General features: G+C 38.1%; 2 protein-coding genes, 1 long non-coding RNA gene and 2 pseudogenes across 27 annotated transcripts; 3 read left to right on the top strand and 2 right to left on the bottom strand.

Moving 5' to 3' along the window:
• Nucleotides 1–145827: 145827 nt before the first annotated feature.
• On the top strand, nt 145828–174661 carry LOC134757948 (uncharacterized). Its single transcript, XR_010132615.1, has 5 exons — nt 145828–146204; nt 152145–152281; nt 159696–159859; nt 161039–161193; nt 170692–174661. It is a non-coding gene; the product is annotated as an uncharacterized lncRNA (long non-coding RNA).
• Nucleotides 174662–180824: 6163 nt separating this feature from the next.
• Nucleotides 180825–209520, bottom strand: LOC129530336 (TGF-beta-activated kinase 1 and MAP3K7-binding protein 3-like; annotated as a pseudogene).
• Nucleotides 209521–257063: 47543 nt separating this feature from the next.
• Nucleotides 257064–257634, top strand: LOC129530335 (developmental pluripotency-associated protein 2-like; annotated as a pseudogene).
• Nucleotides 257635–260048: 2414 nt separating this feature from the next.
• UTY (ubiquitously transcribed tetratricopeptide repeat containing, Y-linked) lies at nt 260049–505498 on the bottom strand. Of its 25 annotated transcripts, XM_055377169.2 has the most exons (31): nt 504341–504834; nt 504081–504144; nt 496351–496459; nt 475263–475312; nt 439422–439480; nt 435663–435783; nt 421553–421607; nt 418473–418507; nt 394300–394393; nt 391611–391737; nt 385756–385854; nt 385094–385313; nt 384414–384548; nt 383790–383945; nt 383178–383270; nt 381210–381305; nt 380289–380684; nt 380072–380119; nt 360751–361523; nt 351369–351498; nt 349747–349852; nt 348699–348904; nt 332181–332245; nt 332033–332107; nt 331395–331543; nt 328884–328998; nt 324968–325155; nt 323707–323848; nt 286116–286242; nt 277177–277347; nt 260049–261003 (listed from the first exon to the last, which is right to left on the bottom strand). In XM_055377169.2, the coding sequence occupies exons 1-31, from the start codon at nt 504490–504492 to the stop codon at nt 260725–260727; spliced, it is 4635 nt and encodes a 1544-aa protein (XP_055233144.1). In that variant the 5' UTR covers nt 504493–504834; the 3' UTR covers nt 260049–260724. The 25 variants fall into 25 exon arrangements, with proteins under 25 accessions (XP_055233144.1, XP_055233162.1, XP_055233161.1 ...); XM_055377186.2 differs by lacking the exons at nt 260049–261003; nt 380072–380119 and adding an exon at nt 274553–276036 and having other exon boundaries at nt 380661–380684; nt 504341–505498; XM_055377173.2 differs by lacking the exons at nt 260049–261003; nt 380072–380119 and adding an exon at nt 274553–276036 and having other exon boundaries at nt 504341–504870.
• On the top strand, nt 312578–313434 carry LOC129530405 (proteasome subunit alpha type-6-like). Its single transcript, XM_055377198.2, has one exon. It carries the CDS (start codon nt 312646–312648, stop codon nt 313384–313386), a length of 741 nt encoding a protein of 246 aa, XP_055233173.1. The 5' UTR covers nt 312578–312645; the 3' UTR covers nt 313387–313434.
• Nucleotides 505499–576716: the final 71218 nt, after the last annotated feature.

Below are 576716 nucleotides of genomic sequence, written 5' to 3'. Positions count from 1 at the left end.
AAATGCTGACAAAAAGTTAAAAACAACTGATGAGACCAGAATTTAATGAGAGGTATATCATAATTTTTGAAACATAGTTTTTTCTCTCCATTTCTTACTTTTGTTAAAGATAAAAAATGGGCCGGGTGCGGTGGCCACACCTGTAATCCCAGCACTTTGGGAGGCCAAGGCGGGCAGATCATGAGATCAGGAGATTGAGACCATCCTGGCAAACACGATGAAACCCTGGGTCTACTAAAAATACAAAAAAAATTAGCCACACTTGGTGGCAGGTGCCTGTAGTCCCACCTACTCTGGAGGCTGAGGCAGGAGAATGGCATGAACCTGGGAGATGGAGCTTACAGCGAGCTGAGTTCGCACCACTGCACTCCAGCCTCGGCGACAGAGCGAGACTCCATCTCACAATTAAAAATAATAATAGTAATAATGATGGGACTGATTTGTTCGCAAAATATACTTCAGTCTTACTATAACTTGGCCTAACTATTTACATAAAGTGAAGCAGGAATAATTATTTTCACATAGGCTTTTAAAATGGTTTCTGATGGAACTCTGTTGTATAAGTAATCTCAAATAAGACATTTTTAAAACCCAGCCCAGCCATGGGTTTGTTCCGTCAAATACCTATAAGTTGAGTAGATTTCTCTTCTTTTGAGGTTCCAAGACAATCAGGGCTCCTGGGCCTGGTGGGAAGTGACATTCTTTACTTACCACAGGTTAGGAATCTTGTACAGGAACTGTGTACACAAAACATGAGGCCAGTTTTCCCAAGGTACTTTTTATGGGTCTGTAAGTCTAGCTTGAGAAATCCAACTATTTATTAGGTTGGTGCAAGAGTAATTGTGGGTTTTGCCATTAAAAAGGCATTACAAGGACAAAACCACAATTACTCCTGCACCAACTTAACATGCCTCTATATTTATACCTAGAATATTATATTTTTAAAGTATTTGTAAATTAGTAAAAGTTACATATATTAATGTTAAGCAATATAACTTTTTTCTTTTTTTTGAGATAGAGTCTCACTTTGTCACCCAGGCTGAAGTGCAGTGGCATGATCTCAGCTCACTGCAACTTCCGCCTCCCCATTCAAGTGATTCTCCTGCCTCAGCCTTCCAAGTAGCTGTGATTACAGACTTGCACCATCATGCCCAGCTAATTTTTGTATTTTTAGTAGAGACAAGTTTTCACCATCTTGCCCAGGCTAGTCTTGAACCCCTGACCTCAGGTGATCCACCCACCGCAGCCTCCCAAAGTGCTGGGATTACAAGCATGAGCCTCCATGCCTGGCCAAGCACCATGACTTTTTATATTTAGTTAACTAAATAACCAACTTACATTTAGTTATGTTAATTTCATATGAAATTTAATTAAATAACTAACGTATGGGCATTGAGATATCAAGCCAGAGTGATATTTATGTTCATTTTCTTAACGTTATTGTGTGCCGTTTAAGAGATACACATCTTTCAAATCTAAGAATAGTTTATAAATGCCAGAATATTATTGTTTAGCACTTTGTTCATATTTTAGTTAGTTTTATAATGCTGTTAATTTACGAACATTAAATTTTTTCAAGAAAATCTATAAGATTTTTAATGTCTGAGTTTTTAATCACCCACACAAAATTATTAGATTGAAATCACAATCATCACATATACAAAGATGTAAGAAACTCTTTATAATTTGTCATGTATAATAATGTGAATGTACTTAATACTTTTGAGCTATATACTTAAAGTAGTTAAAATGGTGAGTTTTATATAATCTATATTTTACCACAATTTAAGAAGTAAATAATTTTAAAAATTGAAAAAAGATAGCTGTGAACAATACAAAAAAAATAAACTGGTACAAACTCTTGATGTTCAAATGTTTTGGTTCAAAATGTAGGCAATATGAAATGGAAAGTGTAAGTAAGAAAACACTTGGCTATTAGTTGCTCAACTTTAAGAAGTTTTATTATAGGCTATTTATTAACCTTTTTTCTTAAGGTTGAACAAGTGATTAAAAGTCCCATATAACAGTCAACCAAAGAGAACATTTTTATTTACTTTTTAAGAATACAAATAATTTTTGTGTTATTACAATATGGTTTATAAAAGCTAGATTTAAGTAGATTTTATATTACTTTTTATATTAAGTAGATTTATATATATTAAGTTAGATTTAATATTTCTCAGAAATGCTGATATTTTAAGAAAGCACCCATGCCATCTATCATTAATCTAAAGAAAATAGATAAGTTTAGAGAGAAAATCTGTTCTTAAAAAGAACCTCTCATTTGCAACACAAAAGCCATAGTGACTAAAATAGTCTATTTACAAACCAAACTGAAACAAAACAAAACAAAATAGCTATTGCCCTTTCAGCTTAGTCATCTCAGCCATTAGATTTTTTAAATGCTTAAACTGACAATAATTGTGTATATTTATGGGGCCTAATGTGATCTTTTAATCTATGTATACATTATAAAGTCATTCAATTAGGTCAACTACCAAATGACAGGATCTCATTATTTTTTATAACTGAATAGTATTTTATTGCATATATATATCACATTTTAAAATCCATTCACCTGCTGATAACACATGGTTTGATTCTGTATCGTGGCTATTGTGAACAGTGCTGCAGTAAGCATGGGAGTGCAGATACCTATTCAACATATTGATTTCGTTTCTTTTGAGTATTATACCAAGTAGTTAATGTTTTGAGAAACCTCTGGACTGTTTTCCACACTGATTGTACTAATTAGCATTCCATTCAACAGAGTTCCCCTTTCTTTTTTTTTTTTTTAATTATACTTTAAGTTCTAGGGTACATGTGCACAACATGCAGGTTTGTTACGTATGTACACATGTGCCATGTTGCTGTGGTGCACCCATTAACTTGTCACTTACATTAGGTATTTCTCCTAATGCTATCCCTCCCCCCTCTCCCCACCCCACAAAAGGCCCTGGTGTGTGATGATCTCCTTCCTGTGTCCAAGTGTTCTCATTGCCCAATTCCCACCTATGAGTGAGAACATGCAGTGTTTGGTTTTTTGTCCTTGCGATAGTTCGCTGAGAATGATGGTTTCCAGCTTCATCCGTGTCCCTACAAAGGACATGAACTCATACTTTTTTATGGCTGCATAGTATTCCATGGTGTATATGTGCCACATTTCCTTAATCCAGTCTATCCTTGATGGACATTTGGGTTGCTTCCAAGTCTTTTCTATTGTGAATAGCTGCAATAAACATACGTGTGCATGTGTCTTTATAGCAGCACGATTTATAATCCTTTGGGTATATACCCAGTAATGCGATGGCTGGGTCAAATGGTATTTCTAGTCCTAGACCCTTGAGGAATTGCCACACTGTCTTCCACATCTATACATCCTTGCCAGCATCTATACATCCTTTCTATACAGCCTTGCTAGCATCTTTTGGCTTTTGATAATAGTTATTCTAACTGGGGTGTGCTGATATCTCACAGTGGTTTTTATTAATATCTCACTAATGATTAGTCATATCGAGCATTTAAAAGTTTACCTATTGGTGACGGGGTGCGGTGGTTCACGCCTGTAATCCCAGCACTTTGGGAGGCCTAGGTGGACAAATAACCTGAGGTCAGTCGAAGACCAGCCTAGCCAATATGGTGAAACCCTGTCTCTACTAAAAATACAAAGATTAGCTGGATGTGATGGTGAATGCCCGTAATCCTAGCTACTTGGGAGGCTGAGGCAGGAGAATTGCTTGAATCCAGGAGGCAGATGTTGCAGTGAGCTGAGATCACACCAGTGCACTCCAGCCTGGGCAACAGAGTAAGACTGTCTCAAAAAAAAAAAAAAAAAAATTACCCATTGTCAGTTTGTATGTCTTTTTTTTTTTTTTTTTTTTTTTTTTTTTTGTAGGTAAGGAGAACAAGGTCCATTTTGTTACATGGATAGGATATATTGTGTAGTGGTGAAGTCTGGACCTTCAACGCAACCATTATGCAAATAATGTACATTGTACCCATTAAGTTATTTGATATCATCTACAACCTTCACACCCTTCGAGACCTCCAATATCTATTATTCCACTCTCAATGTCCATGTGTACATATTATTTGGCTCCCACTTGTAAGTGAGAATATGTGGCATTTGACTTTCTGTTTCTTGATTTTGAGATAATTTATATTATTTTTGCTTTTAATTCTGTTTACATGGTGAGTTACATTTATTAATACTGTTCAGAAATAAAATGCAATGATCATTGATACATGCAACAACATGGATGGATATTGAAATTATTACACTAAAAAAGAAACTGAGTGTCTATTATTACATTCTAGAATATAAATACTGTTTTATAGTAAGAAAAGCCAATCACTAGTTGAATAAGGATGGGTTAAGTGAAGGGATGAATTACAAAGTGGTGTGAGAAATGTCTGATGGAAGCTTTTGTTGTCTTTGTCAAAATGATAAAATTGTACAATAAAAATGTGTTGTATATCATGCTTCAGTTATGTCTAAAGTTGTAAGAAAAATTAAATATATGGTTTCAGGGAATATAAAGTTCTTATCCAAAATGACACAGTAGCAATAAGATATGATATAAATAAAGTTTTTAAAGCTGTATGGTAAACCACATGTCAAATTATCAATCATGATGGACTGTGTATACCTATTGCTGGGCTCCTATAGTACCTTTTTCCTCTATGTTAAAAAAATTCTTATCTTTGTCTCACTGATATAATTGTAATTATTTTTTTCTGAATGCTCTATGAGCACCAGAGATGTTCCACATTTTTAAATCTTTCACCAGAGTGCCTAGTCTAAGCGGGGTAACTAATTTTCTATTGGTAGCCAGAATATATTCCAGGATATCTTTCTGTCACTGTTGGAAGTGTGGAATAGTCATAAATATGATGGCAATCTGACTAGATGTATGGCCATTCCTTCCAAAGGTTTTGATTAAGACATATAGGAATCCATAGCCATGGAAAAAGAAGCTTATATCCTCCATAGAGAGTCTATGCCCTGGATTCTCCTTGAAGTACGCTGTAATGTTTTTCCAGACTTCTATAGCTCATGCATGAAATGTCTAGTACAGAATTTGGAAATGACATACCCATTACTGCAGCCTTTATTTAATTCAGAGAAAAATATTTAGATCTTAAACACTTGGCAATGGTGGTCTTAAGTTTATAGCATGTGACAACTAAGGGTGTAGGCATTAAATATTTTCAGTGTACTTAGAGTTTTAGTAAAGGCAGGCATGTTCAAGTGTCATGAACTTGGCATAATGGTCTAAAAAACCATGGACTGTAGGTATAATCCATTTAAAACCACTAGAAAAATTATTTTTTCTAGTGGAGAAATTCAATGGTAGATTCAGAAATTTGCATTTCTTTAGCAATATTGGTCAAATAAAATGAATCAATTTGCTGTATTCACCAGTACCAAATTCCTGATTAAAGCATGATTACTACTCATTTTAACTTGAATTTGATCCCACGGAGTGCTCAGGAAGAGCAACAGAAGATTCATTGTACTTGTTTAGTTGTCTGTAACCATTATCAATTACAGAATCAATGTAAATATTTTATACCTTTGTGTAAATGTTTATAAAAGGTTTACACCTACTTACGTTAATTTACAAGGTTTGTGTGTATAATAAAACACACTTGAATTTAAAAGAATAAAAATTTTACCCATTCTCTTACCCCATGCAGCCTCATGATCACCCTTTTATTTAATTGAAACTTAAACACCAGGAGTTTTTGGCACTGTAATGGGAGAATGGTAATGTAGATAAGGTATCCCTCAGCACCCTGATCAATAAGGAATCACTTTTCACATTATATTGTTTAACAAATTCTATGCTCCAACTGCTCCAAATTATGGATACTCATGTGGTACAGAGTATTATTAAATGGACCACAAAGTTGTGAGAAATGCTGAGGTCACTGCAGTTGGGTCAATGGTCAGGAGACAGTAAAGAATTTCATGGAAAGAAGCCTGTCAGCAGACTTCAAAACAAGTTTGGGCATTATGACCTTCTGGGTGGGACAGATTACAGGATGAAAGAAGGAAGGGAGAATATATTTGTTTTCTCTCCTGCAATATGAGCATAATCATGCACACCTCTTAAGGGTTTATATGTTCTATAAGCACTGTAATTTATATTTAGCACGTTGCATGGTGTCTGACATTTAGTTAGATAAACAAGAATGTGAGATATCAGAAAGACCAGCCTTTGTTTGGTCATTACTATTTTGGTTATCTTCAGCATCATAATCATCTCTCAAATATTTTTCATCAAGCCTGGAGTAAAAGGTAATAAATGGGATGCAGGCGCTTGTTTTGGTCCAAGGGTATGTAGGGAAACACAATCTATTTTGTAACTAGAAAACTCTGAGTACAAAGAGTTTATTGTTTTGAGGAAGGTAATGTAATCTCTGAGAAGATTTCAGAGCATTCATGAAATATATAAATGCCAACACAATGAAGAGGAGAAATGAGATGCACTTTGAAATTACATGAATGCCTGTTTCTCAAAAATACAGGTGAAATGATTCATTATTTTTGAAATTGGATGGAGTGTAAAGCATAGCTCAGGTGCTTAATTGCAGCTAAGATATTTATAGGCCTGCAACATTTAAATAGATCATTAGAAAAATTAAAAGGTGCCAGGTGCGGTGGCTCATGCCTGTAATCTCAGCACTTTGGGAGGCCGAGACGAGTGGATCACAAGGTCAGGAGATCGAGACCATCCTGGCTAACATGGTGTAAACCTCGTCTCTACTAAAAATACAAAAAATTAGCCAGGCGTGGTGGCGGGCGCCTGTAGTCCCAGCTACTCGGGAGGCTGAGGCAGGAGAATGGTGTGAAGCTGGAAGGTGGAGCTTGCAGTGAGCCAAGACCACGCCACTGCCCTCCAGCCTGGGCGACAGAGCCAGACTCAAAAAAAGAAAGAAAAATGAAAAGTGAAGTAAGTGTCTTGCAAAGTTAAGAGATAGGGAACCCCTCAGTAAAGTTCATCAAAATACTTAGCTCTGAATTATGGAAAACCCCCAAACTTGTCTTTCTGATCAATAAAATAAAAAAGTGACAGAAATTTCCTCTTCCCTCCATTTTTACTTCCTTCTTTCCTCCTTCCATTTCTTCTTTTTCTTGAAACAACTTGCGAAATCTTTTATCATCACTTTGCATTTTAATAACAGCAGAAAGTGATATCAGCAAAATGGCAGAGTAAGAGATAGCTGCAAAATACATTTACTGGATATCAGTTCTAAGAAAAGACACAAACTGCATGGAGAATAGTAAAGATCATCACTATAAGAACCACCAGGAATAGGAGTCTAGTAACTGAATTCAGCCCACTGTAGCCTACAATGCTGCTTTACCACTTGTCCCAGTCTGGTTAAACAGAACATTCACACACATAACTTATATGAAGCAGATTTATTACTTATAGGTAGGCAAGAAAGGACAGCAGACTCTAGGATTTATGATAAGCCAGTATCCCAAGGCTCCTAAAATCTGCCAAGGGCAGAAGGAATCTTGGCTGTGCATGCACTACTTCAAGGACCCTGGGAGTTAGCCCATATCTATTTCCCAGGGGCAACTCGTTTTGCTGAACTGGAGTTGACGTTTTGTTTCCAAGGCAGACAGAAACAGAGTGTGGGCTCTCTTGGGGGCAATTCTTCACTCTCTCAAAATATTACTTTCTTTGGGAAGGGCAGAAACAAGCCTGGGCTGTTTTAGGTAGTTCCTCCTGATCAAGGGATCTTGCATTCCCAGCTTATTCTACATGCTCTTGCTTGTCGTTTTCAGAATAATTGTAGATTTCATGTTCAGCTCTTCATGAACAAAACTGTGTTGAGTTCAAAGGTCCATTTAAAAACCTGTAGCAAAACAGTGGAGCAACAACAACAAAATAGAGAATAATAGTACAGAATGAATCACTGGGGAAACAAGCACACCTGTGATGTTTGCAGATGGCTAAGTCAAAGAACAAGGGTGGCTATCAGGATCAACCAAGCAGCAAGTGCCAAGGCAGTCCCCAGGGGTTGTTTGCAGAGGATACTGGCACACTTACACACACAGCTGAGGTAACAATAGCCACCCATACCTTGGAATCCCCAGATTGAGAGAGATCCCATGGTTCACTCCAGTAAGAAAGAACCCTGGTATTAGAGCCACTACCCCCTCGCAATCCTGTGCCCACCACTGACCAAGAACCAAGGCAGTTACATCCATACACATTCTCCAGACCCTAGCTCTGCCACAGCTATGCATGTGCTCACTTTTGTGACCCTGGCTCTCCAACAGCAGCATCTCATGCATCTGAAACTCTAATAGACAAGCCACAATTTCTGGGAGCTAACTATGGCTTCCAGGCCTGGGTCACTTTTAGAAGATAAACACCAGCAGGAATGAGGGGTTCTCTGGGTGGAGGGAATCACTCTGAGCCATATTTCAAATATGAGCTCTGAAAAATAAAATGGTAAATTTTCTGAAGAAAGAAAACAGTAATAAATCAATAGATGTTAATCCCACTATGTCAATAATCACTTTAATTAAATGAACAGTCGATGGTGTAAATACACTAATTAAACGAATGTAGATTTTCAAAATTGGTCAAAAACAGTACCCACTTTAAATTTAAATAAAGGCATTGAGAAATATATTAAGCTAACACTAATCAAAAGAAAGCAAGAGTAGTTACATTAATTTCAGACAGAGTGTCTTCAAAGGAAGGAAGGTTGTCTTCAAAAAAGCCAACCATTACCTAATGACAAAGGGGTCAATTCTCCAAGGACACAAAACAATTCTTAATGTGCACAGACCTAACAATTGAGCATCAAATACCTGAGGCAAAAACTAATGGAACTGCAAAGAAAAATAGACAAATCCGCTATCATAGACACTTCAACATCCGTCTATCAGTAATGAACAGGCCGAGCAGTCAGAAAATGAGTAAAGACATAGTGGAACTCAAAGTCACCACCAACCAAAGGGATACAATTGACACACATAAATGACTCCATCCATCAATAGTAGAAAACACAATCTCCTCAAGGTCACATGGAATATTCACTGAGATAACAGTTAACAATAACAATATTGCACTGGGTACTGGAAATTTGCTGAGGCTAGACTTGTAAGGGTTCTTACCACAAGCACACAGAGAGGTAACTATGTGGGATGATAGATATGTAGTAATTATTTAACTCTGTATATGTATATGAAAACATTTGTTGTACATCTTAATGACATCACATTTCTTATTTCAAAATATATTGTAACATTCTGGACATTATAGCACCGTCATAAAAACAGACAAAAAGACTGTGAAAAAGAACAGAAAGCCCAGAAATAAATTGATACATATACTCTCAACTGATCTTCATTCCAGTAGGGAGACAAGAAACACAATGATGAAAAAAGATAATCTCTCCAATAAGGTGTTGGAAATATTGGACAGCCACATGCAAAAGAATAAGTTGGATCCTTGACTTAGACTATACACAAAAACTAACTCAAATGCATTAAAGAATTAAACTGAAAACTTGAGACTGTGAAAGCTCTGCAGTGGAACACAGTGGAAAAGTTTCATGATACTGGGCTTGATAATGATTTTTTGAATATGATATCAAAACTACAGGCAAGAAAGCAAAGTTAGATAAGTGAGACTATAATAAACACAAAGCCTTCTGCACAGCAAAGGAAACAACCGACAGAGTAAAACAGCAACCTGTGGAATGGAATATATTTGCTCATATATCTGATAAGGAATTAATATAAAAAAATCAGCAACTCCTACAATGCCACAGCAAAAAAATAATTAGAAATGGGCAAAGGACCTGAGTAGACATTTCTCAAAATGGTCAACAGGCATATGGAAAGGTGGTTAACATCATTACCGTCATTAGAGAAATACAGATCCAAACCACAGTGAGATATAACCTCAAACCTGTTAGAATGGCTATCACTTAAAAAAACAAAATACAATGTGTTGGTGAAGATGTAGACATTAGAACCTAGTACACTTTGATGGGAATGCAAATGGTGACACTGCTATAAAAATAGTATGAGGTTTCCTCAAAAAATTAAAAACAGAATTATCAAATAATCCAGCAATCCCATCTTGGCATATATACAATAGAATTGAAATAAGGATCTTGAAGAGATATTGCATTCATATGTGTGGTATAGCTTTATTCATAGTAGCCAAATTATGGAAACAACATAAATGTTTTTCTACAGATGAACAGATAAAGTGTGTTATATACACACAATTGAATACTATTCAGCCTTTAAAAAGAAGGAAATTGTATCAATTGTAAACAGATGGGTGAATCTGGAAGACATTATAGGAAAGAAGAAGCCAGGCACACAAAGACAAATACTGCCTTATCTCATTTATTTGTGGGATGTAAAAAATGTTGCACTCATTAAATAAAATGTAGAATGGTGGTTATGAGAGCCTGTGAGCAGAGAGGAAAGGGGCTGACAAGATGTTGGTCAAAGAGTACAGAGTTTCAGCTAGAGAGGAAGAAAATATTTTTGAGATAGACTACGTAACATAGTGACTACGGTTAATAATATTGTAACGTACATTTCAAAATTGCTAAAAGAGTAGGTTTTAAATGTTTATAACACCACAAGGTAAGTATGTGAGGTGAAGAGTATGTTAATTAGCTCAATTTAATTATTCCATAATGTATATATATCAAAACATCAAATTGTACCCCATAAATAGATATAATTATTATTTTTCAACTGAATACAAAAATACAAAAGAAAATGTGATATTTATAAACAATGAAATAGTATTCAGCCTTGAAAAGAAGGAAATCCTGCCATATGGATGAATCACAACATGGATAAACCTGTAGGACATTCTGCTAAGTGAAGCAAGGGATAGACAGACAAATACGGCATGATTTCATTTATATGACGTGTCTGAAAGAGTCAAACTCACAGAAAGAGAGAGTAGAATAGTTGTTGCCAATGGCTGGGAAAGGAGAAACAGGGAGTGCTGTCCAAGAAGTGAAAGTTACAGTTAAGCAAGTAAGTTCTAGAGCTCTACTGTGCAGCATTGTGACTATAGTTGTGGAGCACTGTGACTATAGTTAGCAATATGTATTATTATACACTTAAAAAATGTGTTAAAAGGATAGATCTTATGTTATCTTTTCATACCACAATTTTTTAAAGTTTTTTTTTTGTTTTTGAGATGGAGTCTTGCTCTTGTTGCCCAGGCTGAAGTGCAATGGCGTGATCTCGGCTCACTGCAATCTCCGACTTCCAGGTTCAAGCTATTCTCCTGCCTCAGCCTCCTAAGTAGACGGGATTACAGGCGTGCACCACTACGCCCGGCTAATTTCATATTTCTAATAGAGATGGGGTTTCTCCATGTGGGTCAGGCTGGTCTCAAACTCCCGATCTCAGGTGTTCCACCTGCCTCGGCCTCCCTGAGTGCTGGGATGACAAGAGTGAACCACCGTGCCTGGCCTTTAAAAGGTTTTAAAAATAAAGTGTATGTCTTTGGGAGGCCGAGGTGGGTGGATCACGAGGTCAGGAGATCGAGACCATCCTGGCTAACACGGTGAAACCCCGTCTCTACTAAAAATACAAAAAAATAGCCTGGCGTGGTGGAGGGCGCCTGTAGTCCCAGCTACTCGGGAGGCTGAGGCAGGAGAATGGCGTGAACCCGGGAGGCGGAGCTTGCAGTGAGCCGAGATCGCGCCACTGCCCTCCAGCCTGGGCGACAGAGCGAGACTCTGTCTCAAAAAAAAATAAACAAATAAAATAAAATAAAAAATAAAAAATAATAAAAAAATTTAAAAAGTGTATGTCTTTGAAATGTCAATAAAATGGAGGTTTAAGGACAGAAAACCAAATTGTTCAAAAAATAATTTTTAAATAAAATTAATAAATAACAAATACTTAAACATACTACTGGAAATTATTAGCTTAATTTAAAAATGTCATAAACCATCTTATGTCTATCAGTAGTGTGAGCTGACCCAGCCCATTACATGTGGTATCCGCTGCCCAGGTTTGACCTCGCTGCCCCTGATCAGGAATATAGAGCACTTGATCTGTAGTTGCTAATCAGAGAGACTAAGAAGCAGATGGAAAGCCATGTGGAGAGGTGAACACACATACCAAGCAGCAAAGTTCTGTATTCCCACGGAGAGAGAGGCCCCCTCTGGTAGACATACCAGCCAGCTAACTTCAGCTTTTCTTCAAGCACTGATCTATAAGCAGGTCAGCCACTAAGTTACATAGTTATGCCTATATTCTCAGGTTTGAACAGAATTTCCTTTGTCACTCTCTGCAGTTGACCAAGAGAATTCTAAATGTATGCACTGAACATTTAAAAAGTTATTCTTGCTTTTTGGCTAACATGGTGAAACCCTGTCTCTAGTAAAAAATACAAAAAATTAGCCTGGTGTGGTGGCAGGTGCCAGTAGTCCCAGCTACTTGGGAGGCTGAGGCAGGAGAATGGCGTGAACTCCGGAGGCAGAGCTTGCAGTGAGCCAAGATCACGCCACTGCACTCCAGCCTGGGCGACAGAGCGAGACTGTCTCAAAAGAAAAAAAAAATTATTCTTGCTTTTTTTTTTGTTCCTCTGATAGTGTTTATTTTAATATTTTATTGTAAAAGATTTAAAACACAATATATGCAAAATAATTTGATAAATTATGTATTAACTAATTGTATTTATTATTAATTTAATGTTATCAATGCTAAATTTTATTTATTTATTTATTAATAAGTAATTAATTAATATTTAATTAATACACATGATATTATTTGACCACCAAATAATTAATGAACATAATTGAATATTAACATTTATTACTAATCAATAATGATTTTAAAATAATTACAATTATGATAAACTTTAATTGATGATTATTAATAATTTAATGTTTAATAAAATATGTATTAAATAACTGAATAATTCTTAATTTATCAAATTATTCATTGAAATTTTATTGAATCATTTATTAATTTAATAACTTTCTTAAATCATTTAATAATTTATTAAATAAATATACATAATTTAAATACTTTATATAAAATTTTAATAAATCCTATGTACTCATTACCAAGACTGAACAATTACAAACATTCTGCCGTTATGTCATCTGTATGTCTACCCACTGCTCACTATTGCTTCACTGTAACCACATTACAGTTCAGTTTAGAGATAAAATTTACCTGCATTTAAACACACAAATCGTAGCCATACGATTTTGACAGATGAAAGCAACCAGCAACCTGTATTACCCATGTGCTATCAAAGTACAAAACATGGCATTTACCCAGCAAGTTTTCTGAGAGTATAGACTCCTCAATTCAAGTGCCCAGTGCACAGATCCCAGCTCAGTACTCCCTAGCTATGGGCTGCAGCCCTGGAGTGTCAGGACCTGCTTGCAGCTCCCTCCTTCAGACCCTTGAGACTGGGTTCTGTTGAGTAGTGCAGAGTCTAAAGAACTTCCAGTCTTCTGGATTGTACCAGATGGAGTGAAGAACCCAGGCTGGGCAGTAAAGGCTGCACTGTGTACACACTCCTACAAGGTGATCAGACAGGACACCAAGGAGAGGCTAGAGGACAAGCAGCTATGCAGAACATACACGCACCAGTGCTGTGGGAAAGTCAACCCTACTTTATCCTTGTCTTGAAGTTAGCTGGGGTGCAGGCCTCTCAAAGGGATATGGGGAAACCTGGTATATGGGCACTTATGACCAGAATCTACTCCAGCTTTCTCATGCACAAAGGTCCCCAGCTCTGTGCCTGCTGCAGCTCTATTTCAATTTATCTCCTGAGAGATCTGCCTGTCAGCTCAAATATTCATGAGCGAGTGTGGGGTCCTCTGCAGTGAGGATCCCAGAGGTCTGCAGTGAGAGTGGGCAGTCACCCATTCCCAGTACTCACCCATACCCAGTACTCACCCCTTCCCAAGAGCATTCAGTACTAGCATTTAGACACTCGATGTGGGGTCCCCAGCTTCCTTCCTATTTAGCCTCAGCATCTTCATCCACATTCAGGGTTCTTGCTCTTAAAATCTGTTCAACTTGTGCTGGTGTAATTGAAATTCCAGCGGCTTTCTGTGGGGCAGCACTTCCTGGCTGCATCTGGTAAGCCAACTTCCAGTCAAAATGGAGAACTTAATTTACTTACATTCAAGGTTAATACTGATATGTAAAGTTTTGTTCCTGTCATAATGCTGTTGTTATTTAGTTGCTTAGTAGATTATTTGTTCCTTTTTTATTTGTATCTGCCTTTGTGGGTTTGGTGGCATTTTTGTTGTTTTGCCATTGATATCTTTCTGTTCACCATTTGTGTAATTGATTTATAAGAACTGTGAACCTTATAGTTTTGTGTGTTTTTATGATAGAGAGTATTGACCTTTGTTTCCATGTTTGAAATCCTTTGACCATTTCTGGTAGGTCTGGTCTTGTGATAAATTCTCTTGGTGACTGCTTTCTGATAAATACCTTATTTTTCTTTCATTTATGAACCTTATTTGAGCAGGATACAAAGTTTAAGGTTGACAGTTTTTTACTTTAAGCACTTTGAAAATAGAATCTCGATATTCTGGCTCTTAAGGTTTCTGTCGAGAAATTCACTGTTAGTCTAATAATGGCCTTTCCTTTATAAGTGACCAGACACTTTTACTAATTTGATTATTTTTCCCCACTCACATTGACTTAGATAGTCTGATGATTATGTGTTTTGGTGAGATACTTCTTGCAACTGTATTTTCCTGGATTTCTCTGAGCCTTTTGCATTTGGATGTCTATATCTCTTGCTAGACTAGGGAAGTCTTTCTCAATTATTTCCTCAAATAGGTTTTCCACACTTTTTACCTTTTCTTCTCCCTTAAGAATACTTTGATTTATAGATTCAGACATTTTACATAGCCCTATACTTGTCAAATTTTTTTATATACTTTTGTCTAACTAGATTAATTCAAAAGAGCTCTCTTCGAATTCTGAGAATTTTTTCTTTTGCTTGGTAGTGTATTGGTTTTCAAATTTCTCTTTGGTCTCATCATTAAGCTTCTTTAAAATTAATATTTTGAAATCTTTATCTGATACTTCAAAATTTTATTTTTTGTTAGAATGTATTGCCGGAGAGTTAATGTAATTCTCTGGGGGTGTCATAAGATCCCCTGTATTTTTCATCTTTTAGAATTGTTACACTGGTTTCTCATTTGGAGAGACTGTCAACTTCTTATATTTTAATTTATTTTGTTTGGATGGGATTTTTTTCTTCTCCCTTGACAATGTGAATAGAATGTATGTTGAAATGGGTCATTTGGCTTTGCTTCTTGGGTGGGTGCTTTTAGTGGCAAAGATTTTATATAAATTCCTCTCAGGTGTCCCAGAAAATATGCCCATCCATAAATCCTACAATAGCCTAGGTTGCAGGTTCAGTCCCGAAGTGACTGGGGAAACTGGGTGCAGCTGGATGGTGAAGCACTGTATATAGCAGGTGCAAGCATCATCCTTGACAGGGGTGGATGGGAAGTTGTTGAGTCACAGGTGCCTGAATTCAGGCACTGAATTTCAGGTTTTTGCATTAGGGGTGGGAGGTATTAGAGGTGGGAGGTGGGACTTTCTCAGAATCATGGCCTCAGCAGGCAGAAATGTAATCTGTTTTTTGTCATGCCCCTGTACCAGTGCTGGGGATATTCAGCTTAGTCAGACACTTTCAGAGCCATAGTGTATGCCTGCTGCATGGCTCAACACTAAACCTCTGTGCTACCTGGAAATAGCTGTAGTGCAAAGTCTCCCCACTTAGCCCCAGACAAACAGCTTTCTGACCCTCCTGCTCCCCATGAGAGGAACACTGCAGCTCTGTGCAGAAATGGGAAAAGATCCTGCATTTTATGCAAACCAAGGCTGAATATCACACTGCCAGTGAGAACACACTCACTTTTCCTGGTCTTAAGCACTGAAGTTACTTGGCTGGTAGTATGGAATTTCACTCCTGGCTTGCAGAGCCCAGCACAGAGTTTGTCTCTCTGCTGGAAATGGAGACGTTAATCACCTGCCAAGCATGGTGCTCTTCGGCTAGCACAGAGCAGCTCTCAGGCACTGAAAAGTATGTGCTTTGGTTTCTTTTGTTACACAGATTGCTCCCTTGTTGTGCTGCACTTTTCCCTTTTTTTTGAGGAGAAGCATTCCCTCAAAACTAAATCACTGGGAACTTGCAGTTTTCTTAGTTCCAGCCAGATTGTTTGCTGTTGTCTTCCATGTGGGTACTGGGGAATGTCCATGGGAGCTTTAGTGATGTAGAGACACAAATATCAAGATTTCCTGGGTAAGATACCATCCCCCCACAGCTGTTTCCTTATGATAGCATGCTGCTACGGATGCTCAAGTCTGGTGCAAGGGCAAGCCACCCAGCACAAGTTTGCTATCTGGTACAATGCCACCAAGAAGTCTCTAAATCACCACCCTCACTTGTGTCTAGGTTTGTGAGGGCAGAGGAGCACACAGTTCAGTTATTGGCTGTCTGCTGCAGGGGTGAGAAGGAGCTCAAACACTCCCACTTACTATTTCCATGCAACACCAAGTTCCTTGGGGCTCCCAGACATTTCTGCTAGCTGAATTGGCCTCTTCTTTTCTCCCTCCTTGGAACCCAAGCCTTTTATTCATGAGTTTTTCCATTGACTTTCAGTAATTGATATTCTCCTTGATATTCTATTTGAGATATGATTATTTACTTTTAACTTTAATTCTTCTTTTTAAGGAAAACTGGCATCTGATGTCACTATTAAGCTATCTTGAACCCTGGGTATCTTCTTTATAGAGATTTCTTTATTATTATTATTATTATTATTATTATTATACTTTAAGTTTTAGGATACATGGGCACAACGTGCAGGTTTGTTACATATGTATACATGTGCCATGTTGATGTGCTGCACCCATTAACTCATCATTTAGCATTAGGTATATCTTCTAATGCTATCACTCCCCCTCCCCCCACCCCACAACAGTCCCCAGAGTGTGATGTTCCCCTTCCTGTGTCCATGTGTTCTCATTGTTATATTCCCACCTGAGTGAGAACATGCGGCATTTGGTTTTTTGTCCTTGCGATAGACTGCTGAGAATGATGGTTTCTAGCTTCGTCCATGTCCCTGCAGAGGACATGAACTCATCCTTTTTAATGGCTGCATAGTATTCCATGGTGTATATGTGCACATTTTCTTAATCCAGTCTATCATTGTTGGATATTTGGAATGGTTCCAAGTCTTTGCTATTGTGAATAGTGCTGCAATAAACATATGTGTGCATGTGTCTTTATAGTGACATGATTTATAATCCTTTGGGTATATACCCAGTAATGGGATGCCTGGATCGAATAGTATTTCTAGTTCTAGATCCCAGAGGAATTGCCATACCAACTTCCACAATGGCGGAACTAGTTTACAGTTCCACCAACAGTGTAAAAGTGTTCCTATTTCTCCACATCCTCTCCAGCACCTGTTGTTTCCTGACATTTTAATGTGCGCCATTCTAACTGGTGTGAGATGGTATCTCATTGTGGTTTTGATGTGCATTTCTCTGATGGCCAGTGCTGACGAGCATTTTTTCATGTGTGTTTTGGCTGCATAAATGTCTTCTTTTGAGAAGTGTCTCTTCATATACTTCGCCAACTTTTTGATGGGGTTGTTTTTTTCTTGTAAATTTCTTTGAGTTCATTGTAGATTCTGGATATTAGCCCTTTGTCAGATGAGTAGGTTGCAAAAATTTTCTCCCATTCTGTAGGTTGCCTGTTCACTCTGTTGGTGGTTTCTTTTGCTGTGCTGAAGCTCTTTAGTTTAATTAGATCCCATTTGTCAATTTTAGCTTTTGTTGTCATTTGCTTTTGGTGTTTCAGACATGAAGTCCTTGCCCAAGCCTGTCCTGAATGGTATTGCCTAGGTTTTCTTCTAGGGTTTTTATGGTTTTAGGTCTAACATGTAAGTCTTTAATCCATCTTGAATCCATTTTTGTATAAGGTGTAAGGAAGGGATCCAGTTTCAGCTTTCTACATATGGCTGGCCAGTTTTCCCAGCACCATTTATTAAATAGGGAATCCTTTCCCCATTGCTTGTTTTTCTCAGGTTTGTCAAAGATTAGATAGTTGTAGATATGTGGCATTATTTCTGAGGGCTCTGTTCTGTTCCATTGATCTATATCTCTGTTTTGGTACCAGTACCATGCTGTTTTGGTTACTGTAGCCTTGTAGTATAGCTTAAAGCCACGTAGCATAATGCCTCCAGCTTTGTTCTTTTGGCTTAGGACTGACTTCGCAATGCGGACTCTTTTTTGGTTCCATATGAACTTTAAAGTAGTTTTTTCCAATTCTGTGAAGAAAGTCATTGGTAGCTTAATGGGGATGGCATTGAATCTATAAATTACCTTGGGCCATATGGCCATTTTCACGATATTGATTCTTCCTACCCCTGAGCATGGAATATTCTTCCATTTGTTTGTGTCGTCTTTTATTTCATTGAGCAGTGGTTTGTAGTTCTCCTTGAAGAGGTCCTTCATATCCCTTGTAAGTTGGATTTCTAGGTATTTTATTCTCTTTGAAGCAATTGTGAATGGGAGTTCACTCATGATTTGGCTCTCTGTCTGTTGTTGGTGTATAAGAATGCTTGTGATTTTTGTACATTGATTTTGTATCCTGAGACTTTGCTGAAGTTGCTTATCAGCCTAAAGAGATTTTGGGCTGAGACAATGGGGTTTTCTAGATATACAATCATGTCATCTGCAAACAGGGACAATTTGACTTCCTCTTTTCCTAATTGAATTCTCTTTATTTCCTTCTCCCACCTAATTGCCCTGGCCAGAACTTCCAACACTATGTTGAATAGGAGTGGTGAGAGAGGGCATCCCTGTCTTGTGCCAGTTTTCAAAGGGAATGCTTCCAGTTTTTGCCCATTCAGCATGATGTTGGCTGTGGGTTTGTCATAGATAGCTCTTATTATTTTGAAATATGTCCCATCAATACCTAATTTATTGAGAGTTTTTAGCATGAAGGTTGTTGAATTTTGTCAAAGGCCTTTTCTGCATCTATTGAGATAATCATGTGGTTTTTTGTCTTTGGTTCTGTTTATATGCTGGATTACGTTTATTGATTTGCATATGTAGAACCATCCTTGCATCCCAGGGATGAAGCCCACTTGATCATGGTGGATAAGCTTTTTGATGTGCTGCTGGATTTGGTTTGCCAGTATTTTATTGAGGATTTTTGCATCAATGTTCATCAGGGATATTGGTCTAAAATTCTCTTTTTTTGTTGTGTCTCTGCCAGGCTTTGGTATCAGGATGATGCTGGCCTCATAAAATAAGTTAGGGAGGATTCCCTCTTTTTCTACTGATTGCAATAGTTTCAGAAGGAATGGTGCCAGCTCCTCCTTGTACGTCTGGTAAAAGTCGGCTGTGAATCCGTCTTGTCCTGGACGTTTTTTGATTGGTAAGCTATTAATTAATGCCTCAGTTTCAGAGCCTGTTATTGATCTATTAAGAGATTCAACTTCTTCCTGGTTTAGTCTTGGGAGAGTGTATGTGTCGTGGAATTTATCCATTTCTTCTAGATTTTCTAGTTTATTTGCACAGAGGTGTTTATAATATTCTCTGATGGCAGTTTGTATTTCTGTGGGATTGGTGGTGATATCCCCTTTGTCATTTTATATTGCGTCTATTTGATTCTTCTCTCTTTTCTTCTTTATTAGTCTTGTTAGTGGTCTATCAATTTTGTTGATCTTTTCAAAAAACCAGCTCCTGGATTCATTGATGTTTTGAAGGGTTTTTTATGTCTTTATCTCTTTCAGTTCTGCTCAGATCTTAGTTATTTCTTGCCTGCTGCTAGCTTTTGAATGTGTTTGCTCTTGTTTCTCTAGTTCTTTTAATTGTCATGTTAGGGTGTCAATTTTAGATCTTTCCTGCTTTCTCTTGTGGGCATTTAGTGCTATAAATTTCCCTCTACACCCTGCTTTGAATGTGTCCCAGAGATTCTGGTATGTTGTGTCTCTGTTCTTGTTGGTTTCAAAGAACATCTTTATTTCTGCCTTCATTTCGTTATGTACCAGTAGTCATTGAGGAGCAGGTTGTTCAGTTTCCATGTGCTGAGCAGTTTTGAGTGAGTTTCTTAATCCTGAGTTCTAGTTTGATTGCACTGCGGTCTGAGAGACAGTTTGTTATAATTTCTGTTGTTTTATATTTGCTGAGGATTGTTTTACTTCCAACTATGTGGTCAGTTTTGGAATAGGTGTGCTGTGGTGCTGAAAAGAATGTATATTCTATTGATTTGTGGTGGAGGGTTCTGTAGATGTCTATTAGGTCCGCTTGGTGCAGAGCTGAGTTCAATTCCTGGATATCCTTGTTAACTTTCTGTCTCATTGATCTGTCTAATGTTGACAGTGCGGTGTTAAAGTCTCCCATTATTATTGTGTGGGAGTCTAAGTCTCTTTGGAGGTCACTAAGGACTTTATGAATCTGGGTGCTCCTGTATTGGGTGCATATATATTTAGGATAGTTAGTTCTTCTTGTTGAATTGAGCCCTTTACCATTATGTAATGGCCTTCTTTGTCTCTTTTGATCTTTGTTGGTTTAAAGTCTGTTTTATCCAAGACTAGGATTGCAACCTCTGCCTTTTTTTGTTTTCCATTTGCTTGGTAGATCTTCCTCCATCCCTTTATTTTGAGCCTATATGTGTCTCTGCATGTGAGATGGGTTTCCCAAATACAGCACACTGATTGGTCTTGACTCTATCCACTTTGCCAGTCTGTACCTTTTAATTGGAGTATTTAGCCTATTTACATTTAAGGTTAGTATTGTTATGTGTGAATTTGATCCTGTCATTATGATGTTAGCTGGTTATTTTGCTCATTAGTTGATGCAGTTTCTTCCTAGCATCGATGGTCTTTACAATTTGGCATGTTTTTGCACTGGCTGGTACCGGTTGTTCCTTTCCATGTTTAGTGCTTCCTTCAGGAGCTCTTTTAGGGCAGACCCGGTGGTGACAAAATCTCTCAGCATTGCTTGTCTGTAAAGTATTTTATTTCTCCTTCACTTGTGAAGCTTAGTTTGGCTGGATATGAAATTCTAGGTTGAAAATTCTTTTCTTTAAGAATGTTGAATATTGGCCCCCACTGTCTTCTGGCTTGTAGAGTTTCCACTGAGAGATCAGCTGTTAGTCTGATGGGCTTCCCTTTGAGGGTAACCTGACCTTTCTCTCTGTCTTCCCTTAATATTTTTTCCTTCATTTCAACTTTGGCAAATCTGACAATTATGTGTCTTGGAGTTGCTCTTCTTGAGGAGTCTCTTTGTGGTGTTCTCTGTATTTCCTGAATTTGAATGTTGGCCTGCCTTGCTAGATTGGGGAAGTTCTCCTGGATAATATCCTGCAGAGTGTTTTCCAACTTGGTTCCATTCTCCCCGTCACTTTCAGGAACACCAATTAGACGTAGATTTGGTCTTTTCACATAGTCCCATATTTCTTGGAGTCTTTGTTCATTTCTTTTTATTCTTTTTTCTCTAAACTTCTCTTCACGCTTCATTTCATTCATTTCATCTTCCATCGCTGATACCCTTTCTTCCAGTTGATTGCATTGGTTACTGAGGCTTGTGCATTCGTCACTTAGTTCTCATGCCTTGGTTTTCAGCTACATCAGGTCCTTTAAGGACTTCTCTGCATTGGTTATTCTAGTTAGCCTTTCCTCTAATTTGTTTTTCAAAGTTTTTAACTTCTTTGCCATTGGTTCGAACTTCCTCCTTTAGCTCGGAGTAGTTTGATCTTCTGAAGCCTTCCTCTCTCAACTGGTCAAAGTCATTCTCCGTCCAGCTTTGTTCCGTTGCTGGTGAGGAGCTGTGTTCCTTTGGCAGAGGAAAGGTGCTCTGATTTTTACAGTTTCCGGTTTTTCTGCTCTGTTTTTTCCCCATCTTTGTGGTTTTATCTACCTTTGGTCTTTGATGATGGTGATGTGCAGATGGGTTTTTGGTGTGGTTGTTTGTTAGTTTTCCTTCTAACAGTCAGGACCCTGAGCTGCAGGTCTGTTGGAGTTTACTGGAGGTCCACTCTAGACCCTGTTTGCCTGGGTATCAGCAGCGGTGGCTGCAGAACAGCAGACATTGGTGAACCGCAAATGCTACTGCCTGATCGTTCTCTGGAAGTTTTGTCTCAGAGGAGTACCCAGCCGTGTGAGGTGTCAGTCCGCCCCTACTGGGGGGTGCCTCCCAGTTAGGCTACTCAGGGGTCAGGGACCCACTTGAGGAGGCAGTCTGCCCATTCTCATATCTCAAGTTGCATGCTGGGAGAACCACTACTCTCTTCAAAGCTCTCAGATAGGGACATTTAAGATGCAGAGGTGTTTGCTGTCTTTTGTTTGTCTGTGCCCTGCCCCCAGAGGTGGAGTCTACAGAGGCAGGCAGGCCTCCTTGAGCTGTGGTGGGCTCCACCCTGTTCGATCTTCCCGGCTGCTTTGTTTACCTACTCAAGCCTGAGCAATGGTGGTACCCCTCCCCCAGCCTCGCTGCTACCTTGCAGTTTGATCTCAGACTGCTGTGCTAGCAATGATTGAGGCTCCATGGGCGTAGGACCCTCCGAGCCATGTGTGGGATATAATCTCCTGGTGTGCCGTTTGTTAAGCACTTTGGAAGAGTGCAGTATTAGGGTGGGAGTCACCTGATTTTCCAGGTGCCGTCTGTCACCACTTTCTTTAACTAGGAAAGGGAATTCCCTGACCCCTTGCACTTCCCGGGTGAGGCGATGCCTTGCCCTGCTCCGGCTCACACACGGTGCATTGCACTCACTGTCCTGCACCCACTGTCTGGCACTCCCCCGTGAGATGAACCTGGTACCTCAGCTGGAAATGCAGAAATCACCCGTCTTCTGTGTCACTGACGCTGGGAGGTGTAGACTGGAGCTGTTCCTATTCAGCCATCTTGGCTCCACCCCCTCTTCTTTATAGAGATTTCTATTCAAGTAATTTACCCACTTAAAAATCAGATGTTTTTTCCTATTGAGTTGAATTCCTTATATATTCCAGATATTAATCCTTATCAGAAATATAGTTTATATATATTTTCTTCTACTCTGTGTGTTTTCTGTTCATGATATTCATTGTTTACTTTGTTGTACAGAAGCTTGTTTAATAAAATTCCATTTATCAATATTTGTTCTGTTGCTGTGCTTTTGAGTTCTTATTCCAACAATTCTTGCCAACACTAATGTCAAGAAGCATTTCACCTGTATTTTCTTCTAGTAACTTATTTTTTAGGGTTTTACATTTAAGTCTTTAATTCATTTTGAGCTGATTTTTGTTTTCAGTGAGAGAGATAGTTGTAGTCTCATTTTCCTGCTTCTGAATATTCAGTTTTCTCATCACTATTTATTGAAGAGATTATCCTTTCCCCAGTGTGTATTCTTGGCATTTATAAAAAGGACAGTTGGCTGCAAGTATGTGGATTTATTTCTGGGTTGTATATTCTCTTTATTGGTATATGTGTCTATTCTTTTTGTAGCAACACTATGGTGTTTTGTTTTCTATAGGCTTGTGGTATGTTTTGAAGACACGTAGTGTAGTGTCTCCACCTTTGTTCTTTTGGCTCAGTATTGGTTTGTCTATCTCAGGCTTTTTGTGGCTTTGTACAGATTTTTTAAGTGCTTTAGCCCCCAGGACTTTGGGAGACTGAGGCAGGAGGATCACCTGAGGTCAGGAGTTAGAGACCAGACTGGCCAACATTGTGAAACTCCATCTCTACTAAAAATACAAAAAAATTAGCTGGGCATGATGGCAGTGGCTGTAATCCTGGCTACTAGGGAGGCTGAGGCAGGAGAATCACTTGAACCCAAGAGGCGGAAGTTGCAGTGAGCCAAGATCACACCATTACACTCCAGCCTGGGAGATAAGAGTGAAACTTCATCTCAAAAAACAAAAGAAAATGCTTTTCCCATTTAAGCAATGTATATCATTACTATTTTAATAGGTATTACATTGAATTTGTGGATTGCTTTAGGTAGTATGGACATTTCAACAATAGTAAATCTTCCATATAAACACAAGATGTCTTTACATGTATTTGTGTCTTCTTCAGTTTGTTTCATCCATGTTTTATAGTTTTTATCAAAGAGATCTTTTGCTTCTAGGTTAAATTTATTCTAAATATCTTTTTTGTAGCTATTGTCAATGGGATTGACTTTTTAATTTATTTTTTCAAATAGTTTCCTCTTGGCACATTCAAAATTTTCTAAGTTTTGTATGTTGATTTTACATCCTGACACTTTACTGGATTTGTTTATACATTTTAACAGTATTTGGTAGAATCTGTATGATTTTTCTATATATGTAATTATGTTATCTGCAAACAGGGTCAAGTTGACCTCCTCCTTTTCAGTTTATATGCCCTTTATTTCTTTCTCTCATCTAATTGTTCTGGCTAGAACTTACTATACTATGTTGAATAGAGCTGCCAAAAGATAAAATCATTATCTTGTTTCAGATCTTAGAAAAAATATTTCAGCTTTTCCTCATTTAATATGGTGTTTTCTGTGGGTTTGTCCTATATGGCCTTTCTTGTGTTGTAGTACATTATTTCTATATCTAATTTGGGGACAGTTTTATCATAACGGGATATTGAAGTGTATGTAATGCTTTTCTGCATCTATTAAAATGATCATGTAGCTTTTCTCCTTGATTCTGTCAAGGTGAGTATCATATTTATTGACTCGGCACGTGTCGAAACATCCTTACATCCCTAAGATGCAAGCTTCTTGATTATGGTGAATAATCATTTTAATACATGTTGGGGACCAGCCTCAACATCACATGTAGGGTACCCAAAGTCTGGTGGTGATGGAGGAATGAGAAGAGACAGGCTAAGAGTGCATAAAGAGTGGGGTCCAGGAGGCCAACTGCAAAACAGAGGCTGCAAAAGGCTCAGAGTTTTGGTCTCCACACTATTTATTGAGTATAAGTACTTAGATCTAAGAAGCAGATGTTCAGGGGTGAAATGGGGAAAGGGAAACAGTGCATCACAGGCATAATCTCTAGCAATAGTGGTATAAATGAATCTCCTTTGTGCTCAAACAGTGTATGTTTAACTTATCGGAGAGTAGCTAGTGGGAGCGGGCTTAACTAGGAGTCTGCACATCTGCCCATATTGCAATGCCTCAGAGGAGCATCTTTCTTCTTGAACACAGTGTTTACAGATAAGACAGCGGGTCTGGCTCTGAGCATGGGAACACGATGGCAATTAGGAGGCTTTCCTCCTCAGAGGCCTCTTGTAGCTTTCCGCAACTTATTGTCCCATATTTTTATGGCCAGTTTATGCAGGCACCCCAAAAGCCTTTTTCCCAACATGCCCCTGCACTTTAAAAAAAAAAACTGTCATTGTTATTAAGGCTTGTTTGTGGTGTTTGTTTTTTTTTAAAGGCATCTTTCATGTTTGTAGAATAAAAGTAAACAGTATTGTAGCAGGATGAGCCGCAGCAAAACCTCTCAGACACAAGTTGTAGAAGGAAGGGCTTTATTCAGCTGGGAGCATCAGCAAGCTACTGCCTTAAAATCCAAGCTCCCCAAATGCACAATTTCTGTCCCTTTTAAGGGCTCACAGCACTAAAGATTTCACATGAAAGGGTTGTGATTGATTTGAGCAAGCAGGTGGTACGTGACAGGGGCTGCATGCACTGGTGGTCAGAGAAAAACAGAACGGGGCAGGGAGTTTCACAATGTTCTGCTATACAATGTCTGGAATCTATGAATAACATCAGTTTCTAAGTTATGAATTGATTTTTAACTACTGGGTTTAGGCCAGGCAGGCCCAGTCCTGGTTTCAGACCTGGCGCCAGGCTGCCTGTCTTTGGTTTTACTTCCTTGTTGTTTTTTCTTAAAACAGGTACTGAGTATAAAACAATATAAAACAATATGACAGGGTCTCTCTCTTCAGTATAAACAGATACACATTAAAGTAAAATTTGCAATAGTTGATTTTTTAATGGTCTTAATTTATTTAAGAGGGTTTACATTTGAAACTCTATTAGCAGTTTTAGTGAGAATGTCAGTCTCAGGCAGGAGAGTTAAATGAGCCTAAGATGTTTTAAAAACCTGGTTTTTTAATGTGGCTGTATTTAATGTTAATTTTTTAAAATTTTTTTACATGATGTCTAACCTTTTTTAAATGATGTTTAGTAGTAGTATATAAATAGGGAGTTATGTAGAAATTAGAAGAATTTTAATCCCATTGTATTTGTAATTGATACTTTAAGTTTATTATATGATTTTTTATTTAAATAACAGTCTGTTTAAGGTTATTTATTTGATTCACCAATTGGTGTATCTGGGTCTGAAAATTTCACAATTTTGAGGAATTTTTTTGACCAATTTTGTAGTTTGAACAGAGGAATGTAAAGTAATTTCAGCAGCCGCAGCAGTAGCTGTGATGCAATAAGGCCTATAATCACTGTTATAAGGGTAAAAATAATTTTTTTTGTTTTGGTAAACACTTCCTTTAACATTTTTGTGATGATATGAATGGAAGGAGAGGATTTTTAAGGTCTATTGAGGGAAACTGGTATCCAAACTCTTTTTTTACTCTTTACCAGTAACACAGATGTTTTTACACTAAATGTGGAATCAATACAGGTGAAAAGGTGACAGTTTTGACAAGTAATACTTTCAGAATTAGGTTGAATATTAATATTTTTGATTATTAACATAAAAGGAGGCTTGACACAACTTTGAATGGGCACCATTTTGTTGGAAGAAATCTGATACACCAATTGAAGTCTCTCACGCTTTTCCTCAAGATATATTTTTTTCAAACTTTAATATGAGATTGGGCCATCATTAACTTTTATAATTTGGGACATTTAGGGCCTATTATAGGATTAATCATTTTTGGATGTGGGCCAGCCATACCAAAATCAGTCCAAATTATGGGAAAATGGGCATGTTTTTTACTAGTGTCACTTTTTGATAGTATAGTTTCTGTTTTAGTTTTGTGTTTATAATTTTGATTGGTACAATTAACTGTAAATGTCCTCTTAGGGGACAAACTAATGATGATTTTATAGGAATTATTTTGTAGTACTACAGTGTGATTAGACATGTAATTTTTTCAAATCAGTATTTTTAAATTTTTTGACCATTGTTGAGGTTGTTGACACCTCTCTTTTTTGGGCTTAAATTGTTTTAATTGAACCAAACTTTGTGAATGACCCGGGCTCCATTTAGAAAATAAATGATGGGATACTGGTTCTTTGATTATGACCTGAATAGTATTATACTAATGGGGAGTTATGTAGAAATTATAAGTATTTTAATCACATTGTATTTGTGATTGTTGTTGTTGTAGCATTTTAGGCAACCAATCGCTGACCCTATGTAAAGAGGGGGGATCTGATAACCTATGGACACATTTATTAACTTTTTTTTTTTTTTCTGGGTAAGAGAGCCTATGAGTATTTGTAGGCTTAGTCATTCAAACACATTAACATAAACCTCAGCCGGGGGTTTCAACCATGTGACAGGCCTAATTAAAGGCGGAAATGGGACATATGTCCAATAGGTATAGTTTTGGTCTGTTGTAGTCACAGGCTTGTCAGGTGAGGAGGTCACTGTTCTTATTTCAGCTTTGTATCCTAGGATTAGTAAATAACAGAAGACAAACATGAGTATAATCAGCAACATTTTTTTTCAGTCAAAGAAATGCCAAGTGTTACTTGGCATCTTAGTTTACTATATATTATTAATGAGGAACCCCACTGGGGGTATGTTAATTTATTTTAGCCAAGTAGTTATGTTATTAGAAGCTGAAAAGGGGTGTTTGTTAAAGTAGTAGGGCAGAAGAAAGGCAGATTTAAAATATGAGCTTAATAGAGTGTAGTAGGTATAGGTAGTAGGCAAAGTGAGATAATTAAAAATGAATAAATTATTTGGCTTAGTCTTTTTTTTTTTTTTAGCATAATGTTTGGGGCCTGTGTTGTTTGTGGAAGCAGCATTGTTGAGGCTGCAGTTTCTGTAGGGTTTTTTTTAGGCCGGCTTGAATTTTTTCTTTTTTTTTTTTCATCCTTTGATGAGGATGTAGTCTTCAGGCTGGTACTGGAAATTTCACGGGTGGCGCCTGTGCTAAGAGACTTTTTACAATTTTTAAAAAGTAGCTTACTGTTTTAAGAAAAACTTGTATTTTATTTTAATGTTAGTTTTTAGAAAAACTGGATGATACTTTTTTAACTTTAGTAAATACATTTCCACACATAATTTTTAAAAATTATTATAAAACTTGTTTAGACCTTTAAAACAAAAATTATACATTTTTGTATAAATTCCTTTTTATAACATTTTTTACAACTTTTACAGATAATCTTCAACATGTCTTAACTTTTTAGGTTTTATAACTTTCCTTACTAAAGGTATATTTTTATAACTTTTTAAATATTTTTTTCCTCTTTTTACTTTTTTTGTCTTTTTTTGTATTTTGTATTTTTGTTTTTTTAGTCTCTTCTTTTTTAAAAAAATTTTTAATGTGTAATAATTAGATAAGTGTTGGTAACAATGGATATATGTACATATCTTAGTTTTTAAAATTCAGGGATGTGTTTAACATCTGCGTGTCACTACTGATTAGGTTCTAATTCTCTAGGGTTAACACATTTTGAAGGAGGGACATGCCTGTGAGCTGGTAATCTGGGCATTGTAGGATAATTTGTTTAGCCATTCTCTGTGTAAGTTGAAATTATTTGGGTAAGTTTTTCTAACTTTGCTGGAAAAATTGATGTGATTGGGTGGCTTGGTCAGGCAGTGATGTCATAACCTGAAGGTCTGCTTGATTATTGTCATAAGCCAATGAGCCAGGCAGAGAGCTGTGGCCTCGAATGTCTGTAATAAAAATAGGATGTGTAACTTCGTCTAGTAATTGTTGAAGCTGAAGAAAAAGAGCACACAGAGTGGGCTCCAGAGCAAACTTAAGGCTGTAAAAATCATTTAATAAATAAACAGAATAAGCTTAGCTCTTTGAATGTTGGCAAATTTAGATTGAATGATTGGATTATGTGGTCTCCACCAGACTGCCATTTTTTCATGTTTACCAGACCCACCAGTAAAAACAGTCATGGCTCCTTCCAAAGGGGCATCATGAGTAATTTTCAGAAGAAACTATGTAGTTAATTTTAAGAACTGGAAAGTTTTATTTTTAGGATAATGATTATCAATACATCCAATAAATTTTGTTAAATTAACTTGCCATGTAATTGAATTAATAAATGCATGTTTAACCTGATTTTTATTTAAGGGAATTCTAATCTTATTAGACTCAGTACCACAAAGTTTAACAATTTGTATATGAGCCTCTTCAATTAAAATTGTCATTTGATCTAAATATACTGTAAGTGTTTTTATGGGATTATGTGGCAAAAAGGACCATTCAACTAAATCATTATTTTGAACAATAACCCCCTTTGGGGAGTGGGAAGGTGGGAACACAATAAATTGTAAAAGCAAGCCTGAGTCAATCCTACTGATCTGGGCTTGCTGAATTTTTTTTTCAATTACTCTTAACTTTTTTATGGCCTTGGGTGTTAGTTTTTTTTTACTGTTAAGTTGGAATCTCCCCTCAATATTGAGAAAAGACATAGTATAAGTAGGAATTCTTAAGGTGGGTTGAATCCAATTAATATCATCTAACAATTTTTGAAAATTATTTAAGGTTTTTGAAGAATCTCTTCTAATTTGAATCTTTTGAGGCTTAATGGCTCTATCCTGTACTTGCATCCCCAAATACTGAAAAGGAGTGGCTGTCTGAATTTTGTCAGGTGCTGTAAGTAATCCAGTGTTTGTAATTGCCTTTTGTAAAGACGAGTAACATTGAATAAGTTGGTCTCTATTTTTTGTTGCAAAAATTTGGACATTGATCTCTAACATGCTGGATAGTTCTGACTACAAAAGTTTGCCAAACTGTGGGACTGTTTAACATACCCTGGGGTAAAACCTTCCACTGATGTCTGGCTGCAGATTCTTTGTTATTAATGGCAGGGATGTTGTAAAGGCAAATTTTTTGAAATCTGCTTCTGCTAAAGGAATTGTAAAAAAGCAGTCTTTAAATCTGTAATAACAAGTGGCCAGACTTTAGGGAGCATGGTGGGGGATGGGAGCCCGGGTTGAAAGGCTCCCATCGGTTGAATTAACGGCGTTGACAGCTCGTAAGTCGGTCAGCATGTGCCGTATACCCAACTTTTTCATTTTTCCTTTTTTGAGACGGAGTCTCACTCTGTCGCCCTGGCTGGATGGAGTGCAGTGGCGCAGTCTCGGCTCACTGCAAGCGCTGCCTTCCGCGTTCACACCATTCTCCTGCCTCAGCCTCCCAAGTAGCTGGGACTACAGTTGCCTGCCACCACGCCCAGCTAATTTTTGTATTTTTGGTAAAGACAGGGTTTCACCGTGTTAGCCAGGATGGTCTCGATTTCCTGACCTCATGATCCGCCCGCCTCAGCCTCCCAAAGTGCTGGGATTACAGGCGTGAGTCACCACACCAGGCGTACCCAACTTTTTCTTAATTACAAATACTGGGGAATTCCAAGGAGAGAAAGTGGGTGAAACATGTCCTTTTTCTAGTAGTTCTTTAACTATTTCATGAAGTGCCCCCAACTTTTCCTTAGGGAGCGGCCACTGTTCCACCCAGACAGGACGCTGGGTCATCCATTTTAAGGGAAATTGTTCCTTCACCTTAATGAACTGCAGGGAGAACCTAAATTGCCCTCTCTCCATAATGAACTGTGGGTCAGCAATAATAGGCGCGGGGAGTGGAGTGGTGGTGAGTTGAGTCTCGGGGCTCCCTCTTCCAGCACTCACTGGGCTGAGGAGGTGGCCATTCCAGACATTCCTCTGAAGGAGCCCTGGGCTGAACAATTTTCTGAGTAGGTTAGGGAGACTGGGGGGATTGGCAGAAATCATGTTCGGGCTCTCCTTTTTGTTAGTACTCAGTAGAGGCGGTTTAGAGTTGTGATCATCAAACTTCTCTCTCTCCTTCTCTGACTCAGTCTCATCAGCTGTCTGAAAAGGTTCCAGTGTTGCATGCACCAATGATCAAACTGACCAAACATGCAAAGGAATTTTCTTTCCTTCTCTATATGCTCTTTTAAAGTCCTTTCCAACTCCTTCCCAATCGTTTAATTCTAAAGTTCCCTGTCCAGGGAACCAAGGACAAAATTATTCCACAGCATGAAATAAATCCATAAGATTTTCCGTATCAACTTTTACCCCACCACGCTTCAAGAGCTGCCATGGCAAGCTCAGATACGTGGCGTACTGACTTTCAGTTTGTCCCATTTGTGCCCCTAGCTTTTTCCAAGCGCCCCATTTACCTGCAAAGCTTACAACTTTTTATCCTCGGGAGTCCTTTGTCTGTCGTTCCTCCATTTCACATGCTCCAGCATTCCTTCACTGGATTCTTTCCGGCCCCACGTTGGATGCCAGAATGTTGGGGACCAGCCTCAACATCACTTGTACCGTACCCAAAGTCCGGTGGCGATGAAGGAATGAGAAGAGACAGGTTAAGAGTGCATAAAGAGTGGAAGCCAGGAGGCCAATTGCAAAATGGAGGCTGCCAAAGGCTCCGAGTTTTGGTCTCCAGACTATTTATTGAGTACAGTTACTTAGATCTGAGAAGCAGATGTTTAGGGGTGAATGAGGGAAAGGGAAACAGTGTGTCACAGGCATAATCTCTAGCAATAGCGGTTTAAATGAATCTCCTTTGTGCTCAAACAGCATATGTTTAACTTATCAGAGAGTAGCTAGTGGGAGCGGGCTTAAGTAGGAGTCTGCACGTCTTTCGAGATTCCAATGTTTCAAAGGAACGTCTTTCTCCTTGAACACCGTGTTTACAGATAAGACAGTGGGTCTGGCTCTGAGCATGGGAACACAATGGCATTTAGGAGGCTTTCCTCCTCAGAGGCCTCTTGTGGCTTTCCACAACTTATTGTCCCATATTTTTATGGACAGTTTATACAGGCACCCCATAAGCCTTTTTCCCAACAAATCCATTGTTGAATTTGTCTTGCTATAATTTTGTTGATAATGTTTACATCTATGCTCATCAGGGTTATTGATCTGTAGTTTTCTTCTTCTCTGGCTTTGTCTGGAGTAGTGCTGGACTTGTAGAATGAGTGTGGAAGAAGTTCCCTCTCTTCAATGTTTGGGAAAAATTTGTAAAGTATTGGTATTTGTTCTTTAAATTTTTGGTACAGTTCAGCAGTGAAGCCATCAGGTCCTGGGCTGCTCTTTTCATTTCCTTTTTTCGGTTTTATTTACTTACTTATATAATTTTGAAATTGTTTTAAATTCATGGAGTATGTACAAGTTTTTTACATGGTGTATCGCATAACGCATAATGCTGAGGTCGGGGTGCAAATGATCCTTCCAAGGACATGATTTCATTATTTTTTATGGCTCATCGTATCCCATAATGTATATGGACTACATTATATTTATCTAATGATACAGTTTGGCTCTGTGTCCCCACCCAAACCTCATCCTGAATTATATTTCCCACATGTCAGAGCAGGGGCCTCATGGGAGGTGATTGGATTATGGGGCATATTTTCCCCTTATTTTTCTCGTGACAGTGAGTGAGTTCTCATGAGATCTGATTCTTTGAAAGTATGTGGAACATCCCCCTTCACTCTCTGTCTCTTCTGCTTTGCCATGGTAAGACATGCCTGCTTCCCCTTCACCTACCACTGTGATTGTAAATGACCCAAGGCATTCCAGTCATGCTTTCTGTTAAGCCTGCAGAACTATGAGTCCATTAAACCTCTTTTCTTCATAAATTATCCAGTCTCAGGTAGTTCTTCACAGCAGTCTAAAAATGAACTCATACATCCAATCTACCATTGATGGGCACCTGTGTTGATTCCACATCTTTCTATTGAAAATACTGCTGCCGTGAATATACAAGTACATGTATCTTTTTAATGCAATGGTTTATTTTCCTTTGAGTATATACACAGTAATGGGATTGGTAGCTTGAGTGGTAGTTATGTTTTAAGTTTGTTGAGAAATCTTCAACCTGCTTTCCCCAGTAAATGAACTAATTTACATTCCCAATAACAAGGTACAAATGTCTCCTCTTTTTCAGCAGCTTCACCAACTCTGTTATTTTTTCACTTTTAATAATACTGGGCTTTTCCTTAACAGGAAGCTTTTATTACTGATATCTTATTACTTGATATTTTCTTTGGGTTTTCTATTTCTTTGTGATTTAATTTTGGTAGGTTGTGTGTGTCCAGGAATTTATTAACTTTTTAAAAGATTCCTAATTTGTTGGTGTATAGATGTTCATGATAGTCTCTTTTGATTCTTTATATTTTTGTGCTACCAGTAGTAATGTTTTCATTTTCACCTTGGCTTTTATGAGACTTTTGTCTTTTTTTTCTTAGTTTGTCCAGCAATAGTTTGCCAATTGTGTTCATCTTTAAAAAACCTCTTTTAAATTAATCTTCTTGTATTTTTTTTCTCTATGCTATTTATTCCTGCTCTTCATTATTTCTTTCTAATATTTTTGAGTTTAGTTTCTTTTTGTACTTCCTTCCAGTGAAATGTTAAATTGTTTGAGAACTTTCTACCTTTTTTAAATGTAATGCTTTAATACTATGAACTTCTTTCTTATCACAGGCTTTGCTGTGTCCCACAGGTTTTGATATGTTGTGTTTTTATTTTCATTTGCCTTATTCACATTTTAATCTTAGTTTTAATTTTTCATTGACCCATTAGTTATTCTAGAACAAGTTGTTAATTTCCATGTATTTGCACAGCTTTCAATGGTCTAATTGTTATTGATTTCTAGTTTTATTGCATTGTGTTCTAAAGAAGTATTTGAAATGATTTTGATACTAAAAATTGCTTAGATTTTTTTATGGCTTGACATGTGGTCTATCCTGATGAATAAGTACTGCTGAGAAGAATGTGTATTCTTCAGTGGTTAGATGACATTTTGTAAATATCTGATAAATCATTTGGTCTAGAATGCACTTCAATTCTAAAGCCTGTTGATTTTCTGTTTAAATGATCTGTTCATTGCTGAAAATGCAATGTTGAAGTTTCTTGCTTTTATTGTATTGCTATCTATTCCTTTAGGTTTATTAGTATTTTCTTGATATATTCAGGTACTTCGATTCTTGGTGCATGTATATTTGTAATTGTTATGTCCTCCAACTGTATTGAAACCTTTTATCATTATATATAATGGTCTTCTTTAAGTCTTTTTAAAGTTTTTGTGTTAGTGTATTTTCTGTAATATAAATATTTTTAAAATTTCTTTTTGAGACAGGGTCTTGCTTTGTCACTGAGGCTGGAGTGCAGTGGTGTCATATCGCTCCCTGCAGCCTCTAACTCTTGGGCTCAAGCAATTCTTCCACCTCAGCATCCTGAGTAGCTGGGTTTACTGGTGGATGCCAGCACAGCTGATGAAATTTTGTCTTATTTTTTTTTTTTTGTAGACATGGGTTTGGCCAGGTTAGGGAGGCTGGTTTTGAACTCCTGGGCCCAAGTGATTAGCCCACCTTGGGCTCCCAAAGTGCTGGGATTAGAGCATGAGCAACTGTGTCAGACCAGATTGCTTTCTTCTTTTTTCTTTTTCTCTTTTTTGAGATGGCGTCTCACTGCATTGCCCAGCCTGGAGTGCAATGGCATGGTCTTGGCTCACTGCAACCTCTGCCTCCCAGGTTCAAGCAATTCTCTTGTCCCAGCCTCCTGGGTAGCTGGGATTACAGGTGCCTGCCACTGCGCCAAGGTAATTTTTGTTTTTTTTTTTTTAGTAGCGATGGGGTTTCACCATGTTGGCCAGGTTGGTCTCCAACTCCTGACCTCAGGTGATCCACCCGCCTTGGCCTCCCAAAGTGCTGGGATTACAGGCATGAGCCACCATGCTCCATGCTGTCTTCTTTACAACAGTAACTAACAGCCTAAACCCACATTTGCCGAAGCTCTCACAGAGCTTCTGAGTTTGGAGTGCTGCCCATTTCAGGTGGCCTGCAGGTCACAAGGGGATGCCCCAACAGTAGAGGTAGTCTGACTGTGTATTTGTGCCCAGAAATCCTATGAAGTATGCTTTCTACAGTGTTTCACTGATGAACACACTCTCTGATTTGGGTTGCAAGTTTGCAAAATTTTAAAGTAACAAAAAGTGGGGCGGTTCCAAGATGGCCAAATTGGAACAGCTCCAGTTTACAGCTCCCAGCGTGAGCAACACAGAAGACAGGTGATTTCTGCATTTCCAACTGAGGTACTGGGTTCATCTCACTGGGGCTTGTCAGACAGTGGGTGCAATGCACTGAGTGTGAGCCAAAGCAAGGCGAGGCATCACCTCACCTGGGAAGTGCAAAGGGGTCAGGGAATTCCCTTTCATAGCCAAGCAGAGCTGTGACACACAGCACCTGGGGAATTGGGTCACTCCCACCCTAATACTGTGCTTTTCCAGTGGTCTTAGCAAACAGCACACCAGGAGATTATATCCCTTGCCTGGCTCAGAGGGTCCCACACACAAGGAGCCTCACTCATTGCTAGCACAGCAGTTTGAGATCGAACTGCAAGGTGGCAGCGAGGCTGGGGGAGGGGTGCCCACCATTGCTCAGGCTTGAGTAGGTAAGCAAAGCAGCTGGGAAGCTCGAACTGGGTGGAGCCCACCGTAGCTCAAGGAGGCCTGCCTGCCTCTGTAGACTCCACCTCTGGGGGCAAGACATAGCCAAACAAAAGGCAGCAGAATCCTCTGCAGACTTAAATGTCCCTGTCTGACAGCTTTGAAGAGAGTAGTGGTTCTCCCAGAATGCAGCTGGAGATCTGAGAAAGGACAGACTGCCTCCTCAAGTGAGTCCCTGACCCCCGAGTAGCCTAACTGGGAGACACCCCCCAGTAGGGGCAGACTGACACCTCCCACAGATGGGTACTCCTCTGAGACAAAACTTCCAGAGGAACGATCAGGCAGCAACATTTGCTGTTCACCAATGTCGGCTGTTCTGCAGCTTCCGCTGCTGATACCCAGGCAAACAGGGTCTGGAGTGGACCTCCAGTAAACTCTAACAGACCTGTAGCTGAGGGTCCTGACTGTTAGAAGGAAAACTAACAAACAGAAACGACATCCACACCAAAAACCCATCTGTACATCACCATCATCAAAGACCAAAAGTAGATAAAACAACAAAGATGGGGAAAAAACAGAACAGAAAAACTAAAAATTCTAAAAATCAGAGTGCCCCTCCTCCTCCAAAGGAATGCAGCTCCTCACCAATAATGGAACACAGCTGGATGGAGAATGACTTTGACAAGTTGAGAGAAGAAGGCTTGAGATGATCAAACTTCTCTGAGCTAAAGGAGGAAGTTCGAACCCACTGCAAAGAAGTTAAAAACCTTGAAAAAAGATTAGAGGAATGGCTAACTAGAATAACCAATGCAGAGAAGTCCTTAAAGGACCTGATGGAGCTGCAAACCATGGCATGAGAACTACGTGATGAATGCACAAGCTTCAGTAGCTGATTTGATCAACTGGAAGAAAAGGTATCAGTCACTGAAGATCAAATGAATGAAATCAAGTGAGAAGAGAATTTAAGACAAAAAAGGATAAAAAGAAATGAACAAAGCCTCCAAGAAATATGGGACTATGTGAAAAGACCAAATCTACATCTGATTGGTGTACCTGAAAGTGATCGGGAGAATGGAACCAAGTTGGAAAACACTCTGCAGGATATTATCCAGGAGAACTTCCCCAACCTAGCAAAGCAGGCCAACATTCAAATTCAGGAAATAGAGAGAATGCCACAAAGATACTCTTCAAGAAGAGCAACTCCAAGACACATAATTGTCAGATTTGCCAAAGTTGAAATGAAGGAAAAAATGTTAAGGGCAGCTAGAGAGAAAGGTTGGGTTACTCACAGAGAGACGCCCATCAGACTAACAGCTGATCTCTTGGCAGAAACTCTACATGACAGAAGATAGTGGAGGCTAACGTTCAATATCCTTAAAGAAAAGAATTTTCAACCCAGAATTCCATATCCAGCCAAACTAGCTTCATAAGTGAAGGAGAAATAAAATACTTTACAGACAAGCAAATGCTGAGAGATTTTGTCACCACCAGGCCTGCCTTACAAGAGCTCCTGAAGGAAGCACTAAACATGGATGGGAGCCACCGGTACCAGCCAGTGCAAAAACATGCCAAATTGTAAAGACGATCGATGCTAGGAAGAAACTGCATCAACTAACAAGCAAAATAACCAGCTAACATCATAATGACAGGATCAAATTCACACATAACAATATTAACCTTAAATGTAAATGGGCTAAATGCTCCACTTAAAAGACACAGACTAGCAAATTGGATAAAGAGTCAAGACCCATCAGTGTGCTGTATTCAGGAAACCGATCTCATGTGCAGAGACACACATAGGCTCAAAATAAAGGGATGGAGGAAGATCTACCAAGCAAATAGAGAGCAAAAAAAAAATAAAAAATAAAAAAAGCAGGGATTACAATCCTAGTCTCTGAAAAAACAGACTTTAAACAAACAAAGATCAAAAGAGACAAAGAAGGCCATCACATAATGGTAAAGGGATCAATTCAACAAGAAGAGCTAACTATCCTAAATATATATGCACCCAACAAGAGCACCCAGATTCATAAGGCAAATCCTTAGAGACCTACAAAGAGACTTAGACTCCCACACAATAATAATGGGAGACTTTAACACCCCACTGTCAACATTAGACAGATGAACAAGACAGAAAGTTAACACGGATATCCAGGAACTGAATTTAGCTCTGCACCAAGAGGACCTAATAGGCATCTACAGAACTCTCCACCACAAATCAACTGAATATACATTCTTCTCAGCACCACACCACACCTATTCCAAAACTGACCACATGGTTGGAAGTAAAGCACTCCTCAGCAAATGTAAAAGAACAGAAATTATAACAAACTGTCTCTCAGACCTCAGTGCAATCAAACTAGAACTCAGGATTAAGAAACTCACTCAAAACTGCTCAAATACATGAAAACTAACCAACCTGCTCCTGAATGACTACTGGGTACATAACAAAATGAAGACAGAAATAAAGATGTGCTTTGAAACCAATGAGAACAAAGACACAACATACCAGAATCTCTGGGACACATTTAAAGCATGTGTAGAGGGAAATTTTAGCACTAACTGCCCACAAGAGAAAGCAGGAAAGATCTAAAATCAACAATCTAACATCACAATTAAAAGAACTAGATAAGCAAGAGCAAACACATTCAAAAGCTAGCAGCAGGCAAGAAATAACTAAGATCTGAGCAGAACTGAAAGAGATAAAGACATAAAAAACCCTTCAAAACATCAATGAATCCAGGAGCTGGTTTTTTGAAAAGATCAACAAAATTGATAGACCGCTAGCAAGATTAATAAAGAAGAAGAGAGAGAAGAATCAAATAGACACAATATAAAATGACAAAGGGGATATCATCACCAATCCCACAGAAATACAAACCGCCATCAGAGAGTACAATAAACACCTCTATGCAAATAAACTAGAAAATCTAGGAGAAATGGATAAATTCCACAACACATAAACCCTCCCAAGACTAAACCAGGAAGAAGTTGAATCTCTTAATAGATCAATAACAGGCTCTGAAACTGAGGCAATAATTAATAGCTTACCAACCAAAAAATGTCCAGGACCAGACGGATTCACAGCCGAATTTTACCAGATGTACAAGGAGGAGCTGGCACCATTCCTTCTGAAACTATTCCAGTCAGAAAAAGAGGGAATCCTCCCTAACTCATTTTATGAGGCTAGCGTCATCCTAATACCAAAGCCTGGCAGACACACAATAACAACAAAAAAAGAGAATTTCAGACCAATATCCATGATGAACATGGATGCAAAAATTGTCAATAAAATACTGGCAAACCGAATCCAGCAGCACATCAAAAAGCTTATCCAGCATGATCAAGTGGGCTTCATCCCTGGCATGGAAGGCTGGTTCAACAAACGAAAATCAATAAACATAATCCAGCATATAAACAGAACCAAAGACAAAAACCACATGATTTTCTCAATAGATGCAGAAAAGGCCTTCGACAAAATTCAACAGCACTTCAAGCTAAAAACTCTGGATAAATCAGGTATTGATGGGATGTATCTCAAAATAATCAGAGCTATTTCTGACAAACCCACAACCAATATCATACTGAATGGGCAAAAACTGGAAGCATTCCCTTTGAAAACTGGCACAAGACAGCGATGCCCTCTCTTACCACTCCTATTCAACATAGTGTTGGAAGTTCTGGCCAGTGCAATCAGGCAGGAGAAGGAAATTAAGGGTATTCAATTAGGAAAAGAGAAAGTCAAATTGTCCCTGTTTGCAGATGACACGATTGTGTATCTAGAAAACCCCATCGTCTCAGCCCAAAATCTGCTTAAGCTGATAAGCAACTTCAGTAAAGTCTCAGGATACAAAATCAATGTGCAAAAATCACAAGCATTCTTAAACACCAATAACAGACAAACAGAGAGCCTAATCATAAGTGAACTCCAATTCACAATCACTTCAAAGAGAATAAAATACCTAGGAATCCAACTTACAAGGAATGTGAAGGACCTCTGCAAGGAGAACTACAAACCACTGTTCAATGAAATAAAAGAGGACACAAACAAATGGAAGAACATTCCATGCTCATGGGTAGGAAGAATCAATATTGTGAAAATGGCCATACTGCCCAAGGTAGATTCAATGCCATCCCCATCAAGCTACCAATGACTTTCTTCACAGAATAGGAAAAAACTACTTTAAAGTTCATATGGAACCAAAAAAGAGTCCACATTGCCAAGACAATCCTAAGCCAAAAGAACAAAGCTGGAGGCATTATGCTACCTGACTTCAAACTATACTACAAGGCTACAGTAACCAAAATAGCATGGTACTGGTACCAAAACAGATATAGACCAATGGAAGAGAACAGAGCCCTCAGAAATAATACCATATGTCTACAGCTATCTGATCTTTGACAAACCTGACAAAAACAAGAAATGGGGGAAGGATTCACTATTTAACAAATAGTGCTGGGAAAACTGGCTAGCCATATGTAGAAAGCTGAAACTGGATCCCTTCCTTACAACTTAGACAAAAATTAATTCAAGATGGATTAAAGACTTAAATATTAGACCTAAAAACATAAAAACCCTAGAAGGAAACCTAGGCAATACCATTCAGGATATAGGCATGGGCAAGGACTTCATGTCTAAAACACCAAAAGCAATGGCAACAAAAGCCAAAATTAACAAATGGGATCTAATTAAACTAAAGAGCTTCTGCACAGCAAAAGAAACTACCATCAGAGTGAACAGGCAACCTATAGAATGGGAGAAAATTTTTGCAATCTACTCGTCTGACAAAGGGCTAATATCCAGAATCTACAAAGAACTCAAACAAATTTACAAGAAAAAACAACCCCATGAAAAAGTGGGTGAAGGATAGGAACAGACACTTCTCAAAAGAAGACATTTATGCAGCCAACAGACACATTAAAAAAATGCTCATCATCACTGGCCATCAGAGAAATGCAAATCAAAACCACAATAAGATATCATCTCACACCAGTTAGAATGGCAATCATTAAAAAGTCAGGAAACAACAGGTGTTGGAGAGGATGTGGAGAAATAGGAACACTTTTACACTGTTGGTGGGACTGCAAACTAGTTCAACCATTGTGGAAGTCAGTGTGGCAATTCCTCAGGGATCTAGAACTAGAAATATCATTTGACCCAGCCATCTCATTACTGGGTATATACCCAGAGGAATATAAATCATGCTGCTCTAAAGACACAGGCACACATATGTTTATTGTGGCACTACTCACAATAGCAAAGACTTGGAACCAACCCAAATGTCCAACAATGATAGACTGGATTAAGAAATTGTGGCATATAGACACCATGGAATACTATGCAGCCATAAAAAATGATGAGTTTATGTCCTTTGTAGGGACATGGATGAAGCTGGAAACCATCATTCTCAGCAAAGTATCGCAAGGACAAAAAACCAAACACTTCATGTTCTCACTCATAGGTGGGAATTGAACAATGAGAACACTTGGACACAGGAAGGGGAACATCACACACTGGGGCCTGTCAGGGGGTAGGGGGTGGGGGGAGGGATAGCATTAGAAGATACACCTAATATAAATGAAGAGTTAATGGGTATAGCACACTAACATGACACATGTATACATATGTAACTAATGTGCACATTGTGCATGTGTACCCTAGAACTTAAAGTATAATAATAAAAATAAAATATATATATATATAAAGCACCAACTCTGATTATAATGAATTATATTTACACATCAAAGCATGGAGTGTTAGATCTAAGGAAACATTAAGAAATTTGGTCTGACCAATTTCACTAAAGCTGTGAAAATTATTTTTTGTCATGTTTTCAGTTACACTCCAGAATTTCCAACATGTGGCATAAAAAAAGTTACAATTCTCCCTCAGTTTCTAAGTACATTAAATTTAATTTTAAATTCACAAAACAAAACAAAAAAAACAAAAAGGGAAGTAACCACTGAGTTGATGCTCTGGTTGTTGCCAATCCTACTTCCACATTCGTCTCTAGCAAATTTCAGGAATTTTCACCTTATTGGCCCTTGCAGTATGTCTTATGGATTGAGGCAAGAAGGGTTTCACTGAAAAGCAACCCACGATGATAAGAATGCCAGCTGCCTGCCTTCATCTCACTTTTTGAGGGTTAAAAGTGTAAGCCCAGGGGTACTTTTCTGCAGAGTCTGGCAACTTGGGGAACACTGTTACAGTTAGAGAGGTTTATTCCCCTTATCACTGGCTTGTGATTTTTCACTTCTCTGTGATTCTAGGGATTATGATAACATTAGTTTTGAGTTTTAAAATATTCTGGATGATAATATTGCTAATGGTTAGTTGTTTTTGGTTTTCTGTAGGGGAGAATAAACCAGATAGCTCCTTTTCCACCATTTTGGTGACATCATTTCTGCTGGGCTTATTTCAATTTGCACAGTGCCGTTCAATTCAATACGTGTTGTTGCAAATGACAGGATTTTCTATTTTTTAAAAAATTGTGGAATAGTATCCAATCATGTATATATACCACATTTTCTTTATTAATTCACCCACCAACATATACTTAGTTTACCTCCATTATTGGCTATTGAGAATAATGTTGAATAAACATGAAATGCAGAAATCTCTTCAACATTTTGGTTTCAGTTTCTTTGGATATATCCCCAGAAGTGAAATTGTTAGACCATGTCTTCATTCTAATTGTAGTTTTTGGAGGAACCTCCAACTGGCTGCATGATGTATGTTTTCCAAAATGGCTGTACAGGGATCTTTTTCCAAGGCTTTTCCAAGGCTGTACAGGGATCTTTTTTGTTCACATCCATGCCAATACTTGGTATCATTTGACTTTTTGATAATAGCCATTCTAAAGGGTGTAAAATGATGTCTTGTTGTGGTTTAAATGTGCATTTTTCCGATGATTAAAGACATTGAGATTTTTTTCATATGCCTATAGGCCTTGGAAATAAATGTCTATGTAGATTTTTTTACCATCTTAAAATACTAAATGTCAACTGTTATAAATGATTTATTTTGGTGGCCTATTGTGAATTTCAAAATAAAGTCACACACTGAGAATATAATTCCATTAGAGATAATTTCTGTATTTAAATGTTTATCTTATAAAGAAAAAAGAGAAAAACATTTTTATCTTATCAGTAAGTTTATTTTTAAAGATCATATTAATAGGCAGAAAAATCGATCAGTATACTTTTAGAATTTTCCATATTTTTATATTCATGATAAAAGGTAGTATTAAAAACTTAGAGAAAAGTTTGTTACTTTAAAATGTTGCAAACTTGTACCTATTAAAGGTTTATATGTTTTTCTTTTTAAAAAATTGTATTTCATTTTTGAAACGGGGTCTCCTCTGTCAGTCAGACTGGTGTGCAGTGGCATGATCTCAGCCTACTGCAACCTATCCTTCCTGGGCTCAAGCCTCCCAAGTGGCTGGGACCATAGGCATGTGCCATCACGCTTGGCTAATTTTTTCCATTTTTTGTAATGATGGGGTTTCTCCGTGTTGCCCAAGCTAGTCTTCAACTCCTAGACTCAAGCAATCTGCTTGCTGCAGCCTCCCAAAGTGCTGAGATTGCAGGTACGAGCCACTTCACCCAACGTTATGTTTTATTTTTTATTGACAAGTAAAAATTATATATCTTTATAGTCTACAGCATGATGTTTTGACACATGCATACATGGTGGAATCGCTAGATTGAGCTAATTTGAATATACATTTTACCTCACATAATTTTGAGAAGAGTTAAGATCTGCTTCCTTAGCAATTTTCTCTTTTTTTGTTGTTGTTTAAATATAGAAACAAATGTGTTTATTTTCCCATGTGGACTGTTTTTTTCTGAGTGGCTTTTGAAAATGGACACATAATAATTGTGTATGTGTATGGCGTATACCCTGATATTTTGATCCATGCATGCAATGTGTAATGATTAAATCAGGGTGTCAGCATATCCATCCCCTAAAACACTGTTCATTTATTGGTGTTGGGAATAATAAGAATCTTCTTTTCTAGCTATTTTAGAATATACAATAAATTAACTATAGTCACTCTGTGGTGCTACAGAACACTAGAGTTTATTTTACCTATCTAGCTGTAATTTACACAGTTAACTAATCTGTTAACTAATATCTCCATATTCTCCCCTCCTGTATCCTTACAGCCTCTAATAACTACCATTTTTATTGTGTACTTCTGTGAAATTAAATTTTTTAGCCTTTACATACTAGTGAGAGCACATAGTATGTATCTCTCTGTGCCAGTTTTATTTCACTAACATTTTGTCCTCCAGGCTCATCCATGTTGCAATAAATGACAGAATTCTGTTGTTTTCAGGGCTAAATAGTATTCTATTGTTTATACATATGCCACATTTTCTTTATCCATTAATTTACTTGGGAACGTTTAGGTTGATTCCATAATTGATTATCGTGAATAGTTCTGCAATAAACGTGGCAGTGTAGATGTGTCTTTGACATACTGATTTGTATTCCTTTGGATATGTACCCAGAAGTAGAATTACTGGATTACATGGTAATTTTATTTTTACTTTTTTCAGAAACCTTCATATAGTTTGCCATAGACATTTCAGGTGTCTTTCCATGATTTTGTGTTTTCTTCATTTCTTTTAGCAAAGTTTCATTGTTTTCAGTTTTTAGCTCTTTTACCTTCTTGTTTATTCTACATATTTTAATTTTTGTAACTACTTTAAATGTGTTGTTTCTTTGATTTTTTAATAGTTTGTTGTTAGCATATAAAAATGCAATTTATTTTGGTATATTAATTTTGTAGCCTGCAACTTTACTGAATTTGTTCCTTAGTTCTTACAGTTTATGGTGAAGATTTTAGGGTTCTCTGTTTAAGATCATATCACCTGCAAACAAAGACAATTTAACTGCTTCTTTACCTATTTGATACCTTTTGTTCTCTTGACTAATTCTCTGGCTAGAACTTCCAGTATAATGTTGAATAGAAGTGGTGAGAGTGGACATCTTTGTCTTGTTTCTGATCTTAGAAAAAAAGCTTTTAATCTTTCACCAATAAGTATGATGCTAACTGTGGGCCTCCCATAAATGGTGTTTATCGTGTTAAGCTACAATTTGTCTATACATAACTTGTTGGAAGTTTCTTTAATTATAAAAGGATAGTGAATATTGTCAGAAGTTTTTTTCTACATGTTTGGAAATAATCATGTTGTATTTATTTATTCTGTTAATGTATCACATTTATCAATAAGCCGATTTTAAAAATCTCCTACAATCACACTTAGTCATGGTATACAATATTTTAATGTACTGTTTGTAAACCAAAAATAAAATTCTGAGACCTCCACCCCAACTATCTGAACGGACTTCGTCTTTGGCCACAGTACTCTAAAATTTAATCTGAAAGACTGGTTCATGCCATGATAGGAAGTGGGGTGGGCATGCCTCATTCTACCCCTCCAGCATTAACATCAACACACACCTTAAGTCTAATAAGAAACTTACAATTTATTCTCTCTGAAGCCTGCTACCTGGAGGTTTCCGCTGCATAATAAAACTGGTCCCCACAACCCCTTATCATAACCCAGAGATTCATTTTTATGGATAATAACCATTTCAACAAATTGCCAATCAGAAAAATTTTAAATCTACCTATAACCTGGAAGCTCCTACCCACTTCAAGTTGTCTTACCTTTCTGGACTCAACGACTGTATATCCTAAGCATATTGAATGATGTCTTACGTCTCCCTAAAATGAGATCACCTTGGGGCATATACACTTAGGTTCTCCTGAGGGCTATGTCGTAGGCCATCATCACTCATATTTGTCTCAGAATAAATCTCCTCAAATATTTTACAGAGCTTGATTCTTTTTGTTGACATGTTGATTATGTTTGTTAGTATATTTTAGAAGGATTTTGTATCTGTGCTTTTTGCAGTGTTTTTATCTGTGTGGGTATCAATGTAATCATAGCCTCTTGAAAAGAGTTTTGAAGTATCCACTGTTCTTCAAGTTTTTGAAAGAGTTTGTGAAGAATAGTTTAGATTAAAAAAATTAGAATTTAATAGGAATGCCATTTTTAGTTGCTCGGCTTTCCTTTGGTTTTTAAAAATTATTATTATTACTGATTCAATCTCCTTCCTCATTTTTGGTCTGCTCAGATTTTCTGTTTCCTTAGGATTTAGTTTGGTTGATTGGATATTTCTAGGAATTTATTTATTCATTTTTCCTTCCAACTTTAATTTTAAATTCATGGGGTACATGCATAGGTTTGCTATATAGGTAAATTGTGTGTAATGGTGATTTGGTGTACAGATTATTTTTGCTATCCAGGTAATGAGCATAGTACCCAATAGGTAGTTTTTAAATCCTCTTTCTCCCACATTCCATCCTCAGGTAGGCCCTAGGGTCTATTGTTCCCTTCTTTGTGTTCACTTGTATTCATACACGCATGTGTATTAGCCCCCACTTATAAGTGAGAACATGTGGTCTTTGGTTTTCTCTTTCTGTGTCTATTTGCTTAGAATAATGGCCTCTAGCTCCATCCACCTTGCTACAAAGGACGTGATTTCATTGTTTTTATGACTGCATAGTATTCCATGGTATGTATGTACTATATTTTCAAATCCAATCCACTCTTGATGGACACCTAGGTTGATTCCATTACTTTGCTATTGTGAATAGCACTGCAATAAATATGCAGGTGCACGTGTCTTTTTGATAGAATGAATTATTTTTCTTTGGATGTATACCCAGTAGTGAGATTGCTGGGTTGACTGGTAGTTCTATTTTAAGTTCTTTGAGAAACTTCCAAACTGCTTTCCACAGTGGCTGAACTATTTTGCACTCTCACTAACAGTGGATAAGTGTTACTGTTTCTTGGCAGTGTTTCCAGCATCTGTTTTTTTTTTTTTTTTGAGACTGAGTCTCACTCTGTTGTCCAGGCTGGAGTGCAGTGGTACAGTGTTGGTCTCACTGCAGCCTCCACCTCCCAGGTTCGAGCTATTCTCCTGCTTCAGCCTCCCAAGTAGCTGGGATCACAGGCATGTTCCACCATGCCTGGCTAATTTTTTAGTAGAGACAGATTTTTGCCATGTTGGCTAGGCTAGTCTTGAACTCCTGACCTCAGTTGATCCACCTGCCTCAACCTCCTAAGGGGCTGGGATTACAGGTGTGAGCCACAATGCCCACCACATCTGTTATTTTTTTACTTTTTTTTTTTTGTGACATATTCTCCCTCTGTTGCCCAGGCTGGAGTGCAGTGGCACAATCTTGGCTCACTGCAACTTCCACCTTCCAGTTTCTAAGTGATTCTCCTCCCTCAGTTTCCAGAGTAGTTGAGATTACAGGCACGCACCACCATGCCTGGCTAATTTTGTATTTTTAGTAGATGTGGGGTTTTGCCATGTTGGCCAGGCTGGTCTTGAACTCCTGACCTCAGGTGATCCACTCGCCTTGGCCTCTGAGAATGCTGGGAATATAGGCATGAGCCACTGTGCCTGGCCTTTTTTTTTTTTTTTTACTTTTGAATAATAGCCATTCTGACTAGTGTGAGATGGTATCACATTGTGGGTTTTTTTTCCCCCTCCTTTCCCTCCTTCCTGTTTTGGTTCTCTGATGATTAGTTATGTTGAGAACCTTGTCATGTTTGTTGGCTACTTGTGCATTCTTTGAGAAGGGTCTGTTCATGTCCTTTGCCTACTTTTTAAATTGGATTTTTTGTTTTGTGCCTGTTGGTTTGTGTAACTTCCTTGTAAATTCTAGATATTAAACTTTGTCAGTTGCATAGTTTCCAGATATTTTTTACCATTCTCTAGGTTGCCTGCTTACTCCATTGAAAATTTCTTTTGCTATGCATAAGCTCTTTAATTATACTCTACTTGTCAATTTTTTGTTTCAATTGCTTTTGGGGTCTTAGCCATAAATTCTTTGTCAAAGTGTATGTCAAGAAGGGCATTTCCCAGGATATCTCCTAGAATTTTTATAGCTTGAAGTGTTACATTCAAATCTTTAATTGATCTTCAGTTAGTTCTCATATATGATGAGAGATGGGAGTCCAGTGCCATTCTTCTGCACACTGCTGGCCAATTATTCCAGCACAATTTATTGAATAGGGAGTTCTTTCCCCTTTGCCTATTTTTATTGATTTTGTCCATGATCAGATGGTTGTAGGTGTGCAACTTTATTTCTGAGTTATCTTTTTTTGTTCCACTGCTGTATGTGTCTGTTTTTGTAGCAGTACCATGCTGTTTTGATTATTGTGGCTTTCTGGTATTGTTGAACTTGGGCAATGTGATGCCTGGGGCCTTGTTCTTTCTGCTTAGGATTTCTTTGGCTATTCAGACTCTTTTTTATTCCAGATGAATTGCAGAATAGATTTTTCCAGTTCTGCTTTGTGGTTCTCTTTATAAAGATCTTTTACCTCCTTGGTTAGATTAATTCCTACATATTTCATTTTCTTTGTGGCTATTGTAAATAGATTGTGTTCTTGATTGGTTCTCAGCTATAATGTTTATTGGTATATAAAAATACTAAAATAAAAATACTGATTTCTCTACATTGGTTTTGTGTCCTAAAACTTTACTGAAAACTTTGGTTTTCAGTCCCAGGAGTCTTTCGGTGAAGTCCTGAGGATTTTCTAGATATAGAATCTTATTTATCATTGGCAAAGAGAGGTAGTTTGACTTCTTTTCTTATTGGGATGACTATTACATCTTTCTCCTGGCTGATTGCTCTGGCTAGGATGTCTGTTTGTATGTTAAATAGGGATGCTAGGAGTGGGCATCCTTTTCTTGCTCCAATTCTCAACCGGACTTGTTCCAGCTTTTGCTCATTTATTATGATGTTAGCTGTGTATATATCACAGACAGTTCTTGCTATTTTGAAAAATGTTTCTTGAATGCCTACTCTGTCAAGAGTTTTACCATGAAGTGATTATACTGAAAGCTTTTTCTTCATCTGTTGAGATCATATGGTTGTTTTGTTTGTTTGAGACAGGATCTTGGTCTGTTACCCAGGCTGGATTGCGGTGTCACAATCACGTCTCACTGCAGCTTCAATCTTCCAGTCTCAAACAATCTTCCCATCCCAGGCTCCCAAGTAGCTGGGACTACAGATGTGTGCCACCATGCCTGGCTAGTTTTTGTATTTTTGGAGAAATGGGATCCAACTACGTTGTCTGGTCTGGTTTCAAACTCTTGGGCTGAAGCAAAATGATTATATATTTTTGTTTTTTATTCTGTTTCATGTGAATCACATTTATTATGTATTTATTGCTTATGTTGAACCAACCTTGCATCCCAGCAATAAAACCTATTTACTTGAGATAAATTAACTTTTTCATGTGCTGCTAAATTTGGTTTGCTAGTATTTTGTTGAGGATTTTTGCATCTGTGATCATCAGAGATATTGGCTTGTAATTTTCTTTTTTTCTGCCTCTGCCAGATTTTGCTATCAAGCTGATACTTGCTTCATAGAATAAGCTAGGGAAAAACTCCCTTATTGTCAATAGTTTGGAAAAGTTTCAGTAGGATTTGTATCATTTCTTTGTACGTCTAGTAGAATTTGGCTGATCTTTTTACTTGACAGGTTTTTTATGACTGATTCAATTTCTGAACTGTTAATTGGTCTGTTTAGATTTTTACTTTACTTTCTTCATGCAGTGGAATGATTCAATATCGGGAGGATTGTGTTTCTAGGAATCTACCCATTTTCTCTAGATTTTCTAATTTGTATGCACGGAAGTGTTCATAAGAGTCTCTGTGGATCTTTTGTGTTTCTCTGTGATCAGTTGTAATGTCATCTTTTTCATTTCTGATTGTGCTTATTTGCACCTTCTCTCTCTCTTTTTTTCTTTCAAATCTAGCACTATAAATTTTCCTTGGTAAGTTTTACACTGCTTTGGTGACATCTCAAAGGTTTTGGTAAGTTGTCTCTATTTTCATTAATTTCATATAATTTTTTTCATTTCAGCCTTAATTTTATTGTTTACCTAAGTTATTTATGAACTTGTTTAAATTTTATGTTTCTGTATAGTTTATAAAAATATACTTTTTATCAAATTACTGTAAATTATAGATGGATTAAAAGAAATGAATTCTTATATTGGGAAAACAAAGTATTTCAGCAAAGGATCAATAATGTTTCAAATAATAACACTATCTTCATCAATTATTTCATATCATGGAATATCATTACCTTTTGTTCGGCTTGATCTTAATAAGTAGTTTTATAAACCCACCAGTTTTTTAAAATTAAAATTCTATAAATTTTGTTTATTCATCTCAATTTCAATTTTAATTTTAGACTAAAGAGTATATTTGCAAGTTTGTTACATGGGTATATTGTGTGATATTGAGGTTTGGGGTTCAAATGATGCTGTCATCCAGATAATGACTAGAATACCTAAAAGGCAGACTGGCCCTTTTACTATTTTCTCGCTTCCCCTTGTACCAGTCCCCAGTGTCTTTTTACCCATCTTTATGTCCATGCATACTCAATGTGTACTTCCAATTTATCAGTGAGAACTTGCAGTATTTAGTTTTCTGTTCCTGTGTTAATTCACTTGGGATTATGGCCTCCAGCACCAACCATGTTGCTGAAAGGACAAGATTTCATTTGTTTTATGACTGTGTGGTATTCCCTGGTAGGAATGTAACACAGTTTATTTATTTATTTAATTTTCAAATTTACTCTTGTTGGGCACCTGGGTAGATTTCATGTCTTTGCCATTGTGACTAGAGCAGCAAAGAAAATACTCATGTATGTGTCTTTTTGGTAGAATGCTTTATTTTCCTTATGGTATACACCTAATAATGGGATGGCTGGGTCACATGGTAGATCTGTTTTAAGTTCTTTGAGAGATCTTTAAACTGCTTTTCACTGTGACTGGAGTAACTTAATGTGTATTCCCACCAACAGTGTATAAGCATTCCCTTTTCTCCACATCCTCATCAGCATCTGTTGTTTATTATCTTAAACATTGTGACTGATGTGAGTTGGTATGTCACTGTGGTTTTGATTTGATTTGCATTTCATTCTTTCATATGTTTGGTGGCAACCGTATGTCTTCTCTCGAGATGTGTCTGTTCATATCCTTTGCCCATTTTTTTAATGGAGTTATTTGGTTTTTTGCTTGTTAATTTGTTTAAGATCCCTATAGATTCTAGGCATTAGGTACTTGTCAGATGCATAGTTTGTGAATATCTTCTTTCATTCTGCAGGTTTTTTGCTGTGGTCTCCCTCCTTCCCTTCCTCCCTCCCTCCCTCCCTCCTTCTCCTCCACCTCTCTCTCACTCTTTCCTTCTTTTTTTTGAGATGGAGTCTTGCTCTATTGCCCAGGCTGGAGTGCAGTGATACAATCTCAACTCACTGCAACCTCCACCTCCCAGGTTCAGGCAATTCTCATGCCTCAGCCTCCCAAGGAGCTGAGATTACAGTTCTCAGTCACCGTATCAGCACATTTTTTTTTTTTTTTTTTGTATTTTTAGCAGAGTTTTACCACTTTAGCCATGCTGGTCTTGAACTCCTGACCTCAGGTGATCCACCCCCTCCCTTGGCCTCCCAGAGTGCTGGGATTACAGGCATGAGCCACTGTCCCCAAAATAATTTCTTTTGGTGTGCAGAAGCTCTTTAGTTTAATTAGTTTTCACTTGCTTATTTTTTCTGTTTCAATTTCTTTTGGGGATTTAACAAAAATTATTTGCCAAGGGTGATATTGAGAAGTTTTCCTAGGTTGTCTTCCAGAATTTGTATAGTTCAAGTTCTTACACCTGAATCTTTTTCCATTTAGAGTTACTTTTGTATATGGTGAAAGGTAAGGATCCAGCTTCAATCTTCTGCATATGGCCAGCCAGTTACCTCGGCAATATTTATTGAATAGGGAATCTTTTCTCTCTTGTTTATTTTGATGGGCCTTGTCAAACATCAGGTGGTTGTAGGTGTGCAACTTTGTTTCTGAGTTTTCTAATCTGTTCCCTTCATCTATGTGTACATTTTTGTAATACTACCAAGTTTTTTGGTTACTGTGGCTTTATAGTATAATTCAAAGTCAGGTAGTGTAATGTCTCTAACTTTGTTCTTTTTGCTTAGGATTGCTTTGGCTATTTGGGCTCTTTTTTGCTTCCATATGAATTTTAGAATAGTTTTCTGTCATTCTATGAGGAATAACACTGGTAATTTATTTTAAAATAGCTTTGAATCTGTAAATTGCTTTGAGCAGTATGGTCATTTTTATGATATTGAGTCTTCCAATCCATGAGCATAAGATGTATTTTCCTATGTCTGTGTCATCTCTGATTTCTTTCAGTGATGTTTTACAGTTTCCTTGTAGCCATCTTTCACTTCCCTCATTAGCTGTATTTCTAGGTATTTCATTTTCTTTGTGGCTGTTGCAGTGGGGATTCTGTTCTCAATTTCATTCTAAGACTGGATATTGTTGGTGTTACAAATGGTATTGATTTTTTCACATTGACTTTGTATCCTGAAACTTTACTAAAATCATTTATAAGTTCTAGGAAGTTTTTCGCAGAGTCTTCAGGATTTCCCAGGTATATAATCATATTGCCCGTGAAGAGGGATAGTTTGACTTTGTTTCTTATTTGGATGTCTTTATTCTTTCTCTTGCCTGATTGCTCTGGCTAGGATTATCAGTACTCTGTTGAATAGGAGTTGTGAGAGACGGCATCCTTGTCTTGTGCTAGTTCTCAAGGGGAATGGTTCCGGATTCTGTCCATTCAGTATGATGTTGGCTGTTTGCTTTTTATAAATGGCTCTTATAATTCTGAGGTATATTCCTTTATTATTCCTTATAATATATATTATAATCAATAGTATAATATTATTTATTATTATTGTACTTTTGAGTGTTTGTATAAAGAATGGAGGTTGGATTTTACTGAAAGCTGTGTCTATTAAGATCATTGTATGGTTTTTGTTTTTTATTCTGTTTATGTGGTAAATCACATTTATTGATTTGTATATGTTGAGCCACTCTTATATGCCAGAAAGCAAGCCTAGTTGATTATGACAAATTAAAATTTTGATGTGCTGCTAAATTTGATTTGCTAGTATTTTGTTGAGAATTTTTGGCACCTATGTTCTTCAGGGATATTGGCCTGAAATTTTCTTTCTTTGTCATGTCTCTGCTAGATTTTGGTTACCAGGGTGATGTTGGTTTCATAGAATGAGTTGGGGAGAGTCCTTTCTCCTTGAGTTTTTAGAATAGTTGGAGTAGGATTGGTACCAGTTCTTTATATATCTGGTAGAATTTGGCTGTGAATTCATGTGGTTTTACATTTACATTTTTTGTTTTACATTTTTTGGTTGGTAGGTTCTTTATTACAGATTCAACTTCAGGGTTCCTTTCTGTCTGATTCAATGTTGCGAGATTGTGTATCTCCATAAATTTATCCATTTGCTCTAGATTTTCCAATTTGTGAAGCTTAGTTTGTCAGAATATGAAATTTTTTATTAGAGTTTCTTTTCTATAAGTACACTAAAAATAGACACCCCTCCCCCTCAATCTCTTTGGCTTACAGGGTTTCTGCTGAGAAGCCTGCATAGCATTTCCTCTGTAGGTGACCTACCCTTTCTCTCTGGCTGCCTTTAAGATTTTTTCTTTTGTATTTACCCTGTGGAATCTGATGATGATGTGCCTTGGGGATGGAAGTCCTGTATTGTACTTGACTAGGGCTCTCTATATTTCTCGTATTTGCATGTCAACTTCTGATTAGGCAAATTTTTGTGGACTATATATGAGGAAATTTTGTGGAAAATATCAAGTATATTTTCCAAGTTGCTTACTTTCTCTTACTTCTCAGGAATGCTGATGAGTCACAGATTTTGTCTCTTTACATAATTTGATATTTCTGAGAGGTTTTGTTCATTTCTGTTAATTCCATTTTCTTTATTTTTGTCTGGCTGAGTTTATTCCAAGAACTTTTCTCTGAGCTTTGAGATTCTTACCTCAGCTTGGCCTATTGTCTTGTAATACTTCCAATTGTATTATGAAATTCTTGTAGTGAATTTCAATAGTTTTTAGAATTTCAGTATGAATCTTTATTAAAATGGTTATTTTGTGTGTCAGTCCTTGAACGATTTTAGTGGATGGCTTGGCTTTCTTGAACTGAGTTTCAACTTTCTCCTTGATTTCATTGAGCTTCTTTGCCATCTAGATTCTGGATTCTGTGTTTGTCATTTCAGAAAATTCAGACTGATAAGGAACCAGTACTGGGGACCTAGTGAATGTGTTTGCAAGTTAGGGGACTGTCTAGCTTTTTGAATTGCTAGACTTCTCATGCTGATTCTTTCTCATTTAAGAGGGATTGTAGTCCTTTAATTGTGTATAATTTGAGAACAGTTAGTTGGGTTCATTTCTGGAAGTTTTCAGAGGGCTAACACTCTATACATGGTCCTTGCTTTGAATTCTTGCTTTTGGTTTCACTGAGGGGAAAATTAGCAGTGGTTTTTTGGTTGTTTGGGCTGAGATCATGTAGGAGATGATGCTTGAGAGCAGCAATGGGCAGTAGATGGGCTCTTGCTCAAGCACGTGGGTTCCATAGGTATCCTGGCATTTGCAGCTGTGCAGCTCCCACTTCAGCCCACTAACCTGTGTGATGCAGTCCTCTCAGTTTTCTGAATGTGGGCTCCTCCCCTAGTCAAGGGGGAGAGAGGTGACTGCCTCACCACATCTGCTCATTTACCTTAGCAAAATGACCCTCAATCACTGTCCCTGTGCCCACAATTTTGTTTGTTGTTGTTGTTGTTAGGTCTTCCAGGCTGCAATGCTCTCTTGAGGGGAGGTCTGGTAGGGAAATAGGCTACATGTTTAACAGACCAACCCTGTGGAGGGATGCATACCTAGGTCCTACTTCAGCCCATGAACCTGTGTGATGCAGCCCTCTCAGTTTGCTGAATGTGGGCTCCTCCCCTAATCAAGTGCCAAGCACAGATCCAAGCTCAACATTCCTAAGTCACAGGCAGCAGTCCCGGATGTGAGGTCTTGTGGGTGGCTCCCTCCTCTAGACACTCAAGATTTGGTTCTTGGTGTGGTGGGGGATCAGAAGGGCTCCCAGGCTGTGTAGTCAGGTGAAGCAAAGCGCCTAGGTTGGACACGGGAGGCTTCACTGTGTACATATTCTTATGGGGCAGCTAGGCAGGAACCCTGAGAGAGGCTAGAAGGCTGGAAGGCCTGCAGGACAGACATGCCCCAGTCCCATGGGGAAGTAGGCCCTGCTTTCTCCCCAGTGGTTAGTTGGGGCCAGAGCTTCTCAGAGTGAGATGGGCTGCCTTGGAGCAGGTGGCACCTGTGGCTAGGCTTTGCTTGAGCTGATTCAAGCTCAAACATTCCTGGTTCTGGCCTGGCAGTGGCTCATGCCTATAATCCCTGCACTTTGGGAGGCCAAAGCAAGTGGATAAATTTGAGGTCAGGAGTTCAAGACCAGCCTGGTCAACATGGCAAAATCCTGTTTCTACTAAAAAATACAAAAATTAGCCAGGGGTGGTGGCAGGCACCTATAATCCCAGCTACTTGTGAGGCTGAGGCAGGAGAATTGCTTGAATCTGGGAGGGGGAGGTTGCAGTGAGCCAAGGTCACACCACTGCTCCCCAGACTGCGCAACAGAGCAAGACTCCACCTCAAAAACAAAAAAAGTTCTTTTTTCTGTGTTTGCTGCAGCTCCATCTCTGTGTAATCTCCAGGGAGATCTCCCTCATAGCTCACACATCCATGGTGGTGTGAGATCCCCTACAGCTGGTATCCCAGGTGTCTGCATGAAGAGTGAGCTGTCCCTTTGTGCCCCAGTCACCCCTTTCCCAACCACCATTCAGGGTCAAAATCAGCCACAGCATTCAGATAGTTCATGCAGAGTCCCCAGCTTCCTCCATCTGCAGCCTAGGCATCTGCATTTTTCTTCATCTGCATTTGGTGTCTTCTCTCAGAAGCTGTGTTCAAATTATGCTGATGTAGTCAAAATCATGGTGTCATTCTGTGGAAGTGGTACTTGCTAGCTTCATCTAGTGAGCCATCTTGGAGATACACCTCTGTTTGGGTCTTTAAATCTAAATTATTTTGTAGACAACACATACTTGCATTCCTGTTTTGTTATGTTTTGTCTTGTATTTTTAACCATTCATGAATTTCTGTGTTTTGATTAGAGAGCTTAATTCATTTACATTTAAAAAATCAATCACAAGGAAGAACTTATTTCTACCAATTTGCTACTTATATTTTTATACCCTACACCTTTTTGTTCCTTCTTTTCTACATTACTGTCTGTGTGTTTAGGTGATTTTTGGTAATAAGCAGTTGCCATTTTTTTCTAATTTTCTTTTGTGTATATGTTATAACTATTTTCTTTGTAGTTGCCATAAGAATTATTTATAACACTATACTTTGAATTTATAGCAAGCTTGTTTTAATAGCATACAAAAATTCTGCTCCTATAACTATCATCAGTACCTAAATTCTATCCAGTATTGATGTCACAAAATTGCTTCCTACTGAATTGAGTGTCCAAAGTGGATGTTTTTGCATTAATGTTGAAATAATGTTCACAGCAAAACAGGGAGTCAAAGACCAAAGTTAAATAGTACTATCTTTTACATTTCATTTACTTTGGCCATAAGGCTTCATTTTTTCTTTTACTTACTCTCTAGTGCTCTTTCATTTCAACCTGAAGTACTATTTTTAGTGGAAAGTATAAAAAAGTCTAGTGGTAATAACTTCCATGGAAAGTCTAGTGGTAATAAACTCCCTCAGCTTTTATTTCTCTGAGGTTGGCTTGATAACTTAATTTCTTCCTTATTTAGAAGACAGTTTTGCTGGATTTAGAATTCAAAGTTGACGGATTTTTTTCTTTCAATATTTTGATTATCAACCTATTTCCTTCTTGCCTCCAAGTTTTCTGATAAAACATCTGCTAGCATTCTTAATAAAGATGCTTTGTATGTGGCAAGTCATTTTTCTCTCTGACTTCAAACTCGCTTAGTCTTTGACGAGTTTGATTATAAAGTGTGTAGATGTAGGTTTCTTTGAGTTCATTCTACTTGGAAGTCATTGAACTTTTTGAATGTTTATATTCATGTATTTTCTCAAAATTTCAGTTTTCAGCCATTATTTCTTCAAATAATCCCCCCACTCCCTCCTTCCCTCCTTTCCTTCTTTCCTGCCTTTCTTTCCTTCCTTCCTCTGGAACTCCAGAGTATCTATGTTGGTCTGCCTGATGGGGTCCCATATGTGCCTCAGGCTCTATTTACTTTTCTTCAATATTTTTCTTTAATACATTTTTGTCCATCATCAACTTTTCTGATACTTTCTTCTATGTGCTCAAATCTGCTTTTGAACCCCTCTAGCAAATTTTTTACCTCTGTAGTGAAAATTCAGTTCAGTTCAGAATTTCTTTTTGGTTCCTTCCTATGTTTTTTTTTTCTTTTCTTTTTTTTTTTTTGAGACACAGTTTCACTCTTTCACCCAGGCTAGAGTGAAGTAGCATGATCTTGGCTCACTGTAACCTACTCCACCCAGGTTCAAGTGATTCTCCTCCCTCAGTCTCCCAAGTAGCTGGGATTACAGGCACCTGCCACCATGCTTGGCTAATTTTTGTATTTTTAGTAGAGAATGGGTTTCACCATATTGGCCAGACTGGTCTCAAACTCCTGACCTCAGGTGATCCCCCAACCTTGGCCTCCCAAAGTGCTAGGATTACAGGCATGAGCCACTGCGCCCAGCCTGTTTTCTATTTTTAATTTATATTTATATTTTGTTCACACATCATTTTCTTGAATTTGTCCATGTGTTTCTTTTACTCTTTAACCATCTTTTAAACAGTTGGTTTAACACCTTTGTCTAATAAGTCAGCCATCTGATCTTTCTCAGGGTTTTTTCTGTTTATATTTTCCTTTAAATAAGCCACACTTTTTTGTTTCTTGGTATGCCTTATGTTGTTTGCTGAAAGCTGGATGTTTGAATCTTAAAATGTACGTGCCCTGAAAATCAGATTGTTTGCCCATTGTATTTATTTTATTGTTGCAAGGTGTCTGTGTGTCAGGGATTGGCTTTCACAGAAGTATAAACACGAAGTCTTCTCATGTCTATTCTAAGTTGTGCCTTACCTTGGGCAGCAAACCTGCTGACTTTCTAAATTCTTCTACATTTGTAGTAGCTAGATTTTGGGAGTTCTAGCCTTTCAATCCTAGTCTGAATGCCAACAGGATGAAAAGGAAAAATAAGCAGACTAAAGATGGCTTTAGTCCTTACATCCCCTAGAATACTCTTCAGTCAGGGCATACTGCAAAAATGGTGAATTGACTTTGTGCCTTTACCTCTTTTATTAGACGCAGCAATCAGCCATTTCTGATATCTGGATAATAAGGTCCTTGTTTCCCTCCTTGACTTCTGCATGTCACATGCAAGCTGCTCCAGGAACATGGGTAGGGCTGCTTGTCATGGTAATTAGGGTTGGAGTTGAGTCATGTGGTCATGCTATATTCATCTAAGAGCTAAGAGCTGAATTACTGGAAATCAACTGAAATTTAACAATAAAGCCTGACCTTGGAAGTGACAAATTACCAGATAGACTCCAAAGTTCTGCGATAGTTACATCAAACAGGTTCTGCCAGTAGAATTGTTATTTCGGGGAGGAGATTGGTTTCTGGCACTTTCTACTGTGCTGTCTTCCCTTACCCCCTCCCTCAATAAAGTTTTAAAACATTAAAATTTCCTGTTTCAATTTCTACTTAGGATAGAGTAACACATTTTATTCTCCCTTTGTCTGACTATGATAATATCCTGGACATTATGTAGCTACTAGAAAATTCAAAAAGGAGGGCAATAGTGGACAGGCTGGGGAGAAAATTAAAGTCTTTTGGGTTCTTGAAACATTTTGTTTTGTGTTGTCTTTAGGTACTATATATCTCATGTAATTTCTGGGGAGAACTGAAATCTGAAACCAAGGGAAGGCACAGACAGGAGAAACTTCTAGAAGAAACATTGAAAACCAGAGACTGGAGGGAAGAGATGAAAGAGTAAGTGATTTAACCTATATATAAAATTCTGAGCTGTATGTAATGTTCCTTTTTAGCCAGTGGACAGGAGTAAAAGAAGAAAAAACAAGGCTGGGTCAAAAAAGAAATTTTTGGAAATTTCCCTATCCTACACTAGTCCAAAGCCTAAAAAGCAAAATCTACCTACTGCCATCAGCTACTCTAATGGTTACTACAGGAGAAAGGTTGGTTACCTCTCTGTGAGCTATGCATTAGCAGCAACAGTGATTCCAGGGCAAATATCTGTGCTTCTCACCGTCTATATTAGGCAACTGGCAACAGCTGGGCGAAACTCTTCTGCATCCCCATCAGCAGCATTTGTCCCAGTAAAGTAGAGATCTGTTGACCTTATATTACAAACCAGGTGAGCCTCAGCAATTCAATTAGAGCTTTCTCCAAACTGGTAGTAGTAGGCACTGAGTTGGATATATGTTAAGTCTCTTCACTCTGGCAATTACTGGCAATCAGGTGACAACTCTCAGAGATCTGTTACATTTTCCCTCATCTTATTAGGCAAGTTCCACTAGTGAAGTGGTTGCTGTACCATCCTCAGATACACTGAAAATATCTAAAGACAGAAGATCTACAGACTCTTTCCACTCTATACCAATTACGTGACATTGGCACTTAGTTTGCCAGAACCCAAGAAAGGGAAACACTGAGAACCACAGACTGGAGGGAGGAGCTAAGAGGGTAAGTGAATTTACCTGCATATTAAATTCTGAGCTGTACATATGTAACACCATATTAAGAGAAATAAACATTCCCATGAAGATTTTAATAAGACTAGAATCCCAAAACATATTTTAAATGTTCAAAATACAATCTACAAATACACAATAAAAATTATGCAGAAAATATCATAAAATCAACTCATGACAATCAAGAGTATTTTGAGCATTTCAGAGTAAATGACAACACCAGTATATTTGGTGGAAGATGCTCCATGGTATAAGGAAATAACACAAAAAGCCAATACATTTGAAAATAAGAATTGTCCAAACTGAACAACCAAAAAATTAGAAAAAAAAATAGGCACCAAGAAACATTTAGAATAATATAAATATATCATTTCTGTTTTTTTACATTTGCTGAGGAGGACTTTACTTCCAACTATATGGTCAATTTTGGAATAAGTGTGATGTGGTGCTGAGAAGAATGTATATTCTGTTGATTTGGGGTGGAGAGTTCTGTAGATGTGTATTAGGTCTGCTTGGTGCAGAGCTGAATTCAGTTCCTGGATATCCTTGTTAACTTTCTGTCTCATGGATCTGTCTGATATCGACAGTGGGGTGTAAAAGTCTCCCATTATTATTGTGTGGGAGTCTAAGTCTCTTTGTAGGTCTCTAAGGACTTCATGTATCTGGGTGCTCCTGTATTGGGTGCATATATATTTAGGATAGTTAGCTCTTCTTGTTGAATTGATCCCTTTACCATTATGTAATGGCCTTCTTTGTATCTTCTGATCTTTGTTGGTTTAAAGTCTGTTTTATCAGAGACTAGGATTGCAATCCCTGCTTTTTTGTTTTGTTTTGTTTTCCATTTGCTTGGTAGATCTTCCTCCATCCCTTTATTTTGAGCCTATGTGTATCTCTGCACATGAGATGGGTCTCCTGAATAAAGCACACTGATGGGTCTTGACTGTTTACAATTTGCCAGTCTGTGTATTTTAACTGGATAACTTAGCCCACTTACATTTAATGTTAATATTGTTATGTATGAATTTGATCATGTCATTATTATGTTAGCTGGTTATTTTGCTTATTAGTTGATGCAGTTTCTTCTTAGCATTGAAGGTCTTTACAATTTGGCATGTTTTTTGCAGTGGCTGATACCACTTGTTCCTTTCCATGTTTAGTGCTTCCTTCAGGAACTCTTGTAAGGCAGGCTTGGTGTTGACAAAATCTCTCAGCATTTGCTTGTCTGTAAAGTATTTTATTTCTCCTTCACTTATGAAGCTTAGTTTGGCTGGATATGAAATTCTGGGTTGAAAATTCTTTTCTTTAAGAATGTTGAATATTGGTCCCCATTCTCTTCTGGCTTGTAGAGTTTCTGCTGAGAGATCCACTGTTAGTCTGATGGGCTTCCGTTTGTGGGTAACTTGACCTTTCTCTCTGTCTTCCCTTAGTATTTTTTCCTTCATTTCAACTTTGGTGACTCTGACAATTATGTGTCTTGGAGTTGCTCTTCTGAAGGAGTATCTTTGGATAGGAAGAATCAATATCATGAAAATGGCCATACTGCCCAAGGTAATTTATAAATTCAATGCCACTCCAATCAAGCTACCAATGACTTTCTTCACAGAATTGGAAAAAAACTACCTTAAAGTTCACATGGAACCAAAAAAGAGCCCACATTGCCAAGACTATCCTAATCCAAAAGAATAAAGTTGGAAGCATCATGCTACCTATCTTCAAACTATACTACAAGGCTACAGTAACCAAAACAGCATGGTACTGGTACCAAAACAGAGATATAGACCAATGGAACAGAACAGAGCCCTCAGAAATAACACCAAACGTCTACAGCCATTTGATCTTTGACAAACCTGACAAAAACAAGAAACGGGGAAAAGATTTCCTATTAGTAAATGGTACTGGGAAAACTGGCTAGCCATATGTAGAAAGCTGAAACTGGATCCCTTCCTTACACCTTATACAAAAATTAATTCATGAGGGAGGAGCCAAGATGGCCGAATAGGAACAGCTCCGGTCTACAGCTCCCAGCGTGAGCGACGCAGAAGACAGGTGATTTCTGCATTTCCATCTGAGGTACCGGGTTCATCTCACTAGGGAGTGTCAGACAGTGGGCGCAGGCCAGTGGGTGCGCGCACCGTGCGCGAGGCGAAGCAGGGCGAGGCATTGCCTCACCTGGGAAGCGCAAGGGGTCAGGGAGTTCCCTTTCCGAGTCAAAGAAAGGGGTGACGGACGCACCTGGAAAATCGGGTCACTCCCACCCGAATATTGCGCTTTTCAGACTGGCTTAAAAAACGGCGCACCACGAGACTATATCCCACACCTGGCTCGGAGGGTCCTACACCCACGGAATCTCGCTGATTGCTAGCGCGGCAGTCTGAGATCAAACTGCAAGGCGGCAGCGACGCTGGGGGAGGGGCGCCCGCCATTGCCCAGGCTTGCTTAGGTAAACAAAGCAGCTGGGAAGCTCGAACTGGGTGGAGCCCACCACAGCTCAAGGAGGCTTGCCTGCCTCTGTAGGCTCCACCTCTGGGGGCAGGGCACAGACAAACAAAAAGACAGCAGTAACCTCTGCAGACTTAAATGTCCCAGTCTGACAGCTTTGAAGAGAGCAGTGGTTCTCCCAGCACGCAGCTGGAGATCTGAGAACGGGCAGACTGCCTCCTCGAGTGGGTCCCTGACCCCTGACCCCCGAGCAGCCTAACTGGGAGGCACCCCCCAGCAGGGGCACACTGACACCTCACACCGCAGGGTATTCCAACAGACCTGCAGCTGAGGGTCCTGTCTGTTAGAAGGAAAACTAACAAACAGAAAGGACATCCACACCGAAAACCCATCTGTACATCACCATCATCAAAGACCAAAAGTAGATAAAACCACAAAGATGGGGAAAAAACAGAACAGAAAAACTGGAAACTCTAAAACGCAGAGCACCTCTCCTCCTCCAAAGGAACGCAGTTCCTCACCAGCAACGGAACAAAGCTGGATGGAGAATGATTTTGACGAGCTGAGAGAAGAAGGCTTCAGACGATCAAATTACTCTGAGCTACGGGAGGACATTCAAACCAAAGGCAAGGAAGTTGAAAACTTTGAAAAAAATTTAGAAGAATGTATAACTAGAATAACCAATACAGAGAAGTGCTTAAAGGAGCTGATGGAGCTGAAAACCAAGGCTCGAGAACTACGTGAAGAATGCAGAAGCCTCAGGAGCCGATGCGATCAGCTGGAAGAAAGGGTATCAGCAATGGAAGATGAAATGAATGAAATGAAGCGAGAAGGGAAGTCTAGAGAAAAAAGAATAAAAAGAAATGAGCAAAGCCTCCAAGAAATATGGGACTATGTGAAAAGACCAAATCTACGTCTGATTGGTGTACCTGAAAGTGATGTGGAGAATGGAACCAAGTTGGAAAACACTCTGCAGGATATTGTCCAGGAGAACTTCCCCAATCTAGCAAGGCAGGCCAACATTCAGATTCAGGAAATACAGAGAACGCCACAAAGATACTCCTCGAGAAGAGCAACTCCAAGACACATAATTGTCAGATTCACCAAAGTTGAAATGAAGGAAAAAATGTTAAGGGCAGCCAGAGAGAAAGGTCGGGTTACCCTCAAAGGGAAGCCCATCAGACTAACAGCGGATTTCTCGGCAGAAACCCTACAAGCCAGAAGAGAGTGGGGGCCAATATTCAACATTCTTAAAGAAAAGAATTTTCAACCCAGAATTTCATATCCAGCCAAACTAAGCTTCATAAGTGAAGGAGGAATAAAATACTTTACAGACAAGCAAATGCTGAGAGATTTTGTCACCACCAGGCCTGCCTTACAAGAACTCCTGAAGGAAGCGCTAAACATGGAAAGGAACAACCGGTACCAGCCGCTGCAAAATCATGCCAAAATGTAAAGACCATCGAGACTAGGAAGAAACTGCATCAACTAATGAGCAAAATCACCAGCTAACATCATAATGACAGGATCAAATTCACACATAACAATATTAACTTTAAATGTAAATGGACTAAATTCTCCAATTAAAAGACACAGACTGGCAAGTTGGATAAAGAGTCAAGACCCATCAGTGTGCTGTATTCAGGAAACCCATCTCACGTGCAGAGACACACATAGGCTCAAAATAAAAGGATGGAGGAAGATCTACCAAGCAAATGGAAAACAAAAAAAGGCAGGGGTTGCAATCCTAGTCTCTGATAAAATAGACTTTAAACCAACAAAGATCAAAAGAGACAAAGAAGGCCATTACATAATGGTAAAGGGATCAATTCAACAAGAGGAGCTAACTATCCTAAATATATATGCACCCAATACAGGAGCACCAAGATTCATAAAGCAAGTCCTGAGTGACCTACAAAGAGACTTAGACTCCCACACATTAATAATGGGAGACTTTAACACCCCACTGTCAACATTAGACAGATCAACGAGACAGAAAGTCAACAAGGATACCCAGGAATTGAACTCAGCTCTGCACCAAGTGGACCTAATAGACATCTACAGAACTCTCCACCCCAAATCAACAGAATATACATTTTTTTCAGCACCACACCACACCTATTCCAAAATTGACCACATAGTTGGAAGTAAAGCTCTCCTCAGCAAATGTAAAAGAACAGATATTATAACAAACTATCTCTCAGACCACAGTGCAATCAAACTAGAACTCAGGATTAAAAATCTCACTCAAAACCGCTCAACTACATGGAAACTGAACAACCTGCTTCTGAATGACTACTGGGTACATAACGAAATGAAGGCAGAAATAAAGATGTTCTTTGAAACCAACGAGAACAAAGACACAACATACCAGAATCTCTGGGATGCATTCAAAGCAGTGTGTAGAGGGAAATTTATAGCACTAAATGCCCACAAGAGAAAGCAGGAAAGATCCAAAATTGACACCCTAACATCACAATTAAAAGAACTAGAAAAGCAAGAGCAAACACATTCAAAAGCTAGCAGAAGGCAAGAAATAACTAAAATCAGAGCAGAACTGAAGGAAATAGAGACACAAAAAACCCTTCAAAAAATCAATGAATCCAGGAGCTGGTTTTTTGAAAGGATCAACAAAATTGATAGACCGCTAGCAAGACTAATAAAGAAAAAAAGAGAGAAGAATCAAATAGACACAATAAAAAATGATAAAGGGGATATCACCACCGATCCCACAGAAATACAAACTACCATCAGAGAATACTACAAACACCTCTACGCAAATAAACTAGAAAATCTAGAAGAAATGGATACATTCCTCGACACATACACTCTCCCAAGACTAAACCAGGAAGAAGTTGAATCTCTGAATAGACCAATAACAGGAGCTGAAATTGTGGCAATAATCAATAGTTTACCAACCAAAAAGAGTCCAGGACCAGATGGATTCACAGCCGAATTCTACCAGAGGTACAAGGAGGAACTGGTACCATTCCTTCTGAAACTATTCCAATCAATAGAAAAAGAGGGAATCCTCCCTAACTCATTTTATGAGGCCAGCATCATTCTGATACCAAAGCCAGGCAGAGACACAACCAAAAAAGAGAATTTTAGACCAATATCCTTGATGAACATTGATGCAAAAATCCTCAATAAAATACTGGCAAACCGAATCCAGCAGCACATCAAAAAGCTTATCCACCATGATCAAGTGGGCTTCATCCCTGGGATGCAAGGCTGGTTCAATATACGCAAATCAATAAATGTAATCCAGCATATAAACAGAGCCAAAGACAAAAACCACATGATTATCTCAATAGATGCAGAAAAAGCCTTTGACAAAATTCAACAACCCTTCATGCTAAAAACTCTCAATAAATTAGGTATTGATGGGACGTATTTCAAAATAATAAGAGCTATCTAGGACAAACCCACAGCCAATATCATACTGAATGGGCAAAAACTGGAAGCATTCCCTTTGAAAACTGGCACAAGACAGGGATGCCCTCTCTCACCGCTCCTATTCAACATAGTGTTGGAAGTTCTGGCCAGGGCAATCAGGCAGGAGAAGGAAATAAAGGGTATTCAATTAGGAAAAGAGGAAGTCAAATTGTCCCTGTTTGCAGACGACATGATTGTATATCTAGAAAACCCCACTGTCTCAGCCCAAAATCTCCTTAAGCTGATAAGCAACTTCAGCAAAGTCTCAGGATACAAAATCAATGTACAGAAATCACAAGCATTCTTATACACCAACAACAGACAAACAGAGAGCCAAATCATGAGTGAATTCCCATTCACAATTGCTTCAAAGAGAATAAAATACCTAGGAATCCAACTTACAAGGGATGTGAAGGACCTCTTCAAGGAGAACTACAAACCACTGCTCAAGGAAATAAAAGAGGATACAAACAAATGGAAGAACATTCCATGCTCATGGGTAGGAAGAATCAATATCGTGAAAATGGCCATACTGCCCAAGGTCATTTACAGATTCAATGCCATCCCCATCAAGCTACCAATGACTTTCTTCACAGAATTGGAAAAAACTACTTTAAAGTTCATATGGAACCAAAAAAGAGCCTGCATCGCCAAGTCAATCCTAAGCCAAAAGAACAAAGCTGGAGGCATCACACTACCTGACTTCAAACTATACTACAAGGCTGCAGTAACCAAAACAGCATGGTACTGGTACCAAAACAGAGATATAGATCAATGGAACAGAACAGAGCCCTCAGAAATAACGCCGCATACCTACAACTATCTGATCTTTGACAAACCTGAGAAAAACAAGCAATGGGGAAAGGATTCCCTATTTAATAAATGGTGCTGGGAAAACTGGCTAGCCATATGTAGAAAGCTGAAACTGGATCCCTTCCTTACACCTTATACAAAAATCAATTCAAGATGGATTAAAGATTTAAACGTTAGACCTAAAACCATAAAAACCCTAGAAGAAAACCTAGGCATTACCATTCAGGACATAGGCATGGGCAAGGACTTCATGTCCAAAACACCAAAAGCAATGGCAACAAAAGCCAAAATTGACAAATGGGATCTAATTAAACTAAAGAGCTTCTGCACAGCAAAAGAAACTACCATCAGAGTGAACAGGCAACCTACAACATGGGAGAAAATTTTCGCAACCTACTCATCTGACAAAGGGCTAATATCCAGAATCTACAATGAACTCAAACAAATTTACGAGAAAAAAACAAACAACCCCATCAAAAAGTGGGCGAAGGACATGAACAGACACTTCTCAAAAGAAGACATTTATGCAGCCAAAAAACACATGAAAAAATGCTCATCATCACTGGCCATCAGAGAAATGCAAATCAAAACCACTATGAGATATCATCTCACACCAGTTAGAATGGCAATCATTAAAAAGTCAGGAAACAACAGGTGCTGGAGAGGATGTGGAGAAATAGGAACACTTTTACACTGTTGGTGGGACTGTAAACTAGTTCAACCATTGTGGAAGTCAGTGTGGCGATTCCTCAGGGATCTAGAACTAGAAATACCATTTGACCCAGCCATCCCATTACTGGGTATATACCCAAAGGACTATAAATCATGCTGCTATAAAGACACATGCACACGTATGTTTATTGCGGCATTATTCACAATAGCAAAGACTTGGAACCAACCCAAATGTCCAACAATAATAGACTGGATTAAGAAAATGTGGCACATATACACCATGGAATACTATGCAGCCATAAAAAATGATGAGTTCATGTCCTTTGTAGGGACATGGATGAAATTGGAAACCATCATTCTCAGTAAACTATCGCAAGAACAAAAAACCAAACACTGCATATTCTCACTCATAGGTGGGAATTGAACAATGAGATCACATGGACACAGGAAGGGGAATATCACACTCTGGGGAATGTTGTGGGGTTGGGGGAGGGGGGAGGGATAGCATTGGGAGATATACCTAATGCTAGATGACAAGTTAGTGGGTGCAGTGCACCAGAATGGCACATGTATACATATGTAACTAACCTGCACAATGTGCACATGTACCCTAAAACTTAAAGTATAATAAAAAAAAAATGTAAAAAAAAAAAAAAAAAAAGAAAGTACTTTTAACCCAAGATAAACTTGGCATTCTTGGGAACCTCTAGAAAGCAAATCTACTGGAAGTTTTGCCAGAGACAACATTTATTCAAAGAACATTTTTTAATCTTTTCTTTCTTTTCTCTCAATTGTTCTTGTAGTACTTACAAGGCATTGCTTATGGATAACTTTCATATTAGGTACGCAACTCTTTGTGTTCCAAATTAACGTGAGGGAGTCTCCTCTCAGACTCCCTGCTATAGGAAGCCCTAGGATTTGACTTCCTTTATCCTCTGCCTATAGCACATTTTGGTAAACTTAGCACACACCTTCTAGGTAAAAGCAGTTTGGTGCTTGGCTTAGTCTTTCTGTGCTACAATAATGAAATACCATGGACTGGGTAATTTATAAAGATCAGAAATTTATTGTCTTACAGTGCTGAAGACTGAGAAGCTCAAGATTAAGGGGCTGACATATTTGGTGTCTAGTGAGGGCTATTCTCTGTTTTCAAGATGGCATCTTGTTGCTGCATCCTCTGGTGGGGCTGAACACTGTCTCCTCACATGGTGCAAGAGACAGAAGAACAAAAAGGGCCAAAGTTAGTTCCCTCTAGCCCTTTTATAAGGCACTAATCCATTAATGAGGACAGATCCTTCATACCTTTTTTATTTTACAAAAGGCTCCTTCTCTTAATACAATCAGAATGGGGATTCAATCTCAATATGAATTTTGGAGGAGACACATTCAAACTATAGCAGTGCTCATGTATACAATTTATATATTCATGTTTTCTTCTTCCTACCCTCAAGTTCGTGCCTGTAGTTCTCACCAGTTGTTAGCTCTGAAATCGTATTAGATTTAAATATTTAAATCTCTTTAAATATTTTAAAGGAATTTTCAGATATTTTATCTAGTATTTTAATTTGTATAACTGGTAGATTTGGTTTAAATAAAATAATTCATCGTAATTTGAAATAGAATTTTTCTATCTTTTTGTTTTTAATGTATTAGGAAAAGAAAATGTGGCCTTATGAAGTATGTTGTTGAGAAGTTATTGAATTTATTTTTGATGTGGTAATAAAATATGGTCAAAATTAAAAAAAAATTAATTCATGATGGATTAAAGACTTAAATGTTAGACCTAAAACCATAAAAACCCTAGAAGAAAACCTAGGCATTACCATTCAGGACATAGGCATGGCCAAGGACTTCATGTCTAAAACACCAAAAGCGATGGCAACAAAAGCCAAAATTAATAAATGGGATCTAATTAAACTAAAGAGCTTCTGCACAGCAAAAGAAACTTCCATCAGAGTGAACAGGCAATGTACAGAATGAGAGAAAAATTTTGCAATCTACCCATCTGACAAAAGGCTAATATCCAGAATCTACAAATAATTTAAACAAATTTACAAGAAAAAAATCAAACAACCCCATCAAAAAGTGGGCAAAGGATATGAACAGACACTTCTCAAAAGAAGACATTTATGCAGCCAATAGACACATGAAAAAATGCTTATCATCACTAGTCATCAGAGCAATGCAAATCAAAACCACAAGGAGATACCGTCTCATGCCAGTTAGAATGGTGATCATTAAAAAGTCAGGAAACAAAAGGTGTTGGAGAGGATGGGGAGAAATAGGAACACTTTTACAGTGTTGGTGGGATTGTAAACTAGTTCAACCATTGTGGAAGACAGTGTGGCTATTCCTCAAGGATCTAGAACTAGAAATATCATTTGATCCAGCCATCCCATTAATGGGTATATACCCAAAGGATTATAAATAATACTGCTATAAAGACACATGCACACGTATGTTTATTGCAGCACTATTCACAATAGCAAAGACTTGGAATCAACCCAAATGTCCATCAAGGATAGACTGGATTAAGAAACTGTGGCACATATACACTGTGGAATTCTAATCAGCCATAAAAAAAGGATGAGTTCATGTCCTTTGTAGGGACATGGATGAAGCTGGAAGCCATCATTCTCAGCAAACTATCTCAAGGACAGAAAACCAAACACCTCATGTTCTCACTCATAGGTGGGAATTGAACAATGAGAACACTTGGACACTGGGTGGGGAACACCACACACTGGGGCCTGTTGTGGGGTGGGGAGAGCGGGAGAGGGATAGCATTAAAAGATATACCTAACAACATGGCACATGTATACATATGTAACAAACCTGCATGTTGTGCACATGTACCCTAGAACTTACAGTATAATAATAGAAAAAGAATAATATAAAAATATCTATCATCCATCCAAAATATCTAATATCCCAAAAAGAAAGATTGGTTTAGAATAATATCTTAGAAAATAATGGCTTAATATTTTGAAAACTTGAATGAAATACCAAACTTACATATTAAAAAACCTCAGCAAACACCAGACTAACTCCAAAACTCCCACATTTAGATATATTGTAATATAACTACATGAAACAAAAGACAAATAATATTTGAAAGGAAAAGAGAAAATTACATATAGAGTAACTAAGGTGGAAACAACTTTGACTCTTTCATCATAAATCAGCTGGAAGACACTTGAACAACATTTAAAAATTACCAAAAGAAAAAAATTACCAAGCACAGCTCTATCTTTATTGAACATACCTTTCAGTATCAAAGATGAAATAAAGACTTGGATACAGAAAAAAAGAGAATTCATAACCAAAACATAGTTTTAAAAACATATATTTAGAGAAACAAGCAGCAAGGGTAGTGAAAATAAAGAGAAACCAGGAATGTCAGAAATAAAGAGGAGGAAAATAATTTAAAAATCTGTGCAAGTAAAATAGGCTACTTTTGTCTCTTAAGGTGATCTTACCTGTTAAATTTTTGAAATGTGAAAAAAATGAAAAAAATTATTATAATATTGTTAATAAGATTTCCTTGTTTGAAAATGTAACAATTAAGTGAGCACATACTAAAGGAATGTGGCAATAAAACATATAGGGTTGTGAGGTTTTTATATTTTAATTGAAATGGTAAGCATTATTTCTAAGTAAATTGTATAAAGTTTGTTATGTATGTTGTACACCCAGAGGATCCACCTTAAAAAGTGTAAATTTTAATGCATGTTAAAAGTATTATACACAATTACAGTGATCTTGTTCCTGGAATGAAAGAATGTCAATGTACAAACATCAGTTGAATGTACCACATTACTCAAATGAAGATAAAATACCACATGGCCATTGAAGTTGGTGAAGAAAAAGCATTTGACAACCTGTAATACTCTTTCATCATAAAAACACTCAACAGACTAGAAACAGAAAAATTTTCCTCACACAATAAAGACTATATACAAAAACCCACAGCTGCTAGTAGTCAATACAGGAAAACTAAATACTTTTCCTCCAAGATCAGAAAGAGAACAAGGATGTCAAGTTCTAACACTTCCACACAGTACTGGAAGAACTATTCAGAGCAATCAAGCAGGAAAAAGAAACTAAAAGCATCCAAATTGAAAAGAAAAAAGTAAAATAGGGCCAGGAATGGTGGCTCACTCCTATAATCCCAAAACACTGGGAAGCTGAGGAGGGAGTATTAGTTGAGGCCAGGAGTTTAAGACCAGCCTGGGCAATACAGTGAAACGTCATCTCTACAACAATTTTTATTTTAAAAAGAAAATTAGCCAGATGTAATGGTGTATGCCTGTAGTCCAAGCAATATGGGAGGCTGAAGTGGGAGGATAGCTTAAGTCCAGCAGTTCAAGGTTGCAGTGACCTATAGTCAAACTGCTATACTCCAGATTGGATGAAAGAGCAAGAGGCTGTCTGTTAAAAAAAAAAAAAAAAATCTGTGTTTGCAGACAGGATGATCTTATATGTAGAAAGCCTGAAAAGTACACACACACACACACACACACACACACACACACACACACACACACACATACCCTCTTGAAATTAATAAAGTCAGAAAGTTGCATTATACGAAATCAAAGAAATACAAATCAGTTGCATTTTATGGACTATTATTTAACAAACTGAAAAAACTTAAGTAAACAATTCTACTTACAGTAGCACTAAAAAGATTAAACACTTGGTGATAAATGTAGCAAATAATATAAAACAATTGTATTATTAAAACTACAAAACATTGATATCTGGCCGGGTGACATGGCTCACGCTTGTATTTCCAGCACTTTGGGAGGTCCAGGCGAGCAAATCATCTGAGGTTAGGAATTCCAGACTAGCCTGGCCAAACCTGGTGAAACCCCAACTCTACTAAAAATACAAAAATTAGCCAGGCTTGGTGGCGGATGCCTGTACTCCCAGGTACTCAGAAGGTTGAGGCAGGAGAATCGCTTGAACCCAGGAGGCGAACATTGCGGTGAGCTGAGATTGAGCCACTGCACTCCAGCCTGGGTGACAGAGTGAGACTCTGTCTCAAACAACAACAAAACAACAACAACAACAAAAAACCCCATACTAAAATGTACAATGAGTCTTCAGGCAAAACAGTCTTATACAAGAAGAACAAAGTTAGCCATCTCACACTTCTTCATTTCAATTTTTATTACAAAGCAATCAAATAGAATTTCACTGATACGAGAACAGACAAATAGACCAATAAAATACAATGGAGAGACCAGGAATAAACCTTCACACTTGGTGCAATGAACTTTGCCAAAGATGGGAGAAAGCAAAGTCTTCAACAGTGATTAGAAACAATACCTATTCAGGCTAACTAGAGTAAACAGTGTAGAGAAGACCTTAAATGACTTGATGGAGCTGAAAACCACAGCATGAGAACTTTGTGATGCATGCACAAGCTTCAATAGCCAATTCAATCAAGTGGAAAAAAGGATATCAGTGATTGAAGATCAAATTAATGAAACAAAGTGAGAAGACAAGATTAGAGAAAAAAGAGTAAAAAGAAATGAACAAGTTCTCCAAGAAATATGGGACTGTGTGAAAAGACCAAATCTACATTTGATTGGTGTACTTGGAAGTGATGGGGAGAATAGAACTAAGTTAGAAAACACTCTTCAGGATATTATCCAGGAGAACTTCCCCAACCTAGCAAGGCAGGCCAATATTCAAATTCAGGAAATGCGGAGAACACCATAAAAATATTCCGCAAGAAGAGCAACCCCAGGAAACATAATTGTTAGATTCACCAAGGTTGAAAGGAAGGAAAAAATGTTAAGGGCAGCCAGAGAGAAAGGCTGGGTTACCCACAAAGGGAAGCCCATCAGACTAACAGTGGCTCTCTCGGCAGAAACCCTGCAGACCAGAAGAGAGTGGGGGCCAATATTCAACATTCTTAAAGAAAAGAACTTTCAACCCAGAATTTCAAATCCAGCCAAACTAAGCTTCACAAGTGAAGGAGAAATAAAATCATTTACAGACAAGCAAATGGTAAGAGATTTTGTCACCACCAGATCTGCCTTACAAGAGCTCCTGAAGGAAGCACTAAACATGCAAAGGAACACGCGGTATCAGCCACTGCAAAAACATGCCAAATTGTAAAGACCATCAATGCTAGGAAGAAACTGCATCAACTAACAAGCAAAATAACCAGCTAACATAATAATGACATGATCACATTCATACATAACAATATTAACGTTAAATGTAAATGGGCTAAATGCTCCAATTAAAATACACAGATTGGCAAATTGGGTAGTGTCAAGACCCATCAGTGTGCTGTATTCAGGAGACCCATCTCATGTGCAGAGATACACATAGGCTCAAAATAAAGGGATGGAGGAAGATCTACCAAGCAAATGGACAACAAAACAAAACAAAAAAGCAGGGGTTGCAATCCTAGTCTCTGATAAAACAGACTTTAAACCAACAAAGATGAAAAGAGACAAAGAAGGCCATTAAATAATGGTAAAGGGATCAATTCAACAAGAAGAGCTAACTATCCTAAATATATATGCACCCAATACAGGAGCACCCAGATTCATAAGGCAAGTCCTTAGAGACCTACAAAGACACTTAGACTCCCACACAATAATAATCGGAGATTTTAATATCCCACTGTCAATATTAGACAGATCAATGAGACAGAAGGTTAACAAGGATATTCAGGGCTTGAACTCAGCTCTGCACCAAGCCGACCTAATAGACATCTACAGAACTCTCCACCCCAAATCAACAGAATATACATTCTTCTCAGCACCACATCAGACTGATTCCAAAATTGACCACATAATTGGAAGTATAGCACTCCTCAGCAAATGTAAAGGAACAGAAATAACAAGAAACTGTTTCTCAGACCACGGTGCAATCAAACTAGAACTCAGGATTAAAAAACTCAGTCAAAACGGCACAATTACATGGAAACTGAACAACCTGCTCCTGAATGACCACTGGGTACATAACAAAATGAAGGCAGAATAAAGATGTTCTTTAAAACCAATGAGAACAAAGACACAACATATCAGAATCTCTGGGACACATTTAAAGTAGTGTGCAGTGGGAAATTTATACACTAAATTCCCACAAGAGAGAGCAGGAAAGATCTAAATTCAACACTCTAACATCACAATTAAAAGAATTAGAGAAGCAAGAGGAAACAAATTCAAAAGCTAGCAGAAGACAACAAATAACTAAGATCAGAGCAGAAGTGAAAGAGATAGAGACACAAAAAACTCTTAAAAAAATCTTTGAATCCAGGAGCTGGTTTTTTGAAAAGATCAACAAAATAGATAGACCACTAGCAAGATTAATAAAGAAGAAAAGAGAGAAGAATCAAATAGACTCAATAAAAAATGACAAAGGGGATATCACCACTGATCCCACAGAAATACAAACTACAATCAGAGAATACTATAAACACATCTACACAAATAGACTAGAAAATCCAGAAGAAATGGATAAATTCCTTGACACATACACCTCCCAAGACTAAACCAGGAAGAAGCTGAATCCCTGAGTAGACCAATAACAGACTCTGAATTGAGGCAATAATTAATATCTACCAACCAAAAAAGTCCAGGACCAGATAGGTTCACAGCCAAATTCTACCAGAAGTACAAAGAGGAGCTGGTACCATTCCTTCTGAAACTATTCCAATCAATAGAAAAAGAGGGAATCCTTCCTAACTCATTTTATGAGGCCAGCATCTTCCTGGTACCAAAGCCTGGCAGACACACAACAACAACAAAAAAAGAGAATTTTAGACCAATATCCTTGATGAACATCGATGTGAAAATCCTCAAGAAAATACTGGCAAACCAAATCAGCAGCACATCAAAAAGCTTATCCACCAAGATCAAGTGGGCTTCATCCCTGGGATGCAAGGCTGGTTCAACATACACAAATCAATAAACATAATCCATTACATAAACAGAATCAAAGACAAAAACCACATGATTATCTCAATAGATACAGAAAAGGCCTTTAACCAAATTCAACAGCCTTTATGATAAAAACTCTCAATAAACTAGGTATTGATGGAATGTATCTCAAAATAATAAGAGCTATTTATGACAAACCCATAGCCAATATCATACTGAATGGGCAAAAACTGGAAGCATTCCCTTTAAAACTGGCACAAGACAGGGATGCCCTCTCACTGCTCCTATTCAACATAGTGTTGGAAGTTCTGGCCAGGGCAATCAGACAGGAAAAGAAATAAAGGCTATTCAATTAGGAAGAGAGGAAATCAAATTGTCCCTGTTTGCAGATGACATGATTGTATATTTAGAAAACCCCATCATCTCAGCCCCAAGTCTCCTTAAGCTGAGAAGCAACTTCAGCAAAGTCTCAGGATACAATATCAATGTGCAAAAATCACAAGCATTTTTATACACCAATAATAGACAAACAGAGACCGAAAATCATTAGTGAACTCCCATTCACAATTGCTTCAAAGAGAATAAAATACCTACGAATCCAACTTACAAGGTATGTGAAGGAACTCTTCAAGGAGAACTACAAACCACTGCTCAATGAAATAAAAGAGGACACAAACAAACGGAAGAACATTCCATGCTCACAGATAGGAAGAATCAATATCATGAAAATGACCATACTGCCCAAGGTAACTTACTTACTCAATGCCATCCCCATCAAGCTACCAATGACTTTCTACATAGAATTGGAAAAAACTACCTTAAAGTTCATATGGAACCAAAAAAGAGCCCGCATAGCCAAGGCAATCCTAAGCAAAAAGAACAAAGCTGCAGGCATCACGCTACCTGACTTCACACTATACTACAAGGCTACAGTAACCAAAACAGCATGGTACTGGTACCAAAACAGAGATAGACCAATGGAACAGAACAGAGTCCTCAGAAATAATACCACACATCTATAACCATCTGATCTTTGACAAACCTGACAAAAACAAGAAAAAGGGAAATAGTTTTTTATTCAAAAAAACTATCAATTGAGTTAAAAAGACAACCCACAAATAAGATATTTGTAGATTTCATATCTGAAAATAGATTAGTATCAAATATACATATAAAAAACTTCAACAACTCAAAAAAAATTTTTAAGTGGCCAAAGGGTTTAATAGACATTTCTCCAAAAAGGCTATACAAATAGCCTATTCTATATTACAAACCATTAAATAAATGTAAATCAAATCCATAACAAAATACTACCTTTTGGGATAGCTGTTATCAAAAAAGAAAAAAGAAAGACTGAAAGAAATGTAAGAAAAAAACAACATGGCAAATGTTAGTGAATGCAGAGAAATGTGAATCTTTGTGCATTGATGGTAAAATATAAGATGATGTAGCCACTGTGAAAAACAGTTTGGCAGTGCTTCAAAGAGGTATAGAATTACCATATAAACCAAAAAAATCCATTTCTAGGTATTTCCCCCTACAGAAGTAAATGCGATTCTTTAAACATTATATAGTCTATTTGTGTTGCTATAAAGGAATACCTGAGGCTAGGTAACTTATAAAGAAAACAGTTTTATTTGCCTCATGGTTCTACAGACTGTATAAGCATGGCCCCAGGATCTACTTCTGGTGGAGAGTCTCAGGGAGCTTCCACTCATGGCAGAAGATGAAGGGGAGTCAGCACGTGCAGAGATCACATGACAGGAAGAAGCAAGAGGAAGTGAGAGGAGGTGCCAGTTTCTTCTAACAACCAACTCTTAAGAGAATTCTCATGGAAACTGGTAGAGCAATAACTCACTCATTACTCATACTAAGTCATTCATGAAGGATCCACCCCATGATCAAAACTCCTCCTATCAGGCCCTATCTCTAACTTTGGGGCTCAATTTCAACATGATAAATATCAGGGTCAAAAAATCACATCCAAATGATTGCACAGATACTTGTATAGCAATGTTCAGAGCAGCACTCTTCAAAATAGTCAAAAGATTATAACAACCCAAATGTTGTTGTCAACAGAGGAACAAATAAACATGTGTTATATACATATGAATAGAATATTATTCAGCCTTAAAGGGAATTAAAATTTGGATACATGCTATGACATGGATAAACTGTGGGGGAAAAACTATGTAAAGTGAAAGAAACCAAACACAAATGGGCAAACATTTGTGTAGTGGAGGCAAACCTCCACTCATATGAGTTACCTAGATGAACAGGCAAATTTATATAGACAGAAATTAGAGGCTATGAATGCTGGGGCAGAGTAATGAAAATGTTGTTTTGTAAGTAGAGCTTCTGTTTGGGATGATTTTTTAATGTTCTGGAAATTCATGGTTGTAATGTTTGCACAATATTGTACCTGTTCTGATTGCCTATGAATTGGAGAGTAAAAGTTGTTTAAATAAAAACAATTGCATTAGCACACTTCAAAATACATATTTTAAAACCATAGAATTATAGTTTCTGTTTGGGTATGTAAGATGCTTGAAAGTTGTTCCTTCATCCTAGCAAGTAAAAAGCAAAACAAACTAAAAAATCAATAGTTCTTCTTAGACCTATTGGAAAACTGAGGTCACAGAACAAACTAATGCTGCCCCAAAGTTAGAAAGAGACAGGAGAATATAGAGAATCACTGTTTACTGGTTATACAAGAGCAGAAATCACCACAGGAATTAGTACTCCAAAAGGAAAACCTAAACTATTGTGGATGAATTGCTGGAAACTTAGTACGGACAAGTCTGAGAAGTAAAAGCCCCAGGGACACATAGGGGAGACCCAGCAATAGGAAGACCACACAAATTGTATTTTACATCCAGAAGCTCTGCTAGTTTCTCACAGCAAAATCAGAGAAAAATCTACATATACTCCTTGTCGTGGTAGGAGGGAGATGGGAATTGGGAAGAATATCAGAATATTCGGAAGGTTGTTTAAGATGGCTGATTAGAAGCAGCTAGTAACTGCCTGTCTGATGCAGAGGAACCAAAATAGCAAGTAAATAATAACACTCCAACTTGATTATCTAAGAGAGCATGCTGGGATTTACCAGAGAAGAAATGTGACCCAAGAAAAGCAGAGGAGAGCAGAGCCAGGCAGGGAGGCTCCCTAATGTGGTAAAGGGGTAAGCAAATGAGAGACCCCCAGGATTCCACACCTCCCCACAGACCTTTACAATCCTAGTCAAAGGAAAGCCTTATACATCCCCCTGAGCCTCCAGATTTAAAAACAATGCTACCTGGGGACTGTGCAGAGGCACCACTATAGCTGACATGAATCCCATGGGTTTTTGACCCATGAGCAGCCATTACACCACCAAGGAGGGAGGCAAGGCACTTTCGCATATCTCAAGACACATACTACAGCCATGGTATGCAGGAGCAGGAGAAATGCATGACAACTTCTCACCTCCACTGCTCTTACCAAATGTGTCTTGCCTGTTTCAGGCCTCCAGCACAAGTGACTTGTACCTGCCTAAATACTACAGCTATGGCTTTGTGTTTCTCTGAGAGTCCAACTCCTAAAGACTACAAATACATGCTTCACATTTGCTGCCACCACCTCCTCTAACACTGTCATCCCCAGTATAGGGAGGGATTGGGGAGACTCAGCACTCTTGCATGCCCCCAACAGATTGAAGATTCAAAGGATCAGCAGGTAGACTGCACACTACCTAAATCCCTGCCTTTGCTGCTTTCTACCAAACAGGACTTGCCTAATTCAGTGACATGCCTCCAGTGCGGCTGTCCCAACCCCACCCGAACACTGCAGCTGCAGCTTGGTGTTCCTCTGAGAGCTCAACTCCAAGAGGCCACTGATAACACTTTCATAATTGTAGCTATTGCCGCATTTGTCCTTGCTGCCCCTGGGGCCAAGGAGAAAGCAGGGAGTCCTGGCACCTTCACTTGCTCCTAACAGCTAAATCAAACACTGCTTCTGCAGGAGGGAAGTCTGAATGTGCCATGCACCCCACAATTGCCAGTCTCCATTGCTCCACCTAAGGAGACCTCCCCTGCCTAGTGAAAGGGACACAGCACAGCCCTGCTCTTGCCTGAGAGAATAATTCAGGAAAATTTTCCTAATCGTGCTAGAGAAGTATTAAATAAATATCCCAGACACAAGAAATTCAGAGACCAACCTGTGACACAAGATGACTATTACCAGACTAGTCAAGGCAAATGCTAAAGAAAAAATCTCAAAGGCAGCTAGAGAAAAAAGTTAAATCACCCGTGAAGGAAAATTGATCAGATGAACAGTGGACTTCACAGTAGAAAGCCTGTAAAAGAGAACACATCAAGGGTCTAGAGTTAGATCCTTAAAGAAAAGTAGCCAACCAAAATTTCCTGCCAAACTGGGCTTCCTAAATGAAAGAGAAATAAAATATTTTCCAGATAAGCAAGTGCTAAGAGAACCTGTCACCATTAGACTGGTCCTACAGGAAATGCTCAAAGGAGTTGAAAACATGGAAACAAAAGAATAATAGTTGCCATCAGAAAAGGACATATAAGTACAAAACACACAGATTTTATAAGCAATTACACAACTAAAACTCCAAAACAACTAGCTAACAACACTATGAGAGGAACAAAACCTCATATATCAATATTAATTTTGAATATAAGTGGCTATATGCTCCACTTAAAAGATACTGAGTGGCAAATTGGCTAATAATCCACCTACTTGCTAAAGACACATGTGGACACATCATAAAAAAGATATATCACACATATGAAAAACAAAAGCAAGCAGAAGTAGCCATTCTCACATGAGATAAAACAGACTAAATAAATAGCAGTAAAAAAAAGACAAAAAAATTGATTGTACAATGATAGATGGTTCAATACAAGAAGATTTACCCATCCTAAATGTGTATGCGTTCAATAGCAGAACAACCAGATTTATAAAACAAATACTACTAGACCTAGGAAAACAGATGGATAGCAATATAATAACTGTGGGGACTTAAACATCAAACTGATTTACTAGATAGATCATAAAGCAGAAAATCAACACAGAAACTCTGGACTTAAACTGGAATATAGACCAAATGGATTAGACAGAGATTTATAGAACATTCTACCCTACAACCACAGAATATACATTTTTCTTGTCTGCACATGAGACATTCTCAAAAACAACGATGTGCTTGGCTAAAACACATCTCAATACATTCAAAAAATTCAACATCTTATCGAGTATCATCTCAGACTGGTGGAATAAACATAGAAATTAATACCAAGAGGAAGTCTCACATTTACACAAGTTCATGAAAACTAAAAAGTTGTTCCTGAAAGAGTCTTCTATAAACAAGAAAATTAAGACAGACACTTTTAAAATTGTTTTAAAAAAGAAAGTAGATACCATACGAAAAGCTCTGGGATAAAGTAAAACCAATGCTAAGAGGAAAGTTTACAGCATTAAATTCCTACATAATATGGTTTTAAAATTTCAAGTTAACAACCTAACATCATACCTGAAGGAAGTAGAAAAATAAGAACAAACCAAACCTAAAGCTACCAGAAGAAAACAAATAACAAATATTAGAATAGAACTAAATGAAGTTGAGACCAAAAAACCAATACAAAGGATCAATGAGATGTTTGTTTTTTGAAAGAATAAACATAATTGACAGACCAATAGCTAGGCTAACCACAAAAAAAGACAGATGATTAAAATAAGTACAATCTGAAATGATAAAGATAACATTATAACTGGTACTACAGAAGTATGAAAGATAATCAGATACTATAATAAACACCACTATGTGCACAAATTAGAAAACCTAGAAGAAATGATAAATTCTTGGAACATACAACCTCCCAAGATTGAACCAGGAAAAAATAGAAACTCTGACTAGACCAATAATATGCAAAGAAATCAAATTAGTAATTTTAGAAAATATCCTAGCAAAAAAAGTTCAAAACCAGACAGATTTACAGCCAAATTTTACCAGATATATAAAGAAGAGCTGGTACCAATGCTACTGAAGCTATTCCCAAAAACTAAAGGGAAGGTATTCTCTCTAATTAATTTTGTGAGTAAGTATTCCAAAGTTACCAAAATAGGTAAGGACAAAAAAAACTGACAGGTCAAAAACTCTGAAGCAAAAATCCTAGAAAAAATACTAGCAAATTGAATCCAACAGCACATCAATAAAATAATTTATCAAAATCAAGTAGGCTTTATTCCAGGGATTCAAGGATACTTCAACATTCACAAATCAATAAATGTATTCAAGGATAATTCAACATTCACAAATTAATCAATGTGATTCATCATATAAATAAATCAAACATTATATGATCATCTCAATAGAAAAAGCTTTTGATAAAATCTAACATCCCTTCATGAATAAAAACTCTCAACAAACTAGGAATATAAGGAACATATCTCAAAATAATAAAAACCATATATGACAAACCCACAGCCAGCATCATAGTGAATGGAGAATAGTTAAAGTCATTCCCCATAGCAACTGGAAGTAGACAAAGATGTCTACTTTCACGACTCCTATTCAACACAGTACTGCAAGTCCCAGCGAGAGCAATCAGGCAGTATAAAGAAATAAAAAGCATCCAAATTGGAAAACAGAAAGTTAGATTATCTCTGTTTACTGGTGATATGGTTGTATACCTACAAAACTTTTAAAACTCCTCTGCAAGACTGTTAGATTTGCCAATAGACTTTAGAAAACTTTCAGGATATAAAATCAATGTACAAATAGCAGTGGCATTTCGGTACAGCAATAATGTTCAAGTTGAGAACAAAATTAAAAACTCATATACATTTACAATGGTCAGACAAAAAAATAAAATAGCTAGGAATATATTTAATGAAAAAGGTGAAAGATCTCTACAAGGAGAACTATAAAATACTGATGAAATAAATCACAGATGAGATAAATGGAAAACATCCCATGTTAATGGACTGAAAAAGTCAATGCTATGAAAATGACCATATTCCGTCTGTAATCCCAGCACTTTGGGAAGCCGAGGCGGGCGGATCACGAGCTCAGGAGATCGAGACCATCCTGGCTAACACGGTGAAACCCTGTTTCTACTAGAAATACAAAAAAATCAGCCGAGCATGGTGGCGGGCACCTGTAGTCCCAGCTACTCGGGAGGCTGAGGTAGGAGAATGGCGTGAACCCGGGAGGCGGAGCTTGCAGTGAGCCGAGATCTCGCCACTGCCACTGCACTCCAGCCTCGGCGACAGAGCGAGACTCCGTCTCAAAAAAAAAAAAAAGACCATATTCCCCAAAACAATTTACATATTTAATGCAATTGCTATTAAATTACCAATACCATTGTTCAAGCAATGAGAAAAAAATCCTAAAGTACGTATGAAATTAACAAAAAATCCCAGCTCCAACAGCCAAAGCATTCCTAAGCAAAAATAACAAGTCCAGAAGCATCACAATGACTGATTCAAAATTATATTACAAGGCCATAGTTAAAAAAGCCTGCATAATATTGCTGCAAAAATAGACATAAAGATTAAGGGAAGAGAATAGAGAAGCACAAATAGAACCACAAAGCTACAGTCAACTGATCTTTGATAAAGTTGACAAAAATAACAGGGAAAAGACAACCTATTCAATAAATGGTACTGAGAAAACTGGCTAGCTATGTGCATAAGAATAAAACTACACTCTTACCACATACAAAAATTAATTCAAAATGGATTGAAAATCTAAATGTAAAACCTTATACTACAAAAAACCTTGGAGAAAACCTAGGAAAACCTCTTCTGGACATCAGCCTAGGCAAAGAAATTTTGAAAGATCCCAGAAGCAAATGGATCAAAAGCAAAAATACACAAATGGGACTTCTTTAAACTAATGTGCTCCTGCATGGCAACAGATACAACTAACAGAATAAACAGACAACTACAGAACAAGAGAAAATATTTCCAAATTATGCCTCTCCAACAAACAGCTAATATCCAGAATCTACAAGTAACTCAACTCAGCAAGAAAAAAAAAAAAAAAACCTTGTTAATAAGTGGGCAAAGGACATAAACAGACATTTCTCACTAGAAGAAATATAAGCAGCCAACAAACATATGAAAAAAATCTTCAGTATTACTAATCATTACAAAAATTAAAACCACACTGAGATATCATCTTACACACCAGAATGGCTATTATTAAGAGGTCAAAAAAAAAAAGATATTGTTGGTGTAAATGTAGAAAAAAAGGATCAGATACATTTTTGATGGGAATAAAAATTAGTTCAATGTCTGTGGAAAACAATATGAAAATAGCTCAAAGGACTACAAATAGAACTACCATTTGACCCAGCAATTCCACTACTGGGTATCTACCCAAAGGAAAAGAAATAATTATATTAAAAAGACATCTGCCCTCCTATGTCTATTGCAGCACTATTCACAATAGCAAAGTCATGGAACACACCTAAGTGTCTACCAATGCTTCACTTGAAGAAAAGATGGTATATATACATAGAATATATGCAGCCATAAAAAAGAATAAAATCATGCTTTTTGCAGCAACATAGATAGAACTGGAAGCTAATGTTCTAGGTGAACTAAGAAGCCAAGTTAAATGTCACATGTTCTCACTCGTAAGTGGGAGCTAAACAACAGGTCCACATTGACATGAAGATGGAGGTAATGGACACTGGGGACTTCATAAGATGAAAAACTGGGAAGTGGCTGAAGGTTTGAAAATTACCTATTGAGTACAATGTTCACTTTTTGGGTGATGGATACACTAGAAGCTCAATCCCTACCATTATGCAATAAATGTACAAAAAGTTCCACGAAACAAACAAGCACATTTATCCTCTGAATCTAAAATAAAAAAATTTAAAAGAACATTTGGATCTTCTCCTCAAGAAAACTTGTTTCACTAAACCTTAACCTTTCAGATCTTATAAATGACCTGGGGAAAGAGAAATACACAATTGTAGTCCCCTTTAGGCATTTTTTGTCTTGGGGACTGAGAAGCACTAGCAAAAGTCACAGCCTGGAGGCACAGGGTACTAATTGTAAGATTATAGAATACTTACCATTTTTTACACCTTACCATTTCAGTAAAGACATATTTTACCCACTATTTCATGTCTGCCTTTCAGCAATAAATTAACATATTAAAAGGCAAAATCATAGTAATAATAATTTGAAAAGACAGAGAAAGCATGAGAATAAGACTCAAATATAACAGAGATGTTGGAATATAACATTAATCAGACTTGTTTATAAATTTAAAACAAGTCTGATTAATATGCTAATAAGTTCTGATGGAAAAAGTAGACAATATGCAAGAATGGATAAACAAAGTAAATAGAGATGGAGATTCTAAGAATAAAAAAATGCTAGGGACAAAAGAGACTAACAGAAATGCAAAATGCCTTTAATGGGCTCATTAGACTGAAAACAAGCTTGAGAGAAAAAATTCTAAGCCTGAATATATGTCAGTAGTGATTGCAAAAACAAGAAAATAAAGGAAAAAACACCTTAAAAATGAAATATTACACTCAACGATAATTTATTGTACACTTAAAAATAAGTTAAAAGGTGTAATTGAATTGTTTATAACACAAAGAAGGGATAATTGCTTGAAGTAATGAATACCCCATTTACCCTTATGTGACTATTCATCATATGCCTGTATCAAAATATCTCATACACCCAATAAATATATATTTATATATATGCTCATATATACACACATATTTACATAATCTACTGTGTATCGCAAAAGTTAAATATAAAATAAATTTTTAAAATAAAAATAAATTATAAAAGTGAAATGTAATATCAATGAACTGAGACAACTATGAAAAATATAACACGTTTATATACTAGAATATACCATGATGGAAGGAAAAGAAAAAGAAACAAGAAAGTATGTGAAGCAATGAAACTGAGGATTTTCAAAAATTAATGTAGGATACCACACCACAGACCCAGGACATCAGAGAAAATCAGAGAATAAATGCCAAAAACAAAACTAAACTATATCTCAACATATTATGTTCAGACTTCTAAAATTTTAATTTAACTTTTAAAATTTTTTAAGAAGATAAAATTTTAAAGAAACTGGGGGCAGAGGAACACCTTTCCTGTGGAGAAGCAAAGGTAAGAATTACGTGACTCCTCAGAAACCATGCAAGCAAGAAGAGTGGAGTAAATTATTTAAAGAGCTGAAGGGAAAAAATTGTCGTCAAATCAGAATCCTATATTCTGCAAAAATTATCTTTCAAAGTAAAAGAGAAACAAAAACTATCTGAGACAAACAATAACTAAGAATATTTTGTACCATGAACCTATAAGAAATATTAAAAGAAGTTCTTTGGAAAGAAGAATAATATACATGAAAGTCTCACATCTACATAAAGAAGAGCAGGAAGAGAAAAATAAATTCTTCTAAATTCTGTCTTTGTAAGTAGAAGTAGGCTTTCAACTGCCATCTGGAATGGACTTTGTTTTGTCTAAAGAAATGTCAGTGCCTGCTATAGTTTACATGTTTGACCCTCTGCAAACTCATATTGAAATTTGATCCCCAGGGTAGTGGTGCTGGGAAGTGAAGCCTAGTGGGAGGTACTTGGGTTATGGGCTCAGATCATTCATATACAGATTAATACCCTCTCTGTGTGCAGGGGATGAAAGTCCTCCCTTCTCCATTGGTTCTTCAGATAGTTGTTAAAAAAAAATAGCCTGACACCTCTCTCCACTCTTCTTTGCTTCCTCTTTCACTATATGACCTGTGTACACACCAGCTCCCATTTACCTTGTGCCATGAGTGGAAGCAGCCTGAAGCCCTCAGCAGAAGTAGATGCTGGTGCCATGATACCTATACAGAGTAAAAGAAATCTCTTTTTCCTTACAAATTTTCCAGCTTCAGGTATTTCTTTATAACAACACACAATGCACTAATACAATGTTCTTTTCTGAGGTCGTTGCCTTGCACGACAATGTTAATTCTCCTTAGAAACTACCTCCACCACCTTTCTTTACTTCAAGATCTATAACTGAAATCAAAGTCTAGCACAGTCCTAAAGGTGAGGTACACTACACTTCAAAAGAACTACTTGGGTTTAAGTTATGCAAACAAAATCCCAGCAAATATGTGTAAGAATGAATATTTAGGTTGGGAAATAATGATGGAAGGAATATAAAGTTAGATGAAACTAAAATTTTTCATTTGGACCAACTAAGAGGTGATATTTTATTCAATGTTATAAGTAGGAAGGGTTTTTTAAGTCTTTAAAAGTTTGTTTTGTTGTCCAGCTAAAACGTAGGCCACAAAGGTGGCCTACTATCAGCAACTTTGAAATGCTGCATTTGCCTTGGTTTAGTGTAAAGGGAGTGAAAGTATTAGTGACATTGAAATGTTAGAGAAAAATTGACATTTAATATTATTCACTCTGAATAGACATTTCTCCAAATAAAATATACAAATAACACAAATAATCATATGAAAAGTGCTCAACATTACTAATATAATAACATAACCAGGGAAATGTAAGTCAAAACTAAAATGAAATACTACTTGACACCCAGGAAGATGGTTATTATAACAACAACAAAACAAAAACAGAGTAACAAGTGTTCACAAGGATATGAAGAAACTGGGTTGCTTGAAATCTGTTGGTGGAAATGCAAAACAGTACAATCACTATCATACTGCAGAAAACAATATGAGAGTTCCTCAGAAAATTAAACAACAGAATTACCATTAGATCATGCAGTTCTATTTCTATTTCTGGATATATAGCCATAAGAATTGAAAGCAAGATCTAAAGGAGGTATTTATTTGTATACTCGTGTTTATAGCAGTATTATTTATAACTACTAAATGTAGAAGCAGCCCCATTGCCTATTGACGGATGAATAAATAAGCAAAATATAATAAATACATACAATGGAATATTATCCATTCTTTAAAATGAAGGAAATGCTGACATATGCTATAACAGGGATAAACTCTTTGAGACATTGTGCTAAGTGAAATCAGCCAATCACAAAAATATAAATAGTTATGAGGTTATTAGCACCGTCAAAATCATTGATACGGAAAGCAAAATGATGATTGTCAGGGACTATGGTGAGGTAGGAAAGCAGAGGTAGTGTTTAATGTGTATATATATATATATTTTTTTTTTTGAGACAGAATCTGGCTCTGTTGCCCAGGCTGGAGTGCAGTGGCATGATCTCGACTCACTGCAAGCTCCGCCTCCCGGGTTCACGCCATTCTCCTGCCTCAGCCTCCCAAGTAGCTGGGACTACAGGCGCCCGCCACCACGCCTGGCTAATTTTTTTGTATTTTTAGTAGAGATGGGGTTTCACCATGTTAGCCAGGTTGGTCTTGATCTCCTGACCTCGTGATGCACCCGCCTCGGCCTCCCAAAGTGCTGGGATTACAGGCCTGAGCCACTGCGCCCAGCCTAATGTGTATATAATTTTAATTATACAAAATGAAAAAAATGGAGCTATACAGGGGTGATGACTGTACATTACAAAGATATTTAATACCAATGAATTGCATACTGAATATCTAAAATCGCCATTTTTAATGTATACTTTACCACAATAAAACAAAATTGGAAGGAAAACAATGTCTACCCTGTACTGGGAGCATCTAGAAGATGTAACTTTCATCACGATCAAAAAAATGTAAGTTTGTGAAGGAGCCATAGCATCTTTAAAACTTCTGTGATTCATTTTCTTTTTAAGCCATAACTTGAAGTGGCAGCTATTGCCAGTGAATTGGGAAAACTACACACAAAAGGAATAAGTAGATCTTCAGGTGGTAAGAACCATGTGGTGAACCTCAAACAGCAGAGGCAAGGTGAATATCATTGCCGTAATAGACAGCAGAGTCAAAGCCGCAAGCAGAATATTCTTACTTGAGCAGATTTACGTCACTGCCTACTTAATCATTATATTCCTTGAAATGAAGTAGATAGAAAGACTACTAAATTATACTTGCTCTGTATAAAAAGAAAATTTCAAATTAACAAACTTTAATCTGAACTTCAGAAACAGAAGTTCACAGCCTCTCAGTCAATTTCTAGATTGACAAAGTTTATACAGCAAGAATGTAGAAGAGGCTGGGTCCTCATAATGAAGACCTTGGTACATGACAAAATTTCTACTTTTAATCTTTCTTCCAGACTTCCCCAAAGGAATCTATAGCATTTTACAGGATAAGCTGTGTGCATTGTAGAAAAGAAATAAACGGGGATTACCAAACTTTTAGGGATTACTGAACTTTTAGGAATTACTGAACATTGGCTCTGAAATGACGCTAATTCCAGGGGAACCAAAATCTCCCTAAGATTGACAAGTCAGAATAGAGGATTATAAAGGCCATACAATCAACAGATTTTAGGTCAGTTTTTTCTCAGTAGGTCCATGGATCCCTGAATTCATGTTGTGATTATTTCCCCAGTTCCACTATATATATATATATGTATATAATACACATACACAGAACAAACTAAGGCAGAACATTACTTTGGTTTCTTGACTGGTGTAGTGAGGACTATGATGGATAAAAAGGCCAAGTGGAAGCCACTAGAACTGCCTGTATCTGGAAAACTTGTAAACGAAAAGAAGCACTAAATTACTGGGGGAACTACAAAGATTGCCATCAATATGAATGACCTAAAGATGCAGGTATGATGATGGCATGGTGATTTCTACCACATCTCCATTGAAATCTCATATTTGACTCTCCTATTTGGCCTCTGAAGAATAAAAGCAGACTTGACTTCAGGTGGATATTGGAGAATGACAATGGATTATCATAAACTTAAGTACTGGGTTATTCCAGTTACAGCTGTTGTACCACATATGGTTTGATTGTTTGAACAAATTAATACCTCCCCTGAAACCCAGTATGCAGCCATCAATCTGCATCTTTTTCTTTATCCTTGTTTATAGAGGCCACCAGAAGCAATTGTCTTTCAGCCTGCAAGGTCAATGATAACATCCCCACAGTCCTAACCAGCCGCCCAGTCCTATGTCATAGTTTAGTCTGCAAATATCTTGGTTACGTTTTTCTTCCACTAGGTATCACATTGATTCATTACATGGATGGCGTTTTGCTAATTGGACCTAGAAGTAGCAACTACTCTAGACTTGCAAGAAATTTGTGTGTTAGCAGATGGGAAATAAATCTGTCAAAAATTCAAGGCTTTTCTATTTCATGTAAATTTCTACGGGTCCAGCGGTATAAAAAGTTCCTTCTATGGTGAAGTTGTTAAGTTATTGAATCTTGCCGTCTCAAAACTAAAAGACAGCAAAAGGCCTAGTGGACCTCTTTGAATTTTGAAGGCAACATACTCATCACTTGATTGAGCTACTATGGCTCTTCTACTGAGTGACCTGTAAAGTTGGCACTGTTGACTAACATCCAGAAAAGTAAGCATTTCTACAAGTCCAGGCTGCTATGCAAGCTGCTCTGACAAAATAGTAGCATAAATGCTTACTCATGGGCCACCAAGTTACCATGCAATCAGAGCTGCCTGTCATACGCTTGGTGTTATTGACTAAACCAAACCATATATTTGGGCATACACAAAAGCACTCTATTATTAAGTGGAAGTGCTATACACAAATTTGGGACCAAGCAGGTTATAAAGGTACAAGTATATTACATGAAGAAGCTGCCCAAATTCTTATGATCCTCATTCCTACCACACTGCCTTCTCTCTCTCGGCATATATTTATGGCCCTATGGGGATTTCCTCATACTCAGCTGACAAAAGAAGAGAAGACTTGGGCTTGTTTTGTAAGTGGCTCTCCCATTATGCAGGCACCACCTTAAAGTAGGCAACTGTGGTACTACTGGGACATCTCTGAAGGACAGTGGTGAAGGAAAATACTTTAAGTGGAAAAATCTTTGAGTGGTGCAACTGGATGTTCATTTTTCTTGGAAAGATAAATGGTGAGATGTAAAATTATATGCTTATTCATGGGCTGTGGCCAGTGGTTTGGCAACTTGGAATTAACATAACTGCAAAATTGGTAACAAGGGGTTCTCAGGAAGATACATGTGGACAGACCTCTCCAGATAGCAAAATATGTGAAGATATTTGGGTTCCATGTGAATAGTCACCAAAGGCTAACCTCAAAACAGGAGGATTTTAATAATAAACTGGATAGGATAATCCATTCTGTGGATACTGGTCAGCCTCTTTCTTCAGACAGCACACCTATCATTGCCTAATTCATTCATGAAAAAAAAGTGGTCATAATGGAAGGGTTGAAGATTTTGCATAGTCTTCTGAATATGGACTTCAGCCTACAAGCCTGGCTACAGACACTGCTGGATATCCAAATTAAAACAGAAAACGTGAACACTGAGTTGGTCTCATACAGTACATTTCTCCCACGTAATCAGCCAGATTCTTACGGGAAGGGGGCTGCTTCCATCATGAAAGGTGAAACATTTTTCTTTACTAGAATAAATACATACCGTGGATATAGATCCACCTCTGTTTACACAATGCTTCTGTCAAAATTACCATCTGTGGACTTACAAGATGCTTTGCAAATTTAATGGTATTCCACACAGTATTGTTTCTGATTAAGGAACTCCTTTCACAGCAAATGAAGTTCAGCAACAGATCTAGGATCCTAGAATTTTCTGGTCTTACCTTGTATCTCATTACTCCAAAGCAGCTGGATTGACAAAATGAGAAATAGCTTTTTGAAGACTTATACAGTGACAGCTAAGTGGAAATACCTAGCAGAACTGGGACGTGGTTTTCCAGGAGGCTGTATATGTTCCAAATCAGCATCCAGTATATGGTGCTATTGCTCACAGAGCTAGGACTCATGGACCCAGAAATCAAGGGGTGCAAATGGTAGTAACACAAGTTACTATTATCCTTATATGACCCATTAGGAAAATACATTCTCCCTGTCCCTGAACATTATTCTTTTCTGGCTTTCAGGCCTCAGTTTTAAAATTAGAAATGCTGGTCAGCAAGATGGTAGAATAGAAGGTCCTCAAAGTGTGCCACCCCCAGAAATAAACATGAAGTGGCCACCCTTGGACAAAAGTATCTAATATAAGCCTACTGATCCACATAGTAGGATGCAAAATTCCGGTGGAGCCCAAGACCAAGGAGGGTTGCTCCCTGATGTAGGTCCACCACCAATGGTTCTGGTTGTGAACAAGAAGCAGCCCTATTTCCTTGTGAACTCAGCCAAACGCCACCCATTTCTTGTCCTCTGCCAAGGGACCCAGGAGAAGTCAAATTGATCTGTGCCCCTGGTAACAGGACTACCAACCTCAGACCTGATTGCATTTCCTGAAGCATCTCTGTGACCCATTTCCTCCCTGCTCTACCACAGTCTGCAGCCAGTACTTCTCACACAGGGATCAGTAAGGAACCCAACAGGAATGTGCTCAGGGAAACAAAAAAGCCACATCCAACTCCTAAATGTGCTCTTGATAACAGGCTTGCCAACTGCAGATCTGACTGTGAACCCAACAACATACTTAAAAATGGCACCAGCCTCATTTGACCATAATACCAGAGGCAATCCCGTCAGTCTTCAGTGCTAGCAAGAAAAGACCTTTATTTTTTTTTCTTTTTCAACTTTTAAGTATTGTAGTACACGTGGAGGCTGTGCAGGTTATGTAGGTAAATGTGTGCCATGGTGGTTTGCTGCACAGATCATCCCATCACACAGATATTAAACCCAATGTCCATTAGCTGTTCTTCCTGATTCTCTTCTTCCCCCTCAACTGTTGACAGGCCCCAGTGTGTGTTGTTCCTCCCCATGTATCCCTGTGTTCTCATCATTCAGCTCCTATTTATAATTGAGAACATGCAGTATTTGGTTTTCTCTCCCTGTGTTAGTTTGCTGAGGATAATGGCTTCCAACTCCGTCCATGTCTCTGCAGATGACATGATCTCATTCTTTTCTATGACTGCATAGTATTCCATGGTGTATATGGAACACATTTTCTTTATCCAGTCTATCACTGATGGGCATTTAGGTTGATATCATGTCTTTGCTATTTTAAATAGTGCTGCAAATGAACATAACATGTGTATGGACCTTTATAATAGAATGATTTCTATTCCTTTGGGTATATACTCAGTAACGGGATTGTTGGGTCAAATGGTATCTGTGCCTCTAGGTCTTTAAGGAATTGAACACTGTCTTCCACAATGGTTGAACTAATGTACATTCCCACCAACAGTGTAAAAGTGTCCCTTCTCCTCCTCAACCTCATGAGCATCTGTTATTTTAAAATTTTTAATTATAGCCATTCTGACTTGTGTGAGATGGCATCTCATTGTGGTTTTGATTTGCATTTCTCTAACAATCAGTGATGTTGAGCTTTTTTCCATGTTTGTTGGCCGCATGTATGTCTTCTTTTGAGAAGTGTTTGTTCATATTCCTTTCCCACTTTTGATGGGATTTTTTTGTTTTTTTCTTGTAAATTTGGTTTCAGTTCCTTGTATACTCTGGATGTTACACCTTTGTCAGATATATAGATTGCAAAAATTTTCTCCCATTTTGTAGGTTGTCAGTTTAGTCTGATATTTTCTTTTGCTATGCAGAAGCTCTTCAGTTTGATTAGATCCCATTTGACAATGTTTGCTTTTGTTGCAGTTGCTTTTGGCATTTTTGTCATGAAATCTTTGCCCATGCCTATGTCCTGAATTATATTGCCTAGATTTTCTACTAAGGTTTTTATAGTTTTGGGGTTTACATTTAAGTCTTTAATCCATCTTGACTTAATTTTTGTATATGGTATAAAGAAGGGGACTGGGCGTGGTGGCTCATATGTCTGTGATTCCAGTACTTTGGGAGGCAGCGGTGGGCGGATCACGAGGTCAGCTGTTCGAGACCAGCCTGGCCAACATGATAAAACCCCGTCTCTACTAAAAATACAAAAATTAGCTGGGCATGGTGGTGGGTGACTGTAACCTGAGCTACTCGGGAGGCAGAGGCAGGAGAATCACTTGAAACCAGAAGGCAGAGGTTGCAGTAAGTGGAATGTGCCACTGCATTCGAACCTGGGCAGCAAGGGTGAAACTCCAGCTCACACACACAGACACACACGCACACACACACACACATACACACACACATACACATACACACACAAAGAAGAAGGGGTCCAGTTTCAATTTTCTGCATATGAGTAGCCAGCATTCCTATTTTATTAAACAGGGAGTCCTTTCCCTATTGCTTGTCGTTGTCAAGATTGTTGAAGATCAGAAGATTGTTGGTATGCAGTCTCATTTTTCAGTTCCTGATTCTGTTTCGTTGGTCTATGTGTCTGTTCTTGTATCAGTACCATGCTGTTTTGGTTAACATAGCCTCGTAGTATAGTTTGAAGTCAGGTAGCATGATGCTTCCAGCTTTGTTCCTTTGCTTAGGATTGTCTTGGCTATTGAGGCTCTTTTTTGGTTCTATGTGAATTTTAAAATAGTTTTTTCTTATTCTGTGAAGAATGTCTGTGGTAGTTTAATGGGAATAACATTGAATCTCTAAATTACTTGGGGCTATATGGTAATTTTTACAATATTGATCCTTCATATTCATGAACGTGGAATGTTTCTCCATTTGTTTTTATCCTCTCTGATTTCTTTGAACAGTGGTTTATACTTCTCCTTGAAGACGTCCTTCATTTCCCTTGTTAGCTGTATTCCTAGGTATTTTGTTCTTTTTGTAGCAGTCGAGAATGGCAATTCATTCATGATTTGTCTCTGGGTTGCATGTTGTTGGTGTATAAGAATACTAGTGATTTTTGCAATTCATTTTGTATCCTGACACTTTGCCGAAGTTGCTACTGCACGTAAGAAGTTTTTGGGCTGAGACAGTGGGGTTTCCTAAATATAGAATTATGTCACTGGCAAACAAAGATAATTTGACTTCCTCTGCTCTTATTTGAATACGCTTTATTTCTTTCTCTTGCCTGATTGTGCCGACTTCCAATTCTATGTTGAGTAGAGTGGTAAGAAAGGCCATCCTTGTCTTGTGCGTTGATTTGTGCCTTTTCAAGGGGAATGCTTCCAGCTTTTGCCCATTCAGCATGAAATTGGCTGTGGGCTTGCCATATATGAGTCTTATTATTTTGAGGTATGATCCTTCAATACCTAGTTTATTGAGTGTTTTTAAAATAAAGGTATGTTGAATATTATCAAAGGCCTTTTCTGCATCTATTGAGATAATCATGTGGTTTTTGTCTTTAGTTCTGTCTACATGATGAATTACATTTATTGTTTTGCATATGTTAAACCAACATCCTGGAAATGAAGGTAGTTTGATTGTGGTAGACAATCTTTTGATGTGCTGCTGGATTCAATTTGCCATTATTTTATTGAGATTTTTTGCACCAGTGTTCATCATGAATAATGGTCTGAAGTTTTCTTTTATCTCCGCCAGGTTTTGGTATCAGGATGATGCTGGCCTCATACAGTGAGTTAGGGAGGAGTCCCTCCTTTTTAAGTTTTTGGAATAGTTTCAGTAGAAATGACACCAGCTCTTCTTTATACATCTAATAAAATTCAGCTGTGAATCTATCTGGTCCTGTTTTTTATGTTGTTTATAAGCTATTTATTACTGCCTCAATTTCAGAACTTGTTATGATCTTTTCAGAGATTCAGTTTCTTCCTGGTTTAGTCTTGGGAAGGCTTAAGTGTCCAGGAATTTATTCTTTTCTTACAGATTTTTGTTTTTAGTTTATGTGCATAGAGGTGTTAATAGCATTCTCTGATGGTTGGTTTGTATTTCTGTGGGGTCAGTGGTGATATCCCTTTTTATCATATCTGATTGTGTTTATTTGATTATTCTCTCATGTTTACTAGTCTAGCTAGAAGTCTATCTATGTTATTAATTTTTTCAAAACACCAGCTCCTGGAATAATTTATTTTTTGAACGGTTTTTTATGTCTCTATCTTCTTCAGTTCTGCTCTGATTTTGGTTATTTGTCTTCTAGCTTTGGGATTTGTTTGCTCTTGGTCCTCTATTTCTTTTAGTTTAGATGTTTGGTTGTTAACTTGAAATCCTTCTAGCTCTTCTTTTTTTTTTTTTTTTTTTTTTTTTTGAGAGAGAGTTTCACTCTTGTCGTCCAGGCTGGAGTGCAGTGGCACAATCTCAACTCACTGCAACCTCTGCCTCCCAGGTTCAAGAGATTCTCTTGCCTCACCTCCCAGGTAGCTGGTATTACAGGCCCCCATAACCACACTCAGCTAATTTTTGTATTTTTAGTAGAGATGGGGTTTCACCTTGTTGGCTAGGCTGGTCTCGAACTCCTGACTTCAAGTGATCCACCTGCCTTGGCCTCCGAAAGTGCTGGGATTACAGGTGTGAGCCACTGCACCTGGCCTCTTCTAGCTTTTTGATGTGAGCATTTAGTGCTATAAAATTTCCTCTTAACACTGTTTTAGCTGCATCCCAGAGATTCTGGTATATTGTCTCTTTGTTCTCATTAGTTTCAAATAACTTATTGATTTCTGCTTTAATTTCATTGTTTACCCAACAGTCACTCAGGAACAGGTCATTCAGTTTCTATGTAGTTGTGTGGTTTTGAGTGAATTTCTCAATCTTGAATTTTACTTTGACTGCACTGCAGTCTGACAGACTGTTTATTATAATTTCAGCTCTTTTGCATTTGCTGAGGAGTGTTTTACTTCGGATTATTTGATCAATGTTAGAGTAAATGCCATACAGCAATGAGAAGAATATATATTCTGTTGAATTTGGGTAGACAGTTCTGTAGATATCTGTCAGGTTTATTTGATCCAGAGCTGAGTTCAGATCCTGAATATCTGCAAATTATCTGTCTCAAGGATCTGTGTAATATTGTTAATGAGGTGTCAAAGTCTCCCATTATTATCGTGTGGGAGCCTAAGTCTCCTTGGATATCTCTAAGCACTTGCTTTATGAATCTGGGTGCTCTTGTATTGAGTGCACATATATTTAGGATACAGTTATCTCTTCTTGTTGAGTTGAACATTTTACCATTATGTAATGCCCTTCTTTGTCTTTTTTGGTCTTTGCTAGTTTAAAGTCTGTTTTGTCAGAAACTAGGATTGCAACTCTTGCTTCTTTCTGTTTTCCATTTGCTTGGTAAATTTTCCTCCATCCCTTTATTTTGAGCCTATGCATGTCTTTGCATGTGAAATGGGTCTCTTGAAGACAGCATACAGATGGGTCCTGGCTCTTTTTTCTGCTTGCCATTATCTTTTAATTGTGGCATTTGGCCTATGTAAACTTGAGGTTAGTATTGTTATGTGTGAATTTGATTCTGTCATCATTATGCTAGTTGGTTATTTTGCAGATTTGTTTATGTAGTTGCTTTATAGTGTCACTGGTCTGTGTAATTTGGTGTGTTTTTGTAGTGGCTGGTAGCAGTTTTTCCTTTTCATATTTAGTGCTTCTCCTTTAGGAGCTCTTGCACATTAGGCCTTGTGTTGATGAATTCCCTTGGCATTTGCTTGTCTGAAAAGAATCTTATTAGAATCTCCTTCACTTATGAAGCTTAGTTCGGCCAGATATAAGATTTTCAGCTGGAAATTCTTTTTCCTAAGAATGTTGAATATTGGTTCCCTGTCTCTTCTGGCCTATAAGAGTATCTGCTGAGAGATCTGCTGTTGGTCTTATGGGTTTCCCTTTGTATGTGACCTGGACTTTCTCTCTGGCAAAACAAAAATTAAATGAAAAAGTTTCTGCACAGCAATAATAAATGAATAATATGCAGACAACTTTTAGCATGGGAGAAAATATTACCAAATTATGATCTGAGAGCAGACTAATATCCAGAATATATGGGGAACTCAAATAACTCAACAACAACAAAACAAAAAATCAGATTTAAAAGTGAGATAAAGGCATGAAAAATATTTTTCAAAAGAAGATATACTAACTGCCCACAGACATGTGAAGAAATGTTCAATATCACTAATCAGAAATAAATGCAAATTAAGCCCATAATAAGGTATCATCTTACATTAGTCAGGATTACTATTATTAAAAATACAATAAATAAAGGATGATCGTGTGGAGACAAGGGAACTGATACATTGATTGTGGGAAGGTGAACTACCATAACCACTTTTTGGAAAATAATATGGAGATTTCTGAAAAAATAAAAATAGAATAACCATTTGATCCAGAAATGCCACTGCTGTGTGGCCAAAGGAAAAGAAAACATTATATCAAAAAGATACCTGCACTCATATATTTGTCACAACACTGTTAACAATAGCAAACATATGGTATCAACCTATTTGTCCATCAGTGGATGATTAAAATATGAAGATGTGGTATATGTGCACAATGGAATACTATGCAGTGATAAAAAAAAAAGAGAAATCAGGCCGAGTGCAGTAATCCCAGCATTTGGGGAGGCCAACGCAGGTGGATCACCTGAGGTCAGGAGTTTGCGACCAGCCTAACATTTTGAAACTCCATCTCTACTAAATACAAAAAAATTAGCTGACTGTGGTGGCACATGCCTGTAATCCAAGCTACTTGGGAGGCTGAGACAGGAGAATTGCTTGTACCCAGGAGGCAGAGGTTGTAGTAAGCCAACATTATGCCATTGCACTACAGCCCAGACAACAATAGTGAAATTCCATCTCAAAAAAAAAAAACACACACACACACCCAAAAAACAAACAAACAAATGAAATCATGTCTTTTCCAGCAAGCAACATGAATGAATCTGGAGATCATTTTCTGAAGTGAAACAAATATCTCTGGTATACGTGAGAGCTAAATAACATATACATATGAGTATAGAGAATAAAAAGATAGACAACAAAGACTCAGAAAAGTAAGGGGATGAAGAGAGAGCATGATGAAAAATTACCTAATAAGTACAATGTATATATTTAGATTATGAATACCATAGAAGCTCTGACTATCCATACAATCCATGTGTATAATAAAATTACATATCTAAGTCATGCAATTATAACTTGTATAAATTTATACAAAATTAAAAGATAATAAATGTAAACATGCTTTCTTTTTTAAAACGAAAATTTCAGTTTCTCACTCTTAATAACGAATAAAATATCAAGGCAGGAAATCAGTAAGGAAGGAGCAGACTTGAATATTATGGAGCTGGCAGATATAGAACACTCCATCAAACAGCAGAGTTGAACATTAATAAACCTGGCAAATACAGAACATTCCATCAAACAGCAGAGAACGCATAGACTTCTCTAGTTTGTACAAAACATTCTCAAGAACAGAGCATATTAGCGCACTAAACATGTCTTCACAATTTTAAGAAGACGGAGAGCATATCAAGTCTCCTTTCAAATAACAATATTATGAAACTATAACTCAGTATGAGATAACATAAGCTTAAACCAAAAAAGAATAAAAAATATTTAAAAGTAATAAAAAATGTAAAAAAAAAAATTGACACAAACAAAAATGGAAATACAACCTACCAAAACTGTGGGATTCAGCAAAGGCAGTTTCAGGAGGGAAATCTGAAATAAGAACTATCTAAATATTTTGAAAAATAATAACCTCCAAAAAAAAGAAAAAACAACAGCCAACTTTCACTCAACTAACTAGAAAAAGAAGACCAAAGTTAGCATAAGGAAAGAGCAGAAAAAATTAAATAGGGAATAAGATTAATAGAAAAATTTGATAAAATACAGAATTAGTTTTTGAAAAGATAAACAAAATTGACAACCTGTGGCTGAATTATGAATAAAGAGGGAAGACTCAGATAAAATCAGAAATGAGAAAGGAGACATCACAACTGATACCACATAAATACAGAGGATTACAAAAGACTGCTATGAACAGTTACATACCAAGAAATTGGATAAACCTGAAGAGACAGATAAGTTCCCAGAAATACACAGCCTAGGAAAACTAAATCACGAAGAAACAGAAAATCTGTATAGAACAATAATTAGTAAAGAGATCAGATCAGGACTCAAAAACTTTCCAATAGAAAAGAGGACTTAGTGGCTTTGGTGGTAAATTTTAGTAAAGATATAAATAATAATTAATGCAAATCCTCAAACTCTAGTTTTTCTCAATTCGTTTAAGTAGGCCTGCATTACCTGATACAAAAAGCAGGCAAGGACATCACAAGAAAAGAACATTGTAGGCCAATAACCCTGACAAACAGATGCAAAAACCCTTGACAACATTCTAGCAAAGTAAATTCAGAAGCAGAGTAAAAGGACTATACATAATAATGCTGTATAATTTAACCCTGAGATACAAGGATAGTTTTAATATGTGTAAATCAATAAATGTGATATACCATAGCAACAGAATGAAGGACAAAAACTGTATAATCATCTCAACAGATATAGAAAAGCATTTGGTAAAATTCAACATCCTTTCATGCCAAAAACTCTGACTGAATTATGTATAGAAGAAATGTACCTCAATGTAATGAAGTAAAAAGACCATAGATAAATTATATTCATGGTGAAAACATGAAAGCTTTTTCTTATAGATCAGAAAAAAACAAAGACATGCCTCTCACCAGTTCCATTCATCATAGTTTTAGAAGATATATTCAGAGCAATTAGGCAAGAAAAAAAAAGAACATTCAAATTAGAAAAGAAGTAAAATTACAGATGACATAATTATTTACATAGAAAACCCTAAAGACTTTGCCCAAAAATTGTTAGAACTAAAAAGTTAATTCAATAAAGTTAGAGGTTACAACATGAACAATAAAAATTAATTGTGTTTCTGTATATTATCAGCAAATTATCCAGAAGAGAAATTAAGAAAACAATCCCATTTAGAGGAGCATGAAAAAGAATAAACTACTTAGAAATAAATTTATCAAAGAAAGTGAGAGATTTGTACAATGAAATCTAAAAATATTGATGAGTAAATTTTATAACAAATTTTAGGCCAGGTGCAATGACTGATGCCTGTATTCCCAACACTTTGGGAGGCTGATGTGGCCAGATCACCTGAGGTCAAGAGTTCAAGACCAGCCTGGCCAACGTGGTGAAACCATGGCAGCACAGGTCTGTAATCCCAGCTACTCAGCAGGCTGAGGCAGGAGACTGGTGTGAACCCAGGAGGCAGAGTTTGCAGTGAGCTGAGATTGCGCCACTGCACTCCAACCTGGGCGACAGGGCAAGACTCCGTCTCAAAAAAAAAAAAAAAAAAATTTCCAGTGAAAAATTCCAGGACCAGACAAATTCACACATGAATTCTATCAGATACTCAAAGAAGTGGTACCAATCTTATTGACACTATTCTGCAAAACACAGAAAAAGGGAATCTTCTCTAAATCATTCTATGAAGCCAGTATCACCCTAAAACCAAAACCAGGGAAGGACTTAAACAATTCCTGATGAACATAGTTGCAAAAATCCTCAACAAAACTCAAGCAAACCAAATCCAACAACATATCAAAAAGATAACCCACCAGGATCAAATGGGTTTCATACAAGGGATGCAGGGATGGTTTAACATACATAAGTCAATAAATGTGATGCACCACATAAACAGATTTAAAAGCAAAAATCACATGATTGTCTCAATAGATGCAGAAAAAGCATTTGACAAAATCCAGCATCACTTAATGGTTAAAATTCTCCACAAAGTCAGCATAGAAGGGACATATTTAAGGTAATAAAAGTTAACAACGAGAAACCCACAGCCATCATTATACTGAACAGGGAAAAGTTGAAATCATTCCCCCGGAGAACTGAAACCAGACAAAGATGGCCACTGTCACCATTTCTATTTAACACGTACTAGATGTTCTAAACAGTGCAATCAGAAAAGAGAAAGAAGTAAAGGGCATCCAAATTGGTAAACAGGAAGTCAAACTCTTGCTGTTTTCCTGATGATATGATCATATACCTAGAAAACCCTGAAGACACATCGAAAAAGCTCCTAGAACTGGTAATGAATTCACAAAAGTTTCACATTACAAAATTAATGTAAATAAATCAGTAGCTCTGCTATACACCAAGAGCAAGCAAGCCAAGAATCAAATCAAGACCTCAATCCCTTTTACTACAGCAGCAAAAAATAAAATAAAATACTTAAGAATATACCTAACCCAGGACATGAAACACCTCAGCAAGGTAAACTGCAAAACACTGCTTAAAAAAAAATTCATAGATGACACAAACAAGTGGGAACATATCTGATGTTTATGGATGAGTAGGATCAATATTGTGAAAATTACCATACTGCCAAAGCAATCTACAAATTCAATGTAATTCCCATCAAAACATCACCATCATTCTCATGGAACTAGAAAAAATTCTAAAATTAATATGGAACCAAAAAAATAGCCTACATAGCTAAAGCAAAACTAAACAATAACAAATCTGAAGCATCACATTACTTTACTTTAACCGATACTGTAAGGCCATACTCACCAAAACAGCACGGTACTGGTATAAAAATAGGCACATAGACCAACAGAACAGGTTAGAGAACCCAGCAATAAAGCCAAATACTTATAGCCAACTGATATTTGACAAAGCCAAGAAAAACATAGAGTGGGGAAAGGACACCCTATTGAAAAAAGCATGCGGGAATAGTTGGTAAGCCACATGTAGAAGAATGAAACTGGATTCTCATCTCTACCTTATACAAAAATCAACTTGTGATGGATCAAAGACTTAAATATAAGTCCTAAAACCATAAAGATTCTGGAAGACAACATCGAACAACCTTCTAGACATTGGCTTAGGCAAAGATTTTATGACCAAGAACACAAAAGCAAATGAAATAACAACAAAAATGTAAATACATAGGGCTTAATTAAACTAAAAACATTCTGCACAACAAAAAGAATAATCAGCAGACAACCCACAGAATAGGAGAAAATTTTCATAACCTATGTATTTGACAATGGACTAATATATATAATCTACAAAGAACTCAAAGAAATCCCATGAAAAAGTGGGCTAAGACATGAAGAGATAATTCTCAAAAGAAGAAATACAGGTGGCCAAGAAGTATATGGGGAAGTGCTCAAGCATTTTATCAATTTATATTGTCCCTAATATCAATTTATCAGGGAAATGCAAATCAAAACCACCATTCGATACCACCTCACTTCTGTAAGAATGGCCATAATCAAAAAATCAAAAAATAATAGATGTTAGTGTGGATACGGTGAAAAGGAACACATTTACACTGTTGGTGGGAATGTAAACTAGCACAGCCACTGTGGAAAACAGTGTGGAGATTCCTTAAAGAAGTGAAAGCAGATCTATTGTTTGATTCAGCAATCCCACTGCTAGCTGTCTACCCAGAGGAAAAGGTGTTATTACATAAAAAAGATACTTGCACATGCATGTTTATAGCAGCAAAATTTGCAATGTAAAAATATGGAACCAGCCCAAGTGCCTGTCAATCAATGAGCAGATAAGTAAAATGTAGTATATACATAGCATGGAATATGACTCAGCCATAAAAAGAAATGAAACAATGGTATTTGCAGCAACCTGGATAAAATTGGAGACTATTATTCTAAGTGAAGTAACTCAGGAATAGGAAACCAAACATTTATGTTCTCACTCATATGTGGGAACTAAGTGATAAGGACACAAAGGCATAAGAATGAGACATTGGGCTAGCTGTCATGGTTCATGCCTGTAATCCCAGCAGTTAGGGAGGATGAGGCAGGTGGATCATCTGAGGCCAAGAGTTCAAGGCCAGCTTGGCCATCATGGTGAAACTCTATCTCTACTAAAAAAATAAAAAAATAGCCAAGTGTGGTGGCAAGTGCCTGTAATCCCAGCTGCTCAGGAGGCTGAGCTAAGAGAATCACTTGAGCCCAGGAGGTGGAGGTTGCAGTGAGCTGATATCGAGCCACTGCACTCCAGCCTGGGCAACAGAGTGAGACTCCATCTCAAAAAAAAAAAAAAAAAAGGATCTTGTCATTGGCTTAAGGACCATCCTACTCCACAATGACATTATTCTGAGATCCTTGTCTTAATTGTATCTGTAAAGATCTTTATTCTAAATATAGTTACATTCTGTAAATTGAGCATTAAAATAAAAGCACAGTGGGGTTCCCTTAAAGCACTAACCTGCTCTTTAACAAAAAATTATAAAGGGTTAAAAGGATTCTATAAAAATCTTACCGTATGTTCAAACATTAAAATTGGGTAAATGTGTCTACAAGATTTTATTAATAATTGAGTTTAACATTAATAGCACACTAATATAAAGGTAAAATTTGGCTTATTTGGTATAAGGTCATACAGGAAGCATTGTCAAATATAAAATGGTGTTTGGCTTTCTTTGAGCTACATTTATATAAATACATTATTGATATGTGTCCCAAAGTTATGGGAGACTCCTGTAATTCTGATATATCTTAATGTTTGTTATCAGTAATAATTATAATGTATGTTAAAATTATTGTGTGCCACAGAGGTATCAGATTTCTTTGTCAGTTGTGACTGCAACTATGGCTGCCCTAAAATTTTTGTTTTAATTTAATTAATTAATTTATTTCTACATGAATCCATGATACAGCACAGGATGATTTTATAGAATCTAGAATATTTTACCAAAAATTCTTAAAAGTGGTCTCGGCCAGGCGCAGTGGCTCACGCCTGTAATCCCAGCACTTTGGGAGGCCGAGGTGGGCGGATCACAAGTTCAGGAGATCTAGACCATCTTGGCTAACACAGTGAAACCCCGTCTCTACTAAAAATAGAAAAAATTAGCCGGGCACAGTGGAGTGCTCCTGTAGTCCCACCTACTCAGGAGGCTGAGGCAGCAGAATGGCATGAACCCAGGAGGTGGAGCTTGCAGTGAGCCGAGATAGCGCCACTGCAGTCCAGCCTGGGTGAAAGAGCAAGACTCCGTCTCAAAAAAAAAAAAAAAAAGTGGTCTCTATTGTTGTGAATATAATAAGTGAGCATGTATTTTATATTCTAGTACCTTTTATGAATATAAATAAAATTAGCTACTACTACTAATAATAATTGTTATTATTATTGCTATGTTAAAATTATTATATAACACAAAGGTAACAGATATCCTTGTCAATGTAACTTTATGGCTACCCTAAAATTTTTTGTCACCCACAAACAATTGTTGTCTTGTTTTTTGTCCTCTAGAGACTGAAGTAATCTTTTTGACTTTTTGAGTATTTTCAAGTTATGGCAATATAGTAACTGATCTGTGGTAAGTAAAGAATGTCATTTCTGACAGGCCAGGAACCCCAAGTTATCTTGAAACCTGAAGAGGAAAGCACACCCAGCTCATAGGTATTTAATGGTATAATTCCATGGCTGGACTCAGCTTTAAAAAGTCTTATTTCAGATTTCTTTCATGGAACAAAGTTCCATCATTGCCAATTTAAAAGGCCTACGTAACAAATAATTTGTCTTGCTTTACACTGCATGCAAATAATTAAACCAAGTATAATAAAGCAAACCAGTCCTACCACGATTTGTCTTTTAATAATGGTTACTAACAGAAAATAACACATGGGCTTTTCCAAACACGTACCTCTGCATCTAATTAGGCAAGGAATGTTGTTTCTATCTCAACCAATCAGGCCTAATAAGAAACACTGCTAAATAACTTAAACAAAGGGCCAGAAAGCTGAGGAAATACCAAAATGACCAAATAGATTCTTGGTTTGGGAATGAAATCATAGCATCGGTCATCCCATTTCCGGGCCCTCTCCTGATGATATGCCTATGACTAATGTTCTTACCCTGCCTAATTAACCTTTTACAAAGATTTTTGATGAACAGGATCATGTCCATTTCACAGACAACTACCCAAAACATCTACAGATGATGTTACTCCTACAGTCAACTGAGACCAGAAAACTCTCCGTGCCCTGTCAGCAGGAAGTAGCCAGAAAGAACATGTGGCTCCTCGTCCTTTTTATAACTATAAGGTTTAGATTGACAGAGCAGGAGCATAGCCATCTCGGACAAGCACCAACATTTTAAAGCTCCCCTTGATCAAAAACTGCCTAAATCCAACCCACAGGGCCTCAGCCTAATGGCTAACATCAGCATGACCATAAACCAAACATGGTATCTCCGACCAAAAACATTCCAGCCCTAAGAAAAACCCCTCCCCAGCCAGAGACAGTCTGGCCCCAAGATAACATCTCCTCTGGCCACAGAGATGTCAGCCCCTAGATAACCTCTACTCTGACCAGAGACATTCCAAGCCCTCAATAAAGTTCTCCTCCACACAGAAACATTCCAAGCCTCTGATAAACTCTCTCACCCTAAAACCCTAAAATCCTCTTAGCCTGTAAGAGGGAGTGCTCCTGATTGAAATTGGCCAGACGCCCCCCTCAGGTTTATTCTCCAAAATAAACTTGTCTTTGACTGTTGAGCCACTTTTAATGTTTCTTTCCTCTTTCTTTAATTCTTAAAATTACAGGCCATGTGCAGTGGCTCACACTTGTAATCCCAGCACTTTGGGAGGCCAAGGTGAGTGGATCACTAGGTCAGGAAATCGAGACCATCATGGCTAACACAGTGAAACCTCGTCTCTACTAAAAATACAAAAAAATTAGCCAGGCATGGTGGCAGATGCCTCCATGTAGTAGTCCCAGCTACTCAGGAGGCTGAGGCAGGAGAATGGTGTGAACCTGGGAGGCAGAGCTTGCAGTGAGCCAAAATTGCACCACTGCACTCCAGCCTGGGTGACAGAGCAAGACTCTGTCTCAAAAAAAAAAAAAAAAAAAAAAATTACAATATTTTTATCTGTAAGTTATAAAAAATAAGCTTTTTACATTTTTGAATAATACATTTCCACAGTCAAAAATTCAAAAACAAAAATAACATGTAATAAAAATTTTATTCCCATACTTCCCCAATGTCTGCCATGTTGCTGTATATGTTTTACATTTTCTTTTTGCAAAACCAGGAATATAGTAATATATATGTCATTTCTCCCTCCCCATTTTTACATAATATTGTATTCAACATTCTTGTCCTTAATTTTCCCTGTAACAATATATCTTGGATATCTCTTCATATCAATACATAGGCAACATTTTGATCTTTACTTATTGAATGCATTCTGTAATTTCCAAGTGTTTACAGATAAATGTATCAATTGATTTATTCTTCAATTGTGCTATAGTCAGAAATTATAATTAATATTTCTAAGTCTGTTGAGATTCACTCTGTATTAAAAATTACTTTGTAAAGTAGTATGTGATCAGTATCTGTAAATGTTTAATATGCACATAAAAACATATAATCTTATTTGTTTTATATATATTCTCTAAAAGTTAGATACAGGAGATTTATATATATTTATAATACCACAATGATGTGTTTCAATCTTTTTACTATTTACTTTTTATTAATAGTTTCATTAATAAACTATTAATAATGGGATGGTAGTTATAAAATATGTATATTTTATTTTCTCTTGCAATTCTTTAAATTATTGCTTTGTGTGTTTTGAGTTAGACGATTACTTGCATCTAGACTTAGAATGTTGTTTTTATCCTAGTAAATTGTTTATTGGTTTATAAGAAACAGTATATTTTCCCAAGTAAATTCAACAAGTATTTATTGAGTATTTCAGATGTGCCTAAGGTGGAAGGATCACAAGGTCATGAGATCGAGACCATCCTGGCCAACTCTACTAAATATACAAAAATTAGCTGGGTGTGGTGGCACATGCCTGTAATTCAGCTACTCAGGAGGCCGAGGCAGGACAATCACTTGAACCAGGGAGGTGGAGGTTGCAGTGAGCCGAGATCATGCCACTGCACTCCAGCCTGGTGACAAAGTGAGACTCTATCTCAAACAACAAAACAAAACATAAAAAGAAAGAAAAGAAAGGTGCATTTACAAAGCTAAATTCTATCTGCTTATTGCTTTCAAGTGTATTCAGATAATATTAATTTACTGTCTAAATGTTAGATACAGGAAATTATATCTATATTTATAATATCAAAATGATGTTGTTTAATCCACTTTTTGATATTTGTAAGATATATCTTTATCTCAATATTTCAGCCTTCTTGTTTTAAATGTTACTCTTAGGAACAGAATATAACTCAACTTGATTTTAACCAACCAGAGAGTCTCTCTTTTAACTTATGAGCTTAGCCACTTACGTTAATTAAAATTTCTGGTATGCTTTAGAATTATTTCCACCAGGTTGCTATGGCTGTTCAAATATTTTGTCAAGTTGTTTTATTATTATTTTTTGCCCTGCCTTTTAATTTATTGAACCAATCTTCTTTCTTTCTTTTTCCCTTGCTAGTGATTTGGAAGTTGTAAATTCTATTTCTAACAGTTAAATGGACATCCTTAAAAGTTTAGTAGCAACACAGGAGGTCCATTCCAAGATGGCCAAATAGGAACAGCTCAAGTCAGCAGCTCCTAGTGTGATTGATGCAGAAGATGGGTGATTTCTGCATTTCCAACTCAGGTACCTGGTTCATCTCACTGGTACTAGTCAGAAAATGGGTGCAGCCCATGGAGGGTGAGATGAAGCAGGGCAGGGGCATCACCTCACCCAGGAGGTGCAAAGGATCATGGGATTTCCCTTTCCTAGCCAAGGGAAGCCATGACAGACTGTACCAGGAAAATCAGGACACTGCCACCCAAACACTGTGCTTTCCCAATGGTCTTAGCAAATGGCACACTAGAAGATTATATCCTGTATCTGGCTTAGTGAGTCCCATACCCACGAAGCCTTGCTCACTGCTAGCTCTGCAGTCCGAGATCAAACTGCCATGTGGCCGCCTGGCTGGGGGAGGGGCGTCCACCATTGCTAAGGCTTGAGTAGGTAAACAAAGTGGCTGGGAAGCTCAAAGTTAGGGGAGCCCACAGCAGCTCACTGAGGCCTGCCTGCCTGTATAGACTCCACCTCTTGGGGCAGGGCATAGCTGAACAAAAGGTAGCAGAAACTTCTGTGACTTAAACATCTCTGACAGCTCTGAAGAGAGCAGTCGTTCTCCTAGCATGGTATTTGAGCTCTGAGAACAGACAGGCTGCCTCCCCAAGTGGGTCACTGACCCCTGTGTAGCCTAACTGGGACACACCTCCCAGTAAGGGCTGACAGACACCTCATAGAGCTGGGTGCCCCTCTAAGACAAAGCTTCCAGAGGAAGAATCAGGCAGCAATATCTGCTGTTCTGTAATATTTGCGTTCTGCATCTCTGCTGATGGTACCTAGGCAAACAGGGTCTGGAGTGGACCTCCAGCAAACTCCAACAGACCTGCAGCTGAGGGACCTGACTGTTAGAAGGAAAACTAACAAACAGAAAGGAATACCATCAACATCATTAAAAAGGATGATTGCAATCTTCTCCTCCAAACGATTGCAGCTCCTTGCCAGCAATGGAACAAAGCTGAATGGAGAATAACTTTGACAAGTTGACAGAAGTAGGCTTCAGAAAGTCAGTAATAACAAACTTCTCTGAGCTAAAGGAGGATGTTTGAACCTATAGCAAAGAAGCCAAAGACCTTGAGAAAAGATTAGACTAATAGCTAACTAGAATAAACAGCATAGAGAAGACCTTAAATGACCTGAAGGAGCTGAAACCATGGCACGAGAACTACACGACCCATGCAGAAGCTTCAGTAGCTGGTTTGATCAAGTGGAAGAAAGGGTATCAGTGATTGAAGATTAAATGAATGAAATGAAGCAAGAAGAGAAGTTTAGAGAAAAAAGAGTAAAAAGAACAAAGCCTCCAAGAAATATGGGACTATGTGAAAAGCCCAAATCTATGCTTGACTGGTATACCTGAAAGTGATGGGGAGAATGGAACCAAGCTGGAAAACACTATTCAGTATATTGTCCAGGAAAACTTCCCCGACCTAGCAAGACAGGCCAACATTCAAATTCAGGAAATAACAGAGAACACCACAAAGATATCCCTTGAGAAGGGCAACCCCAAAACACATAATTGTCAGATTCACGAAGGTTAAAATGAAGGAAAAAATGTTAAGGGCAGCCAGAGAGAAAGGTCTGGTTACCCACAAAGGGAAGGCCTTCAGAATAACAGTGGATCTCTCAGCAGAAACTCTACAAGCCAGAAGAGAGTGGAGGCTAATATTCAACATTCTTAAAGAAAAGAATTTTCAACCCAGAATACCATATCCAGCCAAACTAAGCTTCATACGTGAAGGAGAAATAAAATTGTTTACAGACAAGCACATGCTGACAGATTTTGTCACCACCAGGCCTGCCTTACAAGAGCTCCTGAAGGAAGCACTAAACATGGAAAGGAACAACCGGTACCAGCCAATGCAAAAACATGCCAAATTTTAAAGACCATCAATGCTAGGAAGAAACTTTATCAACTAATGGGCAAAATAACCAGCTAACATCATGATGACAGGATCAAATTCACACATAACAACATTAACCTTTAATGTAAATGGGCTAAATGCCCCAATTAAAGGACACAGACTGGCAAATTGGATAAAGAGTCAAGACCCATCAGTGTGCTGTATTCAGGAGACCCATCTCACGTGCAGAGATACACATAGGCTCAAAATAAAGAGATGCAGGAAGACCTACCAAGCAAATAGAAAGCCAAAAAGAAAAAAAAAAGCAGGGATTATAATCCTAGTCTCTGAAAAAACAGACTTTAAACCAACAAAGATCAAAAGAGACAAAGAAAACCATTACATAATGGTAAAGGGATCAATTCGACAAGAAGAGATAACTATCCTAAATATATACGCACCCAAAAAGAGAACCCAGATTCATAAGGTAAGTCCTTGGAGACCTACAGAGAGACTTAGACTCCCACACAATAATAATGGGAGACTTTAACACCCCACTGTTAATATGAGACAGATAAACAAGAAGAGAAGAAGAAGGTTAACAAGGATATCCAGGACTTGAACTCAGCTCTGCTCCAAGCAGACCTAATAGACATCTACATAACTCTCCACCCCAAATCAAGAGATTATACGTTCTTCTCAGCAACACATCACAATTATTTCAATACTGACCACATAGTTGGAAGTAAAGAAACCATCAGCAAATGTAAAAGAACGGAAATCACAACAAACTGTCTCTCAGACCACAGTGCAATCAAACTAGAACTCATGATTAAGAAACTCACTCAAAACCTCACAACTACATGGAAACTGAACAACCTGCTCCTGAATGACTACTGGGTACATAACAAAATGAAGACAGAAATAAAGAGGTTCTTCGAAACCAAAAAAAAAAAAGACACAACGTACCAGAATCTCTGCAATGCATCTAAAGCAGTGTGTAGAGGGAAATTTATACCACTAAATGCCCACAAGAGAAAGCAGAAAAGATCTAAAATCAACACCCTAACAAGACAATTAAAAGAACTAGAGAAGCAAGAGCAAATGAATTCAAAAGCTAACAGAAGGCGAGAAATAACTAAGATCAAAGCAGAGCTCAAGGATACAGAGACACAAAAAACCTTCAAAAGATCGATGAATCCAGGAGCTGTTTTTTTTAAAAGATCAACAAAATAAATAGATTGCTAGCAAGAATAATAAAGAAGACAAGAGAGAAGAATCAAATAGATGCAATAAAAAATGATAAACGGGATATTACCACTGATGCCATATCACCACTGATCCCACAGAAATACAAACTACCATCAGAGAATACTATAAACACGTCTACGCAAATAAACTAGAAAATCTAGAAGAAATGGATAAATTCCTCGACACATACACCCTCCCAAGACTAAACCAGGAAGAAGTTGAATCCCTGAATAGACCAATAACAGGCTCTGAAATTGAAGCAATAATTAATAGCTGACCAACCAAAAAAAGTCCAGGACCAGATGGAATCACAGCTGAATTCAACCAGCAGTACAAAGAGGAGCTGATGCCATTACTTCTAAAACTATTCCAATCAATAGAAAGAGAGGGAATCCTCCCTAACTCATTTTATGAGGCCAGCATCATCCTGATACCAAAGTCTGGCAGAAACGCAACAAAAAAAGAGAATTTTGGACCAATGTCCCTGATGAACATTGATGCAAAAATCCTCAATAAAATACTGGCAAACCAAATCCAGCAGCACATCCAAAAGCTTATCCACCAAGATCAAGTTGGCTTCATCCCTGGGATACAAGGCTGGTTCAACATACACAAATCAATAAACATAATCCATCATGTAAACAGAACCAAAGACAAAAACCACATGATTATCTCAATAGATGCAAAAAAGGCCTTCAACAAAGTTCAACAGCCATTTATACTAAAAAACTCTCAATAAACTAGGTATTGATGGGACATATCTCAAAATAATAACTACTTATGACAAACCCATAGCCAATATCATACTGATTGATCAAACCTGGAAGCATTCCCTTTGAAAAGTGGCACAAGACAGGGATGCCCTCTCACCACTCCTATTCAACATAGTGTTGGAAGTTCTGGCCAGGGCAATCAGGCAAGAGAAACAAATAAAAGGTATTCAGTTAGGAAAAGAAGTCAAATTGTTCCTGTTTGCAGGTGACATGATTGTATATTTAGAAAACCCCATCGTCTCAGCCCCAAATCTCCTTAAGCTGATAAGCAACTTCAGCAGAATCTCAGGATACAAAATCAACGTGCAAAAATCATAAGCATTCCTATACACCAGCAACACACAGAGAGCCAAATCATGAGTGAACTCCCATTGACAATTGCTACAAGGAGAATAAAATACCTAAGAATCCACCTTACAAGGGATGTGAAGGACCTCTTCAAGGAGAACTACAAACCACTGCTCAATGAAATAAAAGAGGACACAAACAAATGGAAGAACATTCTGTGCTCATGGATAGGAAGAATCAGTATCATGAAAATGGCCATACTGCCCAAGGTAATTTATAGATTCAATGCCATCCTCATTAAGCTACCAATGACTTTCTTCATAGAATTGGAGAAAACTACCTTAAAGTTCATATGGAGCCAAAAAAGAGCCTGCATTGCCAACACAATCCTAAGCAAAAAGAACAAAGCTGGAGGCATCACGCTACCTCACTTCAAACTGTACTACAAGGATATGGTAACCAAAATAGCATGGTACTGGTACCAAAACTGAGATATAGACCAATGGAACAGAACAGAGGATTCAGAAATACCACCACACATCTATAACCATCTGATCTTTGACAAACCTGACAAAAACAAGCAATGGGGAAAGGATTCCCTATTTAATAAATGGTGCTGGGAAAACTGGCTAGCCATATGTAGAAAGCTGAAACTGGATCCCTTCCTCATATCTTATAAAAATTTAATCCAAGATAGATTAAAGACTTAAATGTTAGACCTAAAACCATAAAAACTCTAGAAGAAAGCCTAGGCAATACCATTCAGGACATAGGCATGGGCAAGGACTTCATGACTAAAACACTGAAAGCAATGGCAACAAAAGCCAAAATAAGGCAAATGAGACCTAATTAAACTAAAGATCTTCTGCACAGCAAAGAAACTACCATCAGAGTGAACAGGCAACTTTCAGAATGGGAGAAAATTTTTGTAATCTAACCATCTGACAAAGGGCTAATATCCAGAATCTACAAAGAATTTAAACAAATTTACAAGAAAAAATCAAACAACCCCATCAAAAAGTGGGCAAAGGATTTGAACACACACTTTTCAAAAGAAGACTGTTATGCAGCCAAGAGACACATGAAAAAATGCTCATCATCACTGGTCATCAGAGAATGCAAATCAAAACCACAATGAGATACCATCTCACACCAGTTAGAATGGTGATCATTAAAAAGTCAGGAAACAACAGGTGCTGGAGAGGATGTGGAGAAACAGGAACACTTTTACAGTGTTGGTGGGAGTGTAAACTAGTTCAACCATTGTGGAAGACAGTGTGGCAATTCCTCAAGGACCTAGAACTAGAAATACCATTTGACCCAGCAGTCCCATTACTGGGTATATACTCAAATGATTATAAATCATGGTACTATAAAGACACATGCACACATATGTTTACTGCGGCCCTATTCACAATAGCAAAGACTTGGAACCAACCCAAATGTCCATCAATGGTAGACTGGATTAAGAAAATGTGGCACATATATACCATGGAATACTATGCAGCCCTAAAAAAGGGTGAGTTCATGTCCTTTGCAAGGTCATGGATGAAGCTGGAAACCATAATTCTCAACAAACTACTCCAACGACAGAAATCCAAACACCGCATGTTCTCTCACTCATAGGTGGGAATTGAACAATGAGAACATTTGGACACAGGGTGGGGAACATCACACACTGGGGCTTGTTGTGGGGTAGGGTGATGGGGGAGGGATAGCATTAGGAGAAATACCTAATGTAAATGATGAGTTAATGGGTGCAGCAAACCAACATGGCACATGTATATATATGTAGCAAACCTGCACATTGTGCACATGTACCCTAGAATGTAAGGTATAATAATAATAATAAAAAGTTTAGTAACAACACAAAACTTAGCAAAGTGTAAAACAAATAAATATCTCTACATTATAACCAAATTATGAGAGACTTAGGATGTTCTAACTTCAATACCTTCTCTTACTTTTTATGTTACTGTTACTTACTATTTTGTACACTTTACTTAATATGTTTCAACTTCATTATAATTATCAGTATACTTTTCTTTGTGAAAAAAGTTTTTTATTGGTTTTAGTGATTTTTTTTTTTTTTTTGAGACAGAGTCTCAGTCTTGTTGCCCAGGCTGGAGTGCAGTATCACAGTCTTGACTCACTGCAACCTCTGCCTCCCTGGTTCAAGGGGTTCTCCTGCCTCAGCCTCCCAAGAAGCTGCGATTACAGGCATGTGCCACCATGCCTGGCTAATTTTTATATTTTTAGTAGAGACAGGTTTTACCATTTTGGCCAGGCTAGTCTTGAACTCCTGACCTCAAGTGATCTGCCCATCTCAGCCTCCCAAACTGTTGGGATTACAGGTGTAAGCCACCATGCTCAGCCGATTTTGGTAATTTTTTATTATTGTAAATTATATATAACATAAATTTTTACCATTTTAACCATTTTTAAGTGTTAAATTCACTGGCATTGTTTATACATGGTATAGTACAAACACTATCCATTTTCTTGAACTTTTTCATCATCTCGAACTCTGTACGTATAAACCAGTAGCTCCTCATAACTCTGCCCAATCCCCTGGTAAACTCTACGCCTGTCACTCTGAATTTGCCTATTCTGTATACATATGTTACATACATAGAATCATACAATATTTTGTGTCTGGGTTACTTCTCGTAGCAAAATTTTTTCTAGGTTGACACACTTTGAAATATGTATCAGAATTTCATTTTTTAAGGTTGAATTATATCTTATTGCATGTATAGACCACATTTTGTTGTTTATCCATTCATCTGTTGTTGAACATTTTGATTGTCTTCATCTTCTATCTTGAATAATGCTGCTCAGTGTACAAGAGTGTGTTTGAGTTCTTGCTTTTAATTATTTGGGGTGTATATCTACAAGTGTAAGAGCTGGATTATGTGGTCATTTTATGTTTAACTTATTGAAAAACCTTCAAATTGAACAAGTTGGTTCCTGCAGTCTTTTACATTCCCATCAGCAATGTGTGTGATCCAATTATTCCACATGCTGGTCAACACTTGTTACTTTCTGTTTTGTTTAGTTTTTATTATAGTCATTTAAATATGTGATGATTGTGGCTTTGATTTGCATTTTCTTGATAAATAATGATGTTGAGCACATTTTCACATGCTTATTGGGCATTTATATGTCTTCTTTGAAAAAGTGTCTATTCAAGTTTTTTGCCCTTTTTAAAAATTGGATTGTTGTTTAATTGTAGCAGTTCTTTATATATGGTAGGTATTAATTTGTTACCAGATATAAAACTTGTAAATGTTTTCTTTCATTTACAGACTATCTTTTCACTCTCTTGATAGTGTTCTTTGTTGCAATATCAATTTTGATAAAGTCCAATTTAGCTATTCATTTTTGTTTGATGCCTCTCTTTTTGGTGTCATATCCAAGAAGGCACTGACAAATTGATGTCATGAAGATTTTACCTGATGTTTTATTCTAAAAGTTTTTTAAAAATAGTTTTAGTTCCTACATTTAAGCTTTTGAAACATTTGAGTTAATTTATGTTATTATGTTTTTACATAACAAAATTTATTTAGATTTGTATATACATTAATTTTGTCTTCTTACCTTTCCCTTTGCATCTCAAATGTTGCTGGGCTTAACTTTCTCCGTTATTAAGTATTTTACAAGTTCTCTCAGTAAATTTTGATTAGTGTTAAATTTTTTTCAAGCTATGAAGTATCTTTTTTTCCCCAAAGCCTCAATTTAGAATGAAAGCTTAACAATATATAGACATATGCTCATTCCTTATTTTCTCTCAACTCCTTGAAGATATTTGAATATCTTCTACTTTTAAATGATTAATATTGAGAAATCTCTTGTTAAGTATAATGGTATTGCTTTGCGGATAAACTGACTTTTTTAACCCAGCTGGAGTTATCCCGTTTCTCTTTGCTGACTGCAATTTCAATATAATAGGGGAATTGTGAAAAGCTTTTTTCCTAAATCTGAGAAAAATATTCTTTATTCATTCTGCCAAATTATCCTTTCTGAGAAATTATCCTTTCAAATGCAACCTCTCTCCAATTCTATTTTCCTTTTCTATTAAATATAACTACTGTTAATGTATATCATATTTTCTACCTTTCATTCTCTTACTATGCTTCATAATTTCATTTTTTCTCTCTGAGCTGCATACTTGTAAATACTACATATGTATTATTCCTAAATTAACCTTTTATTTTAAAATAGTTTTAAATTTACAAATAAAGTTACAAAATAGTACTTTTTATTGAACATTCAGTCTCTTTAATTATAACAATTATCATAATTCGTGACCCACTGTAGTCCCCACCACCCATGACACACCTACTGAGGGCTCTTGTAACCTCTGACTGGGCCCCTAGCCATGCAGGCTACTGCCGGCCAAGAGAGCAGATACCCTTTGGAATAACATAATTTCCACTTATCTCATGTCCCCACAATACACTGAATCAAGTCAATAAGCCTGAATTAGCCAGACCTGTTTGTGAAATAAATAACAAATATTGTTAAATAAATAAATAAAAATAAAATATCATCATGAAACCTGAAGTTACATAGACCTCTTTCTATAATTTTCCATTTTAATTTTGCATTAATAATTCTTGTGATTTATTTTTGCAAAAGGCATAAAGTCTACTATTATTCTCAAACTTATTTTTTAGTTAATTAACCTTTTCTTAATTCAAACCTTATTTATAACTTCTCCATATAATTTCTTAAATTTAATGACTACAATTTTCTTTTGGTAAAATTTTCATTAGTATAAAAAAACTCACTATTTTTAAAAGTCATACCTTATTTCTTTTCCATGTTTAAAATTTTTACGTTGTATAAATGTTTTACATTAAACATACTTCTGTGGGAATGTAGAAATGTTTCCAAATTTACTGCTGTGAAATTTTCTTCAGAAATTTCTATTATTTAAAATTCTAACAGGCACAATATTTGGAGTTTCAGCAGTGAATAAGACAAAGAACAAGACAGGCGAGACAGTGAAGTAGGATTGAAACCTGAAAGTCACCAAGGACAAGAGAAAAAGGTTCTAGGCAAGAGGGTTGTGAGGTGGAAATATGCACAGATGACTGACTAAAGGCATTACAAGCATACATTATCCACTTAAGAGAACAAAAATCATGTGTAGATAATCATACTTTAAATACATTATCCAAGATAGTATACATGAATTTAACAGAAAAACAATAGGAAAACCCAGAAACTAGGAAGGGGAGGAAAGAGGCAGCCTGCTTGGCTTGAACTGGCTGAGACCTGGGAGTGACTTCCTAATGTGGAGGGAGGGTGAGCTAGAACCGTTTTTTTTTTGTTTGTTTTGAGACGAAGTCTCGCTCTTTTTCCCCAGGCTGTAGTGCTAGGCTCACTGCAACCTCCGCCTCCCGGGTTCAAGCTATTCTCCTGCCTCAGCCTGGGGTTACAGGCGCCTGCCACCACGCCTGGTTATTATTTTTTTTTTTTTTTGAGACGTAGTCTCGCTCCCTCGCCCAGGCTGGAGTGCAGTGGTGTGATCTCGGCTCACTGCAAGCTCCGCCTCCCGGGTTCACGCCTTCACGCCATTCTTCTGCCTCAGACTCTGGAGTAGCTGGGACTACAGGCACCCGCCGCCATATCCGGCTAATTTTTTGTATTTTTTTTCTTTTTTTTTTTTTAGTAGAAACGGGGTTTCACCGTGTTACCGAGGATGGTCTCGATTTCCTGACTTCGTGATCCGCCCGCCTCGGCCTCTCGAATTGCTGGGATTACAGGTGAGCCACCGTGACATGCCAGTTTTGTATTTTTAGTAGAGATGGGGTTTTGCCATGTTGGCCAGGCTAGTCTGGAACTCCTGACCTCAGGTGATCCGCCCGCCGCGGCCTGCCAGAGTGCTGGGTTTACCGGCGTGAGCCACCACGTTTTGTGGTTCATTTTACCACTGAGAAATTATACAATTCAGGCTACCGGAGAGCACCTTGACCCTCTCATACCCTGAATATAACTTGGGGAGTGGCAAGAAGACTGTGAAAAGAAACTGTCCCGGGAAGGGAACTCACCCTGGATCCCCCGACCCTTTCTGAGACCTAAGCAGCTACAGCAAAGTGCCATTTTTTATCTGTCATTTTAACAGACGGTGCATTGTACTATGCTGGACCTACACGTTAGGGAAACTCAGGTTGTCGCTTTTGGCAGTTGATCATGGGGAGGGAGTTTTCTCCCACAACCAAGACTAGAAAGCGAGTGTGCTGTGGGCTACCAGTGACAGTACTGAGACACAGAATTGCCCCACATATGGGGTCCTGACCCACATTCCCTGTGGCAGGACCTCAATAGTAAGGTGGCTGTCTCCCACACAAGCATTAAAACCTGCCCTACCCCTTCCATTCATGGCTACAGAGGCTTGGGGCTGGGCAGGAACTTCCATGGTTTGGGGCTGATGTAGGATAGGCTCAAATTGCCGAATCTGACTCTGATGGGTCAGTGAGGTCAGCTGTGACAGATGGGTCTGAGGGGTAAGCCACTCTGGGACTGGAGGATTTGAATGATGTGAGTCCCTCCCCTGCTGGGCAAGGCTGTGGCCTCTGAGGCTGTCTCACATTCCCTGTAGCAGGACCTCAGTGGGGAGGTGGCTGCCTCCTACACAAGCATTACACCAGAGGCCTGCCCCACCCTTCCCATCATGGCTAGTAAATACACTCCACGTTGGAGCACCTGAGCAAAAAACCCACTCACCCCAGCTCCACCAGGCTTTGCTGACTTCTCTCAGACAGAAAGCATTGTCCAGGGTCCTGGGTATTGCAACCAGTCCACCAGCTGGGTCACAAAAGTACTCCTCCTAGAGGTCTGACTTTGGGCCTAAACACACTTCTATTATCACCTCAGCAGGCTCCTACCTGCAAGTGCCACCTATTGGCCCACACAGCCCATTGCAACCACTGCCAACACAAATGCAGAGTGCTTAGGGCCCAGAAGAGCATCTAACCAGTGCTAGTCCTATTAACAATACCCTGCCAGCCACCCTAGGGCTCAATAGCCCATTCACTTGCCCTGTCCTCTGCTTCTGGCATCCACAGAAGCCACCCAGAGACCCAAGAATTGGTGCAGGCATACACCCTCCTGGGGCACAAGGTTAGAGATTAGCAAACCACTGAGACTACCAAAACCTAAATATAGTTTTTCTGGCATTCCAGTGCCCAGAAAAATATCACCACAGCCTTAACTAATAACTGCACCTGACACATCACACAAACCACAGATTAAAATAATGCAATTTATAGTCAAAGAAACCATGCAAAGTGTGTGTACCCAGCACAAAGCCAAAGGACCCTACCCAACCAACATAATAGACACATCTTCAGGGAAAATTCTCTACGAAAAAGAATAAATTCAAAAATTGGAAGTAGTGACTGTTACTCTTGATGCACACTCGTCAATATAAAAACATTAGAAACTTCAAAAAGCAAAGAAAGTCCAGGCATGGTGGCTCATACCTGTGATCTCAACACTTTGGGATACCAAGGCAGGGTAACTTGAGCTCAGGAGTTTGACAGCAGCCAGACTGAAAGTTTAAAATGAGAAAATGGTATGTCATGTAAACAAAAATCAAAAGCAAGCAGGAACAGCTATACTTAGAACAAAGAGACACTGACCAGTGTCATTCACCACTTTTTGTGAAGCAAAGTCACCTCCACATTCCCTGAGCATCTTCTTCACTTCTGCCTCAACAACTCCTTGACCACAGACATGTCGCTGTGTTTCCAGACTCACAGTAGTGGCTGTGGTGGCTTCCATAAACACAGAGGAGATGGTGTCATGACAGGCTGAATGATTTCTGCTCCTTCTCATCTGGCATGGGTCTCAATTACAACTATAGCCCTATGGTTCCAGCTCAGGCTAGGACAGCTCCAAGCCTCCAATCTCACGACCACTTTGCATCAACAGTAGCAGCCACCACCACTGCAGAACTCTTCCAAGCCTGTTATTGTTCAGGGTCTGCTTCTAGAGTACTACCATGCTGTCAGCCTCTGGCTCACCTGCTAACCACTTCCCTGACCTCCAGGAATCCACCAGGGCCAGGGTAAGGCCCAACCCCAACCCTGCCAGCCACCATCACTTTAACCCCCCTAGGGCAATTTTACCTGCTTCATCAAGCAGCAGGGTCCCAACCAGTACCCTTTAGGCCAGAGGTCTACCTCCTCTGCTGGTAGGGGGCACAGCTGTGGGGCCTTGGCAGTGCCTGATGGTGCCAAAGGTGGCAAAACACCTGTCAGGCCAAAATCAGATGGTGGCCTGGGTCTAAGTGTTACTGGTGGAGGGTGTCCAAATTCTTGGCATTTAGAACAAAGAACTGGTGAAAACACAAAAAGAAAGCATGGAAAGAATCAAGCAACAAAAGCAGATACTTATTGAAAACAAAAGTACAGTTCACAGGGTGAGAGTGGGCACAGGCATAGGGGCTCAAGAACCCCATTACAAAATTTTCTGTGGTTTAAGTACCCTCTACAGGTTTCCATTGCTTACTTGGTATACACCCTATGTAAATGAAAATGATGAAATAAAGTTACAAAGTCATCTACTCATTGTACGCCCTATGTAAATGGTAGAGGATATTTCCTGTGATAGCAAAAGTGTTTCCATTTGATTTAGTTCTAGGAAGTCAGTGTGAATTGGTTTGATGTTTCCTGCCTCTAGACCCTGTTTTTCTGCCTCATTTCTTCCTGAGAGATGTGATCCCCATAAGTCATTACAGGAGGCAGTGAGACCAATGGTCTTTTTTTTTTTTTTTTTTTTTTTTGTAACTACTTCATGCTGGCTTGGGGTATAGTCCGTACCTACTGGGCATTATGGAACTCTAGCCCTGCTCTGTCTAGTGGAGGCAGGGTAGCTCCCTGATAGGCAGGGGTGTTGTCTTGACCTGGAACTGGCTGAAACCCTTGTTACATGACCTTCTGAAGTTTAATGGTCTCCAGGTGAGAGGAAATGAACTTGGTTAAAAGATTTAATGGAAGCTTCAGGGGTGGATATCTGTGCTATTAAAAATGGTTGTTATAGAGATTTGCAGGAGAAAAACAAAACCTGGTGTGTGGTTTGTCCTAGGATCTATGTGTTTCCTTAAAGTCTTAGCATGAGTGAGTGATTCCATTTTAGTTTTGTTTGGTCTGTTGAATTCTAGTGCATAAGTTCAATCCTAAACAGTAGCTTTCCATAACTTTGTTTTTAAAAAATCCTTATTTGGTCAGTTTCTCACTTAGGCGAGAGTGTGACCAAAAGTCCACTCTCAGTTACCATCATTTTGGGTTACTGGTCTCAGCACATCATTCATAAGTTACACTGTCCTCAGGGTTGCATATTTCTTTCAGCTCTTGTCATTCCACTTGAAAAGTGACCATTTGACATTCTAGAAATGGCTGCCGGAAAGCATTTAAAACCTTTGAGAGAATACAGCACACTAGGGAGACTATTATTTTGACTATTGGGAGGATAATACCAAGAGTTTGGAGGATGCTCTGTACCCAGAGTCCTCATAAACCAAACCCCTAAAATTGAATAGATCAAAGAATGCACTGGATAGAGTCTATTTATTAACTAAGCAATCTCTTTATCAGTCCCCTACTACTGAATCTCTATAATCTTCATTTGGTGTATTTCTCCATAGGCCACAAGTGCCAGCAACTGCACAGATACTTCTCTGTTCAGCCAATTCTATCATAACTTTCACAAGAGAATTTAGTCTGTTGTGTATCTATAGTCTTTACAGTAAAATCTGCTATAGAGCCTATTATGAGGGATACATTCTTTTTTTTTTTTTAACTCTAAACTATGGAAAAAGGACTTACCAAATCATGCCCTTCTAGAAGAGTGAAGTCTTCCTTGCAATGTTCTCTTTAACCCATGATGTGGTTTAAGATGAGTGAACCAATGTTCTGTTTCTGATTTTGAGGCAATGTATGTACCACTAAAGCTTTTCACTTACATTAGGCCTTCATATTTTATCAAAGTGTGTTATCCATATACAAGGCTGTCTGCAAACACCTTCACAAATGAAAGTATACCTTGTAAGTGCACATATCGACCCCTTTTCCACTTCTGTTGTTCATGGAGGCATAAGCAAGAAAAAATGTTAAAAGATAAGAGTCTCATGACGGTAGAAGTCTTAATCTGTGAACTTAGGAAAAGCTGTTCACATCAAGGATGCCATCTTCTTGGGAAAAACTTCCCTGGTTAGTTTTACCTTAACAGTTCATATGAGAGTACTGTTTCAAGAGTGTGGAGGGGTGCTTCTCCATTATGAGATGATGAATCCAAAGTTCAAGTTTCCAAAGCTTTACTGCAATGTGGATGGCAAGGACAATCTTTGTCTGATGTTCTCAGAAGATTCAATCTTAGGGTTCTGTGTTGTGAAAAGGTTGTCCTCAGTGAACCATAAAATGCTTTCTTTACCTGGTGAAAATACACTAAATAATAACTTAGTATAATAATGTCAGCCCTCTTACATGGGACAGCTTTTATACAACAAGAAAACATGCATTGAAAATAACATTTGAGGCTGGGTGTGATGGCTCATGCCTGTAATCCCAGCACTTTGGGAGGCCGAGGCAGATGAATCACTTTAGGTCAGGAGTTCGAGACTAGCCTGGCCAACATGGTGAAACACCATCTCTACTGAAAATACAAGAATTAACCAGCTATGGTGGCATGTGCCTACAATCCCAGCTATGTGGGAGGCCGAGGCAGAAGAATTGCTGGAACCCAGGAGACGGAGGTTGCAGTGAACTCAGATTGCACCATTGCACTCCAGCCTGTGTGACAAGACTGAGACTCTGTCCCCTGCAAAAAAGAAAACATTTGACTTAAATCCCTTTATAAAATTTTTAAATGGCCCATCAGGTGACCAAATGTACCTGAAGCTTTGATTGTTTTCCAGGAATATGGAACCAAACATTGGTTATAAACTGTTTTAGTAATATAAAAGTCATCACATGAATATACTCAATTTGGATCATTTTATATTTTCCATGATGAGTCATGGTATACATAACTTTTAATAATAAAAACTTTAAAAACTCAGGGGCTGGGCGCAGTGGCTCACGCCTGTAATCCCAGCACTTTGGGAGGCCGAGGTGGGCGGATCACGAGGTCAGGAGATCGAGACCACGGTGAAACCTCATCTGTACTAAAATACAAAAAATTAGCCGGGCGCAGTGGCGGGCGCCTGTAGTCCCAGCTACTCGGGAGGCTGAGGCAGGAGAATGGCGTGAACCCGGGAGGCGGAGCTTGCAGTGAGCCGAGATTGCACCACTGCACTCCAGCCTGGGCGACAGAGCGAGATTCCGTCTCAAAAAAAAAAAAAAAACCTCAGGAAGGACAAAGTGGCCTCTCTGGTTCTCCATGAGTCCATGCTTACTTAACTTTAGACTTATATTCTCTTGAATACCAGCTGCTTCTTCAAATTAGGTGCATAGCATTGATAATTGGAGTTAGTATAGGTAATTTGACTTAGACCATGGAGTCCATTGAAATTGTACATCTAAACAATTTCAGTAGCAGCTGGCTTAACATGAAAACTTGATAAGATATTTTCTTGGTATTTAATTAATTGTTTTGTTCTACTTGGGTTAGAACAAGGAAATTTGGTTATTTCTCTTGTCTACAATAAGTTAACATAATAATCATAATTGTAATTGATAGCATATACTCAGACATATTAGAATTTTAGGAATCTCATATAATTCTGGAACATCTATTAATATTATTCACTATAATATAATCTAAAGCTGATTAAATTTTTTTTTATTTTGGCATTGCTTGCCATGTAACTAAACATGTCAAAGAATAAAAGACAATTTTAAAGCTGAAATTTGATTTTGGGAAGCCTATTAAATATGCTAAAGGTTTAAAAAATTTACATTCTCATGACTTCTTATAATCTTTTACCAAAAACACATTCTATTGTTCTTACATACCTTGTATGTAAAACTGTTTCTAGTAGTCTGAATTACATGTTATAAGGGTGACTTTTAGCAATTTTAATTTTAATGTCAACCCTTGTAAATTATATTGATTATGTACTAGGTGCTAAGGCTATTTCTAGCATAGCTGGGCGTGTGGCCAACTCCATATGACCCTAGGCCTTACCTAGCTGTACAGCAGGCAAGTTAAACAATTTTCAAAACAACATAATTTAGACTACATGTTTACATTTTGAAGACATTTATATTTTACCAGTAAACTTTAAAACTGTTTTTTATTTTCCAAGGATATCTCAAGTCACATGATCTAAATAAAAGGCATGTTACACTTAACAGAGCAGGAACATCACCACCTTGGACAAGCTCCTAATTCTAAAGTTCACTTTAATAAAAAACCACCTAAATCCAAAGGGCATCAGTCTAATGGCTAAGGTCAGCATAACCATAAACCACAAATAATATCTCCAACCAGAAACATTCCAAACTCCTCTCTGACCAGAGACATGCTAGACCCAAGAGAAGCCTCCTCCAGCCAGGAAGATGCCAGCCTCGATTTAACCCCCTCCGGGCTGGTAAGATGTCTGCCCCAAGATAACCTCCCCTCCTCCCAGAGAGATTCCAACCCTGCCATAAACTTCTCCACACACATAAACATTCCAAGCTTCTAAGTTCCCTCACCCTGAAACCAATATACACCCTTAGTCTGTAAGAGAAAGGGCTCCTAATTGAAATTGGCCAGGGGTGCATCTCAGGTTTTAACTAAAGAAAACCTGTCTTTAACTGATAGACATGTTTCATGTTGCTTTCCTCTTTCTGTAGCTCTTACAACACTTTTTACTTTCTTGGCAAAATATTTGATTTAAGCTTATTATTATTAAACCAATTAATTAAAGCTCCTTTATATTACACACACAACACATATAAACACACATACAGACAGAAGATAAAGGACTAATTCCCTAAGCAAGACCCTAAACCTGGGCCACCACTCTGAAAACAGAAAGCACGGCCACATGATTACAAGGTCAAGCTCCCAGGACATGACTGACCAGTCTGCTGGGCCATCTTGAATAGTGGACCTACAGGGTCCTAGGCACACATTTTATTCTAAGGTACCCCTTTTTATGATAGACCAATATGGAAAGACAGACACACAAAGCACATCAGATTCACTACAGCTTAAGACCAGCCTTGGGATTTTTTTGTATTAATTAAAACTTTACAGAGGAGATAAGCAGTGACTTTTAGTATTTATTTAACGAGTTTTCACAGAGAGAGAGGGCCAGAGTCTGACTGGTAAGAAATTCTTACCCTTTTCCCAGCATGCCACGTTTCTGGGTTATCTCCCTAAGCAGCCCTACCAACTCTGCTTAACTGTAAACACCTTGCCATGAATTAAGAATATTCACAAATAGTTTATAAATTTTGGAGAAATCAGGCAGAGAAAGGAATATGACTAAAATTCTACTTATGAGTGTATTCTTAACACACTTAAAGTATCAGGAAGCCTAAAATCCAAAAATGTTAGTTTAAAGTTGAAAAGCTTGTGTGCTCCATTAATTTCTGAGGGCCTGAAAAAAGTAGCCTAGGAATTCTAGATAAATGGAACAAATGATGACTTGCTAGAAATGCAAAGGAAACAAAATAACCATTCACAAAACCAAATAAAAGCCTTCTACTGGAAACTTTTTTTAAAAATTATGGTTTTATATATGCATCCCCAAGCAAAGCCAGAGGAGAATAAACAGCGAGCAAATGAAAATTAGAAGCTAAACAAATAAACAGGAAATCAACCCTAACTTCTTCTAACTCAATTTACCCTAAAGGATGCAGTGTTACCCAGGGCCCCAAAAAACCCACATAATGAGTATTTTATTCCTGATTCACAATTCAATATCCTTAAGTTTACCAATATCATAAAACATTCTGTGCAATCAAGAAGTTCACTTTGGGCCAGACGTGGTGGCTTGTGCCTGTAATCACTGGACTGTGGGAAGCTACAGCAGGCAAATCCTTTGAGGTCAGGAGTTCAAGATCAGACTAGCCAACATGGTGAAAACCCATCTCTACTAAAAATACAACAGGTAGCCAGGCATGGTGGCACACACCTGCAATCCTGGCTACTCAGCAGGCTGAAGCAGGAGAATCACTTGAATCTGGGAGGCAGAGGTTGCAGTGAGCTGAGATCAGGCCACTGCACTCCAGCCTAGGCAACAGAGAAAGACTCCATTTCAAAAAAAAAAGTTTACTTTAGGCACATGACCAGTAAGTATTCCAGTGCCAGCACAACCCATGCAAAACAGTAAACAGTATGAAGCATTGCAAGCATGGATGTAAAATTTGGCTCCACACTAAATTTGGCTTCATGCTTAACTACATTAAAAAAAAGAATTGCCAAACTGTAGATATGATACTTCTTACTTTGCTTTAATCAGGATTGAGAGCTTTATGAAAATGTTTTTAGCTAAATGTCTCCAATTCTGTATCAGGTCCCAAAGAATATTTTATTATCTAAACTTTTTCCATATCTTTCTCCTCTACTTAGTGGTTCCTTACTACATTGTTTCATAAATAACCTTTTAAAATCTGTAATTTGAACTAATATTTAGATAACTTCTGAGTTAGACAAAATTATTATTTTTCTCACTAATAACATAATGCTTGTTGGCATATTTTGTATACAGAATTATGTGTTAACTAGAATTTTTTTTTCTTTCCTTTTCTTTTTGAGACAGTTTTCCTCTTGTCACCCAGGCTGGAGTGCAGTGGTGCAATCTCAGCTCACTGCAACATCCGCCTCCTGGTTTCAAGCAATTCTCTAGCCTCAGCCTCCTGAGTAGCTGGGATTACAAGTGCCCGCCACCACACCTGGCCAATTTTTGTATTTTTAGTAGAGATGGGGTTTTGCCATGTTGGCCAGGCTGGTCTCAAACTCCTGACCTCAGGTGATCCGTCCACCTTGGCCTCCCAAAGTGCTGGGATTACAGGTGTGAGCCACTGTGCCCGGCTGTGTTAACTAGAATTCTTATCCTTACTAACCTAAAGCTTTAGTGAAACCTTAAAAAGCAAGAAATCCTGAACTATCAGATATGGACATTTATAGATCAGAACAATTCCACAATTTTTAGAAACATATTTGCCCCATCATAACCTGTTCTTAGTCAGAAATTACCCAGATATTGAGTGAACATCAAAAATAATTTTAAGATTTTAATTTACACAAAAAGTTTACCTAAAACATTATCCTTCATTATACTCACTTCTTTCACTTTTAATGGTTTATCTAGATTACTCTGTAAACTGAGATATTAGTATCATTTAAAGTTAGTTATTTCCTTGTTAACCATATTTTTAGTAGTCTGTGAATATCAGGTGCTCACCTAAACCTAAATAAGAGCCTCAAAGTTAAAAACCTAGGTATTTTTGCCAATAATGCAAAAAGTTTAGCCAACATTTAATTGCTCAAAAAAGGGTGGGGACACACGCAAACAAAGATCATTTTATTTTGGCTGGCTTTACAGTTTTATAACCTTCTACAACAAACACTGACATCTCAAAATTATCTAGCAAAGACAAACATAAAATCCAGACAAAAATGTATGCAGCCAATTCTGAAGGCATTTGTGTTTTTATTTTACCAACAACTTTAAAGCCAGCTTGTTTAGGAAAGTTATATCGAGTCATGTGAACTTGAAAATTGCTTACACTTATTTACTTAATTTCTTAGCACTCTTTCACTTAGGCCAACTTGGTAGACACAACATATAACAATAAGTGTACATACAAATAAACACATCTAGATATGGATACACATACACAAATGAAGATCTAATTGCTTAAAATCCTAGCCATGAGATAACAGTATGTGGAATACAGTAAGAAATTCTTCTTCAAAGGTCCAGCTTGTTTAAGTTTCCTCATCCTTTGTTCCCTGCTTTCAAGGCCATACTTCTTTACTTTTTGTGTCCCCCCGCCCTGGTAAACAACTTTCCCACCAGTCCTTATCTATAGAGCCTACATTCCACATCTGCTACCCACTCTGTGAATTAGCCCTCCCCATCAGGAAATGGCTACTCCCAGCCAAAACTGACTTTCCCGCCTTCCCACCGGTATAACTGCATTCCTGCACTTTTCAAGTTAGCCAACCAGGTTCAGGTTAAATTGTGCAATCCAACTTCAGCCAATGGAAGCAGGACACGGTAAAAGGGACGAGCTGCATTAGAGGTGATAAAACAACAACAACAACAACAACAACAACAACAACAACAACAACCCTGCTTTCCTTTTTGTGTGTGCGCTCGTGGCGACCAGACCTACCAGGGGCACCCTCCTGCAGGAGTAAATTTGCCTTGCTGTGCAAATTTATATTCAAGTGCTATTCTTTTTTATTTTGTGGCACCGAAAAATCTGCTTCTAACACAGTACAAGTTCGCCAGTTTGTTTGCCACAATAGATAATCCAATGAACGCTGTGAAACAAATTATCAGGTAAAGCTGTTTCTATGGCTGTTTGATATTTAAAGGCCAAACTTCCCCAGACCCCAAAAACACTGGGCAAAACAGCATCAAAGGAGAGCATCAGATGTTAACCAGGCCCCCTGCTTAGAAGAGCAGCACAATCCTGGATACATGTAATGCCATCCCTTTTTCCCATTCAACAGTGAACTACAGATTCCAAAGAATATAGTGGCCAAACAGTATTGTAACTGCAAGAGAAAATTCTAAGGAGGGCTTTGTACTAGACCTCAGAACCTCTGCCAAGGGCTTCTCTTTGGGAGGGTTGAGGTCCAGAGGATGCCCAGGACATCTCCCTGTGGGGTCCAGTCTTAGAGTATAAGACGTCTCTGACCTTAGGTGGGCAATAGTGCTGTTTTGCCTGCATTCACTTCAGAGGTGATGGTCTACTATGAGCTTTCCTTTGATACCTGGGTGCAATCCCCAACTTTTGGCATCTTTATAATGTAGCAATCCAAGGAGTTCAGCTTGCCCACTGCCTAGACAGAGTCAATTTATCAAGTCAGGGGAAATTGCAGTGGAGAAAAAGTAATTTACTCAGAACTGGCTGTGCAGGAGACCAGAGTCTTATTATTATTCAAATCAGTGTCCTCAACATTTGGGGATCAGTGTTTTTAAAGATACTTTGGCAGGTAAGAGCTTGGGAAGAGGGGACTGCTGATTGGTCAGGTTGAAGATTTCCATCTTCTAGAGGGATGAAGTGAGTTTTTCATGCTGTCTTCTATTCCTGGGTGGAATGACAGAACTGGTTGGGCCAGATTACCAGTCTGGGTGGTGTCAGCTGATGCATTAAGTGCAGGGTCTGCAAAATATCTCAAGCACTGATCTTAGGTTTTACAATAGTGATGTTATCCCCAGTAGCAATGTGGGGAGGTTCAAATTCTTAGAGCCCGAGGCTGCATGACCTCAAAGCTTAATTTCTAATCTTGTAGCTATTTTTTTCAGTCCTGCAAAAGCAAATTGGTTCCTAGACAGGAAGAGGTTTTTTGCGGGGGAAATGGGCAGTTATCAATTTCATTTCAGAGTTTAAACATCAACTGAATTCCTTGCCAAAGTTAGTGCAGCCTATGCCCAGGAATTAACAAAGACAGCTTAAATGTTACAAGCAAGATGGAGTTAGTTAGGTCTGATTTTTTTTTGACTGTCATGATTTCCTCAGTTATAATTTTGCAAAGGCAGTTTCAATAATTTGATAAGACCACACTTTCCCATGCTTCCGGTTCCATTAGAGTGATAGCCATGTAATAATAGAAGTTGTATTAATAGAAATAATAGAAACTGTAACATAGAAAGTGGAGGCTGGGTAGGCTTCTTTTGTCCTTAGCCAGTTGAGTACGGAAGGGAAAAATTTAGCATTACCTGAAACACGTGCAAATTTGCTCTGAGCTGTGTCACATGTAGCAATCAGGCACCACAACCAGAAAAGATAGAAAATAGTCATTTAGAGTGGCCTGAGCAGAAACCTGCAGTTGCCGCCTCTTTAGCTGCTGCCCACCAAGGGTTCCAGTTGAAAAAAAAAAAGAGAGAGAGAGAGATTCCCTTATATTGACCACAAAGGAAAAGGAGAAAAATAAATGCCAAACTCTGGGCTTAACTTCTGGCTGGCTTGCCAAAATATGCTACCAATGGAGTGTGTCCAAGTTCTTGGCATTTTGAGCAATGAAGTGGTGAAAATGCACAAATATAAAGCAAGGAAAAGATCAACAAAAGCAGAGAGTTATTAAAAACAAAAGTATGTGGCTGGGCATGGTGGCTCACACCTGTAGTCCCCGTACTTTGGGAGGCTGAGGTGGGTGGGCAACCTGAGGTCAGGAGTTCAGGACCAGCCTGGACAACATGGCGAAACTCCATCTCTACTAAAAAATACAAAAATTAGCCGGGCATGATGGCGGGTGCCTGTAATCCCAGCTATTCGGGAGGCTGAGACAGGAGAATAACTTGAACCTGGGAGGTGGAGGTCGCAGTGAGCTGAGATCACACTGCTCTACTCCAGCCTGGGCAAGAAGAGCAAAACTCCGTCTTAAAAAAAAAAAAAAAGTACACTTCACAGCGTGGGAGTGGACCCAAGCATAGGGGTTCAAGAGGCCAATTACAAAATTTTCTGGGGCTTAAATGCCCTCTTGAGGTTTCCATTGGTTACTTGGTGTATGCCCTATGTAAATGAACAGATGAGGTAAAGTTACGAAGTCATTTACTCAGTGTATACCCTGTGTAAATGAAGAGGATATTTCCTGTGATAGCTGAACTGTTGCCATTTGATTAGTTATAGGAGGTCAGTGTGAGTTGGTTTGATGTTTCCTGCCTCCAGACCCTATTCTCTTGCTCCACAAGCACTCCTGGTGGCCACCACAAGCCACCACATTAAAGTTGTGGGGAGCCCTTAGAAGCCACCAGCACCACCTGCCCTACCACCAGCAGTATGAGTAAAGGCCCCTGCCTGGCAGGCTCTGTGGCCACAATAAGACCTCAGTTTAGAAGAAGTTTAAAGCCAATTTCTATCTCCTAAAGCATGGAGAGAAAACTTACATACAGTGCTGTTGGTTGTTTGTTAAAGCATCGGAGGTGGTCAACTTCAAGTCTGCTTAGCCACATATGTTGCTGTACTTTTTTGTTGTTGTTCACCATAAATATTATGTTTCCAAAGAACTATTGGAAGAAACTTTTAACCAGCTTGGTGCTATTGAAAGGGCCATTGTAATAATGGATGAACATGGAATATCTATAGGAAAAAGCATTGTTGAATTTATTCTAGATTAGTAGTAGCAAGAAAGGCATTTGAATGATGCAGTAAAGATGTTTTCTTACTGACAACTCCTCATCTAGTCATTGTGAAACAACTGGAACAACTAAATGGTGAAGACAGTATTCTTGAAAAAATTTCACAGAAGAGTCCAGTGTATCAAAAGAGAGATAAATCCCTCCTCATTTTGCCCTATATGACATTTAATTCTGAATATTCTTAGTGATGGAAGTCCTTGGATGAAACAAAACAGCAAAGGAATCATGTTGAAAAAACATGAAGCATGTAAAATACTAATTTGGAAAGTGAAATAGGAGATGCACTCAAGGAACATCAAGGATGTTTTGAACATCAAGGAAATCTTTTGCACCAAGATCTGATAAGGCAGGAGGAAGAATTATGATGCATGCAAAAACTTCACAATCAAGGAATGCAGAAACAAAAAGAAATGCAATTGAGGCAAAAGGAGAAATGACAGAGGAGGAAAAGATGACGATTCATTGATGTGGGATGGAAGAACAGATGAAGCACCAAATTACAGGAAAATTACAGTCAGATGGGCTACATGGATCCAAGAGAAAGAGATATGAGAATGGGTGGCACAGGAGATCCCTATGGTTCAGGAGGCCAGAAATGTCCGCCTCTAGATGATAATGATGGCATAGGTTATGACACTAATTTTAGAATTCCATTAGGAATCATGAGTGGATCCATGAAGGAAAGTGTCATGTGTACGGAGTGATCTGGGCAAGAAGATACAGGACTTGTGGGGGGGAAGGGTCCTAGATGAATGGAGCCCAGAATTCCACAGGGACATTGTAGAGGGAGAGAAGAGTATAAAGCCTCAAAGAACACCAATTTGATATGTAGTATCTAGAGTTTCATTCCAATTACTTATTGTCTTTTCTTGTTTAGATGCCAATCATTTACATTATTGCATTTTAGTAAGAAAACTACCTTTTTATGGATGTTAGCAGGTTATTGATTTAATACTTGTAAATGTTTTGGGCAGATAAAATTATGTAATATAGTGTTAGAAATAAAATAAAGATTTTCCCTTTTTATTTCACCTCCTCATTTTTTTTAACAGTATAATGCCCAAGTAATATCAGTGTACCTTGTGGTACCATGTTTTTGTTGGTTTGTTTTGTTTTCCTGAAATGGAGTCTCACTCTGCTGCCCAGGCTGGAGTGCAATGGCACCATCTCTGGTCACTGCAACCTCTGCCTCCCAGAGGTTGCCTCAAGCAATTCTCCTGCCTCAGCCTACCAAGTAGCTGGGATTACAGGCACCCACCACCACACCTGGCTAATTTTTGTACTTTTAGTAGAGATGGTGTTTCACCATGTTTGCCTGGCTAGTTTTAAACTCCTGACCTTAAATAATCCCCCTGCCTCAGTCTCCTGAAGTGCTGGGATTACTGGTGTAAGCCACTGTGCCCAGCCTGTGCTACCATTTTTTGTGCTTTGCTTCAAATAAATACCTAAATAGTTATAATGTTGATCTTCAACTTTGCCATTCATGTGTATATGTATATTAGACTAGGTATCCCACTTTGAAACATGAAAGTGTCAAGGCCTTTGAATGGCATTTGCCATTTCTGGAAAACGTGTCTGGAGGCTAAATACTGCTTTCTACAAATAACTGCCCCCCTTGTTTTAGAAAGAAGGAATCAGCCGGGCGCAGTTGCTAACACCTGTAATCCCAGCACTTTGGGAGGCCGAGGTGCGCAGATCACGAGGTCAGGAGTTTGAGACCAGCCTGGCCAACATAGCAAAGCCGCATCTCTACTAAAAATACAAAAAATTAGCCAGGCATGGTGGTGGGCGCCTGTAATCCCCACTACTCAGGAGACTGAGGCAGGAGAATCGTGTAAACCTGGGAGGCGGATGTTGCAGTGAGCCGAGATCACGCCACTGCTCTCCAGCCTGGGCCACACTAGCCCAGGAGACAGTATGAGACTCTGTCTCAAAAAAAAAAAAAAAAAAAAGGGGAAGAAGAAATGCAATTGAAGTAGATTTCCTTATTTATTTGGCATTATAGGAAACAAACCAGTGCTATGTATATTTAAATGGTCATGTAAGTGAAGCTGAAATGTAAATCTTGATTCAAGAAAATGTATTAAGATTGTGTAATGGGTGTAGGACAATTGGTAGGGGGTGAAAGTGGGTTTGGTTAATGTGAGGTCTCTGAGCCCAAGCTAAGCCATCATATCCCCTGTGACCTGCATGTACACATCCAGATGGCCGGTTCCTGCCTTAACTGATGATATTCCACCACAAAAGAAGTGAAAATGGCCTGTTACTGCCTTAACTGATGATATTACCTTGTGAAATTCCTTCTCTGGGCTCATCCTGGCTCAAAAGCTCCCCTGCTGAGCACCGTGTGACCCCCACCCCTGCCAGCCAGAGAACAACCCCTGCTTTTCCTTTACCTACCCAAATCTTATAAAATGGCCCCACCCCTATCTCCTTCCACTGACTCTCTTTTCGGACTCAGCCCGCCTGCACCCAGGTGAAATAAACAGCCTTGTTGCTCACACAAAGACTGTTTGGTGGTCTCTTCACATGGACATGAGTGAAAGTTAAATGGATCTTTTATGGCCCTATGATCTACACTTTCCTTGGAAGCTTTTGAAAAGTGTAAAAAAAAAATTTTTTTTTTGCGTTTCCCCATTTAAAACAGCAACAAATCCCAATCCCTTCAAATGGCTTGTATTGAACTTTTATATTTGAATTAAAGATTGTTAAACACCAAAAAAAAGATGTTTTTTGTTAAAGACAGTAAGAAAAAGTTAAAGACAGTAAGAAAAGACAAAGGAAGTCATTATTTAATGATAAAGGGATCAACTTAGCAAGAGACTAAAACAATTCTAAATGTATAGGCACCCTACACTGATGCACCCAGATACATAAAATAAGTATTACTAAACAGAGAGACATATCCCAATACAATAATAGTGGGGATGTCAACACTCAACTCACAGCATTAAACAGATCATTTAGATTTTAAAAAACCAACTGTGAAAGGAAGATAAATCTTGGAGCCCCAAAATTACTAAGCTAAAGGGAAAAGTCAAACTGGAAACTGCTTAGGGCAAACCTGCCTCCCATTCTATTCAAAGTTATCCCTCTTCTCACTGAGACAGATGCATATCTGATTGCCTCCTTTGGAAAGGCTTATCAGAAACTCAAAAGAATGCAACCATTTGTCTTTCACCTACCTGTGACCTGGAAGCCCCCTCCCTGCTTGAGTTGTCCCACCTTTCTCAGTGGAAACAATGTGTATCTGACATATTGACAAGTCTTATGTCTCTATAAAGTGTACAAAATCAAGCTGTCCCCTGGCCACCTTGGGCACATATCAGGACCTCCTGGCACACATCCTTGACCTTGGCAAAATAAACTTTTTAAATTAACAGAGACCTAGTTCAGATATTTTGGGTTCACACAGTAAAGAAAGACTGGACTTAAATTAGACTTTACACGAAATGAACCTAAAAAGCATTTACAGTATATCTACCCAAGAACTGCAGGTAATTCATTTTGATATGGCTCCAATGAGTGGAGAAACACCAGGGTTCTTCATCTTGAGTAGAATTGGATAAAACTACACAAACACACATGGAATGGTTTTAAGGAGCAGAGAGTTTAATAGGCAAGGAAGAAGGAAGAAGCTCCCCCATACAGAGACAGAGGGAGAGGGGTTCCAAAGTCAAGAGAGGAAACTGTGAGTGTGACAGAAACCAGCCACTTTTATGAGGAGCCTGGAGGAGGTAGTGTCTAATTTGCATAGGGGTGATGGGATTGGTTTGACCAGGCATGTCATTCACATAGCCTGTGAAAAATCTGGCCCTCTCACCCTAGCATTTTAATTGCAAATGCAGGATGCCATGATGTTCTACACATGGGGGGATATGTTGGGGAGGCCATGTTGCCAGGCACATGTTAGGGCAAGGGCAAGAAGAAGGCAGTGGGAATCACCATGTTTGGGTGTGTAAGAGTTAAAGAAAGAGGAAAGAAACATGAAACACAGCTTGGCAGTCAAAAACAGGTTTTCTTTAGTTAAAACCTAAGAGGTGCCCCTGGCCAATTTCGGTCAGGAGCCCTTTCTCTTACAGACTAAGGGTATATATTGGTTTTAGGGTGGGGGAGCTTAGAAGCTTGGAATGTTTATGTGTGTGGAGAAGTTTATGGTGGGGTTGGAATCTCTCTGGGAGGAGGGGAGGTTATCTTGGGGCAGACATCTTACCAGCCCAGAAGGGGTTATCTCGAGGCTGGCATCTTCCTGGATGGAGGAGGCTTATCTTGGGGCTAACATGTCTCTGGACAGGGAGGAGTCTGAAATGTTTCTGGTTGGAGATGTTATTTGTGGTTTATGGTCATGCCAACCTTAGCCATTAAACTGATGCCCTTTGGATTTAGGTGGTTTTTATTAAAGTGAACTTTAGAATTAGGGGCTTGTCCAAGATGGCAGTGCTCCTGCTCTGTCAATCCAGACCTTATCATTGAAAAAAGGAGGAGAGATGGTGTTTTCATTCTGGTTACTTCCTGCTGACAAGGGGATGAACAGTTTTCTGGTCTTGGGTTGACTGCAGAAGCAATGCTGTCTGTAGATGGTTTTGGGTAGTTGTTTGTGAAAAGGCCATGATCCTGTGAGTTAAAAATCTTTGAAAAAGGTAAATTAGGTAGGGTAAGAACATTAGTCCCAAGCATATTGTTAGAAGAGGGGCCAGGAACATGCTACAATTTTGTTCCCAAACCAAGAATTTATTTGGTTGTTTTGATATTCTTTTAGCTTTTTAGCCCTTTCTTTAAGTTTTTCAGCAGTATTTTTTACTAGGCCTGATTGGTTGATACAGAAACAACATATCTTACCTAATGAGAGGCAGAGGTGTGTGTTTAGAAAGGCCTGTGTGTTATTTTCTGTTAGTAACCATTATTCCTGCTATGAGGATAATAATTAAGCAAAATGCTATGGTAATTGAGATTTTTTGTCTGATATGCCACCCTGAGGGTGCCACAATATATATCCTACGGCAAATAGTAAATTAAACATCTTTTCATAAGAAAAATCTTCAACAAACTAGGTATAGAAGAAACATCTCAAAATAATAGAGGCTATTTATATGACAAACCCACAGCAAACATCAGACTAGATCTACAGAAGCTGAAAACATTACTTCTAAGAATTAGAAGTGGACAATATTATCCACCTTCACCACTCCTACTCAACATAGTATGGAAATTCCAGCTAGAACAATCAAGCAAGAGAGAGAGATAAAATGCCTCCAAGTTGGAAAAGAAGTCCTTTTCCTCTTTGCTCATTATATGATCTTATATCTAGAAATAACTACAGATTCAACTAAAAAAAATCAGTAGCATTTCTTTAAATTAAAAATGATCTAGCTGAGAAGGAAATGAAGAGGGAAATCCCATATTCAATAGGAACAAAAAAAAACCCTAGGGAAATATCTTTAACTAAGAAGATTAATTAATTAATTTTAACGAAGAAAAACTTAAAAAAAGATTGATAAAACAAATTGAGGATGACACAAATAAACTATCCAATGCTCATGGATAGAAAAAATTAATATTTTTAAAATAACCATACTGCCTGAAGCAATTTATAGGTTCAATGCAATTATATTAACATACAACTGTCATTTTTCACAGAATTAGCAAAAATAATTCTAAAATGTAGATGGAACCAAAAAGGAGCCAGAGTAGCTAAAAGAATCATGAGCAATAGAAACAAAGCTGGAAGCATCACATTACCTGACATCAAAATATTATATTATAAGGATCAACAAAATTGATAGACCACCAGCAAGACTAATAAAGAAAAAAAGAGAGAAGAATCAAATAGACACAATAAAAAATGATAAAGGGGATATCACCACCGATCCCACAGAAATACAAACTACCATCAGAGAATACTACAAACACCTCTATGCAAGTAAACTAGAAAATCTAGAAGAAATGGATAAATTCCTCAACACATACACTCTCCCAAGACTAAACCAGGAAGAAGTTGAATCTCTGAATAGACCAATAACAGGAGCTGAAATTGTGGCAATAATCAATAGCTTACCAACCAAAAAGAGTCCAGGACCAGATGGATTCACAGCCAAACTCTACCAGAGGTATAAGGAAGAATTGGTACCATTCCTTCTGAAACTATTCCAATCAATAGAAAAAGAGGGAATCCTCCCTAACTCATTTTATGAGGCCAGCATCATTCTGATACCAAAGCCGGGCAGAGACACAACCAAAAAAGAGAATTTTAGACCAATATCCTTGACAAACATTGATGCAAAAATCCTCAATAAAATACTGGCAAACCGAATCCAGCAGCACATCATAAAGCTTACCCACCATGATCAAGTGGGCTTCATCCCTGGGATGCAAGGCTGGGTCAATATACACAAATCAATAAATGTAATCCAGCATATAAACAGAGCCAAAGACAAAAACCACATGATTATCTCAATAGATGCAGAAAAGGCCTTTGACAAAATTCAACAACACTTCATGCTAAAAACTCTCAATAAATTAGGTATTGATGGGACATATTTCAAAATAATAAGAGCTATCTATGACAAACCCACAGCCAATATCATACTGAATGGGCAAAAACTGGAAGCATTCCCTTTGAAAACTGGCACAAGATAGGGATGCCCTCTCTCACCACTCCTATTCAACATAGTGTTGGAAGTTCTGGCCAGGGCAATTAGGCAGGAGAAGGAAATAAAGGGTATTCAATTAGAAAAAGAAGAAGTCAAATTGTCCCTCTTTGCAGACGACATGATTGTATATCTAGAATGCCCCGTTGTCTCAGCCCAAAATCTCCTTAAGCTGATAAGCAACTTCAGCAAAGTCTCAGGATACAAAATCAATGTACAAAAATCACTAGTATTCTTATAGACCAACAACAGACAAACAGAGAGCCAAATCATGAGTGAACTCCCATTCACAATTGCTTCAAAGAGAATAAAATACCTAGGAATCCAACTTACAAGGGCTGTGAAGGACCTCCTCAAGGAGAACTACAAACCACTGCTCAAGGAAATAAAAGAGGATACAAACCAATGGAAGAACATTCCATGCTCATGGGTAGGAAGAATCAATATCGTGAAAATGGCCGTAGTGCCCAAGGTAATTTACAGATTCAATGCCATCCCCATCAAGCTACCAATGACTTTCTTCACATAATTGAAAAAAACTACTTTAAAGTTCATATGGAACCAAAAAAGAGCCCACATCGCCAAGTCAATCCTAAGCCAAAAGAACAGAGCTGGAGGCATCACACTACCTGACTTCAAACTATACTACAAGGCTACAGTAACCAAAAGAGCATGGTACTGGTACCAAAACAGAGATATAGATCAATGGAACAGAACAGAGCCCTTAGAAATAACGCCACATATCTACAACTATCTGATCTTTGACAAACCTGAGAAAAACAAGCAATGGGGAAAGGATTCCCTATTTAATAAATGGTGCTGGGAAAACTGGCTAGCCATATGTAGAAAGCTGAAACTGGATCCCTTCCTTACACCTTATACAAAAATCAATTCAAGATGGATTAAAGGCTTAAACGTTAGACCTAAAACCATACAAACCCTAGAAGAAAACCTAGGCATTACCATTCAGGACATAGGCATGGGCAAGGACTACATGTCTAAAACACCAAAAGCAATGGCAACAAAAGCCAAAATTGACAAATGGGATCTAATTAAACTAAAGAGCTTCTGCAGAGCAAAAGAAGCTACCATCAGAGTGAACAGGCAACCTACAAAATGGGAGAAAATTTTTGCAACCTACTCATCTGTCAAAAGGCTAATATCCAGAATCTACATTGAACTCAAACAAATTTACAAGAAAAAAACAAACAACCCCATCAAAAAGTGGGCGAAGGACATGAACAGACACTTCTCAAAAGAAGACATTTATGCAGCCAAAAACACATGAAAAAATGCTCACCATCACTGGCCATCAGAGAAATGGAAATCAAAACCACAATGAGATACCATCTCCCACCAGTTAGAATGGCGAACATTAAAATGTCAGGAAACAACAGGTGCTAGAGAGGATGTGGAGAAATAGGAACATTTTTACACTGATGGTGGGACTGTAAACTAGTTCAACCATTGTGGAAGTCAGTGTGGCGATTCCTCAGGGATCTAGAACTAGAAATACCATTTGACCCAGCCATCCCATTACTGGGTATATACCCAAAGGACTATAAATCATGCTGCTATAAAGACACATGCACACGTATGTTTATTGCGGCTCTATTCACAATAGCAAAGACTTGGAACCAACCCAAATGTCCAACAATGACAGACTGGATTAAGAAAGCGTGGCACATATACACCATGGAATACTATGCAGCCATAAAAAATGATGAGTTCATGTCCTTTGTAGGGACATGGATGAAATTGGAAGTCATCATTCTCAGTAAACTATCCCAAGAACAGAAAACCAAACACCGCATATTCTCACTCATAGGTGGGAATTGAACAATGAGAACACATGGACACAGGAAGGGGAACATCACACTCTGGGGACTGTTGTGGGGTGGGGGGAGGGGGAGGGATAGCATTAGGAGATACACCTAATGCTAGATGATGAGTTAGTGGGTGCAGCGCACCAGCATGGCACATGTATACAGATGTAACTAACCTGCACATTGTGCACATGTACCCTAAAACTTAAAGTATAATAATAATAAAAAAATTATATTATAATGTTATCATAACAAAAAGCATGGTAGTCACATAAAAATAGACATATAGATCAAAGAAGCAAAATACTGAACCCCAATATAATGCCACAGATTTACTGCCTGCTGATATTTGACAAAAGTGGATAATAACACACATGAGCAGTGTAAGGTCAGCTGAGAGAAAGGAAAACTAGACCCAAAGTCAGGCTAGAGAGTTTTTATTGACCTGCCAGTTGCCCCTCTTAACAGTCAAGGAAAGCAGCCCCAAACTTACAGAATGAGGGGTTTATACTGGGGAGCGGAGTTTAAGGAAGTTCTTTGATATGGCCGCATCCCAGGGTTGTTTGCTGGTTAATTTTGCCACATATCACCTTGTGATATTTATTACAGGAAAGTATAGGTAAAGTCTGTTTATGCTTCCCATGACCTCCCCCTTTGTGGTCTGGATGGTTTGTAATTAGGGTTTGATTATCGCAGCAAGGTCTAATAAGTGAAGTCTGCTGGCTTCACTATGGTGCCCAGATAAGGGCTTAGAAATGTAAAGAGGCTTGGGGGAAGGGTGGGCAGCACAGAGAAGTGTTGCAGAGCATTAGCGGAGGGGTGGGCAGCACAGAAAGTTTTGTGGGGAGTGTTGGCAGTACCAAGAAGCTTTCTGGGGCAATTTGTCCTCAACAGGTAGAGGGCACCCTTTTCAATAAATGATGCTCAGAAAAGTGAATAGCCACATGCAGAAGAATGAAGCTGGATCCATATCTCACACCATATGCAAAAATCATACAAGACTAAAATAAAAGACCAAAGATAATAAAATAGTAGAAGAAAACTTAGAAAAAACTCTTCTGGACATCAGTTTAGGTAAATAACACAGGATGAAGTCTTCAAAAGTAGAAATAACAGAAACAAAATAGACAAATAAGATTTAATTAAAAGCTAAAAAGCTGCACAGCAAAGTAATCCATAGAATGAAGAGACAGCCTATTGAATGGGACAAAATATTTGCAAACTATTCCTCTGACAGGGGACTAATATCTAGCACAAAAGAAACTGAAACATTTCAACAAGAACAAGCAGCAACAGAAAACAAATAATGACTTTAAAAAGTTGGCAAAGAACATGAATTGACTTTTCAAAAAAAATCATAAAATGGTCAATGGGTATATAAAAATGTGCAACAAAACTAATTATCAGGTAAATGAAAATCAAAACTAAAATGAGATATCATCTTATTTTAGTTATAAATATTAATATTAATAGAATGTGATTACTAAAAAGACAAAAAGTAATAGATGCTGATGAAGATGTGCAGAAGAGGGAACTTTAATACACAGGAGGAAATATACATTAGTATAGTCTCTATTGAAAGTGGAATGAAGGTTTTGTAAAGAACTAAAATTAGAACTGCCATTCAATGCAGCAGTTCCAAGACTGGATATCTCCATAAAGGAATGAAATTGATATATCAAAAAAGATACCTGCACTTGTAAATTTATCACAGCACTCATTATAGTAGCAAAACTATGGGATGAATCTGAGTGTTTATCAATGAAGTAACAGATTTTTAAAAATTGGCATAGATACACAATAGAATAGTATTCAGCCATAGACAAGAACAAAATCATGTCTTTTTCAGCAACAAGGATAAAACTGGAGGTCATTGTAGGTTAAGTGAAATAGGTCAGTCACAGAAAGACAAATATCTCATGTTCTCATTCACAAGTTATTCTTAGAGAAATTTGTTCACATAGACATAAAGAGTAAAATGATACATGATGTAGACTCAGAAGTGTGAAGATATGAGATGAAAAGGATGATAATAAATTGGTTAATGTGTAAAATGTACATTATTTAGGCAATGGATACCCTAAAGGACTTAGAACCAACCCAAATGCCCATCAATGACAGACTGGATAAAGAAAATGTGAAATACTATGCAGCCATAAAAAAGAATGAGTTCATGACCTTTGCAGAGACATGTGTGGAGCTGAAAACCATCATTCTCAGCAAACTAACATGGGAACAGAAAGGTAAACATCTTATGTTCTCACTAATAAGTGGGAGTTGAACAATGAGAACACAAGCACACAGGGAGGGGAGCATCACACACTGGGGCTTATTGGAGTATGGGGCAAAAGGGAAGGGAGAGCATTAGGACAAATGCCTAATGCATGTGGGGCTTAAAACCTAGATGACGCAGCCGGGCATGGTGGCTCACACCTGTAATCCCAGCAGTTTGGGAGGCCAAGGCAGGCGGATGACCAGGTCAGGATATTGAGACCAGCCTGGCCAACATGTTGAAACCCTGTCTCTACTAAAAATACAAAAAAAATAGCTGGGCATGGTGGAGCACCCCTATAGTCCCAGCTGCTTGGGAGGCTGAGGCAGGAGAATCGCTTGAACCCGGGAGGCAGAGGTTGCAGTAAGCCGAGATCGCGCCACTGCACTCCAGCCTGGGTGACAGAGCGAGACTCTGTCTCAAAACAAACAGACAAACAAACAAAAACCTAGATAACAGGTTGATGGGTTCTGCAAACTACCATGGCACCTATGTAACAAACCTGTGTGTTCTACACATGTATCCCAGAATTTAAAGTAAAATAAATTTTTTAAAAGCCTCAACTTTATCAGATTGCATGTAACAAAATTCCACATGTAGCCCATAAATAGTAAACAAAAATAAAATAAAATTCTACACCATTCCATTTAATTTTACTATTTGCTGGATTTCTTGAATTATTTCCTTGTAAACAATAGACTTTTGCATTGTGAATTCATTTTCAGTGAAAATTTAACTCTAGAAAACCTGTGTGTATTTCACTGCAATATATCTTTAATTTTTTATAGTTATTCCACTCATCACATAGTTGAGAGTAAGTTTTGAGTTTTTTAATTAGAAATTAAAATATTATGTAGGAAGAGTAAATAGAAAACCAAACCTTGTGATAACAAACTTAGGCAGCAACTTTTCATGGAAGAGAGATTTTCCCATCCAAAATTGAAGTTGTAATAAAATTTCTTATCAGCTCCTTGTCTAAAGTCTTTCTTCTCTTCATTGTTATCTACTGAATATGTTTGCTAAGGACAGAACTTTTAAGGACCTAAATTATCCAGGAATTTTTGTTGCAGTTCTTCACCTTTTTTTTCAATATCCTGATGTTGTCTATTATTAAAATATGAGCCTGCTTAGTCTTTCAGGTAACAACTCTCACTCTTTCTCTCTTTATGTAGCAGAGCCTAGTATGCAGTTAAATTATGATGTTCAATATCCTTCTTTTTTATTCACCAGAATTGCCCTCATATTATTGTGAGCCAAATCAACTGAGGAAAGGGACATTATAAAAGTTATATGCAGTATTTCTATTCTTTTTTTTATAAATTAGTAGAAGAAAAAAGAAAATGAAAGATGTAAAAAGCATTGATGGCATTTAGTATCTTTTCTTAATAAAAAATATTTGCAAATGTCAGCAAATAAAATGTCTAATTTTATATTATTCAAGCTATTAAAGGTAGCTTTTAAAAATTGATATATAATATTTTTATATATTTATGTGGTACATATTTTGTCATATGCATAGAAGGTGTAAGAATCCAGTCTCTATATCTGGGGTGTCTGTCACCTCAAGGACTTGCATGTCAGAAATACCCCAAGTCCTCTCATCTAGTTATTTTGAAATATGCAGTTATTTGTTTTTAACAAAGTTACATTACTCTGCCATTAAACATTAGAGCTTATTTCTCCTATCTTACTGTATATTTGTATCCATTAGCCAACGACCTTTTTATCCCTCCACATTTTACCCATCCTATATACAATGGAAATGTGTATATATACACACAATGATATATACATATATATAATTCAAAATCATATTTTCTTTTTTCATTCATACACCAGTAAACACTTAGGATGATTCCATATTTTGCTGTTTGAATAGTGCTGCAATAAACATGAGAGTGCATGTATACCTTCAATATACTGAATTAGTTTACTTGGGGCATATACCCAAAGTAGGATTGTTCAATCATATGACAGTTCTATCTTTTGTTTTTTGTGATTTTTTTTTGAGAAATCGCTATACTGTTTCCACTGTGGTTTGTAGTAATTTACATTTTCACCAGCAGTGTTTGAGTTCCCTTTTCTCAATATCCTTGCCAGTAATTGTTATTTTTCAACTTTTTAATAATAATCATTTTAACTGGGGTAAGATGATATCATATTTTTGTTTTGATTTTTATTTCTCTGATGATTAGTGATGTTGACAATTTGAAAAGTACACCTTTTGGCCATTTGCATGTCTTGAGACAATTCTGTTGACGTACTATGCCCACAATTTTTTTGAGACAGGATCTTGCTGTATTGCTCAGGCTAGAGTGCAGTGATATTCCAGCTCATGGCAACCTCCACCTCCCAGGTCCAAGAGATTTTTGTGCCTCAGCCTCTTGAGTAGCTGGGATCACAGTCATGTGCCACTACAAACAGTTAATTTTTTTTTTTTTTTTTTGAGATGGAGTCTTGCTCTGTCGCCCAGGCTGGAGTGCAGTGGCACTATCTCACCTCACTGCAAGCTCAGCCTCCTGGCTTCACGCCATTCTCCTACCTCGGCCTGCCAAGTAGCTGGGAGTACAAGCGCCTGCCACCATGCCCAGCTAATTTTTTTGTGTTTTTAGTAGAGATGGGGTTTCACCATGTTAGCCAGGATTGTGTCGATCTCTTGACCTCATGATCCACCTGCCTCAGACTCCCAAAGTGCTGGGATTACAGGCATGAGCCACCATGCCTGGCCAAGTTTTGTATATTTAGTAGAGAAGGGGTTTTATCATATTGGCCTGCCTGATCTCAAACTTCTGGCCTCATGTGATCTGCCTGCCTTGGGCTCCCAAAGTGTGGGGATTACAGATGTGAGCCACTGTACCTGGCATGTGTTCATTATTTAATGTAAAATTTTTTTTTTTTTTGAGACAGAGTCTCACTTTGTTGCCCAGCCTGGAGTACAGTGGTGAGATCTTGGCTCACTGCAACCTCTGCCCTCCGGGTTCAAGCAATTCTTCCTGCCTCAGCCTCCTGGGTAGCTGGGATTACACGTGACTGCTACTATGCCCAGCTAATTTTTTGTATTTTTTTTTTTAGTAGAGACAGGGTTTCACCATGTTGACCAGGCTGGTCTCGAACTCCTGACATTGTGATTTTCCTGCTTTGGACTCCCAAAGTGCTGGAATTGCAAGCATGAGCCACCATGCCTGGCCAATATAAATCTTTTTAACTGTTGAATTGTTTGAGTTTTATATATATTCTGAATACTAGTCCCTTGTTGATGAACAGCTTACAAATATTTTCTTTCATTCAATAGGTTGTTTCTTCACTCTGTTGTTTCCTTTCCTGTACAGAAGTTTTTTAGTTTAATACTATCCGATTTGTCTATTTTTGGTTTTGTTTCCCATGCTTTTTGATGTTTTAGCCATAAAATATTTGCCAAGGTCAATGTCCTGAAGTATTTTTCCTATGTTTTCTTTTAGTAGTTTTATAGTATGAGTCTTACATTTAAGTTTGTTATCTACCTTTAGTTGATTTTTGTACATGGTAAATATAGCCATGCAGTTTTATTCTTCTTTATGTGGATATCCAGTTTTTCCAGCACCATTTATTGAAGAGGTGTTCTTTCTCCAATGCATGTTCTTTGTTAAAAAACACTCTTGGCAGTAAATACACGGATCTACATTTGGGTTCTGAATTCTCTTTCATTGGTCTGTCTGTTTTTACACAATACAATTCCATTTAGGTCACTGTACCCTTGTAGTACATTTTGAAGTCAGGTACTGTGATGCCATTAGTTTTGTTTGTTTTGCTCAGAGTTGCTTTGGCTCTTTGGTCTCTTTATCAGTTTCATACAAATTTTAGTATTTTTTTTCTATTTCTATTGAAAATAACATTGATATTTTGATACAGACTGCATTGAATCTGTAGATGGCTTCTGGTAGTATGGTCATTTTAATGATGTCAATTCTTTTGATCAATGACATGCAATGTTTTTCTCTTTGTGTCCTCTTCAATTTGTTTCATCAGTGTTTTATAACTTTCTTTCTAGAGGTCATTCACTTCTAGACTTCTAGAGGCCCTGTCTTTAAGGTGGTCACCGAAGTTGGAGTTTGTTTCTTTTAGTAGCTACTGTAAATAGGATTTTCTTCTTAATGTTTTTCTCAGCTGGATCATTATTGGGATACAGAAATGCTACTGATTTCTCTATGTTGACTTTGTATCCTGCAACTTTACTGAATTTATATATAAGATCTAAGAGTTTTTTGGTTAGGTATTTAGGTTTTAATAGTTACAAAAAAATCATCTGCATTGAAAGACAATATATTTCTATTGGAACAGGAATTAAAAGAAATTAAAGAATGTGTAAGCAAAAACTCAGTTGTATATAAGAAAACCCAATTTCCCCTGAGGAAGAGAAAGAGCTGGAGTCCTTTCAAATTAACTGCCTGTTTTTCTCTCTGTGGCTAGTGAGCCTTCTTTTTCCCTTTCCAGGCATTGTGAAGACCCTGCTTCTCTAGCTGAGCAGCTGCAAGGTCACTAGACAGATAATCTCAAGTCACAAAACATGCTTTTCCTTGAAAAGTAAGAAATGATGTAATGCATGTCTTAATTGAGTAACTGTCTTTGTTTCTCGCTTTTGTAATATGATTCTTGCTGCATAGATCTCCTCCTGCCCCACAAAATGTTTAAAGGTAGCTTGACTCTTTGTTCAGGGCTCAGTCCTTTGGATGTTAATCTGACTGGGTCGGTGCACCTAAATAATTTAATAATTCCTCCTCAACCACTTGGTCACTCTGATTCCTTAATCATCCAGCAGCATTTCTAGTGGCTCAGATGGGGATTGGAGATGACAGATTTACTGTCTCCTTTGCCTGCAGGACTAGAGCCCTGGGGCCAGGGTAGACCTAGCATCCACGGTGCACCACAGGGGAGCTTCATCTGGACGGGGACCAGCTCTTCCTGCATCCTGGTGCTCTGCCTGGCAGTGCAATGGAACCAGGGATGGAGCTGCAGGATGATACCAGAACTTCAGGAACTGCGGTAAGGAGAAAGGGCCCAAGGCAGGAAAGCCCATCCCATAGGGACGAAGGGGAGCTTGATAACCTCCCAGGGACTGACCACTAATCCAACCCAGAGTGGCTGGGGGTGGCAGGAGTGGTCTGCCAATTTGGATGAACCTCATGTCCCCCTAACAAGTAAAAGTGGTTCACTGGTGGAGAAAATGGGCCGATAGAGCGGCAAGTCCAGTAAGGAAGAGCTTGCTGGCAGAGTGGCAAGAGTGGCTTCATCCCAACTGAGAGTGTGTGGGTGTTTGTGGGTGTGTGTGGACCTACCCAGGACACGAGAGAGGCTTGTTTCATCTGATGAGGAGTCCTGGGGTAGGACTGGTGTGTATGTGTGTGAATGTGGGAGCCTAACTAGACTACCCAGAACATGGGAGAGGCCTGTTTCATCTGATGAGAAGTCCTGGGGCAGAGAAAGTATATGAAAGTGTGTGAAAGAGACAGTCTCAGGAGAGGCCAATGCAGGGAGTGATGTGCGGAGGCACAGATCGTTTAGCATGGGCTGTGTGCTCCGACGTGAGCGTGGGGGAAATCAGACCTAGGACGCTGCTTACGGCTGATAGGACCAGGTCCGTGGCTGCAGCAGGCTGTGAGAGGGAAAGGCATGTTCCTGGCTAAGCAATGTCTGAAACTCCCATAATAAGACCCAGTCTGGTGGACCTGAGAGTGAAAGTGCATCACAAGGGAGGAAATGGGAGGAAAAGCATCGAAACCAACTCCTTTGGAGTGCATGATAAAGAATTTTAAAACAGGATTTAGAGGTCATTATGGGATGAAACTGTCCTTAACAGTATATCAAAAGTTAAGGACATACTGTGAGATAGATTGGCCTGCTTTTAATGTGGGGTGGCCCCCTGAAGGTACAATAGACTGGAAATTAATTGGCCGTGTGTTTAAAGTGGTCGCTGGAGTTGGAGGACAACCAGAATAATCAGACCAGTTTCCCTATAAAGACTCTTGGCTCACTGTGGCACAACCTCACCCCAAGTGGCTACAGCCCTGCCTAGAGGGATACTGCAAGGTATTAGTGGCTTGGGCAGCCCAACCAAAGGAAGCAGAGGAACCTAAAGCCCCTAGAGTCTCTCACAAAAAGGAATCCTCGAAGCCTCACCTGAAACCATTCTTCAGGCTCCATCTGAGGAAAGGGAATGTCCACCCCCTATATGTGCCAGTCTACCTGTCTTTGGCCAGAATAAGGCAGGAGGCAGAGTCAGGAGCATCCACAGAGTCAGGCTGAGAGGAAAGTGAGGCCCAGTCTCCCCCCACCCCAGAGGAACAAAAGCCTCCCTTAGAAAAAAACCAGGAAGATGGACAGAGCAAGGCAGCTGGGTGCCTCCACTCAGGCTGACCACAGGCTTTGCAGATGCCACTTCGAGAGAACAGGACACAAGTTTATGATGACCAAGGGCAGATACAAGGAGGCTCTAGACTTTATGTTTATCAGCCTTTCTCCACTACTGATCTCTTAAATTGGAAACAGCACACCCCCTCGTATGCAGAAAAGCCTCAGGCCATCATTGATTTGGTGAATTCTATTATTATAACACATAACCCAACCTGGCCAGATTGTCAACTACTTTTGCTAACTTTAATACAGAGGAGCATAGGAGAGTTAATCAGGCAGCTCTCAGCTGGTTAGAAGGGGAAGCCCCAGAGGCCACCCGTAACCCATGCCAGTTCGCCGTGGAGCGATACCCAAATGAGGACCCTAACTGGGACCCAAATGAGGCTGGGGAAATGGAACAGCTGCATCTATATAGAAGGGCACTCCTGAACAGGATAAAAGCAGGAGGAAGGAAGGCATTGAATATCCATAACATATCAGAAGTGCACCAAAAGCCTGATGAAAGCCCCAGTGCATTCTATGAAAGACTTTGTGAGGCACAGAGGCTGTACACTCCAGTTATTCCAGAGGGTCCTGAAAACCAAAATATGATAAATATGATGTTTGTCAAGCAAGCTCAGGGAGACATAAGATGAAAGCTTCAGACGTTGGAAGGCTTTTCAGGGAAAAATATTAGTATACTCCTGGAAATAGCAAACAAAGTATTAAAAAACTGGGAAGAAGAGGTAGAGAAAAAGGAAGAAATAAAAATAAGAAATAGAAACAAAGAGACAGCTCAATTTCTGCTGCACTAGCAGAAAGTAACCCTGGACTTGTTAGAGGGTGAGGCCAAGGCAGAGGCCAAGGAAGAGGGCAGACAAGACCCAGAAAGGAAAGCCAGTCCCAGTTGGACAGGAACCAATGAAAGGTGCAGGCAAATGGGCCATTGGAAAGACGAGTGCCCTGAAAAGGAAAAGGATGGAGATGATGGTCAGTGGTCTACCACCCAAGTGCAGTGTTAGGTTGCTAGCAGTGGTGCTTCCAAGGCAGATCCTGATCTGATCGGCTTGGCAGGGGCTGAGAATTTAGAGGACTCAGACAGACAGGGCTCCATCCTTTTAGGCCTTGTGGAGCCTATGGTCTCTATGGAAGTAGGGGGCCGATTAATAAATGGATTTTTTAGTCGATACTGGTGCTGATTTCTCTGTGGTAACTCATCCAATTAGCCCCCCCTCAAAGAACTGTGCTACTATCGTAGGGGCCACAGAGGCCAAAGAAAAGAGACCTTTTTGCAAGTCCAGGAGATATGTTATTGAGGGATAAGAAGTGCAGCATGGTTTCTATATAAGCCAAATTGCCCAGTGCCTTTGTTAGGGAGAGACTTACTCCAGAAACTGCAGGCATAAATTTCCTTTACATCTGAAGGGAATGCGACACTGGAATTTGAAAAGTCTAAGGCAATGGTATTGATTCTAACTGTCCCAGAGGCTGAGGAATGGCAGCTTTCTGAACTGTCTGCCAGAAGGCTACCGGAGCTGGACCTACACAGTATGTAGGGAATGCTTTTCAAGGTGCCAGGTGTATGCGCTGAGGACAATCCTCCTGGACTTGCTGTAAACAGACACCCAGTGGTAATAGAGCTTAACACTCATGCTGCCCTGGTATGAGTCCGTCAATACCCACTACCCAAATAAGTAATTGAAGGCATAACAAAACATATAAATCGGCTCTATGAACAAGGGATTACAGTAAAATGCAAGTCCTCTTGGAATACTCCTCTGCAGCCTGTGCGCAAGCCAAATGGTGAATACAGGCCAGTGCAGGACTTCTGGGTGGCAAACAAGGCCACTGTCACTATCTATGCCATAGTACCCAACCCATACACCATGTTAGGACAGATTCCTGCTGAGGCCATTGGTTCATGTGTCTAGACTTAAAGGATGTTTTCTTTGCTTGAGACTTGCTCCCCAAAGTCAGCCTATATTTGCCTTCCAGTGGGGGCAATCGCAATATACCTGGACAAGACTGCCATAAGGGTTTAAGAATTCTCCCATTATCTTTGAGGAGGCTTTGACTACCGACCTTGAAGCTTTTGCACCATTTAGTGACAATTCTGTGGATTACAATACATTGATGATTTGCTATTCGCTGCCCCCAGGAGGGATGAATATCTCCAAGGAATAGAGAGGCTTCTTCACCTGCTGGGTGAAGCTGGTTACAAAGTGTCCAAGGACAAGGGAAAAGTCTGTTTTCTGGAGGTTGGATATCTAGGATTCATGGTATCCCAAAGCCAGCGCAGGCTTGGAAGTGCATGCAAGGAGGCTTTATGTGCATTGCCCACCCCAGTTACAAGGCAGCAGGTCAGGGAATTTCTGGGTGCAGTGGGATTGTGCCGAATCTGGATTCCAAACTACTCCCTTATAACAAGGCCCTTATTTGAGGCTAGCAAAGGAAAGGAAAGAGAGCCCCTCCTACGGGAAAAAGAATAGGAAAAGGCCTTCAAGGATATAAAGGAAGCTCTCATCCAGGCCCCAGCACTAGGGTTGCCAGATGTTAAAAAACCCTTCTTTTTGTATGTGGATGAATGAAAGAGAATGGTATTTGGAGTCTTAACTCAGTTGTTAGGCTCTTGGCATCAGCCAGTAGCATACTTTTATCCAAGAGACTGGACTTGGTGGCCTTAGGTTGGCCCCATTGCCTCAGGGCACTGGCAGCTACCACGATCCTTATGGAAGATGCCAACAAGCTAGCCCTAGGTCAGAAGATAATATTCCGGGTGCCACACACTGTAGTCACCTTAATGGAGCAAAGAGGATGTCGTTGGCTGTCCCACTCTAGAATGCTAAAGTATCAAGGGCTTCTGTGTGAGAATCTGTGGGTAACACTACAGACTAAATACCTTGAACCCAGCTACCCTGCTGCCTGTGGAGGAACCCGATTGGAAGCATGGTGGGTTGCCTCAATGCTGGCAGGACCTTCCCCACTGTTGCATAAATACAGTGGACGAACTGTTCTTGAGCCGGGAAGATCCCAGAGATACCCCCTTGGAAAGCCCAGATGTTGAATACTTCACTGATGGTAGCAGTTTCATAACAGATGGGGTGTGATATGCAGGGTATGCAGTAGTAACACAACACTCAGTATTTGAGGCTCAAGCCTTACCTTCTGGGACTTCTGCTCCGAAGGCTGAATTAATAGCATTAACCAGAGCACTGTTATTGGCGAAGAGGAAGAAAGTAAATATATATACTGACTCAACATATGCTTTTGCAACCCTGCATGCCCATGGGGCAATATAAAAAGACAGAGGACTATTGACTACTGAAGGAAAAGATATAAAAAATAAAGAAGAAATTTGGCAATTATTAGAAGACATATTGGCTCCAGAGAAGGTGGCTGTCATTCATTGCAAAGAACACCAAACCAGGAAAAGCTATGAGGCACAGGGCAACAGAAAGGCAGACCGAGGGGCTCAGCAGGCAGCAATGAGCAAGGTTTTACCTGAAGAAGGAACTCCAGCAGTGCCTCTCCTTATAGAGCCCCCTTTACTTGAGGTACCCAATTACTCTTTAAGTGAAAAAGCTTGTTTTCATCAGGAAACAGGAAATATATATTAAAGATAGTTGGTGGCTGTTCTCTGATGGGAGGCTAGCCATCCCAGAAACAGTAGCCCCACGGTTTGTGAAGCAGATCCATCAAGGAACACACATTGGAAGGACAGCCCTACAGACATTGATAGGTCAGCATTTCTATGTGCCATGGCTGTCTGCCATCACCTGTGCTGTTTGTGAACAATGTCTATCCTGTGCATGGAATAATCCAAAATAAGGATATACTCAACCCCAGGAATACAGGAAATGGGAGCTGTGCCTTGTGAGAACCTGCCTGTAGACTTTACTGAATTACCTCGAGCAGGAGGTTACTGGTATATGCTACTGTTTGTTTGCACCTTCTCGGGGTGGGTTGAGGCCTTCCCCACCAGGACTGAAAAGGCATGAGAGGTGACAAAGGTGCTACTGAAAGACATCATATTAAGATTTGGGTTGCCCTTAACCTCAGGATCAGACAATGGTCCTGCATTTGTGGCAGAAGTAGTATAACAGCTGACTCAACTTTTAAAGACCAAATGGAAACTGGACACAGCCTATTGACCACAGAGTGCAGGGAAGGTAGAACAGATGAACTGGACACTCAAACAGCTACTAAAAATGTTTTGCCAGGAAACTCACTTACAATGGGATCAGGTCTTGCCCATGCTCCTCCTCCAGGTCAGGTGGACACCTCCAAAACAAACTAGGTATTTGTCCCATGAAATATTGTTTGGAAGGCCACCCCCAATCATTAATCAAATTAGAGGGGATTTAAAGGAGTTAGGAGAGTTAACCCTTAGGAGACAGATGCAGGCTTTAGGAGTGGCAATGCAGAACGTGCAAAGCTGGGGAAGAGAAAGGATACCTATAAGTCTAACAGACCGAGTGCATCCACATAAGCCGGGGGACTCTGTCTGTGTTAAAAGGTGGAATCCAACAAACTTGGGGCCCTTAAGGGATGGGCTCCATGTTGTAATCATGTCTACTCCCACTGCTCTTAAAGTTGCAGGTGTCACACCTTGGATTCACCATAGCTGGCTGAAAGCAGCGGCAGCAGTGACTCCAATGACAACCAGCGGATTAGCCAACAAGACCTAGATCACCCCACCTGAATGGTCCTACAATGAAATCCAACCACTGGTAAGAAGGATGACTGCCCTACTCTGCCCACACCAGAGCTTGGTCAGTCTACACATGGCTGAAGCTTGAGGATCCTGCAAGCTCTGCTCTAGTCACATACCAGAAGCTGACTAGTCAATGCACAGCTGAAGCTAAGAGGACAATCTCAGGATGAATAAATGTGGATATAATTCATAACCCTAGTTATAATTCTGATTGTTCTATTGTTATGTTACCACTGCAAATGCTGCTAATGTCTATGCCCAGAGGGAGTTTGCCATGCCCATGTTAGTGTAAGCATGTTTCTATTACATACATTGATGTTACCATTTCTGCCTCTACTAAAAGGGGAGGAATCTCTAGAAAGATGCCCACACTGTGTACATACTACCTGGGTAAGGAATACCATAGTTAAAACTCTACTGTACCATACCTACAGTACAGGAACCAAGTTAGGAACCTGCATATATAACCAGACCACCTGTTCAGTCTGTGACCCAGGAAATAATCAGCTATATGCATGTTATGACCTGAAGTGCTTACTGTATGAATTCTGGTTTGAGGTATATATTAAATCAGAGAGAGAAAAAGAAAAAAAGCTTACAACTTGAACCAAAGAAGCCCCTCCCTCTTATAAAGGGCATTTTTCCTTGTACTTTGATGCCTGACATGCCACATATGTTCATAATCCTAAAAAACCAAAAGCAGTCTGCAATGGTTTAACACAAGAGAGGCTTAGCAGGAGCAGCCCTAAACATCTGTACTGAGAACCACAAATTGGATGCCCAGACTGTAACATTCCTTGGTCTATGCTACCACAGCTCCAACACTTATATTCAGGAAGGACTGCTCTGCTAAGTAGTATGTGAACCAAACCAAATTGTAAGACAAGGACATGCAATCCTTTAAATTTTACTACTTAAAGCCAGAGCTACCTTTTTGGTCTGCAGGACAGACAGCACTATTACCAGTTGATGGACAAGGAGCAGGACTTGGAGCTCCACTACTAATTGTCAAAAAGAATAGAAGGACTCAAGTGTGTCCAACCCTGCAATTCCAGGTCCATAAGTCATTCTGTAAGCATTTTTTTCCTTTTTTTTATTATTATTATTACGCTTTAAGTTTTAGGGTACATGTGCACAATGTGCAGGTTTGTTACATATGTATACATGTGCCATGTTGCTGTGCTGCACCCATTAACTTGTCATTTAGCATTAGGTATATCTCCTAATGCTATCCCTCCCCCCTTCCCCCTCCCCCCACCCCACAACAGTCCCTGGTGTGTGATGTTCCCCTTCCTGTGTCTATGGGTTCTCTTTATTCAGTTCCCACCTATGAGTGAGAACATGCAGTGTTTGGTTTTCTGTCCTTGCGATAGTTTGCTGAGAATGATGGTTTCCAGCTTCATCCATATCCCTACAAAGGACATGAACTCATCCTTTTTTATGGCTGCATAGTATTCCATGGTGTATATGTGCCACATTTTCTTAATCCAGTCTATCATTGTTGGACATTTGGGTTGGTTCCAAGTCTTTGCTATTGTGAATAGTGCCACAATAAACATACGTGTGCACGTCTCTTTATAGCAGCATGATTCATAATCCTTTCGGTATATACCCAGTAATGGGATGGCTGGGTTAAATGGTATTTCTAGTTCTAGATCCCTGAGGACTCACCACACTGACTTCCACAATGGTTGAACTAGTTTACAGTCCCACCAACAGTGTAAAAGTGTTCCTATTTCTCCACATCCTCTCCAGCACCTGTTGTTTCCTGACATTTTAATGTTCGCCCTTCTAACTGGTGTGAGATGGTATCTCATTGTGGTTTTGATTTGCATTTCTCTGATGGCCAGTGATGATGAGCATTTTTTCATGTGTGTTTTGGCTGCATAAATGTCTTCTTTTGAGAAGTGTTTGTTCATATCCTTCACCCACTTTTTGTTGGAGTTGTTTGTTTTTTCTTGTAAATTTGTTTGAGTTCATTGTAGATTCTGGATATTAGCCCTTTGTCAGATGAGTAGGTTGCAAAAATTTTCTCCCATTCTGTAAGTTGCCTGTTCACTCTGATGGTGGCTTCTTTTGCTGTGCAGAAGCTCTTTAGTTTAATTAGATCCCATTTGTCAATTTTGGCTTTTGTTGCCATTGCTTTTGGTGTTTTTGACATGAAGTCCTTGCCCATGCCTATGTCCTTAATGGTATTGCCTAGGTTTTCTTCTAGGCTTTCTTCACAGAATTGGAAAAAACTACTTTAAAGTTCATATGGGAGCAAAAAAGAGCCCACATTGCCAAGTCAATCCTAAGCCAAAAGAACAAAGCTGGAGGCATCACGCTACCTGACTTCAAACTATACTACAAGGCTACAGTAACCAAAACAGCATGGTACTGGTACCAACACAGAGATATAGACCAATGGAACAGAGCAGAGCCCTCAGAAATAATGTCGCATATCTACAACTATCTGATCTTTGACAAACCTGACAAAAACAAGCATTCCCTATTTAATAAATGGTGCTGGGAAAACTGGCTAGCCATATGTAGAAAGCTGAAACTGGATCCCTTCCTTACACCTTATACAAAAATTAATTCAAGATGGATTAAAGACTTACATGTTATATCTGTAAGCATTTTGATCAGTCAGTGCCTGAGCTTCCCCTATCAACCAAAAACTTATTTGCTCAACTAGCTGAAAACATAGCTGGCAGCTTACGAATTTCCTCATGCTATGTATGTGAAGGAACTAATATGGGGGACCAGCAGCAATGGGAGGCAATGGAATTAATGCCACAAGATAAATTCACTTTGCCTAACCCTGCCAGTGAACCAACAGCCTCAGCTAGTGTTTGGTTGTTAAAAACCTCCATAATTGGAAAATACTGTATCGCCTGTTGGGGAAAGGCTTTCACAGAGGCAGTAAGAGAAACAACCTGCCTAAGGCAACAGTATTATGGTAAGACTAAAAACAAAACTCTATGGAGAAATGTCCAGAACAATTTCTACTTACCAGATCCAAACCCTTTCTCTTGGTTCTCTACTCTAAGCCACTCGGCATCAGCTAGAGGCTCCAAATGCTTGGAAAGCACCCTTTGGCCTATATTGGGTCTGTGGAGCATAGGCATATTGGCAACTGCTGGCTAAATGGACAGGGGCCTGTGTGTTAGAAACAATCAAGCCATCCTTCTTTCTAATTCCTCTAAAGCAAAGGGAACTCTTAGAGTATCCAGTTTATGATGAAAATAAAAGAACTAGAAAAAGCATAATGACAAAAATAGACACAAATGTCAAAAAGGATGTAGACATAGGAGACTGGAAGGATAATGAATGGCCTCCTGAAAGAATCATTAAATAGCATGGGCCCGCTATCTGAGCGCAAGTTGGGTCATGGGAATACCGCACCCCAATCTATACGCTCAACCGCATCATAAGGTTGCAGGCAGTCCTTGAAATAATAACCAATGAAATGTCAAGGAAACTGGGTTTATTGATAACACAAGCAACACAAATGAGAAATGCTACATATCAGAATAGATTGGCTTTAGATTACCTCTTAGCCTCAGAAGGAGGAGTATGTGGAAAATTTAATTTAACCAATTGTTGCCTAGAAATGGATGATAATGGCCAAGCTCTAATGGAAACCACAGCTAGAATGTGCAAGTTGGCCCATGTTCCAGTTCAGACTTGGTCTGGATGGTCCCTGGATTCCTTGTTTGGAGGATGGTTCTCAACGTTTGGGGTATTCAAAACCCTCATTGGTGGGTTTTTGTTTATTCTTGGCATCTGCCTCATCCTCCCTTGCCTTTTACCCCTGTATATTAGGAGTATTTGTCAACTATAGAGGCAGTAGTAACCCGAAAAACTACCATGCTATTGACGGCATTAACCAAATATCAGCCACTGCCAGTAAAAGAAACAGCTCAGCTCCAGGAAGAGGTGGCAAATAGTGGTGCTTTCTATTAACATCTTTGTTTTAAAAAGCACCAAATGGGGGAAATAGAACAGGAATTGAAAGAAATTAAAGAACATGTAAGCAAAAACTCAGTTGTATATAAGAAAACCCAGTTCCCCCTGAGGAAGAGAAAGAGCTGGAGTCCTTTAAAATTAACTGCCTGTTTTTCTGTGGCTAGTGAGCCTTATCTCTCCCTTTCCCAGGAATTGTGAAGACCCTGGTTCTCTAGCTGTGCAGCTGCAAGGTCACTAGGCAGATAATCTCAAGTTTTAAAACAAGTTGTTTATTGAAAAGTAAGAAATGATGTAATGCATGTCTTGATTGAATAGCTATCTTTGTTTCTCACTTCTGTAATATGCTTCACCCTGCACAGATCTCCCCCAACCCCACAAAATGCTTAAAAGGTAGCTTGACTCTTTGTTCATGGCTCAGTCCTTTGGATGTTAATCCGACTGGGTAGGTGCACCTAAATAATTAAATAATTCCTCCTCAACCCCTAGGTCTCTCTGATTCCTTAATTATCCTGCTGCATTTCCTCATCCAACGTGGACATATTTCATTTCTTTCTCTTGCCTAGTTGTTTTGATTAGGACAACCAGTTCTGTGTTGAATAGGAGTGGTGAAAGTGGGCATTTTGTCTTGTTTCAGTTCTTAAAAGAGAATTTCACTGTTCCCCATTCATTATACTGTTAGCAGGTTTATCTTTATGGTGTTTATTACATTTAGATACAACACATCCATGCCTAGTTTACTGAGTTTTATTATAAAGGCTGTTAAATTTATCAAATGCTTCTTATTGTACCTATTCAGATGATCATATAGGTCCATGCCTCTTTCTTTTTATGTTATGTACCATGTTATTAATTTGTATATGTTATACCATTCTTACATCTTTAGAGTAAATCCCACTTGATAGTGATGTATTATCTTTTTGGAGTGCAGTTGGAGTCAGTTACAAGTATTTTGTTGAGGAGTTTTGCATTTATGTTCCTCAGGGATATTGCCTATAGATGATTTTTTATTTTTTGTTGTCTTTTGTTGGTATTGATGTTAGGATAATCACGGCCTCATAGGATGAGTTAGGAAGGGAGAATTTGCTCCCTTTCAGTTATTAAAAATGGTTTGAGGAGAATTCGTGTTACTTCTTCTTTGAATGTTTGGTAGCACGCAGTAGTGAAGCCAGGCCTGTCCTAGACTCTTTTTTGTTGGAATACTTTTATTCATGATTCAAAATCATTTGTTGTTATTTGTCTGTTTAGGTTTTCTATTTCTTCATAATTCAATCTTAGTAGATTGCATGAGTCTAGGAATTCATCTATTTCTTCCAGGTTTTCTAGTTTCTTAGTATATGGTTGTCCATAAAAGTCTATGATAATCTTTTGTATGTCTGCAGTGTCAGTTATAATGTTTGTTTGTTTTCATTTCTGATTTTGTTTTGGTCTTCTGTCTTTTGTTGTTGTTAGTCTGGCTGGCAGTTTAGGAGAAACGGGGTTTTACCATGTTGGCCAGGCTGGTCTCAAACTCCTGATCTCAGGAGATCCTCTCGCCTCGGCATCCCCAAATGCTGGGATTACAGGTGGGAACTACCATGCCCAGTCCCTTTTTCTTTCTTTTTTTTTTTAGATGGATTCTTGCTCTGCCACCCAGGCTGGAATGCAGTGGTGCAATCTTGGCTCACTGCAACCTCTGCCTCCCAGGTTCAAATGATTCCCCTGCCTCAGCCTCTCGAGTAGCTGGCATTACAGGCATGCACCACCACACCCAGCTAATTTTTTGTATTTTTTTTTTTTTTCAGTAGAGATGGGGTTTCACCATGTTCGCCAGGCTGGTCTTGAACTCCTGACCTCAGGTGATCCACCTGCCTTGGCCTCCCAAAGTGTTGGGATTACAGTCATAAGCCACTGAACTCAGCCTCTTTTTCTTTAATTTTTAAAAAATCAATTTCTTATTTAAATGAAACATTGTGTTATTCCTTTAGTCTCTATTTTGTTTAATTCTGCTCGATTTTCATGAATTATTTTCTTCTACCAATTTAGAGTTTGATTTCTTATTGCTTTTCTAGTGCTACTGGTGCAGTGTTATATAGAATATTTGAAGTCTCTCAAGTGTTTTGATATGAGTTTATTACTATAAACCTCCCTGTTAGCACTCTTTTTGCTATATACCTTAGGTTTGATTGTTTAGTTTTGATATTTTTGTATTTCAAGGAATTTTAAAATTTCATCCTTAATTTCTTCCTTGACCCAAGGTTCACTCCAGAGCATCTTGTTTAATATTTAAGTATTTGTACAGTTTCTAATATTTGTTTTTAAGTTTATTTCTAGTTTTATTCCATAGTAGTCTGAGAAGAAATTTGATAGTTTTGGTTTTTAAAAATCTGTTGAACTTTTTTTTTTTTTGAGATGGAGTCTCACTCTGTTGCCAGGCTGGAGTGCAGTGGCACGATCTCGGCTCACTGCAACCTCCGCCTCCCAGGTTCAAGAGATTCTCTTGCCTCAGCCTCCCAAGTAGCTGGGACTACAGGCACATGCCACCATGCCCAGCTAATTTTTGTATTTTTAGTAGAGACAGGGTTTCACTACATTTGCCAGGGTTGTCTCAATCTCTTGACCTTGTGATCCATCCACCTTGGCCTCCCAAAGTGCTGTGATAAAGATGTGAGCCATGCCCAGCCTTGTTGAATCATTTTTTGTGCCCTGGTAGATGGTCTGTCCTGGCAAATAGTCCATGTGCTGATTAGAAGAACGTATATTCTGTGCCTGTTGGATGAAGTGTTTTGTAGGCATCTGTTAGGTCCATTTGGTAATGCATAGGAATTTTTTTTTTTTTATGGAGTCTTTCTGAGTCACCCAGGATGGAGTGCAATGGCATGGTCTCTGCTCACTGTAATCTCTGCATCTTGGGTTCAAGTGATTCTCCTCCCTCAGCCTCCCAAGTAGATGGGATTATGGTTAAGTAAAGCTCAGTTTAAATCCAATGTATCTTTGTTAATATTCTATCATCTAGATTATCTATCTAATGATGAGAGTGAGGGGTTGAAGTCTTCAATTACTATAGTATATGAGTCTCTCTTTTCCTTTAATAGTATTCACTTTATATTTCTGGCAGTTATAATGTTGGTTGCATATATCTTTAGAATTGGCATATCCTCTTGCTGAATTGATCCCTTTATCATTATATAAAGACCTTATTGGACTCTTTTTACTTTTTTGAATGTGTTTATTTTATGTAAATATAGCTATTTTTATAGTAGCTACATTTACAATTGGTTAATAATATTTTTTGGCACCCTGCCACCATACCTCAGGGCTGGTTATTCTTGATTTCTGTTTGCCTGGAATATTTTTTTCCATCCATTTACTTTTACTCTGTATTTGTCCTAATGCATGATATGAGTTCTTGCAGGCACAGTGTAGTTCAGTCATTCATGAAAATCCATTTAGCCAGTATATATATTTCAAGTGGACAATTTAATCTATTTACATTCAAGGTTATTTGCTGAGACCAGCTCGATCATGGAGACCCCATCCCAGCCCGCGCTAGAGGAATTGAAGATACAGACACAGAAATATAAGAATCAGGAGGCTAACAGCCTTCAGAGCTGAGAGCCACAAACGGAGTTTGACCCATATATTTATTTACAGCAAGACAATGGTAAGCATTGTTTCTACAGGTTATAGATTAGGTAAAAGCATTTCTTATATCTGCAGCAAAAACATGTTGTTAAGGCACAGGCCGCTCCTGCTATTGTTTGTGGTTTCAGCAGTTTTCCGCTCCGGGCAGGCCAGGTGTTCCTTGCCCAACTCCAGTTAGCCAGCAACTTCTAGCAGTGTGTGTCATAGCCATCATGAGCACGTCACATTGCTGCAGAAATCCTGTTTATGGCCAATTTCTTTAAGGCCCGTTTATGACAGGCTTATGGCCTGTTCCCAGCAGTTATTAATATCTGAGGGCTAATTTCTATAATTTTATGAATTGAATTCTGGTGGTTTTGTTTAGCCCTTTGCTTTTCTTTCTCTTTGTTTATCATTGCAGTTTGGTGATTTTCTGTAGTACTTACATTTGTAGTCTTTCTCTTCATTATTTGTGTGTTTGCATTACCAGTGGGTTTTATAGTAGTGCGTGTTTTCATCATGATAGACACTGTTGTTTCACTTCTACATATATAATTCCCTTAAGCCTTTCTTATAGGGCAATTGGTGATAAATTTTTTCAGCTTTTGCTTATCTGGGAAATAATTTATTTCTCCTCATTTATGAAGGATAACTTTACTGAACATATTATCCTTGACTAGCAGTTTTTTTCTTTTAGCACTTTAAATATATCATCACATTCTCTCCTGGCCTGTAAAGTATCTACTGAAAAAAAATTCTTAGTCTGATGAGGATTTCTAAGTGGCCAGAAACTTTTCTTCTGCTGTTTCTAGAATTCTCTTTATTTTTAAATTTTGACAGTTTGAATACAATGTACCATGGAGAATACTTTTTGAACTGTGTGCACTTGGGGATCTCTTTCTGTATCTGGACATTTAAGTTGCATGCTAGGCTAGAAAATTTTCCCCTAGTCTTTCATCATATAGGTTCCCTAACCATCCTCCCCAGTGTGTGCTGTTGCTGGAGAGGTGTTGTGATTACTTGGAGGAGAAGCAGCATTCTGGCTTTTGGAATTTTCAGCATTCTTGCACTGGTTTTTCCTCATCTTTGTGGATTTATGTACCTTTGACCAATGAGGCTGATGACCTTTGGATGGGGTTTTTGTCAGGGGGGAGTCTTTTTGTTGATGTTGTTGCTTTCTGTGTGTTAGTTTTTCTTCTAACACGCCCCTGTTTTGCAGGTTTGTTGCAGTATGCTGGGCGTCCACTCTAAACCCTGTTCTTCTATGACCAGTGGAAGATGCAGAACAGCAAAGACTGCTGCCTGTTCCTTTTTCAGGAAGCTTCATCCCAGGGAGGCACTGATTTGATACCACTGGGAGCTCTCCTGTATTAGGTACCTGTTGACCCCTGTTACATGGTCTCTCCCAGTCAGGAGGCATGGGGTTAGGAGCCCGCTTAAGGAGGCAGTCTGTCCCTTAGCAGAGCTAATGCTCTGTGCTGGGAGAAACCCCCTTATCAGCATCAGCCACTCTCTTCAGAGCTGGAAGGTGGGAGAGATTAAGTCTTCTAAACCTGAGACTGCTGCTGCCCCTCCCCTGACATGCTCTGTCCCAAGGATCTGAGAGTCCTCTCTGTAAGCCCCTGACTGGAGCTGCTGGATTTTCTGCAGAGATAGGCTGCCCAGTGAGGAGAAATCTAGAGAACCAGTCTGGCCGCAGCCACTTAGCTACACTGTGGTGAATTCTGCCCACTTTCCTTAGCACTGTTAGGGGAAAACCGCCTACTAAAGCCACAGTAATGGAGGTCACCTCTCCCCCCACCAAACTCAATCATCCCAGGCAGACTCCAGACTGCTGAGCTGGCAGTGAGAATTTCAAGCCAGGGTCCTGGTGGTGTAGGCTGACAAGGGAATCTCCTGATACACAGATTGCAAAAACCCATGGGAAAAGCGTAGTAGCCCAGGTGGGTAGCATAGTCCCTTACCACTTCCCTTGGCTGGGGGAGGGAGGTCCCCAGCTCCTTGCACTTCCCAGGTGAAGCACACCACACCCTGCTTCTTCTTGCTGTCTGTGCTGCACCCACTGCCTTGCCAGTCCCAGTGAGATGAACAGGGTACCTCAGCTGGAAATGTAGAAGTCGCCTGCCTTCTGCATTGCTCTCACTGGGAGCTACAGACTGGTGCTGTTTCTATTCAGCCAACTTGAACCCTCCCCTTCATTGTGGTTTCTGATTTGCATTTCTCTAGTGATCAGTGATGTTGAGGGTTTTTTTCATATATTTGTTGGCTACATGTATGTCTTCTTTTGAGAAGTGTCTGTTCATGTCTTTTGCTCAATTGTTAATAGGATTACTTTTCCTTACACATATTTCGAGTTCCTTATAGACACTGGATATGGAAATTAGGCCTTTGTCAGATGCAGAGATTGCAAAAATTTTCTCCCATTCTATGGTTGTCTGTTTACTCTGTTGGTAGTTTATTTTGCTTTGCAGAGGCTCTTAAGTTTAATTAGATCCCACTTGTCAACTTTTGCTTTGGTTTTTTCATTTTCTGAAGGAGAAGAAAACTCAGTTTGCAGTTGGGAAAGTTATGTGATCCATGTCAAACTGAATGTGGGACAGGCACACACTGAGAAAAAACACCTGTTATGGAAAAGTCCAAGGCAATAGAACATATCATGGATATAAAAATAAAAATATTTACTTTTCCACTTATGACTACAAGCATTAGTCATTAGGTGATAAATTTCACTTTATTCTTAAACTAGTGGCAATATAATTATTAATCAAGCCACTAAAATGGGTTTTTATGTTAACTTCCAAGACAAAAAGTTTTTTTCTTAGTCGGAATTCCACTTCTCCAGCCAATATAAAACTCCTTGGCTAGTGAGAAAATTCTATTCATTTTACCTATTAAAAGCACAAAAATTTAGTCCCAAATTTTGTCTTTTCATGTGCACTCAAGAAACAATCTCCCTCTTTACCATCCCTTGTCTCCCCGCCTTGCAAAGTCTGCAGACTCTGACTCTATTTCATCGTCACTACTACTTATTTTTTTCCACATTCCCCAAATCCGTATTTCCTCTTCAGGCTTCTTTTCAGTGTTTGGTCACTTCAGGTTGCTAGTTCAAATTAGTATAGACTGTGTACCTTAAACAGCAGAAATTTTCTCATAGTTCTGGAGGCTGAAGTCTAAGATCAAAAGTGCCAGCAGACCCAATGTCCAGATATCAAATGACCAGGTGTCCAGAACCAAATGGTGAATGCCCATTTCTCAGTTTGCAGACAGCCCTCTTTTTACTGTATTCCTCTATGGCAGAGAAGACCAAAAAAAAAAAAAAAGTAAGAAAGAAGAAGCTCTCAAATCTTTTATAATGGCACTAGTGTCTTTCACGAGGGATCTGTCTTTATTATCTAGTTAAATTCCCGAAGACCCCAGCTCCTAATTCCATTACATTGTGGTTTAGGATCTCAACATCTAAATTTGGGGGAACTAAAACATTTAGTGCATAATACAAGATAAAGGCAGGATGGGGGATTTCTGCAAGAAGAGATGGGGCTTGGGAACAGTAAAACTTCCTCAGTAGACAACTCTGTTTTACAACAAGAAAAGCTGGAAGAACTCCTGTTTTCAACCAAGAGACAAAAGTTTTTAGCTGCTGCTCCTCATCTCTCTGTTTCCCCTTCTCACCATAATATTTCAGTCTCATCTTATTTCTGCGAGTTGTCCAGTGACATAAATAATAAGGGAAGGGAAAACCAACCTTTCTTTTCCACAAGAATATCCTTTCTATTTAAACTCTTCAGTGTAGCCTCTTTAACCCTCTGCATTTCCCATCATATGGGATCCAAATCAGTTTCTTCCTCCTTAGTCCTGTGTTCCCCCATTTCCTAATAAGACAAATTCAAGAAATCTTTGGAATAACTTATGAACTGAAGAAACACAGGTATTTCTAGGCATGGTCAGTGCACCAACACTTCTGTATGAAAAACGAGCTGGTCAATACCTAAAGAGAAATCATGTTAAATACAGAGAGATTACAAGGGCATTTCTAACATATGTCTCTCTGTAAATAAGATCTAGCACTATTACAGCAGCAATAAAATTTTGAAGTAAACTGCTCTTACAAAATAAAGCAGAAACCAAAAACTGAAGTTAGCACTCCCTGAAGGCAATCCCTGCCCCGAAATACTAAAATGCTTGGCAAAAACTCTTAGAATCAGCCTTATCAGAACTCCAAAAATAGTCAAAAGTGTACCAAAACCAAAAACCTTAATAAAACCAAACCAAAACAAACCAAAAACCAAAAATCTTAGTAAATAAAAAAGCCACTACAGCACATTAGCGTTGTATTGTATTTTAACTTAACCTAGTTCCACCTCTTTCCCTAGCATGCCAGAAAACTTGAAGATGACAGCCCACATACATGGTGCATGTAGTCAGTTTCATAAGCAGCAAAATTAATCTTGCTCCAAGGAAATAAATGGTTTTTGTTTGACTTTAATGGAAATTATTTTATGGACTTTCACAAGGTATGTTCCTTTGTTTTACCTAGCTTAGAGTTCATGTGGTCCTCAAGAAAAGCCAAATGAATAAGCCTCTATTGTTGGCAGTAAAACGGCAACAAGAAACTACAATGTTGAGGACCACAGTAGACACCATGATAGCCTAAAAGGACATAGAGTAAAGTTTTAGGAGAAAATAGGGTCTTGAAAGACTGCTACCTATCAGGGACACCTACAAAGCCACACACATGCTTGGGAAACAACTGCAAAGACAATAAGGCAAAAGCTTTAGTGTTTTTTTTGTCTTTACACTCAGGCAAAAAAGAAGGCTAAGACAATGTTGTAAATTGACCATGCTAAGCATTGAAGAAGTGTCTCAACATACAGTCAATCAACAGAGACATAGAGAAACATTTCCTTTTTCTCCTCTTCCTCTTTTCTTTCTTATTTGTACATGTAATAATGTTCAAAATATCCACTTTTCTTTTTTTTCTTTTATTATTATACTTTAAGTTTTAGGGTACATGTGCACATTGTGCAGGTTAGTTACATATGTATACATGTGCCATGCTGGTGCGCTGCACCCACTAACTTGTCATCTAGCATTAGGTATATCTCCCAATGCTATCCCTCCCCCCTCCCCCAACCCCACAACAGTCCCCAGAGTGTGACGTTCCCCTTCCTATGTCCATGTGATCTCATTGTTCAATTCCCACCTATGAGTGAGAATATGCGGTGTTTGGTTTTTTGTTCTTGCGATAGTTCACTGAGAATGATGATTTCCAATTTCATCCATGTCCCTACAAAGGACATGAACTCATCATTTTTTATGGCTGCATAGTATTCCATGATGTGTCTGTGCCACATTTTCTTAATGCAATCTATCATTGTTGGACATTTGGGTTGGTTCCAAGTCTTTGCTTTTGTGGATAGTGCCACAGTAAACATACGTGTGCATGTGTCTTTATAGCAGCATGATTTATAGTCCTTTGGGTATATACCCAGTAATGGGATGGCTGGGTCAAATGGTATTTCTAGTTCTAGATCCCTGAGGAATAGCCACACTGACTTCCACAATGGTTGAACTAGTTTACAGTCCCACCAACAGTGTAAAAGTGTTCCTATTTCTCCACATCCTCTCCAGCACCTGTTGTTTCCTGACTTTTTAATGATTGCCATTCTAACTGGTGTGAGATGGTATCTCATTGTGGTTTTGATTTGCATTTCTCTGATGCCCAGTGATGATGAACATCTTTTCATGTGTTTTTTGGCTGCATAAATATCTTCTTTTGAGAAGTGTCTGTTCATGTCCTTTGCCCACTTTTTGATGGCGTTGTTTTTTTCTTGTAAATTTGTTTGAGTTCATTGTAGATTCTGGATATTAGCCCTTTGTCAGATGAGTAGGTTGCAAAAATTTTCTCCCATTTTGTAGGTTGCCTGTTCACTCTGATGGTAGTTTCTTTTGCTGTACAGAAGCTCTTTAGTTTAATTAGATCCCATTTGTCAATTTTGTCTTCTGTTGCCATTGCTTTTGGTGTTTTAGACATGAAGTCCTTGCCCATGCCTATGTCCTGAATGGTATTGCCTAGGTTTTCTTCTAGGGTTTTTATGGTTTTAGGTCTAATGTTTAAGTCCTTAATCCATCTTGAATTGATTTTTGTATAAGGTGTAAGGAAGGGATCCAGTTTCAGCTTTCTAGCCAGTTTTCCCAGCACCATTTATTAAATAGGGAATCCTTTCCCCATTGCTTGTTTTTCTCAGGTTTGTGAAAGATCAGATAGTTGTAGATATGCGGCGTTATTTCTGAGGGCTCTGTTCTGTTCCATTGATCTATATCTCTGCTTTGGTACACCGTGCTCTTTTGGTTACTGTAGCCTTGTAGTATAGTTTGAAGTCACGTAGCATGATGCCTTCAGCTTTGTTCTTTTGGCTTAGGATTGACTTGGCGATGTGGGCTCTTTTTTGGTTCCATATGAACTTTAAAGTAGTTTTGTCCAATTCTGTGAAGAAAGGCATTGGTAGCTTGATGGGGATGGCATTGAATCTGTAAATTACCTTGGGCACTACGGCCATTTTCATGATATTGATTCTTCCTACCCATGAGCATGGAATGTTCTTCCATTGGTTTGTATCCTCTTTTATTTCCTTGAGCAGTGGTTTGTAGTTCTCCTTGAAGAGGTCCTTCACATCCCTTGTAAGTTGGATTCCTAGGTATTTTATTCTCTTTGAAGCAATTGTGAATGGGAGTTCACTCATGATTTGGCTCTCTGTTTGTCTGTTGTTGGTGTATAAAAATGCTTGTGATTTTTGTACATTGATTTTGTATCCTGAGACTTTGCTGAAGTTGCTTATCAGCTTAAGGAGATTTTGGGCTGAGACAACGGGGCGTTCTAGATATACAATCATGTCGTCTGCAAAGAGGGACAATTTGACTTCTTCTTTTTCTAATTGAATACCCTTTATTTCCTTCTCCTGCCTAATTGCCCTGGCCAGAACTTCCAACACTATGTTGAATAGGAGTGGTGAGAGAGGGCATCCCTATCTTGTGCCAGTTTTCAAAGGGAATGCTTCCAGTTTTTGCCCATTCAGTATGATATTGGCTGTGGGTTTGTCATAGATAGCTCTTCTTATTTTGAAATATGTCCCACCAATACCTAATTTATTGAGAGTTTTTAGCATGAAGTGTTGTTGAATTTTGTCAAAGGCCTTTTCTGCATCTATTGAGATAATCATGTGGTTTTTGTCTTTGGTTCTGTTTATATGCTGGATTACATTTATTGATTTGTGTATATTGACCCAGCCTTGCATCCCACGGATGAAGCCCACTTGATCATTGTGGGTAAGCTTTTTGATGTGCTGCTGGATTCGTTTTGCCAGTATTTTATTGAGGATTTTTGCATCAATGTTCATCAAGGATATTGGTCTAAAATTCTCTTTTTTGGTTGTGTCTCTGCCAGGCTTTGGTATCAGGATGATGCTGACCTCATAAAATGAGTTAGGGAGGATTCCCTGTTTTTCTATTGATTGGAATAGTTTCAGAAGGAATGGTACCAGTTCCTCCTTGTACCTCTGGTAGAATTTGGCTGTGAATCCATCTGGTCCTGGACTCTTTTTGGTTGGTAAACTATTGATTATTGCCACAATTTCAGCTCCTGTTATTGGTCTATTCAGAGATTCAACTTCTTCCTGGTTTAGTCTTGGGAGAGTGTATGTGTCGAAGAATTTATCCATTTCTTCTAGATTTTCTAGTTTGTTTGCATAGAGGTGTTTGTAGTATTCTCTGATGGTAGTTTGTATTTCTGTGGGATCGGTGGTGATATCCCCTTTATCATTTTTTATTGTGTCTATTTGATTCTTCTCTCTTTTTTCTTTATTAGTCTTGCTAGCGGTCTGTCAATTTTGTTGAGCCTTTCAAAAAAGCAGCTCCTGGATTCCTTGATTTTTTGAAGGGTTTTTTGTGTCTCTACTTCCTTCAGTTCTGCTCTGATTTTAGTTATTTCTTGCCTTATGCTAGCTTTTGAATGTGTTTGCTCTTGCTTTCTAGTTCTTTTAATTGTGATGTTAGGGTGTCAATTTTGGATCTTTCCTGGTTTCTCTTGTGGGCATTTAGTGCTATAAATTTCCCTCTACACACTGCTTTGAATGTGTCCCAGAGATTCTCGTATGTTCTTTGTTCTCGTTGGTTTCAAAGAACATCTTTATTTCTGCCTTCATTTCGTTATGTACCCAGTAGTCATTCAGAAGCAGGTTGTTCAGTTTCCATGTAGTTGAGTGGTTTTGAGTGAGATTCTTAATCCTGAGTTCTAGTTTGATTGTACTGTGGTCTGAGAGATAGTTTGTTATAATTTGTGTTCTTTTACATTTGCTGAGGAGAGCTTTACTTCCAAGTATGTTGTCAATTTTGGAATAGATGTGGTGTGGTGCTGAAAAAAATGTATATTCTGTTGATTTGGGGTGGAGGGTTCTGTAGATGTCTATTAGGTCCGCTTGGTGCAGAGCTGAGTTCAATTCCTGGGTATCCTTGTTGACTTTCTGTCTCGTTGATCTGTCTAATGTTGACAGTGGGGTGTTAAAATCTCCCATTATTAATGTGTGGGAGTTTAAGTCTCTTTGTAGGTCACTCAGGACTTGCTTTGTGAATCTGGGTGCTTCTGTATTGGGTGTATATATATTTAAGATAGTTAGCTCTTCTTGTTGAATTGATCCCTTTACCATTATGTAATGGCCCTCTTTTTCTCTTTTGGTCTTTGTTGTTTTAAAGTCTGTTTTATCAGAGACTAGGATTGCAACCCCTGCCTTTTTTTGTTTTCCATTTGCTTGGTAGATCTTCCTCCATCCTTTTATTTTGAGCCTATGTGTGTCTCTGCACATGAGATGGGTTTCCTGAATACAGCACACTGATGGGTCTTGACTCTTTATCCAATTTGCCAGTCTGTGTCTTTTAATAGGAGCATTTAGTCCATTTACATTTAAAGTTAATATTGTTATGTGTGAATTTGATCCTGTCATTATGATGTTAGCTGGTTATTTTGCTCGTTAGTTGATGCAGTTTCTTCCTAGTCTCGATGGTCTTTACATTTTGGCATGATTTTGCAGCGGCTGTTACCAGTTGTTCGTTTCCATGTTTAGTGCTTCCTTCAGGAGCTCTTTTAGGGCAGGCCTGGTGGTGACAAAATCTCTCAGCATTTGCTTGTCTGTAAAGTATTTTATTTCTCCTTCACTTATGAAGCTTAGTTTGGCTGGATATGAAATTCTGGGTTGAAAATTCTTTTCTTTAAGAATGTTGAATATTGGCCCCCACTCTCTTCTGGCTTTTAGGGTATCTGCCGAGAGATCCGCTGTTAGTCTGATGGGCTTCCCCTTGAGGGTAACCTGACCTTTCTCTCTGGCTGCCCTTAACATTTTTTCCTTCATTTCAACTTTGGTGAATCTGACAATTCACCAAATTGTGTCTTGGAGTTGCTCTTCTCATGGAGTATCTTTGTGGTGTTCTCTGTATTTCCTGAATCTGAACGTTGGCATGCCTTGTTAGATTGGGGACGTTCTCCTGGATAATATCCTGCAGAGTGTTTTCCAACTTGGTTCCATTCTCCCCGTCACTTTCAGGTACACCAATCAGACGTAGATTTGGTCTTTTCACAGAGTCCCATATTTCTTGGAGGCTTTGCTCATTTCTTTTTATTCTTTTTTCTCTAAACTTCCCTTCTCGCTTCATTTCATCCATTTCATCTTCGATTGCTGATACCCTTTCTTCCAGTTGATCGCATCGGCTCCTGAGGCTTCTGTATTCTTCATGTAGTTCTCGAGCCTTGGTTTTCAGCTCCATCAGCTCCTTTAAGCACTTCTCTGTATTGGTTATTCTAGTTATACATTCTTCTAAATTTTTTTCAAAGTTTTCAACTTCTTTGCCTTTGGTTTGAATGTCCTCCCGTAGCTCAGAGTAATTTGATCGTCTGAAGCCTTCTTCTCTCAGCTCGTCAAAGTCGTTCTCCATCCAGCTTTGTTCCGTTGCTGGTGAGGAACTGCGTTCCTTTGGAGGGGGAGAGGCGCTCTGCTTTTTAGAGTTTCCAGCTTTTCTGTTCTGTTTTTTCCCCATCTTTGTGGATTTATCTACTTTTGGTCTTTGATGATGGTGATGTACAGATGGGTTTTTGGTGTGGATGTCCTTTCAGTTTGTTAGTTTTCCTTCTAACAGACAGGACCCTCAGCTGCAGGTCTGTTGGAATACCCTGCCGTGTGAGGTGTCAGTGTGCCCCTGCTTGGAGGTGCCTCCTAGTTAGGCTGCTCGGGGTCAGGGGTCAGGGACCCACTTGAGGAGGCGGTCTGCCTGTTCTCAGATCTCCAGCTGCATGCTGGGAGAACCACTGCTCTCTTCAAAGCTGTCAGACAGGGACATTTAAGTCTGCAGAGGTTACTGCTGTCGTTTTGTTTGTCTGTGCCCTGCCCCCAGAGGTGGAGCCTACAGAGGCATGCAGGCCTCCTTGAGCTGTGGTGGGCTCCACCCAGTTCGAGCTTCCCAGCTGCTTTGTTTACCTAAGCAAGCCTGGGCAATGGCGGGCGCCCCTCCCCCAGCCTCGCTGCCGCCTTGCAGTTTGATCTCAGACTGCTGCGCTAGCAATCAGCGAGACTCCGTGGGTGTAGGACCCTCCGAGCCAGGTGCGGGATATAATCTCGTGCTGCACCATTTTTTAAGCCCATCGGAAAAGCGCAGTATTTGGGTGGGAGTGACCCAATTTTCCAGGTGCCGTCCATCACCCCTTTCTTTGACTAGGAAAGGGAACTCCCTGACCCCTTGCGCTTCCCAAGTGAGGCAATGCTTCGCCCTGCTTCGGCTCATGCACGGTGTGCTGCACCCACTGACCTGCGCCCACTGTCTGGCACTCCCTAGTGAGATGAACCTGGTACCTCAGATGGAAATGCAGAAATCACCCGTCTTCTGCGTCGCTCACGCTGGGAGCTGTAGACCGGAGCTGTTTCTCTTTGGCCATATTGGCTCCTCCCAAAATATCCACTTTTCAACAAAACAGATGAAGAATGCAAACAGACAAGAAAGCACATTCATTCACAGGAAAAGAAGTTAACAAAAACTGTTTTTGGGGAACCAAAATGTTGGGTTTAGACAAACTTTAAATCAACTGTTCTATATGCTTAAACAATTAATGGAAATTGAAGACAAAGAACTAAAGATAATCAAGAAAAATATATAAGAATAGAAATGTAGGTAAGAGGTAATTATTTTAAAAGATTACAAATAGTAATTTTAGAGTTGAAAATACATTATGTGAAATAAAAAATCCACTAGGGAGGTTCAGAAGCATATTGAAGCTAAAAAAAAAAAAAAAAAAAGGAGTCTGGGTACGGTGGCTCATGCCGGTAATCCTAGCACTTTGGGAGGTAGAGAAAGGCACATCATGATGTCAAGAGTTTGAGACCATCCTGGCCAACATGGTGAAACCATGTCTGTACTACAATACAAAAAATTAGCCAGGTGTGGTGGTGCACACCTGTAGTCCCAGCTACTCAGGAGGCTGAGGCAGGGGAATCGCTTGAACCCAGGAGGTGGAGGTTGGAGTGAGCTGAGATCATGCCACTGCACTTCAGCCTGGCAACAGAGCAAGACTCTGCCTCAAGAAAAAAGAAAAAGAAAAAAAAAATAAGAATAAGTGATCTTGCAGATAAGTACATTGTAATCCTCTAGTCTGAGTAGAAAAGAAAAAGAATTAAAAAAAAAATCATACTCTTAGAGACTTGTGGGACATGACCAAATGACTACTATATGCATTTTGTGAGTCCAAAGTTGGAAATAAGATGAAAAGACAGATAATATTTGAAGAAATAACAGGTAAAATCTCCCAAATTTGATAAAATACATGAATCTAAAAACTTAAGAAGATTCATGAACTGTAAGCAGAATCAACTAATAAAAGAGATTCACACTGAGACACAATATAATCAAACTGGAAAAAGACAAAAAACGGAGAACTTTGAAAGCAGCTAGAGAGAAGCAAAGTGTGAAAATGGGATCCTTGATAACATTAAAAGCCCATTCAACACCATAAATCCAGGCCTTAGAATGGCATATTCAAAGCACTAAAAGAAACCACATTAACCATGAATTTTATTGCAGCAACAATTCTCAATGAAAAATAAAGGTGAAACTAAGTCATTTCCAGATAAACAAATTGATTATTTTGCTATCTGCCCTACAGCAATAAAATAAAAAGGCACAGGGCAGAAAATTGATACTACGTGAAGAAATAAAAACACTGGCAAAGGCAAATATACAGCTAAATACAAAAGCCATTATTATTAAAATTTTGGTTGTGTAACTCCTTTTTCTATACAATTTTAAAGAAAAATGCATAAAACAATAGTTTTCAATCTATGTCAAGGGACACACAACTTACAAAGATATAATCTGTGACAATACAATATAAAGGTGGTGAGATGTGCCTGCAGCTTCCTAATCTAGAGTTTTTGTATACTATTAAATTTAAATTGGTATTAATCCAATAGGTTTTGATAAAGTTAAAGGTTAAAATGATCATTTTAATCCCCAGGGTAACAGTTAAGAAAACAATTTTAAAAATACAGAATAGTAAATAAAAGGGAATTCAAAATGACATTACAGACAACCAGTTAAACAAAATAGAAGAGAGTTGTGGTAGAATTGAGGAACAAAGGAGATATGACACATAGAAACAAGTAGCAAAATGGCAGAAGTAACTCTTTCCTTATTTAAATTATGTTAAATGTAAATAGATTAAACTCACCAATTTGAAGACAGATTGGCGGAGTACGATCAGTAAAATAGAAGATTAGGAAGCTACAGGCCCAGCTTTTCTCAGAGAGGCACCCAGATAACAATACTATATGGACCAGAACATCTTTGTGAGAACCCTAAAGACATGCTGACAAAAAAACAGCCCCCAGGCCAACATAAAACCCAGATGGGATACTAGCAAGTAGTTAGAAAATTTGAAGCATTTTCATACCTGTCTATGTCCCTTCTCCTAGGAAAACCACAATTGTTTTGCAGTGAGTAGGTATATGCGAATCTATGCCTAAAGGCCAATGGAGCTGAGAGGCCAAATAAAGAGGCTGACAGGGTAAGTCATGGTGGCTTATACCTGTAATCCCAGCACTTTGGGAGGCAGAGGTTGGAGGATCACTTGACATCAAAAGTTCAAGCCCAGCCTGGCCCACATGGTGAAACCCCATCTCTGCTAAAAAATACCAAAATTAGCTAGGCATGGTGGTACACGCCTATAATCTCAGCTACTCAGGAGGCTGAGGCAGGAGAATCATTTGAATTTGGGAGATGGAATTTGCAGTGAGCTGAGATCACACCACTGTGGTTTTCCTAGGGGAAGGGACATAGTTTCCCACTGTACTCCAGCCTGGGCAACAGAGAGAAACTATCTCAAAATAAAAAAAAAAAAAAAAAAAAAAAAGAAAGTAAGAGGCTGACAAATCGTTTCTCAGAAAAAAAAACTACCTAACAGAGACAAACAGAAGTGATATATCGGCAGCTGCAAGATGGTGAGTCCCTGCACCGACTCCCAGAAAGTGTTCTTTATAAAAGGAAGCATTTTGGGTGAAGATGTGCATTTGGGTGAAGATGTGCATCTGGTCATGCCTAAGACTTTCTTGGAAAACCTGTGGCCATTGGGGAATTTATATAAGCATCTTTATGATGGCTTAGCAATGCTACAGGGATTGTTTAAAGACCTTGCTGCAGGTGTAAAGTATTGATCATGATGTCAGTTTTGCTTCAAAATGACATTACTCTTGCCATATAACAAGCTGTTCTCCTGTAATAGCATATCCAGGAGGAAACCTCCCTAAACTAAGAATTGTTATTTGGCAGAGGAAATGGCATTTTGCATTCAGTGTTTTGATTTGTCTGAGATTTTCTGTGATACTAGTTTCACCTAAACACTATCAGGACTGGCAGCATAACTTGAAAGCTGATGAAAAACGTGGAGACTACAGCCATTTAGAGACACAGTTCTGCATGCAAAACCTAGAGGAATCAACATCTCAGGAAAAATCTGAGATGTTCCAAAGCCTCTGGGCTGATTGGTCAAGGTCTTCCTTTGATCTAAGCCAGTATGTTAAGACTAGAACAGATGTGTCCCTTTTTTTCCTTCAACAGTTCAAATTGCAGCAAAAGTTTACATACCATTGAAAGAAACAGATAATTGTGGCCAAATTATAGAAATTAAAATGAAATTCAAGTGACCAAACCTAAAGAAATGAAGATCTATAAGCAGTCACACAAAAACTTAAAATAACTGCCATGAAAATTCCTGAAAACTAAACAAAATCAGGAAATAAAATATGAACAAAAAGATAAATTCAACAAAGTAGAAATCATTTAAAAAGCTACAACATCTAGGCTGGGCATGGTGGCTCACGCCTGTAATCCCAGCACTTTGGTAGGCTGAGGTGTGTGGATCACCTGAGGTAAGGAGTTTGAGACCAGCCTGACCAACATGGTGAAACCCTGTCTCTACTAAAAATATGAAAATTAGCCAGTCGTGGTAGCACATGCCTGTAATCCCAGCTACTTGGGAGGCTGAGGCAAAAGATTGCTTGAACCCAGGGGGCGGAGTTTGCAGTGAGCCGAGATCCTGCCATTGCACTCCAGACTGGGCAACAAGAGTGAAACTCCATCTCAGAAACAAAACAAAACCAAACAAAAACAAACCTATAACATCTAGACAGAACTTTTTTTAAACAGAAAAATTCTGTATATGGATTAAATAGCATTTGAAATAATCAAGTCAGAGATTCAAAAAGTAAAAAGAGTAAAGAAAAATAAAGAGGCCAAGGAATTTATCACATATTATCAAGCAGAGCAATATAAGCATTATGGGAATCCCAAAAGAAAGCAAGAAAGAAACAGAAAACATATGTGAAGAAATAATATACCAACATTTCCTAATTCTGAGGAGAGAAAAAGATATACAAATTCAAGAAGCTCAAACATTTTTGAAAGAGAAAAAACTCAAGAGAACCACACCAAGATATATTATATCACATTGACTAAAGTCAGAAAAAATGTTGAAAGCAGAAAGACAAAAGTGACTCACTGGCCAGGCACAGTGGCTCAAGCCTGTAATCCCAGCACTTTGCGAGGCTGAGACGAGTGGATCACCTGAGGTCAGGAGTTCAAGACCAGCCTGACTAACATGGAGAAACCCTGTCTCTACTAAAAATACAAAATTAGCTGGGCTTGGTGGTGCATGCCTGTAATCCCACCTACTCAGGAGCCTGAGGCAGGAGAATCACTTGAAACCGGGAAGCGGATGTTGAGGTGAGCTGAGATCACACCATTGCACTCCAGCCTGGACAACAAGAGCAAAAAACTCTGTCTCAAAAAAAAAAAAACCTAACTAAAATAAAAAAAACTAAAAAAAAAAGAAAGTGACTCATCACACACAAAGAAGCTTCAATAAGATTATGAAGGGATTTCTCAACAGAAACCTCACAAGACAAAAAAAAGAGGTGGGAGGAAATATTCAAAACACTGAAAGAAAAAAACTGTCGGTGGTATCTGACAAAACTTTTCTTCAGAAATGAAGACTTTCCAAAATGAGTAAATGCTGAGGATGTACATTATCATCAGACCTACTGTATAAGAAATGCTAAAAGCAGTCTTTCATGTTGAAATGAAGACAGTGGACAGAAACATGATGTGATAGAGAAATATAAAATTATCCAGTAAAGATAAATACATGAACAAACATAGTAAACTGTATTATATTTTGGTGCATAGAACATGAAGACAAAACTTAAAAAACACAAATCTATGTTAATAAGTAACAATATATAAACATGTAATGTATGACATAAATGAGGTGAAACTAAAAGAGTAGACTTTTTCTAAGTTTAGAATGTATAATTTTAATACAGTTCATGTAATTACAATGATAATAACACAGAATGTAAATATACATGAAAAGATATGAGCAGAAATTCAAAACGTGTTACTAAAAATGAAGTGAAACAGAAAGACAACAAGACAAGACAGAGAAAAGTAAGAAATACTTGGGAACAGTGAGTGTTTCCCTATATTCTGAGTACTTTTGGAGGCCAAGGTGGGCAAATCACGTGAGCCCAGAAGTTTGAGACCAGCCTGGATAATGTGACTTTTTTAAATTTACAAACCAAAAAAATAACCACAAAATAGTAATTAGCTGTGTGTGGTAGCACACACCTGCAGTCCCAGCTATTCCAGAGGTAGAGATGGGAGTATCACCTGAGCCAGGGAGGTTGATGCTGCAGTAAGCTGTGATCACACCACTGCGCTCCAGCCTGGGTATTAGAGTGAGACCCTATCTCAAAAAGAAAAGTAAATGAAATATACTTTTCAATCAAGAGATGTAGATTGCCTAAATGCATTAAAAAGTCCAAATAAATCCTGTCTACAATAAATTTACTTTAGATCTAAGGACATAGACTGAAAGTGAAAGGACAGAAAATGTATTCCATAATATGGAAAAATATATTCCAGTATAATAAAAACAGCACAGATATGGCTGTCATAATGAAAAAAAATTGAGTTAAAAGCTGTTAGACAATGTTATTATACAAGAATAAAAAGGTTATTTTAGTAAAAATATAAAAAGAATATAATTATTTGCACTAACACCAACCTGTTCCTAAATATGTTCCTAACTGTTCCAGACAGTTCCTAAAATGTAAATCAAATATTGACAGGACTGAAGTGAAAAATAGACAGCAACACAATAATAGACGTGTTTGACATCTCAGTTTAAATAATAGAATGACATAGATGATATGTCTATGTCAGAAATATAGAGGAGTTGAACAACATTACAGACAAATTGGAACAAATAGACATAAATAGAATACTTTATCCAGAATACACATTCTTCTCAAGCTCCACGAAAACGATCTCGAGAATGGACCACATGTTAGACCACAAAACCAGTCTTAACAAATATAAGATGAATGAAATCATACAAAGTGTCTTCTTCAATAACAATCGAATGAAAGAAAATCAACAGAAGGAAAAAAATCCATAAATATGTGAAAACCATACTGTATACTTTTAGACAATGAGTCAAGTAAGTCACAAGGGGTATTAAAAAACACTTGGAGATAAATTCAAGGAAAATATAACATACCAAAACTTATGGGATACAGCTAAAGCCATGCAGTGACAGAAATTTATGGATGTAAATATGCACATTAAAAAAGAAAAAAAAAGACTTAAACCAACAACCTAATTTCATACTGAAGGGAACTAGGAAAAAAACAGATGAAAGTGAAAGTTAGCAAAAGGAAGGGAAAAAGAAACAGATTAAAGCAGAGATAAATTAAATAGATAATTTAAAAAAACAATAGAAATGTCAGTGATACTACGAAATGGTTTTCTTAAAAAAAAACCCAACAAAATTAACATACCTTTTGGTACATTTGCTATGAAAAGAGAAATGAGTCAAATAATTAAAATCAGGAATGAAAGAGAAAATATCACAGAAATAAAATTGTAAAAATACTATAAATAACTGTATAAAAACAAACTGGGTAATAGATAAAAATGAAGAACTGGTTAAAAATTCCTAGAAACACACCACCTACCAAGACTCATTCACTAATAGAAAATCTTGACAGACCAGTAACTTATTAATAAGATGAAATTAATAATGAAAAACCTTCCAACAATGAAAAGCCCAGGACCAGTGGCTTCACACCAAAGCCAAAAATACCAGAAGCAAAGAAAATCACAGATTAATATTCTTGATGAATACTGGTGTGAAAATGATTAATAAAATACTAGAAAACCGACACACTGAAATAATTGTACACCATGAACAAGTGGGATTTATTTCTGGGATACACGAATAGTTCGACACATGAAAATTATTAGTGAAATATATCACTTTAGTACAATAAAAGTAAAAAATGCAATCATCTCAATCAATGCAGAACAGCATTTGACAAAATTTAACACTGTCATGATGAAAAACACTCAAAACTAGGAAACACAGGAAAACAACCTCAACATAATAAAAGCCATATATGAAAAGCAGACTAGGAAAACAGGAAACTATGAAACACAGGGAAACAACCTCAACATAATAAAAGCCATATATGAAAAGCAGACAGCTAGTGACATCTGCAAGTTGGTAGAATAGTGGGTACCAGCCCTTGACTCCCACAGACACACCAGTTGGACAATATATGAATCAAAATACCTTTATAAGCAGTCCCTAATCAAGTGAACAATGTGCAGTACCCCAGAAAGACTCCTCTCCTAGTTCTGCACTGCCAAAAGAGATTCCACTGGCCCATGACTTCTCCTGTGTGTGTGTGTGTGTGTGTGTGTGTGTGTGTGTGTGTGTGTGTGTGTGTGATGGGAGAGGGGTTGAAGGGGAGTGCAGTATGTATCCTAAACCCTGACTTTTTAGTGCGCTGCCCAAGGGATTTGTTTCTGCATCACCTCACCGGGAACACTGAGGAAAATGGCATAGTTCAGATGCCTAGGGGCAGATAAGAAAAAAGAAAATGGGTGGGCAGCTTTCAATAGTTGCACAGCTTGTTGAGATTGGGAAAAGGTGGCACACTATGTGAGACATTCCTCATCCCCCAGTAGGAAAAGAAGAGTGGAGTGTTCATTCAACATCTTGGTCTTTCGGTGCACCCAAAGGATTGGGTGGCTTTCTCTACCCAACATGGTTCTGCAAGATTGGGAGATGGTACATAATTCTGAGACTTCTTCAAGAACAAGGGACGAGTGTGGAATGTGAATCTAACATCCTGATCTTTTGTGCACTGTCCTAGGGATAAGTGGGGAAAGGTATTTCTCGCTTTTCACTGCAGACTATAGAGCACTGTATATTCATTGCAGACTATCGAGCACTGTAAGTTTAAGAGAAGGCATAGAATTCTGATATCGCTCCCCAGGAATGAGGGAGAAAAACCAGCTGTGTACATACATAGAAACAATTTGAGAGGCTCCTAGAATCTTTAGCCAGTCTGATTGGTAAAGATGTTTCTCTGCCAAATTCATCTGTAAATACCGGGAAAGATAGTTTATTTTCTTCAAATGCACAAACACCAATGCAACACTACAAGAAATACAATGAATGAGGGATATATGGCACGAGCTAAGAAATAAAGTGATCTCCATTAACTGAAAGATCTATGAATGGCCTAACAAAAATTCAAAATAATCATCAATTATTGTAAATTCAAAAGTCAGTAAGCTACAAGTGAATATGGCTGGGCAACTAAATGAAATAAGAAAAATGATGCATTAACAAAATCACAATGTCAACAAACAGATAGAAACCATAAAAAGAACAAGGTATTTTTCAGCTGAAAAATACAATAACTCAACTATAAAACTGAACATAGAGATTCAACAGCAGAGAAGAACAAACAAAAAAATCAGCAAACTTGAAGACAGATGTTTATAAATTATCCAGCCAGAGGAATAAAAAACAAAGAGTGAGGGAAGACTAAGGGACTGCAGGGACAACATCAAATGAATCAATATAGAAGTTCTAAGAGTTTTAGAAGAGAAAGAGAAGGGGACAGAAAGCTTAAAGAAATAATGGCAAAACTTTCCAGGAGCTGGAGAGGTAAATAGAGATCCTGATTCATGAAGTGCAAGGGATCCCAAGGATGAGGAATCCAGAGAAGTCTATGCTGAGACACAGTACAATCAAACTGTCAAAGGACCAATAGAGAATGTTAAAAGTAGCAAGTAAAAGGGACATATTCTTTTTGTGAAGTCATGAACAGATTTCTTCAAACAAGTTTTGCAAGCCAGAAAGAAGCAGGATAACAAATGCAAAAAAAAGGATATAAATTGCCAACAAAATCCTATTCTGAGGAAAATTGTCCTTCAAAAATAAAAGAGAAAGATTTTCCAAAATAAACACAGAAACAAAGACAAAAATAAAGGGAATTCATTACCACTAGATATGCTTTACAAGAAATCCTACTACTAGTTTTTTAAGTTAAAATTAAAGGATGATCTAAACGGTAAAACAAACAAATAAAAATCCCCACAAAGACATGAATATATAAAAGTAACTAAGGTTGAAACATAAACAAATACAGAATAAATAATACTATAGTGGTGTATGTAAATCACTTTCAATTTTAAAGTTAAAGATGACATTTTTTAATTGTTAATTTCAATTTTTGTAGATACATGGTAGATGTATATATTATGGAGTACATGAAATATTTTGATACAGGCATGCAATGCATAATTATATCATGGAAAATGGGGTATGCATTCCCTCAAACATTTATACTTGGTGTTACAAACAATCCAGTTATATTCATTTAGTTATTCTTAAAGGCATAATTAGATTATTATTGACTATAATCACTCTGTTGTGTTATCAAATAATAGGTCTTGTTCATTCTTTCTATTTTTGTTTTCTTTTGTTTTGTTTGGGCACTCATTAACTATCCCCAGCTCTCTTCCACACCACTCCAAATTACCCTTTCCATCCTCTGATAACCATTCTTTTACTCTCTAGCTCCGTAAGCTGAGATAACAGTACCTTAAAATATAACTACAAACATTTAATGGATATAATTGTGACAAAAATATTACCATGGAAGGAGAAACTTGTAGAATTTGGATGTGATTGATTGAAGTCAACTTAAAATAGAATGTTATAAGATGCTATATGTCAATCCCATTTTTACTACAAGAAAAAACCCTCTTTAAACATGAATGGACTAAACTTCCCAATCGAATGAGGTACAGTGGCTAAAACAAACAAAAAACTCAATTATTAGGTGTCTACAAGACACTCACTTTAGAGTAATAGACACACATAAAGTAATGGGATAAAGAAATAAATATATTGCATTCAAATGGTAAGCAAAAGAGAGTAGTACTGTCAAGCACTACTTGAAAGTTTATAGCAACGAAATATACTCTAAAAAGAAAAAAATGGCCAGGCACAGTGGCTCACACTTGTAATCCCATCATTTTGGGAGGCTAAGGTGGGTGGGTTACTTGAGGTCAGGAATTTGAGACCAGCCTGGCCGACATGGGAAACCCTGTCTTTACTAAAAATGCAAAAATTAGCAGGGCATGGTAACATAGGCCTGTAATCCCAGCCACTCAGGAAGCTGAGGCAGGAGAATTGCTTGACCCTAGGAGGCCAAGGTTGTAGAGAGCAGAGACTGTATCACTGCACTCAAGTCTGGGTAACAGAGTGAGACTCTGTCTTAAAAAAATGGAAAGAAAAACTCTCCCTAACTTTATACTTGGACTATTAAGGGAGGCAAGGGGAGAGCAAACCATGTCCAAAGTTAGCAGAAGATGGAAATAATAAAAATTAGAGGAAATATAAATAGAAGTTAGAAAATAAAATAATACAGAAAGTACATGAAACTATGCTTTTTTAAAACAAACAATATTGATAAATCATAGCTAGACTAAGAAAAAAGAGAGAAGACTCAAATACAATTAGAGATAACGGCAGATATTATAACTTCTCATGTCACTGATGCCACAAACATAAAATCGTAATAGATTACCTATGAAAAATAACTATTGGGTACCAGGCTTAATACCTGGATGACAAAATAATCTTTATAACAAACCCCCATGATACAAGTTTACCTCTGTAACAAACCTGCACATGTTCCCTTGAACTAAAAAGTTAAAAAAAAATTAACATTTTTAAAAACAGAAATAAGACAGGTGTGGTGGCTCACACCTGTAATCCCAACAATTTGGGAGGCTAAGGCGGGTAGATTGCTTGAGCCCAGAAGTTCTTAAGACCAGGCTGGGCAATATGGTGAATCCCTATCTCTTTAAAAAGTACAAAAAAAAAAAAAAAAATTACCTGGCATGGTAATACTGTAGTCTCAGCTACTCAGAAGGTTGAGACATGCGGATCTCTCAAACCTGGGGAGCAGATGTGGCAGTGAGCCAAGATTGTACCACTGCACTCCAGCCTGGGTGACAGAGAGAAACTCTGTCTCAAAAAACAAACAAACAAACAAAAAAACAGAAAGAAAACAAAATCCTAAAATTCATATGGAACCATGAGAGACCACAGATGGCCAAAATGATGTTGAGTATAAAGAAAAAAACACTTGAGGAAGCACACTTGTATTTTCAAAATATATTACAAAACTACAGTAATTAAAATGGTATAATACTGGCACAAAGAAAGATATATACCAATGGAATAAACTATAGGCCAGAAATAAATGCACATATATACAGTCAACTAACATTTGAATATTGCTGCCCAAAATAACTCAGTGGGGGAAAAATGGTCTCCTTAAATAATGTTGGGAAACTGTACATCCATAGGGAAAATAATAAAACTGAACTCACACCACACACACACCATCAAACTCAAATGAGTTAAAGACTGCTTAAATGTAAGACCTGAAACTATAAAACTATTAGAGAAAGCATAGGAGAAAAGCTTGATGGGCTTAGGCTTGGTAATTAGTTCTTTAGCACCAATAATAATACAGGAGTTATTAAGAAATTCTTTTTGAGATGGAGTCTTGCACTGTCACCCAGGCTGGAGTGTAATGGCACGATCTCAGCTCACTGCAACCTCTGCCTCCCAGGTTCAAGAGAGTCTGCCGCCTCAGCCTCCTGAGTGCTGAGATTACAGGCAACCGCCACCACGCCCGGCTAATTTTTTTGTATTTTTAGTAGAGACAGGGTTTTACTATGTTGGCCAGGCTGGTCTCAAACTCCTGACCTCATGATCTGCTCACCTTGGCCTCCCAAAGTGCTGGGATTACAGGCGTGAGCCATCGTGCCAGGCCAATAAATTCTTTTTAGACAGCTAGAAAGGATAAAAGAGTTATTGGTGAAATTTTCCTTTAATAAAAAGCAGCTTGATAGATACACAAACTAGAAAATTACATATTTAAATGCCAGGAGTTGTACCTGGAAGCCAGGTACATTCAATATAGCATTTTTCACTCTCTTTTCCTTGTCACCATGTGTACAGGTGTCATGACAGTCACCAGGTGGAAGATGCATTTACATAATAAAAGATTAGGGTGAGAGGCCAGTCTTTTCTCAGGCTGTGTAAATGGCACACCTGGTCAAACCAACCCCCTGGGTCCTATGTAAATCAATCACCACCTCCTCAAGTCTCTGTACAAAATTGATTGTGTTCTACCCCAAACTGGAGACCTTCTCTTGGGCTACCCGTTCTCTCAGCATAAAGAAGCTTTTGCTCTGTTTCCTCTTTCTTGTCTTTTTTTTTTTTTTTTTTTTTTTTGAGATGGAGCCTTGGTCTGTTGCCTAGGCTGGAGTGCAATGCCACAATCTCAGCTCACTGCAACCTCCATCTCCTGATTCAAGTGATTCTCCTGCCTCAGCCTCCCAAGTAGCCAGGACTATAAGCACGTGACACCACCCTGTCTAATTTTTTAATTTTTGGTACAGACAAAGTTTTGCTTTGTTGGCAAGGATGGTCTCGAACTCCTGATCTCAAGTGATCCACCTTAAGCCTTCCAAAGTTCTTGGATTACAGGCATGAGCCACCATGCCCAGCTCTTTTTTGTGTATTAAGTTATCCATTCCTAAACCCACTCCTCTTGTGTGTCCGTCTCCTGAATTCTTTCTCTGCATGAGACAAAGAAGCAGGGTACATACCCCAGAAAACAAAGCCATTTCATTTGGGGGCTTGATCCCAATCCAGGATTGGGATCAGAACAGAAAATAGAAACATTGGATTGGTCAGTATAGAGCGAACCTTAAACTGTCCTTTAATCTCAAGGTTCTCTTCAAACTGGTTTCCTTTCACAGAGGTACTAATCGTTGTGTAAGGCTGGGAGAAGTCTGGAGCCACTGATGATTTCTGAACAGGGCACACCCTGGCATTATTCAAAGGCTTCTGGACAAGCCAGCCTCTGACAGCCCATCCAGGTGTTGGTAATGGATCTCCAGCTATCCTGTCAAAAAATGTTCCTAAATTTTACTTCCTTTCTACCAGTGTTCACAATTTCTCCTATTCTGTCTGTGTGTGCAATGTGCGGGAAGTTTTACTTTCACTTTTCTTTGCATTTTAAAGTTCTCACTGAGAGTTTATAAAGATTTTTGTTAAACTTGTTTCCAAGTGTTTATGTTTGTGTTGCTATTGTAATTTAAATTATCTGTTTCATTTGATTTTCTAATTGTTTGCTGTTATAATGGTAAATAAAAATGTAACTTTTCTAGAGTCAGTTTGCATCATTTAAGTCTACTTATTACTTCCATTAGTTATCTTAAAGTTTCCTTAAGATTTTCTTTGCAAATAGTTACATTATTTATGAATATATATGGCATAATTTCTTCCTTTAATTTATGCATATTACTTCTTTCTTGTGAAGACTAGAATTTCCAGTACAATGTCAAATATATGTGGTTAGAGTTTCCTATTTGAAAGAGAAAGAATTCAATATTTCACCAATTAAGAATGATAGATTTCTGTAAGTTTCCCAAAGATGCCTTTCATGAGCTTGCAGGAATAACCCTAAAGAGCTTTTGTAATAAATAACTATTGAATTTTTTCAAGTGCTTTTTCTGTATCTACTTAAAGTATCTTTTTTTTCTTATTTTGTTAGTATGGTAAATTACATTAATTGATGCCAAATGTTAAATCAACCTTGCATTCTTAAGATAAATCCCACTTTGTCCAAACCCATAGAGCATTCACAGCCAAGAGTGAACACTGATATAAACTATGGGCTTGAGTGATAATATTATATCAATATTGGCTCATCAACTGTATCAAGTTTACAACAAAAATGCAAGATGTTAATAATAGAAAAAAACTGTGAGGGAAGGAGGTGGAGGTGTGTGAGAACCCTCTGCATTCCACTCCCTTTTTTCTGTAAACCTAAAATTGCTCTTAATAAAAAAAAAATTAAAAAGCGAGGCTGGGTGAGGTGTCTCACACCTGTAATTACACTTTGCAAGGAGGATATCTTGAGCCTAGGAGGTGAAGACCGGCTTGGGCAATGTGGCAAGACCACATCTCCACAAAAAAAACAAAAAACAAAAAAAAAAAAACTGCCATTTCACTCTAGTCTGGGCAACAGAGTCAGAACTTTGTCTCTAAAAAATGAATAAGTAAGAATAAAAATAAAAAACAGTATGTCTTGAGCTTGAAATACATGAAAAACAGTTTAACCAACATTCAAATAATTTAGGTCAGAGAAGCTACCTAAAATATGTACCCCAAATGGCAAAATAAGGAAGTCAGATGAGATATTAGAAACTTAAAATTTTATAAGATTTCTCATAAATAAGCATTGTCTTCTATTCTTACATAATTACATAATAAATCTTGAACTGGTAGATAAAAATATAAAATGTATATTTTGGATTAGGTATGATGTATTTATTAATAAAAATTAATGGTCATTAAAATGGGATAGAAAAACTAAATCTAAATCAGTTATTCAATATAAAAATTAATTGAAATTAACTTAAGATACTGAAATGCCTATCTAAACACTGGCAGATATAGAGCAGAAATATAGAGCAGATCTGATAGCTTTTACTATTGAATAACTCCTAGGTAACAACTGCCAAAAAATAATCCTCGTACCTTGGTTCAGTGACATTTACTCCGTTATGCTCACCTTTTTAAGTACATAAGGATTGTTTCAATGCTGACAATCTTGATTCTTTTGTAGATTCAACTTCCCATTTATGTACATTCTTGAATATTCTATGTTTATAAATTCTAAATATTTTCATAAGCATTACTTTTAGGATTATATAAATGTAGTCTATATAATACAGTTTTTCACATCTCATTAAAAACCCTCTGCAAATAATTTTAAGTGCTAAAAATGTGGGTGCTCTTAACATTTAAAATTTGGGGAAATTTCATTATTGCCACATTAAAATCAATATGGTAAATTTTTTTCTTAAGCTAATGAATATCTATCTCTACTAGAAATTTTCAAAGAATTCATAGTTATGATATTTCTGACATTTCACTACTCACCTTTTTTAGATGGGTTGGGTGGTACAACTGGGCCATGTTTTACGTTGTCATAAAAATTATTCATGGCTTTTGGATCAAAGTTGCCTATAAAAAAAGGAACTAGGAATTTATTAATCTTTCTCTCAAATTTCATTCTTTCACTATTATTTGATTTTTCAAGGAGTAACTATGAAAATTAAAATTGGAAGAAAGATAATCATTTTCTAGAATTGAAAATCTCATTATCATCTCTTCTCTACATCACAAAACTGTCACATCAGTGTTTGTCTATAATTTATCATGTAATGGACTATTTCTCCAATTGCAAAGCTAGTCTCCCTGGGCAGGATTAAGCATGAGGGACATTTTAGAAAGCAAACGAAGAGGAGAAATGGAAGGATGACTGAACAATTTTCCTCTGTGCTTGCCTATAAGAGCTATGACAAAAAAAGATATAAGTATAAAATAACCGCTTATGGATTCTTATGTTCAAGGAAAGAGAAGCTTAAATATTATATACAGATTTATCAATGACCAAAGAGAATATTGTGCTTATTTCAGAACAATAAAACAATCCTAAGAACTTAATGTTGCCTCAAATATTTCACTTTTAAAAAAGTTCACTCCGGCCGGGTGTGGTGGCTCACACCCATAATCTCAGCACTTTGGGAGGCTGGAGCAGGTGGATCATGAGGTCATATTGAGACCATCCTGAGCAACATGGAGAAACCCATCTCTACTAAATGCAAAAATTAGCTGGATGTGGTGGTGCACGGCTGTAATCCCAGCTACTCAGGAGGCTAAGGCGGAAGAATCTCTTGAACCTGGAAGGCGGAGGTTGCAGTGAGCCGAGATTGTGCTACTGCACTCTGTCAAGACAGCCAGACTCCTCCTCAAACAAACAAACAAACAAACAAACAAACAAACAAACAAAGTTCACTCCCAGAACAAGTGTCTATACTTCAGCTATATCTCTTGCCTTGGCTTCTCCAACATTAGTTTTGATTCAAGCAATGGTTTGGATCCCATCTTCACTTCCGCAAACCAGCAGACTGTCCTGCACAATTCCAATTAAGATTTATAACTATACCATAGTTATTTACAGATAATGATGTATGGTAGAGATAATTCAAGTATAGTAAATCTCTTAATTTGTAAATTTTTTTCCCAGAAAAAGTTTTCCTCCCTAAAATCAACAAAAAAATCTACTTTTTATCAAATCAAGCATTAATCTAATCTAAATGTCAAACAAAAAGAGTATTCTTTTTCTAAATTAAATTATAGATTGGAAACTCATTATTAAAAGTTTTCCAGAGATTGGGGGGGGGGAAGAAATTAGTTAATTCTGCTGTATTTAGATCTCTTATCAAAGGAATTAGAAATACTAAAATATAAAAAAAGGGCTTATTATAAGGATATTACTCAATGTAGAACAAAAACATTTCTTATTAAAATTAAATAGTGGTTTCTTTTGTGGGGACATTTGAATGTTTATTTTATTTTAAGATAGCTTTCTGAAAATAATTTATACATAGCTTTCCAAGTCTCCACTTGATCCAGGAAGTCCAGCTACCTTCACCTCTCACTGGGATTACAGGGATGAGCCACTGCACCTGGCCCGAACATCAGCTAAGTATATTTTCCAAATAAGTTGAACATTACTTAAACTGGTGATCAGTTAAGATCATCTGTACTATAGTGTACCTCCATAAAAAATTAAAAATACTTTACACAGGATGTAGTTAAATATTTTCACATCACATATTTGCCCATATTAAAAAATGACATAATGATTTTAAAACTGAGACATCATAATTTTGGACCTCTACTCATAGATTTTTTTTTTTTTTTGAGATGGAGTCTCACTCTGTCGCCCAGGCTGGAGTACAGTGGGGATATCTCGGCTCACCGCAACCTCCGCCTCCCAGGATAAAGCAATTTTTCTGCCTCAGCCTCCCAAGTAGCTGGGACCACAGGCATGTGCCACCATGCCTGGCTAATTTTTGTACTTTTAGTAGAGACAGAGTTTCACCATATTGACCAGGCAGGTCTTGAACTCTTGACCTTGTAATCCGCCCACCCCAGCCTCCAAAGTGCTGGGATTACAGGCAAGAGTACTCATAGATATTTTTAAGAAGCACATAAACATGGTTTGGAACTAAAAGTCATCAACTTGTAAAATATTCACAACTGACCAAAAAAGGAAAAATGCAGAATAACAGTATAGAATAGCCTAAAAGAGCTTAACAGTGAAATTGTCAAACCAAAACTATTACTGATGTCTCAAATATGACCTATAACTATGGAGTAGAAATTTATTTACTAGGACCATAACCTTTCTCATATAACCTTTTTCTTAATCTCTGAAACCAAAGTAACAATTTAAATACCAAATTATTTCTTATGTTACCAAATAGTGAAGTCTATACTTCTAGACTGAAGGAGGTTAACTTCTTTCAGTGTGCAGTCAACATTTATCTAGAGCTGTCTGTTCATGCTTCTCAATCTTGTTATTTTCTCAGGCTAGTATTTGTGGGAAAGTCAGTATCAAGCCCAACATTTAAGAACTGCATTTTATGTTAATATTTCTGACAGTTCATTACGAAATATATGGCCACAGTTGCTAAGAAACAACATGTATAATTCTACATGTGATTTATAAGGGGCAGTCAGGTAAAGTGGTGACACATATTTGCAGTAAACAATACTTAGAAAAAAAGAAGGAGAAAGGATGGCCACATATAAATATGCAACATATTCCTCGTGTAAAGCAGACACTGTTTTAACATTAAAAAATATTACTTCTTTAATCACACAGCACTGAGACTATTTCACTTAAATACTTATATGTCAAGGGAAATTATAGAAACCAACACTTTAAAGAGTCAAAGCCAATAATTTTAGGTTTGCCAATACTGGTGGAAATAATTCAGCAGCTGTGGCAGGCAGTGGGTTTACCAGAATTCCTTTGTTTTCTCACAACACTCTTTCAAGGTAGGTACTGGTATCTCCTTCAACTTGAAGATGAGGAAACTGAGACACACAGTGATGAAGTAATATTCCCAAAGTCATAAATCCAGTAATTGGTAGGGCCAGGATTTATATTGAAAACTACATATATTCTTTTTTGTCTTTATTTTCTAGATTTTTAAAAATAAGCTATTAATGTAGAACATATACTCCACTTTATTTTCTTCAGCCTTGTCTTTCCACCCACTCTACTACTCATTAGGCCTTTCAAGTATAAACATAGGGTAGTAAAATGTGAAGTAACTTTTTAGTTCACTTAAATGAAGTGAATGTGGTTTTTTTTCACATTCGTAATTTCTTTATGCATACAATTAAAAACTCAGAGATCTGAATCCAAAGGTATGGCTATTAAAGCTTTTAACAGAGCCCACTTTCACCAGACTGTCTGGAGTTACCTCAATTGTAAAGGGGATCTCAACTATATATACATTAAGTAACAATAATGCAGTAACTCAGGCTGTTGGGAAGTATTAGCAAATTTAGGGACTGCCCAATAAATCAGCAGATATCAAAACAACATAAGTGATATAAGAGACCAAATATACTAGCAAGATAATACCCTAAAATTCTAAAGATAAATATCATTTAGAAATGTTTTCTTCTTTATTTATTACTCAAGGAAAACCCTAAGTAATTAACATATAAACATATATAGCCATTAACATATAAAATGTTTAAGTCTGGCTACCAGGTAATACAGAAAAAATTTGAAGCATATACCTGCCCTTTAACAAAAGATATAAAGCACTTATATAGCTAATGTTCTCTTCCATGCAATACGCAAGAAAAACTGTTCTTTTCTTTTTAGGATTATATCAGTAAAGTCAAGTAGCTGAAGAACCTGTTTCCTTAGAACTCATTAAATTAACTGTTTATAATATTATATATTTTTTCATAGCTTCTGGTTAAATAAAACTGCCTCTCAAAATAAACTACCCATTATCAAAAGTATTCATGGAGGAGGGGTTTCAAGATTTACTGTGTAATTTACAGTTACTTGGATTTCTCTCTTACAGCAGTTAATATAATGCTTGGTTTAGTGGTAGATTGAGACAGATGATGATTATTACACATCTTTCATGTAATTTTTAAAAAAGATTATTCACAGCTATGCTGTAAATTTCTGCAACCACATATATAGCTAGACACATACATATATTCCAAATAAATTAGGTAAATGTATTTGTAACCAACTTTTAAAATACTGCTTGTTAAGAAAGTAAGGTTTGAAAACTTAAGTTAATATTGTATGATTAGCACAAAAAAGTCAGTTCTCTATTCTACAACAACAAGATAAAGATCAGGCTACCCAGCATTTACTGAGAAATTACTTGATAAAAATATTATTATATATGAGATATAAATTCTCTTGAAAAATGGAAAAAATAAACATAGGTAAATTGGACATAGTCAGTGAGTGCCAAAGCAATTTTAACTCCAAAACCTATGTAGGCATTCTTTCCACAGTATCATAGCAGCACTGGCAGGCATTGGATTTACCAGAATTATATGAACCAAAAGGGAATTCTGATTAAATGCTTTATTTCCTGATTAATTCCCACATAATACATTCCAGTATTATTCTTGTATGTTCCTAAAGTTAAAAGGAAAACAAATTTAGATTTGCCTCAGATTCACACGGGTAAGATTTTTCCAGTATTTTGTAACCTGCACTTTTTCTGAATCTTTACAAAGTTAGGCATTGAGCTAAATGTCTTGTATGTTAGGTTACACAATACTAACAAAACTCTCATGAGATTAATACTGTACCATGCACATTTCATAGAATAAAACAAGTATAAAATTACCTTATTCAAGGACATGTCAGTGACATGTAAATTGTAGACGTCGGATTAAATTTTTCATCTGACTCTAAAACCCAGTATCTAAAACTGCCCCCAAGCTATGCACTCCCTATACCCCTTCACTTTACTTTGGGCCTGGAAGTGGAAAAACCTGGGAATCACATTCAAATCTCTCATCTTCCAAATATTGTTATCCACATAAATTAACAAGTTTTGAAGCTGAATGGTGTGAGAGTTCATTACATTATCCTAGAAATTTTATATATCTTTGAAATTCTCTGGATAAAAAGTTAAAAATCAGTTAGTTGTGACGTGAATTTTAGCTCAATGAAATAAATAAATTATGGCTCAGTATGGTAGTGTCCTCAAAAAACTCTCATTTTCTTTTCTATTGTCTAAAGAAATCTCATAAATAAAAGCTCTGATACAAATCCTATTTTCAGGCCACACATGCTGGCTCACACCTAAATAGTCCCAAAGCTTTTGAAGGATCATGTGAAGCCAGGAGTTCAAGACCAGCCAAAGTAACAGAATGACACCACATTTTTACAAAAATAGATAAATAAAAAATAAATAAAAATAAAAACATATGGTAGTCCTAGCTACTTAGGAGGCTGAGGTAGAAGGACTGCTCAAGCCTAGGAGTTCAAGGCTGCAGCGTGCTATGATTACACCACTACACTCTGGTCTGGTCAACAGAGAGAGATCCTATCTCTAAGACATATAAATAAAATATGAATATAAATATATATATAAAATATAAAAATATAAGTACTGTTTTCATGGTTTTGAAGCACTAACCCATTGTGCATCAGATAGCTTCCTACTACCAACAAAAAGTTCAGTCATATTTGGCAGAAATTTTCATATAGTAAGTGCTTGCCATTAACAAAAAAATTTCATAGGATTATTTTAAAATAAGTGAGTTCTGGGCTAAGAAAATTTGTTTATACAGGTACATAATGGACTGAAAGTATTCAGTGAACACAGGTGGATTACCAAATTGGTTATATCCTTCAATGTCTTCCCTAATGAAACAACTGAATTAAGATTTCAAATGGAGAAAAAAAGAAGAGTTGATTTACATTAACACTGCCTTTCATTTATATTTAAAGATGTCTTTCAGTCAGGTATGGTGGCTCAGGCCTGCAATCCCAGCACTTTGGGAGGCTGAGGCAAGCAGTTCACTTGAGCCCAGGAGTTTGAGATCAGCCTCGCCAACATGGTGAAACCCCAACTCTACTAAAAATACAAAAATTTGCTGGGCATGGTGGCACATCCCTTCAATCCCAGCTACTCAGGTGGCTGAAGCACAAGAATCACTTCAACCTAGGAGGCTGAGGTTGCAGTGAGCTGAGATTGCACCACTTCACTCTAGCCTGGGTGACAGAGAAAGGCTGTCTCAAAAACAAAACAAACAAAAATATACCTTTCATTTGAAGACAGTTCTAATTGTACAACTGTTAATGATATCAACGTTTTAAATTTAGTTACTATTAGAAATGGTGTTTTTATATTGTTGAAGATGCCTGTACTCAAATCTGTTTCTAAAAAACTTCTGCTGATTCCCTACTGGCAATACAATAAAGTCCTAAAACCTCAAATTAGGCATATTAATCTTTGTTAAGACATTGAAAAATCTTACTTTTGAGCCAGGGAATCATATTCACTGCTTTCTGAAATTCAGTATGTTTTGATTTCAAGTCACTAGCTCACACCTTTTTCCCTACCAAAAATGCCTTCGCCTTTCCTTCTTCCTATTGCAATACTGTCTACAGTTGAGGGCAGTGGTTCCTAACCTCTTCCTCTTGCCCAATGCCTTTCATTTAATAGCCTTAGGAAAATCAGATGAAAGTTACAAACCCATGTCACATTCAAACACAAAATTTTGCGTGTAATTTCACAGAATTCATAGGTCCCCTCTGAAGCCATGAATCTCAGTTCAAATTTTCTAAATGAAGACTTAACTGCATATTGCAGACATACCACAAAAGGCCTGATGTATATGCCCATTTCTCTAAAGTTATGAAGACCACGAGAGGAGAGAGATAAGGACAGAAATGGAGAGAGGGCATGTATAAGCAGACAGATTACTTTGAGGAAGATCCCTGAAAAAAAGTAGAGGTTAAGGTGAGATGTGAAGAAAGAATAAACAGGATTTATACATGCAGGGATGTAGGCTTAGGGCATTATGCCAAGGGAATAATATAAGGGAGTGAAAAAATGATTGGATGATAAACATTCATCTAGCTGATATGATAGTTTATCAACATCAATGAGTATACATAGCTCTTACCATATTGTATTATAATTATCTGTTGATGCATCTATTTTTCCTACTAGCAGATATGCTATAAGCACTTAGCACAGTACCTCGTTCAAAAACTGTATGCAAAAATCTTAGTTGAGTAAATGTTGAAAGGTGAAGTAGTAGGTTCAATCACAGAAATCTTGTGATGTCAAAAGATTTTGAGAAGTATTTACAAAATTACGAATTGCTTAAGAACTTAAACTTCGGCCAGGTGCAGTGGCTCATGCCTATAATCTCAGCACTTTGGTAGGCTGAGGTGGGCGGATCATGAGGACAGGAGATCGAGACCATCCTGGCTAACACAATGAAACCCCATCTCCACTAAAAAAAAAAAAACAAACAAAAAATTAGCTGGGCGTGGTGGTGGGCACCTGTAGTCCCACCTACTTGGGAGGCTGAGGCAGGAGAATGGCATGAACCCAGGAGGTGGAGCTTGCAGTCAGCTGAGATGACGCCACTGCACTCCAGCCTGGGCAACAGAGTGAGACTCTGTTGAAAAAAAAAAAAAAAAAAAAAAAAACTTAAAATTCATGAGTATCAACCAACACATAAAATATATATCCCCCTAATATTTTCATTAGACTAATTCCTCTTAGAAATCTTAACAATACTCTAAAATTCAGTTTTTAAAATTACTTACATTAAATAAAGTTCAGAAGCATTAAAAATAGTTTATGGCTAATACATGTTTTAAATTCTTACTGGTCTCTTTGTAACTCCAAGCTGGATGCTGTGGCTCATGCTTGTAATGTCAACACTTTGGGAACAGAGGCAGATAGATCACTTGAGGTCAGGAGTAGGAGAGCAGTCTGGTGAATATGGTTAAACTGTCTCTATTAAAAATAAAAAAAAATTAGTCAGGCATGGTGGAGCACCCCTGTAATCCCAGCTACTTCAGAGGCTGAGGTGAGAGAATCGCTTGAACCCAGGAGGCAGAGGTTGCAGTGAGCTAAGATCATGCCACTGTACTCCAGCCTGGGCAACAGAGCAAGACCCCACCTCAAAAAAAAATTACCTAGAAGAAATAAATTCAAGGAGAAAAACAAATAACATCTCCAATCTCTATCTTGGTTTCAGTCTTCATTTTTATTTTGAATGAAAGAAATTTATAAAAATAATATGTTGTATTTTATTCTATGTGTCAGTATATGAAGACACTAATAAGCCTAGAATCACTCTTTTGCAAAATAAGCCATTGAATTATTCTGACAAAAGGCATTGTTTTCAAACACTATGCAGGAAGTAAATACTAAAAAATGAAATTGCCTAGACAGTTAATATCCTCATGTCCCTTCTAATACATTCTGACAAATCACTTACCATTGGGATCACAGTAGTGCAGCTGACCCTTATTAGCTGTCTGTGCATCACGTCATGCTCCATATCATTAACTTCAGCCTTTAATAGCTCTAGCTCCCCTTTCTCAAGTTGCAGTTGCTTTGCTAACCTCTCCATCCTTGCTCGTTGATGTAACAGCAAGGCTATATATATATATAAGCATTAAAGATAGGGCCATTGCAGAGAATAACACTGAAAAATTTACCTGGAAATTTATGTATAAAATAATCATAAGAAATCCTATCATCTAACTTTAATTGGCATTTCCTCACATTTCTTTCAAGTTTTATTCCGCTTATTTGGGATAGAACTAGACAGACCAAAATGTAACTGCTGCATCTATACATCCATGTAGTTACGTGACATTTTCAATCAGATTCTTTCAAACTGTAAGTGTGTGTGTTTTAAAAAGGCCCAATATCACATATAGCAGCATGTTCATTCTAATCCAATTCTATCTTATAATTATCATTACTCCTTCAGGACTTTTTCACTCCAAAGTTTAAATTCTTTCACTTTGATGAAGATTAGCATCCCTCTAAAAATCTATTTTCCCCTCTGTGAAGTCTGTACTTTTCACGATATACATTTTACTTGTTGGCATCTTTCTCTCATTATCCTCAGAAGTATTTTAGGTCTTCGCATGCCGGTTTTTTGTAAGAAAAATGTACAGGACTTTGTATGTAAGTAAATTTATAGATGACTCTGAAGGACTTGCCTTATCCTTATAAATTACATTGTTCAACATTTAATAAATATTAAACTTAATAGTGAATATAAATTACTTTATTTTGAATAAGAATTTAACTTTTCACCTCAAAGATTGAATTTCATAAAACAATTAAAATTCACCTTGTACATAGGCATAGTCATCTGATCCAGAACTAGAACGCTGATATTTGTGACTTACCTTTTTTCCTCCAGGACCTGGAGTCACTAAAATTGGCTGAACGGGTTCTGACGCTGCCAACTATTCATCTTGGTCCATGAAATTTAAAAGATTTTCAGTTGTTGCTCCACCTACAGTAATTTTTAAAACTGCAGATAGATGTGGTATTATCTGAGGAGACTGTGATAGGGCACATGAAGGTCCACTTCGTTGTGTATATGTAATATGCATGGGATTCACATTCATTGAAGGCTTTGATTGACTACACATTCCCTTTGAAGAACTTCAAGGTGTTACAGTGCCTGCATAGAGAGAATGCCAATTACATGGGGAAAGTTGATTACTGATGGGTGAAGGACAGCTATTAATTACTGTTCCAGGTCTTTGAGAAGGTTCAACCATAATTTCTGTCTTTTTCATGAATCTTCTGGGCAAGCTAGATGTTGTGTATTGGATATATGCTACTGAATGATTTCACTGTTTCTGACAGCCAGGAGGGTCCCGATTAGGTGGCATAAAGATGTGACTACTTGGGTGGCCCAACTGGGAAGGCTGTACTTGATGATGAGGAGAGCTGAAGGGTGAAGAACATTGAGAAGTAGGTGGTGACTGGTAAGCTGACTGAGAAATCTGCTGTTTGGGAGAATACTGAGATGTCTGGTAGTTCTGTTGATGGGGATAAACAGGTAAAGGATGCTGGCTATAATGAGGCAGTGGCCCTGTAGTGAGGACTACCATGGTGTACTGTAACAGGTGTGCCTCACATAAATAGAAGCAAGAGAACCATAGTATTGCTTGGAATTTGTAAACCTCTTGGTACCGTCTGTTAAGAAGCAAGGTTTTGAGATACTGTAATGGTAACAGGATTTGTACTATACTGAGGAATGTGCACAAATGAAGGAGGAGGTGGTGATGGTAGTGCACACCCTTGCATAGCAGATAGATTCATTTCCATTTGCATGGAAAATGACTGTTGAGGTGGCTGTGAAGAAGGAATACCTGCATTGCTGTGCTGTTCAATCATAAAAATTAAATTATAGTTGCAAGTGGCAGTCACAACAGCTGGAACTGAGTGTGGTTCTTGAACTAAATATATAAGCTGTTTTACCTACTCTTTGGTGTAGATCAATATGCCCATCACTTGAGCTATGTACCAGCGTTTGTCCACTATTAAGTTGAGCTCCATCTCCTGGGTGATAACTATGAGAAGACTGAATACCCAAGTTAATACACAAATGGTGATTTCTATTCATCTTGTTATCTGGACTATGGTATTCCAAATATAAATATTTGTTACTCTCCTGGGAAAGGGCTTGGCAACAGGCATCAAGATTATTACTGGTCTGGGCGGGAAAAATGATGAAAGTTAACACTAAAAAAACTGAAAATAGTGAAAATCACTCTTTGACTAACAGAAAAATTCAGTCATCTTAGAGTAAATAAAAATACTGGTTTAATCATAAAAAACTTCAAACTCAGTGATCCTGTAAAAGATATCAAAGTATTCACACACTTTACAAACACTTAGCTTACATTAGTTTACTTGTATAGTAGATTTATATTACATTACACTACTGCTAGAGAAATGTTACAAACTCTGGAGAAACTGCTAATAAATAGTCACTCAACAAGTTTTCTGATTCCAGGTGTAAGACTAATTTTATATTTGTTACATCTCTATAAACAGAAATACTGAAGTAATCTTAGATTCACCACAATTGCTACATTATAAATAACATCCTTTATTAATATTTAAACTAATAAACATAAAAATTACCATGCTTTAGTTTTCAAAAACCCTAAAGGAAAAAAGATTACAATGAAATCCCAAGTAAAAACATTCAAAATTCTAAAGCAATCATCACTTTTTAAAACTACATTTACCCCACTACCTAAATTCAGTTGTCTTCATATTTACAACAGATTTAAGCTAAGCAAAACAATCAACGACAAAAATAAAATCAATATTTTTGTCAACTCTGCCACAATTAGAACAATTTAGCAGTAAAACTTATCTCTATTATTTTAACAAAACTCATTCATCTGGAGTTTTGGATTGTTCTTTCCCACTGAGAAATTGGCTTGGTATTCTTTCAAAATCATTTACTAACTTGAATTGTTTTAGATTATCCATTTAGAACAATTCATCATGTTGGATATAAAAATGCTCTAGAAATAAATGCTTAGTGCTGCAAAGCGAAACCAGAACCCAGGCAAAAGTTTTCTCAGCAAGGCAATTTACTTCTGCAGAAGGGTGCCACTCACATCAATCAAGATTGCAAGAGCACAGGGAACAAAGAACAGGGGTTTTTATCTCTGATGCATGGTCCTTACCTCTGTGTCACTTCCCCATGGCCTGGGGTTGGACTGCACAATCTGAGCTGACCCACTTGGCTACTTGCAAATATTTTTCTAAATATGGAAGGAAAGAAGGACATGAGGAACAATGGTGAAGAGTGTGAGATGTGCAGTTTTGGGGAAACAATGGGTGCAGGTAACCAAGGGAACAAATGTGAGTTACTGATTAGAGCTGACAGGAAGTGGGTAGGCTTTTTAAAGTAACTAGGAGGCAAGTAGAACATGAAAGTTAGGTTTGGGAAAAAAGAACAAGGCACTTAGCAGTCTAAACCTTTGAAGAGAAACTCAGAAATTCGTTGTATCTTACAATCATAGCAAGGCAAAATATTTCATGATTTGTGTGTGTGTTTCACGATTAAGGGAGTGGGTGTGAGGGCTCCCTCTGTTGCCCAAGCTAGAGTGCAATGGTACAACATAGCTCCCTGCAGGCTCAAACTCCTGGGCTCAAGTGATCCTTGTAACTGAGCCTTCTGAGTTGCTAGGATTACAGGTGTGGGCATTAGGCCTGGCTCCAAAATATTAGAAATTTTGTGCAACAAAAGTCACAAGAAAAACTTCTCCATTCAAGAATTTAAGAACTCTTATAAAATGTTTTCTACTAAAATGAGAAATCTGAACTATTTTATTAATCTTAGAATGTTTTCTTCTCATCATTTATTTGCATGATTTTCAAATGACACAAGAGAAAACTATCATATTTCTTAAATTGCAACAACTACTTTTTTCTAGGATGAAACATTTTGATGCCCTAAGGGATCACCTACTCCATTTCACATTTACACATGCAGAAAAACATATCTAGAAATATACATAGTTTGACTACAGGCACTTAATTAACTGGATAGTTTCCTGACTCCCAGTATCCTTTCCATTACAATACAGTAATTGTCAAAGACAATGTTAGGTCAAAAGTAAAGTACTATACTGGGGGAAGTAAAAGAAGGGTAAGTCACATAAACCTTTGCAAAATATATTCTCTGAAAGCTCAAGAGCTGATTTTGTGGCTGGGTGTAGTGGCTCATGTCTGTAATTCCAGAACTTTGGGAGGCTGAGGTGGGTGGATCCCGAGGTCAGGAGATTGAGACCATCCTGGCCAACATGGTGAAACCACATCTCTACTAAAAATATAAAAATTAGCTGGGCATAGTGCCACGTGCTGATGCATGCCTGTATTCCCAGCACTCAAGAGGCTGAGGTAGGAGAATTGCTTGAACCTTGGTGTCATGTGCATCTGTATGAAGAGACCACTGAACAGACTGTGTGAGCAATAAAGCTTTTTAATCACTTGGGTGCAGGCAGACTGAGCCTAAAAAAGGAGTCAGCAAAGGGAGATAGGGGTAGGGCAGTCTTATAGGGTAGGTAGTGGAAAATTACAGTCAAAGGGGTTTTTTCTCTTGCGGGCAGGGGCAGGGGCTACAAGGTGCTCATTGGGGAGCTTCTGATACTCATTGTCCAGGATAATGTCAACTGATCAGTTAAAGTGGGGCAGGAACAAATCACAATGGTGGAATGTCATCAGTTAAGGCAGTAACTGGCCATTTTCACTTCTTTTGTGGTTCTTCAGTTCTTCAGGCCATCAGGATGTATATGCGCAGGCTTGGGCTCAGAGGCCTGACAGTGGGAGGTGGAGGTTGCAGTGAGCTGAGATTGCACCACTGCACTGCAGCCTGGCAATAGAGTGAGATTCTGCCTCCCAAAAAAAAAAAAAAAAAAAAAAAGAATTTGTCAGAACTTCAAAACAATATATATTTTTCCTATAATGCTTCTGTCACTGAGTACTTTTAAAATACTTTCTAAATAACAGGGAAAAGTATTAGTTGAAGTTTAAGAAGAATATAATCATAATTCAAAGATCTGTTTTTTTCTTAATCCTTTTGAAAACCATACTAATAAAAGAAGAAAAATTAGACATTAAAAAGAAAATTTAGCATCAAAGGATTCAAGTTAATTCTCAACAAAAAATTGTCACTGTTAGAAATCCAAAGGAAAACACATCTAATTAGGAAACTACTAAAATATCAGTTTCATTTAAAACCTAAGTCAATTCTGGAAGCATTATTAAGTAATATACTTATTAATAAGCATGTATTTTAATTTTTGTCAATGAATTGATGATCTAAATAATAATATTGCAAAAAAGAGACAAAGTTTACATCTGTCAGCCTATTCAATATGTATCTGTAAAGTAATAAATTATTTTTTCCCAGAAAGAAAATTTGAAAATATATATTCAAGATATTTAAATACCATCTGTATGAAAGTGTTGTAAAAGAAAAAAAAATCGCAGTAAATCCAGTAAGTCTACAATAAACTGCTAAACTTAAAAAGACTGCATCCTTTTTTTAAAATGGATAATCAATTTATTAAAAAAGGTAAAAAACAAAAAAATTATTTAGGTTGGTAAAGAGTTCAAGGTTATTATGAAAAATAACAGTCTTCAAAATAATTCTGGATTAGAAAACAAAAGCTCAGAAAGGCATTAAGACTTATATATTAAATGTAAGCTATTGAATCTTATATATTTTTTGGAAATAGAGAAACTTCCCCAAGCAAATAGGTGCTAAGTCTCCAAGTTAATATACTCTGTTAATCCCAGGGAGGGGAAAAGATAAACAACTTAGGACACTATTTGAATGCAATAAATTATCATGATATGTTTACAGAGTTAAATTTAAAATCCCATTCCTTTAGTTTGGTTAAGTGAGATGAAAACTCTGGGCCGTGAAAAAGTTGTTGACAACAATGGTCTAAATAATAAAAAAACTCAAAAGTATTTCATGCCCTAGGACAGGAGGAAAGTGATTGCAAGGAGAGTAGGTTAAATGAGAAACCCCACTTATGCTTAGTTTCACTCCACCATGATCCTTTGTTCTTTCAGAGACCAAACTATGTACCAAGTAATGGCTGAGATTCAGATTGGGGATTTAAAATAAGGCATATTAACATAAAAACTGTAAGTCCAAGGTCTAGACCTAGTATAAAGGCTTGCAAAATAGCGAAAGGTTTATGTTAGATCCTGAGTTGCTCATACTATAGTAAGGTCAAGTTTTAAGATGACAACTGTCTGTGTGTAAGGAAAATAAGTAGGTAAAAGTTCAAATCACAAGATTTTTTAAAAAAATCCTTGAAAAAGAGATTGTTGTCCCTTTTAGTGAGAGCACAAATTCTGTTCCACAGATTAACTATTTGAGTGAATCAAAATAAGCAAAGAGAAAGCAGGCTTAGTGTCATATATTAAAAAGTATTTATCTTTCCCATAACAGTGTGGAGGAATATATCTTGGGCCCCTTCAAGCTGGGAACCGCTCAGGGCAAATCTGCCTCCCATTCTATTCAAAGTTATCTCTCTGCTCAGAGAGACAGATGCATATTCTGATTGCCTCCTTTGGAAAGACTTAACAGAAACTCAAAAGATGTAGCCTACAGAGCTACATTCAAAAGAGCAGTCTACAGAAACTCAAAAGATGTGTAGCCATCTATCTTTCTCACATCTACCTGTGACCGGCAAGCTCCCAATGGTGGGAGGGAGGGGAAGTACATGGAAGGGGGGGAAGGGGCAGGGGGCTTGCTTTGTGTTATCTCTGCCTTTCTGGACAGAACTAATGTTTATATTATATTATATTATATTATATTATATTAATGCCTTATGTCTCCCTAAAATATACAAAACCAAGCCATGCTGTGACCACCCTGGCATATGTCTTCAGGACTTCCTGAAGTTGTAGCACAAGCATTTCCTCAACCTCAGCAAAATAAAATTTCTAAATTAACTGAGACCTATCTCGAATTTTGGGGGTTCACATTTTTAGTACACAAAGGGATTGTGAGTGGAGATGCCCCTGATCTTTGACAAATCTCCTGTTGGTGCTTGGAACCAGCTTGAGCTAACTTTATGGCTGAAACAAATAGGACAATTTGGTGAGGTCTAATTCCAGAGAGTCCCTGATCTCCCAAAATCTGATCAAGATTTTGCTGTACAACTCCACTTTTGTTTTTTGTTTGTTTGTTTGTTTTGTTTTGTTTTTTTTTTTTGGAGTTTTACTTGCTTCCAACACAAGGAAGGTGTTTTTTGTCCTGCTTCTATGATGATGGAAGGCAGGTGATTTCCTTTTATGGAGTTTGAGCTCCACTCCAAAAAGAAAGATGAGTTTGGATTTTTTTCCTGCTTCTAGGATGGTAGAGAGCAGTCTACAGCCTGAGACCCATCACTAAGTAAAAAAACCAGTTTGGGATTCTGTCTTCCAAATTATTTTTAAGCAACTAAAGTTAGCATTATTACATATGAGTTCTAAATTTCTTTTCAAAGTAAAGCAGGACCAGTCACAGACAAAACCTCTCAGACACCAGTTTTATGAAGGAAGGGGCTTTAATCAGCTGGGAGCATCAGTAGACTTGCATCTCAAGGTCTGAGCTCTCTGAGGTACAGATTCCTCTCTCATTTAAGGGCTTACATCTCTAAGGGGTCCACATGAAAGGGTCTGCAAGTAGGGGCTATGTAACTGAGGGCTACGTGCATCAGTGATGGGGGCTAGCAAAACAGAACAGAACAGAAAGTTTCACAATGCTTCATCATACAATGTCTGGAATCTATAGATAACACAGTGGTTAGGTCAGGAGTTAATCTTTAACTACCATGCCTGGATTTTGGTGCCAAGCCCTCTGTCTATTGATCTCACTTCTGCTTCTTTTTAACTTTTTGCTTCGTTTTTGAAACAGGAGAAAATGGGACAGGTGGTCTCCTTCCTTATTTTCCCCCTTTGAGTATCTCACTTATTAGTGGGAATTCTGACTTTCACCTTCACTATCTAGGTCTTTCAGTGAGACAGATCAATAGTGATTCATGTAATACACTTGTGCTGAAGTATTTTGGTGAACTAAAATAGTGAAAAATCTTCTCATTATTTGAAGGAGCAAAGGCAGCAAGCAGGGGAGCAACAAGTAGGTTCCTATTATTAAAGCATCCATATGTCAGTATGTTCAATTCTTTGCCTTCTACTTTTAAACTTAACTTTCTCATAAAGCAACCTTTTTTGATTACCTGCTCCACCCTGACTCATTTCAATCACCTCCTCCACACTGACTCATTTCGATTACCTGCTCCACCCTGACTCATTCCGATTACCTACTCCACCCTGACTCATTCTGATTACATACTCCACCCTGACTTATCCTGATTACCTGCTCCGTCCTGACTCCTTCTGATTACCTACTCCACCCTGACTCATTCTGATTACCTGCTCTGTCATAACCATTTTTCCTGCCAAACCACTCACCCTGTCACTTTCTTTAAATTAGCCAATTGGAATTAGTTTAGCCTGTGCTGTCTAATCCTAGCCAACAGGGGAACAACATAGCAGCAGGGCCACATGCATCAGGGATAAGAACTGCTTCCCCTCCCTTGTCCAAGTGTGCACTCACCACTGCTCCATCTGCAATGGTGCACCGTTCTATAGAAATAACTTGCCTTGCTGAGAATTTTTTTTAAAATTATATTTGAGTGCTATTTCTTTGCAGCATTGAAACTTTATAAATAACAGCAATAATAACAAGCTGGTGTGAATTTCTCCTTACACTTAGAGCACTCAGAAGTCATATAATTTATCAATGGTTTAGCAGCATTTTGTCCTAGCTGAAATATGGTAATGAGAATTTAAAAGTTTTTTTTGTTGTTGTTGTTATTGTTGTTAAAGGAGCTCAGTGGTTAAAGGTTAGCTTAATTAAAAGGCTAACATGCAAGTTCTCTTTGTGCATGTATGCCTGTGTGCAAGTTTGTATTTAAGAGGCCTTCAGTTTTTGGTTATTTCTGTTTTTCTCTCCTAAATCTTTGTCTTTTTTTAGCAAAAATTTTTTTCTTCTCAATTGACTGAATTCTGTTTTTCACCTGATTTTTTCACTAAAATAGTATTGCAGCAAAGGCTACTCTTGGCTTTTTAAGAAAGAATGTAGTTTAGACACTCAGAAATGTCTTTGTTTAAAAAAAATTAAGTGCACTTTGAAAGTGTCTCCCTCTAAAACAACTTTTTCTGTGTACCTTATGATTTGAAATTTGCAACTTGATTTTCACCTGAGTTGTTTCTTTTAATATGCAAATTTAAAGCTATTCAGCTAACAACTGCCTACAGTTGTTAAGACAGGTTATAAAGAATCTGAAAGTCTAAGGTAAAAAAAAAAGTGTGTGTGTGGGTCTTTATGAATCTCTAAAAGGTACTTCCATAAGCATGTCTAATATGTCTGTTTATTCATATGGTGTACATAATGTTTTGCTACTAAAAATATATAAAAGAGCTCTAATTAATTAGCTTAAAGAAAAATAAAGGTGCTTAAATCAGATACTAAAAATGAAAAGGCTAGTCAAATGCTTTTTCAATTTTATGTAACTAAGGTAAAATCTTTAATAACAAAGCTGGCCTTAAAATTCTTGGTAAAGTAATATTAGAAATTGCTGAGACCAGCTTGGAGACCCCAACACAGTGGTGCTAGAGGAATTAAAGACACACACACAGAAATATACCATGTGAAGTGGGAAATCAGGGGTCTCACAGCCTTCAGAGCTGAGAGCCCCAAACAGAGATTTACCCACATATTTATTGACAGCAAGCCAGTGATAAGCATTGTTTCTATAGGTTATAGATTAACTAAAAGTATTCCTCACAGGAAACAGAGGGATGGGCTGAAACAAAGGGATGGGCTGAAACAAAGGGATGAACTCTGGCTAGTTATCTGCAATAGGAACATGTCCTTAAGGGATGGGTCGCTCATGCTATTGTTTGTGGCTTAGGAATGCCTTTAAGTGGTTTTCCGCCCTGTGTGGGCCAGGCATTCCTTGCCCTCATTCCAGAAAACCCACAACCTTCAGCATGGGTGTTATGGCCATCATGAACATGTCACAGTGCTGAGAGATTTTGTTTATGGCCAGATTTAGGGCCAGTTTATAACCAGATTTGGGGGCCTATCCCCACCATGTCCCCCTTCTTGTTTTTGCAAAGTGACAAAAGCAAAGGCAGCTCTGTCATGGTAAGTTACTTCTTGCAGGAGTTGGGATCTGCATCTGCAGACCATACAAAGAACACAGATTAAAAGCACAATCATCAGTGAAACCACAGAGCTTCCAAGTGATTTTATCAATTTTAATGGGTTACTAGCTGCTAATCTGTCTGCAGCTCTAGTTCCTGGCATTAAGGTCAGGTGTGCCTGGGATGCTTTAAATATTTGTTCTTTTAATTTTGCAATATCCAAAGACAAGTTTGTAGAGTGTCCTTCTGGATTTTTTTTATTCTTTCCCAAATTTTTATCTTATTAAGAGTCATTAATAGTTTCCACAAATCCTTATGTTTAGCTCTTACTGTGGGCCATATCATTTGAGATTGAGGTGCCACTATACTGCCATGCTTCCAGATAATAGAAACTCTTGCCATATTTCTTACTATTTCTACCATCTGATCATTTTGTTTAGACTAGCTGAACATAGTGTGGCCATGGCATGCAGACTGAGAGGTGCAATTCAAGCTAAACATCCCCTCAGTGGATCAATCAATGATGATTCCATACGAATTGTTGTGCAGCACCTCTGCCTGTTCTGCAGTGCAATCTTCCCAAACAAGTATGTTCATTATTTCTGGCAAGATCCAATTGTGTTTACAAATAAGTTTTTGGGGGCAGTATGCTTCAATTATAGGAGCAGATTTATTATGGTAAATACTGAGATTAGAAAGCATGTGTAACTGTGTCAGAGTGATTACATCCAGGCATTATTGCCAGCCAAGATTGATAAATATGCCCAATAATATACTTGTTCTCTGTGTCAGCACTTGCTGAAGGAATACTCATGACAGTGGTGATCACCACTATCATAGCTACCATTAAATTACTCATTGTGACTGGTTGTCCTGCTTTCCTCAGGTTTTCTTCCACCATCTGTGACAGCTTCTTGATCTGTCCCCAGGTAGGTGGCTGTGTTCAATGGGTGTTGCTCATGACAGTTGGGATCCTCCTCAATGTCAGTCTCAACATGGCTGCAACTGGAGGGTCCTTGGGATCCTCCTGGAATCTCTTCTTCAGCATCTGGCTCATGATAAGGTTTCAGGTGTCTTGATGGTACCATCAAAATCAGCTGTTGATTCAGTCCTGGAGAAACACAAGCAGAAACTCTACCCCAACTTATTATTTTACCTATTTCCCAACTTTTTGTTATTGGATCTCTCCACCAAATAAGTTGTTCTGCTTCTGTCTTTGCAGCTGGTTTCTGTAGATACTGTTCAGCTGTTGATAGCATCTGGCCTTTAGGCAGGCTCAAACAATTTATGGTCAATAATGCTAGATTCAGTTGCATATACAGTGTCTCATAGTATCTGTTTTCCTCCTTTTGCTTTTGAAACTGCTGTTTCAGGGAGAGATTCATTCTTTCTACTGTGGCTTGTCCTTGAGAATTATATGGGATGCCAGTAAAGTGGCTAATATTTCATACAGAGAAAAATGTAGCCAGAAGTTGGCTAGTATAGCCTGGGGTATTATCTGTTTTAATAGAAGCTGGAATGCCCATCACCACAAAACACTGCAAAAGGTGATGTTTAACACTGGCAGAAGACTCTCCTGATTGGCATGTAGCCCAGACAAAGTGAGAAAAGGTATCCACACATACATGTACATAAGCTAGTCTCCCAAATGAGGGAAGATGTGTGACATCCCTTTGCCAAAGAGAGTTAGGTTCCAATACTTGAGAATTAACTCCTCCCATAAAAGATAAGCAATGCACCATTTGGCAAGTTGGGCATTGCTGAATAATGGCTTCAGCTTCTTCCCAGGTAATGCTGTATCTGCATTTGAGACCAGAGGCAATAACATGGGCTAAACTGTGAAAGTGTCTGGCATTAGATATTGCAGTAGCAACTAGGTGATCAAGCCATTTGATTCCTTGCAGTCAAAGGTCCTGGAAGAGGTGTTTGAGCCCTAATATGAGTGATGTAAAAAGGGTGCATTCTACTCCTAACTGCTTTAATTGGGTAGAAAATCATCAGTTGTTCATCTGTATGAAATCATAACTGAGCATTTTCAATTAATTGTGTGGAATGAACCACATATGAAGAATCAGAAATCACATTAATAGGCATATAAAAAGCAGTCAATACCTCAACTACAGCTACAAGCTCTGCTTTTTGAACTGAGGAATAGGGTTTCTGAAAAACTTTTCCTTTTGAAGCAGAATAAGATTAGACCCATCTATAAAAACATTTTCAGCACCTTCAATTAGTTTAAATTTAGTTATTTTAGGGAGAATCCAATTAGGTAATATCAAAAATTGAAATAATTTTGTTTTAGGAAAATGATTATCGAGAACACCCACAAAGTCAGCTAAATGGGTTTGCCAAGTATGACTATTTATGAAAGCTTACTGTATTTGTACCTTTGTGAGAGGGATAATAATTTTTCCAGGATCATATCCATGTAATTTAACACTCTGAGTTCTCCCATTTCCTATCATAGTAGCAATTTGATCCAAATAAGGAGTTAGAGTCTGTGAATTAGTATGTGGAAGAAAAAGCCATTCTACAAAGTCCACTCTAGGACAATAACACCAGTAGGTGAATGCTGAGTTGGAAAAAATCAGCAAATCTAGAGTCTTCTCTGGATGTATTCATTTGAGCTTTATAGACTTGCTTTTGAATCAGCTGTAACTCTGTCTCAGCCTCCTTTGTTAATTGCAGAGGGCTAGTGAGACTAGGATCTCCTCTAAGGGGAGAAAATAGATTACTCATGGCATAGATAGGAATGCCTAGAGCAGGATGTATCCAATTAATGTCCCCTAGTAATTTTTGAAAGTCACTTAATGTTTTCAACTGATACCTACATATGGTTAATTTTTGTGGCACTATTGTTGTGTCATTTACTAAGGTCCCCAAGTAGGAGTAAGGAGCAGTAGTCTGCATTTTGTCAGCAGCTATAATTAAACCAGCACAATAAATCAAATTTTGCAAGTGATCATAACATTGGAGTAATATTTCTCGAGTGGGGACAGCACAAAGTATGTTGTCCATATAATGAATAAGTCTAACACTGAAAATTTTTACGAGTAGGTTCAATTGCTTGCCCTACATACATCTGGCAAATTGTTGGGCTGGTTAACATGCCTTGTGGCAACATTTTCTACTGAAAATGCTTAGCAGGCTGCAGGTTGTTTACCGCAGGAATTGTAAATGCCAACCGTTTACAGTCTTCAGTAAAGAAACAGTCTTTTAAATCCATGACTATTAAAGACCAAGTTTTTGGAATCATAGCAAGAGAAGGCAGTCCTAGCTGCAATGTACCCAAAGGTTGTATAGCTGAATTAATGGCTCTTAAGTCAGTGAACATTCTCCATTTACCTGATTTTTTCTCAATTACAAAAACTGGAGAATTCCAAGGGAGAAATGTTGGAGTTATGTGTCCTTTTTCTTATTGTTCATTAACGAAGTCCTCTAAAGCTTCCAGTTTCTCTTTACTTAGTGGCCATTGTTCTATCCAAATTGGCTTATATATTAACCATTTTAAAAGTATAGATTTTGAAGGCTTAACAATGGATCCCATCAAAAATGATATCCTAAACCTCGGTGGGAAATTTGTCTTTTTGCTTGAAGCAGTTCCTTCAAACCTTGCAAGTTTTTCTCCTAGTCCCATGCAAGGGACATACCGCATTTCATGCATCATATGTTGACTTTGAGGGCTATACATCTGCCCTGGAATTAGAACTTGTTCTCCCCATTGTTGTAATAAATCTCTTCCCCATAAATTTATAGGTACAGAAGTTACAGTTGGTTGCATAGTCCCACATTGTCCACTGGGCCCTTCACAGTGCAAAACATAACTACTTTGATATACTTCAAGGGTGTTACTCTCTCCAACTATGTTAAATTGAGTGCATTGAATTGGCCACATGCATGGCCAGTGCTGTAGAGAATGATTGAAATGTCCACTCCTGTATCTACCAAATCTTTAAATTTCTTTTCCCTGAATACCTATTTCACAGGTAGAACATTTATGAATAATTCGATTCACCCAATAAACTGCTTTGCATTGTTTATTTGTTCTTCCAAATCCTCTCTTTCATTTAGTTTCACTTTCCCCCATTTCCATATATGGCACAATCAGGAACTGTGCTATACGCTCTCCTGGCTCTGCTTTCAAGGGAACAGAAATTGATATAACAATTTGAATTTCCCCATTGGAATCTGAATCAATGACTCCTGTTTGTACTTGCACTCCTTTTAAATTTAAACTAGACCTGCCTAGAACTAATCCTATTGTCCCTGCTGGCAAGGGTCCAAAGACCCCTGTTGGAACTTTTTGCAGGTGTTCCCCAGGAAGAAGACTTACAGCTTTTGTGTAGCATAAATCTACTGTGGCACTACTGGCTGTGGCAGGAGACAGACTTTGTACAGGGGTGAAGGAATGGCTTGAGCTGGAAATGCCCTGGTTTGGAATGGGACTGAGGACTAGCCCCTCATGGGATTTCCCCAATTTAAAAAGAAAATGCTCAAATGTAGCTATAATATTTCCCTGTTGATCTGGGGGATGTATTCTAACAGGGAACTGTGAAGCCTCTAAATCATCCTTTCTTCTAGCTTGCTGAATTCCTGCCTGAATGGAACTGAGAGCAGTTGCTCAAGGTGCTGCTCAAACAGTTACTGGGGCAACAACTTTTTGCCCAGTGTCCTCCAGAAAGAAAGATCTGGAGGGTCAGGCCACTCTGTTTCTTCAAAATAATGAGGGGATGGAGAAGGGTAGGGATGAACCTCTCCTTCCTTTGCTGCTTTAGCTTTAGCTGGCAAACAAACCTGCTCTGTCACCTCTTCTGTTACTTTGTTATATAATCCTTCCTCCTCCTCATTAGTGTGAAAAGGTTCCAAGGTGGAATGAACCAGAGCCCACACTTGTCCCATTGTCACCCTGATGCTTCTGAGCTCCCCTTCTAACTCATCACGGGGATTGCTTAAGGGTACTTGGGTGACCTCCAGCTTAGTTCCACATTCTCCAACCATTGCTCTGGTGACCCTTTGACCTGGGCTTGAGCCCCACATATGGGCACCACTTGCCAAGACCAGCTCGGTCAGGGAGATCCTAACCCAAGGGTGCTAGAGGAATTAAAGACACACACACAGAAATATAGTGTGTGGAGTGGGAAATCAGGGATCTCACAGCCTTCAGAGCTGAAAGCCCCAAACAGAGATTTACCCACATATTTATTGACAGCAAGCCAGTGGTAAGCATTGTTTCTATAGATTATAGATTAACTAAAAGTATTCCTCATGGGAAACAAAGGGATGGGCCAAAACAAAGGGATGGGCTCTGGCTAGTTATCTGCAGCAGGAATATGTCCTTAAGGCACAGATCACACATGCTATTGTTTGTGGCTTAGGAACACCTTTAAGTGGTTTTCCACCCTGGGTGGGCCAGGTGTTCCTTGCTCTTATTGCAGTAAACCCACAATCTTCAGCATGGGTGTTATGGCCATCACAAACATTTCACAGTGCTGCAGAGATTTTGTTTATGGCCAGTTTTGGGGCCAGTTTATGGCCAGATTTGGGGGCTTGGTCCCAACAAGAAATGTCTTATGAATTGCCAACATACTTTTTTTTGCATTTATTAATCAAGCAATTTCATATTTATCCCTGCTGAATAGCATAAGTTGTCAAAGTTTGGCATAGGGGTTACAAAACTATAAATGCAGCCCAAATCAGAATGATATTTGGTTATGTAATTTAAAAAAAATTATTTATTCATTTATTTTTGAGACAGTCTTGCTCTGTTGCCCACGCTGGAGTGCAGTGGCATGATCTAGGCTCACTGCAACCTCTGCCTCCTGGGTTCAAGCAATTCTCCTGCCTCAGCCTCCTGAATAGCTGGGATTACAGATGTGCACCACTACACTCAGCTAATTTTTGTATTTTTAGTAGAAAGGGGGGTTTCACCCTGTTGGCCAGGCTGGTCTTGAACTCCTGACCTCAAGCAATCTGCCCGCCTTGGCCTCCCAAAGTGCTGGAATTACAGGCGGGAGCCACTGTGCCCAGCCTGCTTCTGTATTTTTTAGTACATAAGACATTGATATGGGTTTAATGAAAATAGCTGCATCTTGAATTTAGTAAGATTACCATAACTTCTAATCCTGCAGCTATAGACAGTCCAGTCCACAGACAATAAGGAGATTTGTTTTGGAAACAGACTGTTATCATATTTTTTTCTTCTCCCAAAGTTAGTTCAGCCTATGCCCAGGAATGAAAAGGACAGCTCAGAGGTAAAGAGCAAGATAGAGTCAATTAGGTCAAATCTTTTTTCACTGTTTCAGTTATAATTTTGCAATGGTGGTTTCATAACTTTAAATTCATGACTATCACAGTTTTCATAAATAATCTAGGTAAAAAATTAAAATAGGTAAATGTAATGGGATAAATACTTGTAGACAAACTGGTCATAATTTAGAATATAAAATTACATTAAATTAAATAATAAATATTTCATTATTTGGGTATTTTCCAATATATATTGTAGGAAAATATTCTTACTAAAAAAAAAGTGAGAGAGAAGTATATTCTTTTTTTAAAAAATGGTGGAAATTTTTTGTCTAATTTGAACTTTATTTAAAGGTTATATATAAAACAAGGTAACAAAAAAGCCAGGAAATTTTAAAAGATGTAAAGAAAGTGATAAAGGCTGGTGCCTGTGAGTACTTTGGGAGGCTGAGGCAGGTGGATCACTTGAGGTCAGGAGTTCAAAACCAGCCTGGCCAACATTGTGAAACCCCATATCTATAATAAAAATAATTTTAAAAAGTAGCTGGGCATGGTAGCTGGCATCTATATTCCCAGCTACTTGGGAGGCTGAGGGAGGAGAATCACTTGAACCCTAGAGACAGAGGTTGTGGTGAGCTGAGGTTGTACCATTGCACTCCAGCCTGGGTGACAAGAATGAAACTGTGTCTCAAAAAAATACAAATACAAATACAAATACAAATACAAATACAAATACAAATACAAATAAAAAGTTATAAAAATAAGGAGGGTTTTTTTTAGGTTAAAAGGTTAAAGAAAATATAAGAAAAAATATTGTAGGATAAATGTAGCCCTAAAGTAAAATAACTAGTTGTTTAAAAAGGGGGGATATTCAGGCCAAACCAGAAGTCATAAATGGTTGGTTTAGTCACTATAAGAAGATTTATATGTTAAAAAACCCAAAAACTTTTATGTAATCAAGTTGTCATATTATTGCTAAGTTTTGGTTGGCTTAGGACAAAAAAACTGTGATATAATTTTTCTTAAAATTCAGGTCATTACATCCATGTATCTTTCTGTATGTGCAAAGCCCTTGTAATATTGAGTTACAGGACTTTAACACTAAGGTCTAAAAAGGACACTAAGTCCTGCTGAATCTTAAACACTGACAGCAATTAAAGCCTCATCTCAGGCCCTATAGAAGATACCAATCAAAATAAACTATATTCCTGAGACACAGGAAAAAAAAAGAAACAAAAGCTATTCAATTCCTCAAGGCTCAGAGAATATCACAAAAGGGTTGAGCATGTAAGATGGTAAGGGCTGATTTTGAAAGATAAGTTCACTTTCTCTATAAGTTAATTATCAGGGTCAAATGTACACTGATGCAAAACAAGTACATGAACCCCTGTGTCAGATTAACAAGGTTTTCTTGAAGTATTAACCAAGAATTTAATAAAGGTTATACAGGTTACAAAAGGTTTATGGAAGTTATATTGAATAATTGAGATTAAATTTTATAGATTGTTTACAAAATTTTGAACAACATATGTAATTGTCTTCATGTTGTTTTTATTAGAGCTTCTTGTTTAGAAAATTACTTCCCATCCTCAAAGAATAAAGGTTTTCACTTTTTAAAAAATTCTTGAACTATCACTTTTGTTAAATAAATGACTTTACAATGACCTGTAATCCTAATTTGTAATATCAAGTGTTTTAAACATTTTATATTTGACAAACATTCCAAAAATCAAAGCACAAATTATGTCTTTTTCTAACCTAATTACATGCTTTAAGATGTTAGTTATCCTAAAGATCAAAAATGACATAATTTGCCTTATTTGGTATAACAATTATACAGGAAGCATTTGTCATATATGAAATGGTGTTTGGTTTTCTTTGGGCTGTATTTGCACAAACGATTTACTGGTATGTGTTCCAAAATTATGGGAAACTCCTGTAATTCTGATAAAACAGTGTATATTATCAGTAAAACAATCATTATGCTAAAATTGTGTGCCACAGAGGTAACAGATTTCCTTGTTAATTGTGTATTTTAACTATGGCTGTCTTAAAACTTTTTTAAAATCCATGGACAATTGTCTTGTTTTCGTCCTCTTTAGAAGGTGATTTTATTTTCAGCCATAAAACTCCAACAGATGCTTTTAAATGCAGGTTCCTGGTAACTGTGGAGACTATGACATCAGAACAAAGGAAAAACATTCAGAACTCATGGACAGCTAAAATATTCATGAGTATCAAGCAGAAGAGGAATTAACTGCATTGACTGAACTAATCTTGTTGATTTTTTGCTTAAAATGATGCTGATCCTTTGTTTTCTTTTTCAGATCTTAAAACTTTTCTTTTGAGCTACTAACAGATTTTAACAATTTAGTATAGTCCCAAGAACAAAATTTGGAGCATACTTGGTTTCTTTCTACTTGATTTTCTCCAGAATTTGGAAACTATTTTTTAGTATGCTTAACTTATGGCAATACAATTATTTGCATAACTGTAACAAGAATCTGTTTTCATTTGTAACAGGACACAATTGGAAACATTGGTAATTTTTTTTTTTTTTTGAGATGCAGTCTTGCTCTGTTGCCCAGACTGGAGTGCAGCAGTGCAATCTTGGCTGACTGCAACCTCCACCTCCCAGGTTCAAGCAATTATGTGCCTCAGCCTCCCAAGTAACCGGGAGTACAGGGGCCCACTACCATGCCTGGCTAATTTTTAGTAGAGATGGGGTTTCACTATGTTGGCCAGGCTGGTCTTGAACTCCTGACCTCGTGATCCACCCACCTCATCCTTCCAAAGTACTGGGATTACAGGCGTGAGCCACGGCACCAGGTTATTTTTATTTTTATTTTTTTGAGAGAGAGAGTTTTGCTCTTGTCACCCAGGCTGAAGTGCAATGGCACAATCTCAGCTCACCACAACCTCTACCTCCGGGGTTCAAGCAATTCTCCCGCCTCAGCCTCCTGAGTAGCTGAGATTACAGGCATGCATGACAATAGTTGGCTAATTTTGTACTTTTAGTAGAGACGGGGTTTCTCCTTGTTGGTCAGGCTGGTCTTGAACTCCTGACCTCAGTTGATCTGTCTGCCTCAGCCTTCCAAAGTGTTGGGATTACAATTTTACCAAGGCTTTGACTGGAATGGTGTGCTTTCCTTTAAGGAATCAAACTTGACTTATGGAGCCAATAAAACCCTTGGAAAACTGGCCTCATATTCTCATGGACTGGTCTCACAGTAGATGTACAGGGTTTCTGACCTGTGGCAGGTAAAGAGTGTCTCTTTCTCCCAGGCACAAAAATGCAAAGTTTATCTTGGAATCTCACAAGGAGAGGAAATTCAACCAACTCATAGGTATTTGATGGCACATATTCATGGCTTGACTCAGCTTTTAAAAAGTCCTATCTGAGATTCCTCCTAGGGAACAAAGTTCCATCAAAGTCCATTTAAAGGCCTATGTAAAAAAAAAATTCTTGAAGAATGCTCACAGTAGCTTCCAAGATGGCTGAACAGGAACAGCTCTGGTCTTCAGCTCCCAGTGAGATCGACACAGAAGATTGTTGATTTCTTCATTTACAATGGAGGTACCTGGTTCATCTCACTGGGACTGGTTAGACAGTGGGTGCAGCCCATGGAGGGTGAGCTGAAGCAGGGCAGAATGTTACCTTACCTGGGAAGTGCAAGGGGTAGGGGGATTTCCCTTTCCTAGCCAAGGGAAGATGTGACAGACTGTACCTGGAAAAACTGTACACTCTCACCCAAATACTGCACTTTTCAATTGTCTTAGCAACTGGCAAACCAAGGAAAGTCCCTCCTGTGCCGGCTTGGTGGGTCCCATGCCCACAGAACTGTGCTCACTGCTAATGCAGCAGTCTAAGATCAACCCACGAGGCTGCAGCCTTGTGGGGGAGGGGTGTCTGCCATTGCTGAGGCTTGTGGGTGAACTAAGCGACTGGGAAGCTCAAACTGGGTAAGCGCACCACAGCTCAGCAAGGCCTACTGCCTATATAGACTCCACCTCTGTGGGCAGGGCATAGCTGAACAAAAGGCGGCAGACTTAAATGTCCCTGTCTGACAGCTCTGAAGAGAGCAGTGGTTTTCCCAGCAGTGCATCTGAGCTCTGAGAATGCACAGACTGCCTCCTCAAATGGGTCCCTGATCCCCAGGTAGCCTCACTGGGAGATACCTCCCAGTAGGGGCCAACAGACACCTCATACAGGAAGTTGCCCTTCTGGGATGAAGCTTCCAGAGGAAGGATCAGGCAGCAATATTTGCTGTTCTGCAATATTTGCAATTCTGCAGCCTCCACTGGTGATACCCATGAAAACAGTGTCTGGATTGGACCTCCAGCAAACTCCAAGAGACCTGCAGCTGAGGGTCCTCACTGTTATAAGGAAAACTAATGAACAGAAAGGAATAGCATCAACATCAACAAAAACGACAGCCACACCAAAACCCCAACTGTAGGTCACCAACATCAAAGACCAAATGTAGATAAAACCACAAAGATGGGGAGAAACCAGAGCAGAAAAGCTGAAAATTCCAAAAAGCAGAGAACCTCCTCTCCTCCAAAGGGCTGCAGCTCCTTGCCAGCAATAAAACAGAACTGGATAGAGAATGACTTTGACGAGTTGACAGAAGTAGGCTTCAGAAAGTCAGTAATAACAAACTTCTCTGTGCTAAAACAGCATGTTCTACCCCATTGCAAGGAAGCTAAAAAACCTTGAAAAAATGTTAGACAAACGGCAAACTGAATAAACAGTGTAAAGAAGACCTTAAATGACCAGACAGAGCTAAAAACCATTGCAAGAGAACTTCGTGATGCATGCACGAGTGTCAATAGCCACTTTGATCAAGTGGAAGAAAGGATATCAGTGATTGAGATAGCTTAATGAAATAAAGTGAGAAGACAAGATTGGGGAAAAAAGAGAAAAAACAAGCAAAAAAGCCTCCAAGAAATATGGGACTATATGAAAATATCAAATTTACATTTGATTGGTGTACCTGAAAGTGACGGGAAGAATGGAACCAAGTTAAAAAACACTCTTCAGGATATTATCAAGTAGAGCTTCCCCAACCTAGCAAGGCAGGCCTACATTCAAATTCAGGAAATACAGAGAACACCATAAAGATACTCCTCAAAAGAGCAACCCCAAGACACATAATTGTCAGATTCACCAAGGGGGAAATGAAGGAAAACATGTTAAGGGAAGCCAGAGAGAAAGGTCGAATTACCTGCAAAGGGAAGTCCATCAGACTAGCAGCAGATCTCTTGGCAGAAACCCTACAGGCCAGAAGACAGTGGGGGCCAATATTCAACATTCTTAAAATAATTTTCAACACAGAATTTCATATCCAGCCAAACTAAGCTTCATAAGTAAAGGAGAAATAAAATCCTTTACAGACAAGGAAATGCTGAGAGATTTTTCTCACCACCAGGCCTGCCTTACAAGAGCTTCTGAAAGAAGGACTAAACATGGAAAGAAACAACCTGTACCAGCCACTGCAAAAACATGCCAAACTATAAAGACCATCAATGCTATGAAGAAACTACATCAATTAATGGGCAAAATAAACAGCTAACATCATAATGACAGGATCAAATTCACACATAACAATACTAACCTTAAATGTAAATTCGCAAAGTCCCCAATTAAAAGACACAGACAGGCAAATTGGATAAAGAGTCAAGACCCATCAGTGTGCTGTATTCAGGAGACCCATCTCACGTGCAGAGACACAAATAGGCACAAAATAAAGGGATGCAGGAAGATCTATCAAGAAAATGGAAAGCAAAAAGAAGCAGGGGTTGGAATCCTAGTCTCCGATAAAACAGACTTGAAACCAACAGAGATCAAAAGAGACAAAGAAAGCCATTACAAAATGGTAAAGGGATCAATTTAACAAGAAGAGCTAACTATTCTAAATATATATACACCCAATACAGGAGCACCCAGATTCATAAGGCAAGTCCTTAGAGACCTACAAAGAGACTCAGACTCCCATATAGTCATAGTGGGAGACTTTAACACCCCACTGTCAACATTAGACAGATCAAGACAGAAGGTTAACAAGGATATCCAGGATTTGAACTCAGCTCTGAACCAAGCAGACCTAATAGACATCTGCAGAACTCTACACCCCAAATCATCAGAATATACATTCTTCTCAGGACCACATTGCACTTATTCTAAAACTGATCAGATAGTTGAAAGTAAAACACACCTCAGCAAATGTAAAAGAACAGAAATCACAACAAACTGTCTCTCAGACCACAGTGCAATCAAATTAGAACTCAGGATGAAGAAACTCACTCAAAACCATACAACTACATGGAAACTGAACAACCTGCTCCTGAATGACTACTGGGTAAATAACAAAATGAAGACAGAAATAAAGATGTTCTTTGAAATGGGTAAATAACAAAATGAAGACAGAAATAAAGATGTTCTTTGAAACCAATGAGAACAAAGACACAATGTACCAGAATCTCTGGGACTCATTTAAAGCAGTGTGTAGAGGGAAATTTATGGTACTAAATGCCCACAAGGGACAGCAAGAAAGATCTAAAATTGACACTCTAACATCACAATTAAAAGAACTAGAGAAGCAAGAGCAAACCAATTGAAAACCTAGCAGATGGCAAGAAATACCTAAGATAAGAGCAGAACTGAAAGAGACAGAGACACAAAAAAAAACCCTTCAAAAAATCAATGAATCCAGGAGCTGGTTTTTTGAAAGATTAACAAAATAGATAGACTGCTCACAAGACTAATAAAGAAGAAAAGAGAGAAGAATCAAATAGACACAATAAAAAATGATAAAGGGTATATCACCACCGATCCCTCAGAAATACAAACTACCATCAGAGAATATTATAAACAGCTCTACCCAAATAAACTAGAAAATCTGGAAGAAATAGATACATTCCTGGACACATACCCTCCCAAGACTAAATCAGGAAGAATTTGAATCTCTGAATAGTCCAATAACAGGTTCTGAAATTGAAGCAGGTATTAATAGCCTACAACCAAAAAAATCCAGGACCAGATGGACTCACATCAGAATTCTACCAGAGGTACAAAGAGGAGCTGGTACCATTCCTACTGAAACTATTCCAGTCAATAGAAAGAGAGGGAATCCTCCCTAACTCATTTGTTTTTCTTATTATACTTTAAGTTCTAGGGTCCATGTACACAATGTGTAGGTTTGTTACATAGGTATACATGTGCTATGCTGGTTTGCTGCACCCATCAACTTGTCATTTACATTAGTTATTTCCCCTAATGCTATCCCTCTCCCAGCCCCGCACCACTCAACAGGCCCTGGTTTGTGATGTTCCCTGCCCTGTGTCCCAGTGTTCTCATTGTTCAATTCCCACCTATGAGTGAGAACATGCAGTGTTTGGTTTTCTGTCCTTGTGACAGTTTGTTGAGAATGATGTTTTCCAGCTTCATCCATGTCCTTGCAAAAGACATGAACTCATCCTTTTATGACTGCATAGTATTCCATGGTGTATATGTGCCACATTTTCTTAATCCAGTCTGTCATTGATGGACATTTGAGTTGGTTCCAAATCCTTGGTATTGTGAATAGTGCCACAATAAACATACATGTGCATGTGTCTTTATAGCAGCATGATTTATAATCCTTTTGTTATATACCCAGTAAGTGGATTGCTGGGTCAAATGGTATTTCTATTTCTAGATCCTCGAGGAATCACCACAGTCTCTTCCACAATGGTTGAACTAGTTTACAGTCCCACCAACAGTGTAAAAGCATTCCTATTTCTCCACATCCTCTCCAGCATCTGTTATTTCCTGACATTTTAATGATCACCATTCTAACTGGCGTGAGATGGTATCTCATTTGGGTATTGATTTGCATTTCTCTGATGACCAGTGATGATGAACACTTTTTCATGTGTCTTTTGGCTGCATAAATGCCTTCTTTTGAGAAGTGTCTGTTCATATCCTTGGCCCAATTTTTGATGGGTTGTTTGTTTTTATTCTTGTAAATTTATTTCAGTACTTTGTAGATTCTGGATATTAGTCCTTTGTCAGCTGGGTAGATTGCAAAAATTTTCTCCCATTCTGTAGGTTGCCTGCGCACTCTGATGGTAGTTTCTTTTGCTGTGCAGAAGCTCTTTAGTTTAATTAGATTCCATTTGTCTATTTTGGCTTTTGTTGCCATGGCTTTTGGTGTTTTAGCCATGAAGTCTTTGCCTATGTCTATGTCCTGAATGGTATTGCCTAGGTTTTCTTCTAGGGTTTTTATGGTTTTAGGTCTTACATTTCAGTCTTTAATCCTGGCCTGTTTTTTTTTTTTTCTTTTTTCAATTTTTATTTTCTACAGTTTGGGCTGAATTCTAATTTTTTTCTCCTTGGCTGCAAGTCTTCAAAATAATGTTTTCAAATTTTTTCTTTTTTCCCCCCCATTTTCCTAATGGGGACCCACTGAAAACTAAGCTGTGCTTTGTTAAAGTCCTGCCAACTGCAACTATATGACTTAAACTTATATCTACTGGTCTTCCTCCTTTTTGTCCTGCCTTCCTGCACATCTCGGCCAAAGTATTTATTTTGTAAAATGCAAATATGATCAAGTCCTCTTCATTCTCTACATTGCAATTGTCAGATCCAAATGTGATGCTATACATCAGTGTGCCATGCCTCCTCCTCTAGGGGCAGTGGCACATTGTCAATAATCTCCTGAGCTACTTTTCTGTCTCCAATGTCCCCTGCTTCATTAATAAATTCTACCAAATATTTAAGGAAAAAATAACATAAATCTTAACACAAACACTGAAGGGAATAAAAGGATAACATTCCCTCTATGCATTTTATATATTTTGATTTTTAAAATTTTCATAAAATTTGTAAAGGGTAGTTTCACAAAATAAAACCAGACCTCAATCTCATTCAACACGTCTAAAATTCCTAAGCAATTTAAAAAGATAACTCAATATTGATCAATTTTGACACAATTTGAAAATTAGTGTAATTTCATTAAGAAACATTTTAATCTGATTGTATATATAAAAGGAAAACCATTTAATACATCTAATATTAATTCATAATAAAAGTTGTGCAAGCTAGAAACAATTAGTAAAACTAGCCGGGTGTGGTGACTCACTCCTGTAATCCCAGCACTTTGGGAGGTTAAGGAGGATGGATCACCTGATGTCAGGAGTTCAAGATCAGCTTGGCCAAGACGGCGAAACCCTGTCTATACAAAAATAGAAAAATTAGCAGGGCATGATGGGGGTTTCATGTAATCTCAGCTATTCAGGATGTTGAGGTGGAAGACTAGCTTGAACCCAGGAGGTGGAGGTTGCAGTGAGGTGAGATTGTGCTATTGCACTCCAGCCTGGGTGACAGAGCAAGACTCTGCGTCAAACAAACAAACAAACAAACAAACAAACAAACCTGGAAGCCAAAGGTGAAGAAAAGTCTTGCAAGCATCAAAACAAATGTTTTTCAGCATACCAAGGAGTCCCAGTAAGACTATCAGCGGAAACATCTCCTTGGTTTAGATTATTCCTAAGTATTGTATCCTTTTAGAAGCAATTGTAAATAGATTATCTTCCTAATTTCCTTTTCAGATTGGTCATCATTAGTGTATAACAACTGATTTTTGTATGTTCATTGTATATCCTACATCTTGCTGAAATCATCATTTATTGCATTTTATGGATTCTTTATTCTGATTGATACACTGTTGTTCCACTAAACTGACTTTCCTTCCTTCCTTCCTCTCTTTCTTTCTTTCTCTTTCTTTCTTCTCTCTCCTTCCTTCCTTCTCCCCTCCCCTCCCCTCCCCTCCCCTCCCCTCTCCTCTCCTCTCCTCTCCTCTCCTTTCCTTTCCTTTTTCTTTCTCTCTTTATTTTGACAGGGTATCGGACTCTATCACCACAAACTTGAATGTAGTGGTGCAATCATAGCCCAATGCAACCTTGACTTCCTGGGCTGAGGGATCTTCCCTCTTCAGAGTAGCTGGGCACATGTCACCACATGTGATAGTGTTTTTGTAGAGATGTGGTCTTCCTTGTTTTCTAGACTGCTCTCAAACTCTTGGTTAGCTTCAGCAATCCTCCTGCCTCAGCTTTGCCAAGTGCTGGGATTATTTGCATAAAGCTGCCAAAGAACCAGCCTTGCAAATTATTTAACTCAGTTTTTGTAGTATTCTATTCCAGAATTTCTGTTCAAGTCATCTTAGTTTCTAAAGTTTTATTCATATTTTCATTTCTTTGTTGTTACTTTCATTTCTCAACAAAATACCAACATATCAAATTCAACAGCACATTAAAAGAGTCACACACCATAATCAAATGAAATTTATTCCTGTTAGGGAAGAATTATTAACCATATAGGAACAAATCAATGTACTATCCCTCATTAATAGAATGAAGGAAAAAAACATGAATATCTCAGTTGTTGCAGAATAGTACTTGATAAAATTTAGCACATTAGGTTAGGCACAGTGGTTCACATCTGTAACCCAAGCAATTTAGAAAGCAGAGGTGGGAGGAATGCTTGAGGCCAAGAGTTCAAAACCATCTTGGGCAACATAGTGAGACCCTGTTTCTACCAAAAAAAAAAAAAAAAAAAAAAGTTAAAATTTAGCCAGTTATGGTGGCTGCAGCCTGTAGTCCTATCTTTTTGGAAGGCTAAGGGAGGAAGATTTCTTAAGCCCAGGAGTTTGAGGCTGCAGTAAGCTAGGATCAAACCACTGCCTTCCAGCAACAAATGGTAACAAAGTCAAACTCTTTCTAAATAAATAAATAAATGAATAAATTTAACACATTTTTTGATTAAAATATAGTTAGGAATACAAGAAAGCCATCTCAATATCATCAAGACCATAAATGAAAATCCCACAATTAGGTAATATTAAATGGTGAAAGACTTAAAACCTTCCTTCTAGAATCAAAACAAAGAAAAAACACTCTTGCCATCCTATTCATACCACACTGAAGTCCTAACCAGAGCAGTTAGTCAAGAGAAGGAAGGTAGGGGAGAGGGGGTAAGGGGAAGAGCAGGGTCATACAAATTGAAAAAGAAGAAGAAAAGTTATCACAGTGCATTGACGACATGCTCTTATAGGTAGAAAGCCCTTAGGATTTTACACACACACACACACACACACACACACACACACACACACTCTTAGAGAAAAGAACCAAGTTTAACAAAGTTGCAGGATACAAAATTAACACAGAGAAATCTGTGTGTTTCTATTTATTAACAATGAACAATCAAAAATGGAAACCTAGAGAAAATTTCATTTACCATATGTATAACCTTAACCATTAAAAAGATAAAAGACTCATTCACAGAAAAGTATAAGTTGTTGAAAAATATTAAAAGACATAAATTCATGGAAAGACATCTTTTATTCACGACCTGAAGAGCTAATATTCCTAATATATCATACCCAAAAAGATTGAGATTCAATACAATGCCTATCAGAATCCCTCCACAAAAAATCTTAAAGTTCAAATGGAATGTTAATGAACTCTAAACAGCCAAAACAACCTTTTAAAAAAGAAAAAATTTAGACAACTCTTCATTTGAAATAACTTCCTTATCTCAAAACTTACTACAAAGCTACAGTAATCAGAAGTGATAGTGGCATAAACACAGACATATAGACCATTGTTAACGAAGAGAGTCCAGAGATAACCACAGCATACGCAGTCACATGATCCTCTAAAAGGGTGCCAAGACCATCCAATGTTAAAAACAGTCTTAACAACAACATAGTGTTGGGGAAACCGGATACCCACATGGAAACAAATGTAGCTGGAACCTTATCCTACATTATACACAAAATCAACTCTCACAAAGGATTTAAGGCTCAAATATAAGACCTACAACTATAAAATAACCAAAAGAAAACATGGAGGATAGACATTAGGACATTGCATTTGGTAATAACTATTTGACTATATGCCAAAGCCACAGGAAAGAAAAGCAAAAACAGACAAATGGGACATCATACTTAATTTCTGAGAATCAAGATAACAATCAGCAAAAAAAAAAAAAAAAAAAAAAAAAAAAAAAAAAATCCAAAAACAAATAATGTAAAAATGTGCAAAAAACTTGAAGAAACATTTCTTAAAACAGAATGTAAAAATGGCCAACAATTGTAAAAAAAAAGATGTTCAAAATTACCATTACAGAAATAGAAAGTGAATATTAATGTTTCTTTTGCCTCTTGACTATTGTGAATAGTATGGCTATAAACATGGCTCTAAAATCCTGCTTTCATTTGTTTTTGTTATATACCCTGAATTGGCATTGCTGGATCAAATGGTACTTATATTCCATTTTCTATTGTAATTGCAACATCGTATGGTGTGACCAACACTGTACAAAAGTTTTAATTTCTCCACATCCTCACCAAATCTTGTAATTCCTTTTTTTAAAAATTCTTTTGGTATTATAGTGGCCATCCTAATATTTGGGTGCTGATATCCCAATTTAGTTTTGATTTCTTAACACTATTTCCCCAATATAAACCATAAGCAGCATGGTATTTATAATTAAGATGAAACTGTGTTAAACAAACTTGTAAAAGAAAATTCAATTTACTTAGCGTATTAGTTATCCATAACTAACATATTACCCCAAAACTTAGCTGCTTTAAACAGCATACACGTAGTGTGTCAAGTTTAAGTAGGTCAGAAATCTGGAGTCTTGCTGGGTTCTCTCTCAGCTGTCTCTTACAAGGTTATAATTGAGGTTTTAGCAGGGGTTGTTGCCGTCTCAAGGTTCAAATGAAAGAGGATTCAGTTTCAAGCTCAATCAAGTAGTTTTAGAGGGACTCAGTTCCTTGAAGATTATTGAACTGAGGGCCTCAGCTCCTCACTAACTGTGCATTTCTGGGAAAGATATTATACAAAGGCTGACTACCAGGAGGCAGAAGGTCACTGGGAGAAATTTTACAAGATGTCTACTACAATAAGCATAGATCACTCCACTGTTAAATGTAGAAATGAAAATCATGTATTTGAGAGTTACCTCCACTGAAGTAAAACTACCATATGATTAAGCATATCATTACATTAAGAAAAACTGTAATATTTCAAAACAAACAATTAAAAATTATGCATATGTGGCCGGGTGCAGTGGCTCACCTGTAATCCCAGCACTTTGGGAGGCTGAGGCAGGTGGATCACAAGGTTAGGAGTTCAAGACCAACCTGGTCAAGACGGTGAAACCCCATCTCTACTAAAACTACAAAAATTAGCCAGGCATGGTGGCAGGTGCTTTTAATCCCAAATACTAGGGAGGCTGAGGCAGAGAATTGCTTGCACTTGGGAGGCGGACATTGCAGTGAGCCGAGATCATGTCAGAGCACTCCAGCCTGGGCAGCAAAGCGAGATTTGGTCTCAAAAAAAAAAAAAAAAATTATGTATACGCATATAGTGCATTCTTCCAGAGTCCATAAAAAGACACCAAACTGGTGATGCCTTTACTAATTTCAACACTTTCAAAAATTAAAGTTTACTCTCAAAGCCAGAGATGAAAATGTCTTCCCTCCTGTGAGTATTTCTGTGGTCTTGGTAAAGCAAAGAAATCCGTTTATCTGTAAAATTTAAAGGGCAAAGTTTTAACTTATTTTTTCTATCATTTTTATTATTTTACAAACAATAAGAACAAGCATCACAGTCTACAATTGAATAACATCATTTCAAAACTTACCAAGTCATAGGCACTGAAATTACCTTTAAGTACAGGCAAAACCGCTTTCCATCTTATGATACCAAAAGCGTCAATTTTTGATATCATTCTCAATTTAGTTTGCACTCCACCTTTCTCCCACCTCCAAAATATACTCCTTTGTTGCAGCTTATGAGGTGGCACACAGTAGTAAAATACAAATCCAATCTAATTTGTTGTTGGGCCTCAGAGACCTGTTTGTGTGGATTTTTTTTAAGTATAGGCAGTATTTTCTTACTTAAAACATAACAATCATTTGCAAACCTCTTTTATTATGATTATTACTTTAATTACTAACCTTTTCTACTTCTCTAGAAATATTTAAACAGCTCCAACCTTGCTGCTGCCAGGCCTCTTCCCTAAACAGCTTGCTGGGGACTGAAGGCTTTTCACAATATCCTGGGTCCAGCGAGAAGGGGCATCACTCCTATTCCAAGAGTGAAGGAAAGCCCATGCCCCAGCCCATCCACAGCCACTCTTCTTCCCATTTGCCTCCGTGCCAAGCCTAGGCACGTGTCAAGGAACTACGGAGTTCCAGGTGTCTGCCACCGTACCAGGCTAAACCGAGGACCCTCATGCCTGCATTTATGCACACACCCACCGCGTGGGAGTTGGGTCATTGTGACGATTCCAGTGATTCTCCCGATGGCCTCCACCGGAGAAATGTCAGGCCTCCTCCTGGACACCTACCTAGTGACCTCTGCCCTCTACCACCTTCACCAGCTGAGTATCTGGGACAATGCCGCTTCTGCACACAAACAGCCCTCCTTCAGTGATAGATGCAAGACCTGGATGTGCTTGCAAGCTTCCAATTTCTCCTCCCAGTTCCCTCCCCTTTCCTTCCAGTTCTCCTCTCCTTCCCAGTTTCCTCCTCTTTCCTGTGCCTTCACTTAGTATGCACTTCCCATCGAGGCCTGCCTCGTATTTCCTGGATCTGGTCTCCAGGAGAGCTTGGTAACAAGTAAACCCACAAGCATCATAGCTCCAGTCTGGCACCACAACATGCCAGGCACAAAGATGGCGCTGCCCAGGCGGTTAAAGGAGATCTTGTGACGCCTCTTCACAGAAACCAGAGGGCAGGCTTACACAAGAAACGTGGTAAATTAGGGTAACATCGCTTTCAGTTCAAAAGCTCCCATATATTGGAAATGGCAATATTACTTTTTGGGGAACTTACTGCGACTGCATATGTAGGGTGCCTAACCATGCTCAAAAAGGTCTTTCAAGTAAGTTTGACTGGGACGGCAAAAGAAGGGCGTGACCAGAGGAGGGAGCATAGAGGAGAGGTCATAGGAGTTGGGCAAACATTTCCTACAGCTTATTCGTGTTGCCAATGATTGTTTGCAGTGTGCCTCAGCTGCCCCTTCATGTCAATTCATGTTATTTGTTGAGCTTGCTGTGTGCATAGGTTTGGATCCTCCAGTTTCCCATGTTAGTCACTCATTTCCTCTTATGCAGGTACTGCAGAAGCTTACCAATTCTCATGTTAATACTTGCTTTGTTTCACTCGTTTCCATGTGAAGAGACCACCAAAAGGCTTTGTGTGAGCAACAAGGCTATTTCACCTGGGTGCAGGTGGGCTGAGTCTGAAAAAAGAGTCAGAAAAGGGAGATGGGGGTGGGGCTATTTTATAAGATTTGGGTGGGTAGTGGACAATTGCAGTCAAAGGGGGTTGTTCTCTAGCAGGCACGGGTAGGGGTCAAAAGGTGGGGAGCTTTTGAGCCAGGATGAGCCAGGAGAAGGAATTTCACAAGGTCATGTCATCAGTTAAGGCAGGGGCCGGCCATTTTCACTTCTTTTGTGGTGGAATGTCATCAGTTAAGGCAGGAACAGGCCATTTTCACTTCTTTTGTGATTCTTCAGTTACTTCATGCCATCTGGATGTATATGTGCAGGTCGCAGGGAATATGATGGCTTAGCTCAGGCTCAGAGGCCTGACATTCCTGTCTTCTTACATTAATAAGAAAAATAAAACAAAATAGTGGTGAAGTGTTGGGGCAGCAAAAATTTTTGAGGGTGGTATGGAGAGATAATGGGTGATGTTTCTCAGGGCTACTTTGAGCGGGATTAGGGGTGACGTGGGAACTATAGTGGGAGAGATTAAGCTGACCAAAGATTTTGTGGTAAGGGGCGATATTATGGGGTTGTTAAAAGGGGCATTTGTCATATAGAATGCTTGGTGATGGCCTGGATGCGATTTTGTATGAACTGAGAAACTAAATGGAAGACACAAGGTCCAAATTAAGAGAAGGAGAAAAACAGATATTAAATGACCAAGAATGGGGAAGACCTGGGTCATCCAATTAGAGAGTGCTCAAGGGAGTTCAGCATAGCCCTGCCAGCAAAGATTATTTATTTACTTTAAGAGGGAGTTTAGAGTGGCAGTTTGGGGATAGCACCAGGAGGTATCAGCTGTGATGGCTTGGAGAAACAGTATAAACTGGCAGTGTAATTGAGAGCAGGGCATTTATGAGTAGTTGAGCACAGTGAAAAGGAGTATGACTAGACAGAAGATAACAGGGATAACAAGCTTTTTGGGGTGCAGTCCAAGTTGGTCTGGTGTCTGGAATAAGACTGGGGCCTAATAAAAAGGAGCATCCATACAGGAGCTCAAATGGGCTGTACCCTGTAACATTCCGAGGACAGGCCCAAATTATGAGAAGGAAAAGTGCTAAAAGTATTGTCCAGTCCTTTTTAAGTTGGTGGCTGAGCTTGGTGAGGTTTGTTTTTAAAAGACCATTAGTTCACTGAATACCAAGAGCCTGAGAAACTGCGTGGATGATTTGACTAATGAAGGCCGGTCTGTTATTGGTGGGAAGGCCAAACTAAGGAATTATGTCTGACAGAAGGGAAGAAATGACTGCAGTGGCCTTTTCAGACCCTGTGGGAAAGGCCTGTACCCATCCACTGAAAGTGTCTACCCAGACCAAGAGATATTTTAGTTTCCTGACTCAGGGCATGTGAGTAAAGTAAATTTGCCAGTCCTGGGTGGAGGCAAATCCCCAAGGAGTCCTCAGGGAGGCAAATACCCAAGCTTGATGTGTAGGGAAGGGAGGAGGCCTGAGAAATTCCTGAGTAGTAGTAGAATAGCAGATGGAACACTGAGAAGTGATCTCCTTCCGGATAGATTTCCACAATGGAAAGGAAATGAGAGATTCTAAGAGGCAGGCTAGCGGCTTATAACATACATGGAAGAGGTTATGAAATAATGACAGAATAGAATGGGCCTGTGAGGCTGGAAGGCGACCCTTGGGCCAAGAACAATTTGCCTTGTGTGGGAAGAGATTGATAGGTGGAAGTTTCAGTGGGGGTGTACGTGGGAGTAGCCAGATGAGAAGGATAAAAACTGCAGTGAGGGATAGAAGTTGGAATGCAAGCTGCTTTTTTAGCTACCTTATTAGCATAAGCGTTGTCCTGAGTGATGAGATCTGATGCCTTTTGATGGCCTTTGCAGTGAATGACTCCAGCTTTCTTTAGAAGTAAAGCAGCACTGAGAACTGTTTTTATTAAAGACACATTAATGATGGAGGACCATTGCATAGTGAGGAAATTTCTTTCTGCCCATATAACAGCATGGTGGTGCAGGATATGGAAGGCATATTTAGAGCCAGTATAAATATTGATGTGTAGTCCCTTTGCAAGAGTGGGGGCCTGAGTTAAGGCAATGAGTTCAGCTTGCTGAGAGGTAATGGATGGGGCAGAGTGGTAGCCTTAATGATAGGTGTGGAAGATACTATAGCATAGCCTGCCTTTGCTGGTGAGTGGCGATTAGGCCTGGTGGAACTGCCATCAGTAAACCAAGTTTGTTCAGGGTGAGGAACAGGAAAGAAGGAAATATGGGGAAATGGAGTGAATGTCAGGTGGATCAGAGAGATACAGTCATGGGGTCAGGTGCAGTATCAGGAATAATATAGGAGGCCAGACTGAAGTCCAGGCCAACAATGGTAATTGTGGAAGACTCAACAAAGAGTGAGTATAGCTGAAGAAGCCAGGGAGCAGAAAGTGTATGCGTCAGGTGGGAGGAAGAAAATAGATTTTGGAAGTTATGAGAACTGTAGAGAGCGAGTTGAGCATAGTTTGTAATTTTTAGGGCCTCTAAAAGTATTAAAGCAGTGGCAGCCACTGCACTCAGACATGAGGGCTAGGCTAAAACAAATTGGTCAGAAAGGCTACAGGGTGCTGTCCCATGTCTTGTGTAAGAATTCTGACCACAATAACCATGCCTAGGAAGGAAAGGAGTTGTTTTGTAGAAGGGATTGGGGTTTGGGAGATTAGCTGGACACAATCAGCAGGGAGAGCATGTGTGTTTTTATGAGAATTATGCCAAGACAGGTAACAGATGAGGAAGAAATTTGGGCTTGACTGAAGAAGTAAGGGGGCTGTCTGTGAAGTCTCGCAGCAGTACAGCCCAGGTAATTTGCTGAACCTGATGGGTGTCAGGGTAAGTCCAAGTGAAAGCAAAGAGAGGCTGGGATGAAGGGTGCAAAAGAATGGTAAAGAAAGCATGTTTGAGATCCAGAACAGAATAATGGGTTGTGGAGGCAGGTATTGAAGATAGGAGAGTATATGGGTTTGGCACCATGGGGTGGATAGGCAAAACAATTTGGTTGATAAGGCGCAGAACCTGAACTAACCTGTAAGGCTTGTCTGGTTCTAGGACAGGTGAAATGAGGGAATTGTAAGGACAGTTTATAGGCTTTAAAAGGCCATGCTGTAATAGGCGAGTGATAACAGGCTTTAATCCTTTTAAAGCATGCTGTGGGGTGGGATATTGGCATTGAGCAGGGTAAGGGTGATTAGGTTCTAATGGGATGGTAAGGGGTGCATCATCCATTGCCAAGAAGGGAGTAGAGGTGTCCTATACTTGTGGATAAAGGTGGGGAGATACAAGGAGAGGATGTGAAGGAGGATTTGAATTGGGGGAAAAGGTGGTGATGAGGTGTGGCTGTGGCCTAGGAATAGTCAGGGAAGCCAATAATTTAGTTAAAATGTTTTGACCTAATAAGGGAACTGGGCAGGTGGGGATAACTCAATACCCACAACAGTTATGGAGGCAAAGGAAACAGGCTCTTGAAAAGAAGGTAATGTGGAGTGGGTAGACTCTGTATTGATTAAGAAGGGTACGGACTTACCCTCCACTGTGAGAGTTACCCAAAGCATTTGTGATGGTCCGGTAGGCTTCCAAGGTGATCGGGCAGTGTCAGTCTTCAGCCACTTAGTTGAGAAGATCTGGGAAGGAGTCAGTCAGAGAGCCTTGGGCCAGAGTTCCAGGGCTCTGGGAGTGACTGCCGGGTGAGTTGGACAGTCTGATATCCAGTGGGGTCCCACACAGATGGGACATGGCTTAGGAGGAATCCTGGGCTGTGGGCATTCCTTGGCCCAGTGGCCAGATTTCTGGCACTTGAAGCAAGATCCTGGAGTAGGCAGCCCTGGAGGAATGCCTGGCCGCTGTGATTCAGGCATTTGGAAGTTCTTTGTGCTGGAGATGTGGCTGGGGTTTCTCTCACAGTGGAGGCAAGGAATTGCAACTCAGAAATATGTTGCTACTTGGCTGCCTCTACTCTATTATTGTACACCTTGAAGGCAAGGTTAACTAAGTCCTATTGTGAGGATTGAGGGCTGGAATTTAATTTTTGGAGTTTTATTTAATGTCAGGAGCGGACTGGGTGATAAAATGCATATTTAGAATGAGACGGCCTTCTGGCCCTTCAGGGTCTAGGGTTGCAAAGAGTCTAAGAGTTGCTGCTAAATGGGCCATGAACTAGGCTGGGTTTTTCATATTTGATGAAAAAGAGCCTAAACGCTAACTGATTTGGGAGAGGTCAGATAAAGAAAAAGGAGCATTAACCTTGACTATGCCTTTAACTCCAGCCACCTTTTTAAGAGGAAATTGCTGGGCAGGTGGGGAAGAGCTAGTAGAAGAATGAAACTGTAAGCCAGACTGGGTGTGAGGAGGGGAGGTAATAAAAGGATTACAGGGTGGGGGAGCGAAGGCTGAGGAAAACTTGAGACCTGGCTCGGCCTGGTGAGGAGCAGCCTGGGTAGGAGGGGAGAGGTCAGATGGGTCCATAAAAAAGGAAGATTGGAAAGACTCAGCGACACTTAGGGTTGGGACTGAGGGGATAGGTGGGAGGAAAAGAAGGAAGATTTGGGATGAGTTGCATTGGGAACAGAGACTAGGGAGGGACCAATGTGTAAAAGAATGCCTGGACATCAGGCATCTCAGACCATTTGCCCATTTTAGAACAAGAATTATTTAGGTCTTGTAGGATGGAGAAAACAAAAGTGCTGTTTTCTGGCCATTAAGAGCCATTATCACTTTTGTACTGGGATTAAGCAGAATTGCAGAAGAAAATAAGGCATTTAGGTTTTAGGTCAGGTGTGAGTTGAAGAGGTTTTAAGTTCTTGAGAACACAGGCTAAGGGAGAAGAAGGAGGAATGGAGGATGGAAGTTTGCCTATAGTGAAAGAGGCAAGTCCAGAGAAAAGAGAGGGTAGAGACACGGAGAGAAGGGGTAGGGAGAGCTTGCCACCCTGGAAAGTGGAGAAAAAAGAGAGGGTAGAGACACAGAGAGAAGGGGTGGGGGGTGCTTGCCCCCCAGGAAAGTGGAGAAGGGGTGGGGACATGGAGAGAAGGGGTGGGGGGTGTTTGCCCCCCAGGAAAGTGGAGAAAGGGTGGGTAGGGACATGGAGAGAAGGGGTAGGGGGTGCTTATCCCCCAGGAAAGTGGACAAGGGGTGGGAGGTGTTGCCCCCGAGTAAAGTTGAAAAGGGGTGGGTAGAGACATGGATAGAAGGGGTGGGTGAGCAGCCAAAGCAGGTGTCCCCCCAGCTGACTTGCCACCAAGGGAATGTGGGTGAATGACCAAGGCAAGCGTCCCTGCTGTGAACAGACACCAGTGAAATGTGGGTGAATAATCAGGCAGGCATCCCCACGGGATTAAACACCAAGGGAAGACTGTCTTCCTGAGTCCATGACCGGCACTGGAGTTTTGGGTCCATGGATAAAATGCATCTCCTATCTCTACCAGAAAAGGAAAGGAACTGAAATTAAGAGAAGGGAGAGATTGAAGTGTGGCACCAAGATTGAAAGGAGAAAGAGGTTGAGGGACAGTGAGAGATGTTGGAGGGGACAGTGAGAGATGTTGCAGAAGACAGTAAAGAGAGGCCGCTTACCCAATTTAAAATTGGTGAGATGTTCCTTGGGCTGGTTGGTCTGAGGACCAGAGGTTGTAGGTGGATCTTTCTCATGGAGCAAAGAGCAGGAGGACAGCAGATTGATCTCCCAAGGGAGGTCCCCTGATACTAGTCACAGCACCAAATTTCGCTCATGTCCATGTGAAGAGACCACCAAACAAGGCTTTGTGTAAGCAACAAGGCTGTTTATTTCACCTGGGTGCAGGCAGGCTGAGTCTGAAAAGAGAGTCAGCGAAGGGAGATAGGGGTGGGGCCGTTTCATAAGATTTGGATAGGTAAAGGAAAATTACAGTCAAAGGGGGGTTGTTCTCTGGCGGGCAGGGGTGGAGGTCACAAGGTGCTCAGTAGGGGAGCTTTTGAGCCAGGATGAGCCAGGAGAAGGAATTTCACAAGGTAATGTCATCAGTTAAGGCAGGGACTGGCCATTTTCACTTCTTTTGTGGTGGAATTTCATCAGTTAAGGCAAGAACAGTCCATTTTCACTTCTGTGATTCTTCAGTTACTTCATGCCATCTGGATGTATATGTGCAGGTCACAGGGGATATGATGGCTTAGCTTGGGCTCAGAGGTCTGACACTTTGTTTTCTTGTTTTATTTTTCCTCGGCCATTCATTAATTTCTCGAACATACTGGAAATTTCATTAGTGCCATCCAATGAGGGTATATACAGATGTACAATGACATCAGGGAGCAACTCGCTTGAAATCAAGGCCAGTTCATGAGCAGAAGACATGCATTTGTAGCACAAGTCTTGAGCTTCAACAACTTGGACTAATTGCTCTGCTATGGCAGTCCTGAATTTCTTATTTTTTTTTTCTTTTTTGAAATGGACTCTTGCACTGTTGCCCAGGCTGGAATGCAATGGCCTGATCTCAGCTCCCTGCAACCTCTGCCACCACCATTCAAGAGATTCTCCTCCCTCAGCTTCCTGAGTGGCTGAGATTATAGGCTCGCACCACCACGCCTGGCTAATTTTAGTAGAAACAGAGTTTCACCATGTTGGGCCAGGCTGGTCTCAAACTCCTGACCTCAGGTGATCTGCCCACCTTGGCCTTACAATGTGTTGGGATTACAGGCGTGAGCCACCATGCCCAGTCTGCTAATAATTCTTTGACAAGTAGCCCTCCATTTTTATTTTGCACTGGACCTTACAAATTATGTAGCCATTTGTGCCTGGGATAAGATAGTTGCCAAAAACCATGATTGAAATCACAGTAAGTTCTGTGACAGAAATGAGTACAGTAAGGAGTTACAGATATGGCAGGAGACTGACTAGAAATAATAGGAATTTTTGAGGGGAGTCACGCATGAAGACAAGTTAATCCACAGAACTGATAATGGTTAAATCAGGAGATACAGACCACCCTAGTTATTTTAGCTCAAATAATTTAACATAAATAATGGATAATTACATAACTGAAAAAGCAAAAAAACCACTGCAGTTTATCACAGAGGTAACAGCAAGAGAAGAATGAACTAGCGCTCTGGGAGCAAAGAAGAGGTTGAAATTACTGTAATTTAGACATTTATAAGGAGGTCCTTTTGAAGCTAAAATGCACACATCCGAGAAGTGATCAACATCTGGCAGATTCTGATGTCTTTGGAGGGAGAAGACAGACCTCAAAAGGCGATGCTGCCATGTGCAAGAAATACCGTACTTTAACTGCTCATATTGGAAGGTCCTATGGTTTGTTCCTCTGTGAACTACATACTCTTCATAAGCCTGGAAAGAAAAAACGTGGAGCAGTGGTAAACAGCTTACATCCTGACACAAAGCATTCCAGTGTGGAGAGCTGGACATTTTGGAAACGACATGGTTGAAAGGGCATTCACTCCTGTTAAACATCCCACAGAGTGAGGATATATCATTGCTAAAATAGTGTTAGAAAACATGCTGTGGGTTCAGAGTTTTGTACTAAAAAAGTTTCCCAGCCAATTTACAAATTTATATGTAAGAAAGAAATGTTTACGGGCATCAACCACAATGTCATAACAAGGAATTACAAAACTTCACCCCTCCCCAAAAACAATAGAAAAAATGGTAGTGAAAGAAAAACTTTCAGATTTAACATTTTCAGAACTGTAGACACTAACCAAAAGCTTGTAGGAACACAATCAGTGCTTACTGAAGAAAAACAGCCAAATCTTGGTAAGAATAGTAAGCAGTGTGGCATTTAACACACCCATTGCAACCCAACTCAAGCAATAACCTTGAAAATAATAGACTGCATTCTAGGTAGGAGTACCAAATGGAAGAGAATGAAAGAATTATGATTTGGAAAGAGTTATCCTCAGTTGAACTGTCTGATGGCTCCCTGAAGGAGTGGCTGAAAAACTTTGCCTTTATCATACCTAACTTAGAACTCACACAGTAGTATAAAAGCCACTATGTAGGGTTGTTGACTGGAAATATTTAGAGGCAACTGTTTTGGTTGCACCTACCTGAGTGTCTTAAAATACACTTTGGATTTGTTTTAATGAGGTTAAAACAAACATGGAGACACAAATGACTACCATATAAAAAGAAATTTGCACACTCACAGATCTCTAGAAATAAGAGACACTGCATACCATGGAAGAGCACATGGGGAAGCACCATGGTCAGTGAATTGTTAAGCACAGCAATGGAGAAATGTTGACAAGAGAATTTATTGTTTTCACAAGAAGGAATGAATCAGGGTAAAGAGTTTAATTTTAATAATTTTGATAATTTCAGTGAGTTCTAGGGACAGGGGCTATGTCTAGTTTCCTGTTCCCTAGCCCTGGAGTGATTAACAGAGTCTGAATTTATTGACTTATATATAGAGGGACACTCCTGCGAATGGTCTTTTATTATCACTAAAAATTGCCTAATCTTGGGAGACTCAGTCTCTCCAGCATCAGCAAGATCCCAAGATGTCACAGCATCAGAACAAAATGGCATGCTTTATACACAGGAATTGATAAGAAGTGCTGCAAGCAATAGGTTAACCAAAGTTGTGGGGAAAAAAAGACTGACTAAAGAGATGACCTATGTTTAAAAAAGGCTTTGTAAAATGTCTACATATTACCAGAAATGTAGAAGAACATGTGCAGGTACCTACTCAGAAAAGGGCTGCAAGGGAAATATCCTCTCATCTATGCCTGATATTAAGGCTCTTCACGAGAATGAAGTAGAGGCTAAGGCAGATTAACTTCATGGTTAAATATGAAAGGCATTCTTAAGATCGCACACTGAGACTGGGTGTGGCAGCTCATGCCTATAATCCCAGCACTTTGGGAGGCCAAGACCAGCGTATCAGTTGAGGCCAAGAGTTTGAGACCAGCCTGGCCTACATAGTGGAACCTCATCTCTACTAAAAATACAAAAGAATAAGAAGAAGAAGAAAAAAAAAAGCCAGGTGTGGTGGCATGCACCTGTAGTCCCAGCTGAGCAGGAGTAGGAGGTTGCAGTGAGCCAAGATCACACCACTGTACTTCAGCATGGGCAAAAAAGTGAGACTCCATCACAACAACAACAACAACAACAACAACAAAACAACACGAAAAACAGAAAACAACACCACCACCACCACAGTAGAAAGAATAGAATGGAAAAGAAGAAGAAGAAAAAAGATCACACACTGAGATATTTGGATCTCACACCCTAAAGGAGGAGATTAACTTGATTTCCAGAGCTTCTCATGTTGTGTCCCATTTTCAACAGAAGTATAGGAGGCATGCAAAGAAGTACAATGTATTACTAAAACACAAGGAGAAAAGCACACAAAAACAACTGTTCCAATGAAGCCCAGGTGATGGACTTACTAGACAAGTATTTTTGTAAAGATTTCTGGATTTTATTCCTTATGTTGTATCTTATTTGAATTTTTTCAGTTGACAAATAACTTTGAATTCTTTTATCATATGCAACATATTTTGAAGTATATATATATTGCGGAACGATTAAATCTAGCTAATTAACAGGCATGAGCCACTGCGCCCTGCTGGGTTTTTTTTTTTTTTTTTTTTTTAAGATAAAGTTTTGCGATGTTACCCAAATTGGTCTTGAGCTCAAGCAATCCTCCTACCTCAGCCTCCTTAGTAACTGGGACTATAGGCATGCACCACCACACCTTACTTTTTGTGTTTTTAAAGTTTTCAAAAGTTCTTCCTGTTATTGATTTCTAGTTTTATACCACTGAGTTCCAAACAGTACAATTACCTGATTGAATATATCATTTCAATCTTCTTAAATGTATGATTTCAGTCTTCTGCATATGTTGTTTTGGAGGCTAAAAGATGGTCTATCCTGGAGAAAGTTTCGTGCAGTTGTGAAAAACGTATATTCTGCAACTATTGGATAGAATATTGTGTAAAAGTGTTCAGTCAGTAATAAAATATCTGATAAGCGAGAGGCTATTATCTTTGCAGGTCTTTAAACTAAATCAGTAATAAAATGTTTCTCATCAAAGAAAAGCCCAGGACCTGGTTTAACTGTAGAATCCCACCAAGCATTTAAAAAGAACTAATTAGACAGGAAGAATAAATTTCAAGATATCTATTGCAAAGCATATTGACTTTGTTTGGTCTAGAGTACAGTTCAAAACCAGTGTGTTTTTGTTAATTTTTTATCTGGATGATCTGTTCCTTGCTGAAAGTGGGATGTTGAAATCTCCCATTACTGTATTTACTGTATTTCAGTATTTACTGTATTTCAGTCTGTCTCTCACTTTTTTCTCTCTCACTGATATTTGCTTTATATATTTAGATGCTCTTATAGTGGGTGCATATATATTTATAATTGTCATCTCCTCTGTCTGTATTACCCTTTATTGTTATGTAATAACCTTGTCTCTTTATAATATTTTTTAGTTAAGCATATTTTACCGAGTTATATAGTAAATTATATACATATAGTTACTCCTGTTCTTTTTTTGTTTTCCACTTGCAAGGAACTTTTTTCCCATTCCTTTACTTGTAGTCTATATATGTCCTTACATATGAAGTAAGTCTCATAGACACTATGTAATCTGAATTTTTAAAAATCCACTTAGCCACTCTGCATCTTTTTTTTGAGATGGAGTCTCGCTTTGTTGCCCAGGCTGGAGTGCAGTAGCATGATCTTGGCTCACTCACTGCAACCCTGCCTCCCGGGTTCAAGGGATTCTCCTGCCTCAGCATCCCAAGTAGCTGGGACTACAGGCACGTGCCACCACGTCTGGCTAATTTGTTGTATTTTTAATAGAGACAGGGGTTCACCATGTTAGCCAGGATGGTCTTGATCTCTTGACCTTGTGATCTGCCCACCTTGGCCTCCTAAAGTGCTGGGATTACAGGCATGAGCCACTGTGCCCAGCTGCCACTCTGCATCTTTTTATAGGAGAATTCAATCAAGTGACCTTCAAGGTTTGTATTATTATTATTATTTATTATTTTGGGATGGAGTCCCACTCTGTCATCCAGGCTGGAGTGCAGTTGTGCCATCTCGGTGAAACAGTGAGAAGTGGAGGTTCACTAGTCTGGTTGTCTAAAGTGTTATCAAAGCTCGTCATCTCAGGACCAAGAAAATTAAGGAGTGTGGACACAAAGGGTGAGGCTGCAGCATAAGTTTAATACGTGAAAGAAGAAAACTCTCCAGATCCAAGAGCATTCCTTGGTGGGTTGCCAGGTTATAGCTGAATACAAAAGCTTTTATAAGAATCCACTCTTTGCAGCTGTTTAAGTAGCTTTCTTATCTGTAAAACTGTCTGCAACTTTCTGCACAATTCCCTCTGTATCTCTCCAGCTGTAGGATGTCTCTTGGTAAGAACAAAGCTCGGCTCTTTGTTTCTATAACTGTGGGCTTGTTTAATTTAAGCAGTCCCCTCTCTCCTTTCCCAGTGTAAGCTCCCACTAAGCCCACTGTCTACGTGTCTGAAGAGAAGGAAACTTTTTCCTGGGAGCTCCCTAATCATACAAAGAACAAAGAGCTTCTATGCTGTATGTTGACCTTGCCAGTCTGACTGCTTATCTACAAGTGCAGATGTTACCCAGAGTTTCTCAGACTGCTCTATTTTTGCTTGTAACTGTGATTTTTAGGCAGGCAGCTTCTGCAGTCTGAGTTTTTTCCCTAGGTTGCTTTTTGTTAGAAGAAAAATAATTTTTTTCTTTTTGAGACAAAGTTTCCATCTTGTCACCCAGGCTGGTGTGCAACGGCACAATCTCAGCTCACTGCAACTTCCACCTCCCAAGTTCCAGCGGTTTTCCTGCCTCAGCCTCTCAAGTAGCTGGAATTATAGGTGCCTGCCACCGCACCCAGCTAATTTTTGTACTTTTTTAAAGTAGAGATGAGGTTTCACCAAAAAAAAAAAAAAAAAAAAAAAAGGAAAAAGAAAAAGAGACGGGGTTTCACCATGTTGACCAGGCTGATCTGAAATTTCTGACTTCAGGCGATCCGCCGCCTCAGCCTCCCAAAGTGCTGGGATTACAGGCGTTAGCTACTATGCCTGGCCGAGAAATGATTTATTGAGCTGCCTTTTATTAGAAAAGTTCTTGCCAAAGACGGTCTGCTCTAACCATCTGCCTAGGTGGTCTCTTTTTACCTCGTCTCTCATCAGCTCACTGCATCCTCCGCCTCCTGGATTCAAGCAATTCTCCTGCTTCAGCCTTCCAAATAGCTGGGATTCAGGCGTGTACCACCGCGCCTGACTATTTGTTTATTTATTTGTTATAGATGGAGTCTCGGTCTCTCACCTAGGCTGGAGTACAGCGGCGCGATCTCGGCTCAGTGCAACCTCCGCCTCCCAGGTTCAAGTGATTCTCCTGTCTCAGCCTCTCGAGTAGCTGGGACTACAGGCATGTGCCACCATGCCCGGCTAATTTTTTAAATTTTTTTAATAGAGACGAGGTTTCACCATATTGGCCAGGCTGATCTCAAACTCCTGACCTCATGATCCGCCCGCCTCGGTTCCCAAAGTGCTGGGATTACAGGCATGAGCCACCGCACCTGGCTCTTTTTTGTTTGTTTGTTTGTTTTTTTTTTTGTATTTTTATAAGAGACGGAGTTTTACCATGTTGGCCAGACTGGTCTTTAACTACTGACTTCGGGTAATTTGTTTGCTTCCACCACCCAAAGTGCTGGGATTATAGGTGTGGTCCATTGCACCTGGGTTCAAGGTAATTATTGAGAGTTGAGAACTTATGCTATTTTGTTATTTGTTTTCTAGGTCCTTTTTTCTTTCTTCCTCTCTTACTGTCTTCCTTTGTGATTAAATAATGTTCACTAGTATTATTATTTAATTTCTTCATAGTTATTTTTGGTATATCTATTATAGATTTTGGCTTTGAGGTTACCATGAGGCTTAGAAAAAGAGTCTGATATTGTTGTAAAAGGTTTTTAAAACTAGTAACGTGGTGGGGCACGGTGGCTCACGCCTGGAATCCCAGCACTTCATGAGGCTGAGGGGGGCAGGTCACCTGAGGTCAGGGGTTCGAGAGACTAGCCTGGCCAACATGGAGAAACCCCATCTCTACTAAAAATACAAAATTATCCGGGTGTGGTGGTGCATGCCTGTAATCCCAGCTACTCAGGATGCTGAGGCAAGATAATCACTTGAACTCGGGAGGTGGAGGTTGCGATGAGCCAAGATTGCACCATTGCATTCCAGCCTGGGCAACAAGAGCAAAACTCCATCTTAAATCAATCAATCAATCAATCAATCAAACTAGTAACAACCTAACTTTGATTACCGAAAAAAAAAGTTCTACACTTTAACTCCACCCACATTTTGAATTATGATGCAAAAATTTACTTTTTTTTTGGAGACAGTGTCTCATATCTGTCACCTGTGGTGCAGTTGTGTGATCACGGCTCACTGCAGCCTTCAACTTCCCTGGCTGTGATTTTCCCATCTCAGACTCCCAAATTAACCACCATGCCTGGCTAAATTTTTTAGATTTTTAGTAAACACAGATTTCACCATGTGGCTCAGGATGGTCTCGAATCCTTGGATTCAAGGAATCTGCCCATCTTAGCCTCCCAAAATGTTGTGATTACAAGCACATGCCACCATGCCCGACCTACATCTGTTTATTGTGCACAACACCATTAGGTGATTAGAATATTCTGAGTTTGACTACATTTATTTTAATCAGAGTCTTAAATTTTTAGATGTTTTTGTGTTTATTTGTACTCTTCCTTTCAGATTAAAGAACTCCATTAGCATATCTTGTATAACAGGTCTAATGATGATAAACTCTCTAAACTTTTGTTTGTCTGGAAAAATATGTATCTCTCTTCATTTCTGAAAGAAAGCTTTGATTCTTGGTTGGCACTTGTTTTCTTCAGCACTTTAAATACATTAATTATCTCACTCCCTGTGGGCCCATAATGTTTCTAGATGTATTAGAAGTTCCTTATGCTTTTTTCTTGCTGCTTTTAGGATCCTCTCTTTTTTGTTGACTTTTGGCAGTTTGACTGTAATATGTTTTATACTAACTTTGTTTGGATTGAATCTGAATGATGATGTTAGCCCTCCTACACCTAAATATTTTTATCATTCTTCAGGTTTGACAAGTATTCTTCTATTATATTTTAAAATAAGCCATCTACCCATTTGTCTTCATATATCTCTCTTGAAATCCTGTGACCTAAACATTTGTTCTTTTGATGTTTACTGTACATCCCATAACCTAGTTTTGTTGCTTTTATTAAACCAATAAATAATAAATTTGCCTGAAGTTATTTATATTTATATATAATATTTATTTATATACCTATCTATGCAATATATATAAAAAATATATATATAAAGCAGGAGAATCACTTTTCACTCTATTTTCTAATAGCCCATCTTTGAACTCACTGATTATTACTTCTGTAGATCAATTCTTCTGCTGATGCTCTCTGTTGCAATTTCTATTTTATTTGCTGTATTTCCAGTTCCAGGATTTTCATTTCATTTGTTTATAAACTGTCTGTTAAATTTCTCTGCTAAATTTCAAAATTATTTATCTGTTTTATTGAAGTTTACTGTTCTGCCTTAAAACATGTGTCTTCACTGAGATCATGCCACTGCATTCCAGCCTGGGCGACAGAGTGAGAATTCATCTCAAAAAAACAAATAGAAAAAAGCAACACAGTTCTTCCTGGTCTGAATTCTTTGTTAGGCTAATCATATATTTAGCAACTGCATTTTATTTTGTCCATTTGGCGCATGTCATGTCTCTCTGTTATTTTTTTTTTTTTTAGACAGAGTCTCACTTATATGGCCCAGGCTGGACTGCAGTGGTGCAATCTCAGCTCACTGCAACCTCCGCCTCCTGGGTTCAAGTGATTTTCCTGCCTCAGCCTCCCAAGCAGCTGGGACTGCAGATATATGCCACCACACCTGGTTAATTTTTTTGTATTTTTAGTAGAGACAGGGTTTCACCCTGTTGGTCAGACTGGTCTCGAACTCCTGACCTCAAATGATCTGCCCACTCAGCCTCCCAAAGTGCTCGGATTATAGGCATGAACCACCACATCCTGCTTCTCTGATTATTTTTGATTCATGTGGTTGTGCATCAGTGTCTGTTTGTTGAGGAAGTGGGTATTTATTCCAGTGTTAAAACTATAGTTTTGTCTGTGACCATCTTTTTCCTAGCAGGCCTGTCCATATATTCTGAACACACTATCTGTTGTGTCCCTAAGTTCTTGACTGTAGGGTTTCAATCAGGTTGGTGGGAAAAATATTAAAGATAGTTATAGTAATAGCCCTAAACCTTCGTGGAAGGCTGAAAAGTTTGCATAGCTTTAGTAACTGTTATGGCTGAAGTGAACCTGATCCTTACCTTAAGTAAATAGCTTAAAGTGAGTACAAAGGAATGTGGGGAGTTTATCTAACTAGCTTGTTTACTCATGTGGTCTTAAGACTAACCTTTGATCATTCATGGGTGCATGATTGCTCTCTCTGGGGTAGGGGTGACTAGGTCAATTATCCTCTAGTGGTGTTTACTCATGAACTTTGTCAATTAATCTTTACTGAATAAATGCAAGTCTCATTGACTGATCGAGGCCACACTGCAACTAAGTGGTCCAGATGCTCAGCTGAACAGGCAAAGCAGGATAACTGTGTGTCAGTGTACTTTACTCATACATCATTAGGTCAGGGTCTGCAGGACAGACCCCCACACTTGATGACTGCTGCCATCACAGCACTAAGTGAACCTCAAGTCCATTACAACCATGCTTAGTGCAACCCAAGTTACAATTCTATGACCTCTGATGCTGGCTTAGCACCTGATTAGAATCAGTCGACAATCAGAGCTTATTGATTACGTGGGTAGCTGGGTAAGAAGTCAACCCTGTAAGACCTGTGGATCATGTTTCCTCAAGTGTGATGCTGCTGGTCAATCTCTTTGGTGCAGCATCTCCACTGGCCACAATACAGACCAACCATCATTAGGTGTGTCCAATCTTTTAGTTGCCTTGGACTACACTGAAAGAACAATTGTATTGGGACACACATAAAACACACGAACGCTAATGATAGCTGATTAACTAAAAATAAAATAATTTTAAAAAGTTCTGTGCATAAATCTCATAATGTTTTAAGAAAGTTTACAGATTTGTGTTGGGCCATTCAGAGCCACATGCAGCCTGTGGGCCATGGGTTGGACAAGCTTGATCAAAATTCATATACTGGTAGCAGCAAGCTGACTTTACTCCCCATCCCCCAAAGAAAATCAAGAAGAAATATATACCAGCCAGATTATCACCAGCATTATCTTAGAACTCAAATATAAAGATGAAACAGTTTGACAGACCACAGACAAGTAAAAAAATTTCAAGCAGATGGTGAAAGAATTGGCCTTCCATATGTATAAGGCCCCTCCCCAAATCTGCCTGGCACCACTTAAGCATACAGAAAATTTCCTCATGACTCATATTTTGCAGTCTTTACTGCAAAAATTGAGATTGAAGTGGATAACCATCTTGGGTTCTCTGGCAGGAGACCTCTTCCTACCTCAACCCATAGAAAGCATCAAAAGTGTATGAAGGGAGATATTCCTTGAGGAAAGCCAGAGAAAAGGGGAGATGGTGGGACTACCATCCACAGGCCTACTGTAACTCTGCTGTCAGAAGGATCATGCTATAAGATATTTGTTGCCCAGGTCCCCTGGGCACAAACACTGAGCCAGCCTTCTGACACTACTGAAATATCCTTTTAGGGGTCTCCTAATTTGTTATGGGTGACAGTCTGATTGTTTACTAGAAACATGGCATGACTGGACTTAATGTACCATCTGGCCAAAAAGGAATCAGTTAACATTGAGGGGTAAAAGAAAGATGACCAACAGGTAAATTACAAAGAAGCTCTAAGCAAACATATCTAAGATTGGATTAAATAACTGCTCCTTCCAGGCAATAACATAGATGCATATCAATAAGAAATGACAGCAAAAAGGAACCATGACCTTCCCATACAAAGCAAGAAAGCAACGACTACACCTAATGGGACAGGATATGTGAACTCTTTGACCAAAAATTCAAAATATTATCTTTTATGACTATAAAGTTGATGGGAGAAAGAAAGAGAAAAAAAATTTAATTCAAAATAACAGTTTTAAGGGAATGTAGTCCAAGATAACACAGAAAAATAACTGAACAATTAGAGAAAGTTAATAAAAAGATGGAAATAATTTAAAAGTCAAACAGAAATCTTGAAACTAAGAAATACATTTGTTGTACTGAAAAACTTATTAGAGGATATTAACAGCATAAAGCAAGCTGAGCAAAGAATCAGTGAGCTTAAAAACAGGCTACCTGAAAATACACAAAGAAGAAAAAATGAAAAGAAATGAAGATCCCTTAAAAGACAGAAAATTAGCTCAAAATGAATTCTAAGAATTATTAGTGGTTCAACAGGGAATTGAGAAGGAGGCAGAGGTAGAAAATTTTTTCAGATAATAACAGAAAAGTTTTCAAAATGTGAGAAAGATAAATATTCAGGTACAGGAAGGTCAGAGATCACCAAACCAATTCAATCAAAATAAGACTATCCCAGTGCAAATAATAATCAAATTCTCAAAGGTCAAGGACAGCGAATCCCTCAAGAAGTAAGACAACAGAAGTAAACAACATAAAAAGGAATTTTGGATGGGCACAGTGGTTTATGCCTGTAATCCCAGCACTTTGGGAGGCCAAGGCAGGTGGCTCACTAGAGGCCAGGAGTTCAAGACCAGCCTGGCCAACATAGTGAAACCCCATTTCTACTAAAAAGTATGAAAGTTAGTTGGGTGTGTTGACATACGCCTGTAATCTTAGCTGCTCAGGAGGCTGAGGCATGAGTATCACATCAGCCTGGGAGGTGGAGATTTCAGTGAAGTGAGATTATGCCACTGCACTCCAGCCTGGGCAACAGAGTGAAACTCTGTCCCAGAAAAGAAAAGGAATTTCAATTCATCTGGCAACAGATTTCTCAATGGAAACCATGGGCGGGGAAGGAATGTTTTTAAAGTGATGAAAGACAAAAAATGCAATTAAAGAATACTGTATTCAGCAACACTGTAATTTAAACTTGAAAGAAAAAGTCTTCCCCAGATCAAGAAGAAGAAAAACAAGAGAGAATTTAGCACCACCAGAATGTGATAATTCATCCATATCAGGCTCATCTTACAAGAAATGCTAAAGGGAGTGCTTCAGTCTGAAAGAAAAAAAACACTAACTTGCAACAAGAAAATATTTGCAGATATAAAACCCACTGTTAAAATTATTATAACACAAACCAATACCAAATACTCTAAATAATACTATCATTCCAGTGGACAATTCACTCACAACTCTATAAAGACCAGAAGACAACTATATCAAAATCTACTCATAACTATAAAGGTCAGAAGACAAATATATCAAAATCAAATAATAATAGCTATAGCAACCTGTTAAGATATAGGCAATATAAAAATATGAGAAAACACTTTTAAGTTAGGAGAAATGCAGTTAAATTGAAGAGGTTGTTTTTTCATCTTTGGGATATTTTTAACATCTTGCTTGTTATCCATGATAAGTTGTCTTAAGCCTCACTGTAAATACTATGCATAAACCTAGAAGGGATTTACCAAAAATTAAAAGCAATGAATTAAGACATAATATCAGAGCAATTTATTTAACCACAAAAAAAAAGGAAGGGAAGAGAGAGGAGCTACAAAACAAGAAAAATACATGACAAAATGGCAGTAGTGAAGTTTTTACTTATCTATTATAATACTTAAAGCAAATGGACTCAATTGTTTAATTATAATGCCTAGAGTGGGCTGGGTATGGTGAGTCACACCTGTAATCACAACACTTTGGGAGGCTGAGGAAGGCAGATTACTTAAGCCCAGGTGTTGGAGACTAGGTGGGACAAAATGATGTAATGCTATCACTACAAAAAATACAAAAATTAGCCAGGTGTGGAAGTTGTGCCTGTAGTCCCAGCTACTCAGTATGCTGGGGTGGGATGACTGCTTGAGCCCAGGAGATTGAGGCTGCAATACGTGGACATTACGCCACTGCACTTCTGCATGTGTGACAGAGCAAGACCCTGTCTCAAAAAAATAAAAAATAAATTAAATAAAATAAAAAAGCATAGATTGGCTGAATAAAGATATAGGGCCCAGTGATATGCTGCCTACAATAAACCTACATCACCTACAAAGACACATACCGACTGAATGTGATAGGCTGGAAAATTATATTCCATGGAACTGGAAACCGAAAAGGAGGAGGAACACCTATAGTTATATAGATAAAGTAGACCACAAATCAAAGGCTGTGCAAAGAGACAAAGAATGTGACTATATAATAATTAAGGGGTCAATTCAGAAGAGACTATAACAATTTTAAGGGTCTTTGCACCCAACATTGAGCTCCCAAGGGTATAAAGCAAACAGTAATAAATTTAAAGGGAGAGGTACATTCCAATACAACAATATTAGAGGACTATAATGTCCCCACTCTCAGTAATGAGCAGATGATCCTGACAGGAAATCAAAAAATAAATATTGGAGTAAAACTACACATTAGACCAAATAGGCATAATTGACATTTACAATTCACCCAACAGTAGCTAAATGTTTGTTCTTTCCATTAGGAAACAAAGCATTCTCCAGAATAGACCACATCATAGGCTGCAAAACAAGTCTCAACAAATTCATATAAGTAGGACTCATAGCAAGTACTTTTGCTGACAACATTGAAATAAAACTAGAAACAATTCAACAGTAACAATCAAGCTGAGCCCTAAATCAATGTCAGTCCCATTTATAATAGCTATAACCACAACAAAAAATGCCTGTAAGTACGTTATTCAAGGATTGAAAGATCTCTGCAAGGAGAACTACAAAACCTAGAGGAAAAGAATTCATAGATGACACAAACAAATGGAAAAGCATCTCACGTTAATGGATTTAAAGAATCGACATTGTTAAAATGACCATATTGCCAAAACAATCGATAGATTCAATGAAATTTCCACCAACATACCAAGGTCATCTTTCACAGGTACAGAGAAAACAATTCTAAAATTCACATGCACCAAACAACAAAACAAAACAAAACAAAACAAAAAAGACAGTCAAATGGCTAACACAGTTCTAAGCAAAAAGAACTAAACTGGAGGCAGCATATTACCAGATGTCAAATTATGCTACAAGGTTTCTGGATGCAGTGGATCACACCTGTAATCCCAGCACTTTGGAAGGCTGAGGTGGGCAGATCACTTGAGCTCAGGAGTTCAAGACCAACCTGGGCAAAAAGTGAGGCCCCATCTCTAGAAAAAAAAATACAAAAATGAGCTGGGCATGGTGGTGCATGCCTGTGGTCCCAGCCACTTGGGAGGCTGAGGTGGGAGGATGGCTTGAGCCTGGGAGGCAAAGTTTGCAGTGAGCTGAGAATGCACCAGTGCACTCTAACCTGGGTAACAGAGCTAGACCTTATCTCAAAAAATACATATATATGTATAATATATAATATATATTATATATATTTTGAGCTTATTACATCATTTTGCCCCACCTAGTCTCCAATATATTATATATATATTTACATACACACATATAAAATCTACATATAATATATAGACATATACACACATATATTTATATACACACATGTATGTGTGTGTATATATGTGTGTGTGTACACACACACATATACTACAAGGCTGTAGCAACTGAAATAGCATGACACCATTATAAAAAATAGACATATGGATCAATGGAACAAAACTGAGGACCCAGAAATAAAACCACGTATGTAGAGCTACTAATATTCAAGTCGACAAATATATGCAATGGGGAAAGGACAACCTATCCAATAAATGGTGCTAAGAAAACAGAATAGCAAAGTGCAGAAGAATGAACCTAGAATCACATCTCTCACTACATACAAAAGCTAACGCAAAATGGATTAAAACTTAAATATATCAATTTTCTGCATATGGCTAGCCAGTTCTCCCAGCACCATTTAGTAACAGAGAACCCTTTCCCCGTTGCTTGTTTTTGTCAGGTTTGTCAAAGATCAGATAGTTGTAGATGTGCAGTCTTATTTCTGAAATCTTTGTTCTGTTCTATTGGAGTATGTGTCTGTTTTTGTACCAGTACCATGCTGTTTTGGTTACTATATCCTTGTAGTGTAGTTGGAACTTGGGTAGCATGATGTCTCCAGCTTTTTTATTTCTGCTTAGGATTGTCTTAGCTATACAGCCTCTTTTTGGCTTCCATATGATTTTAAAATATGTTTTCCAATTATCTGAAGAATGTCAATGGCAGTTTAATGGGAGTAGCATTGAATCTATACATTACTTTGAGAAGTATGGCTATTTTCACAATACTCATTTTTCTTATCCTCAAGCGTGGAATGTTTCTCCATTTGTTTGTGTCCTCTGTGATTTCCTTGAATAGTCATTGGTAGTTCTCCTTGAAGAGGACCTTCAATTCTCTTGTTAGCTGTATTCCTTGATATTTTATTGTTTGTAGCAATTGTGAATGGGAGTTCATTATTTGGCTCTCTGCTTGCCTGCTCTTGGTGTAAAGGAATGCTTGTGACTTTTTTGCAAATTGATTTCATATCCTGAGATGTTGCTGAAGTTGCTTATCAGCTTCAAAAGATTTTGGGCTAAGATGATGGGGTTTTCGAGATATAGGATCATGTCATCTCCAGGAAACTACAGATGCTGGCAAGGCTGCAGAGAAATAGGAATACTTTTACACTGTTGGTAGGAATGTAAATTAGTCCAACCATTGTGGAAGACAGTGAGGCAATTTATCAAAGACCTAGAAACAGAAATACATTTTGACACAGCAATCCCATTACTGGATATATACCCAAAGAAATATAAGTCATTCTATTCTTAAGATACATGCATTTGCATGTTCATTGCAGCACTATTCACAATAGCAAAAAGATGGAATCAACAGAAATGCCCATCAATAATAGATTGGATGAAGAAAATGTAGTATATATATACCATAGAATACTATGCAACCATAAATAGGAATTAGGTCATGTCCTTTACAGGGACATGGATGGAGCTGGACACCATTATCCTCAGCAAAGTAACAAAGGAACAGAAAGCCAAACTCTGCATGTTCTCACTTATAAGTGGGAGGTGAACAGTGTGAACACATAGACAAAGGGAGAGTAACACATTGGGATCTGTTGGTGGATGGATGTGAGGGAAGGAGAGCATCAGGAAAAATAGCTAGTGCACGCTAGGCTAAATACCTAGGTGATGGGTTGACAGGTGCAGCAAATCACCATGGCACATGATGCACATGAATACAGAACTTAAATGTAAAGCTAAAAACTATTTTAAAAGTGTATTTTCTTGGTGTTCTCTGTGTCACCCAGGCTGGAGTACAGTGGTGCAATCTTGGCTCACTCCAACCTCCACCTCCTGAGTTCAAGCAATTCTTGTGCCTCAGTCTCCAGAGTAGCTGGGATTATGGGTGTGCACCACCAGGCCCAGCTAATTTTTGTATTTTTAGTAGAGATGGGGCTTCACCATGCTGGCCAGGCTGCTCTCAAACTCCTGACTTCAATTGATCCACCCACCTCAGCCTCCCAAAGTGCTGGGATTACAGGGTTGAGCCATTGCAACTGGCCTATTAAAATCTTGAAGACAACTCAGAAGCTTTGGCCCAGGCAAATGATTTATGACTAAGACCTCAAAAGCAAGTTCAACAAAAACAAAGTAAACAAATGAGAATTAAACTAAAAATTTCTGCACAGTAAAGGCAATATTGGAGTGAAGAGTTTACAACATGGGAGAAAATATTTGAAAACAATGGACTAATATCCATAAACCACAAGGAACTCAAACTATTCAACAATAAAAAAAGTAACCTCGCTAAAAATTGGGAAAAGAAGATGAACAGCTAGTGTTTAAAAGGAAACATACAAATGGCCAGGAAGCATGTGAAAATGCTGAACCTCATGAAGCATCAGGGAAATAAAAATTAAAATCACAACAATATACTATCTTCCACCAGTCAGAATCAGTATTATTAAAAAGTCAAAGAATAACAAATGTCGGTGAGAATTTGGAGAAAAGAGAATGCTTATATACTCTTGGTGGGAATGTACATTTTTACAACCTCTATGGAAAACCATATGGCAATATCTCAAAGATCTAAAAATAAAACTAAAATTTGATCCAGCCATCCTATTACTGAATATCCACCCAAAGGAATATAAATAATTATATCAAAAAGATACTGCACTTGTATGCTTATCACAGCACCATTCACAATAGCAAAGATGTGAAATCAAACTAAGTGTTCATCAATGGATGACTGAATAAAAAAATCTACAAATATACCATGGAAAAATGCCGAGCCATAAAAAAAGAATGAAATATCTTTTTGCAGCAGGGCAGATGGAACTGGAGGCTAAGTGAAATAACTGAGAAACAGAAAGTCAAATACTACATTTTTACTTATAAGTGGGAGCTAAATAATGTGTACACATGGACACAGAGTGTGTAATGATTGGCATAGGAGAATCAGAAAGGTGGGAAAGTGGGAGGGAAGTAAGGGATGAGAAGTTACCTACTGTATACAATGTACACTATTGAGGTGATGGGTACACTAAAAGCCCAAACATTATTATATCTAATATGTTTATGTAACAAAACTGCACTTGTATGCCCTAAACCTATCAAAAATTTAAAATAAGAAAAATTATAAACCCAAATAGACTAAAGTACATACGAAAATATAAGAGGCAGCTAAAAGACTTGGGTTAAAAGTAGATGAACACTTCTTGTGCAACAAGGGATCCATTTGGAAAATGACAAAATTACCTTCATGTCTCAGACTGAACATAAGAATAAACTCCAAACAAACTTGCAATTAAAATATAAAAAGTAAAACAGGGTCGGGCGCAGTGGCTCACGCCTGAAATCCCAGCACTTTGGGAGGCTGAGGTGGGCGGCTCACCTGAGGTCAAGAGTTCAAAACCAGCCTGGCAATGTAGAGACCCCATCTCTAATAAAAATACAAAAATTAGCTGAGCATGGTGCCATGCAGCTGTAATCCCAGCTACTAAGGAGGCTGAGGCAGGAGAATTGCTTGAACCTGGGAGGTGGAGGTTGCAGTGAGCCGGGATTGCATCACTGCCCTCCGGTCTAGGTGTCAGAGTGAGGCTCCATCTCAAAAAAAAAAAAAAAAAAAATGTAAAACATAAAAATGTTAGAGAAAACAGATTAATGTCCATTAATCTTTTTGTCAAAATGTTTTTTTACAAACCTAGTTAGAACAAGTCAAAATCCAGAAGAAATAAAACTAAGAATTGATAAATTTGACCACCTTAAACAGTAAGTTTGTACAGGAAAACAGCACCATACACAAATCAAGAAACCACTGACAAAATGGGAAATAACATTCATAACGTGTATCACAGTAAAAGCACTAGGATATCTAATTTGTAAAGAACTCACATGTTAAGGGGCTAAGGACAAAAACCTGGCAGGAAAAAAAAAGGGAAAGTTAGGCAAACAGAAAATTAATTACATAAGATATCAAAACAGTCACTGAACAAATTTAAAAAAATTGAGGTTGGGTGCGGCGGCTCATGCCTGTAATCCCAGCACTTTGGGAGGCCAAAGCGGGTGGATCATGAGGTCAGGAGTTCAAGACCAGCCTGGCCAAGATGGTGAAACCCTGTCTCTATTAAAAACACAAAAATTAGCTGGGTGTGGTGGCAGGTGCCAGTAATCCCAGCTACTTGGGAGGCTGAGGCAAAAAAATTTCCTAATCCAGGAGGTGGAGGTTGCAGAGAGCTGAGATCGTGCCATTGCACTCCAGCCTGGGTGACAGAGTGAGACTCCATCTCAAAAAAAAAAAAAAAAAAAAAAATTCAAAAACATGATTTATAGAATGCAAATTAGAGCCAGGTGTGGGTGGCTTACACCTGTAACACCAGCATGTTGGGAGGTGGAGGTGGGAGAATTGCTTGTGACCAGGAGTTTGAGCCAGTCTGTGCAATGTTGTAAGACCCTATCTCTACAAAAAAAACATTTAAAAACTAACCAGCATAGCACATGTCTTTAGTTCAAGCTCCTCAGGAGATTGAAGCAAGAGAATGGTTTGAGTTCAGGAGTTTGAGCTTAGCAGTGAATTATCACGGTGCCACAGCACTTGATCATGAGTGACAGAATGAGACTGTCTCTGTAAATACTTTTAAAAATAAAAAATGACATACAAATTTAACATATTTTACCTATTTGACTTACAAAATTAAAATATATGGAAGCATAGTCTCTGGTAAGGCTCTTGGCAAACAGAAACTTTCCTATGTTGTTAGTGAAAATAGAAATGCATATTGGTAAAACAGTGCTGGAGAAAAAACTGGGACTAAAACTACAAAGGCATTTGCCCTCGGATCCAATAATTGTGCTGCTGAAAGTTTGTGGTAAACATATATCTCAATGATAAGGAAATACATAATGACAAAGATATACAGTACAGCAGTATTTGTATAATTGTATATTAAAACTACTGAAATGTTCATTTACAAGAGAGTAGTTGGATGAATTATAATACTTCCACACAATGGAGTACTTTATATCCATAAACAATAGTGAGAAAGATCTCTACTAAGCAATTTGAAGTAATTTGAAAAATATACTGTTAAATGAACAGGATGTATAGTATGCTACCTTTCATGTAAGGAGGAAGGGGATGAAAAAATGTACACGTATCTGTCATATGTGCAGAAGAAATACAGAAAGTATAAACCAGAAACTAAGGGGATAAGTTAGTTTCAGTGGATGGATGAGAAAGGAAGAGAAAGAAATAAGGAATAGTCATTGGGTAGTAGATATGAGTAGGGAGTGACACTTCTCTGTCATTCCTCCTTTAATGTTATATAACACCCTTGTTTTTGTTGTTGTTTTTACTGTTGTTTTAACAAATCTGTTTTATCTGATACTCCTTTCTGCTTTTGCTTTCCGTTTGAGTGATTTATATTTTCCCATTCCTTTACTATGAGTCTGTAGCTGCCTTTAGCTCTCAATATAGGTCTTTTGCAGGCAGGAGATTGTTGGGTCTTACTTTTTCAATCCAGTTTGACATTTTATCTTTTAAGTGGAGCACTTAGGCTATTTACATTCAAGGTGAATACAGATACATGAGGTTTTGTTCCTGTTATAGTGTTAGCTAGTTGTTTTGGAGTGTCAATAGGATCTGTTTTGGAGTGTTTAAAGGATCTGTGAACTTTGTACTTATATATTGTTTTTATGATGGTGAGTATCATTCTTTTGTTTTCATGTTTAGAACTTCTTTGATAATTCCTTGTAGGCCTTTTCTATTGGTGATGAACTCCTAAGCATTTGTTTGTCTGGGAAATACTTTATTTCTCTTCCATTTATGAAGCTAGTTTGGCAGAATATAAAATTCTTGATGGGGTATTATATTTTTCATTAAGGAAGATAAAAATAGCCCCTTTTCATTCTGGCTTGTAGGGTTTCTGCTTAGCAGCCTGCTGTTAATCTGGCGGGATTTCCTTTATAAAAGATTGAAATTTCTCTCTCGCCACCCTTAGGATTTTTTCCTTCACATTTATGTTGAACAGTCTCATGACTAAATGACTTGGTGAGGTTCTTCTTGGAATTTATCTTCCAGGAATTCTCTGGGCTTCTTGTAGTCAGATGCCTAAATCTCTCCCAAAGCCTGAGTTTTTCTGAATTATTCTTTTAATTAGGTTTTGCATACTTTTTACTTTTTCTTCTTCTCCTTCTATAATATCTAAGTCATAGGTTTGAATGCTTTACATAATCTTATTTTCTGAGGCTTTGTTCATTGTCAAAATTCTTTTTTCTTAACTCTTGTCTGACTAGGTTAATTTGAAAGACTTGTCTTCGAGTTCTGAAATATGTTCTCCCACTTGGTCTAGCCTATTGTTAAATATTTCAGCTGTATTTAGTAATTCCTTTCATGAATACACCCTAAGTTATTTTCATGATTTGTGTCAGTTTTTAGCTTTCTCTTGGATCTCATTAAGCTTTATTTATGTATTTATTTATTGAGACAGGGTCTCACTTTGTCACCCAGGCTGGAGTGCAGTGGCACAATCTTGGCCCACTGCAACCTCTATCCTCTGGGTTCAAGCAATTCTCCAGCCTCAGCCTCCTGAGTAGCTAAGATTATAGGTGTGCACCACCATGCCTGGCTTCTCATTGAGCTTTAAAATCAGAATGTTGAATTATCTGGTAATTCAAAGATTTCGTTTTGGTTAAAATTCACTGCTGGAGAGTTAGTGTGATTCTTTGCAAATGCTGTAACACTCTTTTCTAAATATACTTTTGGAGTTTTTCTTTGTTTCTCATCAGGATAATTTTTTTCTTTTTCTTTTTTGTATTCACTCTTGTTTGGCCAGGAATCACCTGTCCCTCACCCCCATCCCACCCTGGTCACACACACCCCTTTGGGAGGTGTCTATAATGTATGATGTTGTCTTTGACTTTGGTTCTGTGTGCTTTCAGTGGGAAAGTCTATACAAGTTGCAAGAGTATTCACTGTTCAATGTTCAGTCCAGTAGGTGGCACAGATAATAACTGTTGCCAGTGTAGATGTGTGTGTACTCGATGCCTGTTTACTCAGAGAAACTCTCTATTGCCTCAGGCAATTGGCTGATCTGTGAAATGCACAGTGGTCTGAGCTCCTTGCTTAGCTCCACATATGAGTTTGGCTGGCACAACATGGGCAGGGCTGAACCAGAAAGGCCCGTTTACAAGTCCCCCAATGACAGGCAAAAGCATTAGTTCTGAGGGGAAGGGGTTCTGCTGTACAGCTCCTAGTGGCCAGAGGTGTGTCTAGGCATGGAGCTGTGAAACCTCTGCTGCCCCAAGTTCTGCCCCAAATTTAGGCTGAGGTCAGCCTAAATTTATAATCTAGGAGTGGGTGCTCTAAGTACCTGAAGACATGTCTGGGTGTCAAGTGAAGAGAGCTCTTTTGCACTGAGATCTTTGCAATGGAGGGAAGTTTTGGCCCATGCTCCCAATTGAGGCAAGCAGAAGTGGGGTCGGCCTCCCTCTCATTCTTCAGAAGTGGTGAGGCATGCTTTGCCCACAAGCTAGGGGAGTAGGCTGAGACATCTAGCAGTAACACAAACCCACAGGTTCCAGGTCACAAAGCTTTCCCTGGCTGCAAGTCTCCGCCCAGGAGAAACCTCGGCTTTAGCCACTCTTCTCTTGCTTCAGTTCTACAGTGCTGTCTTCGTCTGAGCCTTGGATCTGGAAAAATGCCTAGAGCTTTTCCTGGTGCCTCTTTCTTCCCCTCTGCCTCTCAACCTCTCCACAGGTTAACTCCCAGGCTTGGAAGAAACAAGGTGTTCTCCCTTGGCCTGAGATCCACAGATCCATAATGGAATAATAAGTCACAGAAGGGGACTCTCTGTCCTCACTGGAGCTTCACTCACTTTTATCAGCTGAATGCTGTCATTGGGTTTGGTTACCAACCCTTTCCTCTGCAGAATCTGTGGTGTCCTTCAGTGTATTCTGTTCTGGTGAATTATCATTTTCTTTTCCTTTTTTTTTTTTTTTTTTGAGACAAAGTCTCGCTCTCTTGCCCAGGCTATAGTGCAGTGGCTCGATCTTCGGCTCACTGAAACCTCCACCTCTTGGGTTCAAGCGATTCTCCTACCTCAACCTCCTGAGTAGCTGGGATTACAAGAATGTACCACCATACCCAGCTAATTTTTGTATTTTTTAAGTAGAGACAGGGTCTCACTGTGTTGGCCAGGCTGGTCTTGAACTTCTGACCTCAGGTGATCTGCCCACCTCGGCCTCCCAAAGTGCTGGGATTACAGGTGAGAGCCACTGTGCCTGGCCCTCATTTGCTTTATCATATTAAAGCTTACAGAATTTATATTTACACATGATTTTTGCTATTTCCAAGTGGCTGAGGCACGTTAAAAGCCTCTAATCTGCCTTTCGGGAAAATATCTGTTTTTCAAATTTTAAGAAGAGTTTAAGAAGGGTTGATGTAAATTTTTCTTTAAATATTTGGTTACATTCATCCATGAAGCCATGTAGTCCTGGGCCTTTCTTATTGTGAGTTTTTGATTACTGATTCCTTATTGGAATTAACTGAAGGACACCACAGATCCTGCAGAGGAGAAAGTTGGTAAGCAAACCTAATGACAGTAATCTTTTTGTTACTCTGTTTTTTTATGTCAGCCAGGCTGGTGACTCACGCCTGTAATCCCAGCACAGTGGAAGGCTGAAGCAGGAGGATCACCTGAGCTCAGGAGTCCTAGGGCAGCTTGAACATGTCCAATCCCATCTCCATGAAAATTAGCCTGGCACGTGCCTAAGCAAGACTGTCTCCAGGAAAAAAAAAGTTTCTAAGTTTTTATCATTCAATCTTGGTACTTTATGTGTTTATATAAATTTATCAATTTCTTCTATGTTATTTAGTTTATTGGCAAATAATTGCTCACTGCAGTCCCCTTTGATCCCTTTCGTATCTCAGCCATTCATTGTGATGTCTCCTCTTTTATTTCTTATTTGAGCCTTTTTTTTCTTAGTGTGGCTAAGAATTAGTTTTATTTTTCAAAAAGTTAACAGTTTTATTGATTCTTTCTATTATTCTATTCTCTGATTTATTTCTGGGCAAACTTTGTTATTTCAATTTATTATTGCTTCACTGCTAAGTTTGAACTTTGTTTTCTTTCCAATTACTCAGTATGTTGTATTTTCATTTTCATTTGTTTTGAGCTTTTTTCCCTACTTTTCCTGTTATTGATTTTTGTTTCTATAGTGATCAGAAAATATATCTCACTATGTTCTCAATCTTCCTAAATTTTAACTTGTCAAGTCTTTTTTTTTTTTTTAAGTTTTCTGTGTAAATGTTGAACCCATTTTTGAGGGGTATTAAAGTCTACTGCTATTATTGTCATTCTGTGCATTTTTTTCTTCTGATCTCTTATCACTTGCTTTATGTTTAGAAGTTCTACACATACACACACACCCCCACACATATATACATATGTATAAAGAAATATTTATATATGTAGATGCGTCTATATATCTATATGTATAGACACGGATATACACATAAATAAGGATGTGTAAATATATGTATGTAGATGCTAGATATAGATATATAGATACTTCTACATACACGAAGGTTTCTTTAGGCTGAACTTAAAAAACATCATGAACAATCCTCCCACCACCTCCTCCTGAGTAGGTGAAATTAAAGAAATGCACCACAACGCCTGCCTAATTTTTGTATTTTTTGGTAGAGATGGGGGTCTCACTGTGTTTCCCAGGCAGATCTTGAACTCCTGGACTGAAGTGATCCACCTGCCTGAACTTCCCAAAGTGCTGGGATTACAGGCATAAGCCATTATGCCTGGCCTAATTTTTTTAAAAAAACATATCATTGAATGGACAAGTTATCCCACTGTCAGATAAAGTTATCGCACTGTCAGAAAATGAAGGAGAGGAAAAAGATAACGAAAGGAAAACAGAGCTCATCTGGGTAACAGGAAGTAGAAGCCATTTGCTTATAAAAGGAGAAACCAGGCTGTGCACAGTGGCTCATGGCTGTAATCCTAGCACTTTGGGAGTCCGAGGCAGGAGAATCATGAGGTCAGGAGTTCAAGACCAGCCTGGCCAATATGATGGAACCCCGTCTCTCCTAAAAATACAAAAATTAGCCAGGCATGGTGGCAGGCGCCTATAATCCCAGCTACTTGGGAGGCTGAGGCAGGAAAATTGCTTGAACCTGGGAGGGGGCGGTTGCAGTGAGCCAAGATAACCACTCCAGCCCGGGTAACAGAGCATGACTCTGTCTTTAAAAAAAAAAAAAAACCAAAAAACAAAAAACAGGAGAAATCAGATTCAGAGAAGTAAACTACCATATATCCTTAACATTGCTGTCCTTGCCTTCCCCAGGGTGTTGCTGAAAATGTCAGACTCAAATTTGGATAGCAGCAAGAATTTCTTTGAGGGGGAAGTAGATGATAAGGAAAGTATGAGTTTGACATTGGTGCCAGTTAAAGATGATCCAACTATGGAACAAATGAAACCAAGTTGTTTTTTCAATTTCTGATGTCAAACTGGAGAAATTTAAGAAATACAATCAAGGTTACCTACTTCAAACAAATGAACAATTTACAGTGCCACAAAAAACTAGATGAAAAATACTAGCACTTCCCTTGCCATTTTGCCTCCCATTAATAAGGTGTGTTGGGACCCTTTGTGGGATTGCTGTCAACAACTCAATTTGAGTACTAAAGGCAAGAAAACAGAAGTTAGTCTGAGGCTCCATAGGCATGCTTACCCTGAACAACAGCAAGATATGCTTGAAATGTCATAAGACCAGATTACAGCAACGTTCGAGGAAACGCAAGGCAGTAACCGAGAGAGCACGGCTTCAGAAAAGTTATGAGGTGAATGAGAGAGCAGAAGAGAATAATACAGTTGAAGTGGTAACTTAAGCGCAGGGAGCCATATTGGCATCAAGTTTTGGCCAATAAAAGGTGGCCAACTGTTCAAATTGTGTTCAAATAAGGCAAATGCTGAGCTGTGACCAATCCAGCTGTTTCTGTACCTCACTTCTGTTTTCTGTAAGTCACTTTCTTTTTCTGTCCATAAATTTTCCACCACGTAGCTGCATTTGAGCATCAGAGCCTACACTGGCTAGGAAGACTGCTCTAAACTTTATGAATTTACTAATTGTTCTTTGCTCAGTTAATTTTTTCAAACACATAGGTAGGTACTTGTATTGCTATTTTGTTAATTGTCTCCTATTTTATCGTTCTTTTGACCCTCTTCTCTGGCTGTCTCTGTACTTGTTGATTTTTGGTGTATATGTTTAGTGACATAAAGTTAATTCTTTTCCCTTTTTTCTTTCTGCATTTCCTATCGGTATTTTCTTTGTGGTTACTGTAGAGGCTTACATAAAACATCTTATAAGTTTATCTTAAGCTGATAACTGAACTATAATTGCATCAACACTTTTACCTTTCCTCTGCTTTTATTACATTTTACATTTTTATATGGTGTTTGTTCATTATTATGATTTATGTTAGAACATTATTCTATATGCCTATATATTTACCTTTATCAAGGAGTTGTTTCAGTGTTGCTGTTTAGCTTCATTGATTTCAACCTAATTTCCTTTAGCATTCCTTGTAAGGTAATTTCAGTGATGATGAATACCACCAACTTTTGTCTGAAACCTCTTCATTTCTATTTCAGGACGGTTTTGCTGTGTTTCACATTATTGGTTGGCATTTTTCTACCAACACTTTAAATAAATAATTCCACTATTTTCTGGCCTGCAAGGTTTCAGCTGACAATTCTATTGATAGTTGTATGGAGATTTCCTGCATATGACAAATTGCATTTTTCTTGCTGCTTTCAAATTTCTATTTGGTTTGGACTTTTGACCATTTAATAATGTATCTCGGTGTAGACTTGTGGTTCACCTGATTTGGTATCTTTTGAGTATCATGAATCTTGGTCCATTTCTTTCCCCAGAATGAGGAGTTTTGAGCCATGATTCCTTCAAATAAACTATCTTTTTTCTTTCTCCTTCCACCTAAAATTCTCATAATGTGCTATGTTGACTGGCAACGTAAGTGGTGTTCATGAGTCAGACACTTTCCTTAGTCTCTCATTCTTTATTCATTTTGTTCTTGGGTGGCTAATTTCAAATTTTATGTTTTAAGTGTTCACATTTCTTTCTTCTATGTGATTAATTCTGTTGCCCACTCTACTTAATTTTTAAAATTTCAGTTATCGTATTTTTCAGTTCCAGAATGTTTTTTGCTTTCCTCATAACCATCTTTGTGTCATTCTTTTTGTGTAACACTTTCCTGATTTAATTATCTCTGTGTTCTCTTGTATCTCACTAAACTTTTTTACAATGACTATTTTTAATTGTCAGGCAATACATAGATCTCCATTTCTTTATTGTTGGTTGCTAGAGATATGTTTTGTTCTTTTTATTGTGTCTTATTTTCTGACTCTTCATGCTCTGTACAGCTTTGTGTTTGTGTGCATGCATTTGAAGAAACAGTTCTCTGTCTCGTTTTTTTTGACTGGCTTTCATTAGGAAATATATTTTTAAGTCCTCCCAATGAGAAGTTCTGGACCTTTCTTCCTATTTGCCCTGGGCATTTTTGTTTTGTTAGCTGTTTTCAAAAACCTGTAATATCTTCCTCTTAAAAACAATTGTTATTGCATTATACCTATCTGATGTGTGAAGTGAGATAGAAATTGAACTTTTAGTTGGCACAAAGGAATGTTTTGGGGTTATACACTGCTCCTTTCCCTTTCTGGGTAAGAACCCTCAGGCATGCATCACTTTCTAATTTTACATACTTATGCTAGCTGTAAAAATATGCCTCTCTCCTTAGCAGTCCTGGGCATCCATACTGTGTCAATTCTTTCAGTGCTGTCTGGGAGATAAGACAGAAGCTAGAACCTCAAAAAGTGTACCGAAAGACCAAGGACACTGAATCTGCCACAAACTCTCTTTTCCTTCACCCATCTATTTTTGCTGTGAGCTGTGTTGGAACTTGGAAAAAAAGCTAAACTAGGTAAAAGAATACTGTTCTTCCTATTCATTTCAGTGCAGCTGGTATCAGTTTGTGATTGTCCAGGGTACTGCAAACACTTAAAGGACTCTGAGCTTCTCAAAAAGGAATTTTGATAGTTTTAAATCTGTTTATGTGGGGGAAACAACATCTGAAACTTCCTATATTACTGTCTGGCTGATTTGACAATTTAAAATAAGGTATGTAAATAGTTTAACAAGCAATTACAAATCTCTTGAAATGAGTAATACATTTCAGCAAAAATATGAGTAATAAAAACACCTAATTTAACTACAGAAATAAAAAATACAGGAATTAGAATAAAAGTGTATTGGCTCAATAGTAGAATGTATAATACAGAGGAAAAATTTCAGTGACAAAGACAGAACTTCCTGTTTATTCCAGCTGAACATGAAAGAGAAAATAAGCTGAAAAAAGTGAACAGAGTTGCGGGACCAGTTGTTTCAGGAACCTTATGGTGTTGCTTTTCTGGCCAGAAACCTCTGTGGGTGGTGGTGGCTTTGCCCAAGTTTTGCTCAGGCCTGCTGGGCTTGCTCCACCCACTCAGCCTGGAAGGCTACACTTGGCTCACATTACTGGCATGGATCCCATGCCTGCCAAGGGCCAGCCAGATGTGGAGCGGCAAGGGGTGTGTGACCAAGCCAGTGTGGCGACTGGCTACTGCACACAGTCAAGCACGCTGGCTGCTGCACAAGGATGGGCAGCTGTAGGTGCCAGCATAGGCACCAGCTCTCTGTGAGGGTGCAGTTGAAGTAGGCACACCACAAGCAACTTCCACAGCTGCAGTGACAACAGGAAGCTTGGAGACTCCCGAAACCACAAGGTCCTGAAGAGAGATTCACAACCCTGGCTCAAGGAGCTCCCAGGTCTGGACTCTCTAAAGGGCTACAGCTCTTCTCTCCTCTTCACTCACAAGGTAGTGAGCAAGGGGCATGTGTTAGCCCTGTTTGTTTTACAGCTTTCAGCCCCACGATCCAGCAGCTCCCAACTTCTTCTCCTTTGTCAGGGAAGAATGAGGAACGTGGACAAATGGAAGGAGAACAAGACAAAGAGAAGCTTTATTGAGTGACAGAATAGCCCTGGATCAGGAAGCTCCTCTCTGGGTGCAGGTCTTCTGGTCATCTCTGCAGCTCTCAGCAGAGATGAGGCCCTGGATTGGGTAGCTCCTTTCTGCAGCTGGTCACCTGATGTCTGCTCAGCTCTGCCTGAACCCAGGGCTTTTATGGGCCACAGAAGGGAGGAAGTGAATGCCGATTGGTCCATGGGTGGCCATGGGGAGGCCTGGAAAAGGCACCACAAGTTCACATTGGGGTTTGCAGGACTGGCAGGCCAGTTCCCACCCTTCAGGTCCTCCCTGGCCTGAAGGTGGGGCCTCACCAGGGGCCCACCCCCTTCCACTCAGGAACATGTCTGCCTCCTGCTGCCTTTCATGGCACCCAGGATGTATATATCAAGGGACACCTGCAGGTCAGTGCAAGCTGCCCTCAGCCTCCCATCAGCTTCCCTCTTATGCTCATCAGTGCCCAAAGTTCAGAGTGGGCCAAGAAGGTGGAAGGCTGGCATGTGAGTGCTGCCTTGAGCATGAGCACACCTGGCCGGGCTGACACAATGCCAAGTCTTGGCCCCAACCTTGCTCTGAGATCAGAATAGGCACTGGGAGCTGGGAGAGACCAGGCAGCAGGAGCAGACATCTCCAAGCCTGTCGGGGAGGGATCCTTCCTGGGCCCCTGAGAGTGCAGAGATGCCTGGCTCTGCAGCTGTGGGAAGGCTCAAGAGCACAGGGAGGCCCAGGTCCACAGCTGCACTGGGAAACTCCCACCCCATCAACTTGGAAGTGGGAGGGGGGGCGCCCCCACTTGTCCTCAGCTCCCAGTGGCCCTGTGGAGTGTGCAGCTCAGGCAGTAAGTAACTCAAACGTCAACATTAAGACATAAGTCAAACATCAACAAATTTAAAAGAACTGAAATAATACACAGTGTATTTTCTGAGCAAAGTCAAACCAAAGTGGAAATCGGTATTATACAAAAATAAAGCCTCCCCACTCCCCACCACTTGGGAATTAAACAGTTCTAAATACATTGATCTAAGAGAAAATCCTAAAGGAAATTTTTAAAATACATAAAACTGAATAAAAATTAAAATACAACATATCAAAATATGCAGGCTATTAGCTGTGAAAAGGGAGTTATTTCACTAAATGCGTGTATAGAAAGTGAGAATTATTATTATTTGAGACAAGGTCCCACTCTGTTGCCTAGGCTGGAGGGCAGTGGCACAATCACAGCTCACTGCAGGCTCAAGGAAGCCTACTGCCTCAATTTCCTGAGAAGCTGCAACTATAGGCATACAACATCATGCCTGTCTAATGTTTTAGTTTTTTATAGAGTTGAGGTCTCATTATATTGTCCAGGCTGGTCTTGAACTCCTGGGCTCAAGCAATCCTCCTGCCTTGGACTCACAAAGTACTGGGTTTACAGGCATGAGGTATTGTGCCTGGTTGAAAACAGTTTAGATTAACTGAAGTAACTATAAAAAGTAACTAAAGAATGAAGAGCAAAACAAACCCAAAAGGGGCTGTGGGTGACAGGGGGAAGAAAAATCAATGACATGTGGGGAAAAACAGTAGAATAAATAAAAGAAAATTCTGCTTTAAAAAAACTTGTGAGTGAAATCACAAAATATCAATAAGGAATAAAATACATTACTGCAGATACTATACTACTGAAACTATAATAAAAATACCATGGGGAATTCTGTAACTTAAAAGAAACAATTCTTCAAAACTCACAATCTGGCAAGTCAATCAAGATATAAGAGAAAATCTGAATAGTCTGTGACAACTAAAGACAATGAATTTTTACTTCAAAAGTCCAAAAAAGAAGACCCAGAATATTATGGCATCACTAGATAATTCGGCCAAATATTTTAGGAATTAACATCAAGTTTACACAATGTCTTCAGAAACTTGGCAGAACACTTCTCAATTCAAAATAAGGCCATTCTTACACTGACACAAAACTATAAAAAGACAATATAAACACAGAAAACACCAAGAGTACTCAGGTACATAGGTATAATAAACAACGACATGTTCACAAGCTAAGCTCAGCAAATACAAAATTAAATACGCATGCAACACAAACAGTTGGGATAAGGTTCATCTACGTAAAGCTACTTCAACATTGAAAATCAGTTAATGTAATCTAATAAAAAGAAAAGTCATATGGTTGTTATCAACAGATGCAGAAAAATGAGAGCACTTGAAAGTTTCAACCCTCAATGGTAAAACCTGCTAGGAAACTAAGAATAGGATATTCTTAATAAAGAGCATTTCCTTATAAAACTACAGCTAATATCATACGGCTAAGAAATTTTTTTAAAAAAAAGATTGGATACAATAGAAAGCAAGAGTGTCCATTTTCATCATTCTTATTTAACACAATACTGGAAATTCCAACTGCTGTGATAAAGCAAGAAAAATAAACACATGAACAACATATAGAAAGGGAGGAAATAACACTTCTTTCTTGCAGACTGTACACATGGAAAATGTAAAACAATTTACAAAAATCTTTTTTGAACTAATGAATGAGTTCTGCATGATCAGAGGATATTAAATAAACAGAAAAAAGTCAATCATCATTCTGTAGACTAAAGATGAACACGTGGAGATGGAAATTAAAAACCCAATACCACTTACATCTCTCAAAAAGAAATGAAGAAGGCTTCATGATGGCTGACTAGGGGCATTTGCTTTCTCCAATAAGAGAACCAAAGTGAGTAATCACGCATGAACTAGATCATCCAAGAGAGAGCACTGGAAAAGAGGTGATACCTAAAGCAAACAAGAATTAGGTGAGGCAGCCTGCTTGGCCAGGATGGGCTGGGCGCTGAGAGACTTTCCAACAAGGTCAGGGGTCAGTGATCTCCAGGGATCCATGTTCATACCAGGTATCCCTGTAATTCTAGCCACTGGAGAGCTAACCCCACTCAGTGGGCCCTGAAACTAACATAGGGAGCTGCAGAGAGATAGTAGGATGGTACTGCCTCAAGCATATAGCCTGTGCAGCATCCCTCACATTCCTTGAGACCTAAGCAGTTACAGCAAGGCACACTCTTCGCAACATCACCCCAAACAGACTGGGGGCCATCTTTGAAGCCCAGAGGAATCAGGGCTGAGGTGCAAGGAATGCATGTGCTGCTGAATCTGGAATTTAGGTATAACAAACCATGGGCTACTTGGGACAAACGTATGTCCGAGATGCAAAGAAACTGCCATTCTAGAGCCATGCCCCCAACAGACTCCCTGCTGTTCTGGAGCCCAGCAGTGCTGGGGCTGAGGTGCAATAGAAAAGACGGCTGCTGTCCCCAAGATGTAGTTGTGAGCACTACCAGACCTGAGGCATGAGTAGCACATGTGCTCCCAACATGTGAGCCAAAGCTGCTATCAGTGAAACCAGTATCGCTTGCCTAGTGGCAGGGCAATGGCATGAATGCTGCCACCATTCACCTAAGCATTCTGCCAGTGGCCTGAGAATCCCCCTAACCCCTGCTTTCCAGGCCCAGCACATGTACACACTATCAGTCCTCAGGAAAACCCAGCCTGAGCAGGTTTAATCCCCTATCTATGCCTGAGGAAAGTCTGGATCTTGGGTGTGACCCAGCTTAGTCCACCAATGTTGACCCCTGAACACTCCTTGTGGGGGACTCAGGCTGGGTCTTATCCACCTGGTTGCTATAACCACAGCTGATACCTATATGTGTGTATCAGATGTAGGCCTGGAGACTGGCCTGATGAGTTCACTGCAGCCTGATACACACTGCTTGAGGCATCCTTCCACTGTTACTGCCAGCGCCATCATCCATGCCACATCAGGTGTCCAGAGGCCCAAGAACCTACCTACATGCCAAGCTCACAGCTGCCACTATCAGCATCAGAATAAGTCACCTGGGGGCCCAAGCATTGGCCTGCTTGGATACACTAACACTGGTGCCACTGCAGGTCACACTGAAGCCCAAAGAGACAATTGTTGAGTGCACTGCTGCCACCACTAGGGCCTAAAGATGGGCCAGTCTGGCATCCCAGTCCCAGGTAAAATTGCACTACAGCCTCCAATACTAACTGCATCCGCAGAGCCAGTGAAAAAGTCTCAGATACCACTGATGCTCTTTACAACCAAAGAAATCATACAGAGACTATCCTACTGCATGAACCCAGAATCAAAGCCAAAGTGCCTCACCCAACCAATGCCACAGATTCATCCTCAGAAATATGTCCTTCTCTACGAAAGGGAATTAAGAAAATTGGAAGTGACTGATACACCAGTTATGCAGATATCAATGAAAGGACACATGAGAAAGCAAGTTAATATGACATTTCCAAAGGACATAATAATTCTCCAGGAATAGATCCAAATAAAAAATAAATACACAAAACGGCAGAACAAGACAGTAGTAATTGTAAAGAAGCTCAGAAAGAAGAATATTTTAAAACACGTTTAAAAAATCAAAATCAAAAACAAGTCAGTACATGAATGAGAAGAAAAGACACGTCATTAAAAAGAACTAAATCAATTCTGGAACTGAAGAATTCTTTGAATGAAGTACACACTAGGTTTGGAAGCAGCAAGAATTGGCTAGATCAAACAGAAGAAAAAAAAACCTCAGAATTTGAAAACAAGTCTTTTGAAATTAACAAAACAGGCAAACATTTTTAAAAGAATGAAAAAGAATTAACAAAATCTTTACAATATATAGGACACCACAAAGTGACCAAATAAATAAATTACTGGTATCTCGGCATATGAAAAGATAACAAAAGGTTCACAATCTGTTTAGCAAAATAATAAATGAAACTTCCCAAGTCTAGCAAGAGATTTACATATCCAGATACAGGAGATCCCACGATCCCCTCAGATGCGACACAAAAAAAATCTTCTCCATGGCACATTATAGTGAAAGTGTCTAAAGTCAATTACAAAGAGAAAATTGTAAGAACATCAAGAAAAAAGTGTCTCGTTATCAATAAAAGAAATCCCAGTAGACGAACAGACTGCTCAGCAGAAACCTTGCAGGAAAGGTTAGAATAAGACGATATAACCAAAGTAACGAAAGAAAACACCTGTCAACCCAGAATGCTATATCCAATTCAATTTTCCTTCATAAATGCAGGAGAAATAAAGTCTTCCCCAGATAAGCAAACACTGAGGGAATTCATCACTAGATGAACCCTACCAGAATTGCTCAAGGGAGTTCTAAATCTGAAAATGAAAGAACAATATTTGTCATCATAAAAACACATCAAGGTATAAAACTCAATTATAAGAAAACATACAAATAGGAAAGGACTCAAATGGTACCACTATAGATAACTGCCAAATCACAATAGCAATAAGAGAAAAGGAAAGAAATAGGAATACACAAAATCAAAAAACAACAGTATGACAGGTACAGAACCTCACATACCAACATATCAATAACCTTAAATATAAGTGGACTAAATTCCACACTTTATAAAATATATAGACTCTATGGATTAAAAAATATCACCCACTTATATGCTCTCTACAGGAAACTCACTATACCTGAAAAGTCAGCACACAGACTGAAAGTAACGGAGGGAAAATAGCATATGCAAGTCAGAAGTAAGCAGGAGTAGCCATACTTTAAGCCACAGGCAGGTTAAAAAAAAAAAAAAAAAAAACAAAGAAGGTCATTATATACATTATATAATGATAAAGCAATCAATCCAGCAAGAAGAAATAACAGTTCCATATACATGCAACCAGTACTGGAACACCCAGGTTCAAAAAGCAAATATTAATTGATCTAAGGAGAGATATTTCAATGCAAGAATAGTGGGCAACTTCAATCCCCACTTGCATTAGACCAATCATCTAGACAGAAAATCAACAATAAAACAATGGACTTAAGAACAGACATTGGACTAAAAGTACCTAACAGAAACCTACAGAATGATTTACCCCAAAATTGCAGAGTGCATACTCTTTTCTCATCAGCAAATGAAAGATCCTCTAGGATAGGCCATGTTGAGCCACAAAACACTTCTGAAAAAATTTTAGAGAGCCAAAATCACATCAAGTATATTCTAGGACCACAGTGGAATAGAACAAGAAATTAAGATTGAGCTCTGTGGCTCACGCCTGTAATCTTAACACTTTGGGAGTCCAAGGCAGGAGGACTGTGTAAGCTCCGGAGTTCAAGACCAGTATGAGCAACGTAGCTAGACCTTGTCTCTATTAAAAATTTAAATCAGCTGGGCATGGTGACTTGTGCCTGTAGTCACAGCTGCTCAGGGAGCTGAGGTGGGAGGATTGCTTGAGACCAGTGGTCAAGGCTGCAGTGAGCCATGAATAACCCACTGCAGTCCAGAGCAAGACACTGTCTCAAAAAAAAAAAAATTAACATTAAAAAATTAAAAAGGCTGGGCATGGTGGGTCACACCTGTAATGCCGGCACTTTGGGAAGCTGAAATGAGATAATCGCTTGAGCCCAGGAGTTCAAGACCAGCCTCATAAGTGAGACACTAACTCAATTTAAAAAATTGAAAACAAAAAACCATAAAACCACACAATAGCAACAGGAAAACCCCCACAAAAAACTAGAAATTAATACCAATAGGAACTGTGGAAACTATACATACGTGGCAATTAAATAACATTCTCTTTAACAACAACCACTGGTCAATGAAGAAATAAAGATTAAAATAAAAAAATTTAAATAAATGAAAATGGAAACAACACACCAAAATATATATAACAAAGGCAGTTAAAAAAGAGAAATGTGTAACAATAAGTGCTTACATCAAAATAGTACAAAGATCTCAACTATGCAATCGAATGATGCACTTATTAGAAAAACAAGAATCAACCAACCCAAAAATAGCAGAAGAAAAGAAATAAAGGTGACAGCAAAACAAACAGAAAAAGAGACTAAAAAAGAATACAAAGGATCAATCAACACAAAGTTCGTTCTTGAAAAGACAAAACTGATAAACTACTAGCTAAGCTAACCAAGGAAAGAAGCAAGAAGACCAAATAAAATTAGAAGTAAAAAAGGAAACATTACATCTGATACTAGAGAAATAGAAAAGATCATGAGACATTATTATGAACAAGTATAAACTAACTGCAAAAACTTAGAAGTAATGGATGGATTTCTGGAAACATACAAACTAGCTAGGATGAATCAAGAATAGCGGGGCATGGTGACTCATGCTTGTAAATCCCAGTAATTTGGGAGGCAGGTGGATCATGAGGTCAGGAGTTCAAGATCAGCCTGGCCAAGACGGTGAAACTCTGTTTCTACTAAACATACAAAAATTAGCTGGGCACCTGTAACCCAGCTACTAGGGAGACAGAGGAAGGGAACTGCTTGAACCTGCGAGGCAGAGGTTGCAGTGAGCTGAGATCGTGACACTGTACTCCAGCCTGGGTGACAGAGTGAGATTCCATGTCAAAACAAAACAAAACAAAAAAAAAAACAAAAAAGAATCAAGAATAAATAAAAAAAACCCTGAAGAATAAAAAGTAGTGATATTCATTCAATATTCACAAGTATGTCAACAAAGAAAAGCCCAAGACTAAATGGATTAACTGCTGAATTCTACCAAATATGTAACAAAGAATTAACAGCAATCTTCCTATTTCAAAACACTGAGTAGGAAGGAATTACCCTTAACGCATTCTATAAGATCAGCTTTATCTGATACCAAAACCAGAAAACACCCAACAAAAATCTATATACCATTAACCTTGACAAATGTATCCCCCGCTCTTGGCTCAGAGGAATTAATGTCATTAAATTGAACATACCGCCCCAAACCAGAAAACACACAACAAAAAAGAAAACTACACACTATTATCCCTGATGAATTGCATCGAATTGCATCCCATGCTCATGGATCCAAGGAATTAATGTCAATAAATTGGACATTCTGCTCAAAGCAATCTATAGATTCAATCCAATCCCCACTGAAGTATCAATGTAATTTTTCACAGACATAGATAAAACAATCCTAAAATTCATGTGGAACTAGTAACAAAACTGGCTGAATAGCCAAAGCAATCCACAGCAAAAAGAGACATCATACTACCTGACATAAAAATATATTACAGGCTACAATAGCCAAAAGAGCATACTATTGATATAAAAAGACACATAGATCACTGGAAGCAAATTGGATAACCCAAGAATAAATCCAGATATTTACGGCCAAGTGACTTTTTTTTAAACAAAGATGAAAATACATTTGAAAAAGGACACTATCTTTAGTAAACGGTGGTGGGAGAAATTGTAGGTCCACATGCAATAGAATGAAACTCAACCCCTTTACTTACTGAATTAAAAAAATCACTTCCAGGCTGGGCACAGAGTGTAATCCTAGCACTCTGGAAGGCCGAGGTGAGAAGATCACTCAAACAGCAGTTCGAGACCAGCATGGCCAACATGATGAAACCCCGTCTCTACTAAAAATACAAAAATTAGCCAGGTGTGGTGGTAGATGCCAGTAGTTCCAGCAGCATGGGAAGCAGAGGAAGGAGAACTGCTTGAACCCGGGAGGTGGAGATTGCAGTGAGCCACGATCGTGCCACTGTACTCCAGCCTGGGTGACTGGAGCAAGACTCCATCTCAAAAAATACAAAATAAAATAAAATAAAAAATATACAAAATAAATAAAATAAAATAATAAAATAAACTAAAATAACCTCCAGATGGGTCAAAGACTTAAAGACCTAAAAGTATACTACTACTAGAAGAAACACAGGGAAAACACTACAGAACACTGACCTAGGCTAAGATTTTATGGCTAAGAGCTCAAAAGCACAGCCAACAAAAATAAAAATAAACAAATGGTACTATATTAAACTAAAAAGCTTCTGCACAGCTAAGGAAACAATCACTGGAGTGAACAGACAACCCACAGAAGGGGAAAAAATATTTGCAAACCATTCGTCTGACAAGAGACAAATAATATCCAGAAAATACAAGCTCATACAACTCATTTATAAAAACAATCCCATTAGAAGGTGGGCAAATTACATGAATGGATAATTCTCAAAAAGACATACAGACTGCCAAAAGGCATTTAAAACTGCTCATGTCTAAGCATGAGGATATTCAAATCAAAACCATAATGAGATAAAAAAAAATCACAAAAATTAAATAATGTCATTTGGAGAAAATGAATGGAAGTGGAGTTCATTAGTTTACTTTTTTCGAGACAGAATCTTGCCCTGTCTCCCAGGCTAGCGGCAGTGGCAAAATCAAGGATCACTGCACCCTTGACCTTCCAGGCTCAAGAGATCCTTCAACTTCCGCCTCCCGGGTAGGTGGCAATACAGACACACGCCATTACACCCAGCTAATTTTTGTATTTTTTGCAGAGGTGGAATTTCACCAGTTTGCCCAGGATGATCTCAAATTCCTGGGCTCAAGTAATCCACCTGTCTTGGCTCCCAAACTGCTGGGATTACAGGTATGAGCCACTGAGCCTGGCCCAAGTATATTATGTTAAGTGAAACAACCTAAGTGTGGAAAGGTAAACATTGCGTGCTCTCATTCATATATGGGGGCTAAAAAAAATGATTTTGTAAAGGTAGAGAGTAGAATGATAGTTACCAGAGGCTGAGAAGGATAGATGGCTGGGAGGGAGCTGATAAAGACAAGTAGGTTAATGGGTACAAACATACAGTTAGATAAAATGTATTATGTTTTATCATTCAACAGCAGTATAGATGAATGACTGTAGTTAATAACAATGTATATTTCAAGGGAGAAATAGAAGAGGACTTGAATTTTCCCCAACTCATAGATATGGTAAGTCCTGAAAGTAATGGACACTCAAAATATCCCGATTTAATAATTACACATTCTATATATGTAACAACATATCACATGTACCCCCATATATATGTGAAATATTATCAACTTAAAAAATAATCTGTAGGTATAAGATCTGTAAAGGATCTGCATACTGATCATTATAAAAGCTAATGAAAAAAACCAACAAGGACTTAAATAGAGAGAAATACCATATGGACTGGGACACTCAACATATTAAAGATGCCAATTTTCTTAATTTTATTAACCTATTACTTATATTGCAAGCATATTTATGTAGATATGTATTCTAGATATTAGAACACTGTTGTTTATATAGTTAGCACAACATATCAAAATTACAATAAGGTTTTCTGTAGCCCTAGACAATCTTATTCTAAAATTTATATAGAAAGGCAAAGACTCTACAATAGGTAAAACAATATTTAAAAAGAATAAAGAATTGCTTTGTCCAATATTAAGACCTATTATATAACCACAGTAATGAAGACAGTGAAGCACTGGCACAAAGATGAACACATATAAAAATGAAACAGTCTAGAAAACACAAAAATCAACCAACACAAATTCACTCTACTGATACCTTTGAGTTAGAAACAAATGGTCCTGGAGCTTAGACACAAAATATAAAAACAAAACAATATTGCTGTATGCCTTACGATTTATAGAAAAAATTAACTCAAAATGGATTATGAATATAAACGTAAAATCTAAAAAATTAATCCACAGGGAAATATCTTTGAGTTGTAGGTATAAGTACATTATTTCACTGAAGCTGCTCAGGTTAACATCACAGCAACCTTGCACTAACCCAAAGAGATCTCTTTTTCTATCTTTTCAGAATAATATAGACACGGTTTTCAAAATATTTACTCTTCCTGATCTTTTAGCTCGTTTTCCCTCCCCTTTATGTGATGCCACAAGGTGGACTTGTACTCTCCTCACTTGTAGATTCACTAACTTGCATTTCTAAATTTGAGATTCACATATCCGTCTGTTCCTTTCTAAATCAATTAAAATCACTTAGATGTCACTATAATCTTCTGCTCTGTCCTTTCTGGATTTTGTCTTGTTAAAAGGACACTTCTCCACCAGGAAGATAATGGGATCTGTGAACTTTATTCCTTAAAATGTTTCCAAAATTTGTGCCTTTACTTCCATTCCACAAAATGAAAATTCCAAGTACAAAGCATTTCCTCCCTGGACTTTTAGTCTTAGATATATTCCCCTGGGATATGTGTAAAGAACAAATGGAGCATTGAAACAAACCGGAGTGTGACAGAATAAAGATTTTGCAAATTTATTGATTCTTTTATATAAAACCAGTCAATAGCTCTGTTACTAACTACAAGAACAGTCAGAAAGTCTTAACATGACTGAGGAGTTTTGCACCATCAGATCCCTTCTCCAGTTACCTGTTTACGCAGCTAATGCCTTAGTTACGACAAAGAACGTGAGGTCCCCAAACATTCATGTTATGAAGTGTGAATGTAGATGACTTAATACTTTTTTTTTTTTTTGAGATGGAGTCTCACTCTGTCACCCAGGCTGGAATGCAGCTCTGTCACCCAGGATGGAGCGCAGTGGTACAGTCTCAGCTCACTGCAACCTCTGCCTCCCAGGTTCAAGTGATTTTCCTGCCTCAGCCTCCCAAGAAGCTGGGAGTACAGGCATGTGCCACAATGCCTGGCTAATTTTTGTACTTTTATGAGAAGGGATTTTGCTATGTTGGCCAGGCTGGTCTCAAACTCCTGACCACAGGTGACTTTGGCCTGCCTCAGCCTCCCAAAATGCTGGGGTTACAGGTGTGAGCCACGGTGCCCAGACAACTCTTGAACACAAACTGTAATAGTACTCTTTTTGTTATTTATTTCCATGTATGTCCCATATTAGATGGTAAAAGCCTTGTGCATATGGAGTGTAGAGGACAAGTTCACATCTTTTCCATATTTGTCTTTTAGGAGAAGCTAATTAGAACATGTCTTAAATAAAAATATGTCATAGTAACTTAATGGCTAACAAAAAGGCTCAAATATTTAGGAGGAATAGACTCTTTACACTAAAATTATGTAATCACAAACTTAAGTTGATATATACTAGTATCTTGAACATCCTAGTTTGCAATTTATTACTTTGGAAAAGCAGCCAAGGTTTATATTAAAATACAGAAGCATGCTGGGTGCAGTGGCTCACACCTATAATCCTAGCACTTTGGGATGTTGACACGGGTTGACCTGAGGTCACGAGTTTGAGACCAGCCTGCCTAACATGGCAAAACCCCTTCTCTACTAAAAATACAAAAAATTAGCCCAGTGGGGTGGCCTGTAATCCCAGCTACTCGGGAGGCTGAGGCAGGAGAATCACTTGAACCCAAGAGGCAGTGGTTGCAGTGAGCTGAGACTGCGCCACTGCACTCCAGCCTAGGCAACAAGAGTAAAACTCTGTCTCAGAAAAAAAAAAAAAAAAAAAAAGCAGAAGCCGAGATTTCTGGTAACAACCAGATTAAGCAAGCCACACTATATATACATGGCAGAAATGCAAATCAATCTAAGAAAACTTCATGTTTAATTGCTGAGAAAGAGAATATGGCTGTTTTCCAGATAGTTCTCGTTTTCTTTTGGGAAAAGTATCTGTTTTATGCAACTACTGGATTATTTTCTGAACAATGTGTGTGCTATAAATTTCTTTTACTGAAAGGCATGTAGGTAGGGTCAGCTTGAGCAACTTCACACCTCCAGCAGTAAAAAGGACAACAAAAAGAATCTTTTTTTTTAAATCTCCAAAATGCAACTTACAAAGGTGATAAATTGATTACAGTAGATAACAGAACTTCATTTATCTAGATTAATTCCAAACTAGTGATATATTTGATTTTCAGTTTTGGTTTTCTGCCTATTTAAAGAGTGTAAGCTTCTGAAAAGTATTACTCTCAATGGATAATCCAAATATGCACTAGAAAACATGTAAAAGGGCTAGGTGCAGTGGCTCATGCCTGTAATCTCAGCACTTGGGGAGACTGAGGAAGGTGGATCATGAGGACAGGAGTTCGAGACCAGCCTGGCCAATATGGTGAAACCTTGTTTCTACTAAAAATACAAAAAAATTAGCAGGGCGTGGTGGTGCACACCTGTAGTCCCAGCTACTCCGGAGGCTGTGACAGAAGAGCTTGAACCCAGGAGCTTGAACCCAGGAGGCAGAGGTTGCAGTGAGCCAAGATCACTCCACTGCACTCCAGCCTGGGTGTCAGACTGAGATTCCATCTCAAAAAACAAAAACAAAAACAAAAACAAACAACAATAACAAAAAAAGTGTAAAAGATAAATAGGTAAAGTCATTTTCATGACTAGGTCAATTCTGTAAATTCAACATATAGTAATCCTAGCCATAAATCATCTTAAAAAGAGTTAAGACATAAGATGTTACGTCAGTAATACAAAACAACCGGTTAAGAAAAGTTCAGGTATAGCTCTGGTATTCTAGATGTTTCCTGATGGTTGATCTGTAGTTTTTGTTTAAGAGGGGTAAAAAAAGTCCTGAATTTTAATCTCAATGATTTCTGAACAAGAGAATTTACAAGAAAATTATAAAAATATCAGCATTTAAAATATCTAGAAGTACTTATGATTTTTCTTCCTTAATTACAAATTGCATTTTTTTCCTGAAATTAGGTATGTCATGATTACTGCTAACAGATTTCAATTACCTAACTTAATAAAATATCTTCATGAATTTTCTAACAACTATTTCTAGGAAGCCAAAATATTCCAAACTTGTCTGAAGAAAGTACTGCAATAATGCAATGATCAAGACATTTCACCAGATAAGACTATAAATTCCCTCTTGATATTTAAATAGCTTCTATTAAAGCATTCTATGATTCTTCACTAAAGTTCTCTGGAAAGCCGTTACAAAGAAGAATGTGATAAAATAAAAATGCTTCAGAAAGGAGAGGTAGAAAAGACAAGTATTATTATCAAATGAGGTAATATTAAATTAGCAAGTTTTTCATATGAAATACAAGTTTTAATCGAACTTATTACAATTTACTAGCGATATAGATTTTTTAATACTTTCCTCCCCTTCACCCCAAACCACGTTGTACAAGCAGGACAGTACAGCATTTCAAAGTCATCTAGCTTTAAAAAAATAAGTCACTTATTTGTTCTCTAAAAGAGGTTATCATTCTGAATCTCTTTCCCATAAGAAACTCTTAATTATAAACAACATTTATCAAATCTATATAATGTTTCCTTTAAAATATTTACTTCACTGACTATATGTTTTCTACTATTATAAAATACAATTTGCCAGCAATTATTTATGGGCTATCACTATGGTGACTACAACTTAATAAATCACACTAAAAGACATTTACTTTAAAAACAGCAAACTTCTGTGAGTAATACTTTATAATAGGCACCTCAAAAACTACCATAGATGTAAAAAATAAAACTTTTAAAATCTATACAATTATATATCGAGGTTTCTGTATATATTATACATGTGTGTACACATACACATATAAAATACATATAATCATTAGGTTTGAAAATGAACAAAAAGTGGATTTTTTCAGAAAGTCTTTTTTAAACTCAAACATTGGGAAACCCTTTAAACATTTAACAATTTTAATAAAAATTTCTGTATAATACTAAGCAGTTTTATTTACACATATAAAATGTAACAGGAGTAGTGTTTAAAACTACAGAACTCCTTAGTATTTAATGGCAGTTACGTCTGGAAAAAAACAACATTCCATTCACAAATATTTTCAGGCAATAAATATGTATTTATAAATAGTGTAAATCTGTATCAAGATTAGAAACAAAAATCACAAATCTGAAGTTTATTTCTTTGTCTATGTGCAATCCATTATCTTTGTATATGGGCTATTAATATTTAAAAAAATTATTTTGGAACCACAAATGTAATCATCATGGCCTCAAAACACACAAAAACATAAAGCAGTAAAAAACTTCCTCAGATAATAGTACACATTTTTTAAAAGCTGATCGAGGAGAGATTTAAATTTGCTATCTTATGAAGAAATGACCAGCTAGGAAAGTGTTTTTAACTAAGGAAAATTCTGCAGGGTTAAAATACAAATGAATATTAATTCATCAGCCCAGAAATAGAGAAACATAAAAAAGGCTATCTTCAAGTCAGTATTCTGTGTCACTTTGACAGTTTTGTCATACGTACACAAAACATATGATTAATATTATTTTTCTGAAGTACAGCTGGATCAGCATGTTAAGTCCTGAAGCAGAGGCAGCACTGTGTCCAGTTGCTTGACATACTATTCTTGGAAGGTTGCATAGACATAGCTTTTAGTCAACAGTTTTATGAAACAGCTACAAAACCAGTGGTGCAGAAATTTCCTGAAGAGCAGAAATAATCTCATTTAATATTCATGGAACTATATCAAGATGAGGATGATAATGAAAGAGCCTAGAAATAAAAGTTAAGATTTTGTTATATAAATCCTTAATAGTGTTTGCTAGCTCATGACTATAAAAGACAGCCTTTTTATGAAGTGAGTTTATAAGACATACGAAATCTCAACAGTTTCCTAAGAGAGATGCTCTTCTTTTTTTTCTTTTTGAGACAGAGTTTTGCTCTTGTTGCCCAGACTGGAGTGCAATGGCGCGATCTCGGCTCACCGCAACCGCTGCCTCTGGGGTTCAAGCAATTCTCGTGCCTCAGCCTCCGAGTAGCTGGGATTATAAACATCCACCACCATGCACGGCCAATTTTGTATTTTTAGTAGAGATGGGGTTTCTCCATGTTGGTTAGGCTGGTCTTGAACTCCTGACCTCAGGAGATCTACCCGCCTTGGACTCCCAAAGTGCTGGGATTACAGGCATGAGCCACTGCGCCCAGTTGAGATGCTCTTACTTTCTTCATTAGAATCAGTTCTTTAAGAGTGCGGCGCTATTACCTCCATTTTTCATCATTTAGTGAACAACGTTTGGAATACTGTTAAAAGTTAACCAATTTTTTAGATTGCTAAAAGAAAAGTTGTGTGGAAAAATAATTTTAAAGTAAATTAAAATTTCACTAGCAATTGGCTTATGAAAATGCCACAGCTAGATGACACTGAACATATTTTTCATGAGGCTTATATATCATATAATCTAGTCAAGCAAGCTCCATCAAGTAGTGCTATCAGGCAAACTCTTCTGGAATCTTTAAAACCACAAAGTACATGAAAAAAACCCACACATTTCTTTCAGATAATTACTACAGAAGAATTAAGTAACCTACATGTACAAAGGTTTTATAAGTTATGTAAGCAACATAAAAACTAAAAAATATTCTAAAAACATACAGACATTTACAAAAGTAATTAGTGTAACTATTCTTTGGGGGCATTCTCACTGAGAAGCAAAAATGGTAACAAACATCAGTTTCATATAGAAAAACTAACATGAAATATGAGGATGGCTACTAATATTTTACCTTACAAAGTATGTACTGCACCAATGGAAAATTTAAGTTTCTTCTTAACACATTTTTATCAGTTAGCAAAGTCAAAGACCATTGCTTTAAACCCACCTAATTAAGTGTACTCACGTGTTAATCACTTACTAGTGTAAATTGATCATAAACTTGGATTAGGTCCTCCATTTTGTACTGTTCGAGCACCACAAAATTTTCCAAACTTCTGCTTGTTTTTCGTGCACAATCTTGGCAATGTACTATGTAGGTTTTTTGAGTATTGCTTTCATTAGTGACAAAAAGCAGATTAAAAACCTCCACCTATATTAAATAAATAAATAAATAAACAAAAAGTACTGGACAGTGATATCTGAATTTATTTCAGCACTTTAACCATGGGGATTCTACTTCACATGGAACTGGACAATGATTTTTGGTTAAATCCAAGTACTTAAAAAAAACAAAACAAGACTATGGTTGTGAGTTTGAGACACTAGGTTTCTTTTATAGCACACCCAGAGAAAAGGATAATGTTAGATATTTAGAGATTGTCTTTAAAGAAATTAAATAGTCATTATGACCATTCACTAAAGTGTAATTCAAGGTTTGATAAAGGTCAGTGTATTTTTATTTTACCAAAATACCAGTGCACCACCAGATAAAAGTGACCATTATTTGCTTTTCACTTTTCTGTGAGAGTACTCATAGTTGTTCTGTGTCTGAAAGACTGTGTTCCCCAAATGACTGAGTCCACAGTCATTCATTTTTGATGTCTAGGTCACATTATTGTGGTTAATTTTCACCGAAGCTAAAACTACAATAAAAAAACTTGGAATATGCACGTAATCTGATATTTTTCAAGATAATGAAACTGATAGGTGAATAACAAAAAGTGTTTTAAGCCTCATATTAAAAAAAGTACAAACAAAAGTGTATTCATGAACATTAATGTAACAAGAGAAAACATGTCTTTTAATTTCTTAGTCAAGCATCTTCAGACTTCTGCTTGATTTCTTCAGTTAAAAAAGCCAAATCCTCATTATCTTAAGTCACTTTAAACAGCTGTTAAAATTCCAGAGTTCATGAAGCTCTCTATTACTATCAACAGGAGTAACAGTGCTCTGGCAAGCTAGGCAGCAAATTTAGGATTCTTCTACTTGTCATAATTCCCACATTGGATCAAATATGCTGGTAATTTTACAACTTAATAAACACTTTTGAACATCTCCCTTTTTTTTTTTACATTCTTAAGGTTATGTTCTAGTCTAGGACTTTCATTAATACCTCCTAAGACCATTCTAATAGTGTCCACACTGACTTGTTTGCTTTCTATCTCCACTCTATCCAATTATCAACTGTTCGGAGCAGGATCCCCAAAATCTGGCCATAAACTGGCCCCAAAACTGGCCATAAACAGATTCTCTGCAGCACTGTGACATGTTCATGATGGCCATTATGCCCATGCTGGATGACTGTGGGTTTACAGGAATGAGGGTAAGGAACACCTGGCCCGCCCAGGGTGGAAAACCACTTAAAGCCATACTTAAGTCACAAACAATAGCATGAGCAATCTGTGCCTTAAGAACATGCTCCTGCTGCAGTTAACTAGCCCAACCTATTCCTTTAATTCAGCCCATCCCTTGATTTCCCATAAGGGATACTTTTAGTTAATTTTATATCTATACAAACAATGCTAATGACTGGCTTGCTGTTAATAAATATGTGGGTAAATCTCTGTTCGGGCTCTCAGCTGTGGAGGCTGTGAGACCCCTGATTTCCCACTTCACACCTCTATATTTCTGTGTGTGTCTTTAATCCCTCTATGTAAGCTGGGTTAGGGCCTCCCCGACCAAGCTGGTCTCTGCAAGTGGTGCCCATTCGTGGGGGCTCGAATCCAGGTTGAAGGGACGATGGAGTGATGGTCGCAATGGAAAACTAGCTGGAGGACACCCGAGTACTCTTAAAGCAATCCCCGTGGTGAGTATGAAGGGGAGCTTGGAAGTATCAGGGTAACAATGAGACAAGTGTGGGGTGTGGTTCATTCCACCTTGGAACTTTTTCACACTGATGATGAGGAGGGAGAGTATAGTGAAATAACAGAAGAGGCTACAGAGCATGTTTATTTACCAGCTAAAGCCAAAGCGGCAAAGGAAGGTGAGGTTCATCCCTACCTTTCTGCACCCCCTATTATCTTGAAGAAAAATACCCTCCAGATCTTTCTTTTCCAGAGGACACTGGGTGAAAAGTAGTTGCCCCAGTGACTGTTTAGGCAGCGCCTTGAGCAACCGCTCTTAGTTCTATTCAGGCGGGAATTCAGCAAGCTAGATGAGGGTGATATAGAGGCTTGGCAGTTCCCTGTTAGAATGCACCCCCTAGATCAACAGGGAAATATTATAGCTACATTTGAGCCTTTTCCTTTTAAATTACTCAAAGAATTTAAACAAGCTATAAATCAGTATGGACCAGGTTCTCATTTTGTAATGGGACTATTAAAGAATGTTGCTGTTTTTAAAGAATGTTGCTGTTTTCAGTAGGATGAAAACTACTTACTTGTCTAACTCCTTACTCGAGCTTGTGTTACTCCTGCTTAGTTCTTACAATTTAAAACTTGGTGGGCAGATGAAGCTTCCATTCAGGCTGCTCACAATGCCCAGGCCCAACCTCAAATTAATGTAACTGCAGACCAGCTTTTGGGGGTTGGCGGCTGGGCTGGTTTCGATGAACAACTGGTCATGCGGGATGATGCCATAGAACAGTTTAGAGGAGTGTGCATTAGAGCTTGGGAAAAAATCACTTCAGGTGGGAAACAATACCCTGCCTTTAGTGCTATAAAACAGGGACCAAGAGAACCATACGTGGATTTTATAGCTTGGTTACAGGAGTCTCTTAAAAAGATGATTGCAGATTCGGCTGCTCAGTATATAGTGTTGCAGTAATCAGCTTTTGACAATGCTAATCCCAACTGCCAGGCTGCTCTGAGACCTATCAGAGGGAAAGCACATTTAGTTGATGATATCAAGGCCTGTGACAGTATCAGAGGTAATCTGCATAAAGCTACTTTGTTGGCACAGGCAATGGCAGGACTGAGAGTGGATAAAGGAAATACTCCATTTCCTGGAGCTTGTTTTAACTGTGGGAAGCACGGTCACACTAAAAAAGAATGTAGAAAAAAATCAGCGAGTCAGGCTGCCAGACGGGAAAAAAGATAACGGCTGAGCCTGAAATATGTCCAAAATGTAAAAAAGGAAAACATTGGGCTAATCAGTGTCACTCTAAGTTTGATAAAGAAGGGAACCTGATTTTGGGAAATGCCATGAGGGGCCCCTCCCAGGCCCTGTTCTAAACTGGAGCACTTCCAGCTCAGGCCATTCCCTTACCCCCATACAACGTCTGTCCCCCGCCACAGCTGGTAGTACTGCAGTAGATTTATGCTGCACAAAAGCTGTGAGCTTTCTGCCTCGGGAACCCCCTCAAAAGGTCAACAGGAGTCTGTGGACCCTTGCCAGTGGGGATAATAGGATTCCTTTTAGGAAGGTCTAGTTTAGGTTTAAAAGGGCTACAAATACATTAGTCATTGATTCAGATTACTAAGGGGAAATTGAAATTGTTATATCTACTTCTGTTCCCTGGAAAGCAGAGCCAGGAGAGCACATAGCACAGCTCCTGATTGTGTCGTATGTGGGAATGGGAAAAAGTGAAATTAAATGAACAGGAGGATTTGGAAGCACAAATAAAAAAGGCAAAGCAGCTTATAGGGTAAATCAAATTACTGATAAACATCCTACCTGTAAAGTAACTATCCAGGGAAGAGAATTTAAAGGTTTGGTAGATACAGGAGCAGACATTTCAATCATTTCTATACAGCATTGGCCATCCACGTGCCCAGTTCAAACCGCTCAATTTAACATAGTTGGAGTTGGTAAAGTCCCTGAAGTATATCAAAGTAGTTATATTTTGCATTGTGAAGAGCCCGATGGACAACCTGGGGCTATTCAACCAATTATAACTTCTGTACCTATACATTTATGGGGAAGAGATTTATTACAACAATGGGGAGCACAAGTTCTAATTTCAGAACAATTATATAGCCCTCAAAGTCAACATACAATGCATAAAATGGGTTATGTCCCTGGTATGGGACTAGAAGAAAATTTGCAAGGTTTGAAAGAACCACTTCAAGTGGAAAGACAAAATTCTTGCCAAAGATTAGGAAATAATTTTTGATAGTGGCCATTGTTAAGCCTCTAGAACCTATACGTTTAAAATGGTTAACAGATAAGCCAATTTAGATAGAACAATGGCTGCTAAGTAAAGAGAAACTGGAGGCTTTAGAGAAATTAGTTACTGAACAATTAGAAAACAGGCACATAGCTCCAACATTTTCCCCTTGGAATTCTCCAGTTTTCCTAATTTAAAAAAGATCAGGTAAATGGAGAATGCTGACTTAAGAGCCATCAATTCAGTTATACAACCTATGAGAGCATTACAGCCAGGATTGCCTTCTCCTGCTATAATTCCAAAAAATTGGCCTTTAATAGTCATAGATTTAAAAGACTGTTTCTTTACTATCCCTTTAGCTGAGCAAGACTAATGGTTTGCATTTACAATTTCTGCGGTAAACAACTTGCAGCCTGCTAAGCGTTATCATTGGAAAGTGTTGCCACAAGGCATGTTAAACAGTCCAACAATTTGCCAGAAGTATGTAGGGCAAGCAATTGAACCTACTTGTAAAAAATTTTCAGTGTTACATTATGCACTATATGGATGATATCCTTTGTGCTGCCCCCACTCGAGAAATATTACTCCAATGTTATGATCACTTGCAAAATGTGATTTCTCATGCTGGCTTTAATAGCTCCTGACAAAATTCAGACTACTCCCTACTCCTACTTGGGGACCTTAGCAAATGACACTACCACTGTGCCACAGAAAGTAACCATATGTAGGGATCAATTTAAAACATTAAATGACTTTCAAAAATTACTAGGGGACATTAATTGGATACAACCTGCTCTAGGCATTCCTACCTATGCTATGAGTAATCTGTTTTCTATCCTTAGATGAAATCCTAGTCTCCCTAGCCCTCAGCAATTAACAAAGGAGGCTGAGACAGACTTACAACTGACTGAGAAGCAAGTCAATAAAGCTCAAATAAATAGACTAGATCCAGAGAAGACTCTATATTTACAAATGTTTTCAACTCGGCTTTCACCTACTGGTGTTATTGTCCAAGAACAGGACTTAGTAGAGTGGCTTTTTCTTCCACTTTTTCTTTCCATTTATGAAAGTGTCGATAATAATTTTCCTAAAACAAAGCTGTTTCAGTTTTTGAAATTAGCTAATTGGATTCTCCCTAAAATAACTAAATTTAAACCAATTGAAGGTGCTGAGAATGTTTTCACAGATGGGTCTAGTAATGGTAAAGCTTCTTATTTTGGATCAAAAGGTAAAGCTTTCCAGACGCCCTATACTTCAGCTCAAAAAGTGGAGCTGGTAGTGGTAATTGAGGTATTGACTGCTTTTGATATGCCTGTTAGTATGATTTCTGATTCTACATACATGGTTCATTCCACACAGTTAACTGAAAATGCTCAGATACGACTTCATACAGATGAACAACTGATGACTTTATTTTCTCAACTGCAAACAGCAGTTAGAAGCAGAATGCACCCTTTTTACATCACTCACACTAGGGCTCATACACCTTTTCCAGGACCTTTGAAGGGAATCAAATGGCTGACCACCTAGTTGCTAATGCAGTATCTAATGCTAGACACTTTCACAATTTAATCCATGTTAATGCCTCTAGTCTCAAACACAGATACAGCATTACCTGGAAAGAAGCTAAAGCTATTATCCAGCGATGCCCAACTTGCCAAATGGTACATTCTTCATCTTTTACAGGAGGAGTTAATCCTTGAGGATTGGAACCTAACTCTCTTTTGCAAATGGATGTCACATGTTTCCTCGTTTGGGAGGCTAGTTTACGTACATGTACGCACGGACACCTTTTCTCACTTTGTCTGGGCTACATGCCAATCAGGAGAGTCTTCTGCCTGTGTTAAACGTCATCTTTTGCAGTGTTTTGCGGTGATGGGCATTCCAGCTTCTATTACAACAATAATGCCCCAGGCTATACTAGCCAAGCTCTAGCTACATTTTTCTCTATGTGGAATATTAAACGCATTACTGGTATCCCATACAATTCTCAAGGACAAGCCATAGTGGAAAGAATGAATCTCTCCCTAAAACAGCAGTTGCAAAAGCAGAATGAGGGAGACAGAGAATATGGAACCCCACAGATGCAACTGAATCTAGCATTATTAACTTTAAATTTTTTGAGTCTGCCCAAAGGCCAGATGTTAACAGCAGCTGAAGAGCATCTACAGAAACCAGCTATAAAGACAGAAGCAGAACAACTGATTTGGTGAAGAGATCTGATTACAAAAAGTTGGGAAATAGGTAAAATAATAACTTGGGGTAGAGGTTATGCTTGTGTTTCTCCAGGCCAAAATTACAGCCAATTCTGACACCATCAAGACACCTGAAACCTTATCATGAGCCAGATGCTGAGGAAGAGACTTCGGGAGCATCCTGAGGATCCCCCGGTTGCAGCCATGTTGAGACTGACACTGAGGAGGACCCCAACTGTCATGAGCAACACCTGTCAAACACAGCCAACCCCCTGGGGACAGACCGAGAAGCTGTCATTGACGGCAGAAGAAAACCTGGGGAAAGCAGGACAACCAGTCACAATGAGTAATTTAATCGTAGCTATGATAGTGGTTATCATCACTGCTGTGAGTATTCCTTCAATAATGGCTGACACAGAGAACAGTTATACTTATTGGGCATATTTATCAATCTTGGCTGGCAATAATGCCTGGATGCAATCACTCTATGACACAGTTACACACGCTTTCTGATCTCAGTATTTACCATAATAAATGTGCTCCTATAATTGAGGCATACTGCCTTCAAAAACCTATTTGTAAACAAAATAGAACCTGGCCAGAAATAATGAAGATACTTGTTTAGGAAGATTGCATTGCAGAACAGACAGAGGTGCTGCATAACAATTCCTATGGAATCATTATTCATTGGTCCCCTAAGGGGATGTTTAGCTTAAATTGCACCTCTCAGTCTGTGTGCCACAGCCACACTATGTTCAGCTGGTCTGAACAAAACGGTCAGATGGTAGTGATGATAAGAAGTACACCAAAAGTTCCTATTATCTGGAACTATGGCGGTATAGTGGCACCTCAACCTCAAATGATATGGCTCATTGTAGGAGCTAAACCATAAGGATTTGTAGAAACTACTAATAGCTCTTAATAAGATCAAAATTTGGGAAAGAATAAAAAAGCATCTAGAAAGACACTCTACAAACTTGTCTTTGGATATTGCAAAATTAAAGGACGAATATTTAAAACATCCCAGGCACACCTGACCTTAATGCCAGGAACTGGAGTGCTTGAAGGAACTGCAGACAGATTAGCAGCTGGTAACCCATTAAAATGGATCAAAACACTGGGAAGCTCTGTGACTTCAATGATGATTATGCTTTTAATCTGTGTTGTTTGTCTTTGTCTAGTCTGCAGATGTGGATCCTGACTCCTGTGAGAAGTAGCTCACTGTGACAAAGCTGCCCTTGCTTTTATTGATTTGCAAATCAAAGGAGGGGGACATGCTGGGAGCAGGCCCCCCAAAACCTGGCCATAAACTGGCCCCAAAACTGGCCATAAGCAGAATCTCTGCAGCATTGTGACATGTTCATGATGGCCACAACGCCCACGCTGGAAGACTGTGGATTTACGGGAATGAGGGCAAGGAATGCCTGGCCCGCCCAGGGTGGAAAACCGCTTAAAGGCATTCTTAAGCCACAAACAATAGCATTAGCGATCTGTGCCTTAAGGACATGCTCCTGCTGCAGTTAACTAGCCCAACCTGTTCCTTTAATTCGGCCCATCCCTTCATTTCCCATAAGAGATACTTTTAGTTAATATCCATAGAAACAATGCTAATGACTGGCTTGCTGTTAATAAATACATGGGTAAATCTCTGTTCGAGGCTTTCAGCTCTGAAGGCTGTGAGGCCCCTGATTTCCCACTTCACATCTCTGTATTTCTGTGTGTCTTTAATTCCTCTACGTAAGCTGGGTCAGGGTCTCCCCAGCCGAGCTGGTCTCGGCAATCAACCACCATTTTTTCTGAAACACATAACATAGTCCTCTGCTCACAAACTTAAAAGTTTTCGTTTATGTCAGAATATATATCATATTCCTTAAAATGAATCAAGATGATTTGCAAACTACAGACACAGCCTACCCTGATGGACTTTAAGAATTTGCCATCTATTTTCCAGCCACATTGAAATAATTAATTACCCTTTACTGAATACACTACTCCTTTTCCCATCCATACAATGTTCATAAAGCCTAATGATGTTCTATGAATCTCCAGTTATTGCTATTTTTGTCTGCTGCAATCAGAATATTCTTCAAGAACTCAAATGTTAAGTTTGTGTGCTTGCAAGGAGAAAAACAGCAGAAAAATAATTTTCCTCAGTGTTTCTGTAGTAGTTTGTATTTATATTTAACCTCATATTCATCAGTTAGATGTGCATTACAATGTGTTGTTTATAGTTTGTCTCTGCAAGTTGAATGTAAACTTCTCCAGGGCAAGCAACACATGCTTATTCTGCACATCTTGTAAGCCTTAGTCAGAAGAGAAAAGTCAATAATGATTTATGAAATGAACCAGAAAAGACTTCATCCTGATCTGCCTGCATATTGAATTAAATCCTGTTTGTAGGCACCTGTGTACTTGTTACAGACTGTTCCTAGTTTAAAGTGAGATGATTATCATTTGGATAAGGATTTACTAAATAAATTCTTCTGTAGGAGATACTTTTAATAGATCTAGTTAGTGAAATATTGTATCAGATGAGAACTTAGCCTAATAGTTTTAATAGTCAATTTCAATCAAAAGCATTACATAAAAGTATAGGTAAATTTAAAATAAAGCAACAACAATTCAAAACCTAGAGAATCCAAAACAAAACAACTATCAGTAGAAACAGTTACTCACCTCACAAATGCTACAGTAATGAGCTGGTTCATCATTTGTCCGCCCATGCCATATAACCTCTTTTCCTGCTGCAACAAGAGCTTCTCTCAATGTCTGACATTGCTTCAGAATTTTCAAAAGACAATACCTATTGTGGGAAAAAATTATTTGTGAGAGTAACTAAATACTGAATATTTTACATAAAAGGTATACCAATTAGAAATAACTGTGAATCTGGGTTCTAAAGTCTATTCGCATGGTAATTTTTCTTTTCCTCAAATTTTCAAATGTGCATGCTGGATGATGACAATATTAAAATATTTAAAGTTGAGAATAACTGACATTTGACTATACAAATACAATGATCATAATCTACAATAAACTCATCCCTAATTAAAGATATATTATTTATTTGGGCTCTAATTTGGACAAGTAAAGTAACTTTTGTAAAAGTCAATTTCTTCATCTTTGAAATAAAAGTTCAGAATTACAGGTTGGAATTTTCATGATTATAGAAAGGCAAGAAGGTTGCCTATACCCTCACAATCAGTTATATAATAGATTTTAAAACTTTGGCACCACAGCAGATAATTATCTATGAATATGGTCACTACAAGATACAAAGTTAGTTCCAATATAATAACAAATAAAAAAAAGTATTACTTGCTGAATTTTAATTTGAAAATGGTATAGTAGAATCCTTCATTATTATTCACACTGACTTTTCTTATAATTTATACCTTTCCTACACATACTTGTGAGGATAACAATATATTGCAAACAATTACAAATACTGCTGATTTTCCTGTAATTTGCTGTCACTGCTCAAAACTGCCTGCTAAAGTTTCTGTGAATCTAAGTTTTTCAAAGCAGAGGTGGTATAGGTGATACTCTAAGGCACATTTTAACTCTAAACTTATCTTAGAAAGCATGATATGCATTTAATAAAAATGCCATTAACACCATTTGTAAACATATAACCTCCTGGAATCAGGAGAGTTTGAGCTAATTTGGAGCTTGTTGCTCTATTACACTACAGATACGGACTTGAAATTATCAGTATATGGATTACATACCAAATATCTGGGGGGGAAATGATCATATTATCAGTATGCAAAATTATTTTCCACATCTGTTTATTATCTTTCTTTCCCATGACTGTAAGCATCATGAGCAAGAGGCTTTATCTGTTTTGGTTTTGTAAACTGTTGTGGGACTAAATAACAACAGTTAAATTTTACAATATATATTAAGTTTTATATAAATTTAAATTTACGTAAAATTTTACAATATACATTAATGGCAGATTTAATTTCCTTCATTTATATTTTCTTGCCATTTGTTACTTGCCAGGTTAAACTATTACTTGTTATGCTTCTTTTCCTTACTTTTTAAATCAGAATTCCTGTAAGTAACCCTGGGGCAAAATCATTAGGGACATTACATACAAAATATGGTAACTTATTTAAAAACATAAGTACAGCAATATAAGCCTAATGTGGCATGACAAATTCCTTAAGTATCATATAAAATACATAATTTTCAGTTTGCCTTTAGCAATTATGCCTAATTTAGAAACAATGCCATATTTCTGTCTATATTTGAATTTCACCAGGAAAGTCTTATTGTGAGTTTTTGTGTGTATGAAAGATGTGCCAGGGGAGACAAGTAAAAAATTCAGTTCCTGTCAAAAAGTAAGAATATAAACCACACTGGATCTGTAGCACCTACTGATGTCTTCCTCCCATCCCTCTTCTACATGATTTCACTTCTGGGTATAGGGATATTACTGCATATGTTTTCAAAATAGTGCTTCAAAACATGTCATATTTCACAGGAAAATAATGCCTCAAATTTTATGAATTTGTGTTTTTGCAAATTCAATCATGTTTCCAAATGAGAAAATAAACTGCCACAAAAAGGCAGCAATCATGAAGGCTTAGTACCATACACAAGACATGGAATTGGTACTTTACATTAGATATGCCACACAATTCTCGTTAACAGCTCAGTGCAAGAAGCATCCATACCCATTTTACTAAGTGGGAAATGTGGGAGTCAAAAAGGTAAAGTTTGCATGATGTTACAAGGCTATTTAATTAGGGATTAGGGATTTCCAAACTAAGTAATTTCAAGCTTCCTCTTATTATGTCTTCCATACTCTCTTCTGGTCACCATCTGTCAATTTTTGTACCTACTCACCCCACCACCCTGTGCCACTGTCTTTCATGAAGATAAAATCCTTGGGGCTGAAACAACATTATGTTCCCCCAAATAATGAGGGTTAGTTTTTTCTTTTTTTAGATGGAGTTTTTTTTTTTTTTTTTTTTTTTTGAGATGGAGTTTCACTCTTGTTACCCAGGCTGGAGTGAAATGGCGTGATCTTGGCTCACTGCAACCTCTGCCTCCTGGGCTCAAGCAACGCTCCTGCCTCAGGCTCCCAAGTAGTTGCGATTACAGGTGCCCGCCACCATGCCCAGTGAATTTCTGTATTTTTAGTAAAGACGGGGTTGCACTATGTTGGCCAGGCTGGTCTCAAACTCCTGACCTCAGGTGATCTGCTTGCCTTGGTCTCCCAAAGTGCTGGGATTACAGGCGTGAGTGACCATAATGAAGCTTATTCTGTGCAATCAGTTTGGTTCTATTTGTTTCTCAACAGATGAAATTTCATTTCCACTAATTCTCATTATTTTGACAATTACATCACAGTTTTTATTGTATTACTTTATACTCAGTTTTGAAATTTCATATAAAAACGAGGCAAAACACTACAAAGGAATAGCGCTTTGTTGCTAGAAGTAAACACTAAGGATGAATAGTATTTCTATAGACACTACAGAAACAAATAGCTGAATATTACTAATATAAAATAATAATATTGTCATTATATATTACAACAGCCATTCCAGAAGCAGACTCTCTGGAATGATGGTAGAGAATTATAAGCCCCAAAAGTGAAATCTTAAAAGCTGACTGCTGTTATATTAACAATATTGAATAACTGAACTGTTTGATTGCTCCATGTTCTCATGTATTCTCCTTCAAAGAAATTTTTATTCCTTACCACTTCAGAAGGCAGCAGTAGGAAATGAATAAAGAACAACAATTTTGAGAGGTAGAGGCTTTTATGGAGACCACATAAATGAGAATCTGATTCAATTAAAGGGCATGGAAGAATACATAGTAAGTAATAGTATTAAGGGAAAGAATATTTATAAGATTCAAGATAAATTTCAAGACTTGTTTTAACATAAACTGTCTGCTTTGGCTAATCCTTGATACAGATTTCATCTGAAGAGAACTGAATGGCTTATAAACAGTCACAAAAATGTAGTGTTGACATTTCTTCATTTTGCTCAATTTGACTAGATTTACCCTATGACAATTACAAATTCAATTTAAAAAATATAAAGGAAGGGAAATGAACAGGCATACTGTGGCCTTCTGTTAAGGCATAACACACCAGGAATACCGAGACGCCTAAAAGGCCACAGGATTTAGACAAAATCACTTTGTTAAGGTTATATATTTTACAATACTCTGCTCTGAAAAAAAGTGGGGAAAAAATAGAAGCTAGCTGGTTACATAGATACACACATGCCATGGTGGTTGGCTGCACACATCAACCTGTCACCTACATTAGGTATTTATCCTAATGCTATTCCTCCCCTAACCACCCACTCCCGACAGGCCCTGGTGTGTGATGTTCCCCTCCCTGTGTCCATGTGATCTCAATGTTCAACTCCCACTTAGGAGTGAGAACACGCAGTGTTTGGTTTTCTGTTCTTGCGTTAGTTTGCTGAGAATGATGGTTCCCAGCTTCATTCATGTACCTGTAAAGGGCATGAACTCATCATTTTTTTTGGCTGCACAGTATTCCATGGTGTGTATGTGCCACATTTTCTTTATCCAGAATATTACTGATGGGCACTTGGGTTGGTTCCAAGTCTTTGTTATTGTGAACAGTGCTGCAATACATATATGTGCATGTGTTTTTACAGTAGAATAATTTATAATCCTTTGGGTATGTACCCAGTAATGGAATTGTTGGGTCAAATAGTATTTATCATTCTAGATCCTTGAGGAATCACCACACTGTTTTCCACAGTGGCTGAACTAATTTACACTCCCGCCAACAGTACAAAAACGTTTCTATTTCTCCACCTACTTGTGAGCATCTGTTGTTTCCTGACTTTTTAATGATCACCATTCTACGCGGTGTGAGATGGTATCTCACTGTGGTTTTGATTTGCATTTCTCTAATGATCAGTGATGATAAGCTTTTTTTTCATGTCTGTTGGCCACATATCTTTTGAAAAGTCTCTGTTTATATCCTTAGCCCACTTTTGATGGTTTTTTTTTCTTGTAAATTTGTAAAGTTCCTTGTAGATTCCAGATATTAGCCCTTTGTCAGATGGATAGATTGCAAAATTTTTCTCCCATTCTGTAGGATGCCTATTGATTTTGCTGTGGAGAAAACTCTTTCGTTTAATTAGATCCCATTTGTCAATTTTCACTTTTGTTGACATTGCTTTTGGTGTTTTAGTCATAAAGTCTTTGCCCATGCCTATGTCCTGAATGGTATTGCCTAGGTTTTCTTCCAGGGTTTTTATGGTTTTTGGTCTTACTTTTAAGTCTTTAATCCATATGAGTTAATTTTGTATAAGGTGTAAAAAAGGGGTCCAGTTTCAGTTTTCTGCATATGGCTAGCCAGTTTTCCCAACACCATTTATTAAATAGGGCATACTTCCCTTATTGCTTGTTTTTGTCAGGTTTGTCAAGATCAGATGGTTGTAGATGTGAAGCGTTATTTCTGAGGCTTCTGTTCGGTTCCATTCATCTCTATATCTGTTTTGGTACCAGTACCATGCTGTTTTGATTACTGTAGCCTTGTAGTATAGTTCGAAGTCAGGTAGTGTGATGTTTCCAGCTTTGTTCTTTTTGCTTAGGATTGCCTTGGCTATGTGGGCTATTTTTTGGTTCCATATGAAATTTACAAGTAGTTTTTTCTAATTCTGTGAAGAAAGTCAATGGTAGCTTGATGGGGATAGCACTGAAGCTATAAATTAATTTGGGCAGTATAGCCATTTTCTCAATGTTGATTCTTCCTATCCATGAGCATCGAATGTTTTTCCATTTGTTTGTGTCCTGTCTTATTCCGTTAAGCACTGGTTTTGTAGTTCTACTTGAAGAGGTCCTTCACATCCCTTGTAAGTTGTATTCCTAGGTATTAAATTCTCTTTGTAGCCGTTGTGAATGGGGAGTTCATTCATGATTTGGCTCTCTATTACTGGTGTACAGGAATGCCTGTGATTTCTGCACATTGACTTTTCTTTCCTGAAACTTTGCTGAAGTTGCTTATCAGCTTTGGGAGATTTGGGGCTGAGATGATGGGGTTTTCTAAATATACAATCATGTCATCTGCAAACAGAGACAATTTGACTTCCTCTTTTCCTAACTGAATACCCTTTATTTCTTTCTCCTGCCTGATTGCCCTGGCCAGAACTTCCAACCCTATGTTGAATAGGAGTGGTGAGAGAGGGCATCCTTGTCTTGTGCCGGTTTTCAAAGGGAATGCTTCCAGTTTTTGGTCATTCAGTATGATATTGCTCATTCAGTTTATCATAAATAGCTCGATTATTTTGAGATACGTTCCATCAATACCTCGTATACTGGGAGTTCTGAAGGGGTGTTGAATTTTGTTGAAGGCCTTTTCTGCATCTATTGAGATAATCATGTGTTTTTTGTCATTGGTTCTTTTATGTGATGGATTATGTTTATTGATTTGTGTATGTTGAACTAGCCTTGCATCCCAGAAATGAAGCCAACTTGATCCTAGTAGATAAGCTTTTTGATGTGCTGCTGGATTTGGTTTGCCAGTATTTTATTGAGGATTTTTGCATCGATGTTCATCAGGGATATTGGCATGAATTTTTTTTTATTTCTTGTGTCTCTGCCAGGTTTTGGTACAGAAATGATGCTGGTCTCATCAAATGAGTTATGGAGACGTCCCTCTTTTTCTGTTGTTTGGAATAGTTTCAGAAAGAATGGTACCAGCTCCTCTTTGTACCTCTGATAGAATTTGGCTGTGAATTTGTCTGGTGCTGAGTTTTTTTTGGTTGATAGGGTATTAATTACTGCCTCAACTTCAGAACTTGTTATTGGTCTATTCAGGGATTCGATTTCTTCCTGATTTAGTCTTGGGAGGGTGTATGTGTCCAGGAATTTATTCCTTTCTTCTAGATTTTCTAGTTTATTTGCATAGAGGTGTTTATAGTATTCTCTGATTGTGGTTTGCATTTCTATGGGATCAGTGGTGATCTCCCCTTTATCATTATTTATTGCATCTATTTGATTCTTTTTCCTTCTTTATTAGTCTGGATAGTGGTCCATTTTATGGATCTTTTCAAAAAATCATCTCCTGGATTCATTAATTTTTTGAAGAGTTTTTTGTGTTTCTATCTTCTTTAGTCCTGCTGTGAAGTTCCTGCCTTAGTTACTTCTTGTCTTCTGTTGGCTTTTGAATTTGTTTGCTCTTGCTTCTCTAGTTCTTTAATTGTGATGTTAGTGTGTTGAATTTAGATCTTTCCTGCTTTCTCCTGTGGGTATTCAGGGCTAAAAATTTGCCCCTATACAACGCTTTAGCTGTGTCCCAGAGATTCTGGTATGTTGTGTCTTTGTTCTCATTGGTTTCAAAGAACTTCTTTATTTTTTCCCTTAATTTCGTTATTTACCCAGTAGTCATTCAGGAGCAGGTTGTTCAGTTTCCATGTATTTGTGGGGTTTTGAGTGAGTTTCTAAAACCTGAGTTCTAATTTGATTGCACTGTGGTCTCAGAGACTGTTAAGATTTCCATTCTTTTTCATTTTCTGAGGTGTGTTTTACTTTCAATTATGTGGTCAGTTTCAAAGTAAGTGCAATGTGGTGCTGAGAAGAATGTATATTCTGTTGATTTGGGGTGGAGAGTTCCATAGATGTCTGTTAGGTCTGCTTGGTCCAGAGCTGAGTTCAAAGTCCGGAATATCCTTGTTAATTTTCTGTCTTGTTGATCTAATACTGACAGTGGGGTATTAAGGCCTTCCACTATTACTGTCACTACTATTATTGTGTGCGAATCTAAGTCTCTTTGTAGGTCTCTAAGAACTTACTTTATAAATCCGGGTGCTCTTGTATTGGCTGTATATATATTTAGGAAAGTTAGCTCTTCTGGTTGCATTGATCCCTTTACCATTATGTAATGCCCTTCTTTGTTTCTTTTGATCTTTGTTGATTGAAAGTCTGTTTTATCAGAGACTAGGATTGCAACCCCTCCTTTTATCTGATTTCCATTTGTTTGCTAAATCTTCCTCCGTCTCTTTTTTTTTTTTTTGATCCTAAGTGTGTCTCAGCACATGAGATGGGTTCTCCTGAATACAGCACACTGATAGGTCTTGACTGTCTATCCAATTTGCCAGTCTGTGTCTTTTTAATTGGGACATTTAGCCCACTATCATTTAAGGTTAATATTGTTATGTGTGAATTCGATCCTGTCATTATAATGCTAGCCCATTTAGTTAATGCAGTTTCTTCAGTGTCGATGGTCTACAGAATTTGATATGTTTTCGCAGTGGTTAGTTCCAGTTGTTCCTTTCTATACTTAGTGCTTCCTTCAGGAGCTCTTTTAAGGCAGGCCTGGTGGTGACAAAATCTCTCAGCATTTGCTTGTTTGTAAATGATTCTGTTTTCTCCCTTGCTTATGAAGCTTAGTTTGGCTGGATATGAAATTCTGTCTGTGGATATGAAATTCTGTGAAAACTACTTAAGAACGTTGAATATTGGCCCCCTCTCTCTTTTGGCTCATAGGGTTTCTGCAGAGAGATCCAATGTTAGTCTGATGGGATTCTCTTTGTGGGTAACCTGACCGTTCTCTGTGGCTGCCCTTAACATTTTTTCCTTCATTTCAACCTTGGTGAATCTGATGATTATGTGTCTTGGGGTTGCTCTCTCGAGGAGTATCTTTGTGGTGTTCTCTGGGTATTTCCTGAATTTGAATGTTGGGCTGTCTTGCTAGCTTGGAGAAGTTCTCCTAGATAATATCCTGGAGAGTGTTTTACAACTTGGTTCCATTCTCCCCCGTCACTTTCAGGTGTATCAATCAAATGTATGTTCGGTCTTTTCACATAGTCCCATATTTCTTGCAGACTTTGTTTATTCCTTTTCATTCTTTTTTCCTAATCTTGCCTTCACATGTTATTTCATTAAGTTGTCTTCAATCTCTGATATGATTTCTTCCACTTGATCGATTCAGCTATTGATATTTGTGTAAGCTTCATGAAGTTCCCGTGCTGTGTTTTTCAGCTCCATCAGGTCACTTATGTTCTTCTTTAAACTGGTTATTCTTGTTAGCAATTCGTCTAACCTTTTTTCAAGGTTCTTAGCTTCCTTGCTTTGGGTTAGAACATGCTCCTTTAGCTCACAGGAATTTGTTATTACCCACCTTCTGAAGCCTACTTCTGTCAGTTCATCAAACTCATGCTCTGTCCAGTTTTGTTCCCTTGCTGGTGAGGAGCTGTGATCCTTTGGAGGAGAAGAGGTGTTCTGGTTTTTGGAATTTTCAGCCTTTTTGGGCTGGTTTTTCCTCATCTTCATTGATTTATCTAATTTTGATCTTTGATATTGGTCACCTTCAGATGGGGTTTCTGTTTGGATGTTCTTTTTGTTGATGTTGATGCTATTCCTTTCTGCTTGTTAGTTTTCCTTCTAATATTCCCCTCTGTTGCAGGTTTGCTGGAGTTTGCTGGAGGTCCACTCCAGACCTTGTTCGCCTGGGTATCACCAGCGAAGGCTGCAGAACAGCAAAGACTGCTGCCTGCTCCTTCCTCTGGAAGCTCTGTCCCAGAGGGGCACTCACCAGATGCCAGCTGGAGCTCTGCTCTCTGAAATGTCTGTCAACCCCTGCTGGGAGGTGTCTCCTAGTCAGGAGGCATGGGGTTCACGGACCTACTTGGGGAGGCAGTCTATCCCTTAGCACAGCTTGAGCACTGTGCTGGGAGATCTGCTGGTCTCTTCAGAGCCAACTGGCAGGGAACTGTTTAAGTGTGCCACCCCTTCCCCCAGATGCTATGTCCCAGTGAGATGGGAGTTCTATCTATAAGCCCCTGATAGGTGTTGCTGCCTTTCTTTCAGAGATGCCCTGCCCAGAGAGGAGGAATCTAGAGAGGCAGTCTATAGCGGCTTTGTCGAGCTGCAGTGGATTCTGTCCATTCTGACCTTTCCAGAGGCTTTGTTTACGCTGTGAGGGGAAAACTGCCTACTCAAGCCTCAGTAATGGCAGACACCCCTCCCCACACCAAGCTCGAGTGTCCCAGTTTTACTTCAGACTGCTGTGCTGGCAGCGAGAATTTCAAGCCAGTGGATCTTAGCTTGCTGGGCTCCATGGGCTCTGCTAAGCTAGACGACTTGACTCCCTGGCTTCAGCCCCCTTTCCAGGGGATTGAACTGTTTTGTCTTGGTGGCCCTTCCAGGCTCCACTGGGGGCATGAAAAAAAACAAAAAAACAAAAAAAACAAAAAAACAAAACTGCAGCTAGCTCAGTGTCTGCCCAAATGGCCGCCCCGTTTTGTGCTTGAAACCCGGGGCCCTGGTGGTGTAGGCACCTGAGGGAATCCTCTGGGTCTGTGGGTTGAAGATTGAGAAAAGCATAGTATCTGAGCCAAGTGCACGATTCCTCATGGTACAGTCCCTCACGGCTTCCCTTGGCTCAGGGAGGGAGTTCCCTGACCCCTTCCCGGATGAGGCAATGCCCCACTCTGCTTTGGCTCCGCCTCTGTGGGCTGCACCCCCTTTCTAACCAGTCCCAGTGAGATGAGCAGGGTGCCTCAGTGAGAAATGCAGAAATCTGCCTTCTGCATTGATCTCACTAGGAGTTGTAGACCAGAGCTGTTCCTATTCGGCCATTTTGCCAGCCACCTCCTAGAGTCAAATCACTTTTATTTCTTAAGACTTTTTTTAGTTGTTTGGATAAAAGAATATCTGAAAAGGTGTGAAATAAAAATGGCTTCTGCACTGAAAGAAAAGAACAAATAAGGTTTTGCGGCAAAATAAGTAATCAAGGAAATGACTGTGTTCTTGGCATGCTGCTTCAACAGGGATGATCTTATAGCCAACACAATAAGCCTTAGCATTTGCATTGTCACTGGGCTCATTCAACCTAAGCTATCTTCAGTAGACTTTCCCCTCCGAAGAGCATGTACATTTTGATTTTACCTATCCTCATAATGACCATTTGCTCATTTTAATAGAAAAACGCACACCTGTGGGTAGGGATTTAAGATGCTAATGAGACATATGACATATGAACAAGTATCTTGAGGACCCAGAGGACCACCCACAACATGCTTACTAGCAACATCTTTCCGACCTCCTTACAAATAATCATGTAAGATTCCCATACAGGGAGTCTCCCTCAGGCCAGTTTCATACCTATAAGCAGCCCATCCTCTCTCAGGGTGTCATCTCTCTTTTTCTCAGGGTGTATTGTCTCTATTCTGTACCTAAATTTCAACATACTCTTTTTCTTTTGCAAAGAATTACTCTATGCCACACCCCTTTTGCTGTGTGTCTCGTTTACATTATTTTAATCTAAGAAGACAAAAACCAAGGTATCACGATAACCATCAACAGTTTCACTAAACATTTGATAAACCTGACAATTCTATTTGAAATACATTGTGCATTCTATTCTACATAATACATGTCTGGGTGTGGTAGCTCACACCTGTAATCCCAGCACTTTGGGAGGTGGAAGTGGGGGTACCCCTTGAGCTCAGTAGTTTGAGACCAACCTCGGCAACACAGCAAAACCCTTTGTTTACCAAAAATACAAAAAATTAGCCAGTGTGGTGGCAGGCACTTGTGGTCCTAGTTACTTGGGAGTCTAAGGTGGTAGGATTGCTTGAGCCTGGGAGGTAGAGATGGCAGTGAACCAAGATTATGTCAGTGCACATAAGCCTGGGCGACAGTGAGACCTTGTCTCAAAAACAAACAAAAAAACCTCTAATCTACATAGGGTACATAGTGTATTCTAACTTAATCAATAACCTATTTGTACAATGATAAGACACTTAAGATGATGAGGACTGTGGATAGCAGACAACAGGCTAGAGAAATGAAGCCTTCTAAAAAGAGATGCTTTAGAGTTGGATTTTATTCAGAGTAGAGGATAAAATATACTTGAAATAGAATACGCTTGTAATATTAGAATAAGGAAAAGTATTGATTAGAAATAAAAATATCAAAATAAAACAACTTTAAAAATATAACAATGAGGGGCTTTATTTTCCTGGGCAATTGATGCACACTACAGATTCATAAATAAATATGTTAGGAAATGAGGAAATTCAGGTATACAAAAAAGGAAGCTGAGATTTAAATACAAACAGTATGGCTCTAGTGTCTATGTATCCATTACTTTGTAGTAAACTAGTTTCTTTGGAGCAAATCCTGGGCCTGAGTTTCCTCACCTATAAAAAGAGAATAATGACACCTATTTTATAATAATGCTATGAAGAGTAAGATAATAAGAATGAGAGTGTTAACATACATACAGTAAGCAGAATAACAACTACATCCACCTCCCTAACAAGGATGTCCACATCTTAATTCCCATAATCTGTGATTAGGTGATGCAGCAAGGCAAAGGAAATTAAATTTGCAGATGAATTTAAGGTATCTCATCAGCTGACCTTGAAATCTGACAATTATCCTGTATTATCTGGCTAGGTCCAATATAATGGCAAGGGGCCATAAAAATAAAAGAGGGAAACAGAAGCATTAGTGTCAGAATGATGCAATGTGAGAAAGACATGATCAGACTCTGCAGGTTTCAAAGACAGAACGGGTCCATAAATCAAGGAACTTAGACAGTCTTAAGAAGCTAGAAAAAGCAAGCCAACAGATTCTTCCTTATAATTTCTTCCTAGAACTCTAAGATAATAAATTTATGTTTTATGTCAGGAAATCTGTAGTATTTTGTTAAAGTAGCAATATAAAACTATTATGATATGCAAAAGGTTTAACAATTTGTACTCAATAAATAAGAAACATATTATCTGAACTCAGTATGAAAAATTCCTAAACACAGTTAAAATAATTACAATTATTAAAGTTTAGTTTTTGAGTTTGAAAAAGTTGTGGCATAAGTGCCACCTGAAATTTTAGTAGTTCACACATTGAAAACATGTTTAGACCATTCTCTACTATCAGGCCCAAATAATTTCTGAAAAATCATGTAAGATATTATTACTATTTATTACTTTTGCAGAAAAGGAAGCTAGAATTATAGAAGTTTAGTAACTGGCCATGAGACTCTAAGACAAAGAAGTGAAGAAACCAAGATTATATGCAGATCGGACTCCAGGGCTTGGATTTCTCACCACTGTTCTATTCTGCTCTCCTTTTAACACTTTTTTGTGACATTAAATAGAACATCTCCCAAGTCTACAAAGTTAAAGACAGACAAATAACAGTTGTTACATCATAAGAAGCATAACGAATGAAAGTACATGTATGTTTAAGACAGAAAATTTTAAAAGTGAAATATAAGTAATGCTTTAAATGATAGTCAAAGGATATGTAACAAATGAACTCTATGTTGATTTCTTTGGAATTGAACTGTTTAAATTTCAGAAAATTAATTAATTAATTAATTAATTTATTGGTATAGTTTCACTCTGTCATTGAGGCTCAGTGCAGTGACTTGGCTCACTGCTGTGACCTATACCTTCTGGGCTCAAGTGATTCTCCCTTTTCAGCCTCCTGAGTAGCTGAGACCACAGGTGCACAGCACCACACCTGGGTAAGAAAATTTACTTTTTAACTACTAGTTTGTGTATTTTTAACTACTAGTTTGTGTTACTTTTTAACTACTAGTTTATGTATTGAATTCTACAATACATAATTATTTGGGGGATCACTAAGGATGGATTTTTAAAACTATGTATTCTAGAAAGAATGATTTCTACTTTAATTCCTGTCTGACATACTCCCCTGAATTAAAGATTTCCTAAAGTTCAACTTTTCAGAAGAAAATGTGATACTTACTATTATTTTGGACGGATTTTCAAGTGGCCTCATATTTATCATGGTGCTTTAAATAGCAAAAAACAAACTAACCTATTGTTGCATAACCCAGAATTAATGATGTGGTTAACTGATAATAAGGTTAGTTAACCTCCCTCTAAAGTTTTTATTTTTTACTATGCTTCTCACAGCTAGTCTTATTATTGTAGCAGATCACATCTGCCATTTAACTACACATAGAAGGTCCTTTTAAATTACACTGAAAAATCTAACCAGTACCTGTAACCTTATCACTTAATTCCTTTCAAGGATTCTGTTCAAAGAAATGCTTTTAATAGTAAAGCATAATGAATCCACAAGTCTCATGAAAACGAAGAGTCACAGAACTATATAAAGAATACACAGACCAAAACAATACATTTCAAGTATCTGAAACTATCAATAAGTTGCAAAAAGTGAGGATTTCCTTTCACTTTTGATAAAGTCATTTTAAAATTAAAATCAAGAGTAGAAATCTTTATTTTGATGAACACAGATAAAGGGCAGGAACAAATACCTTTTCACTAATTTTTTTAAGCTTTAAGGTAAATTTAGTAACATCTCATAATACAAAATGAAAATTATATACCATATAAACATTTTTATCACAGCAATATTATAGTGTTTTATTTGCCTGATTATATCACAGCAATATGTTATATATAAAATTTTAAATATTTAAATATATTTTTTATAAAAAATGTTATGTACATAATATATTTATATATGACACAGCAACATTGTATCACAGCAACTGTTGTGGATACAATCAGGAAAATACTACACTGCAACATTATTTCCACTACTTCAAAAAAAAAACAGTCTAACCTGTATCAAATATAAGGAAATGAATCAGATAGATAAAAAAATAGGGAACATTCTAAAAACAACTGGCTTGTTTCTTTTAAATCTGTTTCTTAAAGAAAGAATGTATTAGAAAGGGTTCTTACGTGCTTAAAAAAGACTAAACAGACACAATAACCGAGTACTAAATTTAATGGGAACCTTAAGTGAACCTGAACTGGGAATAAGAATGGATTCTGAAAAGAAGCAAGATCTTTATCAGGTATTTTTCCTAATGCTATCCCTCCCCTAGCCCCCCACTCCTTGACAGGCCCTTCCCTGTGTCCATGTGTTCTTACTGATTAACTCCCACTTATGAGTGAGAACATGCAGTGTTTGGTATTCTGTTCTTGTGTTAGTTTGCTGAGAATGATGTAGAAGACAAGGTTCACGGGTGCAGCAAACCACCATGGCATGTGTATACCTACGTAACAAACCTGCACGTTCTGCAGATGTACCTCCAAACTTGAAGTATAATAATAAAAAAATAAATAGGCCAGGTGCAGTGGCTCCCAGCACTTTGGGAGGCTGAGGTGGGCGGATCACCTGAGGTTGGGAGTTCGAGACCAGCCTGACCAACATGGAGAAACCACGTCGCTACTAAAAATACAAAAATTAGCTGCCAGGCATGGTGGTGGGCAACTGTAATCCCAGCTACTAGGGAAGCTGAGGCAGGAGAATCACTTGAACCCAGGAATCGGAGGTGCGGTGAGCTGAGATCACGCCATTGCACTCCAGCTTGGGCAACAAGTGCAAAAAACTGTCTCAAAAAAATAAAATGAAAAAAATAAAAATAAAAATAAATAAATAAAAATAAAATAAATAAATAAGTGAAGAAGCAAGACTTTTAAAAAGGCTGTTTTTTAATAGGGTGTAAATTTTATCTAGATATAATGTTTTTAATTTTCTTAGGTAAAACAATGGTATAGTGGCTATGAAAGGAAATTACTGTATTAAAGATGCAGAGATGAATTATTTGGGGTCGCATACAATATATGTAATGTAATTTCACCTAGTTCACCTAAACATGTTTATGTGAGCATATTAATATAGAAAGCCTACAAATAAACATGGCAAAAACTTAACTGATAAAAGCAGGTGAATGTTCTATCAGCATGCAGCGTACTATCTCCCTAACTTTTCTGTAGGTTTGAAAAATTCCAAAATACAATATCTGGGGGAAAGTATTCATATGTATATTGGGAAAGTGTAGCTACTGGCAAATTTGATATATTTAAAAATGCATCTTAATATAGAAAAACTGTAGGAGTTGAATAAATTAAAACGAGATTAGTCAATCTACTGATGTAGTAGTTAATGCAGTCCTTCCATGGTGTTATGAAAATAGCTAAGAGTTCAGAAACGTCAGTATTCATCACCTTAGCAACAATTATTTAGTACTCCAGCCTATATTTCAGACTCCTTTTCTAAGCAATAGATGTGTACATAAACCTGATCTTTTAACACAAATTTTTACCTAAACATTCTTCGAAGATTTAAATTCTACATGTCTAAAAGCCAAGATGATAAGTACTACTCTCTACAACTAACTCATTTGTCTTCCTTATCCTTTAGCCTCAATCTCAGTGACAGGCATAAACGATGCCTGAGTGAAGCACGCCAAAGTCCAGCAATTCTGATTCCTCATTTTTCCTATTCTTTAACAGAAATACTCTTTCAGGTTCTGTTCCTCACTAAGATTTTCTAATGTTTTCTCTCTCTCAGGGCAATTACAAACTAGTACACGGAATGCCTCAGTTAGCTTCCTTCTTTAAATCTGAAGTTCTGCATTTCCAAAGCTTTTTCTAACATCAGTATCCAACTTCTCAAAGTTGTCACTGTCTTGAAGTGAAGTCATGTGTCACAATTATTAAGAAGTGTTTTCATATTAGAAAGGTGTATTTTTAAATACTTTGTCTCTAACTAGGTATATGATATCAGGCTACAATAATTGAGATAAGGCTGGGTGCAGTGGCTCAAGCCTGTAATCCCAGCACTTTGGGAGGCCGAAGCAGACAGACCATTTGAAGTCAAGAGTTTTGAGCCCTGTCTTGACGACATGATGAAATCCTTTCTCTACATAAAAAAGAAAAAAAATTGCTGGGCATGGTGGTATGTTCCTGTGGTCCTAGCTACTAAGTGGGGCTGAGGTGGGACGATCACTCAAACCTGGGAGGTTCTGGCTACAGTGAACCCTAATCATACCACTGCACTGTAGCCTGCGTAACAGAGCAAGACCCTGTATCAAAAATGAATGAATGAATGAATAAATAAATAAATAGAGAAAGGAAGAAAGATATAAAACTTCCCCAAACTGCAGAAGAAAAGCATATTCAAATTCATTATGCCCAAAAACCCCAAATAAACTAAGCATCAAAAGATCTTTGCCAGGACACACTGTAATTGCTTAAAATCAAAGACAACGGCCGGGCGCAGTGGCTCACGCCTATAATCCCAGCACCTTGGGAAGCTGAGGTGGGCGGATCACGAGGTCAGGAGATCGAGACCGTCCTGGCTAACACGGTGAAACCTCGTCTCTACTAAAAATACAAAAAATTAGCTGGGCGTGGTTGCAGGTGCCTGTAGTCCCAGCTACTCTACTCGGGAGGCTGAGGCAGGAGAATGGCGTCAACCCGGAAGGCAGAGCTTGCAGTGAGCTGAGATCATGTCACTGCACTCCAGCCTGGGCGACAGAGCAAGACTCGTCTCAAAAACCCCCCCCAAAAAAACAAAGACAAAGAGAGTTTTGAAAATAGCAAGAGAAGAACAAACCATCACATTTAAGGGAATCAGCAGAAACTTTACAAACCAGAGAAGACTGTGGTAATACTAAGAGTAAGAAAAAACAAAACAAAACAAAAACAAAAACAAATCTGCCCTCAAAAAATAATATGCTCAGCAAAATTATCCTTTAAAATTAAAGAAGAGGTAAAGTCTTTCTCAGACACACAAAACTGAGTGAGTTAGCAGGAGATTTGCCTTAACAGAAATGCTTAAAGAAGTTCTTCAAATTGAAACAAAAACATGCTAAAAAGCAAAGCAAAAACACAGAAAAACATAACTCTGAATGTAAATTCATGAACACACAAAAATTAATGCAACACTGTACAAGTGGTGAATAATTTACTCTTAACCCTAATACAAGAGTTAGAAGATTAAAACGTGTTAATACAATGTTAAAAGAGGCAAACTAATTTTAAGAGCATAAAATGTGTGTTATCTGCGGGCAGTAAAAATGTTGTGTTTTGTATGTGATTCAAATTAAGTTGTTTTCAATTTAAAGTAGAAGGGTTAACTACAATATACTTTAGAAGGGACCAAGAGGGCCATAAAGGACACTCCAGTTATCATCACCCCTGCAGGAACACCAAACTGATCAACTATTCACACACGAAAGCACCTTCATCAGAAGCAAAACTCAGGTAAGCAATCACCGTACCTAGTTTTGACACAATATTTTTTAAAAAGCACTGCAGGAGGTAGAAAAGACACTTTCGAATCACTGACATCACCCATCCCCAAACCCTGTCAGTGACTGTGTTGAGCAAAGAACGTGTGCACGGGGGAAAGAGAGCTGTGACTGCTGGACTTTGCATTGAAACTCTGTGCTGCCTTGCTTCAGTGAAAAGCAACATGAGGAAAAATTCTGCTGGTACCCACTGGGGGAGCATTTAGACCAGATCTAGCCAGAGAACTGTCCTTCCCAGCAGTCAGAACCTGAGTTCTAGCTAGTCCCATCACTACGGACTAATGTGCTCTTGGGTACTAAATGAACATAAAAGTCAGTATCTGCCACAAAGACTGTAGTTCTCAGGCAAGTCCTAGTGCTGTACCGGGCTCAGAGCCATTGGACTTGAGGTGCATGTGACCAAGTGAGACACCAGTGAGGGGAGCCAAGGGAGTAACTGTGTCACCCTTCCCCAGTTCTAGGCAGCACTGCTTGCAGCTGTTGGAGAGACTCTTTCCTTTCACTTGGGGAGAAAAAGATGAATAAAGAGGACTTTGTCATGCAACATGAATACCAGCTCTGCCAGAGTACAACAGGGCGCCATCATGCAGAGTCCTGAGGCCCCCTTTCCAGGCCCTACTTCCTGGATGACATTTCTAGACATACCCTGGGCCAGAAAAGAACTCACACCTTTGAAGGAGAGGAGAAGACCCAGTTCTGGCAAGATTCAACATCTGCAGGCTACAGAGGCCTTGGGTCTTGAAGTATCAGCCATAGCTTGACAGTATTTGTCACAATCCTTAGCTGAGACTTCGGGCCATGCTGGCTTCAGGTGTGACCCAGTGCATTCTCAACAGGGGTAGCCATGAGGAAATATTCCTTCTGTTTGAGGAAAGGAGAGGGAAGAGGTAAAGGGGACTTTGTCTTACAGTTTGGGCACTAGTGTCGCCACAGTTGGGTAGAGCACAAAGCAGGTTCCTGGGGGCCCCCAATTTCAGGTGTTGGCACTTGGATGGCATTCTGGACCCACTCTAAGGAAAAAGGAGCCTGCTGGCCTAAACAGAGAGATCCAAATCTGACTGCATTCAGCATAAGCTGACTGAAGAGCTCTTGGGCCTTCAGTGAACTTCGGTGGAGCCAGGCAGAACTTTCTGTGACTCTGGGAGTACAGAAACCATGTGGACAGACTACTTCCGCAAGAAGTAGAGGGAAGAGTGGGGCAGACTTTGTCTTGTAAGTTTGGGTACCAACTCAGACTCAGTAGAAGAGAGCACCAGGTAGAATCCTAACATTCCAGACTCAAGGCCTTGTCTCTCAGGTGGCATTTCTAAACTCCCCCTTGGCTGGGGAGAAGCCTGATGTCTTGAAAGGAAGGACACATTCCTGGCTGCATTCACCATCTGCTAATTGATGTAGGTGGGGAAATAACAGAAGGAGCCAGGCAGTGGTCACCCTGGGGCTTTGGGTTAGAGCCAGTGCTGTGCTGGGTTTGGGTCTGAACCAGTGCAGTCCCTGTGGTGATGGCCACAAGTGTGCTTGTGTCACCTGTCCCTCAGCTCCAGGAGTCTCAGCATGGTCAAAGTCTAGAGTTAAAATGGTGAAAGTCTGACTCCATTTGTTCGAAGAAAAGTAAGGGAAGAGAACAAGAGTGTATACCTGGTAATACAGAGAATTCTACTGAATCATTCCCAAGACCATGAAGGCAGTAACTCTATGAGTTCATAAAAATCACAGTGTTACTGGGCTTGGGGTGCCCCTTAGGCAGATACGGCTGCAGCAACCAAAGATTTTTTTCTTTAGAGATAGAGTTTCACACTGTTGCCTGGGCTCGAGTGCAATGGCATGACCTTGACTCACTGCAACCTCTACCTCCCAGGTTCAGCCGATTCTCCTGCCTCAGGATCCCCAGAGTAGCTGGGATTACAGGTGCCCACGACCATGCCTGGTAATTTTTTTATTTTTAGTAGAGATGGGATTTCACTATGTTGGCCACGTTGATCTCGAACTCCTGACCTCACGATCTACCTGCCTTGGACTTCCAAAGGGCTGGGATTACAAGCATGAGCCACCATATCCGGCCTGACCAAAGTTACAACACCAAATCGCCTTTGAATACCTAGAAAACCTTCCTCTAAGAAAGACAGGTAGAAGCAGTCCCAGACATGAAGACTATAATAAATAACTCCTCAATGCCCAGACATTGACAAACATCCACATCTGCGACAATCCAGAGAAACATGATATATCCAAATTAAGTAAGGCACCAGGGGTCAGTCCCAGAGAGACAAGAGATCCATGACCTTTCAGACAAATAATTCAAAATAGCTGTTTTGAGGAACCACAACTATATGTAACATAACACAGAGAAGGAATTTTCTATTAGATAAATTTGACAGAGATTAAAAAGAGTCAAGTAGAAATTCTAGAGTTAAAAAATGCAACTGACAGTGAAGAATGCATCAGAGATTTCTAATAGCAGAATTGATCAGAAGAATCAGTAAGCTTGAAAACAGGCTATTTGAAAATATACTATCGGGGAGACAAAATAAAAAAGATTAAAGCACACCTACAAGTTCTATAAAGAGTGTTAAAAAGGCAAATCTAACAGTTATTGGCATTAAAGAGGAGATAGAGGCCAGGCATGGTGGCTCACAGCTGTAATGCCGGCACTTTGGGGGCTGAGGTGGGCAGATCACCTGAGGTCAGCACACCAGGCCTGGCCAACATAGTGAAACCCCGTCTCTACTAAAAATACAAAAATTAGTTGGGCATGGTGGCATGTGCCTGGAGTCCCAGCTATGTGGGAGGCTGAGGCAGGGGACTCACTTGAACCCAGGAGGTGGAGGTTGCAGTGAGCTTGGATTGCGCTACTGCATTCCAGCCTATGCAACAAGAATAAAACTCTGTCTCAAAAAAAAAGGAGACAGAGAGCAAGATCAGGGTAGAAAGTTTATTGAAAGAGAAAATGGAGAACTTCCCAAAGCAAGAGAAAGGTTATCAATATTCAAGTACAACAACGTCACAGAATACCAAGCACATTTTTTGTTTTTTGAGATGGAGTGTCACTCTGTTGCCCAGGGTGGAGTGCAGTGGCATCGTGTTGGCTCACTGCAACCTCCTTCTCCTGGCTTCAAGCAATTATCCTACTTCAGTCTCCCAAGTAGCCGGGATTACAGGTGCCCACCACCACGCCCAGCTAATTTTTGTATTTTTTTTTTAGTAGAAATGGGGTTTCACCATGTTCGCCAGGCTGCCTTGAACTCCTGACCTCAGGTGATCCGTCTGCCTTGGCCTGCCAAAGTGCTGGGATTACAGGCGTGGGCCACTACGCACAGCCCACCAAGCAGATTTAACCCCAATAAGATGATCTTAGGCCTTTAAGAATAAAATTACCAAAGATCAAAGACAAAGGAAAGACCTAAAAGCAGTGACAGGGGAATCAAGTAACATATTTAAAAAAAAAAAAAAAAGCTCCAAAACATCTGTCAGCAGACTTCCTGGTGAAATCCCTAAAGGCCAGGAGAGAGCAGCATGACATACTTAAAGTGCTTAAGGAGAAAAATTTCCAGAATAGTATATCCAGCAAAAATATCAAACACAAAGGAGAAATACTTCTGACAAACAAAAGATGAAGGATATCACCAATACCAGACTCGCTCTACAAGAAATGCTAACAGGAGTTCTTCAATTACCAAATTTAACTACAGAAAGTTTTCAAGATACAGACAATACAGTAAGATATAAATAGAAACAACAGAAAGTTTAAAAGGGGGATGAAATTAAAGTGTGAAATTTTTTAGTTTCCTCTTTGCTTGTTTTTGCAATCAGTGTTAAGTTGTCATCAGTATCACCAGAGAAAATCACCTTCATAAAAAGGGAGACAGCAAGGAAAGAAAAAACACAGAATCATGAGGAAACAAAAATACAGTTACAGGAGTAATTCCTTATCCATAACATTGAATGTAAATGAACTAAGCTCTCCAATCAAAAGAAACAGAGTGGCTGAGTGCAGAATTAAAAAGATGCAACAACATACTGTCTACAAGAAACTGAAACTACAGAGATTGAAAATAAAGGGATGAAAAGAGATATTCTATGCAAACAAAAATGAGCAAAGAACAGGAGTGGCTGTATTTACGCCACAAAACCGATTTCAAAATAAAACCTATAAGAACAAAGAAAGTCATTATATAATGATAAAGGGGTCAATTCAATAAGAGGGTTTAACAATTGCAAACATATATGCACCCAACACTGTAGTACACAGTGTTGCATATATATATATATATATATATATATGCAAATATTATGAGAACTAAAGGAAGATATAGATCCCAGTACAACAATGCCTAGAGACTTCAACACCCTACTTTCAGTGTAGGGCAAGTCAGACAGAAAATGAACCAAGCAGCATTGCACTTAATATGCATTATAGACCAAATGGACCTGACATATATTTACAGAACATTTCATCTAATGGCTGCAGAATACACATTCTGCTCCTCAGCATATGCATCATTCTTAAGGTCAGACCATATGATAGGCCAAAAAACAAGTCTTAAAACATTAAAAACAAAATGAAACAATATGAAATATCTTCTCTGACCATAATGGAATAAAACTAGACATCAGTAACAAGCAGAACTTTTGAAAGTATAAAAGCAACTGGAAAATTTGTTGGGGAAAATTTTTCAACTGGAAAAACAATTATAATTTTCCAATTGTTTTTATAGTTTCAAACATTCTAGAATGGACAGAAGGCCAATAAAGAGATTAAGAATAAAATTTAAAAACTGCTTGAAACAAGTAACAATAAAAACACAACATAATGAGGGAAGAGAGAGAGACCCTCTCATATTGTTTTATACTCAGTACCTGTTTAAAAAAAAAAAAACGAGGAAGTAAAATCAAAGACAGGCAGCCTGGCGCCAGGCCTGAAACCAGGCCTGGGCCTGCCTGGCGTAAACCCAGTAGTTAAAAATCAACTCTAACTTAGAAATGTTATTCATAGATTCCAGACATTGTATAGAAGAACATTGTTAAACTCCCTGCCTTGTTCTGTTTCTCTCTGACCACCGGTGCCTGCAGCCCCTGTCATGTACCCCTTGCTTGCTCAAATCTATCATGACCCTTTCAAGTGAAATGCTTAGAGTTGTGAGCCCTTAAAAGGGACAGGAATTGCTCACTGGGGGAGCTCAGATTTTAAGGCAGTAGCTTGCTGATGCTCCCAGCTGAATAAAGCCCTTCCTTCTACAACTCGATATCTGAGAGGCTTTATCAGCGGCTCATCCTGCTACATTTCTTGGTTCCCTGACCGGGAAACGTGATAACTGACAGATGGCCGAGGCAGCCCCTTAGGCGGCTTAGGCCTGCCCTGTGGAGCATCCCTGCAGGGGACTCCGGCCAGCCTGAGTGACGCGATCCAAAGAGCGCTCCCGGGTAAGAAATTGCCTGGGTGGAATGCCTCGCCAAAGCAGCACGTAGCAGGCCCCTGCAGAGGATCAGCACAGTGGCTGAACACCAGGAAGGAACTGGCACTTGGAGTCTGGACATCTGAAACTTGATAAGACTAGTCTTTGGAACTTGCCACACTCCACCTGAGTGGAAGCGTGGCCTCATCACCCGTGGTGTGCCTGTAGTGGCACTTTTGTTCTGGTTTTGACTTGGCTTGACTTGGTAAGACCAGTCTTTGGAACTTGCCCCATTCCATCAGAGTGGAAGCGTGGCCTGATCACCCATGGAGTACCTGCATTGGCACTTTTGTTCTGGTTTTGACTTGAGTTAGATTGCATGATACTTTGGTTTTGGTTTTGATCTGGCTTGGATTTCTAGATACTCTGATTTTGGTTTTGATTTTGGTTTGGTGTAAACTGCAAAAGTGTGTGTGTGCCCTTTTTACCTGTTCTTTGTTTTATGGTGTGCATGTGGTGTTAGCTTAGTGTTTTGTCTCGAAGAAGCATAGGCCAGGCACAAATAAGACCACCCCACTAGGAACTATGTTAAAAAAAATTTCAAGAAAGAATTTAAAGGAGATTACAGTGTTACTGTGACACTAGGAAAACTTAGAACTTTGTGTGAAATAGACTGGCCAGCATTAGAGGTGGGTTGGCCATCAGAAGGAAGCTTGGACAGGTAGGTCCTTTGTTTCAAAGGTATGACACAAGGTAACCTGTAAGCCAAGGCACCCAGACCAGTTTCCGTACATAGACAGTTACAGCTGGTTTTAGACCCACTTCCCCCGCCCCTAACAGTAGTTAAGAGAAGAGCAGCATAAGCGGCTGGCAGAGGCAAGGAAAGACCAGCAGAGAGAAAAAGAGGCCATCTATATCAATTCTAAGTTAATTTAGACTAAACAAGGTCTAGCAAAAGATAATTAAAATCTCAAACTTACAAGGTTTTCAATACAAGTGAAGTTTGCTAAAAGTTAACAGTATAACGTATCATGGTAACTTCTAATCTTGTGGCCTTAGACAGTCTAGTCCAAAGACATAAAGAAAGTTTGCTTTGAAAAAAAGGGGTGGAGGCAGAATTTATGTAAAAAGAGTGTTATATAGTAAATTCTTGTCCCGAAATAAATTAACTGGCTGTTTAAAGAAAAAAAAAGTTTGTAATAAGTGAAAGTTGAGACATGTTGAAAAATTGTCTGTGGAAGTTGTGAAAGAAAAAAGTTATAAAAAAATTTTTATGCAAAAAATGTTGTATAATTTAAAAGTAATAAGGCCTCCTGAGTACTACTGAAGAAACAGTTTATGTGCAAGGTGTATAAAAAAAGTAAAATATACCTTTAGTAAAAAGATTAAAAGGAGGCATAACAATGTAGATTTTTACCTACATTAAAAGGTTAAAAAATTATTGTTTTGAAAGTTTAAGCAAGTTTTAAAATGTTAATTATAAAAAAATTCTGTGTAACCATATTAGCTAAAGTTAAAAAAGTATCATCCAGTTTCTCTGTGAACTACACATTAAAGTAAAAATGCAACAGGTTTCTCTTAAAGCATCAACCTGCTCTTTAACAAAAATTATAAAAGGTTAAAAAGAGTCTATAAAATCTTACCTTATGGTCAAACATAAAAAATTGGATAAATATGTCTACAAGATTTTATTAAAATTAAGTTTAACATTAACACACTAATATAAAAGTAAAATTCAGCTTATCTGGTATAAAAGTCATACAAGAAGCATTATTAAATATAAAATGGTGTTTAGCTTTCTTTGGTCTAAAAACTAATAAAAATAGGTGCTAAAGGAAACATTCATTTTACTAGAGGATCATAGAAGTTAAAGACTTAAAATAAACTTTGGCAATTAAGACAGCATACCAAGATGCAAATGCCTAGCTGAAATAGATCAAATATTCCATCTGCACGTTAAACAAAAGCAGTTGTTATGCTTGTGCACATGGCAGGCCAGAGGCCCTGATTATCCCCCTTCCATTAAGGTGGTCCTCCAGTCGACCAGGCGTGGGCTGCATGGTAGCTCTTTTCCAGAATTCTGCAGCCTGGAGTAATAAGTCATGCCAAGCTCTCTCTGCTATATCCCAGAGTCCCTGCGGGTCTGCCCCTGAGGGCCATCCAGCTTCCGTCTCCCAACACTAAGTTCACTTCTTGTCTCTCATGGCAAGGAGGAGACTTAGCATTCCTTGGAGACCTGAAGGGATGCAGTGAGCTTAACAATTTTCAAGAGCTTATCAATCAGTCAACCCTTGTTCAACCCTCAGTGGATGTGCAGTGATATTGTGGTGGACCTTTACTGGGCACTCTGCTGAATAACTAGAGTGGCACTTGTGCATCAGTCCATTTAGCTATCCCTTTCACCCTGGCATTTAATCAACCAGAGGGGAAAAAAAATAAGACATCATAAAGCTAGAGAAGCCCCTTATAAGTCTTTCAACTCTCGCATCTATTTAGATGCAATTAGAGCCCTGCAAAAAATACCAGATCAATTTAAAGCTTGAAATCAAATAGTTACAGGATTTAAGTCAATATTTTAATAGATGACAGTCGATAAAAATGTAAATTAGATAAACTACATCTTTTACAACAAACAGCAACAAGCTTTTCATGAGTTAAAAAGAGGAACTCATGTCAGCCCCAGCCCTGAGGCTACCTGACCTGACAAAACTCTTTACACGGTATGTGTCAGAAAGAGAAAAAATGCCAGTTGGAGTTTTAACCCAGACTGTAGGGCCCTGGCCAAGGCCAGTGGCCTACCTCTCAAAACAACTAGATGGGGTTTCCAAAGGATGGCCCCCATGTCCAAAGGCCATGGTAGCAACGGTCCTGTTAGCATAAGAAGCAAATAAGCTAACTCTTAGGCAAAACCTAAAGTTCCCCCATGCTGTAGTGATTTTAATAAATACCAAACGACACCATTACCTAATGAATGCTAGACTAACTAGATACCAAAGCTTGCTCTCTGAAAATGCCCGCATAATCATTGAAGTTTGCAACACCCTAAACCCCGCCACCTTGCTCCTGGTATCACAGAGCCCAGTTAAACATAACTGTGTAAAAGTATTGGACTCAGTTTATTCTAGAAGGCCCAACCTGCAAGACCATCCTTAAACATCAGTAGACTAGGAGCCGTACGTGGATGACAGCAGCTTCGCCAATCCCTGCAAAGTGACTCTGAAAAAGACGACTAGCCCTGCTCCAGTCACACCCGGAAGCTGACTGGTCTACGCACGGCCAAGGCATGAGGAAAACTGTCCTAGGACTTATTTTCCTTATAACACAGACCTGTGCAGTAAAAGCTTTCACTGCTTCTTCCCACACAGGCGACTGCCTTCAATGCATATATCAGGCCACTGAGGTAAGAGAAAAGATTGCTACAGTCCTATTATTTTATGGTTATTATAAGTGTACCAGGACTCTAAAAGAAACTTGTTTATGTAATGCTATTCTATCCAAGGTATGTAGCCCGGGAAATAACCAACCTAATGCGTGTTATGACCCATTTTAAGCCTCCCACGATCACAGTTTTTAAAGTAAAATTAAGGACTGGTCCTTTTCTAGGTGACACAAGTAAGGTAATAGCTAGAATAGAAGAAAGAAAGGTTCCCAAAAATGTAACCTTAAAATTTGACACTCGGGAGGTGCTTGTGTGTCTGGTGCGGGAGCTACGGGGCCCAGGGATTGTGTTTGAAGTAGTGCTTCTACCAACATGTCCCGTGGTTCCAGCGCCGGTTTTGACTGCCACATTACCATTTTTTCACCCGAGGGTCGGCTCTACCGAGTAGAATATGCTTTTAAGGCTATTAACCAGGGTGGTCTTACATCAGTAGCTGTCAGAGGGAAAGACTGTGCAGTAATTGTCACACAGAAGAAAGTACCTGACAAATTATTGGATTCCAGCACAGTGACTCACTTATTCAAGATAACTGAAAACACTGGTTGTGTTATGACCGGAATGACAGCTGACAACAGATCCCAGGTACAGAGGGCACGCTATGAGGCAGCTAACTGGAAATACAAGTATGGCTATGAAATTCCTGTGGACATGCTATGTAAAAGAATTGCCGATATTTCTCAGGTCTACACACAGAATGCTGAAATGAGGCCTCTTGGTTGTTGTATGATTTTAATTGGTATAGATGAAGAGCAAGGCCCACAAGTATATAAGTGTGATCCTGCAGGTTACTACTGTGGGTTTAAAGCCACTGCAGTGGGAGTTAAACAAACTGAGTCAACCAGCTTCCTTGAAAAAAAAGTGAAGAAGAAATTTGATTGGACATTTGAACAGACATTGGAAACTGCAATTACAAGCCTGTCTACTGTTCTATCAATTGATTTCAAATCTTCAGAAATAGAAGTTGGATTAGTCACAGTTGAAAATCCTAAATTCAGGATTCTTACAGAAGCAGAGATTGATGCTCACCTTGTTGCTCTAGCAGAGAGAGACTAAACATTGTTGTTAGTTTACCAGATCCGTGATGCCACTTACCTGTGTGTTTGGTAAAATGAACCAACATTATGGAGGTCCCTGGATTGAAAAAAGAGCCTCTCCCACTCCTTCTACCACTGAAGTGGTTAGGACTCTATATAAATAAAAACAAGGCTTTTGGAAAAAAAAAAATGACACTTGTGCTGCTACTGATAGTAGGCAGCATAGAATAAGATGCGGTGCTCTAAATCACACACACACACAAAAGTTACACAGTAAAAAATAAGTATATCTGTCAAGAATCATATTTATGTAAGATGTGTGTAATTACTAGTCTTGTGTCATCTTGACTGCTTAGAAAAAAAGATGAAAAAGATCCTTAGCTGCAAAAAAAGAGAAGGCAGCCCCTCCTGTATGAATAGAAGCTGCAACCCCTTGAAATTAATAATTACAAATCCCTTAAACCCAAGGTAGAAAAAAGGAGAACACATATCTCTAGGCATCAATAAGAAAAGACTAAGTCCTAGCATAAACATCCTAATAAAAGGAGAGGTTCAAAGATGCTCTCCAGAACCAGTATTTCAGACTTTCTATGATAAACTAAATGTGCCCGTACCAGGGACTCCAAGAAAAACCAGAAATTTGTTTTTGCAATTAGCCGAGCATGTAGCCCAGTCTCTAAATGTCACTTCATGTTATGTTTGTAGAAAAACTAATAAGAGATCAACGGCCATAAGAAACCCAAGAATTAGTGCCTACAGACCCAGTTCCTGATGAATTCCTGGCCCAAAAGAATCACCCTGATCATCTCTAAGTTCTAAAAGTCTAAATTATTAGACAATATTGCATAGCTAAAAAAGAAAAGAATTCACTCATTCTGTAAGATGACTTAGTTGTGTAAGGCAAAAACTGTATAATAGTACTGCAAAAAAAAAAAAAAAAAAAAAAAAAAACCCAAAAACAGTTACATGGTGGAGTTCCAATTACACAGAAAAAGATCCATTCAGTAAATTTCCAAAGTTGCAGACTATTTAGGCCCACCCAGAATTCCACCGGGACTGGATGGCCCCCACCAGGTTATATCAGATATGCAGATGCACAGCTTATGCTAAGCTGCCTGATCAGTGGACAGGTAGCTGTGTATTTGGCACCATTAAGCCATCTTTCTTCTCACTGCCCATAAAAACAGGTGAACTTCTAGGCTTCCCAGTCTGCTTCCTGCGGAAAATGAAGCATAGCCATAGGTGATTAGAAAGATAATGAATGGCCCCCTGAATCGTACAATACTATAGACCTGTCACTTAGGCATAAGATGGCTCATGAGGATATCGAACTCCATCTACATGCTCAACCGAATCATATGGTTACAAGCTGTTTTAGAAATTATTACTAATAAAACTGATCAAGCCTTGACTGTTCCTGCCCGGCAAGAGACTCTGATGAAAAATGCTATCTATCAAAATAGACTAGCTCTTGACTACTTGCTAGCAGCTGAAGGAGAAGTTTGTAGAAAATTTAACCTTACTAATTGTTGTCTACACATAGATGATCAGAGGCAAGTAGTTGAGGATATAGTTAAAGAGATAACAAAACTGGCACATGTACCCGTGCAAGTGTGGCACAGACTCAATCCAGGAGCCATGTTTAGAAATTAGTTCCCAGCAATAAAAGGATTTAAACTCTAAGAGTAATAATAGTAATAAAAACCTGCTTACTGCTCCCTTGTTTGCTACCTGTACTTCTTTAAATATAAAAAAGCTTCATCGCTACTTCAGTTCACCAAAATGCTTCAGCACAAGTGTACTATATAAATCACTATCAATCTATTGCACAAAAAGACATAAGTAGCAAAAATAAAAGTGAGAACTCCCACTAATAAAAAAGTGAGATTCTCAAAGGGGGGAAATGAGGGAAGAGAGAGACCCTCTCATATTGTTTTATACTCAGTACCTGTTTTAAAAAACAAGAAAGTAAAACCAAAGACAGGCAGCCTGGCGCCAGGCCCAAAACCAGGCCTGGGGCTGCCTGGCCTAAACCCAGTAGTTAAAAATCAGCTCATAACTTAGAACCGATGTTATTCATAGATTCCAGACATTGTATAGAAGAACACTGTGAAACTCCCTGCCTTGTTCTGTTTCTCTCTGTCCGTTGGTGCATGCAGCCCGTCATCTACCCCTTGCTTGCTCAAATCAATCACGACCCTTTCATGTGAAATCCTTAGAGTTGTGAGGCCTTAAAAAGGACAGGAATTGCTCACGCAAGGAACTCGGATTTTAAGGCAGTAGCTTGCCAATACTCCCAGCTGAATAAAGCCCTTCCTTCTACAACTCCGTGTCTGAGAAGTTTTGTCTGCGGCTCGTCCTGCTACAATAACAAATCCTACGGGAGAGAAATCTAAAACTCTCTAGACAAAGAAAGGTCATCACCTAGTAACAAGTGGGTCCATTCAACTGAGAAGTGTAACTATCAGAAATATATCTGGCACCCCAACATCAGAGTACCTACACATATATAAAGAAAATATTGACAGGTATGAAGGAAGATGTTTATGGCAATACAAAAATATAGTAGGGGAATTCAACACCTACTTTAGAATAATGTATAAAGCATCCAGACCCACCCACCTGGCAAAAAAAAAAAAAAAAAAATCAATAGCTGACTTGAACCAGTACTAACAGGAAAGTTTATGACTATAACTGCCTATAGCAAAAAAGAAAACCTTCCAATGAAACAACCTAAAAATGCATCTTAAACAAGTAGAAAGAAGGAGCAAATCAAACCAAAGTTAGAAGAAAAGAAAAATAAAGATTAGAGTAGAAATAAATGAAGAAAACAAAATAAAAGATCAATGCAACAAAAAGTTCATTTTCTAAAAAGACAATATTGACCAACTCTTAGCCAGACTAACAACAACAACAAAAAAGCAGGAGACTCAAATAAATACAATCAGAGACGATCAAAGAGATATTACAACTGATAAATGTAGAATTACGAAGAATCCCTACAGGCTATTACTGGCAACTATATATACCAATAAATTAGAAAACCTATAAGAAACAGACACATTACATATACAATTACAACCTGCCAAGACTGAACTAAAAGAAATACAAAATCTGAACAGACCAGTAATAAGTTAACAAGAATGAAGCCATAATAAAAAGTCTCACAGAAAAGCCCAGGACCTGATGGCTTCACTGTTAAAGTTTTTTGTTTTTGTTTTTTTTAGGTGGAGTCTCACCCTTGCTCAGACTGGATTGAAGTGGCATGATCTTGGCTCACCGTAACCTCTGCCTTGTGGGTTCAAGCAATTCTCCTGCCTCAGCCTCTCAAGTAGCTGGCATGATAGGCACCTGCCACCATGCCTGGCTAATTTTTGTATTTTCAGTAGAGACAGGGTTTCACCATGTTGGCCAGGCTGGTGTTGAACTCCTGACCTCAGGCGATACACCTACCTCGGCCTCCCAAAGTGCTGGGATTACAGACGTGAGCCACCATGGTTGGCCTCACTGCTGAAACTTACCTATTTTTTTTTTTTTTTTTTTTTTTTGAGACGGAGTCTCACTCTGTTGCCAGGCTGGAGTGCAGTCGTGCGACCTTGGCTCACTGCAACCTCCGACTCCTGGGTTCAAGCGATTCTCCTGCCTCAGCCTCCTGAGTAGCTAGGATTACAGGCATATGCCACCATACCTGGCCAATTTTTTTTATTTTTAGTAGAGCCAGGATGCTCTCCATCTCCACCCGCCTCAGCATCCCAAAGTGCTGGGACTGCAGGTGTGAGCCACCGCCCTCGGCTGAATTTTACCAAACATTTAAAGAATTAACACCAATCCTACTCAAACTGTTCTGAAAAAGAGGAGGAAGAGATACTTTTAAACCCATTGTATGAGCCCAGTATTACTCATATATCAAAACCAGACAAAGACAATTAAAAAGAGAAAGTACTGGGCAGTATAAACACAGGCCAAAATCCTTAACAAAATATAAGCAAACCAGGTTCAAAAACACATTAAAAAGACCATTCATCATACTATGTAGCCATAAAATGGAACAAGATAATGTCCTTGCATGGACATGGAATCCATTATCCCCTGCCAACCAATGCAGGAACAGAAAACCAAACAACACATGTTCTTACTTATAAGTGGGAGCTGAACAATGTGAACACAGGGAGGGGAACAACACACACTGGTGCTGTTGGAGGGCGTGAAGAAGGGAGAGCATCAGGAAAAATAGCTAATGCATGCTAGGCTTAATACCAGGGTGACGGGTTGACAGTTGCAGCAGATCACCATGACACATGTTTACCTATGCAACAAACCTCCACATCCTGCACATGTACTCAAGAACTAACATAAAATAAAATAAAATAAAAACTATTCATCATGACCAGGTGGAATTTATCACAGGGATGCAAGGATAGTCCAATATATGCAAATCAATCAGTATATCATATCAACAGAATGAAGGACAAAACCATATGATCATTTCAAATAATTCTGAAGACACATTTGATAAAATTCAACATCCCTTCATGATAAAAACTAATGAAAAACTGGATATAGAAAGAACAGACCTTCGACATGATAAAAACCATATATTAATACAACAGACACAGCTAGTATCACATTGAATAGGGAAAAACTGAAAGCCTTTCCTTTAAGAGCTGGAACACAACAAGGATGTCCACTTTTACCACTAACAAAACTAAGAACCAGTCTTTTAAATCCATAAACAAAACTGACAAAGAAAAAAGAGAGAAGACTCCAACAAAATTAGAAGAGAAGACATTATAAAAGATATTCAGAAACAGGCCGGGCGCGGTGGCTCACATCTGTAATTCCAGAACTTTGGGAGGCCAAGATGGGCTTCAAACACGAGGTCAGGAGTTCGAGACCACCCTGACCAACATGGTGAAACTTGTTCTACTAAAAATACAAAAATTAGCCAGGTGTGGTGGTGTGCGCCTGTAGTCCCAGCTACTCAGGAGGCCGAGGCAGGAGAATTGCTTGAACCTGGGAGGCGGAGGTTGTCATGAGCCAAGATCACGCCCCTGCACTCCAGCCTGGGTGACAGAGTGAGACTCTGTCTTGAAAAAAAAAAAAAAAAAACAAAAACAAGAAAAGGAAAAAGATATTCAGAAATAAAAAGCACCAAAGGGATTATAATGAACAACAGTATGGCAAAAACTAGATAATCCAGAAGATATGAACAAATTCTAAGAGACACGCTATACCTAGCACATCTGCATCAAGAAGAAATAGGAATGCTGAACAGACTAGTAACAAATAAGGTGCTTTACTTAGTGATTAAAATTCCCCTAACAAAGAAAAGCCCAGGACCAGATGGCTTTGTGGGTGAATTCCAATAAACATTCAAAGAAAAATACCTATTTTCCAAAAAACAGAAAAAAGGAGACTTCTAAACTCATTTTATGAGGTCAACACTACCATAATATCAATGGCAGACAAAGATGTCACAAGAAAATAAGATGATAGGCCAACATTCCTATTGAACACTGATGGAAAAATCCTCGGTAAAATACTAACAAATAGAATTGAGCAGCATATTAAAAGGATCATAAACCCTGAAAAAGTGAATTTATCCTCGGGAAATAATAATGGTGTGACATAGGCAAATAAATGTGATATACCATACTAACAGAAAAAAAGGTAAAACTACATGATTATCTAAACAGATCTAGAAAACGCATTTAACAAAGTTCAAACTCTATTGATATTTAAAACTTTCAACAAAATAGGTACAGAAGGAATGGATCTCATGGTTAATGCTGTATGGAAAAAGTACACAGCTAACATCATAATCACTGTGGGCAGAAATGAAAAGCTTTCCTCCTAAACCCTAAGTAAGAACGCTCATTCTTGGCATCTGTTTAGAATCTAATACTGTATGTTGTAGCCAGACAATTAGATAAGAAAAATAAATAAATGGCATTCAAAATTTTTTTTTGAGGCGGAGTCTCACTCTGTCCAGGTTGGAGTGTAGTGGCATGATCTTGGTTCATTGCAATCTCTGCCTCCTGAGTTCGAGCAATTATCCTGCCTCAGCTTCCTGAGTAGAGTAGCTGAGACCAAAGGCATGCACCACCATTCCCAGCTAATTTTTGTATTTTTAGTAGAGACGGGGTTTAACCATGTTGGCCAGAATGGTCTTGATCTCTTGACCTCGTTATCTGCCCACCTCGGCCTCCCAAAGTGCTGGGATTATAGGCGTGAGCCACCGCACCTGGCCATGGTGTTCAAATTTTAAGTGAAGAAGTATAATTACCTGTATTTGCAGATACCAATTCTCTATGTAGAAAACTCTAGACTCAACAAAGAAAACTGTTAGAATTAATAATTCAGAAAAGATTCAGGAAATAGAATTAGCATGTAAAAATCAACTGCACTTTATATAGAAAAATCAAACTACTAAAAAGAAAAAAAAATGAAGAAAACAATCCATTCATAGTAGCAACAAAAAGGTATCTTGGTAATAAACGTAACCAAAGAAGTGAAACATTTGTACATTGAAAACTACAAAACACTGATACAGAAAATTAAAGGCACACATAAATGAAAAACATCTGTACTCATGGTTTGGAAGTATTAATATAAATACTGTTAAAATGTCCATACTACCCACAGTAATCCACAAATTCAATGTAATCTCAAGCAAAAGGCCAACTACATTGAATCTGTGGATTGCTGTGGGTAGTATGCAATTTTAGAAGAGAGAAAGTCTTCTAAAATTCACATGAAATCACAAAAGATTTCCAACAGCTAAAGTAATCTTGGGGAAGAAAAACAAAGCTAGAGGCATCAAGTGACCTGATTTCAAAACGTAGCTCAAAGGTACAGCAATAAAAACAACAGGGTACTGGCATAAACACAGATATACAGACCAAAAGAAAAGAACAGAGACCTCAGAAATACATAACTATGAACAACTGCTCTCTGACAAGGGTACCAAGAATAAACATGGGGAAAGAAAAGTGTCTTCAATAAACTGCAATGGAAAAACTGCATTGTTTGATACAGAATTATAAAACTCAACTGTCATCTCATATTATACACAAAAACTATCTCAAAATGGCTTAAAGGCCAAGACCCAAACTGAAAAAGTACAAGAAGAACACAGAGAAAAACACTGCTTACTTCAGGTTAAATGAAATAAATAAGACTCAGAAAGGCAAACACTTCATTATCTCACTTTATGCATGTACAATCTAAAAACATCAAACTCACAGAAGCACAATGTTGAACGATGACCGCAAGGAAAGAAATATGGAAAGATGCCGGTCAAGCGGTCCATGTTTCAGTTACGCAGAAAGAATAGGTTCAGGGTATGTAACATACAAGATGATGACTATACCAGTCTGTATAGTATTGCTATAAAGAAATACCTGAGGCTGGGGGCCCTGGCTCACGCCTGTTATCCCAGCACTTTGGGAGGCCGAGGCAGGTGGATTGCCTGAGGTCAGGAATTCAAGACCAGCCTGGCCAACATAGTGAAACCATGTCTGTATTAAAAATACAAAAGGTCAGCCAGGCATGATGGTGGGCGCCTGTAATCCCAGCTGCTTGGGAGGCTGAGGCAGGAGAATCACTTGAACCTGGGAGGCAGAGGTTGCAGTGAGCCGAGATCCCGCCATTGCACCCCAGCCTGGGCAACGAGAGTGAAAACTGTCTTTAGAAAAAAAAAAAAAAAAAAAAAGAAACACCTGAGCTGACACCGGGTAATTTTTAAAGAAAAGAGGATTATCTGGCTCACAATAGTGCAAACTATAAAAGAAGCATGACACTATTATCTGGTTCTGAAGAGAGATTCAGATAGCTTCCACTAATGGCAGAAGGCCAGGAATGGGAGGAGAGAGCAGAGATCATATAGCAAGACAAGGAACAGAAGAGCAGAGGCAATGGGCTCTTTTTAGTAACAACTCTATCAGTAACTAACAGTGTGAGAACTCACTCACACTTGCAGCTACAGAGAAGCATTAATTTACTCATGAGAGATCCCTCCCCATAACCCAAACACTCCCCAGGAGACCCCCACTTCTAACACTGGGATCAAATGTTAGCATTGAATTTAGGGGAACAAACGCTGAAACTATAGCATTATCTCTGTGCCCCCACTCAAATTTCATGTACTTTTCACACCTAAAATACAATAATTACTTTCCATTAGTCCTGAAAAGTCTTAACTTGTTCCTGCATCAACTTGAAAGTCCAGTCTCACCTGAGATGCAAGGCAATTTCCTTATAGCTGTGAACTTGTAAAATAAAAAATGAGTTATTCACTTCCAAGATATAATTGAACAGACATTGGTTAACAATCCTTTTCTGAAAAGGATAAATCAAGCCAAGAAGGGAGTAACAGCCCCTATGCAAGCCTGAAAACTAGCAGGGCACACACTGAGTCTTCAAGCTTCAAAGTAATTTTTCTTGACTCCATGTCTCATATATTGGACATACTGGTGTGAGCAGTAGGCTCCCAAGGCCTTAAGCTGCTCCACTCACGTGGCTTTGCTGCACACAGGCCATGTGACTGCTCTTATGGGTTAAAGTTGAATTTCTGCAGTTTTTCCAGTCTGGACTTGTGGGCTGCCACTGGCATTATCGACCTGATGTCTGTAGAACTGTGGCCCTGCTCCCACACCTCTATTGGGCAGTGTCCTACCAGAGGTCTCTCTGTGGAGGCTCTGTTCCTGTGGTAGGCTTCTGTGTGGCAGCATCCAGGTTTCTAATACATCCTCTGAAATCTAGGTAGAAGCTGCCAAGGTTCCATGGCTCTTGCACTGTAGGCAACACAGACTTAACACCTGTGGAAGTCATCAAGGCTTAAAGTTTAAGTTCTCTGGAGTGGTGCAGGATGGGTAGAACAGCAACCTGAGGTGGCTCAGGGCAGCAATGCCCTGGCTTGTCCCTCCCTACTTTCCACACCTTTCTATTCTCCCCAGTCTCCAGGATTGTGAGGAGAGGGGCGGACTTCAACATTTCTGAAATGCTTTTAGGGACTTTTTCCAACGGGCTTGAAGATTAGCACCTGGCTCCCTTTTAGTCATGCTAATCTCTCTACCAAGTGCTTGCTCTCAGCACCCTTGGACTCCTTTCCTGAAAATGCTGTTTCCTATTACATTTCCTTTCCAAATTTTACAATCTGCTTGCCTTTTAATTGTAATTTCCACCTTTAGTTCATTCATTTGCTGCTGGTTGAGATGGTAAGCTGTTAAAAGTAGCCACGTAACTTATTCAAAGTTTGCTGCCTAGAAATTTTTTCTGCCCCCTACCCTAGGTCATCACCCTTAAGTTCAGCTTCCCACCAAGCCCTAGGGCAATGGAAACACAGCCAGGTTCTCTGCTGCAGAGTAACAAGGGTGACTTTTGCTCCAGTTCCCAGTAAGTTCATCATTTCCATCTGAGATCTCATCAGCAAGTCCTTTACTTTCTCTATCAGCATTTTGGCGAGAAACAGTTTATCAATCTCCAAGAAGCTCCAAACTTTCCCTTGTCTTCTGGACTTGTGAGCCCTCATCAGAATCACCCATTCATTACAATACAAACTTTTCCTAGCCTGGTCCTTCAACTCTTTCAACCTCTGCCTATTACCCAGTTGCAAATCTGCTTCCGCATTTTCAGCTATCTTTTGGCAAAAAGTGGTATCCCATTTTTAAATAATGGTTTTCTGTCTCAGTTCATTTAATGTTGCTATAAAGAAATGCCCAAGGCAGGGTAATAATATAAAGGAAAGAGGTTTATATGGCTCACAGTTCTGCAAGCTGTACAAGAAATATGGGACCAGCATCTGCTTCTGGTGAGGGCTTTGGAAGGGGAAGGGGAACTGGTATATACAGAGATCATATGGCAAGAGAAGCAAAGAGAGGTGCCAGTACTTTCATATTCATATATATGTTTATCAAATCATCAGGCTGTACATCTTAAATGTATACAATTTGCACTATGAACTATACCTTAATATAAACATAAAAAATAAGCAACAAAAATTATTTTAAAATAGTAAAACAAGTTGTCCTGGGAAATCAGTTTTATTAGAATTACGAGAAAATAGAGAGTTGTAAATTTACCAGTATATATTCATGTACATCTTTATTCCTCTCTAAATTGTAATAAACACGAGTGACTATTTGTAAGGGAAGGCAATATTTTAATCTTATGAGATTTTATAACACGAATATGTAAGATTATTTACATCTTATTACATTTTGCCAAGACTTCTGGACTGCTGATATCATTTAATGTCAACATAATTCTTTTGAAAAAAATACTGAATGGCTACCAATACCCCCAAAGAGAAACTGCAGCAGTTTCAGAAGGCACTTACTTAATCATTTCAAAAAGCTTTGGGTCTGAGACTTTGATATTTCGTGCCATATTCCAGGAAAGATGCACCATGGGTACTGGTGACTTCACACTTTTCAATTTGTTCCATTCGTACCGTTCCACTGCCAATTTATACTGGCAGGCTAGAAGGAAAAAAGCAACAGTCATAAAGTAACCCAAAGTAATAGAACACATGAAGATAACCATCATTTATCACCTCTCAGGTGACAACTGCAATACCAATTCTGAAAACCTTGAAACACCGTAAGACTATTATGTTTTGTGATAACTTTGGTTAAAAAAAAATCTAACGTAAAGAGCAGTCACAATATGTGAGACATTGTGCTAGGTTCTTTTAACATCTTATCTCATTTTATCCTTTCAAGGCTTCATTTGGTAGAAGAAGAAAGTGGTTTGGTAGAAGGAAAAAGTGAAAGCCTGAGAGAAAAACAAAAACAAACAAACAAACAAAAAAACAAAACTTGCCCAAAGTCATAAAGTTAGCAATGTAGAGACATGGTCTATTTCAGGTCTTTCTAGCTCTTAAGGCCAGATTATTTATTTATGTATATTAAATACTATGACATTTTAGGGCTGCACATATGATATATTACATAAACTGAAAATTCTAATGAACAACTACAATGCTTTACTCAATAAAGGGCTTCCTTTACAAAAAAAAAATCTAGCACTCTAAAATATAAAAAGTATATCTTACATTTCTGCAAAGAAAATCATTTATATTTTTAAAAAATCTGTGTTCTTGGGCTGGGCACAGTGGCTCACGCCTGTAATCTCAGCACTTTTGAAGGCCCAGGTGGGCGGACCATGAGGTCAGGAGATCAAGACAATCCTGGCTAACACAGTGAAACCCTGTCTCCACTAAAAATACAAAAAATTAGTTGGGTGTGGTGGCAGGTGTCTGTAGTCCCAGCTACTCAGGAGGCTGAGGCAGGAGAATGGCATGAACCCAGGAGGCGGAGCTTGCAGTGAGCTGAGATTGCACCACTGCACTCTAGCCTGGGTGACAGAGTGAGACTCCATCTCAAAAAAAAAGAAAAAATTACCCCCCCCCCCACAAAAAAAAGTGTTCTTGGATTGCCATTTTTGAGCTGAATTTAATTTCTGTATTAAAAATTGGTATTTTTTTCCTACAAGAGATACTATTTCTATTTTCAGTGAGTTATTTTCTACTAGTAAAATAATACCTACTAGGTAATCCTTTAAAATATAAACCTTGTTGGTGTTATTATTCAGAATACCTGTAAGTGGACCAACATTCCAGGCAATGTTATTGCACCAGCCAACAGCTTGAACCCAATGCACAGTGCCTGCATTTATCCAGACCAAATCTCCAGGTCGCTGAATAAATCTATACACAGGAACATTTGCTTCATAAAGATCTTCAAGGTTGGGCCACCAAGAACTCATTAAAAAATTCAAATTATTTCTGAAAAAGAAAATAATGAAAATCAAGTTGAAAGGTGTTTTATTTCTGAAAAAGAAAATAATGAAAAATCAACTTGAAAATTAATCAAGTTAAAAAAAGATTTAACAGAGTTAAAAAAATGCTTTAAGTTTTTATTCCATTAATACTTTGTATCACAGGGCTAGGTGTGGTGGCTCACACATGTAATCCCAGCACTTTGCGAGGCTGTGGCAGGCAGATCACTTGAGGTCAGAAGTTCGAAACCAGCCTGGCCCATACAATGAAACCCTGTCTCTACTAAACATACAAAAAAAAAAAAAAAAAAAAAAAAAAGCCAAACACTGTGGCACATGCCTGTAATCCCAGATACTCGTGAGGGTGACGCACGAGAATTACTTCAACCCGGGAGGAGGAGGCTGCAGTGAGCCAAGATTGCACCATTGCACTCCCGCCTAGGCAACAGAGAGAGACTCTACCACAAACAAAACAAAAAACAAACAAATTAAAAAAGACTTTGCATCACAAAAGCATTGCAACATGAATTGCCTCTTCCATTTCTGGCTGAAGACTTGGGCTAGGGTCCTGAGAAAAATTAATTGCAGGTGAATAGTGATAGACTTATCCAAAGATCAACTACTATCAGCTTAAACTTACTGTTCAAAAGTCTACAAATTAATATTTAAATTTCTAATTACAGTTAAACATACTGATTTTTAATTTTTTCAATAAGAAATATTTGGCTCATCTTTTTTTTAAATAAAAAAACCTCTTAATACTCTGAGATCTCTAAAAAGGAAAACTCTAGTTAGAAATCACATGAAGTCATTTAAAATCTTAATCATAATTACTGTGGCAGATATAAGAACCAGGACCTTCTCTCAATTCCTGAGTCAGGGGTGAGAAGGAGAGAAGAAATCATCCTCTACTGCTGTTTTGAATCCTAGGCAGGAAAGGGGAGTAAGGACAGAATGTCTATTTGCATATGCTTTTAGGAATTAGTTGACTTAAGGCAGCTGAAAAAACTACCAGAAGAAGCCATATACACATATACAAACCACCACTGGCACCAATACAAACAGACAAAATTACGAAGTTTTAATATAAAAGTCTCATTTTTTTGTTATTCTCCTTCACCAGATTTTCCGTATTGTTGCCCAGGTGTGGTGGCTCACACCTGTAATACCAGCACTTTGAGAGGCCCAGGAGGGAGGATCAGTTGAGGTCAGGAGTTCAAGACCAGCCTAGCCAACATGGTGAAACCCCAGCTCTACTAAAAATACAAAAATTAGCCGGGAGCTTGGGGCAGGGGGAGGGGTGTGCGGTGCTGCATGCCTATAATCCCAGCTACTCAGGAGGGTGAGCAGGAGAATTTCTTGCACTTGGGAGTCGGACGTTGCAGTGAGCTGAGATCGTGCCACTGCACTCCAGCCTGGAGGACAGAGCAAAACTCTGTATCAAAAAAAAAATTTTGTTTTTTTCAATATTGTGATGTACTGCACAGTAACTACATTAAGTTTTCTATTAAGAATTTAGTAAAATATTTCAAATTAAGTTTTCTCAAGAGGAAGAAATTCACATAGTTGAAAATGTTTCAGATTTAAGAACTGATTTTGCTTTGTTTCTATATTTTATCTTTAAAAAATGATAACAATCTGGAGTTGTCTATATGAAATCTTACTCCGTTTCATTTTATTCTCCTAAAATTGCTTTTGACTTTAGCAGAGGTTAGCAATTCATGGAATAAAAAATTACACGTTTTCCATAACTTTTTTTTTTTTTTTATGTGGAGACAGAGTCTTGCCCTTTTGTTCAGGCTAGAGTGCAATGGTGCAATTTCAGCTCACTGCAACCTCTGCTTCCCGGTTCCAGCAATTCTTCTGCCTCAGCCTCCCAAATAGCTGGGACTACAGGTACACATGACCATGACCTGCTATTTTTGCATTTTTGTGGAGATAGGGTTTCACCATGTTGACCAGGCTGGTCTTGAACTCCTGAACTCAAATGATCAGCCCTCCTCAGCCTTCCAAAGTGCTGGGATTACAGGCGTGAGCCACTGTGCCCAGACCGTTTCCCATAAACTTTAAAAAGCTTGCCAGTAAACGGGAAGCAAAATGAAAAAAGAAAGGAAAAGGAAAAAATTATAAGCATAGCACAAGTCTTACCTTATCTTACTCGTATACTACCAATGTAAAACTAGAGAAAATTTTGTATTAAAAAAAAAAGCAGCAAAACCAATAAAGGCAGACAGTATCTTTTTCAAAAGTTCAAAACAATGATTAATTATATATAGGGAGATACTTTATACAAAATAAAATTACAAGGAAACTGCAAAGAGGATTGCAAAGTTTTTGAATCTTAGGATAAATGAATCATTTTAACTTCATATTTTTATTATTTCCAATCTTTAACTTTTTAGATATCACATTTTTTTCCCCAACAATCATTAACCTAAGGTCACTTCTCTGTTCAGAAAGGAAAAAAGCTAAATCCTGAAAATGCCAGTTCCCACTCAGAAAAAATGAACAAAATTCATTATATTTAAATGTAATAAGAACTGCAATTTACATCCTCACAGTTTTAAGAAAAAAATTCTTTGTGTAGCACGATAGGGATTCCCCTGTATAGATTTCTTTTTCCCTTGTTTGCCCCTGCTGTTTCTGTGTATTTGGAGTTTCCTAGGTTCAGAACAAAGAGTTCAGATGAAAGTGTTACTGATAAGTTTTAAATGTTAAAAAATTCCATCTTTGCTATGCTGAGGAAACCTTTTGCATTAGACAACAAAGGCAATAAAAAGGGATTATTTCTTGCCTGTAGGTAAGAAAATTAACCTTATGTTTTTAATAAGATGAACTTTTTGCCAAATAAAATGTAAAGACATTCCAAAAGGTTAAAGTAGAAATTACTTTGTGAAACATGCATATTAACTGATTATAATGTAAACCTCATATATAATTCTCTAAGAATTCTATTTTTTTACAGTATGTTTTAGTATGTAATACAGTTTCAATTATGTTTGTATTTTTCCACTAATATCTTTACCAACTCTAAAAAACAAATTCTGTGATTCCTTTGTTATTGATATTTTTAGCCCAAATTACAAAGATACACAAAATTGAGTTACTAAGCTCTACGGGTGCCTTATTTTATAATTCCCCATAATTTCTAAAAACAATCGTAAGTAAAATTTTTCTTTAAGGCACACTTGTCAAATCTGGAAAAATGCATAAATTTTTTACATTAACATAAAAAACAATTTACTCTCATCAATTCACACCTATTACCATGGCAGAGACTAGTTCATGGCATCTTTCTGTTTGCTTCTTTGTTTTGAGACAGGGTCCACTCTTGTCACCTACGACAGAATGCCGTAGCATGATTACGGCTCGCTGCAGCCTCAACCTCCGAGGCTCATCTCAGTATCCCGAGTATCAAGGACTATAAGTGCAGGCTAATTGTTGTGGTTTTGCCATGTTGCTTAGGCTGGTCTCAAACTCCTAGGCTCAAGACATCCATCTGCCTCAGCATCTCCAAGTGCTGAGATTGCAGGCATAAGACACTGTGCTTAGCATGAAATCTTTTCATTAAGTATTTAGATAACATAAAAGATTTAAAATCAAATCATTTTAAAAAAATTCTGCTGAGCAGTAAGTAAAAACTGATAGTTTCATGAAGAAACTCAGCTTTGCACTTTGTCCTTTATGCCTATTTTCTCATAGTTATTTAAATGAAAGTTTAGTTCAGAAACCTACTTTTCACAGAAGTCATTCAGAACACCCCAATAATCTTCAGGTACAACAAACCATTCACAATCTCCTGGACCAATATTTATGTTAACAGAGCAGAAGTTGTTATTTTCTTGGTGACCTGAAAAGTAAAAGAAAATGAAAGTCACAATTGTAGCATAAATTAAATGGAGAAATGTGCCTTTAAATCACTGGATAGTTTTGAGGACTGAGTGAAAAATACATGCTTAGAACTTTGAACAGAACATAATATGCAATACATATTAGCTATAGTCATTACTAGTCCCTTCTCTATAAACGACTTCTCAATTCTCACAAATAGTAGCAGAAACCTTATTAAGAAAAAGAGGTATAGTGTTCAAAATGTAACCTGTCTCCTACCACTCTTAGCTCCTACCACATGTCAAATGTTAGCATATAATGTAAAGAATCATAACTCTTCCACAATGAGTAGGTGGATGGCACTGCCCATGGCAAGGGCTTTAAAAATAAAAATTAGAAATACTAGGACACCACAGGCACCTACCCATGGTGAAAGAGTTAGAAACATTTACATTACATACCATATATATAATCTTAGCTTATGATCTATCAGCAATCCCAATATTTTAGAACACATTAAAGATCATATCAGAATGAAGTGTATTATAGCAGGCATCATTTATACTAATGTACTGCTGGAATAAAATCTACCTATACAGAAATTCAGAACAATGTTTCTTTAAATTATATCTGGCAAACAAAAACATACTACATTTCTTCTAAGGAATTCCTTAACAGTTCCACAGGATACTGTTGAAGTACTAATGTTATACAAAGAAACAAAAAAATCCAAACACTTGAGAGACAAAATGACAAGGAGATAATCTATTAAAAGTTTGGTTATTCCCCTGCTAGATTTTAAAAGAAAAATGACATTTTTCATTTCATGCAATTTATTTCATTTTCACTGTGAAAATGTAAGGTGTTTCAATATCTATGTTCATTTGTATTGTATTATTCATTGGCAGACTTGTGAAAAATATCTTATCATGTGCCAGTCTCATCAACCTGTTGAACATAAGTTCCATGAATTTTGTCAGAAACAGAGATTGAATATCCTCACTTGTCTAAAAAAAGCAGGTCAATGATTTAGAAATGATGAAGCTGTATTGCTATTTTTAGAGCTCTGAGTTGAGGTGGAAATTTTTCTGAAGTACCACCTTCTGCCACTGTTATTGACCACTTACTGGCCATGGAAATTTTGCTGCAGGCTTCAAAACATTTCTTGATAAGTTCAACCTAAAAATTACAAAGCAAAGAGAACTTACCTGTGAAACTTTTAGGATAATAAATCATTCTGAAGACAAAAGAAATTTTTTGAATTGCAAATAATATCAAGCTGCTTTTATATGCTACTTCTTAAGCTACTAAAAACAAGAAGCTACATCTCCAGTACCATACTCATTTGCAAATATATACTTCTTTAAGTTCAAAATATAATTACAGCAGCATTTTCCAAATCTCAACAAAAGTGCAGGAAAATGTGCATATTTCAAAAGCCATTTGTACTACTGTGAGGTTTTCCAACTAAAGGTGCAATTGACCTTCAATTGGAAAAAATTAATCTGCAATGTAATGAAACCCAAAAAGAAAATAACCCAAAAGGAAAAAAAATCTAACTCTATAAGTGCCTTTAAGACAATTAATATACTCAAGAAAATACGCTCAAAGTTTGACATCAGTACATGGCAGTACTGATCCACTTGAAAAGACATTTTTGAAGACCTCACTACCACAGAACAACTTTAACAGATGTACATTTGTAGTTAATCTTGATGACACAAGAACACAGTATTTGAGCCCCAATGAAGTGGAGTATTATTTCCTCCAAAATAATTCCATTCTTTTAACTAGTAAACAAAAAAAATGCATTCGTTATTTATTATGATTTTCATCAATAAAAATCCATGAAAAATAGGTTTTTTAAAAATAGAATACCTACAAAATATCGTCATTTGAACCTCTTGGCTTGCATAGTTTAAAATATTTAGTATCTAGCCCTTTAAAGAAATGTTTTAAATAAAGGACGCATAAAAAAAAAAAAGAAATGTTTGCTTAAAATTAGACAGTTTTTGGATTACATTTTCTAAAAAAAAAAAGAGCATCACGTTTTCAGTATTGTCAATGAGATTTTTATTATACATAAGTAAACTGGTTCATAATACATTGTTCTCACTGTAATTGTGGTGAAAACCTCTGAAAAACATTGTTAACCTGTTGTCATTCCTACAACTCAGAAACTTAGAGTCCCTTTCCCAGTTTACATTTTTCCGGTTGTTTTTTCATATAAAAATGATGGAAAAACAATACCCTGAGCTCAATTATAAGAGTAATATGAACATTTTCACCTATAATAAAGAATTTTAAAATCTTTTTGGCTTTAGAAGTATAAATGACAATGTGCTCTCTATGCCTGTTCCGCATGATAAACTCAATTTTTTCAATCATATAAGATATGTTAGTCATTAAAATCACCTGGTGTCCGACTCCCTGGAACTTTCATATACAGTTGTACTGTATTCATGCCCAGAATGGTATGCCCAACGTGGCTTAGAAGATTTCCTGCTGACACCACACGTGCAAAAGCAGGAAGTTTAGTCAGTTCATGTAACTGCAACTTCCACCTGCAATAAATTAACAGATTAAGAGTAAAAACTCGTAAGAATCACCACATCCTCAAAAACCCTGTGATTCAATCAGAAAAATACTTAAATCAATAAATATTTTACCTATATAGTCAGTAGAACTAAAGCATTTAACTTATTCCAAAAATAAGTCTTAAGACAAACACAGATTACTGAAAAAAAAATCATAAATTGTATAACCTACTAAATAAAAGAAACAATTTACTTTCTATTTATAAAGTTGTATTAATAGACAGGGTACTTTGATTTTCTTAAGAAGAATAACATTCTAATTGTAAAACTTTGTCAAAATAATTTCAGAATTTTAGGGTTATTAGGTAAAACTAACATGTCAACATAAAAAAACAAGAAACAAAGAGAGAGAGATAATTAGGAATAGAAAAAAACCAGAAAGCTAGACAATTCCCAATTCTGCAATACCCTCATTGATTCAGTTCATGGAAACAGCACTAGGGCAGGGAGACTTACTTTTTGTTATCAGAGAGGTCAATGTTGGTCCCAAATTTTATGGTTTTAAAAGGTCCTTTCCTTCTCCTTCCAGAACTTAAAAAAAGAGAGAATATTAAACCCATGTATTTTAGACAGAAATGTTGAGTGGGTGCTAAAAGTTACTTACTTCTCTGAAGATGTGGATTCGTTATCTGAATGATCTTTGTGTTGTGTTCTCTTCTCATTTTCTTCCTTCAGGTTAAGAAAAAAATATTCATACTTAGTATCCTCTAACAGGCTATCACTTCTATTATACAAATTATCAAAATACTCATCTACATGAGCAGTATTGACTATTTTTGAGAAATAAGTTTCTACAGGCACACTTCAGAGAAAATATCTTCTATAATCACATTAAATTAAGTCACAGGAAAAGTCAAAGTCTAGTTCACGGTACTCAACATCCTCCATCATCTACAAAATTAATATGAAATTCAGGTATTATACTAATTTATAAGAAAAGCATGTATTCATTCATATTTTACTTTGGATCAAGGAATTTTCTAAATGGTAAATTAATTTCATTTAAAATGATATCAAGAGAATATGAGAGAGAACTAAAAATGAAAACAAGGACAACATACAAAAGCTTACTAATTATATATTAAAACAAAAAAAGATGTAAGAAAGCACCTAAGAAGACAGAATTCTTCCTTCTTTTGTTTTGAGCCGGAGCCTCACGCTGTTGCCTAGGCTGGAGTGCAGCGGCGTAATCTCAGCTCACTGCAACCTCTGCCTCCTGGGTTCAAGGAAGTTTCCTGCCTCAGTCTCCCTCCGATGCCTCAGCCTCCCTCCAATTCTCTTTTATAATAAAGAAAAAGCGTTGTTTTATTTTTCCTTGTAGACACTGTTTTATGAGAAAGAATCCGTAGATTCTTATACTTGGGCCAAAGACAAGATAATGAAGAAAAACCTGAAGCCAAAAGTACTGAGGGGTATAACTACTAATGTTAATTTTAAGTGCCAAGTAGCAAAGCAATGGCACATATTCTAAACTGGCAGAAATACATTTGCATCCATATGCAAATACGTACAGCGTGAGCAATGTTAAGATCCTCTATCTCTGATTATAGTATCATATTTAGTTACCCTGGCTTTCTCTGTGGGTGAATCACATTATCAAAACTAAGGGCATATGGACGAAGTTCTTCACATGCTAAATTTTCAATGCAAAGAGTTCTATATAAATAATAAAACATTTTCACACTTTTATTTAACATTTGTAATAAAAAAGTTAAATGCTGAACTTAAAATGTTTGTTATTCTCTCCAGAAATATTTCAAGAATATGCAATGAGAAAATGTTTCTGGGAGGACTGGAAATCCACATGTAAAAGAATGAAGTTGGACCTCTACCTCATAATGTACAGAAAAATTAACTCGAAATGAATGTGACCTAAATATAAGATATCACACAAAACTCATGCAAAAAAAAAAAAAAATAGTACATCTGTATGACTATGGGTTAGGCAATAGTTTCTTAGCAATGACAAAAACAAATGAAGTCCAAGAAATGCAAATAATTAAACTCTATCAAAATTAAAATTTTTGTACTTCAAAGGACACTAACAAAAAAAGTGAAAAGATGACTCACAGAAAAGAAAAAAGTACTGACACATTTAATACTTGAGAAGGAATTTTTAGCAAGAATAAGCATGCATATAATTTACGGTTCAATAATAAAAAGAAAAATAGCCAAATTAAACAATGGGCAAAGGAAATAAATATGCATTTCACCAAAGAAAATATACCCATTAACAATATGTTAATGAAAAGATGCTTAACAAATAGCCATTTGGGAAAAGAAAAAATGAAATATTACTTCAAAACTAATAGTATGGTTAGAATCAAAAGGAGATAGTATACAAGCATCAGAGAAGATGGAGAAATGGGAAACTTATAAATTAAGAATAAAAATATAGGCCAGGCACAGTGGCTCATGCTTGTAATCCCAGCATTTTGGGAGGCTGAGGTAGGTGGATCACACGAGGCCAGGAATTCAAGACAAGCATGGTCAACACGATGAAACCCCGTCTCTGCTAAAAATACAAAAAACAATTAGTCAGGCATGATGGTGTGTGCCTAAAATTCCAGATACTTGGGAGACTAAGGCAGGAGAATTGATTGAACCCAGGAGGCAGAGGCTGCAGTGAGGTGAGTTATCACCATTGCACTCCAACCTGATGACTCAGTGAGACTGTCTAAAAAAAAAAAAAAAAAAAAAAGGAAAATGTAAAATGATGTAGCCATTTGAAAATTAATCTGACAGTTCCTTAATAGAATAAACAATGAGGTCGGGTCCGGTGGCTTACACCTGTAATCCCAGCATTTTGGGAGGCCAAGCTGGATGAATTATTAGAGGTCAATAGTTTGAGACCAGCCTGGGCAACATGGTGAAATCCTTTCCCTACTAAGAACACAGGAATTAGCCATGCGTGGTGGTGCACACTTGTAGTCCCAGCTACTCAGGAAGCTGAGGCAGGAGAATTGCTTGAACTCAGGAAGTGGAGGTTACAGTGAGCCAAGATCGTACCACTGCACTCCAGCCTGGGTAACAAAGTGAGACTGTCAATAAACAAAAAACAAAAAACCCCCAGAGTAAACAATGAATTATTACACCACATAATCTAGCATCTATACAAGGGAAATGAGGGTATATGTTCCCACACAAATACTGTTTATAAGTATTCATAATAGCATTACTCGGAATACCTACGAGGCAGAGCAGAAACAACCTAAATGTTCATAAACTGATGACAGAGTTCCTCCACCAAAAACGGTTTATACCCAGACAATGTAATATTGTCATTAAAAGAGAAGTGGTTTAGGGATACATGCTGCAAATGAATAGACCTTGAAAATCTTATGCTAAAAAATAAAAAAGAAACCAGTCAAAAAGACATGATATCATACCATACACACACACACACACACACACACACACACACACACACACACAGTCAACACAGGCAAATCTACAGATATAAGCAGGCAGGTGGTTGCTTGAATTCTTGGAGTTGGGGGAAATGTGACTGTGGATGGGTATGGGCTTTCATTTGGGAATAAAAAAATTTGTAAAATTTATTATGATAGTGATTGCACACCCATGAGGTACACTAAAAACCACTGAACTGTATACTTTACATGTGTAAACTGTATATTATGTAAATTATCTTGATGAAGCAGTATAAAAATAAATAAAGGACAGGTGACATGAGCCCAAATGGTCAATGAAGAAGCCCCAAGCCCTCACACTTCCCTAAGTAAAAAAATTTAAAACTACCTAACATAGGGGCTGGGTGTGGTGGCTCACGCCTGTAATCCCAGCACTTTGGGAGGCCGAGGCGGGCAGCCACGAGGTCAGGAGATCGACACCATCCTGGCTAACACGGTGAAACCCCGTCTCTACTAAAAATACAAAAAAGTTAGCCGGGTGTGGTGGCATGCGCCTGTGGTCCCAGTTATTTGGGAGGCTGAGGCAGGAGAATGGTGTGAACCCGGGAGGCGGAGCTTGTAGTGAGCTGAGATCACGCCACTGCACTGCAGCCTGGGTGACAAAGCGAGACTCTGTCTCAAAAAAAAAAAAACCAAAAAACCAAAACAAAACTACCTAACATAACCTGATGGAATCTATGGAAAACAATCACAGATCTACAGCATCCAGGTAAACAACTTAGAAAAAGTCACACTCAAATCAGTGGGAAATACTATAGTGTTTTTTACTTGTGCTTGCCTCACTCCATCAAAGGCCTGGTATAGTGTTGCTACAAAAGAGGTGTCAATTTCGTTCCTAATTTGTTCCCTCAAAAGAGAGAGAGCAGAGAAAACCTTATCTGTAACATTCTAATTCATCTAAGGACTGTCTAAAATACTGGTCTCTGTTTTGCCTAATACTAATGCTTCTCAAAAACTTTTTAAAAATTCAATTTACTGACTGGGCGCAGTGGCTCACACCTGTAATCCCAGCACTTTGGGAGGCCGAGACGGGCAGATCACGAGGTCAGGAGATCGAGACCATCCTGGCTAACACAGTGAAACCCCACCTCTACTAAAAACACAAAAAATTAGCCAGGAGTGGTGGTGGGCACCTATAGTCCCAGCTACTTGGGAGGCTGAGGCAGAATCGCTGGAACCTGGGAGGCGGAGCTTGCAGTGAGCCGAGATCATGCCGCTGCACTCCAGCTTGGGTGACAGAGTGAGACTCCATCTCACCAAAAAAAAAAAAAATTTCATTTATTATGCTCTGAGCCTAGATTTATCCTGAGACCCTGGACAAAGACACTGTAAGAACACAACAATGTATCTTATAAATAGTAATGCAAAAATTCTAACGAAATATTAGTAAGATGAATTCAGAAACACGTTATAGAAAGTTTGTACGTAATGAACTAGTGGGTTTTCCTCCTGAAATTCTTGAATGATTAACAACATATTAAAATCAGTCAATTTAACACACATTAATAAAATGAAGAAAAAACTCACATGATTATCTCAACTGATAAGAAATACAATTTCACAAAATTCAATATCCTTATATATGGTAAAAATATTCTACAAACTAGGCACAAATGTTAAGGTCTTCAACATAATAAAGGCCATATATGAAAAACACATAACGTTGAACCTAGGAAGGACTGACAGCTTTTCTTCTAAGATCAAGACCAAGATAAGGACTTACAGTTTGGAAAACTAAATACTATTAACATGTCAATATTACCAAAAGTGACCCACAGATTCAATGTAACCTCTATCAAAATACCAACAACAATTTTTGCAGGATTAAAAAATTCATCTTGGCTGGGCACAGTGGCTCACGCCTGTAATCTCAGCACTTTGGGAAGCCAAGGTGGGCAGATCATGAGGTCAGGAGATCCAGACCACCCTGGCTAACACGGTGAAATCCCGTCTCTACTAAAAATACAAAAATATTAGCTGCATGTGGTGGCACAGGCCTGTAATCCCAGCTACTCGGGAGGCTGAGGCAGGTGAATGGCATGAACCCAGGAGGCAGAGCTTGCAGTGAGCCAAGATCGCACCACTGTGCTCCAGCCTGGGCGACAGAGTGAGACTCTGTCTCAAAAAAAAAAAAAATTATTCTTAAGGAAGTGCAATAGAAAAATGATCTTGAAACACACTACTTTACTTAAAACCACACTATAAGGTTACATACAGTAACCAAAACAGTATGGTACTGCTGTTTTGACACATTGTCAGACCAACTGAGCAGAACAGAAAACACAGAAATAAAGCCACAGACCTACAACTGTTAATCTTCAACAACACCGATAAAAATGAGCAATGCAGAAAAGACTCCCTATTCAACTAACAGTGCTGGGTGGAATAACTTGCTAGCCATACACAGAGAATGAAACTGGATCCTTACCTTTCACCATATATAAAAATTAACTCAAGATGGACTAAATATTTAAATGTACGATGTCAAACTATAAAAAAAGAAAACCTAGAAAATACCCTTCTCAACACTGGTTTTGCCCAACAATTTTTAACTATGTCCCTAAAAGCAATTGCAACAAAAATGAAAATTGATAAGTGGGACCCAATTCAGGTATGGAGCTTCAGCACAGCAAAATAAACAAACAAAAACTACCAACAGAGTAAACAGACAAGCTACAAAATGGGATAAATTACTGGTGAACTATGCATCTGACCAAGGTCTAATATCCAGAATCTACAAAGAACTTAACAAATCAACAAGCAAAAAACAAATGACCGCATTAAAAAATGGAAAAAGGATATGAAAAGGGTATATCTACTTAAAAGAGGACATATAATTTGTTTTCTGCTAGGAGAAAAAAAAAAAAAAACCATACAAGTGGCAGCCAAAAAATGGGAAAAATGTGGCTGGGCATGGTGGCTCATGTAATTGCAGCACTTTGGGAGGCCGAGGTGGGCGGGTCATCTGGGGTTGGGAGTTTGAGACCACCCTGACCAATGTGGAGAAACCCTGTCTCTACTAAAAATACAAAATTAGTGGGGTGTGGTGGCACACGCCTGTAATACCAGCTACTCGGGAAGCTGAGGCAGAAGAATCGCTTGAACCTGGGAGGAGGTTGCAGTGAGCTGGAGATCGTGCAATTGCACTCCAGTCTGGGGAGCAAGAATGAAAGTCCGTCTCAAAAAAAAAAAAAAAAAAAAAAAGGAAAATGTTCAATCATCACTAATTATCAGAGAATTGCAAATCAAAATTGCAATGAGATACTATCTCACATTAGTCAGAATGACTACTATTAAAAATAGCCAAAAACAAAAACAAAAACAAAAAAACCCAACACATGCTGGCGATGATGTGAAGAAAAGGGAAGGCTTATACACTCTTCATGGGTATATAAATTAGTTTAGCCACTGTGGAAAGCAGTTTGGAGAATTCTCAAAGAACCTAAAACAGAGCTACCATTTGACCCAGCAATCTCATTACTGGGTATCTACCCAGTGGAAAACAGAGCATTCTACAAAAACAGACATGCACTCTTTTGTTCATCATCATTGCGCTATTCACAATAGCAAATGTGGCAAGCCAGGTCTCATTAACAGCTGAACAGGCAGGCCTCCATCACAACTGTTTCAGCACTGACTGAGTGGTTAATTTAAATGTTAAAAGCTGAAAGAGTCAGTGCCCTCACATAAAGGCTGGAATGTAACAACAGTCCATCAGGAGTTTTGCCCAGGCCTTTTCTGGGCCTTGTAGATAACAAGATAACAAATTCTTAACAGAATCTGCTTAGGATTAAATGAGTTTTGATTGGGGATCTGAAGAAACTCCCCAGACCTACACAAACAAGTTTTATTGGTGGTCTAAAGAAACTCCCTAAACCTCCACGATTTAGCAGGAAACAGGATAAAGGTCCTCAGCACCTGGACACATCTAGATTAAGTAAATTTACTGAGGCTCCAGAGGAAGGTCTTCAAAACTCAGACCCCTCGGTTATAAATTAGAAGCTGTTAATCACTTATGAGTTTAGATGAATGCACACTACACATTGACATATAACTTAGAAAGTATAAGCTCTAGAATACTTTGTAATTTTCCTGGCTTTTTCCCTGTACCCGGTTACTTCAGAAATAAATGCTCTTCTTTCCCAATTCATCTGCATCTCATTATTGGCCCATGAGAATAAGCAGCCCAATCATCGGTTTGGTCTGGGAACACAAAGACATAAAATCAACCTAGGTGCTCATCAATGTTGGATTGGACAAAGAAAATGTGGTGCATACAGACAATGGAACACTATGGAGTCAAAAAAAGAACAAAATGATGTCCTTTGCAGCAACATGGATGTAGCTGGTAGCCATAATTCTAAGCGAATTTACTCAGAAACAGAAGACCAAGTGTTGCAGTTTCTCCCTTATAAGTGGGAGCTAAACACTGAGTATATATGGACATAAATGTCAGCTAGATGTGAGAGGAAAGGAGGTGGGGCATGAGCTAAAAACTACTTATTGTGGGGTACTATGTTCACTTCCTGGGAGTATTAAACCCAAGTGACAAATCTGCACATAAACCCTCTGTCTTCAAAACAGAAGTTGTATTTTACAAATAAAGAAAGGGCCAGGCACGGGTGGATCACGAAGTCAGGAGATTGAGACCATACTGGTTAAGACGGTTAAACCCCGTCTCTACTAAAAATACAAAAAATTAGCTGGACGTGGTGGCGGGCACCTGTAGTCCCAGCTACTCAGGAGGCTGAGGCAGGAGAATGGCCTGAACCCAGGAGGTGGAGCTTGCAGTGAGCCGAGATCGCGCTACTGCACTCCAGCCGGGGTGACAGAGCAAGGCTCTTATCTCAAGAAAGAAAAATGAACAAAAACGAACACTTCTTAATTTCAAAATTTACTATAATACTATAGCAATCAAAACAGTGTAGTAGTAGCATAAAGACAGACATACGGACCAATAAAACAGAACACAGAATCAGGACAAAAACTCTTGCGTGATTTTTGACGAGACTGCCAAGACCATTGAGCAGAAGAAAGGTCAGTCTTCTGAATAAATGGGATTGGAAAAACGAGATATTTACATGCAAAAAAGCAAAGCTGGTTCTTTATCTTGGATCACATACAAAATTAACTTGAAATAGATCAGAGACTCAAACATAAGAGCTAAAACTATAAAATTGTGAGAACAAGTAAAAATGCTGTGACATGGTATTCAGCCATGATTTCTTAAACTTCAAAAGAATGTGTCAACAAAGTAAGTAAATAAACTGGACTTCACAAAAATTAAAAATTTATCAAATGACACTATTAACAAAACAGCAAAATTACAATAAACAAAATTGGAGAAAATACTTGTAAAACATTGTAAATCATTGCAAATACTTGTAAATTCTCTTGGGCAACGCCAGTGGGAATTAACATGGTGCGGGCACTGCGGAGAACAATATAGTCGTCCTTTAAAAAGTTCAGCAAGTAATTACCACACAATCCAGCAGTTGTAGAGACTAGAACACATAATTTACATCAATATTCAGAGCAGCGATACTCAACACAGTAACTCAAATGTGCATAGATAAACAAAATGTGGTACATACTTAATGGAGTTACTATTCAGTCATAAAAAATAGTAAAATTATACTGCTAAAAACACAGATGAACCTGCCCAAGAAAGCCAGACATGAAAGGACAAATACTTTATGATCCCACTTACATGAGCAACCCAGAATTTGTGAAACGTATTTTGAAAGAATGTGAAAAAGAGATGACTGGGCGCAGTGGCTCACACCTGTAATCCCAGCACTCTGGGGGACCAAGGCAGGGAGATCACCTGAAGTCGAAAGTTTGAGACCAACCTGACCAACGTGGAGAAACCCCGTCTTTACTAAAAATACAAAATTAGCTGGTTGTGGTGGCGCATGCCTGTAATCCCAGCTACTGGGGAGGCTGAGGCAGGAGAATAGCTTGAAGCCAGGAGGCAGAGGTTGCAGTGAGCTGAGATCACACCATTGCACTCCAGCCTGGGCAACAAGAGCAAAACTCCATCTCGAAAACAAATAACAACAAAAAAACAAAACAGAGATTATTAAGGGGTTGGGGAAGAAACTGTAAAAGGAAACTATCTTATTACTAAGCTAAAGGGAAAAGTCCAGCTGGGAACTGCTTAGGACAATCCTGCCTCCCATTCTATTCAAAGCCACCCCACTGCTCACCGAGATAAATGTATATCTGATTGCCTCCTTTGGAGAGGCTAACCAGGAACTCAAAAGAATACAACCATTTTTTCTCTTACCTACCTATGGCCTGAAGACCACCTCCCCAGAAATGAGTTGTCCCTCATTTCCACACCTAACCAATGGTTCATCTTACATATATTGATGTTTCATGTCTCCCTAAAATGTACAAAACCCAACTACCCTCATCACCTTGGGCATATGTCGACAGGACCTCCTGAGGCTGTGTTATGGGTGTGTGTCCTCAATCTTGGCAAAATAAAACCTTCTAAATTAAATTAACTGAGACCTCTCTGAGATTTTTGGGGTTCACACTGAGGTAACCAAAGAGGGATTTTGAGTGGAGGTGCCTCTGACCTTTCATGAATCTCCTACTGGTGCTTGGTACCAGCTTGAGCTGTCTTTATGCACTATACCAACACGACAATTTGCTGAGGCCTGGAAGAAGCCCCTCCAGAGAATCCCTGATCTCCCAAAATTTGTTCAAGATCCGAAGTTTATTTTGCTGTACAACTTATTTTATTTTATTTTGAGTTTTACTTGCTTCTAACACAAGGAAGGCATGCTTTTCCCGCTTCCATGATGATGGAAGGCAGGTAACTCCTTTATGGAGTTTGTACTCTCTTCCAACAGGGAAGATGAGTTGTTCTTCGTTTTCTTTTCTTTTTTTTTTTTAACCCGCTTCTAGGATGGTATAGAGCAGTTATCAGCCTGAGACCCACCCATAGGTAAGTAACTGAACTGTGGTTTGCTTTGGCTAAAGTTAAGATTAACAACCAGCTGGTCTTAATTTCTCCTTACCATCAGAGCACTCAGTAATCATATAAACTGTGTGATCATTTGTTTTGCTTAACTGTTTTGTTGTTGTTTGTTTCTGTTTTTGTTTTTTCGGTCTTTTTCCCACTGGATTTGATCAACTGTATATGACTTGATCAAATCCAAAGGAAGTTCCAAGTTGTGGGGAAAAAAAGCCTCTGAAGTAACTAAATTCCCACGGGACAGAGACAGAGAGAAAAAAAAAGATGGCGCGGTAGGGGAAGAAAAACAGCTAGCAAAAGGAAAAAGAAAAAGAGGAGAAACTCTTTTGATTTTGGCTACTATAGGGCTTTATTGATGTAAAAGGCCACCTTTTTGCAAGCCAGGCCAAAAGGACAGAGAGAGCAACGGCTGTATTTCTGAAATAGCAGCAGTTTGCCCTATTTGAAATATCGTAATGAGATTTTAAAAGATTTTTTTTAGATGGAAGTTTGCTCCATCACCCAGGCTGGATTGCAGTGGCACAGTCTCGGCTCACTGCAACCTGCGCCTCCTGGTATCAAGTGATTCTCCTGACTCAGCCTCCTGAGTAGCTGACATTACAGGCACATGACACCATGCCCAGCTAATTTTCCTATTTTCAGTAGAGATGGGGTTTTGCCATGTTGGTCAGGTTGGTCTTCAAATCCTGACCTTAGGTGATCCGCCTGCCTTGTCCTCCCAAAGTGCTGGGATTACAGGCGTGAGCCAACACACCTGGCTGCTTGTGTGCTCTTTAATAAAGAAGACACTGGTACTAGTTTAATAAAAATAGTTACATCTTGAATTTAGTAAGACTGCCATAACTTCTAATCTTTTGGCTTCAAGCAGTATAGTACACAGGTAGTAGGGCTTACTTTAGAAAAGAGATGTTACTGTTTTTGTTTCAAAGTTAAACTATAAACTAACTTCCTCCAAAGTTAGTTTGGCCTACACCCCAGGAATGAACAAGGACAGTGTGGAGATTAGAAGCAAGATGGTGTCAGTTAGGTGAAATCTTTTTCACTGTCTCCATTATAATTTTGCAATGGTGGTCTCATAACTTTAAATAATTACAGTTGTGGTTTTTATAAATAATCTAGCTAAACAAATTAAAGTAAGTGTAATAGGATGAATACTTGCAGACAAATTTGTCAAAATTTAGAATCTAAAGTTAAATTAAATAACAGATGTTTCATTATTTGCTTATTTTCCAATAAAAAATATATTTGTAGGAAAATATCCATTCTAGAAAAAAGGGTGTCTTTTTAAAAACGTGAACAATTTTTTATCTAATTCAAAGCTTAGGTTATGTATAAAACAAAGTAAGCTGGGCACGATGGCTCACACCTGGAATCCCAGCACTTTGAGAGGCCGAGGCAGGTGGATCACCTGAGGTCAGGAGTTCAAGACTAGCCTGGCCAACACGGTGAAAACCCGTCTGTACTAAAAATACAAAAATTATCGGGGCATGATAGTGTATGCCTGTAATTCCAGCTACTTGGGAAGCTGAAGCAGAAGAATTGCTTGAACCTGGAAGACAAAGGCTGCAGTGAGCCAAGATCGTGTCATTGCACTCCAGCCTGGATAGCAGAGTGAAACTGTCTCAAATAATAATAATAATAATAATAATAATAAAGTAAAAGGAACCAGCAAATAAAAGAGGTGAAAAGAAATTTTATAAAAATAAAGAGATTTTGTTTTGGTAAGAAAGCTTAAAGAGAAATAATTTCATATGAGAAAGAATCTTGTATGGTAAATTTAGTCCTAAGTAAAACAACTGGTTGTTTAAGAAAGAGGGATGTTCAGGACAAACCAGAGAGTCAAGTATATCATGACCCATCTGCATAAGTCACAATAAGAGGATTTATTAAAAAAAAAACACAAAAAAAACCCAACTTTCATATAATCGAGTTGTCTATGATTAAACGGAAATTACAATGGTCTTTCTAGAGATTGGGTTTGATGTAAAAAAACAAAAAACACTTATACATTAAAAGATTGGTTTGTAAAACAATGAAATTTTCATAAGGGGTTGATTTTCTCTTAATAAATTATAAGAGATTTTAACTCAAAGTTCAACTTCTATTGCATCTTGCTTGTTTTGGTGTGAAACTCCATCTCAACCACCACCACCACCACCAACAAAGGCACATAATAGTAATACTCCCCTTCAATTCATTTTCAGCTCAGACAAGTTTGTTTTTCTTCTGAAATTTTCTTCTGAGGGTTCTGTTTGTTGTGGTCTGATGCTAACAATGTATTCTTAAAGATCTAAAGAAAATGTTTTTTTCCAACAGAATATTCTGTGACAAGAACAGAGGTCGTTTCTTTTGCCTTTTGGTAACTGGCCTAACAGAGTTTACATTTTATCAAAATAATTCCTATGCCGTTATTATTGTTTGGTTTGCTTAGGAAAAACTGAGATTAGAAACAAGTTTCTTTAAATTAAGGTTATATGTCCTTGTATCTTGCTGTATGTACTTTTAAAGTCTTTGTGATACTGAGTTATAGAGCTTTGACTCCTGGTCTAAAAAGAGAGTCCTGCTGAGGCTTAAACACTGAAGCCTCATCTTCAAGCTGGTAAAAGACGCCAACCAAAATAAACTGCATTCCTGAGAAAGAGGTCCAGAAATTAAAGCTATTCAACTCCTCAAGGCCCAAGGACTATTGCAAAAGAGGTATGTGAGATTTTAAGGGACAATTTTGAAAGATAAGAGAAATTCAGTTCCTGTATGAATTAATCATTAATGTCAAAGACACACTGATACAAGACCAGCATATGTGCCCTATGTCAGATTAACAAGGATTTCTTGAAGCATTAACCAACTCCTTAAGAAAGATTATAAAGGAGTATGGAATTTATAACAAGATCAAAATGAAAATTTTACAGATTGTTTATAAAATTTTGGATAACAAATTTAATTGGTTTCATGCTGTTTTTATAAGTGCTCATTGTTTGTAAAGTTAAGTATCCTCAATCAAATAATGAAGGTTTTCACCTTTTTTAAAAAAATTATTGAGTTATCACTCTGGTTAAATTAATGATTTATTTTACAATGACCTCTGATCCTATTTTGTAATATCAAGTACTTTAAATCTTTAATATCTGACAAATTTTCCAATATCAAATGATAAATTCTGTCTTTTTCTGACCTAATTAGTCCTTTAAAATATTAATAGGTTCCCTAACATCCAAAAATGACATATTTGGCTTATTTGGCGTAAAAATTATATAGGAAGCATTGTCAAATATAAAATGGTGCTTGGCTTTCTTGGGGCTGCATTTGTTATGGTGTTCCAAAATTATGGGAAACTCCTATAATTCTGTTATGTGTAAATGTACATTATTAGTAACAATTATAATAGTTATGTTAAATTATTGTGTGCCACAGAGGTAACAAATTTTCTTGTCAATTGTGTCTTTGACTATGACTACTCTAAAACTTTTAGTCATCCACAGACAATTGTTGTCTTTATTTGGTCCTCTTTAGAAGGTTGTTTTATAATCAGCTATAAACTCTAACAAGTGCTCTTGAATGCAAGTTTCTGATAACTTGGAGACTGTGACATGAGAATACAGAAAAAACTTTCAGGATTCATGGAGAGATGAAATGTTTGTGAATATCAAGCAGAACAGGAATTACCTGCATGGACTAAACTAATAGAATTCGAAGTAATCTTTTAAACTTTTTGCTTAACATATTGCTGATCCCTTGTTTCTCAGAGTCAAGAAAACTTTCAGGTTAACAATTGAGTACTCTTATGAAGAAAATTTGTAGCAAATTTGTTTCTCTCTATCTGATTTCTCCAAAATTTGAAAACTATTTGAAAGTATTCTTAACAATTATGGCAATACAATTATTTGCATAAGTGGAATAAAAATGTTTTCATTGTTAAGAGGACACAATGGAAGAAACTGGTTATTTTACCAAGGCTTTGACTGAAATGGTGTGCTTTCCTTAAAGTAGTCAAATGTGACTTATGGAGTCAATAAAATTCCCTTGGGAAATCTGGCCTCATACCTTTGTCTGCATGGTCCCTGTAGAGAGTTACTGTCCTGTGGTAAGTAAAGAATGTCACTTTCTGACAGGCCTAGGAGCCCCAATATTATCTTGGAAAATCACGAGTAGAGGAATTCAACCAACTCATAGGTATTAATAGTACAAATCCAAGGCTGGGCTCAGCTTTAAAAAAGTCTTAGCTGAGACTACTTCTATGAAACAAAGTTCCGTCAAAGCCAATTAAAAAAAGAAGCCTATTGGAAAAATAACTATTCTTGTGGCACTTTATACAAATAATATCGCCGAATATAATAAAGAAAATAGATCCTACCATGATTTGTCTTTAATGGGAAATTGGAGAAAGAAAAAATGTTTCAAAAACGATAGTAAACCTGTTGCTAGAGTCTAGTATTGCCAAATTTTTAAATAGGAATAAACCATCCTAGCCATGAAAGATCAGACAAAACCTGACACCAGAGACTCATTTTCCTCTGAAATGCTTTCTCCAAAATATATTTTTTTGTTTTTAATGAGGGAAATGTGAAAGGAAAATATCTTGGGTACGTGAAATCACTATGCTAAGGGGAAAGGTCAAGCTGGGTACTGCTTAGGGCAAACCTGTCTCCATTCTATTTAAAGTCACCCCTCTATTTACCGAGCCAAATGTATACCTGATTGCCTCCTTTGGAGAGGCTAATCATAAACTCAAAAGAATACAACCATTTGTCTCTTACCTACCTGTGGCCTGGAAGACCCCTCACTACTTTGAGTTGTCCCACCTTTCTGGACTGAACCAATGTTCATCTTATATATGTTGATTAATGTCTTATGTCTCCCTAAAATGTAAAATCAAACTGTGCTCTGACCACCTTGGGGAAATGTCGTCAGGACTTCCGGAGGCTGTGTCACATGAAGACATCCTCAACCTTGGCAAAATAAACTTTCTAAATTATCTAAGACCTGTCTCAGATTTTCATGGTTCATTAACTAATGATGAGTTATTGTTTCATGGGGTCAGAGTTTCAGTTTCAGATGATAAAAAGGTGCTCCAGATGCATAGCGGTTTTGGCTGCACAATAACATGAATAACCAATGCCACGGAATTTAACAAAAATTGTTAAAGCATTTTCTGTTTAACATATAATAAAAAATCCTAAAAATATACTATTTTCACAGCAGAATCAGATTGCTGTGATATCAATGTGATGAAAACATAAAATGAGGTCAGAATTTTAAACTTTTCTGGAAGTCAATGATATTAACAAATTATAAATTTGAAACTTTCAACAACATATTTTTCAGCCATAAAACTTTCATTAAGTTTTAAGGAACAGCTTTATAAAAAAGTTAGTTTTCTACATTCTTTCATCTGATATAGTAAAATGCAGTTCGATTTTATAATTTATTTATAATTTCATTTATTTTCTTTTTTTGAGATGAAGTCTCACTCTGTCAACCAGGCTGGAGTGCAGTGGCACAATCTCAGTTCACTGCAACCTCTGCCTCCTGGTTTCAAGTGATTCTCCTCCCTCAGACTTAAGAGCAGCTTGGAATACAGGCACCCGCCACCACATAGGGCTAATTTTTGTATTTTTGTAGAGATGGGTTTTACCATGTTGGCTAGGCCGGTCTTGAACTCCTGACCCCAAGTGATTGCCTGCCTCAGCCTCCCAAATTGGTGGTTTTACAGGCATGAGCCATTGCGCCTGGCCAAACTTGTAATTTAAAGGGGCCATATTAAGAACAAACAATTCAAACAAATATTTGAGAAATATAATTGTGGTTGCATATGCTTAACTATTTTCTTATTTTTTTTGAAAAAATTCAAAAACTCCTATTTCTAACAATTCTATTTCTCATTTACTATTAGGTGTTTTACTAACCACTGTCCTGTTTAAGATATTGTTTTTCAATTTTCCATGTATTTTTGACACATTTCTGTAAATTTCTTCTTCTACAATTTTTTTAGAGATGACAAGTAACAGAGGAAGACTGCTAATGCTTCCAAAGAAAAATTATCCAGATAAAGTAAAATATGAACATCTTTTCATGGCTGAGTAAATACCTGAGCTGACCAGATAATTTTCTTCATATTAAGTATCATTCTGCAAACAGTAAGTAGGCTTAGTTTATCATTAAAATAAAAAATTCCAAAAATAAGGTAGATGTAAAGTAGGAACTTTATTTCTCCATTAGCAATGTGTGTTTTACATACTGTAATTTTGCTTACATTTTAAAAAGTTTACTGGGCATGGTGGCTCACACCTGTAATCCCAGCACTTTGGGAGGCTCAGGCAAGCACACCACCTGAGGTCAGGAGTTCAAGACGAGCCTGGCCAACACGGTGAAACCCTGTCTCTACAAAAATACAAAAATTAGTTTGGCATGATGGCAGGTGCCTGTAATTCCAGCTATTCGGGAGGCTGAGGTGGGAGAATCGCTTGAACCCAGGAGGCGGAGGCTGCAGTGAGCTGAGATCACACCATTGCATTCCAGCCTGGGTGAGAGAGAATGAGACTCTGTCTCAAAAACAATAAAAAATAATAAAATAAAATAAAAGTTTAATAATCTATGAGCACTTTAAAAACATACTATTAACAGTATGCACTAGACAATAATTATGAAAGTAATATGAACTATTAAAAAATAGCAACAATTAAAAAAGGAAGAAAGAAAAACTTACTCTCAATGATTCCTGGAAGGAGGAAGCCTGGTATTGTGCATATTTGGCAATTGTAGTATGAGATCTATTGCTTTCACAACGCCAGATTTTCTTTGTTCCAGTGGGATCCCAGTTTTCATCTGCTGGTTGCAGCAACTGTGTCCTCACTTCTACCATATGTTCATTGTTAGCTTCTACCAAAGTTTTGGTAGAGAAAAGTCCAAGATCTTTACAAATAATAAGTTTTGTTAATCAGTAAAGTTGTATTCAGTTCAATTAAAATGTCAAAGTATTTAAAAAACTTTATCAGTTTCCCTTAAGAGGGCTCCAAGCCATTTGGTATCAGAGTTACACAGCAGGTCCTTGAAGCTCTGGCTATATAACCATCATGTCAGGGTGTAGAGGGTGGCAACATTTATAAACATAATCTAATTTTACTTATATTTAATACTCAGAACCTCTTCAACTATGTAACCTAAATATTGTATGTTGGATAATGATACCAAATTTAAATCTAAAATAAAAATCCACCACAATATTATGTTTCAAAAACAATAGTAAACCTGTTGCTAGAGTCTAGTATTGCTGAGTATTTTTCATAATAGGAATAAACCATCCTGGCATGAAAGATCAGAGAAAACCTGACACCGGAGACTCATTTTCTTCAAGTGCTTTCTCCAAAAGTTTTTTTTTTTTTTTTAAAAAGGGGAAATGTGAAAGGAAAATATCTTGGGTACCTGAAATCACTATCCTAAAGGGAAAGGTCAAACTGGGTACTGCTTAGGGCAAACCTGCCTCCATTCTATTCAAAGTCACTCCTCTGTTTACTGAGCTAAATGTATATCTGTTATTATCCGTATATATCTGTATATGATATCTGTATTATCACTTGCATCAGTGCTAAAGATGCTTGCTCATGCACAAGAGGTATAAAATTGAGTGAGAAAGAAAGATAACACACACTAAAATAAAGACTCAGAATGCTGGGGGAAAAATCAGTGAGTTTCTGTCAGTGTTATAAAAGTTTAAAGATAGTAAAATATATATTCAATCTTGGTCTTAAGCTTACCTAATTTAAGAGCTCCAGCAAGGCCACGTATTACTGTAACAGGGTTTTTTGGATTTGTACAAAATTGATGTAATGGAGGAAAGAAAGCATCACGTTTATTTTCCAACTGTAAAAGCAAAATATTTTGTTAGGTCTCAGATAAATGACAAAATATACCTCAGATTTGTGCCTTTAATAAAATGACTAAATACAATACTTCAAATTTGTGAGTTTTTTTCCATCATTCTGGCTATTTAAAATCTGCAGTGCATCCTAACCTTTGACATTATGTTGCTACATATTACAGTATTGTATCATTTGTCTTGTCAGGAAAGTGTGGAGGTAATAGCTTAAAAAAACCCTCTCTTTTAAAAATTACATTTTAAATTTGATTCACTTTAAAACTGTTACCTATCTCTTATACCACAGTGATTTATAAAATTCTTTTAAATTAGTTGAGTTGTTCAAAAGTATTTCCCAAGCATATTTTTGAGTTATCTTCTATTGCTTCTTAAATGAGACAACAGGTAGAAGAGACACTTAAAGTTTAAAATCAAACTGTTTTATAAACTATTACAAAACTTTTAGAGAATAAAAACCACAACAGGCAAACCTTAAATTTGTATTTATTGCCTCCAAGTTTCAACTGAAAGGCTTATTTTTAGTCTCTCTTCCATGACTCTTCTAATACCATCGTCAATAAATTTCAACTAGGTAAAAAATTAATATTGACATCTGTCCAAAGAAAGGCCAATATCTCCAAAATCCTCTCTTACAGATCTGTTTCGAGATCATTCTAATTACTGTATCTTCATATTTTAGGTTAAGATTCTTTAACTTGTGAAGGAGAATGAAAAAGTTGGGTGACACAACCTCTTCAGAAGGACAAATACATAAACGTTATTTTGATGAAAGCAACAGCAGCTTTCTTTATCAAATGCTTACGTTGCTAAATAGTAAAAAAAAGCCACTTAAATTCCAATGGAAATTTTATACCTACATGTATTTATGTAAAACTTTTAAATAACATGTATTCAAAATCACTTTTATATCCTCAACCAGTTTTTATGAAGCTAGAAAAAAATTCCTTTATTAAAGAAATGTAACATTCAACAGGTATATGTAACTAGCAGTGTCAGAATTCAGATTTAGAACCATGTTTACTAAAAGCTTACCCTGGAACAATTATCTTTTGCTACTCTCATATAATCCCAGTCAATATTTGAGAAGACCTTAATTTTTCTAGACAAAATCTGTTTGCATACTCAGTGGTCAAGAACCTTTTCTGTCAAAGGCCAGATAATAAATATTTTTGGCTTTATGGGCAACCTAGTCTCTTTAGCAAACTCTGTCAATGTACTGCAAATGCAATCATAAAGACAGTAACTAAATAAATAAGCATAGTTGTGTTCCAATAGAATTTTATTTTCAAAAGCAGGTTGGTGGGCAGCACTTCGAGTAAGAGCATTCATTTGTTAAGTGCCCTGAAATACAAACATGTTTTTCTGAAATATTAAACCTTTGAGAGTAACGTCTACGCTCCCTAAGGCAATCTGGCTTGATTTAAAAAATACATCGATTTTCTAAAAGACACATTAGTTCAGACTCTTGATTTATTTATAAGTTACTCAACGCGGACTCACGTAAATACTAGGTGTGGGTGGATTCAACTTGTCCTTTGGCAAGGGTGGGTATGGTGAAGTTGGTGGTCTTGGAGGTGGACATTTATCTAACAAAATGCAGCTATTAGACAAGCCATTTTTACCTAGATTCCTTTAAAAAAAAGCAGAAGAAATGTATCAGTTACATATTTATTTTAAAACTAGAAAAAAAAAGAAAATCTGAACTAAAAGTCAGGCATAAGGCATTCACTAAAATACAAACAGTGTAAGATATTCAGATCCATTAAACAAAAAATTGAGGACTATTAAATTTCAGCAGATGCGTTATAAAAGCTAAACAAAATATACTACACAGAGTGAATGAGCTAAACAAAATACACTACAGAGTACATAAAGTGTTGACAAAATTCCTCGTTACTCATTTTCCAATTTGCTTTCTCATATCAAACATTAATATAAACTCAAATTTCTCTCCAACATGTGCCACCGTTAAATGTTCTCCATAAAATGATAAAACAGTTGATCAAAAAGTGATTTACGTATCCTTAATATCATAGTATATCTCCTTTCTGACATTGCATCTTAGTAATTATTTCTAGAATACCATTGTGACACCTTTCAAATCCAGAAAGCTCAATAGTTTCATCCTCAAGACTTGTTTTCTGTGGAATTAGCAAATAATGAGATTCCATTTACTAAACTTTCACATCTTATAATTTTAAGTGAAGTGTGTAGTTGCTCTGTGTTGTCACACTGTTCATAATCATTACTTAACAGTATTTGGATTTTTCCTTTAATGAAAGGTATAGTATTCGTTAAATTATTAATATAAATTCTTAAAATATGGTAAAATTACTTCCATAATCCAATTCTTCTTTTAGTATGCAAATAAGAAGTATATTCCTAAACCCTTAATATTTTAACAAATTCAGGAAATTGGTAAGCCTTTCAAATTACTCAAGCTGTCTCACCTAATTATTAAAATTCTAAAATAATCAATGCATTAAAATATCAAAGGATGAGCTCTTAAAAATGTTAATATTTCAGACAAAAATCTGAAAACTCTGTTTTGGAAAGTAAAAAATACATTACATCAGTAACCGCATTTATTTCAGAATCAATTATGTTTTTATTTCAATATATAGAATAATAAAAGCTGAAGCAAAAGCTTGTTTTGCTTTATTTTCCTACACAGAAAAAAACTTTCAAGTTATGCCTCTGTGGTTGGACTAATAAAAATGAAACTCTGAAATGCAACATATACACTTTTAAGATGTCATAGTAAACAGCTTTAGGGTATATAACCTTTTGAAACAACTAAAAAGGTCTTATGCATTTTTAAGTTATGAATTAGGTTAGAAATTTGACTTCTCTATTTTTTAAATAAAAAATGTGCAAATATCTATTAAACATTTACATTTAACTACCTATTACATTCTAAAGTAGTATCTAGATTTCAGTCTCTCTCCACAAAGCATAATGACCCATAGGTTTAGTTATAGATGATACATGTTAAGCTTTTAAACTTAAATACAGAACTGAACCTAATTCATAAACTCCTTAGAATTTCTGTTTTAAACACATAGAATATACTTCGTGAAGAGACAATTCAAGTATTCTCACTATACCAGTACTTAATTGTACTAAATTTGGTGAAGTATTTAATTGTACTAGAAATTTCTTTATGTTAATTTCTTGTAGTATCAAAAATTATTTGAACAACCACCTCCATAAAAAAAGAGACTACGCAGGGTGCGCTGGCTCACGCCCGTAATCCCAGCACTTTGGGAGGCAGAGGTGGGAGGATGACCTGAGGTTGGGAGTTTGGGACCAGCCTGACCACGATGTAGAAACCCCATCTCTACTAAAAATACAAAATTAGGTGGGTGTGGTGGCGGTGGCCTGCAATCCCAGCTACATGGGAGGCTGAGGCGGGAAAATCGCTTGAACCTGGGAGGCAGAGGTTGCAGTGAGCCGAGACAGTGCCATTGCACTCCAGCCTGGCTGACAAGAACGAAACTGTCTGAAAAACAAAACAAAACAAAACAACAACAACAACAAAACAATAAGACTAAGAAATTGGGATTTACTGTAGAATTCTGTTGTTGTAATTTCTATAGTCTATAAAAGAAAAAACAGTGGATATATAGGAAGCTAAAGCAATGGAAAATATAGATACCTAAGTTTGAAAAAAGAAAGAAAAAGATGAGGCATGAGCAAGAGAGTCATGATTCAACCACTGACACATGATATCACTTAATTTATTTGAATCTCAGTTTTCTCCCCAGAATGGATGCTATTATCAACTGACTGAATTGGTGTGCACATAGAAACAATCATTTCTCACTCTGGCTTTTTCTCTACAACTCAGAATAATTTTATTCCCAACTTTAGAATCCATCCTTTTATTCTCTTTCTTTCTGTGATTGTTTTCTTTTTCTTTCTTAATTTCTCTCCTATTTTCTTTTTGGTATGTTATCTTCACTAGCAAATTGGAAGCTACATTTATTGGAATAGTCTTTCAGCCACAGATACTTAAAATATTTTAAAGATACACTATTTACAGCTTTTAAAAATAAAATTATCCATTTCTGGTAAGGTAGAGTCCTTTTACCTTGTCTAACCCAAAAATAACTCTTTAAGAACGCATTTTACTATAAAGTGATTGTTTATATACACCTCAAAATGAGATAGAAGATTAAAATCTATAGTTCATTAAGAAATATAAAACATATCAATTTATTTAATTATTATTTTGCAAAAAAATTATCATCACTACTCCATTACTGCTCCCCAAGGTTGTCGCAACCATAAATTATATACAAGCAAGAAATTTTGATTTCATCTTAGACGCTGATCAGTTAATATACATTTAATGGTTGACACACGATGGTTTCTAATAAAATAATCTAAATGCCTGAGAGTCTAATCAATGCTTAGATACAGTCATAGAGAAAAAACATGTAACATCTTAAGATCTCACAGTACGAGGAAAAGAGTTATATAATCGTGAGGCAAAAATTGTTTTCAAATTTGAAGTTTAAAAACTTTTTAATCAAATGACCAAAGTAGATTAAAAATAATGTTTAGATTGTCTAGTTATAGGGTATTTATTTTCTGTTAATTTGCATCTAATTTCAGAAAGCTCTTTTATGAATCTAATAAAACCAATATATTATTGTTAAAATTTCGAGGTTTAGGTACTAAAAATAATATAGAAGTAATACAGTATGTGTTTTAGGCATGCGAAATGACTTTCACTTACATTTTATACTCTTCTATACAGAACATTTATAAGAGTTAAGATAACTCATTAAGATTTAATTTTATTGTGTTTAAAGTCTATGTCAGGTTTGTCTTTGAGGCAGTCCAAACTCTGTAAAACTGACTGTGATAATGATTGCACACATCTGGTAATCTGCTAAAACCAAATGAACTGTAAACACTACACGACCAAACCGTATAGTGTGTGAATTATATCTCAATAAAGCTGTTTTTTTAAAAAGGTGGATTAGGCTCTTTGAGGTAATAAATGTGTTGGCTTAATATCAAAGAAAGTGTTCCTGATTCTTTTTTGAGGGAAGGGAATGAAAACCAATTTTTAAACAAACATGTGAACCCCCATTGCTTAAAAGAGTAGCACAATATAGCAAGTCTTACCAGACTGCCTGCATTCTCCCTGCATTTCCTGTCTCTCCTAGAAACTATGTAACTTCTAGAGTCTGACAAAATGTTTTCTAAAATGTAAGCAAAGACTAGCCTTAATAATCACTAAGGCCTATTCCTACTTTTAACATTCTACGGCTCTAACTAAAAAGGAAACAAACAATAGGATATTCCAGGCTTTGCTATTCCCTATGTGAGGACTTCCCTTATTGTCTTTCAATTCCCAAAATGAGGTTTATCACACAGAAACTGACGATCCTAATAACCAATAAAGGTTTGTAACACTAGAAAAAGACATAATCTCGCAGATAAAGCAGTTCACAGAAAAATGTTTTCCATATCTAATACAGTGATAAGATAAAACCACAGTGTTTCCACAATGGCCGAATAGGAAGAGCTCCAGTCTGCAGCTCCCAGCAAGACCAACACAGAAGGAGGGTGATTTCTGCATTTCCAACTGAGGTACCCAGTTCATCTCACTGGGACTGGTAAGACAGTGAGTGCAGCCCACAAAGGGCAAACAGAAGCAGGGTGGGGGCACCACCCCACTCAGGAAGTGCAAAGAGCCCAGGGACCTCCCTCCCTCAGCCAAGGGAAGCCATGAGGGACTGTGCTATCTGGCCCAGATATTATAATTTTACCAGGTTTGCAATCCGCAGATGAGGAGATTCCCTTGTGTGCCTATACCACAAGGGTCCTGGGTTTCAAGCACAAAACTGAGCGGCTGTTTGGGCAGACATGGAGCTAGTTGCAGAAGTTTTCTTCGCACCCCATTGGTGCCCAAAACCCAAGAGAAACAGAACCGTTCACTCCACTGGAAAAGGAGCTGAAGCCAGGCAGCCAAGTGGTCTCACTCAGCAATGCCCAGCAAACTAAGATCTACTGGCTTGAAATTCTCACTGCCAGCACAGCAGTCTTAAGTCAACCTGGGAATGACTAAGCTTGGTACAGGCAGAGGCATCTGCTTTCCTGGGGCTTCAGCAGGCAGTTTTCCCTTTGGCAGTGCTAAGGAGGCCAGGCAGTTTGGATTGGGTGGAATTCATCACAGCGCAGCCAAGAGGCTGGGGCCAGACTGCCTCTCAAGATTCCTCCTCCCTGGGTAGGGCACCTCTGAAAGAGAGGCAGCTGCCCCACTCAGGGGCTTTCAGATAAAACTCTCATCTCCCTGGGACAGAACACCTGGGGGAAGGGGTGGCTGTGTGGGCACAGCTTCAATGGGCTTAAACTTTCATGTCTGACAGCTCTGAAGAGAGCAGTTGATCCTGACAAAAAGGATTCTCTCAGCACAAGGCTTAAGCACTGCTATAGGACAAACTGCCTCCTCAGGTGAAGCCCTGACACCTATGCCTCCTGACTGGGAGAGACCTCCCAAATAAGGGTCAACAGACACCTCACACAGGACTGATCCAGCTGGCATCAAGCCAGTGCCCCTCTGGGACAAAGGCAGCAATCTTTGCTGTTCTGCAGCCTGCACCTGATACCCAGGCAAAAAGGGTCCGGAGTGAATCTCCAGAACACTGCAGAAGATGGGCCTGTTAGAAGAAAAAACAACAAAGAGCAAGAACATCATCAATAAAAAGGACCTCCACACAAAAGCCCCACCCAAAGGTCATCAGCCTCAAAGATCAAAGGCAGATAAATCCACGAAGATGAGGAAAAACCAGTGCAAAAATGCTGAAAATTCTAAAAACCAGAATGCCTGTTCTATCCAAAGCATCACGACTCTTCTCCAGCAAGGGCACAAAACTGGACGGAAAATGAGACTGACAATTTGACAGAAGTAGGCTTTAGAAGGTGGTTAATAACAAACTCATCTGAGCTAAAGGAGTTAAAGAACCTTGATAAAAGATTACAGGAAATGCTAACTAGAATAACCAGTTTAGAGAGGAACATAAATGACCTGATGGAGCTGAAAAACACAGCATGAGAACTTTGTGAAGCATACAGAAGAATCAACAGCTGAATTGATCAATTGAAAGAAAGATATCAGAGACTGAAGATCAACTTACTGAAATAGGAGTGAAGACATTATTAGATAAAAAAGAATAAAAAGGAATGAACAAAGCCTCAAAAAAACCGGGACTATGTGAAAAGACCAAACCTATGATTGACTGATGTACCTGGACTTGATGGAAAGAATGGAACCAAGTTGGAAAAAGCACTTCAGGATAATTTTGAAGAAATGGATAAATTCCTGGAGACATACAGTCTCTCAAGACTAAACCAGCAGAACTCCAATCTCTGAATGGAACAATAACAAATTCTGAAATTGAGGGTGTGATAAATAGCCTACCAATCAAAAAAGGCCAAGGGCCAGGATTCACAGCCAAATTCTACCAGACCTACAAAAAGGAGCTGGTACTATTCCTTCTGAAACTATTTCACACAATAAAAAAATAGGGACTCCTCCCTAAGTCACTTTATGAGGCCAGCATCATCCTGATACCAAAACCTGGCAGAGACACAAGAAAAAAACAAAACATATCCGGCCAATATCCCTGATGAACATTGATGAAGAAATCTTCAATACAGGCAAACCAAATCCAGCAGCACATCAAAAAGCTTATCCACCACAATCAAGTTGGCTTCATTCCTGGGATGAAAGCCTGGTTCAACATAACACAAATCAATAAACGTAATCCATCACATAAACAGAATCTATGATAAAACCCACATGATTATTTCAAGATATGCAAAAAAGGCTTTAATAAAATTCAACATCCCTTCATCCTAAAAATTCTCAATAAACTAGGTATTGATGGAACATGTCTCAATAAGAGCTATTTATGGCAAACCCATAGCCAATATCATATGGAATGTGCAAAATCTAGAAGCACTCCCTTTGAAAACCACTACAAGACAAGGATGCCCTCTCTCACCATACCTATTCAACATAGTATTCAAAGTTGTGGCCAGGGCAATCAGGCAAGAGAAGAAAATAAAGGGTATTCATATAGGAAGAGAGGAAGTCAAATTGTCTCTGTTTGCAGATGACATGCTTGTATATTTAGAAAACACCATCATCTCAGCCCCAAAACTGCTTATAAGCTGATAAGCAACTTCAGCAAAGTCTCAGGATACAAAATCAATGTGCAAAAATCACAAGCATTCCTATACACCAATAATAGACAAAAAGAGCCAAACCATGCATGAACTTGCACTCACAATTGCTACAGAGAATTAAATACCTATGAATACAACTTATGAGCATCACTTCAAGGAGAACTACAAACCAGTGGTCCAGGAAATAAGACAGGACACAAACAAATGGAAAAACATTCCATGCTCATGGATAGGAAGAACCAATATAGTGAAAATGACCTGCCCAAAGTAATTTATAGATTCAATGCTGTACCCATAAAGCTACCATTGACTTTCTTCACCAAATTAGATAAAACCACTTTAAATTTCATATGGAATTAAAAAAAGAGCTCATATAACTAAGACAATCCTAAGCAAAAAGAACAAACCTGGGGTCATCGCACTACCTGACTTCAAACTATACTACAAGGCTACAGTAATGAAAGCACAGTACCGGTACCAAAACAGATATATAGACCAATGAAACAAAACAGAGGCCTCAGAAAAAACACCACACATCTACAACCATCTGATCTTTGACACCCTGTCAAAAACAAGCAATGGGGAAGGTATTCCCTATTTAATAAATGGTGTTGGAAAAACTGGCTAGCCATATGGAGTAAACAGAAACTGTACCCCTTCCTTACACCTTATACAAAAATTAACTCAAGATGGATTAAAACTTAAATGTAAAACCTAAAACCATAAAAACCCTAGAAGAAAAACTAGGCAATACCTTTCAGGACATAGGCATGGGCAAAGATTTCATGACTAAAACATCAAAAGCAAACGCAACAAAAGCCAAAATTGACAAATGGGATCTAATTAAACTAAACAGCTTCTGCATAGCTGTTGGGGGAAAGGCTTATGGAGTGCCTGTATAAACTGGCCATAAAAATATGGGACAATAAGTTGTGGAAAGCCATAAAAGGGCTCTGAGGAGGAAAGCCTTCTTATCACCATTATGTTCCCATGCTCTGAGCAAGACCTGCTGTCTTACCTAGAAACGCTGTGTTCAAGGAGAAAGACACTCCTTTGAAGCACTGAAATGTGGCTGGACATGCAGCCTCCTAGTTCAGCCTGCTCCCACCAGCTGCTCTTCAGTAAGTTAAAGATATGCTGATTGAGCACAAAAGAGACTCACTTAAACTGCCACTGCTATAAGATTATATGTATGACGCACTGCCTCCCTTTCACCGTTTCACCCTGAACGTCTGCTTCTTAGATCTAAGTGATTGTACTCAACAGTGTGGAGACCAGAGCTCTAAGCCTTTGCAGCCTCCACATTTTGCACTGGCCCCCTGGCTCCCACCTTTATGAACTCTTGTCTCTTCTCATTTCTTTGTCACCATGGAACTTCAGGTACCCACGGGTGGTGATGAGGCTGGACCCCAACACGCAGCAAAAGAAACTATCATCGGAGTGAACAGGCAACCTACAGAATGGGAGAAAATTTCTGCCATCTTTTCATCTGACCAAGGTCTAACATCCAGAAACTACAAGGAACGTAAACTCATTTACAAGAAAAAACAGCCTCATCAAAATGTGGGCAAAAGGTATGAACACTTCTCACAAGGAACTTAAAATAAATTTGTAAGAAAAAACCAAAAAGCTCCATCAAAATTGGGCAAAGGATATGAACAGAAACTTCTCTAAAGAAGACATTCATGCTGCCAACAAACATGAAAAGAAGCTCATCATCACTGGTCATTAGAGAAACGCACATCAAAACCATAATGAGATACCATATCACAACAGTAGGAATGATGATCATTAAGAAGTCAGGAACAACAGATGCTGGCGAGGCTGTGGAGAAATAGGAATGCTTTTATACTGTTGGTGGGAATGTAAACTAGTTCAACCATTGTGGAAGACAGTGTGGCGATTCCTCAAGCATCTAGAACCAGAAATACCATTTGACCCAGCCATCCTATTACTGGGTATATACCCAAAGGATTCTAAGTCATTCTACTATAAAGACACATGCACATGTTATTGCAGGGCTATTTACAAAAGCAAAGACTTGGAAGCAACTCAAATGCCCATCAGTGATAGACTGGATAAAGAAAATGTGGCACATATACACCATGGAATACTATGCAGCCATAAAAAGCATGAGTTCATGTCCTTTGTGGAGACACGGATGAAGCCTGAAGCCATCATTCTCAGCAAACTAACACAGGAACAGAAAACAAACACCGCACTGTTTACACTCCTAAGTGGGAGTTGAACAATGAGAACACATGCACATAGGGAGGGTAACGTTACACACCAGGGCCTGTCAAGGGCTGGGGGCAAGGGGAGGCAGAGCATTAGGACAAATAACCTAATGCATGCGGGACTTAATACCTAGATTACGGGTTGACATGTGAGGCAAACCACCATGGCACATGTGTACCTATGTAACAAACCTGCACATTCTGCACATGTACACTAGAACTTAAAAGAAAAAAAAACCCACAACTTTCAACACAATAAATTTCCTTATGACAAATTTAAACATATAAAACAACAAAAAAAATTGTTGTTTTATATGAGTGACTCTACAAATCTTTTGAGCATGTTACATTTCTTAACATATCACATCACATTTTAGTTGTCTCATCTGGCTAGTAGTTGACCATTTTCATTTTGTGAAGAATTTTCCCACACTAACCTGCATGCTTTCAGAACTTCTGTTGAACTGGGGCATATAGACACTGACATTGATGGTATGATCTGAGAAGTAGATCTGTGGCTAACTAAAGGCAGGTCTACTTTTGTAGAGCTCTGTGAGTTCTCCAGCCCCTCTCCATTGACTGTGTGTAATCCACTGTGAGGACTGTTAAGGCTGGTAACACTGTTTATGCTTCTCTGCTCAGTGGATTTAGGAGAAGGTGTTGCTGTGGAAATGGCTGAAGAGGGTGAAGAGGCAACAGAATGATCAGTCTTTGTATGAACAGCTGGGTGAATATTATTCACTTTGTCACAGGTTCCAGTACCCACATTGCCACTGGCTTTTCCAATCAACAAAGCAGAGAGCTGAGGATTGTCTGCAATTAATAAATTTGGTGAATCTCCATGGTTAGGACTGGAAACAGCATCTGCTATCAACTGATGAACATGATTAGAAAGTCCCTTGACATCAGCACAGCCATTAGATGTGTCTCCAGTATGCCTGCTTGTTTCAGGCACCAAGGATCTATTTTTTGAAGGCTTGCTCTCTTTGGTAAACATAATGCCTTGTTGTCCACCTGAGGTAGCAGTATGAGAGGAGAGGTGACTGTCAGCATCCCCCTGTGGTACTGAATTACTAGGCAGAGTGAGATGTTCATTCGACTTCTTAATACCAGTGCTAGTTGCCTGGTGATACTGGGCTGACCCAGTGGAAAACAGAGGTTGTTCTTCATTAGGTCCTGACAAACATGAACTCTGACTTTTATGAAGACCCTAAAAAAAAAAAAATTGAAATTTAATATCATGGGAGCTGAAATGCATATACAGAAAACTCTTGAGAATTAAAATGTTAAACGCAAAGCCACCATAAATAAACTAAATTTTGTGTAACATAATTGAAGCCAAATCTCAAAATCATTTAAAAGTTCCCATAATCAACAGATTAAAGTGGTTAGTATTTTTAGAGAAAATGATCTAACCTGCCTGCTTAATTTGATTTACTAATATGTGAACAATTTTCTTCACATTAGGCTTTTTAAATTTTAAATTGTTTAATTCTGACATACATTTTTAGCTGAATAAAAGTGTATCTCAAAATTTAGAGGTGGAAAAACATGTATGGTTATTATACTTAATACATGAAGTATATTTATTACAGGGAATATCATTCACAATAAGCCACAGACTATGCAAAAAAAGTCTCAATAAAACTAAAAGAACTGAAATCACAGAAACTATGTTTTCTGAAAAAGAATTACATCAAATATCAAAAAGATAAAGTCCTATAAATACCCAAATGTGTGAAAACTAAACAGAAATCTAAATTTCCTATGGGCCAAGTTAAGAAATGACAAAATAAATTAGAGAATTCTTTGAACTTGATAAAAATAAAAGCATACCATATCAAAATTTAGTTTAATGCAATACATAGAAGGTTTTATAGCTTCAAGCACTTAGGTTATCAAAGAATAAAGGTCTAAGATCAAAAAGATAAAATACCAATTTAAGATGTTGTGAAGAGAGTATCAAACCAAAAATAAATACAAGGGAATAAATAACACAGGTAAGAAGGAAAAAAAATTACTGAAATAGAACACACAAAACCAATGGAAAAAATTTGTTAAAAAATATATACAACTGGTCTTTGAAAGGATGGACATCACTTAAAAAAATCCTTCAGCTATATATATCATAACAGTATATATAAACTTGGCAAAGTAGAAAGAAAAGAGATTATACCATCAGACATCCTACAAACAACATTTTAGGAAGAAATTATACTAATCTTACAAAAATCTTTTCAGGATATACAGCAGGACAGGCCTTCACTAAGTCATTTCAGAAAGCCGGTTATAGTCTAACACCAGTGAAAGCCAGTAAAATATATCACTGAAAAAGACATTTCCCTTGAATATAGACAACAGGATCCTTAAGAACACATTAGCATGTCAAACCCAGCAATATATAATAATTATGCACCAAGACAAATGAGGATTTATCTCAGAAAGCCAGTAGGTTTGCATGTGAAAATCAAGCAATGTAATACCATGCTATTAGAATAGAGACAAATAACAAAAAGGTGGAGTTACATTTACCTATTTTTAAAACTTACTATAAAATTATAGTGACCAAGGCTGTGTAGAATTGGTGTAAGAAAAACTATATACAGGAGTAGGACAAAAGAGTCTATAAATATATCCACACATAGATTACGAACTAATTGTTGACACAGTTGCCAAGATGGGAAAAATAAGAGTTTTATACAAATGATGCTGGAATAATCAAATATCCTTACGCAAAATGGATATTCTCACACAATGTACAAAAATTAACTCAAAATGACTCAATTAAATGTATGAGACAGAGCCATAAAAATTCTATTATAAAATATAATATGATACCAAATAGATTATAAAGGGTAATCTCTATAAAGTCAGTTAATTATGTTAATCCTTTTTTTTTTTTTTTTTTTTGAGATACAGTGTTGCTTTGCTGCTCAGGCTAGAGTGCAGTGGTGTGATCTTGGCTCACTGCAACCCCCACCTGCCAGGTTCAAGTGACCCTTGTGCCTCAGCCTCCCAAGCAGCTGGGACTACAGGCACGTGCCAACTGGCCTGGCTAATTATTTTCTTTTTTTTTTTTTTTAGTAGAAACGGGGTTTCATGGCTGGGCGTGGTGGCTCATGCGTGTAATCTCAGACACTTTGGGTGGCTGAGGCAGGCAGATCACCTGAGGTCAGGAGTTTGAGACCAGCCTGGCTAACATGGCGAAAACCTGTCTCTAATAAAAATAGAAAAATTAGCTGGGCAAGGTGGTGTGTGCCTGTAGTCCCAGCTACCTGGGAGTCTGAGGCTGGAGAATTGCTTGAACCCAGGAGACAGGTTGCAGTGAGCCAAGATCACGCCACTCCACTCCACTCCAGGCTGGGTGACGGAGCAAGACTGTTTCAAAAATGGAAAAAAAAAAAAAAAGAACGGGGTTTCATCATGTTGGCCAGGCTTGTCTCAAACTCCTAACCTCAAGTAATCCACCTGCCTTGGCCTCCCAAAGTGCTGTGATTAAAGACATGAGCCACTGCACCTGGCCATAAATGTTAATCCTATCTACAGAGCACCTTCACAGAACATTGAGTGAAGAAGGAATCAACTATAACCTAATAGTAGTAGTAATGAAAACTTTAAAATCCTCTTGAAGTTGCTGCAAAGTGTGACCCCCCCACCCACGCTCAAGTTAAAAGAGAACATTTACAGCCTGTCTTCTCTTTGTGATCAGTGGACCTTATCTATACTCCCCAACTCCACATTCCTCAAAGTTTATTACAGGCCCAGCAAGTTCCTGCTTACCTCCCTAGCACGGCTGCAGGGTCTTGTGGCTGCAGGGTCACAAGAACAGTAACTTTAGGCTGCAAGATATGTTTGTCTCAAGATGTAAGAAATGTTGTAATGCTTGATTAACAGCGTTAGCTTCTCACTTCTGTAACTTGCTTCCCGCATCCCACAGTTCCTGCCTTTAGATGTTTAAAGGTACGAAAAGCCCTTTGTTTGGGACTCAGGCTTTTTGGACATATGTCTGGCTGAGCCAGTGATAACCTTAATAGACTGTCCCAAACCTTTTTCGGTCTCTCCAGTCTTTGATTGTCCTGCAACAGTTCTGGGGGCTTTGTCTGGGATTGGAGATGGCAGATTTTCCATCTCCTTTGCCTGTGGGCTAGAGCCCTGGGGTCCTTAGCACCACCAGAAGAGTTTCAGCCCAGAAGGAGAATGGCCCTCCCATGTTCCAGAGCCTTCCCCGACAGCGCAAATGGAACAGGTAGAAAGTGTTGCAGGACAGTCACGGAAGCAGTGCACAGACATCTAAACCGCGCTAAGGATTGGGCCATAAGGCAAGACCTGTCCCATAAGGATGGAAAGGCAGCCAGATTACCTCCCAGGGCGTGATGACTAGTCTGACCCAAGGGGGTTGGGAACATCAGGAGAGGCCCCACTGACCCAGATGAAACTCACACCCTAATTGATACCAGATGTGGGTGGGGCTCACAAGTTGGTCAGAAAGGAAAACTGTTTCAGGAATGTGGGAGGTGTGTGAAAGTGTGTGAAAGAGACGGTCTCGGGAGAAACCAACACGGGGCGTGATGTGGTGAAGCACAGATCTCTTAGCATGGACTGTGTGCTCTGAGGCAAGTGTGAGAAAAACCAGACCTAGGACACTGCATACGGCCCATAGGACCAGTTCCATGGGTGCAGTGAGCTGTGACAGTAATTAAGGTACGCTCCTGGCTAAGCAGTGTCCGAACCTCCCATAATAGGATCTGGACTGGTAGATGCAAAAGTGAAAGCGTGCTGTGAGTGGGGAAGTGGGAGGAAACATGTCAAAGCCTACTCCACTGGAGTGCATGCTGAAAAACTTTAAAAAAGGTTTTAATGGTGATTATAGGGTTAAACTAACTCCACAAAAACAGAGAACTCTTTGTGAGATAGATTGGCCGTCTTTTAATGTAGGGTGGCCAGCCAAAGGGACAATAGACAGGGAAATAATTGGCTGAGTGTTCTGGGTAGTCATGGGGCTGGAGAACAGCCTGGGTACCCGGATCAGTTTTCGTATATCAACTCCTGGCTAAGTGTAATTCAAAGTCACACTAAGTGGCTGCAGGCCTGCTTTGGGACCTATTGTAAGACTCTAATGGCCCGGACAAAACCAGGAACCATAGGAAGAGACTGCAAGGCATCAGAAAAAGAAAAGGAGTCACAGGAAAAGCAGAAAAAACCTGTCCTACAGGCCCCAAATGAAAAGTTAGAAAGTCCACCCCCCCCCCCCCCACGCACCAATTTATCCATCCCTGGCAAAGAGGGCTTAGACAGGAAGGATGCTGCCCTGGCCACCTCCGGAGATTCAGACTCAGAAGAAAGCACCCTTCAGACAACACCACACAGAGGAACCACAGTCCTTGCCTGAAAAGCCAAGGGAGAAACTCCAGGGGGATGAAGTCGGCCACCTTAGGTCAGGCCATGCCCAAGCAATGCAGACAACCCCTCCAAGAAACACGGGGACAAATTTATTTAACTGCACAGAATGAAGTCCAAGGGGGAGAACAGCTCTTTATTTATCAGCCCTTCTCTACTACTGATCTCTTAAATCGGAGACAACCTACTCCTTCCTATACAAAGAACCTCAGGCTCTTATAGATCTAATGCAGTCTATTTTGCTAACTTACAATCCTACCTGGGCTGATCGCAAACTTCTTCTGTCATTATTTAATACAGAAGAGCGCCGTAATTATACAAGCGGCTCTCCAGTGGCTGGAGAACAATGCGACCGCAGGCACAGGAGGTATCAGGCTGTATGCATAAGCACTCCCAATAGAGGCTGACCCAGACTGAGACCCTAACCAGGCTCAAGGGCTACAAAGTTTGCAACGGTATCGAAAAGCACTCCTAAACGGAATAAAGGCTGGAGGGGAAAAGGCCACCAATATCAAAAAGGTCTCAGAGGTCCTCCAGAGCCAGATGAAAGTCCCAGTGAATTTTATGAGAGGCTCTGCAAGGCTTAGCAACTTTACACGCCATTTGACCCAGAGGCTTCAGGTGATCAGTGTATGGTTAATGCAGCATTTTTAAGTCAGGCACAAGGAGACATAAAGCAAAAGCTTCAGAAGTTAGGTTTTGAAGGCATGAATATTATCCAGCTTATCCAAGTGGCTACTAAGGTGTTTCTAAATCAGGATGAGGAGGCCAAGAGAAAAGCTAGATGCAGAGCTAAGGAAAAGGTAGACTTGCTGGCGGTGGCCTTAGTTGGAGGAGAAACTAGTTTTGTGAGAGGACATGGCTGTGGTGGAGGACAAGCAAGGCAAAACCAGGAAGCTAAGCCAGGACAAGAGGGCCGACCTAGGCTTGAGAGAGATCAATGTGCGAGATGCAAGCAGATGGTACACTGGAGAATGAATACCCAGAAAGAGAAAAGTATAAAGGCAACAATCAGGGACAAAATGGCTGGCCAGAACCCCCTGCTGATGGTCAAGGGGTTCACAAGTCAGACACGGATTTAATTAGACTGGCAGGAATCAATGATTATTATGAGAACTGAGACAGACCACGCTCCATTTCATTAGGCCCTGAGGAACCTATGGTCTCAATGGAGGTAGGGGGCCGGAAAATGGACTTTGTAGTCGATACTGGTGTGGAGCATTCGGTAGGAACTCAAGCAGTTGGACCACTGTCTAAAAATTATGTCAATATAAATGGGGCTGCAGGAGTAACAGAAAAGAGGCCTTACTTCAAATCTAAAAGATGCGTGACTGGAGGACAGAAGTCCAAAATGAATTTTTATATTTGCCAAATTGTCTGGTGCCCTTGTTAGGAAGAGACTTGCTCCAGAAATTGCAAGCACAAATCTCCTTTACCCGAGAAGGGGACAGGACTTTAAACCTAGGTCAAAGAAAAGCCATGATAATGACCTTACCATCCCCACAACAGAGGAATGGAGACTATCAGAGACGCAAAATTTGTAAAGATGCATTTTGCCAGTGGGAAAATGAGGCAATGTATAAGGAATTATTTCTCAGGCTGCCAGGGGTGTGGGCAGAAGACAATTCCCAGAGCTAGCCATAAATCAGGACCCCGTAGTGGTGGAACTGCTGCGGGACACCAGTGCGAATCGGTCAGCATCCCATCCTAGCAAAGCCACCCATGGGATTACAAACGATAACAGTTCAGCTCCTTAAATCTGGATAATAGAAAGATGTGCCTCTTCTTGAAACACTCCATTACTACTGGTGTTAAAGCCCTCTGGAGATTACCAGATGGTACAGGATTTGCAGGCCATATATAAACTTGCAGCTACATCACATGCCATTGTGCCCAACCCATACACACTGCTTGGGTGAATTCCTGCTGACACGGCTTGGTTTACGTGCTTAGATATAAAGGATGAATTCTTCTGCATCTGACTAGCTCCTGAAAGCCAGGGCATCTTTGCCTTTGAGTGGGGCTCATCACAGTATACTTGGACCAAACTCCCCCACGGATTTAAAAACTCTCCAACCATTTTTGAGGACACACTTGTCTCAGACCTGAAGGCTTTCATGCCACGAAGTGGCCGCTGTGTCCTGTTGCAGTACATAGATGATTTATGCAACTACAAAAGAGTGCTTTCAAGGTACAGAAAAGCCTCCTTGATGTTCTGTGGGAGGCTGGCTATAAGGTCTCTAAGGAAAAGGCACAAATCTGTGGCCAAAGAGCAAGGTATCTTGGATTTAACCTCTCTCAAGGGCAGCTTGAGTGTGGACGTGGGCGAAAAGAGACTGTTTGTAGCATTCCTTGACCTGACGCTAGACAACAAGCGCGAAAGTTTAAACAGGCAGCTGGTTTCTGTCGCATTTGGATTCCATATTACTTGCTCTTAGCAAAACCACTGTATGAGGCTACCAAAGTGGCGGAAAAGAACCCCTCCTGTGGGGAAAAGAGCAGGACATGGCCTTCAAGGAAATCAAGAAGGCTTTGATCCACGCCCTGGCATTAGGACTGCCAGACATGACAAAGCCTTTTTATGTGTATATCTATGAAAGAAAAGGAATATCTATAGGAGTCTTGGTACAAACACTAGGGTCATGGTATTGGCCCGTGGCATGTTTGTCCAAGCGACTAGACTTGGTGGCTATGGGATGGCCTCCCTTTTTCAAGGCAGTGGCAGCCACTGCCCTGTTAGCAGAAGATGCTAACAAGCTCACATTTGGACAGAGGTTGATAATTCAGGTGCCCCATACGATTGTCACCCTGATGGGGCAGAGGGGGCATGGCTGGCTTTCTAACCCTAGGATGTTAAGATATCAAGAACTTTTGTGTGAAAACCCCTACATAACCTTGGTGACTCTGAATACTCTAGATCCACGCACACTGCTGCCAAAAGAATGGGCAGAGCACAGAAAGCCCCCGTTGTGTTGCCCAGGGTACCACTGTTGTGTGGAAATGGTAGATGAGGTTTTCTCAAGCCAAAAAGACTTAAAGGACCAGCCCTTAAAAAATCCAGATGTGGAATACTTTACTGATATGATACTTCAGATATGAAGCAGCTTCAGATATGAAGCAGATATGATACTTCAGATATGAAGCAGCTTCAGATATGAAGCAGATATGATACTTCAGATATGAAGTAGCTTCATATCTGAAGGTGTCAGAAGGGCTAGATATACGGTGAGACATTGAATCTAGTGGCTGAAGCCTGCCCTCTGCTGGTCAGAACTTCAGCCCAAAGAGTTGAGCTAACAGCCCTCACTAGAGCATCGCTCGTGGCCAAAGGAAAGTCAGTAAACATCTATACTGACCCAAGGTATGCTTTTGCCATTTTGCATTCCCATGGAGCCATATGTAAGGAAAGAGGATTATTAACTACTGAAGGAAAGGAAGTCAAAAATAAAAAGGAAATAGAGCAGCTCTTAGAAGCTGCTCCGAAAGAGCTCCAAAAGAAGTAGCAGTCATCCACTGCAAAGGGCATCAAATGGCAGGAGGTGATGAGGCTAGAGGAAACAGGAAGGCAGACAGAGAAGCCAAAAGAGTTGCAATGATGGAGGTAACTAAGAAGGAAGGGCAAACCCTCACCATGCCCTTACTAGAGCTTCCCCTTACAGAACCCGCTAACTGCTCCTCTAATGAAAAGACCTGGTTTGAGCAGGAGAGTGGAAGTTAACAGAAAGAAGGTTGGTGAAAGTTCTCAGATGGGAGGCTTGCCATCCCAGAAGCAATAGCCACCCAGTTCATAAAGCAGTTTCATCAAGGAACACATATGGGAAAAACCGCATTAGAGACTCTTGTTGGATGACATTTCTATGTGCTGCGCCTAACTGCCATCACTTGAGCCATTTGTGAGCAATGTTGAACTTGTACCCAAAACAGTCCATGGCAGGGGCCAACATGGCCCCCAGGGATTCAAGAAACTGGACTACACCCTGTGAAAACCTGCCTGTGGACTTTATCAAGCTGCCTCAAGCTGGAGGCTGCCGATACATGCTAGTGTTTGTCTGCACTTTCTCAAGGTGGGTCAAGGCATTTCCCACCAGGACAGAGAAAGCTCAGGAAGTAACCAGGATCTTACTAAAGGACATTATTCCTAGATTTGGACTGCCTCTAACTTTAGAATCAGACAATGGCCCAGCATTTGTGGCAGATAGTACAACAACTAACACAGATGTTAAAAATCAAATGGAATCTGCATACAGCTTATTGCCCACCGAGTTCTGTAAAAGTTGAAAGAATGAAGGAGACACTCAAACAGCTGTTAAAGAAGTTTTGCCAGGAAACTTATCTAAGGTGAAATCAGGAGCTGCCCATGGTCCTTCTGTGAGTCAGGGGCACCCTACTAAATTAACTGGGTATTCACCCTATGAGACGGTGTTTGGCTCACCACCCACAATCATAACTCAGATAAAAGGGGATTTAAAAGAAATTGGGGAATTAACCTTAAGAAGGCAAATGCAAGCCTTAGGTGAGGCCATGCAGGAAATACAAAGGTGGGTAAGAGAAAGAATTACCTGTTAGTCTCATAGATGCAGTACATCCCTTCCAACCTGGACACTCTGTCTGGGTCAAACAATGGAACCCAACCACGTTAGGGCCTTTATGGGATGGTCCCCATATTGTGATCTCGTCTACCCCCACTGCTGTTAGTTGCAGGTATCACACCTTGGGTTTATCACAGCCAGCTGAAACCAGCAGCGACCACAACTCAGGACCCGCGGCCAGTCAACAAAACCCAGACTACCCAAAACAGTTGATCCTGTGGCAAAACCATGCCACTGCTGACAAGGACAACTGCCCTGCTCTGACCATACCGGAGGCTGGTCGGTCCAAGCACGGCTGAACCTTAGGGAAACACTGAGCCCTGCTCTAGTCAGACAACTGGAAGCTGACTAGTCTATGCATGGCTGAAGCCTGAGGAAGTCAATAATAGATAAGTAAATGTGGACTGAATTTACAAGCATAATTAAACTCTTGTACTGATTATTTTACTGTCATGTTATCTTTGCAAATGCTGCCAAGCTTTTTGCCCAGAAGGGTGCCCATGCACAGTATAAGTTTAATCATATTAGTAATACTGAAGCCACTGACACTTTCACCTATCATTATAAAAGGGGACCAAGATGACTGTCATCACTGTATGATAGAAGCCTGGTCCAGAAAAGGTATGACTAAAACTATGTTATACCAGACCTACTATGAGTGGACAGGGACTCATACAGGAACTTGTGTCTATAACCAGACTAGTTGGTCTGTGATCCTGGAAACAGGCAGCCCCAAGTATGTAATGACCCAGAGTTCGTGCCCTATGACTTTTGGTTTGAAGTCCAAACTGGCAAACCCCTAATGCCATCATATACAAACCCCATAGAAATCAGGGTCAGTAAACTTGTAAACAAAAAAGAAGTATTCCCTCACTCGCATAAAGGCCCTGTCTCCATACATTTTGATGCCGGCCAAGCTTCACATCTCAGTAAACTAAATACTATTGGGACCATCTGTAAAAATCTAGGACAAGAAAGAGTCAGCAGCAGAGCCATCAAGGCCATAACAGAAGAATCCAAAAAGGAGTGCCCTGATTGTGATAATCAGTGGACCACACATGAATTTATCAGCACCTATACACAGGAAGGGCTGCTCTGTTTGCCAGCCAAGAGGTGAAGATAGGGTGCACAACTGGAACTTGTAACCCACTCAATCTGACAATACTAAAGCCAAATATGCCTTTCTGGACTAAAGGGCCTAAAGGGCTACTAATCTTTGATCAAGCAAGAGCTCTCCTAGGACTTGGTATTCCTCTGGTCATTACCAGGAAAACCCAAAGGACCCAAGTTCAAGTTAGCCCAATGCAACACTTTAGGTTTTATACATCTTTCAATGAACACTTTAATCCTGAAGTATCAAAAAATCAAATTCCTCCTATATAAGCTGAAAACCTGTTTACCCAGCTAGCCGAAAGTACTGCTAACAATTTAAGAGTTACTGTATGTTATATATGTGGAGGTACCAATATGGGAGATCAACGACCCTAGGGAGCCTAAGAATTGATGCCACAAGAAAATTTTACCTTGCCTGAATTTGTTACACAATTCAATGCAAATCCAAGTGTTTGGCTGTTAAGGAACCCCATCACTGGAAAACACTGCATCACCCATTGGGACAAGGCCTTTCAGAACCAGGGAGGGGCAACAACTTGCCTAGGTCAACAATATCTTGAAGAATCCGAAAACAGAACACAATAGGAAGCTTTATAGACAATCCCTCTGTGTTAGACTTTAATCCCTTTTGCAGTTCCCAACACTGTACCAATCATGTTACCACCGTAATAAGTGGATGCCTACTTACTCCTTGTCTCCTGCCACTTCTCATCAGAAGCATCCAATCCACCACAGAAGCAACGGTACACAGACATACCATCACCTGAATAATGGCTCTGCAAAAGTACCAACCGGTATCCCAAGAGAAGTATGTACCCACTCAAGAAGAAATAGCTAATTGTGGTGCACTTTACTAATCTACATTTGTGTGGGACACCAAAGGGGGGAAATGAAGAAGGAATTAATGAAATCAACTATAACCTATTAGTAGTAGTAGTAGAAATTTTAAAATCCTCTTAAAAGTTGCTGCAAAATGTGACCTCCCACCCCTCAACTTACACTCAAGTTAAAAGAGAATATTAACAGCCTGTCTTCTGTTTGTGATCAGTGGACCTTATCTATACTCCCCAACTCCACATTCCTCAAAGTTTATTACAGGCTCAGCAAGTTCCTGCTTACCTCCCTAGCACGGCTTCAGGGTCACAAGACTGGTAAGTTTAGGATGCAAGACACGTTTTTCTCAAGACGTAAGAAATGTTGTAATGCTTAACTGCCTTTGTTTCTCACTTCTGTAACTTGCTTCCCACCTCACGTAGTTCTCACTTTTAGATGTTTAAAAGTAGGAGGGCCAGGTACGGTGGCTCATGTCTGTAATCCCAGCACTTTGGGAGGCTGAGGCGTGTGGATCACGAGGTCAGGAGATCGAGACCATCCTGGCTAAAATGGTGAAACCCTGACTCTACTAGAAATATAAAAAAATTAGCTGGGAGTGGTGGCAGGCGCCTGTAGTCCCAGCTACTCGGGAGGCTGAGGCAGGAGAATGGAGAGAACCCAGGAGGCGGAGTTCGCAGTGAGCCAAGATGGTGCCACTGCCCCACAGCAGCCTGGATGACAGAGCAAGACTCTGTCTCAAAAAAAAGAGTAGGAAAAGCCCTTTGTTCGGGACTCAGATTTTCTAGACATATGTCCAGCTGAGCCGGTGATCACCTTAATAAACCCTCCTGAACCTTTTTTGGTCTCTCCAGTCTTTGATTGTCCTGCAACATTTCCTGCAATAAAATAACTGAGCCTCTTACCCTACCAATTCTGACACATAAAATTAACCATTTCAAAATAAATTTTTAAGGCAAGTTTTAAGTTTAATCTTCAAATACTTTCAGGAAGGACAGTCTCTGTTTTAGACTGAATGGTAGCTTTTTGTTCCTTGTAGCCATTTTTATTGAGTACCCGGTTTGGCCACATCTAACTTTTTCAGGGTCAAGGGATAAAACAGAATAAAAACAGCCTAATTCCCTATTTTATCCAGCTGATTAAATAAAAAGTAAAGGAAATAATTTAGAATATATAATATTAGATGATGTTTTGATACGGACCTTACAGAAAAATTTATGAGAGAGGAGGGCAGAGAATGCTGGAGACAATAGGAAAGAGTTATATTATGAACAGAAAGATAATAAAAAGCTGATATCCTTGAGATTGTGATATTTGATGAAACTCCTGGAGGAGGATCTGAGAGAATAATGAAGATACAGTCAGCCCTTTGTATCTATGGGTTCCCACATGGGTGAATTTATTCAACCATTAATCAAAACTATAAGGAACAAATATATAATAATACAACAATACAAATAATACTTATTTTTAAAAGAGTATAACTTATTTTGAGGAGCTAACTTTTGTATGATAATCAGGACACAGCTATAAGAGAAATCAAGGGGAAATCAAAAGGAAAAGCTCGTAGATTGTACAAACTGCCTGTATCACACAAATTTCTTATTTTCCTCACTCAATTCCTACTGATCAGAAACAAAAGAAAACTGAAATGTTAGTCCAGCACTGTTCAACCTTCATTTTAGAAGGGTTATTAACAGGATATATTCCCTAACTTTGAAAACACAATGTCCAGTGAAAGAATTAAGACACTAAAGGTCACATACTATATTATTCCATGTGTATAAACTGTCTGTAATATGTTAATCCATATACATAGAAAACAGATTGGTGGTAAGTTATCCAGGGTTAAGAGAAGTGAAGTGACTGGTTAACTTACTGCTGCCACCCACACTGAACACACAGGCAGACAGATTCACATCTTACCATAGTATCACAACTTACCAGAGCAAACGGCAGTGAACAGAAACTGCTGCTGGAACCACTAAGAGAAAAACCTAAACTGTAACTGAAAAATTGATGGATGCTCAGTTTTTGAGAGTTAGAAGCTTCAGGGAGGCCAAGCCTTACGGAACCTCCATATTTTTATAAGTTTTACCTCCAGAAGCCCTAACAGGATCTTACAGTAAAGACTAGAAAACACACCTCTACACCTTCTAACAGGAAAAGAGGCAAAGTAAACATTCTGAAATGTTTCCTGAGCATCTGTTCTTAAAAAGGCATGACTCAGGGAAATTACTGTATTATTTGGCCAGAGCCTAACACAGCTAGGGTTTTACTATACCCTAAACAACATGACAGACAGAAAATACTCAATGCCAAGCCTCTCTAGCCTTCCTGCTTGTTTAATGGGGAATAAAAAGCTGACCAGCACTTGTGAAGGAATCAGCCAAAAGGTAAAGTCTCATTAAAAGACAGGCAACTAATACAGAACACTTCCTTCCCACACACTTTATCACCTCATCATACTTTATCACATCAACAGAACACTTGCAAAATATGAGGGAATACAACTGAAAGCATAATCCCACCCCCAAGTATCAATCCCTTATTCTGTAACCTGGCTGCTGCCTCCTTTGTCTGTGGTAAGGCAGCTGGCAGGTTTACTAAAAGCTTGCCTGAACTTGGGTCTTGCTCTCTCTCTTTTTTCTCTCAGCTGACCTTACAGAAACCAACCACAGACCCAGAAAACTTAGGAGAATATCCAACAATATAAATAACAAAAAATACTACAATACACATCTATATGTAAACTGTAAAAAAGCAAAGGCAATGAAAAAAATTCTGAGAAAAATTAAAGAACGAGAAAAACACCCCAGCTTAACTATGGAGGAGCCAAGTTAAGAATTACATCTGACTTCTCTTGCAAACATATGCACTAAAGGAGTGAATATTTGTGCCCACCCTTACCGCCCAACTCCTATTTTGAAACTGAATCACCAAGGTGAAATTATTAGGAGACTGGGCTTTTGCGAGGGGATAAGGTCATAAGGTGTACAGCCCTCATGAGTGAGATTAGTGTCCTTACAAAAGAGGCCTGAGAGAGACTCCTTGCCCATTTCACCATGTGAGGACACAGCAAGAAAGTAACATAGATGAACCATCTCACAAGACACCAAGTAGGCTAGCTCTTGATCTTGGACTTCTCAATCTCCAAAACTGTGAGAAATTTCTCTTTGTTATAAATCACCTAGTCCATAGTATTTTGTTATAGTGTTCTGAATGAACTAAGACTCCATGCAAAAGAGAGACTAGACAGAAATGTTTAAAGTATTGAAACAAAAACCCAAACTGGAATTTCAGCAAAATTACCACTCAAAAACCAGGGAAAAAATTTTCTCGGACAAACAAAAACTTGAGAGACTTCTGTAACTAGAACACATGGCTAATAGGAGAAACCATGAGAGACAAGGAAAGGAATGGGAGCTTTTTTACTTTTTGTGTAATTTTTCCTATATACTGAACACAGCTCTAAAAAATAAATTATATTAATCAATAAAAATAAACAAAGTTTCAAGAAATTTATATCTGTATATAAATTTATATCTGTATATAAAAAGAAATTTATATCTGTATATAAAACCTTAATAGCTCTACTGTGCCATCAGATAAAGCAGGTCCTTCAGCGAGGCCTCACTTTCATTCTACTAAGGGAGGAAACCACCCCTCATATTGTCTTATGCCCAATTTCTCCCTGCAAAGAAAGAAGAAGTAAAAACGCAGAAATGAAATCCACAGGCAGACAGCCCGCACCCTGGGCCTGATTAAAGATCGACCCCTGACCTAACTGGTTATGTTATCTATAGATTACAGACATTGTATGGAAAAGCATTGTGAAAATACCTGTCCTGTTCTGTTCCATTCTGATTACTGGTGCATGCAGCCCCCTGTCATGTACCGCTGCTTGCTCAATCGATCACGACCCTCTCACGTGGACCCTCTTAAAGTTGTGAGCCCTTAAAAGGGACAGGAATTGCTCACTTGCAGAGCTCGGTTGTTGGAGACATGAGTCTTGCCTAAGCTCTCAGCCGAATAAAGCCCTTCCTTCCTTAACTTGGGTGTCTGAGGGTTTTGTCTGTGGCTTGTCTTGCTGCACTACCTCTTCATAAGCTATTCTCCAGCCACTCCTTAACCTGCCCTTTCTCCTTCCAAATTCCTTCAATTGTCTGGGTCTCTAATATGCTGGCCCTCCCAAGGCACTTGCTCATGTCACATTGTATTACAATTCATGGTAATTTAAATTCTGCTAGTCCTTTCCTTCCACTAGAATAAATATTGAACAGCTTGCACGGTAGCGGTGTTCTCCAGGGAATATGTGCAAATATTACCTAAAGATACTTTCTAAAACATGTCATTATGTCTTATTGAAATAGCAATGAGATTTGGTGTAACTGTAAAGTAATAATTGTTTTTTCCCTTTTCCTCAGATTTCCATACTACCTAATGTAATTTATCTGTACACTAGCTTTAACTACAACAGTCCCTCATATTTGTAGGGGATATATTCCTAGACCCTCATTGGATGCCTCAAACTGTCAATAGTCCTGAATTCTCAATATTTTTTTTTTGATCTGATAACTGAGGGACAGCAACTAAGTGAATAAAGGGTAGGTAATGTGTACAGTGTTGATATGCTGAAGAAAGAGATGATTCACATCCTGGTCAAATGGAGTGGAACAGGAGAAGATTTCATGACACTACTCAGAATGGCATGCAATTTAAAATGTATGTACTGTTTATTTCTGGAACTTTCCATTTAATATGGACTGCAGTTGCCCCCAGGTAACTGAAACCACAAAGAAAGCAGTATCGTGAATTTATAATACTGTAAATAAACTTACATGCACAGACTAAATTACCACGTAGTCCAGACATACCTCATTTTATTGTGCTTTGCTTTACTGAACTTCAAAGACACTATGTTTACTACAATCTGAAGATATGTGGCAACCGTGGATATCAAGCAAGCAAGTCCATCTGTACCACTTTTCCAACATATTGTGTTCACTTTGCATCTCTGTAACTCTCTCAATTGTTTGAAACTTTTTCATATTGTATCACTGATTTGTAATCAGGGATCTTTGATGTTACCATCGTCATTGTTTGAGGGCACCACAGATAGGGCAGCACATTTAATTAACAAATGTTCTGTGTTCTGACTGCTCTGCCATCTAGTCCTTCTATTTTTTTCCCTCTCTTCAGACCTCCATATTCCTGTCACAAAAATATTAGATTAGGCCACCTAATAAACCCTACAATGGCCTCCAAGCATTTGAATGAAAGGAAGCATTGCATATCGCTCACCTGAGATTTGTGGATTAACTCATAACTTTGAAGGAAGTTCTACTATGGATTTTTAAAAAATTTTTTGAAACAGGGTCTCACTCTGTCACTTAGGCTGGAGTGCAGTGGTGAAACCTCAGCTTACTGCAGCCTTGTCCTCCTGTGCTCAAGCAACCCTCTCACCTCAGCCTCCCAAGTGTCTGGGAATGCAGGCACATGACACCATGCCCTGCTAATTTTTGTAATTTTTGTACAGATGGGGTCTTGGTATGTTTCCAGGCTGGTCTCCAACTCCTGGGCTCAAGCAATCCTCCTGCCTTGGCCTCCCACAGTCTTGTAATTAAAGGCCTGAGCCACTGTACCAAGCCACATCTCTCCCTAAATCCAAAGCTAGAACAATTAAAGTTAGTGAGGAAGGCATGTCCAAAGCCAAGAGAGTCACAAAACTAGCCCTCTTGTACCAGTTAGCTGAGTTGTGAAGGCCAAGGAAAGTAAAACTGTTACTCCCATGGACATACAAATGTTAAGAAAGCAAAACAACCTTATTGATGATATAAAGAAAGTTTTAGTGGTCTAGATAAAGGCTGTCTCATCACTGACAATATTCCCTCAAGCCAAAGCCTAATCCAGAAATAGGGTGTAAACCCCTCCTTCCAATCTATGAATGCTGACCGTGGTAAGGAAGCTGCGGAAGAAAAGTCTGAAGCCAGTAGAAGTTGGTTTATGAGGGAGAAGGAAAGGAGTCATCTCCATAATATAAGTAAGTGCAAGGTAAAGCAGCAAGTTATCCAGAAGACCTAGCTAGTATCATTGATGAAGGTGGCTACACTAAACAATAGATTTTCAATGAAGATTACAGTGGAAGAAGATGTGATTTAGGTCTTTTCTAACTAGAGAGAAGTTAACACCTGGTTTCAAGGCCTCAAAAGACAGGCTGACACCTTTGTTAGGAACTAATAAGGCTGGTGACTATAAGCTGAAGGCAATGCTCATTTATGATTCTGAAAATCCCACAGCCCTAAAGAGGTATGCTAAATCCACTCTGCCTGTGCTTTATAAATGGGATAACAAAACCTGTGTGATAGCCCAACTGTTGACAGCATGGTTTACTGAATATTTATAAGTCTATATGGATAGCTACTACTCAGAAAAAGAGATTCCTTTCAATATACTATTCCTCATTAAATATGCATTTGGTCATTCAAGAGCTCTGACAGATGTAAAAAGAGATTAAATTTGTCTTCATGCCTAACACAGTATCTATTCTGCAGCTCATGGATCAAGAAGTAATTTTGACTTTAAGTCTTATTATTTAAGAAATACATTTCATTTCATAAGTCTATATATAACTAACACAGACAGCAATTCCTCTAATAAAGCAAAGGAAAGGGAAAACTTTCTGAAAAGGATTCAGTCATTCAACACGTCATTAAGGACACTCATGATTCATGGGAGGAGGTCAAAATGAATGTGGAAGAAGTTGATTCCAATCCTCATGGATGACTTTGAGGAGTTCAAGACTTCAGTTGAGGAAGGAACTACAGATGTAGAAATGGCAAGACAGTTTGATAGGTGGAGCCTGAAGAAGTGACTGAACTGCTGCAAGTGCACAACAAATTTTGAATGGATTAGAAGTTGCTGTTTCAGGGATGAGAAAAGAAAGTGGTTTTCTGAGAGGAAATCCACTCCTGTGGAAATGCTGTGAACACTACTGTGATACAAACAAACGATTTGGAATATTACATAAACTTATTTGATAAAGGCAGTGGCAAAGTTCAAGAGGATTGACTGTAACTTTGAAAGAAGTTATATCATTGGGAAAACATCAAATAGCATGGCATCCTACAAAGAAATCTTTCAAGAAATAAAGAGTTTGTTGGGCACGGTGGCTCATGCCTGTAATCCCAGCACTTTCAGAGGCCGAGGTGGGCACTTCACTTGAGATCAGGAGTTTGAGACCAGCCTGACAAACATGGTGAAACCCTGTCTCCACTAAAATTACAAACATTAGCCAGGAGTGGTGGCATGCGTGTAGTCTCAGCTACTTTGGAGGCTGAGGCAGGAGAATCATTTGAACCTAGAAGGCAGAGGTTACAGTGAGCCAAGATAGCCCCATTGCACAGGCTGGGCAACAGAGTGAGACTCTGTCTCAAAAAAAAAAGGGAGGCAGGGAAGGAGAGAGGGAGGAAACGAAGAGAGAGAGCAAGGAAGGAAGGAAAGAGGGAAGGAAGGGAGGGAGGATCACAGTAGCAAATATCATTGTTGTCTTAAGGGGTCACAGCCACTTCATCAGCAAACACCATCCTGATCAATGAGCAGTCATCACCATAGAGGCAAGACTGTCTACCACTAAAAAAATTATGACTTGCTTAATGATCACATGCTTTCTTTTTTAAGCAATAAAATATTTTCAAATTAAGATGTATATGTTGTTTGCTTACACAAATTATAATTGCAAACTGACATAATATAGTGTAAACATAACTTTTACATGCACTAAAAAATAAAACTAAATTAGTGTGATTGGCTTTATTATGATACTCACTTTATTGCAGTTGTCTTGTATGAAACCTGTAAGATGTCCAAGGTAGGCCTGTAATGATCCTGGTATCACTTAAAAGTTTTATACTCTTATCAATTACTTAAATTACTTTCTAAAGACAAAGCCGTTCTTTAAATTTCTATCTTTTTAGAATGTACACAAACTAAATAAAGATAAACTACTATATAAGAGCCAAGAAAGCAGCTAGTCCTTTTTTTACCTGAGCGGAGTTAGATAGCTGTTTTCTCCATGGCTCTTCTGTGCTGCTATTCAGGTCTGTATGATTATGAGGTAGAGTGTGTGTATTTTGCTGCAGGTAAGGCACATTTCCATTACTTTCACTTCCTGCTAAACAATTACTGCCTAGCAAGATAGTGTCTGTACTTCCTAGAATTTTTGATGTGCCACAAGGAATACAGCCTGCAGAAAAAGCTCCATTGGACAAAAGTTTTTCAACACAAGCAGGGCGAACTCCAGGCTGAGAGACGCTAGATACTCTGGTCAGAGCAGCATGTGGTTGTCGATTAGAGACAGAGTTTGTAGGCAGTGATGAATCAGCTATCGCCCCATTATGAATTCCAGTAGTTCGTACCTGAGCAACTTCTTTGTGTCTCATCTTCAAAAACAAAAAAGAAAAACTGCTGTGTAACTTTGAAAATGTGTAGTTCATACATCTCTAATTTCATATAACATTTCATGTCTCTAAAAAAAACATATAGACAATAGATTCACTTTAATATATAATTCCTATAAAAAGAAGAAAGGTTTTTCAGTATGTAAAGAAATCGGCCTTTATTAACAGCTCAAGGGCAAAATAAAGCTGCTAAAGATTATAAATAATGATTCAAAAACTTACAGGTCATTTTTCCTTCATGAAACAGAAGATTTCAAATTTCCATTCAATTCACATTCTTGTCAAATCCTTCAAATCAATCATTTGGATCTAAGTTAATCTGAGTATATTTCCTTTTTAAAAAATTTGTCCATTACTAACACACATGTAAAACTCAGATATATACATCCCATGAAATATACACAGAAACTATAAATTAGCATTAATATCCTCTAAAATGATACTGTAGTAAAGAAATATTCTCAAACTATTGATAAATTTTAGAGAAAATAAAAATATTATACATACTTGCTGCATTAAGACAAACTGACTTTCTAACTGTTCCAGCTGATGCTTCTGTGCTGGATTTAAATTATCTCTATTTGCACGCAGTTGTTCCAAGTGCTAGAAGAAGAAAAGAGATTAATATAATCAAAGTTTAATCTAAAATTTAAGACAATATAAGGCAACTCCTCACTAAAAAGACTACATAGAACCTTTGCAGGATGAAAGACAGTGATTCCTAATGAATGTTAAGATAGTGATTCTTTTTTGTTGTTGTTGAGACGGAGTCTCCCTCTGTCGCCCAGGCTAGAGTGCGTGGTGCAATCTCTGCTCACTGCAACCTCTGCCGCCTGGGATCACGCCATTCTCCTGCCTCAGCCTTCTGAGTAGCTGGGACTACAGGCACGTGCCACCATGCCCGGCTAATTTTTTGTATTTTTAGTGGAGACAGAGTTTCAACGTGTTAGCCAGGATGCTCTCGATCTCCTGACCTTGTGATCCGCCTGCCTTGGCCTCCCAAAGTGCTGGGATTACAGGTGTGAGCCACCGCGCCCCGCCCCCGATAGTGATTCTTAACCAATGTTACTCAAGCTCAAAATCCTTTAAGAAGTCTGAAAAAGTGGAAAGGCGTGGTGCCTCACACCTGTAATCCCAGCATTTAGGGAGGCAGAAGAGGGCAGATCATGAGGTCAGGAGATCGAGACCATCCTGGCCAACATGGTGAAACCCCATCTCTACTAAAAATACAAAAATTAGCTGGGTGTAGTTGAGCATGCCTGTAATCCCAGCTACTGCGGAGGATGAGGCAAGAGAATCCCTTGAACTCAGGAGGCGGAGGCTGCAGTGAACTGAGATCACATGTCACTGCACTCCAGCCTGGCGACAGAGTGTGACTCTGTCTCCAAAAAAAAAAAAAAAAAAAAAGTCTGAAAAAGGCAGTAAAATCTAAAATTCTGAGGAAAGCTGTTTTGTGTGGTTTTAGTTAAATGTATTATGGGGAAATAAAAATTCAAAGACAAAGCTATTTAGCTTAAAACATTTAATAATAAAAATGCTTAATGCAACATTATTTGTAACAGAATTCTTGAAAAACATGTAAATGCCCAATAGTTGGGATCTGTTTAAATAACAGATTTGCCCCACCCATGCAATCATAAATCAAAGAATAGAGAAGCAATACACAGACACAGAAAGATCCTCAAGATACATCTTTAACAAAAAAACTAAGATCCTAAAATATATGTAAAAGTGTACCTACAATTCTATTTTGAAAAGACAAACTTGGAGATCACACCTGGGCAACAAGAGTGAAACTCCATCTCAAAAAAACAAAAGACAAAACAAAACAAAAAAAACAACGAGAGAGACTTGGCCAGGTGCAGTGGCTCACACCTGTAATCCGAGCACTTTGGGACACTGAGATAGGCAGATCATTTGAGGTCAGGAGTTCAAGACCAGCCTGACCAACATGGTGAAACCCTGTCTCTACTAAAAATACAAAAACTTTAGCTGGGCATGGTGGCGCATGCCTATAGTACCAGGTATTCGGTAGGCTGAGGCAGGAGAATGGCCTGAACCCAGGAAGTGGAGACTACAGTGAGCTTATATCATGCTACAACCTTCCAGCCTGGACAACAAAGCAAGACTGTCTCAAAAAAAAAAAAAAAAAAAAATACACAAACACATTTGTTTGTACATGCACAATTTACATCTCTAGAAAAAAACTGTTAACATTGCCTGTGCATGAAAAACTAAAAATAGGTGGCTAGAGGTAGAAACTGGAAGGTGCCTTCACCTTATGTCATCTAAGTTTCCTCTCCTCTCACAAAATGGATTCTGATTCCTATTATCCCAGAAAATGTGGGCTCATTTTAATTATATTCATATTAACTTACTTAATCATCATTCAATTTGACACTTAATACCTAAAAAACAACATTTACTCTTTCTACTGCTTTCAAATTGGGGGAAAGATTGTCAAAGAATTCATACCTGTAATTTCTGTGGTGTCAAACAAAACGAATAAACTTGCTGTACTGGATGATGTGAAAGACTCTGGCCACCATTCCAGTTATCAGAACCATTCTAAGGAAAATTTAGTGTAAAAGATTAAGAATATTTGCTTAATTTCATACACTTAGAGTTATGACTAGTGAGAACCAAGTGACTAGAAATTGGAATAGGTATATATATATATATATATATATATATATATATATATGACTTATCCTTTTAAATCATTAAAATTAAAAATGTATAATTAATTCATAAACTTACACATTTAGAAAAAAGGACCATATTTAAATTACATCTCAAAGATGTAGAAAGGTGGTCTACTACTATCCAACATTCAGTTTATTTCATCGTCAGAAGTGATGGTAAAAACTGTGTTAAAACTGTAAAAGCAGGGAAATGAATAAAATGACGTGATGAACACAAACTTATCCCTACCTTCTATATTTAATGTGATGCAAAGATTATGGAATAGAAATACTGCTTCACTTGCTGATGTCCACAAGCTTAAAATACAGTCCAGGCACAATTTCAGAAGAGTTAGTTTCATTTTTGACTGGGATTTTCCATATCTCTAAAATGTATATATACCTTTGTTGGACTAGATGTTCTTTTCTTCTTGGCAGGACTGGACAGGCCTTCTACTTGGCTAGAAGTAATCATGTGTAGTGACAAGGATTGCTGTGAAATTGGTGTTTGACTGTGGTTTAATACACGTTCAGTATTTGGATCATGAGCTCTATAAGCCTAAGGATCACAGAAGTAAGATAAAAATATGGTTCTACATATTCCTAATTCACTCCTTCAAATTATAAAACTTCATATACTTTTCAACACTATGCGGACATCATTGATGGTAATTATTCAAAATTATAATCAAATGAATCATCAAGGGAGCAATGTGTGTCTTCTTCAGAAAAGTTTCATCTTTTAAACTTAATAAACAACTATAGAAATGTCACTTAAGAAATTACTTTCTAATTATGAGAATATACAAAGGTTTAAACTGGCACCCGTATTCCTTCCCATATCAGAGGGAATTTTATTTTGATTTTCTAAAACTCTTTGGAATTAAAAAATTTTTATTTTTTAATTAAAAAGATTTCTCTATTTTAAAGTCAATCCTTCGTTTAGTGAAATAAACTTGATTACTAAAGAGTGAAAAAAAAAAACCCTTAAAGCTGGGCACCTACAGAACATAACCCAACTTCTCACCTGCTGTGCTGTGTTCATGGCACCCTGCCTGGAGGTAAGCTCTGCGGGGATTGGTAGGCTCCATGCCTCCTCAATACTAGGAAGTAATTTAGTTTTATTCTGTAGACTACTTTGTGGAAGGTTACACAACTGAGCCTAGGAAAAATTATGTAAAAAGCAAATTTAACATAAGCCTACTTGAGTAAGAGCAAGTCCACTAAATCTTCCTCAGGGTTATAGGTATTTAAAAAAAATTCTAAATTTGGGGATTTTAGGTAGATGTTAAATATAAAGAGGGCAACTAGAATATTCTTCTGAGAATCAGAACAAACATAAGCTCTATTTTTCAGTTCTCACAGATATCTTCTCATGAAATTTTAAGCAAGAATGAAAAATGGCATTTGTTATTTTCTCTACAATGCTATGAAAACTTAAAAATGTAGATAAGCACACTGAAAAAGTTCATGCATAGTAATGTAAAATGTAAATATGCATCAATAAAGTAAATGTGCAAAAGAACATAGTTTACATACTGCATATTTCATTTAAAATTAAATGAAAAATAGTACCACAAAATATTACAAAATATGGAAACAAGGTAACATCAAAACACAAATAGACAAACTTGCCAGCCACCCTTCTCCTGCCAATTATTATACGAATATACGTGTCATTTAAAATATACTATTTAAAATTTTTACCTGTAGAAATTTAATTCTTGCAGCAAGCGTAGAGGTATTACCACAACGTTTGCTTCTAGCTGCATTTAGGTAGCATTTAATGGCATCTTGAGGTTGACTGCAGGATTCATAGAGAGTACCTAGGTCCATCCAGGCTGCTGCATGCCCATGGTCCAATTGTACAGCACAAATATATGCCTGTAAAGCATCCATAGGCTGATTTTGCTGCTGATACAACACACTGGAAAGAAAAAGAATGCTGTCAAAAACTACTCGTTACTTTCATTCGTTTATTTTTCTGCTGTTTTGAGACAGTGTCTCACACTGTCACCCAGGCTGGAGTGAAGTGGCGTTTCCATGGCTCACCACACCCTTGACCTCCCCAGCTCAAGCAACCCTCCCACCTCAGACTCCTGCGTAGCTGGGCCTACAGGACATGCCACCATGCCTGGCTATTTTTTAAAATTTTTTCATGGAAATAGAGTGTTACCATATTGCTCAGGCTGGTCTTGAAACCCCGGACTCAAGAGATCAACCAGCCTCAGCTTCCCAAAGTGCTGGGATTATAGGCATGAACCACTACATCCAGCCAGTTAATTTTATATTACTATACAGTATATTAGATGTTTCAATCATCCAGTGTATCAAGCGAACTTCTACTGCTTTTACATACATAGCCTTACCCTATTGAACACCATGTATCTGCACTTGCTTCTGATTTATCAATAGATTGCCTGTAAGATATAAAGGCATCCTGAACTTTCCCAATACTTGAATAACACCTAAAAGGAAAAAATATAAATAAATAAACACAATTCCATTAATAATTTATTTGCCAAAAAGATGAACTGTATTCCAAAGAAGAAAAAATGGGCAAGCATATGAGTATGTGTGTAAATATGATTACTGATGTACTTTATGATTTTACATTATCGATGTACATGATTTATTTTAATCTCTATTGTAACTTGCTGTTAAATACTGTCTTGAAAGAGCTAGTACATGTTATATTAATAAACTTTTCTGAAACTATTGAAGATTTCTTCAATACTATAATATTGAGGGTTAAACATAAAGCTCTCTATTTACACAGTTTGAACGCAGGCTTCCTACATTATAAGAACAGAGTTAAATCTGAAGAGAAAAGTACCTTTGATAATGACTTTTATGTTAGGATTTAATAGTCCCCTTCCACTTAGTAACACTCAGAACAATCATTCTTTGTTATCTGTGTGACTTGTTTAAAAAAGTAAATCTATTGTAAAAATGATCAACATGTAATTCTCTACATATAAAGTTTTTAACTTTATATTCTTTATGATGGAGGAATTCTATGTGTGTGCATGCGTTACCAAGAAACCATCTGTATAATTTCACTTTATTATGACATTAAATGATACAAAACAGCAAAAACCCTACAATATCTTTACTGGTACAGGTACTATAGGTTGATTACTCAATCTCTTCTAACTTATGTATCCCAAACAGCTGGGAACCACAGATTAAAACAGAAAACATGAGAAGAGGCATTTCATATAGGTTTGAAAAATATGTGGAAATATTACTCAACCTACAAATGGAAATTTTTAAATCTAGGCTATCAACTTGAGATATGTATTTTAAAGGGCAAGTAATATGATTAAAATGAAAATAAACGTGTACAGACAAAACCATATTAGACACTGGTAAAGAACTATAGGGAAAATAACAAATGGCAAGAAAGAAAAAGACGGGGAAAATAATCAAACTTAAGGATTAATAAAGACTTGATGATGTGATTAGAGAGTAGGGGTTGTGGGGGGCAATTGTTTTAAGCCTGGTTCACTAGGAAAACAGCAGTTATCATTTAAAAATGAACAAAAGAAAACACACACACACACAAATCAGGAAAGTTGCTAAAGAACACCACGAAGAAGGTTTTTAAAAATGCTAATTTAGATGTGATGTGAGGACTTTGGTAATGTTCAGTAAAAACAACCAGATGTGGTACCGAATTATAAGCTAACTTAAAGTCAGAGATTTTAATTTGGAATTTACTCATATGGGAGAGTGATTTAAGAACACAGGATGCATGTAAGGGAGGTGTAGAAACATGTCTACAGAATGAGTCATTAATGGGCTGGGAAATACAAGAAATGCCAGTAACTGAAACAGATATTTAGAGGATGCATACAAACTGTTGTGGGGGAGGGGAGTTGTTGATAAGAAGATACTTAATGACAATGTAACAGCGACAGACACCAGAAAGAATGTGAATATGAATAGAAAAGAAACAAATTTTCTCAAAACCAATTTCAGATTATCAGACAAATCTGGCTAATACTGGAAGAAATAAGCAGTATTTTCTCAGACCAACGTTTTCCAATTCCATTTCCAAAAAGTGCAAACTAGAAAGCCAATGCACTGAAACACAGGTCTGAGTCCAGTCACCAAAAACTTTCCCTTTAATGCAACATGTCTAGGCTCCTCTGTGGTAATCTAGAGTAATACAAAAAGCACAGGGTATATTTGAGTTGCAACTCTTTCTCTGATAATGATTACATGTCACCTTGAGGAAAACATTTTATTCCTCTGGACTTGCTTCCTACATCTATAAAATGAAAGAGTGAACAAAGGTATTCCCCTAATCTCTTCCAAATTTAACATTACACACAGTTCTGTGACTCCAGGAGGCTATTTTAACTGAGGCAATAACCAGTGTCGTTACAAATGTATTACTACATCCCCATTTCACTTTGATATGTACAATCCAATTGAAAAGCTAAATAAATATTCAACACAGCCCTAAATAATGACAAATTATCAGATGCCTATGTGTTTTACTAACACCCAATGTCCTTATGCAGAGCTTTAATAACTTTTAAAGTATAACTTTTAACACATCATTTTTTCAGCACAAATCACATTAGAAGCATTAAATCAGAAGGCAGTAGATGAGACTGAAAAAAGTAAAAGCAGAGAAAAAATTTTCCATGAAACCAAAGCAGGTTAATTACCTTCATCTGAGAAGTCAAGAAAGTTTTCTGTGAAAATTTTAGCTAAAAACATTAAAACCAAACCACACTCCTATGCCTTAAATTCATATGACTCAGGGAAAGCCCTTTGTCAATACTACTTTCCTTACAGAGCTATAAAAGTATATTATTGAAACTAATTTTACTTCCTTTTTTTTTTTTTTTTTTTTTTTTGAGATAGAGTCTCACTCTGCTGCCCAGGCTGGAGTGCAATGGCAAGATCTCAGCTCACTGTAACCTCTGCCCCTGGGTTCAGGTGATTCTCCCGCCTCAGCCTCCCAAGCAGCTGGGACTACAGGCATGCATCACCACACCCAGCTAATTTTTGTATTTTTAGTAGAGACAGTGTTTCACCATATTGGCCAGGCTGGTCTCCAACTACTGACCTCATGATCCACCCACCTCGGTCTCCCTAAGTGCTGGGATTACAGGTGTGAGCTACCGCACCTGGCCTTCATTTTATTTTTTTGAGACAGGTCTCACTTTGTCATCCAGGCTGGTGTGTAGTGGCATGATCACACCTCACTGCAGCCTCCTTCCTCACAACGTCAGCCTTCCCAGTAGCTGAGACTACAGGCGGGCACCACCACAGCCAGCTAATTTTGGTATTTTGGGTACAGACAGTGTTTCGCTATTTTGCCCAGGATGGTATTTGACTCCTGAATTCAAGCATTCCAGCCTCCTTGGCCTCCCAAAGTGCTAGGATTATAGACATGAGCCTGAAACTGTAATTTTAAGCATCTTTCATTACATTATCTTATAAAATGCTACAAGAAGTAAACAATAACAACTATCCTTTACAATAATGAGACATTCCAGTACTATAACAAAACATGCAACAAATCTTATTCTTGAAAAAAAAAAGCAAAAAATGTCCTGGTTCACAGTCTTTCTATTTATAGTAAAAAGAACTGCTCAAATATAATAAAACTTAATGCCACAGACCAATGTTTACACCTGCTCCATTTGGTAATTAACCTCTTTTAATGTTACTGTATTAAGGCAAAAGCTAACAGTATATAACAGTGCCGGCTCTAAGCCTAAATGCTACTTAGTTCACTTGCTCTATTTAGTAACAAAACTATTCCATTGAGTAATAAAGCCAGGTTGCTCAAAACACTTTGTTGTGCAATGCAGATACAAAAAAGATTCAGCTTCTCCTGAACTTGAGTGGTGGATCAAGTCAAAGTTTGGAACTCTCAAGTTTTGTATTACAAGCAACCCAAGGTCAAATATTTTATAAACCCTAGAGTTCTTCACTACAAAAACTTTACCACAAAGCATTAACTTCATATTTATTATTTATCATTAACAGAAGACCAATATTTTTAATAAGGAATAATCCTAACAATAGTCTCCCTTTAATATAAATATGCTTTCCTTTCAAAAAAAAAAACATTGTACACAAAGTTAACAGAAAAACTAAATTTGAACATGTCTGCATGTAAAAGTTACACAAAATGAGCTACCCTATGTAGAAAAAAAAAAAAAAAACAACCAAAATTTACCACTGAAACAAATTAGAGCAATTAAATTAAGATATAACCTTGTTTTGAAAAGGTGTCTGACAGTTATAATTGAATCCTCTCAAGAGTTAAGAAAAATTGAGATGTCAAGTAGTTTATTTATTTTTTTAATTTTTGAGATGGAGTCTCTATCTCCTAGTTTGAAGTGTAGTGACATCATTTTGGCTCACTGCGGCCTCTGTCTCCTGTGTTCAAGAGATTCTCCTGCCTCAGTCTCCAGAGCAGCTGGGATTATAGTCGCCTGCTCACCACACCCACCTAATTTTTGTATTTTTAGTAGAGATGAGGTTTCATCAAATGATCCGCCCACCTTGGCCTCCCAAAGTGCTGGGATTACAGGCATGAACCACTATACCTGGCCTCAAGCAGTTTTAAATGGACTATCAATGATTCCACAGTTAACAGCAAAGCCAGGATTTAAAACCCAGGTTTCTGAGTCTTCAATCCATTGATCTTTGCAACACACTAAATTACAATCTGGTGATTTAAAAAAACACGTACATGTACAAATATGTATTCTATCAGACACATAAATATTATACCAGTAGGTATAATTCAGACAATCAACATTCAAAGTAAGAAAAATATGGAGAAAAAATGTCTGGGTTACCAAAAATTTTTTATGTTCCTACCATAACAAACAATAATAACTTATGCATTTCCTCTAGAATTTCCACTAGCACTGTAATTTGAGAGCTATGATTAATAAAAATATTTCCATATTAATATACAAAATCACCAGCCAAGATTATAAACAGCAAATTTCTACTGATGACTGACAGATAAAATTAAAACTTGGGGTTTTGTTGAATATTTTTTAAAATGCTAGATATCAAAGGAAATACAATTTAAATACTAAATTGAAAACTATTAGTGATTATTATGTGATGGTACCCTTTAAAACCCTTTTAAGACTCTTTAAAAGCTAGCAATAACTCCACTCAGATTAAGAAAATGTGATGGTGATATCACAACTCTACTAAACACAAAAATTATCCGGGCGTGGTGGCACACCCCTGTAGTCCTAGCTACTCAGGAGGCTGAGGCACAAGAATCGCTTAAGCCCGGGAGGCAGAAGTTGCAGTGAGCCGAGATCATGCCACTGCATTCCAGCCTGGGCAACAGAGCAAGACTGTGTCTCAAAAAAAAAAAAAAAAAAAAAAAAGAAAAGAAAAACATGAAAACAAAATGTAGTAAGTAAAAGAAGAGTACCTCAATAAGAGCAACTAAATTCAAAGCTATCTATTTTTACCTCCTAGGAACTTTTTATTTTCTAAGCACATAATATAATTATATTTTAATGTGAAATAAAAAATATAATTATTTTAATTAGGGGGATATTTAAATTATATTTTAAACATTAATCATATTGTAATAAAAATGTAATTATATCTTAATTTTAATTAAATTACGATTATAACAGCAGTAAATGACCACAACAAAACGTCAAGTTTATATGGGAAAGGCAAAATAAAATGTAGGTTCGAAGAGCTATAGGAGTAGTATACAGTGGATACCATAGATTTTGTTTAATAATTCGATTAATAACTACAGCTACACAGACAACTGAAAGACTAATTGGGAACTACTTAATTAATTAATTTATTTATTTTGAGACAGAGTCTTGCTCTGTCACCTAGGCTGGAGTGCAGGGGCACGATCTCAGCTCACTGCAACCTCTGCCTCCAGGCTCACGCCATTCTCCTGCCTCAGCCTCCTGAATAGCTGGGACTATAGGCACCCACCAACATGCCCGGCTAATTGTTTGTATTTTTAGTAGAGATGGAGTTTTACCATGTTAGCCAGGATGGCCTCGATCTCCTGACCTTGTGATCCGCCCGCCTCGGCCTCCCAAAGTGCTGGGATTACAGGCGTGAGCCACCGCGCCCAGCCGGGAGTTTATTTTTAAAATTTCACTTCTCAGATTACATTTTATAAAATCTACAAATGATTTTACATTACAAATAAACTCTAGATAGCACGAGTGTTTCATCTCACCTTCCAAGAAAATACCACGATTGGCCAGAATTAGGATCTGCCTCCAAAGACTTTTGGAGATACTGAATAGCATAGCTTTCCTTTGTGGCTTTGTCTCCTACTAGATCCATATTATGATGCATCCAACCTATAATTAAGAAGTTATAAGCATTTACCCATCATTCTACTTCAATTTCAAGAAAATCATGCAGGAAACAGTGAATTACTTTTTCAGTAATTTATTCATGTAACTTAGATCACATTTTCCCAAAATTTAAAACTACCAAACAAAGTTTAGAGAAGTTTATTTCACACAAAATGATACAATCAAAGCTAAAAAGGGATCTTAAAGCACACACAGATAACTAAATGATTTTAGGAACTGGATTGACATGGAGATGACAAATCAAATTCTCTTTTATAAATTTAATTTGGAAAAAAATGCAAGTTATAAATTTTAAGTATAAAATTGATAAATTTACTGTCCTTTAAAGGTTACCATGCAGTGAGAGAATTTTAAAAACAACTTTCAACCCCATGCTTACATCCAAAGAATAAAAAAATGCTTATGTAATCAAAGATAATTCATTTACATTCCTTCTGCTGTTGTTGTTGAGATGGAGTCTCGCTCTATCGCCCAGGATGGAGTGGAGTGGCACAACCTCAGTTCACTACAATCTCTGCATCCTAGGTTCAAGAGATTTTTCTGTCTCAGCCCCTCAAGTACTTGGGATTACAGGAACGGGACACCATGCCTGGCTAATTTTTGCATTTTTATTAGTGACGGCATTTCACCATGTTGGGTAGGCTGGTCACAAACTCCTGGCCTCAAGTTATCTGAACACCTCAGCCTCTCAACAACGTACTGGGATTACAGGCATGAGCCACCACACCTGGCCCATTTATATTCTTTTTAATAGCTGCTTTCGGACTTTTACCTAAAATATAATCCTTTATAAAATCTCAAAATAATACATAGTAACACTTTAAACAACTTACAAAAGGTCTCGTACATTACTGACATTATTTATTTGTAATAATAACATTATTAATGTCACAGCATTAGATAAACAATCACAACAAAACTTCTAGGATATATGGAAAAAGCAAAATGAAAACTAGGTTCAAAGAGCCATAAGAGTGGTACACAGTGTGTGCCGCAGATTTTTGTTTAATAAATAGATAATGAACTACAGCTACATAAACAATTGAAATCTAATAGATAATATATGCTAAATGCTCAAGTCAAATCAAAAACAGTCAGCTGTGACTTAATTCAAGTGTATAAAATTAGCTTTGCAAAAGCATCTAAGCAAAACTCTGCCCAATTGCTTTTGAAATTGTGGATAAAACAGTGACAGAAAAAAAAATTATATTACCACCAACTTGAGTAAAAGTTAGGATTTTATTTGCTTAGACCAAAGCCAAAAAATAACTGTACTGAAGGACTACCAACAAACATTAACCCAAATAGCAAATACAATCAAGATAAATAAGCAACGAAATTAATTACTGGGGAGGGGACTTGCTATATTCTATATGATAACATATTATTTTATACTACTTTCAAACACTAGATTACCTTATTTTCAATATGAGAATGTAACAGATTTTTGACAAGAAAACCCACTAAGATGTTCTATATAATTTTAGGTGAAATGTTTCCATTGATCATGTATCAATACAACTATAAAGCAAGTTTAGTATCCACTTACCAGCCCTGTCATAATCTTAATCTAATTTACTTAACTCAAACCTCATCCTGTCGTCAAGCAGTAGGGGAAGTCCAGAATCCAATACTAGTTGCAGTAACCACTATCTTTTTTTTTTTTTTTTTTTTTTTTTTTTTTGAGACAGAGTCTCGCTCTGTCGCCCAGGCTGGAGTGCAGTGGCGCGATCTCGGCTCACTGCAGCCTCTGCCTCCTGGGTTTAGGTGATTCTCCTGCCTCAGCCCTCCATGTAGCTGGGATTACAAACGCACGCCACCACGCCTGGCTAATTTTTGTATTTTAGTAGAGAGGGGGTTTCACCATGTTGGTCAGGCTGGTCTCAAACTCCTGACCGTTAAGTGATCTGACCATGCTGGACCCCGACAGTGCTGGGACCTGGCCAGCACTAAGCACTATCTTTATACAGATGGTGAGAAGGAGTGTGCTTGATACTATGTTTATCAACAATGAAAATACACTTAGAAAACATTTATACAGTAGTCCCCCATTACCTTCATTTTTGCTTTCTATGGTTTCAGTCTCCCAGTGCCAAAAAATATTTAATGGAAAAATCTCAGAAATAAAATAAAAGTTTTAAATTGCATGCCACTCTGGGTAGCATGATGATAACTCAAACTACTACAGCTACTCCTACTCTCTGTCTAGTGTATCCACACTGTCTATGCTACCAGACAGCAGTCACTTAGTAGTCATCTTAGCTACAAGATTAGAAAAACATAATAAAATACAGGGTTTGGAACTATCGGCAGCTTCCAGAGTATCATGGAACATATAACTCTGGGAAAACAGGGAACTACTGTAATAAAATTATTTATTTAAAATTTTACCTCAAAATAATACGTAATAATTAAATGTCACATTTAGTCTTAACCCACAGACTTCTAAATGAAAACAAATGTCTAAGCAGAGGGAAAGAAATTGAACCTCAAAAGGAAAATCTCTTCAAATTAATGTAATGTATCATAAAAGTTTTCATGTACCTAACTGTTGCAATACAGTTGCTTTTACTTGTGCAGGAAGGTTTTCTGTCTGCAAAAGTTGTTCATATGCTTCCTTTGCAGAATGATACTTCCTCTAAAGAGCAAAGGAAAAAGAATATTTAGAGAAAAATAGATAAATATTAAAATAAAAATACTCTTGATTTTAACAATATATACATGGCCATACTTAACTTATAAGTAACAAATAATAAATCAATACGTAATGATGAATATTAAAAATTATAAATGTGATAATAAAAAATAAATATTACAATATTATTAAAATAGCTAGCAATGAAGATTTACATACTAATAATGTTTAAGAAGTTTCTAGTACCATAAAAAAGTAACAAAGTAAAAAGTGCTAACATTTTAACTGAATATTTATTTTGCCCAGGCCAGCCATGTTTCAGATTACAGCAAAAAAACTAACATTAAATATAACAAAGTGTAAGCAAATATTCCAACATTTAAAAAAAATCTGTATCTCAAATGTCACAAAAAAAAACTGCAACCTCTAACTTCAATTAAGTAACATTCATAAAGCTACAGGAGTATTCTATCAGAAAATGCAATATTAGCCTAGAAATACTTTCAAAGAGAACAGTAATTTGTTAATAGATCAAGTACCACTATTCTTTACAAACTACTGCTCTTAGCAAAAAGTACAGAATCAAAAAAGTGCTTAAAATTTAAATTCAAAATTTAAAATATACAGTTCTGGAAAATACTCTTTAGATATATTTATAATTTTAAAGACATTACATTTTCCATAGATATAAAGTAACAATGTTTGTAATATTTAAGGTTATAAGCAATTTTCTAAGTAAAACCATTTGCACAGCTCTACCTCACAAAGTACTAATACAACTAAAACCTATTATTGTTACAGTTATAAAGTTAAACTCAACTCCTCCAAACTAAAATAAAACCAATAAATATTGAATCTGAAATATACGTAGCAAAACCATGCTCAACAATGCAGTAAGAAAGTGGCTTGTACTTATAATCTCAGCTGCCTAAGCAGCTTTAACATTTTAAAAATAAAATAACAAAATGATAGAGTGCCATTTCAAGAGCTACTAATGATTGTAACAAATTAGCAGAGCAATATAACTAAATCAATGCTGTGTAAGCTGGGACTGAAAATAAATGTAACGAAAACTGACAGAGAAAACAGTGAGAGGTAAACAACACTATTTTTCTCTCTTTCTCTTTCTCTCATACACACATGCAAATAGCAAAACTGCCCAAAACCAGGTGAAAGCAAAATTCACAAGTAATGAAAAATGAAGTAAAATATAAGCACTTAAATTCATAAAAAACACATTTTCATATAGGGCACTAGAGATCACTGGGGAGTATCAGAAGGAAAGAAAATACAGAGTAAAGCATTCAAAATATTTTAACTGCAAAAAATTACAATTAAAAATGGCTAACCATCTCAATGCAAAAAAGCAGGGGCAGAGGGGCAGACTTTTTCATGATTAAACAGAAAAAATTGGCTTGGCGAGGTGGCATATGTCTGTCATCCCAGCACTTTGAAAGGCCGAGGTGGGTGGATCGCTTCAGCCCAGGAGTTCAAGACCAGCCTGACCAACATGGTGAGACCCCATCTCTACAAAAAAGTATAAAAATTAACCGGGCATAGTGTCGCACACCTGTAATCCTGTAATCTCAGCTACTCAGGAGGGTTAGGAAGGAGAAGTGCTTGAACCTGGGAGGTGGAGGCTGCAGGGAGCCAAGATTGAGTCACTGCACTTCAGCCGAGCGACAGAATGAGAGCCTGTCTCCAAAAACACAACAATACAAAAACCCAAACCTCAAAAATTATAATTGGAAGGGAGATTCTTCAATGTAAGAAAGGCCATATGTGATAAGCCCTCCAAAAATGTCAGTGAAAAGACTGACAGCTTTTCCCGTAATATCAAGAACTATAAAGGAAACCAAAATCACATTTCTACTCAACTTAGTAATGAAAGTTCCAGCTAAGCAATTAGACAAGAAATAAAATGCATTCAAGTCAGAAAAGCAAGTAAGCTCATTTCCTGAGATGATATGATCTATATAAAAAATTATTAAGCATACACAAAAACCACACACACACACAAACACACATATGCACACACAGCAAAGTTGCCAGATTCAAAATCAACATTCAAAAACTAGTTGTACTTTAGTCCCTCCTTATTTGCAGTTTCACTTTCCATGGTTTCAGTTACCCACATGCAAATGAAGTCCAAAAATAGTAAATAAAAAAATCCAGAAATAAAACAATTTATAAGTTGTAAACCATGTGCTGTTCTTAGTAGCATTATGAAATCTCACAACATTCATGCCACTGGGAACTAAGTTGTCACTTTTTCCAGTGTACCTGCATTATATATATGTACCCACCCTGTACATGCTTCTAAGTCTCTTACTTAGTTGCTATCTTGATTATCAGCTTGAAAACCGTGATCCATATATAGTGTCCAGTACTATTTGAGTTTTCAGGTAACCTAAGCAAAAGTCTTGAAATTGTCTCCCACAAGTAAAGCTGATGGAGAAGTTGTAGAGGTATGGGGATGAGAAGGATTACTGTACACTAACCATAGCAATTAACAATTTGAAAAGAAAATTAAGAAAACAATTATATTAACAGGATTAAAAAGAAAAAAATTTTGAAGGAACAAATGTACCAAAAGTGAAATATCTGTACACTGAAAACTACAAAAAATGCTAAAAGAAATTAAAGACACAAATGAACGACAGACATTCTGTGTTCATGAACTGAAATTCCTGATACTTTTGCAGTGACAGCACTTTCCAAAGCAGTTTACGGATGTAAAACAATCCCTATGAAAACTGCATACTGATTTGCAGAAAATGAAAAACTCCTCCTAAAATTCACATTGCAAAGGGCCAAAAACAGCCAAATAACTGTTGAAAAAATAAAGTGAAGAAGTTGCACATTCAAAGTTCATACAGACTAAAACATGATAGTAAATGAAACAATACGGTATTGGTATAACACTAAAAGAGAGCCCAGAAATAAAATGGCCACACAGATGGCAAACTGATTTTCACCAGAGGTGCCAAAACACGTCAATGGAAAATAGTGTTCTAAACAAATGGTGCTTGAAAAATTCAATATCCACATTGAAAATAATGAAAATTGGTCCTTATTTTATACTACATATAAAAAATTAACTGAAAATGAATCAAAGCCCTAAATGTAAGGCTTGAATAGTAAAACTCTTAAAAAAAATTGCATGATGTCTTCACATCTTGGATTTCACAGTGATGTCTTAAACCTGACACTAAAAACATAGGTAACAAAAAGAAAAACTCGACTTCTCCAAAATTAAAACTTCTGTGCATCAAAGGACACTATCAAAATAGTGAAAACCGCAAAGTAGGAGAAAATATATGCAAATCATGTATCTCGCAATGGGATTAATATTCAGAATATATTTAGAACTCCTACAGTTTGACAACCAAACCCCTCACAACCAATTCAAGAAAGGGCAAAGGATTTGAATAGACATTTCTCCAAGCTATACATGTGGCCAATAAGCACATGAAACGATGCTCAAAACCATTAGTTTAAGGGTACTTTAAATCAAACAATAATGAAATATCACTTCACAATCACCAGGATGAAGGACGTGGAGAAATTTGAACCCTTGTGTATTGCCATTAAGAATGGTACAAATACTGTGCAAAACAGCTTGGTGGTTCCTTAAAATACTAAACAAAATTATATTTCTCAGCAATTCCACTAGATACATACCCAAATGAAAACAAAGACTCAGATAAATACTTGTACACCGCTGTGTATAGCAGTATTATTCACAATTGCCAAAATATGGAAATAATCCAGCCGTTCATTTACAGATGAACTGCTAAGCAAAAATATAAATGTGAATGAGTATAACAAAATATTGTTCAGGCACAAAAAATAATGAAGTGAAAATGTGAATGAACCCTGAAGATTCAAAGCTAAGTAAAATAAGCAAGACACAAAAAGATAAATACTGTATGATCCATTTGTGTGATGTATCCCAACACAGACAAATTCAAAGACATAAAGCAAAGGATATCACGAGCTGAAGTCAGAAGAAAATGAAGACTTAGTAAGTACAGATTTTGTATTACGAATGATAAAAAAAGTTATGGAAACAAACAGTGGCAATACTTACACAATACTGTGAATGTACTTAATGCTACTAAAATGGCACACTTAAAAGCACATAAAATATGCCTTAGGAGGTTGAGGCAAGAAGATTTCTTTAGGCCAGGAGTTTGAGACCTCTGTGTGCCACATAACAAGACCCCACCTTTACAAAAATGTTTTAAAAACTAGATGGGCATGGTGGCACGTGCCTATAGTCTTAAAGATAAAAGAAGAAAAAAATAGTAAATGTCAAGGGATGTTTATTTCACTAGTTATAAAACAAACCAACAAACAAAAAACAAGAAATACAGTCAGTATAGCATTCTGCTTTATGAAAAGGTTTATACATAAACCTATACACAGATTTGAGCCCAGGCTGGTCTCGAACTCCTGGCCTCAAGCAATCCTCTTGCTTCAGCCTCTGAAAGCACATTTTATTATTTTTAAATGTACCATTTAAGTACATTCACAGTGTTGTGTAACCATGATCACTATTTTCAAAGCCTTTTCACCACTTGAAATACAAAATCTGTCACTTTATTAACTCCCCATTCTCTTCTGACTGCAGCCCCTGGTAACCTTTACTTTAGATCTTTAAATTTGTCTATTCTGGATATTTCATACAGGTAGATCACTGCATTTGTCCTTTTCTGCCTGGCTTTTTATTTTTATTTTTTGAGAGCTCATTGCAACCTCCACCTCTAGGGTTCAAGACAGTCTCCTGCCTCAGCCTCCTGAGTAGCTGGGATTACAGGGCACATGCCACTACGGCCAGCTAATTTTTGTATTTTTTAGTAGAGATGGGGTTTCACCATGTTGGCCAGGATGGTCTTGATCTCTCAACCTCATGATCCACCCGCCTCGGCCTCCCAAAGTGCTGGGATTACAGGTGTGAGCCACCGTGCCCAGCCCAGCTTATTTCACTTAGTCTTTAAAACAAAACAAAACAAAACAAAATACATTCTTATATCCTCGATACCCTAAATTCTGAAAATTTTTAGAGAAATTAGTATATAAAAGTGTTCTCATTAGCAAAGCGGTTTGGGAACTATAATGACAGAGAAAACAGTAAAACTTTTGTTTTAGCTTTTTATATTTATTTTAAGCCACAAAAATATATCCACTGAAAATATTAAAATAAAGAATAACCATAAACATTTAGAAAACATCTTCATTCAAATGACATGGTGCCCCCACTCCATATCCCCAAGCAATTCTTGCGTTAGTAATACTTAAGACTCATCTTATGCACCAGTCCTAGAATCAGCCATTTCTCCAAGGAGCACTAGTTCCTTTTACTAGAGAATAGTATTAGTAACAAAGATCCGGGCGGTAGGTGTGCTTGCTGATAGTGTGGCATCACTGCTTCTGTTCATCTTGGCTGACAGAACAAGGATATACAGATATATATAGCTATCTATATAAAAATACATTAATCCAAACATGAGTTCATACTGATATCACCAGATATAATCCATTTCCCATAGTTCATTCTAGTATCCCCCAATGGCCTATTTGTAGACTCCTACCTCAACAGGGAATAAACTGCTCCCAAGAATACCATTCGTTTTCTTACTTGCAGAATTTCTTATTTTCCTATTTCATCTTCTCATTTCTTTTTCTCCTCCTCTATTTTTCTGTTATTTTCTATTTCTTATTTCACTGTCTTATTTGCAGAATGCCAGTATGTTATAGTTTTTGAATTTCTAAAATTTATCCCCATAACAACTTTCCCACTAACAGCACAATTCTTAGGCATAAGATTGTTTTATTTTGTTTAAACGTAGTTTCATTTCCAAAGATCAGCAGATTTCTCCCATTACTCTCTTCAAAGAGATGATGTGATACATTTATAACAAAATTTATTTCGATACAGTCTATGTTCCATTCTGGAATTTCCCGACCTCACATTATTTTTTTAAATTTTATATACATTTAAGGTTCATTCTTTAGGCTCTAACGTCAGTTGCTTGTCTTAAATAAGTAAGCTAATGTATCCAAGATAACGTCATATATCCAACAATAGAGCAGCATGCAAAATGATTTGATTATTCTAACATAGCCTGGGGGCTTCATCTAATTATCACCCCTCTCTAAACTCCCTGAAAACACCTGATCTCATTACTATCCTTACAGTTTTTACAAAATGCCAAATAAATAGATTAACAAAGTACGGTGTCTTTTTGTAATGGCTTCTTTAACTTAACAATGTGTATTTAAGATTCAATTTTGTTGGTACGTGAATTCATAGTTCATTCCTTTGCAATATTTAGTAATATTAAATAGTATGTGTTAGCACAGTTTTACACACTCACCTAGTGAAATGTATCTTGGTAGTTTCCATTATGCAGCAGTTAGGAATAAGCATTCATACACAGATTTTTGTTAGGAAACAGACTTTCAAGTCAGTTTGGAAAACGTGCAGAAGGACTTGAGTAATACGTAAAGTCTGTATTTAGTATTACAAGAAACTGTCTTTCAAAATGACTGTTCCAATTTGCGTTACCAAAAGCAATGGATTATTTATTTATGTTACTATGTAACTTACCAGACATAATATTGTTAGGCTCTTAAAAATTTAGACTTTCTAACAGTTGTATGCTAATAGTACTAACTTATTTTTTGTTTTACCATGAATTTACCTAGTAACATCTTTTCATGTTTACGTGCAATCTGAGTATCTTCTTCAATGTGTTTCTCTTCATACATTTTCACCATTTTAAATATTTTCTTATTATTACTACTGTTGGGTTTTACAAGTTTCTTGTATCATTCTATAAAGCCCTTTATTCGATATGTGATTTTTACATATCTTCTCCCAGTCTATGGCTCATCTTTTCAATCTTTTAACAGTGTTTCTGAGAGCAAAAGATTTTAATGCTAATTATCAAATATAAGTATTTTTTTCACAAGGATGGTACAAAGTGTTATATCTAAAAACTAATAATAAAGACAACTTCTTATATATTTGTATACTTGTGATCCATTTTGAATTCCATTTTGTGTACAGTGTGAGGTAGAGATCCACATTTTTTCTGCATAAATGTCCAACTGCTCATTATCATTTTTTGGAAGCACAATGCTATCATCACTGTATTATACATAGAGAACACTGTCAAAATCAGTTGACTAGACAAGCACTGGAAGTCACTTGAGATAGAACCAAAAGACAGCTTAGAAAACCAGAATTGGAAGTGTAAACTAGCTAGGCATTCTGGGTCTAGACCAATGTAGTGACAGTATTAGGACCTCCCACCTAAAAGAACAGCATGCCCAGGCTCATTCCCATCACTGAAAATACAAACAGTAGAGCACCCAAAAAAGTAAAAGAACCTAGTGGATCCCTTTTAATAAATGGCATATTCAAAAGTCCTTTTCTAAGTGTCCTTTCATCCCCGTAACGCTGAGACTACCTTCCCCCACACAAAGAGGCACCAGTCAACCTGGCTGTGGAAAGCATCCTCTTCCCGTGAAACAGCACCACTAGAGTGAGAGCCTGAAGGAACACTAAATAAGCAAACAGAATAATGTAGAACCACCAATCTCTTACAAAGGAATTTTGTTTAGAACCACAGTCTGGAAGAGTAGAGACAGAATCTACATCACAAAAATGCTTCAATAATCACTTCAAATTCCCATGAAACAAACGAAAATGACAAAGATCTCAGCAAAGAAATAAAAGTTTAAAATGAAAGAAATTGAATTATAAAATTTAAAGATGCTAAAACAAAACTCACTGAACAGCTCAGTAGCACAGCAGAAATGAAAAGAGAACATAATCTTCTGTTACAATGAACTTGAGGACTTGGCAACATAATTTACATTTGCACAACAACAAAAAAAATCAGATTAAATATATACATAAAACGAAGACCTATGGACCAGTAATGAAATATCAAGCATTTACAACATAAGCATTCATAAATATGAAGCACATGTGACAAAAAGAGTAAATGATAAAATTATGGTTAAATGTCACAAATTGTCAACAGACATAAACCTATTCAAAAGGCTGAGCAGGCTGGATGTGGTGGCTCACGTCTGTAATCCCAGCACTTTCGGAGGCTGAGGTGGGTGGATCACATGAGGTCAGGAGTTTGAGACCAGCTGGCCAAGATGGTGAAACCCTGTCTCTGCTAAAAATAAAAAAATCAGCCAGGCTTGGTGGCGGGCACCTGTAATCTCAGCTACTCAGGAGGCTGAGTCAGGAGAATTGCTAGAACCGGGGAGGTGGAGGTTGCAGTGAGCTGAGATTGAGGCATTGTACTCCAGCCTGGGTGAGAAGGGGGTGATTCTATCTCCAAAAACAAAAAACAAAAAAGGCTGAGCAAAGCTCCATGGGATAAATCCAAAAATATCTACAGCAAATATGAATTTCCCACCTGAAACCACAAACAAGAAAGGAAATCGTGTATTAGTCAACTGCTGAAAGAAAAGACTTTTCAACATAAATTATATCTGGTAAAAATGTATGTCAGGAACAAAGAAAAAGAAAGACATTCTCAGATAAAGAAATTTGTTGGTAGCCAACCTACCACAAAAAGTATGATAAAAATCGAGCTCTTCAAAAAGAAATGACAATAGAGAATCTGAAAGAAAAAAAAAGAGCAGACACATGTGTACTCAAAATAAGATTTCAACATGTAAGTTTATAAAACCATGCATGGTTATTTTTTAAAAAGTATCTGGTATAACAGACTTATTTTTAAAGTAGGGAAGGTAAAAAGGCAAGGAAATAGATATAAGGGATGTCTACATTTCAACTGAAGTAGCAAAATGTCAACACTAGACGTCACATGTGCATATTGTAAATAACCAGAGAAACTAAAGAAAATTACATAGATATTTTCAAACATCCAACTGATATGTCAATATGAAACTTTAGAAGATAAATCACATAATCCCAAACAGGTCAATAATCTTCCTCAATGCAGTATGTAAAGACAACCACGGGTTTAAAAAAAAAGAAAAAAACTCACCGTATGCCATTTACAAACAATAAGTTTCAAATTTAACACAGAATGAAAGTATGAGAATAGAAAAATGGCAAATAATATTTATAATTTTTTTTGGCCAGGTGCAGTGGCTCATGCCTATAATCCCAGCACTTTGAAAAGCCACGGCAGATGGATCACTTGAGTTCAGGAGTTTGAGACCAGCCTGGCCAACATGGCAAAACCCTGTCTCTACTAAAAGTACAAAAGTTAGCCAGGTATGGTGTCACACACCTGCAGTCCCAGCTTCTTGGGAGGCTGAGGCAGCAGAATCACTTGAATCTGGGAGGGAGAGGTTGCAGTGAGCCGAGATCACACCATTGCACTTCAGCCTGGGCAACAAAGCAGACTCTCTCTCAAACAAAAATTTTTTTTTTCAAGCAAGTCTCATCTTTCAGCCTCCTGAGCAGCTGGGACTACAGGTGCGTGCCAGCAGGCCCAGTTAGTTTTTTGTAGAGACGGGGTGTTTGGCCATGTTGGCTGGGCTAATCTTCAACTCCTGGCTTCAAGTAATCTGCCCACCTTGTGCTCCCAAATTGCTGGGATTACAAACGTGAGCCACGGTGCCCCACCAGGCCTGGTCTTAATAATAATTTTTAAAGACAAAAATGTGGCTGGGTGTGGTGGCTCACACCTGTAATCCCCAACACTTTGGGAGGCTGAGGCGGGGAGGATCAGCGTAAAACGAATTTACCAACCCCGTGCTGGGGTCTGACATCTTGCCTGGCAAATACAGACTCCGGAAACATAATTTAAACAGTCATTTAAAAACCAAACGTGGACTACAGTAATAAACAAAATCAAATTCTGAGGAGAGGGAAGAAACTGTCTTCTAGAACTGACATCTTAAAATATTTAAAATGTCGAACAAAACATAATGAACATGTAAAGAAGCAACAGAGTTGCTTCTTTCAAAAAATAAAGATTTCTGGTTTCCAATTTGGCATTTAAGAAGCTGGAAATCATCACTCCATCCTAGCAAAGTAAAAATCCAAACAAGCTGAAAGATCAACAGCTCTTTTTAGATTCATCAGAGAAGTGGGGGTCACCGCACAAGTCAACAAACCCAAAATGGAGGAAAATGACAGACCAATGCAGGGAGTAAGGACTGGCCAGAGCAAACACCCCCAAGCACTATCCTTAGAAGTAACCAGTGCTGTCACAGGGAAATCTGAACTGTGAGTGACAAATTACAGGAGCTCAGCATGGACACATGTGAGAGATACAAATACTAGGAGGACCCAGTTATCTGGGGCACACACATAAATTTCTGAGTTTTACCTCCAGTTTCTCACAGTGAATAATGAGGGAAAAAAAATTCTCCCAGCCTAGCTATCCTGTCCTGTATCAACATGGGGAAAAAAATCTGAGAAGCACTATGAAGTTGACAGCTCAGAACAGACTCATTAAAGACTGAAACCTAAATCACAGACCTAAATACAAAGCTCCTCCTCCCCACCACAACTTACCACAACATTAAGGGGTGTGTGTGTGTGTGTGTGTGTATATGTATGTGCGTATATATATATATATATATATATACGCACATACATACATACATCCAGTAACCAGGTATGGATATCAAGAAAAAAAATAACCAAAAAGGCAAAAAAACACAGTTGGAAGAGAGAGCAAGGATCAGAACCAAACTCAATTATGACACAGATGCTGCGAATATTAGACTAGGAATTTCAGTTAATTGTAATTAAGATCCTAAGAGATTTAACTGATAAAGCAGACAGAAGAAATAGGTAAAGGAAAGACAGGAACTCCTAAGAATCAAAGAGAGATGCTAGAGATAGAAAATAATATAATAGAAAAGAAGAATACCTTTGAAGACTTACTCGTAAACTAGACAATACTGAGGAAAGAATCTCTCAGCTTGAGGTTACCAACAGAAACTTCCTAAATTGCAAAATGAAGAAAAAATGTGAGAAAATGACAAAAAGTGTAAATTACCTATAACGGGAATTACAGAAAAAGAAATATAAAATATTTGAAACGAAAGTGAGAATATCCATAAATTAATCTCAGACACAAAACCACAGATGGCGAAAGCTCACAGAACACCAGGCAGAATAAATGACGACACATTTATACATAGGCATATCATTTTCAGACTATACAAAATCAAGATAAAGAAAAATACTGAAAGAAACTAGAAGGAAAAAAAAATTAGATAGCAATGATAAATATTATCTATGTCTTCTCCTTAAAGCAAGAAGAGGAGTAAAATGTCTCTAATGTTTACAGGGGGGGAAAAAAAAAACACCAACCAGGGAGTTTATACCCTGATAAACTGTCCTTCCAAAATGAAGAACACAAAACGACCTACTCAGAAAAATAAAAAAGGAAAGCAGTTGATGCCAATATACCTGCTTTGTAAAGAATGCTAAAACAAATTATTAGAGAGAAGGAAACTGACAATGGTCAGAAACTCAATATGCATAAAGAAAAGAAGAGCATCAAAAAAGGGGTAAGTGGAGGTAATATAAACACTTAATAATTCTTAGTTGATCTAACAAATTAACAGTTCATTTTAAAACAATATAAGTGAAATGAATAACAAGAATGATACAGGGAGAGTGAAGTAAAATTAGGATTATTTTATTATTTGAAAGTACTCTCACTACCAGTGAAGGGGTAATGAGGAATAGTGCTGCTTTATAGTGGACTTCTATTAGTGCACAATTAAGAGTTAAGTGACAGCCTGGGCGTGGTGGCTCACGCCTGTAATCCCAGTACTTTGAGAGACAGGGTGAGTGGATCACCTGAGCTGAGGAGTTTGAAACCATGATGAAACCCCGTCTCTACTAAAAATGCAAAAATTAGCAGGGCGTGATGGCGCATGCCTGTAATCTTAGCTATTCAGGATGCTGAGGCAAGATAATTGCCTGAACCCGGGAGGCGGAGGCTGCAGTGAGCAGAGATCACTCCATTGTACTCCAGCCTAGGCAACAAGAGTGAAACTCTGCTTTGGGTGGGGGGAAAAAAAGAGTAAGTGACAGTAAGACAGGAGTGAAAATGCAATCTTACATAATGCTCAGTTAAACCACAAAAGGTGGAAACAAGTCAGAGACAAAAATAGAAACAAAGAAAAAGGCAACAAACAAAACCAGCAGATACTAATCCAGTTAAAGTCACATTCCACCTAATAACTTTTTCAGTAAATGACAGATTGTGTAAATTACAGTGGTCCCATACAGTTATAATGGACCTGAAAAATTCTTAACCCAGGTGGCATCACAGCCATGTTAAAGTCTTAGTGCCGTGGAATACCTGTGTTTGTGGTGATGTCAATGTAAATAAACTTACTGCACTGCCAGTTGCCTAGAAGTGCAGAATAGTATAACATATTCGGCAATGATAATAAATAACCATGTTACTGATTTACGTATTTACTATACTATTTATTGTTATTTTAGAGTATACTCTTCCTACTAATTAAAAAACCCACTGAAAATATTTTAAAAAAATATTAAAAGTAGATGATATGAAAAGATAAAATATATGCTAATTGTAATTTTAAAAAAAGCAGGAAACACAGCAGACTTCAAGTGAAGCAACGTTTTCTGGGATAAAGAGCAGCATTACATAGTAACAAAGGAGTCCACTCTCCAAGAAGACATAACAATCCTTAACATTTATGCACCTAACAATGGATACATAAGGCAAAAAAAGGCAGACCACCAAGGAAACATAGATTAATTCAGTAGCTGAGTAGGAGAATTTAATATCAATCAATAAAAACATAGAAACGGTGGAAATCAAAATCAACAACACTATCAACCAACTGAATATATAGTCATCCCTTGATATTCATGGGGGATTGGTTCTAGTACCCCAGAAGATACCAAAATCCACACATACTAAAGCTCCACAAATTACCCTGTGTAACCAGGGTATGTAAGAGTCAACTCTCTGTATCCCTGGGTCTTCATCTCACAAACACTGCATTTTCAACCTCCATTTGTTTTTGGAAGTGTAGCCTGCAGTAGCAGGAGAATACACATTCTTCTTAAATTCAAATAAAACATTCACAAAGTCACAACACATTCTGCGTCACAAAATATACCTTTACAAATTTCAAAGAATAAGAAATTATACAACGTGTGGAGGGCAGCTTGAATCTACAAATCAGACTTAAACTAGAAGTCAATAAAATTAAAAGGACTAGTTAATCTTCAAAATAGTTCAAGATTAAATAGCACACTCCTATTAGCTTTAATCTAGGAATCGACAGATGTATAAACTAGAAGTCAATAAAAGTAAAAGGACTGGTTAATCTCCAAAATAGTTCAAGACTGAATAGCACACTCCTATTACAGCATGAGTAAAAAGATTTCTCAAGAAAATAAAACAACATTTTGAATTAAAGGAAAATAAAACTTATAAAAGTTTGTCGGATGGAGCAAAAGCAGTGCTTACAGTGGAATTTACAACACTGAATGCATATATCAAAAAAGAGGACATACTGGGCTGGGCGCAGTGGTTTATGCCTACAATCCCAGGACTTTCAGAGGCCAAGGCTGGACGATCAATTGAGGTCAGGAGTTTGAGACCAGCCTGGAAACTGTGTCTCCACTAAAAATGCAAAAATTACCTAGGTGTGGTGGCAGGCACCTGTAATCCCAGGTACTTGGGAGGCTGAGGCAGGAGGATTACTTCAGCCTGGGAGGTGGAGGTTGCAGTGAACTGAGATCGTGCAAGTGCGCTACAGCCTGGGTGACAGAGTGAGACTCTGTCAAAAAAAAAAAAAAAAAAAAAAACAACCAAAAAACTGGCTGGGCGCAGTGGCTCATGCCTGTAATCCTCAGCACTTTGGGAAGCCAAGGCGGGTAGATTACGAGGTCAGGAGATCGAGAACATCCTGGCTGAAACAGTGAAACCGGGTCTCTACTAATACAAAAAATTAGCTGGGCATGGTGGCGGGTACCTGTAGTACCCGCTACTTGGGAGGCTGATGTAGGAGAATGGCATGAACCCGAGAGGCGAAGCTTGCAGTGAGCTGAGATCATGCCACTGGCTGACAGAGCAAGACCCATCTCAAAAAAAAAAAAAAAGACTGAAAATCAATCACTTATGCACACACCTTAAAAAATGTGAAGAAGCAAATTAGATATAAAAAAATTAAGCAATAAAAATTAGAACAGAATGCAATCAAACTGAAAACAGGAAATCAATAAAAAACAAGTCAATGAAACCAAACTAATTCTGTGAAAAGATCCATACATCAATAATCCCCTACCTTTCAGGCTAATAAAAAAAGAAGACACAAATAACTCACTTCAGAAATGAAAGTGCAAATGTAGCTATTGATGCCAATGGACATTAAAAGATAATAAGAGAATGCAATAAAAAAAAGTCCAAAAAATCTAGAGGAAGTGAACCAACTTCTTGAGAGGCAATTTGCCAAAACTCACATAATCTGAATAAGTAGATATCAAGTAAAAAAAATTCAAGGCAAAAATAAATAATCTTCTAAAAAAGAAGGCTCTAGGCCTACATCAGCTCACTGGTGAATTCTACCAACATTTAAGGGAAGAAACTACAATTCTCTACAATCTCTTTAAAGAGAAAGAAATAGAATACTTACTGACTCATTTTACATGGCCAGTACTACTCTAAATCCAAAATCAGAAAGACATTTCAAGAAACAAAAACTACAAATCAAAATCTCTTATAAATACGATACAAAAATGTTCAGCAAAATATTAGCAAATGAAATACAATAACCTGTTTTGCAATCCAACCAAGTGAGATTTATCCCTGATGTGCAGAGACAGTTTAATTGAAAATCAATTAATGTAACCCATTAAATCAAAAGGCTTAAAAAAAAAGTCACATGATGGCAGGCCAAGGGGATCACTGCAATCCCAGTACGATGGGAGGCTGAGGTGGGCAGATGGCTTCAGCTTAGGAGTTCAAGACCAGCCTGGGTAACATGGTGAAATCCTGACTCTACTAATAATACAAAAATTAGCCAGGTGTGGTGGTGCATGCCTGTGCTCCCACCTACTCTGGAGGCTGAGGTGGGAGGATTGCTTGAGACTGGGAGGCAGAGGTTGCAGGGAGCTCAGATCGCACCTCTATACTCCAGCCTGGGCAACAGAGTGAGACCAAATCTCAGAAAATATTAATAGTTAAAAAACAAAAGGTTTACAAATTGGGAAGGAAGAAATAAAACTGCTCTCTTCATGGACAACATAAAGTATGTAGACAATCTGAAGGAAGTGACAAAAAAAACCTCTTGAAATTAATAAGAGATTAACTCACAATTGCATGATCTAAGAGTAATACGAAGAAAGACAACTGTTTCTTTTTTTTGAGATGGAGTTTCACTCTTGCTACCCAGGCTGGAGTGGAATGGTGTAATCTTGGCTCACCGCAGCCTCTGCCTCCCAGGTTCAAGTGATTCTCCGGCCTTGGCCTCCCGAGTAGTTGGGATAATAGGCAAGTGCCACCAACCTGGCTAATTTTTTTGTATTTTTAATAGAGACGAGGGTTTCTTCATGCTAGTCAGGCTCATTTCCAACTCCTGACCTCAGGTGATACCCGCCTTGGCCTCCCAAAATATTGAAATTAAAGGCATGAGCCACTGTGCCCAGCCAATTGTTTCTTATATACCAGCAATGAACTAGTGGAATTTGGAATTAAAAACACAATACTCTTTACATAACATTCCCAAAATAAAGTAGGTATAAATCTAGGAAACATATACAAGATCTATATGAGGAAAATGACAACAATAAAAAAAAATGATGAAGATACCAAAGAAGAAATAGAGAAATATTCCTGGATGAGAAGACTCAATTCTAACAAGTTATTACACTTTGTAGATATAAACTGATATTAATGTTTACATGAAGAGATATATCTGTAGTATGTACTGCCTTAGAATATTGTACAGTTTTCTTTTCTGTCTTGCTCTGTCTTCGAGACTGAAGGGCAGCGATCAAAGTTAACTATAATCTCCAACTCCCGGGCTCAAACAATGTGCCCACTTCAGCCTACTGAATATCTAGGAGAGAGGTGTGCACCACTACACCTGGCTAATTTTTGTACTTTTTGCTATGTTGCCCAGTCTGGTCTTGAACTTTTGGCCTCAAAGAATTCTCTCATCTCAGCCTCCAAAGTGCTGAGACTACAGAAATGAACCACTGCATCTAGCTAAAAAAAAATTTTTTTTAACTTTTTGTAAAGACAGAGTCTTGCTATGTTACCCAAGCTCGTCTCATACTCCTGGCCTCAAGGGATCCTCTGACCTCAGCCTCTCAAAGCACTGGGATTACAGGTGTGAGCCACTAAGCCTGGCAATTCTTCTGTGTCTCAATCTCTGTTCACATAGAGCTCTCCAGAATAGATTTTTGTGAGCTACTTTAATTTCTCTAATAATGATTATTTCACCTCTGCCATTTCTTATGTTGTATACACATGCAACTTCTTTTTCTTGAAGCAATTTTTGAATGTTCTGTCTGCTTTTATTCACTGAGGGAAGAACATTAAGGCATACTTTCTAAAGGTTTCTTCATTATTAATTTCTGAAAGTCTATTTCATTTATATCCCATTCCAAGTATTTTCTTATAATATCTTTATGTTCAGTTGTACTTAAATTCATAGAATAAGACTATGTCTAACATAATATTCTTTTACATAAAAACCGGATCTGGCTTACCTCTGACATAGAATTTTTATGTCTGTCTATATGAATAAAATCTTTTTTTTGGTACCAAAATTTAATACCAAAACTTTTGGTGCTAAAACAAATTCTAGTTTAGAATTAGTTTGGTGCTAAAACTAATTCTAAATTATGATTTACTTTAAGAAATAATGAAGGCTGGGAATGGTGGTTATTAATCCTGTAATCCCAGCACTTTGGGAGGCTGAGGTGGGCGGGCGGATCTATTTGAGGTTAGGAGTAGATCCTAACCAACGTCTGACCAACATGGCAAAACCCTGTATCTACAAAAATACAAAACTTAGCCGGGGATGGTGGCACATGCCTGTAATCCCATGCACCTGCAATCCCAGCTGTTCCGGAGGGTGAGGCAGGAGAACTGCTTGAATATGGGAGGAGGAGGTTGCAGTGAGCTAAGATTGCGCCACTGCCCTCCAACCTGGGTGACAGAGCAAGACTCTGTCAAAATAAACAAAAAAACATACATTTCATTCATGTTTAAAATGGCTTAAATGAAGAATTATTCACAGTAACATTATTTCTAATTTTCACAGTTATTAATTAAACTGGTCAAAGTAGATAACTGACATACCATACAGCTCTACTTGTACTAATAGTAACTTCCAAAACATAAGTTAAAAAAAAACAAAAAAACTTCAGAGTCAAAGAGAATATGCTCACAGGCTACATATAATTTGAATAAAGGAAAACAAAAACAAATTATACAAATACATGTGTGAATTTACCTAAACAAAAGAGTTTTGTACAATACTCAAATAACTATTAACACAGGTGGCTGCTTTGGTAATAAATATAGTTAGAGGCAGAGAGAAGAAGAATTCACAGACCCCCTTTCTTTCCATTTTGTACAAACACATTCAAAATTATGCAGCACTATAGTAACAAAATGAATGTTAAAATATCACTAGTTTCTAAATCTGAAAGACTAGTCAGAAAATCCACCTCGTTTTCCCTTTAAAATTTTTACATTAAATTTTAATTTCTGGCTGGGTGCAGTGACTCATGCCTGCAATCCCAGCATTTTGGGAAGCTGAGGTGGGTGGATCACCTGAGGTCAAGAGTTTGAGGCCAGCCTGGCAAATGTGGTGAAATCCCTTCTCTACTAAAAATACAAAAATCAGCTGGGCGTGGTGGCAGGCATCTATAATGCCAGCTACTAGGGAGGCTGAGGCAGGGGAATCACTCGACCCCGGGAGGCAGAGGTTGCAGTGAGCTGAGATCGCACCAATGCACTCCAGCCTGGGCAACAACAGTGAAACTCTGTCTTAACAACAATAAAAAATTTAGTTTCTATGAATAAGACTGGAGCAGCAACTTGCCCACTCAAGTTTTCTACTTCTGGGAAAAATTTCATCATTTATGTTCTGCTAGGAAAAAGCTTCTAGATTTTCAAACTTGTTATATTTTTATACAATAGTTCTAAAATATCTTCTATTAACATATCTGTAACCCTGTAGCAAATTTCTCCAACACTAATTTTAACATTTTTCATTTTTTTCATCTGTGAGAAATATCCATTTGATCTTTTCAAGGATTCAACTTCTGGATTCATTTAGGTAATTTCTAAATACAAAAATAAATAAAGTAGGCTTAAGGAGACTTACTATGTTAAAAACATGTACAAATAACACCAAAAGAAGTAACAATAGATGATGAAATGCTCCAGTTATCTTATCAAAATGAACGAAAAATATCCAAGAAGAAAACTAACATAGATGTTACTGCATGTTGCATGCAAATAGCATTTGTAGATACTTATGTTATACATGTGTCTTTAAACATTTCACAGCATGAATTATAGTAAAGGTCAAATAACATTCCGTTGTGTATATATTTAGATACACCCTCCCCTGTTTTCTTCATCCATTGATCTTTCAATGGCCATGCAGTTTGTTTCTTGGCTATTGCAAATAATACTACAATTAGTATGAAGTGCAGACAGATGCTGATGTTGTGAATGAAGTGAATGGCTGGATTATATGGTAGCTCTATTTTTAATTTTTTAAGTAACCTTCATCTGTTTTCCATAATGGCTGTACCAATTTATATCCCCCACCAGGACTGTATGGTTTGTTCTCTTTTCTCCACATCCTCAGTATCACTTTTAACTTTTTGATTAACATCCACTGATGTAGTTAGGCTTTGTGCCCCCACCCAAATCTCATCTTCAATTGTAATCTCCACAAATACCCACGTGTCAAGGGAGACAAGGTGCATGGGGGTGGTTTCCTCCATGCTGTTCTTGTGATAGTGAGTTCTCACAGGATCTAATGATTTTATCGGGCTCTTCCGTCTCTGCTTGACAATTCTCCTTTCTGCCGCCTTGTGAAGAAGTGCCTTGCTTTCCCTCACCTTCTGCCATGATTCTAAGTTTCCAGAGGCCTTCCAGCCATGTAGTACTGTGAGTCAATTAAACCTCTTTCTAAATTTCCCAGTCTTGGGTATGTCTTTATCAGCAGTATGAAAACTGACTAATAAAGCCATCCTAAGATATGCAGTGATATTTCATGATGGATTTGATTTGAAATTCCCTGATTAGTTCTACTAAGCAGTGTGTCATATACCTGTTGACCATTAGTATACTTTCTTTGGAAAAATGTCTATCCAGGTCCTTTTGCCCACCTTTACTTGTAGGTTACTTTTTGGTTACTAAGTAATATGAGTTTTGGAGATATTTGGGGTATTAACCCTTATTGGAATTTACGGTAGGCAAGTACCATCTCCCAAACTCCCAGGATGCTTTTAACTTTGCTGATTGCTTTCTTTGCTGTATACAAGCTTTTCAGTTTGATGCAATCCACCTATTTTTGCTTTTATTACCTATGTCTTTAGTGCCACATCCAGAAAAATCACTGCTAAGATCAATGTCATGCAGCTTTCCCTGCTCTTTTCTTCTATTATGGTTTTAAGTCTTATGTTTATAAGTCCTCAATTCATTTTGAGTTGCTTTTTGTGTATGATGTAAGATAAAAATCTAATTCCATTTTTATATATGTGGATGTCCAGTTTTCCCAAAAAAAGACTATCCTTTTCCACTGTATTTTCTTGGATCCTTTGTCAAATACCAGCTGAGCCTATGTATGTGGGGTTTTCTTCCAGGCTTTCTATAAAGTACCATTGTTCTATGTATTTTTTTACATACCAGTCACTATCTTACCATTTTCATTACTGTCGCTTTGTAACGTACTCTGAAATCAGGAAGTGTAATGGCCCAGCCTTGTTTATCTTGTCCAAGATTCCTTTAGTTCTTCAGGGTGTCTTTTGATTCTACACAAATTTTGCAATAGTTTTTTGTATTTCTGTGCAAATGCCATTGGAATTGTGAGACATCACTTAGTGTAGTATGTACATTATGATAAATACTGATTCTTCTAATCCATGAACATGGAGAGACCTTGCTATTTATTTCTGTCATCTTCAGCTTCCTTCACGGATGTTTAACATATTTCAGGCTACAGATCTTTCCATTTCTTTTGGGGATGATTCATTATTAACACATACAAATACTATGATATCTGTATGTTAATTTTGTATCCTGAAGCTTTAATAAATTTGGTTTTTTCTTTTTGGTTCTAATAATTTTTCCTGGAGGTGTTAATTAGGTTTTTTTTTTTCATCTATATGATCATGACTTCTGCAAACCAAGACTTCTTTTCCTTTTTCTTCCCAATAAGTATTTCTCTATCTCTCCATCATAACTAACTGCTCTGGCTAGGACTTCTAGTACTATACGGAACAGGAGTACTAAAAGTGAGCATCCTTGTCTTGCTCCTGATTTTAGTGAAAAAGCTTTCCATTATCCCCAATTGAGTATGATGTTAACTACAGATGTGTGATATATGGCCTTAATTATATTGAGATACATTCCTTATGTAATTCATTGAGAATTTTTATCATGAGAAAACATTGAGTTTTTGTCAAATGCTTTTAATCCAGCCACTGAGATAATCATATAATCATCTGTCTTTTATGTTTATGTAGTATATCACATTGATTAGTTTGCAATGTTTGCATGATCATTACATCCTATGGATAATTCCCTCTTGATCACAGTATGTTAGCCTTTCAATGTGTAACTGAATTTGGATTGGTAATATTTTTTAGTACTTTCATCTCGTTAGTATTTTTGCTGATATTTTGTTAAGAACTTACATTGATTTTAGCAATTAATGTAATCATCATAACAACACAGTAAGGGTAAACCATATGTTTATCCAAAAAGCTACAAAGCCTATTTAACTGGCTACTGAAAGATTAAGAAAAAGAAAAGCTCAGCAAATTTAAGAAAATATAATTATCAGGTGACAGAAGATACTAAAAGGATATGAGAAGACCTAGTTGACAGTCTTTCATTCACTGGTTAAAAATTAGGAAAACCAAAGAACCTACATATGTACTCACACAATACTACATTTTATATTTCAGCCTACTTATGGAAGATAAATGCTTGTGACAGAATTTTTTAAATGAGGAGGACATTCCTATATTAACAAGTAAGGTATTACTGAGATAAAGAATTCCACTGAATATGTCCACTAACATGAAGTTACCATATGAAAGCACACTACCCATTTTTCCACTTCTGAGAAGACTCTACTCAGTTTAGATTTCATGTCCCTACTCTATTTTACTGACCTCTACTACACAAACAGGTATAGTCTAATTTTTAAAGATTCAAATATAAAAACTCTGTAACTTCAGTGATTACTCACTGAATAATTTTTTATATTTGTATCTTTAAAAATTACACTGTCATTTAAAATTCATACATTTCTTTCCTTTGATACAAATTGAGATTATTTTAATATCTTCAACTGTACAAACAATACTAATAGGTAGAATGCATTTAAAGTTAGTTCCTCCGTATCATGTGATATGTGTCCGCACCCAAATCTCACCTTGAATTGTAGTTCCCATAATCCCCATGTACCATGGGAGGGACCCAGTGGGAGATATTAATAATTTAATAATGGGGGCAGTTACCCTCATGCTATTCTCATGATACTGAGTTCTCACAAGATCTGGTGGTTTTATACCGGACTTTTTCCCCACTGCTCACCATTTCTCCTTCCTGTCACCATGTAAAGAAGGATGTGTTTGTTTCTCCTTCCACCATGATTGTAAGTTTCTTGAGGCCTCCCCAGCCATGCTGAATTCTGAGTCAATTAAACCTCTTTCCTTCATAAATTACCCAGTTTTGCGGATGTCTTTATTAGCAGCATGAGAATAGACTAACACATCAGGCATGTTTAATGTTAGAATCAAAAACAGTTTCAAGATATTTTACTGTCAAGTATAATTTTCACCAGCTCTTCTCATTTATTGGGGTCATAAAAAATTATCTAACTGGGGCCAAGCACAGTGGCTCTCACCTGTAATCCCAGCACTTTGCGAGGCTGAAGCGCAAGGATCACTTCGTCCCTGGTGTTTTGAGACCAGCTTTAAAAACACAGCAAGACCCTATCTGTAATAAAAATTAAAATAAACTGGCTTGGAATGTTAGCAGTCCTAGTTACTCCAGGGGCTGAAGAGGGAGGATGGCTTGAGCCCAGGAGTTCAAGGCTGCAGTAAACTAAAATTGTCCCCTTAATGCACTCCAGCTTGGGCAACAAGGGACACCTGGTCTCTTAAAAAATAAAATAATAAAATTACTTTTCCTATATCAAAAGACTAAGAAAATGTTTTTAAAAGAGCAACAACATAATACATGAAAAAAAGACATACCCAAAACTTGGAATGGCAGGTTAAGAATTTTTATTCATGATACTCATGTAAAAAGATGGGCAATTCTTAACCCATTTATGCCTAGTGTTCCACTATTGGAACGCTAAGCATGCGGGGGTTACTTATATCCTATTGCTTAAGGTCATCGCCAAGGTATGACTGCAAAAATTCAAAAAATTGCAACTTCCAGCATAAATGGATTTAAATGCATTTTGTAAAACAAAATCAATCCCTAGGTTATAATATCCCAACCTGAAGGTATATCAACTTTGATTCAATAAATCTCTAAGGCCACCGTGTGCATCTTGTGGAGCACAGGGAGAAGTGAAGTAGAGAAACATACAGATAATTCTTAAAAACTTCCCATGAAGCTTGTCACAGATGAGTTAAAGAACCAGCCAGTTAAATGTTCTATATCTTACTACATCTCATAGTAATATGAAAAATGGAAAATACCAGCATCTTTCCTGTCTTGGATAAAATTCTGCATCAAATCTACTTCTCTACATCACTATTTTCTACTTGTACTAGAAACATAAGGGTAGACCTAAAAAATTACTTATGTGTGTAATAAGCTTCCCCCACCATGAAATTCTGTTTTTTTTCTCCTTAAGACAGGGTCTCACTCTGCCGCAGAAGCTGGAGTGCAGTATCATACCACACTGCAGCCTCTGACTCTTCAAGCAGACTTTCAGTCTCAGCTCTCAAAGTAGCTGGAACTATAGGCACATGCCACTACACTTGGTTAACTATTAATTGTAGAGACCAGTCTCACTATGTTGCCCAGGCTGGTCTCAAACTCCTGGGCTAAAGAGGTATTCCTGCAGCAGCCTCTCAAAATGCTGCAATTAAGACATGAGCCGCCATGCCCAACATGGTTATTAAATCTCTCTTTATTTCACAATTTAAATTCAAAATGTTCAGCTACTCATAATATGAAGAAATGCTACCAATTTTTTAAGTCTACCAACTCCACCACAAACTGTAAATCCGTATGTTACAGTTTAAATATTATAATACAATCTGCTATACAAAGCAAAATATTTTTTAAAAAAGCTGAAATAACTTTAAAAACAAAACAGCCTTGAACTAATGGTAACTATCATTTCAAATGGTATGATGTTTAAAAGATACCTCAGTCTTAAAGAAAAACAGAAAACTTCAATAACAGTGACTTATTACAATCATTCATGAATATTTTAAAAGAAAAGTAGACATTACATCCAGGGTTAGATGAAAGCTTCTAAATAAAGGTATAGAGGCAAATTATATTAAGTCAAAGCACTGCATACATAGCAAGTATTGTATTTAGGAAATAAAATACACAGTTTAAGGTACTTACAGAAACTGCTATATATATATATTAAATACAAATCTCAAATTCCTTCATTTGTCTTTAACAATTTGTTCACTAAACAAAATTTCACACACATTTAATGAGGAGTAGAATACAAAATATATGCAAGAGTATAATACCCACAACTCAAATCGTCTAATATATTTATTTCATTTAAATCCTGATATTTTCAAGTACATTTCATTTCATCTAAAGCATACGTGACTGTTTTATTCTTGTTCTTAAGTTAAAACACTTACCTGGGTTTCATACAAATGGGCAATATGAAATTGAACTGCAATGGATCATGGGAAAAGATCAGTTACAATACAGTCTAATGTAATAAAGTAACAAAAAGTAGGGATAATATAAAATGTCAGACATACGCAAATGCTAAAACTATGGAACATACATTTGACTACGGGTGCAACTTCTGTTTTAAACAAAATGCAAAATTAACAAACAAAATGCAATTAAACCTAACAAAGATCATGCCAAGAAAAACAATCAATATAAAAGATTAAGTAATATTGTAACAAATTTATTAATAACTCTAATAATCATTAAAATCTGCAATAGGTACGTATATGTCATAAAAAGTTCTTAATCAGAGTATTAAGGAAACACAAGCATTTAAGTTTACATATCTTGACAAATGGTATTCAAAATTTTACGTTAAAAACATAATATTTACTCTGTAATCACGGAATGTTTTTCAGTGTGTATGCTTTTTCTTTATATTCAATCTTTTATTAACAACTTTTTTTAAGTTATAGATCAAATACTAGTAACAACATAAGGAAACTTAGTGCTCTTTTAATTCTTCAGAAATAGATCACTGTGGTCAAGAACAAACACAAATGGTCAAACTACCTGAAGAGCAAGACTTCAAAATAATTTATTTGAAGATTCAAATAAGGCAGAATATTTGGCTTCTTTTTGCAGCCCTTCTTGATGCCCAATTCCCCATCACCAGAGCACACAACAAAATCACAATGGATAATTACAAGTCCAACTATTTGTATTTTATAGTTTTTATTCATCCATGATAAACACCTTTTCTTGTTTTGTTTTAGGATATACCTTTTAAAACTTTCAAAATTATAAACAGAATACTTATATTTTTAAAGAAAATTCCCATAGCAATCATGAAATTCTGACATCCCTTTGTCTCTCCTCCCTTCTGAATCTTCCCTCCTTGCTTCTCCTCACTCATTTCTCTCAATGTCCTAAAAATAAATTATACCTGGGATGGTTGATACAATTACCAATTCCTAGCTAAACTCTTTCAGATTTTGGTTTAGTGAGCCTCTGTAAATGTCTGGAAAGCAGCCCCTTTAATATGCTCCACAGCTTTCCAGTAAGTTCCCCCATATCTAACATTGGAGAATAATGCATTAGATAACCATAAATTCCTTTCCATAAGAGAAAAATTACTCCAAAATTTTGTAATTAAAATCAAACAAACTTTCTGAAACTAAGTTATTGCTTTATAAAAATAGACAAATAGAAAAAGTTAAGTAATGAGCCACAAAGTAAAAGAAAAATCTTTTTGTGTGATTTCAAGATAATAACCTCTCCCCCAAAAAAACAAAAGCAACAAAAGAAAAAAGTCATATATATGTACATACACCCACAGGTTGAGAGGTTTTCTTCATCTTCCCTCCCCTTTTCAAACAGTTTTCCTTACCACATAAAATCTAATGAATCAAAATCTCACATCTCTGAATTGCCGGAAAGAAACTGGATGACAGATTAAGAAAAGGAAGAAGTACCAGTGCAGTGGCTTGTGACTGTAGTCCTAGTGCTTTGGGAGGCCCTGAGCCTAGGAGTTCAAGAACAGCCTGAGCAACATGGCAAAACCCCATCTCCACAAAAAATACAAAAAATAAAAATAAAAATATTAGCCAGGCATTGCATGCGCCTTAAAGTTCCAGCTACTTGGGAGGCTAAAATAGGAGGATCACTTGAGCCTGGGAGATAAAGGCTTCAGTGAGCCATGGTTGCACCAAATGCACTCAGCCTGGTCAACAAAGTGAGACCCCGTCTCAAAAGATAAAATTAAAACACACACACACACACACACACACACACACACACACACACACACACACACACACACAACAAAGAGAAAACCAAAAACTATGTCCCATATCCCCCATATCTGTACCTACCAAATACAGGTAATAGAAAAGATTAGTGCTAACTGGCATCCTAATACTATCTGAACTTAAAATGCAAATGTAGGCTGGAGTCCCAGGTCTCTGACCTCACCATCCCATAAAATACAACATCATCTTTTGTAGGATAAAAATCTCTACCTTTCATCCTTCTGTTTTTTTTTTTTTTAAGACAGTGTCTTGCTTTGTCACCCTGGCATGTAGTGGCATAAACTCGCCTCACTGCAATGTCCGCCTCCCGGGTTCAGGCAATTCTCCTGCCTCAGCCTCCTGAGTAGCTGGGATTTCAAGTGTGCACCACTGCACCTGACTAATTTTTGTATTTTTAGTAGAGATGGGGTTTTCACCATGTTGGCCAGGCTGGTCTCAAACTACTGACCTTAGGTGATCATCTCGGGAGACCACCTCGGCCTCCCAAAGTGTTGGGATTACAGGTGTGAGCCACTGCTCCCAGCCCGAGTTTCATTCTTATCTATACATTAAAAGGGAGTGTAATTATATAACTAAGTATACTCAGTATGGCAATATTCAATTATAGACTCAAATAGGTAAAAAAATTGACATAAAAGGTCTTTAATATTCTAACATTTTTATTACAAAGGAAAATCACATAATTTAAAGTTTCATACTCTTTTTAAACATTTTTTCCCAAAATATTAACTGTAGTCATTCATCTTAAAGAGTTCAAAAAACAGTATTTATTTTTTAAACTACACATTTTTAACTTATTCAGATTTTGTTTAAAATTGGCTTTGAAAACTTTTGATTTTTGCAACATCACCAAGTACACAAAAAAGTTTCAAAAAATAGTCAAGCTTACGGTATGTGCAAATCCTAAAATATTAAAAGGTGAAGTAATTCATTAATATGAAAACATAGACACCACAAAGGGAGAAAAACTACTAAAGTAGGTAATCACTATTTGTTAGTGCTCTGTGACATACCAGTCATTTCTACAGTTATCAAATAATAATACTGACTATCTTTGAGCAAGAAAAATAGTACCCAAATCAACTCAACTCCAGTGATTTAAACTCTTTGAATCAGGCACATGCCTTCTCACTTCTCTTCTCAAGAATGAACAGAAACAAAGGTATCAGTAGAAAAAAAGGTATCATCAATATTCTTTACTCAAAAGTATTTTATTTAAAAATACTTACTTTCAGCACTGGACAAAGTACATGGATTACAGTCAATCAAGGCTAACTGAAAATGCTGCAAGAGAAAAGTAAAAATATTAATGCACTAAATTAAGAGTGCATAAAAGTACATTTTCTATTTTAGCCTTTCAATGTCTATCATAAAATAACAAAGCTATGCTATACACCAATGCAGTACACTCAACCAAATAAAATTACTATAATTCCAAATTTATTTTGAAAATGTAAGTGTTAACCAAGTTATTTCCCTGAGATAGTTAAGAATGGAGGCTGCATGGAAGAATTTACTATATTTATATTTTTGTTTTATTAAAAAACTTCAGATATTTGAGTCTTCCAGTAAACAAAATATTAAGGTATAAAATTAGACATGCACTTCATTATTTTAAAATCTGGAAAATACAATTATATTTTCAGAACATTATAGCTTATCTTGAGACTTGAACTTTAGAAAGTAACTTAGATAATATGAGAATTAACATAAAGAATAAAGCATACCTGGTTTTACTGATTCTTCAATGTCACTGTACTTCAGAACATTTAAAACCTGTATGTACAACCTACTTATACATATCAAGTAACCTATTTTCAAATTCACATGTGAAATATAGTTGTTCTTTGCCAATAAATTTTTTTTTCATTTATTGACAAAAGAAGAAATTGGACCTCAAGCACTGAAAGCAGGGTGCTTTTAAACATATTTTAAACAGGGTGCTAAACATTTTAAATGTATGTAAATTGTGTGTATAAAATATATAATCATTCATGAAATATTAAAACACTTATATTTCTACTCTAAATATATCATATAAGCCTATGCAGAATGCAAACCAACTTTTAATTCTCTGTCTACAGATAGAATAACTGTTAAAATCATACAGTAACATTTGATGTTTATCATCTATGAACTACTTAACTAAAGATAATAGGCCTTAAAACTCTTTTAAATAAAAAATGCATACATCTCTTTCAAACATTCTACAAACTATTCCCGTAAATATTCAATTTTCAGAGCCTCCACTAACTTTCAAAAATAATCAACCATGATACCAACAAAGAACAAGTTACTTTAAAAGTAAACTACAAAAAGATCATCATCTACAATGAAAGTATTAAAACTGTACTAAAAATACTAATATTTAACGTTTAAAATGACACTATACATAGAACGTAAGTTCTTTGTAAAAATAAATTATATTCAACAACCTTTAAAAACTAAGTTTCCGGGGAAAAATCAATGTGGGAATCACTGAGAACCTAAATATGCCTAGTCAGGTTGAGAACTGCCAATTAACAAAGAACAAAATTAATGTTTGCTACATGACACTACAATCAAAGAATGATCACAAATAGCATCATGAGAGTGAACACTTTAGCTAGTAGACATAGGCTTGGCATCTGTGTTATAATATTTACGTTAGGCTTTTCAGCAAATGGTGTTTGAAAAACTAAGTATCTGTGTGAAAGTAAAGTTGGGCCTGTTATATCATATGCAAAAGTTAGCTTAAAATGGATCAGAGACGTAAACTTAAGAGCTAAAACTATTAAAGCCTAAGAACAATAAGCAGGAAAAACCTTTAAGACACTGAATTTGGCAGTGATTTCTTGGACATGACACCAGACGACACAGGTAACAAAAAAACAGATTTACTTAGCTTCATCAAAATTAAAAACTTTTGTACATGAATGAACCACAATCAAGATACTGCAAAGAAAAAAAAATCGTAAATTATAAACTTAATAACGACGTAAAATATAGAATACAAAATATGTTACAAAAAGATCCAAAAATTTAAAATAGGCAAAGGACTTGAACAGACATCTCGACTAATATGAATGGCCAATAAATACATGAAAAGATGCTCAAAATTATTAGGTATTAAGAGAAATACAACTCAAAACCACAATGTGATATCAATTCACTCCCATTAGGATAGCTACTATGAAGCAAACAAACACAAATGAAAAATATTTTTTTCTTTTTCTTTTTTTCATTTATTGGCAAAGTGGTGAAGAAATTGGACCTTTAGCACTGAAAACAGGGACTCAATCTCTGTGTACACCAATGTTCAAGGTAGCATTACTACAGGAGCCAAAATTGAATAACACAAATGTTCACCACAGATTAAAGGATTAAGAAAATGTGGTTTAACTACAGAATAGAATATTATTCAGCCATATTCATCCCAAAGGAATGGGAAGCTTCTGCCAGGGAGTTTGAGGCTGCAGTGAGCTCAGATCACACCACTGTTCTCCAGCTTTGGTGACAGAGTGAGACCCTGTCTCAAAAAAATACAGAAAATAAAAAGGAATTCTGAAACACGTCACAACATTGGTGAATACCTAAAATATACCAAGTGAAATAAGCCAGATAAAGAACGACAAATATTGTACAAGTCCATTTATATAAGATATGCAGAGTTCTACTGAGAGCCAGAAAGTAGAATAAAGGAACTCCCGGGTACTTGCAGGAAAAGAGAATGGCAAAGTATTGATTTATGGGTAAAAAATTTTTGTATGGGATAATGTAAAGTTCTGAAAACAAAGAGTGGTAATGGTTAAACTGCATTGTAATTAATGCCACTGAAATGTATACTAAAATGGCTACGCTATGTATATCTTCCCACAATAGCAACCAAAGGAAGACAAAACCTAAAATATTGAGGCTTCATTTAACTTATGAAGTTACTATTTAACTTCGTTTTTTAAAACTTACTGCTTGAAACACATTCTGAAATTGGTAAATTACTCATAATACAAATAGGCTTTTAATTATAAATACTTCATCAATCACTAATAAGAGACAATAACGCATGAAGGGGTTTAGAATATGTCACCCCAAAATAGGAGATTCTGACATAAAGATTATTTTGAGCCACAGGCAAATAAGAAACAGGTACAACAGAACTCCCTATCCTCCTTTCTACTTGAAAGGACAGGGTGATTCTTAATTTCTGAAGACAACTCTATATTCTTACAAGCCTAAAGGCAGCACAGAAGTAATCTATATAACTTCTGCCAAATATTTACCTTTCCACAATTTGCTTCCCATGGAAACTTCAAGTCCTTCCCTTTGTCTTGTCATTTCTCTATAAATTTACTGTTCTTTTGGTTACATCTCACAGCAGCCCATATTGTACTCCTGAGTTACTCACAGAAAGAAAATAAAACTTCAGGACCCTCTAAATTTATCATGCCAAAGGGGAAGTTAAACCCTAGAAACTGAATCACACAGAATGTGTGCAATTCTGTTTCTTACAGTTTCTTAGATAATAGCACCTGCTCATTGATCTTGTTCAGTAAATAACTAGGAGACACCAGACATTCCCCATTCCAATCACTGATCTTTGGGATTAATTGTCCTTTTATTGTCCTAATTCAGACTGGATGGTGCCCAAGACCCCATGACAGTTACATCTTTAGTGTGAAATGTTGAGTATACCTTTCCTGAAACAAAAAGACTACCTCAAAAAAACAGATTTTTGTTAACTCTGCAATAAGCCTTATATAGAAAGCTTTGTCTGTATAAGTGACCCCAAACTTCTACACTTTGGAAAACTAACTTCCTTTCTATGGAATCTGTGTTTGCAGGGACCTTAACTTTGCAGTTGAATAAACTCTTCTTAAACATTATACTGACCTTTTTGATTACTTAGGTTGACATTCATCGCAAAGTTCTCCAGTGTATAATGTGTAATGCACACATTAATAAATTTGTTTATTTTTCTCTTGTTAGTTTTTCTGTCAGTCTAATACGCGGGGACCCAACTAACGAACCTAAAAATAAATGAAGGCTAAAGTTTTTCTTTTCATATAAGATCAAAACAATTGCAGACACTGGAAATAAAAAGCTAAAAAAAAAAAAACTGGACTGTATCAATGTCAATTTCCTAGATGTTAACCTTTGAGAAAAACTGATGGGTATAGGATCTTTGTTTGTATTACCTTTTATAATGATACATATATACTTTTGAAATAAAAAATAATAAAAGAAAACTGGGAAATAAAGAGCTTATTTCCCGAGGAAAAATCCAACATTTGAACACTGTGAACATTGCTTTTATTTTCCCTTAGTGCTATAGTTTGAATATTCCGTTCAAAATTCATGTTGAAATTTAATTGGCACTGTGACATTAACCGTAGAGATCTTTAAGACGTGATTAGATCATAAGGGCTCTCTCTCATGAACAGATTAATGCTGTCATCAGAAGAGTGGGTTCCTTAGAAAAAGGGTGAGTTTCATCTGGTATCTTTCTATCTTGCTTGTAATGTGACGCCTTCCACCATGTTCTGACACAGCAAGAAGGCTCTCTTCGGACATGGTCCCAAGATCTAGGACTTCCTGGACTCTAGAACTTCATGTCAAATAAATCTCTTTATAAATTACCCAGTCTCTAGTACTCTATTGCAGGGGCAGAAATGAACTAAGATATTTGGTTTGCAAACCGAAGTATGCTAACAGAGCAAGACAATACAGACTATTTTTTAAGTATATGAAGTACTGGAAGTACAGCATACTTACTCTCCTCAACACAAAAAGGGAAGCATAATAGCCACACTTCAGACTATGCTATATTTTTAAGTAAAATCTGTCTTGAAACCATATTATTAAATATATGAGAACACAGGCCTTTCCTAAACAAGTCACTACAGGATAGAAACTGGCCTGAAAAGAAAATAACTTGACCAGGTGCAGTGGCTCACTCCTGTAATCCCAGCACTTTGGGAGGCCAAGGTGGGTGGATCACCTGAGGTCAGGAGTTCAGGACCAGCCTGACCAATATGGTGAAGCCCCGTCTCTACTAAAAATACAAAAATTAGCAGGGCATAGCGGCAGGCGCCTGTAGTCCCAGCTACTCGGGAGGCATAGACAAGAGAATTGTCTGAACCCAGGAGGCAAAGGTTGCAGTGAGCTAATGCCACTGCACTCCAGCCAGGGTGACAAAACCAAGACTCCGTCTCAAAAAAAAAAGGAAAAAGAAAATAACTTGCAAGATTACAGCACTTCAGTACTATTTTAGTAAAACCTAAAGAAAAAAGAGAGGTATATAATTCAAATTACTCAGCCTACATTTAATTTGTCAGCATTCAAGATCTGCCAGGAGAAGTAAAAAATTTGAATGCTACGGTAAAATTACTGCTTTACTATTCCTCACCCCCAAACAGCATAAAATGCCAAACGTTTTTAAACAGCAAACATTTTGAAAATACATATTTCAAAACATGCATGAGAAAAGACTTTTAAAACTGATTACATATTTATAAAAAATAAAAGTCATGCACAACACCTCACATTACAGAAAGCTAAATTAAATACCATGAACCAAAAAAGTAAACATTAAGACAGTAAAGGAAATGAGACAAAATGATATAACCTCTCGTCTTCATTTTCAGTATCCAATCCTCAAACTAGAGTCACCCAATCCTCAAATTAATGACTAAGCTTAAGAATGATCTTTCCAGAAACAAATTATCAATTAAACCATGTTTGTGAAGACATGAATACTCTATTGCTGCAAAATACAGTTCTGTATCTCTAGCTGTAGCAATTATCCCAAAAGAAATTCTGTATCTCTACCAAGATGCTCACAGTTAAGTCTCATCCAAATTTTGCTCTCATGAAGCAAAACTCCAGTCAAATTAAGATATTTCCCATTTCTTACAAGTGGAAGGGTCCCATACCCTGTCAGCCAAGGTAATCTAAACCACCTGTAATACTTCCTCTACTCCCTCATTGGTTTGTTGTCTGCCTCAGCAAACATCATCTCATCCTCTAAAAAGAATCTTAGGCTAGGATTCAAACCTGCATTACGAAGCCTTTTCTGGATTTCCCCAGGCAATAATTTCTGTTGCCTCGATAGCAGTTTGATCAAAATGTTTTTGTACTGGGTATACAGAAATTTTAGAAATAACTCAATAAAATATGATACTAATTTTAAAATCAATTTTAATATAACCATTCTTTATTAAAACCAAATAAAAATATCTGTGTACTATTACAGCATTTTTTCCTTCACATTCTAGGAAAGCAATGTATCATATATGTATCTGCTGAATGTAACCAATGCTAATTAAAGAAGCATTTCTCAAGCCCAGCTACAATGCATCTAAATACAAAACATGGGCACTAAAAATGAAGTTATCAAGTAGTTATTTCAGACAATTCAGAATACAGTAGCCCATGTCCTCAAACTTGAGGAATACATTCCAAGACCTCTAATGGATGCCAGTAATCTTGGATAGTACTGAACCCTACAGATACAATGTTTTTTCATTCTGGTAACCGAGACAGCTACTAAGTGACTAATGGGCAAGCTAATATATACAGCCTGGATATGATGGACAAAAGGATGATTTCATCATGCTATTCAGAAGGGTGCACAACTTAAAATTTTTTTTTTTTTTTTTTTTTTTTTGAGACAGAATCTCCTTCTGTAGCCAGGCTGGAGTGCAGTGGTGGGATCTCAGCTCACTGGAACCGCCGAATCTCAGGTTCAAGGGATTCTCCTGCCTCAGCCTCCTGAGTAGCTGGGACTACAGGCACACGCCACCATGCCCAGCTAATTTTTGTATTTTCAGTAGAGATGGTGTTTCACTCTGTTAGCCAGAATGGTCTCAATCTCTTGACTTCGTGATCTGCCTGCCTCAGCCTCCCAAAGTGCTAGGATTACAGGCATGAGCCACTATGCCCAGTGACAATTTAAAACTTATGAATTGCTTGTTTCTGTTTATTTCTCTTTATTTTCCATTTAATATCTCTGGCCAAGGTTGCAGGTAATTGACCTCAGAAAACAACAATGTGGGTAAGGGGGGACTACTGTATACCTATATGCTTTACTAATCTTTAATAAATTCCTTATAGAAAGCCAGGCACAATGGTACACACCTGTAGTCCCAACTACTTGGGAGTCTGAGATGGAAGGATCACTTTGGGCCAGGAATTCCACGTGTTGTACTATGATTATGCCTGTGAATAGCCACTGCACTCAATCCTGGAAAACAGTGAGAGCCAGTCTCTTAAAGTATAATTTCCTTAAATAAAATATGTTTCAAAATCTCTCATTCTTATTTATGATCAAAAAATGTTACTCATCAGTGTAGACTTTGAGCTTGGTCAATACTGAGCAAATAAAGCCCTCAAATATCCTTTTCATTTGACAGGTAACTACATGCCTACTAAGGCCACGTATTATGCATATAACAATAAACAAACATAATCCCTCCACCAAAAAGCTCCAGCCAGAGAGAAATATTAAAGTAAATAATTATGCTCATCTAATCAATTCAGCAATGGTAAGAATTTCACATGAAAGTACAAGATGTCCAGCACAGATCTAACCACCTACAAAAGGCTGCCTCCTCGAGAAAATGTTATTAAGGTAGGACCTGCATGGATAAGTAAAAGTTACCGTGAAAGAGTTCTAAAAAATGCATTGCAGAATAACAAACATCTGTTAAGGGCCCAAAAAAACATGAAGGAGATAATATGAAATTGTATTGTCTTTTTCTATTCTGAACATAATCATAATAATGATAGAAAACTATTGAGGTGTTTAGGATGAAAAGTGGCAATCTGAGTTCCATTTAAAAATAATCTTTCTTTTTTAACAGACATCACTGCTGCTCCTCAAATTTTTAGTTATCTTTCCAGACACATAAAAAGATTAACTCAGATCCCTTGAGTGTCAGGTGTGACTTGGTGAGCTAATAAATCAATTTTCTTAAAGGGAAAAAGATTAAACAGACATTTATCAAAAGAAGACATACAAGCAACAAACAGGTATACGAAAAAAAGTTCAACATCAATCACTGGGAAAAGCAAACGAAAATTACAGTGAGATATCACCCCATACATTTATTTTATTATCAAAAAGACAAAGTATCATGCTGATCTGGTTATAGAGAAAGGGAATCCTTAATGATACCAGTGGGAATGTCAATTGGTACAGTCATATGGAAAAAAGTGGCAGAATCTCCTCAAAACTCAAAATAAACTACAATATGATTCAGCAATTCAGCTACTGGGTATTTATCCTAAGTAAATGAAATCAGTAGCTAAAGAGACATCTGTCAAGTTTATTGCAGTATTATTCACAATAGCCAAGATATGAGATCAACCTAAGTGTTCATCAATGATTGAATAAGGTAAGAAAATCTGATATATATGTGTACGTATGTGTGTGTGTATATATACATGTATATAATAAACATACTGTTCATCCATTTAAAAAAAAGAAAGTATCAGTAAGTTATTTCTTCTTTCAAATGCATGTAGTTACAATCCTGATGAGGGAAAAAAATGGTACTGTGTATATCATTTCGCTTAAAGCTGAAGTTTCCAAGAAACTATTTGATGATGTTAAATGAGATCTTAAATTGTACCGTCATTTACGGCCACACAGATGAACCTGGAGGACATTAAGACAAATACTGCATGATCTCACTTATTTTAGAACATTGTTAAAAAACTTGATCTCATAGAAATATAGAGTAGAACAGTGGTCATCAGAGGCCAGCAAAGATTGGACGGACAGAATGAAGGAAAGAAATTAATCAAGGGGTGCAAAATGACAGGTAGATAAGAGGAATAATTTCTAGTTTTCTATATAGCATAACAAGCAGACTACAATAAGCAATATTATATAGTGTGTATCTCAAAATAACTAGAAAAAAGATTCCAAATGTTCTTACCATGAAGAAATGTCTGAGGTGATGAATATGCTAAAACTATGATGTGATCACTACCCAATGTATGTACACATGTCTCAGAAGCATCACACTGTATCCCATAACTATGTCCAATTATTATGTGTCAATTAAAAATAAAATTTAAAAAATAATTTTAATATTTAAAAATTCTGTTAAATATGACACTTTTTATTTTTATTCAAGGCAGCTTAGTCATCCCAAAATGATCTGAGGAATAAGGCCTGAGTTGTTTGTTATATGCATTTACGATCTCTCACCACAGCAAATTTTAAGAGTTTAAAAAGTCCTCATTAATAACTCTATTTCATGACTTAATAATGTCAATCACAATCGTGCTCGATGAATTTTAATCCAGACTCTGCCCTTAAATAAACCTATTTTATATTAGCTTGCAGATAGGGACTGCTGGTCTGTGTGTCTTTATATAATTAAAAGCAACTTCAAAGACCACTTGATCTCTGATCTACATGTGTCTGCTGTCACATTTATCCATTCGATATTTGTTAAGAACCTATATGATAAGTCTTAATTTTTTAAGCTTATTTTTGTTATGTGATGCCTAGTACTTAGACAGTATCCTAAACGTTGAAGAGCCAAGTAAAATTTTGTCAGATAATGTCATATACCTTATTTACTCACTATGTCTTAGAAGGTGGATATACTTATTCTATGCCCACAGGTATCATAAGAACCAATTAGGCACCCCTAGGTAGGGTTACACATTTATTTAAAAGGCAAAATAAAATCAATTTATGTTTTTAAAAATTGCTTCAAGAGTAATAAAACATGACCTTTTTTTTTGTCCTGGTTTTGAACATAGGAATGATGCCATAAATCTCATCTTCTTTACCCCTTTCACATCTGCCTCTTAAATCAGCATTTATTATTTTCCACTAGCAAATTTTAAGGGGACAATAAATACCTCAGTATGCTCACCAATTATCCTCATTTTCAAACACAAAGGATTTTAAAAATCCAAAAGCTTCTAATGTTGATGTGTGTTCAAATAAATCAGCATATGTAGACATAAGTAAATATTTAGTAAATTTCTATACAATCTTTTTTCTGGCTTTATTGAGGTATGTTTATTGATATATATATATATATATATATCCCTCAATAAACTCATAATACCTCAAAATACTATGTATTTATATATATATAACTTTATATATAAAATTATATATAAAAATTTGTATATATACAAATTTTACATATAAGATATATATATATAAAATACTGTGATGTAAACATATACATATATTGTGACATGTCTACAATAATCAAGCTAGTTAACATATCACCTCACATTTATTTCCTGTATGTCCTCCACATGTAAGAAGTGGTAAGGGGGGGGGGATATTGTGAGAATGCTTAAGATCTACTCTGTTTATGCAATCTTCATTAAATCAAGTAGTTGTGCTGGTGTTAGCTACTGAAGAATATTGTGTTTCCCATATATATTTGTATATACTATTCCTACCTTCAAGAAACAGTTTTAACAGTTTACCAGTTTATGTAAGTTGCTAGGCATTATATAAAACTATCTGTCAAAATTAAACTTTTTTTTCAAGTAACGATAATCCACTGCTGCAAATATATACAAAGTATAACAAAATATCAGTAAAATCACTTATAGTGAGAGATAATAAAGTAAAATCTTAAAGATTATCTGAAGAAGGAAAAAACAAAATGTGAAGTAAAAAAGTCGCTCTAAAATGGAATAATTCATATATACTTTTAATCTAGTTAATCAATTGACAACTGCTATTTCTACCATGTATTAAACACATGGAAATTTGATTAATTTCACTTTTTAAAGGATGGATTAAATTCTGTGACAGAAAAACAGAATTCACAAATACTAGATAATGGCCCCAGATTAGAGAAATTTTAGATGGCAGATGAGAAACAGAACTTAAAAGGGCTGATGAGCCAATTAAATTTTTATTTGTCAGGTACTTTCATTTCCTTTACTTAGTCACTATGTCCTAGATGTGGGTATAATTATTCTGTGTCCCCAGATTATATTAAGAATCAAATAGGCACTTTAGCCAAGGTTACGCGTTTAATTAAAAGTGTTAACATCAAATTTTAAAATCAAATCTGTTACTTCAATGCCAGTTTACACTATATTAAAGCTGAATTAAACTATTTCAGTGACATTTGGCCATTTTCAGGAACAATTAATGAACTATAAAGCCCTGGAATGTATGCCATGTATAAATGAAAGAGAGACAGATCTACTGCGAAAACTACCTGTATTTTATTTAAATAATTTAGCATTTAGAAATATCATATATACTCTTTCATGGAACTAAGGGAAGAAAATGAAGTAGAGAACTCATGAACTGTAATGAACTTAAATTCTGTTCTCCATCACAATATATCCATTCTGTAACCCTCTTGGAGAACTAAACCTTACTCAAGAATGAGACTGTGAATAATATTAGCCCTCTGATAGGAAATAACTTAATGAGCACATAGTGTATTTCTGGCAAATGATAGGCAAGGCAAACTTTGGAGGCTTTTCACAAAGTTACTACTCATTTTTGAAGACAGCAATGGAAATTTTACCCTTTTCCATACTCTAAATCAAGGTAAGAATGATAAATCATATATTTATTGAGCAGTTAGTTATTACCAATATTACTAAGCATCTAAGTCATTACTCTATAATGTCCCTATGAAAATATGAAAAAAAAAGTCATTTTAATTACACCTGGTAAGTATCTTCTACTAAACATGGAAAAATCCAACAGAGAACAAAAGTGAATATGGATCTTTGATGAGGTATCTGTGTATCTGAATCAACTAACCTTGAAGCCTGGACTTCCTATTATGAGTTAGTAATTTTTGAGTTGGAATTTATAAAAGTAAAGCCCAAAGTGTCTCTCTGAGTACACTTTGCCAGGAAAACACCTTGCTGTTATACAAATATCATGATAGATTCCATCTTTAGCTATATAAATTACTAACCAACTAAAGAAAACTGGAAACTTTGAAAAGGGAGATATTCATTCTAACTCACACCTTTAATCATTTTAAATGCCAAGTACTTACAGCAATATACAGAAATATCTCTTCCTCAGTTAAACTATCGATGCCTATAACAATCTCAAAAATAGACAAGGAGTATTTTGATTATGAGGGAAAACTTAAGAAATAAAATTTCAGGATGAGATAAAAATCAAGCAAGATATTCACACTAAGAGAAGATTAATGTTGAAAACATCCCAAAACTTTTTAATGCTATACAAATGAAATAAACATCAAAAACTTGTTGAGTGTTTAAAAAAAATGAAAGATGGGCAAAAACAAAGAAAACAGCATATATCTAAGACATTTTTTGCTAAAACCAACCTTACTTGAAGGGTTTGCTACCCTTTACATATGACTAAGCAAAGAAAAGCACATATAGGAATGAGTTATCTGTTAATATGTTCTGAGAAAATTTTACCATATTTATTTTCTGCTGTAAAACATCTTAGAGCCTTTTACAGACTTTATGTGTGTGTGTGTACACACATATAATGTGCAGAGAGGATTAAAATCTACAAAGTGGCATAGCTGTACTTATTTTCAATTTCAAATCCACAGGTATCTCAAATGGTAAGCAATTTGTAAATGTTACTCTGAATGTGAGAAAAATTGAAAATTTGAAAATTTCAGAAAGACTGAAAAATTCTATTCTATTTTTCCACATCAACTGCACTTAACCTTGGACTTAGGGACTCCTCAGCTCCACTTTTTTCTGAGTAGTGTGAAATCTAAGTTATTTATGTAGTTTACTTGCAATGATTTTAATGTTTTGGGTTGACTATGTTCCATCAGCATCATACTGTAAAAAACATAAATAGCAGAAACAGTCCACATAACTGTAAACTTTAAAACAATTAAGGCATAATTGAGTTAAGAACGACATGCAATAAGGCATTAATTAATTCAGCAAGTCTGCGTTGCACAGACAAGCACATTCAAAGAAAGGTATGAATCTTGACAAGCTCCTCGCAGTAATTTCTGAAGTCCTTGGAATATCTAGTTTGACAAGAGTGTCTTTATTTATCTGGGGTTTTGGTTCATCCCAGATAGTTATGCTAACAATTGATTTATGGCAGAGGCCTGGGGCAACATGGTATCAGACCTCTCTCTGTAGGCACTGGAGACTAAGCTACTAAGGTAGCTTAGTAGGCAGGTCCTTCACAGCTACAAGATCAAATCCTAGTAAAAACTCTGAAAAGCAACAGTCACTGAGTTCCTCTGGTGGACAATATTCTGTCTATGTTTTCCTAACTTGCTGCAGGGAGAATCAACTGCAGCTCACAGATGTACAACAAAAGAGGACAAATGAAATCTTGCAGCTGGTTCTCTCTCCTAGACTCTGCCCTTACATGTCTTTTCCTTTGATAATTTAAACGTGTATTCTTTCACTGTAATAAACTGTAACCATGAGTATAACTGTTATCTGGGTTAAGTCCCTCTAACAAATCACTGAACTTGAGGGTGGTTTGGGGAACCCCAAACAACACAGTTTTTAAAAAGCATTCCTTTAATATTTCTGTGTTAGTGAGTTCAAAGTAAATCCTATTGTTAAGTTACATAAATACCCTCCACCTGTAAAATTAAGATAATCTACAAAAGATCTGTATCTGGAAAAGGAGAAACATTCTTAATACGCATAAAATCACAAACCTTATTATTTTCTCCAGAAGCTATAATTCTTTCAAAAAACAATGCTTTTAACTTAAAGGGAAGACTTATTTTCATTAAAGTCTTGGAAAACAAAATAGCTTCACATAGCAAAAAAGTAAAAAAAATTTGAGAAATCAAGTTTCCACAGAATTAAGATATTTAAACAATAATGTAATTTTTCCCAAAAATCTGCATATTACCCAAAAACTGTTTATTTAGCAACTGGCAGTCCAAAAGCCTTAGAGCGAATATTATATTAAACAACTTTGCTATGATACATGTTTTGCTATAATAGGTGTACATTTCTAATAAGACCTATACAAAACAATAATCAATAGTTAAATCACTGGTATGACATCACTAACTGGCCTGTTCTCTCTCTCTTTGGTGGCAGACACACAAAATAATGTTGATGCTCAAAGGAAATCAAAACCTTCACCATCTCCTGATTACATAAAAACTTTTAAAATTAAACAAAACAAAAACTTTAAGGTGTTAAAGTTATCTTGCAAGTCTTGGTATTCATTTTATATCCTGAAACTCAGTTCCAACCTTATTTTAACCCTTTAGGTCATATCCTCAATTTTCTAAGATTCTCATAACACTAAATTCCAACGCTTCTCAGTGACATTAAAGTGTGCATGCGCACATGTGCGTGCGCGCACACACATACGAAATTGTGTATGTGGGAAAAATCTCAACCACCTACCTTTAAACTAGACTTGTAGTCCGTGTTCACTTTGAACATGAGCCCAAGTCGTAAATGAATTTCCTTGGCTCGACAAAAGCTGGGGTCAACATAAAGGACATCTTGAAATGCTTTAATTGCCCTGAAAAAAATAAAAACATAAGAAACTGTGATTTTTAATACTTACATATATCTCACTTGATAGTATAGGAAACATTCTGGTTATTTAATTCTATTGAAAGTACCAACTTTATAAAAAACAGTATGAATGAACAGAAAAGATTAGAAAGGGATAAGAAAGCGCATAATCCTTTTGTTCTCAATTCCATCAACTATTCAAAAATATCTAAAGGTTCAAGAAAAAAATTCAGTGGAAATTACTACAAATCTTTCTGAAACATTCAAGGAAGAACAGCAGGAAAATGTGAAAAGGTGAGAAAGTGAAGGTGTTAATTCTTCTTCTATTCAGCTTCATATAAGCCAACTTTTTAAAACTTTATTTCTGCCTTTCACTTTTGGTATACTCTTTTGTTGTAAATGACAAGGTCTCAATCTGTCACCCATGCTGGAGTGTAGCAGGAAAATCACAGCTCACTGCAGCCTGGACCTCCTGGGTTCAAGCAATCCTCTTACTTCAGCCTTCTGAGTAGCTGGAACCACAGGCTCATGCCAACACTCCTAGCTAATTTTTTCATTTTTTGTACAGAGAGGATCTCTCTTTGATGTCCTGGATGGTCATGAACTTCTGGGCTCAAGGGATCCTCCTGCACCAGCCTCCCAAAGAGCTGAAATTACAGGCAAACACCTGGCCTGTTTGCCATTATCTACTACCATTCTAAGTATGTGTAATAACATGGATAGGGGATCAATTTTTATTTTTTCCACATAGATTTCCTATAGTCTAGCATAATTTGTGGAGCAGACTATTCTAATTCCAGAGCAATATGGTGTTACCTTTGATATAAATCAAGTACTCATGTTCATGTGGGACTGTTTCTGGGTTCTCCAATCTAATTCAGTGTTGATTAGTCTATCAATCCACCTTTGTTCAAATGCTATCATACTGTCTTAATTACTGTTTCTTTTTTAAATGGGTCTCTCCAATAAAGAAAATCCACAGATAAGTAGAGCTTTTCTTTTTAACAGTGAGTGTATTTTGAATATTTTTACTGCTTGAATTATGTAAATGATAACTTCCTCAAAAATAAATACGAGCAAAAATCTGCTTGAATCTAAACTATTCTCCAAATACTTTGAAAGTAACAATTTAGAATCTTAAGTGTTTCTAATACAAATGACATTTTCTATACAGTATAAAAAGATACAGATATCAGTAATATGACAAAATGGGATATAGGATACTACACGTGCCCCTAATAGGTTAGTCTGATAACTAATTTCCTACTTCTAAAATTATGTATATTCCATATCCATTAATTCCAAGATTAAGCATTTTAAAAGGTAGGGGGTTTGGGGAGTTATACAGACATCACTTAAAGACAACACATTAATCTTTTGCTTAGCGTTAGTGACATATATATTAAAGCAATCACTATTTTGTATCTATGCTAGCTTTATCTGTCTAGTGATTTTACGTTCTTATCTTCAATCTATGGGAGAACATGAGTTATCACAATTATATGAAAATTAATCAACATGATGCACACTAATCACATGATGCACATGTAATCAACATGATGCACACAGTTTATTTCCCTAAACTGTATAGGAATACAGTTTCCTTGTCACTAGTTTTACACTGGATTTCACCTAAGTAAATTCTGGCTAAAATGATTTTATCTATATGCCCAGAGAAATAATTTAAAATACTGATTAAAATAACCATCTTTACATGGGGCAAAGCATAATAAATTATTCTACTAACTACAACTTACATCCTTACTTTTGAATACATGCCCCCTAAATTCTTTACCAGTGTTATCACTGCCCTGGGCAGACAGGGGCAGGTCCCCAGTGAAACCTGACATTCAAGCCAAAGAAAGCCTGAAACCTGAAAACTGGGCTGCCAGTTACAGGTAGAGTCTGTGACCCAGAGTGAGAACTTCCTTGACAACTTTTAGCCAGCCAAAAGGTGCTTTTTCCAGGCCCATCTTGGACCAATCAGCATGCACTCCCCCATTCTGAGCCCACACAAACCCCAGACTCAGCCATACTTTAGCACTATCCACCTTTGGGTAGGGGCTACCCACTTCAGGTCCCCTCTCAGCTGAGAGCTGTTCTGTTCCTCAGTAAAACTTTTCTGCCTTGCTCACCCTCTAGTTGTCCATGTTAGCTCATTCTTCTTGGACCTAGAACAAGAACCCAGTACCCACCAAAGGGCAGGGCATAAAGTGACTGCAACACTGTAGCCCTCCTGCCCTCTATCCACACCGGGTGGCTGCACCATGTGACAGGAAGCAGCAGGGTGCCAGGCCAGCCCAGGAGCCGTCGACTTAAGCCAGGTAATGGGACTGAACCAACTGGGAGACACACAACCCCGTTCGCTGGAAGTGTGTGGACTTGGTGAGGGAGCGGTAATACGAATGAGGGAGTGGTAATATGAATGTACTGTAACACTTCGTGGGGGCTCAGACACCAGGACTCCCCAAGCCAGAGCTGTAACAAACTGTAACACCCCCTTTGGGGCCTTGTGGTTTTTGGCATCTCCGAATATTTTCAGCACCACGGTGTTCCTCTAGTCCAGTTGCCAGCACCCAAGGCGGAAGCCGCTGAAGGCACCGTTGGTCCAGCCACAGACTTGCGCAGAGCTCACCCATGTGCCAGCACCTGGAGTTGCCCAACCTGCCGGCACACCTGACTGTATGCCATGGCCAGACCCCATGCCCACTGGCTCACATAGGTCTTGCCACTCTGCACCTGGCTCCCCACTGGTGGGTGTGAAATCTGGGCGGGTACCATGAGCCAAGCACAGCCTGCAGGGCCAACTGGGCAGAGCCAGTCCAGCCATCAGGAACCAAACTTGAGCAGAGGCCCTGCCAGACAAACAGGTCTTGTGAAGCGGCACCCAAAGGATCCTTTGTCAGTACCCTTCCCAATGATAACTGAACAGAAAGTTTTTCTGTTCCAATGCAAAGTTTTTCTGCCTTTCGATTCCAATGCCAAAATATGCAGAAAATATGCATTTTTTGGTTTCAGTAGGAATTTTGTTTAAATTATTAGACTGGGGACCCAGACATCAGGTCTGCTTATACCACTAAATAAATGGTTAAATAACAGTGACCAAGAGCTAACATATCTATGACGGATTATACAAGACGGTTAGTGAATTAAGTTTAAGATCTCTTAAAACAATGTATATTATTCATGAAAAAAATCATTATAGAATCTTAACGCTTAGTAACAAACAATTATTTCCAGACTTGATGTAATTAAATGCCCAAAGGCAGAGAAGGAAGAAAAACAGATGGCAGGAAAAGCTATCCAGGTTAAAGTTAAATATTCACCTGTGGGAAAACATGTCAAATAGCTGTCAGTGCATATTTAAGAATTGGTAATAAACATTACGGCAACCTACACATTGCAAATCTTGATCACGTAGTTATTATCTTCCTTCGGACTGTCACAGCACTCAAATTGGGTAAAACATAAAATAGGAGCAGGGCAGTTTATAATCAAGTTACCAGTTACTGGCCAAGATGAAAGAATGATGGGCTGAACTTGATTAGAAACTGCCGTAAAATAAGTGATACTACTGGAAATGTATGGTTACAGACATTAAAATCACCATTTACTGGAAATAAATGGTATAAGTCAACTTACCAATGAAATGCATTGTAGTAGAAGTAGACCAAACCAAGGCCATATAAAAACGCAGCATTCTGTTAATATAAAACACAAAACAACCTTTATAACAGATTTTATATCTATTACTATTGCATATATTAATAAGAAGTCATGTAATGAGATGTTTTAAGTTCTGAATATTTTACCATATATTACAATATTCTTCTCTACTTTTTCTCAAGTTATCTCCATTTTGAAAATTGGAATCAATTTGCCATTCAATGTTACAAAAAAGGTAGTTACCTTTTTTTTTTTAATGCACAGCATCACCCTCTACTAAATGTTAGTACAGATTGTTCATCCCTTATCCAAAATACTTGAGACTAGGTGTTCCAAATTTCCAAATTTTCTGGGTTTTAAGTACTTGCGTATACATAGATACCTTGGGGATGGAACTCAAGTTTAAACACAAAATTCATTTGTTTTATATATAGCTTATACACATAGCCTGAAGGTAACTGTGTACAAAACGTTTAATAATTTTGAGTATGAAACAAAGTTTTTGTATACTGAACCATCTGAAAGCAAAGGTGTCACAATTTCAGCCACCTAAGAGTGCAATCTGTGGTTGTTTGGCATCACCATCTATTCCTAATCAGGAATTTACATATGCCACTGAGAAGCAATCATTTTCTTACACTAATTCACACATAAGTGTTTAAAACAGTAAAAAATATGACACAAGATTATACAGAGAGAAAACAGTGTCTGGGTAACTGAACAGCATGGTAGCATACAGTCATGGGCCTTGTTAATGACAGACAATATATATATACAACAGTGGTCCCACAGGACTATAATAATTGATTTTTACTGAGCTTTTCTATGTGTAGATATACAAACACCATTGTGTTATAATTAGTTATAGTATTCAGTACAGTAACATGCTACACAGGTTTGTAGCCTATGAGCTAGAGTCTACACCATTCAGCAAAGCTGTGTAATAAGCTGCATCATTTGGGTTTCTGTAAGTACACCATATGATGTTCACACAATGTTGCAACTGCCTAAAAACAAATTTGTCAGGTTGCATTCCTGTCATTGAGATGAATGAATGTACCTGTATCAGCTGATAAACTGCAACAACAACAAGAACAACAACAGAACAGCAGGTTTTCAGTCTCCACCTATGATGCCGTATTTTGATGAAAAATTTACTGTACACACTGCATTATTTATTTATTTATTATTATTTTTTGATACGGGTTCTCACTTTGTCACCCAGGCTTTAGTGCAGTGGCATGACCTAAGCTCACTGCAACCTCTGCCTCCAGGGTTCAAGCAATTATCCTGCCTCAGTCTCCTGAGTACCTGGGACTACAAGCACCCACCACCACACCACACTCATGGGATTACAGGCATGAGCCCCCATGCATGGCCTGAATGGCTTGTTAAATGTTTCTGCAGAATTATCTGCCTGATTCACAATGGCTTTTGCCTTGGATATCTCTTTCATTTTATAACCTGACATGAGTTCTTGTTATGAATGTCTGCTGTCCTAGTCCTTCAATAAGTCCATCAGGCATTTTCATCACATTGTCTGTAGGCACCTTCCCTGCAGTCTTAAAAACATCACCTTCATTATCACTATTATCACAATCACCTTAATTCAACCAGACTATTCTGGCTATTTCACAATTGTTAAAAGAACAACTAGGGCCTAATTATTAATGTTAAAGTCTTGATATATATTTCTTCTAGCTTTATTTTGTGTATTTAAGGAAGAGAGATGTCATTTTTTTCTTACTTGACATAGAAAATCCTTCAAAATTACCACCTTGTTTATCGTCATCACTGAACACGGTCACAGAGCATAGCTGTGCCAGACATTAAGACAATGATATCTTTAGTCACTGCATTCCAAATACAAGCAATAGCATATACAGCATCATTCTTCATGCTAACTCCTTCTGAAGACCTGCCACACTCACATCTCTGTTCATTCATGCTAGCATGCTATTCATGAAGAATTTTTATATTTAGTCTTTATTGATATAAAGATACCCTGCTCACATGGTTGAATTAATGAAGTCACATTTGGAGAAAAGGACATGGCAAAAAGATTATTTCTGAGTAAAATTTCAGCTGAAGGATGAGCAGAGCAGATGTCAACCAGTCCAGCTTCCTGCAATGAGTACAAGCAGCTAGTACAAAATATTTATGAAACGAATCAGAAAAGATGTTGCTGGTAATCCATGCCTTTCTGTTAGTATAATAATGAACTGGTAAGAAATTCACTCCCTGAACACAGTACACAAGCTTTTGCCTACCACATAAGTTCAGATTTATGCATGCTTGTCACATTAGCACATGTCAGCACAGTTATTTTTAAACCTCTGCAACTAGCTTGTTGAATATTCAACCGTTCTCTTCAGTTTTCAGTTTACTGCGATAACAGCCACTTGTTTCATGAACACACTATTATTATGTGGCATGTATTCAATGCAACACTGACGGATCCCCTCTTTCAATACACAGTCAAAATCTATGTTTTTAGCTTTACACACTGTTTTCCTATTTCTCATTAACTTCAGTTCATCCTTTCCACACAGAACTTCAACAGTTTATCCTTCTGTTTCTTCAAGTCACACTGGCGGTCATTCCAATGCTATATGCTCTTCTATAAATGTTTCACACTTACATCACAGTTCAGTTTCTCTATGTTTGACTTTATGTGCTATAAACACAAATGCTTCCTCTTTTTCTTACCATTTTTACCCATAAGGTTATCTGCAGGACTTTTCTGATACAGTCTCTTTACATCACTAAGCAGACAACAAGCAAAAAACAGTGCATAGAGGTTTGGGCCCCATGTGGGGCATTGTGGAGATCCTGCCATTGGCACATTCAGGCTACACAAGTGTCATTTTATTACCCTTTGTGGCCTTGCTTATCTGGGTTTATCTGGCATGGATGGAAAAAGTATGTAACAGCTGAAGGGACCTGAGAGTGTCTTCTTCCCTTGGGGATGGTGAATAAACTATGTTCTATGCACCTGCACTTGGACTAGGACACATCACATGAGGCTGGCTGTGAAATTTTTAAGTTTTCAATTTATGGAGCGCATTTTAAATTTTAGATTTTTGAGTTAGAAATGCTCAAATATTAAACAGTTCTCTTCAGTTTTCAGTTCACTGTGATAATCTCCACTTGTTTCATGATGAGCACCCAATTTTCTTTTTATAGTTTAAGTTCTAGGGTACATGCGCACAACATGCAGGTTTGTTACGTATGTATACATGTGCCATGTTGGTGTGCTGCACCCATTAACTCGTCACTTACATTAGGTATATCTCCTAATGCTATCCCTCCCCCCTCCCCCACCCCACAACAGGCCCTGGTGTGTGATGTTCCCCTTCCTGTGTCCAAGTGTTCTCATTGTTCCCACCTATGAGTGAGAACATACGGTGTTTGGTTTTTTGTCCTTGCGATAGTTTGCTGAGAATGATGGTTTCCAGCTTCATCCATGGCCCTACAAAGGACATGAACTCATCCTTTTTTATGGCTGCATAGTATTCCATGGTGTATATGTGACACATTTTCTTAATCCAGTCTATCATTAATGGAGATTTGGGTTGGTTCCAAGTGTTTGCTACTGTGAATAGTGCCGCAATAAACATACATGTGTATGTGTCTTTATAGCAGCATGATTTATAATCCTTTGGGTATGTACCCAGTAATGGGATGGCTGGGTCAAATGGTATTTCTAGTTCTAGATCCCTGAGGAATCGCCACACTGACTTCCACAATGGTTGAACTAGTTTACAGTCCCACCAACAGTGCAAAAGTGTTCCTAATTTCTCCACATCCTCTCTAGCACATGTTTCCTGACTTTTTAATGATCGCCATTCTAACTGCTGGATGAGCACACAATTATTACATGGTATGTATTCACTGCAACACTGACAGATCCCCCTCTTTCAATATACAATAGAAATCTACACATGATTCTCAATATGTGTTAAAAACAGTATTTTAAACTCAGAAAAGTCATCTAGCCATTACATTTTTAGGTTTTTAGACGTCACTAATTCTTTTTGCAGCATGAAACAGGGAGATGGATTCCTGCAGTAAATTATAATTTTAGGTTGCCTTGGCATCCATTTTGAATATAAGCAGAACTTTTTCATATTAGAAGCAGGACTTAGTTGCCCTTGACACAGTTTCTAATTTCTCCCTCTTCCAGTTCCTCAATATAGTTAATCTAGATATCTGCCTTAAGCAATTGCCTCCTGGTTACCACTTCCCTGTGGAAGAGCTAGACACAACCTACTTGATTTACCCCACCAACCCTTACAACCTACAAGGATGACACAGATATGCCACCACCACCACCTCTCAGTCACACCCTGAACTCCTGTAACTTGCTCTAAACCCACCAATTAGAATCACTGAGGGAAACCTGCTGGGGTAATACCCGGAGTCCTAATAAAGGCTTCGGCCCATAGTTCCCTCACACTGTCTCCACTGGATTGAGCATCCCAGAGAGTTCCCCCTTTCCACATACCTGCAAGGCAAGCTATCTCTTCCCTGTAATACACTACTTCTGTTATTTCATTTGTATTGTGGTGCACCACCCTCTGTCTCACCTGACTGTTAATCCAAACCAAACTCTCCTCCTGTCAAAACTCTCCTAGAGATGTCTGTCTTGGTAGGAATAAACTAGACCCTGGTTAAGTAAGAGCCACAAGGCTTCTGCCAGAACAGATGCTCCATGGCTTATGATGGGGTTATGTCCCAGTAAACCATGATAAGTTGAAAGTGTGGCAACACATTTAATGCACCTAATCTACTGAGCATCATAGCTTAGCCAGGCCCACCGTAAGCATGATTAGGACATTTATTTATTTATTTTATTTTATTCTATTTTTTAAGACAAGGTCTTGCTCTGTCAACCAGCTGGAGTGTAGTGGCACAATCATGGCTTCCTGCAGCCTTGACTTCCCAGATTCAGGCTATCCTCCCACCTCAGCCTGCTGACTGACTGGGAACACAGGCACACGCCACCATGCCTGGCTAAGTAATTTTGGTAGAGACAGGGTTTCACCACATTGCTCAGACTAAGGCACATTTGCATTAGCCTATAGTCAGGCAAAATCACTGAAAACAAAGCTTATTTTATAATAAAGTGCTGAAAATCTCATTTAATTTACTGAATATTGTACTAAAAGTGGACAACAGAACGGCTGTATGGGTAACTGAAGCTCACTGCTTCTGCTGAATACATACCACTTTCACACCTTCATAATATCAGAAACTGGGAGTAATCATTGCTAGTGAGGAACTGTCTTTATAGATGGGTTTCCTCTGACAGGGACATCTGGTGAGAAGGACATCTGATCACAAGCATTGGGCCATCCACCAAAATATAGCAGAATTCTTTGAAAAGCACACTGTATACGTTCAGGGCCACCTGTCCTGGATTTCTTTCATGGCAAGGCTAGAATTTCTGGGCATTCTCTAGAAACCTCAAAACCAACTTAGATGTCAAGTACTCAAAAGCTCACAAAGACCAGAACTACAGAATGCCAAAGAGAATATGGGCAACATTAAATAGCTATGACAATCCTAAGCAAAAAGACAAAGCTGGAGGCATCATGTTACCCAATTTCAAGCTGTATTACAGGGATACATTACCCAAAACGCATGGTACTGGTCCAAAAATAGATGTTTAGACCAATGGAACAGAACAGCGAGCCCAGAAATAAAGCCATACACCTATGCCAACAGATCTTCAAAAAAGCTGTCAAAAACAAGGGGAAAAGACTCCCTAGTCAATAAATGGTGCAGGGATAACTGGCTAGCCATATGCAGAAGACTGAAACTGAACCCCTTCCTATTTATAGTTACAAAAGTCATAGATGGTTAGACTCCAAATGTAACACACAAAACTATAAAAACCTGAAAGACAGCTTAGGCAATACTTGGCTAGCCATATGCAGAAGGCTAAAACTGAACCCCTTCCAGCTTACAGTTACCAAAAGTCAAAGATGATTAAAGACTTTAAATGCAACACACAAAACTATAAAAAACCCTGAAAGACAGCTTAGGCAATACCATCCTGGACACAGGAATGGGCAAAAATTTCATGACAAATACACCAAAAGTAATCGCAACAAAAGCAAAACCTGACAAGGGGGATCAAATTAAAGGTAAGAGTGTCTGCAGAGCAAAACAAACAGAGTAAGAAAACCAAGCATAGTAAATGGACAATCTACAGAATGGAATAAACTATTTTTTCAAAGTATGCATCTGACAAAGGTCTCCATAAGGAACTTAAATTTACAAGACAAAAACAACCCCATTAGAAAGTGGGCAAAGGACATAAACTAACATTTTTCAAAAGACATGTATGCAGTCAACAAGCATAGAGAAAAAAAAGTTCAGTACCACTGATCATTAGAGAAAAGCAAATCAAAATCACAATGAGATACCATCTCACATCAATCAGAATGGCTACTATTAAAAAGTCAAAAAATAGCAGGTGCTGGCAAAATTGCTGAGAAAAGAGAACACTTATACCCCCTTGGTGGGAGTGTAAATAAATTAGTTCAACCATTGTGGAAAGCAATATAACAATTCCTCAAAGAGCTAAACCCATGCAGAACTACCACTTGATTCAGCAATCCCATTATTGGGTATATACCCCCAGAGTATATTCTCACTATATAAGTAGTATAAATGATGATTTATAGTATTAATCATTGTACCACAAAGACAAATGCATGTGAATGTTCACTGCAGCACTACGCACAATAGCAAACACATGGAATCAACCTAAATGCCCAGCAATTAAAGAGTAAATAAAGAAAATGTGGTACATATACACCATGGAACATTAAGCAGCCATAAAAATGAATAAGATCACGTCTCTTGCAGGAACATGGATGGAGCTGGAGGCTATTATCCTTACCAAACTAAAACAGGAACAGAAACTCAAATACTGCAAGAGACACTGGGATCTACTTGAGAGTGGAGGGTAGGAGGAGGGAGAAGAGAAGAAAAGATAACTATTGGGTACCAGGCTGAATACCTGGCTGATAAAATGATCTGAAGAACAAGCCCTAGTGACATGAGTTTACCTATGTAACAAAGTTTCACATGTGCCCCCAAATCTAAAAGTTTTAAAAAGAGAGAAAGAGCAACATATCAACTGTGTCTACTACAATTTTTTTTAATAGAAATGCTATTATATTCTACCTAGGAAACAACAGTAGTTCAATAAATGTCACTATTTCAACTCTTGATCGATTAATTCATAACATAAAAAGATGTTGGTGTGAGGAATATAAAATATAAATAAACAGGAAATATGCATGGTCATAAACAAATGAAAATTATTATAACAACATATTTGTCACAAAATGTCAACCATTTAGACTTTTGCTTGCCAAAATGTTATATGCCTAGAACATTTTCTATTTCTTCCTAATTCATCTTCCAAACTTCTTATTCAAGTATAACTAACGTATTTTCAAATATCCACTCAGATTTGTTACAATTTGCTTAATATTTTTCTTAAAAATAGCTCATACTATACACCTTATTTTACAAAAAACTTCAACCCTTGCCATGAGAAATAGAAACTGAGCATAAGTAGAAGGCAGTATGAAAACAGAATAAAATGAACACATCGAAATCCAACTAGCTTCATTTGCCTAGAAGTGATTTCAAGAAATAATAAAAACAAAGTTCAATAAAGAAGGACATTAAAAGACAGGTACTAAAAGACTTCTTGGTTTTCCCAAAAAAACTGAAAGGGGAAAAAAGAATCATTAAAGAGAAGTTGAATAATGTATATCAATTAAGAAAGATAGTATCTCTGAATGAAAAGTAAAAACAACTGATATAAACTCCGTAATGACAATATCAATGACACAAGATAAAGCAGGTAAAACCATGGAGACTGCTTGGATGAAGAACTAGATCTGTGAGTGTAAGGAAACCAACATAACTAACCAAGAGATCTTGAGACAGAATTCTAAAAAGTAGAGAGCTACAAAGGCAGCTTCAGAGATCTGAAGTGGTTTAAACTCTTGTTAAGAAAATTACCAATATCAGGGAAAAAGCTATTGAAAGAACTAGAGAGAACACTGTCTACAAAACCAAGATCCGTAACTACTATCATCAAACAGACTGGAAAAATATGCACATAGAGAGCAGTGAATTAAAGATCTCACCTAAGAGTTTGGGAATTACTAGTATGAGGACTGAGTACTCTTCAGGACCCATCTCAAAATTCTTAAGATAAAACCAGAAGCAGGACACATACAGACATTGGAACTCAAAGAATGACAATATGGCAAGTTGCCCGTTTTTCCTTGTTGCCTTCTATATGTTACAGACAGGGTACTGCTGAAGGCTCCAACCCAGGCCACTAAAAAAATCCTATTACTCCTAGCCAAAACACCAGGAAAAGAATGGCATAGAAACTGAAAACTTATCCACAACCATGCCAGAAACCACGGGGTAAAAAAAGTACAGTTGCATTCTCCTACACTCTACCACGCACAGACATAATACGGCTGCAATAGGGCTAAAAAGGAAACTGATATTCTTATCCCAATTACCACTAGGAAGCAGACTGCATACCACAATTTCCCAGCAGAGCAGTGTCAGCAGAACAAGCCAAAAGCTTATCTTCCAACCTTTGCTGGCAAAGGGAACTGGTACTCTGGATTCTTCTGAGTATCAACAAAGAGATGAGTAAATCTTTCATTCTCTACAAAGTAGAAGCAGATTATGGCACAAAGATTCCACTACAGGGTATTTTAGGCAAGGCTGAACCAAAAGCTGACGTACTACACCTTCGTCATTTGAACCAGGCAGTGCTCCAATTTTTCTAACCAGATGGTGTCAGTAAATAATGAAATTGGAGTTAATTGTATATCTCTATCTAGTAAAAGTAGGCAGTACTCCATTTCACCCAGCAGGATATTATAAAGAGGGCCCTGTGGAGAGATAAGCTTTATTTATGTGGGAGAAAAGAACAGGGGCACTGAAGTTATTTGGAAGTTTGCAACCTCTTTTTTAATACCTGTTAGCAAGGCCCAACAGGAAGTTGTGTCACTACATACTACTAGCATCAACCAGGCAGAATTGGGCAGACCATAGTTGGCATTCTGATTTGCCCCAACCTTCCCTTCCATCAGAAGAGCCCAGAAGGGAACTCACCTCAGTTACTACACCCTCATGCTCTAAAAGATAACAATGTCCAGCTTTCACCTAACCCTAAAGAGAGTATCAACAAACTCCACTAGAAACTTCACTATGCACATTCACCTACTTACACAAGAAGGCCTGCTTTAAAAATATAGAGAGAGAATGGCTGGATGTGGTGGCTCATGCCTGTAACTCCAACACTTTGGAGGGCCGAGGTGGACAGATCACGAGGTCAGGAGTTTCAGAACAGTCTGGCCAACGCAGTTAAACCCCGTATCTACTAAATATACAAAAATTAACTGGGCATGGAGGGGCCCCCGTCTATAGTCCCAGCTACTCGGGAGGCTGAGGCACAAGAATTGCTTGAACTCAGGAGCTGGAGGTTGCAGTGAGCTGAGATTGTGCCACTGCACTCCAGCCTGGGTGACAGAGCAAAACTCCATCTCAAAACAAAACAAGACAAAACAAAACAAAAACCACCAGAGGCTGGGCAGGCTGGGCATGGTGGCTCATGTAGGTAATCCCATCACTTTGGAGGCGGGCGGACCATGAGGTCAGGAGGTCAAGACCATCCTGGCTAACACAGTGAAATCCTGTCTCTACTAAAAATACAAAAATTAGCTGGATGCAGTGGTGGATGCCTGTAGTACCAGCTGCTCAGGAGGCTGAGGCAGGAGAATTGCTTGAACCCGGGGGGCAGAGCTTGCAGTTAGCGGAGACTGCACCACTGCACTCCTGCCTGGGCGACAGAGAGAGATCCTGTCTCCAAAATAAAAAAACAGAGAGAGACAAGAGGACTGCCTAGGCCCAGGAGTTCAAGAGCAGCCTAGGCAATGTACTAAGACCTTGTCTCTAAAAACATAGGAAAAGCTAACAAAAAGAAAACTATGTTCCAGACATCAAAGTGAAAAACAAATTCATGAAATTATAGACTATCAAAAGTAATATTATCACAATATACTTAAAGAAGACCCAGTATTCAGTGGATGAAAAGACAAAAAACAAACAGGGAGAAAGCAGTCACAAACCACATATCCCACGAAGTACTAGTAAATAGAATCAATAAAGAACTCTTAAAACTCAGCAGTTTCAAAACAATTCATTAGAATTTAGGCAAAACACAGACAATTCACTAAAGCACATATACACATTATCAAAAAATGCACTAAAGAGGCAAATAAGCACATGAAAAGACGTTTAATATCATTAGTCACAAATAAAATGCTAATTAAAACCACATTCTGCAACTGGAAAGGAAAATCATTGTTTTAGACTGTGCTCTCCTCTCTCCCAAGCAAGCATAAACACTCTCAGAAAACTTCCCCAGAACCACAGTTTCGAAGGTGAGAGGAGGAAAGTGGATGTGAACATTCTACATCCTCTACCATCTCAGAATCTTCACAGAAAACACACTTTGGTCCTATCCCACAAGAACTACTAGGAATGCCAGAAAGCCTGACCCACCTGGAGTGAACTGGGGACAGACAACAGATTGTAGACCACACTGACTGGTGAAAGAATCCTGGTGAATACTTTGAACTACAAACAGAAGGAGAAACACATTAAAGAGACCAGTTGGCACCAAGGTACTACAAGGGGCACAATATGCAATAAGGTCCAAATTTCTGTTGAGATTTTCCACAGGGCCTCGATATCCAAAGCAGTCTTTCCCTCGTCTGGAAATGAGCAAAAAGTCAGCATTAAGTTCCAGTAACTATTTAAGTATTCCCCAGAAGGGGAACGTAACAGAGCAGCAATTTAGTTTTGCAGCAGCATTTAATATTTTGTGTTCACTGTAAGTTCCCCAAACTAGGAACCACCTACCTACAGGGAAATGAGTTTGTTTCTGTCCAATGTTTTAGTTCTGGTGCTCACTATGAGTCTTCTCCAAAATGGGAAAAGAAAACAGTCCAGTGTTTAATTTGCAATGCTAAGTAGTAAAGGTCTAAACCACCAAAGAACACTTGCAAAAACTGGAAGAGGAGGCTATTTCCTCAAAGGTGCAGCATCTACATAAACTCACAATGATTGCAGAAACTGAAGGAAACAGATACAACCAAAAGAAACCAACAATGCTCCAGCAATGTACCCAAAAGAAGTGATGATCTATAAGGTGTCAGATGGAGAATTCAGAATAATCCTCTTGAGGTTCAGATAATCACATGAAAACAGAGAAAGAAAAGTAAATGAAACCTGGACAACAAGCCAGGAAAAAAAAAATAAGAAAATTGACATGAATAAATAAAAAAAAAAAACCAAACAGAAATACTAAAAATAAAGAATGCAATAACTGAACAGAAAAAAATAATCAGACACTTTCAAAAGCAGACTTTGAAAAATGAAGGAAGAATTACCAAGCATCAAGAAAGACCATGTGAAATTACACAATCAAAGGTGCAAAAATAGAGGGCTTACAAGAATTATGGGTAACTATCACATTAAAAAAGCCTCCACATAATAAACATTCCTGAAAGAGACAGGCCTAGGATATGTATTTAGGAAAATAATTTCATAATGCTAGAGAAACATGGCACCACCAAGTAAAGAAGCTCAGCAGTAACCAAATAAATTCGATCCAAAAACAAAATACAAAAGGCACATCAATATCGAATTATCAAAACTCAAAACAAAGCAAAATAATACTCGAAGTGAAGGGAAAAAAGAAATATCGCATTCAATAGAGCCCCAGTATAACTTTAAGCAAATTTCCCAGCAGAAATCCTGCAGGTTTCTGCAGTAGAGTGAGATGCTATACTCAAAGAGCTGAAAACAATTGCCAACCACAAATACTGTATTCAAAAGCTATCTTTCAAACACGAAAGAAAGTCTATCCCAGAAAAACAAAAGCTGAGGAAATTCATAAATACCAAAACTGTCCTAAATGCTTAAAAAAAAAAAAAGTCTTCAACTTGAAAGAAAAGGAGAGTAATGTGTAAAAGAAAATATCTGAAGGTATTCAGCTCATTGGCTTAAAAAAAAGACAAATTCAGAAAACCCGAACACTGTAATTGGGGTAAATAAACCATTTATCTCAGTATGGACACTAAAATGGAATCAAAACTACTGAAAATAATGACAGCTACAACAAGTGAAGTGGCAATATTAAAAGATTAATCTGTAATGTCCAAGATTCAAAATGTGGAGGGCAGGAATATTAAACTGTAGTTTTTGTAACTTGCCATTTCTTTGCAATCACATAAACTGTTAAAATTACCAAATTTTTTCTGTAAACCTCCTGGCAATCACACAGCAAAAAGCTGTACATGGACAATACAATCAATATCGCAAAATCAAAACATTCTACTAGAGAAAAATCACTTAATTACAAACGAAGACAGTAAGAGAGAAAAACACAAACGATCTACAAAACAACCAGGGAACAAATAATAAAATTGCCTTAGTTAACCTTTGCCTATCAATAAGAATGCTGACTGTTAAGTGTTTTAAATTATCCAATTAAAAGACATAGTGGCTGAATAGATTTTTTAAAACACTGAACAATATGCTGTCTACAAGAAACTCACTTCACCTATAAAGATACTCACAGACTGAAACAAAAATATAAAAAGACACTCCACAAAAATGGAAAACAAGGAGGCAAGAGTAGCTTTACTTATATTCGGTAAAACACACTTAAAGTCAAGAGTGGGAAAGAAATGTAAAAAAGGACATTACACAATGACAAGGGTAACAATAAAGCAAGAGAATATAACAATTACGAATATATATGCACCCAAAACTGGAGCACTCAGATTTATGCAACAAGTATTAACAGACCTAAAGAGAAAGACTGCCACACAATCATGATTTTCAGCAATGGACAGATCACTCAAACAGAAAATAAAGAAACATCACAGGTAAACTGCTCTCTAAACCAAACAGACCTTCTGTAACAGTATATAAGCCTTCCCTTTTTTAACATGTACTTACCAGCATATTTTGCTTTTTGACTTTTTGATAATGGCCATTCTGACCTGGGAAGATCTTATTGTGGTTTTGATGTGCATTTACCTGATGATTAGTGATGCTGAACATTTTTTCATGTTTCTTGGCTGCTTACATGTCTTTTTGGAAAATGCCTGTTCACACCGTTTGCCCACATTTTTATGGGGTTGTATTTTACTTATTGCAATATTTAAGTTCCTTGTAGATCTTGGGTATTAGCTCATTGTCTGATGCATCGTTTGCAAGTATGTTTTCTCATTCTGTCGGTTGTCTGTTTACTAATTATTTCCTTCGATGTGCAGAAGCTTTGGATTCTAGTTAAGTCCTGTTTCTCTATGTTTGGTTTTGGTGCATTTGCACTTGCTCATAAATTATTTGTCAGTACAATCTTCAGAAGAGTTTGTCCTAAGTTTTCTTCTATAATTTTTATAGATACAAGTCTTAGGTTTAGGTCTTCACTTACGTTGAGTTAATTTTGGTACATGGTGAAAGGCATGGGTACAATTTCACTCCTCTGTATGTGGCTATCCAATTTTCCCAACACTATTTATTGAATAGGGTGTCATCTTCACAAAGCATACTTTTGTTGACCTTGTCTAATAACAGCTGGTTTGTAGGTATGTAGTTTTATTCTCAGATTCTTGATTCTGTTCCAGCAACCTAATGTGTCTATTTTTATACAAGTACCATGATATTTTGGTTACTGTAGGCTTAAGGTGTAATTTGAAGTCAGGTAATACGATACCTCCAGCTTTGTTCTTTTTGCTTAGAATTGCTTTGGCTATTCAGGCTTGTTTGATTTCATAATGAATTTTAAGACTGTTTCTCATTCTGTGAAAAAATAACATGGATAATCTGATAGGGATTGTGTTGAATCTGAAGCCTACTTTGGGCAGTTAGTCATTTTAACAATATTTGTTCTTCTAATGCAGGATCATGGGATGTTCTTCCACTTGTTTGTGTCATCTTCTTTCACCAGCATTTTATAGTTCTCCTTACAGAGATCTTTCACCTCGTTGGTTAAATATATTCCTATATATTTTTTTGTAGCTATTGCAAATGGCAATCCCTTCTTGATTTGACCCTTGGCTAGGTCACTATTGTTACACAGAATGCTACTAAGTTGTTTATTAATTCTGTATCCTGCAACTTTATTGAATGCATTTATCACATCTAAGAGTTTTTAATTTTTAGAATTTTCTGTACATAAGAGCATATCACCAGCAAATCAGGATAATTTCACTTCCTCTTTTCCAATTTGTATATCTTTATTTCTTTTTCTCTTGCATAACTGCTCTGGCACAGACTTCCAGAACTATTTTAAATAACAGTAGTGAAAGTTGGATCTTTGGTTTGGCCAAACTCTTGGGGAAATGCTTTCAATTCTTTCTCAATAAGTAGGATGTTGGCTGCGAGTCTGTCATATTCAGCCTTTATTGTGGGTTGAGGTATGTTCCTTCATGTCTAGTTATTAAGGATTTTTAAAATGAAGCGATGCTGAATTTCATTGAGGGCTTTTTCTACATTTACTGAGAAAATCAAGTTTTTGCCCTTGATTCTGCTTGCACGTGATATATCATACTTACTGACTTGTGTATGGTGAAGCATCCTTGGTTCCCTAGGGTAAATCCCACCTGATCACCATTTATAATTGTTAGATATGAGTTCTAAATTTATCTTCAAAGAGTCAATATGTCTGTATGTTCAATTCTTTGCCTTCTACTTTTAAACTTAACTTCCTCATAAAGCAACCTTTGTGGATCACCTGCTCCACCCTCATTCTCATTACTGCTCCACCCTGACTCATTCTGATTGCCTGCACCACCCTAACTCATTCCGATTTCCTGCTCCACCCTAACTAATTCCGATTACCTGATCTGCCCTGACTCATTCTCCACCCTGACTCATTTGATTTCCTGCTCTGCCATAACCATTTTTTCCCACCAAATCATTTACCCTGTGACTCTCTTTAAATTAGCCAATAGGAATTAGTTTTGCCTGTGAGGTCTAACCCTAGCCCATAGGGCAGCAGGGGCCATGTGTGTCAGGAATAAGAACCCCTTCCTCTCCCTTATTCAGGTGTGCACTCGCAACTGCTCCATCTGTGAGGGCACACCCTTCTATAAAAGTAAATTGCCTTGCTAAGAAGAAAAAAAGAAAATTTCATATTCAAGTGCTATTTCTTTTGTGGCACCGAAACTTAACTTATTATCATTTTAATACGTTAATAGATTCATTTTGCTAGTCTTTTGTAGAGGATTTTTGCATTTATGTTCATCAGGAATACTGGCCATTGCCTGGTTTAAAATCAGAGTGATATTGGCCTCATAGAACGAGTTACAAAGAATTCCCTCCTCCTCAGTTTTTTGCAATAGTTTCTGAAAGATTAGTTCTAGTTATTTTTTGTATGTTTGTCAGATTTTGGCTGTGAATCCATATGATCCTAGGCTTTTTTTGTCAAAAGATTTTGCCATTATTGATTCAATCTTGCTACTCCTTACTGTCTGTTCAGAAGTTCTATTTCTTCCTGGTTAAATCTTGGGAGGTTGTGTATCTTGAGGGATTTATCCATTTCCTCCAGGTTTTCTAGTTTGTGAGTACACAGACATTCATAACAATCTCTGATGACCTTCTGACCTTTTTTATTTCTGTGTTATCAATTGTGATCTCTTTTATCATCTCTGATTGTGCTTATTTGGATCCTCTCTATTCTTTCCTTCATTAGTCTAGCTAGTGGTTTTTATCAATTTTGTTTATAAGGCTGGAGTGCAATGTGGCTCATGCCTGTAATACTGGTCCTTTGGGAGGCCCAGGTGGGCAGATCAATTGACCTCTAGACCAGCCCAGACAACATGGTGAAACCCCATCTCTAACAAAAATACAAAAAAAAAAAAAATTAACTGGGCATGGTGGCATGTGCCTGGGGTTTCAGCTACGCAGGAGGCTGAGGTGGAAAGATGGCTTGAGCCTGGGAGAGAGGTGGAGGTTACAGTGGGCAGAGTTTGTGCCACTATGCTCCAACCGGGTTGACAGAGGGATTTTTTTTGGTTTATATTTTTGAACAGCCTAAAAACATGGCTATTTTGAAAAAATGGTGTTGACAAACCTTTAACTAGACTAAAAGAAAAGGAAAAAAGACCAATACAAATAAAATAAGAGAGGAAAAAAACCCACAGATTATAACTGAAACCACAGAAATTCAAGGGATCATTCACAGGCTTTTATGAACGGTGTACCAACAACATGGAAAACCTGTAGAAAATAATTAAGTTTTTGGACATATATAATCTACCAAGATTAAATCATAAAGAGAGAGAAATCCCGAAAAGATCCATAAATTGTAGCAAGATTGAAGCAGTAATAAAAAGTCTCCCATTAAAGAAAAGCCAGGACCTGATGATTGCACTACAGGATTCTACCAAGTATTTTGAGAAGAATTAACATCACTTCTACTCAAGCTACTTCAAAAAAATTAAAGATGAGAGAATTTCTCCAAACTCATTCAATGAGGCTAACATCCTGCTATCAAAATCAGAACACAAACACACAGATGCGTGCACACACAAATTTTCCTGATGAACACATCCAAAACTCCTTAAAAAAATCCTAGCAAACTAAGTTCTGCAATACTACAAAAAGATCATTCAACATGATCTTTTTCGTCATCATAATCTCCCCAAAAGAGGACTCATCTACTGCATGCAGCAACGGTTCAAACAAAAAAGAAAGTAATAAATGTGATTGACGCATCACTTTAAAAGAGTCAAGAACAAATACCATGTAACTGCTTTAACAGATACCAAACGGAGAAATTAAAAGATTTTGTCCTCAAAGATCTGGAAAAAGTCAAGGATGCCCACTTTTATTCAACATTGTGCAGAAAAGTCATAGCCAGAGAAATTATGGAAAGAGAAATAAAACCCATTCAAATGATTAAAAAATAACCAATTATCCTTATTCACAGAAGACATGAACCTACAGAAAAACCTAAACGCTCCCCCCAAAATACTGTAGCAATTCATAAACAAATGCAGTTATGTTGCACAAAATGAAATCAACATGTAAAAATTACCATTTACATACAGCAATAGCAAATAACCTGAAAAAGATCAAGGAAGCAATTCCATTTACAACAGCTCCAAAGATAAAATACCTAGAAATAAATATTACTAAACTCAAAGATTTCTACAATGAAAACTAAAGGCATTGATGAAGGAAACTGAAAAAGATACACAAAATTAAAAAAATTTCCACATTCACCCAAAATAATCTACAGACTCAATGTAGTGCCTATCAAAATACCAATGATGGTCTTCACAAAAATAGAAAACAAAATTCTAAAATTTGTATACAACCACAAAGATCATGAAGTGTCAGATCAGTCTGGCTCTGCCCAGCATTATCCCCCCTCCCATTTCTGAAAATGAAGATGTCAAGTGACCTAGGAATTGCATAACACAATTCACTATCTGAGGAATCCAAGTATTCCCCCTGGGGCACAGTTTAGGTATAAACACACTTCCACTACTAACTATCTCCAGCAGTTGCCTACCTATAAGCTCCACCTACAGGCCTGAAGTCCACATCACACAGCCAGCTGCAATCACTGACAACACAAGTGCACAAACACAGGAAGCAGAACATACTACCGATGCTAGTATCACTGCACACACTACACTGACCACCTAGGGGCTCAGAAACTCATTTACCCACCCAATCCACTGCTACCACACTGGCATCTAAGAAGTCCACCCAGAGGCCCACCACGTGGTCCACCCGGAATTGCCAATACAGATGCTGGCAAACAATGTCCTAGGCAAAACGATGTTAACAACAAGCACACCACTGAGACCAGTGAAACCTGACTACAGGCCTAATTGGCACTGCAGTTTCCAGCAAATTTCTCCACTGCCTCCATTAGTAACCACATCCTAATATACCAAGGAAACCACAGGTACCATTAAGGGTATATACTGCCAAATAGATCATAGAGACTTCACTGCTGCCCTTACCCAGACACAAAGCCAAAGGGCTCTACCCAATCAACATCACAAACCCACCTTCAGGATAAAGTCCCCACACAACAAAAGTAAATTCAATAGGCAAAAGCAACTGTTATACAGATATCAACCTAAAGACACAGGACATGAAAAAGCAAAGAAATATGACACTACTAAAAGAAAACTATAGATTTGAGGCAAAAAGACATTCAAAATCCTAAAGAAAGAATCTGAATGTTGTTTTCAAGGAAACTCAATGAGACGCAAGAGAAAATTCAAAACCAATATAAAGCACCCAGAAAAACAATTCAGGATGTGAATGAGGAATTGATAATCAAGGACAAAGATTTAAAGAAAGCAAAACAAAACAAAAAATTCTGGAATTGAAAATTTCATTAAAGGAAATATTAAATACATTCAAAAGTTCCAACACTAGACTAAACCAGGCAGAAAAAAAAAATCTCAGTACTTCAGATGAGTCTTTGAAATAATCAATCAATCAATCAATCAATAAAATAAAAAGAATGAACAAAGCCTTTGAGACATTTCGGACAACAAAAAGTGACAAAATTTATGGACCACTGCTATCTACGAGCAGAGACATCAAAGGGTTTAGCAAACCTATTACAAAATAGTAGATGAAAACGTCCCATGTCTAACAAGAGATTTAGACTTCTAGATACAGAAGGCTCAACAATCCACACACAAACAAATAAAACACAAACAGTTCTTTGCAATGACACATGATAATCAAACTCGAAAGGCAAAGTGAAAATGAAACTAAAAACAGGAAGAGAATATCACCTGGTCATGTGTAAATAAATCTACATCAAACAAATAGCACGTTTCTGAGTAGAAACTTCACAAGATAAAAGAGAATGGGTACATTCCAAGTACTGAAGGGAAAAAATCTGAGAAGAAAAATATACCCAGCAAGACTCATCTACATAAATGAAACAAAATCTTCCCTCAAAAAGGAGACGCTGAGAACATTCATCGCTAATTGACTAGCCTAACATATGCTTAAAGTAGCCAGAAGCTTGGAAAAGAAAGAATAACATTTACCATCATGAAAACACAAGAAAGTATAAAACTAACTGGTTGAAGCAATCAAACAAAAAGGAAGTGTGATGAATCAAAGAGAATCATTACAGAATTCCACACTGGCAAACAGACAATAGAAAGAAAATTTCACAGAACTAGAAAACAATTTACAATATGATAGGAACAAAACCTCACATATCAATGATAACCTAAAATATAGACAGATAAAGTATTCTACTTGAAAAATACAGATTGACTTAAGAAACTGTATTTTACTTTACTTTTTCAGACAGTCTCACTCTGTAATCCAGGCTGGAATGCAGTGATGTGATTTCGGCTCACTGCCACCCCCACCTCTCAGATTAAAACAATTCTCCTGCCTCAGCCTCCCAAGTAGCTGGGACTCAGGCACGCATCACCATACTCAGCTAATTTTTGCATTTTTAGTAGAGATGGGTTTTCATCATGTTGGCCAGGCTGGTCTCAAACTCCTGGCCTCAAGTGATCTACCCTCCTTGCCCTCCCAACGTAGGCCAGTGTGCCTGGCCTAAGACTGGTTGAAGAGATTTTAAAACATGATCCAACTAACTGCTGCTTACAAGAAATTTACCTTACATGGAAAGGTTCATATAAACATAGGTATGGCATGGAAAATGATATTCAATAAAACCAGAAACCAAAAGTGAGCAAGAGTAGCTATCATTGTATCAGATAAAAGAGACAAGTCAAAAGGATAAAACACACATTAAAAAAGACATTTTATAATGATAACAATCAATTTAGCCAGAGGATATAACAATTTTAAATATATGCACCCAGCACTCAGATTCATAAAACAAATATTACTAGACCCAAAGGGACATATATCTCAATACATTAAGAGTAGGGGAGGGATATCAACGCCTCACTCACAGCATTAAACAAATCATTTAGAGAAATCAACAAAAAGATTGGACTTAAACTAGACTTCAGGCCAAATGAACATAAAAAATTACAGAACATTCTATCCAACAACTGTAGAACATACATTCTTTTCATCTGCACATGGAACATTCTCCAAGAGAGACCCCATATCAGGATACAAAGAAGTTCTAATACATTTTTAAACAAAGAGACTATATGAAATAACATCTCAGACCATACTGGAATACAACTAGAAATCAATACAAGAGAAATGCTGGAAACTATACAACTACATATAAAACAGCATGGACCTGAATGTGTGGAAGGAAAATAAAATAAAATAAATAATAATAAAGTTGAAAATAATAAACATAACATAGATAATAGTTAACATTAAGTGTGGTTATTTAGAAGTTATACATAGGCTAAGAAATTTAAGTAGCCCCTCCCAGCATTGCTAACAATCTGCAGCTGCGGGCTTATCTCAACCTTCCAAGCTTATCGCCTGCCTCCAGACCCCCCGCACATTCCTGTCTTTCCTGTTTTCCCTTACCCCAGCTCTGTCCAGCTTCGAAGGTGACTGGTCAAGATAACTAAATTGTAAGCTTTCACAGAATTGTCACAGGTTAAATAATTTACTGTCTTTGTCTGAAACCGGTATCCTGCCTTGTTTTCCCGCCTCAAACAACATGTAAGCAAGCCTGCATTCTTTGTCAGGGTCGGCAGCCATTTTGGGCGTGAGCCTACTGGCTCAGGTGCCTCAATTAAAGTTGTTTTTGGTCTCCAAAGGTCTCTTTGTCTTCTTTGGCTGAGTTTTACTGCGACATTTTGGAGAGTTCGACAAGAGGAGAGAGAGGACAGGCTACTGTCTCCTTTGACTGTGGGACTTGGGCCCCAGGGTCGGGGGAGACCCAGTTCTTAGGCGCGCCGACCGAAGAGTTTTCCAAACAAGGGCTGGGTTCTCCCACATCCCGAGGCCCTACCCCTGATAGCGCAGGAAGGAGACCGCAAGACAACTTTCAGCGCAGTGAAAAGGAATCACGGTAAGAAAAGAGGGCCCTACAGAGTAAGAAAGGTTGCCTTACAGGGACAGACACAAATCCTGCCCTACCAGGCGAGTGGGGGCACTGATCACCACCCAAGGGTTGTCTATTAGCCTAACCCAGAAGGTGAATGGGGGCGGTGAGGAAAGGACCTCACCACTCACATGACATTCAGCCCTGAAGCCGGCAGCAGGGTAGAGCCTGCTGAGCCGGAGGGAGCAAAGAGAAAGTGAAACCGTGAAGTCACCAGTGTGAGTGAACTGTCCCAACTGGGAGTGTGTGGGTACGTGTGAACCCACCCAGGACACGAGACAGACTCGTTTCATCTGATGAGGAGTCCTGGGGACAGGAGTTGTGTATGAATGTGTGTGAATGTGGGAGCCTAACTAGGCTCATCAGCTGTGAAGCGTGGGGGCCGCAAGTCTGTTAGAGTGGACTATATGCTGTGAGTGAAATGTGGGACCCAGCACGACTAGAGGCGAACTTCCTTTGGGGCTACCGCATACAGCTGAGGGAGGTGGCCCCACAGTCTAGGTATTGTGGCAGAGAGTAACAAACTCTCCAAAGTCAAGCGAGGTCTGGCGTCTGAAACACTCCCACGAGGGAGACAGTCTAATCGGTCCGAAATGAAAGTGAGGGTCATTGCATCGTGCGGGAAGAAATGGGAGGAAAAGAACCTAAGGAATTAAGGCCCACTCCTTTGGAGTGCATGCTAAAGAATTTCAAGGAGGGATTTTCTGGGGAATATGGAGTAAAGCCAAAGGTTAAGAACTCTTTGGGTAATAGAATAGCCTAGTTTGGGCATTGGTTGGCCGCCAGAGGGCACCCTTGTTCGGAAAATCACCAGCAGGGTGTTTCAAATAATAACAGGGGCAACAGATCAGCACGGACACCCAGATCAATTTCCATATATTGATTCCTGGTTAAATATAATCCAAAGTCGCCCTAAATGGCTAGGAATCTGCATGGCTGAATATTGTTAAGACCCTAGTCGCCCGAGCTGGTCCAAAAGGGATCAAAAAGACAGTATCATGCAAGCCTTTAGAGAAGGAAACTAGGAAGCAAAAGAGACACACACACACACACACACACACAGACACACACACACACAAATCTTACAGGCTCCTTTGGAGAAGCTAGAGAATCCTTCTCCATATGTCCCTCTCTACCCATCCTTAGCAAGGCTCAGATAAGAGGAAGGGCAATTGTCTCCTGAAGAAACAAGCTCAGAAAGTAGTGGGGCATCTCCACAGCAGGAAGAAGCTGCATCCTTGCCACCTAAGACTAGGAGAGAAAAACAGGATGAAGAGGCAGGGCGTCTTAGGTCCAGTGGTTCCCGAGATCTGCAAATGCCGCTCAGAGAGACGTGGGCACAAATCTACCTTGATGATCAAGGCCAGGTACAAGGTGGAGAACAAACTTACTCTTATCTCCCCTTCTCCACTACTGACCTTTTAAACTGGAAACATCATAACCCATCATACACAGAAAAGCCACAAGCAATAATTGATACCAGAATAATCGTTTTGATTCATAGTCCTACCTGGCCAGAATATCAGTGATTATTAGTCGTTTATTTAGCACAGAAGGAAGGCACAGAGTGGTTCAAGCAGCCCTCCACTGGCTAGAAAACAATGCCCCTGAATGCATAAATGATTCTAGGCAGTATGCGGAAGCTCAGTTCCCTGACACCGATCCAAATTGGGACCCAAACAACCCTGATCATTTAGAATGCCTACAGAGGTATCTGGAGGCACTCCTAAATGGGGTAAAGTCAGAGGGAAGAAAAGCAATGAACATAGGAAAAATTTCAGAAGTCCTCCAAAAGCCCGATCAGAGTCCCAGCCAGTTCTATGAGCAGCTGTGTGAAACCTACCAGCTCTACATCTGACCCACAGGCAGCTGATAACCAGAAAATGGTAAATACTGCCTTCGTTAGCCAGTCACAAAGTGACATCAAAAAAAAAGCTCCAAAAATTAGAAGGATTGCCAAAGAGGCATGGAGGAACTCCTCAGTGTCTTATGGAATACTGGATATAAAATTTCAGAAAAAAAAAAAGGTTTGCATCTGTTGTCCTAAAGTTAAATATTTAGGTTTTATAATAAGCAAAGGACAAAGGAAGCTTGGTAGTGAGTGGAAAGAGGCCATGTGTACACTCCCTACAGGCACCACAGGGCGCCAAATCAGAGAATTCTTAGGTGCAGCAGGGTTCTGCCGCATTTGGATCCCAAGTTTCTCACTTTTAGCTGAGGCTCTATATAAAACTACAAAGGGGGTTAAGAAAGAGCCCCTCTTCTGGGAGACGGATCAAGCAAAAGCATTGAAAAAACTCAAAAAGGTCTTCACACAGGCTCCACCTTTAGGCATCCCAGATCAGACTAAACCTTTCTTCTTCTATGTGGATGAAAGAAAAGGGATAGTAGTAGGAATTTTAACACAAATGCTAGGAGCATGGCATAGACCTGTGGCCTATTTATCTAAACAACTAGACACCGTGGCATTAGGCTGGCCACACTGCTTTAAAGCAGTTAACGGCAACTACCTTGCTGGCCCAGGAGGCTGGCAAATTAACACTAGGACAGAAGTTAACTTTCAGGTGCCACACACTGTAATAACCCTGTTAGACCAGAGGGGGAATCACTGGTTGTCTATCCAAGAATTGCTAAATATCAAAGACTGTTACATGAAAATCCTAATATAACTGTAGAAACAGGGAATACCCTAAATCCAGCTACCTTGTTGCCTACAGAAGAATCAAAAGAATTCCCATCACATTGTTGTAAGGATGTAGTAGATAAAGTGTTTTCAAGCTGGAAAGACTTAAAAGATCAGCCTTTTGAAAACTCAGACCTAGACTATTTAACAGATGTAGCAGCTTCATTTCAGACGGAGTTTACAGAGCTAGGTATGTGGTAGTGATAAATGATTTTAAGTCAGGTGAGGGAACAGTAGTAGAAGCACAGTCACTGCCAACTAGAACCTCTGCTCAAAAGGCTGAGCTGATTGCTTTAACAAGAGCCTTATTACTAGCAAAAGGGGGAACAGTTAATATCTATATTGATTCTAAATATGCTTTTGCTATATTCCATGCTCATGGAGACATCTATAAAGACAGAAGACTTCTAACAGCTGCAGGAAAAGAAGTCAAAAATAAAAAGGAGATCCTGCAACTCCTAGATGCTGTTTGGGCACCTAAAAAGGTGGCCATTATACATTGCAAAGGTTATCACACAGATGGGTCCTATAAATCCATAGGAAATAGAAAGGCAGACAGAGAAGCAAGGCAGGCAGCTATGGCAACCGCACCGCAGGAAGAAGCTTTAATGTAAGTTACCTCTTTTCCCAAAACCATTACCTTTAGAATACAACTAGGCTCAACCCCGTGAGAACCCGATGGTAGATTTTACTTAGTTATCCCATGTAAGAGGACTAAAGTATTTATTGGTCTTTGTATGCACCTATCCTGGGTGAGTAGCTTTCCCCACCCAAACTGAAAAGGCCCAAGAAGTAACGTGGGCATTACTAGCACGTATTATCCCCAGGTTTGGGGTGCCTTTGACTATCGGGTCAGATAATGACCCAGCATTTGTCGCTGAAGTTGTTCAAAACTTATCCCAATTATTAAAACAAGATGGAAGCTGCACACTGCGCACCATCCCAGAGTTCAGGACAAGTTGAAAGGATGAACCGGACAATAAAGCAACTGTTTAAAAAGTTCTGTCAAGAAACTCACCTAAAGTGGGATCTGGCTCTGTCCATGGTTCTCCTTTGAATCACATGCACCCCAAACAAGCAAACTGGATACTCACCCAATGAAATTCTGTTTGGAAGGCCTCCCCATCTTATTTTCCAAATTAAAGGAGATCTCAAAGAAGTACGGGAACTAACATTGAGAAGGCAAATGCAAGCTTTAGGTACAGCTGTGAGAGAAGTGCAAAGCTGGGTGCAAGAAGACTGCCAGTAGGCCTAACTAGGCCAGTTCACCCATACCAACAACCCAGGGACTCTGGCTGGGTCAAAAACTGGGACCTATCCACATTAAGGCACATATGGGATGAGCCCTTTGTAGTAATCTTATCTACCTCCACTGCTGTTAAGGTTGCTGAAGTGGTTCCCTGGATCCATCATAGCGGGTTAGAGCCAGCTGCTGCCTAGGATGTGTGGACCAGCCATCCAGACCCCGACCAACCCACCAAGCTAACTAAGATGAGGTGCCAACAGAGACCAAACCCAGACCAGCCGACCTCAGACCCAACTGTTAATGAAAAATCGCGAAGCCCTGCTGTGGTCACACAACTGGAAGCTGACTACTCTACACATGACCAAAGCTTGAGGAGTGTTCAGTAGATAAGTGGATATGGATAAGTAAGATATGGACTGATATTTTGTAAGTAGATAAGTAAATAAGTAGATAAGTAAAGTAGTAAATAAGTAGATCAGTAAAGTAGATATGGACTGATATTTTAATATCTATTGCTCTTCTAGTAATATTTGCTGTACTACTGTTATACTGCCATTGTTGCCAACACTTGCTTTCAGGAAGAAACATACCCTGCCTGTGCCTAGTGTGAAGATGTTACTCTCTGTTTTGCTTATATTAACTATTATGTCAAACTTACAAAGGGGGCGGAAATACAAATGAGTTTTCTCTGTGCACCCACACTACTTGGGTAAGGAACACACAGGTTAAAACCTTTATATATCAAACCCAGTATAAGCAAATAGGAACTTCTCTAGGAATTTGTGTATATAACCAGACTACTTATTCAATGTGTGATCTTGGTGATAATCAGCTCTGTGTCTGTTATGACCCCAAACTTCTACCTGGAACTTGGTTTGACATTAATGAAAGGTCTGAAAAAGGAACTCTTTAAAATTCAACCTAGATACCCTCCACCAACAAACACTGTGTGTATCTGTATTTAGATGCCTGCCAGATTACAAGAACACTCCTTAAAACTGGCTGCTACATTCCTGACTCCAAAAGAAAGTTGACTGTAACCAGTCATATCCCATACTGGATTAGTGATACTCCACAGTCTCAAGACATACATTTCTCCAGAAACCTCTCCATAGATTGGTATAACTATGACAATTGTGTAAGAGGAAATTCCTGTAGCCTCACTGAATTTCTTATTTCAAATGAGATTCACCTAATTGGGCAAGAGGCACTGAAGTCCCAGTTGGATACAGTGATGAAGCCACAGAAAAGGAGGCAGATCCTAAGCTAAACAGATGAGGCATTAGATATTCCAGGGTGCAGGCTACCGACAGCACCATATATTTTTATATTATACCATTATATATTTCATATTACTTTATTTTATATTATCAAAAAGACTCAAGCTCACAAACCTCAGCAACGATTTAAAATTTTCAAGTCATTCAGTGAAGATATTAACCAAGTAGTTTCTGAGCCATCCTTTACCACTAAAAATCTCTTTGTGCAATTAGCTAAGAATACAGCAGGAAATCTAGGAGTTACCTCATGGTATATATACAGAGGAACTGACATGGAGGATAGATGGCATTGGGAGGCAAAAGAATTGCTTCCCCAGGACAACTACACTTTAATTTTCTCTGCCACAAATGCTCCAGAATTAATCCCTACTGACTCTAGTACCTGGCTTTTAAAGGCTTCTATTACAGGAAGACACTGCATACCTCGTTGGGGGACTACCTATACACACCCAGCAGGCAAATTAGCTTGTTTAGGGCAACAATACTACAATGAAACTACAGGAAAAAATCTATGGCAAAGAGAAAATAAAAAGGGTAAAAATAGCTCAAGGCCATCTCGTTTCATCCCATTTTCTAGGTTCCCTTCTTTAAATTACTCTTGGTATCAACTAGAAACACCAAACACATGGTAAGTGCCTGTAGGCCTCTACAGGATCTGTGGTCAGCAAGCCTACAGGCGGTTGCCAGCAAAACGGACAAGAGCTTGTGTATTAGGTGTTACTAAAACATTGTTCTTCCTGTTACCTTTAAAGCAAGGAGAAACTTTAGGGTATCCTATTTATGATGAGCCTAGAAGTAAAAACAAAGGAGCAGTAAAAGATATAGAAATAGGGGATTGGAAAGATACAGATTGCAGACAGAATAATGAATTATTATGGCCCGGCCACCTGGGTGCAAGATAGATCATGGGGATACTGTACTCCCATCTACATGATTAATCACATCATTAGGTTACAAGCAGTATTAAAAATTATAACTAAAGAAACAACTAAAGCTTTAGATTTATTGGATGTACAATCTACACAGAATGAGAAATGCGGTTTATCAAAACAGACTGGCATTAGATTATCTGCTGGATTCAAAAGGGGTCTGTAGTAAATTTAACCTGATTAACTGTTGTTTAGAAATTGATGACAACAGGTAGGCAGTTATGAAATCACTGCCAAACTGAGAAAGTTAGCTCACGTTCCAGTACAAACCTGGAAAAGTTGGACGCCAGACTCTCTTTTTGGTGGATCGTTTTCATCTTCTGGAGGATTCAAGACTCTCCTTGTAAGTGTAATACTTCCATTAGGCAGCTGTCTAATACTCCCTTGTTTATTGCCTCTCCTGTTTAGGAAGATACAGTCCACTGCACCACCCCCCAAATAATGGCACTAAGTATCAGCCATTACCCAAAGAAATCTCATCTCATGAGAAGGTAGAGAATTATGAAACTAACATAGGTTTTCTCTAAAGTAGTTTCCTTTCCCATGCCTCACCCTCTTTACCTTCTACATGGAGTATAAAACACACATGTATAGGTATGGGATAGAAGAGCTAGGCTTTAAACATCATTTATAAAAATAATTTGCTGAAGTGTAATCTGACTTCTACTTAGGCACAGGCAAATGATGCCACAGAAAATACTAAGTTCAGCTCCTGGCTGACTTACTCGTGCTTCTCTCTAGAGAAGACACCAAAAATCATGCCCCTCAGGTAGGTGGCTGGTTAGTCAATGATGGGGAAGATTCCCTGAAAGATAGGAACAATCTAAGAAGACAGGCACAGCCACAGGGAGGACAGCAAAGGCTGAGAAAAATTAAGCCAGAGAGCCAGTGTGCTCCTACAAAGAAGAAAAGTGACGCTAAGAGCAGATACACCGGCAAAGTAACTCCCCATGCAAACAGATGAATTGCCTTTTGACAGGCGTTTGACTCTGTCCTACCATCCTAGCTGCATGTGCATCATCAGGAACAGGTAAAAGCTTTCTAATAATAGTTTCTTTTAAAAGAAAGCTTTTAAAGGGGGGAATGTGGAAATAAAATAAAATAAAATAAACAATAAAGTTGAAAATAGGCCGGGCGTGGTGGCTCACGCCTGTAATCCCAGCACTTTGGGAGGCCGAGGCGGGTGGATCACGAGGTCAGGAGATCGAGACCATCCTGGCTAACACGGTGAAACCCCGTCTCTACTAAAAAAATACAAAAAATTAGCCGGGCGAGGTGGCGGGCGCCTGTAGTCCCAGCTACTCGGGAGGCTGAGGCAGGAGAATGGCGTGAATCCCGGAGGGCGGAGCCTGCAGTGAGCCGAGATCGCGCCACTGCACTCCAACCTGGGCGACAGCGAGACTCCGTCTCAAAAAAAAAAAAAAAAAAAAAAGTTGAAAATAATAAACATAACGTAGGTAATAGTTAACATTAAGTATAGGTTACACATAGGCTAAGAAATTTAAGTAGCCCTTCCCAGCATTGCTAACAAGTTGCAGCTGCGGGCTTATCTCAACCTTCCAAGCTTATCGCCTGCCTCCAGACCCCCACATATTTCTGTCATTCCTGTTTTCCCAAACACCAGCTCTGTCCAGCTTCGAGGTTGACTGGTCAAGATAACTAAATTGTAAGCCTTCTCAGAATTGTTACAGGTTAAATAATTTACTGTCTTTGTCTGAAATGGGTATCCTGCCTTGTTTTCCCTCCTCAAACAACATGTAAGCAAGCCTGCATTCTTTGTCAGGGTTGGCAGCCATTTTGGGTGTGAGCCTGCTGTCGGCCCGGGTGCCCAAATTAAATAAAGTTCTCTTTGGTCTCCAAAGGTATCTTTGTCTTCCTTGGCTGGAGTTTTACTGTGACATATGATCACTGGGTCAACAAAGATATTAACATGAAAGTAAATTTTTTGAAACAGAAAAAAATGAAACACACTACACCAAAAGCAGTGAGAAGTGAGACAACAAAAGCAGTGTTAACAGGAAAATTTACAGCACTAAATGCTCACCTTCAAAACATAAATACTATAAATTACGAATCTAATGATGCACCTCAAGAAACTAGAAAAGCAAGATCACACTCAAACCCAAAACTGGCAGAAGAAAAGACCAGAACAGCATTAAATGGAATATAGACTAGAAAAACTAATCACATTAAATGGAATATAAACTAGAAAAATGCATGACTAGAATTGTATATGTGGGTGTGTATGAGCTCTTAAAAAACTAATTTTCTTGGCCAGGAGCGGTGGCTCAGATCTATAATCCCAGCACTTTGGGAGGCCAAGGTGGGTAGACCACTTGAGGTCAGGAGTTTGAGACCAGCCTGGCCAACAAAGAATCAACAAAACAAAAAGGGAGAGACCAGAATAAATAAAATAAGAAATGAAAAAGGGAACCTTATAATGGATATCACAGAAATACAAAACATCATCAGAGACTATTATAAACAACTACATACTCAAGAACTTGAAAAGCTAGAGAAAGGATAAATTCCTGGGAACATACAACCTACCAAGATAGAATCAGGAACAGGCATCATCAGAGACTATTATGAACAACTATATACTCAAAAACTTGAAAACCTAGAGAAACGATAAATTCCTACAAACATACAAACTGCCAAGATAGAATCAGGAACAGTCAGAAAACCTGAAGAGACAAATAAAAGTAGTGAAATCAGTCAGTAATTACAACATCTCCCAACAAAGAAAAACACAGGACCAGATGGATTCACAGCCAATGTCTGGGAAGTTTGAAGCTGAGGAAGGGGAATGGATGATGAGAAATGAGTTAATGGGTGAAATGTACATTATTTGGGTGATGGATAACATGTTAAATGCCCTAACTTGAATGCTGTGCAATCTATGCATGCAACAAAATTGCACATGAACCCCATAAATTTCTACAAATAAAAAAAAAAGCATTAGTACTAATCCTTCACAAACTGTTTCCAAAAATTAGTCCACTTTCACTAAGGGACAGAACAATTAGGCAAAAGAGTAATGAAGGATACATTAAGACAACATTTTGAACCAACTATACTTAACAAAAATCTATGTCACTTCACCAACAATAGCAGAATATACATTCTTCTCAAGCACACAAAAACAGCTCTTGGACCAGGAGTGGTGGCCCACACCTGTAATCCCAGCACTTTGGGAGGCCAAGGCATGCAGATTATGAGGTCAGGAGATCAAGACAATCTTGGCCAATAGGGTACAACCCTGTCTCTACTAAAATACAAACAATTAGCTGGATGTGGTGGTGCACACCTGTAGTCCCAGCTACTTGGAAGGCTGAGGCCGGAGAATCCCTTGAACTCAGGAGGCAGAGACTGCAGTGAGCCAAGATCCACCTTTGCTTTCCAGCCTGGCGACAGAGCAAGACTCTGCCTCAAAATAAAAAAAAAAAGAAAAAAACCCAGCTTTTGAACAGTCCCTATGATAAGCCATAAAACGAGGCTTAACAGTCAAGTTTTTAAAATAATATATATATATTCATACAAAGTATCTCTTGTGACCATGACAGAATATACTGAGTAATAAAACATGGAAAATTCACAAATTGTGGAAATTAAACACACATTTGTGAATTTGTGTGTCTCAATTTCCAGTGAGTCAAACAAATCAGTAAATATGTCATAAGAATTAAAGCTAAAATACATCTTAACAAAACTGATAGAAAGCAGCTACAACAATGCTCAGAGGGCAAATTACAGGTATAAATTCCATTGCTAAAAAGAAATAAATCCTACGAGTAAACTACTCTAAAAGAAAAAAAAACAGCAAACTAAATGCAAAGCATGTTTAAAAAAAAACATAGATGAGTAAAAATTTAATAAAGTATATTATCATCTGCAAACACAGATTAGTTTGACTTCCTCTCTTCCTATTAGGATGCTCTTTATGTCCTTCTCTCCCCTGACTGGTCTGGCTAGAACTTCCAGTACTGTGTTATCAGTGGTGGTGACAGCAGGGCATTCTCGTTCTGGTTTTTTTTCAAGGGAAATGGTTTCAGCTTTTGCCCATTCGATGTGATGTTGGCTACGAGTTTACCACAATGGCTGTTACTATTTTGAGGTAGATTCTGTCAGTGACTCATTTGTTAAGGGTTTTTAACATGAAGGAGTTTTGAATCTTATCAAAAATCATTTTTGTTATCTATTAGAAAGGAATTGTGGTATAAATATACACCATGGTATATACTATGCAGCCATAAAAAGGAATGAGATTATGTCCTCTGCAGAAACATGGATGGAGCAGGAGGCCATTATTCTAAGTGAACTAATGCAGCAACAGAAAACCAAATACATATTACTAACTTGTAAGGGGGAGCTAAACATTGAGTACATATGGCCACAAAGAAAAAAACAACAGACACCTGAGCCTGCTTGAGGGTGGATGGTGGGAGAAGGATCAAAAAACTACCTATCAGGTACTATGCATGTTACTTGGGTGACAAAATAATCTCTACACCAAACCCCTATAACACTCAGCTTACCTATATAACAAACCTGCACACGTACCCCTGAGCCTGAAAGTTAAAAAATAAAAAAAAACCTAGAAATTAGTGTAAATTTGTTATTTCAACTGTAACAAAAGTACAATACTTATACACTGACAACTAAAAAACATTTTGATACAGATGTTAAAAGTTCCAAATAAATAACAAGAGGGCTGGGTATAGTGGCTCACTCCTATAATCTAGTTTGGAAGGTCAAGGAGGGTGGATTGCTTGAGCCCAGAAGTTCAAGAACAGCCTGGGTAACAGTGTGAGATAGATAGATAGATAGATAGATAGATAGATAGATAGATAGATAGATAGATAGGATGTCATTTCCTTATATCATTTAATTATAAGTGTTCATGGGCTGTACCAGATAATACTGTTAAGATGACACTACTCTTAAATTTGAAATGCATATCATAATCCCTGGTGGCTTTTGGTGCAAACACAAAACTGATCCTGTGGAAAATACAAGGTACCTAGAGGAGCCAAAATAACTTTGCAAAAAAGGAACCAAGGTCAAAAAAATCATACTAACCAGTCTCAAACTTACTACAAAGGTACACTAATTAAAATATGGTACCACTACAACAATGACAGACATATATCTAAAATAGAACTTGAGTCCAGAAAAAAGAAAAACTAAAAAAAAATTTTTTTTTAAATTATTACACTTTAAGTTCTGGGATACATGTGCAGAAGGTGCAGGTCTCTTACACAGGTATACATGTGCCATGGTGGATTGCTGCACCCATCAACCCATCATCTGCATTAGGTATTTCTCCTAATGGTATCCTTCACCTACCCAACCCCTGCCAATTCCCTGACAGACCCCAGTATGTGATGTTCCCCTCCCTGTGTCCATTTGTTCTCATTGTTCAACTACCATTTATGAGTGAGAACACGTGGTGTTTGGTTTTCTCTTCTTGTGTTAGCTTGCCAAGAATGATGAAAACCTTTAAAATTTATGGTAAGTCTGAGGAACTGTCAGAGCCAAAAGGAGCCTAAAAGAAAGACATGAGAAGTAATAATGCTATATTCAGGATGGGATCCAAAACCAAAAAAAAATTAGGTAAAAACTCTGGAAATCTGAATAAAGAATGAACTTTACTTAATGCTAATTCATCAATATTGCATAATAAACTTTAACGACACATGTACCAGATTAACATAAGATGTTATCAATAGGGGATTATGTATAGACACACTGTGGTATCTTTGAAATAATCTTGCAAAGCTAGAACTGTCAATAAAAAATAAAGTTTACTTTGAAAAAATGAAGATAATCATTAAAAGTGATGAAGAACATTGACTAATATGTCTTAAAAAGCTTGGTTAAATTCTGAGCAGAAAAAGTACAAGGAGATCAGAAAATGGTGGAATAGAAGGTCCAGGTCCTCTGTTCACACACCCCATAGCAGCAATAACTTGGCAATGATTCACAAGCGAAAGTGGCTTTGTGGGAGCTTTGAATTACAGGTGGAAGACAGCAAAACTCAGACTAAGAACTGTTTTGCAAAAGCAGGCCCGTGCCCAGGTGGCAGTTTTGCCAACAAGGTCCCCAGCTATAGTCCTATCATCCTGTAGCCTCAGTCATAACAACACTGAATAGCAACAATCCAGGCACTATACCAAGGGACACAGATGCCACACCATGCCTTGGGTAACGGACTGAGAACCCCAGTCCCACAGAGACTCTGAAACTGCCCTGTAACTTGGCTACAGACCTTATTAGCCTCAGGCCAGGAGAGCATTTTGCCTAATCAGTGGTTTCCTAGTTAGGCAAAACTCTCATCCAGTGTGTGCCCCTGAGGTAGGCCTACTAACCTGTCAAATTGCATATTTTAAAGCAGTACTGTAATGCAGCTCCAGCTACCAGCCATACTGACCAAAATCCTAAAAGCCATCCTGTCTAAAAACCATTAGAAACACCTGCCTCAGACCCTAGTAATAGGTGTCCCAACCACAAACTCCACTATATACCCAGCAGCAGCCACCTGACCTGGCTCCTACCCCACTCAGTGATCCCAGAAGCTATCCCAACAGCCCAGGGTCCAGAGAGGAGGTCTGTAAAGACTAGAAGAGGTGTCTGCTCTTCGAACACACATACAGCCAAAATGACACCAGCAAAACTAATTAATAAAGCTCCAGTGACCAAGCACAAAGAAGTAAACTACATGGAAAATAATTTGAAATAATCATCTTAAAGAAGCTGAACGAGATGAAACATAAGATAGGTAAGTAAAAGAAATCGAAAAAACAATGAATAAAATGAGAGCTTTAAAGAAATAGAAACCATTAAAAAAAAATCCTAGAACTGAATGAAGAACACAATAACAAAACAGAACATTAACAGCCTCAATAGCTGACGCAAATATGAAGAATCAGCAGGCTAGTATACAACAAGGTCATTTGAAATTAGCTGGTAGCTGTTTCAAGCTGGTGTCTGGAAATAAAAATGAAATTAGCCAGTTAGATGAATTAAAAAAAAGAAAAAAGTAAAAGTAAAGAGCGCATACAGGACCTACAGGATGCCATCAGAAAAACAAATATACATTTTTTGGACAGAAATATATACAATTTCCCAAGGAGGAAAAAAAAAGGCTGAAATTGAGGGAAGTCAACAAAACAGTAGAATAGGAAGTTCCCTGCTCATATCAGTTAACTCAAATAATCAAATACCTAAACGTAAAAGCTATAATTATAAAACACTAAAAGGAAAATACTGATAAACCGGTATGACCTTGGATTGGTAATGGATATATTTAAACTAGTCAGTTGGCAGTAAAGGCAGAAGCAACAAAACAACATTGTATTTATACATTTTGACATTTTCACTAAACATACAGTCAAAATATTTTTTTCCATCATTTGTTGCATGGACACTTGCTTGTTTCTGCTTTTTGGCTTTTATGTATAATGCTGCAGTGATCATCTGTATCCTTGCTTTTGTTTGAACATGTAGTTTTATTTTCTTTTATTATATACCTACGAGTGGAATTGTTTGACAAGATAGTAACTTTGTGAAAAGCTGCTAGGTTGTTTTCTAGAGTAGTTGCACCATTTTACATTCCCACGTCAACATTTAAAGATCTGTTTCTGTATATCCTAGCCAACACTTGCTGTCTTTTAAAAAATTTTTATAATCCTAGAAAATATGAAGTGGTCTGCAGTTTCGATTCTCATTGTCCTCATGACTAATGTTTGAACAGCTTTTTGTTTATTGGCCATTTGTAAATGTTTATTTTTGGACAAATGTCTATTCTGATTATTTTTCTTCTGTTATTTCTTGAGTTGCAAGAGTTTTAGAATATATATGTCTGGTTATTTGATCCTTACATGATTTGCAGATGTTTTCTTATTCTTTTGAGTTGTCTTTTCAGTTTTGATAGCATTCTTTGAAGCACCATAGATTTAAGTTTTGATGGATTCCATCAAAATTCGTCCAGAATACACAAATATATAGAAACAGAAATGAAATTAATGATTGCTTAGTGCCACATTAATGGAGGGAAACAGAAGGGTATAGTGTTTTATTTTAATATCATGAAAATGTTTCAAAATTAATTGTTGTGATGGTTGGACAACTCTATGAATACATTAACAATTACTGAACTGTACACTTTAAATGAGTGAATTCTAAGCTATATATGTATTATACGTCCATAATGTTTTACCAAAAAATAATAAATCAAAATAAATGCTTATCAATATATGTTTTGGAACTAAGTAGATTTCATTTTTAATTACATTTCTTTCCCACTCAAGTAATTCATGAAAGCCAGAAATAATTTTATTTATATTAGGAATCAACACATGGCCTTTCAAAGTCTGTGACTAAAACAGGACTTTCCCTTTATCCACATTGTACTATCTATGGCTAATCCTCATAGCAGTTACAACTAACAGTAGTATCATAGGTTACATCCTATGACAAGATAAATGTATTTTGAGTATGATCTGCCATAAAGGAAATAAAAACTGGCATTGAAAATTTGTACCAACCTTCCAGTAGTCAGCCTGTAAACTGTAATATCTCTGATATGCAGATAATGCTGGAAAAGAAAAAATAATTATTAGCCAAATCATATCCCATTTAAAAATCCACTGTAAGACATTAAATTGATATTTTAATATAAGCTGCCAAACATGCCCATCTGTTAACAAACAATAAAAATCAAATAACCTAAATTTTATGGCTTACTAATTTAATCAGGTATATAAAACCATGATCGAATCTCACCCATGCACTCAAACCAACATAGTATCTTAGCAATTACTGGAATCAATCTGACCTCCTTCAGGGACCAAAAGTAATGGCAATCTTCTAGAGGTATTCCCTACTATGATAAAGTTTTCTAATTTTTCTTAACATGCAATTCACTTTCTAGAAAGATAAAAATTCAGTCACCTAAGGCACAAAATAACTTTGTGATGCTTCCCTTTACACAATCAGTAGACTACTATTATCTATAGTTTAATTCCAAGTTAGGGTGCCTTATGCCCTAAAACCTATCTAAAAGCAAAAAGAGTACTCAAATCATATAAAGTAGTTGTTCCTGACTGCCTAAAAAAAGGCACATAAAATAAAACCACAAAATAAAAATGTAAAAACGAAGTCTATAAGCACATTAGAATTAGTGGAAACATTAACAATGACAAAACTAGGAAAATCATCACTTTATCCAATCAACTCAGAATCTCTGAAAAACAGCTAAGCAATGATTATATTCCTGGGGATAAGCTTTCAGGATAAATTATAGCACTGAATATCACCCAAAGTCAAAAATAAATTGAAAAAAATGAAAAAGAAAAAATTAACTGAAAATAGCAGAATGCCAAAAGTGGCAGATTGAACATATTGTTATATGTGGAGGATTCTGTCTTGAACAATCATTTTTAGAAATTTCAGAGATTTTTACAATAAAAATGTAAACGTTAGCTGAAATGCTTCCACTGAATTTAGCTACAAAAAGTTAAGGTGTGGGGGTAAGCCTATTGAGGAAATCTTGCTTTTTTCAAACAGTCATAAAAATGACAAGACAGAATTTTAAAAGAACCAAATTTAATGCTCAAGACAGTAGCATATATAAGAATCGTCTCACGATATAGGCTACATTTCTATAACTAAAATATTTACTTTCAAAACGAAAAAGTGTAAAGGAGTGACATCCAAAAAAGTAGCCTGAAAAGATCCATAGACACTTAATCAAGAAAAGCAGGCTTAAAGTCTCTCTATAGCTGTCTTAAGGGCACTATTCAAATGGAGAAAATTTTACTAAGAAAATAAACTAAGTTCCCAGCAAAAAACGGTGAAAATCTATCATATTTTAGCCTGAACTAATTCTTTCTCACACCATTCCTACTGTACCCCAGCTCAGTAAGATAGGACCACTAGACTCACCAAAATGAAGTGTTCTTTCTTGCACAAGCTCCTGTTTTAGGGCTAGGTTAACACCTCGACAGATGTAGGCTACCAACATTTCCCCTACTCAGCTCAGTATTGTAGAAACTATATTAAAAACAAGTGTTGCCAGGCGCAGTTGCTCATGCCTGTAATCCCAACACTTCAGGGGGCTGAGGCAGGTGGATCACGAGGTCACAAGATGGAGACCATCCTGACTAACACAGTGAAACCCCATCTCTACTAAAAATGCAAAAACTTAGCCGGGCATGGTGGCATGTGACTGTACGCCCAGCTACTCGGGACGCTGAGGCAGGAGAATCACTTGAACCTGGGAGGCGGACACTGCAGTGAGCCAAGTTCGTGCCACTGCACTTCAGCCTGGATGACAAAGCGAGACTCTGTCTGAAAAAAAAAAAAAAAAGGGCAAATGACAAGACGAGAGGCTGCTTTGCTCTCCCATGCCCAGAATGGCTAACTGAAAACTCTAATCCAGTTGCAACAGACCACGAAAGTACTGATGCCCAACAGCCTTTGACCCATATAACTCTGGGTAGTCTCCATTGTAAGAGAGGCAAGCAGACTAAAGACTGTAGCTCCTGCCCAGTACCTGCTCCTAAAACACAGGGATCATTTCAAGAATAGTGGCCATTATCTCAGGCTCCAGCCCTTGAAGAGCAAAGGTTCAACTCTAGTGGAAAAAATAGGCTTAAGATCATGGAATGCAGTAATTGCTCTTCTAGTGTGAATTTATACAGAAAGCACTTGGGGTTGTTCAAACCCATAGAAAACATGTAGATTTTTACAGTTAAGTGTCTAGTAGCTCCAAAATAGCAAGTATCTAAACTGCAGACTGGCTAGAAGTTTTACAGAGAGAAACGGAGAGAAAGAATCTCCTGGGTTAGTAAAGTCCTGGAAGATAGACCTCAAAAAGCGTTGCTCAAACGAGTAATGCAGGATACCGTTCAGCATAAACACTACGAGTAACAACTGTCAGAAAAAAAAAGAACAGAAAAAGGAACAGAAAGCCTGAGGAATACCATAGTGGTAAATTCCCACCAATTTACAGGTTATCTTTTTCCCTTTCATCCTACATTTGAAACTGAAGAAGCCACCATTCCAGAAGCATCAAAAAGAATGAAGGCGGGCAGGGTGGTACTAATCTCCCTAATCAAAGGAAAAAGGCAATCCAGCAAGACAGAAAACTTAGAACGGCATCTGTCTACTGTAAACAGTACAGAAAAAAGTTCCCTCAAACCACCTACTCTACACAAAGGCCCAGTAGAAAGCACAGACATCTATCATATATCAGGCTACCTATTGCGTTAATGTGAGAGGAAGCCAAGTAGGGAGCAAGAAAAGAATTTATCTGATGGCTGGTAATGAGGCTTACATGTCCTCTGATGAAGGTAGCCTAGATTTCACACTCACGTGGCAGAAACAAGCTGCCTGCACGTTAGTGGAGTCAGAGCACCCCAGTGGAAGTCAGGATTTTAACCACTGGCCAGTAATAAGGAAGACTGGAATAATAATGGAAACCATGTGGGAAGCCAAAATTCTCATTTCAGTTCAACATTAGCAAAATGCCTAACTCAGTAATCTGAACTTTAACATTCACCTAGCAGTAAGAGACAGCAATACCATTTACTGTAGATTAACATAAGATCCACCAGCCAGATGCAGTGGCTCATACCTGTAATCCCAGTACTTTTCGGGGCTGAGGTGGGTGGATCACTTAAGGTCAGGGGTTCCAGACCAGCCTGGCCTGTTAGCATAGTGAAACCCCATCTCTACTAAAACTACAAAAATTAGCGAGGTATGGTGGCACATACCTGTAGTTTCAGCTACTTGAGAGGCTGAGGCACGAGAATCACTTGAACCCATGAGGCGGACGGCCGCAGTGAGCTGAGATAGCACCACTGCTGGGCAACAGAGTGAGACTCTGTCTGATAGTGTTAACATAAAAACTTCCAAGATCCAGTCAAAAATCATTCACCATATCAAAAAAAAGTATATCACAATGAATCAAAAAGATGGGAGAAATGTTTGAATATATGATAAAAATTTTTAAACTGGAATAAAAGTGCTTCAAAGAACAATGAAAAAAGGAAAAATTGAAAGTCACAGTAAAGAAACAGAAGCTATAAAAGGCAAACCAATGTAAACTTTAGAACTTATAAATGAAATACTCAAAGAGCTCAGCTCATAGCCTCAGTGGCACAATGCACACAGAAACATCATTAAACTAGAATACAGAAAGATAAAAAACTATTCAATCCAAACTAACAAGAAAAAATAAACTAAGGCAAGAGAAAGAATGGAGGCTCAGGGATTAGTAGGTTATTAACCAGAGATCTAAGTGTCATCACACTCCACAAGGAATGAAGAAAGAACCAGACGTAAACGTACTTAAAGATAGGTATGAAATTAATCCAAATGTGAGTGAAAAAGAGATGTGGATGCTAGCCACAACAAAGCCCCTACATCCTTCAAGGGCCCTCAGACTAACGGGACTTCCTGGAGATCACGCAAAGGCATTGCTCCAGAAAGAGAGGTCACTTTTGGACCAATGCACTGCTAGAGCACTAAGCAACGGCAAGTAGCTAAAACAATTGTGAAGAGAAATAAACTCCGATGACTCACACTTCCCAGTATCAAAACTTCCTACAAAGCTACTATAATCAAAACAGTATAGCTAACATAAGGATAGAAATAGAAACCAATGGGAGAATAGAGCTGAGAACCTGAAAATAATCTTTACATATATGATCAATTGATTTTTTCACAGAATGCCTAGTTCACTCTTGAAAGGGCAGTTCAATTTTCTCATGCAAAAGAATGAGGCTGGTCCCCCAACTCACATAATATACTAAATGTAATTAATTCTTTATTAAATATAAGAAGTAAAACCAAAGAAATTTGGAAGAAAATATAAAGATTCTTCATGTTCATGAACACAGCAACAGAGAGGACACCAAAAGCATGAGCAACTAAAGATGAACTGAACTTGATCTAAATTAGAAACTTCTGTGCAAAGCACATTGTTAATAAAATGAAACGAAAACCTATACGATGGGGGAAAATATTTGCAAATCATATGTTTAATCAAACTTTATTTTCGAGAATATACAAAAAACTCCTAGAACTCAGTAACAAAAAGACAAGTAGCTCAACTAAGAAAATACATAAAGAATCCGAACAGATATTTCTCCAAAGATACATAAATGGCGTATGAGCACCTGAAAAGATACTCAACATTGTTAGTCATTAGGGAAATAATGCAAATCAAAACCTCTATGAGACTATCACTTCACACTGTAATAGTTACAATGGGAGGTGTGGGGAAATAGTAAAAAACAGGTGTTGACAAAAAACTGGAAGTCTCCTCCTTCAATGGCAAGATAGTAATAATGGGTACAGCATCTGTGGAAAACAGGTTTTCTTAAAAAAATTACTGCTTTTTCAGTAATAAAAATAGCAATTTCACTCCCAGCTAACTTGTCAAAAGAACTGAACAGCGGGTGCAGTGGCTCATGCCTGTAATCCCAACACTTTGGGAGGCCGAGGCGGCTGGATCACCTAAGGTCAGGAGTTCGAGACCAGCCTGGCCAACATGGCGAAACCCTGTCTCCACCAAAAAAAAAAATTAGAAAAATAAAATAAAAAAAGGCAAAAATTGGCTGGGTGTGCTGGCACGTGCCCGTAATCCCAGCTACTCAGGAGGCTGAGGCAAGAGAATTGCTTGAACCCGGGAGGCAAAGGCTGCTGTGAGCCAAGATCCCGTCACTGCACTCCAGCCTAGGTAACAATTACAACAACAAAAAAAAACAACTAAAAGTGGGGACTCAAACAGATGTCTGTATACTAATTTTCATTGCATATTCCCAACAGCCAAAAGGTAGGAAAAAAAACCAAAGCATTCATCCAAGATGAACAGTAAACTGTGGCATACAAATACAATGAAATATTATTCAGTAATAAAAAGGAACATAGTAGTAATACATGCTGCAACATAAATGAACCCTGAAAACATTTTGCTGAGTAAAAACAGCTGACATATACAATATGATATCATTTATATATCAATAACAGGCAATCCACAGAGACAGAAGATAGGCTAGTGATTGCAAGGACCTAACTGAAGAAAGGAAGAAAGAGGAGTGACCACTAAAATAACATTTCAATGAAAGAAATATACACATTGTAAACTGGTTACAGAAAATAAACAGGCGGGGCATGGTGGTTCACGCCTATAATCCTAGCACTTACGGAGGCCAAGGTGGGCAGATCACCTGAGACCAGGAGTTCGAGACTGGCCTAGACAACATGGCAAAACCCTGTCTCTACTAAAAATACAAAATTAGCCAGGCATGGTGGTAGGTGCCTATAATCTCAGCTACTCAAGAGGCTGAGGCAGGACAATCACCCGAACCCAAGTGGCCAAGGTTGCAGTGAGTCAGATCACACCACTTCATTCCAGCCTGGGCGTCAAAAGCAACACTGTCTCAGGAAAAAAAAAAAAAAAAAGCCTTAAAAACAAATAAAATTCTAATACATATTATATGAATGACTAAATTAAACACATGCCAGGTAAAAGAATCCAGACACAAAAGGAACAATAATGCATTATTCCACTTACAACTTACCAAGGGAAGATACGTTCATACAGATCAAGGTGTAATGTAGGCAAACAAGGGCTGAGTGTGGTGAATAGGAATTTATAGCTGAATGGCTACAGAGTTTTGTTGGTACGATTTAAAAAAAGTTTTCGAAGAGTGGTGATGGCTATGAGGTACTTACTGCTAAAGAAATTTAACACTTAAAAGTTATTTAAATGGCAAATTGTGTTATATATATTTTAACACAAAACTTTAAAAAAATGAAAAATGATTTTTTCTGGAATAAGTAAAGATCTCTCCCTGGAAGAGATGGGAAAATTCAAAGATCAGAAAGGCTATCCATAATCGCAGACTATCATGTGCTAAAGCATATGAACAATAAAATTTCAGAGTAAGGGTAAGAATAACAGATTTTCTAAATTATCACCAAAACATTTCCAACACGAAGGACATGAGATGCTGATTCACAAGGACACATAACAGATTAAAATAGGCCTATTCTAAAACATATCAATTTGAAACTTTGGAAAAATAGTTCTATATTCCCAGTTTTTAGAAAATTAGTATTTTCCTAAGTCTTCAACATCCCCACAGCCTGTGACCATCTAACCCAAATGACCAGGTCCATCAATAGGATAAAGATAGTCCCTGCCAAGTTGACCTTCTTGCCTTTCCCTGATTATGATCTAGAAAAATTCAAAGACATCAGTAAAATTCTCTCTAGTCTTTTGCTTGAGTATTCTGTCCCGACCCCTAATAGAGGAGTTCCACTGTCTATGGTTCCACTTTCTCTCAGCTCCTGATGTGCTGGGTGAGGCCATTCTCTGGGAGTTCCACCTAGATGACCCCTTCTGTGGGGTGCCAGGCCTCCTTCTTCTAGAACCTGTGAGTATAACAAATCCTTTAATCTCATTTGCCTCATCAACTATAATCTCCACAGCCATACTGGAATGAGCCTTAGCGACCCCAAAAAGACCACTCACTCCTCTATTTACAACATAAGGACAAAGACTTCCAGGGGTAAGGCACTAAGCAACAGGTCACATGAAAAAAATTGTTATTAAGGAGCCTCAGACTCCATACCAGCAATTCTAGGACCAAGAAAATGGAAAACTACCTCCAAAATTATATTTTAAAAAAACTATTTCCATCCTAGATTTAAATATTTAGATTATTAATTTACAGTTGCAAGGGTAAAAGAAAGATATTTCACATAAACATATATGTGAAGTCTCAAAACAACATTATCTCTCACGAATCTTTCCTTAAGAAGCTACTAAAGAATGTGCTCATCTAGAAAATACTATACACTGGCTGGGCATGGAGGCTCACACCTATAATCCCAGCACTCTGAGAACAAGGCAGGTATGGATTACTCAAGTTCAAGAGTTCAAAGCCAGCCTCAGGTAATGAAACTGTTTCTTGAAAAAAAACACAAAAATTAGCCAGCCATGGTGACTTGCACCTGTAGTTCCAGCTACCTGGGCAGCTGAGGTGGAAAAATGGCTTCAGCCACAAAGATGGAGGTTGCAGTGAGTCAACACTGAGCCAGTGCACCCCCGCCTGGACAATAGAGCAAGAATCTGTCTCTAAAAATAATGAAAAAAAATTATATACCAACAAAGAAGATATGTGATAAAGAAAACAGCAGTACCAGAACAAAGAAAAAAGTTCAAAAATGGCATCTATGTCCCAGATAGAATTTAGGAATACCATGACTCAGGACATACGCATACTGATGTCTACCAACATCTGCTGTTCCTGTATTTCTTTATCTGAAAAATGTCCAGTTAAACTTGGTTTTGATTATTATATGTGCAAACCTATTTTTTTAAACCACCTCTACTATCCTTTTCACACACTACAAACTAGATGACTAGAAGGCCATCTCACTCCCCTTAGAAGTGTTCTAACATGACCATCATTTGAATTGTCCATTCTCTCCCTCATCTTATTTCCTCACAAATTTCTAGTACCTGGAACATATAAGAGCCTAGTCAGAAACACTAATTGTAAGAAGTATGTTGTCCTAAAGTCTGTTTCTAAAAATCAGTTTTATTTATGCTGGGGTATTCAGTTTTTCAAAACTAAACAATATCCAATTATTTATAAGTTGTTGAAGAAAATTTCAAGGAATCTATAAAATCTACTCCTAGAACTAGCATGAATTTAGTAAGCTCTTATGATACAAAGTCAATTTTAAAACTCAACTATTATTTCTTATATAGTACTAACAATAAACAACTATACATAAAAATTTAGCACCAAAATTTTAAATATTTAGGTCTTAGTATAAGAATATATTTAATAAAACATGCAGGATCTGTATGTTGAAACTGTCAAAACAAGAAATTAAAGCACAAAACAATTGAAAAGTTATTTCATTTACATGAATTAAAAGAATTACTATAGATAAGATGAACATCCTTCCTAAAATAATTAATAAACTCAACAAAATCCAAATGAACCCCCAAGAACTGGCTTGTCTATACCTGTAAAAAAAGTACTCCCTTGAGTGCAGGCTATTGATAGTGACTTTCTTCCAGACAATATGATATGCAAAGAAGCAAAAAGAGTAACTTCACGGTGGAGAAACCTAACAAACATGCCTCAGCCAGTGAATAACATTAACATTGCTAAGTCATGTTGACAGTATATGTCTCTGATATGATGTGATAAAAATGCACTTTATTTTTGTAATTTTCCCCCTAAAAAAATGATAATCCTAGTTTAATCATGAGAAATACAACACATGATCCCTGTTCAGGGACATTCTACAAAATACCTGACCAATACTCCTGAAAACTACTAACATCATCAAAAATAAGGAAAGCCTGAGAAAGTGGCAACAGACAAGAAGATCATAAGGAGACATGACAACTACATGAAATGAGCTATCCTAGTCGGAACTCTGAAAAAGGACAATAGGGAAAAACTCTTAAAAAGAATTTGAATAGAGACTTTAGTTAATGTATCAATACTGCTTCATAATACTGTGACAGATCTCTCATCCTAGTGGAAGAGGCTAAGAGGGAAATGGAGTATACATAGAAACTCTCTAATAACTTGTAAAATGTAGTATACACTTGACCATGTCTATAAAAAGTAAAAACATTATTGGACATTTAGGTTGGTTCCAGGTCTTTGCTATTGTGAATAGTGCCAATATAAACATATGTGTGCATGTGTCTTTATAGCAGCATGATTTATAATCCTTTGGGTATATACCCAGTAATGGGATGGCTGGGTCAAATGGTATTTCTAGTTCTAGATCCCTGAGGAATCGCCACACTGACTTCCACAATGGTTGAACTAGTTAACAGTCCCATCAACAGTGTAAAAGTGTTCCTATTTCTCCACATCCTCTCCAGCACCTGTTGTTTCCTGACTTTTTAATGATCGCCATTCTAACTGGTGTCAGATGGTATCTCATTGTGGTTTTGATTTGCATTTCTCTGATGGCCAGTGATGATGAGCATTTTTTCATGTGTTTTTTGGCTGCATAAATGTCTTCTTTTGAGAAGTGTCTGTTCATATCCTTTGCCCACTTTTTGATGGGGTTGTTTTTTTCTTGTAAATTTGTTTGAGTTCATTGTAGATTCTGGATATTAGCCCTTTGTCAGATGAGTAGTTTGCAAAAATTTTCTCCCATTCTGTAGGTGGCCTGTTCATTCTGATGGTAGTTTCTTTTGCTGTGCAGAAGCTCTTTAGTTTAAATGTCCAACGACAATAGACTGGATTAAGAAAATGTGGCTCATACGCACCATGGAATACTATGCAGCCATAAAAAATGAGTTCATGTCCTTTGTAGAGACATGGATGAAGCTGGAAACCATCATTCTCAGCAAACTATCACAAGGACAAAAAACCAAACACCGCATATTCTCACTCATAGGTGGGAACTGAACCATGAGAACACATGGACACAGGAAGGGGAACATCACACTCTGGGGACTGTTGTGGGGTGGGGGTAGGGATAGCATTAGGAGATATACCTAATGCTAAATGACGAGTTAAGTGGTGCAGCACATCAACATGGCACACGTATACATATGTAACGAACCTGCACGTTGTGCACATGTACCCTAAAACTTAAAGTATAATAATAATAAAATTAAAAAAAAAAGTAAAAACATTATAATCATACTGTCAACCATTGTCCTAGATAAAGGCATTAGGAGAGTACTAGGTCAGCCTCCATTTGCAACCTATAAAGTTTAAAATTCATATTCAGAATTTATGAGGAATTTATTTACCTCTTATACATGTACACCTAATGTACTTAAGCTTACCTGTTATATTTTCAGCCATTTAAGCAAGTTCTCAAGAATCAGTCTAGTACATCAGTCCCTGGGATCTTATCATTTAAAAAATCTTAACATTTTATGTCTTCTAAATAGGTTATTAAAATCAATGACTATTACCAATCTCCTTCATTATAGTTTCTCTGTCGAATTTACCTTATCCAAAGCATTGTCCTTATTTTTAATAGGTAAGTCAAGTACTGACCCATGGATAAAATTCCTAATCCTACTGTAACCAGACTTTTCTGAAGTCTTAAACACAGGATGGGGCAAGAGTGTGAGGATCATTTATTTTGATTTCTTTATACTGCACAATGCCTGTTTCATAATAATTGCAGTAATCGTCTAATTGATTTTTCTCTTGGTAAACCAAAATTCACGCACTCTTTATTATGTGCTTCTTGGGTCCTCAGTGGCTGAAGTTGTCCTTGTTCGTCCCACTATGAAACCTTTTAGTATTATTATAGGCAAGATCACTGTTTTCCTTTACCACTTACAAAAACGGTTTGACAACCATTTCAACATCAACCCCTTGATGAATACCCAAAACTTAAGTTTTATCAATCCTTGAACCCAATTTTAGTCTTAAACAGCCTTCTAATTATTTTTAATATTTGTTTTGTATTTAAATCTATTCATTTTAGTCTGTTATAAGCTTAAATCCCTAATTTCTTATATTTAAATCTATTAATTTTAGTCTGTTATAAGCTTAAATCCCTAATTTCCTTAAAAGTATTCCTAAGTACCTGAAATTCACTGTTTCATTAAAGCCAGAGAACATAAAACTCATTTGTTAATCACAGATTAAATACACAAACATACCTCTTAAAGTATTAAAATGACTGCCAAGAACCAACAATATATTTATATAAAGAAAAAAATTCAAGAGCAAATAATGAAAGTTAACTATTAAAAAAACACTTCAGAGTTCTATAACCCCTACCATATTTTTATCTTTAACATAATAGAAATACAAGGAGAAAAAGAAGTGGAAAAGGTGCCATGTCATTTTTTCTTTAACCTCATGACCTTGCTTCACTTCTTTTAAATAAAAAAATGGGGTTGGGCACATTGGCTCACACCTGTAATCCCAACACTTCGGGAGGTCAGGATGGCAGACTGCTTGATCTCAGAAGTTCAAGACCAGTGTGGGCAATATGGCAAAACCCCATATCCACAAAGAATACAAAAAATATCCTCGCATGGTGGCGCATGCCTGTAGCCCCAGCTACTCAGAAGGCTGATGTGGGAGGACTGCTTGAGCTGGGGAAGCAGAGATAGCAGTTAGCCATTATTGTGCCACCACACTCCAGACTGGACGACAGAGCCAAACCTTGTCTCAAGAAGAAAAAAAAATGAGGGTGAGGGGTGTAAAGAGATGTTGGTCAAAGGAAACAAAATTTTAGTAAGATAGCATAAGTTCAAGGGATCTACTATAAAACATAATAACTATATTCATATTATATATCTTGAAAATTGCAGAGTCAATTTTAAATGTTCTTAACACCAAAATAAATAGAAATTTGTGAAGTAATGCAAATGTTAGTTTCTACAATGTACACATATTTCAAAACGAGATGTTGTACACAAGAAAGATAAATAATTTTTATGTCATTTTACAAATAATTTTTTAAAGGGGAAATACAAACTTTACAAAAGGTCCTGACTACTGTATACATACTACAACAAAAAAATTTATGACTTCTCCCATTTTTATGAGTTTTAAGGATTTGTAAGAATTTTCTTAGAAATGAAAACAGAAGCAATTGTCAAAGAACAAAAAAGAAGGAAGGAAAGGAAGAAAGAAGGAAGGAGAGAAAGGAAAGAGAAGGAAAAGAAGGGAAATGAGGGAAGGAGGGTGGAAAGGAGGGAGGGAGCGAAAGAAGGAGGGGGAAGGACAGGGTGGGGGGGGGGCGGGAAGGAGAGTGGAAGAGTAGTAATATAAACTACAATCCAATGGTACAAATAATACTAAGCAGTGATAGGAATTCAAGAACATAGTTACTCTCATACATACTGATATGCAAATATAAATCAATAAAGCCTTTCAAGAGGACAATCTAGCATTAAGCATTCAAAAGTTCATTTAAAAACAAGAGTATTTGTGTGTGTGTATTCCTTGCTTCCATGATGCCGGTAATGGATATATAACAACAATTATTGGGACATAAAAATTTTCACTAGGCTTGTCAACAGTGATTATTTTAAAAGCATAAAAAGAAACAAAGAGACTAAAATGCTCAGTAAGGCAATGTTTTCTAGTTTTAAGAAGAGTCTCACTCTGTTGCCCAAGCTGGAGTGCAATGGCGCCATCTCAGCTCACCTCCGCCTCCTGGGTTCAAGAGATTCTCCTGTCTCAATGGGTTCAAGAGATTCTCTTGTCTCAGTCCCGGAGAAGCTGGGATTACAGGTGTGCGCCACCGCACCCTGCTAGTTTTTGTTATTTTTAGTAGAGACGAGGTTTACCATATTGGCCAGGCTGGTCACGAACTCCCGACCTCAGGTGATCTGCCTAACTTGGCCTCCCGAAGTGCTGGAATTACAGGCATGAGCCACCATGCCCAGCCGAGAAAATGTTTAACTTAAGTAATGGAATAAGGGGTTACAAATGTTTTAAAATTGTAAATGCAGCCTATAAATTTGAGGTATTTTGGCACGATATTATTAGTATACTCTATTGACTTTAAGTTACAAACTAGTATGCAGAGTAAAAAACACATTTTAAATTTTGAAATGTTTATATTGACACAATAGTCTATTAGGAGTTTTATCAAAAGTTTTAACAGTTGTCTCTTGGTGGCAAATGTATTACTGAAGCCTTTGTAGAATTTTTCTTAAATACTGTGAGTCACCAAGCTCAATGCAGTAAATACAGATGTAAACAAAACACAAAGCAATAATTTATTTTTTTTTTTGGTTATCTGAACACTGGTTTTTTTGATGTTTCTTTTATTGAGGTGAAATCCACATAACATCCAATTAGCAATTTTAGAGTGTACAATTCAGTGGCATTTAGTATATTCTCAATGTTGTGCAGCCACCACCACTCTCTATTTTCAAGTTTTTTTGTTACTCCAGAAGTACACACTATAATTCTCTGGCAATAATTAATCTACTGTCTCTAAGGATTTTCCTATTCTGAATATTTTATATAAAATAAGTCAAAAAACATGGGATTCTGTGTCTGGCTCCTTTCACTTAGCATAATGTCTTTAAGGGACATGCAGGTTGTAGCAGGTATCAGTACTCCATTCCTTTTTATGGCTAATATTCCATTGTCTGTATATACTACAGCTTGTTTACACAGTCATGGACATTTGAGTTGTTTCCACCTTTTGGCTACTTTAATCAAGTTGATCTGGGCATTCATGAACAAGTGTTTGTTTGAGTGGTTTGTTTTGTTTCAATTATTTAGGGGTGTATACCTCAGAGTAGCATTTCTGGTTCATTGGTAATTCTGTTATGTTTTTGAGGACATATATATATGTACACGTTTTTATTATACTTTAAGTTCTGGGGTACATGTGCACAACGTGCAGGTTTGTTACATATGTATACATGTGCTATGTTGGTGTGCTGCACCCATTAACTCGTCATTTACATTAGGTATATCTCCTAATGCTATTCCTCCCCCCTTCCCCCAACCCCACAATAGGCCCTGGTGTGTAATGTTCCCTTTCCTGTGTCCAGGTGTTCTCATTGTTTAATTCCCACCTATGAGTGAGAACGCCCAGTGTTTGTTTTTTTGTCCCTCCAATAGTTTGCTGAAATGATAGTTTCCAGCTTCATCCATGTCCCTACAAAAGACATGAACTCATCCTTTTTTATGGCTGCATAGTATTCCACGGTGTATATGTGCCACATTTTCTTAATCCAGTCTATCATTGATGGGCATTTGGGTTGGTTCCAAGTCTTTGCTATTGTGACTAGTGCCTCAATAATCTTACATATGCATGTGTCTTTACAACAGCATGATTTATAATCCTTTGGGCATATACCCAGTAATGGGATGGCTGGGTCAAATCCTATTTCTATTTCCAGATCCTTGAGGAATCATCACACTGTCTTCCACAATGGTTGAACTAGTTTACAGTCCCACCAACAGTGTAAAAGTGTTCCTATTTCTCCACATCCTCTCCAGCACCTGTTGACATTATTAAAATAACATTCTCATCAAGGTCATCAGGGTCTCAGTACTGGCTACATACAACCTCCAAGAAAGTTTCGTTCTTTCTGTTTTTGCAATGTGTTCTGCCACAAATTCATCAGTTCTCAAAGCTAACAGAACTTTTACTAGTTGCCCAACGCATCAATTCCATAGTTCTGAGAGCATGGGCATGAATGTCTGAAAACCTGAGGTATGATCACTAATCTGCTATTCTCTGAACTTCTCAATTGCATTTTCCTCCTTGAATAAATCAGACTAAATTAGTGACACCACAAATTGTGATTATTGAGAAATCTCTAAAGGTTTTTCAGAAGCCAAGTAGGAAGCTATCTATGACTTTTTAAAACTCTGACTGAATTCTAAATATATTTAATTGGGCATTACATGAAGACGTTGTGTACTTAACTTCTGAATGCAGGGAAGATAAATAGAAAAATCATCTGATGGATATGCAAAAATTTATCAGCTTTACAAAGACATATAATACCATTCTATGAGCACAAGTTTATTGCAATATTTTGTCCTTTACCATCAACAAAAGAACACAGCCACATGATATAGGAAAAATCTATATTCTTTACAAATTTTCCATGGATCTCTAGCTAAAAGATCATATGACATATATGCAACAATTTATCAGCTTTCAGAGCTTTAATTGATATTCATTACTTGTGGGTTCTGTTATTTGACTCACGAAAATTTATATATACACAAAATCAATACTTATGATGGTTTCACAGATATTCACAGACCTGCTCAGGGCAGCAATAAATTCGACCCACTGGATACACACTCCCAGCTAATGTTAGAAGCGGTGGGCCTTTCTCTGACTTCATGTGTCAAGTATTCTAAACAAACAGGCTTTTCCTGCTGTATGCAGTGTCACATTTTTCTGATTTTTGCTCTTTTGTTAGTAATTTTGCTGTTTAAAATCACTATCCAGCTGGGTGCAGTGGCTCACACCTGTAATCCTAGCACTCTGAGAGGCCAAAGCAGGCGTATCACTTGAGGTCAGAAGTTTAAGACCAGCTTGGCCAACATGGTGAGACCTCATTTCTATTCAAAATATAAAAATTAGCTGGGTGTGGTGGCACATACCTGTAATCCCAGCTCCTAGGGAGGGTGAGGCACAAGAATCGCTTGAACCCAGGAGACATAGGTTGCCGTAAGCCAAGATCGCACCACTGCACACCAGCCTCGTTGACACAGTGAGACTGTGTTTCAAAAAATAAAGCTGGGTACGGTGGCTCACACCTGTAATCCCAGCACTTGGGAGGCCAAGGTGGGTGGATCATGAGGTCAGGAGATCAAGACCATCCTGGCTAACACGGTGAAACCCCATCTCTACTAAAAATACAAAAAAATTGTCAGGCGTGGTGGCGGGCACCTGCAGTCCCAGCTACTTGGGAGGCTGAGGCAGAAGGCTGAGGCTGAGACAGCTGAACCCAGGAGGTGGAGGTGGCAGTGAGCCGAGATCACGTCACAGCACTCCAGCCTGGGTGACAGAGTGAGACCCTGTCTCAAAAAAATTAAATACATAAAATAAATACATAAAATAAAATAATAAAATACAATATAAAATAACAAAATAAAATGAAACATTAAAAAGTATACAAAATCACTAATCGATGTATAGTGCCGAAGAGCTGTCTGATGTCCCTAAGTACAAAAAGAATGTCATGTGCCAATGTGCCTAAATACAAAAAGAATGTGATGTGCCTCACAGAAAAATATATTTCATTCAGGCATGAGTTATAATGCTTCTGGCTTTGAGTTCAATGATAATGAATCAACAATTTAGATTTTAATAGGGATTTTTAAACAGAAATACATATAAAATATAGTTATGTATTGATCAGCTAACAACAATGTTGTGATCAAAGGCTAATAGGAACTTTATCCTGTATTTCCCTTTAGGAACAATAGTTCAGTATTTGCTAATTCAGTTTTCACAATGATTTTATAACATTAATCTAAATGACAAGAATCTATATCCATTGTGAAGCAAATTCATTGTTTTATACAGACACACACACACATATACTGAGTCTGAGTCTAGTAAGACAGAGAGCCTATCCCAGGCTGCCAATCTGGATAACAGAAGCCTAGTATTCATTGCAAGCTTTGGCCTAAGGCTCATGAAAGCTGCCCAGAGCATATGGAGTCTCATCTGCGCATGTCCACTTGCACCATAGCTGAGGAACCCTGAAAAGCAGCCCTAAGTTTAACACCCTGGCATTATAAGCCTTAATGAGCTAAACAGTTGAAAGAACACACCACCAGCTCTTTAGTGCATCCTGTTTCTGGTGTGGAAGGCAGTTGGGAAAAAAGCAGGCTGTCTGCTGAGTCCCTCATCATCTTAGGATGTTGTATTCCCAGTACATTCTACAGTCATTCTTGTGAACTACAAGTGAGAAAGAATGAAAACTGGGTTGGTCCAAGGCCATGTTGACTACCATACTCCATGAAACATACACTATGGTCACTAGTTTATATAAATATTCTACTTTATACTGAAAACAAACAGTATTTCCACATTACAGATTAAGAAACTGTATACTTAAGAAATTCCCTTCTCTAGGCAACAGAAAAAAGCTATAATCAAGAATTAGGGAGGGAGAGCACTGGGAAGAATAGCTAATGGATGCTGGGCTTAATACCAAGGTGATGGGTGGATCTGTGCAGCAAACAACCATGGTACATGTCTACTTATATAACAAACCTGCACATCCTGCACATGTACCCCAGAACTTAAAATAAAAGTTGAAGGAAAAAAACACCGAACTCCTTTTTTAAAAAAACAGATTTTTATATGTTCAAACTATACCAACACTTCAAATTAAAGAAACATCATCTTCAATTTAAACAGCAACACAAATAGGCTCATCCATAAATGAAATAAAACTATTATTTTTCGAGAAGCATAACTCAAAGACCCATTAGTGGGAAGCACCCATTTTATGTTCTTATACTGTATGTACCAGGACAGAGTATTATAATTTCACCCAAGAAAGTGAAAGGCAAACAAAAGAAGAAAAAGAAATAAAGTTTGACATACATTATTAGTCATTCTTGGAGTAATAGTAAATGTAGAGGAACCAAAAACACAGAGCCAAAATTTTTTTAAAAAGTGGCTGTCAGTACAACAGGTAACAAATTACTTACTTGAAAGAAGAATAGAAGAGAGAAAGTTATGAATGGCTGGAATCTCAGTTAGCTTGTAATTGGAAAACTTTCAACTGAATACGAAATATAAAACATAAATGAATGTCTCTGTATTCATTTTCTTTTCTTCTCTACTATTACAAGTGATCAAGTTAACCTCTACGTCTAAAAAGACTAATTTTTTTTATCTTTGAGACAGAGTGTTGCCCTGTTGCACACACTGGAGTGCAGCGGCACAATCTCAGCTCACTGCCACCTCTGCCTCCAGGGTTCAGGCAATTCTCCTACCCCAGCCTATACAGTGGTTGGGATTACAGGCACATGCTACCATGCCCAGCTAATTTTTTGTATCTTTAATAGAGACAGGGATTCACCATGTTGGGAGGCTGGTCTTGAACTCCTGACCTCATGATCCACCTGCCTTGGCCTCCCAAAGTGCTGGGATTATAGGCGTGAGCCACTGCGCCTCACCAAAAGACTAATTCTTTACATGCCAATATTGACCTGAGAGAACATTTAATCAAGAAGTTAAATGTCAGCGTTATTCTTCTCTGACCTTAATGTATTTTGCCCAATGTCTGACCCACCATGTGCCCAAAGCACAACACAACACAACAAAATAACCTTCAAAACAATTTCCTTGGAGTCTTTATTCACTCCACAGACAAAAATTATACAAGGTCTCCTCTCTTCTTTTTAAATAGAAAATGTGGCTAAATTCTCAATCTTAAAGCTTTAAGAAATGTAAAAATATACGCCAGGAGCAATGGCTCATGCCTGTAATCCCAAAACTTTGGAAGGTCAAGGCAGGCAGATCACCTGAGGTCAGGAGTTCAAGACCAGCCTGGTCAACATGTTAAAACCCCATCTCTACTAAAAATACAAAAATTAGCTGGGAGTGGTGGCAGGCGCCTGTAATCCCAGCTACTCAGGGGAGACTGAGGCATGAGAATCACTTGAACAGGTAGGCAGAGGTTGCAGTGAGTCAAGTTAGAGTTCGTGCCACTGCATTCCTGGAGATACAGAAAGACTCTGTCTCAAAAGAGAGAAAAAAAAAAAAGAAATTAAAAATACATATTAAGTGACTGCTACATAGCAAAGACAGACAGTCCCTATTTAAATCTACTTCTCAATTCAGGGTCTTTGTTTATTAGCTCTCAAGTTTGCATATTAAACACACAAAAAAAATCTTAAATGTGTACTAGAAAAACCTATGTATTTTTCTTCTCCAATTGTTTCCTTTGAAATATTACATTTTAGGCCAGGCACGGTGGCTCACATCTGTAATACCAGCACTTTGAGAGGCAGACACGGGTGGATCACTTGAGGTCAGGAGTTGGAGACCGGCCTGGCCAACATGGTGAAAACCCATCTCTATTAAAAATACAAAAATTAGCCAGTGTGGTGGCGCATGCTTGTAATTCCAGCTACTTGGCAGGCTGAGGCATGAGAATCGCTTGAACCCAGGAGGCAGAGGTTGCAGTGAGCCGAGATTGTGACACTGCACTCTAGCCTGGGCAACAAAACAAGACTGTCTCAAAAAAAAAGAAAAAGAAATATTACATTTTAACCAAATTTTTATCTAAAAGTTTATAAATAAACATTACCAGTAAAAGTCACCTGCTAAAATAAAGCCCATTTAACAAGTGCTAAGAATTTCAGGCCGGGTGCGGTGGCTCACGCCTGTAATCCCAGCACTTTGGGAGGCTGAGGCGGGCGGATCAAGAGGTCACGAGATCGAGAACATCCTGGCTAACACTGTGAAACCCAGTATCTACTAAAAATATATAAAAAAAAAAAATTAGCCAGGCGTGATGGCAGGCACTTGTAGTCCCAGCTACTCGGGAGGCTGAGGCAGGAGAATGGCATGAACCTGTGAGGCGGAGCTTGCAGTGAGCCGAGATGGCGCCAGTGCACTCCAGGTGACAGTGAGACTCCGTCTCAAAAAAAAAAAAGAATTCCATTTATCATTCATTGACTTCCTCTGCTACTATTCCCCAACCTACTACATTATTAGGAGGAAGACGTTAGAGAAACTTAAATAAATCTGTTACTATAAACCATTTTTAAATGACAAAATTCCAGCTGAAACATTAATACCCCATAGAGCATGCTACGTCAAATTAAAAGTACATTTCATTAGTAAACACTGGCTTAACCTAACAAAAAATGAGGTACATCAGATACTCTACTGCTACAACAAGTAGTATACCCCCACCAACTCTTCCCTCTAATCCTAAAATAGTCAACTGTTCTTTCTACTATCCGTATTTGCTGGAAAATATATCTACCTACTCTCTACAATATGTTTACTTATATCCAAAAGTTATAAAATATTCTTTGGTATGAGAATATTGGTGTGAAGGGAAAATGTTCTAATTTCCTAAATAAATAATGCTCTTGGTCAGTGGCTTGGTACTATGAAAAGTACAAAAAGTACACCTTTTTTACAGTTATCTTAAGTAACTTATCTCCACCTATTGCTTTTTTTTTTTTTTTTTTTTTGAGACAGAGCCTTGCTCTGTTGCCTAGGCTGGAGTGCAGTGGCGCAATCTCGGCCCACTGCAACCTCCGCCTCCCAGGTCCAAGTGATTCTCCCGCCCCAGTCTCACTAGTTGGGATTATAGGCACACGTCACCACACCCAGCTAATTTTTGTATTTTTAGTAGAGACGAGGTTTTTCCATGTTGGCCAGGATGGTCTTGAACTCCTAACCTCAGGTGATCTGCCCACCTTGGCCTCCCAAAGTGCTAGGATTACAGGCATGAGCCACCAGGCCCACCCCTCCACCTATTTCTGAGAAGAAAAATCATTTGACTGAATGAAAAAAATCTGCTGTATAGAAGGCTCAAACTCAGAGATGTATTCCTTTATTCCTTTAGAGTAACACACTGCTACAGATTCCTTTAGAATAACACACTGTATTCTAACATGTATTCCTTTAGAATAACACACTGTATTCTAACCTGTATTCCTTTAGAATAACACACTGCTACAGATCAGACTTGCCATATTTTCTAACTATAATGAAAAATTTTAAAGAAAATCAAGAAATCAAATGAGGAAATACTGTTTTCTTGATCTTTCCAAAATGCCCACGTTTGTATAATATAGACAAAGATGACAAACGTATTGTCTTTCTACTGTGGTAACATTTTTAAAAACACGATTTTCACAAGGGCAAGCAAAATAGCAATTACACGTGTAGGATATTATACGTTTTACTCAATAATCTAATTTACGGCATATTTACTGAAATCACATAAAATTTTCACATCTCTATTTAGTCTAAATTCTTTCTCATTGAGTACTATGTTTTTAAGTTTATCAGAATAAAGTAAAAATCAGAAGTATCCCTGAAGAAGGAAAAAAACGTTACAACTACGGGGCAAATGTAAGTCAAGCAAGAAATTTAAAAAGAGAATAACAATACCTTTTGAATAATCTTCCAACAAGAGGTTGAAGTGACCTAATTGGCAAAAGAAGTCAGACTCCACTTTTCCTTCAGCTTTTAAGATTAAAGATTCGTAGCAGCGAACAGCCTAGAAATAAAAATTATAAACATTAAGAAAAAGGCATGTCCTTCCTGGAAGAATACATATATCTGCACGAGATTCTTAAAGAAATCAAAGCAACCATAAATGTATGTCATTTCTTCCATAGGCATAGGATTAAATTCAGCATTTCAGAGAGGAAATAACTTCTCTTAAGAATTTACTAATGAAGAAATTAGATCCCAAGGATTCTTGGTGAATTTTGAAGTCTTCAGCAGTATACCCATATTAAAAGGAGATGACAGAAGCCAAAGTAATGATGGGCTGACAGACGACTAGATCAGTTTCATTAAAAAGGGCTAACTTGAAGATATATCTTTTGACTCCAGCTGTTTAGAGGATCTGAAGTGACCTTGCTGGACAGTGGAAGAAATCACAACATGGAACTCCTTGAATAAAAATTTATTGACTTTAAAAATAATAATAATGGCCGGGCGCGGTGGCTCACGCCTGTAATCCCAGCACTTTGGGAGGCCGAGGCGGGCGGATCACGAGGTCAGGAGATCGAGACCAAGGTGAAACCCCGTCTCTACTAAAAATACAAAAAGTTAGCCGGGCGTAGTGGCGGGCGCCTGTAGTCCCAGCTACTCGGGAGGCTGAGGCAGGAGAATGGCGTGAACCCGGGAGGCGGAGCTTGCAGTGAGCCGAGATCGCGCCACTGCAGTCCGGCCTGGGTGACAGAGCGAGACTCCGTCTCAAAAAAAAAAAAAAAAAAAAAAAATAATAATAATAATAATAATTATAATAGTAATTCACTAATGAAGCCAACAGTCATGATCTAAGTACTTTTCATCTTGAAAAGATCATATGCTCAATAAAATAAACTAGGAGCTCATTAATAACTTTACATAAAAGTTGCATATCTAAATTCTTATTATAATCCTTATTTATACAACAAAACTACTAAAAACAAAACTACCATTCAATCCAACAATCCCATTACATGGTATATACCCAAAGAATAAGAAGTCATTATATCAAAATGATAACTGCATTTGTATGTTTACTGCAGCTCTCCTCACAATAGCAAAGATAGGTAATTATTCCAACGTCCACCAATGGATAACTGGATAAAGAAAAAGGGGCATATATAAAATTAAATACTATTTGGCAATTAAAAGAATGAAAATATGTCTTATGCAACAAGATGGAACTGAAGGTGATTATCTTAAGTGAAACAACTCAGAAACTGAAAACCAACACTAAATATTTAATACATCAATATAAAAGATCAAATCCAAAAAAAGAAAACATTGAACAAAAAACAGAGCTTCAGAAACATTTTGAGATCATGCCAGGCGTTATGATCTTAATATAACTGGAATCCAAATGAAAAAATGGGAGAATAAAATAACTATCATCCAGGCCGGGCACGGAGGCTCACGCCTGTAATCCTAGCACTTTGGGAGGCTGAGGTGGGTGAATCACAAGGTCAGGAATTGAAGACTGGCCCGCCCAACATGGTGAAACCCTGTCTCAACTAAAAACACAAAAAATTAGTTGGGCGTAGTGGTGGGTGGCTGTTATCCCAGCTACTTGGGAGGCTGAGGCAAGAGAATAGCTTGAGCTTGGGAGGTGGAGGTTGCAGTGGGCCAATATTGCGCCGCTGCACTCCAACCCAGGCAACAGTGCAAGACTCTGTCTCGAGAAAAAAAAAATAACGAAAGAAAAGAACTAGCATCAAAAATTCTATACTTCATTATACTATACTTCTATTAAAAAGCAGAATCATATTCCCAGATAAACAAAGGCAAAGAACTAACTGACAACAGACATACTTTACCAGAAAGAAGTATTGTTTCACAGAGGAAAAAATTAAAATAGCAGGTAGTAATGTGAATTCCCAAGGCAATAACATGGTTGTGGGATGAGCAAGGAGTGCTGGGCCAACTGCTAAGTTTGTACCTAAGGGATACACCCCCTGATAACTGCTAATCTGTTTTTGTATCTCTCTGGATTTGCAATTTTCGAGAAAGTAAGACTTCCTTGAAAAACAAACCTGAGGGCGTTATCACCACTACACCTACCTTGTAAGAAATGCTGAAGGTAGTCCCACAGGTTAAAGAAAAATGATGTTAACCAGCACACAAAACCATTTGAAAATACAAAATAAAGGTAAACATATAGACAAATATAGTAACCTATAATATTATAATGCAGATGAAAAAATAATGAATAAATCTGGTATCTAATTTTTTAAGGCATAAAAAAATTCTAAAAAATACATTAATGGATCCCTAAAGGACAGATATAAAGAGTGGTTTTTATATGCAACTGAAATTTAGTTCTTGTCAGTTGACAAAAGATGATTACTGGCCGGGTGTGGTGGCTCATGCCTGTAATCCCAGCACTTTAGGAGGCCAAGGCAGGCGGATCACCTAGGTCAGGAGATGGAGACCAGCCTGGGCAACATGGTAAAAGCCTGTCTCTACTAAAAAAATACAAAAACAGCTATGTGTGGTGGCAGGTACGTGAAATCTCAGCTACTTGGGAGGCTGAGGCAGCTTGAACCTGGGACGTGGAGGTTGCAGTGGGCTGACATAGCACCACTGAACTTCAACATGGGCAACAGAAGGAAACTGCATCTCAAAAAGAAAAAAAAACAAAGATAGTTATAACTTTATGAAGCTTTATGTTCCTGCCATGGTAACTACAAAGAAAACATATAGGACATATGTACAAAGTGAAATGAAAAGAGAATTAAAACTTGTCACTACAAAAAAATCCAATGAAACACAAAGGAAGGCAGAAAGAGAGGAAAAAGAGAAACAAAAAGGGTACAACATAGAAAACAAGGTAAACTTTTAGACAAATATAGTAACCTATATTTTAAGGCATAAAAATGAAATGAAACAAAGAAAATGGAATTAGTAAGTCCTTTCTTGTCAGTAAACAGAAACAGGTAATGCACCAATCATAATACATAGAGGGAATAACTGGATTTTAAAAAACAAGATACAACTATACATTGCCTAAAAGACACTCACTTTAGACCTAAGGACACACACAGGCCAAAAGTGTAAAAATGAGAAAAGATCTGTATTCTATTCTCTGAAGAGGGCAAGAGTGGCCATCCTGGGACTATAGGTGCAGCTCACCATGTCTAGCTAATTTCTTAGTTTTTTGTAGAGATGGAGTTTTGCCATGTTGCCCAGGCTAGTCTTGAACTTCTGGACTCAACTGATGCATCAGCCTCCATCTCGCAAACGGCTGGGATTATAGGCAAGAGTCACCACACCAGGCCAAGTAAAGCTTATAACAAAATGAGATCAGCAAGTAAAAGAATAGCAAAGTACATTACTTTAAACATCTGCTAAAGCTAAAGTCTGATTTTAAATCTGAATTCTAAATAAAATTACAAGATGCACTGCTGTGGTATGAATCAAATAATCTCCAAGTAACAACTCTGTCCTATTAAGAAACAGCAATGCAAACTTTTATTTTCATAAGCTAACCTTTACTGTGAACTTTTAAAGCCCTTCACACATTTATTCTACACTCATGTTCCGGTGTTAGTCATCCTACCACTTAAAGGACTAGTTGTTCAGTCTAAACTGAGAGAGGTCTTACTTCAATACGACCTTCATAAAAGTTTTCCATTCATGGCACTCTCAAGTTTGTTCTGCTCTGAGTTGCGGTAGCAATTTATAAGCCAATCATGTGAAGATTCAAAGCAAGTTCATAAAATATGCCAGTCATTTTATGACAGCCATTGACTAATTTACAAAATATGTAGGTTTAGGTCTTAATCTGTTGAATGAAACAATCTTATATTCTTTAAAATACAAATTAGCTCTCTAGACAGCTTATTAAAATGGGATCATTCGTTAGCATCACAGTAAGTTGCAATGCAAAAATAACCTTCAAAACTAAAAATTAATCTATGTCAGAACAGATGTATAATACTGTGGTGGGAAAGCACTAAAATTTAATTTTGGCTTACAGCATTATGCCTATAAATAAATTTTGCCACCTGAGTCACAGACATTCATGTCAGGCAAAACAATCTTATTTGGCAATTTAAATAATATCAAATGTTCCCTAGTTATTTCAATTTGACTCTTTTAAAAGCTAACTAGTTAGTAATAAAAGTAGGCTGGATGCAGTGGCTCACTCCTGTAATCCCAGCACTTTGGGAGGCTGAGGAGAGCACATCACCTGAGGTCAGGAGTTCCAGACCAGCCTGGCCAACATGATGAAACCCTGTCTCTACTAAAAATACAAAAAACTAGCCAAGCATGGTGGTGGACACCTGTAATCCCAGCTACTTGGGAGGCTGAGGCAGGAGAATCACTTGAACCCAGAACACAGAGGTTGCAGTGAGGTGAGACTGCACTATTCCACTCCAGCCAGGGCAACAAGAGTGAAACTCCATCTCGGGGGGGGAAAAAAGTAAAGTAAACCAATACCAGAAAAGTGCCCATTTATTATCACATAGTTTGGAACTGTGCCGAGATATCAAAATATTTTCTATAATTGCTTCAGATATGTATGTCCAACGTTGTACCCAAATTTTCTATTAGCATTCTTACATAATGCCTACTTAATACTTTGTCCAGTAATACGTAAACAATAACAACTATAATTGTTTAGAAGACAACATCCAAACTGTTCCTGATACACCAAATTAAAGACCTAATTCTAAATAACAAAACATGACATGATTTCTATAGTTGCTTTTTTAACTCAAAACACTATTTTTAGAACTGGAAATGAAGTTCTACAGGTTACAGGTTAGCAAAACAAAACGCGTATAATGCAAGATCTTAAATATCACCTTTCAAATATTACAGTATAAAAAACCACTCAAAGCATTGTAATAGGTGTTTCTTCTGTTAATGCCTCTAGCATTATACTGAAGGCATACTGTAATAGTAATATTCTATTTGACAGAGTGAAACTCTATAATACAAACAAAATCAACCTAAAATGTTTTCCAACATGAAATAAAAGTTACTATTGCTAAAATCTGTTTTTCACTTAATTCAACTGCGTATTATTTAAATACGAGCAAGTTATTAAGCTTCCACCAAAAAGTTTTCGCTGAAAAGTATTTACACTAATTCAGATGACAATCTTATAAAAATTAATAAAAATCTTATAAAACATAAGTTACAGAATTTTAAGGAAATCTATTGTTACAACTTTCCTAATGGTTTGATATACGGGTTCATGTATGAGGTCAAAAAAAAAAAAAATCAGAGAAACCAGTGATTGGGATAGAGCACCCTCAATGTCCAGAAAACGTGACAGGAAAAAAAGCATATTTATAACAATATTTTAAACCTTTAGAAGCTTGTAAAACAATACTGACATTAGTAAAATCTATACATAAAACTTTCATAGAAAACATAAATACGAATAAAAACTGAAATATCAGTGATATAGATCATTCTAAGAATTTTTTAAAAAAACAGTGATATATGCAAAGCTCTGTGAGAAAGGGAAAAATATTTTATTATACATACTGTAGAATAATTTGTCTTGGAGAACAGGTACTATGGTTTGAATATGTACCCCAAAGTTCATGCATTGAAAACATAATCCTCAATGCAACAGTGTTGTGAAATGATGTCTTTAAGATTTGACAACATCATAAGCAGGCTGCTCCCATGGATGGGTTAATGTCATAGCGAGGATAGGTTCATTACAGAGAGTTAGGCATCCCCCATCTCTTGCACTGTCATACACTTTCTTGCCCTTCCACCTTCTCCAAAGAATGATGCGGCACTAAAGCCCTCATGAAACGCAGCCCCTTGATCCTGGACTTCCCAGCCTTCAGAATCCTGAGCCAAATGAAGTGAAATTGAGTTAATATTTTTTTCATTTCAAAAAAGTCACTGCAGTTTAATATACGGCATTACTCAGTGTTTTATGAAGCTACAGTTCTCCCCAAACGTAATGAAACCACTTTCTCATATTTAAAATGTTACTGTAATCAAAATTGGAAAGGATCAACATGTGAAAAAAAATTCCTTAAAATTTAAACCCCATATTGTCTATCTGAAAAGTTCATTCCAAACTAAAATGTTAACCACAACCCACTGAGAATTTATCCTAACTCCAGCATATGAAAATTTAAAGTTCTCAACCAGTATTTTCCCACATTATCCCAGAAAACATGAAATTACTTTTATTTCATTATCATAACTATTTTAAACATTAAGGCAGATCGAGCCACTGTTGCTTAAATCGTATCATTGATACTATAACATGTTTTTCATAAAGCTATTCTCACTTGCATAATCAAAGTTTAACTCATGTTTCATTTATCAGTCAAATAAAGTGGATTTACTAACATATATATATACACATTATACACACACACATATATATTACATTTTAGTTTTCTGATCAGTATTTGCCCCCAAAACAAACATACAAAGGAGATTATAGGTAAAAGAACTCAGCGTCTGTACTGAATTAAACTACAAAGTAAAACGTCTTGGCAAGTAAAATGTTCATCGTGAGAAAATAATTAGTATTTCCTTGTCAAATACAATAATAAACTGAAATACTTAACTACTGGTTTCAGCATCTAAAAGACGGAGCGATTGTTGTACCGTTCTTATTTCACGGGACCAATTGACAACATACAAATACTTTAACAAGATTTTCGTGAGAGGGTAAAAAACTATACACAGAGGAATATTCCAGGGCCAAGTTACGCAACAATTCACGTGGGAGTAACTAAACATGCTGCAATTAATAAGCACATATAGGTTTAAAAATGCTGCTGTCAATGTTGGAGATAACGCTAGAATTCTACTTTTAAATAATAATAATTTTTAATAAGCAACATGAAGCTATTGCAGCGCTCTTTACGGTCTATTCCTTGCTAAGGTTTCCGGGTTAATACCTCCACCCTCTTCCCAAGCTTCCCCCTTTATTGCTCCTCCCCCTTTTTACCCGCCATCTTGGCTGACAGGAGCAGCCATTAACTAAACGACAGTGCCAACTTTTCACACAAACAACGAATTCTTCCCACTGTGAGCATGACACCTAAGAAACAAGGTTCCTGAATGGAAAAAGCACACACATTCATGGAATCGCATTTGCAGCACTGTGCATCCTAAAAAAGTAAACAAATCACTAAACTTCAGGCTAAACATACACGCATCAGTTTATAGGTCAAATATCTACTGCAAACTCTTCACCGCTGTAACTTACTTGCTACTTACACTTAGGACACCGGGGATATTTTTTTAAAAAAGGCAAAAAAAATGTTTAAAATTAGACACCAAGGGCCAAATGCCAAAAGGCGAGGGGAAGAAGCAGGAAGTTAGGAATTTTGAAAACTGTACACATTCACTATTTGTGACGCTAAAATTCAGGAACAAAAGGCCCTAAAGTAACAGGCATGTGGTGTAGACCCGGTTTAGCCCGGTCCCAAAGCGCTCCGATTTTTTTTTTCCTCAGAGTAGAAGGGAGTCTGGAGCAAGGGGCGAAGTATTCCAGAGTACGGGGACAGCAAAGGCAAGAAACACTTTTCCGACCCCTTGGCCATGGAGCAGCGCCAAAATAAATACTGGCTGGGCGGTAAGGGACGCGGGGCCTTGGTAAAGCAAAGTGCGGACCAAAGACTTTGTCTGCGTCTGGTTGCTTTTACCTTGCCTAGTAGGGTCTTCGTTCTGGCGCCATCTTCATGAAGCCTCACGAACCCGAAGAGACGGCTGTAGAGAGAGAGACACAGAGCTTGTTAATGGTCTGAGAAAGCCAGTGACTTGCTCCTTCCCGAGTCCAAGAGCGACAGCGACAGATTGGTGAGTGCCAAGCTGAGGATGACCCCGTCATCAACGTGGGCAAGCTGCGTCCAGGCCTTCCCGGAGAGTATCGCCAGCCAACCAGGCGGGTGATGGAGGTGCGTACCTGTCCATGCCACCAAGCGCCTCCCTTTCCTCGACTGTCAGGCTAAGGGACTCTTCTTCACTCTCGCGGCTCGCTTTTCCTGCCGCCATTTTCTTTGCCTCATCACCGAAGGCAACAGCGGCGGTAGTGAGCGACACTCCGCAGGATTTCATGGAAACAACAAATTTCCAAGTCCCACGACGATACCCAACCTTAATCGAGTAGTTGAAAAGACGCCTTCAATCGCTGCTTGAGACTGTGACGCCAATTTTATCGCCTCCTCAGCGGCTGCAAGGAAAAAACCTGAGGCAAAGACCAAAGCATCCAAAGCACGGGCAGCGGAACTCGGCTACCTGGATCACATCTGGGAAACTACAGGGAAGGCAGAAGCTCGCAGTGCTGGAGAGCACAGCAGAATTTCTTAAAATCACAAACTTTGCCAGCACCAGCACAAAGTTGTAATTGTGTCACGGGCGAACCCCACGCAGCCGCCGCGACCTCCCCGCTCCCAACCAGTTTAGTTGTAGCCAATCGAGGCGACTGATTCGTCTCACGTGATCTTTGTTGACTTACGTCAGGCATGGCTCCACTGTACTCCTAGGCTGCTGGGACCCCGCCCATCCAGTTCGCCAAGGACCTGGGAACGCGACAGAGGCTGACTGATTCTGACCGCTGGTTGGTTGATGGCCACGTCTATGGAGAAAAGGGTAGTCTCTGGGATGGAACAACCTGTAGGTTGTGCTAGTTAAATGCATTAAGGTAGAAAATGGAGTGTCTGTGCTGGGTCTTTTTGCAGTTGCGATAAGCTTGAAGGGGAAGAGAGCGATGGGAAGGGCGGCATCGGGCATCACCCACGGGGCGCAAATGCGAAAAGAGGACACCATGGACTTTAGGAGAGTCCGGAATGAGGCTCCCACTGTCACAAGCCTTGCGAATGCGAGACCTTGCAGGGCATGGCAGGGAAGCTGCGCAGGCCCTAAACCTTCACCCTCAAGACTTTTGGCCCTAAGGCGTTGTCACCTCCATAGGCTGGTTCTTTGCCGATTTCCTCTCCACTGACCAAGTCTAAAGAGAAGGCATAATATCTTATGACCTCAGTCGGTAAGCCAGGCCCTAGGGAATCAACGTGGCAACTGCATTTATCAGTTCATGATATTATCTAAGCAACAAACGATGAGCAAAAAAAAAAAAAAGTTACTCCACAAACCCAAAATGTTTATTTCTATTGTGATAATGATAATTCCGTGAGGTCTCAGTAAGAGTAGGAGCTTCTGTGGACAGGAATTATAAGAACGATAATTAAGACCTTCATCACACTTTCAAGATGCAGTAACCCTTAGAAAAGAAAAAAACACCACTTTTTTCTTACTTTCTCAATTGTAACCAAAATTATAAATAATAGGTAAAACAATTTATTTCTGAACCCCAAATATCTGAGAGAGGTCTTAGTCAATTTAAAAAGTTTATTTTGCAAGACTTACCCATGATACATTTGCCCAAGGTGGTCAGGGCACAGCTTGCTTTTGTACGTTTTAGGGAAACATGATTGGTTCGGTCAGGTAAGAGGCACAACTCGAAGCGGGGGCTTCCATGTTAGAAATAGATAAGAGACAGGTCGGGCGCTGTGGCTCACGCCAGTAATCCCAGCACTTTGGGAGGCCGAGGCGGGCAGATGACCTAACGTTGGGAGTTTCAGACCAGCCTGACCAACATGGAAAAACCCCGTCTCTACTAAAAATACAAAACTAACAGGGCGTGGTGGCGCATGCCTGTAATCTCAGCTACTCTGAAGACTGAGGCAGGCGAATCGCTTGAACCCAAGAGGCGGAGGTTGCCGTGAGCCGAGATGGCACCGTTGCTTTCCAGCCTGGGCAACAAGAGCAAAACTCCGTCTCAAAAAAAAAAAAAAAAAAAAAAGTGTAGATAAGAGACAAGAGATTGCATGCTTTTGAGTCCTTGATCAGCCTTCTACTGAATACAGAATTTAGTCCGGCTAGTAACTCTGTATTTTTACATAAATAAATAATAAGGCAGAGGAAGCAATCAGATATGCAGTTGTCTCTTGTGCGCCTCAGAGGGATAACTTTGAGTTGGGTCTGTCCTTTGTCCACAAGGAATTTCCTTGTGGGCACGTTGTGAGGAACGTATGTAGCTTCTTATCTTTGTACCTATCTTATTTAGGAATAAAATGGGAGGCAAGTTTAGTGACATAGTTCCCAGCTTGACTTTTCCGTTACTTAGTGATTTGGGGGTCCCAAGATTAATTTTTCTTTCTCATATTATATGGCATATGTATGGTGAGGAATTGTGTATATTTTTCTATGTAAAGAATCTATAAAAAGTGTCATATATATTAAACGCCTGTGTTGATTACTGTTTTCAAAAGACAAATTGCATAATATTCCATATATCAAATATTTTACTGGTTATACCTCCAGATATTAGATATTACAAAAATGTTAATAATTAATGGGCATTAGGGGAAATGTTCCTTTATAAGTGAAGAAATGGTATCTTTTTTTAAGTAATAAAATTTGCCTCCTCCAAAAATAGGTATTATGTATTTAAACTTTGATGTTTAAATGAGAGGACAGTTTAGAACTTCCAGACAAAATACTATAACACTAGTGAGAGTTTTGGAAATCCCAGCTGATTTTGCTCAATAACACGTGTTTTCTTTGTTATTTTGAAACTAACAACTAACTCTGATTTTATAGATTATAGTCTATCATGTTCTTTACTCATTCCATTTCAGTTGAATCGCTACACCACAGAATATTTTCAGTAGCTGTACTATTGAAAATGTTATATTAATTGTCATAAGTATATTAGTAAGTATATGAATTGTCATAGTGGTGGCCATCACACCAAGAGGTTTTTGATAATATGCATACATTTGCACAAGCAGACATTCAAATAATGTAGAATATGGCCTCTTCCAGGAATAAGGCCTACCTGTCTCACTTGAGGCAGGTAATTATTACAAAGTGATAGAGCAACATAGAGATGGGACAGAAATTGCAGTAAAGAATGAATTTGAATTCTGGCTCTGTACAGGCTGTACCTTGGAAAAACTAGCTAATCTCTAACCCAACATTATATATCGAATGTAAATACAAAGCTGCATCCATCCTCATACCTTCATATACATTTGGCAGATTATAAATCAGACAGGATATAACATTAAGGCCTTACATTCTATGTAACTTTTTGGATCTTACCTAGTTTGTAAAATATAACTACAAAAGATACAAAAAATATGTATACTGATAAAAGGCTTATTATTTGTACCCTTTGTAGTGTATAATTTGTCACATGTATGTGAAATGGGTATAAAGCATTCAGATTTAGGTTATTCCCTGAAGAGACTAGACTAATGACTTTATATTATTTTTTCAAAAAAATTTAGTATAACAACATATGGAAGGTAGGGTGGTATAGCAAAAGAAGAAATAACAAAAATGAGCGTTAATTATCAGAAAATTAGAAGATATAACCATTTAACCTGATATATGTGAATGCAAGTAGCTTATTTTTAAAATTTATTTATTTATTATACTTTAAGTTCTGGGATACATGTGCAGAACGTGCAGGTTTGTTACACAGGTATATATGTGCCATGGTAGTTTGCTGCACCAATCAACCTGTCATCTAGATTTTAAGCCCTTCATACATTAGGTATTTGTTCTAATGTTCTCCTTCCCTTTGAACCCCACCCCCGACAGGGCCCAGGTGTGTGATGTTCCCCTCCCTGTGTCCGTCTGTTCTCATTGTTCAATTCCCAACTGTGAGTGAGAATATGTGGTGTTTGGTTTTCTATTCCTGTGTTAGTTTGCTGAGGATCGTGGCTTCTGGCTTCATTCATGTCCCTGCAAAGAATATTAACTCATTCTTTTTTTATGGCTGCATAGAATTCTATGTTATGTATATGCTGGATTTTCTTTATCCAGTCTATCATTGATAGGCATTTGGGTTGGTTCCAAGTCTTTGCTATTGTAAATAGTGCTGCAGTACACATACATGTGCATGTGTCTTTATAGTAGAATAATTTATAATCCTTTGGGTGTATACCCAGTAATAGGATTGCGGGGTCAGATAGTATTTTTGGTTCGAGATACCTGAGGAGTTGCCACACTGTCTTCTACAATGGTTGAAATAATTTACACTTCCACCAACAGCATAAAAGCATTCCTGTTTCTCCATGTACTTGCAAGTATCTGTTGTTCCCTGACTTTTTTTTTTTTTTTTGAGACGGAGTCTTGCTCTGTTGCCCAGGCTAGAGTGCAGTGGCGTGATCTCAGCTCACTGCAAGCCCTGCCTCCCGGGTTCACGCCTTTCTCCTGCCTCAGCCTCCCAAGTAGCTGGGACTACAGGTGCCCACCACTGCACCCGGCTAACTTTTTGTATTTTTTAGTACAGACGGGGTTTCACCGTGTTAGCGAGGATGGTCTCGCTCTCCTGACCTTGTGATCCGCCCACCTCGGCCTCCCAAAGTGCTGGGATTACAGGTGTCAGCCACTGCACCTGGTCTGTTTCCTGACTTTTTAATGATTGATCACCATTATAACTGGCATGAGATGGCATCTCTTGTGGTTTTGATTTCCATTTCTTTAATGAACAGTGAAGTTCAGCTTTTTGTCATAGGTATATTGGCCACATAAATGTCTTCTTTTGAGAAGTGTCTGTTCATATCCTTCACCCATTTTTTGATGGGGCTGTTTGTTTTTTTCTTGTAAATTTGTTTAAGTTCCTCATAGATTCTGGATATTAGCCCTTTGTCAGATGGATAGATTGCAATATTTTTCTCCCATTCTGTAGGTTGCCTGCTCAGTCTGACGATAGTTTCTTTTACAGTGCAGAGGCTTTTTAGTTTAATTAAATCCCATTTGTCAATTTTGGCTTTTATTGCCATTGCTTTTAGTCATGAAGTCTTTGCCCATGTCTGTGTCCTAAATGATATTGCCTAGGTTTTCTTCTAGGGTGTTTATGGTTTTTAGGCCTTACGTTTAAGTCTTTAATCCATCTTGAGTTAATTTTTGTATAAGGCATAAGGAAGGGGTCCAGCTTCAGTTTTCTGCATATGGCTAGCTAGTTTTCCTTCTTGAGTTAATTTTTGTATAAGGCATAAGGAAGGGGTCCAGCTTCAGTTTTCTGCATATGGCTAGCCAGTTTTCCTTCTTGAGTTAATTTTTGTATAAGGCATAAGGAAGAGGTCCAGCTTCAGTTTTCTGCATATGGCTAGCCAGTTTTCCCAGCACCATTAATAAATAGAAAATCCTTTCCCCGTTGTTTCTTTCTGTCAGGTTTGTCAAAGATCTGATGGTTGTAGATGTGTGATGTTATTTCTGAGGCCTCTGATCTGTTCCATTGGTCTATATATCTGTTTTGGTACCAGTACCATGCTGTTTTTGTTACTGTAGCCTTGTAGTATAGTTTGAAGTCAGATAGCATGATGCTTCCAGCTTTGTTCTTTTTGCTTAGGATTCTCTTGGCTATATGGGCTCTTTTTAGTTCCATATTAAATTTGAAGTAGTTTTTTCTAGTTCTGTGAAGAAAGTCAGTGGTAGCTTGATGGGAATAGCATTGAATTTATAAATTACTTTGAGCATTACAGTTATTTTCATGATATTGGTTCTTCCTATCCATTAGAATGGAATGTTTTTCCATTTCTTTGTGTCCTTTCTTATTTCCTTGAGCAGTGGTTTGTATTTCTTCTTGAAGAGGCCCCTTCACATCTCTGTAAGTTGTATTGGTAGGTATTTTATTTTCTTTGTAGCAATTCTGAATGGGAGTTCACAGATGATTTGATTCTCTGTTTGCCCATTATTGGTGTATAGAAATGCTTGTGACTTTTGCGCATTGATTTTGTATCCTGAGACTGCCGAAGTTGCTTATGAGCTTAAGCGGTTTTTGGACTGAGACAATGAGGTTTTCGAAATATATAATCATGTCATCTACAAACAAAGACAATTTGACCTTCTCTCTTCCTATTTCAATATGCTTTATTTCTTTCTCTTGCCTGATTTTCCTGGCCGGAACTTCCAATACTATGTGGAATAGGAGTGGTGAAAGACAGCAATCTTGTCTTGTGGTGATTTTCAAAGGGAATGCTTCCAGCTTTTTCCTATTCAGTATGTTATTGGCTATGGGTTTGTCATAAACAGCTCTTATTATTTTGAAATATGTTCCCTCAATACCTAGTTTATTGAGTGTTTTTAGCATGAAGTGGTGTTGAATTTTATCAAAAGCCTTTTCGGCATCTATTGAGATAATCATGTGGTTTTTGTCATTGGTTCTGTTTATGTGATGGATTGCTTTTGCTGATTTGCGTATGTTGAGCCAGCCATGCATCCTAGGGGTGAAGCTAACTTGATAGTGGCGGATAAGCTTTTTGATGTGCTGCTGGACTCAGTTTGCAGTATTTTATTGAGGATTTTCGCATCGATGTTCATCAGGCATATTGGCCTGAAATTTTCTTTTTTTGTTGTGCCTGTGCCAGGTTTTGGTATCAGTATGATGTTTGCCTCATAAAATGAGTTAGGGAGGACTCCTCCTTTTTCTGTAATTTGGAATCGTTTCAGAAGGAATGGTACCAGCTCCTCTTTGTAGCACTAGTAGAATTGGGCTGTGAATCCATCTGGTCCTGTGCTTTTTTTTGGTTAGTAGGCTATTAATTAATTACTGCCTCAATATTAGAGCTTGTTATTGGTCTATTCAGGGATTCAACTTTTTCCTGGTTTAGTCTTGGGAGGGTTTATTTGTCCTGGACAAATAAACCCTTCTTCTGGGGTTTCCAGTTTATTTACATAGAGGTGTTTATAGTATTGTCTGATGGTAGTTTGTATTTCTGTGGGAACAGTGGTGATATCCCCTTATCCTATTTTATTTTGTCTATATGATTCTTCTCTCTTTTCTTCTTTATTAGTCTGTCTAGCATTTTATCTATTTGGTTAATCTTTTTAAAGAAACAGATCCTGGATTCATTGATTTTTTGAAGGGTTTTTTGTGTGTGTCTATCTCCTTCATTTCTGTTCTTATCTTAGTTATTTCTTATTTTCTACTTGCTTTTGAATTTGTTTGCTCTAGTTTCTCTAGTTCTTCAGATTATGATGTTAGGGTGTCGATTTTAAATCTTTCCCACTGTCTGATGTGGGCATTTAGTGCTGTAAATTTCCCTCTAAACATTGGTTTAGCTGTGTCCCAGAGATTCTGGTACATTGTGTCTTTGTTGTCATTGGTTTTAAAGAACTTATTTATTTCTGCCTTAATTTCTTTATTTACCCAGTAGTTATTCAGGAGCAGGTTGTTCAGTTTCCATGTAGTTGAGTGGTTTTGTTGAGTTTCTTAATCCTGAGTTCTAATTTGATTCACTGTGGTGTAAAATACTGTTATGATTTCAGTTCTTTTGCATTTGCTGAGGAATGTTTTACTTCCAATTCTGTGGTTGATTCTAGAGTAAGTTTCATGTGGTACTGAGAAGAATGAATATTCTGTTGATTTGGGATGGAGAGTTCTGTATATGTCTATTAGGTCAACTTGATGCAGACCTCAGTTCAATTCTTAAATATCCTTGTTAATTTTCTTTCTTATGGAACTGTCTAATATTGAGAGTGGAGTGTTAAATTCTCCCACTATTATTGTGTAGAAGTCTAAGTCTCTTTATAGGCCTCTTAAGAACTTGTTTTATGAATCTGAGTGCTCCTGTATTGGTGCATATATATTTAGTATAGTTAGTGCTTCCTGTTGAACAGATCCCTTTACCACAATGTAATGCTATTCTTTTGTCTTTTTTTATCTTTGTTGGTTTAAAATCTGTTTTATCAGAGACTAGGATTGCAACCTCTGCTTTTTCTTGCTTTCCATTTTCTTGGTAAATTTTCTTCCATCCCTTTATTTTGAGGCTATGAGTGTCTTTGCACATCAGATGGGTCTCCTGAATACAGCACATGGATGAGTCTTGACGCTTTGTCCAATTTGCCAGTCTGTGTCTTTCAATTGGGCCATTTAGCCCAATTTATAGTTAAGGTTAATATTATGATGTATAAATCTGATCCTGTCATCATGATACTAGCTGGTTATTTTGCACACTAGTTGATGCAGTTTCCTCATAGTGTCATTGGTCTATATATTTTGGTGTGTTTTTGCAGTGGCTGCTGCCAGTTTTTCCTTTCCATATTTAATGCTACCTTCAGCATCTCTTGCAAGGCAGGTTTCGTGGTGACAAAAATCCCCTAGCATTTGCTTGTCTGTAAAGGATTTTATTTCTCCTTCATTTATGCAGGTTGGTTTGGCTGGATATGAAATTCTGGGTTGAAAATTCCTTTTTCTAAGAAAGTTGAATATTGGCCACACTCTTCTAGCTTGTAGGGTTTCTGCTGAGAGATCTGCTGTTAGTCTAATTGGCTTCCCTCTGTAAGTGACCTGACCTTTCTCTCTGACTGCCCTTAACATTTTTTTTTTTAAATTTCAACCTTAGAGAATCTGATGATTATGTATCTTGGGGTTGATCTTCTCATGGAGTATCTTGGTGGTGTTCTCTGTATTTCCTGAGTTTGAATGTTGGCCTGTCTTGCTAGGCTGGGGAAGTTTTCTGGATAATATCCTGAGGTGTTTCCTAACTTGGCTCCATTCTCCCTGTCTCTTTCTGGTACTGCAATCACTTGTAGGTTTGGTCTTTTTACATAGTCTCATATTTCTTAGAGGTTTTGTTTGTTCCTTTTCATTCTTTTTGTCTAATCTTGTCTGCATGCCTTATTTAAGCAAGATGGTCTTCACTCCGATATCCTTTCTTCCATTTGATCAGTTCAGCTATTGATACTTGTGTATGCTTAACGCAGTTCTTGTGCTGTGTTTTTCAGTTCTATCATGTCATTTATGTTCCTCTCTAAACTGGTTATTCTACTTAGCAGCTCCTGTAACCTTATATCAAGGTTCTTGGCTTCTTTGCACTGGTTTAGACCATGCTTCTTTGGCTCAGTGGAGTTTGTTATTACCCACCTTCTGAAGCCTACTTCTGTCAATTCCATCCATCTCTTCCTCTATTTGTTTCTTTGCCTATGGTAGCTATTTGTTTATAAATTTCTCATTTATATTTATAACTATTTATTCTCTTCTATGTCACTGAGCTTCATATCATAATTTTGAATTCTTTATCTGGGTTTTAATAAGGTTCTTTTTCATTGGAATCTGTTGCTGAGGTATTACTGTGTCCCTTTACAAAGGTTACCTTTCCTTGTTTATTTATGTTTCTTGTGTCTTTATGCTGCTCTCTGAGTATCTGGTGTAATAGTTGCCTTTTTTAATTTTTAAAATATGCTTTCTCACGCCTGTAATCCCAGCACTTTGGGAGGCCGAGGTGGGCGGATCACGAGGTCAGGAGATCGAGACCACGGTGAAACCCCATCTCTACTAAAAATACAAAAAATTAGCCGGGCGCAGTGGCGGGCGCCTGTAGTCCCAGCTACTCGGGAGGCTGAGGCAGGAGAATGGTGTGAACCCGGGAGGCGGAGCTTGCAGTGAGCCGAGATTGCACCACTGCACTCCAGCCTGGGCGACAGAGCGAGACTCCGTCTCAAAAAAAAAAAAAAAAAAAAAAATATGCTTTCACTAGGGAGATTTTTTCTAAATATATATCTATGGTTTTGGTTGGGTATGGCACTTTGGCTTTCATTCTAGATGTGGGTAGTAGTGGAGTCTCCATATGATTTCTTTAGGTGTAAACAATGTCAGTGCTATCTTTGATTTCCTCTGTTGCTCAGGGTGCATCTGTTAGTGGAGGCTGTCTTGAAGTTTTGCTGTGAATGAGGATGCCAGATAGGCCTGTGCTTGAGTCCAAGAATGGCATATCCTGGCAGCAGTGTTAGTGGGCCCAGCTTGTTCAGGTGCTGATAGTGGTAGCAGTGGCCAGGTGGGTGGGTGGATTCTAGACCACTGGGAAGTACATGTGGTATTGAGGTGGAAATTAGAGAAAGAAGAAATAAAAACCAAAAGCGAAAAACAAGTTCCTGTATTAGCCTGTCTTATCCCAAAAATCAGTAACAGACACAGCCCAGGCCCAGGCAAGGTCCTGAAAACACCAAGAAGTCAAGACCCAAAAGGAATGTGCTCTGGAGACTCTCCTAGCACTCCCCAACATAAGAAAAAGAAAAATAAAATTCCTCTTTTAGCCCTTTACCCACTTTCCATAAACATTTTGCAAGATTTGTAAGGTCCTGTTTCTCCTTTGATGCAGCTGCAATACCACAAGGTATGCTAGAGATTATGAGATCTGTCAATGTTTGATTAACTGTCTTTATTTCTGCTTCTGTAACCCTTTGTTCTGAGCTCAGTTTTTTTGGATGCAAATCCACTGAGCCAGTGTACATCTTAATAAAAATCCTCCTGTAAAACCCATTTGCTCCATCTGGTCCTCTGATTCCTGCAACAGTATGAGTAACGGCAGTAACAGTAGTAGCATAACTCTCTGACTCCCAAATAGTCCACACTTGTGTTGGCAATGGTTGTAACAGGGTGGATGAGCCAGACCCCAAGACTGTATATAGCACATGCAAGTGGCTATTCACTGTGGTGGTAGGGGCAGGTTGGCTGGGCTTGACCCCAGGATACTGGGAGAAGTGCCCAGGTGCCTGTGGTGGTTGACTGGGTTGGGAAATCCCCAGTACCCAGGAGAGCATGGTTGGGTATTTGAGGGGCAGAATTGAGGTCAGATGGGCCTGTTCAGGTCCCTCAGTGGTTCATGCAGGTGCTGGGTGTTGTAGGCAGGATCAGGGTGATCCCTGTGTCTTTGGTGGGATGCTCCAATTCCCAGTGGAAATGCTGCAGCCCTGCTCCTGGGAAGTATAGGATTGCTTCCAATGGCAGCAGACATATGCTGGCAATTGGAAATTATACACATTTCTTGTGGTTTGGCTCCATTGGTACCATCCCACAGTAGGCGCAGACTGAGAAGGAGTTTGTCCTCAGGGCACTTGTAAATGTGTGGCAACTTCATTTCAGAGGCAGTGGGAGCAGTGGGAGTAACTGGGAAGAGCAAAGGGCATGAGTCAGGGGTAAGGTCATTGTCAATGGCTTGTGCTTCAGCTCTGGAGGCAGCAGCCAACTGAGGCTATATCTGTGTATGGCAGATGTCCAGGAGGATCCAGGGATATGGAGACGCTGGGGCGTTTGGGCCCCGAGGCAGGGTGCAATCTGGTCAGGGCTGGCCTCTCAATATGGCACCTTGCTGTGCTTAGGACTCATGGGTGTGTGGGACCTAGTATAAGCTCCGTGTCTGAACCAATGCCATGGTGTGGTCTCCAGGAGCCTGTGTTAATATTAAGGCCTGTGGGGATTGATGGCTTCTCCCATAGCTAGAATTGCAGAAGTCCATAGTGAGAATATGGACCACTGGGAGTCTTTAATTTACCCTTTTCCTGAATTGAGGTGCCTCTCCAGGATCCCAGCCAATCCCAGCCAAGCAGGCTGCCTAATTTCCCTCTCATTCCTTGCTTTACGTGTTGCTTAACACTTCTGTGTTGAATTTCAGTGTTCTTTCTTACGTGATCTATTTGAAGAGATTATTTGCTATTTTGGTTCTTTGCCATGGAGATGAGTAGCAGTTCTCCCTGGTCAGACATTTTAAAGCTCGTTTCCCTCTATTGTTTTAAGGCAGAATATTTCTTAGGTTATTTAAGCATGTCTCATTACAAAAAGTGGAAAAATTCTTTTAACACTCTTTGTTAGGGTGGGAAAAAGTACAAAGGGCATGAATGGGGGCCAGGTCACTGACAATGGCTTTTGCTTCAGCCCTGGAGGCAGGGATACGTCTGTGGGTAGTGGATGTCAATGAGGATCCAGGGATGAGGAGATGTTGGGATTTTTGGCCCCCAGGCAGGGTGCAATCTGGTCAGGCCTGGGCTCTCAACATGGAACCCTGCTATGCGTAAGACTCATGGGTATTTTGGACTCAATGTGTGTAAAAAATACTACAAACATTACTATATACTTCATACATAGAAAAATCTAAAAGTTAATTTATAATCATTTACTTAAAATTTTTTATATTGAGATATTCTGGTGCAGGTTCAAAGTTTCCCATTAGTTCACCAAATGACCCTGTGTGGGTCTGTGTTCATATGTAAATGACCATGATTTTCAAATTGTTCTCTAACAAGATAATCCTGTTTTAAATTAGCTGTTTTGTGGACTGCTCCCTATGTCCTTTATACAAAACAGATTTAGAATTGCTCTATATTGAACTTCTTTTACACTATACCCTGTCCTCACTTCCAGGAGCTCTGAAGTATGGTGGAGCTCAGGGCACCAAAGAATACCATTAGCTAATCATTAAGACTTCATTTCTAAGTTTTGATTTCTAAGATTATTGATGTTTTCCAGAGTCAATAATATCTCTTGCCTTTTTTCAATTGTCTAATTATTTCTACCATTGATTAGAAGATTTAGGATAGGAAATAGGCTTGAGGACCAATATTAATAATATTAAAAGAGTATTCTCAATAATTGCCAGTTAGGTAAGTTTACTTTGATCCTCTCCTGTGGAGAGGTCTGGATCTAAGTAAGGTAAAGCATTCTACTATAGGAAGAGAATGCAAATATTTGGACTTTGTTCCCAACTTATACATAAGATAGGAAATTCTAAAGTCATATGATAATAATGCTATTAATTCATGATTTTTTAAAAAGGAGAGGCCTCTTTTGGTGCATTTAATTTATAGATTATTGAACTGCCTATTGTTGGATATTTACATAGAACAAACAAGCTTTAATGTACATGTAGCAAATAGAGATGGCTACCTAAACTCAGGTTTGTGAATATGATTTTTATATTAATTGGATCATAAGGTAATTAAACAAATTAAAATTGTGCTATGCTTTCAATTTTTGACAAAGATATGATTGCAAGATTAAAGCCTTTTGAGACAATAATACTAAAGGCTCATGTAACTAATACTTTTTGTAATCCAAATACATGGGCTTTTTTTACTTACTGTTCTGAAGTTGACAGTAGCATTAATAGACCACCACATTGTTCTAACCTCTTTTAAAACCATGTAAGGAGTAAAACAAATGGCTGGGTGCAGTGACTCACGTCTGTAATCCCCGCACTTTGGGAAGCTGAGGCGGGTGGATCATGTGAGGTCAGGAGTTACAGACCAGCCTGAACAACATGGTGAAACCCTACTAAAAATACAAAAATTGGCCTGACATGGTGGCATGCACCTGTAGTTCCAGCTACCTGGGAGTCTGAGGCAGGAGAATCGCTCAAACCCAGGAGGTGGAGGTTGAAGTGAGACAAGATCATACCATTGTATTCCAGCCTGGGTGACAAGAGTGAAACTCCATCTCAAAAAAAAAAAAAAGATTAAAACAAATGAAAAGGATGTAACAGCTACCTTATAAATATCTGTCAGCCAACTAGCCAATATTTATTGAGCTTGGTGCCAGCCCTGAGGTCAGTGAAAGAAACCTCTGTTTACAACAGTAGCAAGGCTGGGTCTAGTGGCTCGTGCCTGTAATCCCAACACATTGCGAGGCTGAAGCAGGAGAATCACTTGAGCCCAGGAGTTGGAGACAAGCCTAAGAAACACAGGGAGACCTCCTCTCTACAAAAAATAAAGTTAGCCCAGCTTAGTGGTGTGTACTTGTAGTCCCAGTTACCTGGGAGGCTAAGGTAAGAGGACCACTTGAGCCTAGGAGTTTGAGGCTGCAGTTAGCCATGATCTCAAAATATAAATAAATAATTTTTTAAATTAAAAAATAAATAAAAGAGCAGCAACAACTACCACACTACTGTTATTTTTATTATTTGCCTGAAACTGGCTGGAAGGTAGTAAAATGAAAGTTCAGAGCCCTTAATAGCTCATTTTAAACTTTGATTTTTTTGGTGCGCCGTTCTATACTCTACATGGTCTTGCCTAAATTTCCAACCTTATGGTTCCTTTCATTTGTTCTTTAGAGATAGGATCTTGCTCTGTTGCCCAGATTCACATAATCATAGCTAAATGCAGCCTCTACCTTTTGATCTGAAGTGATTCCCCCCATGTCAGCCTTCCAAGTAGCTGGGACTACAGGCGTGCACCACCAAGCCTGGTTAATTTTTTATTTTTTGTAGAGGTGGGGTCTTGCTATGTTGCCTAGGCTGGTTTCAATCTGCTAGGCTCAAGCAATCCCAAGCGATCTGCTTGCCTTGGCCACTATGCCTAGCTATTTTTTTTTTTTTAAGAGACAATGCAATCACCATTTACTACAGCCTGGACCTCCTGGGCTCAAGGGGTTGTCCTCCCTCAGCCTTCCCACTAGCTGGAACTACAGGTAGGGACCACCATAACTGGCTAATTTTTTAACTATTTATAGAAAGAAGATCCCCACACATTGCCCAGACTTGTCTTGAACTCCTGGGATCAAGCAATCCTCCCATCTCTGCTTCCTAAAGTGCTGGGATTACAGGTGAGTGCCACTATGCCCAGCCCCAGTTAGATAATCTTTATTGTAGCAGTACAAGCCGCAGACAAAACCTCTCAGACACGGAGTTGTAGAATGAAGGGCTTTATTCAGCTGGGAGCATCAGCAAGCTACTGCCTTAAAATCTGAACTCCCCAAATGCACAATTTCTGTCCCTTTTAAGGGCTCACAACACTAAAGATTTCACATGAAAGAGTTGTGATTGATTTGAGCAAGCAGGCGGTATGTGACAGGGGCTGCATGCACCAGTGGTCAGAGAGAAACAGAACAGGGCAGGGAATTTCACAGTGTTGTTTTATACAGTGTCTGGAATCTATGAGTAACATCGGTTTCTAAGTTATGAGTTGATTTTTAACTACTGGGCTTAGGCCAGGCAGGCCCAGGCCTGATTTCAGGCCTGGCACCGGGCTGCCTGTCTTTGGTTTTACTTCCTTCTTGTTTTTTCTTAAAACAGTTACTGAATAGAAAACAATATAAAACAATATGAGAGATTCTCTCTCTTCCCTCATTTTGACTCCAGTAAATGAGAAGAGCTGGTAAAAATTAGACATAACAGTAAACTGTCTTGAAACTATTTTGGATAACATAAACAACATAGATCTATGAGAAAGTCTAGATAAATCATGATTTTGCTAGGTGACCTTTGACCTTTTAAGATTTGAGATTTGTATAAATTACAACCTAATATTAAAAATAAGCTACATGGGAGACAGCTGGCAAGATGGCCTAATAGGAACAGCTCCTGTCTGCATCTCACAGCAAGAGCAATGCAGAAGCAGGTAATTTCTGCATTTCCAACTGAGGTACCCTGTTCATCTCATTTTGACTGATTAGACAGTGAGTGCAGCCAATGGAGGGAGAGCACAAGCAGGGTGGGGAGTCATCTCATCCAGGAATTGCAAAGAGCAGGGGAACTCCCTCCTCTTGACCCCCACACAATAATAGTGGAGACTTTAACACCCCACTGTCAATATTAGACAGGTGGATGAGACAGAAAATTTATGAGGATATTCAGGACTTGAACTCAGCTCTGGACCAAGCGAAACCGATAGAAATCTACAGAACTCTCCACCCCAAATCAACAGAATATACATTCTTCTCAGCACCACAAAGCACTTATTCTAAAATTGATCACTTAAAAGGAAGTAAAACACTCCTCAGCAAATGCAAAAGAATGGAAATAATAACAGTCTCTCAGACCACAGAGTAATCAAATTAGAACTCAGGATTAAGAAACTCAACAAACTGCTCAACTACATGGAAACTGAACAACCTGCTCCTGAATGACTACTGGGTAAATAATAAAATTAAGGTAGAAATAAGTAAGTTCTTTGAGACCAATGAGAACAAAGACACACTTACCAGAATCTCTGGGACACAGCTAAAACAGCGTTAAGAGGGAAATCTGTAGCACTAAATGCCCACATCAGAAAGTGGGAAAGATCTAAAATTGACACCCTAACTAACATCACAACTTAAAGAACTGGAGAAACAAGAGCAAACAAATTCAAAAGCAAGCAAAAGACAAGAAAAACTAAGATCAGAGCAACCCATATTTAGAAAACCCCATTGTCTCAGTCCAAAAACTGCTTAAGCTCATAAGCAACTTTGGCAAATTCATAGGATGGTGGTCAGAAAGAGAAGATAATGAACTACTTGAACTTCGTGACTGTGAGTGGAAACTCACAGTCATGAACTGATAACCCAAAAAGGTGAACTTAAACTCATGTCTGTTCCTTTTGTCTCTGATGATATGGGAATGCTGTCAAACGTAGGGCCATTTGTCACAGGACTAATCACACAAACACCTGGCTCAGCAATCAGAGAAAACTGAAGAAACATACTGGAGGAGCAGAAACATTGTCAGTGCCAGATACTGCTTTATGCCAACAACATTAATCAGCAGATCAGCAATAGTGTGTGACCTACAAAATAGTTGATCCCTCTCACATCAGGCTTCCAACTCTCAGTGGATTCTTCCCTTGTAATCTATGCTAACTGGAAAAAATACAAGAAAAAACTACTAGTATTTGTTGTCAAACATAGCCAAATTGATACGCGATAGTCCACCCTATTTGTAAATTGGTACACATGTAAAATATCTTTAACTTACTCTCTTTAACTCCAAATAAAGAAGGCATTATACCTTTTCCTAACTGTTTCCACAAAAGAGTACATAAGTCCTCTTTGTTATCTATCTTTTCCTTTGATATGTTTAACTCAACTAAACTAACAACAAATAGGTATAAAGTTAGCTATTACTAATATGTTATGCAAGATAATAAGGAGTGGAAAGATGACGTGGCAATGTCAGGAAATTACCCTATATGTTATAAAAAGTGGAGGAACCCTTAGTTCTAGGAATCTCTTTTTCATTTTTTTATTTTTTTTTATTTTTTTGAGATGGAGTTTCCCTCTTGTTTCCCAGGCTGGAGTGCAGTGGCATGACCTCGGCTCACCGCAGCCTCTGCCTCCTAGGTTCAAATGATTCTTCTGCCTCAGCCTCCTGAGTAACTGGGATTACAGGCATGCGCCACCACCTGGGCTAATTTTGTATTTTTAGTAGAGATGGGGTTTCTCCATGTTGGTCAGGTTGGTCTTGAACTCCCAACCTCAGGTAATCTGCCTACCTCGGCCTCCCAAAGTGCTGGGATTACAGGCGTGAGCCACTGCACCCAACCCAGTTCTAGGAATTACTTACCACTTTTCCAGAAAACTCATGAATAATCCACCTCTTGTTTAGCATATAATCCGGAAATAACTATAAGTATACTAAATCAGGCAGCCCATGCCACTGCTCTGCCTATGGAGTAGCCATTATTTTATTTCCATACTTTCCTAATAGACTTGCTTTCACTTAACTCTATGTACTTGCCCTGAATTCTTTCTTGCGTGAGGTCCAAAAACCCTGTCTTGGGGGTCTAAATAAAGACCCCTTTCTGGTAAAAGTTGTAAGGATTGTTGGTTTGCTTTTTCAGTTTTGAGTTTTGTTGGGGTGGGGGATTATGGAATCATGCTGTGTTGCCCAGGCTCACTTTGAACTACTGGGCTCAAAATATCCTCCTAATTCAGCCTTCTGAGTAGCTGGGATTACAGGTGTGAGCCACCATCACTGCTAATTTTTAAGTTTTTATGTTAATCTTCATTAATATTATCCCAAATACAGAAAATCTGTGGAGAAGACTGGATTAATTATTATTTACTTTAGAGCAAATAACAACTGCATGCTTCTCTGAATTACAATTTGAGTTACATGCTCTAATGCATTATTTTGGGGTAATGCTATGAGAGCGAGGCATAGATACCAAGGAAAATGAATCTGGATGCTTATATTTATATCATTCTCTTCCCTTCCTGAAAGAAGAGTGAAAGACATTGCTCTTTGTATAGAATTCTTGCATCATTTTTAACTTTTTTGAATGTGGAGAGAGATCTCGTCACAAGAAATTTACGCTCATTTTGTCAAGCTTTACAATACAAGCATGTGTCCATGGTTATGGATCTCATCTCTCTTTGGAATGTTACTTCTGAAGTTAGGTACATATTAATATATCTGGAATTTTTTAAACTCAAAATCTTAACTTTTATTATTGATTTTTTCCCAATAAGATTAAGGCTGATATTGCCCCATTTGACAGATAAAGAAGCTGAGACCCCAAAATGGTTAGGTTCAGGACATCACATAGTGAGAAAGCTGAGAGTGCTTTCTTAGGTCTCTTGTCCTCTTCTTATAAAGCCACCAGTTGTCATGCCTGTAATTCCAGCACTTTGGGAGGCTAAGGCAGGAGAATTGTTTGAACTCAGGAGGTGGAGGTTGCAGTGAGCTGAGATCCTGCCATTGCACTCCAGTCTGGGCGACAGGGCGAGACTCCATCTCAATAAAATGAAAATAAAATAAAACCACGAGTTGCAAACCCATGATCTACCAACCCACTAATCTACTAATCCATAAACAGATTAATTCATTCATGAGGAGAGAGTCCTTATGACCTCATCACCTCTTAAAGACTCCACCTCTCAGTACCTATGCTAGGGATAAAGTATAAACATGAGTTTTCAAGAGGACAAATATTTAACCATGGCATTTTATTATTGGTCCTCCCCACTTGCATGTGAGAAGTAATGTCTTCTCACACACAAATATTTATTCCAGTGCCATGGTCCCAACACCTTAACTTGTTCCAGCATCAATTCAAAAGCCCAAAGTTCCTAGTCTCAAATGTGAAATCTAAATAATGTATTTACTTCCAAGATGCAGTAGTGGTAAAGGCATAAGGTAGGTATTTCTATTCCAAAAGAAAGAAGTAACAGGCTCCAAGCAAATCTGAAACCCAACCCAGCAGACATTAAATTTTAAGCTGGAGAAATACCTTTTGACTCCATTTGCTGCCTTGTGGACACCCTGGTATGAGGAATAAATCCCAAAAGTTGTAGGAAGCCCCACTTCTATGGAGGCTTTGCTGGGTGCAGCTCATGTGGCTACTCAGAGGGTTAGAGTTCAGTGCCTGAAGCTTTCCCAGGCAGGTGTTACATGCTGCAAATGACTCCACAGTTCTGGGGTCCCTATAGTAGTCCCGCTGTTGCCTTAGTGCGGACCCTATAGTGGACTCACTTGCATGGCTCCACTAGGTATCACCCTGGTGGAGACTCTCTAGATACTCTGACCCCTCATTTCTGGTTGGCCTTACTCTGGTAGAGGATCTCTGGATGCTACACCTTTGTGACAAGTCTTTTTCTGGTCCCCCTACACTTTTGACAACATCCTTTAAAATATCAGTGGAAACATTCTTTAAAACATTGCTGGAACATACCACCATTCCTTTTGTATGCTGGGCCTGCATAATTAATACCATATGAATGCTACCAAGTATTTTCAGCTTGTCCATATTGGAGTGGCAAGTTGGGTTACACTTTGGACAACTTGAATGACAGCTGTGGTGGCAAAAAGGCACAGTGTTGGAATGCAAGGAGCAGAGATCTGAGGGGGACCCTGTGGTGTTCTGTGGAGGGTACTGTAGGTCTGCATCCTCAAATCATTCTGCTATTCTGGCCTTTTGACCTGTGGTGGGAAGTGCAGCTGGGAAGATCTCTGAAATCTTTTCAGGGACTATTTCCATTTTCTTGATTATTTCTCCTCTCTGTACTAATTGCCGTAATAAAGGCTTACAGAGTTACTCCCTTGGTCACCTCTCAAACATGTTTTTTTTACACTATTTGGCTAGGCTGAGGTTTTCAAATCTTTTCACTCTGTTTTCCTCTTAACTGTAATTCTACTTTTAATCTTCTTCTTTCTCTTTTTCTGGCTATTGAATCTCAGCATAAACAGCCAAAAGCAACCATACAGCTTCTAAATATTTTGTTGAGAACTTTCTTCTGCCAGATACCCATTTTCATCACTCTCAAGTTTGGCCTTCTACAAAGACTGTGGACTTGGACATAGCTTAGTCAAGTTTTTTGCCAATTTATTACAGTTTCCAATACTTTATTCCCCTGTTCCATCTACCTTTTCAGAATGGCCTTTACTGTTGATATTTTTATCAGCATTCTAGTCAAGATCTGTTAATCTCTAAAGAGTTTCAATCTCTTCCTACTTTTCTTGTCTCCTGAGGTTTAACCAGAATCAAGCCCTAATCCTCCAAATTCTTCCCGCCTCTGCTCATTATCTAGTTTTAAATCCGTTTCCACATTTTCAGGCATTTGTTTTCATCAAGCCTCCCCTTCTGGTGTTAATTTTCTGCCTTAATCTGTTTTCTAATGCTAGTAACATCATACTTGACATGGGGTAATTTATTTTTCAAGAATATATATATATATTTGCAGGTATGGATAGGCCACATCTAGTGAGGGCCTTCTTGCTGGTGGGAACTCTGCAGAATCTGGAAGCAATGTAGGGTGTCATATGTTGAGGGGGCTGAGTGTGCTAGCTCATGTATCTCTTTACTTCTCATATAAAATTACCAATCCCACACCTGTGATAACCCAACCTATTCATGAGGGCAGAACCATTCTGGCCTAGTTACCTCTTAGAGGTCCCATTTGTTAATACTGCCACATTAAGTGTTAAATTCAACCTGAGTTTTGGGAGGGACAAATATTTAAATTATAGAAATTCTAAACTACTTTATGTTAACAAATCTAGCAATTTAGATTAAGTGGACAAATTTTTGAAAGTTATAAACTAATAAGTTCACTTATAAGAAATGGATAATCTAAATGGTAGAGTTAACTTTTTTTTGAAAGGAAAATAATACTAATTCAAATATTTGCAAACAAACAATAAATAAGAGGAAGTACTTTGCTGGGCATGGCCACACCTGTAACTCCAGCACTTTGCAAGCCTGAGGCAGGTGGATCACCTGAAGTCAGGAGTTTGAGACCAGCCTGGCCAACATGATGAAACCCAGTCTCTACTGAAAATACAAAAAAAATTACCTGAATGTGGTGGCAGGTGCCTGTAACCCCAGTCACTTGGGAGGCTGAGGCAGGAGAATCGCTTGAACCCAGGAGGCAGAGGTTGCAGTGAGGTGAGACTGTGACATTGTGCTCCAGCCTGGACAACATGAGTGAAACTCCATAACAAAACAAAACAAAACAAAACAAAAACAACAACAAAAAAAGGAATTACTTTTCAACTCATTCTGTGTAACTAGCATTATTCATATATATATATATATATATAAAACCAGATAAGCCAGGTGGAGTGGCTCACTCCTGTAATCCCAGCACTTTGGCAGGCCAAGGTGGGTAGATCACCTTAGGTCAGAAGTTCAAGACCAGCCTACCCAACATGGCAAAACACCATCTGTACTAAAAATACAAAAAATTAGCCAGGCGTGGTGGCAGGTGGCTATAATCCCAGCTACTTGGGAGTCTAAGGAAGGATTATCGCTTGAACTCAGGAGGCAGAGGTTGCAGTTACCCAAGGTTGCACCATTGCACTCCATCCTGGGCAACAAGAGTGAAACTCCATCTCAAAAACACACGCCAAAAAACCACCAAAAAAAAACACACACAAAAAAAAACAAAAACAGATACAACACCTAAAGCATTACAAGGAAAGCAAATTAGATAATTACGGAAAATATCTTCAATCAATGTGATGCCTATGTCCTAAAAAAATTAGTAAACCAAATGTAGAGATTAAAAATATATTATACTGTTATACTATTGCCAAGGGTATTATTACAGGAATACAGAAATAGAAAAAGAACTAGTGTTAGTTATCTAGATGGGTATATTAAAACATTTGACAAAACTCAACATCCATTCTAATACACAATAACAATTTCTCAAACAGATTTTAAGAAGCCATATACAAATATCTGAAACCAACCTTATGCTTAATGGTGAAAGGCTGAATACCCTGCCCAAAATTATCAGGAACAAGACACGGATGCCTACTGTTACTACTGCTATTCAACATCAAACTAGATATTCCAGCTAGTATAATAAAAAGTGAGTAAAAAACATCCAGACTCCAACAGGAAAATTAAAACTATTCACTGTTTCACCAAAAAAAGACATAAATGACTAACAGGCATATAAAAACATTCTAAGTATCACGAATCATTACAGAACTGCAAATTAGGACTGCAGTGAGATATCACATCACACCAATTTGGCAATTATAAAAAAAGATAAATATTGATGAAGATATGAAGAAAAAAACACTTGCACACTGTTGGTAGAAATGTAAATTAACATATACATCTTGTTTCCACAAGATGGCACATTGGAGGCAGGGTTTGTTTGCCTCTCCAACTTTTAAGAAAAGAATGTGTGTAGAGATTCACACTGTGAACTTTTTTTCACATAGGAACTTAAAAACTGAAAGAACCCACAGATCCTCTGAAAGACATGGCAGGCTGCAGCCTACTCTGAGACAGATGAAAAACTAAATCCCCAGAGAGTTAGAGGGGGAGAGACTGCCTCCAGAATACTCATTTCCACTGGAGACTCTGAAAATCCAGGCTACAGGAGAAGGCCTTAACCCTACCCGGAGCTGGAACTCATTCAGGGAGCAGCAATACAAATATAGTTAGAAATAGCAGTGGGAAGTGCCTTGCAGACATTCCCAGTATCCAGTGTAGACTCAGGGAAGGCATTCTTGAATATATCTCACAGGGGACCTCAGAGAAGTCAGCTAAGTAGCTTAGAGATGGATTGCAGGGTGAAAGAAACTCTCAACAGAATTTCATAATATAATGTTGACTGGTGACAAATTTCCTTTGCTGGAACCCAGAGGGTGATTGGAAAGTGCCCTGTGGACACAAATGCAGAAGCTGGACACCTGGTCTTGCAGGCAGACAGAGAGGAGCATGGCCTGTATGCTGCAGCTGCTGTCTCTGCAAGGAAAGCTAATGGCCTGGAGCAGGCCTCATTTCTGTGTGTGGGCTGCCTGGATCTATATCTGGTGCTACTGGCCCTGTGGAAATGAGAGTGGCCTTGCCAAATGCATGGGAGCTGGGTGAAGTTTGCTGCCCTTGCTTCTCTCCACTGCCATTGGCAAATCTGTTCAGCAGAGGCAGTTATGCACCTACCTAGAACATTACACCAGCAGCCTGAGAACCACTCCCTTATTCTCACAGGGACTGAGGCTTGTCCCACTAAAGGAGACACAGAACACAGACCTACGTAACCCTGCCTCCACCTCACTGTACCTCTTTACCCATGCTAGTAGCTTAACAAAGAACAAAAAACATACACTTTTGGGAGCTTTCTAGCCCCATCCATTGTCTCAGAAACTGGATTACTTCTCCTAGGCAACTTAGGGCAAGCTCAAGTCCCACGGCTACTACTGCAGTAGATGCTCTTTTGCAAATACTACCTTCTAGCTGGAGGCCAACCCACAGTCTATTACAGGATCTCCAAGTAGAACAACACTGCATCCAAAAAGAAAAAAATAGGTGTGCGAGCTCAGCTATCACCACCTTCTACAATGCCCTGGCTAACCAGTGGTCCTGAGTCTGCCCACGTGACCAGTTCACTACAGTTATAACCAGCATTTGAGAAAGCCAACAGAGTAAGCTTATCTACAACCAACGAGTCAGAGTCTGCTTCACTCCCCTGCCACTCCATCAAAACTGGTGCTGGGAGACTTGAAGATAGGCCAAACCACTAAATCCTTTGAAGACATTCCCAGCACCACTATAGTGCCTAGTGGCTATACTATTTCTCTTCTGAGTAATAATAATCACTGTAGCCTGGCTTTCAGGAATTCCTACTTTTAGGGTCAGGAGGAGAGCTCCACATCAAGGGAACACCCAATGAGACAAAAGAATCTGGATGGCAGGACTTGATTCTCAGATCTTTCTGCTGATGGAAGTTTCTTACAGCAGAGACACCATTTCAGGTCTCGGAGCAGAATGGAAACTCTGCTCCTCTACCCCAACAGGCAGACAGCCTTCATGCTTGTGAAGGGTCTTAGAGAAGGAGTCTTTGTTCCCCTCTTGTCCATCACTGCAGACGCAGCTGGGGATTCTCCCATGAGAAGTCAGCAGGGCTGCACTTAAGAGGCAGCCATGTAGGAACAATACAGATTAATGCATGCCCACAGGAGAAGTACTCTCCAGATTCAAGCTTCCACAAGATGTAGAGTCACAATTCCTCTCTATCTGGAACATCAACATCCCTACAAATAAAAAGAGGTTATTTTCTGGTGTGAATAGCCAGAACACTGGGACGGAGGTGAAGCTGAGAGGTGAATAAGTCTCCTGCTGGTATAGTGAGGGAGCTGAAGTAACTTCTACCCTTCAGCTTGATAAAACTTAGTGCAACTAATTGGGAGCTCCCACAGCCACCTTCATCAAGTCTGGGACCTCTGCACAGCATGCAGTATTCTGTCTCCCAACCTGCTTTAGCTACAATTGGTTCCTACCAAGGTGTACCTCCCTTTCTGGCCTGAAGCCTGAATCATCAAGTCAGTAAAGAAAATAATAGAGAAAAATTGAATCACTAAAAAAGTACATACAACAGGGGAATGAGATAAGCTTCAAGAAACACTTGCCATTCCAGCTTCATAGAAGACAGCAAACTGGCCCACACACTGAATAAGTACATAAATACTACAACCAGAATCTGAGGAAGCCAGCACACAAAGACACTCTATAATCAAGAAACTTACACGGGATCTTTACCCCTGAAATTGTCAAATTAGGCTATAACAAACTATAAACATTAGAGTTATATCCTTGAAATGGAAAAAAAGAAGTTAAAAAGATCAAATTAAAAATAAATTCAGGAACAATGTGAAGAAATAATCTACTCAAATGAGAAGAAAACAGAAAAGCAATTCTAGTAATATAACAAAATAGGGTTTCACAACAGCCCCAAAATATCACACTAGCTCCTTAACAATGGATTCAAGCCAAGAAGACATCTTTGAAATATCAGATAAAGAATTCAGACGGTTGATTATTTAGCTACTCAAGAAGACATCAGAGACAGGTAAAAACAAAAAGAAAATTTAAAACCAAGTCAGGATGTGAAAAAATTTTTTCCAGCGATATTTACCATTAAAACCTATCAAAATTTCTGGAAATAAAAGGCACTTAGGGAAAGAAAAATGCAGTGGAAAGTTTCAGGAATAGACTACAACCCATACAAGAAAGAATTTCAGAGCTCAAAGACAAGGCTTTCAAATTAACCTAATCAGATAAAAACTAAAGGAAAAAGAATCAAAAGAAGTGAACAAAGTTTTCAAGAAATATGGTTAATGTAAAATGGGCAAACCTAAGAATAATTGGTGTTCCTGAGGGAGAAGAGAAGGGTAAAAGTTTGGAAAACTTATTCGAGGAACTAATTATTACATGGCTTTGCTAGAGATTTAGATATTCAAATATAAGAAGCCCAAAAAACTGCTGGGAGATCCATTGCAAAAAGATCATTACCAAGGCATGTAGTCATCAGGCTATATAAAGTCAACATGAAGGGAAGAATTCTAAGTGCTGTGAGACAAAAGCATCAAGTAACCTATAAATAAAAAACTATCAGACTAACAGCAGACTTTAGAGCAGAAATACAAGTTAGAAAGGATTGGGGTTCTATTTTTAATCTCTTTTTTTCTTTTTTTTGAGGTGGAGTCTCACTCAGTCACCCAGGCTGGAATGCAGTTGTGCGATCTCGGTGCACTGCAAGCCTAGCCTACCGGGTTCATGCCATTCTCCTGCCTCAGCCTCCCGAGTAGCTGGGACTACAGGTGCCCGCCACCATGCCTGGCTAATTTTTTTGTGTTTTTAGTAGAGACAGGGTTTCACCATGTTACACAGGTTGGTCTAGATCTCCTGACCTCGTGGTCCACCCGTCTCGGTCTCCCAGAGTGCTGGGATTACAGGCCTAAGCCACCACGCCCAGACTCTATTTTTAACCTTGTTAAACAGAGTAATCATCAACCAAGAATTTTATGTCCATCAAAACCAAGTTTCATAAATGAAGTAGAAATAAAGGCTTTTTCAGACAAATGCTGAGGAAATTTGCCATTACCAAGCCAGGACTACAAGAAATGAAAAAAAAAACCAACCAAACAAACAAAAAAAACACTTCTAAATCTTGAAACAAAAGCTTGATATACACCAAAATACGACCCCTGAAAGCATAAAACTCACACTCCCTATAAAAATAATAGTGAAGAAAACAAAGGTTCTAGGTAATAATTAATGACTAAACTGATGCATAAAAGAGTTCCTCACATCTCAGCATTAATGTTGAATGTAAATGGCTTAAATGCTATGTTTAAAAGATACAGAATGGCAGAATAGATTAAACCACCAACCATATATCTGCTGTTTGCAGCAGGCTCACATAACTAATAAGGATTTATGTAAACTCCAAATAAGGGAGTGGAAACTAGCATTCCATACAAATGGAAAACAAATGTGACCAGAGTGTTTATTCTTACATCAAACAAACCACACTTTAAAGTAACAACAGTTAAAAAGGACAAAGGACATTAGTAATGGTAAAAGGATCAGTCTAACAAGAAGATATTATACTCCTAACACTGGAGTTCACAGATTCATAAAACAATTTCTACTAGACCTAAGAAATAAGATAGCAACACAATAATAGTGGGGGATTTCATACTCCACTGTCAGCACTACACAGGTCATCAAGATAGGAAATCAATCTAGAAAAAATAGAATGAAATTATATCCTAGAGGAAATTGACTTAGCAGATATTTACAGAACATTCTTCAGAACAACTGCAAAATATATATTCTTCTCATCAGCACATGGAACATTCTCCAAGATAGATGATATGATGCACCACAAAACAAGTCTCAATAAATTTAAGAAAATCAAAATCTATATTAAGTATTTTCTCAGACTGTAGTGGGATAAAACTGAAACAACTTCAGAGGGAACCCTCAAAACTATAGAAATACATGGAAATTAAATAACCTGCTTCTGAATAATTTTGGGGTTAACAATAAAACCAAGATGAAAATTTAGAGAATTTTTTGAAATGAATGATAATATTGACTAAATTTATTGACACCTCCAGGACAGAGTAAAAGTAATGACAACAGAAAAGTTCAGAGTGTTAAATGACGACATTAGAAAGTCTTAAAGAGTACAAAGTGACAGTCTCAAGGAACTAGAAAAACAAGAAAAAATCAAACCTATGTCAGCAGATCGAAATAAATAACATTTAGAGCAAAACTAAATGAAATTGCAACAAAAAATACAAAATATAAATGAGACAAAATGCTGGTTCTTTGAAAACATAAATAAAATTGATAGACCATTAGTGAGATTAACCAAGAAGAGAGAGAATTCCCAAATAGTTTAATTAGAAATGAAATGAGAGATAGTACAATGAACACCACAGAAGTAAAAAAGATCATTCAATGCTATGAATACCTTTACTTACACAAACTAGAAAACCTAGAGGACATGTATGAATTCCTGGAAACATACAACCCTCCTGGATTAAATCAGAAAGAAATAGAAAACTTGAATAGACTAATAACAAGCAGTGACATAGAGTCAGTAATTTAAAAAATTGCCAACAAAAAAGTCCAGGGTCCGCTGGATTCACAGATGAATTATATTAGACACATTCCAAGAAGAATTCACACCAATCCTGCTGAAATTATTACAAAAGATAGATAAAGATGGAATCCTTCATAAGCTATTAGAAAAAAAGTATCATCCTAATACCAACATCACGAAAGGACAAAACAGCAACAAATAAGATAAAATTTAGAAACCACTACAGACCAATACCCTGGATGAACAAAGTTGAAAAAATCTTCAATAAAATACTAATGGAACAGAATACTAAAAAGATAATACAGCATGCAACAGAACATTAAAAGATAATACCAAATGCCACAGAACATTGATAAGATAATACATCATGATCAATTGGGTTTCATCCCAGGGATGCAGGGATGGTTTAACATATGCAAGTAAATAAAGGTGATACATCACACAAACAGAATTAAAAACAAAAACTACATGATCATCTAAATAGATGCAAAAAATTATTTTATAAAATCCAGCATCCTTTCATGATTTAAAACTGTCAACATAATAGGCATAGAAGGGACTTGCATCAAGGTAATAAAAGCCATATGTGAGAAGCCCACAGCCAACATTATACTGAATAGATAAAAGCTGAAAGAATCCCCCCTGAGAACTGGAGAAAGACAAGGATGCCTACTTTCATCACTTCTATTCAACATATTACTGGAAGTTCTAGCCAGAATAATCAGGCAAGAGAAAGAAATAGAGGACATCCAAATCGGTAAAGAGGACCTAAGACTTGCTGTTCACCAATAATATAATTGTATACCTAGAAAACCCTAAGGAGTCATCCAGAAAGCTCATAAATCTGATAAACTAATTCAGTAAAGTGTCAGGATACAAAATCAATGTATACAAATTAGTAGCACTCCTATACACCAACAATGACCAAGTTGAGAATCAAATTAAGAACTCAGTCCCCTTTACAACAACTGCAGAAAAAAAAAACCTAGGAATATACTTAATCAAGGAGGTGAAAGATTTCTACACGGAAAACTACAAAACACTACTAAAAGAAATCACAGATGACACAAACACAGGGAAACACATCCCATGCTTGCGGATGGGAAGAATCAATTTGTAAACATGAACATAGTGCCTAAAGCGATCTATACATTCTATTTAATTTCCATCAAAATGCCATTACCATTTTTCACAGAACTGGAAAAAAATCATAAAATTCATATGGAATCAAAAAAGAGCCTGTATAGGCAAAACAATACTAAGCAAAAAGAGTAGATCTGGAGGCATCACATTACCAGACTTCAAATTATATTACGAGGTTCTGGTAGCCAAAACAGCAAGATACTGGTATAAAAATATGCACTTTGATTAATTGAACAGACTAGAGAACCCAGAAATAAAGCCAGATACTTACAGCCAACTGATCTTTGACTAAACATACAAAAATATATAAATTGGGAACAGGACACCCCATTCAATAAATAGTGCTGGGAAAATGGGAAGCCACATGTAGAAACAATGAATCTGTTTCTCCATTTCTCACCTTATACAAAAACTCACTCAAGATGAACCAAAAACTTAAACTTTGGCCTGAAGCCATAAGAATTCTATAATATAAAACTGAAAAATCTCTTCTGGACATTGGCTTAGGCAAGGAATTCGTGACTAAGACTCCCAAAGCAAAGGCAACAAATACACAAATAAATACATGGGACCTAATTAAACTAAAAAGCTTCTGCAGAGCAAAAGAAATAATCAGCAAAGTAAATAGACAACTCACAGAATAGGAGAAAATATTCACAAACTATACATCTGACAAAGGACTAATATCTAGAATCTACAAGGAACTCAAACAAATCAGTAAGAAGAAAACAATCCTATAATAAAGTGGGCAAAGGACATGCATAAACATTACTCAAAAGAAGATATACAGAAGAAGTATAAACATATGAAAAATGCTCTATATCACTAGTTATTGGGGAAATGCAAATCCAAACCACAGTGAGATACCACTGTACTGCAATAATGGCCATAGTTTAAATTTTTTTTTAAAAAAATAGAAGTTGGTATGAATATAGTGAAAAAGGTCACACACAATTTTACACTGCTGGTGGGAATCTAAATTAGCAAACTACTGCAACCACTATGGAAAATAGTATGGCGATTCCTTAAAGAACTAAAAGTAGATCTCTCATTTGATTTAGCAATCCCACTACTGAGTATCTCCTCAAAGAAAAACATCATTACATGAAAAAGACACATGTAGGTACATATTTATTGCAGCACAATTTGCAACTGTAAATGTATGGAAGCATCCTAAGCACCCATTGACCAATGAGAGGTTAAATAAAATGTGTATATGCACTCTGAAATACTATTCAGTCATAAAGAGAAATGAAATGATGTCTTTTGCAGCAATTTGGATGGAGGTGGAGGCCACTATTATAAGTGAAGTAATTCAGGAATGGAAGGCCAAATACCTATGTTCTCTCTTATAGGTGGGAGCTAAGCTTTGAGGATCTGAAAACATACAGAGCAATATGGTGAACTTTGGGGACTCAGCAAGGAGGTTGGCAGGGAATGAGGAATAAAAGACTACACACTGGGCACAGTGTACACTGCTTTGGTGACAGGGGCACTAAAATCTCAGACTTCACTACTATATAATTCATCCATGCAACCAAAAACCATTTGTACCCCAAAAACTATTGGAATAAAAATTAATTAAAAAAAAAAAGAAAAGAAAATGCTGACACCTGAACTACAGAACAGAAGGCACTGGCCTGATTCTTGGGTTACTTTGTGAGAGTTTTGCCATATGGACATTAGATCTCCTTTTGTCAATATCCTGTTAAGAGAGGTCCTGCAATTGCTGGCAATTATAATCTTACAATTTAATATTTGTTTGGTTCTGGGGTTATTTTGCTGTTCCATTGTATTCAGTCATCATGGTGAAATTTACAGCACTGCTTTTCTATCAGCATCACTATGTATTCTGGTCCTCTTTTCTTTAATGCCATTTTTCTTCGGCTGTATGACTATATGATCCTAATAAACTTAACTGAACTATGCTGGGGTAAGGGTTGGTTGCAATTGCAATCTTCCTTTCTTACTCTCTGCCTTTTGAATTAACTTTGTAAAGCTCAAAGAAAAATATGAAACACCCCAAGCCCAAATGGATTGGTGCAGAGATCCAATTACCTGGTTTTTAAAAAGCCAACATATTTATTATGGAAAATAGTAGCAAGAAATCTCGCTACTATTTTCCATAACTAAAATTTTTCAAACTAAAAATGAAACTGTCATATGACTTCTGTAAACCCAGTACTAAGTCTATATTCAAAGGAAGTAAAATCAGTACTTGCAGAGATATCTGTACTTTTATGCTCACTGCCATATTATTCACAATGGCCAAGGTATGGAATCATCCTAAGCATCCATCTGTGGGTAAATGATTAAAGAAAATGTGGTATGTTTATGCACACCCAGTGAATTTGAACCCGGAAGACATTAACAGTGAGATAAGCCAAACACAGAAAAAAAGAAAAAAGAAAAACTCATTATCTTCCTCATAAGTGGAATCTAAAATAATTGATCTCATAGAAGTTGAGAATAGGTCCAAGAGCAGTGGCTCACACTTGTAATCCCAGCTCTTTGGGACACCGAGGCAGGCAGATCACCTGAGGTCAGGATTTTGAGAGCAGCCTGATCAACCTGGTGAAACCCCAACTCTGCTAAACATACAAAATTAGGCCGGGCGCAGTGGCTCATGCCTGTAATCTCAGCACTTTGGGAGGCTGAGGTGGGCGGATCACGAGTAAGGAGTTCAAGACCAGCTTGGCCAATATGGTGAAACCCTGTCTTTACCATCTCTACTAAAAAACACAAAAATCAGCTGGGTGTGGTGGTGGGTGCCTGTAATCCCAGCTACTCGGGAGGCTGAGACAGGAGATTCATTTGAGCCTGGGAGGTGGAGGTTGCAGTGAGCCGAGATCATGCCATTGCACTCCAGCTTGGGGGACAGGATGAGCCTCCATCTCAAAAAAAAAAAAAAAAAAATCACAAAATACAAAATTAGCCAGGCATGGTGGCTTGCACCTGTAATGCCAGCTACTCGAGAGGCTGAGGCAGATGAATTACTTGAACCCAGGAGGTGGAGGTTGCAATGAACTGAGATCATGCCACTGCACTCCAGCCTGGGCGACAGAGTGAGACTCCATCTCAAAAAAAAATATATATATGGATATAGTGGTTGCTAAGGACTGGCAGATGGAGCAGGAGGTTGTGGGAGATGTTGGTTAAAGGACACAAAATTTAAGATACAAGAAGTAAGTTAAAGAGATTTATTGTACAACATGATGACTATAATTCATAACATAGTCTTGAAAAATGTTGAGAGATTTCAAATGTTATGGCCAAAAATTATTAATTTGTGAGGTAATTCATGTTAACTAGCTAGATTTAACCATTCTATAATGTGTATATATATATATATATATATATATATACTTCAAAACATCATATTGTACATAATAAACATATGTAATTTTATCCATGAATTAAAAAGTGCTTAAAGGATTATCCTCTCTTCCCTTATACATAACTATATTATTAATAAAATTAAATGTAAATTTTTTTTTTTGAGACACAGTCTCATTCTGTCGCCCTGGCTGGAGTGGAGTGGTGCCATATCAACTCACTGCAACTTCCGTCTCCTGAGTTCAAACGATTCTCCTGACTCAGCCTCCTGAGTAGCTGGGACTACAGGCATGTGCCACCATGCCCGGCTAATTTTTTATATTTTTTGGTAGAGATGAGGTTTCACCATGTTAGCCAGGATGGTCTTGATCTCCTGACCTTGTGATCCACCCACCTCTGTCTCCCAAAGTGCTGGGATTACAGGCATGAGCCACTGTGCTCTGCCAAATGTAAATTTTTATATTTTGTGATATAACATTTTATACTGCATGATAGAGGTATATGTACAAACATTCAACATATTGATGTATGCAGAAAAAGCATTTGACATGAGGCAACCCTTATTCAGAATGAAAATATTAAGCAAACTAGGAACTAACATTTTTTTTCAACTTTATAAAGAACATCCACAAAAACTTACAGCTAACATCATAATGGTAAAAAACAAAATGCTTTTCCCCTAAAATTGAGTACAAGACAAGGATCTCCCCTTTAACTACTTCTGTCAACATTGTACCAGAACTCTGAGCTAATGCAATAAGACATGACAAGGAAATAAAAATATGAAAATTGGGAGGAAGGGAATAAAACTCTCATTGTGTACAGATGCAAAGTCTATAAAAATGAATCGTCAAAAATACTTCTGAAACTAAGCACTAATTACAGGAAGGATGCAGGATACAGTTAATATATTAAAATCATTGCTTCCATGTACAAGAATGAAAATTGGAAAATTAAATATCACTGAGTGGAACTAGACATCAGCAAGAAGGTGGAATAAGATTTCCAAGCACTAACTTCTCTGCAGGACATCAATTTTAATGACTATCTACGTACATTTTCATATATGTACACCTTCAAAGGTGCATAAGAAACCAGGTGAGAGATGATAGCACCTGGGTATAGCACAGAAGTAAAAACAGATGCATTAAAGAGGGTAGAAAGAAAGGTTTACCATCCCCTACCAGTTAGCAGAGTGTGGAGAGAGATGCTTATTGCTTAGGGAATGGAGAGGAAAATGTGCACTGAAATTTGCCTCAGACTCCAACACTAGGCCTACCCTTAGTAAAACCCAGTGCAAGACAGGCTCCAACATCCCCAGGCTCCAGGCTGGTACCTGGAGACCTGCATGCTGGGATCTTCAAGCCTACTTCCCTGCCAAGCAGAATTCCACAGCCCTAGGCTCCCAGGACTGCTTGTTCTACTTCCAGACCACCTTAGTGCCAGGTTTACCATAGACACCCCAGGCTCTTGAGCATTCCCAGCACCACAATGACGCCCATGGCTGCAGGCCTCAAGCCCACCGCAACACCAGCTGGGCCTTAACAACCCCAGTCATTACATGAAAACCCAAGAACCAAGCTTCCAGACCAGCCCATGTTGATATAAGCTCCAGGGCCACCCAGGACATGGCAAGTTTGTGTGGCCTTAGTCCCTTACCTACGGGGTGACCCTCCAAGCTCATCCAGGTGCCAGGTGGGACCTGATAGCCCCTGCTTCCATAAACGTGTCCCAGCCCCAGCCTAGCCCCTTAGACTGAAGTTCTGGGCCTTTATCAATCCTAAACCATCTCCAACAGCTTAAGTTCTGGAATGCCCTTAGCCCCAGTGTGGCTTCCACAGCCCTAGTAATCAGGTCAATACCCACAGACCCAGACTCCAGACTGACCCAACCCCAGGCTTGGGGCCCATACCAGGTTTCTGACCAGCTCTGAGCCAGGTTGGCCTGCATAGCCCAACCTCCAAGACTTCTAATGTCTACCTAGTTCCCATGGCTGTACCCTCTAGCCTTGCCTCTGCAGACCCACACTCCAGCAGACTTATTGTTCATGTGCTTTCAAATAAACCTCAACTCTGGACCAGCCCCCAGGTTTCAGGCTGGACCCTCAGCCCCAGAATCCAAGCCAGCCCTCACAGATCTATCCTCTAGATTGGGACCCACACATTCAGTCTCCAGCTTTGCCCAGGGGACTCAAGGTTTATGTTCATTCCCATGGCTCCAGGAACCAAGTAAGTACAGGCAGTCTCAATTTCCAAGCTAGCCCCAATATCCCTAGGCTGCACAGGTGCCACAATGCCAGGCCAGACTCAGGTTCAGGCCAGTCTCCAGAGGACTCAGGATGCAGACCTGATCTTACAGACCCAGCGACAAGGCCTGATCCAGCAAATCCCAGTGTTAAGCTTGGTCTCACAGGCTGAGGCTCCAAAATTAGCTCTGTCAATCCTTCAGAAATGAAGGGGAGAAAAAGGCTACCAAACAAAAGCTGAGGGAGCTCGTCACCACCAGACAATGAGAAATGCCAGGAAAAACTTCAAGCTGAAAATTTAAAACAAAACTATTAACAAAAAAAAGTGAAAATATAAAACTTACTGGACACTCGAATATCATAACAGTTTAAATATTTGGTATAAAGATTAAAAGACAAAACTATTTAAAATAATAATAGCTACAATAATTTGTTAGGGAACACACAATGTAAAAAGATGCAAAATACTCACCAGAAACAAAATGATAGGGGTGGAGTAAAAATATTCATTTTCTTAATGCCTTCAAAGTTAAGTTGCTATCAGCTTAAAATGGACTGTTTTAACCAGTTTTAGGAAAGTCTCATGATAACTACAAAACAAGAAGTACAGTACATGCACGAAAGATAAAAAGTAAGGAATAAAATGGTACTACCTGAGGAAACCCAATAACCAAAGGGTTTGAGAGAGGAGGAAAGCAATAAAGGGTCTACAGAATAATTAAAAAAAAAACCTAAATGACATTAGTAAATTCTTACTTATTAATAATTTCCTTGCACATAGACTAAAATCTCCAGTCAATAAACATACAATGAAATACAAATAAACAATGACATAACTATACACTGCCTATGACAGACTCACTTCCCCTTTAATGACAATATCAATTTAAATAACATACAAAGAGAGATGCTAAATCATACAGTGCTATAGCAACCTATGGACATATTCAAAGAGTTAAGGGAAAAAGGAATTTTTAAGGGAAAATACTAAGATTACATAATGCATTTTATTTATTTATTTATTTATTTATTTTATTATACTTTAAGTTCTAGGGTATGTGTGCACAATGTGCAGGTTTGTTACATATGTATACATGTGCCATGTTGGTGTGCTGCATCCATTAACTTGTCATTTACATTAGATATATTTCCTAATGCTATCCCTCCCCTCTCTGCCCACCCCATGACAGGCCCCAGTGTATGATGTTCCCCACCCTGTGTCCAAGTGTTCTTATTGTTCACTTCCCACCTGTGAGTGAGAACATGCGGTGTTTGGTTTTCTGTCCTTGTGACAGTTTGCTCAGAATGATGGTTTTCAGATTCATCCATGTCCCTAAAAAGGACATGAACTCATCCTTTTTTGATGGCTTCATAGCATTTCATGGTGTATATGTGCCACATTTTCTTAATCCAGTCTATCATTGTTGGACATTTGGGTTGGTTCCAAGTCTTTGCTATTGTGAACAGTGTCTCAATAAACTTACATGTTCATGTGTCTTTATAGCAGCATGATTTACAATCCTTTGGGTATATACCCAGTAATGGGATCGCTGGGTCAAATGGTATTTCTAGTTCTAGATCCTTGAGGAATCATCACACTGTCTTCCACAATGGTTGAACTAGTTTACAGTCCCACCAACAGTGTAAAAGTGTTCCTATTTCTCCCCATCCTCTCCAGCACCTGTTGTTTCCTGACTTTTTAATGATCACCATTCTAATTGGTGTGAGATGGTATCTCATTGTGGTTTTGATTTGCATTTCTCTGATGGCCAGTGATGATGACCATTTTTTCATGTGTCTGTTGGCTGCATAAATGTCTTCTTTTGATAAGTGTCTGTTCCTGTCCTTTGCCCACTTTTTGATGGGGTTGTTTCATTTTTTCTTGTAAATTTGTTTAAGTTCTTTGTAGATTCTGGATATTAGCCCTTTGTCAGATGGGCAGATTGTAAAAATTTTCTCCCATTCTATAGGTTGCCTGTTCACTCTGATGGTGTGCACTCTTTTGCTGTGCAGAAGCTCTTTAGTTTAATTAGATCCATTTGTCAATTTTGGCTTTTGTCACCATTGCTTTTGGTGGTTTAGTCATGAAGTCCTTGCCCATGCCTGTGTCCTGAATGGTATTGCCTAGGTTTTCTTCTAGGGTTTTTATAGTTTTAGGTCTAACATTTAGGTGTTTAATCCATCTTGAATTAATCTTTGCATAAGGTGTAAGGAAAGGATCCAGTTTCAGCTTTCTATATGTGGCTAGCCAGTTTCCCCAGCACTATTTATTAAATAGGGAATCCTTTCCCCATTTCTTGTTTTTGTCAGGTTTGTCAAAGATCAGATGGTTGTAGATGTGTGGTATTATTTCTGAGAGCTTTGTTGTGTTCCATTGGTCTATATCTCTGTTTTGGTACCAGTACCATGCTGTTTTAGTTACTGTAGACTTGTACTATAGTTTGAAGTCAGGTAGCATGATGCCTCCAGCTTTGTTGTTTTTGCTTAGGATTGTCTTGGCAATACGGGCCCTTTTTTGGTTCCATATGAACTTTAAAGTAGTTTTTTCCAGTTTTATGAAGAAAGTCATTGGTAGCTGGATGGAGATGGCATTGAATTTATAAATTACCTTAGGCAGTATGGCCATTTTCATGATATTGATTCTTCCTATCCATGAGCATGGAATGTTCTTCCATTTGTTTGTGTCCTCTTTTATTTCATTGAGCAGTGGTTTGTAGTTCTCCTTGAAGAGGTCCTTCACATCCCTTGCAAGATGGATTCCTGTGTATTTTATTCTCTTTGAAGTGATTGTGAATGGGAGTTCACTCATGATTCGGCTGTCTGTTTGACTGTTATTAATGTATAGGAATGCTTGCAATTTTTGCACATTGATTTCGCATCCTGAGACTTTGCTGAAGTTGCTTAGCAGCTTAAGGAGATTTTGGGCTGAGACGATGGGGTTTTCTAAATATACTGTCATGTCATCTGCAAAGAGGGACAATTTGACTTCCTCTTTTCCTAATTGAATACCCTTTATTTCTTTCTCCTGCCTGATTGCCCTGGCCAGAACTTCCGACACTATGTTGAATAGGAGTGGTGAGAGAGAGCATCCCTGTCTTGTGCCAGTTTTCAAAGGGAATGCTTCTAGTTTTTGCCCATTCAGTATGATATTGGCTGTGGTTTGTAATAAATAACTCTTATTATTTTGAGATATGTCCCATTAATACCTAGTTTATTGAGAGTTTTTAGTATGAAGTGCTGTTGAATTTTGTCGAAGGCCTTTTCTGCATCTATTGAGATAATCATGTGGTTTTTGCCTTTCTTTCTGTTTATATGATGGGTTATGTTTATCGATTTGTGTATGTCGAACCAGCCTTACATCCCAGCGATGAAGCCAACTTAAGCATGGTGGATAAGCTTTTTGATGTGCTACTGGATTCAGTTTGCCAGTATTTTATTGAGGATTTTTGCATCGAAGTTCATCAGGGATATTGGTCTAAAATTCTCTTTTTTTGTTGTGTCTCTGTCAGGATTTGGTATCAGGATGATGCTGGCTTCATAAAATGAGTTATGGAGGATTCCCTCCTTTTTAATTGATTGGAGTAGTTTCAGAAGGAATGGTACCAGCTCTTCTTTGTACCTCTGGTAGAATTCGGCTGTGAATCCATCTGGTCCTGGACTTTTTTTGGTTGGTAAGCTATTAACTATTGCTTCAATTTCAGAGCCTGTTATTGGTCTATTCAGAGATTCAACTTCTTCCTGGTTTAGTCTTGGGAGGATGTATGTGTCGAGAAGTTTATCCATTTCTTCTAGATTTTCTAGTTTATTTGCGTAGATGTGTTTATAGTATTCTCTGATGGTAGTTTGTATTTCTGTGGGATCGGTGGTGATATCCCCTTTATCATTTTTTATTGCATCTATTTGATTCTTCTCTATTTTCTTCTTTATTAGTCTTGCTAGCAGTCTATCATTTTGTTGATCTTTTCAAAAAACCAGCTCCTGGATTTATTAATTTTTTGAAGAGTTTTTTGTGTCTCTAGTTCCTTCATTTCTGCTCTGATCTTAGTTATTTCTTGCCTTCTCCTAACTTTTGAATGTGTTTGCTCATGCTTTTCTAGTTCTTTTAATTGTGATGTTAGGGTGTCAATTTTGGATCTTTCCTGCTTTCTCTTGTGGGCCTTTAGTGCTATAAATTTCCCTCTACGCACTGCTTTGCATGTGTCCCAGAGATTCTGGTATGTTGTGTCTTTGTTCTCATTGGTTTCAAAGAACATCTTTATTTCTGCCTTCATTTCATTATTTACCCAGTAGTCATTCAGGAGCAGGTTGTTCAGTTTCCATGCAGTTGAGCAGTTTTGAGTGAGTTTCTTAATCCTGAGTTCTACTGGATTGCACTGTGGTCTTAGAGACAGTTTGTTATAATTTGTGTTCTTTTACATTTGCTGAGGAGAGCTTTACTTCCAAGTATGTGGTCAATTTTGGAATAAGTGCAATGTGCTGCTAAGAAGAATGTATATTCTGTTGATTTGGGGTGGAGAGTTCTGTAGATGTCTATTAGGTCTACTTGGTGCAGAGCTGAGTTCAAGTCCTGGATATCCTTGTTAACTTTCTGTCTCGCTGATCTGTGTAATGTTGACAGTGGGGTGTTAAAGTCTCCCATTATTATATTACCGTTATGTAATAGCCTTCTTTGTCTCTTTTGATCTTTGTTGGTTTAAAGTCTGTTTTATCAGAGAGTAGGATTGCAACCCCTGCTTTTTTGTTTTCCATTTGTTTGGTAGATCTTCCTCCACCCCTTTATTTTGAGCCTATGTGTATCTCTGCACATGAGATGGGTCTTCTGAATACAGCAAACTGATGTGTCTTGACTGTTTATCCAAATTGCCAGTCTGTGTCTTCTAACTGGAGCATTTAGCCCATTTCCATTTAAAGTTAATATTGTTATGTGTGAATTTGATCCTGTTATTATGATGTTAGCTGGTTATTTTGCTCATTAGTTGATGCAATTTCTTCATAGCATCAATGGTCTTTACAATTTGGCATGTTTTTGCCATGGTTGGTACTGGTTGTTTCTTTCTGTGTTTAGTACTTCCTTCAGGTGCTCTTGTAAGGCAGGCCTAGTGGTGACAAAATCTCTCAGCATTTGCTTGTCTGTAAAGGATTTTATTTCTCCTTCACTTATGAAGCTTAGTTTGGCCGGATGTGAAATTCTGGGTTGAAAATTCTTTTCTTTAAGAATTTTGAATATTCACCCCCACTCTCTTCTGGCTTGTAGAGTTCCTGCTGACAGATGCGCTGTTAGTCTGATGGGTTTGCCTTTGTGGGTAACCCAACCTTTTTCTCTGGCTGCCCTTAACCTTTTTTTCTTTATTTCAACTTTGGTGAATCTGATAATTTTGTGTCTTGGAGTTGCCCTTCTCGAGGAGTATCTTTGTGCCATTCTCTGTATTTCCTGAATTTGAATGTTGGCCTGACTTGCTAGGTTGGGGAAGTTCTCCTTGATTATATCCTGCAGAGTGTTTTCCAACTTGGTTCCATTCTCCCCATCACTTTCAGGTACACCAATCAGACATAGATTTGCTCTTTTCACATAGTCCCTTATTTCTTGGAGGCTTTGTTTTTTTCTTTTTACTCTTTTTTTCTCTAAACTTCTATTCTCACTTCATTTCATTCATTTGATCTTCAATCACTGATACCCTTTCTTCCTCTTGATTGAATCTGCTACTGAGGCTTGTGCATGCATCACATAGTTCTCTTGGCATGGTTTTCATCTCCATCAGGTCATTTAACATCTTCTCTACACTGTTTATTCTGCTTAGCCATTTGTCTAATGTTTTTTCAAGGTTTTTAGTGTCTTTGCAATGGGTTCAAACATCCTCCTTTAGCTTGGAGAAGTTTGTTATTACTGATCATCTGAAGCCTACTTCCATCAACTCATCAAAGTCATTCTCCATTCAGCTTGGTTCCATTGCTGGCGGGGAGCTGCATTCCTTTAGAGGAGAAGAAGTGCTCGATATTTAGAATTTTCAGCTTTTCTGCTCTGGTTTCTCCCCATCTTTGTAGTTTTATCTACCTTTGGTCTTCGATGATGGTGACATACAGATGGGGTTTTGGTGTGGAAGTCCTTTCTGTTTGTTAGTTTTCCTTCTAATAGTCAGATCCATCAGGTGCAGGTCTGTTGGAGTTTGCTGGATGTCCACTTCAGACCCTGTTTGCCTCCTTATCACCAGCAGAGGCTACAGAACAGGAAATATTGCAGAACAGCAAATGTTACTGCCTGATCCTTCCTCTGGAAGCTTCATCTCAAAGGGGCACCCAGCTGTATGAGGTATCAGTCAGCCCCTACTGGAAGGTGTCTCCCAGTTAGGCTACTTGGGGGTCAGGGACCCACTTGAAGAGGCAGTCTGTCCATTCTTAGATCTCAAACTCCATCCCAGGAGAACCACTACTCTCTTCAAAGCTGTCAGACAGGGATGTTTAAGTCTGCAGAAGTTTCTGCTATCTTTTGTTCAGCTATGCTCTGCCCCCAGAGGTGGAGTCTACAGAGGCAAGCAGGTCTTGTTGAGCTGCTGTGGGCTCCACCCAGTTTGAGCTTCATGTCTGCTTTGTTTACCTACTCAAGCCTCAGCAATGGTGGACACCCCTCCCCCAGCCTCACCACTGCCTTGCAGTTAGATCTCAGACAGCTGTGCTAGCAGCGAGTGAGGCTCCATGGGTGTAGGACCCGCTGACCCAGGTGTGGGATATAATCTCCTGATGTGCCATTTGCTAAGACCACTGGGAAAGCACAGTATTAGGTTGGGAGTGTCCCAATTTTCCAGGTACCATCTGTCATGGGTTCCCTTGGCTAGGAAAGGGAATTTCCCAACCCTTTGTGCTTCCCAAGTGAGGCAATGCCCTGCCTGCTTCAGCTCACACTCCGTGGGCTGCATTTACTGTCCAACAAGCCCCATTGAGACGAACCTGGTACCTCAGTTGGAAATGCAGAAATCACCCATCTTCCATGTCGCTCAGGCTGGGAGCTGTAGACTGGAGCTGTTCCTATTGCACCATCTTGGAACCCATCTACATAATTTATTTTTAAACAATTATCTTTGGCCACAAGGAACAGTAACAATAGTGGCATCAGTCCACGATTGGAAAGGCAATTAACTGGGCAAATGTCTTCACATAAGTATTTTTTTTTCTGTAAGGTTATTATAGCTTTTGTGCAAGGTTGTAGTTTCAGTAGTGTTTTGTCATAGTTCTGGTTATCAGGTGTTTGTGCTAAGAATACTTCCTTCAGGCCCTGTCTGACTCCAATTTTCCACGGTTTGACAAAAGTAACTATTTTGATTCTAACAGCTTTCACAAGACACATACACTGAAAGTAATGGGATGGAAAAGATATTGCCTAAAAATGAAAACAGAACAGAAGACATTACCACATATTTTTAGAAAAAAGTAGATATTTAGTCAAAAACTGTGAAAAAAGACAAAGAAGGTCATTAAACAGTTACAGGATCAACAAATCAAGAGATTATGACACTTGTAAATATGTACCCACCATTACAGCACCTACATATATAAAGAAAATATTAATAGATCTGAAATGAGATATAGATGCAAAGATAATAGGGGACATCAATACCCCACTTTCAGCAACAGACAGATTATTCAGAGAGAAAATCATAAGGAAACATTGAACTTAAACTAAACTTTAGACTAAAAGGACTAATAAAAACAGATGGAACACTTCATGTAACAGAAGTAGAATGTACACTCTTCTCAAGCACACATGGAAGATTTTCTAAGATAGATAATATATTAGGCCACAAAACAAGAGTTAACAAATTTAGTATTGACATTATGTCAAGTAACTTTTTTGACCAAAATTGTATGAAACTAGAAATTAAAAATAGAAAATTTTAGAAATTTTGCAAATATGTAGAAATTAAGCAACATGCTTCTGAAAATAAATAATAATTATTGTTGAAGAAATAAAAACTAAACAATGTAAATGACAAAAAAACTGAGTTGTTTTTTGAAAAACCAACAAAATTGAAAAACCTTTTACCTAGACTATCTCATGAAAAAAGAGAGAAGGGGGGATGAGGTTTAAGATGGCTGACTAGAAGCAGCAAGTGGGCAACACTTTCATAAAGAGGAAATAAAGTAGCAAGTAAATAGTAGCTCTTCAAGTGGATATCTAAGATATCCCATCGGGATTCACCAACATGGCAAAAGGACTCACAGAGAACAGAGCAAACCCATGTAGCTGCCCACCCAGAACTGATGTGGAACTGGGAGAACCTCTCACACAATGAAAGGGTGAATGACTGAGGGTCCCCAGGGGATCCACACTTCCCATATGGACCTTCAAATCCTAGGTATGGGTAATCTTCCCTGTCCCCCAGGTCTCTAAGACCAACATAGAGAGGTGCCTAGAGTTTTTGCAGAGCATCACTCAAGCCCATGTGGAGCTTTGCCAGTCATGGAGCCCTGCGAACCCTAGCACCAGCTGCCATAACCACAATAGATACTGCAGTCACAGTGCCAATGTTGGCTTCGGCTTTCAGCATAATGAACACACTGCCACCTGAATTCTGCAGGTGGACATAACTCTACATTCTCCTAGGAATCACCTGAACTGCAGACCATATGATGTCTTCTACCCCTGTCCTGCTTCTCCTAGCTAGGCAAGGCTCATTGGTTTAGGCTTCTAGTACAGTGACCTTGCCCCTTCCTGCACACTGGAGTGGATCACAGCTCTGTGTTCTTCAGGGACAAACCTCTTAGAGGTAATAGACAATGCTTGGCATTGCATGCCCCCAACAGTGAAGTTCAGTATCGTTCAGGTGGGAAGTATGAGCATGTCATGCACCCAATAGCTTACAGTCCTCATTGCCACAGCTAAGAAATTCTGATCTCTCCAGTGAGAGGCTCATAGCATAGCCATTCTCTGCCTGCCTAAGTGTATCACCTGTGGCCCAGAGACCTTCTGAAATCCCAACCCCTACTGCCTTGTGATATTCCCTCCACCACCTAAGCATTTGATTTGCCCTTGCCTGAAATTGACCCAGGGACCAGTCCATATCCCTGAGTTCACCCCCATACCACAGCCAGCATTTAATTTTTTACTGGCCTAACCCTGGTTCAGCCTCCTCAGAAATTATACACATTTTTCAGTGTGCCATCTAGGGATCTGGGTATTGAAGAATTACCTACCCAGTTTCAACTCTGTTATTACCCGACCATTTCTCTCAGGACTTGATGTTGTGCTGACCCAATCAGCCAACAACACCATGACCAACACCCATTCTTATGGGCTTAAAGGTCCAGCCCAACATTTACAAGCCCCACCTTTACAGTTACACTCCCCGTCACCCATCCAAACAATGCTGAACTTTACTGTTGGGTATAAACAAAGGTGTCAAGCATTGTCCACTACCTCTATGAGTTTTGTCCCAGAGAAATGCAGGACTATTATCCACTGCAGTGCTCAGGTAGAGGTAGGGCCATTCTGCGCAGTATTGCTACGTTGGAGAACAGGCAAGCCTTAAGGTTCCCTGTATTGGGTTGAGTGACAAGGATATGCCCTAAAACCACTCCCATGAAGAGTTAAAAGTCATTCCTCATGGCTCTCAACTACATTGCAGTTCAGAGACAGACTACAGTGTGCATCTGAACTAGAAGTTATGAGCCCTGGAACGAAACAGTGATCAGGAAAGAGATTGCATTCTCGCCTATCTAGGATGGCAAAGCCAGAGAAGCCCCAAGAATCCACCTGTTTATCGACCTATGGAGACCTCAGCATACTTCACGAGGAGCTTCTTCCAATCACCCTCATCAGGGCTGATTCCTACAGTAACCGTTGGGATATGTATGGAAAAGTCAGAAGCCCAATTTCTGCCCACATGTGTACTGCCACGTGTATAGAATAAGAAGCTTGGGAAATGGGTTTTCCACTCGTCAGTCCTTCACCTTAAATAATAAAAAATACCTCATAAAAAGCAAAAATCAGTTCCATGCCCATTTGCTTGTGCAGCACCTGGCTTTTACCTGCAAAGTAAAACTGTACAGCTCAATGGAAAACCTGCCAACAGAAGTTTTTAGGACTATAGAAGAAAGACCAAAAGACATTTTCCAACACAGTGCTCTCCAGATGAGAAAAAGCCAGTGTAAGAATTCTGTCACCATGTAAAATCTGAATCTGAATGTTGTGACACCACCAAAGGCTTACTATGGTTCTCCAGCAATTATCACTAACTAAAATCTGCCATTGAGATGACAGATGCATAATTCAAACCACGGATTGCAGGGAAACTCGACATGATCAAAAGTAAGGTTGAAAATCAGCACTAAAAAACCTCTAAAGAAATCCAGGAAATAAAGGAAGAAACAATCATCTTAAAAGTAAATCAATCAAAGATACTGAACATAAAAAACTCACTTAAAGGATTTCAAAATACAACGGAAAGCTTTAACTGTAGACTGTACAAAGCAGAGGAAAGAATTTCAGGGCTTGAAGACCAGTACTAAGTCAGTCAGACAAAAATAAAGAAAATAGAGTTTTAAAAATGCAATGAGGTCTCTAGGAAATGTAGGATTCTGTGAAGTGACTAAATTTCTGAATTATTGGCATTCCTGAAAGAGATAGAAAAAGGTCAACAAGGAGGAGCCAAGATGGCCGAATAGGAACAGCTCCTATCTACAGCTCCCAGACTGAGCGACACAGAAGATGGGTGATTTCTGCATTTCCATCTGAGGTACCAGGTTCATCTCACTAGGGAGTGCCAGACAGTGGGCACAGGTCAGTGGGTGCACGCACCGTGCACGAGCGGAAGCAGGGCGAGGCATTGCCTCACTCTGGAAGCGCAAGGGGTCAGGGAGTTCCCTTTCCTAATCAAAGAAAGGGGTGACGGACGGCACCTGGAATATTGGGTCACACCCACCCAAATACTGCGCTTTTCTGAGGGGCTTAAAAACTGGTGCACCACGAGATTATATCCCGCACCTGGCCCGGAGGGTCCTACCCCATGGAGTCTCGCTGATTGCTAGTACAGCAGTCTGAGATCAAACTGCAAGGCGGCAGCGAGGCTGGGGGAGAGGGGCCCGCCATTGCCCAGGCTTGCTTAGGTAAACAAAGCAGCTAGGAAACTCGAACTGGATGGAGCCCACCACATCTCAAGGAGGCCTGCCTGCCTCTGTAGGCTCCACCTCTGGGGGCAGGGCACAGACAAACAAAAAGACAGCAGTAACCTCTGCAGACTTAAATGTCCCTGTCTGACAGCTTTGAAGAGAGCAGTGGTTCTCCCAGTACGCAGCTGGAGATCTGAGAATGGGCAGACTGCCTCCTCAAGTGGGTCCCTGACCCCTGACCCCTGAGCAGCCTAACTGGGAGGCACCATCCAGCAGGGGCACACTGACACCTCACACTGCAGGGTACTCCAACAGACCTGCAGTTGAGGGTCCTGTTTGTTAGAAGGAAAACTAACAAACAGAAAGGACATCCACACCAAAAACCTATCTGTACATCACCATCATCAAAGACCAAAAGTAGATAAAACCACAAAGATGGGGAAAAAGCAGAACAAAAAAACTGGAAACTCTAAAAAGCAGAGTGCCTCTCCTCCTCCAAAGGAACGCAGCTCCTCACCAGCAATGGAACAAAGCTGGACGGAGAATGACTTTGACGAGCTGAGAGAAGAAGGCTTCAGATGATCAAATTACTCTGAGCTACAGGAGGACATTCAAACCAAAGGCAAAGAAGTTGAAAACTTTGAAAAAAATTTAGAAGAATGTATAACTAGAATAACCAATACAGAGAAGTGCTTAAAGGAGCTGATGGAGCTGAAAACCAAGGCTCGAGAACTACTGAAGAATGCAGAAGCCTCAGGAGCCGATGCGATCAACTGGAAGAAAGGGTAACAGCAATGGAAGATGAAATGAATGAAATGAAGCGAGAAGGAAAGTTTAGAGAAAAAAGAATAAAAAGAAACGAGCAAAGCCTCCAAGAAATATGGGACTATGTGAAAAGACCAAATCTACGTCTGATTGGTGTACCTGAAAGTGACAGGGAGAATGGAAACAAGTTGGAAAACACTCTGCAGGATATTATCCAGGAGAACTTCCCCAATCTAGCAAGGCAGGCCAACGTTCAGATTCAGGAAATACAGAGAATGCCACAAAGATACTCCTTGAGAAGAGCAACTCCAAGACACATAATTGTCAGATTCACCAAAGTCGAAATGAAGGAAAAAATGTTAAGGGCAGCCAGAGAGAAAGGTCAGGTTACCCTCAAAGGGAAGCCCATCAGACTAACAGTGGATCTCTCGGCAGAAACCCTACAAGCCAGGAGAGTGGGGGCCAATATTCAACATTCTTAAAGAAAAGAATTTTCAACCCAGAGTTTCATATCCAGCCAAACTAAGCTTCATAAGTGAAGGAGAAATTAAATACTTTACAGACAAGCAAATGCTGAGAGATTTTGTCACCACCAGGCCTGTCCTAAAAGAGCTCCTGAAGGAAGCGCTAAACATGGAAACGAACAACCGGTACCAGCCACTGCAAAATCATGCCAAAATGTAAAGACCATCGAGACTAGGAAGAAACTGCATCAACTAATGAGCAAAACAACCAGCTAACATCATAATGACAGGATCAAATTCACACCTAACACTATTAACTTTAAATGTAAATGGACTAAATGCTCCAATTAAAAGACACAGACCGGCAAATTGGATAAAGAGTCAAGACCCATCAGTGTGCTGTATTCAGGAAACCCATCTCATGTGCAGAGACACACATAGGCTCAAAATAAAAGGATGAAGGAAGATCTACCAAGCAAATGGAAAACAAAAAAAGGCAGGGGTTGCAATCCTAGTCTCTGATAAAACAGACTTTAAACCAACAAAGATCAAAAGAGACAAAGAAGGCCATTACAGAATGGTAAAGGGATCAATTCAACAAGAAGAGCTAACTATCCTAAATATATATGCACCCAATACAGGAGCACCCAGATTCATAAAGCAAGTCCTGAGTGACCTACAAAGAGACTTAGACTCCCACACATTAATAATGGGAGACTTTAACACCCCACTGTCAACACTAGACAGATCAACGAGACAGAAAGTCAACAAGGATACCCAGAAATTGAACTCAGCTCTGCACCAAGTGGACCTAATAGACATCTACAGAACTCTCCACCCCAAATCAACAGAATATACATTTTTTTCAGCACCACACCACACGTATTCCAAAATTGACCACATACTTGGAAGTAAAGCACTCCTCAGCAAATGTAAAAGAACACAAATTATAACAAACTATCTCTCAGACCACAGTGCAATCAAACTAGAACTCAGGATTAAGAATCTCACTCAAAACCACTCAACCACATGGAAACAGAACAACCTGCTTCTGAATGACTACTGGGTACATAACGAAATGAAGGCAGAAATAAAGATGTTCTTTGAAACCAATGAGAACAAAGACACAACATACCAGAATCTCTGGGACACATTCAAAGCAGTGTGTAGAGGGAAATTTACAGCACTAAAGGCCCACAAGAGAAAGCAGGAAAGATCCAAAATTGACACCCTAACATCACAATTAAAAGAACTAGAAAAGCATGAGCAAACACATTCAAAAGCTAGCAGAAGGCAAGAAATAACTAAAATCAGAGCAGAACTGAAGGAAATAGAGACACAAAAAACCCTTCAAAAAATTAACGAATCCAGGAGATGGTTTTTTGAAAGGATCAACAAAATTGATAGACTGCTAGCAAGACTAATAAAGAAAAAAAGAGAGAAGAATCAAATAGATGCAATAAAAAATGGTAAAGGGGATATCACCACCGATCCCACAGAAATACAAACTACCATCAGAGAATACTACAAACACCTCTACGCAAATAAACTAGAAAATCTAGAAGAAATGGATAAATTCCTTGACACATACACTCTCCCAAGACTAAACCAGGAAGAAGTTGAATCTCTGAATAGACCAATAACAGGAGCTGAAATTGTGGCAATAATCAATAGCTTACCAACCAAAAAGAGTCCAGGACCAGATGGATTCACAGCGGAATTCTACCAGAGGTACAAGGAGGAACTGATACCATTCCTTCTGAAACTATTCCAATCGATAGAAAAAGAGGGAATCCTCCCTAACTCATTTTATGAGGCCAGCATCATTCTGATACCAAAGCCGGGCAGAGACACAACCAAAAAAGAGAATTTTAAACCAATATCCTTGATAAACATTGATGCAAATATCCTAAATAAAATACTGGCAAAACGAATCCAGCAGGACATCAAAAAGCTTATCCACCATGATCAAGTGGGCTTCATTCCTGAGATGCAAGGCTGGTTCAATATACGCAAATCAATAAATGTAATCCAGCATATAAACAGAACCAAAGACAAAAACCACATGATTATCTCAATAGATGCAGAAAAGGCCTTTGACAAAATTCAACAACACTTCATGCTAAAAACTCTCAATAAATTAGGTATTGATGGGACATATCTCAAAATAATAAGAGCTATCTATGACAAACCCACAGCCAATATCATACTGAATGGGCAAAAACTGGAAGCATTCCTTTTGAAAACTGGCACAAGACAGGGATGCCCTCTCTCACCACTCCTATTCAACATAGTTTTGGAAATTCTGGCCAGGGCAATTAGGCAGGAGAAGGAAATAAAGGGTATTCAATTAGGAAAAGAGGAAGTCAAATTGTCCCTGTTTGCAGATAACATGATTGTATATCTAGAAAACCCCATTCTCTCAGCCCAAAATCTCCTTAAGCTGATAAGCAACTTCAGTAAACTCTCAGGATACAAAATCAATGTACAAAAATCACAAGCATTCCTATACACCAACAACAGACAAACAGAGAGCCAAATCATGACTGAACTCCTATTCACAATTGCTTCAAAGAGAATAAAATACCTAGGAATCCAACTTACAAGAGATGTGAAGGACCTCTTCAAGGAGAACTACAAACTGCTGCTCAATGAAATAAAAGAGGATACAAAGAAATGGAAGAACATTCCATGCTCGTGGGTAGGAAGAATCAATATCGTGAAAATGGCCATACTGCCCAAGGTAATTTACAGATTCAATGCCAACCCCATCAAGCTACCAATGCCTTTCTTCACAGAATTGGAAAAAACTACTTTAAAGTTCATATGGAACCAAAAAAGAGCCCGCATCGCCAAGTCAATCCTATGCCAAAAGAACAAAGCTGGAGGCATCACACTACCTGACTTCAAACTATATTACAAGGCTACAGTAACCAAAACAGCATGGTACTGGTACCAAAACAGAGATATAGATCAATGGAACAGAACAGAGCCCTCAGAAATAATGCCGCATATCTACAACTATCTGATCTTTGACAAACCTGAGAAAAACAAGCAACAGGGAAAGGATTCCCTATTTAATAAATGGTGCTGGGAAAACTGGCTAGCCATATGTAGAAAGCTGAAACTGGATCCCTTCCTTACACCTTATACAAAAATGAATTCAAGATGGATTAAAGACTTAAACGTTAGACCTAAAACCATAAAAACCCTAGAAGAAAACCTAGGCATTACCATTCAGGACATAGGCATGGGCAAGGACTTCATGTCTAAAACACCAAAAGGAATGGCAACAAAAGACAAAATTGACAAATGGATCTAATTAAACTAAAGAACTTCTGCAGAGCAAAAGAAACTACCATCAGAGTGAGCAGGCAACCTACAAAATGGGAGAAAATTTTCACAACCTACTCATCTGACAAAGGGATAATATCCAGAATCTACAATGAACTCAAACAAATTTACAAGAAAAAAACAAACAACCCCATCAAAAAGTGGGCAAAGAACATGAACAGACACTTCTCAAAAGAAGATATTTATGCAGCCAAAACACACATGAAAAATTGCTCACCATCACTGGCCATCAGAGAAATGCAAATCAAAACCACAATGAGATATCATCTCACACCAGTTAGAATGGCAATCATTAAAAAGTCAGGAAACAACAGGTGCTGGAGAGGATGTGGAGAAATAGGAACACTTTTACACTGTTGGTGGGACAGTAAAGTAGTTCAACCATTGTGGAATTCAGTGTGACGATTCCTCAGGGATCTAGAACTAGAAATACCATTTGACCTAGCCATCCCATTACTGGGTATATACCCAAAGGACTATAAATCATGCTGCTATAAAGACACATGCACACGTATGTTTATTGAGGCACTATCCACAAAAGCAAAGACTTGGAACCAACCCAAATGTCCAACAGTGATAGACTGGGTTAAGAAAATGTGGCACATATACACCATGGAATACTATGCAGCCATCAAAAATGATGAGTTCATGTCCTTTGTAGGGACATGGATGAAATTGGAAATCATCATTCTCAGTAAACTATCGCAAAAACAAAAAACCAAACACCGCATATTCTTACTCATAGGTGGGAATTGAACAATGAGATCACATGGACACAGGAAGGGGAACATCACACTCTGGGGACTGTTGTGGGGTGGGGGGAGGGTGGAAGGATAGCATTGGGAGATATACCTAATGCTAGATGACGAGTTAGTGGGTGCAGCACACCAGCATGGCACATGTATACATATGTAACTAACCTGCACAGTGTGCACATGTACCCTAAAACTTAAAGTATAATAATAAAAAAAAGAAAAAAAAGAAAAGAAATTAACCCACTTTTCCTATAATAAAGTATCGGTTAAACAATTAAAAAAAAAAAAGGTCAACAATTTGGAAAACATATGTGAGGAAAATTTTTCTTAACCTTCCCAGAAAGATAGACAATCCAGATACAAGTAATCCAGAGAATGTCTGTCAGACACTATACCAAATAAATACCACTAAGACATATAGTAGGCCGTCTAAGATCAATGCTACAGAAAAAAAATCTTCAAGCCATATATAGAAAAACCTAATATCATATAAAAAGGGAACCCTATCAAGCTATCAGTTCACGTCTCAATAGAAAAACTACAAGCCAGAAGAAATGGGGGGGCCTATTTTCAGAATTCTCAAAGCAAAGAAACTTCAGCCAATAATCTTATACCCCTGCCACTAAGCTCTATAAGTGATGGAGAAATAAAATGTTTTTCAGACAAGCAATTGCTAAGAAAATTTATTATCACTAAACAGCCTTACAAGAATTCCTTAACGGAGTTCTAGACATAGAGAAAAATAAATAATATCTGCTAGCACAAGCCAACAAGAAGATACATATTCTAATACAATGAAAACTACAAAACAACCAGCCAACTTCAGTATAGGATAAATATCTCAACATTAACCTTGAATGTAAATTCAATATTCATAATGTTACAATATGACTGTATATTGAAAATATGTTTTGAGAAGAAATTCAAGGTGGCTACAGAAATTTGCATAAATAGCTAAATGTTATCAATATTCATTTCAATATTATATCAATAAATATATTTTTATTTTAATATTGTCATTAAAAAAATTATACTTTAAGGTCTGGGGTTCATGTGCAGAATACGCAGGTTTGTTACAGAGGTATACACGTGCCATGGTGGACCCATCAACCTGTCATGTACATTAGGTATTTCTCCTAATGCTATCCCTGCCCTTGCCCCGCATCCCCCAACAGGCCTCAGTGAGTGATGTTCCCCTCCCTGTGTCCATGTGTTCATATGGTTCAACTCCCACTTATGAGTGAGAACATGTGGGATTTGGTTTTCTGTTCTTGTTAGTTTGCTGAGAATGATGGTTTCCAGCATCATCTGTGTCCCAGCAAAGGACGTGAACTCATCCTTTTTTCCTGGCTGCGTAGTCTTCCATGGTATATGTGTACCACATTTTCTTTATCTAGTCTATCGTTGATGGGCATTTGGGTTGGTTCCATGACTTTGTTATTGTGAACAGTGCTGCAGTAAACATGCATGTGCATGTGTCTTTATAGTAGAATGATTTATAATCCTTTGGGTACATACCCAGTAATGGAATTGCTGGGTCAAATAATATTTCTAGTTCTAGATCCCTGAGGAATTGCCACACTATCTTCCACAATGGTTGAACTAATTTATACTCCCAAAAACGGTGTATAAGCATTTCTATTTCTCCACATCCTCTCCAGCATCTGTTGTTTCCTGACTTTTTAATGAGTGTCATTCTAACTGGTATCTCACAATGAGATAGTATCTCATTGTGGTTTTGATTTGCATTTCTCTAATGACCAGTAATGATGAGCTTTTTTTCATATGTTTGTTGGCTGCATAAATGTCTTCTTTTGAGAAGTGTCTGTTCATAGGGTTTGCCCACTTTTTGAGGGGGTTGTTTTTTTCTTATAAATCTGTTTAAGTTCTTTGTAGATTCTGGATATTAGCCCTTTGTCAGATGGATAGATTGCAAAATTTTTCTCCCATTCTGCAGGTTGCATGCTCACTCTGATGATAGTTTCTCTTGCTGTGCAGAAGCTCTTTAGTTCAATCAGATCCCATTTGTCTATTTAGGCTTTTGTTGCCATTGTTTGGATGTTTTAGTCATGACATCTTTGCCCATGCCAATATTGTGAGTGGTGTCGCCTAGGTTTTCTTTTAGGGTTTTTACAGTTTTAGGCCTTACACTTAAGTCATTAATCCATCTTTAGTTAATTTTTGAATAAAGTGTAAGGCAGGGATTCAGTTTCAGCTTTCTGCATGTGGCTAGCCAGTTTTCCCAACACCATTTTTAAATAGGGAATCCTTTTCCTGTTGCTTGATTTCATCAGGTTTGTTAAGGATCAGATGGTTTTATATGTGTGGCTTTATATCTGAGGCCTCTGTTCTGTTCCATCAGTCTATATATCTGTTTTAGTACCCATACCATGGTGTTTTTGTTAGTGTAACTTTGTAGTATAGTTTGAAGTCAGGTAGTGTGATGCCTCCAGCTTTGTTCTTTCTGCTTAGTATTGTCTTGGCTATGCAGGCTCTTTATTGATTCCATATGAAATTTAGAGTAGTTTTTTTCCAATTCTGCAAAGAAAACCAATGGTAGCTTGATTGAGATATGAAATCTATAAATTACCTTGGGCAGTATGGCCATTTTCACGATATTGATTCTTCTTACCCATGAGCATGAAATATTTTTCCATTTCTTTCTGTCCTCTCTTATTTCCTTGTGCAGTGGTTTGTAGTTCACCTTGAAGAGGTCCTTTGCATCCCTTGTAAATTGTATTCCCAGGTTATATATTCTTTTTGTGGCAATTGTGAATGGGAGTTCACTCATGATTTGACTCTCTGTTTTTCTGTTATTGGTGTATAGGAATGCTTGTGATTTTTGCACATGGATTTTGTATGAACTTGCTTATCAGCTTAAGGATATTTTGTGCTGAGACATTGGGGTTTTCTAAATATACAATCTTGTCATCTCTAAGCAGAGACAATTTGACTTCCTCTTTTCCTACTTGAATACCCTTTATTTCTTTCTCTTGCCTGATTGCCCTGGCCAGGGCTTCCAATACTATGTTAAATAGGAGTGGTGAGAGAGGGCATCCTTGTCTTGTGCCGGTTTTCAAAGCGAATGTTTCCAGGTTTTGCCCATTCAGTATGATATTGGCTGTGGGTTTGTCATAAATAACTCTTATTCTTTTGAGGTACATTCCCTCAAGGCTTAGTTTATTGAGAGTTTTTAATGTCGAGGGCTGTTGAATTTTGTGAAAGTCCTTTCTGCATCCATTGAGATAGTCATGTGGTTTATGTCATTGGTTCTGTTTATGTGATGGATTATGTTTATTGATTTACATGTGTTGAACCAGCCTTGCATCCCAGGGATGAAGCTGACTTGATTGTGATGGATAAGCTTTTTGATGTGCTGCTAGATTCACTTTGCCAGTATTTTATTGAGGATTTTCACATCAATGTTCTTCAGGGATATTGGCCTGAAATTTTCTGTTTTTTGTTGTGTTTCTGCCAGGTTTTGGTATCAGGATGATGCTGGCCTCATAAAATGAGGTAGGTAGGATTTCCTCATTTTCTATTTTTTTGAATAGATTCAGAAGGAATGGTACCAGCTCCTCTTTGTACCTCTAGTAGAATTCAGCTGTGAATCTGTCTGATCCTGGGCTTGTTTTGGTTGGCAGGCTATTAATTTCTGCCTCAATTTCAGAGCCTGTTATTGGTCTATTCAGGGATTTGACTTCTTTCTGGTTTAGTCTAGGCAGGGTGTATGTGTACATGAATTTATCCATTTCTTCTAGATTTTCTAGTTTATTTGCACAGAGATGTTTATAGTATTCTCTGGTGGTAGTATGTATTTCTGTGGGATTGGAGCTGATATCCCCTTTATCATTTTTTATTGTATCTATTTGATTCTTCTCTTTTTTTCTTTATTAGTCTGCGTAGTGGTCTTTCTATTTTGTTAAAGTTTTTAAAAAGCAGTTCCTGGATTCATCAATTTTTTGAAGGTTTTTTTTCTCTATCTCCTTCTGTTCTGCTCTGATCTTAGTTATTTCTTGTCTTCTGCTTGCTTTTGAGTTTGTTTGCTCTTGCTTGTCTAGTTCTTTTAACTGTGATATTAGGGTGTTGATTTTAGATCTTTTCTGCTTTCTCTAGCGGGCATTTAGTGCTATAAAATTTCCCTCTTAACACTTCTTTAGCTGTGTCCCAAAGATTCTGGTACATTGTGTCTTTGTTCTCATTGGTTTTAAAGAACATCTTTATTTCTGCCTCCATTTCATTATTTAATCAGTAGTCATTCAGAAGCAGGTTCAGCTTCCATGTAGTGGTGGAGTTTTGAGAAAGTTTCTTGATCCTGAGTTCTAATTTGATTGCACTGTGGTCTGAGAAATTGTTTGTTGTAATTTCCATTCTTTTGCATTTGCTGAGGAGTGTTTACTTCCAGTTATGTGGTCAATTTTAGAATAAGTGCGATGTGGTGCTAAGAACAATATATATTCTGTTGATTTGGGGTGGAGAGTTCTATAGATATCTAGTGGGTCCACTAGGTCCAGAGCTGAGTTCAAATCCTGAATATCCTTGTTAATTTTCTGTCTCGTTGATCTTTCTAACGTTGACAGTGGAGTGTTACAGTCTCCCACTATTATTGTGTGGGAGTCTAAGTCTCTTTGTAGGTCTGTAAGAACTTGCTTCATGAATCTGGGTGCTCCTGTATTTTGTGCATATATATTTAGGATAGTTAGCTCTTCTTGTTGCATTGATCTTTTTACCATTATATAATGCACTTCTTTGTCTCTTTTGACCTTTATTGGTTTAAAGTCTGTTTTATCAGAGACTAGAATTGCAACCACTCCATTTTTTTTTTTTTTTTTTTTTTTTTGCTTGCCATTTGCTTGCTAAATCTTCTTCCATCCCTTTAGCCTATGTGTCTTTGCACGTGAGTTGGGTCTCCTGAATACAGTACACCAATGGGTCTTGATTCTTCATTCAATTTGCCAGTCTGTGTCTTTTAATTGTGTCATTTAGCCCATTTACATTTAAGGTTAATATTGTTATGTGCGAACTTGATCCTGTCTTTATGACATTAGCTGGTTATTTTGCTCATTAATTTATGCAGTTTCTTCATAGTGTCAATCGCCTTGGCAATTTGGTATGTTTTTGCAGTGGCTGGTACAAGTTGTTCCTTTCCATGTTTAGTGCTTCCTTCAGGAGCTCTTGTAGGGCAGGCTTGGTGGTGACAAAATCTCTCAGCATTTTCTCATCTGTAAGGGATTTTATTTCTCCTTTGCTCATGAAGATTAGTTTGGTTGGATATGCAATTCTGGGTTGAAAATTCTTTTCTGTAAGAATGTTGAATATCGGCCCCCACTCTCTTCTGGCTCATAAGGTTCTCTGCTGAGAAATTCGCTGTTAGTCTGATGGGGTTCCCTTTGTGGGTAACCTGACCTTTCTCTCTGGTTACCTTTAACATTTTTTCCCTTGATTTCAACCTTGGTGAATCTGATGATTATACGTCTTGAGGTTGCTCTTCTGGAGGAGTATCTTTGTGGTGTTGTCTGTATTTCCTGAATTTCAATGTTGGCCTGTCTTGATAGGTTGGGGAACTTCTCCTGGATAATATCCTAAAAAGTATTTTCCAGCTTGGTTCCATTTTTCCTGTCACTTTCAGGTACACCAATCAAATGTAGATTTAGTCTTTTCACATAGTCCTATACTTCTTGGAGGCTTTGCTCATATCTTTCCACTCTTTTTTCTCTAATCTTGTTTTCCTATTGTATTTCATTGGGTTGATCTTCAATCTCATATATCCTTTCTTCCACTTAATTGATTCAGCTATGATACTTGTGTATACTTCATGAAGTTCTTGTGCTGTGTTTTTCAGCTCCATCAGGTTATTTGCATGCTTCTCTAAACCGGTTATTCTAGTTAGCAATTCATGCAACGTGTTTTTCAAGATTCTTAGCTTCCTTGCACTGGGTTAGGACATGTTCCTTTAGCTCAGAGGAGTCTGTTATTACCCACCTTCTGAAGCCTACTTCTGTCAATTCATCAAAGTCATTCTCCATCCCATTTTGGACCTTGCTGATGAGGAGTTGTGACCCTTTGTAGGAGAATAGGCATTCTGAATTTTCAGCCTTTTAGTGCTGGTTTCTCCCCATCTTCATGGATTTATCTACCTTTTGTCTTTAAAGTTGGTTACCTTCAGATGGGGTTTCTCAGTGGACGTCCTTTTTGTTGATGTTGCTACTATTCCTTTCTGTCTGTTAGTTTTCCTTCTAACAGTCAGGCCCCTCTGCTGCAGGTCTGCTGGAGTTTGCTGGAGGTCTGCCCCAGAACCTGTTTGCCTGGGTGTCACCGGCAGAGGCTGCAGAACAGCAAATATTGCTGCTTGCTTCTTCCTCTTGAAGCTTTTTCCCAGAAGGGCACCCACCAGATGCCAGCCAGAGCTCTCCTATATGAGGTGTCTGTCACCACCTACTAGGAGGTGTCACCTAGTCAGGATAAATGGGCATCATGGACCCACTTGAGGAGGCAATCTATCCCTTATAGGAGCTCAAATGGCTGTGCTGGTAGATCTGGTGCTCTCTTCAGAGCTCTCAGGTAGGGTCATTTAAGTCTGCTGAAGCTGCGCTTACAACCACCCCTTCCCCAAGGTGCTCTGTCCCAGGGAAGAGAAGGGAGGTGGGGGTTATATCTATAAGTCCCTAATGTGGCTGCTCCCTTTTTTTCACAGCTGCCCTGCCCAGAGAGGAGACAGTCTGGCCACTGTGGCCTTGCTGAATTGGGGTGGGTTCCACCCAGTTTGAACTTCCTGGTGACTTTGTTTACACTGTGAGGGTGAAACTGCCTACTTAAGCCTCATAGATGGATGATGCCCCTCCCCACACAATGTTCAAGCTTGGACTGCTGTTGTGCTGGCAGCAAGGATTTCAATCCAGTGGATCTTAGGCTGTTGGGCTCCACTGGGGTGGGACCTGCCGAGCTAGACTACTTGGCTCCCTGGCTTCAGCCCCCCTTGCAGGGGAGTGAAAGGTTCTGTCTTGCTGGCATTCCAGGCACTGATGGGGTATGAAAAAAAAAACTCCAGAACTAGCTTGGTGTCTCTCCAAATTGTCACCCAGTTTTGTGCTGGAAACCCAGGGACCTGGTGATATAGGCACTGAAAGGAATCTCCTGGTCTGCAGGTTCTGAAGACTATGGGGAAAGTGCAGTATCTGGGCCAGAGTGCATGGTACAGTCCCTAATGGCTTCTCTTGGCTGGGAGAGGGAGTTCCCTGATCCCTTGTGCTTCCTGGGTGAGGTGACTTCCCACCGTGCTTTGGCTCTCCCTGCTTGGGCTGCACCCACTGTCCAACCAGTCCTAGTGAGATGAACCAGGTACCTCAGTTGGAAATGCAGAAATTACCTACCTTCTGCATTTATCTCACTGGGAGCTGCAGACTGGAGATGTTTCTATTTGGTCATCTTGCCAGCAACCGCCTATTATATCAAGACTGACCTGGAATGTAAATTATCTTAATGTCACAGTTAAAAGGCACAAAGTGCCTAGTTGGATTAATAACACAAGACCTATTCACCTGCTATCTTCAAAAGAGCCATCTCACATGTAAAATACCTATATACTAAAGGTAAAGGGATGGAGAGAGATCTATCATGCAAATGGAAAACAAAAGGCAGGGGTCACTCACCTTACAAGAGATAAAATAGACTGGAAGCCAACAACGGTAAAAAAGGAGAAAGATGGGCACTAAATAATGATAAAGGGCTCAATCCAACAAGATGCCTTACTCATCCTAAATGTACACTGACACAATATTGGAGCACCCAAATTTATTTAAAAAGTATGTCCTAATGTACAAAAGACTTAGGCACACAATGATAATGGGGGACTTCAACAGCCCACCAAAGTCTTAGACAGATCCTCAAGGTAGAAAACTAACAAATCTTAACCTTAAATTAAACACTTGTACATGATAGACACCTACAGAACACCTCCACCATAAACAACAAGATATACATTCTTTTCATTTGCAAATGAAATGTACTTAAAATTGGCCACACACTTGGCAATAAAGGAGGGCTCACTTCATTAAAAAAATAAAAATTATACCTGTATTAGTCTGTTCTCATGCTACTAATAAAGACATACCTGAGACTAAATAATTTATAAACGAAAGATGTTTAATTGACTCACAGTTCTGCATGGCTGGGGAGGCCTCAGGAAACTTGTAATCAAGGCAGAAGAGGAAGCAAACGTTTTTTTCTTTACGTGATAGCAGGAAGAGAAGCATGAGAGCTGAGTGAAGGGGGAAGCCCCTGGTAAAACCATCAGATCTCATAAGAACTTAGTCACTATCACAAGAGTAGCATGGGGGAAACTGCCCCCATGATTCAATTACCTTCATCATGTCCCTCCCACCACATATGGGGATTATGGGAACTACAATTCAAGATGAGATTTGGGTAGGGACACAGCCAAACCATAACTATGCCAAACATAGTTTTGACAACAGTAAAAATAGGAGTCAATAGCATGGAGACCCTTCAAAACCATATAATTACATGGATATTAAACAACGTTCTACTGAAGGGCTTTTGGATTAAAAAATGCAGAAATCAAATAATTCTTGGAAATAAAACAGAAACACAGAATACTAAAATCACTGGGATTCAGTCGAAGCAGTGTTAAGAGGACACTTGTCTACATTGAGTTTGGAGGAGGAATCAGGCAAGATGGCTGACTAGATGCAACCAGGTGAAATGGCTGCCTGATACTGGAACCTCTGGTGTGAGGTAACTGAATCACAGGGGGCAGTTTCCCCCATGCTATTCTTATGATAATGAGTTCTCATAAGATCTGACAGTTTTATTTGGTGGCTTCCCCATTTGCTCCGCTCTCATACTTCTTTTGTTGCTGCCATGTGAAGAAGGACGTGTTTGCTTCCCCTTCTGCCATGATTGTAAGATTCCTGAGGCTTCCTCAACCATGCTGAACTGTGAGTCAATTAAACCTTTTTCTTTTATAAATTATCCAAGCTAAGGTATGTCTTTATTAGCATTCAAGCACTCAACATTCAAATTCAGGAAAAACTCAGGTTCACTCCTAAAAGATCTTCAGAGGGAAGGCACCAAGAGGGCACAGAGGGAAGACACAAAACCTGGTCTGAAAGGGAAAGAACCTGGAAACCCTGTATGGGGCTACCAGTATCCTGAAAGGAAGAGACCTCTTGACCACTACAGATACTTGAGTTGGCACGGTGAACTGCTTACAGAAGTGGCAGGAACAGTATTCTTCCCCATGCAGAGCCCAGAAGGTTTTCGGCAGAAACACCTGTAGTGAAGCCCAGCCACAGATGTTCATTCCCTCAGGCTCAACTTGTTCCCACAGGAGACTTTAGCCCTGGGGGAACTGTCAGGCCTGACCTTTGCAGGGAGCTCATGTCTATCAGATAGGGCTGGTCTGATTTAACCTCCTTGATCTGATGGCCTCTCAGGCCCGCAGCCTGGGAATGACTGCTTGCAGTGCAGCCCCAGGTGTCCTGGGGACCCATACCATAACTCCTGTGCTAGTGGACCATGCCTGACCAGTGGAGAGCTCCAGTGGGGGTAGCCTTCATTGTCAAGCACCAACCCACTGTGTCCCTTCCCCAGCTGTAGCTTCCCCCAAACCCATGGCCACTCGCCACATCACTTTGCTAGCACATGTGTATGTGGGTAGATTTTGCCTTCCCTGCTCATCCAACATGCATGTGTGAAATTCACCATGCCATGCATCTGCTGCCCTGGCCCCACCATACCAGCATAGCAGTTGGAACCCTGGTAGGCTCAAAGCTTGCCAGTCCTCTTACCCGTGCCCTGCTCCTGTGTTAAGACTGCCACCATAGTGAACTGGGCATGAAGAATAGTGTACAATTTCCTACCCTGAGCAGCTGCAGGCCTGTACTTGTCAGTGTGCCACCCCCATACTAACACCACCAAAAGTGTGACTGTGTACAGTCATCAATGATGGCTGCCTCACCTTTAGCAATGCCATCTCCCATACTGCTATGAACACCTGCACAGAGGCAGGGAACTTGGCACGTGTTAGCATCCTGCCATAGCTGACAAGTATGCACATTACCATTCTGCCACTATGCCTGCTGCTGGCATGTGCAAACAAGGATGGATCCTGCTGCCATTGCCCTGAAAAGTGCTTTGGCTGACATCACCCATTGGAGTGTAGTAACCAGTGGTCCAAGAGAACCTGAGCCTTCCAACCTACAACAAAGAACAGTGAATTTCTAAACTCAAGGAATCAGAGAATAAATTTAGGGCAATACAAGCCACCCAGAATAGAACATGCAGCCCAAAAGTTGGGAGCTGAGCCTTGGCTCCCTAAAAACCTTCAGAAATGAAGCCAGTCAAGTGAACCCACCTTATACCACAATAAAAACCTCAAGTCATCAAACAGGATGAAAGGAAAAAAACTCCATACAAAAGAGAGCAATTTCAAAGATTGAAGGAACATCAGTCCACAAAGATGATAAGGAATCAGCACAAGCACTCCAACAACAGAAAAAGCCAGAGTGCCTGCCTTCCTCCAAATGACTTCACTAGCTTTCTAACAAGGGTTTTGAACTGAGTTGAGTTGGCTGAAATGACATAATTCAGAATATGGATAAGGATGATGATTATTAATGTGCAGGAGAACATTGAAATGCAGTCCAAGAAAGCTAAGAGTTACAATAAAACAATACAGGAGCTGACAGACAAAATGACCAGTGTAGGGAAGACTGTAACCAACCTGAGGGGGCTGAAAAACACAAGAATTTCATAATAAACTCAAAAGTATTAATAGCTGAGCAGACCAAGCTGAGAAAAGAATCTCAGAGCTTGAAGACTGGCTTTCTGAAATAGGACAAACAGAAATAGAGAAAAAAGAATGAAAAGAATAAAGAAAACCTCCAAGAAATATGGGATTAGGTAAACAGACCAAATTTATGACTCCTTCATATCTCTGAAAGAGATGGAATGGAAGAATGGAAGTAACTTAGATCTGCTTTCTTAGGCTGGAGTGCAGTGGCATAATCTCAGCTCACTGCAACCTCTGCCTCCCAGGTTCAAGAGATTCTCCTGCCTCAGCCTCCCAAGTAGCTGGGATTACAGGTGCCCACCACCACGCTCGACTAATTTTTTGTATTTTTAGTAGAGACATGTTTTCACCATTTTAGTGAGGATGATCTCTATCTCCTGACCTTGTGACCTGCCTGCCTCATCCTCCCAAAGTGCTGGGATTACAGGTGTGAGCCACTGTGCCCGAACTTTACCTAACATTTCTAACCCTACGGTGCCACATAGTTGAAAGGGATTTTTCTCCATGGGAAGTCTTATCAGCTGTCAGTCCCAAACCTCTACTCTCCCAATTCTTTTCCCTTTTACATTCTTCTATCAATGATCAGGCCCCATGTCTTATGTAGTGACAGAAAAACTCCACTTTCAACAGCCAGGAGAAAGCCATCCTGATAATACAGATCTTAGCTTCAATACTGTCCCCAACAAAGGGGGGCAAACATTCAATTTTTACACTCTTTTGAGGCATCTGCTTTGCATTCAATTACATTGGAATTTAAACAGAAAAGGAATTTTATGTTTGAAAATTAATCAGTTCCATTCTGTGGGATTTTGACTTTTTTGCTGAGGCCATAGCAAAGGAAGCCAGAGATAGTGTTAGGACACTCCCTCCATTAAGAAGTCTTGCCCAGCTCCAACTACTACATAATCTCTCCCAAGCCTCTGGGGTACCTTGAGAGCCTTCTGTGTTAAGTGGATCTAGGAATCCAGCAGGACAGAAGGCTAGGGTTTTGAGCAGGTAAGTGTGACTAAAACCCACCAACTAGCTTTTCTGGGGTCATAGATGAAAGGTCATGCTTGTATCCATGGACAGCACCTCTGATGGTCATTGGGACCCAGAGAAGAGGAGGTAAGAGGAGAAGTGGGATGTGCTTTCTCTCACTCAACCCTGGGTCACACAAAAAGAGGAAGGGGACTGAGGGATGTGTTGTCTCCCTCTCTTTCTAGATGGGTAACATAAAAAACAATGTGCAGTTTGTACTCCCCTTCAGTGCATTTCAAATCACTGGACCTGATTTGACCCTGAGACTCTGAAAAGAAAATGGTTTATATTTTATTGTGCAAGGGCCTGACCTTGTTATTATGTTGGGGATAAACGAACTTGACCTTCTGAGGGAAGTCTTGATTTCTGTACTATTCAACAACCAGATCTTTTCTGTAGGCAGAAGGGCAAGTGGCCCCTGGTTTCCTATGTACAGGTTTTTTACTTTTGTGGGAAAATCCACATTTTTATAAGCATTGTACAGTTGACCCTGTCTTCTTGGCAGGCCTGTCAGGCATGCCCACAAAGGATGATTACCCAAAGTCAGAGAGACAAACCACTGGGGAACCCTCAAATGCAACTACTGGGTGCCCTACCTGCCCCAGTTATTTGGGGATCCCAGTAGCCAAATCATTAACTCCTCTTGTTGTGCCATTCAAGAAATTCCCAACTTTGCTGTTGTCCCTGCAGAAAATGCCCAATAGGCATGGTGCCACTTGGGTTAAAGTTCCCTTCTTATTGCAGGACCTTAGGCAAATAAAGGCGGACCTAGTCAAGTTCTCCAATGACACTGATAAATATATAGGGGCTTTCCAAAATTCAACCCAAGTGTTTAATCTTATGTGAAGAGATGTTATGCAACTTTTAAGCCAAACCCTAACTGTTAAAAAAACAGGCAGAGATATTCAGAGAGAAACAGTATGCCTCCTATAGCCTGTCAAAAGAAAGCCAATCAAAAGGAGAAACAGGGTAAAAAAGAGCCATGGTCCCCATTTCCAATAGGAAGAGAAACATACCCCTTTAAATACCCTAATTGAAGCCCAGTAAGTCCATAGATAAGTAGAAAAGAAAACAATTTTTATGTGCATTTTAAAAGGCTTGCAAAGAACTAAAACCAAACCTCTCAATTATTCTAAACTGTGCTTGTTGAAGCTGAAACCAGATGAAAATTCCCCTCCCTCTTTGGAAAGGCTGAGAAAAGCTTTAGTGAAACACATGTCCCTGTCTCCCAATTCAATTAAAGAAAAAAAAAAGTTAATTACTCAGGCAGCCCCTGATGTCAAAAGGAAGTTGCTGAAACAGGTTCTGTCTAAAGATCTTTCCAGTTTTTCTCACTCTCAAGTTTAAGCTTTGCAGCATGTAAATAATATTCTCCTCTCTGCCCCAACTGAGGAGGTCTCAAGAAGTCACCAAGGCTCTGCTCAATGTTTTAGCTGAAATAGAGTACAGGTTCTCAAAATCTAAAGCTCAGCTCTGTAAAACAAACATAAAGTACCTAGATTTAGTCTTATCAGAAGGGATGAAAACACCAGATGAAGAAAAGATTAAGCCCATTTCTTTTAACAGTTAATGGGATTCTTGGGCATTAATGAATTTTGCAGACTGTGGGTACCTGGTGCAATGAAATAGCTGATCCTTTATACTACCTCATAAAACAAACTCATTCTCTAATATGGGAACCTAAAACACAAAAACTCAGCTAGAACTCACTGTCTAACAGCAGCTAGAACTCACTCTCTAACATGGGAACCTGAAACACGAAAACCTTAAACCAGCTAAAGCTAGCCTTACTGAAAACACCAGCCCTCAGTCTTTCCATAGGGAAGGTATTTAATCATTATGTAACAGAAAGGAAGAAAATAGCCTTTGGAGTTTTGGCTAAGGCTTGAGGTCCAGCTCTACAGCCAGGATTAACCATGGGGAACAAGTGAACTGTTTGCACCCCATACAGTAGTAGGACTGCTGTTCTCTAAGGGAGGTCTCTGATTAACAATCACCTCCTCAAATATCAAGCTCTGCTGCTAGACGGATCTGAAGTCCAGTAAAACAAGCTGCTTTTGCCTAAACCCAGCCACCTTCTCCCAGAGGAAAGTGGAGAGCCTGAACATAATTGTGAACAGGTAGTAGTATAAACCAGTAGAAGAAATGATAAAAATCAGTTTATCTTCTATGTAAAATTTTAATTAATAAAAAATGATTTTCTTAAAGTATACTCAGCTTAATTAAAAGGGGATATCTAAGCTATAGTTATATTTAAAAGGCTTTTACAGTTTTCTCTTCATATATCTTGTTTCTGGAAGAGGTTTTTTTCCCTCAGTCAACAGAATTACTTTTCTCCTCTGTGTCTTGCCACTCTAGTAAATGCATGAAAGACCCTATAATGACTTCTGGTGGCCTGGGACTCTTCAGGAAAACAGACAAGGCACCACAGATCCCACTTTGGGAGAAATCTCTGTTTTCCTCATGGAGCCCCTGTAATTAGGGGTGAATAGGACCCTCTCAAAATCTGTGTTGGTCTTCCATCTATGCTTGTTTATTAGGCCTTGGAAATTGTATTCCTAGCCCTGTTCTTAAAGGGCCTCACCAGGAGGCCAATAATCCAACTGGGAAATTAGCAAATGAAAGATATAACTACAGGGTCTTCCTCTGTGTGTCTGTGTGGTTATACATGCGTTATGTGTGTGATGTCTATTTAAAAAAGGAGCTCTAATTAATTGACTTAAAGAATAATAAGCAGTTGGATGAGATGTTTTTAAGAAAAAAGTAAAGGCTGTAGTGCCCATTGGTTCATGTGACTTTATTCTTTAAGAAATACAAACAGCCTTGTAGCATATTGATAAAGTGCAGATGTCTTTGAGATGTAAATAGGTGGTCTAAATTATGCAGGTAAGTTACTAGGTTTGCTAAATATTTTAAGGTTTTAAATTGCTTCTTTGGCCTTTAAGAACTGTTCAACTTTTCTGCTTCACAACGAGTAAGGCCTAGGGACATATGGAAGTGTCCATGCCCGTAACTATGCTGGAAAATTTCAAACTTTAACTGTACCTAGCACATAATTAAAACAACTTACCACGTTTTACATTCAAGTTAGTAATTGCTGAGTTACCATTATGACATGTATTTGAAACTATTAGAAATAGACTTATGGCTGGGTGCGGTGGCTCATGTCTGTAATCCCAGCACTTTGAGAGGCTGAGGCAGGCGGATCACGAGGTCAGGAGATTGAGACCATCCTGGCTAACATGGTGAAACCCCGTATCTACTAAAAATACAAAAAAATTAGCCAGGCGTGGTGGCATGTGCCTGTAGTCCTAGCTACTTGGGAGGGCTGAGGCAGGAGAATGGCATGAACCCAGGAGGCAGAGCTTGCAGTGAGCCAAGATCGCGCCACTTCACTCCAGCCTGTGCGACAGAGTGAGACTCCATCTCCAAAAAAAAAAAAAAAAAAAAAAGGCTTACATGCAAGGTATTAAAAATAGTAAAGTATGTTTTCAGTAAAAGATTATAAAAAGACATGAAAATGTATATTGTGTCTAAACATAAAGGGTTGGCTTAAATAAAATAAAACAACTTTTAAGCAATTGTGAAAAGATTATAAAAATCAATCTTGCAAATGAAATTTTGTTCATGAAAATATTAAGTAAATTCTAAAGGGTATTATATAGTTTTTAAAATCAAGCATTAAAATAAAAGCACAGCAAGGTTTTCTTAAAATGCTAATCTACTCTTTAGCAAAATTTGTAGAGGGTTATAAAAGGTTTGTGAAAATCTCACCTCATGGTCAAATTGGTTAAAATCAAATAGAATTGGCTATAAGATTTCATTAAAATTAGCATTAACATTAATGATAAACAAATGCAAGGGTGAATTTTGGCTTTCTCTTAAACATAATTTTTATGTAATAATAAAGGCTAATGAAAAGTTTTGCATTTTCAAGTTCTCAAGTCTTTTCTTGGGCAAAACAAATGACTTATGGTAATCTGAAATTTTATTTCATGATATCAAGTATTTTAAAACTCCAGAATGTTCAACAGAATTCCCAAAATAAAATGTAAGTTTCAATGATGTCGTTCCTGGTGCCTGGCTTTTGGGTATTGCAAACAGCCTCTGAAGCATCTAGAAAAAAGGTAAACAGGATTATTTAACATGTTTATACATATGAGATTGCTAAAATTATGTCTAATCTTCTTCAGGTTATATTTTACTGAATAATATTAACATATATTCCAAAACTGCATGTAATTTCCAAGGTTTTAATATGTGGATATATGCTATCAATTACAATTAAGATTATTATGTTGGGTTATGGCAAACCACAGAAATAACCAAATTTTCTTGTCAATTGAGTTTCTGACTGTAACTGTCCTGAACATTTTGTCACTTACAGACAAGTGTCTCCTTTTAATTCTCTTCAAAAGATAGTTTATAATCAAACTGTTGGACATTAGCAGGTTCTCTCAAATGCAAGTTTCTCAGAAAAACATACAAAACTCATGAAAAGCTAAAATGTTTATAAATATCAAGCAAAACAATACTTAATGAGGTGGACTAAACTAATCAAAAATGAAAGCAATGTTTTTTGATTTTTGCTTGGAACATTGCTGATCCTTTTTTGTTTTTCAGACTCAAGGAAAACTCCTTAAAAGCTTTTGGCCCGGCACGGTGGCTCATGACTGTAATCCCAGCACTTTGGGAGGCTGAGGTGGGTGGATCACAAGGTCAGGAATTCAAGACCAGCCTGACCAACATGGTGAAACCCACATCTCCACTAAAAATACAAACATTAGCTGAGCATGGTGGCACATGCTTGTAATCCCTGATATTCAGGAGGCTGAGGCAGGAGAATTGCTTGAACCTGGGAGGTGGTGATTGCAGTGAGCTGAGATTGAGTCACTGTGATCCAGCCTGGGTGACAGAGTGAGACTCCGTCTCAAAAAAAAAAACAAAACACACACAAAAAACACCTTCTTTCAACAACTCAGCAAGGTATACTCCTATGAACAAAATTTCGAACATGTTTATTTCTCTCTGCCTAGTTCTTCTAAAATTCAAAAACTAGTTATGACTGTTTTTGACTTACAACAGTATAGTTGTTTGCATCAGTGCAACAGGAATTTATTTTCTTTTGCAACAAGACACAATTGAAAAAACTGGTTGTTTTACCAAGGCCTTGACTAGGTGGGTGTGTTTCCCTTTAAGGAATCAAGCAAGCTTGGCTTGCAGAGCGGATAAAAGCCGCTTGGGAAAACTGACCTCATATTTTGTCTACACAGTCTCTGTACAGGATTCCTGACCTGTGGTGAGTAAAGAATGTCACTTTCTAACAGGCCTAGGAAACCAATGCTCCTGGAACTGCAATAAAAAAAAAAAAAAGTTTACCCAACGCTCACAGGTATTTGAAAATACAAACCCAAGGCTAGCCTTGTTTTAAGGAGTTCTGCCTGAGATTCCTTGTGGAACAGAGTTCCATCAATGCCAGTCAAAAAGGACTACATAAAGATGATTATTCTTGCTGCACTTTATGCAAATAATTATGCCAAGTATAATACTAAAGTCTGTTTTGCAAATAGCCGTGTCCTATTATAAGTTGTTTTTAACAAAAATGAGAACTGAAGAGAAAGAAATTATGTTTTAAAACTTATCATACATCTATCATTAACTTCTAGTTTCATTAGTTATTTTTAAGTATTTGTCTACATTTTAAAATAATTGTGCTTATTCCTATGAGCCAACCAGGAATCTCCAGCTATAGCTCAGAGGCAACAGAAAGATGGGGAATGTAAAACTCTAGATCAATATTCTGGCTCTGAGCAATTGTTTTGCAGCTCCTTGTGGGTAATGGGAATAAATATGATGCCCACAGCCCAGAAATTTCCTTGAAAGAAAAAAAATCAAGAAAGCTAACCAAAGCCAAGCCCTATGCACCCAAATCTTAGCAAGCCCAACTCCAGCCCCTAGTTATGGGGACATGTAAGCAGCCTTAGGATTTTTAAGCTGCTTTTTCCCCCCTTGTCTCATTTTAATACATGTCCTCTAATAACCAAAATTGTTTCTTTTCATCTAGAGGCTATCAAACTCCAAATAGTGATGCAAATGGAACCATGCATGAATGCACCTTTCCATGCATGAATAACATGTAAGCCAACCTTGGGAGGAATCCTAGCTGCTGTTCCTAACACAATGCACCTCTCTAGCAAAAAGTAGCCAGAAAAATCAATGCTCTAGTTAGATAACAAGGGAAGAGTCATGGAGAGTCCCAGGCTAATGGGTCAGTGCCTCATCCCCACATAACATAAAAAGCAGCCTGGGAAAAAATTCAAGCTGCAGGCACCAATAAGGAAACTTGCACAGGGTGTTGTGCCTGCAGACAGGTCCAGTACTGCACAGACTGAAAAACCTCCAACCCATTTGGATATAATTGTGCACAAACCTCCAGCTCACTCAGAGAAGGGAATGCCTTTATCTTTTGTACAGTCAGCAGGCTCCCAGGAAAATGTTTCTTCTTCTTTTGTGGGCATGGGCACAGTGGACTCTGGTAGGTCCCAGTGGGCACCCTACTTTTATTTATTAGAACTATACGTTTGGCTTCTATGAATCATCATCTCAGCCTCTGATTTGTCCTGAGCCAAGGTCCCAGGCCAAGCTTTCACATCAACTTCTGATAGGTCTTAGGCCAAGCTAAGCAGCAATTATGAAACATCATTTCACCTCCTGATTGGTCCCAGGCCAAGGTCCTAGGCCAAGCTGAGTTGCACATTTGCTAAAACAGCCTTCAGAGTAAGCGTACTCCTTCTCCTTCCCAGTCCATGAAAACCATGGACCCCACCTCATAGGGGATACTCCCATTCAGGACCCCCCTTTTGTGCTGGCAGAGAGCTTTCCTCTTTCACTCATTAATCATTCACTCTAACCTCACCTGTGTTTCCGTACTCCTTAATCATCTTGGAGATAGGACACAAAACTCCAGACATTATCTTAGACAATGTTGTGTTTCCATTATCATGTTTCAATAAATTTTTTTATTTCCTTCTTCTTGATTGACCAACTGGTCATTCAGGAGCATAATGTCTAATATTCATGGGTTATATAGTTTCAAAAATTCCTCTTTTTGTTGATTTCTAGCCTGGTTTATTGTGGCCAGATAAGATACTTGATATTATTTTAGCTTTGGAATATTTTAAGAATTGTTTTGTGACCTAATATATGTTCTGTCCTTGAGAATGATTCATCTGCTTCTGGGAAGAATGTGTATTCTGCAGGCACTGGATGAAATGTTTTGTAAATATCTGTTAGCCGCATTTGGCCTATAGTGCAGATTAAGTCCAATATTTCTTTGTTGAGTTTCTCTCTCAGAGATCTGCACAATGCTGAAAGTGGGGTGTTAAAGTGTCCAGTTGTTGTATTGAAGTCTATTGCTCTCTTTAACTCTAATAATATTTGCTTTAATTATCTGGGTGCTCCAGTGTTGGGTGAATATGTATACTTGCAATTGTTATATCCTGTTTCTGGATTGACTCCTTTATCATTATACTTTGTCTGTTTTTACAGTTTTTGTCTTGAAATCTCTTTGTCTTATATAAATAGAGTTATAGTGATCTGTTTCAATTGTAATGAAATATCTTATTCCATCCTTTTGTTTTCAGTCTATGTGTATCTTTAGAGGTTAGTTAAGTTTTTAATGGCATCAAGATAATATGCATTGAGTACAAACTGTATTTTTCCTGAAATAATACAAGCCAGATGCAGCTCCTAGTTACTCACACACTTTCAACTTACATTTTTTCTTCTTTTTAAAATTTCATTTTAATTTTCAATTCAGTGGTTTGTTATAGAATATATTTTATAGAGATGAGGTTTGGGCTTCTATTGGTCCCATCTCCCATATAGTAAATATGGTACCCAATATAAACTTTTTCAGCCTTTGTCCCCGTTTCTAACTTACTCTTTTTGAAGTCCACAGTGTTTATTGTTTTCATTTTTATATCCACGTGTACATGAGATTTAGTTCCCATTTATAATGAGAACATGCAACATTTTGTTTTCTGTGTTAATTGACTTAGGGTAATGGTGTCTAGCTGCATGCATGTGGCTACAGAAAACATTATTTAAGTCTTTTTTTTTGTGGCTGCATAGTATTTTATGTTGTATAAGTACCACATTTTCTTTATCCAAACCACCACTAAAGGACACCTATGTTGATTTCATGTCTTTGCTATTGTAAATAGTGCTGTGATATGAACGCATGTGCATTTTTGGTACAACCATATTTTTAGGCATATATAAGCAATAATAAGGTTGTTGGGTTACATGGGAGTTCTGTTTTTAGCTCTTTGAGAAATCTCCGAAGTAATTTCCACAGTTGTTGAGCTAATTTACATTCTCAGCAATAATGTGCAAGCGTTACCTTTTCCACATGGCATCACCAATATCTTTTTTTTTTTGACATTTTAATCATGGCTATTCTGACTTATGGGTAACGATATCTCATTGTTATTTTGATTTACATTTCTCTGATAATTAGCAACATGAAGCATTTTTCCCATACTTTGCTGGCCATTTGTAAGTCTTCTTTGGAGAGTGTCTGTTCATGCCCTTTGCCTGTGTTTTAATGGAGTGATTTGTTTTTTCCTTGTTGCACTGTTTAATTTCCTAATTTATTTTGGGTATTAGTCCCTTATAAGATAAATGGTTTGCAAAAATTTTTCTCCTACTTTGTAGGTTGTCTGTTTACTGTGTTTACAGTTTTTTTGCTGTGTTGAAGTTCTTTAATTAGGTCTCACTTGTCAATTTTTCTTTTTGTTTCAATTGCTTTTAATTATTTGTTCATAAAGTATTTGCTAAGACCAACATCCAGAATGGCATTTTGCTGGTTTTCTTGTAGAATGTAGTTTGAGGGTTTAAATTTAACTCTTTAATTCATCTTGACTTAAAGATATGGTATATGAGGATAAATAGGAGTCCAGTTTTATTATTCTGTATATGGTTAGCCAGTTTTCCCACACTATTTATTAAACAGTCATTTCTTTATTGTTTATTCTTGTTCACTTTTTCAAAGATCAGTTGGTGGTAGCTATGCTGTATTCTTTCTAAGTTCTCTATTCTGTTCTATTGGCCCATGTTTCTGTCTTCATAACAATAACATGCTGTTCTGGATAATGAAGCATTGTAGTATAGTTGAAAATCAGGTAATGTAATGCCTCTGGCTTTGTGCTCTTTGGTTAGGATTGCTTTGAGCTTCTAGTTGTTTCCACATGCATTTTAGAATATTTTTTTAGTTATGTGAAAACTGAACTTGGTAGTTTGATAGAAATACTATATCCATATATTGCTGTGGGCATTATGGATATTTTTAAAATGTTGATTCTTTAAACTATAATTATACAATGTATTTTCTGTTTGTATTTTCTATAATTTATTCTATCAGTGCTTGGTAGTTCTCTTTATAGAGCTCTTTCACCTATTTGGTTAACTCTATTTCCAGATATTTTACTTTTTGTGAGTATTGTAAATGGGATTGCATTTTAAGTTTATGGGCACATGTGAAGGTATTTTATATATGTAAACTCATATATGTGGGGTTACTGTGCAGAGTATTTATTGTGTTAAGCCTACTGCCTATTAATAATTTTTCCTGATCCTCTTCCTCCCTGACACTCCATCCTCAGGTAGGCCCCAGTGTCTGTTGTTCTTAAAGAGTTTCTGCACAGCAAAAGGAACTATCATCTGACCAAATGGGTGGCCTTCAGAATGGGAGAAAATGCTTGCAAACTATGCATCTGACAAAGGTCTAATATTCAACACCTTTAAGAAATGTAAACAAATTAATAAGAAAAAATGAACAACCCTATTAAAAAAGGGTAAAAGACATGAGCTTTTCAGAAGACATACATGTGGACAACAAGCATATTATAGAAGCTCAATATCAGTAATCATTAGAGAATTTCAAATC

The sequence above is a fragment of the Gorilla gorilla genome, chromosome Y (genome assembly GCF_029281585.2).
Source record: "Gorilla gorilla gorilla isolate KB3781 chromosome Y, NHGRI_mGorGor1-v2.1_pri, whole genome shotgun sequence".
Taxonomy (NCBI): domain Eukaryota; kingdom Metazoa; phylum Chordata; class Mammalia; order Primates; family Hominidae; genus Gorilla; species Gorilla gorilla.
Note: the sequence above shows the minus strand (reverse complement) of the source record. Positions and strands in the feature narration are given on the sequence as shown.

Excerpts from the sequence above, each read along its gene's own strand:
- LOC129530405 (XM_055377198.2), top strand. The coding sequence starts at position 312,646 with ATGTCCCGTGGTTCCAGCGCCGGTTTTGACTGCCACATTACCATTTTT.
- UTY (XM_055377169.2), bottom strand. The coding sequence starts at position 504,492 with ATGAAATCCTGCGGAGTGTCGCTCACTACCGCCGCTGTTGCCTTCGGT. Across the intron at positions 385,314-385,755 it reads GATACATGGTGTTCAATAGG|TGTGTTGTATCAGCAGCAAA; the intron begins GTAAGGCTATGT and ends TTTTCTTTCCAG. Across the intron at positions 332,246-348,698 it reads CCTTCCAGGAATCATTGAGA|GAAGAAAATGAGAAGAGAAC; the intron begins GTAAGTTTTTCT and ends CTTAACCTGAAG.